General features: G+C 42.3%; 2 protein-coding genes and 2 long non-coding RNA genes across 8 annotated transcripts; 2 read left to right on the top strand and 2 right to left on the bottom strand.

The window, feature by feature from the left end:
• The first annotated feature begins 46,969 nt into the window (after positions 1–46,969).
• LOC137332415 (uncharacterized) lies at positions 46,970–78,501 on the top strand. Its single transcript, XR_010965660.1, has 2 exons — positions 46,970–47,570; positions 77,053–78,501. It is a non-coding gene; the product is annotated as an uncharacterized lncRNA (long non-coding RNA).
• Positions 78,502–87,970: 9,469 nt separating this feature from the next.
• LOC137332106 (uncharacterized) lies at positions 87,971–114,127 on the bottom strand. Its single transcript, XR_010965584.1, has 3 exons — positions 113,988–114,127; positions 94,225–94,326; positions 87,971–88,815 (listed from the first exon to the last, which is right to left on the bottom strand). It is a non-coding gene; the product is annotated as an uncharacterized lncRNA (long non-coding RNA).
• A 36,356-nt stretch (positions 114,128–150,483) lies between these two features.
• Positions 150,484–277,565, top strand: LOC137332416 (glucocorticoid receptor-like). 2 transcript variants are annotated; one of them, XM_067996230.1, is made up of 9 exons: positions 150,484–150,589; positions 154,847–155,859; positions 249,596–249,762; positions 254,953–255,069; positions 257,546–257,824; positions 259,574–259,718; positions 265,317–265,447; positions 268,192–268,349; positions 270,605–277,565. In XM_067996230.1, exons 2-9 carry the CDS (start codon positions 154,874–154,876, stop codon positions 270,758–270,760), a joined length of 2,139 nt encoding a protein of 712 aa, XP_067852331.1. In that variant the 5' UTR covers positions 150,484–150,589; positions 154,847–154,873; the 3' UTR covers positions 270,761–277,565. The 2 variants fall into 2 exon arrangements, with proteins under 2 accessions (XP_067852331.1, XP_067852330.1); XM_067996229.1 differs by lacking the exon at positions 150,484–150,589 and adding an exon at positions 151,386–151,536.
• Positions 277,566–288,290: 10,725 nt separating this feature from the next.
• Positions 288,291–467,065, bottom strand: LOC137332418 (rho GTPase-activating protein 26-like). Of its 4 annotated transcripts, XM_067996233.1 has the most exons (26): positions 465,190–467,065; positions 406,835–406,930; positions 402,832–402,893; positions 399,964–400,035; positions 398,187–398,288; positions 393,961–394,071; positions 393,236–393,340; positions 383,713–383,842; positions 383,475–383,575; positions 378,612–378,706; positions 377,222–377,300; positions 367,067–367,106; positions 364,688–364,753; positions 363,680–363,754; positions 358,325–358,403; positions 344,986–345,044; positions 342,790–342,895; positions 341,023–341,182; positions 332,857–332,998; positions 320,935–321,091; positions 316,053–316,100; positions 310,935–310,967; positions 308,973–309,005; positions 297,246–297,356; positions 292,141–292,232; positions 288,291–290,107 (listed from the first exon to the last, which is right to left on the bottom strand). In XM_067996233.1, the coding sequence occupies exons 1-26, from the start codon at positions 465,341–465,343 to the stop codon at positions 290,019–290,021; spliced, it is 2,397 nt and encodes a 798-aa protein (XP_067852334.1). In that variant the 5' UTR covers positions 465,344–467,065; the 3' UTR covers positions 288,291–290,018. The 4 variants fall into 4 exon arrangements, with proteins under 4 accessions (XP_067852334.1, XP_067852336.1, XP_067852335.1 ...); XM_067996235.1 differs by lacking the exon at positions 316,053–316,100; XM_067996234.1 differs by lacking the exon at positions 308,973–309,005.
• Positions 467,066–483,650: the final 16,585 nt, after the last annotated feature.

A 483,650-nucleotide genomic window follows, 5' to 3' on the forward strand; every position in this document is an offset into this window, starting at 1 on the left:
CGACAGGAAATTACATCCAAATTTCCTTGGAGCTCATTTGCCTACTCTGTAGCGTAAAACAAGCACAAATTCAGCATTTCTAACTTGCATTCTAATTTCTATACTCTAAAAGACTTAAATTTATGGTTGTTTTAGTCATGTCCTAATAAAGTTGATCAAAGCTTTGGCCAGTATGCTAACATTTTTACTTTATTGTTTGTTACTTTAAATAATTAAACTTGCTAATAAATTATACTTTGTTCTTCACTATGTTAGTCCTTGATAAGTACATCTAATTCACGAAGCCCAGATACGAAGTTTTATAAAACAAGATTTGAAAAGTAGCTACGTTAACTGGATCACATGGTTTCATACAACCACCTTTATAATTGTATTGTGAAATTGGACCAGTATTTACTTATTTTGAGATATACTTGCAAAATCTTTCCTACCCAATGCGTCAATCTCTATTTGAGCAAATAACATAATAACAAAAAGATAAGCAATTCTAAGAACTCTGCAATTGTGCTTTCATTATTTACAAAATATAAGTGGTAGCATTAAACCTCACACCCACAGCTCTTTAGAAATTACACTTGTGCACCAATACACGGAGAATGATCTGGATCTTGCAATGTAAATATTCAGGTTGAATGTTCACTTAAATGAGTTGATGGTGCATTGGAGGGAAACTTGAAAATGTATTTGAATCACTAGGGCAGACACCACACCTTTCTATTTAATGCAAAATTATTTATATAGAAGGGCATAAAAGTGCTAGTTTTGAACAAGGTTATAAGTTATAAAAGTGTCTCTTTCATAAAAATATTAAAGCTTCAGACCTGAGGAATGCAGTTGTTCCTACACCTATGCTGATATCAGGTGACTTCGGGTCCTGCTGCTCCTAAATATTTGGGGGACAATGTACACCAGCACATTACTGGCATAAATTCATGAAATGCATGGGGACGGAGTTATGTAAATGAGCACAGAGGGTTTCAGCGGACATACCTGAGAAGCAGTGCAAGCAATTCAAGGAAATTTGCACGTATTGATGTTTCAGCGTAAAACCAGCATAAATCAGTTAAATGCAAATTTCCTCTGAAAAAGTGGCACAACTCTGCTCTTATGCCATAGTTATGCCGAAAAGTTCCAGAAAATTCCAGGCCAAAATCTTAAATTATCAAAAGCTGTACATTCTCATATTTATGCAAAAGCACGATAAATTTGTCAGTCTTGCTGCACTTCATCAGAACCTTCAAAAGTCTGAATTTCAAGGCTCAAGCATTGAGCAAATATGACATAAAACAGTTTTGCAAGTGTGAACAGCATTCAACATGCAAAACCACCACAATATAAAGGAACAGAATGAAAATAACAACAACTGGAAATGCATGCCATAGATGTGGAGGGGGTTACCTGCACAAAAGAGGACAAGCAACACGTCCTTCCAGGAGCAAATCAATGTGAGCTACTTCTGCTCTAAGCCACAAAATGGCATCAGGAAGTAAGCAGCAGCTCAAAGACTCAACATCATGTATTCGAAAAAAACATCTGAGCTAAATACAGCTAGAGAATGATTATATCTTCTGTAAAACACTGCAATAGAAAGATGGCCAAACACTTAAAATTCATATGAATTGGAAAAATTAAACAATGGAATGTGCTAGAACAGGAATGCAAACAAATGACACATTATTTACAAATGATGTTTTAGAGAAGCACACAAGCACACAAAAAGGAAAGGTGTGCAATCTTTAAAAACAGAGCGAAATAGTTAGAAGAGAGATTGTCTCCAATAATGGCATGGTTAGAGATGTTGTGGCTAATAAAGCAGAAAGAGCCACAGAAATTATAAACCATGAGGAAACTGAAACCCCGATTTTAACATGGAGCGGGATTCGGGCAGGCAGGGTGAGGCAAGTGCCAAACTTCCCCAGCCTTAGCAGCGTGATGCCCAGGCAATTTTAATTCTCGGGCCTTATCTGCATGCCGCTGGTCAGCTGCCGCCCAAACTGGGAACTGGCAGTTGGTTGGCAGGTGGGAGTAGAAGTTTGGGCAGGAGGAGGTTGCTGGCTGGCACTAAAGGGAGACTTGCCAGCAAGAAGGTTATATTTCAGGGAGGGGGTTTTGGAAAGGTCTAGTGGGAGGGAAGGGTAGGGGAGGCCTAAATTTTCTTGTGAGGCCTGAAGGAGCATCCTTCCCATTCTGGTCCCTCAAGGAAAGTAAAATAACTTACCTTAAATGGCCTCTTCTGATCCCGGATCCTCATCCCGCTATCTTACCCAGCGGGAAAACCACAGCGGTTTCCCTGCTCAGACCTCAGTTAAAATTGCAGTCGGGCCTCGATGATGTGATTAGGCCTCAAGCTGCATATTTAAAGAAGGACCCCATCAGCCGGGTGTCCTTGCCACCTGCTCTGAAGAGCAGGTTAAAATTGAAGATGGTGGATAAATTACCCGACCAATATTAAATGTCCGCCTGCCCAATTTCTCCTAGGCAGGTACAATGGCTCCTTGAGTTCTAGCACGAATGGCATGTAGTAACCTGGGGAAAGGAAGAACTTCTGTAACTATCTGTGCAGAACAGGGAAAATTATACAGGACAAACAAAGGAAAGTTCAGCACCAGACTGGAAATGATCCTAACTTGCAATGCTTGATCTGGGTCCTCAGAACAGATAAATAGTTTAACATTTAGAAGTTAAGTGACGTGTTACAGACCTTTTATATCGATGCTCTGAATCATTTTACAATGTCCATGACAAATGCCAATGTGCGTGTCAAAGAGCCGGCACAGGCATGATGGGCTGAATGGCCTCCTTCTATGCTCTATGATTCTGATTCTATGAACTGACTGTAATACTAAACCATGACATTATTCACAAAGCACAAGACTTCTTGTAATAAAGCAAAATACTGCCAATGCTGGAAATCTGAAATAAAAGCAGAAAATGCTGGAAGCACTCAGCAGGTCAGGTAGTATCTGTGGCGAGAGAAACAGAGTTAACGTTTCAGATCAACGAACAAGACCTCTAATACCCACTTTACTGCAAATTCCTGCTCTTAACAATGGCCCACAGAAGACATCATCAAGTTTTCATCCAAACCAAAATGTTACTCTAAAAATGTATGATTTCTGGGTGTAAAGAAGTGTGAGGAAAACTTGATTGCAAGTTACAATGCCTAACAATAAAATTAAATCTCCACAGATGTCAGAATTACTCAACGAACCAACGACAATAAACTTGACTTCTGTACTATCTTTCCCTCTAGCGATTATTTGACAGTTTATAATTGATAAATACTCCATCTACACAATAGTAGACATTATGAAATCTACAACAGCAGAGTTTGTCCACACTTAAAGTGTTTAAAACTGATGATGACAATTACTTGGCTCAAGTACTAAGATCACCCCTCAATGGAAAAGCTGAGTGCTTCATGACAACACGACAGAAAACCATCAAAGAAAAGCTGTGGAAATCGGAATTTCATGATTACAGAGCAACCCCACAGAAAAACAAATGTAAGTCAACCGCAGAACTATTAATTGGCAGCAAACTCAAAATAAACCATTTAATTTTCCCTGACGTGAATTTCCGACACTATTCATCAAACTGAAAATGAAAGCATACGCTAATCAATAATCCCAAACTACAATTCTGATTGTTGAACCAAAATTCTCAGGATCCCCAACTAAGCTCTTTGTGACCTCATTTGACTCAAACATTGTTTTTGTATACACTATCTGGACATTGAGCTCATAGTTGATTTGAGCACACCATCCAGCTATCGTTCTACCATGTCACACAGCATAACAGGATGTACAATGAGTGTACTAGTTATTCCATTTAAAAAGTCAATTTAGATGATTTAAGAATGTAAAGGTAATTTGCGATTGTCTGGCTTATTTCAATAAAAAGGTAGACGATTTGAAAACAATGCATAACTAACAAGAAAACAGTGGGCATCAGAAGTGTGGGTTACCACTCCAACTGTAGCTGATGATACCAATACACCACCAATATACTCCCCAGCAAAGAGCATACAGCGGCACACGTTCAAGAGGCAGGAACATCAGTGAGCAGACATTTGGATGCTCAAACAATGGTTCCAATGTTTGAACCAGACCAGGGTGCTTTACAGTTTGCTGTGGAGAAAGTTGGCAAACTGGTAATGATGTGCTGTCTGCTGCATAACAAAGCCGTCAAAAGTGGCATACGTGTGTTTTGGAAGATGAAGGAGGATGTGACAAAAAGCTGGTAGAAGTTCAGGAGCCACTGTCAGAAGTAGCATGGATTTTCCAAGTCAGAAACAGCAATTCTTTCTACATTTCCTTATAAAAAATTCCTGAACAACCATTTCACAGAGCTTTTTGCTTGTAAACCATTAAATTTAAAACTGCACAAGGACTGTAAAGTTAATGTTATGTGTTGTATCTTTATTGAAAATAAAGTGGTATAGTGTATGTTTGTGTTTAATGTGATGTGCCGCTCTGCCTACCCCTTGTGGCACTTAAATGAGGCTACTGTGGTATTTATATCTCTACTACTCCTATGTGATGTACCACTGGAAAGTGTAGGTGTGCACACTTCCTGAGTAGGCTCCTGTGGACTTGTTTGCTTGAGATTCAGCCGGCCACTTTCCTCATCAGCCAAAAATAGCTTGTCCTGTTTTGGTCTGGATGCAGAAGCCAGCTTCCTTGCTAGAGCTTAACCTCCATAGAATTATATAAATGTACAGCACAGAAACAGACCATTCGACCCAACAGGTCCATGCCGGTGTTTATGCTCCACATGAGCCTCTTTCCTCCCTATTCCATCTAACCCTATCAGCATATCCTTCTATTCCTTTCTCCCTCATGTGTTTATCTAGCTTCCCCTTAAATGCATCTATGCTGGTCACCTTAACTACTCCTTGTGGTAGTGAGTTCCACATTCTAACCACTCTCTGGGTAAAGAAGTTTCTCCTGAATTCCCTATTGGATTTATTATTGACTATCCTATATTTACGCCCCTAGTTCTGGTCTTCCCTGCAAGTGGAAACATCTCCCCTATGTCTACCCTATCAAACCCTTTCATAATCCTAAAGACCCCTATCAGGGCAGAAAACACTGGTGGGAGTAGTTTATAGGCCCCCTAACTGCAGCGATACCGTTGGACAGACTATTAATCAAGAAATAATAGAAGCTTGTAACAAAGATAATGCGATAGTCGTGGGGGACTATAATCTTCATATAGACTGGGCAAATCAAATTGGCAAAGGTAGGCTGGAGGACGAGTTCATGGAATGCATTCGAGACAGTTTCCCGTCGTGGAACTAACCAGGGAACAGGCTATTTTAGATCTTTTATTATGTAATGAGACATGGTTAATTAGTAATCTCATAGAGTGATCATAACATGATAGATTTTCACATTGAGTTTGAGACTGACATACTTAAGTCCAAAACTAGAGTCTTAAACTTAAATAAAGTCAATTACATAGGTATGAGGTGCAAGTTAGCTAAGGTAGATCGGGAAATTAGATTAAAGATACGACAGTAGATAAGCAGTGGCAGACATTTAAAGAAATAGTTCAGAATTCTCAACGAATATATATTCCATTGAGAAATAAAAACTCCATGGGAAAAGCGATCCATCTCTGGCTAACTGAAGAAGTTAAGGATAGTATTAAATTACAAGAAGAGGCTTGTAATGTTGCGAAGAATAATAGTAAGCCTGAGGATTGGGAGAGTTTTAGAAACCAGCAAAGGATGGCCAAAAAATTGATAAAAAGGGAGAAAATAGAATGAGAGTAAACTAGTAAGAAATATAAAAACAAATTGTAAGAGCTTCTACAATTATGTAAAAAGGAAGAGAGTGGCAAAAGTAAACGTTCGTCCCTTAGAGGCTGAGACAGGAGAAATTATAATGGAGAATAAGGAAATGGCAGAGACATTAAACAAATATTTTGTATCTGTCTTCACAGTAGAAGACACAAAAAGCATACCAAAAATAGTGGGGATGCAAGGGGCAAATGAGAGTGAGGAACTTAAAACAATTGATATCAGTAGAGAAAAAGTACTAGACAAACTAATGGGACTAAAAGCTGAAAAATCCCCTGGACCTGATGGCCGACATCCTACGGTCTGTAAGAGCTGGCTGCAGAGATAGTGGATGCATTGGTTGTGATCTCACAAAATTCCCCAGATTCTTGAACGGTCCCAGCAGATTGGAAGGTAGCAAATGAAACACTGCTATTCAAGAAAGGAGGGAGAGAGAAAACAGGGAACTACAGGCCAGTTAGCCTGACATCAGTCGTCAGGAAAATGCTAGAATCCATTATTAAGGAAGTTGTAACAGGGCACTTAGAAAATCATAATATGATTAGGCAGAGTCAACATGGTTTTATGAAAGGGAAATTGTGTTTAACAAATTTATTAGAGTTCTTTGAGGATGTAACTATCAGGTTAGATAAAGGGAAAACGTGAATGTAGTATATTTGAATTTCCATTCGATAAGGTGGCGCATAAAAGGTGCTATGCAAGATAAGGGCTCATAGGGTTGGGAGTAATATATTAGCAGGGATAGAAGATTGGGTAACGGACAGAAAACAGAGAGTAGGGATAAACGGGCCATTTTCAGGTTGGCAGGCTGTAATTAGTGGAGGACCGCAAGGATCGGTGCTTGGGCCTCAGCTATTTACAATCGACATTAATGACTTAGATGAAGGGACCAAGTGTTATGCATCCAAGTTTGCTGACAGTACAAAGGTAGGTGGGAAAGTAAGCTGTGAGGAGGACACAAAAAGCCTGCAAAGGGATATAGACAGGTTAAGTGAGTGGGCAAGAAGGTGGTAGATGGAGTATAATGTGGGGAAATGTGAGGTTATTCACTTTGGTAGGAAGAAAAAAAAAAGCAGAATATTTTTTAAGTGGTGAGAAACTATTAAATGCTTGTGTTCAGAGAGATCTAGGTGTCATCGTACAAGAAACACAAAAAGTTTGCATGCAAGTACAGCAAGCAATTAGGAAGGCAAAGTTGGTCTTTATTGCAAGGGGGTTGGTGTACAAGAGTAAGGAAATCTTGCTAAAATTGTACAAGGCTTTAGTCAGACAACACCTGGAGTACTGTGCACAGTTTTGGTCTCCTTATCTAAGGAAGGATATACTTGCCTTGGAGACGTGCAACAAAAATTCCTGGGATGAGAGGGTTTTACTATGAGGAGTGATTAAGTAGAATGGATCTATACTCATCAGAGTTTAGAAGAACGAGAGGTGATCTCATTGAAACATATAAGATTCTGAGGGGGCTTGACAGAATAGATAACAAGAGGTTGTTTCCTCTGGCTGGTGAGACTAGAACTAGGGGGCATATTCTCAGGATAAGGGGTTGGCCATTTAAGACTGAGATGAAGAGGAATTTCTTCACTCAGGGTTGTGACTATTTGGAATTCTCTACCCCAGAGGGCAGTGGATGCTGAGTCATTGAATATGTTCAAGGCCGAGATAGATAGATTTTTGGACTCAAGGAGAATCAAGGGAGATGGGGATTGGGCGGGAAAGTAGAGTTGAGACCAAAGATCAGCCATGTTCTTATTGAGTGGTGGAGCAGGCTCAAGGGGCCGTATGGCCTACTCCTGCTCCTATTTCTTATGTTCTTATGAGCACAGTGCATTATACTGCCACAGTGTTTCTGAGTTCCTCACTCTTAGTCCTCTGGAATCTGTACATTGAAGGCAGCTACTATTGTACTGTAGGGAATATGGACCTCAATGCCTAAACAACATCAGTAGGAACAACATGCGAGGTGCTGCAACTATGCTTGGCACATGCATGCCTGAGGCCTCCCCTGCAAATGCCATTAGTGTTGCATGTTGCTTTATGCTATCTGCAAAACAGAGAACCCGAGCTGTACGCTTATTTACCAATTGTTTGCATCATGCTCCACAAATGACTAAAGAAAGAACAAAATAAAGAACCTACATTTATATAGCACCTTTCACAACCTCAAGATGTCCCAAGGCACTTCACAGCCAATGAAGTATTTTGAAGTGTAGTTTCTGTTGCAATGTAGGGACTAGTACACCTGATCATACTTCTGAATTATCCTCTGTTTGTAGCTGGCAACATGAAATTACAATCACAAAATGACTCAGCAGCGTTTGTAGTAATGCTTTGTTTCCACCCAGCAACAGCCAACTCTTCTTTAGCCATCATCTCTGCTTTTTCCACACCATTTGAGAAATGACTCATTCTCTGCTGCTGCTGCTTCAAAAACCCTCCACAGTGTGTGTGTTTGGACTGGTGCTTTACAACATCAACAACAACTTGCATTAATATTAGCTCTTTTAACACAGTAAAATGTCTCACGGTGCTTAAAGTGGTGATATCACTGAATGTTCGTTGCTAGAAGGGGTTGGATTGTTGCTCCTGTGGTTATGTTGTATCTAAAACCAGACAAACAGGGCACTCAATTAGGCATCTTGTTGTTGTACAAAATGTTCACTGTACATTTTATGGCACAACACAGTCACTGATTTACACCTGCTGAATCACATTTTACCAGCGAGGATATACAATTATAATTATATAAGCCTGGATCATATTCCTCTCCTGCAGCTTGTACATTCATAAATGCTTTGTATTGGTTTCAATGAGCTCTTTGAAGGAGTTGAGAAGTTTGGCTTGCTGCATCCACCTACACGATGCGCTTTCATTTAAGGCACCCTTTTCTGTAACAAGATAATATACATTGGATAAATGAATATTTTCTGCTACATATTTTGCTAGCCGCACAGGATTCTGGACTTTGACATAGAATTCCTGCAGGGAATTGCCAATCTCCTGCCATAACTTCAGTGGGAGATCAGCAGAAATTATGGAGAAACAGCGTAAACGGCAAAGTAACTAACAGCGGCAGATCAGAAGAACCACGCGGAAATTACTGGCGCTTATGTATAGTGTATCTAAAGGTAAAGGGGGTGGAATTGGTCTTGGGCATTGGAAAAACGGGAGATAGCAAATTGGCAGCCTGTTTTACGCTCCGCCTGAAGAAAATCGGGTCGCTGATTTGCCATCGCCCATTTTGCGCTAATGCCCGAGACATTTTTCACTCTCAAAGTGCCATACCTGCAGAAAATTTGAGCAAATGTTTTGGAGAACTGTGCAAATTCAAACAAACTCACCTGATATTCATAAGAAATTATTTTAACCTTGCCCGCCTGGTGGAAACCATCCGGGCAAGTAATTAAAATCGCCCATGGGACTTACCCACTGAGGTCCCGCTTTCTTCCCGATGGTTCCAATTTTAACCTGCTCTTCTGAGCTGGTGGGAAGGACACCTGCTGGAAACCAGCGAAGTCCTTCTTTGAATATGTAGAATGGTCTCCGACATCGTCATCGAGACCTGCTGTTATTTTAACCAGAGGCCCGTACGGGTAAGCCGTTGTGGCTTTCGCACCAGGCTAACCTAGCGGGAAGAGGAATCAGGGCCAGAGGATGCCTAAGAAGGTAAGTGGCTTTACTTTTTTTGACTTTCCTTGTGGGGCCAGGAGGAGCAAGAGTGCTCCTCTGAACCCCACAATGAAAATTGGGGCATAATTTATGTCGCCAATGCCTAAACATATATATATACTGTATAAATAATCAGCTTCCGCTGTCCCAGGCTTCTCCCGCCACTGATTGTGCGTTCTTCCCGAAAATCCTCCCAACAACTTACCTGAGTGCCAGGGACCGTTCCTTCTTGCCGCCTGACATTTTGTGCCCAGCAGCCAACTTTCGCCTCCCACTGGTTTCGGGTAGGAGATTGAATTAAAATCTCCTAGACCTCATGCTGCTGACATCAGGCTGGTTTGCTGCCAGCATTGGTCCACGCCGACTCAACATCTGCCCCAAGCTAAAATTGGGGCTATAATTTATGTTACCATTGCCCAAACATATATATTATTTTATGTATACCGTATAATCAGCATCTCTGCATAACAAGCTTTGTATATTCATACTCATCTCATTTTTTAATTTAGAACTTTTCTTCAAGTCCAACACTTTCCAGAAATCCTTTTCAGTGTCTCCTGGTGTGGGATCTTGTGTTGTCATCCTGTGTGATGTCCTTCTATTCCTGCTTCGCCCTAGCATCATTGATTTGCCTGTCCTTTCACTATATAAAGTACATTACAGTGCCCTCATGCTGTATTCTATGATTTGGACACCTTGATCTATAATTCCTGCTTGCACCCTTCCTCCATTCCTCCCGTTTAGTGTTCCATGGCTATGTTAAATACATCCCCTCAACCTGGGCTGCATTTAAGCTTAGGTCACAGAGGTGAAAGGCTGGTGTCTAACAACCAGTGCCACTAGGGTTGCCAACTCTGGTCGGACATATTCCTGTAGGTTTCATCACATGACCTCTCACCTCCAACTGCCCCACTCTCAGTCAACCAGCTCCAATAGTTTTGTAATTAATAAACAAAAGTGTTTAAAGAAAATGAGAAAAACACACAATTGTTTTTAATGCCCCATGACTTTTCTCCCGAGTTGCTCACAGCAGCGTCCAATAGATTAATCTTTAATTCCTGGAGACTCCAGGACAATACTGAAGGGTTGGCATCCCTAAATGCTACCCAGTTACCCCACATTTTAAATTTTAATTAAAAGAAGTATTTCTGAGAGTTTCTAAAATTAGCTGTACTTTATTTTTAAACAATATTAAATACATAAATTATTTACTGAACAAGAAAGAAGAGAAAGCTAATCATCCAACAGATAGGGCTCAATTTTCAAATTTAAAAACAGGTGGGTAGGGGGTGGGGGGGCCATTGAAAATTGCCACCATTTCAGACCTGCCCCCACCCCGCCTCCAACTCGCCCATTTCCGGTTTTCATGGGGCAAGGGGCGGGCAACCAACCTGCTCCCAGGAGGTGGATCGGGCCTTAAAACCTTTCATGGAAGCTTCAGACCTCCATTTTTCATTAATTCCCGAAGGAGGTGAGAAGGCCCGAGAAAGGCACAGCTTGTGGACCCCGAGGAGCAGGAGTGCTTCCCCCAGGCCAAACAAGTCTACCAGCACCGATCCCCCAACGATCGTGGACCACCGACCCCCGATCGCGAACCCCCAACTCCCGACCCTGTCCCCCAACCCCGATTCCCCGACCCCCGACCTCGTTCCTCCCTCCAATCCCCAACTCTGATCCCCCGATCCTTCCCCTCTGACCCCTGATCCCCTGACCCTGATCCCCCAACCCCCAACCCGATCCTCTCCGACCCCTGACCCCGAACCCCCAAGCCCGATCTTCCCCCCTCTCTGATCCTTCGACCCCCGACCCACCCCATCAACGATTGCGGACCCCAGCGATGACCCACGATCCCGACAACCCTCCCGTGACTTACCCCTGATCCCATCCCCCATGATTAGCGACCCCCGTGCCCATTTATGTCCGCATGCCCATCTATGCCCACCCGTGCCCACCTGTGCCCACCCATCCCCTTGCCCACCCATGCCCACTTATGCCCCCCGTACCACCCCCCATCCATACAAACAAAGGCCTACCTATAGACTTACCTGAAGATGTCCTCTACCTGGCTGGTCTCCTGTCCGACTGAGACCAGCCTGTCAATCAGTCGGTCAGTCGGACGGGAAACCGACAAAAAAAATAAAACATGTCCTTACATCAAAATCGTAAGGACGTCTAGGAAACCCGTACTAAGGGGTTTCCCGACCTCAATTTGACCCCGGCCCCATTCCCAGCTCTGTTTTAAAATCACCCCCATGATCTTTCTCTCACCTTTAGCCTCAAACCACTCCATCCCGACCTTTTATTGACTTTCTTCATTTCATACGTACATCTGTTTGTGTCTGCTCCTCTGAACTGTCTTCTCCATTTCCTCCTAAGATTCAAATATGGATCCTACATTCTCCTCCTCATATTGTGACTGTTTGGAAAAAAAGACTCATTGTACAGTTTCCTGCTCTTTCTTTCTCAGACCGAACATCTCACACTTTTCTTCTTCCTGTGCTCTACAGGCTTTTAAAACTCAAACTTGTCACCATCTAAACACTTTCTGATTTACTTCTCTCTTAGTTGTTTCAATAAAATTAAAACTTAATACTGCAGTAAACAAGCGTAGTTAATTTCAATTGTAAATATATAATTGTCATGTTTCAGGATCTTTTGACTACTTTTTCCTAAAGAAGAAAAGAGTCACCTTTAAATGTTGTGTTTTAAAGACAGTGTATTCATGCAAGTTAAAAAAAAAAGACTGCGATGATAAGAAGTTAAGATGATAAACTGGTTTAGATGTTATTGCCCCACGGAATTTGGATTATGAACAGTTTGTCAGCTTGCCCGAGTAATCAATAAACAGGTCACACCCACTGTGCTGGAGAGTTGCTGGTCCTGGGCACTCGGCAGGGATCTGACAGACCTTCTCTGTCTGACTGTGAACAGCAAGAGATAAAATCTACAGATCCAGACATAGGCTGGGAGGTTGTGCTAAGGCTGCCAAAGGCAGTGAGGTATTTGAAACAATCAGCAGTCTGGCTGCAAAAGTTGGAAGGAAGTGAGAATGCAGGAAACAATAGTCAGAAATAATCTTCTTTAAGTCAAGTAAGTTGACCCACTGTGTGGACGCGTGATATGTTCCTTGTTTGGTATTACTATGTTAAGATAAGTTGTACTGCTTGAAATAAAGTTAGCCCAAATCATAACTGTGGTTCAGTACATTTACCTTATTCCAAAATAATGCACCTTATCAATTTGTATCAAACCTCATCTTACCAGTTGTATGCTTAGTCCACCTTCAGAAACATTGAAGAAACGCATCTGTGAATGTCACGAATATCCAGTTCAGATCACAAGGAAATACTATTGTTACATCCCTGGGTTATCCTATTGTACGAGTAGATATAAGGCATTGTGAGTCAACTGCAGCCACCATTTGCAGAAAGATCAGTGAAGCTTTGTCCTCGTTGCAGATATCAATGGAACACATGGCAGCTTAAGTGGAATCTGCAGCAAATACCGACCTAAGACGTGGTCTGGGAGCAGTCAGTGCCTCTTCCTCCACAGAAACACAGATCATAGCTCTGATGACAGTAGGTGATAGAGCAGATAAGCTTCCAGATCTTGCTGGGATGCAGACTGCTCTTTCAGGACTTTCAGAATCTGATAGTTTCTATTAGTCCAGTCAATTTTATTTGAAAATCACAAGCTTTCGGAGGCTTCCTCCTTCGTCAGGTGAATGTCAGGAAATCCTTGAACCTTTCGCATTTATATTCAGAGAACAATACCTGGTGATTACAGATAATCATTCCAACTGCCCATTGTCAAGGCGAGACAGGAGGGTTCCCTCCCAGTCGGGGAACACTTCAGCAGTCAAGGACATTCAGCCACCGATCTTCGGGTAAGCGTACTCCAAGGCGGCCTTCAAGACACACGACAACGCAAAATCGTCGAGCAGAAATTGATAGCCAAGTTCCGCACCCATGAGGACAGCCTCAATCGGGATTTTGGGTTCATGTCGCGCTACACGTAACCCCACCAGCGAATAAAAGTTATCTGTTTTTAATTCAGCGGGTCATTTTCAGTCTTTCTCTTCCTTTCGGATGTTTCTCCCTCTCTCTTTCTGTTTTGTGTTCTGGCCGTTTGTATATTCGGTGGTCCTGTAGGTAACACCTCTCTGTCTGAACACTTTGATTGCCTTGACAACGGGCAGTTGGAATGATTATCTCTAATCACCAGGTATTGTTCTCTGAATATAAATGCGAAAGGTTCAAGGATTTCCTGACATTCACCTGACGAAGGAGGAAGCCTCCGAAAGCTTGTGATTTTCAAATAAAATTGTTGGACTATAACTTGGTGTTGTAAGATTGTTTACATTTGTCAACCCCAGTCCATCACCGGCATCTCCACATCAACACAACGTAGGGCAGAAAATTCCCTCCTTTTAAGGTAACATTTTAATGCCAGTAAAGCTTCTATCACTGAGTTTTAATTAAAAGTGGATGTGGCTGGGAATCACAGACTATTTCTTAATATAAATTCTTTCTAATAAGAAACATCATGACTGGTTTCTGCTGATGGCAGTCTATTAGTTATTTCAAAGCAGAGATTGTCTGGCTAAAAGCATGTTGCTAAGTTACAGTAGTGCTTCTGGAATGAAGATATTAGAATTTTCCAGAAGTTTCAAAACCATTTGTTACATTTTAAGCAGCTGAATTTTACATTTACAGCAAACTCTGATCATTGAAGTCTTGTGAGCAGGAGAGCCTGTGATTGGAGAAAACAGCACTTGGCAAACATGGGCATCTACAGGTGGCTCAATGAAATGAGTTAAAACATCAGTGCTGTTCCACAGTACTGAGGGGCATAGGTTCAATTTCTTATGCAACTAAATTGCTAATCTCAGCTGTGCTGCACTGAAAGGTGAAAGAAAAACAGGAGCGCAATCACTACTGGGCCTCTGCAACAAACCACCTAGAAAACAGCTCAGAGCAGCATTGGTACAGACCTACCTACTGGTCTCCTACCTACTGTATCATAGGAATATAAGAACAGGAGTAGGTCTTTCAGCGCCTCACTGGAAGTGATGCCTGACCTGTAAACCAAGGGACCAGAGAGAAGATAAAAGGATTCATATCTTCACAAATACGTACATGTGTATTATATACCACCGTAAAGTATCTGCAGAGTGAAAGAAAACCACATGGTCTCTATGTAAAATATTTAGACACTGTGCAAACATGATCAAAGAACACGAGACCCAAGATCATGAAAATATTATGTTCAGATGTGTTTGAGTTACATAACTTTTATGCCGTATTCTGCAGTTTTTTTGTGAATTTATAAAATTGTTTTCATTAACAAAAAAATCTTTCTTCTGAGGATAGTGACAGAGGAATTGCTTACTTAAGCCTTGTGGAATGTAATTGGGAGTCAGTGGTGTTGAAGGGAAAGAAATAGGAGGCAACTGTAGATATCAGCTAGGACAGGAAGTTAAATAACAGGAAGAGAGTGGGGGAGGGAGAGAGAGGAATGAGGTCAGAGAAAGAGCTGAGATAAGGGAGAGAAGAGAGATAGAAAGAACGGCGTAGGCATAGCAGGGTGGATATTGCAAGCAAGAAAAGTTAGACAGAAATACCTGCCCTTTCGCCTTTACCATCAAAAAGCCCACTGGATGAATATGGAATGGTCCCATCACCTGTTCTGTCCAAATAGCAACTTCCAACTCTTAAGCTTTAATCAGTCTCCGGTAAAGAGAAAAAATATTTGGAAAAGAATAATTCGGTCTGTCTCAGTTTAATTAGAAGAGGCTGCAGTGCAGTGATGAATAACTGTCACAACTGCATAACCTTTTCTGCATGTGGTTGAACCTCATATCAAGTCTCGTTAATCTGGTATATGGGTCACAAAATTCAGTGACGGTCCATTAGCTTACTAAAAATTCTCACAGCTTAGGTTGGAAAAGCCAACTAGCAAAACCACAAGCAATAATACAACTTAAAAAAGCATTTGGCACCTCGATGACAGACTCATAAAAAAAGTTCATTGTGTGGGCATGATCCAAATTGACAAGCCCCTTGAGTTCAGTGCATTGACAAAGTTCATAACCTAAATCTACAAAAGACAATATAACAGAGCTGAAGTTAAAATAATATTGGAAATACAGAGTGTCTGAAAAGACAGGTTAACATTTTGGGAGTAGACCCTTCATCAGAACAGGAAAGTGGAAGATAAGCAAACCCTTTATAGAACTAAACAAAATAGGGGTGGGGAGGAGGGAAAAGAGTAAAATAGTTGAGCCCAGAATGCTAACTCTTGTCATAGAGAGGCAGTTAGTGAGTTTAAACACAATTTTTGAAAAACTGGAAAGAAGTAAAAATTGGAGGACTATATACACACACCAACTCAGCAAGGCAATTAAACATCATTAAAATAAAAGGGCATGAAAGTATCTAAGAATTGTAGCAAAAATGCATGGAAATGTTGCACACAAAAAGGTGGAGGCAAATGAAGCAGAAGGAAGTTGGGAGAAACAGGCAAGGGTTGGAACAATGTAAGAGGCCAAGATGGAAAGATCAGAGTGGAAATGCGAGGGGGAGTTGTAGTGATGAGCCACAGAAAAGCCAGAATCGCACATGTAGACAGGACAGAGATGAAAGAAAGAAGGAACTTGCATTTATATGGCTCCTTTCACAACCTTCGGATATCCCAAATCACTTTACAGCCAATGAAGTACTTTCGAAGTGTAGTCACTGTTTTAACGTAGGAAACGCGGCAGCCAAATTGCGCAGAGCAAGCTCTCACAATCAGCAGTGTGATAATGATAAGGTAATCTGTCTTAGTGATGCTGGTTGAGGGATAAATATTGGCCGGGACACCAGGGAAAACTGCCCTGCTCTTCTTTGAATAGTGCCAAGGGATCTTTTACATCCACCTGAGAGGGCAGACGGTATCTCGGTTTAACATCTCATCTGAAAGACAGCACCTCTGACAGTGCAGCACTGGAGTGTCAGCCTAGATTTTGTGCTCAAGGCTCTGGTGTGGGACTTGAACTCACAACCTTCTGACTTAGAGTCAAAAGTGCTACCAACTGAACCATGGTTGATAAGGAGTCACCCCATTTCTATTTGGTCTCCCCAGTGAATGCTCTGTGTGAAACAAATATAGGTGGGAGGAAATACATGTAAGTTATTGTCTCGCACAGAATGTGTATGCGGCCCTGGACAGTGGTGTGGGAATGGATGATTGAGCAAGTGTTGTATCTGCTATGGTTGCTGGGGAATGGCAGCTAGAAGTTGGGGTGATGGAAGAATGAGTAAGAGTATCCCAGAGGGAATGGTTCAGAGGCTAATAGGATGGTAGGTGAGGACAAGAGGGAACACTGATGTTATTTTGAGAGTGGATTGAGAGTGAAGGCATGGGATATAGAGCCCATATAATTAAGGATCCTGCTGACCAGAGTCAGGAGAAAACGTTGGTTGACGAAAAAGGATATTTCAGAAGTTCTGGTGTGCCAGGTGGAATACTCAGAGAAGATATGATGGAGAGAGGCACACTGGGAGCAAGGATGGAAGGTCCAAAAACACGTTGGCCAGAAATCCTGGTAATTATGCCCAATTGCACCTGGCAATGTCATCCGTCGCTGCTCCAATCAAAATATACGGGGTCAAGAGCAGATCACCCAATTTAAATAGTTTTGGCGGGTACCCATGCCAACTCAGGTGCGCAGCTGCGCAAGAGCCCACCAATGCTGTGTTGGTGATGAGCCTGGTGGGGGCATGTTGTTTCCCCCACACAAGCCTCCTGGCTGTGGTCCCAGCAACCCTTTTGCCAAACACTCTTAAAAAATAATGAAGTTTGAAATCACTCCTATTCGGAAATCCAGGCTTCGGCCCAGGCTTAGAACCTCTGTGTGGGCCCCATAACTGCAATTCCTAAGGCCAGTACACCACATCCTTCTTGATGAACCTGTCACCAATCCCCTGACTGTGTCCTGGGCTGGAGCTGCAGGAACACCCCAGCTTGGGGTTCCCCAACCCCTGGTCCTACCTCTTCCATATCAATGGTCTTGTTGGGGCAGGAAACTCCCAGGTAAGGTTGAAATCCGACATATCTGGGTCCCAGCCTAGTTTGCAGCCTTTCCTCTGCATTCCCACCAGAGTCACAGTGCACCAGATGGATCAAGAATTTTTGGCCATGGAATCTTTACAGGAACTGGGGTGGAAAGAAGCATAATCCAAACATCTGTGGGAGTGTGGGAGTTTATAATAGATGTCTGTGGAAAGCCCATTGTCAGAAAAGTGGAGGGAAAGTTAATAATGGATCACATAAAATTTGGGGATGGGTGCAAATTGGAAGCATAGTCAATGAAATTCTGTGGGTCAGAGCAAGAGCAGAACGTGGCACAAATAGGTCATCAGTGTAATGAAGGAAGATGTCAGGGAAGAGACTGAGTAGTACTGGAATAGAATCATAGAATCATAGAAAGGTTACAGCGTGGCAGGAGGCCATTCAGCCCATTGAGTCCATGCCGGCTCTATGGAAGCGCAATCCAGTTGTTCCACTCCCCCGCCCTATCCCCGTAACCTTGCAAATTTTTTCCTTTCAAATACTTATCCAGTTGCCTTTTGAAGGCGATGATTGAATCTGCCTCCACCACCCCCTCGGGCAATGTATTCCAGATCCTAACGACTCGCTGTGTAAAAAAGATTTTCCTCATGTCACCTTTGGTTCTTTTGCCAATCACCTTAAATCTATGTCCTCTGGTTCTTGACCCTTCCGCCAATGGGAACAGTTTCTCTCTATCTACTCTGTCTAGACCCTTCATGATTTTGAATACCTCTATCAAATCTCCTCTCAACCTTCTCTGTTCCAAGGAGAGCAACCCCAGCTTCTCCAGTCTATCCACGTAACTAAAGTCCCTCATCCCTGGAATCATTCTAGTAAATCTCTTCTGCACCCTCTCTAAGGCCTTCACATCTTTCCTAAAATGTGGTGCCCAGAACGGGACACAATACTCCAGCTGTGGCCAAACCAGTGTTTTATAAAGGTTCATCATGACTTCCATACTTTTGTACCCTATGCCTCTATTTGTAATGCCCAGGATCCCGTATGCTTTTTTAACCACCTTCTCAAACTGCCCTGCCACCTTCAATGATTTGTGCACATATACCCACAGATCTCTCTGTTCCTGTGCCCTTTAGTTTATATTGCCTCTCCTTATTCTTCCTACCGAAATGTATCACCTCGCATTTTTCTGCGTTAAATTTCATCTGCCATGCGTCTGCCCATGCCACCAGCTTGTCTATATCCTCTTGAAGTCTATCACTATCCTCCTCACTGTTCACTACACGTCCAAATTTTGTGTCATCTGCTAATTTGGAAATTGTGCCCTGTACACCCGAGTCCAAGTCATTAATATATATCAAGAAATGCAGTGGTCCTGGTACTAACCACTGGGGAACATCACTGTATACCTCCCTCCAGTCTGAAAATCAACCATTCACACTACTCTCTGTTTCCTGTTACTTAGCCAATTCTGTATCCATGCTGCTACTGTCCCTTTTATTTCATGGGCTTCAATCTTAATGACAAACCTATTATGTGGCACTTTATCAAACGCCTTTTGAAAGTCCATATATACCACATCAACTGCATTGCCCTCATCGACCCTCTCTTTTACCTCATTTAGAGGACTTGAGTGGCGTTTGAAGAGAAGTTGTTCAGAGTAAAAATAAGTAAAGCCAATCAGAGGAGGGTAGTGGTGGATGGGGATTGATTGGACCGTTGTACGAGGGAGATTCTGAGAGCCGAGAGATAGCCCTGGTGGGAAACAAAGGAGATTGGAACCACATTCAGGTATATGTCACATTCAGCCTCACAACCCTTTTTAGACAATTCATTGGCTCTGCACATTGTTCTATACCTTATTACAAATATTTTATTAAGCTTTTCTGGCAGTTCCACTGAGTCTCTCAACACCTAAAGAATTGCATGAGGTGTAATCATCTGCTTGATGTATTACTAAGAGGTTAAGCATGGGTTAATGAAAATGTGGTCCATCTGGCTGTAAGCCCACAGTTTCTGTATTTTATCAGCAGGAGAAACTAAGCCAGACTCATTTACTGTGGTGAAGTGATTCATTTCTAGCTACTGAGATGACAAATTGGTATATTTCCAGGTAACATACCATTAAATGGCTTGAAATACTATTGCTGGTAAATAGTGCTGGTAATAGTGCCCTGAAGAGATATATGAGATACTATAAGAAGCTTGAGCCATCTATCTGATACATGGTGATGTCGGGTAGTCTTACTGCTGGATTACTTAAATGTGCCATCTTCTGGCATATCTATTCCCAGGACCTATATGAACTGTACACAGCATTGAGCCTCCCACAACCACCAGTTAGGTATGATTGCTGCTGTCTTCTGAAGAGAGTGCCCGTAAGCGCCAAACTAGGCAACTTCTCCCCCACCCCCCATTACATTCACCTCATATTGCAGCACCTCCACTTTGTCAGCCATTAAACAGAGAGCCAGGTGCGGCACTGATCTGTCACTTGCCCACAGATTCCATTTTGTGCCTCCACATTTAATGCATCAACAAGAGAGTGTAATAACAACATGTCAAGTTTACAATAGGCAGATTCTATTCTAAATTTAGACTTAGAAATTTTTAATGGAAATATAAAAATAGACAGAATGTATATCTTTAAATTGGAGACTGAATTGCATCTCTGTGCCTTAGTCCAATTATTCCCTACCCTCTAATCCCATTTAACCTGCAAACTATACATAGTCTTGTCTTCCTGTGTGCAATATCACAGGAGATTGACTAGTATAAATCAATTATGCTGTTACCATCCCAATGCAGTACAATAACCTGCAATGATTTTTAAAAACTTATGCATTAGGTTTTGATCTCCGGTTTCTGTTCAAATTCGTAGAATGCGAATACAAGAGGACAATGAATATTACAGATGCAGTTTGGTACTGGCATCCAATCATGTTCACAAACATTACATGTGGTTTGAAAGAGAAAGGAAAATGCTTGAACTGCTGCATCACTTGACTTATCCAGGGGTATATAAACTTTGTGGATGACAGTAAAATTCTAGAATAGAATATACCCCTGGATAAGTCAAGTGTTGCAGTATTTCAGGCTTTTTCCTATTTCTTGTGCAAATTGATTAAAGGCAATTGCTGTAATCAGGCTACATCCCTTAAAATTTGAAAACTGAGTATCTTGATCTCAGTATATTGTGTTAGCATGGTCCAGAGTTAACAACGAATCCATTTATCAGTAATTCTGTGCATTGAACATGACGAAGGATTCTTGCTATTTCTTCTGTTAACTGGAAAGTGGAAAAGATCAAATGTTGCATAGGTAGTTGGATGACTAGCAAAGGACTAAGGATACTCCGTAACTCTTGACCTTGCTGAGATCAAGAAGCACATGGGGGTCTAGGGGTGTGAGATACGAGAGCCATTTTTTTTGGTGGATGTTGATGATTTTGGCTCTGTGTTTTTTGGCAGACAATGTTGGAAGTGGGTTCTAGCTTTTAGAGTAATGGTGTGGGAGCCTTCTGTTTTGCAAGGTCATGTAGTTTCAGAATTGTAAACAATTTTACAACACCAAGTTATAGTCCAACAAATTTATTTTAAATTCCACAAGCTTTCGGAGGCTTCCTCCTTCCTCAGATGAATGGTGTGGAAATGGAATTTTCGAATCCTTCGCATTTGAAAATCACAGAACAAAGCCTGATGATTACTGCCCGTTGCCAAGGCAATCACAGTGAGCAGGCAGAAAGGTGTCACCTAAAAGGCCACTGAATATACAAACCCCCCCAAAAAAAAGAGAGAGAGAGAGAAGGAAGACAGTCAATGACCGTTATATTAAAAACAGATAACATTTGTTCGATGGTGGGGTTACGTGTAGTGTGACATGAACCCAAGATCCCGGTTGAGGCCGTCCTCATGGGTGCGGAACTTGGCTATCAATTTCTGCTCGACGATTTTGCGTTGTCGTGTGTCTCGAAGGCCGCCTTGGAGTATGCTTACCCGAAGGTCGGTGGCTGAATGTCCATGACTGCTGAAGTGTTCCCCGACAGGGAGAGAACCCTCCTGTTTGGCGATTGTTGCGCGGTGTCCGTTCATCCGTTGTCGCAGCGTCTGCATGGTCTCGCCAATGTACCATGCTCTGGGGCATCCTTTCCTGCAACGTATGAGGTAGACAACGTTGGCTGAGTCACAGGAGTATGAACCGTGCCTCGGCCAACGTTGTCTCCTGTGACTCGGCCAACGTTGTCTACCTCATACGTTGCAGGAAAGGATGCCCCAGAGCATGGTACATTGACGAGACCATGCAGACGCTGCGACAACGGATGAACAGACACCGCGCAACAATCGCCAAACAGGAGGGTTCTCTCCCTGTCGGGGAACACTTCAGCAGTCATGGACATTCAGCCACCGACCTTCGGGTAAGCATACTCCAAGGCGGCCTTCGAGACACACGACAACGCAAAATCGTCGAGCAGAAATTGATAGCCAAGTTCCGCACCCATGAGGACGGCCTCAACCGGGATCTTGGGTTCATGTCACACTACACGTAACCCTACCAGCGAACAAATGTTATCTGTTTTTAATATAACGGGTCATTGACTGTCTTCCTTCTCTCTCTCTCTCTTTTTTTTGGGGGGGGTTTGTATATTCGGTGGCCTTTTAGGTGACACCTTTCTGTCTGCTCACTGTGATTGCCTTGGCAACGGGCAGTAATCATCAGGCATTGTTCTGTGATTTTCAAATGCGAAGGATTCGAAAATTCCATTTCCACACCATTCACCTGAGGAAGGAGGAAGCCTCCGAAAGCTTGTGGAATTTAAAATAAATTTGTTGGACTATAACTTGGTGTTGTAAAATTGTTTAAAATTGTCAACCCCAGTCCATCACCGGCATCTCCACATCATAGTTTCAGAATGTGAGGATTGCTGAGTGTGGCTCAGTATCACATGGCTGCATAAGGCAGTTTTGGGGAGGGGAGTGACTGCCTTCTTAGTGTGATATGCCAGGGTTCAAGACACCTAAATCCACCCCATGTGGTTATCCATTTGTTACTGATATGTGCATTGATTAGAGACAAGCCACTTACAAAGATGGTGACATTGAATTCTAACCTGACAGCACTTACTACAAATTAAATAACCTGACAACGTTCTGGATACTTTCAGAATAAGTTTGTTATTACCAAACCCAGATTAAAGTGCCCTTGCAACAGACTGAATTTTCTAAACTACTCAACTACTATACATGAAAAACAATATTCAAATATTAACATTTGCAAGTATTAATATGCATTTATCATTAATGTAAGCTGGAGACTTGAGCAGCCAATGCGCAGAAACTGAGCTGCCAACATACTCCACAATCCTATAATAAACACTGCAGGTAAATACCTGAATATACCAGCCACAAATTTCAGTCAGATGTATTTAAGGCACCTGGTAGTTAAGTTTCTCACCTCAGTTGACAGGTTCAATGTTCTAGGTTCACAATTTTAGTAGCTGTCACAGGACATGAGACATAAGGCATCGCCTTACAACAAAATCAGGGTTGTAAATACAGCTGTGTGAAATTTTTTAGACATGTTAACCCAGGTTTTCTAAGCAGAAACAATGTACTTTTTTTTGTTTTAAATCGTAACTCAATTCTCCAAAAGTCCCAGGAAAGGGACACTGCGGAAAGACATTGCCAAGAAATGTTTCTGAGAATTCAATGCAAATCACCATCTTGCTGCAGTGGTTAATTACTATTAAACTCCTTGATTCATTTCCCACATTTTAATGTAACAATCTGTTTGTCTGTGACAAGTAAAATTGTCTACTTGAATGCAACAGCAGCATGTCTGTGCCCACTGGGGGATTCAATTAAGAGTCTATTATTTAGCATTTTAAATTTATAATTATAACAAAGTACAAATAATCAGATCAGAACACCTTCAGCCAGTCAACAGAATCCAGAGAATTATAACAAAGCATCTGGATGACAATATTAAAGCAGCTTATAATTAAAATGTTATTCTTATAACCCTGATGCACGGAAGGCAAAGAGAAACAAACTTGAAAGGTCATTGGAGTTAGTAATTAAGGAAATGTATGAAGAAACAATAGAACTGTATCAGCGTAGGCCTGATCTGTGCCAGGCTGTATCAGTGTGGATGTGAGAGTTATGTCGTGGGCTGTACCAATGTGGGTATGAACCAGATCTGTACCAGGGGAGGTGTACCGAATTTTGCCAGTGCAGGTATGAACCAGAGCTGTTCCATTGTGGGTGTGAGAAGTGTACCAGTGTTAGTATGAGGATACTAGTGTGGGTGTGAGAGCTATAGCAAGGTAGTGGTATAGATGCTTACAATTTCCTATTACAAAAAAAGCATATCCTCAAGCGTGTAGTGAACATAAAGTCTCATTAGCAGCCACTGCTCCGACCCATTTCATGTTAGGTGTCCACAAGCCTAAAGGTGGAAACTTTACATAAATGTGGAGTGAAACAGCTACCCACTTTAAAGTCCTGCAGTAAATTCAGTTACGACTTTAAGGCCTAGTCAAAGCACCCTTCAAAAATTTTTATAGCCCAAATGGAAGTGGAATCTTCTCTTTAAGATTAAGAATGGGATTGAAGACATTAGGGCAAGTATATTTAGAGATGATCAGATACTTTGGAACACAATGATTCCTGAGTTGCAGAAACCTTGTAACTGTCATGCAACTGATCAAAGGTGAATAATACATGATATATGGTTAGATGGTTTGGATTTTTGCTCAATTTTCTTTGGAGGACCAGAGAAACTTTGTTGAAACTTCCCTCAGGAGAGTAAATAAGTTGGGTAGAGTTCTTGACATGATGAATTATATGTGATCTTCGAAGATGGGCTTGATGAACTGAACAACATTTCTTATTTCATGCTTTTCTTGTACTTGCTTCGTTGCTACCCTATGCTGCTGCCATGTGGCAGAGTGGCAATTACAGAAGTGGGTATATAGTGCACTATGTAGAGGATTTAATTTGGGGCGAGGGGCATGAACCCCTGAAAATTTTGAGTTTTGACCATTGTTTAGTGTAGTGTCCAGCATCCTGAAATAGACTTTTTTATATATATATTAAAAAAATTCTGATGTGTGTATTACTTCTCATGATAAAATGTACCACATTAAACTGAACCAAAAACATTAAATTTGGCAGGAACGTCCTGTAATCCAATTTCCAAAGTCCATGCATGCAGGACATCCATGTGAACTGGGTATCCAGGGTTGCTAAGCAATGGCAATTGTCTAAAAGTTCATTTAAAGGATGCAGTGATGTTAAAGTAAGAGTATTCATCCATTTCTTGACTGCTTTTCTTCAATTTTTTGTTTTTCTTTGCTCCTGGTACTTATGTTCTCACAGCCTTTGTGCCAATTGTTTTAAGCAGTACAAGAATCCCCCTATCTGACATCTGTGGAAGAAAAAGAAGAGTACTAATGGAGAGTTGGCAGGTTGGTCAGGCTGTACAACAGGTACTCTGTGATCATTCGCTTGTAGCTGTTCAGCCACATCAGAGGTGCATATGTCAGATGATTAGTGCATGAGGAAGCTCCTATTCCCAAAGGAAGCTGCAACAGCGGATACAATAGCACCACCAAAATAGATGAAGGCCTAATGTAACATAATGTTGAAGTGTTCTCAGAAGCACCCCAATCACAATATGTCATGCTTTCAAGTGGCACTACATGAAAGAAGGCATGCCAAGATGATCAACAGCCGGCATAGCAGCAGGTGCAGTCACCAACTGTATCTGCTGGCAATGGTGACAACTGTGGGGAACTTCATCGAGTGCAGATCGTCAGACAACCAGATGTACAGCCAAACCAAGGCATCTGCTGCAAGGACGCCTGCAGCTACCAGGCAATAAATAGCTGATGCATCCAGTGACTGTAACAGTCAGCTGCAGTTTGAAATTTGGCTCCACCTCTTTGCAGGGATGCAACAATGCTGATTGATTGGGATGACACTGTGGAGGGCAACTCTCCATGCAAGAACCTCTTGCAGCAATACCTCCACTTCAGCAGCCTTTACACAGGCTGTCAGGTGCTGGGCTGTTCCACCATTTGCTTACAGATCCCTGCCTGCGCCTTGAGTTTCTTTTCCCTTGATTTTTGCCTGTTACTTCTTAGGGTCCTCTCCCTTCAGCTTTGAACAAGTCTGTTAATGGATTTGAGCCTTTCCAAAATCTTTCAGAATTTTTGTCATCCTGCTGTGATACTCCCCTTCAGTTGTGTCCATTCATTTAAAGTTCACGTACATTAAATTTTCTGCTCCTACCATTAGTGTGTTCCATGCACTTATCCAAATTTGAACTTATTGCCATGCATAATTATGATAATGAACTGATATCAGAAAATTGGGAGCATACAACACACTTCCATTCCAGTTTATCTAAAGCCCATTTCTAACCATTCAGGCGTAAACTGTACCCATACCAGAAAATCTAGGTTGTTATGATTAGCAATTTTAATGAAACTCTCAGAGCCTATTCCAGAATCTCACCGTAAAAAAATAAACACCACTCTATTCATACTAAAAGGTTTGCAATCAACAAAGACATTAATATGAATGGAGCTATATTTCTCTTTTACAATGAGACAATCTGTCACTATGAAGTATTGTCACTGTTTTATTCATTTTAATAGGTTTGCAATCTCTCACTATAAAATATAACCACAATTCTATTCATGTTAATGGTTTTCAATCTATCCCACTGTAAAATATAAACAGTTTTATTCACTTTAATGCCTTTGCAATCTGTCTCTCTGTCTTTCCTCATTAAGCACATGCGTGCCAAAGATCTGACCTTGCAAATATGGGTTACTAAAGTTTAAATGTTGCATTTAACTCTGCATTTCAAAGTCCATTAAATGATTGGTAAAGTTGACATAATTTTAAATGTATATTATTTTCTTCTTGGGTTTTTCATGCTTTCTACCATTCCCTTGCTATCTATTCACCTTCTTAGGCTGCTTGGCTGTTATAACATGCTTTAGAGCAGCTCTGTGGGGAAGCATTGCCTCTGTGTAGCGAGTCCCCTAAATGGCACAGTTGAGATCAGAAATTTACTGCATGGGAGAATCCAGGATGTGTACATTGCATTAATGCACTGTACTACAATAACAAGCAGTGAAATGGCCTGATGATGGTTACCAGATTGAATGATAATTTCCACTCTTCAAAAAACAACTATTAACTAGAATTGATAAAAAAATTATGATAATGTAAAAGAAAAATCCCCTGATTTAACCTAAGACGCACAATTGAAGCTTCTTATCTGAATGATTGCTTTGCACAATTTGCATCATGATGGCAAATCTGATAAAACCGCTCCACTTTACATTTTTAGTTAATTGCTATGAACAGCAGAATTTTTTTCTTCTAAGGCATAACCTTCCAAATATTTATCTGATTAGATTTAGATTGCATCTTATAGCACACACATTTAACATGTACTGGAGCTGATATTTCACTGAAGTAACAAATGTTCATCATATGCTGCTGTTAACATTTATCACAAGCTTTCGGAGCTTACCTCCTTCATCAGGTGAGTGAAGGGTTCTAAAAACGCTTGGCATATATAGTCAGAGAACAATGCCTGGTGATTACAGATAATCTTTCCAACTGCCCCCTATCACATCTCGGCTGGGAGACGATCACAGCAATCAAAGGTGTCGTTGGTGTTCAGACAGGTTAGCCACGGAAAACATTACATCCCAGTATACTGAATACACAATGGGTCAGATTATAAAGACAGAGAGAGAAAGAGACCCGAAAGGCAGAGAGAGAGAGAGAGAATGTCCAGTTGTATTAAAAACAGATAACTTTTTTTCGCTGGTGGGGTTACATGTAGCGTGACATGAACCCAAGATCCCGGTTGAGGCCGCCCTCATGGGTGCGGAACTTGGCTATCAATTTCTGCTCGACGATTTTGTGTTGTCGTGTGTCTCAAAGGCCGCCTTGGAGAACGCTTACCCGAAGATCGGAGGCTGAATGTCCTTGACTGCTGAAGTGTTCCCCGACTGGGAGGGAACCCTCCTGTCTGGCGATTGTTGTGCAGTGTCCATTCATCCGTTGTCGCAGTGTCTGCATGGTCTCGCCGATGTACCATGCTCCGGGGCATCCTATCCTGCAACGTATGAGGTAGACAACGTTGGCTGAGTCACAGGAGTATGAACCATGTACCTAGTGGATGGTGTCCTCTCGTGTGATGGTGGTATCTGTGTCGATGATCTGGCATGTCTTGCAGAGGTTGCCGTGGCAGGGTTGTGTGGTGTCGTGGACGCTGTTCTCCTGAAAGCTGGATAATTTGCTGCAAACGATGGTCTGTTTGAGGTTAGGTGGCTGTTTGAAGGCAAGTAGTGGAGGCGTGGGGATGGCCTTAGCGAGGTGTTCGTCGTCATCGATGACATGTTGAAGGCTGCGAAGAACATGGCGTAGTTTCTCCGCTCCGAGGAAGTATTGGACGACGAAGGGTACTCTGTTGGTTGTGTCCCGTGTTTGTCTTCTGAGGAGGTCTATGTGATTTTTCGCTGTGGCCCGTCGGAACTGTCGATCGACGAGTCGAGCATCATATCCCGTTCTTACGAGGGCGTCTTTCAGCGTCTGTAGGTGTCCATCGTGTTCCTCCTCGTCTGAGCAGATCCTGTGTATTCGCAGGGCCTGTCCATAGGGGATGGCCTCTTTAACGTGGTTAGGGTGGAAGCTGGAAAAGTGAAGCATCGTGAGGTTGTCCGTGGGCTTGCAGTAGAGTGAGGTGCTGAGGTGCCCGTCTTTGTTGGAGATTCGTGTGTCCAAGAAAGAAACCGATTCTGAGGAGTAGTCCATGGTGAGTTTGATGGTAGGATGGAACTTGTTGATGTTATTGTGTAGTCTCTTCAGTGATTCTTCGCCGTGGGTCCATAGGAAGAAAATGTCGTCAATGTATCTGGTGTATAGCGTTGGTTGGAGGACCTGTGCAGTGAAGAAGTCCTGCTCGAACTTGTGCATGAAAATGTTGGCGTATTGGGGCGCGAATTTTGTCCCCATGGCTGTTCCATGTGTTTGGGTAAAGAACAGGTTGTCGAAGGTGAAGACATTGTGATCCAGGATGAAGCGGATGAGTTGTAGGATGGCGTCTGGAGATTGGCTGTTGAGTACTGAGGCTGTCGCATAGATTAGATTATTTTCAAAATAAGGTAGTTATAAAATGATCAAATCTATGAATTCCTTTCACAAAGATGCTGTTGACAGAAGCAAAGAAGCTTTGCCTGAACATTGGAATTATAGATGTGGGCCTTGAAATTCGATTGTATCTGAAACAGGTTGCTACCCATATGCTTCATTTACTGCTTTGTCTCTCTAATTCTTAGCACTAATTACAGGGAAACTAAGTGTTTGCCAAATATTTTCTCATTTATTGCCAAAGCATAGGACAAAATTATCTAAATTCTGTCAAAATCATGTCATTTGTGCTTGATGTTATCATAACAAAATTGATGTATGACTCTTCTGCTTCTTCTCCCTCCTCTAAAAACTAAAGAAATGCAAAATATTTTGCGGGGGCGGGAAATCAGACATCTCTGATGCCAATTAAAGTCAGCCAACACCTCTTAAAAGGGAGGTGTACTCTGGCTGCAGACAACACGGAAACTTCCCAGGTTGTAAAAAATGGCTGGAAGAGGTCCGGAAAGAGCACCCAGATTCTTTGATGCTATACTGGTCCACTTCACTCTCCTATAATCACTGCACCACACTTCACTCCACCGCCTACTCCTTATACTCACATACTCACCACTATAGCAACTCTCACTTCCCCATGCCTCACACTTTACACATGTATACAAACTATGAGAGGCACATTCTATAAACACTTCACAAGGATGGCACTAGCACACTCCCTTCTTTGTAAAGGTAAGGTGCATGCCGCTTACCATATTGGATGCTTAGGTGCTTATTTCACATCTGTAAATTGGGTGCAGATCCAAAGAATATCTAGGCCACAATGTTCTGAACATCCATATGAGGAGCTGATATGATCACTTAGCGGGGTGGAGGGGGGAGAGAAAGGTGGAATTGCATTGATGCTTGAAAAGCTTAGACCCTTTTACACAAGACATGGAGGCTGCTTTTTTCTCTCTAATTCTTGGCTCTAATTATAGGAGAAGTAAGTGTTTGCCAAATCCTTTCTCGTTTGTTGCCAAAGCATAGGACAAAAGTCTGTCAAAATCATTTGTTATGATGTTATCATAACAAAACTGATGTATGACTCTTCTGCCTCTTCTCTCTCCTCTAACAAATAAAGAAATGCAAAATATTTTTTGTTAAGACAGTACACCTTTAAGAAAATTTGATAGATTGAGAGGTCTGAGATGATGTTTCAGCCTACATAGTGGCACTGTGTCCTTCATTTTCCCTCTAGGGTGTTCTAGTATCTACTAGGTCCTGATTTCCTTAATAGGCACACATAGAAAGCAAGTTGACCTGTGTCAACTAATCAGTTGTAGTAAGCAACATAATGTGTAATTTCAGGTTGTGTTAGTGACACTTTAAATTAAGTGCACAAAATAATGTTTTGTATTTTTAATATATCTCACATTGTTCATACATGTACAATGTACTGACTGCTGAATTGTGGTGAAGTGTAATCTAGTTCGGTAGTCGTGCACCCCATGACATAGTCATATTTACCAGAGAAATTATGTATAATGTAATAAGGTATCAGTGTAGCAGGGTAGAAGGTTAAATCCAGCTTCGAGTGTGGGAATTTCCTCAGAACTGCTCCTGCTCAGTCGCTGTAACTTTGCCAGAAATGTGGTGGAAACCCAGTTTCCATGCATAAACGGGGTTTCTATCACACTTCAGGCAAAGTTATACTGGTGGAACGGATGCAGCTCCAAGGAAATTCCCGGCCTAATAGTATAATCTAAAAGAAATCTGAGACATGCCTGGCTTATTGTGGTGAAAAATCCTCCCCTTAATGATTGGTTTAATTGATGTTTTAGTCAATGCACAATATTCTATTACAATTGAGGTTAATAGTGCAGAGAAAAGGCTGAATGGCAGTAATTACAATAACTGTTTCATTGCCAAAGTAGCAGTGTACTGTAATACACATACTATACACAGGATGGTGCAAGTATTTGATTTTTACTCTCTTAGTGATATCAATGCTAATGGACAAGTCTTTCAAGAATTTTCAACAAGTTTAATAATTTTCTGAACTCGAAAAGGCTAATCTTGTCACTTTCAGTAATTAATATAATATTCATTCTGAAAGAATTCACCTACAAGTACAAAGGTGTCACCATTTTACTATCTGGTACCAACAACAAGAACGACAACCTGCATTTATATAGTGCCTTTAACATAGTAGAACGTCCCAAGACACTTCATAGGAGCGATTATCAAACAAAATTTGACACCGAGCCACATAAGGAGATATTAGGACAGGCGACCAAAAGCTTGGTCAAACTGATAGGTTTTAAGGAGCGTCTTAAAGGTGGAGAGAGAGGTAGAGCGGTGGAGAGGTTTAGGGAGGGAATTCCAAAGCTTACGGCCTAGGCAGCAGAAGGTATGGCCACCAATAGTGGAGCAATTAAAATCAGGGATGCCCAATAAGCAAGAATTGGGGGAGCTTAGAGATCTCGGAGCGTTGTAGGGCTGGAGGAGGTTACAGAGATAGGGAGGGGTGAGGCCATGGATGGATTTGAAAACAAGAATGAAAATTTTAAAATCAAGGTGTTCCCAGACCGTGAGCCAATGTAGGTCAGTGAGCACAGGGGTGATGGGTGAATGGGACTTGGTGCGAGTTAGGATACGGGCAACAGGGTTTTGGATGACCTCAAGTTTATGGAGGGTGGAAGATGGGAGGCTGGCCATGAGAGCATTGGAACAGTCAAGTCTAGAGATAACAAAGGCATGGATGAGGGTTTGCAGCAGCAGATGAGCTGAGGCAGGGGCGGAGAACGGCGATGTTACGGTCTTGGTGGTGGAGCAGATATGTGGTCGAAGGCTCATCTCAGGGTCAAATAGGATGCCAAAACGGTCTGGTTCAACCTCAGACAGTGGCCAGGGAGAGGGATGGAGTCAGTGGCTAGGGAACACAGTTTGTGGCAGGGACCAAAGGCAATTGCTTCGGTCTTCCTAATATTTAATCAATACCAGACTTGAAATCTGTATAACTCTGCCTTGTTATCTGCAAATTGTGAATTCATCAACTATTTGATCCTTAGTCCGCCATCTCAAAACACTTTCCTGTGCACACTTGGTCAGTTTTTGTGACTTGTGCCGTTTTCTACAATATGGTTACCCTCCTGAACCTTGGCCAATATGACTAGCTGCTTTTACAGTGCTTTTGTAGGATATTAGATCCACCAGTGCTCCCGCTGTGCAAGTGTCACACAGCCAGCAGCAACTCTAGTGTAAATTTGCCAAATTCGCTAAGGGCCAACTGTTGGGAAGTCCCAAGAAGAATGATGCACTGTAATAGAGTTTGAATTGCTGGTGTATTTATTTAAAAGATCAAAGATGTTAATTAACAGCATGGCTCATTTTGATGTGAGAGAGCTTGTGATTTCCATTATACAGATTTTTGTATGATCGACAGAAATGTGCAAAGTGGGCATATATGTTTTGGAATGTGACATACATTTGTGATACTGTTTATTCTTTTGTTAATTGTACATATTTCTGACTGATTGTTAAGTTTGCCAGAGAATCTCTATTCCTCATTGATACGGTGCTTTCTCATGTCCTCAGGATGTTCCAAAGACCTTCACAGGCAATGTATTACTCTTTAAAGTGCAGTCACTGTCATGTAGGCAAATATGGCAGCCAGTTAAGCTCAGCATTCCCCACAAACAGCAAATGGAGCTGAATTACCAGTTAATTTGTTTTTGATGGGGTTGGTTGAGGCTAGAATGTTGGACCTTTTATGTACATCCGAACAGGCAGATGGGACCTTTGTTTAACATCTCATACCAAAAATAGCATCTCTGGCAATGCAGCACTAAAGTATCAGCCTAGCTTATGTGCTCAAGTCCATAAATGGAGCTTGAACCTACAACCTTCTAACTCAGAGGTAAGAATAAGCCCAGCTGATGCAAAGGCATTAACCGCATAATTGATTTTGATACATAAGAGGTTAAAACAGGGAGTAAGAAACAGAACAAGAGTTCTTCTGAATTCTGATGCTTGCTCAGAACAAAAGGCTCGGATTTCATTTCCTGCTTGAGGCAAACAACGGGTTCATGTAGAAAGTTTTATGAAAAGGTGAAATGACTAAATGCACCATTGGATAAAACAGAACTTTTTTTTATTGAAACTGCAGCCTCTGGTATGCAATTTAAAAATGTTCTTACAAAGGGTACTTGGTCCTTTACAGACTTCCTCACTTGCATTTATATTTATATAGACTGAACATTTTAGTATTTGCTGCTTTATTTGCTTCATATTACTATTTAATTATAGTTGCTTTGTTGTGTAGATCGTTGGTCTGTGTGGCAATGCCTGTCATTTTGAAGATTGTTTTGGTAGCATGGCACAAGAGTATATTAGAACCAATATACAGGTTATCGCAGGTGCAGTTAGTGTAATTGGGGATGCACCTCTATAAGAACAGGAAAGATGCCTGGAAATTCCTGAGCCCCAGGTGCGACAGTGAAAGTATGGCATCTATGCCCACCAAAATCACAGGAGGTTGACCCCATCAGAAATCCCAGTGACCCCAGAGAAAGAGTCCTGCCAGCAGGATTCCAGATACAACAGGGAGGGACAGGAAATTCAGGAGTAGGGTGGAGCAAGGGCACATCTTCCATGTTTAAAGGGCTGCATGAAATTTAAGGGCTGAGCAGGCTCTTGGAAGAGGGACCAAAGTGCTTGCTGCTACAAAAGGAAAAGATGAGATTAACTGCACCTGCGATAACCTGTATATTGGTTCTAATATACTTCTGTCTTCTCTGAAGCTGATGTGAAAGTGCTGCTGGTGCAATTTGGAGAAAAGAGGATGCAGCAGTTGGAGCCCCAGGGAAGAAGCCAACATATTCAGCAGCATGGGCCATGTGAAAGGTGGAGTGGAACCTCCATAACCCCAATGACCCCTTTGCAGTGACAAAAGAAGCTTAATGACCTCATTAGGTCAGCAAAGATAAAAGTGTTTTCAGATGAATAACAGAACAGATAACTGAACCTCAGAGAAGCACATGGATATTTTCTAGCACAATAGTCAAGCAATGAACTTTGGGCTATCACATAGGCATAACGTTACTCATCCCAGAAGCAAAGTCACTTGGCAGTACTCATATCAAGGGGATGATTTTAAATCCCAAGAACGGGTGGGTTGGGGGCGGGTGGGAGTTGAAAATAGTTGTTTTTTGGGTTGCGACCACAACCTGGCTTTATTTCCGGGTTTAACGTCAGCGCGTAAAAGTACTGGCTTCCCACTAGGAATGTAAAGTCCAAACATTTTGCGGTTGCGACCCAAAAAAACAACTATTTTCAACTCCCACCCGCCCCCAACCCGCCCATTCTTCGGGTTTAAAATCACCCACCAGGTGTCTCAAATTTTGTAATCAATCCTAGATCCCAAAGAGCAACCATTACCACCATTTATTCCATGAATCCTGATTGTCTGTGACTGCAGAACTTAGAAACAGCAGCATTCAATTAAGTCAGCATTCCGACTTCAGGAGAAGAAAGGGGGAGGGAAATTGTGTTTGACAAACCTATTAGAGTTTTTTTGAGAATGTAACTAGCAGGGTAGATAAAAGTGTACCAGTGGATGTAGCATATTTGGATTTTCAAAAGGCATTCGATAAGGTGCCACATAAGAGGTTGTTACACAAGATAAGGGCTCATGGGGTTGGGGGTAATATATTAGCATGGATTGAGGATTGGTTAATGGACAGAAAACAGAGAGTAGGGATAAACATGTCATTTTCAGGTTGGCAGGCTGCAACTAGTGGGGTGCCACAAGGATCAGTGCTTGGGCCTCAACTATTTACAATCTATATTAATGACTTAGATGAAGGGACCGAGTGTAATGTATCCAAGTTTGCTGATGATACAAAGCTAGGTGGGAAAGTTAACTGTGAGGAGGACACAAAGAGTCTGCAAAGGGATATAGACAGGTTAAGCGATTGGGCAAAAAGGTGGCAGATGGAGTATAATGTGGGGAAATATGAGGTTGTTCACTTTGGTAGGAAGAATAGAAAAACAGAATATTTTTTAAATGATGAGAAACTATTAAATGTTTGAGTTCAGAGAGATATGGGTGTCCTTGTACACAAAACACGGGAAGTTAACATGCAGGTACACCAAGCATTTAGGAAGGCAAATGGTATGTTGGTCTTTATTGCAAGGGGGTTGGAGTACAATAATAAGGAAGTTTTGCTACAGTTGTACAGGGCTTTGGTGAGACCATCTTTAGCCAGAAGTGTCGAGTGGATAATCCATCTAGGCCTCCTCCCGATATCCCCACCATCACAGAAGCAAGACTTCAGCCAATTCGATTCACTCCACGTGATATCAAGAAACGGCTGAGTGCACTGGATACAGCAAAGGCTATGGGCCCCGACAACATCCCAGCTGTAGTGCTGAAGACTTCTCCAGAACTAGCTGCGCCTCTAGCCAAGCTGTTCCAGTACAGCTACAACACTGGCATCTACCCGACAAAGTGGAAAATTGCCCAGGTATGTCCTGTCCACAAAAAGCAGGACAAATCCAACCCGGCCAATTATCGCCCCATCAGTCTACTCTCGATCGTCAACAAAGTGATGGAAGGTGTCGTCGACAGTGCTATCAAGCGGCACTTACTCACCAATAACCTGCTCTCCAATGCTCAGTTTGGGTTCCGTGAGGACCACTCGGCTCCAGACCTCATTACAGCCTTGGTCCAAACATGGACAAAAGAGCTGAATTCCAGAGGTGAGGTGAGAGTGACTGCCCTTGACATCAAGGCAGCTTTTTACCGAGTATGGCACCAAGGAGCCCTAGTAAAATTGAAATCAATAGGAATCAGGGGGAAATTTCTCCAGTGGCTGGAGTCATACCTAGCACAATGGAAGATGGTAGTGGTTCTTGGAAGCCAATCAGCTCAGCCCCAGGACATCATTGCAGGAGTTCCTCAAGGCAGTGTCCTAGGCCCAAGCATCTTCAGCTGCTCCATCATAGGTTAAAAGTGGGGATGATTGCACAGTTTTCGGTTCCATTCGCAACCCCTCAGATAATGAAGCAGTCCGAGCCCGCATGCAGCAAGACCTGGACAACAGGCTTGGTCTGGTAAGTGGCAAATAACATTCGCACCAGACAAGTGCCAGGCAATGACCATCTCCAACAGGAGAGAGTCTAACCATCTCCCCTTGACATTCAACGGCATTACCATCGCCGAATCCCCCACCATCAACATCCTGGGGGTCACCATTGACCAAAAACTTAACTGGACCAGCCACATCAATACTGTAGCTACAAGAGCAGGTCAGAGGCTGGGTATCCTGCAGCGAGTGACTCACCTCCTGACTCCACAAAGCCTTTCCACCATCTACAAGTCACAAATCAGGAGTGTGATGGAATACTCTCCACTTGCCTAGATGAGTGCAGCTTCAACAACACTCAAAAAGCACAATACTATCAAGGACAAAGCAGCCCACTTGATTGGCACCCCATCCTCCACCTTGAACATTCACTCCCTTCACCACCGGCGCACTGTGGCTGCAGTGTGTACCATCTACAACATGCACTGCAGCAATTTGCCAAGGCTTCTTCGACAGCACCTCCCAAACCTGCGACCTCTACCACCTAGAAGGACATGATGTGGAGATGCCGGTGATGGACTGGGGTTGACAATTGTAAACAATTTTACAACACCAAGTTATAGTCCAACTGAAAGCATGTAAATTTCAAATAAAATCGTTGGACTATAACCTAGAAGGACAAGGAGAGCAGGTGCATGGGAATACCACCACCTGCATGTTCCCCTCCAAGTCACACACCATCCTGACTTGGAAACATATCGCCATCCCTTCATCGTCGCTGGGTCAAAATCCTGGAACTCCCTACCTAACAGAACTGTGCGAGAACCTTCACCACATGGACTGCAACGGTTCAAAAAGGTGGCACACCACCACCTTCTCAAGGACAATTAGGCTTGGGCAATAAATGATGGCCTTGCCAGCGCGCCCACATTCCATGAATGAATAAAAAATAAGTTATGCTACAGCTAGAAAAGCCCTGATTAGACCACACCTGGAGTACTGTGTTCAGTTCTGGGCACCGCACCTTAGGAAGGCCTTGGAGGGAGTGCAGCGTAGATTTACTAGAATCATACCTGGACTCCAAGGGTTAAATTATGAGGCAAGATTACACAAACTAGGGTTGTATTCCCTGGAGTTCAGGAGATTGAGGGGTGATTTGATCGAAGCTTTCAAGATATTAAGGGGAACATAATATGGTAGATAGAGAGAAACTATTTCTGCTGGTTGGGGAGTCGAGGACTATGAGACATAACCTAAAAATTAGAGCTAGGACTTTCTGGAGTGAAGTTAGGAAACACTTCTACATGCAAAGGGTGGTAGAGGTTTGGAATTCTCTTCTGCAAATGGCAGTTCACACCAGCTCAATTGTTAATTTTAAATCTGAGATTGATAGATTTTTGTTAACCAAAGGTATTAAGGGACATGGGGCTAAGGCGGGTATATGGAGTTAAGTCACAGATCAGCCATGATCTCACTGAATGACGGAACAGGCTCGAGGAGCTAAATGGCCTATTCCTTTGTTCCTATGGTAAGAAGCTGAAAATTGAGAACCTGAGAACATAGGAACATAGGAACAGGAGTAGGCCATTCAGCCCCTCGAGCCCGCTCCACCATTTGATAAGATCATGGCTGATCTGTGATCTAACTCAATATACCTGCCTTTGGCCCATATCCCTTAATACCTTTGGTTGGCAAAAAGCTATCTATCTCAGATTTAAAATTAGCAATTGAGAAGTATCTGCTCATGCATCAAAAGTGCACCACTTTTGAATAGCAAAATGTTTTCCCACATACAAAGTAAGTCCGAGCTAACAGTTTCTTTAAGACACTCTCTTTGCTTTCTTGCATGTATTTGTCCAAGACACCAGACAGAAGACCCAGTGCCATTCTTCCATACTCTTATTTAACATTGAAAATAAATAAATAAATATAAAAATATATCTAAAATTTGCCAAAATACTGTCACTAAATTAGCACAAGTTTACACATTAAGCAAACTGGAGGCATAATGACCTAAAATACAATGATCCCAGATGTAAATTAATTCCAATTAAACATGTAATGATTCCCATCCTAGATCTATTCTGACTTTATATATTACTTTTTTTTCTTTTTTTAATTTTATGTACTTTCCCTTTCTGTTCTGCTTTCCTTACTTTCTCTCCTGTTGGTTTTAGGTTTACATTGAGCATGCTCTGGAGTTCTGGAAGCACATTATCATTACCATTTCCCCACTGAAAATTGCTTCTCTACATCATAACAAACAAATGTGCCAGGGGCATTTGTGCCAACCATCAGTGTTTCACACTGACCCAGTTAACAGGTCAATGTTTACAGACGAAAATCAGCACAGACTGAGCTGTCCCGTTGCTCCCTAAGTACGACTTTTTCTTTCCTGCTAAGCTCAGAGTATGAGCTTCAAAAAACAGAAACCATTCTGATCTTTGACCATCAGCACAAACCATTTACGGGTGCCGGCCTTTCAATGTTTTTATCCCCTACAGCATGAGCTGAGTGAATTCCCAAGATTTGCTTTGTTTCCGGCTCCTGATGTCCCACCTGCTGTAGCCAGTCTTTCTCGGGAATTGTGCACGTCGTTTCCTGCACGACAAAAGAAAGCTTGTTATTGTCAGTCACAGACTGTTGAATTTAACAATTATTTATGAATTCTCATCACTTTACATCTGTGTGAATTCCATAAGAGGTGAGGCTCCAATGGGCATACATGCACTGTAGGATGTTGTATCCATTTAATTGAATTATTCCATGTGCAGCCATTATCACAGGTCATTTAGAGCACAATGTGATATCCTTAGATTTGTGAATGCACTAACTGTCCCACTTCATTCCTCATGATCCTGGCTGCTGTATTGGCAGCTCCCTTGCCATCTATTCCCACCACTTCATCCCCCTTATTTCCATGCCTAATTTCAATTCAAATCATATTTTCATTATTCTCCAAGACATTTCAGACTCTTGTCTACTTGCTTTTTGATCCTTGGTTTCAAATTGCAGCATGCTGGTACTACTTTAAAAGCAGTCCATATTTAAATGCAGAACTTCTGCCCTTACAAGGGCTTTCTCCAAACCCCACCCGACAAAGCTCTCTGAGTCTCCTGGCATAACTGGCCAATTGCTGGCAGGACTTGCACCTTTGTCCTACCCAGCAATATTTAAATTTGCAGGCACCTGGATTTCTGATGGGGTCAGTGAGAGACCAACCGTGCAGAAGGAAGTATTGTGCTGTCACACATTTGATGGTGGATCAGGGGCTTAGAATTTTAGGGTCTTTGCTTTTACCTATGTGGACCTCGAAGCAGGCGACTAAAATTCTTGGGAGTAAAGTCATTAATCAATTAAGGCATCCATTACATCCATAATAGACTTGTTAGCAAAATTAAAGCCCATGGGATTAAAGGGACAGTGACAGCATGGATACAAAATTGGCTAAGGGACAGAAAGCAGAGAGTAGTGGTGAACGGTTGTTTTTCAGACTGGAGGGAAGTATACAGTGGTGCTCCCCAGGGGTCAGTATTAGGACCATTGCTCTATATATATATTAATGACCTGGACTTGGGTATACAGGGTATAATTTCAAAGTTTGCAGATGCCACGAAACCCGGAAATGTAGTAAGCAATGTGGAGGATAGTAACAGACTTCAGGAGGACGTAGACAGACTGGTGAAAAGGGCAGACACATGGCAGATGAAATTTAACATAGAGAAATGTGAAATGATACATTTTGGTAAGAAGTACGAGGAGAGACAACATAAACTAAATGGTATAGTTTTAAAGGGAGTACAGGAACAGAGAAACCTGGGGGTGTACGTACAAAAATCTTTGAAGGTGGCACGACAAGTTGAGAAGGCTGTTAAAAAAGCATATGGCATCTTTGGATTTATAAATAGAAGCATAGAATACAAAGGAAAGAAGTTACGCTAAAACTTTATAAAACACTGGTTAGGCCTCAGCTGGGGTATTGTGTTCAATTCTGGGCACCACACTTTAGGAAGGATGTCCAAGCCTTAAAGAGGGTGCAGAAGAGATTTACTAGAATGGTACCAGGGATGAGGGACTTCAGTTATGTGGAGAGACTGGAGAAGCTGGGGTTGTTCTACTTAGAGCAGAGAAGGTTAAGAAGGGATTTGATAGAGGTGTTCAAAATCATGAACAATTATGATAGAGTAAATAAGGAGAAACTGTTTCCAGAGGCAGGAGAGTTGGTAACCAGAGGACACAGATTTAAGTTGATTGGAAAAAGAACCAGAGGCGACATGAGGAAACATTTTTTTTATACAGCGAGTTGTAATGATCTGGAATGCACTGCCTGAAAGGGGGGTGGAAACAGATTCAATAGTGACTTTCAAAAGGGAATTGGATAAATACTTGAAGGGAAAAAATTTACAGGGAAAGAGTAGGGGAGTGGGACTAATTGGATAGCTCTTTCAAAGAGCCGGCCCAGGCACAATGGGCCGAATGGCCTCCTTTTGTGCTGTACCCACATTGATACTATAATTACAGTCTGAGACCAAGGAGTAGGGATAAATAAGCCTGGGACAGGTTAGAGTAACAGTTCAACCTAAAAGGCTGTGGGGCCCTACAGTTGATGAACCTCAAAACAGTGTCCTTTAAATCAAATTCTCCAAAAGCATAACTTGTGAGTCTTGTCTAATATCCCAATGTCAGCAAAAAATAAAATACTGCAGATGCTGGAAATCTGAAACAAAAACAGAAAATACTGGAAACATTCAGCAGGTCAGGCAGCATCTGTAGAAAATGGAAACGTCAGAACATGTTCCAACAAAGTGTTATACTGGAAACGTTAACTTTTTTTCCTTTCTCCACTCCATTGTACATCTGGTTCAGCTATAGACTATGCTGCAGTATTGAAAGTGCTTATTGGCAGAAATAGCTCAGACCAGTGAAGCAACAGTGCTCGCCACTCCTTAGATTTAGACTAACCCACTAACTTCCACAGTCTTTACTGGGTGCAATTCCTCTAATGGGAACCATAGAAAAGATACAGCACAGAAAGGGGCCATTCAGCCCATCGTGTCCACGCCGGCTCGAAGAACAACCAGGTGCCCATTCTAATCCCACCTTCCAGCACCCAGTCCGTAGCCCTGCAGCTTGCAGCACTTTAGCTGCAGGTCCAGGTACTTTTTAAAAGAGTTGAGGGTCCCTGCCTCTACCACCAATTCGGGCAGCAAATTCCATACATCCACCACCCTCTGGGTAAAAAAGTTTTTCGTCGTGTCCCCTCTAATCCTTCCGCCAATCAGCTTAAATCTATGTTCTCTAGTTCTTGAACTCTCCACTAGGGGAACAGGTACTTCCTGTCTACTCTATCTGGGCCCCTCATAATTTTGTACACCTCAATCAAGTCACCCCTCAGCCTCCTCTGCTCCAAGGAAAACAACCCCAGCCTATCCAATCTCTCCTCGTGGCTGCAATTTTCAAGCCCTGGCAACATTCTTGTAAATCTTCTCTGCACTCTCTCCAGAGCAATTATGTCCTTCCTGTAAGGTGGTGACCAGAACTGCGCACAATACTCCAGCTGTGGCCTTATTAGCGTTTTATACAGTTTCATCATTACATCCCTGCTTTTGTATTCTATACCTCGGCTAATAACGGATAGCATTCCGTATGCCTTCTTCACAGCCTTATCTACCTGTACTGCCACCTTCAGGGACCTGTGCACATGCACTCCAAGGTCTCTCACTTCCTCTACTCCTCTCAATATATTCCCGTTTACTGCGTATTCCCTTTTACTGTTTGCCCCCGCCAAGTGCATTACCTCACGCTTCTCTGGGTTGAACTCCATTTGCCACTTTTCCGCCCACTCCACCAACTCATTGATATCTTCTTGGAGTCTACAGCTATCCTCTTCACTATCAACTACATGGCCAATTTTTGTATCGTCTGCAAATTTGCCAGTCATGCCTCCTACATTCAAGTCCAAATCGTTAATATATACCACAAACAGCAAGGGACCCAACACTGAGCCCTGTGGCACACCACTGAAAACGGATTTCCATTCGCAAAGACATCCATCAACTTTTACCCTTTGTTTCCTGTTACTGAGCCAATTTTGGATCCAATTCACCACATTTACCTTTCTGAACAGTCTGCCATGTGGGACCTTGTCAAATGCCTAACTAAAATCCATGTAGACAACATCCACTGCACTACCCTCATCAATCCTCCTTGTCACTTCCTCAAAGAATTCAATCAGTTTTGTAAGGCATGACCTTCCCTGAACAAATCCATGCTGACTATCCCTGATTAAACCATGCCTTTCCAAGTGACAGTTTATCCTATCTCAGTGTTGATTCTAATAGTTTGCCCACCACCGAGGTAAGACTGACCGGCCTATAATTGTTCGGCCTTTCCCTCGTACCCTTTTTAAACAATGGCACTACGTTTGCAGTCTTCCAGTCCTCCGGTACCTCCCCTGTATCCAGTGAGGATTGGAAAATGATCCTCAGAGCATCCGTTATTTCCTCCCTGCCTTCCTTCAATAGCCTAGGAAACAATCCATCCGGCCCTGGTGACTTATCAACTTTCAAAGATTCCAGTCCCTCTAGTACTTCCTCTCTCATTATGTTTACCTTATCCAATATTTTACACCTCTCCTCTTTAACTACTACGTCCGGATCATCCCTTTCCTTTGTGAATACAGAGTCAAAATATTCATTTAAAACCCTACCCACATCCTCTGCTTCTACTCACAAGTTACCCTTATCATCCCTGATAGGTCCCACCTTTTCCTTAGCTATCCTCTTGTTCTTAATGTACTGATAAAACATCTTTGGGTTTTCTTTAATCTTACTAGCTAATATTTTCTCATGCCCTCTCTTTGCTTTCCTTATTTCCTTTTTTACATCATCTCTGTACTTTCTATACTCCTCTAGGCTTTCTGCAGTATTTAGTTTTCTGTGACAGTCATAAGCTTTCTTTTTCTGCTTTATCTTGCCCTGTATACTTCTAGATAACCAGGGGGCTCTAGATTTGGTAGTGCCACCCTTTTTCATTGAGGTGACATGTCTGCATTGTACGTGTAGAATTTTACTTTTTAGTGCCTCCCACTGGCTTGCCACTGATTTCTCCTCAAGTAGTTGTGTCCAGTCCACTTCTGCCAAATTACCTCTTGGCTCTGTAAAATTTGCCTTCCCCCAATTTAAGATGTTTAATCCTGATTTAACTCGGTCCTTTTCCTTAATAATGCTAAAACTAACTGAATTGTGGTCACTATCCCCAATATGGTCACTCACTGTCACTTCGCCCACTTGCCCATCTTCATTTCCCAGGACTAAATCTAGAATTGCATCCCCTCTTGTTGGGCTTGTCACGTACTGGCTAAAAAAGTTCTCCTGGACACCGATCAAGAATTTTGCGCCCTCTGTGCCCCTCACACTGTTTGAATCCCATTTGATGTTAGGGTAGTTGAAGTCCCCTACTAATATTGCCCTCTTATTTTTGCACTCAGAAATTTGCCTACACATTTGTTCTTCTATCTCCCTTTCACTATTCAGGAGTCTAAAGTACACTCTTAGTAGTGTGACTGCCCCTTTTTTATTTCTTAGCTCAACCCATATGGCCTCGATTGATGATCCATTTAGCATATCATCCCTTCTCACAACTGTAATTGATTCTTTAACCAATAATGCTACCTCCCCTCCTTTTTTTATCACCTACTCTATCCTGCCTGAAAACTCTATATCCAGGGATATTGAGCTGCCAATTATTCCCCCCTTTAAGCCAGGTTTCCGTTATAGCAATGATATCATGCTGTCATGTGTCTATCTGTGCCCTTAGCTCATCTGCTTTGTTTGTAATACTCCTTGCATTGAAGTATATAACCTTTAACCCCATCAAATTCCTGTGCTGAACACTATTTAACCTTTGCTTCTTTTGCCTTTCTGAGTTGCTATCTACGTCACTAACTGCTTTTCTATTTCCTGTTTCCTGGTCTGAATTTGTCCTATCTGCACCTGCCCTTTGGTTCCCATCCCCCTGCCATATTAGTTTAAACCCTCTCCAACAGAACTAGCAAATGCCCCCGTGAGGATATTGGTCCCAGTTCTGCTTGGATGCAACCCTTCCAGCTTGTACAGGTCCTGCCTTTTCCAGAATCAGTCCCAATGCCTCAGGAGTTTAAACCCCTCCCTCCTACACCATCTCTCAAGCCACGCATTCATCTGGTCTATTCTCCTATTTCTGCTCTCGCTAGCACGTGACACTGGGAGTAATCCTGAGATTACTACCTTAGAGGAACTGGAGAAGAGCCCATCGTTAGTTCCAGTGAAGCTAGGACCCATGGGAGAAGCGAAAGAATCACGCTCTCCCCTCGACAAATCAGATTGCAGCAATTTTGACACGCAATGAACAGTTTCTGCAAGCTGGAACGTAAAATCCAGGAAGTGAAAGGTACAACATTAAAATTAGTCATAAAACAGTTACAGACAGCAAAAAAAAAGGATAAGAAATAATCGAATTAAATAAAAGAGAGAAGGGAAAAGTTTTTTAAAAATTTAATTTTTAATGACCAAAAAAAATGTTTAATGACCAAAAACTATTAAAATAAGGTGTAATGAGACTCCACATTTTTAAAAGTTAATTTTTATTTGTTTGGCAATCATTAAGACTTAATGCACTGTTAAAACATAGTTTGGGCCTGGTATTTTTAAGCATATCTGTTTTGTGGCGATATTAGTTACTTTCCAGCTGGACAGCTGAGCAACTTGGCGCTGATCCGTGGGGGGAGAAATTGGATAGGGGTCATTTTTGGGCGCAGGTAACGTGATGCGGTATTACTTGGCGCCCAATGACCCCTGCACAGGCAGGATGCAAGTTTCGGCCGCCCCAAGGACTCACCTGCAATCAGCGTTCCCTTCCAGGCCTTGCACGTAGAATCAATGCAATTCGCACTTTCCACCACCAGGGAGAGCGCAATCTCTTAAAGGGAGGATGTTTCTTAGAAATCTCTTAAAGGTAGCTGGTACCTGTTATTTGCTGAAAATAACAGTTTACTGTCTGCACAGAGTCTGAACGGAGATCAGACATCGCACACTTAAAACACAGGTGCATGTCCCATCCCTATGTTTACACACTGATGAGTTATGTTAAAACATTAAATAAAGATTATACACTACTAAATCCCACATCCTCCAATCTGCATGCCAGACCTCACCAATCTGCCGATCTGAATTGGTACCAGGCCTGCGAGAGTGCATGCACCAAGCTTCTCTGCTGATGCACTAGAGACCTTGGTGCAAGAGGTGGACTGAAGGAGGGACATCCTATATCCGCCGGTGGCGGGGGGGGGGGGGAGGCAAGAGGTCCGCCAGACATATATCCAAAAAGCAGTGGGAGGCAGCAGGGGACAAAGTCAATGCCAGGCGCAAAACATCATGAACATGGATACAGTGCAGGAAAAAGTTCAGTGCTTTGACGTGAGTGGTCAAGTTGAGTGAGGTCAACTGTTAAGTGGCGTCTCCTACCAACTGCACCACACACTACACCCCCCATCACCCGCATACCAATAAACTCTTTCCATCAGTATTCAACTCTTTCAACCAGATGCTTCCTCTCACCCTTACACATTACCACTGTTTCAAACCGCCCACCCACAACTCACAGGCCACACACACTAGCTATTCAACCATGACAGGCACATCACCCAGACACACGTCCCGCTTTCTGGCAGGAGAAGGCGGCGCATATCAGAAGGCAGCAAATGGCAGCGGCATTTAACCCCTTGAGCCTGTTCCACCATTCAATGAGATCATGGTGAACCTGTGACCTAACTCCATATACCCGCCTTAGCCCCATATCCCTTAATACCCTTGGTTCACAGAAATCTATCAATCTCGGATTTAACATTCACAAGTGAGCTAGCATCAACTGCCGTCTGCAGAAGAGCGTTCCAAACGTCTCCCACCCTTTGCGTGTAGAAGCATTTCCTAACTTCACTCCTGCACGTCCTGGCTCTAAATGTTAGGCTATGTCCCTGCTTCCTAGTATTGAAGTCTAGGAGACCTCCAAAAACAGTTACAAATGTCTCGGCAGCCAGAAGCAGTAATGCAGCCACTAACCTGTAAATCCTGCATGGTCCCTTTAAATAGCGCTGGTGGGGGGTCCTCCAGGCACTCTAAGACACGTTCAGATGGTCGGGGTTAAGACTGTGCGTTGAGTTGAGCGTTAAGTCCCAAAATGGTGTCTATCACTTTAAATCAGCTTTAAGCACACTGATTGAAGGCATTTTCTCCCTACTTTACATGATTCCAGTATTCGTTATCTGCACCTGCGCTAATTCCTATACCAAGACGCCATCTTGGATGCCAGAGAGGCCCGTGTAGCGCCAAAACAATGGGCACTACACGGGCCAATTTAGCACTCATTGTTTCCACTGATTGCAGCCAGCGATATCCCTTTAATTCGAAGCTGACGTATTGCTGGCAAACCAGGAGGAGAAAGTGCTGGATTTCTGTGCTTCACTGCACATGTGCAAACACCAGAACTTACTCCTCGATTTCACCACTAACAACAGTGGGCGCTGTTGAGTTCACCATTCTTTTCCAAGCAATTTCTGGGCCAATTTTTTTTCATAAAATATACTTTATTCATAAAATTTCCAGCAATACATACAATACAGTTGTCATATCACATTCCAAACATACACAATACAGATTATACAATTTGCAGGTTACATCAAGTACAGTTCAATGAACACATTGGACATAATTACAGTTCATGACAGTCTAGGGTGCCTCATTGCATTACACTCAATACAGATTATTGATTACAGATACATTACAGATTCATTACATCAATTTGAATTTTACATTCTGCCCGGAGGGGTTTTTCCCTGATTGCAGCCCCTCAGTATACAATGGCAGGAAGGCTCTAAATGGTTGCCTTTCCCCACAGAGCCTTTGCGGCGGCCACACCCACCCTCAGTGCGTCCCTGAGCACGTAGTCCTGGACCTTGGAATGTGCCATTGAACACTGCAATAGAATTTAGCCCAGAATCCAATATTTACCAACACCCTGATTCACTAAAGAGGTTACCAGTCCCTGATTATGTTGTTGATACTTTACATGACCTGAAATTGTGCCATTATTATTCTGTCAATGATGTTTAATTTCCTAGTTGAAGTAATTATACATGGGTTTCATTTTCTATCCACAGTGTTTAATATACTTAGTACTGATGAATACTTAATGTTGCAAGATTCACAGTAGCAAAATATTTGCATGATTCAAATTACCATGAACTAAAGCTACACAATGGCCACCGGATACTTGAATTTAACATTTTTCAAAACCTTCACCTGGTTTGAATCCCTATTGAAAACTGCACAAAAGAACCAAAAAAGATGATGCTCATGTGTTGGCTGGAGCATGCCAATCTAAATATTGTGGTCACCTCTACTGTAACACTCTTGAGAAAAGGAACTGCGAAGGACTACATTTGCTGCATTTAAAGACTGAGACATGAAGGCCCAAGTATTTCTGCCCATATCAAAGCCTCAGAGGAATCTTTGCTGAAGTATCAGGACACACAGCTGGATTGATGGAGAAAATACTTCAGTGGCCTCTCTTAAACCCAAAACAGGAATATGATGTGCATTCAACAAGAATTGCTGGACACCAATTAAGAACAGAAAACGATTTGATTTTTCCACTCCCTAGTCCAGAGATATTGACACCAACTGTAGCCCACCTCCCACTATCTCAACAGAAGATGTCTAACTCAGCGTAGATCAGGGATTGAACCTAGCACCTTTCTAGTCTGTAAGTATAATTACCACATCATATTGTACATTTGGCTACTAAGCAACTGAGGGTCACCTGGATGAATACTCATTTGTTCTCAGGATGTGGATTACGCTGGCAAGGCCACATTTATTGCTCATCTCTGGTTGCCCTGAGAAGATAGTGATCACTCTTCTTGAACTGCTGTAGTCTTTTTTAGGTATTAGGTAAGGAATTCAAGGATTTTGACATGGCAACAGTGAAGGAATGGCGATATATGTTCATGATGTGGAACATATATGTTCATGGCGATATATGTTCATGATATATGTTCAAGTCAGCATGGTGTGTGATTTGGAGAGGAACTTAGAAGTGATGATGTTCCCATAACATTGCTGCTCTTGCCCTTCTCAGTGGTAGAGGTCACGGGCAAGAAGGTGCTGTTAAATTAAGCTTAGTGAGTTGCTGCCACATATCCAGTACAAACTGCAGCCAGAGTATGCTGGTGGTGAGGAGTGTGTTGGTGGTGGGGCGGGGGGGAGGGGCGGGATGGATTCTGAGTCTAGTGGCAGGAACTGCTCTGTCCTGAATGGTTTTGAGCTCCCTGACTGTTGATACAGCTGCACCCATCCAGGTGAGTGATAAGTATTCCATCACAGTCCTGACTTGAGCCTTGTAAATGGTGGAGAGGCTTTGAGGGTTCAGGAACATAGGAACATAGGAACAGGAGTAGGCCATTCAGCCCCTCGTGCCTGCTCCGTCATTTGATAAGATCATGGCTGATCTGTGATCTAGCTCCATATCCCTGCCTTTGGCTCATATCCCTTAATACCTTTGGTTGCCAAAAAGCTATCTATCTCACATTTAAATTTAACAATTGAGCTAGTATCAATTGCCGTTTGCGGAAGAGAGTTCCAAACTTCTACCACCCTTTGTGTGTAGAAATGTTTTCTAATCTCGCTCCTGAAAGGTCTGGCTCTAATTTTTAGACTGTGCCCCCTACTCCTAGAATCCCCAACCAGTGGAAATAGTTTCTCTCTATCCACCCTATCCGTTCCCCTTAATATCTTACAAACTTCAATCAGATCACCCCTTAACCTTCGAAACTCTAGGATGTGGGCTACTGATCACAAAGAACCCATCCTCTGTCCTGTTCTTATAGCTATATGGTCAAATACTCTAAGGAACACTGTCTCCAGTCCTGCTGGGCCTATATGAATATAATTTGTGGAATGCAATGGGACAGGATTGAATAATGTAGATTGAAATGTAGCTGATAAGCATGGGCGGTGTTCGGGCCATGCGACCCATGCCTGAAACAGGCGTGGGTTGCATGAATATATTGAAATCGAGGTCAACTGACATATTTACACCAACACCATTATTCAACGTTACTGCCTGACTTGCTGTTCCCGCCCGCCACCCATTGGTACCAGTCTTGAGGCGGCCATTTCAAATGCAATCTTTGGGGTTCCAAAATTGTTCTCAGTAAAACTGTATAGAGCTTTTGGAGACATTTTTCTTGCAGTATCTTGTGGAATTTTTGACATTTAAAGGATTTGAAAGTGCTTGTAGTTGCTATTGTAGGCTCTGAACTATTAAGAAGCTCCTGGCATTGAAGTTGTTTCCTCATGGGATTCCTTCTTGGCTTGGCTTTTTTGGCTTTTTTTTGCAACCCCCCACCCCCCCCACCCCCCCACACACACACACTGCTTCTACTCACTTGTGCTCAGTGAATCCCCCAGCGCAGTCCCCTCTAACTTACTATCTAAGTCATGTGTATGCTAATTTCTGTGCTGGTGATTGGCAGGGTAAGAGTGAATATCAGTGCATCGGCATCAGGAGTTTCTACATTTTAGGCACAATATGCAGGAAATGTTCCAAGTACGTGCCAGCATTCCTTGTGATTTTCTGATGTACACTAGTGACTGGTGAGGTTGCTCATTGTTGGCATCTGCTTGAAAAATGTAAGTTCCTAATCAAAGAATCACAGACGTTTTACAGCACAAAGGTAATTTGAGCCATTGTGTCTGTACCAGTATTTTGCTACAGCAATCCAGAATGAATCCAACTGGCCTGCTCTCACTCCCCATTGCCTCGTATTTTTCTCTGCTTCTAATATTTTTTGTAGGGTATGCCTTATTTCCTGTGATTCTTGGAACTGGATGAATAGTCAAGAAAAGAAAGTCACCCTCACTCACGGTAGTTTTGTTAATCAAAAGTAATTATTTAATGATATACTTTCTACGAGCATTCATGAAGCAAAGTCAAACCATACATGTGACTTTCCTCTATAAAATCCTGTTATACATTTAATAATTCATAATGTTATTATGTAATGATTTAACCATTCATACACATATCAGGCAAATCATTAATACATATACAACCTTTAAACCAAGGATTTTACTCATCAAGGCAGCTCAGAAGTGACCAGCTTCTTGTGTCTCAAGGTCCTCTTCTACTTGCATGATGTTCTACTGCAGTATGCATCCCTTGTGACTGCCGTGTGGTGAAGAGGCCATTCTTCTCTCAAAGTCTTCTTTTATATTGTTTTTACCAATGGTGAGTGTCATTCTTTTTGTCCAATCGCTCCCTGTTGCTATGTCTCAATCATTAACATACCTCAATGATTGACAGTTTAGGCTTTGATCATGTGACTGGAGGCCCTTTGATGTAGAAAAGACCATGTGCTCAAAGCATGGAATGTAAAAGGTCCCTTTACTATCTATGTTAAGGCCTTTCATGTAGAGGTAGCCCCTTACATTTCTATGTCCAGACATTCTTAATGGTCCTGACGTCTCCAATTTTGATGCTTCAATGGTTTCAAATCCATTCCTTATACCATTGACCATATGTTGGGTGCAATACTTTTTGATGTTTTACAAATCCCAGTTCTTTGAACAGATTACCAGATAGGAATGAGAGGTCCCTCTTTTTTCACACCTATCATTGCCTTCCTGATCCAAAGTCTTTGATGTATGTCCTTGTTACCTTTTCTTACATCACCCCTTCCTGTGTTGAAAAGCTTGTGCTTCCAAAAGCCCATGTGTTTCAAAAGCCTGACAATGCTTTAAGCTCAATATTATCCATCTAGTTTATGTATTTAATAATCTAGATATCTATCCGCAGTACCATGTCCTCGATCCCGAAACTCATACTTCTCCAATGCCATCAGTGTCATTGAGTGAAAATAGGATTTCCGAGAACATAGGTTACCACATTACTGCATTTGCAGATTTTCAAATGTCTTTGTTTAAAAGGGGTACAGTTAACCCTTTCCTTCAAATGTCTTTTGTTAAAGGGGTTTTGAACCCCTCAATTTATCAAATGTTTCCTTAAAAGAAGCAATGGTCTCTGCCTGAACCATTCTCTGTGGCAAAGCATTCCATGCTCCAACAGCCCTCTGTGGAGAGAGGCCATCACAGAGCTATGTCACCTGCTGCAGCACCAACTGCAACCCAACACCAGGTCACGCTCATCCTAGCCTGTTGCTCTGAAAGTGACTGTGGCCCTCCGTTGTTGTGCCTTAGGGTCATTTCAGGCTGCAGCAGGTGACATCTTCAACGATAGTCAATCTTGCTGCGCATGCCTGCACGAAGCAGGTGACAAACGTGCTCCTTGCCAGAGCCTATGACTTCATCTTTTTCCCTCTGGAGGCTACGAAGCAGGTAGACAGGGGTAACAAGGCCCACCTCTTCTGTCAGCTGAAAAAGCTCTTCAACAGCAGGTCATCCAAAAGCACTTCAGCTAAATTATATTCTCCTGCTCCAACAGTGCCTCCAAACATTAGTCCCAGTCCTTCCACAATCCTTAGGACTGCACTCAACCCAAACACCAGCATGGGTTTTTCAATCAATTCACATTGCCTGGTCAACAAATACTCACCAAACAAACTCAACACACCAAGAATTTAGTAAAAAATGATACCGATAATGGACAGGATCAAATCCCGAAACTAAAGTTGCCCTGGTGCAAGCCCCTACAGCCTGACTTTAGTACTCTCCTACGTGGTCTGGTGTTCCAACAAGGTGCTACTCTACTCTGTGGCTTCAGTGTGGAAAACTGCTGCGCCTTTGATGAGGGCACTTGATGTGGCCGTGGTCAGCAACCTTGAAAAGCTCGGACCTGAGAGGACCAGGCTGCAGACTCCAACATCTCAGCTACTGCCAGCGCCGTCTGGTCCAGCTGGTTTCCTGGCACCAGGATGAGCATTGGTTGAGGGGTTGACGGGGAGCCAGCATCCTATCATCCTGAGAGAGAACTGCATGTGCCTTTCCCATGCCACCACTGCCGTTCACACGGGGCTGCACCTCAGCACTCGCACTGATCTGCATGAGAACAGAGTGTAGGAGTGATGTGACAATACTGAAGCCCTTATTCATGCTTTCACACAAACTCTGGAACTCTGTAGAGATGGTGGATCCCAGAGCCTGAATAGCTGCAGTCTGAGCTTCCATCAAAGTCGTCAGAGATGTTACCACATGCTCCGTTACTGAGGGCCCCGCTGCAGTATTCAGAGAACTGACCATGTGCTCCATGGGTAAATGTAATGCCTCAATGCCATGTGCTATAGCTCCACACAAGCTGGAATTGGGCTCCTCCAAACTGTTTGACCTAGTGCAAAGGCCATCCAATGTGCCAAACAATTGCTGGTGTACACCTATCATTCTTCTTTTAAAGGTTGGGCCCTCAAAGTCCCAACTGTGCTGTCCATTGCAGAGCTAGGACACGAGCTCACCCTCCAGAAAGTTATGTCTGTATCACCCTTTTCCCTGCCCTCGCTCCTGCTCACCTGTGCACGGTCAATCTCCCAGTGTAGATCCCTAAAACTCACAGCCTATAGAACGCAGGGTGCTGATTTCTGAGCTGGTGCTTGCAGGAATCAGAAAGAGTGATGGTGTTTCTTCAGGAGGGCAGCCCTCCTCTTTCTCTACTACAGCTGTTCCTAAGACTTCAAAAGGATCTGGAAAGAAAGGAGTTAGACAAGAGTTAGCACACCAGCAATGAAAGACAGTAGCAGATAAGTGACATCTCTACGGGCCAACAGGTTGTCATGCAGAGAGTGTGAAGGAGAGAGAGTTCAGTCTCAGGAGAAAAGAAGGAGAAGACGGCCAAGTACCCTGTGGGATGTTTCCTCCAGCCTCACCATCTGCCACACTTTGTGTTCTCCCTCTGTCTATTACATCAAAGGCTGCCTCCTCCATGGGAGTTAGCTCCTTCATCAATAGTGGCCCTCCCCCAATCCTTGAGATCGCCCTCCTGTTGTGCATCACCTTGTCCTGCAAAAAGAGTGAGAGTGTGTTAGTGTATGACCTGTTGAAGGGATGTGATGATGTATGTGACAGCTTAGCATAGTGTGCACGATGAGAGACAGAAGTAGCAGGTTTGGGGAAGAGGGCCCAGTACTTGGGAGGGCAGGAGCAGGTACAGAGTGTAAATGTGGAAGCAGAAGGAAGTGCAAATAGCATGGCAGCTCACCTTTACGATGGAAATGAGGGACGCACCTCAAAATGATACGTGACACACATCATTGGGTTTGGGCAGGCGTAGCAGATGCACTACCCTTTTCACGCCTGTTTTGCGTGTTAGCTGAAAATCTGCCCCAATGCCCTTTCTGTAATGGGGCATCCAAAACTGCAGACAGTACTCTAACTGTGGCCTAAGCAATGTTTTGTATAAATTCATCGTTACTTCTTTACTCTTGTACTCTATTCACCCTTCCCACAATCTGGCACAATGAGGAACTTCCACAAGAAGGGCTCTAAACTTGGTATACGGAGAGCAACTTCAGATTACATCAACTCTTCAACAGGCACCAGATTATGCCCTTCCAACAACTAACAGACAAATTCCACTAAATCTTCATGGATCCTTCATCTAAAAAATTGAGCATTTTGTGAGTTGTCCTACAGTCACTTAGCTTCCTTGCTGTGGTGCAGTAAATCCAGTACCATATGTATACCCACTTCAGCACATCCCCAGTCTCAACATTACCTGCCACATATTCCATACTGAATTAGCTATTTTGAACTTTATTGGTCTCTCAATAGGCTGTTATAGCTTAGCTCAGGCACCATTGTTCTTCTCAGCAGTTGTACAAGTTCTGAATATTTCCAAAAAATAAGTGCCCTTATCAGCTTTCACTATTTCTTCCAATTGTCCAACAGGCTTCAATTGTTGATTAGATCAGAGGCTCCAACAGTTTCTCCAAATAGATACTAATCATCATTTAATCACCCCTGTTGGTTCGGCCACATTTAGAGTACTGTCTGCAGTTTTGGATGCCCCATTACAGAAAGGATATTGGGGCAGATTTTCAACCCAAAACAGGCGTGAAATGGGTGGGGCATCCGTTACACCTGCCCAAACCCGATGGTGTGTATCACGTATCATATTGAGCTGCGTGCCTCATGCCATTGTACTGTTCCTTCCTTCAAGCAAGCTTTGACCTTTTTCCTCTTCCATTAGGTTAGATGTCCCTCTCTGGGTTTCCAGTGGGTGATGACAGACCCGCCATACATGCGGTGCGCTGCACCAGTGAGGAGGCAGCTATACATGTATTTCCTCCCAGTGACCATTTGCATCACCCAACTCCAGGCGCAGGCCTTCCCTGCAGCTAGGCATTGTGACTAAAAAACAGACGCAAATTTACGTGCAGCTGCAGGCCTCTCCTTGAGCCTCCAAAATTGGGGACTTTGGCGGATGATGGATATGTAGGGTAGATTTTCAACTTGCTGCTTGGACATAAAACTGACTCTGTGGATCAATAGCCCCATATAGAAACTGCCCGAATTTCATTTCTAGTTTTACACCCTGGCAGTAAGTTGAAAATCTACCTCAGAACTGCCTAAATGGTTAAAATCTTCCTTTGTTTAGGGGGGGGGGACGGATTCTGGGAGGATTAAAAATAAATTATTTTACCTTCCTAGGGCTCCCACTGATGCTCCACTTGGCAGAGGTAAGGGAGCAGGCCATAGTGTCAGCTTTTCATGAACATCCCTGCATTGGGATGCCCGACAACCATTGTCTCAGGAAAGTGAGGTGGCAGGCTGAGACTGCTGATTCCCCCTGTTGCAAAAATTTATCCTATTTTCTCCTCTCCTCTCCTGATGGCTGTGACTCACATTGGAGTATGGTTTTCCAGATGTTAGTAATCCTCTTTCCCAAGTGTGCATTCTTCGTGTGTAAGTCTAGATATTGAGTATCAAAAGGTAACTGAAGCAGGGAGAGCGAAATAGCTATGTCCAATCTTGCCCTCATACAACACCCACATGGACACTCTCCAGCAGACCTGCACCATTCCATGGACATTTCAACTGCATGCCCAGTGTGTGATGAGGAAGAGAGAGCCCATCTATGCAGTGCTGGAGGTTTCATATCCTGTCTCAGTTCCCGAAAGTTTCGCTGCTGAAGTTGGCAGCAGCTCCTCTCACACTCCTCTCTTTGGTCACTTTATTCATGAAATAAGGAGTAGACCCACTTCTTGATGGGTCTGTTCCCTGGTCTTATCAAAATTTTGAGTTTCAAGTGTCACTGGGTGGGGGAAGGGGAAGGGGGTAGGAGGGAGGAGGGAGGAAGAGGGTGGGGGGGAAGATGAGGGATAGGACTTTGACTTTCCAGAACTTGGGTGAAATAGAAGCAGCTACTGGCACCTGCAGAACCAACTTGAGTCACTGCATTCAGAAGAGAAGATTGGATACTCTATCTTGTGTCTCTGCATTTGTTTTATGTACACAACATGTCTCTGTCTGTCTCAATCTCAATTGGACATAGGAATCAGAAACTTTTAAAAACATTCTTACACTATTGAAGTGATTTCATTGCAGCAAGGTCACACTGCAATTATTGAACAGTCATTTTCTCAGCAAACACAAGTCATAGATGTTAAATAATTTGCATTATAATTCCTTCTGTGCTGCCTGCATGGCTAGAGGCACAACATACAATGTCATGAACAAAATTGTGAAAATTATAAACCCTTTAGAAAGATAAAATCATAGAATGGTTACGGCACAGCACGAGGTCATTCAGCCCATCGAGCCTGCACCGGCTCTCTGCAAGAGCAATCCATCTAGTCGCACTCCCTCGTTCTTTCCCCGTAGCCCTGCAAATTTTTCTCCTTCAGGTACATATCGAATTCCTTTTTGAAAACCATAATTGACTCTGCTTCCACCACCCTTTCAGGCAGTGCATTCCCAGATCCTAACCATTCGCTGCGTAAAAAATTTTTCCTCATGTCGCCTTTGGTTCTTTTGCCAATCACCTTAATCCTGTGTCCTCTGGGGCACAACCCTTCATGATTTTGAACACCTCGATCAAATCTCTTCTCAACTTTCTCTGCTCTAAGGAGAACAATCCCAGCTTTTCCAGTCTATCCTCATCCCTGGAACCATTCTAGCAAATCTTTTCTGCACCCACTCTAAGGGCTTCATATCCTTCCTAAAGTGCAGTGCCCAGAATTGGACAAAATACTCCAATTGTGGCCGAACCAGTGTTTTATAAAGGTTCAACATAACATCCTCGCTTTTGTACTCCATGCCTCTATTTATAAAGCCCAGGATCCTGTATGCTTTCTTAACCACTTTCTCAACCTGTCCTGCCACCTTCAACAACCTGTGTACATATACCCTCAGGTCTCTCTGTTCCTGCACCCCCTTTAGAATTGTACCATTTAGTTTATATTGTCTCTCCTCGTTCTTCCTGCCAAAATGCATCACTTGGCACTTCTCTGCCTTAAATTTCATCTGCCATGTGTCCGTCCATTCCACCAGTCTGTCTATGTCCTCTTGAAGTCTATTATAGAATCATAGAATCATAGAAGTTTACAACATGGAAACAGGCCCTTCGGCCCAACATGTCCATGTCGCCCAGTTTATACCACTAAGCTAGTCCCAATTGCCTGCACTTGGCCCATATCCCTCTATACCCATCTTACCCATGTAACTGTCCAAATGCTTTTTAAAAGACAAAATTGTACCCGCCTCTACTACTGCCTCTGGCAGCTCGTTCCAGACACTCACCACCCTTTGAGTGAAAAAATTGCCCCTCTGGACCCTTTTGTATCTCTCCCCTCTCACCTTAAATCTATGTCCCCTCGTTATAGACTCCCCTACCTTTGGGAAAAGATTTTGACTATCTACCTTATCTATGCCCCTCATTATTTTATAGACTTCTATAAGGTCACCCCTTAACCTCCTACTCTCCAGGGAAAAAAGTCCCAGTCTGTCTAACCTCTCCCTATAAGTCAAACCATCAAGTCCCGGTAGCATCCTAGTAAATCTTTTCTGCACTCTTTCTAGTTTAATAATATCCTTTCTATAATAGGGTGACCAGAACTGTGCACAGTATTCCAAGTGTGGCCTTACTAATGTCTTGTACAATTTCAACAAGACATCCTAACTCCTGTATTCAATGTTCTGACCAATGAAACCAAGCATGCCGAATGCCTTCTTCACCACCCTATCCACCTGTGACTCCACTTTCAAGGAGCTATGAACCTGTACTCCTAGATCTCTTTGTTCTATAACTCTCCCCAATGCCCTACCATTAACGGAGTAGGTCCTGGCCCGATTCGATCTACCAAAATGCATCACCTCACATTTATCTAAATTAAACTCCATCTGCCATTCAAGGGCCCACTGGCCCAATTTATCAAGATCCCGTTGCAATCCTAGATAACCTTCTTCACTGTCCACAATGCCACCAATCTTGGTGTCATCTGCAAACTTACTAACCATGCCTCCTAAATTCTCATCCAAATCATTAATATAAATAACAAATAACAGCGGACCCAGCACCGATCCGTGAGGCACACCGCTGGTCACAGGCCTCCAGTTTGAAAAACAACCCTCTACAACCACCCTCTGTCTTCTGTCGTCAAGCCAATTTTGTATCCAATTGGCTACCTCACCTTGGATCCCGTGAGATTTAACCTTATGTAACAACCTACCATGCGGTACCTTGTCAAAGGCTTTGCTAAAGTCCATGTAGACCACATCTACTGCACAGCCCTCATCTATCTTCTTGGTTACCCCTTCAAAAAACTCAATCAAATTCGTGAGACATGATTTTCCTCTCACAAAACCATGCTGACTGTTCCTAATCAGTCCCTGCCTCTCCAAATGCCTGTAGATCCTGTCTCTCAGAATACCCTCTAACAACTTACCCACTACAGATGTCAGGCTCACCGGTCTGTAGTTCCAAGGCTTTTCCCTGCCGCCCTTCTTAAACAAAGGCACAACATTTGCTACCCTCCAATCTTCAGGCACCTCATCTGTAGCTGTCGATGATTCAAATATCTCTGCTAGGGGACCTGCAATTTCCTCCCTAACCTCCCATAACGTCCTGGGATACATTTCATCAGGTCCCGGAGATTTATCTACCTTGATTACTATTACTATCCTCCTCACTGTTTACTACACTTCCAAGCTTTGTGTCATCAGCAACCTATGATGCATCACATCCAGACCTGATGACTTACCTATTTTAAGTATAGCCAGTCTTTCTAGTACCTCCTCTTTATCAATTTTCACCCCATCCAGTATCTCAATCTGAAAAACAGTTGTTCACCACTACCCTCTGTTTCCTATTACTTAGCCAATTTCGTATCCATGCTGCCACTGCCCCTTTTATTCCGTGGGCTTCAATTTTATTGACAAGCCTATTATGTGGCACTTTATCCAATGCCTTTTGGAAGTCCATATACACAACATCAACTGCATTGCCCTCATCAACCCTCTCTGTTACCTCATCAAAAAACTCAATCAAGTTAGTCAAACACGATTTGCCTTTAACAAATCCATGCTGGCTTTCCCTTATTAATCCACACTTGTCCGAGTGACTATTAATTTTGTCCCAGATTATTGTTTCTAAAACCTTCCTCACCAGTGAAGTTAAGCTGACTGGCCTGTAGTTGCTGGGTTTATCTTTACACCCATTTTTGAACAAGGATGTAACATTTGTAGTTCTTTAGTCCTCCGGCACTACCCCTGTGCATAAGAAGGATTGGAAGATTGTGGCCAGTCCTTCCGCAATTTCCACCCATACTTCCCTCAGCAACCTATGATGCATCACATCCAGACCTGATGACTTACCTATTTTAAGTATAGCCAGTCTTTCTAGTACCTCCTCTTTATCAATTTTCACCCCATCCAGTATCTCAACTACCTCCTCTTTTACTGTGGCTTTGGCCATATCCTCTTCCTTGGTAAAGACAGAAGCAAAGTACTCATTTAGTACCTCTGCCATGCCCTCTGCCTCCATGCGTAGATCTCCTTTTCGGACCCTAATCGGCTCCACCCCTCCTCTTACTATCCATTTACTATTTATATGCCTATAGAAGTCTTATGGGCTCCCTTTTATGTTAGCTGCCAATTTATTCTCATAATCTCGCTTTGCCCCTCTTATTTCCTTTTTTACTATCCCTCTGTACTTTCTATATTCAGCCTGGTTCTCACTTGTATTAACAATCTGACATCTGTCATACGCCCCCTTTTTCTGCTTCATCTGGCTCTCTATCTCATTTATCATCCAGGGAGGTCTGGCTTTGGTTGTCCTACCTTTCCCCCTCGTGGGAATGTATCTAGACCCAAACCATCTCTTCTTTAAAGGCCGCCCATTGTTTATTTACAGTTTTCCCTGCCAATCTTTGAATCCAATTTACTCGGGCCAGATCCGTTCTCAACCCACTGAAATTGGCCCTCCTCCAATTAAGTATTTTTACTCCAGATTGCTCTGTGTCCTTTTCCATAGCTAATCTTTTTTTTATTCGTTCATGGGATGTGTGCGTCATTAGCAAGGCCAGCATTTATTGCCCACCCCTAATTGCCCTTGAGAAGGTGGTGGTGAGCCGCCTTCTTGAACCGCTGCAGTCCGTGTGGTGAAGGTACTCCCACAGTGCTGTAGGAAGGGAGTTCCAGGATTTTGACCCAGCAACGATGAAGGAACGGCGATATATTTCCAAGTCGGGATGGTGTGTGACTTGGAAGGGAATGTGCAGGTGGTGTTGTTCCCATGTGCCTGCTGCCTTTGCCCTTCTAGGTGGTAGAGGTCGTGGGTTTGGGAGATGCTGTCGAAGAAGCCTTGGCGAGTTGCTGCAGTGCATCCCATGGATGGTACACACTGCAGCCACTGTGCGCCGGTGGTGAAGGGAGTGAATGTTTCGGGTGGTGGATGGGGTGCCATTCAAGCGGGCTGGTTTGTCCTGGATGGTGTCGAGCTTCTTGAGTGTTGTTGGAGCTGCACTCATCCAGGCAAGTGGAGAGTATTCTATCACACTCCTGACTTGTGCCTTGTAGATGGTGGAAAGGCTTTGGGGAGTCAGGAGGTGAGTCACTCGCCGCAGAATACCCAGCCTCTGACCTGCTCTTGTAACCACAGTATTTGTGTGGCTGGTCCAGTTAAGTTTCTGGTCAATGGTGACCCCCATCTAAACCTTATGATACTATGATCACTGTTCCCTAAATATTCCCCACACTGACACTTGCTCCATTTGGCCCACCTAATTCCCCAGAAACAGATCCAGTAATGCCTCCTTCCTTGTTGGGCCGGAAACATACTGATCAAGAAAGTTCTCCTGAACACACTTCAGAAATTCTTCCCCTTCTTTGCCGTTTACATTATTATTGTCTTTCAAAGAGAAATATATTCGCAGCCTCACCTACAATTATTGAAAAACAGGGCTAGAGGGTGGGGTTTTGCAGTCAGGACCAAAAATCCAAAACTTAAGGAGATATCAAATGAACATGGATTTTTCCTTCTTCAACAAGTGTGTCTGCAATAGTAATTTTTACTTTTGGTTTTCCAATTTTCAGGTGGAAAGTGGGCATTACCAATTGGAAAAATAATGCTGAATCTCCACCCACTTAGCGATTTACAGGATTTGCTTGGCATAGAAAACTCCTACCTGAAATAGCTGGGAGCTTTTTCAATATGTTAATACTGCCCCAATTATGTCATTTAGATTTCCATGAAATTTCTTGACAATAGTGCATGCCTAATACTAGTTCTTTCTACCTGCTCATGTAAAATGGTGGTCCAGGGTTGCTAAAGACTGTGCTATATACAAAAGTTGATAAGAACATAAGAACATAAGAAATAGGAGCAGGAGTAGGCCAATCGGCCCCTCGAGCCTGCTCCACCATCCAACAAGATCATGGCCGATCTGATCCTAACCTCAAATCTAAATTCATGTCCAATTTCCTGCCCGCTCCCCGTAACCCCTAATTCCCTTTACTTCTAGGAAACTGTCTATTTCTGTTTTAAATTTATTTAATGATGTAGCTTCCACAGCTTCCTGGGGCAGCAAATTCCACAGACCTACTACCCTCTGAGTGAAGAAGTTTCTCCTCATCTCAGTTTTGAAAGAGCAGCCCCTTATTCTAAGATTATGCCCCCTCGTTCTAGTTTCGCCCATCCTTGGGAACATCCTTACCGCATCCACCCGATCAAGCCCCTTCACAATCTTATATGTTTCAATAAGATCGCCTCTCATTCTTCTGAACTCCAATGAGCAGAGTCCCAATCTACTCAACCTCTCCTCATGTGTCCACCCCCTCATCCCCGGGATTAGCCGAGTGAACCTTCTTTGTACTGCCTCGAGAGCAAGTATGTCTTTTCTTAAGTATGAACACCAAAACTGTATGCAGTGCGGTCTCACCAATACCCTATATAACTGCAGCATCACCTCCCTGTTTTTATATTCTATCCCCCTAGCAATAAAAGCCAACATTCCGTTGGCCTTCTTGATCACCTGCTGCACCTGCATACTAACTTTTTGATTTTCTTGCAGTAGGACCCCCAGATCCCTTTGTACTGCAGTACTTTCCAGTTTCTCGCCATTAAGATAATAACTTGCTCTCTGATTTTTCCTGCCAAAGTGCATAACCTCACATTTTCCAAGATAAGGTGCTATATAAATGCAAGTTCTTACTAGTACTACAATATCACACTATCAATATTGGACTCAGCTATCAACATAAATTCTGGCAGGACAGTCAAACACTAGTTAATAATTTACTTTACCAGCTTGTTTTCTGGAGACGAGTTTCCACACAATATTTTGATATTTTTACTGATGCTATTAGTTTTATTCACACACTTGCAGCACTAAGTTAAAGTTAGGTTAAAACAAACAATTACAAAGACAACTATACACAGCAATGAAAACTGTAAAGCAAAATTCAGTTCAGAAAAAAAGAGGAAGAATTCATTATTTTCCTTCTGGAGCTTATGATGTGGATTTGCATTTTATCCAGGAGGCTGGATTTGAATACTGACTTTGGTTTTCTTTTATGTGCTGAAGTAATTTATGTACCTAACTTGACCTTTCAATAGGCATCCAGCCAAAGGTGCTTGGGTCTCATGCATCTGAATCACAAAACACAGACACAGTTTGCCAAGAAATGTTATGCTTGGATAAGGTTACATGTTTAAATGAACTTGAAAGTTCTTCAACTGTACAACATTTTAACACCAGATATTTAAAGTATGCATTAATGAACTTCCTTTTATTCTAAGCAATTTTATTTATTGAATTACAGCTTCAATTAGTATATTGCTTGATCTTGATAATTTTGTTTGCTAATATTATATTGTTTGATAATTAAAGGGCTGGATAGCGTCCCAATAATAGATTATTCCAGTTTAACAGATTGGGGTGGAAGACAGGACACGAGTTTAAACTATGTAAGAGTAGGGATAGGCTGGATGTTAGGTGGTTCTTCTTTTCCCAGAGAAGTGTGAGCCTCTGGAATACATTGCTGGTTGGTGTGCTAGGTTTTGACTCTCTGCCTGCCTTCAAGAGGGAGCTGGACCGGTTCTTGATTGGGACAGAGATTGCATCATATAGAAGGTAAGTGTCTTTATAGAGAACATTGAGTCCAAGTGATCTCCTGGACTGGTTTCAACTGCCGGAGGGGGCAGGAGAGGAATTTTACAGAGTATTTTTTGCCTTATTGGTGCTAGGTTTTTTCTCTATTTTTTTGCCACTCCATGGCAGTGGGGGTGGGTGTGAGGTGGGGGGGTCGGGGTGGTGGTGGGGAGGTCGGGCAAGGGAAGAAGTGTTTAGCCTTTATGATCCGGCCATCATGGTGTGGGGCAGGCTTGATGGACCAGCTGGTCTTTTCCTGCCTCTCAATTTCAATTTGTTCGTATCTTTATCTTGACTAAAAGGACGTCTCCATGAGTTTACTAAAACACTGTGTGTGGAAGATAGCAAAAGTTAGTAATATCTAACAAACTACAGAAAATACAATAACTTCAGAAGCCAACACACTCAACTGTCTGAGGCTGAATCAGACCGTTCACAACCTTGGTATCCTATTTGACCCTGAGATGAGCTTCCGACCACATATCCGCTCTATTATCAAGACCGCCTACTTCCACCTCCGTGACATCACCCATCTCCATCACTGCCTCAGCTCATCTGCTGCAGAAACCCTCATCTATGCCTTTGTTACCTCTAGACTTGACTATTCTAATGCTCTCCTGGCTGACTTCCCATCTACTTCACTCCATAATCTTGAGCTCATCCAAAACTCTGCTGCCCGTATCCTAACTCGCACCAAGTCCCGTTCAAACATCACTCCTGTGCTCACTGACCTACATTGGCTCATGGTCCGGGAATGCCTCGATTTTAAATTTCTCATCATTTTTTTCAAATCCCTCTATGGCCCCACCCATCCCTATCTCTGTAACCTCCTCCAGCCCTAAAACACTCCGAGATCTCCGCACTCCTCCAATTCTTGTCTCTTGTGCAACCCCGATTTTAATCACTCCACCATTGGCGACCGTGCCCTCAGCTGCCTAGGCCCTAAGCTCTGGAATTCCCTCCCTATACCTCTCTGCCTCTCTACCTCTCCTCTGTTAATTATTCCTTAAAATCTACCTCTTTGACTAAGCTTCTGGTCACCTGTCCTAATATCTCCTTATGTGGCTCGCTGTCAAATTTTGTTTGATAATCGCTCCTGTGAAGTGCCTTGAGACATTTTATTATGTTAAAGGTGCTATAAAAATGCAAATTGTTGTTGTTGTGGCATCTAAGCTACCAGTGAGACTGTTTCTGTTTTACCTCCACAATAATTAGATCCTTTATACAGCCTTGGCACATTGTAGTACATTTACTGCAGCAAAGAAAGCATATGATGTTACATCCCCTTACACCCGCGCCATGATGAAATCCGTTGCCTTCACCTCTGCACCCACTTCTTTGGCCAGGAGGCATCCTCCCACACAGCGGACCCTTTCTCCTGTCTTCAGAATTCTCATTCCACCTGGAGACCTCCCTCTGGTCTCTTACCCTCTTTTGATCTTTAAGTTGGCAACTGTTGGTGTGACAATAGGGTCTCAATTTCTCTACTCCCTTCATTCACTCTAATTGCTCTAAATCTACAAGGCACAAGTCAGGAGTGTGATGGAATACTCTCCACTTGCCTGGATGAGTGCAGCTCCAACAACACTCAAGAAGCTTGACACCATCCAGGACAAAGCAGCCCACTTGATTGGCACCCCATCCACCACCCTAAACATTCACTCCCTTCACCGCCAGCGCACAGTGGCTGCAGTGTGTACCATCCACAGGATGCACTGCAGCAACTCGCCAAGGCTTCTTCGACAGCACCTCCCAAACCCACGACCTCTACCACCTAGAAGGAAAAGGGCAGCAGGCACATGGGAACAACACCACATACACATTCCCTTCCAAGTCACACATCATCCCGACTTGGAAATATATCGCCGTTCCTTCATCATCACTGGGTCAAAATTCTGGAACTCCCTTCCTAACAGCACTGTGGGAGAACTTCACCAAACGGACTGCAGCGGTTCAAGAAGGCAGCTCACCACCACCTTCTCAAGGGCAATTAGGGATGGGCAATAAATGCTGGCCTTGCCAGTGACGCCTTGCCATTATCTCCCTCTGAACTTGCATCACTCCATTCTCTCAGGTCCAACCCTGACATTGACCTGCGGACAAGGGAGACACTGTTGTTGTTTGGCAACAAGACCTCTACCTTGCGGAGGCTGAAAGCTAAACTCTGACATCTCCTCCTACCTCCCCCGGACCATTACCCCACCACCAAACATCAAGCCATCGTTTCCTACAATGTCACTGACCTCATCTCCTCTGGAGATCTTCCCCCCACAACCTCCATGAAATAATAAGAGCTTGTAACAAAGGTAATGCACTAGTCGTGGGGGACTTTATCTGCATATAAACTGGGCAAATCAAATTGGCAAAGGTAGTTTGGAAGACGAGTTCATGGAATGTATTCGAGACAGATTCCTAGAGCAATACATCATGGAACCAACCAGGGAATAGGCTATTTTAGATCTTGTATGATGTAATGAGATAGAGTTAATTAGTAATCGCACAGTAAAAGAACCTCTAGGGAAGAGTGATCATAATATGATAGAATTTCACATTGAATTTGAAAGCAACATACTTAATTCAGAAACTAGAGTCTTAAACTTAAATAAAGCAAATTACATAGGTATGAGGGGCAAGTTGTCAATGGTAGATTAGGAAATTAAATTATAGTGTTTGACAGTTGAAAAGAAATGGCAAACATTTAAAGAAATATTTCAATATTCTCAACAAATATACGTTCCATTGAGACATAAAAATTCCATGGGAAGAGTCATCCACCCATGGCTAACTAAAGATGTTAAGGAGAGTATTGGATTGAAAGAAGAGGCCTATAATGTTGCCAAGAAGAGTAAGAAGCCTGGGGATTGGGAGAGTTTTAGAAACCAAAAAGGATGACCAAAAAATTGATAAAAAGGGAGAAAATAGAATATGAAAGTAAACTAGCAACAAACATAAAAATGGATTTTTTTTTTTTATTCGTTCATGGGATGTGGGCGTCGCTGGCAAGGCCGGCATTTATTGCCCATCCCTAGCAAGATTTTACAACTGAGTGACTTGCTAGGCCATTTCAGAGGGCAATTAAGAATCAACCACATTGCTGTGGGTCTGGAGTCACATATAGGCCAGACCGGGTAAGGACGGCAGGTTTCCTTCCCTAAAGAACATTAGTGAACCAGATGGGTTTTTACAACAATCCGGTAGTTTCATGGCCACCATTACTGATACTAGTATTTTAATTCCAGATTTTTTATTTAATTAATTGAATTTAAATTCGCCAGCCGCCATGGCGGGATTTGAACTCGTGACTCTGGATTTTAGTCCAGGCCTCTGAATTACTAGCCCAGTAACATAACCACTACGCTACCGTACCCTTGTAAGAGCTTCTACAGTATGTAAAAAAGGAAGAGAGTAGAAAAAGTAAATGTTGGTCCCTTAGAGGCTGAGACAGGAGAAATTATAATGGGGAAATCAGGAAATGGGAGATGCGTTAACCAAATATTTTGCATCTGTCTTCACAGAAGAAGTCACAAAAAGCATACCAAAATTAATGGGAAACCAAGGGGTAAATGAGAGTGAGGAACTTAAAACAATTATTATCATTAGAGAAAAAGTATCCGACAAACTAATGGGACTAAAAGCCAACAAATCCCCTGGACCTGATGGCCGACATCCGAGGGTTCTAAAAGAGGTGGCTGCAGAGATAGAGGATGCATTGGTTATGATCTTCCAAAATTCTCTAGATTCTGGAACGGTCCCAATGGATTGGAAGGGAGCAAATGTTACCCTACTATTCAAGAAGGGAGGGAGAGAAAAAACAGGGAACTACTGTAAGGTGTTCCGTTCCCTTCCGCCTTACACCGGTTCTTGGACCTCGGAATTACAAGAACAAAATTGCATGCGACAAATAGGCTTTGGCTCAACCCAAACTTGTTAGTTTATTAGACCAACAAAACCCCAGTACAAACCTTTCTATGATTTGACTGAAACTTAGAATCACCCACACGGCTAGTCGTTACTGACGCTGATCGTAGGCCTGGACCTGGAAATGACCAGTTTCCGTCCATCTTCCCTTGACTGCAGCCTCCGCAGTGCAAACCCCTTAGTGATTTGCCTGGAACTTACAATCACTCACGTGGCCGGTCATTACCGATGTTGATTGTAGGCCTGGATCTGGAGGTGGCTGGTCTCCGTCCGTCTTCACCTGACTGCAGCCTCCACATGCTGCTGTTGTACCTTCTTATAGTATTCCAGTCATGCAAACCCCCACCTGGGCCTCATCCGTGGTTTCAGCTATCAAAATGTTGGATTGTTTAACATTCACACCTCTTCATCTGGGCATCTCGGTGATTCAAAACTCCTTAGTTGTGCAGAGCTGTGATGTCGAGAGGCAACTCCTTATCTCCTCCCCGCTACCTGCATAGTGTCAGGATAATGTGGTATTCCTCACTGTGATGGGCCATTGGTTCACAGCATTGTTTAGGTGTGAAAGGCCTTCCGTTCTTGTCCGAGACTGAGCATGGCTCAGAGGTTCAGTTTGATTATACATTGTCTCTGTGTTAATTTGTATTCGCCCGGGCCTCATTGTTTGATGTAAATAAGTCTCCAAAACTGATCATGGGCAGGAGTCTCTTTGACAGGCACCTAGGGTTAACTGTTTCATATCTTGCAGTTTTACAGTGGTTTTACAGTATTTTCCATATTTGTAATCTTACACTACAGGTTAAATGTGAGGTTATGCACTTTGGCAGGAAAAATCAGAGAGCAAGTTATTATCTTAATGGCGAGAAACTGGAAAGTACTGCAGTACAAAGGGATCTGGGGGTCCCAGTGCAAGAAAATCAAAAAGTTAGTATGCAGGTGCAGCAGGTGATCAAGAAGGCCAACGGAATGTTGGCTTTTATTGCTAGGGGGATAGAATATAAAAACAGGGAGGTATTGCTGCAGTTATATAAGGTATTGGTGAGACCGCACCTGGAATACTGCATACAGTTTTGGTGTCCATACTTAAGAAAAGACATACTTGCTCTCGAGGCTGTACAAAGAAGGTTCACTCGGCTAATCCCGGGGATGAGGGGGTGGACATATGAGGAGAGGTTGAGTAGATTGGGACTCTGCTCATTGGAGTTCAGAAGAATGAGAGGCGATCTTATTGAAACATATAAGATTGTGAAGGGGCTTGATCGGGTGGATGCGGTAAGGTTGTTCCCAAGGATGGGTGAAACTAGAACTAGGGGGCATAATCTTAGAATAAGGGCTGCTCTTTCAAAACTGAGATGAGGAGAAACTTCTTCACTCAGAGGGTAGTAGGTCTGTGGAATTTGCTGCCCCAGGAAGCTGTGGAAGCTACATCATTAAATAAATTTAAAACAGAAATAGACAGTTTCCTAGAAGTAAAGGGAATTAGGGGTTACGGGGAGCGGGCAGGAAATTGGACGTGAAGCTGAGTTCGGATCAGTCAAGGCCCTGTGGGTGGCGGAGCCCAGGGGCTGAGTGGCCGGGTCCTGTTCCTACTTCTTGTGTTCTTTAGATTTGAGGTTAGGATCTGATCAGCCATGATCTTATTGAATGGCGGAGCAGGCTCGAGGGGCCGATTGGCCTACTCCTACTCCTATTTCTTATGTTCTTATGTTAATTAGCCTGAAATCGGTCGTCGGGAAAATGCTGGAATCCATTATTAAGGAAGTGGTAACAAGGCACTTAGAAAATCATAATATGATTAGGCAGAGTCAACATGGTTTTATGAAAGGGAAATCGTGTTTGACAAATTTATTAGAATCTTTTGAAGATGTAACTAGCAGGGTAGATAAAGGAGAACCAGTGGATGCAGTATATTTGGATTTTCAAAAGCAATTCAATAAGGTACCACATAAAAGGTTGTTACACAAGGTAAGGGCTCATCTAGTTGGGGGTAATACATTAGCATGGATAGAGGATTGGTTAAAGGACAGAAAACAGAGAGTAGGGATAAACGGGTCATTCTCAGGTTGGCAGGCTGTAACTAGTGGGGTGCCGCAAGGATCGGTGCTTGGGCCTCAGCTATATTAATGATTTAGGTGAAGGGACCGAATGTAATGTATCCAAGTTTGCTGACAATACCAAGCTAGGTGGGAAAGTGAGCTGTGAGGAGGTCACAAAGAGTCTGCAAAGGGATATAGACAGGTTAAGAGAGTGACCAAGAAGGTGGCAGATGGAGTATAATGTGGGGAAATATGAGGTTATTCACTTTGGTAGGAAGAATAGAAAAGCAGAATATTTTGTAAATGGTGAGAAATTATTAAATGTTGGTGTTCAGAGAGACTTAGGTGTCCTCATACAAGAAACACAAAAAGTTAGTATGCAGGTACAGCAAGCAATTAGGAAGGCAAATAGCATGTTGGCCATCATTGCAAGGGGATTGGAGTACAAGAGTAATGAAGTCTTACAATTGTACAGGGCTTTGGTGAGACCTCACCTGGTGTACTGCATACAGTTTTGGTCTCCTTATCTAAGGAAGAATATTCTTGCCTCAGAGGCGGTGCATCGAAGGTTCACTAGATTAATTCCTGTGAAGAGAGGGTTGTCCTATGAAGAGGGGTTGAGTAGAATGGGAGTTCAGAAGAATGGGAGGTGATCTCATTGAAACATATAAGATTATTACAGGGCCTAACAGGGTAGATGTTGAGAGATTGTTGCCCCTGGCTTGAGAGTCTAGAACTCACATTGTACAGTGCTCTGGTCACCATCTCCACAAATGCTGCCAGACCTGCTGAGTGTTTCCAGCATTTTCTGTTTTTTATTGCAGATTTCCAGAATCCGCAGTATTTTGGTTTTGTTTTGATGTTACATGGGTTTCAGTACCATATAATTATCAGAAAGTTTTCTGAAAACATGTGACAAAAGATTCTTATGTTAAGAGAAACAAAGAACTTTCATTTATATAGTGTCTTTCACATTCTTAGGACACCCCAAAGTGCTTTACAGCAATTTAATTACTTTTGAAGCATAGTCACTGATGTTTTTAGGCAAATGCAGTAGAAAATTTGCACACAGCAAAGCACTACAAATAACAATGAGATGAAGAACCAGTCATGGGTAAGATGGGTATAGAGGGATATGGGCCAAGTGCAGGCAATTGGGACTAGCTTAGTGGTATAAACTGGGCGACATGGACAAGTTGGGCCGAAGGGCCTGTTTCCATGTTGTAAACTTCTATAATATGTTTAAGGGATAAATGTTGGCCAGACATTGGGCGAACTCCCCTGCTCCTCTTTGAATAGCACATGGAATTTTTTACATCCACCTGAGAGGGCAGAGGGGGCCCCATCCATCTCTGACAATCCAGCATTCCCATAGTACTGCACTGAAATGTCAGTCTAGATAATATGCTCAAGTCCTGGAATGGGACTTGAGCCCACAACCTCCTGAGAGAGAATACAGACAGAAGTATTTCTGTGCGACTATGCATTATTTGTTATTATTTAAAAATCCACAGAAGATAATAGTTAAAGAGACATTTTCATAATGAAAAAGTGTTTTCTTGTTTGGGAAGAAGAAGAAATACATAGAAGTTACAAAACGGAAACAGGCCGTACAACCCAACCAATCCATATCAGAGTTTACCCTCCATTCAAGCATCAGTCCTAATTATATTTACCTACCCTGTTCCTATATCCCTTCATCAGGCAGGTTATATAAAGGGTTTGCAATCCACCCTACCAGATTACCACCCAGGCAATGAAAACAAAAATCTACCCCGAAGTCTCCCAACCATCCTCCAGCAGTCCTAACTTCTTTGCCTCAGAGTAGGCCCTCCCAGCTTTCCCTCTGAGAAGCCAGGCTGGCCTCACAGAGTATCTCAACCCCCACCCTAGGACTTGGCCCTCTTGTCTTCTTTAAAATCCTGACTCCAGTGTCAGTGTTTAGATGAAATTGACTGCCTCCCTGCCACGAGTGGAACCCACCAGCCTAACTTAGCAATGACCACTGCCAAGTTCAAGGACGTAAGATTGTCACAGCAGCAATGAGTGTGAACAAGTGTTGCAATGTCAAATTATCTTTCATGCTCTCAGGATGCTGATTGCCAGGCAGTGCACGGTAAAGAGGACTAGGTCCTGGGAGGGGTGGGTAGCAATCAAGACAGGGAGGGGTGCATCAACTGGGAGAGGAAAGGGGCAGTGATCAGTGGAGGGAGGGGCAGCGATCGTGAGAGGGAGGGGGTGATCGGGAGGGGTCCAAGTGGGGGCCGGCAACGGTCTTCAGCACTGCAGTGGAACTGGGAGCAACACACCTGCACCCCCCAGCTCCACATTCATGTAAGTATTTTTTTAAACTTACCTTTTTGGTGGCAGCATCCAGTGGTTCCTTTAAGGACTGCTGGATAGGCCACATGTTGACCATGTTTTCCTGAACACAGGACATCCTTCATCACACAATGTGGTACGATCACCATGCTAAATGGGACAGACTAATGACAGATCTGGCTGTGAGCCATTAGCAGCAGCAGAATTGTATACCAACATAATCTGTAACCTTATGGCCTGGTACATACAGGAACATTAGGCATTCAGCCCCTCGAGCCTGTTCCACCATTCTATTAGATCATGGCTGATCCACAAAACCTTACTTCCTATTGTCACTATTTTGAGTCATGCTTTTATGTCAACATTTAACATTGCAAATTCCTATGTAAACATTTAAAATGGGATAACCTACCTGGAAAGTAAACATTTTCCCTCGCCTGACCTAATGTAGTTGCAAGCTCGTGCCACATGGTGGCCTTGTACCGCATTGTTTTATAACTGCCTTTCCCACCGCCATTGCCAACTTGCCTTCCTTCTAAGTGAGTTTTTATTACCTGTATTCTATTTCTTTTAATTTATCTTTATCTTTACTAATTATTTATTTTTCCAAGGTCTTCCCACCTCTTAGCCTCCTGCCTGCCCTCTCCCACCCTCAATGTTTCACCAATTAGATTCTAATCCCCAATCAGCATTTAAGGTTGCCCTCCCTAACCTTTGTGCACTCCATGCTCCCTCACCTGTTCATTCCTGTTCCTCAAATGATTCTTCTGCCCACTGAATTTTTTTTTGTCCTTCTTCACCTTTCCACAGTTCTTGTGCCTTTTCAGCTGGATTCTCTAGCCCAAGTCCTGCTCTTCTATCCCTTCTTCCTTTCTCACAGGTCTCCCCAACCCAAATCACACTCATCATTATCTGGAATAGAGAGATTTCAGAGTTTCATTCTCTACAAATAACCTTCCTAGCATTTTCCTACTTTTCTTCTTTATTCTAAGTTCTTGCATATATCTTGGAACTTAACTCATGAATTTCAAATTCTTGAGTATATTTTGCAGGCTGCCTCTTGGATTATTTTAAAGACAGTTCATTATATTTTGGAGCATTGCTGCTGGTATGGCAAGCCATTAAATACATTTAGTACAGCATTTGCTTCTACATTAGTGATTATTCATGTTGTGGATTATCATTGAGCACTTATTGGAATAATAAATTATATTGCATAATATAGACTTCCTGTCGAAAACTGCATATCCTCTTGTGAGCAAAGTCACAGGTGATCCACTGGTGTATATAAAGGCCACGCATTTATGGTTTTCACAGAATAATGGACTGAGTCATGAAATTCAATCGCCAAAATATCAGTAAAAATCTATTTTAATATCTTTTAATAAAAAGGGAATGTGACATGTTCAGTCACCATACATCAGTGACTCTACTGTTATGGCATAAATACTTCTATTGTTACAAAGCAGCATATTCTTTGACTCACTATAAGCAATTCCATAGGAGATTTACTAGTATCCCAACCAATGCAAAGCAACAATCAACAAAGCCAATAGAATGTTGAAAAACATAGCCCAAACATCTGAATATAAGTCAGAGAAGGTCTTAATCACATTGTACAGTGCTCTGGTCAGACCACATCATGAGCACTGCAACCAGTTCTGGTCACCATGACACAAGGGAGACAGTTAAGTGCACTCGGCTCCAGACCTCATTATAGTCTTGATCCAAACATGAACTCCTAAGGTGAGGTGAGAGTGACTGCCCTTGACATCAAGGCAAAATTCAACCAAGTGTGGCACCAAGGGACAATGGGAATCAGGGGGAAAATACCTGGTGCAAAGGAAGATGGTTATGATTGTTGTAGGCCAATAATCTCAGCCCCAGGACATTAGGGTTAGAGTTAGGGTTGCATGAATTCCTCAGGCAGCGTCCTGGCCCAATTATCTTCAGCTGGTTCATCAATGACCTGTCCTCTATCATAAGGTCAGAATTTGGGCTGTTCACTGATGATTGCATAGTGTTCAGATCCATTTGCAATTCCTCAGATAATGAAGCAGTCCATGCCCAAATGCAGCAAGACCTGAACAACATCCAGGCTTGGGCTGATAAGTGGCAAGTAACACAAGCCACACAAGTGCCAGGCAATGACCATCTCCAAAAAGAGAGAGCCTAAGCACCTCTCCTTGATATTCAACGGCATTACCATAGCAAAGTCTCTCACTATCACTATCCCAAGGATCACCACTGACCAGAAACTCAACGGGACCAGCCACATAAATGCCATGGCTACTGGAGCAGGTCACAGGCTGGGTATTCTGCGCTGAGTGGCTTACCTCCTGACTCCCAAAGCCTCTCCACCACCTACAATGCACAAATCTGGAATGTGATGGAATACTCTCCAGTTGCCTGGATGGGTGCAGCTGCAACAATACTCAAGAAGCTCGACACCATCCAGGACAAAGCAGTCCATTTGTTCAACACTTCATCCACAATCTTTAACATCCACCATGGCCATACTGTGACTGCAGGATACACAACAGCAACTTGCCAAGGCTTCTTCAGCAGCACTTCCCAAACCCAAGATTTCCACCACCTAGAAGGACAAGGGCAGCAGGTGCATAGGAACATCATCACCTCCAAGTGACACACCATCCTGACTTGGACATATATCGCCTTCCTTCAACATCGCTGGGTCAAAATCCTGGATTTCCCTATGTAACAGCATTGTGGGATCATTTTCACCACACAGACTGCAGAGTTTCAAGAGGAAAGCCCACCACCACCTTCTCAAGGGCAGTTGGGAATGGGCAATAAATGCTGGCCCTGCCAGCGATGCCCACATCCTGAGAATGACTAAAAAAAATGTTCATGATTGTCAAGTGTGATGATCATGGAGTTCTCTCAGATCAACGATTTGTAACTTTTCTGGCATGTATAACTTCAGGACTGGCTTTACGTTCATACCTAGCCAGTTCTGTTCAGCATAGTAATATACAATGGGGTAATTTTGACTTTGTACGATAGTGTTAAATGGGTCATAACAAATTGGAAGCCCATTTTACATCTCTCCCAATTTTTGAATCCCGAGATTGAAACCATCAAGGATGAGGAGTCACCCAGTGCAGATGCTAAGGGAGGAAAGGAGAGAGGATATCTGCAGGACAGACTCAGGGTGGGGCTTGTGAGTGGGGATAGACAATGAGGAGTTTAAAGGAGAGATAAGGGGGGTGAGATTCTTTTAGGAGGAGAAGGTGCCAGAGGAGTTAGGGGATAGACCAATGTATAATGTGATAAGGATTATACTGCCACCATGGCAGTTTGGATAGGCAAGTGGTAGAAAGTGTACCCAGACAGGGAAGCTCCAATAAGGAGCAAGGAGTCACCAGCTGTGAGCCACGTTTCAGTTAAAGCCGTGATATAAATGCAATCATCCACAATAAGGTCATGTATGGACAGGTTTCTATCAGGGGTTGATATCGCTAAGTGTCTAACCTCTAGTCCAGTCTTTTGACAGGGCTTCCCAGTTGCGTTACTTATTATAGTGCTTTCTCAACTCCTGTCATTGATTAATTTCCTTTCTTAGTGCTGCCAAATTCAGATGCCACAGGATGGGGGTAGTGTTGTGTTCCAAACTCTTCCCAGCTGCTATTTGGGTTTGATTTTTATTCCCTTCCTGCTATATCACTCACCAGGTGTACAAAAATATTAACAAAGATAAAATATCTCTGTAAGGCTTAACTTTACACAAAAATTAAAATAATAAAAAAGTAATCTAGTCCCAGCTCTGGCTGTATGCAATGTGTGCAACCCTCAATCTGAATCATTTTAACATTTTGAAAAGCACATTTTAACATTAAGAAAGCACAGTATTGCATTAACCTATTTTATCTTAACAATATCTGTCAAATGGTGTCAGTGTTTGATTGGTCCTCCATACAAATTGTGCACTCTTCGTGTGTAAAGCAAAATATATTTCTTCCTTGATTCCTGAAAATTCTGAAGAGCTGATTCTCTGCCCGCAATCCTTGTGAGTCCAAGGGTTACTTGGTCAGCAGACACCCAATTGGCCCTCTATCTCTCCACTAACTAAAGGTATTTTTGTTTGGGCATAAATTGTTAAGACCCACATCCAAAATAGATAATAGGTTCTTCGATGTCTTCCATACAAACTCCAGTCATTGTTAGATGCAGAACCAAATGGGATTCAAATTGGTGTACAATGCACCCATTTTTCAGGGTGCAAAGCATGCTAATTTAGCAGTACCATAAGGGTAAGGCAAAGGTTTACTGCAATGATGCCAGGAATGAGAGACTATAATAATGTCAAAAGGCTTGAAAACACGTGTGCTACCTGAAACAGGTGTTAGGCCCATTGCCTACGCAAATCGGGAACCTAACGCCTATTTCAGGTCCCTTCCCGAAATTGATTGGCATCTGAGCACAGCGTGCTACGGTCAGTTCTCTCAGGTTCAGATCAGTCAAACCAGTGATCATCAAAGGGACTGCTGGAGGCTGCCAACAAAAAGGTAAGTAAATTATATTTTACCTACCTGAATGTGAAGCCAGAAGGAGCAGGAATTCTTCTTCTGGCTCCACATTAAAACTGTGGGCCACTGCTGGCCACCATTCGCCCCCTCACAACCTCCACCCCCCACCCACCCAGATTCACCGTTGCTCCTTAGCCAGCGTCCCTGCCTGCTGATCTTCATCTTCTGCTCGACCTGCACACTGCCTCGTGGGGCGTGCCCAATGTCCCCAGCACGCTGGCCGCGTTCTGATGGCACAAAAGGACTGATTATCAGTTTCGGCACAATTTGAACAGATTTCTAAGCTGTACACTGTGGTATTTAAAGTTAGATTGACTATTTCCAATTTTTGCAGTATTCGCCTTTGATAGAGGTTGGGAAAAACTTGTTGAACACTTCCTGAGGAATTTAAATAGATTGAGTATTTTTAATGAACATTGGGAATGGTCTGGGAAAGGAACGTGCTTAATTTGCTTAGTAGTTTTCTCTTGCTTCACACTTTCTGTTGTTATCAATTTAAATCTAGTAGAAAGCCACTTAAAAAGTAATTATTAACAGATTGATTGTGGTGTAAATTATATCTTTTGTTGATGATTCAGCAATCTAACAGTGAATTCTGGATTTGAAAGCAAGCAGTGAGACCATTTCCTTTTTTTAATGATCCTAATCTGTATTTTCACCTAGATGTACAATGCATAGTTTAGTTTGCCCTATCAGTGAAGATCCTGTGATTGTAATTACTGTAGGTGGCTATCAAGAGATTGTAGAGGAGCACCATTGATTAGGTGCTCTAATCTCTAAACTGTGTGATGTTGTTGCAACCATTAAAAGTGTTGAATAATTGGCTTTATACTTCCCTTGTGCTTTTTGAAGTCCTTCACACTGCAAAACCAATTGGCAGAATCATCAGACCAGGCATCATCACCTTTCAGTCATCTGCAACTGAACTCACCCCTATAAAATGAATCAGAAGCAGTTTACTGTGAAAACTTGTAATCAATTTTCCCCGTAATTGTTTTAATGACCAAAGCTCCTTTTACATTCTATAAATATCATGTAGTTCTTGTATGAAATATGTGATTATATCTTGAATGATGCAAAAATATTCAGTACCCAGGTGGTTAATTATAAAATCTTTCCCACATTAAAATATCATTTTTCTCATTTTAAGATGTGTCATCAAGCTCTCAAATCAAAGCAATTACTAAACCTAAATCTGAAGCAAGACTAATGTATATGTATTAAAAAGAATGAAACATTTAATGCTGCCTATTTGAAGTGATCACAACTACAATAGAGGATCTCAGTCAGTGATTGTACAGTATTTGACTATGACATTATAACATTGGGCTCAGCCACAAAGGATTCAATCAAACATAATTAATTTAATACTTATGAGAACATAGTGTGCAGTAAGCAATTGCAATATTATCCTAGCTATTTGAGAAATGAAAAATCTTATTTTCATCCTTCTCTTTTTAATACAAATAAATCACATCCTTCCAGTTTACATAACCATAGAACAGAGCACATGGTGTATCTATGAAGAACTCTTTCTACTCGGATTGTGAAGAAAGTGACACTTGACTTTAGTTCAAGAGTTAAATTGGGCGAGGATGATCTGAAACATTGTTCCAGTTCTTGCCTCACTGGGTACTTTTTTGTCTTGCTTCTTGATTTTCTCATGAAATTTCCAAAATTGGCCTTTTTTATTGGGATTAGGAAAAGACTTTTTTATATCTGCTTCATTCCAATTCTTCTTATTGTCGTGTGCACCCAGACCAGTGATTAGCCCTTACTACTGCAGGCAAGTTTATCTATTAAATTTTTTCTGTTTTTTGCAGAAAAGGAAAATGTGACGGGTTGTATAACATTGGCTGCTCAGCTGCTGCCCGTTTTGCGCCCCCGCCGAAGTTGAATTTTACCCCACAACAGCAGCCAATTAACACAATGCATTCCTCCTGCAAGAGAAGACAGCACACAATGCCAAGGAACACCAGGCAACTGGAGCAGAAAGTGCACAAATCCGCCATTTAACTCTGCATGAAAAGGAAGCAATGGCAATCATAGGATTCAATGTTCCTTATGAGCAAATATACCTTTTCTTATATAATGTTTCTATACATTCGTCAATCTCTCCATCATCTACCAGTTTTCTCATAAGAGATCCACAAAGTAGCTGTTTACAGTAGAATGTTGCTCAAGCAGAGAAAATTAACAGTTCTGATTTTACCTCCAGACACTGCAAGCCAGAAGACAGATGAGAAAGATACTGGAGTGTAAGAGCGTGTAGTCCCCTCTACCTCTGGCAACACTGGCATTCACTGAGCCATCCCTTCATTCACTTTCACCCTTTAATTCCGTAACCCAGAGACACCTACTTGAGGCGGTACGGATAGTGTAAATGAAGACTTGACATGTGGTGAGACACAGAGCATTAAGGAACCAGAAGATGCAGATGTAGAGGTGGAGCCTGATAGAGCTGAGCCGAGGTGTAACATTGCTGCAGAATATGCAAATGATGATCTCAAGAGTACTGCCATGAAGCAATGGATGCTAGCAGAGCATCAAACATATATGGTGGTTCTGCGCAGCCTCTCCCTAAATGTGTGGCAAATAACTGGGATAACAGTGGAGTCTACTGCCCTGCTGTGCATCAACATGTAAGAGGGTTTCATTTCATTGCAGGGCAGCCTAGATAAAGTGGCAGTTTCAGGAGTATCTGCAAATCCTCACACTTTTCATGAGAGCTCCAGGCAAATCAGTCAACTCAATGTGGAAACACTAAATTAAGGCTTGCAGGTCTTGGGGAACTGTTTAGTGGCAACCAGAATCCTGTTTCCTAGTACCAGTGGAGTAGCTGGTGTACTGACCACAGAGACTCATTTCCCAAATGGCAGCAACACTCCATCCCTGCAGAATCTTTCAGACTGCTAGGAAGCCCATGAGAAAGAGTCAGTCTGTCATGTCCATCCCGGGACTTGGGTGCCCCGAGAGAAGGGGCACCTCCATCCCAAGAGGCTCAGAATATCTTGCTGCAGCCATCAACATTTCAGGTCCCAGGCTCTCAGGTGACACATAGAAAAAGTGCAAGAGTGGAGCAGAAAAAAGTTTGCATGGTCACAAGGGTGTTCACGGGCCAAGTAATATTTCTGAAAATAGTTGCAAAAAATCACTGGAATATTTAATATAAGGACTGTTTGATGTTTGGTTCTCTTGTAGGACAATGTGGAACAGGTAATGTGCTGATGTTGAGGCTCAGGATTATGATATATTAAAGGCACTGTATAAATGCAAGTTGTTGTTATTGTTGTGAGGAGCCAGGATTTTACTTAGACCATAGAAAGATTGTTGAGAGGAGGCAGATCTTTGATGGGCTGAGACTTTCAAAAAATATTCCTCTGTGTCAACGTGTCCCGAATGAGTGTGGCTCTCAGCTGTCTAACAGCAGTAGTGATTTTACCTGATTCCTGTTCTTCATGAGCCAGATCTTCAGCATCCACTTTGTCGTCATCAGCCTCTCTGGCATATCTATTATCAGTGCTTTCCTGATTAAACATTCTACCACAATTTGTGAGACGGTGTTAAGCAAGGCAGTCGGACTTATCCAGACACCAGAACCTTGCTTTGAGCATCCCAATTGCTTGCACAATTCGTATGCTTGTCTTCATGTGTGCTTCATTGTAGCACACCTCTGAAGCACTGGTGGTCCTACGAAATGCTATCATGACCCATAGGAGTAGAAAGTAAACCTTATCACTCAGCAGACATCCTGACTCCTGGCTCTGCTTTTTTAAAAGAGAGCAGGGAGACCGAACTGACAAAGAATAAAGGCTTCCAGCATATCTTGAATTCACATGCAAGAAGCTGTGCCTAATTTTGCAAATGTGCGGAATAGAAGTTGTTATGGTTGATACATCTGGAGCACAGAATGCCACAAGGGTGCAATTAGTAGCCCACACTGCCTGGAGAATCCTGCAATTATAAAAACGTTCTTGGCCCCCTCAGTCATCTGTCAGGGAGCACTGTCTAATTGTATAAACTGAGCTGCCCTGGCAGAGAAGGCTTTGGTGACTTGCCTTTAAAGAGGAGTGTACAACAAATTGGCTAATCTAGCAAAAGCCCGTTGTGGCTCCCTGGAATGAGCGTGTGGCATGAAAGTTCAAAGCTTTCTCTGCAATAGTCAGAGCTGTCCATGTTACAGATCCTGGTTGCAGATCTGGCTTCAGCTACAAACAAAGCTCCTCCAAAGCTTCATGACTGTAGTAGTCTCCTGACACAGAGCTCTGTGAAAGGTCTTGGAAAGTGCCGCCAATATATCTTGCTCGATGGGTATTGCTGGGATGGTTTGCTCTCCTCTGCTTCTGCCTGATTAATCTAGCTTCCCTTACAGCCTCCTGCCATTCCTCTTCCTCCAGCATCTATGTCATGGACTTTCTATTGGTAAGCTGATTATGCAGCCTTCAGCTATTAGCTCATTAATTCTCTTAAATTCAATGCTCTCCAAGGGTAATGTAGAACGTAGGTGAAGACTCCTTGAGTACAACAGCCCTGGCAAGTTGGGATGGGTGATCATTCTCCTTCATTTATATGTAGTTGCCACTGGGAGGGCAGTAACTTCTTCAGCGCACCCTATAACTGAACAGGCACATCTGGAACAGAAACCCAATGGATATCGGGCCCAGCCCAAATTCCTGACCCCACAAAAGCACAATAATGGACTTGCACCCTTCCCTAACCCAACAAATCTAGAGCCCTGATGTTTAGCAGTGCTGCAGTGGGAGCACATCTTATGGAGGCAATTATTTATTTTTAAGTTGTAAATGTAAACAAGAGAACGGTGTATCTTTGTCCCTCAGCTTGACATATTTTCTAAGGTAAAATGAAGTTAATAACTTTTACTTAAAAATTTATTTGAAAACCTATCTAAATTCATGGTCCAATTTACATTCAAATCATTTTCAAAAATACACAAATTGAAATATTGTACACAAAGATCTGACCTTTCCAATGAAAAAATAATTGGTCACAGTATTGCCCATTACACTCAAAATGGTTCTCTGTCTGTTTCTGTTTTTTTCCCTCTCTCACACACATAGACAGGTCTTAGTTTTTTTTTAAAGTCAGTATAAACATTACCTGAATAAAACTTTTGAAACTTGCCCTCTAGCATTTCTTCAAACTACTTTGAAAAACAACCAAACAGACCACTGTTAGAGACTGAAGAGAAATATTTTTACAGTTGGGCTGATAAAATACCACTGATGTGTCCTGGGAAATTCTGCACATTACACAAGTTTACACTGTGGGATCTGCCTCCAGATGAGAGAGTCATAGGTCTGGGTTTTTGAGACTTTCAAAAACGACATTAATGAAGGTAGTCAAAGGCACAAAAAACACTGTTTTACTTAAATTTATTTATGTAATGGTGAAATATATAATTTTAAATCTATTTTTATATTACAAACCTTATTTTAGATATTAAGAATTTAGGTTACTTCGAAAAAACCTGACAGATTATTTTTTTTTCAAAAAGCATTTTGAGTGGTTCAATTGGTTCACCTATTCCTTTCTTTTACTGTTAGGTTCAGAATTGGTTGTTGTGATGAAAATATACTTTTCATCTTGTTGAATTTTTAACTTGTATTTGTGTATTGCTAAAAACAACATTTAAGGAGTTAACATCCAAAGTCACGCAAAACATTTTTCAATAGAAAAGCCATCAGTTCAGACTAGACAATTTGGATAGAGAGTGCTGCACAAGGTGCAAGTTCTTGGAGCAAACACAATGGTTTGTCTAAAGTGTTAATTGTTGAATTGACCTGGGACCATCACATTCATCACAAACAATATAACACCTGCAGGAAACTATACTCAAGGTATATAATATAGTATACCTCAAGGTATATACCCCAATTTTCTGATAATGGGATAATAGAATTGAGGCAATTCAATGCAAAATTTTGTCTGTGCCTGCAACACAGAAGGAAGGCCTGGCCCAATTGTACGATGGGACTACCTTGCCTAATTGAATAGGTACAGGCATTGGAAAAACTTGTCTAGGGAGCATGTCCTGTAGTACACTTGGCTGGGGCTCAAAAATCCAATGAGGCAGCAGTTTTAAAAAGTATGCAGCTAACCCCTAATGGAGGAGTTGTGGTGGAGACAGAAAAGTGCGTAAATGAATTACAACAGCAAAGTGGAGACATGTGGGGATCGTTGTTCCATTTGATAATGAATAGTTGGAAGTTCTGCAGCAGGAGGTGCACCAAAAGAGCTATCCCTCTTTGGGGATAAATACCACCCTCCATAGAAGCATAAGTGCATGGAGGGAGGTTGTTGCTTAAATCTATGCCGTCATAGAGGTTCCTTGCACCTGGCTGCAAATGAGGAAGAAGTTTGCTGGCTTCAGAGGAAGGTGAACGGAGGTGTGCTCCTCACCTTTGCACAAATTCATTGTGGTGTCCATCATGTATGCAACAAACCTAAGATGGAAACCACCACTCTGGGAGGTACCATTTCCAGCACTGCACGCAAGTATTGTCCTTTTCTACACACATTTTGCAGATGAAGGTGGCGGACATGGAATAGTAAACAGGTACTCAGGCTTCCAGACCACGACCCTCTTCTAACATTAGGGAGTTTCTCAGTGGGGTCAGCAGCCATGATTGTAGAGGGAAGCCATGGTCTCTTAAGAACCATTTCCACCCTCAACTCCCCAGGTTTCTTTTCCATCCAAAAGTGTAGCCATTGTGCACTGCCACTTGTTGATGTGCATAATGATATTTCTGTGGCCAGATACCACCTAAATATTAATAAAGTGCATACCCTTTCTATACATGTAGGCATAGGTTGATCTGAGGAACCCTGATGCCACATGGGTGCCATCCAAGATGCTTTGCAATGGAAGGAAACATGAACCGCAATGTAAGCTCAGAATCCTGTCCATGTGATGCTTTTTTTCCACATGGAAAGTGATAACGGCACTGGGACTTGTAATCATAGCATCTGTCACTTGCTTGATATAGGTGTGCACTACAAACTGCCTGATGTAGATTCCCTGAGGTGGCTTGGAACGATCCAGTAGAATGAAAGCTTCATATTGTACAACCTTCCCAGGGTGGGAAAGTGGAGTTGAGGTAGAAGATCAGCCATCATCTTATTGAATGGCGGAGCAGGCTCATCGTATGGCCTACTCCTGCTCCTATTTCTTATATTCTTATTATGTTCTTCACTTCTACGAGAAGAGCTGTTTCTATTCCAGATGTTGTCTGAAGGTCATCCTGCAGCTGATGGTGCAACTGTGTGACAGACTGTCTTATGAAGTAGAGGAGCAAAGACAGCGAATGGGAGTCCTCTGACATGTCCAATTAGATGTAGTGGGGCCTGTAAATGTGGGTCCCAGGGTAATGATAGGTGAAATCAGAATGCCACACATTGTTACAGGTCCTTTGATAGCCTCTCAAGAACTCTTCTTCCTCATCTCAAGCATTGAGAACATTCGACACCTGGCAAAGAAAGCCCTTGCTCAGAACTTTGTAAAGTGCCATTTAAATGCCCACAGCAACTAAGAATACTGAAGGAAAGCATTGGCAGGGAAAAAAACAAAAATGCAAAAATGGCAAAAGCAATTAATGGAAATTAATCAGACATGATGGGCCGAATGGCCTCCTTCTATGCTGTAAATTTCTATGATTCTATGATTCTAAATGCAAAAATCCGTTTTCCTACCATCTTTCACCTACCTTGAAGGAGCCTGCTTAAGTAATCCTGGTTCTAAGTTCCCTGATGAGTCCATTAAAAGTGAGCAAGCAGCATGCTGTTGGTGGTCCCTAACCTACAGTCGAGAATTTCAGTGAGCAATTGCAATTAAATAATGATTTCATATAAACGAGGTTCATTTATGTTGGCAGTGTAGTCTCATTATGACCCCTGAGATCACAAGTTGGGAAATCAGATCTGCTGTAAATCTTCCCCTCCCCCCACACACATCCTGTGATGCTTATAATATTTGGGCTATAATGGATATTTGGGAGTGTTTGTGTGTGTGTGAAAGGGGGAAAAAGAGAGAATGGTAGGGTCAGCTGTTTTCTAATAATTTTCATTAAAGGTAGCACTCAAATCTCAAATAAATGTAAACAAATCGCAAAAAATAAACAAATTGAGAGCGGTAGTGGACCTGAGAGTAGAAGACTGAGATTGTGGAATAAAAGCAGCAGCAGACCTGCACCAAGAGACAACTACTGAGCGACATCACAGGGACTTAACTCCTGGACCTAAGATAAATAAGAAGCAAAAAGTAATCCAAGTGGGACGTCACCAAGGAAGAGGTAAGTGATTGGTTGGTGAGTATTTTCCTGCTGAATTTGTCTAAGGTTAGAGTTTGTGGATTCTAGGGTCTCTGTTGTGTAGTGGGGGACTGCTGTTCAGCAAGGGCCCTTGAGTATACCTTTTAATTGAAGTGAAATTGTTGGGATTCATTTAATTTGAATTAATTAGTTAAAGGGTAAGTCATGTCAGGACAGCCCAGCCCCGTGTTATGCTCTTCCTGCTCTATGTGGGAAATCAGGGACCCTTCCGGTGTCCCTGACGACCATGTGTGCGGGAAATGTATCCAGCTGCAGCTACTGACAAACCGCATTGCGGCACTGGAGCTGCGGATGGATTCATTATGGAGCATTCGCGATGCTGAGAACGTTGTGGATAGCACGTTTAGTGAGATGGTCACACCGCAAGTAAAGGTTGTACAGGCAGGAAGTAATTGGGTGACCACCAGGCAGAGTAAGAGGAGCAGGCAGGCAGTGCAGGGGTCCCCTGTGGCCGTCCCCCTCTCAAACAAATATACCGCTTTGGATATTGTTGAGGGGGATGACTTATCAGGGGAAGGCAGCAGCAGCCAACTTCCTGGCACCAGGGGTAGCTCTGCTGCACAGGCTGGGAGGAAAAAGAGTGGAAGAGCTATAGTGGTAGGGGATTCTATCGTAAGGGAAACAGACAGGCGTTTCTGTGGCCGTAAACGTGACTCCAGGATGGTTTGTTGCCTCCCTGGTGCCAGGGTCATGGATGTCACTGAGCGGCTACAGGGCATTCTCAAGGGGAGGGTGAGCAGGCAGAGGTCGTGGTCCACATTGGGACCAACGACATAGGTAGGAAGGGAGATGAGGTCCTGCATCAAGAATTTGGGGAGCTAGGTAGCAGATTAAAGAGCAGGACCTCAAAGGTTGTAATCTCTGGATTACTCCCAGTGCCACGGGCTAGTGAGTATAGAAATAGGAGGATAGAACAGATGAATGCGTGGCTAAAGAGTTGGTGCAGGAGGGAGGCTTTCAGTTTCCTGGATCACTGGGCCTGCTTCTGGGGAAGGTGGGACTTGTACAAGTCGGACGGGTTGCACCTGAACCAGAGCGGGACAAATATCCTTGCGGGGAGGTTTGCTAGCGCTGTTGGGGGGGGTTTAAACTAACTTGGCAGGGGGATGGGATACAGAGTGGAGCTACAATAGGGGGTGATGTGCAGCCAAATATAGAGAAAAAAACAAGTCAGCTTGGAAGACAGGGCAAATATGTGAGGGCAAGGCTGGATGGCATCTATTTTAATGCAAGGAGTCTTGCGAATAAGGTGGATGAACTGAAGGTGTTGATAAACACATGGGAGTATGATATTGTTGCTGTCACAGAGACATGGTTGAGGGAGGGGCAAGACTGGCAGCTCAATATTCCGGGGTACAGAATCTTCAGGCGAGACAGAGGGGGAGGTATAAGAGGAGGGGGGGGTCGCAATATTAATTAAAGAATCAATTACTGCCATAAGGAGGGATGATATATTAGCAGGTTCCTCAAATGAGGCCATATGGGTGGAGCTTAAAAACAACAAGGGGGCAAGCACTTTGATGGGAGTGTACTATAGGCCCCCAAACAGTCAGGGGGAGATAGAGGAACAGATATGTAGGCAAATCTCAGAAAATTGTGCAAATAATAGGGTAATAATAGTGGGGGATTTCAACTTCCCCAATATTAACTGGGATACTCAGAGTGTAAAAGGCTTAGAGGGTACAAAATTCTTAACGTGCATCCAGGAGAGCTTTTTGAGCCAGCATGTAGAAAGTCCTACAAGAGAGGGGGCGGTACTGGACCTAATTCTAGGGAATGTGGCCGGCCAAGTGGAAGAAGTGCTAGTAGGTGAGCACTTTGGTGACAGTGACCATAATTCGGTGAGATTTAAGGTGGTCATGGAAAAGGACAGGGAGGGGCCGGAAATAAAGGTTCTAAATTGGGGGAAGGCCGATTTTAATAGGATAAAGCAGGATCTGGCCAAAATGGACTGGGATCAGCTGCTTGTAGGAAAATCCGCATCGGAGCAATGGGAGTCTTTCAGAAGGGAGATTGAGACCATACAATGGCAACATGTTCCCGTAAAGGTCAAGGGTGGTTCCAAGAACTCCAGGGAACCTTGGATGTCAGGGGATATACGAGAATGGATTAGGAAAAAAAGGAGGGCTTTTGGCAGATACAAAAGGCTAAAGACGGAGGAAGCCCTAGAGGAGTACAAAAAGTGCAGGGGGATAATTAAAAAAGAAATTAGGAGATCAAGGAGGGGCCATGAAATAAAACTGGCGAGCAAAATAAAGGAAAATCCTAAGATGTTTTATAAGTATATTAAGGGTAAGAGGATGACTAGGGAAAAAATAGGGCCCATTAGGGACAAAAATGGCAATCTGTGTGTGGAGCCGGCAGATGTAGGAGGGGTTCTAAATGAATTTTTTGCGTCTGTTTTCACTATGGAGGAGGACGATGTAGACATAGAAATACGGCAGGGGGACTGTGATATACTCGAACATATTAACATCGAGCGGGAGGAGGTATTGGCGGTTTTAGCAGGCCTAAAAATGGATAAATCCCCAGGCCCGGACGAAATGTATCCCAGGCTACTGTGTGAGGCAAAGGAGGAGATTGCGGGGGCTCTAACACATATATTCAGAACCTCTCTGGCCACAGGGGATGTGCCAGAGGACTGGAGAACCGCTAATGTAGTACCATTATTCAAGAAGGGGAGTAGGGAAAAACCGGGGAACTACAGGCCAGTGAGCCTAACATCAGTGGTAGGAAAATTATTGGAAAAAATTCTGAAGGACAAAATTAGTCTCCACTTGGAGAAGCAAGGATTAATCAGGGATAGTCAACATGGCTTTGTCAAGGGAAGATCATGTCTGACTAATTTGATTGAATTTTTTGAGGGGGTGACTAGGCGTGTGGATGAGGGTAACGCAGTGGATGTGGTATACATGGATTTCAGTAAGGCCTTCGATAAAGTCCCCCACAGGAGACTGGTCAAGAAGGTACGAGCCCATGGAATCCAAGGTGCCTTGGCACTTTGGATACAAAACTGGCTTAGTGGCAGAAGGCAGAGGGTGATGGTCGAAGGTTGTTTTTGTGACTGGAAGCCTGTGGCCAGTGGGGTACCACAGGGATCGGGGCTGGGTCCCTTGCTGTTTGTGGTCTACATTAACGACTTGGATATGAATGTAAAAGGTATGATCAGTAAGTTCGCTGATGATACAAAAATTGGTAGGGTGGTAAATAGCGAGGAGGATAGCCTCAGTCTGCAGGACGATAGAGATGGGTTGGTCAGATGGGCGGAACAGTGGCAAATGGAATTTAACCCGGAAAAGTGCGAGGTGATGCACTTTGGAGGGACTAACAAGGCAAGGGAATACACAATGAATGGGAGGACCCTAGGCAAGACAGAGGGTCAGAGGGATCTTGGTGTGCAAGTTCACAGATCCCTGAAGGCGGCAGAACAGGTAGATAAGGTGGTAAAGAAGGCATATGGGATACTTGCCTTTATTAGCCGAGGCATAGAATAAAAGAGCAAGGAGGTTATGATGGAGCTGTATAAAACACTGGTTAGGCCACAGCTGGAGTACTGTGTGCAGTTCTGGTCGCCACACTACAGGAAGGATGTGATCGCTTTGGAGAGGGTGCAGAGGAGATTCACCAGGATGTTACCAGGGCTGGAGCGCTTCAGCTATGAAGAGAGACTGGGAAGATTGGGTTTGTTTTCCTTGGAGCAGAGGAGGCTGAGGGGGGACATGATTGAGGTGTACAAAATTATGAGGGGCACAGATAGGATGGATACTAAGGAGCTTTTTCCCTTCGTTGAGGGTTCTATAACAAGGGGACATAGATTCAAGGTAAAAGGCGGGAGGTTTAGAGGGGATTTGAGAAAGAACTTTTTCACCCAGAGGGTGGTTGGAGTCTGGAACTCACTGCCTGAAAGGGTTGTGGAGGCAGGAACCCTCACAACATTCAAGAAGCATTTGGATGAGCACTTGAAATGCCATAGCATACAAGGCTACGGACCAAATGCTGGAATATGGGATTAGAGTAGACAGGGCTTGATGGCCGGCGCGGACACGATGGGCCGAAGGGCCTCTATCCGTGCTGTATAACTCTATGACTCTATGACTCTAAATCATTCATAGTTATCAATCTAAATGACCATAGTTGCCATGGAAGCAGGCGCCTCAGTCATGTATGTTACGCACTTAAAATTTACAGAGACAATTGGTATTAATGGCACTACAATGACTCAGCTTCTCAAAGGGAGAAAAATGAAAGAATGAGGAAACATTTTATAACTAACCCTCCGAGTACTGAATATTTCAGATGCACACATAGGTTTGGAATGTCCTGAAAATTTGTGCCAAAACAATCACACAAGTACAGCGTAATACCAATTTTCTGTGCAGAAGATCAAGCAAATTCAGGCATAAGTGACTTATGCCCATTTTTACTTTATGCCTGAGTTTCCTCGATCTTTGGCGCCGATTCAGCAAAACACTTGCCGAAACCCTCCACTGCTCATTAACGTAGCTCCATCCCTGTGCAAAAGACTGGAGAATGTGATTTTTCTGTATTTACGCCAGTTCTGATTGTGCTGTAAATTTACTCCCAAAATTTTATGCACATGTCACATTTCTAGTGTTTTATTGTGATTTTTTTAAAACAATTTTTCATTTCTACTCACTGAGATCGACGCAGTATTTTCAGTATCTTTGAATGCATTTTTACAGCATCAGAATGAGTTACATTAAAAATTGAAAAGCTTTCATGGATGCATTTTTAAAAACATGTTATGCCTAATGTGCATAAAGGATGGTTTGGTGGCTTGAAACTTTAATTTTCATACATAAAGAGGGACTTAAAAAAGGAATATGGCGTAAGTTCTGCATTTTTCTTGGGCCCCGATAGATTGCGTTGATTTCTGTTTGTTTCGAGGATTTCCACAACAAAGTAAGCTGAAGTTATGCAGACAAGCTGGAGAACCCCCACAGAAATTCACCCTCAGATAGTCACTCAGAAGTATTAAAGCTTCTGCGCTCCCATGGTATGAGCTGATGATATCCCCCATCGTGCTTCTTGTGAGTGTTGCTGACGGCTGGGAGCATGGGAGTGCGGAATTGTTTCCATAAACATGTCCTGAGTGACTTTTGGTGGTGTCATGGAGAGCGCTGCAGCTTGAAAAGATGAGTTCCCTCTGGCCATCGAGTTGTTGATCCAAAAGTTAATGCCAACACGGAAGTTGAGTATGATCAAATCTGGATAAACCTGAAAATTATAATAATTTTAAATATAAATAGCCAATGCCTGTATCAAAGTCTGCTTGACTTGGAGTATAATAGTGCAAAGTACGTCAAATTATATATTTAATCATCTTCTATGACATCTACAACAACTTGCATTTATATAGTACCTTTAAAATAGAAAAACATCCCAAGGTGCTTCATAGAGGACGAAGTGCTCCCCGACATCACCCCTGAACAGCCTAGCTCTAATTTTAAGGCTATGCCCCCTTGTTCTGGACTCCCCTACCAGAGGAAACAGTTCTTTCTACCCTATCAAATCCTTTAAACATCTCAAACACCTTAATAAGATCACCCCTTAATCTTCTACACTTGAGGGAATACGAGCCTAGCCTATGCAACCTGTCCTCATACCTTTGAGCAAAAAGCAGAGCCTTGTCTCACAGAAAAATCTTGCAGACAACAGAATGCGCCATCTAGGCTTTTGAAATCCAAAAGGTGGTCATAGGACCAGATGGATTTCTTGCGAAGTTGTACAAAATCCTACTTCCACACCCATGTTCACATCGCTATTCCACCACATAATAGCAGTGGATACCAGAATCATTGAAATCAGCCACAATCATCCTTGTACATAAAAAGGGCAAACCACAGATGCCTGTGATTTATACACACCCTGCTCAACTCCAAATACAATGTACTACCAAGATACCAGCCTCCAGGCTGTACTCAGTTGATACCAGACTAGCACATTCATTCTAAATTGGGTTCATTCGAGAATGCCTCCAGACAAACAATACCAGATGATTGCTCAATATTATGCACCACTGCAACATCACAAACACATCCACCCTTTGCTATCCCTGGACTCAGAATAGGCCTTTATCTTGCTTCCTACTCTCCATGCTTGAACAGATGGTCTCTGGAAGCACATTCAGAAGATGAATCAAAATCCTCTACTCCCACTCCTCATTATCTTGAAAACCAATGAATGCACCTCGCCCATATTCCTCCTCCAATAAGGGACCATGTATGATCGCCCCTTCTCTCCCTTTCTCTTTGCCTTGACCATCAAATCCCTAGTTCTGGCCGTAATAATGAATCCCTGCGTCCGGGGAGTTAAAGCCGGCGGAGCGTAGCAGAAGATATCCCTCTATGCCGATGACATCCTGCTGTCTGTCAACAACCCGATCACTTCACCTCCCAGCATCTTCCATAAAATTTGGCAAGCTTCAAGCTACACACTTAACTACTCAAAATGGAAGGTATGACCCTGGCTCAGGAAATTCCAATGAAAGTGTGTTGGATACATACAAGTCCCCAGCCCTTTCCAGTGTATATACTGACCTAAACTGATGGAACAACCTCCCCAACTCATTGCTGGGAGAGCAAGCATCATAAAAATAAGTGCTCTCCTAGCCTCTTCCACATGTTCCAGATGCTACCCATCTGCAACCCAGCTCAGTTCTCCTGGGACTTTATGGACTATTTTGTCACATGGAGTGGTTGAAGCAGAGACCATTGCATCTTTTAAGGGAAAATTAGAAAAATATTTGAAGTAGATGAAGCTATGATGTTATTGGCAGAGCATGGGACAGTGGGATTCATTTTGGATTGCTTCCTTCTGTGTTGTAAACATCAATGATCCTCCCCACCAAATTCAGAAACTTTGAGGCCTCCCACTGATATTCTTCTCTTTGTTTAACCATTGATTTTTTTGTGGGAACAGAACTTAAACAGGAAGGACAGTGAAAACATAACCCAGACTCAAATGGAAGTGTGAAATAAAAACAGAAAACGCTGGAGAAGCTCAGCAAGTCAGGCAGCATCTGTGGAGAAAGAAACAGAGTTAACGTTTCAGGTCGAAGACCTTTCGTCAGAACTGTAAGATGTTAAAAGAGTTAAAGTTTTTGAGCAAGTACAGAGCCGGGAAAGGAGGGGAGGGAGTGGAGGGGAGGGGAGGAAAGAACAAAAGGGAAGGTCTGTGATAAGATAGAGGGCACGAGCGATTAAAACTAAAAGGGATGATGGTGCAAGGCAAGGAAGGAGGTAATGGGACAGGTTAAGAAACAAAAGATTGATCAGGAGTAGCTGTAAATGGCAGCAGCAGAACCATTACCAGCACTAGCTGACCGAAAAAATGGGAGCAGTGATTATGATCTGAAGTTACTGAAATCAATGTTGAGTCCAGAAGTATGTAAAGTGCCTAAACGAAAGATGAGGTGCTGTTCCTCGAGCTTACGTTGAGCTTCATTGGAACAGTGTAAGAGGCCGAGGACAGTAAGGTCAGAGTAGGAGTGGGAAGGGGAATTAAAATGGTGAGTGACCGGCAGGTCAGGGTAACGCTTGCAGTCAGAGCAGAGGTGTTCAGCAAAGCGATCACCCAGTCTGTGTTCAGTCTCCCCAATGTAGAGGAGCGAATACAGTATAATAAATTGAAAGAAGTACAAATAAACCGCTGTTTCACCTAGAAGGAGTGTTTGGGGCCCTGGACGGTGGGAAAGCAGGAGATGAAGGGCCAGGTGTTGCAAATCCTGCGCTCGCACGGGAAGATGCCGTGGGGAGGAGAGCGGGTGTTGGGAGTGATGGAAGAGTGGACCAGGTTGTTGCGGAGGGAGCGGTTCATTCAGAATGCTGAAAGGGGAGGGAAAGATGTGTTTGGTGGTGGGATCGCACTGGAGGTGGCCGAAATAGTGGAAGATGATACGTTAAATGTGGAGGCTGGTGGGATGGAAAGTCAGGACAAGGGGGACCCTATCATGGTTCACAGACCTTCCCTTTTGTTCTTTCCTCCCCTTCCCTCCCTCCCTCCACCCCCCCTTCCCCTGGCGCTGTACTTCCTCAAAAACTTTAACTCTTTTCAGTTGTGATGAAAGGTCTTCGACCTGAAACGTTAACTCTGTTTCTTTCTCCACAGATGCTGCCTGACTTGCTGAGCTTCTCCAGCATTTTCTGTTTTTATTTCAGATTTCCAGCATCCGCAGTATTTTGCTTTTGATCAAATGGAAGCGTGCCAATTGCACTCAGTTTCCTGAGGTTAGCTGATTTGCATAGTTTGAAGATAAGATTTGACAGATTCGGGGAGTGCACCAGTGGTGGGAATCATAAACTGTGAAATTTAATGGAGATGGACAATTAAAGGGGAGTGTCACCATTGACACAAACATTCTGAAAGGCTTGAGGAAAGCTCAGAAGGCATTTAAACCCATTTGCAAAGGCTGAATGAGGAAGAGGCTTTCAGGCAAAAATGAAAGGAAAGGAAACCCAAGGTGCAGCCACAAATTTGATCAATGTTTTTGTGCAAAGTAAACGCTGTATAACCAGATAGAGTTCAGAGTTCATTTCTGCGCATGCTTGTTTACTTATTGGAACTGGATAATGATACCATAAAATGATGATGAAAGCTATCGGATTGTCATAAAAACCCAACTGGTTTGTTAATGTCCTTCAAGGAAGGGAACCTGCCACCCGTATCTAGTCTGGCCTATGTGTGACTTCAGTCCCACACTATGCGGTTGACACTTAGGATAACTAGCGATGGGCAATAAATACTGCCTTGACGGTGTTACCCACATCCGAAGAATGAATAAAAAAAGACAGAAATCTGCCATTCCCCTCCCATCCAATAAAGTCACTTTGTACCTGCCAACTCTTTCCCCAAACAAAGTCTTTTATTATTAAAGACTTTGGCCAGATCTGATGAGAGGTCATTGACCTGAAACATTAACTCTGTTTCTATCTGCACAGATGCTGCCTGACCTGCTGAGTGTTTCCAGCATTTTCTGTTTCTGTTGTTGCTGTTATTGTAGTTACCCTAAAATTTGCAACTGTGGGAGGAAAATGGGTAGAGGCAGACAAATGAAAGAACTGTACCATTTAGTGACAAATCTTTGGAGGTTCCACTGCAGGGAGTTCTGCAGAGATGGATGGCTCTGTTCGGAGATAAGCGCCACCCTGCAATAATGAGCAGCATGAAATAGAGGTGAGAGAGTCTGTGAATGTTTTCTCACCTGTGGCCCAAACCTGGGAGCGTGTGAGGATGATATTTCCTGGGCTACACAAGGTTGCCATGATAATATGGTTTGATTTTACAATGCTGCTGAGAATGCACTTCACTCTAAACTTGGTGCGCTACCACTGATGGAGAACTTTCTAAATTCACAAGAGATGCTGGTGTTTTATCAGGGCACTGTGTGATATTGCCAATCAATGTATTTACCCTATGACCCATTAAATGTGGCAAGCAACAAGCACCAAGTACACTGCCAACGCAAGCTAACTAAATATTACATGTTCACACACACATAAATTGGTCTGGATACTTGGGCGGCATACGTCTCTCATTTTCCTCTTTCCAAAATATTTTGCTATTATATCTGCTTGCACAGAAGACCATACACAATAAGAGAAACTGTTTGCAGACAGGGTAATGGCAGGAGCTGGCACTGATAATGAAGATGCCTCTCAGGGCACCCCACATCCGTAACACCCAGCTGCCCTGCTCAAATGACTACATGTGTGTTACACAAGCTTTTGTAACACTACTTTGTGCCTTGATACTCCACCGTACCAGTGGTGGTTTCCAAAACACAGCGGGAGCCTCAATCAGATATTAGGCCCCTTATTTACATGTTGTTCTGTTAACTTTGTTGGGAGGGTAGAGATTCCTCCAAACATGTCTCCTTTTATTTGCTCTCACTCCAATTGCAGCTCTGTTTTTCTAGAACAATCTAGGGCATGTTTTTCTGTGATGAAATTGTTTTTTGACTGTTTAGGTGCAGTGGCAGGAAAGAAAGAAGGGAATATTGTGCTTCATTTTTGTCATCATTGGAAGTACCATTAGTAACAGAATGGCTGCTGTGAAAATGAATTAAACAACCTGCATTCTCATTCTTCAGCTATCCAGCTGATCCTCAGTCCCCTTGTGTAATGCATGTGCTTGCATGTTATTGCTTAATTCTCAATCATAAATATATGGCAGCAAAAAGTAAGCAATAAGTCTCAACAATTATTTTAGATGGTATTTAATGAGCTGAATCTGAATCTATGACTCAGGTTACATCTCAGAATTCTTTTAATGATCACTCCATCAACTTGGAACTCCAGCTTCAGCTTTATTCTTAACTATTACTCTTTGACACTCCTTAAAACATTCACAAAAAATCTCACACCTTTATGTTTGATGGAATATTCATATTTTAAAGAATGAACAAAAGAATTACTTCAAATCATCAGAAATTTGAGTCAGTAAATCATATAATAAATCATGTCTGGACTTGGGTATAGAGATATAATTTCAGAGTTTGCAGATGACGGATCCTGGGCTTTGTTAATAGAGGCATAGGGGTCGATTTTGCAATGGTGGAGGGTTGGCAGCGGGGAGGGTGGGAGGGGGTGAAGGTGCGTGTGGCAAATCCGTATGAACAAAACTTACCATTTCCGATGCGATCGCATGTTGATTGCTGATGATTAACGTCCTCTCCAGGTTTTCGCGCCCGGCAACTAGCCTGATTGACAGGCTGGCTGCTGTCAGGAGCTGCAACGCGAGGTGAGAAAGAGAGAGAGTGAGATGTCATCCTGCGCTGGAATGGAAGATTGGGGGGAGAAAGGAAGATCGGGGTGAAGAGGGGAACATCGAGGGGGGAGAGTAGAAGATCTGGGAGGAAATGGAAGATTGGGGGGGAGAAAGGAAGATCGGGGGGGGAGAAAGGAAGATCGGAGGGGAGGGGGAAGATTCGGGGGGCAAGGGGAAGATGAGGAGGACACGGGGGGGGTGAAGAGGGGAAGATCGGAGAGGGTGCAAAGGTAGGTTCATTTTGTGTTTTAACTTCCTTCTATGGTGTTTGTTTAATTTATTTAGTTTCTTTTTCCCTGATCTGGCTCTTCCAGGCATGAGTCAGAAGTGGTGGGCAACTCGCCCAGGTAGGTTGAAAATCGTTCTTATCTCTTACTCTGTCACAGGTAAAGTGCCTTAAGTACTTCAATGAGGTACATTTGGTTCTTTAACTGTCATCCCACCAGCTTTAATTGCACGCAGGTGGGTCCCTGAGAAACTCGGAAGTCGGCGGGTTGGATCCGGCTTCCGAACCCGAACGGGATTTCCGCGATTTTTGGAGCCCTCCCACCCTCAACGCACCCGCAATTGTCCCCTAAAATTGAGCCCATAGAGTACAAAAGCAAGGAAGTTATGCTAAATCTTTATAAACACTGGTTAGGCCTCAGCTGGAGTATTGTGTTCAATTCTGGGCACCACACTTTAGGAAGGATGCCAAGGCCTCAGGGAGGGTGCAGAAGAGATTTACTAGAATAGTACCAGGGATGAGGGACTTCAGTTATGTGGAGAGACTGGAGAAGTTAGGGTTGTTCTCCTTAGAACAAAGAAGGTTAAGGGGAGATTTGATAGAGCTGATTTCATGAGAAATCATGAACGGTTTTGATAGAGTAAATAGGGAGAAACTGTTTCCAGAGGCAAAAGGGTCAGTAACCAGAGGACACAGATTTAAGGTGATCGGCAAAAGAGCCAGAGGTGACATGAGGAAACATTTTTTTTATGCAGCGAGTTGTGATGATCTGGAATACACTGCCTGAAAGGGGGGTGGAAGCAGATTCAATAGTAACTTTCAAAAGGGAATTGGATAAATACTTGAAGGAAAAACAAATTCAGGGCTATGGTGAAAGAGCAGGAGAATGGGACTAATTGGATAGCTCTTTCAAAGAGCCGGCACAGGCACAATGGGCCGAATGGCCTCCTTCTGTGCTGTACCTACTATGATACTGTGATACTATGAATGGAGCCTCACATTTTATTTGTAAAGATCACAATTATGCTGTTACGTGCTTGGCTGGGAAAAGTTATAAGTGAAGTGAATTCTCAATTGACAAACTTTAAAACTCTGATATTTGCAGCGTCTCTTAAAAATATTTTTCAATCAGATTGCTTTTCTCAAATAGGAGAATCCCCCAGAAACTATAAGCAGTAAGCTTGGTTCGACAAGAGGGAAAATCAAGCAGAATTTATGGATCAATTTTCCACTTCGGTGCAGTAGCTCACCCACATTAATATAAGTATTTCACATATCATGGACTTGAGGAATGGACCATGCAAAGTTTTTCATGATTCATCATTTCAATAATTATACATTGTTCCCTCTGCACTGCAGGTTGAGAGGAGGTGGGTTGAAAGTTGGAGTGGAAAGCCTTCATCAGAATACAGCCTGTGGTGTGGACCTGTTCTTTTCTCTTTATGTGGTTGGTGGATAAATTGGGGAGGAAATTGGTCATTGTTGCACCAATTTTCCGGACAGAAAATGGGGACAAAAATTACCATTTCCGTAGGGCTATGCTCTGCACCCCAAGGATGCCTGAAAAACATCCGACGTCATATTTTGCTTCGGATGATTTTCAGACGTCCGGGACAGCCACTTAAAAGAGGCATTAGGTCCCTTGCATATGCTAATGAGAAGCCTAGCGCCTATTTTTAGTCCCTCCTGAGAAACTGGGCTGCCCTGAGTGCTCCATCGGCTCCACAGCATTCCTGAGGGTCGCTGCAGATCCGTGATCCGCTTTCCCTCCAGTTGTCCTCTAAGGCCCCCACACTCCGGGACTTACCTGAGGGCCGGTGCCAGCGAGGCAAGTGACCCCACATTCATCCTGCTGAAATGATCGAGCTGCCTGTGGAAGCGCAACACGTGCCAGCAGCTCACCTAAATTATAGAAAAGAGGCCAGAGGCTTAATTTTGGGCCTGTCTCAGGCCTCCTGTTGGCAGCACACACTCCATGCACACTGCCATTTTTGGACCTGAAGTAAGCAATTTCCACCCCACTATGTTTCATTTGTAATTCTCTTTTAATTTCAGGCCTGTTGTATTTGCAGATTTTTTTTCTCCCTCTTTTTCTCTATTTTTCCTTATTTTCTCACATTTTTGTTTGTGTGGACCTCTCCCTGTGTCTTTTCATCTCCCACTGTTCGCACATTCTTTTTTCCTTTTTATATCTCTGCGTTATCTCACTGATGAACTTTTGTATCATTTAACAGTTTTCTATCAAGCAGATTGCAGGTTGTTTAACTCATGATTTCTCTATCTGTGAATGGTGCATCTATTGATTTTCTCCTCTCCCTTTTTCTATTTTTTTTCCAACCTTACAAAATGCTTGTTTATCTTTCAGTCTTTAGTTCTGATGAAGGATGCACACCCAAAACATCATCATAACCTGTCCTTTCTCTTTACAGATGCAGGTCAACCTGCTGTGTATTTCCAGCTGTTTCTGTTTTCATAACAGATTTTAAAATGTCAGAAATAGTAAGAAAGTACCACACATTATACAAAGTTATCTCAAATAGGTTTAGATATGTAAACAGTTAAATGGTAACAGAATGAGTCAAACATGGCTCCATAGGGGAAACAACAGAACGATATTGACACCTTCTAGGAGAATCTAACAGGAAAATAGGGGAAATGGCTAAAGTTTGAAGTGGTTGAAGTCAAGACAGGAACTGAAGAGCAAATAGTAAAATACTGGATATGATAAATGCAAAGCAAAGTACAATTAAAGAAAAGACATCGTAAAATACACTTATGAAAATCTAAATATGGCCAGGATTTTCCTGACATCATTGGTAAAATGACGGGATGGGATTTCAGCTCGCTCTTGTGATCCCGCCATCACATGACCGCATTTTCCTTGCAGGTGGGGGTGAGCATTATTGAGTAGGATTTCAGCAAGAATCCTATTCGTGAATAGGGCTCCACCACTGGGAGGGACGGTAATCAGGGCACGATTCAGGAGTTAAAAGGCTGCTGCAGCTGAAATGGCCAGAAGCATATCAGGTGATTCAAAATGGGGATAAAGAGAGAGTGAGAGAGATGGAATTGAACTTGAACATTGAAAAGCGATGACAGGAGGAGCACCATCTGAGGGTTCTGCAATGGGCAAGGCCCCAAGATTGTCAGAAGCTGCAGTGGAGATAATGCTGGCTGGTGTACGGGCCAGAAGACCACAGGGCGATTTTTGTTTTGAGGCCCATTGGGAGGTGATGGATGGAGCAATTGCATTGCCCATGGCACCAGGTAAAGACTCAAGCCATTTTCATGATCAGACCTCATCTTAGTTTGATCAGTGAGCTGTTAGCGCTGAACAGTGCGGACAAGCAGCTTTCTGATGGAGGCGTGGAGGGAAGCCTGAAGCAGGCTGTTAACTGGGGTGGTAGGCTATCCCAGGGGGTCACGGAGGGATCAACAGTGGGTCAGGAGATTTTTATGGTGTCAAGAGGAGCATTCATTTCACAGCTTTTACCCGCCCCCTGTTCTCGGAGCAGTTTGCAGTTGTCCCTTCCAGGACCATGGGTTCAGTCACTCAATGCTTAGTAGGACCCCAATTTACATATTTTGGGCAGGAGCACTGCTTGCCTGTTTCCCGTCCTGGTCCAAAATCACGATGAGCTGGCAATGGGGTGCTAAGTAGTACACCGCAATTTTTGACCCACTACTGCCTCATTTCTGCTCAAAAATGGCGACATAAGAAAAAGGCTCTTAGGGAAACACGCCTCAGAAAAAGGATGTGCAGCCAGTGTGGAGGGAGGCACTGCCACCACTACAACCCCACAAAGAGTTATTTAATGCCAGAAATATTTTAATGACCTCACCAGCCTGGTCAAGTTAAGTGAAGGCACGAGTGGTCGTAAAGATGCTGAGACACTGCTGGAAGCATGACTCACCTACACAAGGGAATGTCTACAGATACCTGGGTAAATTGACATTGTAAATGAGTCTGTAGCATGTATAAATCGTCATGTTCTTTGCAGAGTAGAAGCATGCTCACAACCAGAGGCAAAGCACTGCTATGGTTAGAGGAATGGCTAACATTACACCCCTCATTAGGCATGAGGAGAAAGCTCTGCAACTCCTGGGCAGATACACAACGGAGCTTGTGGGAGCTGGAAAAGTTATAGTACACAACTGTCAGGTTCAGGTGGGTAATGGGATGGAGAACATGCATGACTCTGAACGTTTGCTGTCTGCAGTCATTCTGATAATTTAAAAGGCCCCCTGCTCTTGCTCTGATTTACATGTCAGAGAGCATCTTGCTAAAGTTAATGTTCCTGGTATCCCTCACTGGTGTTGAATGTTACAGACAGAGCATCTGATGAGCAGCCAGGCATCTCCACAGGGCCGTTTCCTCTACCTGATTCACCCACACTGTCATGGCACTTTACTTACTCAAGCACCGGCCCAGTTGTACCACTTGGAAGGAGGGCATTACTGAAGTGAAATAGTAGGATAATCCTGCCACTTTATAAATCTAAGGACTTGCACAACACCAGGTTATAGTCCAACAGTTTTATTTTAAATCACAAGCTTTCAGAGCTTACCTCCTTCGTCAACATAAAACAGTTGGACTATAACCTGGTGTTGTGCAAGTCCTTACATTTGTCCACCCCAGTCCATCACCGGCATCTCCACATCATGACCTTATAAATCATTGGTGCAAATACTGTGTGCAGTTCTGGTCACCGCAGTACAAAAAGCATATTACAGCTATTGAAAGCATACAGAAAAGGATAACCAGAATGATTGAAGGGATGGAGGGATTGGATTATGAGGAGTTTATACGGCATGTTCGCACCAGAAAAGAGAAGGTTAAGAAGTGATATGATTGCTGATTTTAGGATTTTAGATGATGTAGATCATGACACCTAATGTAGACCTGATTCACCTTGTTCAGAACAGTGGAATCAGAGGATACAGCCTGCGCTTGAAGGAGTTTAAATTCAAAACTAATCTGTGGAAACATTGGCCCCTATATTAATGGGGTGGCAGGGAGGGTGCTGGGGAGCATGGTAGTGTGGGGAAAACCTGGAAAGGCTGAGGATATGGAGGCCCTGCCAATCTTAACGGCAGGGCATCATTTAAATAATCTTCCACAGACTCTCGCCGAATGGGCGGCCAAATTGACAGCCTGGCCAGCGGGTGGGAGCACAGTCAAGCAGCAGGAGGTCGCAGCCAGGGACACGTGGGGACGGGCCCCGGCAGTCAGTAGAGGCTGAAGACTTTGGGCCGCAATTGGGGCTAGGGAGCGAGGACATCAGGGCTGCCATCTGGAGGGGAAGAGAAGCGAGGACATCAGGGCCCTGATCGAGTCTGGGAGAGGCGAAAGACTTCCTTGTGAGGCTTGGGGGGGCGCATTCCTGCTCCTCCCCGGCCCACAACGAGTGCTAAAAGGAGCAGATCTTTAGCATTTACCTTGGCCAGTCAGCACCTCCTGCCGCAGATCTGCTGCTGGGAATCCCCCAGCGCAGGCCTCCCCCTCATTTACTGTTAAATTTAAGTCCCTGCGCTGATGATGACATGGGGTCGCAACTTTTGAATGTTTATTAGGCTCCCACCTGCCTTTTGCAGGAGCCTCGTCGATGGCCTGATTTGTGTTTGTTAAATTTTAAACGGGTGGGAATGGGGTCGGGGTTGTTCTTTCCCGATATTTAAATCCCCCCTGACCCTCTCCGGACCATCGTGACGGGGGTGGGGGTGGCGGGGAGGGAGGGTTAAAATTGAGGCCATTATTTCAGTGTGAGAGTGGTAAGTCTATGGAACAGATTCTCCAGGGAAACAATGGAAGCAGAAAGTGTTGATTCATTCAAGTGCAAGTTAGATAGATTTCATTCAGAAAATAATATTTTGGGATATTGTATATGAGTTACAGGTAGTTTTCACTACCTCACTGAATAAATGGAATGGAGAAAGTTAAAGGGATATATAAGCATTCACCGTTGTTTTGCTACCATTTATTATTCTGTTATGCTTTATTGAGGTCATAATTAGCTTCCTGAGGGAGACATTGCATGCTATTCTACATAATGTGAACCAGATTATTGTTGCCTGTACATGCAGTATTGCAAAGGTTAGGAACATAACTATACAGTGTGGTCCAATTTGTATCCAAGCTTACTGTGAATCATCATTGAGCTATCAATATGGAAATAATTCAAATTTAGCGCATATGTAGGAGATAATCTAACAATGTGATTTCTTTGTTATGGTGGTAATCCTGAAGCGCTGAACTCAACAGCAATAAACTAACAAGAAATATTCCATTACCAAAATGCTTAATTTCATTGGGAATGATTACGATGCCCACTGATGTATGTCAATGAAAGTGCTTTAATCAATGATTTATTGGCTGCTGAGTTGAACTCTACGCTCCTGCGGACAGGAGTGATAACTGTGATTCCTATTATGATAATAGTTCTGGTGGATTCTCTTCAGAGTAATCTTGAGTACACTAAGTGTGGATAATGAGGCATCAGAAGTAGGAAGGACATCCATACTGCAACCATCTTGATGAAACACATAAATCACACCGCTGCCAGGTCTCCAGCGCCATTATTTTTCAGTCTACGTAGCAGTGGCGTGAAGACTGGCTTAAATGAAGCAAATTTGCAATCACCATTGATCTTAATAGGGGGGGTGGAGATATGGTAATTACCTTCTAGTGTTTTCGACAAGGGGTAACGATGGAGCAGCGTAAGAGTCCCAGAACATTTTGGAGTCGAGTGAGTAATGGCGTAAGTAACTCATGCCATAATTTCCTGGAACTTCCGCATTACAATAATGGTGTACACAGTAGAAACGCCATTATTACGGCACAGGTTTTCAGCAAATATCGTGCCATTATTTCACAGTGCAGAGGGCCCTTTAAATCCTCAGCAAGTTTCACAACATACCTTTGAATGCTGTGAAGCTGCAGCTTCAATGAAGTGGCAGTGACTCCCAGCCAAAACAGTGTTGCAGAAACTCACTCCTGTGTGACTTTTCACCTTCCCAAGCTTTTCCCACCTGTGGTCCACCAATACAGACTCAGCACCGTCATATATATAATGGCAGCGATTTTCAAGAATGGTAAGTGGATGTAAATGCAGGGAAACTTCAGGGGTACTTGGTCATGTCTCCCGCTCTGCTTAAATGTGGCAGAGCGTACCTCCAGCAGGTGAACCAGGCTCACAGTCGTGTCACGGGAGGGAAATCGTGGCAGCCATTTTTAGGGGTGGAGTATCAGCAGAGGGCCAATCCATTCCATTTTACTTGCTAGGCCATCTCCACACCACCTGGACTTTCTTTTCAAAGGAAAATCTAGGCCCATATATTTTAATCTTTCTCCTTTGTTTGTCTACATCTCAATGGGTATGGGAGCATAGTCATTATGTTACTGGACTAGTAATCCAGAGGCCTGGGCTCATAATCTGGAGTTATGAGTTCAAATCCTGCAGCTGGGGAATTAAAATTCAATTAATTTTTAAAAATCTGGAATTAAAATACTAGTATCAGTAATGGTGGCCATGAAACTACCGGATGGTCGTAAAAACTCATATGGTTCACTAATGTCCTTGAGAGAAGGAAACCGGCCGTTCTTATCCAGTCTGGCCTATATGTGATTCCAGACCCACAGCAATATGCTTGATTCTTAATCGCCCTCTGAAATGATCTAGCAAGCCACTCAGTTGTACAATCTCGCTACAAAAAGTCACATTAAGAATAAAACCGGACGGACCACCTGGCATTGGACCATTAGGCACCGGAAACGACAAAGGCAAACCAAGCCCAGTCGACCCTGCAAAGTCCTCCTCGCTAACACCTGGGGACTTGTGCCAAAAGTGGGAGAGCTGTCCCACAGACGAGTCAAGCAACAGCCTAACATAGCCAGACTCACAGAATCATACCTTTCAGCCAACTTCCCAGACTCCTCCATCACCATCCCTGGGTGTGGCCTGATCCACCAGAGGTGGCAGAACAGTAATATACAGTCATGAGGGAGTGGCCCTGGGAGTCCTCAACATTAACTCCGGACCCCATGAAATCTCATGGCATCAGGCCAAACATGGGCAAGGAAACCTCCTGCTGATTACCACCCTCCCTCAGCTGATGAATCAGTCCTCCTCCATGTTGAGCACCACTTGGAGGAAGCACTGAGGGTAGCAAGGGCACAGAATGTACTCTGGGTGGGGGACTTCAATGTCCATCACCAAGAGTGGCTCGGTAGCACCACCACTGACCGAGCTGGCCGACTCCTGAAGGACAGAGCTGCCAGACTGGGCCTGCGGCAGGTGGTGAGCAAACCAACACGAGGGAAAAACTTACTTGACCTTGTCCTCACCAATCTACCTGTCGCAGATGCATCTGTCCATGATAGTATTGGTAGGAGTGACCACCGCACAGTCCTCGTGGAGACGAAGTCCCATCTTCGCACTGAGGACACCATTCCAATGTGTTGTGTGCACTATCACCATGCTAAATGGGATAGATTCAGAGCAGATTTAGCAGCTCAAAACTGGGTATCCATGAGGCGCTGTGGGCCATCAGCAGCAGCAGAATTGTATTCCAGCACAATCTGTAACCTCATGGCTTGGCATAGCCCTCACTCTACCATTACCAACAAGCCAGGGATCAACCTTGGTTCAATGAGGAGTGTAGAACATCATGCCAGGAGCAGCACCAGGCATACCTAAAAATGAGGTGAAGCTACAACTCAGGACTACATGCATGCTAAACAGCGGAAGCAGCATGCTTTAGACAGAGCTAAGCGATTCCACAACCAACGGATCAGATCAAAGCTCTGCAGTCCTGCCACATCCAGTCGTGAATGGTGGTGGACAATTAAACAACTAATGGGAGGAGGAGGCTCTGTGAACATCCCTCTCCTCCGTGATGGCAGAGTCCAGCACGTGAGTGCAAAAGACAAGGCTAAACCGTTTGCAACCATCTTCAGCCAGAAGTGCCGAGTGGATGATACATCTCGGCCTCCTCCCGATATCCCCACCATCACAGCAGCCAGTCTTCAGCCAATTCGATTCACTCCACATAATATCAAGAAATGGCTGAGTGCACTGGATACAGCAAAGACTATGGGCCCCGACAACATCCCGGCTGTAGTGCTGAAGACTCCAGAACTAGCTGCGCCTCGAGCCAAGCTGTTCCAGTATAGCTACAACACTGGCATCTACCCGACAATGTGAAAAATTGCCCAGATATATCCTGTCCACAAAAAGCAGGACAAATCCAATCCGGCCAATTACCGTCCCATCAGTCTATTCTCAATCATCAGCAAAGTGATGGAAGGTGTCGTCGACAGTGCTATCAAGCGGCACTTACTCATCAATAACCTGCTCACCGATGCTCAGTTTGGGTTCCGCCAGGACCACTCGGCTCCAGACCTCATTACAGCCTTGGTCCAAACATGGACAAAAGAGCTGAATTCCAGAGGTGAGGTGAGAGTGACTGCCCTTGACATCAAGGCAGCATTTGACCAAGTGTGGCACCAAGGAGCCCTAGTAAAATTGAAGTCAATGGGAATCATGGGGAAAACTCTCCAGTGGCTGGAGTCATACCAAGCACAAAGGAAGATGGTAGCGGTTGTTGGAAGCCAATCATCTCCGCCCCAGGACATTGCTGCAGGAGTTCCTCAGGGCAGTGTCCTAGGCCCAACCATCTTCGGCTGCTTCATCAATGACCTTCCCTCCATCATAAGGTCAGAAATGGAGATGTTTGCTGATGATTGCACAGTGTTCAGTTCCATTTGCAACCCCTCAGATAATGAAGCAGTCCGTGCCCACATGTAGCAAGACCTGGACAACATCCAGGCTTGGGCTGATAAGTGGCAAGTAACATTTGCTCCCGACAAGTGCCAGGCAATGACCATCTCCAACAAGGGAGAATCTAACCACCTCCCCTTGACATTCAACGGCATTACCATCACCGAATCCCTCACCATCAACATCCTGGGGGTCACCATTGACCAGAAACTTAACTGGAACAGCCACATAAATACGGTGGCTACAAGAGCAGGTCAGAGGCTGCGTATTCTGCGGCAAGTGACTCACCTCCTGACTCCCCAAAGCCTTTCCACCATCTACAAGGCACGAGTCAGGAGTGTGATGGAATACTCTCCACTTTCCTGACGAGTGCAGCTCCAACAACACTCAAGAAGCTCGACACCATCCAGGACAAAGCAGCCCACTTGATTGGCACCCCATCCACCACCCTAAACATTCACTCCCGTCACCACCAGCGCACAGTGGCTGCAGTGTGTACCATCCACAGGATGCACTGCAGCAACTCGCCAAGGCTTCTTCGACAGCACCTCCCAAACCCACGACCTCTACCACCTAGAAGGACAAGGGCAGCAGGCACATGGGAACAGCACCACCTGCATGTTCCCCTCTAAGTCACATACCATTCCGACTTGGAAATATATCGCCGTTCCTTCGCCATCGCTGAGTCAAAATCCTGGAACTCCCTACCTAACAGCACTGTGGGAGAACCATCACCAAGCAGACTGAAGTGGTTCAAGAAGGCCGTTCACCACCACCTTCTCAAGGGCAATTAGGGATGGGCAATAAATGCTGGCCTTGTCAGCGATGCCCACATCCCATGAACAAATAAAAAAAAATGTTAATTCCTAATTCAGCAATCTTACTGAGTGGTTGACTACTGTACAACTGTGAGAAGCATTCAACAAGATATATTGCTCATCTTTTGTAACACTGAAATCAACAGAAATCAGCAAGGTGCAGAAACAGCAACATCAAACTCTACAGTGCCGACAGCCGCAGGAACCTGTTGCTATGAGCTGATCTTGAAAGTGGTTCTGCCAGTATCAGATATAAAACTGATAAATGTTTCTTTATACAAGATTTAGTATTGTTAACATGCTGCCTCCCTTTGGGAGATCAAATACAGTTAGCCGTTATTTGTTTCCATTTGTCACTTTAAATAAATTACAAACTAGTCCCCTGATCTTATTATCAAGCAAATCATTGTGAAGCTGTGCTGTTGTTTCCCTGACAGCTGCCTCACCTCAGTGTGAAGTGAGACCGATGGACTTAAGTTTACTTTTCACACTGATTCAATGAGTCAGTTCCATATCTGCAGACAACCTTAACTAATTCTTTAGAGGACAAATAGTGTTGACTTTCTAAATTCCCATTCGCAGTGCTGTTCACATTGGGGTAGATCTTGACTTTGTGCGATAATGCACCATGGGCGATAGCGAGTCAGCAGCCCGTTTTGCATATCTCCCAATTTTTATTTCCGTTGGAGTCAATGGAAATAAAAATCAGGAGTGATGTAAAAGGGGCTGCCGATTCGCTATCGTCCATTTTACACTATCGCACAAAGTCAAGATCTACCCCATTGACTCAAGCTTCCACCAAACCTCCTCGTTCATTTGCATCTCAGAAAGATACTTGCAATTCCTTCAATGGCACTAAAAAATTTAAAATGAGTGCCAATTTGCACAACTGAACCATCTCTCTCATTCATTGCTTTGTATAAATTATGCTTAGGATAGTGAGTTTACTTTAAGGAGGAATTATACTATAATGCACTATAAAATTATAATTTTCATATTACAACAAAGTTGAAAACATGCACTGTAACGCATTTCAGGTTTCAGTATTCAAGTTGTCTACACGTAGTTAATCACTATACATCACAAGAGCAATTAGCTATCTAAGACCTATAGATAGTCCAGGCAGCAGAATATGTTCCAATGAAATAAATATTATTTTTATAATAAAATAAAAAGCAGGGGAGAGGAATTAATTGGATAGCTGTTTCAAAGAACCGGCACAGGCACAATGAGCTAAATGGCCTCCTTCTGTGCTGTAATATACTATGATATTATGATATGTCACAATTAAACTAGATACAATAAGATCTATTTTCAAAATGTCAACAATTTTTGTGTCAATGTACTGCCATGAGAAAACTGGGTGGCCTTAACACCAGACAACATACTCTGATGTAGGCTTAACACAGTCAAAATGTTTGACACAAGAGGACTAAAACACTAATCAAGCCAATTTATGAGATGTAAATCCAATTAATATAAGTCATTTTGCACAGCCTCAAGTAAAATGGCATATACCAACAATGTTACGTTAAATTCAGACTAGACTTTATTGTTGCTGATAAGACCAATATGATTTTTTTGATATCTGACAATATTTGAAATATAAAAATATGCATACCATGTGAAGGAATACATGCAGAGGGCAGCAAAAATACTGATTTTCTCTAGTAGAATATATGCATAGTACAATATATGCAACAATTGTTGCATAGTGCAATATATGCAACAAACTATTTGCATTCAATTAGTGCATTATTGTGAATAGACACACTGGAAATATGCACAAGTGCAACATTTGTTGCAACTTACTCAAATCAGACTACTTTACATGAATATATTAGTGATTGCAGAACCCTCCAGGGAAAAGAAAACAACAGATCAAATAGCTCAGAAACTGAAACAGTTGCATTTCGGGGAGTGAAACATACCGAAGGGTTTCAATCAGCTTATGTTTGAAAAATTAACATGGAGGGAGAAAGATGACACTGAAGAAAGAAATGAGGACAGTGTTAAGAGTGATATGAATTTGTTGTGTTGCTTAATTAGTTACTGAATTAACAACAAATGAATTTACCTTTCTGGAATATTATATCGCATTGAAGGATCTCCGCAATTACCAAAGTGAGACTTAATGAAACAGGCCTGAGAATATGTGCTGTTAAGTCAATGTGCAACTCAATTCTAGCTCCTGCTCCATATACTAAATAAAATACCATCTTTTATAGTTTTTCAATAAACTGCTTTATCCTCACAACAGTATCCAGCACCCCATTCAAATATGGAAATGAATAGAAATAGCAACCATAAAGATGGGCCTTGAGACCATCGCATCCCATTCAAATATGGAAATGAATAGAAAAAGCAACCATAAAGATGGGCCTTGAGACCATCGCCTGTCCTGGACCAGAGACTATATGATAATTTTGGTCTTGTCCCTCTGTTTAGGCACATATCTGTTAATTGTATCCATATGATTTATATCAATTAGTGTTAATTGTATTCAGGTGGTACGTAACAATTGGGGAGTCTCTTGTATCAATTTATATGAGAGCTTATCTAGGGGGTGCTCAGTGGGTAATGTGGATCTCTGTGAATAAAGGCTTGGAAGCAACTGAAGACCAGGCTCTAGTGTTCTATCCTTCACCACCTGACCATCCAATTTATTACAATATCCAGTGGATTTTGAGTGCACTTAACAAACATAAAGCCATTCCTGGACACAGCAGGAACTGACTTTTAGCAGCAAAGGGAGACTGCATCCAAATCAGGGCTCAGACCAGGGAATGTGTGGACTGGAGCATGGGCCAGTGGGGCCTGGATGGTGGGAGGGAGTCAACAGAGGAGGATCAGCCTACTGTCTTGTTTCTGGCCCATTTTGCTGCCAAAAAAAATTTCTTGCCCCGATTATCCACTGAAATTAAGCCAAAAACGCTGTGGAATTTCTGTGGCATTTTGCAGGCCAATGAATATTTAAGAAAGATAATCACATACATATTTACAGCAAAAGCCCCTATTAGATTCACTTAAAAATCATAGGTTAAAATTTCTGCCTGATAATATACCACAGCATTAAGAAGGCATTCTTGCTTAAACAGTTGCTGTCGCAGAGTCCTCTGATAATCACACCAAGTTTATCCAATCAATATTATTTTTGAGGGGCTGAATATTTCAGGAAAAATAAATCTTGAGACATGGAAGGTGACATGGATAGAACAGGATCACTCAGAAGGCCCACTCATAGACTAGTCTATCCAACTTGGTTTTAAGTTCTAGAATGTAGCGAATCTTTGGTTGGAATATTACAACCAAAAACAAAGAGTTACAAGAAGGAAAATTATTTTAATTTATTTTGTACCATGTAACTTGACAATATTACTAATGTCTTGTGAAAAGAAAAGAACAAGACAATAATATTTGCAACTGAATAGTCAACTCTGTACTTGATAAACAAAACTGCATTTGATAAATGTGCAAATCCAATAATAACCTGCCCCGAGGAGCTCATTTAACATTATGACATTCAGGGATAGGCTTTGTTATGCTTTTTTATTAAGATGCAAATTGGAAGCTATAGAAATTCAATTTATTTTTGGAAGCATGAGACATTTGACTGTGGAAGAGATTTGAAACCTTCATTATTCCCAGATGAACACTTCAAAACAATTTGAATTTGAGTTCAGTTCACAAATTAAAATGTAACATTAATTATGTACACTAACTGTGGTAAAATGTTTCAATTGAACCATGGCCCACACCTTCTAAAACCAGCTTAATAGCCAACCATTACATTAACATTTCATAGTCAGAAATGACTGGTTGAGGTTGAAAGGTTGAGTTTGTGCATTCCCCTCTTCAGCCACCTCGGACCCAAGCTCTGGAAATCCCTTTGTAAACCCTTCAACCTCTCTCTTCTCCTTTAAGACCTTTCTTACAATCCATCTCTTCAACGAAGCTTCTGGCCATCTTTCCTAATATTTCCTTCTTTGGCTCATTCATTTTTTCACTTATATCTCTGTGAAGCGTCTTGGATGTTTTTCTACATTAAAGGCACTATATACATTCAAAGTTGTTGTAGAAAGAGTAATGTATTGACCCCAAGGTACTGTGCATTTATATGCAAGTTCCTTTATTCTGCATCATAGGCTACCAGCACATTAATTGAATGAAAACTTTTGTGATTGATGTTGGCAGCAAGATTGAATGTGAACAACCTGGGGGTTAAATTGGTTAACTCCCAAAAACGAGCGGTGGGGTCGTGGAGCGCGATTAACCAGCACCCATTCGTTGAGATGCAGGCAGCACGTAACATTCATGCTGCCTGATGATTTCTATGATTGCTGCATGCAACCAGCACTACCTGCGCTGTTGATTGGCTGCATGCACCAGCAGAGGTCCCTGATATCAGGAGTGGCGAGCACTACTTAAAGGCAGCCTGAACCTCTTAAAGGGGCAGTGCACTGTGGCTGCAGGGAGACATGGAATTTGTGTAGTAACCAACTCTGTGCTGGAATATACTGAGAAATGGCTGGGCCTGAGAGAGAACATACACCAAGATTCTCGGTCGACGCACTAGATGTCTTAGTGCGAGAGATGGATGCACGGATGGGCACCCTTTACCCGCAAGGGAGCAGGAGGCCCTCCAGACATATGCTGAAGAGGCAGTGGTAGGCTGAGGTCAATGCCAGGAGCATCGCACCATGCACATGGATGCAGTGCAGGAAGAAGTTCAATGATTTGCCACAAGTGGTCAAGGTGAATGAGTTCAACTGTCACGCGGCATATCCTACCAACTGTACCACTAGCCTCATCCACTGCTCTATGCACTACACCGCCCCCCACCCCCAACCACCCACCAACAAACTCTTTCCAGCAGTACGCAACTCTTCAAATCAGTTGCTGCATCTCACCCTCACACCATGCCACTCTTGCAAGCCACACACCCACAAATCACAGGTCACACACGTTGGCAGCTATTCAACCATGACAGCATTATCACCCAAACATCTTGCAGGACACGCACTGACACACTTCCCTCTTTCTTGCAGGAGAAGTTGGAGCATAACAACAGGCATCAGGAAAGGTCTGGGGGAGGACAGGAACGCCTACATGTCCTCAGGCCCATGGAGGAGACATTGCTGTCTATCATTGGATGGGCTGTCGCTGCAACTGTGGCCACTGACAGTGCTAGAGGTATCGATGATGAGAGTCTCTGCATACCTAATCCTCCTTCTCGTCCCCACTTCTGCTTTATCCCACAAACTTTTCTGACTTACGTGCTGCAGATGGTGTGAGCACGCATGTCTTACTTTCTCCTCTCCCCTTACCACAACTCAACCTGTGTCCCTTTGTCATTGCAGATACCCAAGGACTAGAACCGGTACTGTCAGAGGAGGCAGAGGACGATGACAGTGAAGATGCGGAGACAACGTCACTCAGTCTTACACTCGCAGCCACCAGCTCAGATATTGACACTGTGCCTACTTTAGAGGCTAGGATACAGGAGGAATCTGCATGTGGTGAGACACCGGGCACAAGTGCGCAGGAGCCGGGATGGAGGGAACGGATACCAGAGGTGGCAGCTCACCGGAGGGCAAGGTCGCACATTAGTTCTGCTGTTAAGGAGTCAGATGATGACTTTGATGGGCCAGGCTACAGATGAAGGCTGATGGGCATACACAACCAAATATTTGGTGCACTGGAAAGCCTGCCAGAAAGCCTGGACACAATGTCAAGGGGCATGGAGGAGTCCAGCTTCAATTTGGCACAGGGCTTTGCACAGAGCTTGGAGCCCATCCTTTCCCACATGGAACGGGTGGTCACCTCCGTCAGCACACCTGTGGAACCCACCATGATACAGCATCTGATGATCGATGTCACAGCTTCCATTGCAGCACAAACATCTGCCATCCAAGGTCTGACTGCTGCGTTTGGAGCTCAGACTGCTGCCTTAGAAGCTCAGACTGCTGCTATCGTGGCCCTGGGTTCCACTGTGAAACGGGGCTTCCAGGACAACACAGCAGTCCAGCAATCTGTTCTCCAGCAGATCACCAGGAGTGCTGAGGCATCGCCCTGGGAGAGTGGCAGTGGCGCCATGGAAGACAAACCTGCTGTCCTCTCTCAGGATGACAGCATTCCTGCTCCCACCCCTGCCACTCCACCAATGCCTTTGCTGTTGCCTTCGGCCAGCCAGGCAAGACTGCTGCAGCCCAGGCCGAGATGCTGAAATCTACAGCCGGGCCTTCCCGGCCCAGAGTTGCTCGAGGTCGTCCTCCAAAGCCATCTGCATGCTCCTCAATTGAAGGTCAGCAGCCTTGCACCACCCATGCTCCAGACGCTGGGGATGCACCTCTTAGGAGCACTAGGAAAGGTAAAGGCACACGAACTACAGGCACCAAGGGACTGCACAAGGGTGAATAGTCTCATTTTACATTTTGTTTGAATTATGACATATGTTAATTTATAAATTTGGATTTGAATTTGCATTTGATGTTGGTTTTCGTTTCTGTGATGGGTTGAGGGAAGAAGCAATGTGTAATCATGAGGAGGACAATTTGCTGGTCATGTGGGAGAGGAAAGGTAAGGAGTGTGGGGACTGTTGGTGAATGGGGAGGTGTTGTTGTGGTTAGTGGAATTGCTTACTAGTCAGCTGATCATGCAGATTCCTGACAGACAGGGCCTGACTACCATATTGCCTCCCTGCCTCTTCCTCCACTTCCTGATTCACTTCCTCTTCCTCCTCCTCTACTTCCTTCTCTGTCTTTTCCTCTTCCTCCTCTTCCTCTGCCTCTTCTTCCTCTTCCTCTGCCTCTGGCCCAGGCTCTTGCTGGATAGGCGGTGGCAAGGGCTGTTTCCTCATAATGGCGAGGTTGAGCAGCATGCAGCATACAGCGACAAATCTTGATACCCACTCAGTTGAGTACTGCAGGGCTCCTCCAGGGCAGTCCAGGCAGCAGAAATATTGCTTGAGGATGCCTATGGTGTGCTCTATGATATTCTGTGTGGCTGCATGGCTCTCATCGTAGGCCTGCTGTACACGTGTGCATGCAATCCAGACCGGAGTCATGAGCCATTTCATGAGGGGATAACCCTTCTTGTATAGTATCCAGCTTTTGACTTGCCATGCTGGTTGAAAGATAGGTGGCACGTTGGACTGCCGCAGAATGAAGGATAGCGGGCATTGACCTGCATGATGTGCTGCGTGTGGTCTCACACCAGCTGCACTTTGAGGGAGCCTCTGTGACCTCCCATATCCAGCAGTGCACCGCAAACTGCAACATGTTGCTTATATTGCCAACAGCAGCCTGAAAGGAGCCAGAGCTGTAAAAATTAAGCGCCATGGTTACCTTGACAGCCAAAGGCAATGCTGTGTTTGTCCTGCTCTGAGGCTGCAGTTGTGGCTGCAGCAGTTGACAAATCTCAGTCAAGACCTCTTTCATGAATCGCAGACGTCGGATGCACTGGTCATCGTTGAAGTTGAGGTAAGAAAATTGGTCCTGAAGGTTCTTGTTGGATATGGCCTCCTGCTGAGTGCCCTGCACCTCCTCCTCCTTCTCCTCCTTCCTCTGGCAAATTGTCCTGCTCTCCATGGCCTTTCTGCATGCTCCCAATCATGTTCAATTCCCAGAGGAAGCCCTAGCATGCCACCCATGTCTGGCAGCAACTTTTTCAGCACACTATTTCAAATGCCACTAACATTACTGCACAAAGAGCCAGACTACTCTCCATACAATATTGCTACTTTGTCCAAGTATAGGAAACTTCCACAAACACCCACAATTGTACCAGCAGACAGAAAAACCAATCCAGCAACTAACCTGTAACTCCTGCATGCTACCTTTAAATAGCGCTGGTGGGGAGTCCTTCACGCCCTTTAACTCCTGTTCAGCTGTGCAAGGTTAGGACAGTGCGTTGGCTGGAGTGGGGAATTCGAAAATGGCGCCGGCTGCTTCAAATCAACTTTGCACACTGCTTAACGTCATAATCTCCCTACTTTACATGTTGCTGGCCTTTACCAAGATGGCGTCCTGCGCACGTCATGCTGGAAGTGTGCGGGCTCATCTCGGACACCATTTTCGGGGCTTAGGAGTCCGCATAGCGCCTACACAACGGGCACTACGCTGCCCAATTTAGCTCCCCTAATCTCATTATGAGTAGTGTCAATAATAGTTTGGAGAAACCAGCATTGATACAAAATTGTTACCGTCTTTACAGATGTTGTCAACAAACAGCAAGCATTCTGAAATAGCACATCTTGAATGCTGGTGTGTGGTGAATTACGATCCTAGCCCCTTGGGGACTATCCCAGATCAGGCATACTTCTCAGGCGTTCACTCTCAACCTAAGGTTGAGATAGCCAAATCTAAGACACTGAATGGGTCTGAAGGTCTGGTCTATCTCTCCCCAAGGGAAAGGGACAACCCGAGAATATTACCGTCCTCCAGATAGCGTTTTTAACAATTTCCAGCCAGATTGTAATATTGTGAGGGCCCGGGGGTCTCTCTTCAGTAATGTACTTCTTCACCAAAAGAGTGTATGGAGATGGAGTTCATGAGTTAATGATACAAAAAACTATGAGAGACAATATAAAAACTAAACAGAGGTTTATTGATTAAATAATTTGCAATCTACAGCTGGTGAGACCGGCAATCGCAACATTAACAGTTCCTTAAAAAGTTAAAAAACTATAATCTTCCTTCTGGTAGAGAATTTAACCTTTGAATCTAAATTTCATTACAGTAGATCGATTCTCAAAACTATTTAGACAGGATATCCATCAATCATCAAGGTAGCTTTTACCTTAAATCCCCAAGTAGTAGAAGACTATAGAGCTGACAAGCTATCTCCTTCCTTTTTAAGGCGAGGATTCAACTCACTTCACTCTGATAGCCGAGAAACCCTCCAGCCCATCTAAGCGAATCTAAAAAACCTAATCTGAGCTCTCAGTATTTATACCATTCTTTCCCGGTTGCTTCATTTTGGCTGTGAGCGTTCTTGTTGACAAAGTTCTTGTTGATCAGCTTGGTCACAATTCTTGATGATCAAATTAATCAAAATTAGTCATGTATCAGCTGACTGCTGTTTTCAGCTGACTGTTGTTTTTCAGCGTATGTCCATTGTAAAGGGTTATCAAGCAATGGTCAAAGGTAGGTACCCTTGATCAAATCAGCCATGAGTCAGGTGACTGCTGTCATATGTCTGTTGTACCTTTGACCAAATCAGTCACGATTCAGGTAACTGCTGCCAAATGTCCGTTATCAAATGATTATCAAAGGCAGGTGCCCCTTGACCCTAAATTCTTTCACAGGTGAACATTGTGTTTTGGCTACTGCCTCACCCCATGCTGTTTGAATGAGCCAGAGCAAAAAAAAAATCAGATTGGATGCCCTTCCCTCTAGTTTAATAAGCTTATTTTGTGTTCTTGCAACAGATTTGCAAATCCATTTTTGAATAGTAATTCTATGTCAGAAATTGGCGACCTCCATCCACAATGAATGACCGATTCAATGTGCAAATTGCTGCTGTTTCCAGATGTCGTTAGGCCACAGGAAACATTAGTAAGACCTGAAAATCAAACCAATTGTGAAACCATTGACAGTGAAAGGTCCTGAGAAAAGACAGGAAGAACCTCTTTCAAATAATTTTTCTTTTATTCATTCATTGGAAGTGGGCATCGCTGGCAAGGCCAGCATTTATTGCCCATCCCTAATTGCCCTTGAGAAGGTGGTGGTGAGCCACCTTCTTGAACCGCTGCAGTCCGTGTGGTGAAGATACTCCCACAGTGCTGTTAGGTAGGGAGTTCCAGGATTTTGACCCAGCGACGATGAAGGAACGGCGATATATTTCCAAGTCAGGATGGTGTGTGACTTGGAGGGGAATGTGCAGGTGGTGGTGTTCCCATGCAACTGCTGCCCTTGTGCTTCTAGGTGGTAGAGGTCGCAGGTTTAGGAGGTGCTGTCAAAGAAGCCTTGGCGGGTTGCTGCAGTGCATCCTATGGATGGTACACACTGCAGCCACAGTGCGCCAGTGGTGGAGGGAATGAATGTTTAAGTTGGTGGATGGGGTGCCAATCAAGCGGGCTGCTTTGTCCTGGATGGTACATAGGAACATAGGAACAGGTGTAGGCCATTCAGCCCCCCGTGCCTGCTCCGCCATTTGATAAGATCATGGCTGATCTGTGATCTAGCTCCATATACCAGCCTTTGGCCCATATCCCTTAATACCTTTGGTTGGCAAAAAGCTATCTATCTCACATTTAAATTTAGCAATTGAGCTAGTATCAATTGCCGTTTGCGGAAGAGAGTTCCAAACTTCTACCACCCTTTGTGTGTAGAAATGTTTTCTAATCTCACTCCTGAAAGGTCTGGCTCTAATTTTTAGACTGTGCCCCCTACTCCTAGAATCCCCAACCAGCGGAAATAGTTTCTCTCTATCCACCCTATCCCCTTAATATCTTATAAACTTTGATCAGATCACCCCTTAACCTTCTAAACTCTAGAGAATACAACCCCAATTTGTGTAATCTCTCCTCGTAACTTAATCCTTGAAGTCCAGGTATCATTCTAGTAAACCTACGCTGCACTCCATCCAAGGCCAATATGTCCTTCCGAAGGTGTGGTGCCCAGAACTGCTCACAGTACTCTAGGTGCAGTCTAACCAGGGTTTTGTATAGCTGCAGCATAACTTCTGCCCCCTTGCACTCCAGTCCTCTAGATATAAAGGCCAGGATTCCATTAGCCTTATTGATTATTTTCTGCACCTGTTCATGACACTTCAATGATATACGTACCTGAACCCCTAAGTCCCTTTGGACATCCACTGTTTTTAACTTTTTACCATTTAGAAAGTACCCAGTTCTATCCTTTTTTGATCCAAACTGGATGACCTCACATTTGTCTACATTGAATTCCATTTGCCACAGTTTTGCCCATTCACCTAATCTATCAATATCGCTTTGTAATTTTATGTTTCCATCTACACTGCTTACAATGCCACCAATCTTTGTGTCATCGGCAAACTTAGATATGAGACTTTCTATGCCTTCATCTAAGTCGTTAATAAATATTGTGAATAATTGATGCCCCAAGACAGATCCCTGCGGGACTCCACTAGTCACATCTGCCAATGTGAATACTTACCCATTATCCCTACTCTCTGTCGCCTTTCGCTCAGCCAATTTCCTAACCAAGTCCGTACTTTTCCCTCGATTCCATGGGCTTCTAACTTAGCTAACAGTCTCTTATGTGGGAACTTATCAAATGCCTTCTGGAAATCCATATAAATAACATCCATTGACATTCCCCTGTCCACTACTTTAGTTTAGCAAATGATCTGTGTTTAAGCTTCGGGGCACTAGGGACAGAGTTCCAGTGGATGATACTATCTATAAGAAAGTTTGATTAGCAGGAAAAGCTTTTCTATCGATAGTTTGTGCATAGAAACAAATGTTGAAATACAAAAATAATAGTTTATTGTGGTCTGGATTAAGCACTTGCAATTTCTGTGTTGCAGCTCTATTCCTGATCTTGTAAAGGACTGATAGCCTGAAAACACCTCTTCATCATTAGATTTGGCAGACTCTGGCATACAGTAACCCAACTTCATCCAGTCCACTGATTTAGATGGCTTTAGACTATGCTACATTTATAGAACAAGAGATGGGTTTTCAATCTGACATGCGAAACTATTTAATAGTTTCTCATCATTTAAAAAATATTCTGTTACTCTATTCTTCCGACCAAAGTGAATAACCTCACATTTCCCCATATTATATGCCATCTGCCACCTTCTTGCCCACTCACTTAACCTGTTTATACCCCTAAAGCAATCCTCCATGCACCCACCTCATGTAGAAGCTTAATGTGCTCGGACCAAATTCTCCTTTTTGTAATTTTAATAGAAGCCTTAAACCATTAATTTTAAACCGGTTAGCATTCCTGTTAAATTAGCACATTTTGTGACTTTTGGTCATTTTCTTTTTTCATGAAAAGCATTGAGTTATGTTTAAGGGTTCTGTTTTAAAACATATAAGATTCTGAGTGGGCTTGACAGGGTAGATGCTGAGAGGTTGTTTGCCCTGGCAGGAGAATCTAGAACTAGGGGGCATAGGCTCAGGATAAGGGGAAGTCATTTTAGACTGAGATGAGGAGGAATTTCTCCACTCAGAGCGTTGTGAATCTTTGGAATTCTCCACCCCACAGGGCTGTGGATGCGGAGCCGTTGAGTATATTCAAGGTTGAGATAGATGGATTTTTGGATTCTAGGGGAATCAACGGATATGGGGATCGGGCAGGAAAGTGGAGTTGAGGTCGAAGATCAGTGATGATCTTATTGAATGGTGGAGCAGGCTCAAGGAGTCATATGGCCTACTACTGCTCCTATTTCTTACGTTCTTATGTTCTTAAAATGGAAATAAATTTACACAGGTTTAAAAAGACAGGTTGCATACATTGAACATGAACAGTGAACACTGAAAGAAGATGGGCCCGCTTATGGAATTCACAACTGCTACGATGAGGGTCAAATGTTTCATCCCAGGCCCATTAACCAGGACAGCCCTCATTCATCTTAAAACTCACATGCTGAAGGGGAAGGAGTGGTAGCCAATTTTATTGAGATGCCTATTGGCAAATTACTATGGAGAGAAAATCAGCTTCTCAGGCCTCGACCTGGCTGGGGACACAAAGGATCAAAGGGATACATGGCAGAGAGATTTTGAATAGAGGACTGTGAGGCATAGCCTTTGGCCCAGAGCTGGAAGCTAAAAATGTAAAAGGTCAGTTTTTACAGTTAGAAGTAGTATGAAAGAAAGGTAATGCCAAAAACAAGTAAGTCAGCCCACGGAAGGGACAAGGTACGTAGTTTATTATTTTTCCCATGTTTTTAAGGAGTGAAGAGATATTGAGTTAAGTAACTGGAATTTACTTTGATTTGTTACTCTATATGTTCACTTGCTGCCTGTAAAATAAAACAGCTTAACAATTTGTATCTGGTCGTAAGTGTTTCCCAATTAACCTTCGAAAAGATTAGAGAAGTGCATGAAGGTACGTGCAAAACACAGTATCCAGTTCAGATCACAAGTGGGTCCTATTGTCACACTCCTGGGTTATGTTATCATATAGTTAGATATTGGGCTGTACGGACATACTCCTGAACATAAGACACTCAGACCAATTATAGTAGAAACTAGTGTCACTTCACCTAAGTTGAAATGTATAAAATTCTTAGAGGGCTTGACGGGATAGATGCTGAGAGGCTGTTTCCCCTGACTGGAGAGTCTAGAGCTAAAGGTCATAGTCTCAAAATAAGGGGTCGGCCATTCAGGACCAAGATGAAGAAAATTTTTTTCATTCAGAGTGTTGTGAATCTTTGGAATTCTCTACCCCAGAGGGCATTGAATGCTCAGTTGTTGAGTATATTCAAGACTGAGATCGATGGATATTTGGACACTAAGGGAATCAAGGGATATGGGGATCGGGTGGGAAAATGGAGTTGAGGTCGAAGATCAGCCATGATCTTATTGAATGGCGGAGCAGGCTCGACGGGCCGTATGGCCTCCTACTGCTCCTATTTCTTATGTTCTTATCTCCAGCAGACCCCAAACTTGTAACATAAACGGTTATATGATAACATCGCGAACAATGATTTCTATGCTTATATTAAAGAAAGAAATGTTTCTTAAAGAAAATATAAATAAGAACATAAGAACATAAGAAATTGGAGCAGGAGTAGGCCAATCGGCCCCTCGAGCCTGCTCCGCCATTCAATAAGATCATGGCTGATCTGATCCCAACCACAAATCTAAAGAACACAAGAAGTAGGAGCAGGACCCGGCCACACAGCCCCTGGGCCCTCTCCGCCACCCACAGGGCATTGACCGATCCGAACTCAGCTTCATGTCCAATTTCCTGCCCGCTCCCCATAACCCCTAATTCCCTTTACTTCTAGAAAACTGTCTATTTCTGTTTTAAATTTATCTAATGATGTAGCTTCCACAGCTTCCTGGGGCAGCAAATTCCACAGACCTACTACCCTCTGAGTGAAGAAGTTTCTCCTCATCTCAGTTTTGAAAGAGCAGCCCCTTATTCTAAGATTATGCCCCCTCGTTCTAGTTTCACCCATCTTTGGGAACATCCTTACTGCATCCACCCGATCAAGCCCCTTCACAATCTTATATGTTTCAATAAGATCGCCTCTCATTCTTTTGAACTCCAATGAGTAGAGTCCCAATCTACTCAACCTCTCCTCATATGTCCGCCCCCTCATCCCCGGGATTAACCGAGTGAACCTTCTTTGTACTGCCTCGAGAGCAAGTATGTCTTTTCTTAAGTATGGAGACCAAAACTGTATGCAGTATTCCAGGTGCGGTCTCACCAATACCCTATATAACTGCAGCAATACCTCCCTGTTTTTATATTCTATCCCCCTAGCAATAAAAGCCAACATTCCGTTGGCTTTCTTGATCACCTGCTGCACCTGCATACCAACTTTTTGATTTTCTTGCACTAGGACCCCCAGATCCCTTTGTACTGCAGTACTTTCCAGTCTCTCGCCATTAAGAAAATAACTTGCTCTCTGATTTTTCCTGCCAAAGTGCATAACCTCACATTTTCCAATATTATATTGCATCTGCCAAATCTCCGCCCACTCACCCAGCCTGTCTATATCCCCCTGCAGGTTTTTTATGTCCTCCTCACTCTCTACTTTCCCTCCCATCTTTGTATCATCTGCAAATTTTGATATGTTGCACTCGGTCCCCTCCTCCAAATCGTTAATATAGATTGTAAAGAGTTGGGGACCCAGCACCGACCCCTGTGGAACACCACTGGTTACTGGTTGCCAGTCCGAAAATGAACCATTTATCCCAACTCTCTGCTTCCTGTTCGATAACCAATCCTCCACCCATGCCAGAATGTTACCCCCAATCCCGTGATTTTTTATCTTAAGTAATAATCTTTTATGTGGCACCTTGTCGAATGCCTTCTGGAAGTCTAAATACACTATGTCCACTGGTTCCCCTTTATCCACCCTGTACGTTATATCCTCAAAGAACTCAAGCAAATTTGTCAGACATGACTTCCCCTTCATAAAGCCATGCTGACTTTGTCCTATTAAATTATGCTTATCTAAATGTTCCGTTACTGTCTCCTTAATAATAGACTCCAAAATTTTACCCACCACAGATGTTAGGCTAACTGGCCTATAATTTCCAGCCTTCTGCCTACTACCCTTTTTAAATAACGGTGTTACATTAGCAGTTTTCCAATCTGCTGGGACCTCTCCTGAGTCCAGGGAATTTTGGAAAACTATCACCAAAGCATCCACAATCCCTACTGCCACTTCCCTCAAGACCCTAGGATGGAAGCCATCAGGTCCAGGGGATTTATCCGCTTTGAGTCCCATTATTTTACTGAGTACCATCTCCTGAGTGATTTTAATCGTATTTAGCTCCTCCCCCCGTAGAGTCCCCTGTTTGTCCAGTGTTGGGATATTCTTAGTGTCCTCTACTATAAAGACTGAAACACAATATTTGTTCAGCATTTTTGCCATCTCCATGTTTCCCACCATTAATTTCCCGGTCTCATCCTCTAAGGGACCTACGTTTGCCTTAGCCACCCTTTTTCTTTTTATATAATGATGTAAGACTATAAGCACATTTCTAAAAAAGACTAGAGAAATTCTAGCAAGCTTATGTTACTTCATCTTATTACTTAATTAACCTTTATAGTTCTGAATTCCTATATTAACTACACCCTTAGCATCTAGGCAAGTGGTCTGCAGATAGAATAATAGAATCTTAAAGTACAGAAGGGGGCTATTGTGCTCATTGTGCATGTGCCAGCTCTTTAAAAATCTATCCAATAAGTCCAACTCGCAAGGTCTTTCCCCATAGCCCTGCAAATTTTTCCTTTTCAAGTATATATCCAATTCCCACGTGCTCCGTGAACTCTACCCAGTGGAACTGAGCATTGAACAGCCAAACCAGTGATCCTTAAAGGGACCGCTGTAGTTGGATACAAAACACCCAGAACAAAACCTGAATGCTCCTCCTGGCCCACAAAAATCTTCCCACCCATTGCTGGTCGCTTAGTCACCTCCTCTGCGATTGCCTCTCCCGCTTTAAAGGCTCAATTCCATCTGGTCTCCACGGAGGAACCTTCAGATTTCCCCACTTAGCGAGGTGCTTGTCAGAGCTCATTGAGTGCTGGCAGCTTGCAAATTCCATTCTAATGAACCCAGACCATGAAAATGGTTCAGTCCTCCCACTAGTGCCATCGGATGGGTGCATCGGACATCCCGCCCACCGCTGGCCTTGATTTGCACCATAGTCTAAAATCGATCCTTTTAACTCCTGTTCCTTTGACCTTGTCAGCTAATCCTTTTCTCTCTTCTTTCAGACATCCTGGTACCACTATGATTACAGATAAATCAGCCTTTCCCCCATTTCAGAGGATGATTGGAGCTGATATCTGTAAATCCTTCCAGACAGGTATTGACCGCACAGTAATCTGTTGGAGGCTGTGGTGCAGGTATCTTGTTTAAATGTGAGTTCAGTGAGCCCTCTTACTAGTGTGGATTCTGTCTTTTCCAGGATTTTAAAGGTTTTAATACAGCTCAAAAGTTCCATAAGATAATATGGTTTCTAGATTTCCACACATTATCCTCAGCCTTTTAAAATTTAACAACAACTTGCAATTATACAATGCATTTAACATGGTAAAGTGTCCTCAGGCGCTTCACTGAGGCAAAAACGAACACTAATCAGTAATAGGAGAAAAGTAAGGGAGAAGAGAGAGGAAGCATGGGCATCTGGGTTTAGGGAGAATGTTTGAAATTGTGGGGCCAGGACAGTTGAACGCTTTGCCACTAAAGGTGGAGCAAAATGAGAGGGTTGATCCAAAGGAGACCAGAGTTGGAAGAGCAAAGGGCACATACTGGCATATAGAACTAAAGGATGCGGAAGACGGGGTTAATTTTTCATAAATCTAATCCAGATATTTATTTCTCGTAACTTGACCAGCCTTCTTTTTCTAATTCCCTTGTATTTTAGCCTATTATGAAAAATGTGTAGATCCTGGATCATATTTGTAATAATTCAGCTGATCATTGGAGCTTTTCAACAACTGTCGACAAAATATTCACACAAGAAGTGTGACCTATGATTACTTTATAGGGAGCATGTTTCAGTTTGTTTTTAACATATAGTAAAGAAACTGGCTAACAATATATTTAAAGCTATTTATTTGCTTTACTTATTTCTCCACGTCTTTATTTAAAGTTATTTTTCTCGTCTCCCCATACAACATACACTCTCTGGTCAAAGCTAAAGCTGATCACCAGAAGGTGCATGAGAGTGACTGATTATCTGATTTTTTTTTCTTCCATTCCCTGGTGGAGTGCCTGACCTTCACTTTGCATCTCCCCATGATAGTATGACTGACGTCAATAACTTATGTATATGGAAAATAGTAGACACAAATACATACCCGAACCCACGCACAAGAGTAATTTTCTGGTTGTCATGCTGGTGGTGCCAGGGTGGAACAGGCGATTGGGGGCCAATAAATTGGGCCCAAATCGGGAGGAGGACGAGTGGATATCCATCTCGACCTCCTCTAGATATCCCCACCATCACAGAAGCCAGTCTTCAGCCAATTCGATTCACTCCACGTGACATCAAGAAACGGCGGAGTGCACAAAGGCTATGGGCCCCGATAACATCCCGGCTGTAGTGCTGAAGACTTGTGCTCCAGAACTAGCTGCGTCTCTAGCCAAACTGTTCCAGTACAGCTACAACACTGGCATCTACCCCAACAATGTGAAAAATTGCCCAGATATATCCTGTCCACAAAAAGCAGGACGAATCCAATCCGGCCAATTACCGCCCCATCAGTCCACTCTCAATCATCAGCAAAGTAATGGAAGGTGTCGTCGACAATGCTATCAAATGGCACTTACTCACCAAAAATCTGTTCAGCCAGGACCACTTGGCTCCAGACCTCATTACAGCCTTGGTCCAAACATGGACAAAAAAGCTGAATACCAGCGGTGAGGTGAGAGTGACTGCCCTTTTGTTTTATTCGTTCATGGGATGTGGGCGTCGCTGGCGAGGCCGGCATTTATTGCCTATCCCTAATTGCCCTTGAGAAGTTGGTGGTGAGCCGCCTTCTTAAACCGCTGCAGTCAGTGTGGTGACGGTGCTCCCACAGTGCTGTTAGGAAGGGAGTTCCAGGATTTTGACCCAGCGACGATGAAGGAACGGCGATATATTTCCAAGTCGGGATGGTGTGTGACTTGGAGGGGAACGTGCAGGTGGTGTTGATCCTATGTGCCTGCTGCTCTTGTCCTTCTAGGTGGTATAGGTCGCGGGTTTGGGAGGTGCTGTCAAAGAAGCCTTGGCGAGTTGCTGCAGTGGAACCTGTGGATGGTACACACTGCAGCCACAGTGCGCCGGTGGTGAAGGGAGTGAATGTTTAGGGTGGTGGATGGGGTGCCAATCGAGCGAGCTGCTTTATCTTGGATGGTGTCGAGCTTCTTGAGTGTTGTTGGAGCTGCACTCATCCAAGCAAGTGGAGAGTATTCCATCACACTCCTGACTTGTGCCTTGTAGATGGTGGAAAGGCTTTGGGGAGTCAGGAGGTGAGTCACTCGCCGCAGAATACACAGCCTCTGACCTGCTCTCGTAGCCACGGTATTTATGTGGCTGGTCCAGTTAAGTTTCTGGTCAATGGTGACCCCCAGGATGTTGATGGTGGGGGATTCGGTGATGGTAATGCCATTGAATGTCAAGGGGAGGTGGTTAGACTCTCTCTTGTCGGAGATGGTCATTGCCTGGCACTTATCTGGCGCGAATGTTACTTGCCACTTATGAGCCCAAGCCTGGATGTTGTCCAGGTCTTGCTGCATGCGGGCTCGGACTGCTTCATTATTTGAGGGGTTGCGAATGGAACTGAACACTGTGTAATCATCAGCGAACATCCCCATTTCTCACCTTATGATGGAGGGAAGGTCATTGATGAAGCAGCTGAAGATGGTTGGGCCTAGGACACTGCCTTGAGGAACTCCTGCCACAATGTCCTGGGGCTGAGATGATTGGCCTCCAACAACCACTACCATCTTCCTTTGCGCTAGGTATGACTCCAGCCACTGGAGAGTTTTCCCCCTGATTCCCATTGACTACAATTTTACTAGGGCTCCTTGGTGCCACACGGTCCAATGCTGCCTTGATGTCAAGGGCAGTCACTCTCACCTCACCTCTGGAATTCAGCTCTTTTGTCCATGTTTGGACCAAGGCTGTAATGAGGTCTGGAGCCGAGCGGTCCTGGCGGAACCCAAACTGAGCATCAGTGAGCAGGTTATTGGTGAGTAAGTGCCACTTGATAGCACTGTCGACGACAACTTCCATCACTTTGCTGATGATTGAGAGTAGACTGATGGGACGGTAATTGGCCGGATTGGATTTGTCCTGCTTTTTGAGGACAGGACATACCTGGGCAATTTTCCACATTGTCGGGTAGATGCCAGTGTTGTAGCTGTACTGGAACAGCTTGGCTAGAGGCGCAGCTAGTTCTGGAGCGCAAGTCTTCAGCACTACAGCTGGGATTTTGTCGGGGCCCATAGCCTTTGCTGTATCCAGTGCACTCAGCCGTTTCTTGATATCACGTGGAGTGAATCGAATTGGCTGAAGACTGGCTTCTGTGATGGTGGGGATATCGGGAGGAGGCCAAGATGGATCATCCACTCGGCACTTCTGGCTGAAGATGGTTGCAAACGCTTCAGCCTTGTCTTTTGCACTCACGTGCTGGACTCCGCCATCATTGAGGATGGGGATGTTTGCAGATCCTCCTCCTCCCGTTAGTTGTTTAATTCTCCACCACCATTCACGACTGGATGTGGCAGGACTGCAGAGCTTTGATCTGATCCGTTGGTTGTGGAATCGCTTAGCTCTGTCTGTAGCATGTTGCTTCCTCTGTTTAGCACGCATGTAGTCCTGAGTTGTAGCTTCACCAGGTTGGCACCTCATTTTTAGGTACGCTTGGTGCTGCTCCTGGCATGCTCTTCTACACTCCTCATTGAACCAGGATTGATCTTCTGGCTTGTTGGTAATGGTAGAGTGAGGAATATGCCGTGCCATGAGGTTACAGATTGTGCTGGAATACAATTCTGCTGCTGCGGATGGCCCACAATGCCTCATGGATGCCCAGTTTTGAGCTGCTCGATCTGTTCTGAATCTATCCCATTTAGCACGATGGTAGTGCCACACAACACGTTGGATGGTGTCCTCAGTGCGAAGATGGGACTTCATCTCCACGAGGACTGTGCGGTGGTCACTCCTACCAATACTGTCATGGACAGCTGCATTTGCGACAGGTAGATTGGTGAGGACGAGGTCAAGTAAGTTTTTCCCTCGTGTTGGTTCGCTCACCACCTGCCGCAGGCCCAGTCTGGCAGCTATTTCCTTCAGGACTCGGCCAGCTCGGTCAGTGGTGGTGCTACCGAGCCACTCTTGGTGGTGGACATTGAAGTCCCCCACCCAGAGTACGTTTTTTGCCCTTGCTACCCTCAGTGCTTCCTCCAAGTGGTGCTCAACATGGAGGAGGACTGATTCATCAGATGAGGGAGGACGGTAGGTGGTAATCTGTAGGAGGTTTCCTTGCCCATGTTTGACGTGATGCCATGAGATTTCATGGGGTCCAGAGTCAATGTTGAGGACTCCCAGGGCCACTCCCTCCTGACTGTATATCACTGTACCGCCACCTCTGGTGGGTCTGTCCTGCCGGTGGGACAGGACATACCCAGGGATGGTGATGGAAGAGTCTGGGACGTTGGCTGCAAGGTATGATTCTGTGAGTATGGCTACGTCAGGCTGTTACTTGACTAGTCTGTGGGACAGCCCTCCCATTTTTGGCACAAGTCCCCAGGTGTTTGTAAGGAGGACCTTGCAGGGTCGACTGGGCATGGTTTGCCGTTGTCGTCTCCGGTGCCTAGTGGTCCGATGCCGGGTGGTCCATCCGTTTTTATTCTTATTATGACTTTTCGTGGCGAGATTTTACAACTGAGTGGCTTGCTAGGCCATTTCAGAGGGCAATTAAGAATCAACCACATTGCTGTGGGTCTGGAGTCACATATAGGCCAGACCGGGTAAGGACGGCAGGTTTCCTTCCCTAAAGGTCATTAGTGAACCAAATGGGTTTTTATGACAATCCGGTAGTTTCATGGCCACCATTACTGATACTAGTATTTTAATTCCAGATTTTATTTAATTAATTGAATTTTTTTTTCAATTAATTAATTGAATTTAAATGCGCCAGCTGCCGTGGTGGGATTTGAACTCATGACTCCGGATTTTAGTCCGGGCCTCTGGATTACTTGTCCAGTAACATAATCACTATGCATTTGACCAAGTGTGGCACCAAGGAGCCCTAGTAAAATTGAAGTCAATGGAAATCAGGGGGAAAACTCTCCAGTGGCTGGAGTCAGACCTGGCACAAAGGAAGATGGTAGTGGTTGTTGGAGGCCAATCATCTCAGCCCCAGGACATTGCTGCAGGAGTCATAGAGTCATAGAGTTATACAGCACGGATAGAGGCCCTTCGGCCCATCGTGTCCGCGCCGGCCATCAGCCCTGTCTACTCTAATCCCATATTCCAGCAATAGAGTTCCTCAAGGCAGTGTCCTAGGCCCAACCATCTTCAGCTGCTTCATCAATGACCTTCCCTCCATCATAAGGTCAGAAATGGGGATGTTTGCTGATGATGGCACAGTGTTCAGTTCCATTCGCAACCCCTCAGATAATGAAGCAGTCCGTGCCCGCATGCAGCAAGACCAGGACAACATCCGGGCTTGGGCTGATAAGTGGCAAGTAACATTCGCGCCAGATAAGTGCCAGGCAATGACCATCTCCAACAATTGTAAACAATTTTACAACACCAAGTTATAGTCCAGCAATTTTATTTTAAATTCACAAGCTTTCGGAGGCTACCTCCTTCCTCAGGTGAACGATGTGGAAAAAAAAAGCTTGTGAATTTAAAATAAAATTGCTGGACTATAACTTGGTGTTGTAAAATTGTTTACAATTGTCAACCCCAGTCCATCACCGGCATCTCCACATCATCTCCAACAAGAGAGAGTCTAACCACCTCCCCATGACATTCAACGCCATTACCATCACCAAATCCCTCACCATCAACATCCTGGGGGTCACCATTGACCAGAAACTTAACTGGACCAGCCATATAAATACTGTGGCTACAAGAGCAGGTCAGAGGCTGTGTATTCTGCGGCGAGTGACTCACCTCCTGACTCCCCAAAGCCTTTCCACCATCTACAAGGCACAAGTCAGGAGTGTGATGGAATACTCTCCACTTGCCTGGATGAGTGCAGCTCCAACAACACTCAAGAAGCTTGACACCATCCAGCCCGCTTGATTGGCACTCCTTCCACCACCTTAAACATTCACTCCCTTCACCACCGGCGCACAGTGGCTGCAGTGTGTACCATCCACAGGATGCACTGCAGCAACTCACCAAGGCTTCTTCAACAGCACCTCCCAAACCCACGACCTCTACCACCTAGAAGAACAAGGGCAGCAGGTACATGGGAACAACACCACCTTCATGTTCCCCTCCAAGTCACACTCCATCCCGACTTGGAAATATATTGCCGTTCTTTCATCTCGATGGGTCAAAATCCTGGAACTCCCTACTTAACAGCACTGTAGGAGAACCTTCACCACACGGACTGCAGCGGTTCAAGAAGGCGGCTCACCACCACCTTCTCAAGGGCAATTAGGGATGGGCAATAAATGCTGGCCTTGCCAGCGATGTCCACATCCCATGAATGAATAAACAAAAATGTATATTGTGCGGAGATCCTATCACCAGATCTCCACCCATTATGCACTGTGCATATTCATCCTTTTAGGCCAGTCTAAAGTCCTTTCACACAAAATATGCAAGAGCCTCATCTTAATATGCAAATCAATGGAATTGCTGTGGAAATCATTGTCGGCGAGATTTTCCAAAGTGCTTTGTGCAGATCACTGCGATCTGAACAGGGTCAGGCACATTCTAGGTTAAGCAATTCAGTGTTTAAAGAGGTACTAGCTTATTTGGAGCACATAATGAAATGTTGTGTTTGTGACCGCAAAATTATTTATTATTTTATTTTGGCAATTTAGATCTGGTTATGCAATGGGGTACAGTGACGGTGCACCAAGAAATATGTGAATGTATCTCACTTCAGAAGCATATGGAGGATACCTTGTCAGAGTTGAGAGGTCTAGCCTTTTAAATAGTACTCAACATTCCCAGTGCAGATTTGGCTATGTGCTGAGGGCTCGCAGACTGTGGAGATGGGATATCGAACACAGCAGCAGATTTAAAAATAATAGCCCTGAAATTCTTCCAGTCCTCTGTGGTAAATATCATTCAATGTAGCTGGGGAGGGGGGGAAGGGGGAGAATTTAGTGAAGAACCCAATTCAACTGGTTCTCGTCACCATCTGGTCATGATTCATAATTTGAACCTGGCACTTCTTCTGCCCCCTCCCCACCCTCTGTCCTGACATTATTACAAGAGATGGGAATGATGGGACTGATGGGACGATGTCCATTGCCACAAATTTCACCAGTTCTGTCTATCCTGCGGTCTATGTAAAATACGCCTGTGTGTCATAGATGCATTTGCTTTAAAGGAGGCATAATGGGGCCCACAATGCTTTTCCCAATGGCAGTTGATCAGAGAATGATCGATTGCTGTCAGGAAAGTGGCAATTACTGATGGATCATCTCAGACAGCAAAATCCACTCTTTGGCCAATTCAGCCAGACTGACCTCACCCTCCGATGGAGCGGCAAGGTTCTGCTCCACAATTCTGGATTCCACCACAGGAAGGATGTCCATCATATACCATGAATGGCACAGGCACCCACCCCAATCATGCTAATGCTAATGGGACTTGGGACTGGGTCAGCACCAGGAGACTCGTGGGCAGAAGTTCCGCTCCACTGCATTCCTGGTGGCACAGCAGTCTGGATATTTCATTAAATAATGTGGTAGCACCATTGACTGCCTTAAAATAAATACATCATAGCAATTCCTGGAAAACTGACGTTCCACCTGCATGACAAAGAGGTCAGATACAACCTTTACATTAATTGAATGGATGCTCTTCCTACTAATCAATGCCAAATCATTGTTGAAAGGAGTCTGTACAATGAGGCATTGCATTCTTGACAATGCAACAACCCTGAAAAAGTATATACTCCGATAGACTGTTGGTAGTTAACAGTGGGAAAAGTTATAAAGTCAATAGCCCTGGCAAAGAATGCATCAGTGACCTGATGTATGCAGCCCGTTACTGCAGAATTGATGATCTTACATACGTCACCTGAGGCAATTTGAAAGCGGTCAGTTGCATAGAGGTTCAAGACAGAGATAACTTTCAAAGCCATCCCAGTGTTGGGCGAAGCTTATAGGTCAGATTGCCAGCAGTGTTCCAAGACTACCTCTCCCGTGACTCATAAGTGGTGAAGGCAGATCTCCCCTGACATGCCCAAGTAAATCTGGTAACTATGCCTCCTTGGATAACAGTAGATATGGGCAAATGCAGATGTACCTACCTCTTCACATTCCTAATAGACTTTCTCCTCACCTTTTAGCAATCTGAGGGCAAGAGGAATTCCCTGAGGGTTTCCAACCCTACTATGTATAGGTGGTTAAATTGACATTAAAAACTCCCTTCAATCTTAGGAGGTGTAAAAATAAACTGAAACAAAATAAAATGTAAAACTTAAGTGCAAAATGGGAAAGAAAATAATGAACTAAACTAAATATGAACAAACCAACTCAAATGCCAAAACTAGTATCTCAATCACAAACCAGCCAAGCACACCTTTAAGAAACTTACTCACAAAGGCCAGGAGGTGAGTTTGATAAATGGGCCTTTAGCAATGATGATGTATTTCTAAGGTAAACTATGTAAAATGCAGCGCTGCCCCAGCTTTGTTAACATAAAAGCATCAATAAGGCCTGCACATCCAGACTGTAAAAAAATGGGCAGCACTATCCTGGTGCAAAGACTACTCCCATGATTTTCTTCTGGCCAGAAATGTGCGCACGCTTCCTGCCCATCATATTGGGGGCTTAGTAGGCCAGTTAGTGCCCAAAAAACAGGCACTGCATGCCCGAATTTATAGGCTATACTGTTAGTTGCTTTTGCAGTTTTTTAAATCTAAGATTTAACTACAGAAGTTAGTATAAAATGGAACTTAATATAAATGAATCCTTTTCGTACAAGATGTATTCCTTTACTAACCCTTGATTTTGATCTCTAACAACAGAAATATGTCATCTGCACAAAAACGACCTGCAGACAACCTCCACCACAAGGACAACATAGTCACAGTCAAGTCGGCAGTCAGGTTTACCACCACTTTAATCTATTATGCCCAGGCTCATTCCAAGAGGACACGAGCAACATCAATCAATCCACAGTGCAGAGATGCATCAAGCAGGTCATGCTGTGCACCAAGGCAAACAACTTCATCAGTTTCCTCCTGGAGATCCAATAGAAGAATGAGAGATCCCTGCAACTTTTTTCACTTTACTGGATTCTATAAAGTTAGAACATCATTAATGGCAGCCATATAGCCATTTGTGCTCCTACACACAATTTCATGTCCTTCATGAACCACAAGGGGTACCACTCCGTCAATGTTCAGATGGTCAGTGACCAGCAACACACGATTATGTAGGCCAATGCCCTTTTCCCAAACAATAGTCATGATGCCTCCATCTTGTGCCAGGTCGATTTGAAGAAGAAGACAGACAGCAAGGATAGCTTCTCAGAGACCAAGGCGAGCCTCTTCAACTCTGGCTCATGACACCATTGAAGCAATCACACACAGTAGTACAGTAACATACAATGAAGCTCATGCAGGCACCAGAATCATTATTGAACACACTATATATATTTTAAAATAGCACTTCAGGGCCATGATTTTAGCTCGCAGCCAGGAACCCAGCACGTGTGTAAATATTCACGTGGGGAACCCAGAAGTCAAGTGAATGCATCACATTCTGTGACCACATCTCAACTGAAGGTGAATATTTGTGCTCCCAGGTTCCCCACGTGACAGGCAGCCAGATTGTCCGGCTGGCTGCCTGTCGGAAGGGAAAGGAACAACGAATCGGAGAAGAGGGAGGGAGGGAGAGTGAGATCGTGGGCCGTGGCAGAAATCGGGGGGTGGGGGGAGGGGGTCCACCAACGGGGGGGAAGAAGGTTCAATATCAAGCGGGGAGTCCAACATTGTGTGGGGGGTCCGCCCTCAGGGAGGGTCCACCATCGGTGGGTGGGGGAGGGGGGTTCACCATCAGCCGGGAGAGTCCACCATTTTGGGTGGAGGGGTCTGATGATCGTTGGGGTCCATTCACAGCAGGTGAGCTTGTTGGGCCTGGATGAAGCACTCCTGGTCACCCTGGCCCACAATCAGTATAATAAAGGCACTCACCTCATGGATCTGGCCCTTCTCGCCTGCTTTCACCTGATGTGAATCAGAAGCGATGGGAAACCCAAACAGGTAAGGTTAAATTCGTTTTACACTTCTAATACACAAAATATTAAGTGCCTCAACTATCGCAATGAGGTACATTGCCCTTTTAAGTATCAGCCCGCCGGCTTTAAGCGGGGATGGGATTCTGGGTTTTTGTTGCACGCGGGCATCCTAATGCGCCTGGGCAGAAGCCAGTGGATTTTGTGTGGAATGTCTTGAATGGATCTGTAAAACTTGCATCGAAGCCCACCAGAGAGTAAAATTCACAAAGGATCATACAATAAGAGGAAGCGTTGGAGACCTATGGTTAGTTCTTGGGGCTCGCCTATAGAAACAAAAGAGGAACAGATGTTAAAATGCTGGCTTCAAGACAACCCTTTAAGCAAAGCTTACAAAGCTAATAATGTGGGTCATGTGGTGTGCTGGAATACCACAGTGAGTGTTAAAAAAAGGGTGGGGAAAGTAACAGGAAAAGAATAGTACTAGCCATGAGATCTGCCTATGTTCTTGGGCCTCGAGATGTCAAACATGGACTTTTCAAATTGTCTCAGTAGTATAAAATTAGGGTACCTCCTCCCATCTAGCTTTGCTCCCTTTTGTTATGCGGCACCTTGTCCTGCAAGCCGAGAAATAGGCTGAGATGTTACAAGAGTTAAGGTTACATAAAGTGATACCCTATTTGTAAATAAATGAGCATGCATCATGGAGGTAGATTTTGTTGTAAAGTTGTTTTGTTGGCTCACCTTTCCTATGCAGCAACAGTTCCAGTATGAAGGAGCAGTAATGAAGTTTGCCCTGCTGCAGTACAGATACTCTTACGAATATTGGAAAGAACTGTTTTCTGAGGCTTCGCATGCAGCGTATGTCATAGTTTAACGGGATGAGAGGAAACTCTTTGTGGCAGAAATAATTTGCCCATTTACTTGGTATAGTGAAATATTGGCAAGCATTACTTTCATGAAACTCCTTGAGGCTGTTAGTCTTTCTTCTCAACTGTGCCCACAACACATGATTGTTTAACACAGCATTTGCAGTGTCATCCGCTTCATCCTGGATCACAATGTCTTCACCTTCGACAACCTGTTCTTTACCCAAACACATGGAACAGCCATGGGGACCAAATACGCCAACATTTTCATGCACAAGTTCGAGCACGACTTCTTCACTGCACAGGACCTCCAACCAACGCTATACACCAGATACATTGACGACATTTTCTTCCTATGGACCCACGGCGAAGAATCACTGAGGAGACTACACAATAACATCAACAAGTTCCATCCCACCATCAAACTCACCATGGACTACTCCACAGAATCGGTTTCTTTCTTGGACACACGAATCTCCATCAAAGATGGGCACCTCAGCACCTCACTCTACCGCAAGCCCACGGACAACCTCACGATGCTCCACTTTTCCAGCTTCCACCCTAACCACGTCAAAGAGGCCATCCCCTATGGACAGGCCCTGCGAATACACAGAATCTGCTCAGACGAGGAGGAACGCGATGGACACCTACAGACGCTGAAAGACGCCCTCGTAAGAACGGGATATGAAGCTCAACTCGTCGATCGACAGTTCCGACAGGCCACAGCAAAAAATCGCATCGACCTCCTCAGAAGACAAACACGGGACACAACCAACAGAGTACCCTTCGTCGTCCAGTACTTCCCCGGAGCGGAGAAACTACGCCATTTTCTCCGCAGCCTTCAACATGTCATCGATGATGACGAACACCTCGCTAAGGCCATCCCCACGCCTCCACTACTCGCCTTCAAACAGCCACCCAACCTCAAATAGACCATCGTTCACAGCAAATTACCCAGCTTTCAGGAGAACAGCGTCCACGACACCACACAACCCTGCCACGGCAACCTCTGCAAGACATGCCAGATCATCGACACAGATACCACCATCACACGAGAGGACACCACCCACCAGGTACATGGTTCATACTCCTGTGACTCGGCCAATGTTGTCTACCTCATACGTTGCAGGAAAGGATGCTCCGGAGCATGGTACATTGGCGAGACCATGCAGACACTGCGACCACGGACGAACGGACACTGCGCAACAATTGCCAGACAGGAGGGTTCCCTCCCAGTCAGGGAACACTTCAGCAGTCAAGGACATTCAGCCACCGATCTTCGGGTAAGCGTTCTCCAAGGCGGCCTTCGAGACACACGACAACACAAAATTGTCGAGCAGAAATTGATAGCCAAGTTCCGCACCCATGAGGACGACCTCAACCGGGATCTTGGGTTCATGTCACGCTACACGTAACCCCACCAGCGGAAAAAAAAGTTATCTGTTTTTAATACAACTGGTCATTCTCTCTCTTTCTCTTCCTTTCGGATGTTTCTCTCTCTCTCTCTCTCTGTCTTTGGTTCTGGCCATTTGTATATTCAGTAGTCTTGTATCTAATGTCTCTCTGTCTGAACACTATTCAATTCCTGTGATTGCATTGATAATGGGCAGTTGGAAAGATTATCTGTAATCACCAGGCATTGTTCTCTAACTATATATGCGGTAATTTTCAAGGAATCCAACACTCACCTGACGAAGGAGAAAGCCTCCGAAAGCTTGTGATTTTCAAATAAAACTGTTGGACTATAACCTGGTGTTGTAAGATTCCTTACATTCCGTACATTACAACAGTAACGACACTACAAAAAAGTACCTCATTGGCTGTAAAGCGCATTGGGAGGTCCTAAGGTCATGAAAGGCGCTATATAAATACAAATTCTTTCTTTCATGCCTAGTAAGTTATAGTACTGTAATGGGGAGGATGCTCTGGGGTCCCAAACAGAGCATCACTCCTTTACTGTGCTTTTTGTAAAAGCATCTCCAAAACAGCATTTGAAAATGGAGGTGCTCTGTGTCGTTGACAAGCCATGTGCAGTTTTCTGCAAAGCAGCCCCTTTGGGAGCTGCAGCTTCACATTTTGTTTGCCCTCCAACAGACAGGGAGCTCCTGCCATCAGGCAATCCAGGCTGGAAATTTGTTATACATATATAATGATGGCTGACCTCAGGAAATCCTGAGTGCTAAGCTCGCCGCACTTTGGTCCTATTGTGTCACCACACTGCCCTAACAATATGTTTGGTCTTGTGCACAGCAACTACATATTACATAACCTTGGGCATAGTGCCCGTGATTTCCCATCAATTAAAGCAAAAACTTATCCTCATGAATATGCATCTGGAATTTGAATTCTTTGCAACTTCCAGTAACTTCTTTCTCTGAGTAAATGAAACATACAGGCAATTTAAATGGAGTAAACATAGAAACATAGAAAATAGGAGCAAGAGTAGGCCATTCGACCCTTCAGGCCTGCTCCACCATTCAAAATGATCATGGCTGATCGTCTAACTCAGTACCCTGTTCCCGCTATTTCCCCATATCCTTTGATCCCTTCAGCATTAAGAAATATATCTATCTCCTTCTTGAATACATCTAATGACTTGGCCTCCACTGCCTTCTGTGGTAAAGAATTCCACAGGTTCACCACCCTCTGAGTGAAGAAATTTCTCCTCATCTCGGTTTGAAATGGCATACCCTGTATCCTGAGACTGTGACCCCTGGTTCTGGACTCCCCAGCCATCGGGAACATCCTCCCTGCATCTAGTCTGTCTAGTCCTGTTAGAATTTCATTCTTCTAAACTCTAGTGAATATAGGCCGAGTCGACCCAATCTCTCCTCATACGTCAGTCCTGCCATCCCAGGAATCAGTCTGGTAAACCTTCGTTGCACTCCCTCCATGGCAAGGACATCCTTCCTCAGATAAGGAGACCAAAACTGCACACAATACTCCAGATGTGGTCTCACCAAGGCCCTGTATAACTGCAGTAAGTCATCCCTGCTCCTGTACTCAAATCCTCTTGCAATGAAGGCCAACATACCATTTGCCTTCCTAACTGCTTGCTGCACCCGAATGCTCGCTTTTAGCGACTGGTGTACAAAGACACCCAGGTCTGGTTGCACCTCCCCTTTTCCCAATCTATCACCATTCAGATAATAATCTGCCTTTCTGTTTTTTACAACCAAAGTGGATAACCTCACATTTATCCACGTTATACTGCATCTTCCATGTTCTTGCCCACTCACCCAACCTATGTTACCTAGGTTACATAGAAAAACGAGGCTATAGTTTCCATGATTTATTTCAGACATTTTGCTTTTCATCCTAATGTCTCCTTGTAACTGGTGCTGCTGAAAAAAGAAACAAAGATGTCTGATTTTATTAAAGACTGATACATTTAAAAGCAGTTTTACCAGTCTCCAAATCAGTTCTGATTCCTTCAATCTATTTAGTGTCTGTTATACTGTAGGCCATTTATTGTCTGCTACAAAATCATTGTAGGTGTATTCGGTTATCTGCTGAAGTTCTGCATGACGTTTGTTACATTAAAAGTTAACTTTCCAAGGCAATTCCAGTGATTAAAATTAATAACCAAAAGTGCCATGAATTGGAAACGCTGATTTCCGCATCTGATTTTCTGATCCAAGCTCCTGTCGTGTGACACACTGTGCTGGGAGTGAAACTATGCAACATTTACCCTTTCAGCTGTAGTGTTACATTTGCTGTATAATGTACTACTAAATCTTACATCATGTTTGTTCATCACGCCATCCCATTTAAAAACAGCAGCCACAGTCTTTGGGTCAGAGTGCAGAACCACTGTGAGACGAGAGCAGTGGGACTAACATTTGCTAGATTGGATGAGTGCTGACCCTACAGGAACTTCTGGGATCAGTCTCATTTTAATAAAGTGGTGAGCTCCATTCCATATTGGGCCTGGTGCTGGGAGGTCGCTACAGTGGAAGGAAATGGAGGAGGGATCAGGAAACCGTGTGTAAAGAGTAGGGTTGTCAACTCTGGGTGGATCTATTCCTGGAGGTTTTATCACATGACCTCCCACCTCCTGCCGTCCCACCCCGCCCACACTCTCCTGCCCAACACGTCCATCCTCACAATGCCTCGCCTTCCCGCGCCAATTGGAAAGCCAACAGACTCTTCGTTACCCAATTGGATGATTCTTAACAGTCAGTCAAATAGACTTCTTTCCCATCTCCAATATTTTAATAACTAATAAATTAAAGTGTTCAAAGAAAATGAAAAAAAAACGCATTTTTTTTATGCCCTTATGATTTTTCTCCTGGATTGCTTGCAACAGTGTCCTGGAGATTAATCTTTAATTCCTGGAGACCCCAGGACAATCCTGGAGGGTTGGCAACCCTAGTAAAGAGCCCTTATAGGATTAATGGCAAGCTTTCAAGGGATATGGCCACAAAAAGGTAAGTGATGTGAATGTGGGTAAAAATTGTGTTGGCTTTTAAAAAAGGCTGTAAGTAGTTCAAGTATACAGTGGAACATTATCAAATGATGTATGGAGCAGAAAAGTGGCTGGTAAACTAAATGTGAAGGTAGGAACCAGAGTCTGTGGGTTAGTGGAGGAGCAGCATTGCACTTCAAACCTTTGTTTGGTGGCTGACGAAGTGGAGCTGCTGCTGGAAGAGGTTGGTGTGGCCCAATTTGCCACTCCAGGGCACTATCTGCAGAGTACAGCAATGCATCTTACTTAGTAGCAAGTGGTGGCCAGCCTGAATGCTGCGTGCACTACCCTGGAAACAGACATAGAAAATGATGGCACGACCTGATGAAGCTACCAAGATAATCAGCCTAATGGTTCCATTTACCAGGCACATACCACAGCGTATGGCTAGACAATTGGTTGCACATTTGTTGACATCCTGTGCCAAGCCCACATATAACTGTACAGCTCTTTCATTATTCACCATGCATAACCATAGGACACACATTATGACTTACAACTGAAAGCCTTGGCACACTTACATCTTCAAAGGGCTTCATGCATAAAATAATTCTAACACAACCAAACTTCATGAAACATGGTCACTGAACAACACACAGGATGGGCTGCAACGTCAGCACATCTATCACTGCTGCATGTGCTCTTTCAGCTTACAAGGTTTCAAAACTACTCCTCTGCTTGCACAACCAGGTGACATCTAATGCAAGGTGCACGGCTGAACTGAGGAGGGCTCAGAAATGACCAGTTTTTGAACCCCTTGGAGGATGCCACCCCAGATAATCTTGCCAGAAGAGCATTGAGAGAACAAGAAAAGGTGAAGATACAGACTTTTTCCAAGCTTTGTGCTAGTAACATCCATTTCTTATGTCTTGTCACCCTTTCCATTCATCCTCAGCATACAGTTAGTATCTTGTAACTTGGATGAAAGCTTTCTCATGGAGGCAGTGTTGTAACATTAGTCACTTTTCTGTCACTGTAGGCTTGGAACAGGAACCTACCAGCAATGCCAGTGGGCCAGAATGACATCACTTCACAGCACTCGGCGTATAATAGCTGATATCATCTGAAATAAGCACATAAAAATATAAGAAATAGGAGCAGGAGTAGGCCATATGGCCCCTCAAGCCTGCTCCGCCATTCAATAAGATCATGGCTGATCTTCGACCTCAACTCCACTTTCCAGCCCGATCCCCATATCTCCTGATTCCCCTAGAGTCCAAAAATCTATCTATCTCAGCCTTGAATATGCTTAACGACTCAGCATCCACAGCCCTCTGGGGTAGAGAATTCCAAAATTCACAACCCTCTCAGTGAAGAAATTCCTCCTCATTTCAGTTTTAAATGGCCGACCCCTTATCCTGAGACTATGCCCCCTAGTTCTAAAATCTCCAGCTAGGGGAAACAACCTCCCTGTCAAGCCCCCTCAGAATCTTACATGTTTCAATTAGATCACCTCTCATTCTTCTAAACTCCAGACAATATTGGCCCATTCTGCTCAATCTCTCCTAATAGGACAACCCTCTCATCCCACGAATCAATCTAGTGAACCTCCATTGCACTGCCTCTAAGGTAAATATATCCTTCCTTAGATAAGGAGACCAAAACTGTATGCAGTACACCAGGTGAGGTCTCACCAAAGCCCAGTACAATTGTAGTAAGACTTCCTTACTCTACTCCAACCCCCTTGCAATGAAGGCCAACATGCCATTTGCCTTCCTAATTGCTTGCTGTACCTACATGCTAACTTTTTGTGTTTCTTGTACGAGGACACCCAAATCTCTCTGAACACCAATATTTAATAGTTTCTCATCATTTAAAAAATATTCTGTTTTTCCATTCTTCCTACCAAAGTGAATAACCTCACATTTCCCCACATTATACTCCATCTGCCACCTTCTTGCCTACTCACTTAACCTGCCTATATCCCTTTGCAGACTCTTTGTGTCCTCCTCACAGCTTACTTTCCCACCTAGCTTGTCAGACTTAAAGATTCAACATGCAGTTTATTGAACAAAGCTTTGGGAGAAGCGCTTGGCACTCCGCAGTAATTTGAGACTCCACGTTTTTAAAAGTTAATTTTTAGTTGTTTGACAGTCATCAAGACTAACCACGCTGTTAAAACTTAGTTTAGACGTGGTATTTTTAAGCATACCTGTTTGGTGGCGTAATTACTTACTTTCCAGCTGGGCAGATAAGCAAGTTGGTGCTTTTTCAATGCTTTCTCTGATTACAGCGTGCGATATTTTATTACCGAAGCTGTCATATCGCTGGCGAACAACTAGGAACATGTTCACGATTTCCACGTTTCACTGTGCATGTGCAAACGCGGGAACTTGCTCCTTCAATTCGCCACTAAAAACAGAGAGCGCTGTTGAGCTCCTCCGTTATTTCGGGATCGATTTCTGGCCCAATAGCTTTTATTTTATAGTGAGAGTATATCACCTTGTGATTGCACAATCTGGCCACCGGGTTCCCACAAATTGCTCAAAATGCTTTCCAAAAGTGTTTTTCATTCACCATTGTTTCCCTCAGCAATTGAAATTTCTAAAGTCTAAAATAAGGCTTTAAACAAAATGAAAAGATCAAAGAATTATATATTTCCGAATAACATGATTAATTTTAACCACTGTGTCTTCTAATGCAGTCATTACAGTTTTTATTTGAAAGTCTCAACGTCTCCCAAAAACTTGGGCTTTAACTTGATATTTTTGGTCAGATCATTGACTCTGTGAGCTTGTCTTTAGATTAGGCACTCTGAATAGGTGCAATGTACCCAATTTTCCAGAATGCATCAGTATGATTCATCAGCATATTTTTCTTTAGCTCTTAGCACTTTCTTCCCAGTTGCTTTGCTTCAGATAATTTTGAAAACACCAATACTAAATAAAATTTATATATTTTTTAAACAGAGGCTCTGTGTGTTTTTTTTATTCGTTCATGGCTATGTGGACGTCGCTGGCGAGGCCAGCATTTATTGCCCATCCCTAATTGCCCATGAGAAGGTGGTGGGGTGAGCCGCCTTCTTGAACCGCTGCAGTCCGTGTGGTGAAGGTTCTCCCATAGTGCTGTTAGGAAGGGAGTTCCAGGATTTTGATCCAGCGACGATGAAGGAACGGCGATATATTTCCAAGTCAGGATGGCGTGTGACTTGGAGGGGAACATGCAGGTGGTGTTGTTCCCATGTGCCTGCTGCCCTTGTCCTTCTAGGTGGTAGAGGTCACAGGTTTGGGAGGTGCTGTCGAAGAAGTCTTGGCGAGTTGCTGCAGTGCATCCTGTGGATGGTACACACTGCAGCCACAGTGCGCCAGTGGTGAAGGGAGTGAATGTTTAAGGTGGTGGATGGGGTGCCAATCAAGCGGGCTGCTTTGTCTTGGATGGTGTCGAGCTTCTTGAGTGTTGTTGGAGCTGCACTCATCCAGGCAAGTGGAGAGTATTCCATCACACTCCTGACTTGTGCCTTGTAGATGGTGGAAAGGCTTTGGGGAGTCAGGAGGTGAGTCACTCGTCGCAGAATACCCAGCCTCTGACCTGCTCTTGTAGCCACAGTATTTATGTGGCTGGTCCATTTAAGTTTCTGGTCAACGGTGACCCCCAGGATGTTGATGGTGGGGGATTCGGCGATGGTAATGCCGTTGAATGTCAAGGGGAGGTGATTAGACTCTCTCTTGTTGTGTGTGTTTGAATGAGAGACACAAAGAGAGAACTGACAGTGTTCTGATGACACACCTGTTGTAGCTTTTAAAAAGAAGTGTGACTTAATTTGGATATGAAGGTTACCCTCCAGTAAAAGCACAGTTGAATAAAGGAAGGTTGCTGACTTAGTCAATGCAGTCACCCACCTTATAGCTGACTATAAATAAAGAAGACATGATCATGAGCACAGCAAAGGTGAGTATGATTCTCATTTTTGCACACATTTCTTGAGGGGGGGGCATCAAGCATGGCACAAACGTAAGTTGGGAAATGCCAAGGTTTCTGTGAGCATTGTACACAACTACTGCCTTTTTTTGCACAGACTCTTTCATTGTGCCTAAGCTGCATGGTACTTTACTTGGAGGTGGAGGTGGCAGCTGAAGAACAGCAATCAGTTGCTGAGGTGTCCAGGCTAAGATGCTCCTCCGTTGTTAGGGAATTTCTCAGTGGAATCCGCAGTCATGGATGTAAAGGATAGATCTGTTCTCCTATGAGCCATCCAGTGTTTCTTCTCCTTCAAATAATGTAGGCATCGTGGAATACTGTGCAATGAAAGATTTTAGATGTTTCCTGGATAACGGCCACTGATGTGCATGATGATATTTTTGTGGTCAGATACTACCTGAACATTAATTGGGTGGAAACTCCTTCCTCTTCATGAAGGCCATGGAGTTGATATGAAGATCCCTGGTGCCCACATGGGTACCACATATGATTTGTTGACCTCGAAGGAATCCTGTCATCTGATGAAAGATGTGGTGCCTGCCCAGCTGTTTCTTTTCTACAAGAAAAATTAAAATGTTGCTTCTTCCAGATATAATAGATGTCAGTTCCCTGATACATAATCTTCACTTCTATGAGAAGTGCCATCCCTAATCTAAATGTTCACAGGTCATTGTGCAGCAGATGGCACAACTCTGTGGAAACCCATTGATTACACAGTAATGGTGCTAGAAACAAAAAACAACCTAAGTGCCAGCAGAAAAACATAAAATAATGAATAAAATGTTTAGAGAATTGCTGAATCACACTTACCTCACTATTACAGTGTCAGTTCCATGATTTCTGTATACTTATCATTGCCTAGCAACCCTTTCATATGAGCATAATTTATATCTGTTGTCCTGCACATCAGATGGTCAGGAAATGATGTGCAGACAGTTCCTGTCCCCCAAATTAATATTTAGATAAATCTTTCATTGCCGTTTGTCCCAAATCCCTTGAAATGTGTTGTGGTACAAAGTGGGTCTAGTTCCAGCGGAAAGGAATACCTGCCCATTTTCCACTCCTGAACACTGTAGTAGAATGGGCGACTAGAAGCATAAAGTCCAGGATGCTGTGCCCCTTTAAGATCACAAAGTCTAATTGCTGTTAAACAAACACTGGGTGAGGCCAGAGTATAATTGTTCCTCAGACTGAAGTCAGAACTCAGGCTTTTCTTAAAGGTTAATCAGAGCTTGCAGACATTTTGGCTCCTCTATTAATTAAGTAGTTTTAATTGGAAGGGGATTTTGTATATTCCAAATAACTTCATTATTTTCTCGATAAAGTATGACACAGAAATTTGCAGTGTTACACTTGAAGTGTGATGAACAAAAACTGTATGATGGACACACTGGCCTAGAATTTCCTCCCAAATTCCACCCATTTTGTGGCAAATTCAGGGCGTGGGGAAAGAAAGCGGGGCAGGGAGGCCTTGTGTCACTTCCCTATCTGGATAAATATAGAGGTTAAAAACAAACTAAATTCAAAAAATATGGCATATGGGGCCTATAGGTATGATAAAAATAAGAGAGAATATGAGAAAAGAAGGAAAGAGGTTAAAGAAGGATAAGGAACGCAAAGGGAGAGTATGAGGAGAGAATCTCAAAAAATATTTTCAGCAGCCAATTTGCACACAGCAAGGATCCACAAACAGCAATGTGATAATGATCAGATTTAGTGGTACTGGTTGAGGGATAAATATTGGCCAGGCCACCAGGAAGAACTCCCCTGCTTTTCTTTGAAATAGTACCATGGAATCTTTTACATCCACCTGAGAGGACAGACTGGGCCTCAGTTTAATGTTGCATCTGAAGGACGGCATCACCAACAATGCAGCACTCTCTCAGCACTGCACTGGAGTGTCAGTCTACATATTGTGCTCAAGTCTCTCGAGTGGGACTTGAACCCACAACCTTCTGACTCAGACGCAAGCATGTCACCTACTGAACCACAGCTGACACCAATCCAGATTCACTACCATGCTACCTGGTAGGAGAAAATACAAATACAGAGAAAGACTTGAAAAATTGGAGCTGTTTTCATTACAACAGAGGAGTCTAGGGTGTGATTTGATAGAGGTGATAAATTTGACAAATGATGAAGAAACGGGATAGGATAGATAGAAATAGACTGTTTCCAGTGGCTGAGCAGTCTAAGAGATATAGGACAGAGGGAAGGAGAAACCTTTTTACACACAGGGTTGTGAGACTGTGGAATGCACTATCAGTGTTTGAGACTGAAGCAGAGATCATTCAACATTTAAGAATAGGTTAACTAGGTGGTAGAAGGAGAGGGGATTAAAGGGATATTGCAACAGGGCTGGCACAAAGGATGGGGACTACTGCTCGTGTGGAAAATAAACACCGACTGATTGGACCAAATGGCCTGCTTCTGTGTTCTACATTCTACGTAATTCTAAGAGACAGAGCTGGAGAGAGACAGACAAATTGCACAAATAGAGAGGAAAGGCAGACAGGCAGTTTCTTTACTCATTCTAAGTTGATTTTTTTTTTAGAAATCATATTTGATAGCGAACAAAGCTTCATTGAGGGAACAGATAGGAAGGGAGGATGGAATGGGTAGGGAAGCAGAGAAACTTGTCGAGGTTGCAGGTTTTGGGGCATCTGGTCTTTAGCCATCCACCTTTGAAGCGACCGAGTGGGAGTGGAGGGAGAGGATAGAGGGTTAAGGGCAGAAAGGGGGAAGGCGGGATACAGGAGTTGAACAGGTAGTTCAAAGGGGAAGAGATAGGATTAGTGATGAAGGTAGTATAGTAGATGTTGTATATATCGACTTTCAAAAGGCATTTGATAAAGTACCACAAAACAGACTTATTCGGAAAATAGAAGCACTTGGGATTAAAGGGACGGTGGTAAATTGGGTACGTAATTGGCTAAAGGATAGGAGGCAGAGAGTAGTGGTGAATGGATGTTTTTCTGACTGGAGAGAAGTAGGCAGTGGGTCCCCAGGGATCGGTATTGTGACCATTCTTGTTATATATAAATGACCTAGACTTGGGTATAGGGAGTACAATTTTGAAGTTTGCGGATGATACAAAACTTGGCAGCATAGTAAACAGTGAGGAGGATAACAGCGAGAGCGTAGGACAGCAGGTGATTGGTTGGTGAGTATTACCTATTTTTGCTCTCTAAGTTAGGGCAGTGGGTTAAACTAAGAGCTTGGAAACTACCTTGCTATTACGTTATTAAATTAATAACTTAAACTAGATAAACTAATTAATTAATCAAACTAAAAATATTGAGCGAATAAAAATTTTAATTAAGTACATAAATAAAACAAGGTTAGATAGGGATGGCAGGGCAGGTGGTGTGTCGTAACTGCAGCGTGTGGGAATTTATGGAGAGCAGCGTGATCCCGGGCAACCACATCTGCAGTAAGTGTCTGCAACTCGAGGAACGTCGGCTCAGAGTTGTTGAGCTGGAATCTGAGCTGCAGACATTCCGACGCATAAGGGAGGGGGAGAGTTATCTGGACACTTTGATCCAGGACGCAGTCACACCCCTAAGGTTAGGTAGTAGTTTAGATTTGGTCAGTGGTCAGGGACAGGAGGATGCGACTGCGAGTCAGGCAGGTATGGGACCAAGGATGCAGTGATGGAGGAGCCTCAGCCTCTGACCTTGTCTAACAGGTACAGGGTACTTGCTACCTGTATGGATGAGATCAAAGACTGCAGGGAGGTTGGGCAAACTGACTACTGCACTGTGGCACAGGAGGCCATTCAAGTTGGGGGAGTTAAAAGGCATGTGGTAGTGGTAGGGGACAGTATAGTTAGGGGGATAGATACTGTTCTCTGCAACCGCGATCGGGAGTCCGAAGACTGTGTTGCCTGCCCAGTGCCAGGGTTAAGGACATCTCCTCACGGCTGGAAAATAACTTGGAGGATGAGGGGGAGAATCCATTTGTCGTGGTCCATGTAGGAACCAACGACATAGGTAGAACTAGGAATGAGATTCTGCTGAGGGAGTTTGAGGAGCTAGGGACCAAATTAAGAAACAGAACCTCAAAGGTAATAACCTCTGGATTACTACCTGAGCCAAGCACAAATTGGCATAGGGACAAACAGATTAGATGGTTAAATGTGGGAAGCAGGGGTTTAAATTCATGGGCACTGGCACCACTACTGGGGAAGGAGGGAGCTGTTCCATTGGGATGGGCTCCACTTAAACCAGCTGGAACCAGTGTCCTGATGAATTGAATAACTAGGGTGGTCGATAGGGCTTTAAACTTATAAGAGAGAGGGGAGGGTTCAGGTAAGGGTCATTTTATCAGTATAAAAAGCAAAGTCAAAGGCGTAGAGCAGAGTAGCGATTTGGGTAAAAACAAGCAGAATGTGTCAGGAAGGGCCAGAGAGTTTAACAAAGGTAATAGGGCATTAGTGACTAAGGTCACATAGGGAAAAAAAGTAAAAAGTTAAAATTAAAGGTAATCTGAATGCACAAAGCATTCGTAACAAGGTAGATGAATTAATGGCACAAATAGAGATAAATGGGTTTGATCTAGTAGCCATTACTGAGTCATGGTTGCAGGGTGACCAAGGTTGGGGACTAAATGTTCCAGGGTACTTGGCTTTTAGAAAAGATACACAAAATGGAAAAGGAAGTGACGGGGTTGCCCTGATAATAAAGGATGAGATAAAGACAGTGGTGAGAAAGGATCTTAGCTCAGAAAATCAGGATGTAGAATCAGTGTGGGTGGAGCTAAGAAATAACAAGGGGCAGAAAACACTGGTGGGAATAATTTACATGCCCCCTAACAGTAGTCATAGTGTTGGACAGAGTATAAATCAGGAAATTAGAAGAGCATGTAACAAGGGTAATGCAATAATCATGGACAACTTTAATCTTCATATAGACTGAGCAAACCAAATTGGTAAAAGTAGTTTGGAGGACTAGTTCGTGGAATGCATCCGTGACAATTTTCTAGAACGATATGTTGAGGAATCAACTAGGGAACAGGCTATTTTAGATCTAGTATTGTGTAATGAGACAGGATTAATTAGTAATCTTATAATAAAGGATCTACTGGGGAAGAGTGATCATAATATGATAGAATTTCATATTGAGTTTGAGAGTGATGTAGTTAATTCTGAAACTAGGGTCTTAAATTTAAACAAGGTCAATTATGTAGGTATGAGGAGTGAGTTGTCCAAGGTAGATTGGGAAATTAGACTAAAAAATATGATGATAGATAAGCAATGGCAAACATTTAAAGAAATAATTCACAATTCCCAATGAATATACATACCTTTGAGGAATAAAAACTCCACAGGAAAAGTGATCCATCATGGCTAACTAGAGAAGTTAAGGATAGTATTAGATTAAAAGAGGCTTACAATGTTGCCAAAAAGAGCAGTAAGCCTGAGGATTGGGAGGGTTTTAGAAATCAGCAAAGGATAACCAAGAAATTGATAAAGAGGGAGAAAATTAAATATGAGAGTAAACTAGCAAAAAATATAAAAGATTGTAAGAGCTTCTACAAGTATATAAAAAGGAAGAGATTAGCGAAAGTAAATGATGGTCTCTTAGAGGCTGAGACAGGAGAAATTATAATGGGGAAGAAGGAAATGGCAGAGACGTTAAACAAATATTTTGTATCTGTCTTCACAGTAGAAGACACAAGAAACATACCGGAAATAGTGGGGACCCAAAGGTCTAATGAGAGGGAGGAACTTAAAGTAATTAATATTATTAAAGAAAACGTTTTAGAAAAATTAATGGGACTAAAAGCCGACAAATCCCCTGGACCTGATGGCCTACATTCTAGGGTTTTAAAATAGGTGGCTGCAGAGATAGTGGATGCATTGGTTGCGATCTTCCAAAATTCCCTAGATTCTAGAATGGTCCCTGCAGATTGGAAGGTAGCATGGATTGAGGATTGGTTAATGGACAGAAAACAGAGAGTAAGAATAAACGGGTCATTTTCGGGTTGGCTGCTTGTAACTAGCAGGGTGCCGCAGGGATTGGAGCTTGGGCCTCAGCTACTTACAATCTATATTAATGACTTAAATGAAGGGACCGAACGTAATGTATGTAAGTTTGCTGACATTACAAAGCTAAGTGGGAAAGTAAGCCGTGAGGAGGATGCAAAGAGTCTGCAAAGGGATATAGACAGGTTAAGTGAGTGGGCAAGAAGGTGGCAGATGGGATATAATGTGGGGAAATGTGAGGTTATTCACTTTGGTAGGAAAAATAGAAAAACAAAATATTTTTTAAATAGTGAGAAACTTCTAAATGTTATAAATACGAGTCCATTGTTTTTTGTAGAATATATCAATGATTTAGACTTAAATGTAGGGGGCATGATTTAAGAAGTTTGCAGATGATACAAAAATTGGCTGCGTGGTTGACAGTGAGGAAGAAATCTGTAGACTGCAGGAAAATATCAATGGACTGGTCAGGTAGGCAGAAAAGTAGCAAATAGAATTCAATCCGGAGAAGTGTGAGGTAATGCATTTGCGGGGGGCAAACAAGGCAAGGGAATACACAATAAATGGGAGGATACTGAGAAGTATAGAGGAACAGAAGGATCTTGGAGTGCATGTCCACAGATCCCTGAAGGCAGCAGGACAGGTAGATAAGGTGGTTAAGAAGGCATATGGGATACTTTCCTTAATTAGCCAAGGCATAGAAGAGCAGGGAGGTTATGCTAGAACTATATAAAACACTAGTTAGGCCACAGCTAGAGTACAGCATTCAGTTCTGGTCACCATATTACAGGAAAGATGTGGTTGCACTAGAGAGGGTACAGGGGAGATTTACGAGGATGTTGCCAGGACTGGAGAATTTTAGCTCTGAGGAAAGATTGCATAGGCTGGGGTTGTTTTCTTTGGAACAGAGGAGGCTGAGGGGAGATTTCTTTGAGGTGTATAAAATTATGAGGGGCCTAGATAGTGTGGATAGGAAGGACCTATTTCCCTTAGCAGCGGGGTCAAAAACCAAGGGGCATAGATTTAAAGTAATTGGTAGAAGAATTAGAGGGCAGTTGAGGAGAATTGTTTTCACCCAGAGGGTGGTGGGGGTCTGGAACTCACTGCCTGAAAGGGTGGTAGAGGCAGAAACTCTCATCACATTTAAAAAGTACTTGGAAAATCACTTGAAGTGCCGCAACCTAGAAGGCTACGGACCAAGAGCTGGAAAGTGGAATTAGGCTGGATGGTTCTCTTTTGGCTGGCACAGACATGATGGGCTGAATGGCCTCCTTCTGTGCCTTAAATTTCTATGATTCTATGATGGTGCTCAGAGGGATTTGGGTGTTCTTGTACACGAAACACAGGAAGTTAACATGCAGGTACAGCAAGCAATTAGGAAGGCAAATGATATGTTGGTCTTTATTGCAAGGGGATTGGAGTACAAGAATAAGGAAGTCTTGCTGCGACTTTTACAAATCACTGGTTAGGCCTCAGCTGGAGTATTGTGTGCAATTCTGGGCACCACACTTTAGGAAGGATGTCAAGGCTTTAGAGGTTTACGAAGATGATACCAGTGACTTTAGAATATGGAACATAGGAACAGGAGTAGGTCATTCAGCCCCTCGAGCCTGTTCCACCATTCAATTAGATCGTGGCTGATCTGTATCCTAACTACATCCACCCGTCTTGGCTCCATATCCCTTAATATCCTTGGCTAGCAAAAATCTATTGATCTCAGATTTAAAATTATTAATTGAGCTGGCATCAACTGCTTTTTGTGGAGGGGAGTTCCACACTTCTATCACCCTTTATGTGAAGTAGTGTTTCCTAACTTCTCTCCTGAATAGCTTGGCTCTGATTTTAAGATTATGTCCCCTTGTCCTAGACTCCTACACCAGCAGAAAAAAAATCTATCCACCCTATCAATTCTTTTCAAAATCCTAAAAACCTCAATCAAATTATCCTTAACCTTCTATATTCTACGGAATACAAGCTTAGTATATATAATCTCTCCTCATAATCTAACCCTTAGAGCCCTGGTAACATTCTGGTGAATCTGCGCTGCACTCCTTCCAAAGCCAATATATCCTTTCCAAGGTGTTGTGGTCAGAACTGTGCATAGTACTCCAGATGTGGTCTAACCAGGGCTTTTATAGCTGTAGCAAAACTTCCTCCCCTCTATATTCTAGCCCTCTAGTTACAAGGCTAACATTCCATTAGCCTTTGTGATTATTTTTTGTATCTACTATATTTTAGTGATCTGTGTACATGGACCCTTAAATCTCTTTGGACCTCCACCGTTCCTAGCTTTTCACCATTTAAAAAAATACTCGGATCTATCCTTTTTTGGTCCAAAATGGATGACCTCACACTTATCTGCATTGAAATCCATCTGCCACAGTTTTGCTCACTCACTTAATCTGTCAGTTGTGTGGAGAGATTGAAGAAGCTTGGGTGGTTCTCCTTAGAGCAGAGAGGGTTAAGGGGAGACCTAATAGAGATATTCAAAAATATGAGGGGTTTTGATAACGAAAGTAGGGAGAAACTGTTTCCTCTGGCAAGTGGGACAGTAACCAAAAGTCATAGATTTAAAATAATTGGCAAAAGAACTAAAGGGGAAATTAGGAGAATTTTTTTCACACAGAGGGTTGTTAAGATCTGGAACGCACTGCCTGAAAGGGTGGTGGAAGCAGATTCCATAGGAACTTTCAAAAGGCAATTGGACATGTATTTGAAGAGGACTAATTTGCAGGGTTATGGGAAAAGCTGAGGTGTGGGACTAAATTGGACTGCTCTTTCAAAGAGCAGTTACAGGCACGACGGGCCAAATGGCCTCCTTCTGTGCTGTAAGAGTCTATGATGGGAGTGAAAGGGTAGTTAGAAAGGGGAATTGGTAGTGGAAAGATGAAGGGGTTGTGGGAAGCATGAATGATTGGGGCAGGGAATGGGAAGGGAGGAACTGAGGGCCACAATTTCCCCACAGCCACTACCACAAATACTGCTTGTAGCCATTGATGGCTCCTGTCACCACCACAACATATTATCCACCCAAAAGGAAAGTAGAAAAGAAAAAGAGAGTGCGAAGCAAAATGAGTTTAAAAAGGGACGGAGGCAGAACAGAAGAAACAGAGTGGTTGAGAAATAGAAACATAAAGATAGCAGACAGGTAAGGGAATGACCACATTCTCTGATTTTCCCAATGCCACGGGATATGGACCAGTTCCAATAATGTTTACTTAATCAGCAACCTGAAAAAGACGAGAAAGTCGTATTGAAGGAAAATAACGAGTTCTGAATATGGGGTAAATTCAAAAAAAAATGCAAACAGCAGAGTGTAGATTTATTTCTCGTGGATTAGAAAATGACATCTTTCAGACGGATTTACAAAAGATCAAAACGATTTACAACAAAACTACCTCATTGCTCCACCTACAGGCCACGGCCGATTGGTGGGTGGGTGGGTGAATGAGTGCACAGAGCTCTCCACACTTCAGTCAGCGCCTGTCGGTTCTGAAGACGGTTTTTTTTTCCGCTTCAGGATCCTGTTGAAAGGGTCAATTCGCAGACATTACTCCTTTTCTCACCGAGGATTTTTTTATATTGCAGTAGGACCGAATGTTTGTGGACGTAAGTTGGAATAAGTATTGCGCAAAACGATGCAAATTAAAAGGAAAACGGGTAGTTGCGTTGACAGCTGACCCTAGACCAAACTGTTGCAAACCCGCTCGTGCCATATTTCTTAATAAATCGTTATTTTATTTGGCATTTCCTCTGGCAGGGGGTCGGGCATTTGACGTGCCTGGGCGTTGAGACCTCAACTCAGATTGAGTTTATTGACAGGATTTCATTTTTTTTTTTGCAAAGAGAACAGAAGTTTCCCCCCTCCCCGCCCCGCCCCTCTTTCCCTGCATTTCTCGTTTTCTTTTCCGCCTCCCTTTTCGGCGGAGATTCGGACTTTAGATTTTAAAAACGTGCAGATCCTGCGCGTGCACATCTCGCAAACGCCCCCAACTCGCAGACACAGCGATCGATCAAAAACTTACAACAAATGGCATCAAACTACGGGGTTGGGCGTGGGGGGAGCAGACACCGTGAGAGTCAGAATTTCCGAATAAAATTTAATGAAACCCGCAGAGTTACACGGAAACATTTCTTAAAGCGGTCCTGCTCCAGAAGAAAAGTTTGACATGTCACTATTTTTGGGGTGTCCAACTTTAATCTATAATTGTCTCAATTATTCGATTAGTTCTACGTGAAAAAAATCTGTAATTCAAAACGTGTATGTTAGTTTAGATTAATAGTCTAATGTGTGCGTCTGTTTTCTTCATAAACTTTTTTGATTGTTTTGTGGGGAATTTGTGGTGCCGCTTTAAAATCAGCGTTGTGACGTTCTTCGGGCCCACGTTTCCGGACCGGGAGCGCGCACGGCGCCGTGTTGCGTGGCCCGCGCTGTTGAGGTTTGTTCTCGATCTTTTGCTTCGAGTCGAGTGACAGCCGTGGGGATATTTTTGGATTTTTTTAAAACAAAAACAGCGAGAGCGGGGTGACGGCGCGGAGTTGAGCGGCGCCATGAGGTGGGTACCGCAACGCCGACTGAAATTCAGCAACCAACTGGCAGCGGCGAAGCGACAGCCAACAGGTTGCAGCTACGCCCGGGGGGTCGCGTCAGTTTACGGGCTCGGAAGTTGCGTTCGAGGTGGGGGGTGGGGGGGGGGAACGGCTCTTGATTTCGAGTCTGGCCCTAGGCCTCGGCCTCGAAAGTAGGGGTGGTAGGGAGTCCGAAAGTGACGACTCTCGGGCCTGGGAGTCCTCTGGGACTGTCGCCCGGGAGCGACTGGTGGAGGCTACTCCTGCTCTGATTGACAGACGGTAGTACCCAGGATATTTAACGGACTCCGTTTAGTTAATGTTGTGCTACTTGGGTTTAAATATATTCTAGGAATAGGTTAAATACAAACAAACTGCAGCTTTGGCACCGATCCGACCCTGGAGCCATTTAAGCACCTGAAGAGCTCGTACGAGATGCAGACGGTCCCGTCCAGCGCCTCCAGTGACTGCCGTTTAACTTGTCAGTGACTGCTCTATGCATCCAAAATACTGTGGATTAAAACCTGACACCGAGAAGCGTAGGCAGATGTTCACAAGCTGCTGTAATGAGCTGGGTAACGGCTCGTAGAATAATGGGAAAGTTTACAGAGAATGTCACCACACATCTAAGCAGCCTCCACGGTCTGTGCCAGTGCTGGGCTGGGTCCTGTCAGATCAACTAGAGTAAATTCAGGTTTTCTTGAGACATTTTGTGCTTTTCTCTGTTTTGTCAGTTGATTTTGTGGGTGTCTGTTAGTGCAACAGGTCCCAAGGACCTGTTGGTGGTATTTTAGACACAAAGATGCTTCTCCCAGACTTGAAATCTGCCCTGAATCTGCTTGTACTGTGGACAGGATTTTCCGACCACTGACTATGAATGGACAAAATCTCGTCTGAAATTGATGGTGAATTACTCATTAAATTTCTATGTGATCAAAGCTCAATGCAAGGACTGAGTCTCCATGCAAGAGGAAACCATGCAATCGAAGAAACACGTGATTTGAATAGGACCTGGGGACAGGAGAGTGCACACCCTTGCATGGAAGGGTGTGCACTCTCCTGTTAGCAAAAGGTGAACACCTTAAACCTGAGTTGGAAGCCCTTGTTGGGGCTTTAAAGTGTACCTGCTTCAAAAAGCCGAGCATTTCCTAGTCATTTCATTTTAGAGCTTATCAATTCAACATTTTGTTTTTTTAATGGTGGCTAAATTGAGATGAAATTCTGCTCATTTATTAAAGGGGTTTTTCCACTTTTGACAGCTGTGCTGTCCCCTTTTCTGAATCCGCTTTAGGTTTGTTTTGAAGTTCATTTTTAAAAATGCAGTACATGTCTCTGAAGAACTAGTTATTAATTTTCTTTGGTAATGTTTTATTTAGCATTTGTTTACTGATGGTCCCGGTTCCCTATAAACTTGAAAGGTAAATCATTTATGGAGCCAGACAAAATAAATGTTTAGTTGGAATAATGCAAATGCAGATGGGTGAATAAAAATATAATCATAGCAAAACAAAGAGGCATCAGTAAGGAGACTGTGACATACAGAGAGGCTGGTAGCATGATGGACTAGTAAATAGAATTGAAAGACACCAACAGGTGAAGGAGATATGCCGTGATATCTACGTTTAGATGTTTTAGTGCCTATACCTGTCTAGACATGGACTGTCCACCAGGCACGGAGACTCAGTCCTTGCATTGAGCTTTGATCACATAGTCTACATTGTAACTAAGCCTGTATTTCTTGCTGTAATATTGGACGATCAAAGGCAGTGAACTTCCCAGAGGATTGAGAAACTTTATAGTCTAAATTAACCACAGCAATGTTTCCCAGTCCTCTGGGAAGAGCAGATATTTATAGCCCAAGTTTGCTGTTGGTGAAATGAATGCTAAGTTGCATTTCTCGTGCAGGTGACTGACACAATGAGGTGCAAATTCACCAATGAAAACCTAGTGTTGAGCAATTACCCGAAGCAATGTGGACTTGAAGGGCTTCATCAAGGTTGTTTATTAAATATGATTGCTGGCTCAGACCAGTGTTCTACTAGCACAACAGGTGCTTTGATATGGGATTCAGAAGAGGTTATAATCCAGTTAAACACAAATTAAAATGAATCCAGTCATTCATAACTTTTTCTGTGATTGCTGAGTACCATTTGCAAAGATGCATGGTGTTCTGCATGCTATATGGATGGAGAACATAGTTGGGAAGAGATGTTGGATAATTTATTATGTAAATTATATTTTTGTTACATTGCACTTGGATTTTGATCGTCCAATATTACAGCAAGAAATACAGGCTTAAAGGCTTTTAATTGTTTTGATGTGATTAGCACACATGTGGAAGCTGACCACATGTCTGTGGATGATGTCACTGAGGGGCAGCATGTAAATGAGGAGGAGGAGGCTGCCAAGGATAGATCCTTAAGGAACTCCAGTAATAATGGGGCTGCAGAGAGGTTAAGGAGGGAAAATGCACCACAGTCACATAGGATATAATTTCATTAAGGGTGTTTCAGTGGAGAGATTTGGATATGGAGTTACAAGAAAGGTGGGCATGAAGGTGGGAGAGGTGAATATGTTCAAGGACTTTGGAGATGGGGCAGCAGGTTGCACAGACAGAGGAGTCGAGGGTGGGTATTTTGAGGGGGGGTGTGTGATGATAGTGCTTTTGAAAGGGAGGGAGACAGTACCTGAGGCGAGGGAACCATTTACAATGTTAGCTAGCATAGGGGCAAAGAAGTGAAGTTGGGTGTTCAGCAGTTCAGTGACAATGGGGTCAATGGAGGGGAGGTGGTTCTCGTGGACAAAGTGAGGTCGGAGAGGGCACAAGGGGAGATAGGAGTGAAACTAGAGAAACAGTTGGACCAGGGCTAGGACAGGGGGGAGTCTGGGGGTAGGTTTGGCTTGGTGGGCAGAGGGAAAGGGGAAACCAGCAGAGGCAGCAGAATAAATGATTTCAAAGTGACGAAACAGTTTATTGCAATGTTTGAGCTGCAGAAATTGCAGTTCCTGGATCTGAGTACATGATTTGATTCCACAGAATGGATCAATTCTATGCCTCATAGGTCAGACCTTATAACAGATGGAGTGGAATTGTATTAGAGTTTCAGACTACACGTGATTAGTGGGAAATTGGAGATTAAGTCTGAGATAGACGTGCATGATTGAATCAGACTCGGAGAAAGTTTGAAGTGTTGGAGTGTCTTGGAAGATGCTGAAAACTGATGCTCGTATTTCATTTTCTGTGTTTGTTTTATGATGTTAAGCATTCCGGCTGAAATGTCATTATCTTTGTTTCAGGTTGTGCTGTGAGTGCCCAGCCCAGTGATGGCAAATTTGGCAGAGGATGAGAGGATGAAGCCAGGAAAACACATCTGGAGTGCGGTTACTGATGGGTTAAGTGGAGGGAGTGGCAATCTGAAAGACTATAAAGGAGTAACGGAAGGTGGGGAAATGCTGACAGCTGCACCTGGGTCCCTGATGCAGTTCCTGCCATCTGGCGGCAACAACAATAACAAGCAGCAACTGGTTGGATTTGAGATCACAAACGGAACTAGCGGGCAGCAGGAGCACATTTCCCAGGCTGCCAGCGACCTGTCTGAGTTGGAGCAGAGCCTCGCTGCTCTGAATGAGTTGCAGGAGCCAGGGAATAGAGCGAAGAGCGAGACGGAAATTGGGCTGTACCCAGGTGGCTGTGGGGATGATCTCCTCGAGGATTGCGGTTCAGTGGATTTTCTGCCTGATCTTGAGTTCTTCCCATCACCGAGGGGGAAGAAGCAGCAGGGCAGCCCCTGGAGCTTGGCGGCTTTCTACAGTGACGATGAGTCGGGCTTGCTGTCGCCTCTGTCCGAGCCCATCCTGCTCGGGGACAACCTGGTGGATCCGCAGCCCATTGAGGAGTGTATTGCTCCCTGGCCAACTCCTGAAAGTCGGTGTACCGAGAGCAAGGAGAATATCTGGGCCCCGCTGCCAGCCACAGCCCCTACCCCCATCGAGGTGAAGCAGGAACAGGAGAACTACATCGAATTGGTCACTCCTGGAGTTATCAAACAGGAGCAAGTCAGCAGGGGTTATTGCAGAGCTGCCAGCGGGGCAGCAGCAGCCCATGGTGCAGGCAAGGAGCCCATTTATCTATACAGCACGGAACTGGCGCACACCAGCGGCGATAACAAATCCATCTTCAGCTTCATTCCACCCCTCTCTGCTGTAGCTCAAGCCTGGGAAGTGTACCATCTTCCCAATCCCGTTCTGTCTGACAGCAGGGCAGGTGACAACTGCTCTGGGAGAGGAGCTTTACCAGCCAAATACAATAGGTAAGTACCATTTTTGCTGTTGCACCTTCAGCCAGATGCATTTTTGTGTTACTAAAACTGGTCCTTGTGAGAGCAAAATATACGGTGGTAGAAATAAAAAGCAGCACTTCGAGTCAGTAACAATATAGTAGTCACATCCGGTAACTAAGAAAGTGTTGCTGTTTGTGGGTCCTTGCTTTGCACAAATTGGCTGCCGCGTTTCCGTACATTACAACAGTGACTATAATGAACTTCTGTATTAATTTGATTTTGAGAGCCATCTTTTACAGGCTGTAGGTCTGGGATGAGTGTTCGAACAGAAGAGATAAATCAACCGTGGGTCAAAATTTGTTGAGAAATTTGGAGAGTTTACTTACTTCATTCCTGTCCCTAGTTATTTAGCTTGATTTATATTACTAGAATAGATTTTTGAAGTTGAACCAGAATCCAGGCTTCTTATCATGAATTCTAAAACTGGTCACAATCTGGGGTTAAAAGTTTAAATGCAGCTTCAAAAGTTGCTGGTAATATTTCTCATAAATTCCAACAGAGGAAATACCAGGATAAGATGGATATTATTTAATAGTGAGCTGCTTAAGTTAAATATTAGTAACAATTAGACTGCTGTCAGTAGTTAGTAAAGGAAAAATATCTTCCCAGTGTGCAGCTTCTCCTTTTTAAAAAAAATGCTGAGGATTATTTGAGCATTACTTGCACATTAATTGAAATACATTGCTGGATGTCAAGCAAGGAACAGCATTGCTTGTGTTGCAAGTGTGAGATCATCATTGGCAGAGTTGAAAATAATGATGTTTCATTTGACCCTTGGAGGGATCTGTATCAGAGTAATGGCACTGAAACCGTAATACAGACGTAAACTGTGCTTTTAATCAAACTCATAGGCTAATAGTAATTGTGTGATTGTACTGTTTAGAACATTTCCTCGTAATCTCATTGGCTACTGGTAAACACGTGCTGACTTGATTGATTCATGTTTGATTGACAAAGCTCTGGGCCAACGCCAATAAAGGCAGACCTGATTGGAGTGGGGATTGGGTGAGTTTATGTCTACAGTAATATAATAGGTATAGTACAAGAGGAGGCTACTCGGCCCATCGTGCCGGTGCAGGCTCTTTGACAGAGCTATCCAATTAGTCCTATTCCCCTGCTCTTTCTGCATAGCCCTGTAAATTTTTTCCCTTCAAATATTTATCCAATTCCTCTTTGAAAGTTACTATTGAATCTGCTTCCACCCTTTCAGGCAGTGCATTCCAGACCATTACAACTCACCGTGTTTTTTTAAAAAAATGTTTCCTCATGTCACCTCTAGCTCTTTTGCCGAACACCTCAAATCTGTGTCCTCTGGTTGCTGACTCTTCTGCCATTGGAAACAGTTTCTCCTTATTTACTTTGTCAAAACCGTTCATGATTTTGAACACCTCTATCAAATCTTCTCTTAACCTTCTCTGTTCTAAGGAGAACAACCCCAGCTCCTTCTCAGACTGCACCAATGCTGCCACAGCCATGGAATCCAACTCAATGGACAGCAATAATTAAAGACATTCCACAACTCTGGCCCTCTTGCTGTTTCAACCCTTGCTCCAAATCTCTGCTCCATTGATCAAGAGCCCTCCATTGCTCCATCGAGAGGCTGGCTGCTAGCTCTCATTTCGCACCAAATCTAGAACTAATCAGAAGGTGGGGGGGGGGGGGGTCGAAGCATTGTCAACATCTGAGTATCAAGCTCAACTGCTTCAGAGTAAGTGTTTTAAGTGGGTGCACAAACACACCCGACATTGGGTACTGCAGATCAGCTGATTTCCTGAGTTCCAATTTGCTCAGGAAATCAGCCAACCTAGCCGTCCCAGCTCTGAGCAAGCTTGTGTGTCTGCTTAACAAATCTTATTCCTGCTCTGAAGCAACACAAGCTCTGGAATTTTGAGCTCCTTTTTAACCAACAGTCTAATTACTTCATGTTTCTTGCAACTAGAGAAGCTGGAGTGCTAGTCTCCGGTTTGAGATTCTGGAGATTGTTGATTTATTTGTTTTTAGGGAGAGACCAGCTGTTTTTGTTATTTCCTTCTAGTAATACTACAAATGATTCCTGTTAAAGGATTCCGTTTGCTTGGCTTATAGTTAAAATGTTTTCCTTTTAACGCTGAGAAAGACAGAAAACACTTTCAGAATGGGAATTTATACGAAGCAGTGGGCGAGCAGCTTTATAATACTGATCAATACTATTTTTTTTCCACCAATGTATTGTTCATTCATTATCATTTGCTTTATAGTTGTTTTCCTCCTAAAATTGTATTACTTCACCAAAATGGTGAGCTTATATTACAGGAAGTATGTTGCAGAGATCGTGAATACTCCAGAAATAATGTCTTTCTGCTGATGCTGAAGTCAGAAGTAATTGTTAAGAAACACAAATATATTGCTCCAAAACAAACCTGTGGGGATATAGTTCAGACTAGGATATTCACTGATTGAAACACCAACCCCTAGTGAGCCACTGTAAATATTATCCAAAAGGTGATTATACCACGTGTATTGTACTGTTTATTAGAGGAGTGAGTGTCACACCTTTTATGTAACTGGTAGATGAGGGACTGATTTATTTATGCAATAGGTGAGGAACACAATTTTCTTTTATGTATTGATTATTCCTGTTTAAATTTACAACCATGAGCAGAACCATGGTAGATCTGCTAGTAAAAGGAAGAGAGTCACTAAAATTACTTCACTCTTTTTACATCCATGGTATAAAGGAATAATTGTGAGAGATGTTTTATATTTCACTAGTTGCAGGTGACCTATTCCAGTGGTTTTCAAACTTTTCTGTGTAGAGGAACCCCTGCAAATAATGATACATTCCTGGGACCTCTGTACTAACTTCCAAAGTGTCAGCTAACCAAAGAAAAACACCACTATTGTTGCAGCAAACATTTTTATTAGTATATAGCAACAGAAATAATATGCTAGTAAGTAAAAAAAAAAATACAGGAATCTGATGCTAGATGGACAGAAATTTGATCTGATATCCCTGGGATATCCTTGTGCTTATGCTTCAGTTAGGCAAGTTTCAAAAGCTTCGACCTACACCAAGACTGTCCAAGTTTTTGCCTTTGTAGGCCACGTTGTTCCATACAACAGAGCATATAAATTTCAAATCCATTTAATTAAAATGCATACCGTGGGATGCTGAGGATAACTGATCTTGGTGCTGTGCTCTACATTCCTCCCTTCCTCCGTCTTGACACCTCTCTCCTAAAACCGTTTTCCTTTAACTGTGCCTTTGCCTCACCCCACCTTTACCTTTATCCAATTTTTCCACCTCCTGCTTAGTATCCACTGTTTTCCTCTGATCTTGAAAGTGGTTTGAGATATCTCTTCACAAGGAATGCTATAGAAATGTAATTTCTAGTTTTGCTACCAATAACAAACTGTCTATTTGTTTGGCATCAGTGCAGTGTGTTCAAGCATGCAGGAAAACTCCAGTCTTTGATCTCAAAAGCCCAGGTCCTGGTGGTCTCCTAAGAATGCAGGATTGAGAAAAGGCCATTTAGCTTGCTCCTTTGTGTACAACAACACCACCACCACCACACTTATTTAGTGCTATTAACATGTAAAAGGCACTTCACAGTAGTATGATCAGACAAAAAAATTATGCCATGGCAAAGAAGATCATCTTAGGAGGGCTGACCAAAAGCTTGGTCAAATAGATGGATTTTAAGGAGGGTCTTAAAAGAGGAGAGGGAGGTAGAGAGCTTTAGGGAGAGAATTCCAGAGTTTTAGGCCAAGACAACTAAAGACACAGCTGCCAATGATGGAGAAAAGGGAGAGTCCAGATCAGAGCAACACAGACTTCTGGGGGGTTGGGGGTGGGGCAGGTGAAGGTGAAGTGGAGTTTGTGGGACTGGAGGAGATTACAGAGATGGGGAGGATTGAGGGCAAGAAGAGATTTAATCATGAGGGTAAGAATTTTAAACTGGAGGCATTGTGGGGGTGGGAGCCAATATGGGTCAGCAACTGCAGGGCTGATGGCTGAGCCAGACTTGATGCAGGATAGAATACAGGCAGCAGAGTTTTGGATAAGCTGAAGTTTACAGAGGGTGAAGGATAGGAGGCCTGCCAGGAGAGCATTGGAATAATCGAGTCTGGAGGTGTCATAGTAAGTTGTTGAGAGTTTCAGCAGCAGATGGGCTACAGCAGGGGCAGAGGTGGGTGATGTTATGGAGGTGGAAGTAAGCTGTCTTTGTGATTGAGACGTCACGGGGTTGGAAACTTGCTTAGAGTGAAATAGAACACCGAGGTTGCAATCAGTCTTTTTCAATATGAGACAGTGGCCAGGGAGGGGAATTGAATCGGTGGCAAGGGTACGGAGTTTGTGGTGGGGGCCAAAGACGATGGCTTTGCTCTTATTAATGTTTAACTAGAGGAAATTAAAGCTAATCTAAAACTGGATGTCAAACAAGCATTCTGACAACAGAAGCAGTAGAGGGGTTGAGAAAGGTGATGGAGAGGTAGAGCTGGGTATTGTCAGCATAGACGTGGAAGCTGACCTCATGTCTTTTGATGGTGCCGATGCAAAATATGTAGATAGGGAAGAGGAGGGATCCAGGGTAGATCCTCGGGGGACTCCAGAGGTAACGCCCAGGACGGGAAGAAAACCCGTGTATATCTGGCTGTGATTGAATAGGTAAGAGTGGAACCAAACAAGGGTAGTCCCACTGAGCCAGACAGTGGAGGAGAGGCTTTGGAGGAGGATGGTGTGGTTGACCATGTCAAAGGCTGCAGAGAGGTCGAAGAGAGTAAATGCACTACGATCACAGTGACTGAGGACATGATGTGACTTTGAGTCCACTTGAGTGCTGTGGCAAGGGGCGAAAACCTGATTGGCGATTCAGACATGGAAAGATGGGCACGGATTTGGGGAGGCGAGAACAAGTTTAAGGCCTTTGGAGAGGAAAGGGAGGTTGGAGATGGGGCAGTAGTTTGCAAGGGCAGTGGGGTTGAGGTTGCTTTTTTTAATTAAGGGGCGATGATGGTGGTTTTGAAGGGGGAACAATACTTGAGGAGAGGAAACCATTTACAATACTTGTATCTTCATTCGCCATCTTTCCTGCCCCCCAGTACTCGTGGAATCTGGAATCGAGAACCCACAGTCCCATTTGAACATTGCAAACATATTTGCATTCTGATAGAATATACTGTTTAGAAAAGAAGTTGAGCTGATTGGCTGTTTACTTCAGCCGAGTTTGTATTCACCGTGCTGGGAGGCAGCTGTGTTCTATAAGTTTATACCTCTTAAGTATAGGGGAAAAAAATTACTCCTTCAGTTAAATTTTAACTCACAATGTTGTTGGCTAATTTTTAGGGCCCTGATCCTGCACAGCGTTTCTCTCTACATCTACAAAACTGATTCCTTTCATCATTTTAAAGAAAAATTGCTTCCTATCTTGCTCCCTCTGGATATTTATTTTCCCTGTGGTGATCAGATTTGCTTCTTGAGTCTTTTAACAGTGATCTCCAACTTGGAACTGTACATCTTTCTTGCTGTTCTTTGAATCCTTACTGTTAAGTTTTTCTTTTTATAACTGTAGTGACTAAAATTAGACATAATGTCCATATGTCATGAATGCTTTATATTGTCAGTATCTCTTAATTGGTCTTGTACTTAATTGATTTATTTATGCAACTAAACCGTTGGAGCTAAAGAATTGTCATGGCTGGATATCAAATTAATACCTTTTTATAATAAATGATTAATGTCTCAAAGCTTTTATTTGTTAATGTGCAATATACTGGACTCAAAATGTAGGCAGTAAGTGCAAAAGCTGACAAAAGTCACTAGTCTACATTAAAAACTACTGATTCTTCAACACAATAGAAATGATAAAAGAATCTTTTTGTAGCTTTTATACTTAGTATCATAGTAGGTACAGCACAGGAGGCGGCCATTTGACCCATTGTGCCTAGCCAGCTCTTTGAAAGAGCTATCCAATTAGTCTAATTCCCCTGCTGTTGCCCCATAGCCCTATAAATTTGTTTCTCTTTTTAAGTATTTATTCAATTCCCTTTTGAAAGTTACTGCTGATTCTTCTTCCACAACCCTTTCAGGTAGTGCATTCCAGATCATTACAACTCGTTGCGTAAAAAAAATGTTTCCTCTGGCTCCTTTGCTGATCACCTTAAATCTGTGTCCTCTGGTTACCGACCCATTTGCCACTGGAAACAGAGTAAATAAGGAGAAACTATCAAAACTGTTCATGATTTTGAACACCTCTATCTTAACTGTCTCTCTTTTAAGGAGAACAACCCCAGCTTCTCCAGTCTCTCCACATAACTGAAGTCCCTCATCCCTGATACCATTCTAGTAAATCTCTTCCTCCCCCTCTCTAAGGCCTTGACATCCTTCCTAAAGTGTGGTGCCCAGAATTGAACGTAATACTCCAGCTGCGGTCTAACCAGGGTTTTATATAGGTTTAGCATAACTTCCTTGCCGTTGTACTCTTATGCCTCTATTAATAAAGCCAAGGATCCCATATGCTTTTTTAACAGCCTTTCCCAACTTGTGCTGCCACCTTCAAAGATTTGTGTACATACAAATCTCTCTGTTCCTGCACTTGCTTTAAAATTGTACCATTTAGTTTATATTGCCTCTCCTCATTCTTCCTACCAAAATGTATCACTTCACACTTCTCTGCATTAAATTTCATCTGCCATGTGTCTGCCCATTTCACCAGTCTGTCTATGTCCTCCTGAAGTCTGTTGCTATCCTTCGCATTGTTTACTACATTTCCAAGTTTTGTGTCACTTGCAAACTTTGAAATTGTACCCTCTATATCTAAGTCCAGGTCATTAATATATATCGAAAAGAGCAGCGGTCCTAATATGGACCCCTGAGGAACATCATTGTATACGTCCCTCCAGTCTGAAAGAAAATCTTTCACCACTACTCTCTGCTTTTTGTCCCTTAGCCAATTTTGTGTCCACACTGCCACTGTCCCTTTAATCTCATGGGCTTTAATTTTGCTAACCAGTCAATTATGTGGTACTTTATTAAATGCCTTTTGAAAATCCATATACACAACATCAACTTTGGTGTTAATTGGAGTAGGATTTGCAATCTGGCAGCAGAAGAAGCTGATCGTGAGCGAGGGAGCGCAGTCTGCTCACTTGGGTAAATCAAACTCCTCCTCCTTTGCTTAATGTGTGGACAAGTGTTAATTTAGTGTTGCCCAAATTGGTTACTTCAGGAGAAGAGTTGCAGGAAAAACTGGGGCTGTTGGATCCTTTAGGCATGCACCTCCAGTCAGGTGAATTTAGTAGCTAGTCTTGCATTTTCCAGGCTGAAGGAAGAAGTGAGGATGTAAAGGATGGAAACTATGAATGTTATCCAATTAAATGACTTGTGTATATTGAGCTGAATTTCTAAATATTTTAAGGCAAAATCAATGAGTTCTAAAGGAAATTAACTTGGGAAGGAGTTAACATTGCTATCACCGTAGATGAGGCCTGACTGCCAGGATCAATATGGCTCTCTGCTGAGGCACAACTCTTGAAGCTTTGATGTTTATTTTGGTGATGCTGGCTTTATTAAGTAAACTCTGTTTTTAAATAATGAAGAATTGTTCTGGCAAAGTAATGATTTCTACCTAAGAGGCCTGCCAAAGGCAGTTGCTGTGTGATAATTAGCTTGGATTTTCTGTTTGAGTGATTTAATACCTACTTTTTGTACTTATTTCAAGTTTAGATGCAAATGGGAGGAACAAGAACTGTTTATCAGAAATTAAATGATTACAATACATCCAAATATTCTCATTGAAGTGAAAAAGGAGCAAATATTTGCATAATTGAAGTTTTTTTTCTGGAAATGATTCAGTTTGTAAACATTTATGGCCAAAATGATCAGTAATATCCCTCCAGCTAATTGAGCAGCACAAAGATATTCCTGTTTTTTCCAGACAATTGGTTGAGCAGACTTAGATCCCAGATTAAGGGCTCACTTTTTTTTCTCACCAAAGCAAGTTGGTTTGGGGAGGGGTTATGGGGAAGAAGAGGGGATTGCTGTGATGCCTTGGCACAATATATTGCAGAGGCAAACTATGTCCATGCACTGTTCTCCCGCTTTTATATTTGCTGGGGAACTAGTCTCCATTGGCACGCTAGGCTGTGCATTTATACACAGCTCCACAAACTGGCTCCCCACATTTACATAACTAAACCTGGCTTCCTTTACCTGATAAAACCATAGATCTAGATTTTGTGGCTATATGGCGTTCAGATAAGGAGCTAGGCTTGTTTACACTATAAAGTGCAGCGATGGAGGAAAACTGCGATTCCCTCCGTCAGCAGCGCTCATGAAAGGTCATAACTAAAACATCTCTTTAGACACAACCGACATTTGGAAGAACAGATCCACAGATTAAGGGGACATAGTATGTAAATTTTACATGTTCGTCTTTACACTTTACTGAAATCCTATTAACACTATGGAGTCAACTTTTAGATGCAGGATGTAAAAAAAAAATCTTGCTCCACTCCCGCAGTGGCTCAATGAATTTATCTTGAGTAGCTAAACCATACAGACCAGGAAGGTTCTAGGTTCCATGTGCGCTAAATTAGCTGCTCTCAGTTTGACTACTACAACTGGCCTCCCCTGAGTTAGAGGGGAAATTAGGCCAGGAATCTCACTTTTGATCACTATCCAGTGACCCCTGATGGAAATGTGCATGTGAAAGTTTTTGGATGAGAACAAGATAGAGGTCACCTGTGATTTCTCCCCTCTCCCGCTAAAAGAATAATAAGGAGGGAGAAATTAGAGTACGAGAGAAAGCTAGCTAGAAATATAAAAACAGAAAATAGTTTCTACAGGTATTTAAAAAGAAAAGGAGTAAGTAAAGTGAGTGTTGGTCCTCTAGAGAGTGAGTCTGGGGAATTAATAATGGAGAATAAGGAAATGGCGAATGAATTGAACAGATATTTTGTGTCTGTCTTCACTGTAAGAGGATACAAATAACATGCCAGAAATAATTGTGAATCAAGATGTGAAAGGGAGGGAGGAACTTAAAACATTTACAATCACCAGGGAAAGGATTCCGAAAAAAATATTGGAACTAAAAGCTGACAAGTCCCCAGGTCCTGACGGACTTTATCCTGGGTTTTGAAAGAAGTGGCTGCAGAGAATTCCCTAGCTTCTGGAAGGGTCCCATTAGGTTGAAAAATAATGAATGTAACTCCTCTATTCAAGAAAGGAGGGAGATAGATAGTGGGAAACTATAGGCCAGTTAGCTTAACATCTGTCATAGGGAAAATGCTAGAATCTGTTATTAAGGAGGTTATAGCAGGGCATTTAGAAAATCTCAGTGCAATCAGGCAGAGTCAACGCAGCTTTATGAAAGGGAAATCGTGTTTGACTAATTTATTAGACTTCTTTTGAGGAAGTAACAAGCAACGTGGATAAAGGGGATCCCGTGGATATGGTGTACTTTGATTTTCAGAAGGCTTTTGACAAGATGCCACATCAAAGACTACTACACAAAGTAAGAGCTCATGGTGTAGTGGGTAACATATTAGCATGGATAAAGGATTGGTTAGCTAACAGGAAACAGAAAGTAGGCATAAATGGGTCATTTTCAGGTTGGCAAGATGTAACGGGTGGAGTACCACAGGGATCAGTGCTTGGGCCTCACCTATTTACAATCTATATCAATGACTTGAATGAAGGGACCGAATATGTGGTTACAAAATTTGCTGATGACACAAAGTTAGTTAGGAAAGCAAGTTGTGAAGAGGACATAAGGGGCTCGATTTTAGGAGCGTGTTTCCGGCGGGTTACCAGCAGGGTGGCCCCGAAAATCCCGATCTCCGGTCACGTGACTGGATCGCGACGAAATCCCGGCCACTTCCGGGTACCGCGCTAACGTGCGGGGCTGCGCGCGCAAGCCCCGCTGGTGGGAATCCCGCAGGCAATTAAAGCCAGCGGGGTTCCACTTGAGAGTACTTAACTTGCTCGTTGTGGTCAGTTAATGAGCTGAAGCAGCTGTCAAAAGAGGAAGTGTGGGATTTTAGGTTCAAGCAGTGAGTTTCCCACACTGGGGGAAACAGTCTCCCTCCAACCAGGCGTGTTGCAGCCAGCAGCCTGTGGCATGTGCCAAGGTGCGCTCCACGGGGGAGAGCCCTCACCCACGCAGGAGGCCACCGCGTCACATAGGGCAACCCCTGCCCTCCACCACCCCCCGCCAAGCCAGAGGACAGACCGACACGAAACCGCAGCCCCAGTCCGAGGAACCACACACCTACCCTGCACAACCCCTCAGACCAACACCTGCCAATTGGGTGGTGTGTGGACACCCTCGGAGGACGAAGAGCATGACCAGCACCAGCAGCCTCGCAGTCCACGCCGTCCGCCGCAGAGACGTGGATCCTCCCAACACGGTGTTGTTGCACGCCCACCTGCACAGCAGGAGGGAGGGCTACCGCAGAGAGAGACGCGTCGCAGAGGGCACTACCCTCGCCACAGGGTCCACAGACCGAGGCGTAGCTCCCCGGACCTCTCCGAGCAGCAGTGCACAGGGAGGCGCAGATTCGCTCGACATGTAGTCGTGGAGATCTGCAGCCTCTTTCATGCCGAGCTGCTCCTGGCTGGCCCCAGCACCAACTGCTTACCTGTCGCTGGCAAAGTCACCACTGCCCTCCACACCTTCTCCTCCGCATCCTTCCAGGGTGCAGCCGGCTACACCGCCGATGTCTCTCAGTCATCTGCGCGGACGAGCCCTGCAAATACACCTGCACCTACTCTGCAGTAACACGATGGGTGGCATCAGTGGTGGGTCCTCATAGTGATACCCAGGAGCGGGCATTATTGGACACAACGGACAGGATTCGCGGAGACATGGCAGTGGTGGTGTCAATATAATGTGTGCTGTTTGTTGCTCTGAAATGCAATATGGGTAACACCCATGACAAACCCTCAGACACCCTTGTGCACCCCCTTCATGCTGACGAGACGTTTGCCTTACGCTGCCTACTGCACATATGTGATGCATGCCCTGTGGCTGCAGCACAGGTGGTGGCAGGTTGAGTGAGGCTGGCCGTGAGGGAGATGCACGAGAGGGTGAGTATGGGATGGAGCCATGAGATTGTATGAGGATTGGGTTGCGTGTTAGTGGCAGGATGAGTACTGGCGAGGTGAGTAGGTGGAGGTAAGATGAGGATGGGGTGTGAGTGGGTATGAAGGGTGATGTGACAGAATAGTGTTGGCGGTGCCGAAGGAGATTTGGGGTGGGGGCAGTGTTGTGGCAGACGGAGTGTAGGGGAAAGACTTCGTGTTCTCACTGTGGCGGACCTACTGCGGTCATTGCAGCGCCTCCTGCACTGTATGCAGGTGGGCCATATGTTGGTGGCGCAGGTGACCCCCTCTGCCACCTCGAGCCAGGCCTTCTTGGTGGCAGAGGCAGACCGCTTCCTCCCGCCCGCCGGGGGGAAGATCTGTGTCCTCCCCCTCCTCCTCACCCCACCTGATGATACCTGGGGTGAGGCATCATTAAACTGGGAGCAGCCTTCCCCCTGGGCTGCTCCATGCTGCAATTTGTCCCATTGGTTGCAGCATCTGTCAGTGGAGGACTGCCCCTTTAACTAGAGAGCCTCCAGCTGACAGATCGTACTGCGCATGCGCAGCCCGACCGACGCGCAGGCCAGCGCCGTGGACCCCGGAGGAGCAGGTAATTGATTCCTATTAGTGGGTTGCCTGCTACGATCGCGTGGGCAACCCACTAATTTCGCCGAGCGTGTTGACCACGGTCCCGGAGGACCACCCGCTGGGAACCCGCAGGCCTGCTAAATTCGAGCCCAAGGAGTCTGGAAAAGGATATAGATAGGTTAAGTGAGTGGGCAAAAATTTGACAGATGGAGTATAATGTGGGAAAATGTGAACTTGTCCACTTTGGTAGGAGGAATAGAAAAGCATTATTATTTAAATGGAGAGAGATTGCAGAACTCTGAAGTACAGAGGGATCTGGGTGTCCTAGTACATGAATCACAAAAAGTTAGTATGCAGGCACAGCTAGTGATTAGGAAGGCAAATGGAATGTTGTCATTTATTGCAAGGGGAATGGAATATAAAAGTAAAGATGTTTTGCTACAGTTGTACAGGGCATTGGTGAGACCACATCTAGAATACTGAGTGCAGTTTTGGTCTCCTTTATTTAAGAAAGGACATAATTGCTTTGGAGGTGGTTCAGAGAAGTTTCACTCGACTGATTCCTGGGATGAGGTGGTTATCTTATGAGGAAAGGTTGGACAAGTTGGGCCTGTATACATTGAGTTTAGAGGAATGAGAGGTGATCTTATTGAAACATATAAGATCCTGAGGGGACTAGAAGGGGTAAATGCTGAGAGGATGTTTCCCCTTGTGGGAGAGACTAGAACTAGGGGCCACTGTTTAAAAAATAAGGGGTCTCCCATTTAAGACGGAGATGAGGAAAAAATTTTTCTCAGAGGGTCGTGAGTCTGTGGAACTCCCTTCCCCAGAGATCGGTGGAGGCAGGGTCATTGAACATTTTTAAGGCTGAGTTAGATAAATTCCTGATTAACAAGGAAGTCAAAGGTTATAGTAGGTAGATGGGAAAGTAGGGTTGAGGTCACAATCAGATCAGCCAGGATCATATCAAATGGCAAAGCAGGCTCATGGGGCCGAATGGCCTACACCTGCTCTTAATTCGTATGTTTGTATGATCCAATAGCCCAGTAACAGTGACTGTCATAATATGATTGGTGGGCATGGTTGCTAGATGGCACTCGGCACCTGTGGAATCATGCCCCAGCACAGAGTCACTCGCTAGAGAGGAGAAAAAATTGAGGAAAAAGGGGTGGAATACCTTGCGTTTATTTCTCTCTGGTTAGATTTGAAAATCTCAATCTCCATGCTAAATCTGTTGAAAGTGCATGCTTCGTCTTTGGAGACTAGAAAACCTTTGGATAATGAAGTAGTGCCGAAGCGGCTGCATTGTGTTGTCATTCTGTCACTGTCTGCCACGTTTGTTCCTCTACATAAAGTCCATCTAAATACTTCAGATTTTTCTGAATTAGTTTTGTAATCTTCCTGCAGTAGGTTTTGTTTTCCATTTCAATATGTGTGTACAGCATAAACAACTTTGGTGTTTTTCTGTGACATTCTTGCTGAAACTGACATACAGTTTTCACAGTTGATTTCAATAGATTTTGTTTACTGTGCATTAAGTGTATCTACAGATATTTTTTTCTTTTGTTCTCACTCGCAATTGATAAACCTAAATCAATGGCTTAGGGTTATAGAAGTGCTCAAGACTGTCCTTTATCAGAGTGATGATATTGTTCTGAGTAATCTTTTGCAGTTAAAAAAAATTCATTTTTTTCACTATACGTCATGTCTGCAATCACTTTCACTGCCATACATGGTACAGTAGCTCAGCTGAATAAGTGTCTTTTATAGTATTGGAGATGAAAGGTCATCAGATAGTTATTGCTGACTCTATTGCCTGTTTCTTTCTGAAGGCAGTTCCATGATGACACCTGGAGCACATTACAGCTTTCAGCTTTGGACATTATTCTGACACACTGTTGATCACTTGGGGGTACTGGCTTAGCATTACAAACATCAAACTTGGTTGGTGTTAAATAGAGTGTTATGAAGGTCGTTGCAAAATATATGCAGTTCCCAAGAAAAATATTTCTGTTAAGTCCAAAATTTAAAAAAAGCTACGTTGGACTATTTAATCCGTGTCGACAATGAAAAATAAATACTTTTGCAGGCAAAACCATGTCACTGACACTGGTTTAAAATATTTGTCCAACAGAGCACAACCTCCTGTTGACCTTGCAACATGACTCCTATCTTATTTAGATTGTTTCCCTGCCACTACATGCCGTTTACCAACGTGTTAGCTATATATTCAACTTATGCTTCAGTATTCATTCTGTTGGCCAAAGGGCATCAATAACTTTGCAAAATAAGATTGAAATCCATTGAGATAACAACTTCATTGTAAACAATGTGACAACAATAACAACTTGCATTTATATTTCGCCTTTAACGTACAAAAACATCTCGACACTTCACAGGAGTATAATCGGACACCTAGCCAAAGAAGGAGATATTAGGTGGGGTGACTAAAAGCTTGGTCAAAGAAGTAGGTTTTAAGGAGGGTCCTAGAGGAGAGGAGAGAGGTGCAGAGTTGGAAAGGTTTAGAAGGGGAATTCCAGTGCTTGGGGCCTAAACGGCTGAATGCTCCACTGCCAAAGGTGGAATGAAGGAAATGGTAGCTGCGTAAGTGGTCCGAGTTGGAAGAACACACAGTTCTTGGAGGTTTGTAGGGTTGGTGGAGGTTACAGAGATAGGGAGGGGCGAGGTTCGAGTAGTTGGTGGGCAAAGAGCCAGTGTAGATCAGCAAGCACAGAGGTGATGGGTGAACAGAATTTTGTGCGGGTTAGGTTACCGGCAGCATAGTTTTGAGTGTGCTCAAATTTATGGAGGGTGCAGATGGGAGGCCGGCCAGGAGTCCCTTAGAATAGTCGACTCTAGAGCTAACAAAAGCATGGATGACTGTTTCAGCAGCAGATGGGCTACGGCAGGGGTGGAGATGAGTGCTGTTATGAAGGTGGAAGTAGGTGGTCGTGGTGATGGAGTGGATTTGGGGTCGGAAACTCAGCTCAGGGTCACGTAGGATGCTGAGGTTGCCAACAGTCTCAGACAGTGACCAGGGAGGGCGAATGGAATTGGTGGCGAGGGAACGGAGTCTGTGGCAGGGGCTGAAGACAATGGTTTCGGTCTTCCCACTGTTTAGAGGAAATTGCGACTTATCCAGGACTGATGTCAGACAAGCAGGCTGACAACCCAGGCAGTGGAGGGGTCGAGAGAGGTGGTGATGAGAGAGAGCTGGGCATTGTCAACATGAATGTGGAACCTGACGTCACGTCTACGGCTGATGTCGCCGAGGGCCAGCATGTAGGTGTTAAATAGGAGGCAGCCAAGGATAGATCCTTGGGGGACTCCAGAGTTAATGGTGCGAGGCAGGAAGAGAAGCCGTTGCAGGCGATTCTCTGGTTATGACTGGGTAGATAAGAATAGAACTAGGCAAGGGCAGTCCCACCCAGCTGGACAGTGGAGGAGACATTAGAGGAGGACGATGTGGTCAACCGTGTCAAAGGTTACAGAGAGGTCGAGAAGGATGAGGGGGAATAGTGCACCATGGTCACCGTCACAAAGGACGTAATTTGTGACTTTGATTTATGGCTGTTTCACTGCTATGGCAGTGCCGGTAACCTGATTGGAAAGGGTTAAACATGGAATTGTGGGAAAGATGGGCACGGATTTGGGAGGCGGCAACACATTCAAAGACTTTGGAGTGGAAAAGGAGGTTGCAGATGGGGTGGCAGTTTGTAAGGACAGAGGGGTCAAAGATTTGTTTTTTGAGGAGGGTCGTGATGATGGCAGATTTGAAAGGGGAGGGACAGTACCTGAAGAGAGGGAACAGTTTACAGTATCGGCTAGGGTGGCCAGGATGGGATGTTGGGTGATCAGCAGTTTAGTAGGAATGGGTCACGAGAGCACTAGGTAGGTCTCATGGATAAGGTGAGCTTGGAGAGGGCATGTGGAGAGGTAGGAGAGAAACTAGAGAAAGATGTGGTTTCAGGGTTAAGACAGGGGAACCTTGAGGGAAGCTTGGCTTGGTGGTCATGGGGAAGGGAGCGGTGTAGCAGAGACAGCTGAATGGATGATTTCAATCTTCGTGACAAAGAAGTCCATGAGCTCCTTGCAGTTGTTGGTGAGGGTGGAGGGGTTTAAGCAGACAGTTGGTAGTGGAGAGAAGAAGCCAGTGGAAATCTTTTATGTTCCAGGATAATCCTGGCATACTGATCAGTTTTGGCAGAGGAGATCATGACCCAAAATTCCTTTTTCTACATCTTAATGTTTTGAATCACTTTGGAAACTGTATTTTGTTTTTTGAAAAATGAAGTACAGCAACTGCCTAACTGTAAAGAGGTTTCACATTCAGAAATTATTTATAGTGCAGTTCTGTGGCGGCTGTTTTGAGATTTCCGACTGGCCCAGTGGATGCATCTGTTTAAAAATTAAGAATTGTGTTTTTTGAGCTGTTTCCATCCTGAATTTTGAGAAGCTGCTGTTTCTCACATATTTGGGGTGTTTGTAAGGGATGCTGTAAAAAATGTTGTACCTAAGGAGATTAACGTATCCTGACTAAATGTATTTGAATAGTTTTATTTGTTAGGCACCTATATATATATATATTCTTACCCTCTGGATTCTGCAGCTGTGTATCTATACCATAATCCAGTAAAATACAAACTCCTTTTACTTTTTTGAAAAAAAAACTTTTGCCTGACCCAATGGCTATAAAGCCCAAAACTGGCTTAGTGCATTTTAATTTTCTATGCTTCATACTTGGATTGACATTTTTCAGTGTGTGTTTTACATTGGACTGAAATTATTTCCAACATTAGGCTCCTGGTACATATCCGTAAAAACACATCGTAAACTGGTTAAAATGAATACGGTATGGTGTGTTGGCAGAGATTGTGTGGTACAGTGACGTGCAGTGTTGCTTGCAATATGTATCATGGTGTGTTCTGAATTACACCAGAATGCAAGCTCTTCATAACTGGATGACTGTCGTTGTAATAGAACTAACAATTTCCTGAAACTGGATGATACCAAAGTACAAATGTATTAATGTTCATAAAATAAATGGTTAGCAATAGAAAGCTGAACATTTTGAATTTAGTCTTGAGCGCAGTAGTGTTTGAATAGTTTTGTTAGCATTTTTAGCAATTGGCTGCTTTTGAGATACTTCATTCAGATTGAAATGAGAAACCTTAAGCATCTTAAGTTGGGTTCGGTGTAGAGCTAACTGGTTAATTAAGAGACTGAGCTATCATTATTTTAGAACAGGATAAGAGAGTGAGAGAAAAAATAACAAACTTCAGAATTTGCAAAAATGTCTACTTCTAGCCAACAGTTAAGGTTCTTTTCCCGACTTTCTTCCTGTGAATGTGCTGCGACATCCTTCCACCGCCATTGGCAGGCCTTCCGTAACCATGTTCACTCTTTCTGCAGGTCCGTAGATGGCGATGGAGGGCCTAACAAGCGCACCCAATCCTAACCTTTCCAGGTAGATTCAGAGGGGAGAATACTGACTTTGTTTTTATTCCCCCTCCCCCACCAAGCCAGGGATGCTGAGGCTAATTTTACAAATCTATTACCACTGCTGCTGAGAACAGCCAACTCTCTATAGACCAGGGATCTAAACTGGGACCTTTTGGATCAGTGTGGCCCTATCACATCAGGCAGTGCATTTTATTCACAGAACTATTGGTGTGCTAAACAGTAATTTGTAAAATGTAAACCACAGTAATAATGTGATGCCAAGAGACATTAAGTATATACTGATTCTTAAGGGAAGACTGCTAAATGCTACCAAGTGTACAGATATATTATGTGATAATTCAATGGAATGTTTTCCCCACAGATACAAAAAATAGATCCAGACTGGTAAGTCTCTTATTCACAGGTCCTGTCAGCAATGATTAACTTACTGCTGTGCTCCTGTTGTGCACAGAGTGGTATAATGCGATGGGGAAGCACTAATGCTGGTAAGGGTTTGTGCACTTCTTATTAACAAGCCCATTAAGGCCTCATGTTTCATGCAAAAATATGTGAATACTTTGAGCTACAATATGGTATTTGTGGTTTCTTTGTCCTCCTTTTCCTTCAGAACCTGATTGGAATGGGAGCAAGGGGAACTCCATGGGTGCTGGAGTTCATTGTTTCAAAAGCTTTTTTAAAATCAATGTTTTACAGTATATTTTAATGCAGTACTTTTTCTGTATTTTTGATATTTTATTTCAGAATTTTGGGGGCACTTCTTAACTCCCAAATAATTTTGTTTCATTTTCAAAATGGCTCAAATGTATTTTATAGTTTAGGTGGAGCAAGATAAAAGAAGGATGCTAGAAATCAATGTTTTCCTGTAGAAACAAAAGAAACTGCACAAAAAGAAACAGCAGTATTCTGAGGTGTGAAGAAGAAAAAGATAATCTAACTCCCCTGGCCACAACTCCCGATGCAGAAGACTTCCTCACTTTGCTGAGAATCTCGCTCTGCTGAAGTCTCTAAGACTAGAAGCCTTCCTTTTTATAACCCTTCTTCACTAATCGTTTGCTAGAATCCTCTGCCAATTCTATGTTTCAAAGCATGCATGGCGTATTTAATATTGGACAGTATATGGTTATTTTCTTTGGTAGATATTTCCAATATGTAATATCATGTTCACTGTCTCTACTTCCTCCCTAACTATTCAGTTGTTATAGTACTGGAGGAATTTTTTAAAAATTGTTTTGCATTTTATGTTGTATCCCTTTCGAGTTCTATCTTGGCATCCTGAATGTCTCTTAATCTGCTTCTGTATATCAGTGTGGTCAGTCCTTCTCTGTGCCAGTTTTGTTAACCTTCCTTTTAATTTCCCTGTTAAACCATTTTGAAGCAATTTTATTTCTTTGTCACGCTGCCATCTATGTATGCACTTATCCTGCATGCCCCATATTTTTGAAGATTGGCAGATTTATCCTTGTAGTGCCGCACCCACTAGTCTATTACCAAACTCAGTGACCTCCTGTATCATTTTACTCCTTAAGTGAATATTCTGTTTGTGTTCCACAATACTTCAGAGATCAACATAATCTATATCCAGTGCCTGCTTGTTTTTGTCAGTTGTCACAGGAGCAGTATCTGTATATGAAAATGCAAAAAAGAATTCTGATTACCTGTGAATAAAACTCTTTATGGATTTCATTTATATTGGAAATGTCAAACAACAATGATGTTGCTTCAAACCATAATTCATTTTTTTACAAGAATAATCCATGGGAAGTGATTACTGCTCTTGGGTGTCAAGCTTGGCTCAGTGGTAGGAATCTCGCCTTTTGAGTCAGAAGGTCGTGGATTCAAGCCACACTCCAGAGGCTTGAGCACGTAATCTGACACTTCACTGCAGTACTGAGGGAGTGCTGCATTGTCGGATGTGCTGTCTTTCGGATGACACATTAAACTGAGACCCCGTCTTCCTTCTCAGGCGGATGTAAAAGAACCCGTGACACTATTCGAAGAAGAGCAGGAGAGTTCTCCCAGTGTCCTGGTCAGTTTTTCTCCCTCAGTCAACATCACTAAAAACGATTATCTAGTTATTTATCTCATTGCTGTTTGTGGGACCTTGCTGTGCACAAATTGGCTGCCACGTTTCCCTACCTTACAACAGTCATTACACTTCAAAAGCACTTAATTGGTTGTGAAACGCTTTGGGGCATCCTATGGTCATGGAAGATGCTATATAAATGCAAGTTCATTCTTTCTTTGTTTCTTTCTGTATATTATAAAAATAATGACTGTTATGTGCCGCCTGTGACTCTGCGGTGAAATATGCTGTTTCCTATTGACAAATGATTTTTAATTGTTGGGTTGCGTATTGAAGCCCTCAAAACCTCAAGTTGTGAACTAAATTCAGTTTTGCTTGACAGAACTTAGAAATGACCATAAATTTTCAAGTATAATATGCATCCACCTTAGGTTACAAATTTTCAAAAACAAATAGTCCTCCTCCCCAACATTTTTGATTTTTGGTAACAGAATTGTTTGGGTTTGTCTCTTCTGCAACAGCTACAGTGCAGCAGAGAAGCATAAGATTATTCATTATGATGAGGTGCATGGCAACAAGGATTCTACCAGTTTAATCCATGCATTGCACTTTAAAAGTTTAGTCCGTCGTTCGAGTCTCTCAACTGATTTTCATTTTAACACCTGTGGATACTATATAACCCCCCCCACCCCAAAAAAAAAGTCATTTTTTTGGTAGGAAAATGCTTATTATACAGACAGAGAATAAAATCCTTTAGGCTAAATATTCATTTCTATTTGCTTATCAGAGGTTTTTGGTCATCTAATGTTTACTTGAATTCACAATAAAGTGATACGTTTTGGTCTTCAGGATACGATGTGCTGGATTTTTCCAAGACACTTTTTAAAAGCTCCTTTCCCTTCAAACCCCCCTCACCCTGAAATTTTGGCGCCAAGACCTTTTTAAGTTTCAGTCCTGCTGTGTTTCCCAGACATGTTTAGGTCACTGGGAAGCCAGAAATGACTGCTGCTGACAGTCTGCCAGGACCAACAAGCTCCTGCAATTGACAAGCTGCCAAGACCTGTAACCACCATCGATGTTATCAGTGGGGAAGTTCCGAAGTTCAGAATAACAACCACACGTTTACAGAGTTTGGAACGCTATGCCAAGCCCCACTGTCGGGAGGAACGAAAGGAGTTTTAAATGGGATTTAAGGCAGTGAGAGCGTTAACTGTCTGAGCACCAAGTGGGTTCCAACTCATAGTACATGCCATAATAAACAACTGCTAAAGTGATTTATCTTGGTCACAAACTAATTCTTGATTTTTTTCAAGTTACTCTTTTGGAAAGGAAGTACATTTCGGGTAAGGGCCAGCACAGGTGATTAGTGGAAAGTTAATTCAGCTATCAGCAATTTTATCCTGGTCTTTGTCCAGCTCTGATCATTGTACTCTTAAATATCCAGTTTGTTACAGATCAAAAACATTGTGTTCTTTCAGACTGACATGAGGGAATGTGGCAGGGCAGGAAAACCTGTCTTCAGCGAGGTAGATATGCGACTGCACGCTTTTTTTAAAGAGAAGGGAAAGTATCGCTGCGACTGGTGAAATGAGCAGACATGTAACAGGGAAATTTAATGCAGAGAAGTGTGAAGTGATGCATTTTGAAAGGAAGAATGAAGAGAGAAATATAAACTAAATTATACAACTTTAAGGGGGGAGCAGGAACAGAGTGACCTGGGTGTTCACATACATAAATCTTTGAAGGTGGCAGTTGATAAACCTGTTCTTAAAAAAAAAAGCATATTGGATCCATGGTTTTATATATAGAGGCATAGAGTACAAAAGCAGGGAGGTTATGCTAACTCTTTATAAATCACTGGTTAGGCCCCAGCTGGAATATTATGTCCAATTGTGGGCACCATACTTTAGGAAGTATGTCAAAGCCTTGTAGAGGATGCAGAGGAAATTTACCAGAATGATATCGGGGATGAGGGAATTCAGTAATATGGAGAGACTAGAGAGGCCGGGATTGTTCTCCTTGGCGTAGAGAAGGTTAAAGGATTTAATAGAAGTGTTCAAAATTTTGAGGGGTTTTGATAGAGTAAATAAGAGGAAACTGTTCCCACTGGTAGGAGGGTCAGTAACCAAAGGACACAGATTTAAGATAATTGGCAAAAGCAGCAGAGGGGAGGTGATATTTTTTACGCAGCGCATTGTTGTGATCTGAAATGCACTGCCTAAAAGGGTGGTGGAAGCAGATTCAACAGTAACTTTCAAAAAGTAATTGGATATAAACTTGAAAAGGAAAGATTTACAGGGCTGTGATGAAAGGGGAGTGGGATTAATTGGATAATTCTTTCAAAGAGCAGGCACAGGCATGATGAACCAAGTGGCCTCCTGTGCTCTGTGGTTCTCTGTGACCTGCCTCTGTGACATAAATTAGTGTGCCAATAAGAGTTCTTGTTTTTGATTTATTTTTTAGGTTTGAAGTCTTTGGGTGATTTGGTCATGGAAGTAGTTTGTGTCCATTCTTCAATTTGAAGAATGGTTACCACGTATTTATAAATATCACTTTGCCCCAGAGAATGATGCATTTTTGTTGTATTCCCAAAGTTATCCAATAGTGACATGTGAGTATGTGTAAGTGGTATAGGACCGTGGTGATGTAGTAAGCTATAGAGACCAGAAAGGTCCAAGTTGCAATCACTGATCTAGATCTGGTGGCACTGTATTTGGCCTTCGTGTCCCCTGGCTGGTGGCGTAGGGGAGTGGTCAGGAAAGAGAGAATCAGCAGTAGTTCCTGCTTCTGACCACTACTGAGTAACTTTCTGCTGGAAAGTTGTTTGATGAAGGATTGGGCTTTACCACAATGCTCATAGATGAAGAATGGCCACTTGGGTGCTGTACCTGAAGTCTGCTGGCATTTAAGGAATAGTAGTAAGCATGAGTTACAGTTTTTAAGAGCAACGGGGAGATTTTTAAAATTATGGCACCACAATGCATTGGAGTTCTAGCACACTGCACCTTGGAATGTTAGGGCATGTGTTAGGCACTGGTTCTTTCTACAGTGAGTTCCCAATCTCAAATGTGCCATTCAGACTCCACAGAGAGTAAGGAAGGTAAAAGGTAATAATTTGGAGACTCTCAACTGTGCTTCTGCTTGCCTGGTATCTTCACACAGGCAGGCAGTTGTGATAATAGTTGGGAGTGGAAGCCCTGCTTTTTTTTCCTCTTGTAATTTTTTTTTTCTTTTGCCCATCTAACTTGAGGGTGCTGAGGCTAACTGTTGCCCTGGCTGAAATCAGCTCTGTGAACACAGACCATGAATTAAACATGCGCGTTCTTTACCAATTTAATTGGCAAAGTGTATTGTCCATCAATGATCAACAATATCAACCTGGGTTGAGCCCCATTAATTCCACAAATGGAATTTGAAACAGTTTTAGACTATGGGAAATCTGTGACCTCACTGACGGTATTATAGTAAAATTTCTCCAAGTCTCTGCTCCCAGCCATTGCTAGAGTCAAAGTTGAGAGATGTCTGTCTTCCTTACAACTGTCACATTGGCATCTTTTATTGCAAATTGGTGTTTGCTCACTCTTCAATCTTTTATACTGTAGAGTTGAAATAGAAGAACGAACGAACTTGCACTTGTATAGTACCATTCCTGCCCTCAGGATTTCACAGCTAACAAATTACTTTTGAAGTGTAGTAATTGTTGTGATGTACACAAATGCAGTAGCCAATTTGCATATAGCAAGGTTCTACAAACAGCAATGACATAAATGACCAGATAATCTGTTTTAGTGGTGTTTGAGGGATACATTTCAGCTGGCACTTTCTCGAGGTTGTACTGTAATAAGTTGAATCCCTCTGTGTTGCACATCTTGGGAGAGGTCCCGCAGAACTTCCATATGTATCTGATGCCCTGTTAGCATCTTTCTCTTCATAGCAGAACTCCTGAGATCATCAGATCATCATCTGTTTTCTCTGCACCTCAGCTCAACTGCATCAAGCTCCACTCCCACATTTGCATCCGTTGGCTTCCTTGTGCTCAGTATCTCACCACACCAGTTCCTCATTGACAATATCCATAGCCCCTCAAGTGGGTGTCTGTGGGCTGCTGAGTGCAAAGGAGAAGGTGAGTGACAGCATGGCTGAGTTGTCACCAGCGTTGCCAGAGGTAGAGGGAACTGCGAGGTCTTTCTCTTCAGTAATCATCTTTGCGGTATCCTAGCTTGCAGCCTCTGGAGGAAGAAAACAGTACTATTAACTTTGGTCTACTTGAGTAGCATCCTATCTTAATCAGCTGCTTTGTGGAACTGTTATGATGGAAGTGGTAGCTGGTGAAGAAATTGAAGAATACATAGAACCATTAAATAAGAAAAGGTGTACGTTCTCACAAGCCCACTGAAGGCACTGAGATTTCCACATATCCACAGGCCAGAGTTGAAGCCAATCAATATCATTGCTTCCTCTTCATGTGCTATTAAATGCTGGATGTTGGCATGTCCTCTTCCAGTGGCCTCCAGTTCCCTGACATTGTGTTCTTTCTTCTCCTGCAGGAAGAATGCATAGTGTTAATTTGCTGCTGTAGTTTCCAGAGCTTGCAGTTACAATTAGTCAGAGTTCATAGAATGGAGGTTAGGCATGAATGATAGTAATAGTAAGTGTAAGGGAACACCAATCTAGGATGTGAGACTTTAATGTGACAGCATGTATTATCGGATGTGAGACATCTGACATGAGTGCTACCAGGTGACTTTGCTTTTAGGAAATGGAACATGGCGGCATGTAATACTCCAAAGGTCAGTGCTTGACTATAGTGCTGGGAAATATGCATGTGCTTCTCTGTGATTCAGTTTTATGCCCTGTTATTCATCTGAAAACATTCATACCTTTTCTGACCTAGTGAGGTCATTAAGCTTATTGGGACACTACAAGGAGTTTCTTGAGGTTATTGGGGGGGGGGGGGTTTCCTACTCACAGCCACACCCACCTCCTTCCACATGGCCTGTCCTCCTGCTGTGTTCGTTGACGTCTTCCCTGGTATTTAAACTATTGCAGCCCACCTTTCTCTTATGGAAGTCATGCTGGCCCAAATATCAGCCTCAGAGAAGTTAGATCCTTTCCTTTTCCCTTCTGTTGCTATTTCAAAAGTCTGCTTAGTCCTTTAATTGCATACAACCCTTTAAATATCCGCTGTACTTTCACTCCACAGCTTCCCAAGGGTTTCAGTTTCTCTCTGAATTGGTGCACAACATGATAAGTCAGTGAAAATTGACCAACACTGAGAATACAGTTTTTTTTTATTCGTTCATGGGATGTGGGTGTCACTGGCGAGGTCATCATTTATTGCCCATCCCTAATTGCCCTTGAGAAGGTGGTGGTGAGCCACCTTGGTTCCACCATGAAAGACAGGCCAGTTTTTCACAATTATAATATTGGTGATTATATTCTGAGCCTGAAACTGCTTGCTCTAAGTAACATCAGTGGAGTTCACAGATCTTGCTTCACGTTGAATATTGCATCGTGTCTTAAAGTTTCCTAACTGCCAATTGCTGTAGTAAAAATTCTACGTGCATAGTTTCGTTCCTGGACTGTTCGTTTGTAAACACATTTGTGCCTAAAGTTATGGGCTCACAGAGCATTTTCTATAGTTCTTCATGTTTAGGATGATGGCCTCCTGGTAATTTTTGTATTTTTTTATTATGCCAACCACTTTCTCAATCTGAGGTAATTGACCTTGAACCCAAATCTTGATTCTCCAAATTTAGACATGTCTGCCTCTTCCACTGAGGGAGATTTTACTTTCTCCTTGCATATTTCTGTTTTCATTTTTGCAATGATCTCTATGTGCCTCCTTTCTACAAGAGCAGACATTTTGGAATTTAGGTGCTGTCAGTTTAACAAGAGAAGAAACATTTGCCAAAACTCTGTTTCTACGCACGAGTACCTGAGTCAGTTTTCCAGATTGAGTGTAAAATGCACTGTACTAAATGATTCCTTGACCAGTGGACAGATTAAATAAGGATTCTAGATTGAGTCTACCATGTTTAATTCTAATCAGTTTTTCCCAACTCATGAATGACTCAAACCACAATAGGAGCCCTGCTGGATCTCCCAACTTTAGAATTTGGACGACATCGTATGTAATCACAGTCAAAACTCCATTTAAATTTGGCAATGAAACAGCCATTCTTGAGAGCGAGAGTTGGGCTCACCAAAGCAAGTACACATGAGCCCTGATGTGCTGAAATATATCCATTCACATTCTATAAAACAGCTGCAAAAGTTATCTTCCTACCAATTGAACAAAGTGCTGAATAGTGAAAAAATTATGCTGCACGGCATGCTAGTTTCACAGCTGTACATACAATCACTGGGACTCCCAGCCAGTGTTTGGCTTATAATATTGCCAAAATTAAATGGCACTCTGAGGAATTATTATTCTTAACTGCATTGTCCTGTATATTGTTCCAGTGTCAGAATTGTAAATCTGGATATTGATGTTTTGTTACATCTACCAAGGTAATGGTCACTCCGATTAATCTCTAGTGGAACAATCTTGCTCCATGCATCCATCACCCCTGTCCTCGCTGACCTACATTGGCTCCCGGTCCCTCAACGTCTCACATTTAAAATTCTGATACTCTTGTTTAAATCCGTTTATGGCCTCTCCCTTCCCCGTCTCTATAACCTCCTCCAGCTCTAAAACCTACCCGAAATCTCCATTCCGCTGACTCTGTCCTTTTGTGCACTCTTCCTTCACCCCACCATTAACGGCTGTTCCTTCAATCATCTAGGCCCCACGCTCTGGAATTCCCTCCCATAATCCCTCTCCCTCCTCCTTTTAAGGCCCTCCTTAAAAGCCACCTCTTTGACCAATGTTTCAGTTACCCCTCCTATTATCTCCTTCGTGTGTCTTGGAATACGTTTTTGTCTGATTACACCTTGCAACGTTTTTCTATGTTAATGGCACTAAATAAATGCGAGTTATTCTGCCTCTGTGCTTGTGACCTCCAACTAATGAATTTTGGTGTAGGACACTGGAACACTGCTGCTTATATTCAATATGTTATTGAAATTGGATATGTTGTTGATCATCTTGATTGAAAAAGTTACAGCAACAGAGTGATACAATGTACCTCAATACATCAGGACAGTAGCTTCATTTTTGCATTGGAGGATTTTGGTTTATTCAAATACTGTAAATGATAAAATTTGAGAGTCATTCTATTCTTTAGTTTGGGAACATACTATAAATTATGAAATGTTCCATAGTCTGTTTGATTTTGTTAGAGCACAAGAAGATGTGTGCTTCTCTAATTCTGAGAGGACAGGGACAGTTTGAGGAAGACTTCTGAATCCACAGAAATTACCACGGTGATGCTTTTGAAGAGTTTTAAAGACATGCCAGAATAATGGCGGCATCACTTTGAAGAGCATGTTAATGTTGATGCCAGCACTTACCTGTAATGTTTATATTAGAATCATAGAAGTTTACAACATGGAAACAGGCCCTTCGGCCCAACATGTCCATGTCGCCCAGTTTATACCACTAAGCTAGTCCCAATTGCCTGCACTTGGCCCATATCCCTCTATACCCATCTTACCCATGTAACTGTCCAAATGCTTTTTAAAAGACAAAATTGTACCCGCCTCTACTACTGCCTCTGGCAGCTCGTTCCAGGCACTCACCACCCTTTAAGTGGAAAAAATTGCCCCTCTGGACCCTTTTGTATCTCTCCCCTCTCACCTTAAATCTATGTCCCCTCGTTATAGACTCCCCTACCTTTGGGAAAAGATTTTGACTATCTACCTTATCTATGCCCTTCATTATTTTATAGACTTCTATAAGATCACCCCTTAACCTCCTACTCTCCAGGGAAAAAAGTCCCAGTCTATCCAACCTCTCCCTATAAGTCAAACCATCAAGTCCCGGTAGCATCCTAGTAAATCTTTTCTGCACTCTTTCTAGTTTAATAATATCCTTTCTATAATAGGGTGACCAGAACTGTACACAGTATTCCAAGTGTGGCCTTACTAATGTCTTGTACAACTTCAACAAGACATCCCAACTCCTGTATTCATTGTTCTGACCAATGAAACCAAGCATGCCGAATGCCTTCTTCACCACCCTATCCACCTGTGACTCCACTTTCAAGGAGCTATGAACCTGTACTCCTAGATCTCTTTGTTCTATAACTCTCCCCAACGCCCTACCATTAACGGAGTAGGTCCTGGTCCGATTCGATCTACCAAAATGCATCACCTCACATTTATCTAAATTAAACTCCATCTGCCATTCATCGGCCCACTGGCCCAATTTATCAAGATCCCGTTGCAATCCTAGATAACCTTCTTCACTGTCCACAATGCCACCAATCTTGGTGTCATCTGCAAACTTACTAACCATGCCTCCTAAATTCTCATCCAAATCATTAATATAAATAACAAATAACAGCGGACCCAGCATCAATCCCTGAGGCACACCGCTGGTCACAGGCCTCCAGTTTGAAAAACAACCCTCTACAAGCACCCTCTGTCTTCTGTCGTCAAGCCAATTTTGTATCCAATTGGCTACCTCACCTTGGATCCCGTGAGATTTAACCTTTTGTAACAACCTACCATGCGGTACCTTGTCAAAGGCTTTGCTAAAGTCCATGTAGACCACGTCTACTGCACAGCCCTCATCTATCTTCTTGGTTACCCCTTCAAAAAACTCAATCAAATTCGTGAGACATGATTTTCCTCTCACAAAACCATGCTGACTGTTCCTAATCAGTCCCTGCCTCTCCAAATGCCTGTAGATCCTGTCTCTCAGAATACCCTCTAACAACTTACCCACTACAGATGTCAGGCTCACCGGTCTGTAGTTCCCAGGCTTTTCCCTGCTGCCCTTTTTAAACAAAGGCACAACATTTGCTACCCTCCAATCTTTAGGCACCTCACCTGTAGCTGTCGATGATTCAAATATCTCTGCTAGGGGACCCGCAATTTCCTCCCTAACCTCCCATAACGTCCTGGGATACATTTCATCAGGTCCCGGAGATCTTTCTACCTTGATGCGCGTTAAGACTTCCAGCACCTCCCTCTCTGTAATATGTGCACTCCTCAAGACATCACTATTTATTTCCCCAAGTTCCCTAACATCCATGCCTTTCTCAACCATAAATACCGATGTGAAATATTCATTCAGGATCTCACCCATCTCTTGTGGTTCCGCACATAAATGACCTTGTTGATCCTTCAGAGGCCCTACTCTCTCCCTAGTTACTCTTTTGCCCTTTATGTACTTGTAGAAGCTCTTTGGATTCTCCTTTGCCTTATCTGCCAAAGCAATCTCATATCCCCTTTTTGCCCTCCTGATTTCTCTCTTAACTCTACTCCGGCAATCCCTATACTCTTCAAGGGATCCACTTGATCCCAGCTGCCTATGCATGTCATATGCCTCCTTCTTCTTTTTGACGAGTGCCTCAATCTCCCGAGTCATCCAAGGTTCCCTACTTCTACCAGCCTTGCCCTTCACTTTATAAGGAATGTGCTTACCCTGAACCCTGGTTAACACACTTTTGAAAGCCTCCCACTTATCAGACGTCCCTTTGCCTGCCAACAGACTCTCCCAATCAACTTCTGAAAGTTCCTGTCTAATACCATCAAAATTGGCCTTTCCCCAATTTAGAATTTTAACTTTTGGGCCGGACCTATCATTCTCCATAGCTATCTTTAAACTAATGGAATTATGATCACTGGTCCCAAAGTGATCCCTCACTAACACTTCTGTCACCTGCCCTTCCTTATTTCCCAAGAGGAGGTCAAGTTTTGCCCTCTCTCTAGTTGGGCCATCCACATACTGAATGAGAAATTCCTCCTGAATACACTCAACATATTCCTGAAATGATCAAGTCATAAGCTCAAATAAGCCAAGAATTTTGAAAGAACACTCAGTGCATTAATTGTAAGTCAGTGGCCAGTGATCTAATAAAAGAGGGGAGAAAATTGGCATAGGCATGATGGAACTTACTGCTGTACTGTTAAAAAAAAATGTCTTATGCCTTCTTTAACCCTGTGATAAAGGATTAGCAATGCTGACTGGCTGCACTGGAAATCACTTTGTGGTTTAGCACGCAGATGTTCCATGCACAGAGAGAGGCTGAAAGATAAAGAACGAACTTGCATTTATATGGCGCCTTTCACGACCTCAATGTCCCAAAGCGCTTTACAACCAATGAAGTACTTTTGAACTGTAGGCATTGTTGTAATGATGGGAAACGGGGCAGCCAATTTGCACAGAGCAAGGTCCCACAAACAGCGATGTGATCATGACCAGACAATCTGTTTTGAGGTGTTGGTTGAGAGATAAATATTGGCCAAGACACTGGGGAGATCTCCCCTGTTCTTCTTCCAAATAATGGCATGGGATCTTTTATGTCCACCTGAGGGGGCAGATGTTCTAACATCTCATCCAACTCAAACATTTGCTTTTCTTTTCTGACACCTCTTTCATCCAGTTCAAGATGTTTGATTTTTTTTGTTCCTTCCAGGACTATGCTGCAAATTCTAGTTGCACTGATGCTGTATGGCCAGCTTTTTGTCATCTTTGTTCTCTGCCATTGCCATTTCCATTAGCAGAAGCTAAGTAGAGATGGTCATCTTCTTAAATCACTGACCTGTTCATTGTGAACAACGTAGGCCCTTCCTTGAGCTGTGTCAGTAGGATGTGTCGATTCTTAAATTGGTACTCGGACATTTTTAAATTTTCCTGCAAGGAATTTCACTTTTCTCATGAGTGCTAAATGGATCACGCCTCTTGAAAATAAACAGTATTTTAAAACCTCGCCTATCCTGTATTAGATTTTAAAAAGTTAGTTTTTATGTGCTTGTAGAGTTTATAGTGCGTACACGCAATCCATTTCATGCGGTTCTCTGGATACATAAAAGTGCCTGAGGAGTTGCGGATGTTTAGATAAACTACTGTTGTCACTATCGATTGAGCTGCTTGTGGATTCCATGGTCACAAAATAAATCCTTCTAATTCAATGAACATTTTATTCTAAATTGATCATAGATACAGTGCGCAAAGGACTTGCATATTGCTACTTCTTGCATGGTTAGCACTAATTAAAAAAAATGTGTATTTATATGGCCCCTTATGTCCTTGGGACATCCCAAAACACTTCACAAACAAATTACTTTTTAAACTGCAGTCACACTTGTTCTAAGCAAATGTGACAGCCAATTTGCACACATCAAGGTGCAAATGTGATGATTGACTAGTTAATCTGATTTGGTGGTTGAGATAGGAATATTGGCCAGGACATTGAGAGAACTCCCCTACTCTTCATATAGCACCATGGGACCTCTTATGTCCATCTGAACAAGCGGATGATACCGCTAATATACCGTAGTGTTAGCCTAGATTACATGCTGAAGTCCTGGAATGAGGTTTGAATTTGCAAACATCTGATCAGCATTTTCCTTCAGCGCACACACTGAATTTAAAGGACTTGTTATGTGTGTTCTTAATTCCTGTGGAGGTGTGTTTCATTCTGACATTTTAGGGCAGTTTGAGAGGGGAAGAATGTATATATGCAGAGAAAATTCCTGAACCAGTCAACTTTAATTCCATTTCACCTTTCTGATTACTTCCATTAAGCACAGACTATGGTGCATACAGGTTCTGGCCATTGTTGATGCTGTGAACCTGAAACATTTAAAGCATTCTCAAGGATGGTAAACAAAAGCATTTCACTCATTAATCTTTTCAGATTATTGGGTTAAACCCTATGAAACCCCATAAAATTTACTGAAAACAATGCCAGTCAAGCAACAGTTGTGATAATGGATGAATCATCAAAATGCCTGGTAGGCAGTGGAGAAAGATGCAAGACTTAGACGTGGGAAAAAAAACAGTGGCAAAGTGATTGGATCCAATAGACAGTTATCAGCACATGGGATTAAGTATAGGCCTAGGACTGTGTTGCCCAATAGAAATCACTGACTAGGCATGGATGTAGCTATGGCAAAAATCATTTTAGCCACATGCACTAATTTTAATAGAAAATGCCTTGTAAACAATATAAATTGTCCAGCAATTTCTAGCGATTCACAACTCATGAGATATCTCTTCCTTGCCACAAGTTGCCGGACGATTTACACACTAAAACAGCATGCACGTTAAACTCGCTGTTATTTTGCCAGCAAATTCTAGCCCATTATAATTTGGACAACCACTGTCACAACATGCACTTCAATTTGGTTAAAGGCAAGGTAAATCTATCTCTACATTGCTCCTGTCAAGCACCTATAGATCAAGAAATGAATCCCATTTGGAAACAAAATGCCAATTAGTATTTCAAATCACTACAGATTCTTCATGGGCTCAGAGGCTTTCAAATTGTGCAAGGCCAACAGAATTTTTGGTGAGCATTGTTCACTTTCCTGGTTCCAATTTTGCTCTCAGACAGCACCAGTTATTCCCAGGTTAATAGTTGCGTGTAACCAATAGTGTTTAGCTTTCCACTGTTACCCAATGGTGCTTTCCAGTCTCAGCCCCAGAACCCTCCACCCCTCCATTGCTTCAGTCAGAGATTTCTGCTTTCCACAGCAAACTTGTGGAGTCTGAGTATATCCAAATGCCAAAATTGAGAGCAGAACTGTGCTTTGGACTAGAGTTCCCTATGAGCCATTTCTCACTTGTTCCTTAACAAAGCAGTTGGAAAATCCAGAATGCTTAGTGCAGGCCGTTCAGATTAATTTATCGTACTGTTTCAGCAGAGGCAGTGGAAAAGATTTTTTCGCATGAAGCAGCTTTAGAGCAACCTCCAAAGCAGATGAATTTTCTATCAATAGTCCAATTCCAGTTTTCACTCAAGCCTGCCCTACTGAATTGTTGGCACAATTTTTGCTTAGACGGTATTGCTGTCTTTTTATTACTGTCGCCTGCCACTTGTCTTAATTTATGCTAGAAATGAACAGACATTGGAAAAATTGGTTGTAGTTCACTGTAGTATTACATAGCAGAAGTCCAAAAGGTATTAAAATGCTGAGCTGTAAATACTGACTCGTCCACCTACAAGCCCAGGTGTACGTATGTGTTTCTGCTGTATTTTTAACAGCATAGCTTCCAATTTTAATTGCAGGCTATTTGCAGCAATACTTAATCCTTTCTATTTTATGCAACAATGTTGGTTAGTCTTGTAGGCTTCTGACCGATAATAAACGCTCAAATGCTTAATGCCTCAAGTTGTCAGAGTTGTGCAGAGTACAGTAGAATTACATAATCAGCTATTATTGTAGAATTACATAATCAGCTATTACTCTTGTTGAGCTAACAGGGAACTGCACAGTATACACATGAGGATCTGTTCATTAAGCATTAGGGACAACTCCTCAGCATCAGTCATGCAAAAGGCATTCAGCAAAAATTGTTGAGGTTGCTGGAGCATGTGAATCAGAATATGAATGTGAATTTTGAACTTGCAACTCTAACCTTTTAGATTGAAGTTCTGACTCCAGCTTTCTGTCCAGTAATATTGTAGCTGCATCAAATTTATTTGGGTGTGCTGTGCACATGCTATCCCGTAATGAGGATCTCTGACCGGGGTAAGTTTGGGACTCTCGACTAAATGAGTTAGGAGTGGGTTTGCAATTTAGACTAAAACTGCTGACATTATTGCAACAGCATTCTGATTTTTACAGCCTTCCGAAGAGCAATCAATGTAAACCAAAGAACCTCCTGAATGGGTGTAGTAATCACCAAAGAATAAACATAGAACACTCACTACTCCTATCTCCCAAATTTTGTTATTAGTAATTCTTTGATTTTAGCAACCAGTATTCCATGCAATGTATGGGTGCATTCATTCACCTTTTTTAGTGTGAAAATTAGTACAGAAAAAGCTGGAAATGCTCAGCTGGTCCGGTCGCACCTGTGGGAAAATAGAAGCTAGTCAATATTTCAGGCCTTTAGGTCCTTCATCAGGACTAGGAAATTTTATAAAGAGAAACAGCAATGAAAAGGAGGAAGGGGAAAAAAAAAACACAAACTCTCACAGGAAAAGAAATAGAATGACCAGTGAAGTGCTTGGGTGGAGAACAGTAAATGATTGAGTGGAGAACAGCAAAGGGAGTTTAGAAAATAAAAGGTTTCTAAATATAATGGACAGGCAGCTGAGACCCATTGCGTGCAATTCCTGTGCCATGTAGGAACTTCAGGACCACATGTAGGGCCACATATACAAGAAATGCCTCCAGTTGCTTGAGCTCAAGCTGAGGATTTCTGAGCTTGAGGGGCAGCTGGAGTCACTGCAGAACATAAGGATTGTACGTTCAAGGAAGTTTTCACCCCGCAGCCACATAAGAGTTCAGGATAGCAAGTGGGTGGCCATCCGAAAGGGTAGGAAGAGGCAGGCAGTGCAGGAATCTTTTGGGTGTGTGGTACTCTCAAACCGGTATTCAACATTGAATACCAGTAAGGGTGATGACATCCCAAAGGAGTGCATGGCACCATGGGGCAAAGGTCTGCACAGTGAAGTGTAGAAATATAGTAGTCATAGGGGATTCAATAGTCAGGGGGACAGACGGGCGTTTCTGTGACCGCCAACATGAGTCCCGCATGGTGTGTTGCTTCCCTGGTGCCAGGGTAAAGGATATCACTGAGAGGGTGCAGAACATTCTGCAGGGGGAAGGGGAACAGCCAGAAGTTATGGTCCATGTAGGTACTGATGACATAGGAAATAAAAGCAATGAGGTCCTGCGGTCAGAGTTTCAGGAGCTAGGGAGGAAGTTAAAAAGCAGGAACTCAAAGGTAGTAATCTCTGGATTACTCCGTCCCACACGCCAGTAAGTACGGAAATAGGAAGATACGGCAGGTTAATGCGTGGCTTGGGACATGGTGCAAGAGATTCTTGGAGTATTGGGACCAGTTCTGGGGCAGGGAGGACCTATTCAAGACTGTGACTGGTTGCATCTTAGCAGAGCTGGGACCAATGTCCTTGTGGGAAGGTCCACTAGTGCTATGGGAGAGGGTTTAAACTAATTTGGCAGGTGGATGGGCACCAAGATGTAGCATTAGAAAGGAGAAACAAGGTACACAAAGGATTGGGAGAGACAGATAACACTAGAGTAAGAAATAGTACAGTATTAGGTGTGATCAAACTAAGAGAGAATATGAGATGGCCTAAGATAAATTTAGAGTGCATGTGTGTAAATGCACGAAGCATGGTAAATAAGGTTAGTGAGCTGCAGGCGCAAATAGCCAAATGGGAATATGATGTAGTGACGATAACAGAGACCTAGCTCTCAAAAGGGCAGGATTGGGTACTAAACATTCCTGGATACAAGATGTTCAGGAAGGATAGGGAAGGAGAAAAAGGGGGTGGGTTGCGGTTGGCAGTACTGATTAAGGAGAACATTGCAGTGCTGGAGAAAGAGGATGTCCTTGAGGGGTCAAGGACAGAATCTATTTGGTTAGAGTTAAGAAACAATAGAGGTGCCATTATACTGCTGGGTGTATTCTATAAGCCACCAACTAGTGGGAAGGATAAAGAGGAGCAAATTTGAAGGAAAATTACACAGAGGTGCAAGAACTATAGAGTAGTGATAAATGAGGGATTTCATCTCTCCTAATGTAGACTGGGATAGTAATAGTGTAAAGGGCAAAGAGGGGGAGGAATTCCTGAAGTGTGTTCAAAAGAACTTTCTTGATCAGCATGTTTCCGGCCCAATGAAGAAGGGGCATTGCTGAATCTAGTTCTAGGGAATGAAGTGGAGCAAGTGTCAGTGGGGGAACATTTAGGGAACAGTGATCATAGTATTGTAAGGTTTAGATTAGTTATGGAAAGGGAAAAGGAGCAATTTAGAGTACAAATACTCAATTGGAGGAGGGCCGATTTCAGTGGGTTGAGAACGGATCTGGCTCGGGTAAATTGGAATCAAAGATTGGCAGGCAAAATTGTAATCGAACAATGGATGGCCTGTAAAGAGGAGATGGTTTGGGTACAGTCTAGATACTTTCCCATGAGGGGCAAAGGTAGGGCAACCAAAGCCAGAGTTCCCTGGATGACAAAAGAGAGAGTAAGATGAAGCAGAAAAAGGGGGCATATGACAGATGACAGGTTGATAATACAAGTGAGAACCAGGCTGAATATAGAAAGTACAGAGAAGTGAAAAAGGAAATAAGAAGGGAAAAGAGAGAGTATGAGAATAGACTGGCGGCTAACATAAAAGGGAATTCAAAAGTCTTCTATAGGTGTATAAATAGTAAACGGGTAGTAAGAGGAGGGGTGGGGCCAATTAGGGACCAAAATGGAGATCTGCGCATGGAGGCAGAGGGTATGGCTGAGTATTTTGCATCTGTCTTTAACAAGGAAAATGATGTTGCCAAAGTCACAGTGAAAGAGGAGGTAGTTGAGATACTGGATGGGCTAAAAATTGATAGAGAAGGTACTAGAATGGCTGTATGTACTTAAAGTAGATAAGTCACCTGGTCCAAATGAGGTGCATCCTAGGTTGCTGAGGGAAGTAAAGAAGGGAGTTAGAGGTGCTGGCCATAATCTATGGATAGTATTAGATTAAAAGAGGTTTGTAATGTTACCAAGAAGAATAATAAGCCTGAGGATTGGGAGAATTTTAGATATCAGCAAAGGATGACCAAGAAATTGATAAAAAGGGAATAAATAGAATGAGAGTAAACTGGCAAGAAATATAAAAACAGATTGTAAGAGCTTTTACATGTCAAAATGAAGAAAGTAGCAAATATATAAAATATTTGTTTAACGTCTCTGCCATTTCCTTATTCCCCATTATAATTTCTCCTGTCTCTGCCTCTAAGCTGACTATACAAAGCTAGATGGGTATCAAGGGATATGGGGATCGGGTGAGAAAATGGAGTTGAGATCGAAGATCAGTCAGGATCTTATTGAATGGTGGAGCAGGCTCAAGGGGGCCATATGGCCTACTCGTGTTCTTATTTATGTTCCAATCCTCCTTAGATATGGGGGTGGTGCCAGAGGACTGGAGAATTGCAAGTGTTACACCCTTGTTCAAAAAAGTTGTAAGGAAAAACCTGGCAACTACAGGCCAGTCAGTTTAACCTCAGTGGTGGGGAAGCTTTTAGAAACCATAATCTGGGACAAAATTAATAGTCACTTAGTCAAGCATGGATTAATAAAGGAAAGCCAGCAAGGATTTGTTAAAGGCAAATTATGTTTAACTAACTTGATTGAGTTTTTTGATGAGGTAACAGAGAGGGTTGATGTGTATACGGACTTTCAAAAGGCGTTTGTCAGCAAAATTGAAGCCCACAGAATAAAAGGGGCAGTGACACCCAGGATACAAAATTGGCTAAGTGACAGGAAGGAGAGTAGTGGTTAACGGTGCTTTTTGGCTTGGAGGAAGGTATACAGTGGCGTTCCACAAGGGTTAGTACTAGGACCACTACTTTTTTATATATATTAATGACTTGGACTTGGGTGTACAGGGCACAATTTCAAAATTTTCAGATGATACAGAACTTCGAAGTGCAGTAAACAGTGAGGAGGATAGTAATAGACTTCAAGATGACATAGATTGGTGGAATGGGGGACACATGGCAGATGAAATTTAACGCAGAGAAGTGCGAAGTGATACATTTTGGCAGAAAGGCTGAGGAGAGGCAATATAAACTAAATGGTAAAATTCTAAAGTGGGTGCAGGAACCGAGAGACCTGTGGGTATATGTGCACAAATCTTTGAAGGCGGCAGGACAGGTTGAGAAAGTAGTTGAAAATGCATAGGGGATCCTGGGCTTTACAACTAAAGGCATAGAGTACAAAAGCAAGGAAGTTATGTTGAACCTTGATAAAACACCGATTTGGCCACAATGGGAGTATTGTGTCCATTTCTGGGCACTATTTTAGGAAGGATGTGAAGGCCATAGGGTGCAGAAAAGATTTACTAGAATGGTTCCAGGGATGAGGGAATTCAGTTATGTGGATAGATTGGAGAAGCTGGGGTTGTTCTTCTTAGAGCAGAGGTGTTCAAAATCATGAACGGTTTACATAAAGTAAATAAAGAGAAACTGTTCCTATTGGCTGAAGGGTCAAGAACCAAAGGACACAGATTTGTGTTGATTGGCAAAAGAACCAAAGGTGACATGAGGAAAAACTTTTTTACGCAGCAAGTAGTTATGATCTGGAATGCGCTGCCTGAAAGGGTGATGGAAGCAGATTCAATCATGGCTTTCAAAAAGGAATTGGATAAATACTTGAAGGGGAAAAAAATTGCAGGGCTACAGAGAAAGAATGGGGTAATGGGATAACTGGATTGCTCTTACAAAGAACAGCATGGGCTGAATGGCTTCCTCCTGTGCTGTAACCATTCTATGATTAATGGCTGACGTGATATTAGCAGGCGACAAAAGGAGGCATAATTGGAGAAATTAAAGAAATAAAAGATCCATACGCGGTATAGTGTGTGTGAATTGTCAAAGGGGGATAGGTAGAAAGAGAAGTATGAGCAACTGGCAGTGGCCTGGAACTCTGGGAGCAGGAAGAAAAAGAAGCAGATCGACACCAAGGGTGCAGACCACCTCACTAGTAGTGATCCGACAAGAGTGCCTATCCCAAGTACCAACCTTCTCGCCACTCCCCCCCCCCCCCCCCCCTCCCCAATTCCCAGAAACACCAGCACGCCATCCCACATTGCCAGAACCGACTGCCAGAAAGAAAATTGAAGTTGTAGTTAGTCAGTGTTACGGTCAAAGGACTGCAAAGTGTCTAGTAGAAAGATGAGGTGCTGTTCATTGTTGAGCTTCATTGGAACTGTATAGAAGGACAAAAACAGAGGTCAGAGTGGGAGTGGGACGGAGAATTGAAATGGCAAGCGACAGGAGGTTTGAGGTCACCTTGCAAATAGGGCTACAGTGTTTAGCAAAGCGATCACCTAATCTGAGTTTGGTTTCTCCAATGCAGAGGAGACCACACTGTGAGCAGCGAATACAGTATACTAGATTAGAGGAAGTACATGTAAATCGCTGTCTCACCGAAAGAATGTTTGGAACCCTGGATAGAGTTGTGGAGAGAGGTGAATGAACAGGTGTTGGATTTCCTGCGCTGGTGTGGAAGATTGAAGCTGGGTGTCATGGAGGCGATTGTTTCTTTGGAATGCTGAGCAGGAAGGGGAAGATGTAATTGGTGGTGGGATCACATTGGAGATGGTGGAAGATGATCTGTCGAATGTGGAGGCTGGTGGGATGAAAGATGAGGACAAAGGAGACCCTATCATGATTGTGAGGGGCAGAAGGGGTGAGAGCAGAAGCATAGGAAATGGACAGACTTGGTCAAGGGCCCTGTCGACCACACTGGAGGGGAATCATGGCTGAGGAAAAGGACCACATTTCGAAGCTCCAATGTGCAAAGTGGTATCATCAGAGCAGATGCGGAGAAACTGGAAGAAGGAAATGGAGTCCTTACATGAAGTGGAGTGGAAAGAAGTATAATCTAGGTAGTTGCGGGAATCAGTGGGCTTGTAGTAGCTGTCAGTGGACAGCCTATCTCCAGAGATCCAGGAAGGGAAGATTCAGAGATGGACAATGTAAAGGTAAGGGAGGAGTGGAAATTTTAAGCAAAATTATTGAAATTCTCTAGATCTGTGTGAGAACAGGAAGTAGCACCGACATAGTCATCTATGTAAAGGAAAAAGATCAGGGAGGGCACCTGAATGGGCAGGAACAAAGGGTGTTTGACAGATCCTACAAAAAGACAGGCATAGCTCAGACCTCTGAGTGTTCCCATCTTCTTCAAACATCTCGTATTGCACAGCATCTGTTTTTCAGAAATATGTCAGGTGTACACTGCTTAGAAAGGGGGCAGCAATACGCTTTGATTTATCTATAGTTTCTACCAAACTGCATTTGCATTGACTTGCGAAGCAGAAGTTCCTCTCAGTGCAACAACTGGATTTGGTGATGTCATTGTATTACTGCTGGCGCCGATCAGTGTTTACTATAATTCAGGGCTCTGCTTTTGTCAAGATTTCAAGTGCAAATTCCTATAAAGATTTTTAGTATTTTGAAATTCGTGATGAATTCCTGGTACTTTATAGTCTGTTTATCAAAGCTTAAACTTGTCAGTTGTCCAGTGATCAACTAGTGGCTATCCTCCTTTTTAGGGTGGGGAAGGGGGAAGAGGAAAGGAGCTCAACAGGATCTTGTTAGGATCCAGATGAAATATTTTCTAATGGAAGATTGGAACGCAGTTTTCTCTCTGTGCGAGACTTGGTAATCTGCGGCAGCTGAGCCAGACGGGTCAGCAGTACTCCAGGGCACTGTTGATAGACCAGACAACTTGGCTCATTTATAGGATCTGGAGGGTTAAACCAGACAGTCTGGCTCAATTATAGGATCTGGAGGGCTAAACCAGTCACAGGGCTGGGATTCTTTCTGCTCAGCTCCAGATAACACTGAAAGCCAATGCCCTAATGGGTAATATAGTCCTGTTTGTTCAAGCAGCTGAAACCTTACTATTGCTCTGTTGCTAAGTTTGTTTACCTCCAGCAACTTGCGGGTGCTTAAGTCCTGGCTCTTGTCAGCCTGGGAGAAGGGACTCTGCCTCCCCAGCTTGACTGAAACCAGTATACAACACAGACTCGAAAGAGGAAAGAAAAATATCATGTCCAATCAAACTAATTTCTCTTTCCCCCCTCCCCCCCCCCCCCCCCCCCCCCCCTCCTACCAACTGCAAAAAAAAAACTCGCTCCATAAAAAGATTTGGGTGTTCTCTGGGTACTTTTTCTCATGCCCAGCTCAAAGAACCATTTCCACAGGCAAGCCCCAGAAACGTAACCTTATGCTGAAAGTAATCTGCAAAGTAGCATACTCCCAGATGAACAATAAACTCATGTTGCTGATAAACTCACTATAATTGGCATGAGATGCTTAATACCCCACTGATCTCTTTGACTCAGAGACAACTAATACTTTTACAGACTGTATATCTCAGGCTTTAAACTACAAATCAGATTTATTAAGTAAAATTAAACAGAAACAAGAGCCAAGACAGCAGATTTCACTAGACTATAAAACATCATGTAATTAAAAAGATTAGAAAAAAAATCTTTACACAGAGGATGGTTGGAATGTGAAATTCTATGTAACAGACTGTTGTTGAAACAGAGTGCATACATTCTTTTAAATGTAATTAAATAGTTGCTTGAAAAAGAGGAAAGTTAAAAGTTATGGAGAGCAAGCAGGAGAATGCGATTAGACTGAGTGGCTCATGGAGAAAAACACTAACACAGACGATGGGCCAAATGGCCTGTTTCTGTGCTGTGACATTCTTTGAGTCTATCCAGTATCTCTTGCAAAACAAAAAACATCAAGAACACTTCAGCAATTCTCTGCAATACTTTAAAAAAAATAACTGTCCTTCATGTTAATTGTATCCATGTGATTTAAATCAGTTAGTGTTAATAGTATTTAGGTGGTGCGTATCAATTGGAAACTCTCTTGTATCCATTTATAAGAGAGCTGATCTAGGGTGTGGTGTGGGTGTAATGTGGATCTCTGTGAATAAAGGCTTGGAAGCAACTGAAGACCTGGCTCTAGTATTCTATCCTTCACCACCTGGCTGTCCAGTTTATTACTTCATACTTGAGAAAAGGGTAAAAAGTTCTTCCTCATTTCTCTCCAAAATGGCCTAACTCTAATTTTAAGATTATGTCGCCTCGTTTAGGATTCCCCCACCAGAGGAATTAGCTTCTCCGTATCTACCCTATCAAATTCTTTTAATATTTTAAACACCTCGATCAGATCACCCCTCAATCTTCTAGAAGGGAGCTCATGAACTAGGAAAAGTGTGTCCCATTTATTCCTGGTCAAGCAGTTTCTGGCTACAAAGATATTGTTTAAAATAGACTTCAAAATACAAGGCCGTGCACTCGGGGCCTGTTTCTGGCCCGCCCTTCATTTATAAGATCGAACTGAGTTGTGTATCTGATAACCAGGGCCATCCTGTTGAGACAGCCATCACAACTGGTAGCTCTTCAAAAGCTTAGTACAATAGTACATAGGCTGTAAATCAGGGAATTTCAGTAATCATGTTAATTCTATCACTTGAGTGAAGTTTGAGTTTTTTCCAACTTCCGGGACAATAATGTGATAACACTTACATTCTACTTGTCTGGCCACTGTTCACATATTGCATGCGATTGATCATATCAGAGAAGAAAAAGAAAATAAGATGCCCTATTTACATAGCTGGAGTTGGCGATCTCATATGCCAACTGGCCAGTCTATGCTCTGTCAGAACAGTAACCACATTTTGAAGTTTTTACAATGCTTACCAGCTGTGAAATCCCATAAGGAAATATTAAAAGTCTTTTATGAATTTAAACCAGCTAGATCTTTGATTCATCAGCCATTCAGCCCACCTTGGCTGATCCTTCTCTTTTTTTTTCTCCACCACCCCCACCCCCCCCCCCCCCCCCCCCCCCCAAATTATCAAGTCATGTAACAGTATTGAGAATGAATGTAAGGTTTGTGCCTCCACTGTCCGACCAAGAAGACAGTTTACGACAGACGTCAGGAATTGTCTTTTACCTTGTGCCTTCTTGTTCTAGTGACTTAGCTTACTTTAAAGTGGTGGTCCCAGTTAACCTTGTCCATATTGTTTAATATTTTGAACACTTCTTCTATGAAGGTTGCCATCAATAAAATTGTTTTCTGTAAGGTTCTCTCAGTCACTTCCTTTCAAGGCTGAAGAGACCCAGTTTCTCCAGCTTTTCCACGTACCTCAGCTCCATAAGGAGTCGGCATCGTGGCTCTTCTCCGTACAACCTCCACCACTTGAATGTTACCTTTATGTCTCAGTAATCAAAACTGAATACTATAGTCAAGATGCAATCTGACCAGGGAATTGTATAGTTTTAACTTGACCGCCAGATTAGTGGAATATAAATTGGAGACACTCCATTTAGTACTATTTCCATTTCCTTACTTCCTCCAAAAAAATAATTCTGCTAGCAAATACCTGCTGCTGCTGCTTCCTTTGATTCAACAAACTTGCTATCTGCATCCAGATAGAATTTGGCTGAATAAAACTAATGATGCAGGGTTAAACTTCCTCCACGCTGCTCAATCAAGAACATTGCTGCAGGAGTTCCTCAGGGCAGTGTCCTAGGCCCAACCATCTTCAGCTGCTTCATCAATGACCTTCCCTCCATCATAAGGTCAGAAATGGGATTGCACGGTGTTCAGTTCCATTCGCAACCCCTCAAATAATGAAACAGTCCATGCCCGCATGCAGAAAGACCTGGACAACATCCAGGCTTGGGCTCATAAGTGGCAAGTAACATTCACGCCAGACAATGACCATCTCCAACAAGAGAGTCTAACCACCTCCCCTTCACATTCAACGGCATTACCATCGCCGAATCCCCCCAACATCAACATCCTGGGGGGTCACCATTGACCAGAAACTTAACTGGACCAGCCATATAAATACTATGGCTCCAAGAGCAAGTCAGAGGCTGGGTATTCTGCGGCGAGTGACTCACCTCCTGACTCCCTAAAGCCTTTCCATCATTTACCAGGCACAAGTCAGGAGTGTGATGGAATACTCTCCACTTGCCTGGATGAGTGCAGCTCCAACAACACTCAAGAAGCTCGACACCATCCAGGACAAAGCAGCCCGCTTGATTGGCATCCCATCCACCACCCTAAACATTCACTCCCTTCACCACCGGCGCACTGTGGCTGCAGTGTGTACCATCCACAGGATGCACTGCAGCAACTCGCCAAGGCTTCTTCGACAGCACCTCTCAAACCCGTGACCTCTACCACCTTGAAGGACAAGGGCAGCAGGCACATGGGGACAACACCATCTGCACGTTCCCCTCCAAGTCACACACCATCCCGACTTGGAAATATATCGCCGTTCCTTCATCGTCGCTGGGTCAAAATCCTGGAACTCCCTTCCTAACAGCACTGTGGGAGAACCTTCACCACACGGACTGCAGCGGTTCAAGAAGGCGGCTCACCACCATCTTCTCGCGGCAATTAGGGATGGGCAATAAATGCTGGCCTTGCCAGCGATGCCCACATCCCATGAACCAAAAAAAAAGTGCCTCCTGGGTTAGGTTCAGCAAAAAATAGTCATAGGGTAAAACTTCTCTTAAACTGCCTTGTTGAACATGCTAAGTCATGCTGGGCAAAATATAGAATAAAGCTCCTCATGCACAGCACATCAAGCAATCCTAGGTATGTACAATGCATTCTATGTAACATTTCAGTTTTCTATCCAAGTTGTATCCAAATGTTGTTTCGTAGCCAAAGAACGAGATTGCCAGTTTTGTGCCCAATTATAAGTAGTTTTGTCTTGTGGACAAAAGGAACTTTACTGACACTGTCCATGCTTTCCATTTAAGATCCCTTACAGTTGTCAATGAGGGCAGTTTCATCCACTATTGTTGGCTGCATTCATTCTCAGGTCCCAGGGGTGAAAAGACTGTTTTAACGAACTGCATCACCTCCCACAAGTACGCTGCTAACCTATTTTGATGCTTGGGGCATGTGGTAAAGTGCTTATTAACAGTCTATGTGTATGCATTACTGTCAGTAAATACAACTGGTTAACATCATGCTTCAGAAGAGAAAACATACGTCCAAAGTCTGCAGTGCCAGTTTGTTGCGTGAGTCTGTGCAAATACAGTGGGTGACTTGTGGGGGAGGTTGACAAAATTTATCAACCTGTGGGTTATCAAATCGGGTCACTTGAAGAAGGAGACTGGTATACCTTTCCTTTGTGTGCAAATGGAGAGAGTTGTCTATAATACAGAGCAAGCAATACATTGGTGGTGCACTTGGTCTCTCATAACCTCGAGTTAACTATTGACTCAGGCTTTTGAGACAACAACTTTCATTTATATAGTGCATTAAATGTAGAAAAATGTCCAAAGGTGTTTCATAGAGGTGTAATCAGGCAAAAATGGACACTGAGACAGAAGAGGAGATATTAGGAGGGTTGACCTAAAGCTGTATCTGAGTTACAGCCTGTTTGACCATTGTTTTGATGCTGCTGAGCTGAACATTGCGGTCTGGTAAAACAATGCAAATAACAATCCATTGGTATGAAGTTCTAATACTGTTTTTAATAAATTATACTGGCAAGTGAAAGTTTTCCAGATAATTGTCTGTTAGGGAAAAATTTTCAATAATGGCTATGCAATAACTTGATAATTCCTCATCTGGATTGTAAAAACCTTCCCACCGTTTAAGAGTGAGAAAAGCCTGAGAGATTTTTTTTTGGTTCCTTGACCAGGATGTAAAATCTGGCGGTCTCTGTATAGTGCAGTTTGATTACATGCATATTAGATGTCTGTAATTTCCAATAAACTTGCCTCTCAGCTGTTGGAAACAACTTCGAATAATTAGCAGTCCCTGAGAATCAAACTTGCAACCATCTATTTCACAGCCCAAATGTTAGCACTAAACTACCAGGTCACTCTACGATGCAGGATTACTAAATATAAATAGCATTCATCTTAAATCTACAATTAAGGCAAAGACAGTTATAAACCGGCTACTTCTCTTTAGTTTGAATTGTGGTCATCTGCATGGCAGTACAGTGCAACTTGCATCAGCATTGTGTTGTCTGATACAAGTGTACAACCTTCCTGTGAACAGAAATATTAACTGTGCAAAAGTAGATTGTCCATGGGGGTTTTTTTTGATAAATTTCTGATGAAAGCTGACCTGCAAAAACCTTATGTTGTTCCAGTGTTCCTAAGGCCAGTGGGATGTGTGTTGAGAGGCAGGGGGTGTGGCTAGTGATGCGTCATGAGTAACCTCAGGCTTGCTTGATTATCTAAGGGAGTTTGCAAGGAATTTCCAAAAAGTTTTTTGAAATTAGCCATGGTTTTTTTTTGTCTCTTGATGGATTAACATTATGACTGGGGAGGGTGGTGCACAAAGTTGCATTGTCTAACTAATGAGGTAAACATCAAAGGATCATCTTTTTGTATGTAAAAAGTGTTTACTCTTTCTGAAATTCAGCATTAAAAATGTAATCAGCAGAATTGCCCACGTAGTAAAAACATTTGTATTCAGTTTGTGTACAAAGTGTCATCAGTGTTTGAATCCTGCCACTACTGTTTCTGGTGTGAGTTGTCATTCTTGTCATGTTGTTCCTGTGTGATGAAATGGCGATCTGTCATGTTTCACATTATAAGATTCTGGGCCTTGGAATCCTGTTCTGCTGCCAGAATATGGCAAGATAGGACTTTCGTCTGCCAGTCTGTCCCAACCCAGACCCCAACCCAAATCTCGGGGTCGGGCTCATTAGCATGAAGGGATAGCAAAGAACATCCAAAAGTTGAGGGAAAATGTCTAGATTTTGAAGTTGCTGCTTTCTCAGTTGCCATTAAGAAATTGGCATTGTGGGCCTCACTTCTGCTGATGTCAGAAAGGATGGCGGGACAAGCAGAACAATATCTGATTGTTCTGCTTGTCCCGCCATCCTTTCTGACATCAGCACAGAGGGTGTGGGGATGCAAGAAGCATCCATCCCCGTTTCTGGTGCAATTTTTTTCTATGTTTAAAAAAGGGTCGAAGCTCCAGTGAAACCAGATCTCCCCACCCCAAATACTGGCTCATCAGCATATACTACCAGAATGGCCTCTCGTGCCCAGGAATTTTGAGGCCTTTCTGTTAATGTTTTCTTCTATAATTTTGGTAGCTGAGCAACTTTAATTTGGTTGCTGGAAGCAGCCTGTCTGTGTGTATATGTAATTCAAATTATTTATCGTGCCAATGAACTTCAAAGGCAAATGAGTCACTTTTTGTGTGCATTGCTTAACATGTTGGCCGCAAAGTTTACCCAAGTGTTAGAAACAGTTAATATTGATCACTGAGCCATTAACTGTATGTCTGTCCAATGCTTAGTGATTGCCTGTGTTCTGAAAAAGTGCTGCTGGCCAGCTCGCTAAAAGGGAAAGCTATGTACGAGTCATTTTATTTTGCAGCTGTAAAGAATACATCAAGAAAACCTGTCAGGCAGATTCTGTGTGTCTTTGAAATCTATTTGTAATTGGCAGCTTTATTTAATTGTGAAAGAAAGACCTTTCACATACGCAAATCTTTGAAGGTGGCAGGACAAGTCGATAAGGCTGTTTTTTTTTTAAAAAGCAGCACATGGGATCCTGGGCTTTATAGAGGCATAGAGTAGGTCACTTCTACTTAATCCACTGTGTTGGACGTAAGGTAATTTGTTATTGTTACCGACAGGGCCCCCAGCGCTGTCGCTCCGGAGCTCGGAGGGCCCCCAGCGCTGTCGCTCCGGAGCTCGGAGGGGAAGGGGTGAGGCCATGGAGGGATTTCAGCATGAGGATGAGAATTTTAAAATCACCGTGTTGGTGGACCGGGAGCCATTGTAGGTCAGTGAGCACACGGGTGATGGGTGAACGAGACTTGCTACGAGTTAGAATATGTGCAGCAGAGTTTTGGATGACCTCTCTTATATTGAGGGCGGAAGATGGGAGGCTGGCCAAGAGAGCATTTGAATAGTCGAGTCTGGAGGTAACAAAGGCATGGATGAGGCTTCAGCAACAGATGAGCTGAGACAGGCAGTGTTGTGGAGATGGAAGTAGGCAGTCTTTGTGATGGAGAGGATATGGGGTCGGAAGCTCAGCTCAGGGTCATAGAATGCCGAGGTTGTGAACAGTCTATTTCAGCCTGAGACAGTGGCCAGGGAAGGGGGTGGAATCAGTAGCGAGGAAATAGTTTGTGGTGTGGATCAAAGACAATGTCTTTTGTCTTCCCAATGTTTAATTGAAGCAATTTGCAGTTCATCCAAGACTGGATGTTGGACAAGCAGTCCGATAACACAAAGGCAGTGGAGGGGTCGAGAGAGGTGGTGGTGCTCAGGTGGAGCTGGGAGTCGTCAGTATACATGGAACCTGACGTCAGGTCTTCAGATGATGTTGCCAATGGGCAGCATGTAGATGAGAAATAAGATGGATGCAAGGATAGTTCCATGATGGACTGCAGAGATAATGATGCAGGGGCGGGAAGAGAAGCCATTGGAGATTCTCTGGCTACGCCGGGATAGGTAATAGTGGAACAAATCAAGGGTATTCCCACTCAGCTGGACAACAGAGAACAGGCGTCGGAGAAGGATGGTGTGGTTAACCGTGTTTAAAAACTACTGAAATAAAGATGAGGAGGAATAGTGCACCATGGCCACAGTCATAGAGGATGTCATTATTTACTTTGATTAAGGCCAAAATCTGATCGGAGAGGTTCAAACGTGGAGTTGGAAGAAAGATGGCAGACAGATATGGGGCCAATGGACAGCAGCATTGCCTTCTACTCCACAGCTGCAGATAACGCACAGTGTCTTTTGGAATACAGACGATAGCTGTTGGGAATTGCAGGCAACGCAAACTGCCCAGTGCCTCCTCGTCACTACAGCTACTCTGCCAGCTGGATTATTTGTATCTGTGAATGCTGTTCATCCTCATCCCATGGCTCCTTCACTTCTTCATTCAAAAAAAATCACAAGATAACTATGGATGATCAAGACCATTTGGCTCGCCTTGAATCAAATGTTGTACCTTCTTTGTGTGAAGAATAATTTCTTGCTATCATTCCTACATTTGAATCTACATTGACCTCTCCTATACTAACAATCCTCCTTATGGCTTTTCTCTGTACTGGCCACAGCACATCAGTAACTCCCTTGTGCCTCAGTGACCAGCACTGCACAGGGGAGTCGAGGAGCGATCTGAGCAGCAGTCTGTTCAAAACTTCCTCTGACATAAAGGTCTGGACTTTCCTTATGAAAGCCACCCACTTCTGGGTGGTGGTCTGGCAAGTGAAGTGGGGCAGGGCACCTTAGCCAAAACTCTGCACCAGAACCGGTCACCTCGATTTCTGCCATGATTTCAATCCCATTACCCCTCTGTGGCCCTGATCATTCCACTGGCAGCGCATCCACCGGAATCAAATGAATGGGGAGGGGGGGTGTGCGAGGGGTGGAATTGTTAAATTCAAACACATGGGCAGTAACTGTTGCCACTACAGGAGTGACAACAGCTCTTATACCCTTCTCCTCATGTCTGGGTAGTGGCCACATTGATCTGGACTGCCACAGGAACATAGGAGTAGGCCATTGAGCACCTTGAGCCTGTTCTACTATTCAATTAGATCATGGTTGATCTGTATCTTAACTTCATTTACCTGCCTTGGTTCCATATCCCTTATACCCTTGTCTAACAAAATTCTATCAATCTCAATCTTTTTTTGGGGTGGGGGGAGGGGAGGGGAGAGTTCCAGATTTCCACTACACTTTGTTTGGAAAAGTGCTTTCTGACATCACCACTGAATGGCCTAGCTCTAATTTTAATGTTATGCCCCTTTATTCTGGACTATCCCACGAGAGGAAATAGTTTCTCTCTACCTTATCAAATCCTTTAATCATCTTAAACACCTCAATTAGATTACCCCTTAATCTTCTATGCTCCAGGGAATACAAGTTTATGCAACTGTCCTTATAATTTAATCCTTTTAGCCCTGGTATCATTCTGGTGAATCTGTGCTGCACCCTCTCCAAGGCCTAAATATCCTTCCTGAGGTGCGGCGCCCACAAGTGAATGCAATACGCCAGATGGTGTCTAACCAGAGCCCTATAGAACTGTAAAATAACTTCCACCCCTTTGTATTCCAGCCCCCGTGAGATAAAGGCCAACATTCTGTTAGCCTTTTTAATTATTTTTTGTACCTGTCCACTAGCTTTTAGTACTTAGACCCCTAAATCTATCTGATGATCCACAGTTCCTAGCTTCTTCCATTTAGAAGATACTCTAATCTATCTTTCTTGGGTCCTAAGTGGATGACCTCACTTTCCCACATTAAACTTCATCTGCCACAGTTTTGCCCACTCCCTTTGCAACTTTCTGCTCCCAACTACACTATTTACTGTGCCACCTAATTTAGTGTTGTCAGCAAACTTAAATATACTGCGCTCTCTTCCTTTATCCAAGACATTTATAAATATAGTGAAAACCTGTGGCCCCAGTACAGATCCCTGGGGGACACCATGAGTCATATCATGCCAATTTGAGTACATACCTATTATCCCTACTCTCTGTCTCCTACCCCCTAACCAATTCCTTATCCAAGTAAGTAGGTTGCCTCCAATTCCATGTGCTCTAAGTTTCGTTAAGTCTCTTATGTGGAACTTTGTCGAAAGCTATCAGCATGATCTGTAAAAACTCCAACAAAATTTCCCTTCCTGTTGGAAGAGTGAGGCCTCCACATGGAGAGTATGCCTGCCCATGTAGGCATTAGTCCCACTATGCCACTTCACCTACACCACCTCATTGCTGTTTGTGGGACCATGCTGTGTGCACATTGGCCGCTGTGTTTTGGTTCCTTTTATTTATTTCTTTCCTTCCTTCCCCTGGTATGCCCCTCATCTGCACTCCTGCAAACCCAAGGGGCCCAGACCTGGCTGCATCCGGTGCACAACATGCTTAACCATCCATCACCATATCAGGATGAACAACATCAAGCGCTTTCGGTCTTACCCTCCTCTGCCAAGACGGCCACTACTCCAGAGTCATCCTGGAGAGCAACGATAACCCTCCATCTTTACTGCACCATCAAACAGTTCCATAAACTCGCCCCTACCTACCTCACACCTCCAACAACAAGTTGCGAAGAACTCACTCTTGCCGTGGTGCACTATCCCCTCTCGTCCTCACCCTTATGGCCCACAGTCCTCGATCACCATGCTTGGGGACTAGGCCTGCTGCAATGTGTGTTGTGGAAGGGCATCTCGAGAGCAGCAGCAGGCGGACCTTTGAATGGCCGACGGCCCTAGTGAAGTTCCCATGAAGGCCTGCCTGCATACTAAATGCCAAAATGGCAGATAACACATAAATATAGTGCCATGCATGCTGGTAGGATCAATACAGAATACACTATCATTTACAGGGAATAATACTGAAAGAGGTTGAGAGGGACTTAGGAAGTGACCTGATAAGAGGGAGAATGGGGGTAGGGAAAGAGGAATGGGGCGGGATAATTCAGGCAGAGTTTGGAGCAATGCCTAGAGAGGAGCAGCTAGTAAAGGGGTGAGTGAAGCCTGGGGGCCTTACTGTGGGTGAATAGTGAAAGATTCTACTGGTTCACTCCACATGACATGGGGAAGTGGCCCAGTGCACTGGACACAGCAAAGGCCCTGGGCTGTGACAATATCCCAGGTGAGGTGCAGAAGACCCGTGCATCAAAGCTTGCCGCTTCACGAGCCAAGATGCTCCGGTACAGCCATGACAATGGCATCTACCTGTTAATGTGGAGGATCACCCAGAAAAACAAGATAACTCTAACCCGGCCACACAATGCCTGCGCTGTCAATCTCCTCCCAATCATCAGTTGAGTGATATAACATGAAATGCTGATCTGTGGAGAGAGAATCAGAGTTAACATTTCAGGTCAATAACCTTTCAGCAGAACTTGAAATGTTAACTCTGTTTCTTTCTCCGCAAATGCTGCCTGATTTGTGGCATGTATCCAGCATTTTATGTTTTTATAACAGATTTCCAGCATTCACAGTATTTTGCTTTTGAATCAGTGGAGTGTTAGCAGGAATCAGCAATAGTGCCATCAGGCAACACCTATTCACCGATGCTAAGTTCAGAGTTAGGCCAGGTTGACTCGACTGCAGAGCTCAACACAGCCTTGATCCAAACATGGACTATGCTATTGGCAATCTATGGGAAAAATTTCAGTTCCTGGAGACGTACCAGTGGCTGCACGTTTATATTCTTTACTGAATTTGCAAACTCTGGAGGTCAAGAAGGCCTGAGTACATGCAGCTCCCATGGCATTGCTATGTTTAGCAGGTACATTAACCACGTATATATGTGTATGGAGTCACACTGAGATGGAAACCTCAACGGTGATACAGCCGAGAGCACATATGCCACATTGCACCCATAAAACCTCTGGCTCAGTGCTTAGGTGACTGGGAGGGTCCCTTGTGATAAAAGCCGCAACAAGCCGGTGCAGCATTTCATTCTCGTGGCCTTTTCTTATTGAAATGTCTCAAGCCTTTTGACTACCTTGGATAGCCTCGTTGCTTAACAGAACATTCGGCAACCTTCAAGTGCCTGGAGGCGAAATTGAATTGAGTCCCAAGAGGTTCCATGTATTGAGAAGTCCGGGGGCTGTACAGTAGCTGCAGCCATCTCTTGTGTTGGACCAGGTGAGGCATCAGTCAGCCCCCATGTGACTGACTACTGCCAGGGCTGCTCGGGTGTGCGAAGCAGACTGGTGTGCTGGCATACATTGCTGGAGTCCGTAGTGCCAGCTGCAAACTTAGTGTGGTCAGGTGGCAAAGGGGTAGGAGCTTTGTCACCCACGGATGGTGGTGATGTTCTCCTCACGATGTACAATGGTGGGGGGGCAGCGTCAGCAATGGTAGTTGGAACAGCAGGGCCTGCATCCTCAACAGGCACTTCAGTGAAGCCCAATGAGTTGCTCCTTGGCTCAGCAGTCCCCTTGGAAGTTTCCATCCAAGGTTCCTCTCCTCACTGCAACATGTGAATATGGCTCCAAAGCCGTTCCAGCGTCAGTGTGAAGCACTCCGTTACACTATTGGTCAGGAAGAACGACAGGCAGTGCCGTGCATCGGATGCAAATTGGTACTTCTCATTGCTAATGAGGGGGCGTGCATGGGCTTCAGTTATGACAACCTGTGACTGCTTGCACCTGAGATCGCAATGACCGCCAGTGGCTCACAAGAGCAAGTCTCCCCGGGGACAACCCCAAATGCCTCCGGTCTACAACTACATGTTTGCACAGGAGTGAATAGTGAAGCCAGGAAGTGCAGTTGCAGATAGCTTGACCATCACGTATCTGCAGATTATACTCCTTGTCATCAGAAGTCACTGTAACTGTATCTGCCTCCTGCTGCTTGATGCTCACATGATCCACGTGCCAGTGATTCTTGCACTTTTTGCTTTGCAGCATTCTCCGTGAACTCTACATACAAAGAGTGTGGATCCGCTGTCAATTCTACAAACCACTTGAAGACCTGTTGCTGGAACGTAGCGTTGGTGCGCTCCTTATCCAGGATGTCATTGTGGAACACCAGGCCAGTGACACACTCCGCCATTGGTGAGGAAGAATGGAGTAGTGTTTGATCTTCTTGGACTCGATGTAATTATTCGTATTGTTCCCAAATGTTAGCACAACACTGCGTCGACACATGGCCCATGTCATCGTCTGTGGGACCCAGTTGCTAACAGATACACCTGAAATAGAAAGAAAGAAGTTACAGCATTGTTGTCCAGCAATCAGCAGACTCACCCTTCTATGCAGCTCTGCACCTTAGTAATAAGCACGGACCCACCTGCAGTGGCCTGTGGAGCTGCCCAATGCTTTCCACACAACTCTGCAGTCTCTTCTTGGAACTTGCACGAACCATTTCCTTGCAGATTTATAAGATCTCCTCCTTCAGAGTTGTGAAGCAAGTAGGTGCTGATCTTCTTTAAGTTCATCTTAACATGGAAGTGGCACAGCAGAACTGTGACTGCTATGGCAAATTCTTCCTGACCGCATTAATCTCCTTAATGTCCTTATCCACAGTGACAGTCTGCACACGATCGATGCTGAATCCTATCACTTTTACAAACGCTTCAACAATGGGTATTCAGCATCGCGGATGTTTCATTCTTTGCACAGGCTTAGAAGACAGCCCTACCCTAGCCAAGATTGTCCTGCACCATGATTTGGTAGAGGAGATTGCTGTGCTTGTTTACCTTATAGGTGTTGTCAATGAACAAAACCCAGGAAAGGCCTCAATCATAGAAACATACAAACATAGAAAATAGGAGTAGGAGCAGGAGTAGGCTATTCGGCCCTTCGAGCCTGCTCCGCCATTTAATATGATCATGGCTGATCCTCTATCTCAATACCATATTCCTGCTCTCTCCTCATACCCCTTGTTGCCTTTTGTGTCTAGAAATCTATCTAGCTCCTTCTTAAATATATTCAGTGACTTGGCCTCCACAGCCTTCTGTGAACCGAGACTGCATTGCATTCATTGCAACGGCAGTGAACCCGATATTATCACTGGCCACGTCAACATGCACCTGCTCGATCTCAGACACGCTCCAGTGCAGCTATTAGAGCAGACCTTGTTGAATTTCTGCTGGGTGTATTGCTTCATCTGCTTATTTTTAGATTGGAGCTTGGCCAATTCCACCATATGTTTCATCTTCCCTGGACCAAGATGCCGCCTGCTAGGATAAAATGCAAGGAACTCCTTCTTCAGTATGTGGCGTGTGGTGTGATGTGACACACATTTCTTCATTCCGCTGTAGGCCAAAGTAAGCATGGCCTCATATCCTATTGGGAGGTACCTGCAACAAAATAGAATTGGGGTCAGAATTATTAGCTGCACACAATCAATTCATGCATGCTCACAATTGCAGTAGATCACAGGCATCGTGTCCGCAGCCTACTCGTGCTCAACGTAAGTCACTTGTTGTGGTATTCCTCTGCATCACTTGCAAGGGTTTGGGAGGATACAGGAGAGAAGTGAGCAGGTTTAGTTGCAGTGGCAGTGCTGTTCAACAAACAATGCCACACCAAAGTCACAATCCATCCATTCGAGGGTTGAGGCCCAGTAGTGCACGGCAGAGAAGCTAATGATGCCAATGGTACCACCTGAGACGGTGGCTGGAATTTTCCGGCAATGTGCTCGCAGCTTGCAATTTTCCCATCCATTCATTCTGACAGGTAAATGTAAGGAATCTTACAACACCAGGTTATAGTCCAACAAATTTATTTTAAAATCACAAGCTTTTGGAGATTATCTCCTTCGTCATCGTCATTAAAAGCTTGTGATTTTAAAATAAATTTGTTGGACTATAACCTGGTGTTGTAAGATTCCTTACATTTGTCCACCCCAGTCCATCACCGGCATCTCCACATTCTGACAGGTAGGAAGCCGCAGGGCAGCGAGCACATAAGCCAGAAGCCAAATTACTGACTTTGGATTGCTGGGTTGCAATATTTTACCAGATTGAGACACTGGCATGAATACATGCCCCTCTCAGCAGAGGCCATGCTTGCAGCCCACTTGCTGGACATCAGTTCACAACCATTTCAACATGAACACCACAGTAACCAAGCAGATGTGTAGCAGCTGTAACACTTACCGCTGATGCGGTCTAATCCCATTTGACAGGATGCTTGGCTGCCCATGGTGAACACAGCACAATTTCACAGAAGCATACTGGAAGCTGATGGGGATTGGAATCTTTCGTTTCTTGTTCTCAGTTACCACTGTGTGAGCATGTCTTCGTGAAGAGGCTGCCAGTCGCCTACGAGAAGAGAGTTGATGTCCACTGAAATCTGAGTCTTTCGCCAAAAATGAAAGCTGAGAGCACAGTGTCTGCAGCTGAACACAACTGGCACAAAATACACACATAATTTGAAACTCCTCCAATTTCCAAACAAACTCTTAATAGCTATCAATCTCCATTGTTGAGAAGATGTCCTTGAATTGCTGGGTGGTTTCCATGGACATTTCACTTGCCATCATGGACTGCAGTTCTGCAGATTAGCACATGGCACAAATGGCAACTGCAGTGAATGATAGTGAACTCAAGTTGGAATGACAACATGGGAAAAGAACTCAATGACATAAATAACACACATCTGGATGTTTTGCCAAAGAGTTTACTTTCACAGTTTGAGTCGGAGTGACTTAGATAGCTTCTGTGCTATGACATTGTGATTAGGTCAGGCAGCTTCCACAGACAAGACTGCATGAAATGGCTCGAGAGGATTCGCTACAATATTCCACAGTCAACGGAGGCGGGGGATTTGCAATCGGTCAGGAGAGACATGGGAGATCCGGGACAGGGGTCCGCGATAGGCAGTGAGGGAGATCTGGGGGCATGGAGGAGTGGCGATTCCGGGTGGAAGTGTGCACATGTTTCCTGCCTGCTATTTTGGGGGCTCAAGGCCACGTAGCACCTGAAAAACAAGCATTATGCAGCCCAATTTAACAAAGACATTAATGTGTTTTTCAGTGGTAGATGGGCTGTGAGGTGAGATAAGAGAAAGGGAAAGCAATGTCACTGAGATGAGGCTGAATGGCCTTTGAGATGGAGAGAATTGGTGCCATGAGGCTTCCCTGTCTGGAAAGGGCCCACTTTACCCACACTTCGATTATTTTGGCCCAACTGGATCCCAGCGGATTTCACTGCCCCACTGTGTTAAGTTCCCTAGGAGTCCATGATCAAGCTGAACAGCTGGAATTGTTCCAGGCTTCTCTGAGGCCTCTTTCTAGATCCTCTTCCCCCCAAGCCTCACATCAGAGCCTGAGGAAGCAATGGAACAAAATGCAACTCACTTTTAAAGCATCTAGGGAACATAACTTTCCCTTTTGTGCTCAGTAGATTCACAAAATTCTCACTTTGGCCGTTTCCAGTCGGCCTCTTCACAGCAACTACAAAGATGGCATGGATAATCTCCGATTGTGCTCCCAACCTAGAATGAGTGAGGAGGGAAACAAAACACAAAGAAACTGAAGTGGAGATACTGATCACCGAACATGTTTAAATGCTCAGAATACTTGCAGTGCCCAGACAGCGGAATTCCAAAGGTTTTCTCTCGGGGCAGGGTGTTTCTCGCAACATATCAAAATGAATGCTGAGACTGTTGGGTGTCTCTGTTCCTAGAAGAAAATGAGGGAAAAAACTGAAACACTAAGTGCTGATGTTTTTTACACAGATCACAGAAAAATTGTAAATGGTCAGAAAACTTGCACCTCCCAGGCAGCAGGCTCAAAGGGCTTTCACTTGCCAAATGGTAAATCTTGGTCCAGGCGCTCCAAATAAATGCACAAAGAATGAAAATTGCCTGAGATCCCTGCACCTAAAAGTAAGAAAACACAGCGCTCTCAGTTGCATAGAAATGAAATGGATTCACCAGGAAAATCACATGGAGGACAACTAATGTCCTGCAACAGCAGAGAAATGGCAACGGGATGCCATTTGCACAATGGACAAAGGGGAGCACATGGTTGGACACTTGCTGTACGGTGGACAAAGGGGAGTACATGGTGGGAAGTTCGCTGTACGGTGGTCAAAGGGGAATACTTGATGGGAAGTTCGTTGTATAATGGAGAAAGGGGAGCACATGGGCCTTACGAAAGGTGCTGCAGCTTTACGTGTACTGGACAAAAGTCACGGTGAGGAACGCGTGGAGTAAAACACTCCACGATACACACCAGTAGTTTCGCATGGAGCATACCAGATGCACCGAACACAATATGCGGCATGTAGCGAACTGCACTCCGACTTTTACACAGTAGAGGTAACCATACCCATGGACTTTCACAGAGTGGAGACCTGAAGGATTCCTCAAGATGAATTAGCATAATATACTATGCTCATGGGGGCTAGTGCAGCGAAAAAAATGTGAGTCCATATAGAGCAAGCAACAATCTGACTACTTATGATTAATGCTGGTTGGTGATACTATCAGTGCTACTGAGGTTAATGTTAACTACAGGGAACCCACGAATCACTGCAGTGATTAAAGTAATCAATTGGCTTGTTTGGCACTACTATTGCAAGCAAACAACTGACCATCTGTACTAGTAGCTACTACAAATTACTTTGAGGTTAACATGCAACCACTATGAAGTCACAAAATACTACTCTGATTAAAGCAGCAATCAATCCACAATTTAAGCACAGATTGATTTCTAACACCTCTACCACGAATTACTATTGAGGTTAATGTGCAACTACTATGAACTCATGAAATACGACTGTGATTAAAGCAGCAATCAACAATTACAAAACACAGCCAAAGATATCACCGATTTATGCTCCAGAGATCAGCACAGCAGCGAGCAACTTCAGGCTCCAGGGATCAGCACTGCAAGCCCCAGGCTCCAAAAGCTTAGCTTAATAGCTAATGCATGCATAGCGTGCGTCAGGCTGGGCATTCCTGGCCCCAACATGCTCCAGGCCCGAGTGTATGCGTCATTGAAAGAGGAAATTCTTATTCCCTGGCACTAGTCACAGCGCATAGGGTACTAAAGCAAGGAAGTTATGCTAAACCTTTATAAATCACTGGTTAAGCCTCAGCTAGAGTGCTGTGTCCAATTGTGGGCACCGCACTTTAGGAAGGATGCCAAAGTCTTGGGGAGGAGGCAGAGGAAATTTACCAGAATGATACCAAGGATGGGGACTTCTGTTACATGGAGAGACTAGAGAAGTTGAATTGTTCTTAGAGCAGAGATGATTAAGGGAAGATGTAATAGAGGTGTTCAAAATTATGAAGTGTTTTGATAGAGTAGATAGGGAGGAACTGTTTCCACTGGCAGGAGAGTCGGTAACCAGAGGAAACAGATTTAAGATAATTGGCAAAAGAATCAGTGGAGAGATTAGGAGAATTTTTTTTAATGTAGCGAGTTATGATCTGAAATGCACTGCCTGAAAGGGTGGTTGAAGCAGATTCACTGGTAATTTTCAAAAGCAAATTGGATATATACTTGAAAAGGAAAAATTATCAGGGCTGTGGGGAAAGCGCAGGGGAGTGGGATTAATTGGATAGTTCTTTCAAAGAGCTAGCACAGGCACGATGGGCCGAATGGCCTCCTTCTGTGCTGTAAGAGTCTATGATTCTTGTAATCATACTTTGTCACAAATTGGACTTCAAAGGGAAAAATAAAACTGAATCTAGTTAAATTGATCCTTGAGTTCCCTTTTTCCTATACCGCTGTATATGCAAAGGTGACCTAAGAACTCCATTTGTTGTCTTGTAAAAGCTTTCTTCATCAAGGATGCAGTTGCAAAAGTTACTGCGCATAACTGCCAGTGATTCATGACGTTTTATTGTTTTGAAACAGTGACTATAACTTAAGTAAACTCTGTGTTTGCTCTTGCTTCTGTTTAATTTTACTTTGCGTATTTCAGGCTACAAACTATGAATCAAGTATATTAAGAACTGTAGGAGCAATCAGGATTTTGCAGTGTTAATCCATATTATTTCCAGGATGTTCGTCAATGATAAGATTTTATTGCTCACCCTTAAATTCACTATTTCAGGTTACTTTGTGTACAAGATCACATTTCGGTTCATAGAGAATGTGGACTAGCCTGTAGAAGTGGACCTTTGCATTGGACAGGAGAAAAGATATTTGGAATGTGCCATAATTGTAACAATGCAATATTGCAATTGCGCTTGTAAGAGAAAAAATGAATGATATGACTGGATTTAACATATAGGATTGCATGCTCTGGATGGAGATTAAACTTGCATACAGTTGTGGACTCAATCTTTGCCATACTGTCTGCTGCAGTAACCCAATACTGTAATTTGCTGCTATCTGTTCTGATGTTTGTGGGATAAGGAGGTTGACATCCATTCTGCCTTTGTCAGATTAATTTTTAGGAATAGTTCCTTGTTGGGGTTGGAAAATTTTAGTTGCCAACTAGCTACAGGTACCAGTCACTTCCCAATACTGATGAAACTGAAGAAGAGGGATCATTTGAAGCTTGAGTGACACCTGTGGAGCTGATTTTTCAACCAGATAATGCATTTACCATGCTGTTAGTGATAACTGGTAGTTGACCGCTGTCTGCGTGACACTTGCTGCTCAGTATTCACAGGGATTAATGCTACCGTGGACATTTAATACAAATTTGAGGTGGGATTGTGGTAATGGCTACCTAATCCTAACTTCTGTCTTTGAGTTACAGATCAGCATTTAAGACAATCTGAGGTCATGTTTTAACACTTCCCAAACAAGATAGCTTTATTCTTGAATATGACAAGACTCTAGTGATTTGCCCAGATTTGGGGTCAAGTTTTTTTTAAATAAACTTTCAGTCCACTTTTTTTTACTTTGAGTCAGATGTGTTTCCTTGTCATCTGATTTCATAGAGGTATTTAAGATAGTAAATTGTATGGGAAAAAGTTAATCCATATAAACTATGGGAGTAGGACAAGGGAACACAGGTTCAAACTAGTAAAGGTAATTTTAGGATAGATAGCAGGAAGTTCTTCACATTAAGATTGATCACGTAATGTATATCCAGATAGTGGTGGAGGCAAAAGCCTTGGATTCATTTAAGAAGCACCTAGATGCAGCAATGGAGACATGTAGGGTCGTTCTGGGTGAATGAATTAAACGGGCCGCGAGGCCTCCTTCATCCATGTCTGATTCCCACTAACTGAGAGCATAAATTTAAATTTGTCATGCCACCAATGTAATTTTAAATCAAATTTTGTTCAATAACGCTCCTGTGAAGCACCTTGGGGTGTTTTACTATGTTAAAGGCGCTATATAAATGCAAGTTGTATTATAAACACAGATTTATTTTGTTTGGACGGTGAGGTCAATCAAAATATCGCATTGTTTCTTTACTCTCAACTTCCAATTTTTGGTATTTTTCTTCTATTATTGCAGCTGTTTTCAATTATGGGGATCAGCTCCCTTTGTTGACCAGAGCTGAAACAATTTGTTTTTAGGATTGATTTCCCTAGTTGATGTCTGTGCAACTTCCATCTACTGAGCAGAAAACTTACTTAGGGCAATCCCAAACAAGGCCTACTCATCATGTTCTCCATTCAGTCACCCAACAGCCTGCTTGCTTCCCCTTTGCCTGGAGTCATCCTTTTTTCCCCTCTCTGCTGTTTGAAATGGCCTTTTTCCTCCTTCCTGCTCAAAGACACAGCACCTGTCTGACTATTTCCTCCTGTCCAGGAATAGGCTTTACATTGTCTAAGCTATTATTATCATAATGAAAGCATTGAAACAACTTAAAACTTATAACATCATGGCCAGGTATGTTTCTTTCCTACCTGTAGTGCTGGATTCTCTGAAGAGCTGAAGCTGGCAATTACAATACAATTACAGTGTGCTCTTTAAATAAGAGATTCCGCAGGCCAGTGATGGGGAAGCCCTTTTCTGAAACTTCTGGGAGAGATTGGAATTGATGAAGGCCCACCACCCTCCCAAATGCAATCACAAAACTTTCCACCATGAATGCCCATGCCTTCCCTCCTCCCGCTCCCTACTGCCACCTGTTGCTACTTCTGCCGCAGGAGCCTTTGCCTCCCCCTCCTGCTGCCTCTTGCCACTCCCACCCCAACCACAAACATCTATGCTTTCCCTGCTCCCTCCTGTTGCTTCCTTTCCCCAGACCTGAGTACATATAGGTCTTTATGTAGGGCAGGAGGAAAGACATGTCATTGAATTCTTGACTATGATCTACGAGCCGTGTTTTAGTTCTTTATGGAGAAAATGGAGAATCAAAGAGAGAGAATAAGACCAAAAATTATAATTGCAGACTTCATGGAAAGGATGAAGTGTGTGAAGAAAAACCTGAAATGGCCCTGCTGCCAAAGATGCAGCGAAGAGCTGACAAATTTTTAAAATCGAACTCTCGTCCTTGTTGAGAACAGTACCATCTGTAACTGGGATACATGACTTGAAGCTTGCAGAACTTAGAGAGAGGAGTCATGCATGTGGGGAGAATGAGACAATTGGTGTTAAATATTAGGGTTTAAAAATAGTGAGTTTAAGCATGATATTACAGGAAGTGTGCACTATACAGTAGTGAGGCACAGTAGTGTAGTAGTCATGTTACTGGACTAGAAATCAGATACCAGGACTAATTATCCAAAGCATATGAGTTCAAATCCGTCCATAGCAGTTTGAGAATTTTAATTCAGTTTTAAAAAAAAAGTCTGGAAATAAAAAGCTGGTATTAGTGAAAGAGTGACTATGAAGCTGTGGAATTGTTGTAAAAATCCAACTGGTTCACTAATGTCCTTCAGATTGTGATTTTCCTTAATAATGGATTCCAGCATTTTCCCAATGACTGATGTCAGGCTAACTGGCCAGTAGTTCCCAGTTTTCTCTCTCCCTCCTTTCTTGAATAGCAGTGTTACATTTGCTACCTTCCAATTCACTGGGACCGTTCTAGAACCTAGGGAATTTTGGAAGATCAAAACCAATGCATCCACTATCTCTGCAGCCACCTCTTTTAGAACCCTAGGACGTAGGCCATCGGGTCTAGGGAATTTGTCCGCTTTTAGTCCTTTTAATTTCTGCAGTACTTTTTCTTTACTAATATTAATTATTTTAAGTTCCTTACTCTCATTAGATCCTTGGTTCCCCACTATTTCTGGTATTCTTTTTTGTTTAACATCTCTACCATTTCCTTATTCCCCACTTTAATTTCTCCTGTCTTGGCCTCTAAGCAACCCACATTTACTTTCGCTGCTCTCTTCTTTTTTATATACTTGTAGAAGCTCTTACAATCAGTTTTTATATTTCATTCTAGCTTAATCTCATTCTATTTTCTCCCTCTATCAATTTTTTGGTCTCTCAATTTGAGGTTGCTAAGAAACAGTTATATTGAATATGAAGAAATGCTGAATGAGCCTAGTATGCAATGTTGTGTGGTGTAGATGTGATTGGCTGACTGTTTGAAATGACACCTGCCCACTTGCAAATTAAAAGTGGCCAAAGGGAGAAACCAAGGTTGTTCCATATGTTCAGCTGCCTCTGCTGTTTCCCTTCCCTTTCCCACAAAGCCAAACCTTCCCCCAGGGACCTTGCCATAAACCAGTGTCTGCCTCTAGTTTCTCCCATCATGCCCTTTCTGAGCTCATCTCACCCATCAGACCCACCTCCTGCTCCCTTAACCCCATTCCCACTAAACTGCTGACTACCCAACTTATCTTCCAGTTCCCCACACTAGCTGACATTATAAATGGCTCCCTCTCCTCGGGTACTGTTTTTCCCCCCCTTCCTTTCAAAACCACTGAAATCACCCACCTCCTCAAAAACGCTATGCTTGACCCCTTTGTCTTTGCAAATTACTGCCACATCTTTAGTCTCCCTTTTCCAAAGTCCTTAAGCATGTGACCCAAATGCCTGCCCATCTTTCCTGCAACTCCCTGTTTGAATCTCTCTAATCAGGTTTTCACCCCTACAGCATTGAAACAGTGCTAATGAAAGTCACCATGGTGCATTATCCCTCCTCATCGTTCCTCAGATTCTCTGCAGTCTCTGACACTGTCAGGCACACCATCTACCTTGCGACACCTCTTCTCCCCGGCTGCTATCCCCCCAACACCTCAAATTTAAAATTCTCACCCTTGCATTTAAATTTCTTCATGGCCTTCCTCCTCCATATCTTTGTAACCTCCTGCCACCCTGCAAACTCGTCTCAAATACTCCGTTTCTCTGACTCTAGCTTCTTGTGCAGCCCCTACCCTTCGTCGTACCATTGTCAGCCTCGCCTTCAGCTGCCTAGGCCGTCCCTAAATCCATCTGCCTCCACCTCCTTCTCATCTTTTTAAGACCCCCCTTGAAACTCATCTTTTTGACCAAGCTTTTGGTCAACCCTCCTTGTAACTCCTTCTTTGGCTGAGCAGTCATTCTTTTCCTTATGCCACTGTGAAGCACTTTGGTATTTTTTTTCTACATTAAAGGGGCTATATTAGGGCAAGATGTTGTTGTATGATAAGCAGAAATTCTTCAGCAGTTACTCATTCACTGGCATGATTAAGTTTGTGTGACCTCCCTCCCCATCACAGTGATTTTATTTCATATAAAAGGCACTCTAATAATGATTTGATGGTAGTATAACGGGTTAGGTATATGATGGGTGAATCATTCTTCATCTGAAAAACATGAAATGTCCAGCTTACCCTTTGCCTCTAGTTTGTTGCTTTGTGATTGGCAAACACACAGATTATTTTTGGATGTGGGCGACACTAGCAAGGCCACATTTATTGCCCATCCTTAATTACCCTGAGGGATGTGGTGGTAGGTTACCACCTTGAAATACCGCAGTCCCTGTGATGATGCTTCTATGACTGTGTTTGACAGGGAATTGTAGGTTTTTGACCTAGCGTCCCAAGTATGAAGGATGGTATGAATATGTGTGTCTTGAGTTCCTGAAAGTTATGCTATATGCAAAAGCCAGAATGTTCTTGGCTAAAATGATGCTTTCATTTCAAAGTATCATTTGCCAGAGGCTCCATTGCATTCAACATATTAGGAATTTTAAAAGTGCCATATTAAATTGTAATAGTATTTTTAGAAGTTTTTTTTTCACCTTTCTCATCTCTAGTTTTCCTTCCTCAGATCCTCTCCTTGGGGCACACAGTCCTCCCCAGTAGAGTGCCTAGGCAGGCAACTCGTTCTCAAACTCTAAGTCTATAAAAGCAAGAGTTAACTGGAGTAATTTCCTTTCCTCCTCCTCCTCCCCATCCCTAGCCCCTCTATGAGCAAGTATGTAGCAGATGTTCACTACATCCTCCAAACAACTGAGCTGAGATTATGGAAACACAGTGTGGGGAATCACAGGTGCAAAACCACTTCCTATTAATCTATTGTTCTCACCCTTTGTATAATTTTGATTACTTGCTAATTGCTAAATGGAAGTTTTCCCAGAACTTGTTCAGAAAAATTCTTCATTGGTCTAAAGATAGTTTCTTGAATTTTAATTGGAACACTGAAACTGGATTGCACCATTTAGGTGCAAATGAGGAAATCTTAATTTAGTGATCGTAATGCCTCTACTGATCAATTCTAGACTTTTTTTTAAAAATCAGTTTTAAAGATACAAAGTTATTCCTTCCTCCTCTCTCTGCACACATAGCCAGATGAAAGTCTATTGCTACTTTGTAATTGAGTCTGCAGGGAGGTGCTGGTGGAGATGATTCACTTAGACTTCTGATTGCTGCTTAATAAAACAGTTACAATTGAGAACTTATTGTGGCTTTTTACAGATTTAACAATATTTCTGGACATAATAGAATTGTTGTTTTTCTCAATTTCCATTTATGAATGAGCTCAGGGAGGGATTTAAGACAGCTGACTAAGAGGAGAATGATGAAGGACCATTTAGTTGAAGGATTTCTGACAGCTGTCACTGTCATAGGAACATAGGAATAGGAGTAGGCCATTCAGCCCCTCGAGACTGTTCCGCCATTCAATTAGATCACGGCTGATCTGTATCCTAACTCCGTCCACTGGCCTTGGCTCCATATCCCTTAATACCTTTTAGCTAGCAAAAATCTATCGATCTCAGATTTAAAATGATTAATTGAGCTAGCATCTACTGCTTTTTGTGGGAGAGAGTTCCACACTTCTACTACCCTTTGTCTGAAGAAGTGTTTCCTGACTTCTTACCTGAATGGCCTGGCTCTGATTTTAAGTTTGTCCCCTTGTCCTAGATTCCCCCACCAGTGGAAAAAGTGTCTCTCTATCTACCCTATCAATTCCTCTCAAAATCCTAAAAACGTCAAACCCTCTACCCTTAACCCTCTATTTTCCAGGGAATACAAGCCTAATTTATGTAATCTCTCCTCTTAATCTAACCCTTGGAGCCCTGGTAATATTCTGGTGAAACTGCGCTACACTCCTTTCAAAGCCAATATATCCTTTCTAAGGCAGTGCCCAGAACTGTGCGCAGTACTCCAGATGTGGTCTAACCAGGTCTTTGTTTAGTGGGAGCAAAGCTTCCTCCCATTTATATTCTAGCCCTCTAGCTATAAAGGCCAACATTCCATTAGCCTTTTTGATTATTTTTTGTGCCTCACTACTACATTTTAGTGACCTGTGTACGTGGATCCTTAAATTTCTTTAGACCGCCACTGTTCCTAGCTTTTCACCATTTCAAAAATACTCTGATCTATCCTTTTTTGGTCCAAAATGGATAACCTCACACTTACCTGTGTTGAAATCCATCTACCACTGTTTTGCCCACTCACTTAAACTATCAATGTCTCTTTGTAATTTCATGCTCCCATCTACACCACTTACTATGCCACCAATCACTTGCCAAGGGGCAAACTTGGATACATGGCGCTCTATTGTGTTATCTAAGTCATTAATACTCTCCACTTGCCTGGATGAGTGCAGCTCCAACAACACTCAAGAAGCTCGACACCATCCAGGACAAAGCAGCCCACTTGATTGGCACCCAATCCACCACCCTAAACATTCACTCCCTTCACCACCGGCGCACTGTGGCTGCAGTGTGTACCATCCACAGGATGCACTGCAGCAACTCGCCAAGGCTTCTTCGCCAGCACCTCCCAAACCCGCAACCTCTACCACCTAGAAGGACAAGAGCAGCAGGTACATGGGAACAACACCACCTGCACGTTCCGCTCCAAGTCGCACACCATCCCAACTTGGAAATATATCGCCGTTCCTCCCTCGTCGCTGGGTCAAAATCCTGGAACTCCCTTCCTAACAGCACTGTGGGAGAACCTTCACCACACGGACTGCAGCGGTTCAAGAAGACGGCTCACCACCACCTTCTCGAGGGCAATTAGGGGTGGGCAATAAATGTCGGCCTTGCCAGCGATGCCCACATCCATGAACGAATAAAAATTAAATAAATATAGTGAATAGTTGAGGCCCCAGTACAGATCCTTGTGGGACACCACTAATCACTTCCTTCCAATTCAAGTACATACCCATTATCCCTACTCTCTTCTACACAATCTCCTAACCAGGTCAATAATTTGCCTTTAATTCCATGAGCTTTAATTTTAGCTGATAGTCTCTCACATGGAACCTTATCGAATGCCTTCTGGAAGTCCATCTAAACTACGTCCAGACGTTTCCCTGTCTACTACTTTAGTTAGTCTCAAAAAATGCAATTAGGATCGTTAGACATGACCTCCAAATTAGCGCTCTCTAAACAGCTCAAATATTTCTAAGTGCTCAGTCACACTTAATTATAGGTTCCCGCAACAGGTCTATAATTTCCTTCTCTCTCTCTCTCTCTCTCTCTCTCTCTCAAATAATGGAGTTACATTTGCAATTTTCCAATCCAAGAGGACAATTGCTGAATCGAGAGAGGTTGGGAAAATTATGGCTAAAGCATCTGCAATTTCCTCACCTACTTCCTTTAAAACGCTTGGGTGGAAACCATCAGGTCCTGTGGATTTGTCAGTCTTTAGTCCGATTTATTTTTTTTCTAATACTGTTTTCTCACTTACTTTAACTTCAGTGAGTTTCAGTTCTTGATTCATTATTAGTTACCCTGGAATGTCAGGTAGATTATCCTCTTTCTCTACTGTGAAGACTAACACAAAGTAATTATTCAACAAGTCTGCCATTTCCTTGTTTTCATTTGCAATATTACCCGCATCTGTTTTTAAAGGGCCCACATTACCCTTGACTACCCTTTTTCTTCTAATATAATTGTAAAAACATTTTGTGTTAATCTTGCTATCCCTTGCAAGTTTCTTTTCGTATTCCCTTTTTGCAGCTCTTACTATCTTTTTTTGTCTTCCTTTGCTGTTCATATATCGCTCCCAGTCTCTTGGATCCTACACTATTACTTGTACTTTTGTATGCTCTTTCCTTTAGTTTTATGTTATCTCTCACCTTTTTTGATGATCATGGTTGTTTTATTTGGTAAGTAAAGCTCTTGCCTCTTAGCAGTATATACTGGTCCTGTATTAAGCTAAATTCTTTTTTGAACACCTCCTACTGTTCATCTGTACTTTTACCTGATAACAGTTTTGACCACTCTGCCGTCTTCAGTCTCTGTCTCATCGCGTTAAAGTTAGCGTTATCAAAATCTAGAATCTTAGTAACTATGTTACATTTCTCCTTTTCAAACCTAACATTGAATTTGATCATATTATGATCACTGTTAGATGATTAAGTAAGTCTGGCTCATTACTAAATCTAGTATGGTCTGCCCTCTTTTTGGTTCTAGAACATATTGCTCTAGAAAACTTTAATCAACTCAAGAAATTCACTACCTTTCTGACTTGAGCTACTCTGCTTTTCCCAATCTATGTGTAAATGAAAGTCTCCCATTAAAACAACTCTGCTTTTGCTATAAGCCTCTCTAGTCTCTGAATTAATACATTCTGCCACTTAATTGCTGCTATCAGGAGGCTCATAGACAACTCCCACTACAGTTTTAAGTCCTCTCTTATTCCTCAATTCTAACCATAGAGTCTCTGCTGATTGCTTTCCCTTACCTATATCCTGACTTACTGTCCAGAGAGTACAAGTTTAAAGAAGCTGAAATGTGTACCAAAGCTAATAATATTTTAAAAGTTGCATTTTTGAATGGATGTACATAAAATCAATTACACCAACGCTTCACAGCCAATGAATTACTTTTGAGATGCAGTCACTTTTGTAATGTAGGAGAATGCAACAGCCAATTTGCGTGTACCAAGGTCCCATGAACAGCAATAAGGTAATGATTGCGGGATAAATGTTGGTCAGGACACACTGAGAACTTCCCCTTCTCTTCGAAAAGTTCCATGAAATCTTTTATGTCCATTTGAGAGGCCAGACAGGCTACGATTTAACTTCTCATCTGAAAGATGGCGCCTCTGGCAGTACACCACACCCTCAGTACTGCACTGAAGTGTCAGCCTAGATTATGTGCTGAAGTCTCTAGAGTGGGATTTGACAAGACTGCTACCACTGAGCCAAGGCTGTCATCAATAGCAATATATATCAGTCCAGTTAAATCTGCAGATCTGTTTACTGTCCCCAGGTCGAGGGCCATGCCTGATTCAATCAGAAGTGCATTACATTGGCGCTATACAACACACTACCATAGAAATGGGGCTGAGAACAAAAAGGCACAGCAAATGAGAATACAGTGCTACAAAACATATTAGTATAACCTATAAACAATTTTAACTTACAGTTTGCATTTTCAACATGTATGTAAAGTTGGACGTTTCAATAAATAATCGCATATTGGTATAAACAGAGCAGCATAGCACAAGAAAATGAGTGCTGTTCCTCAGGACTAAGTGTGCGATCACATTGTCCTTTCATAATTTGACACATTGTTCATTGACTACTTGAGACCTGACTTCAAATTCAGATCTAATCACCTCCCAGCAACAAGAGGGGGGGGGGGGCAAGGGTCATAGGTGGGCACAGGGGTCGCGAGTCATGGGAGATGGTATCGGGAGTCTGTCACGGGGGGGTTTCGGGATTGGGGGTCCGCAATCATTGAGGGGGAGGGGGAGCGGAGTGCGGGGGTGGGGGGAGGGATAGGGGGATCAGAGTCGGGGGTCCGCAATCGTTGGGGGGATGGTGCAGGTAGGCTTGTTGGGCCTGGAGGAAGCACTCCTGCTCCTCCGGGTGCTCAAGCTCTGCCTTTCTAAACACCTACCTGTTGGTCTCAGGCCTTCTCGTCTCCTTTCACGAGGCGTAAAACAGACTCCCACCTGTTGATTAGGACTGTGCTACAGATGTCCGCGTAGAGCAGTTGGATCCAATCGCGGATTCCCTCCCCAAAACCCATTTTGGAGAGCCCGTCCATCATGTACGTGTGGGATATTCTTTTCAAAGATATTACACGGGTTTTAAAAGTGGCGTGAGGGTATGTACTGGAATAAGGAGATCAGGTTAGCTGGTATCTTATCCAATTGCACTATATAATTACAACGCCGGTCAATTCATTTCATTCAAATAACGTAAAGCAGGTATGATGTTATAACTTGTCCATGGGATTTTATGGAATTTTGCAACCTAGAAGTTGATTGAGGCCAAGTTTGCATCACATGCAGATTGAGATTGATAGTGCATGCAAGATATTTGCAGCAACCTGTTCTTGCTTGACTAAGGCTTATGCGAATCCAGCACCCACAGGGCATTTAAACCAAATGAACGTTAAACTCTTCTGTAATCCTGTTTGATTTTAAAGCAGCAGTCCTGGTGTAAGGATCTGTGTAGTCAGTTCTTAATTGCTGTTTCCATCTCTTAATTCCTGTTTGTCTTGACACAGCAATGAACCAGAGAAAACAATGCTCCACAAAACTCCTTCATGTCACTTTAAAACATTGGGTTACACTTCCTTAAACCTAAAGAGAGAAAATTCTAGCAGGAAGGATGTAGTGTACTATCTGTATTGGACTGAACAGCAATGTTCCTGTTGCGTTCAGATCAGCTCCTGATGTCTTTTTGTTGCAACTGTGCTATAAAGTGCTTATACCAGAAGTTTCTGTAGAACAGTGGATCCCTCGAATTACATTCACGTCAATGAAAAGTAGCTCTGAAATCTACAATAGCGCTTTATAGCCTGCCCTTGTTCTGCTATTGTTGCACCTTCTAATTGTAGATGGTGTAATTCATAGTGATTGCTGCAGTATATCTTTTTCAAAATGACAAGCATGTAATTTGCAAGCACAAATGGAATGAATCTGGTTTGTCCCAAAGGGAGTGAGAACTCCAGAAACTTGTTAGGAGTGGCAACATATTCTATGGGATATGTCTAGATACAATTTTTAGATGAATTTTGGAACAAAGTAACTGCTGGCGATTAAAGACAGTTCTTCCTATCATTCATGTTTTGTTTTGATCAGTTGTGTGAAATTATGGTTTATTTTTATTTTGTCTTTCTATTGATTTTTTATAAAAAATACCAGGTAAAGTGGGCAGTGCATTTGAACTCCAATATGATACAGCACATAATGGGAAAATGTCACTTTTCACCTGTGATATTGTGCAAGTTCCTGACCTCCATAGTGCTGCTGTGGAGAGGTAGCAACTGCAAGCGAGGCACTTATGTGGAAAGATGGAAAATTGGAGGTGCAGTCACCCCAGGTTCTCGTCCATCTTCCAGAGGCCAACTGTAAAGTAGCACTGGTTCTCGAACTCTCTCGTGATCTGTAAGGCGTATGGCATTGGGAGACTACAAAAGGAGAAAAGAGAGTGGGAGAATTAAAGTATGGATTTATGTGAATTATTTAAATCTATAGAAAGAGAAGTCACATGTATCTCTGCCATTCCAATGAGAGTCATGATGTGGAGATGCCGGTGATGGACTGGGGTTGACAATTGTAAACAATTTTACAACACCAAGTTATAGTCCAGCAATTTTATTTTAAATTCACAAGCTTTCGGAGACTTCCTCCTTCCTCAGGTAAATGTTGAAGGAGGAAGTCTCCGAAAGCTTGTGAATTTAAAATAAAATTGCTGGACTATAACTTGGTGTTGTAAAATTGTTTACAATTCCAATGAGAGACTAGAATGTTGATGTCTCCAATGTACAACTTTGATCCATTAATACTTTTAAAGCTCATCTAGACAGGTACCAGGGAATTCATTGTTGCATCTTCATGGCTATAAAAAAAAGTGGGTAGAGGACTCCATGTTGTGATAGTCACACCTTCAGGAGCCTAACATGTCAAAAATCTGTGGCACATGTGGTAGCTTCCTGGGTGAAATGGGAGTATTTTCTCCCCAGTGTTTTAAATTGAAAATGAACAACAACTTGCATTTATTGAACGCTTTAATATACAAAAACGTCCCATGGCAGTTCACAGAAATGTAAAATTGACACCGAGCCAAAAAAGATGTTAGGAGGGGTGGCTAAAAGCTTGGTCACAGAGGTACATTTTAAGGAGGGTCTTAAAGGAAGAGAGTGGTGCAGAAATTCAGGAAGGAAATTCCAGAATTTAGGACCTAGATATCTCAAAGCACGGCTGCCAATCATGCAGTGTGAAGAGTGAATCACAAGAGGCTAGATTTGGAAGAACGCAAAGTTCTGTATGGCTAGAGGAGGTTACAAATTGAACAGGAGGATGAGAATTTTAAATTCAAGCTGTTGAGGGACTGATAGCTAATGGGTGAGCTGGACTTGGTGTGGATTAGGTTAGTGCGGCAGAGTTTTGGATGAGCTGAAATTTATGAAGGGTGGAGGATGGGAGGCTGCCCTGGACAGCATTGGAATAGTTGAGTCTGGAGGTAACAAAGGCATTCAGGGTTTCAGCAGTATACCTCTCCCCCTCTCCCTCTTTCTTTCTTGCTTGCTTGCTTGCTTGCTTGCTTGCTTTCTTTCTTTGTCTCTCTCTCCGTCTCTCTCTCTCTCCATCTCTCTCTCTCTCCGTGCTACCTCTCATAGGTGATTTTTCTGTCAGCTTCTGTGCCCATTTCTTGGTGTAAACAATTTACGTCAGCCAGCAAGAGCTGAATTGCACAGTGGCAGGATATAAAAACAGTCGCCTGGATGGCGGGGGCTTAAAGATGGCTTGGGCTGCTGATTTTTGGTGATTGTGAATGTCCCTAACAGGAATGGCAGCTAACCTTGAAGTGAAGAAGTCAGACCAGACTGCCATGAAGGTGAGCCTAAATGTTGCTTTAGCCTGTGCTGAGCAGGTGTAGTATGGAACTGAGCTCAATGTAGAGTTTTGGCTCATGTGCAGCCTGAGGCTTTGGAGTAAGGAAATGGACTCCAAATAAAAATATTAATGATACTGAAGGAGATGAGAGAATTCTACATTGAAGTTTAATCAGGTGTGAAATATGTAATATTTTATTCTGTGATGTGGGTATCTGTTTGTGAAAAAGAAAAATAACAAACCCAAAGTTTTTGGAAAACATTGAATGTCTTGGTTGGTTTTTTTTTGGTCGCTATTCTTGACTGGCCATAGTTGGAGTTCTAATTTGTTTTTGTTTGAGCAAATCCAAAAGATGACACCAGAGGGACAGCAATTGGGTGTTATTGTGCCATTTTAATATATTAAGATGTAAAAGTGTGTTACCAACTATAGAAAAGCTAATATTACCATAGTTATTCTGAACTAGCAAAAACAAAACTGTGCTACAAGAAAGTGATCTGAAACTGATTATTTTTTGCTTACTCCGCCAGTTCTGTGTTGCTGGCAGATTCCATGATCCTTATCACATCCATGCCCCTATCCACAGCACTCCTACAGCTTCATCCTACCCTTGCAATGCAGAAAACCCGGCCCAAAATAGACTATAGCCATGAAAGATTTTTAAATTATTATTACTAGTTGTTCTTCTGTAGCATTGCTCATGGAGAGGGAAGACAGTGGAATCGTCCCAACATGGGTTGGTAGTAGTGAGTGTGCCCTTGCAGAATCCCAAAACATGAGGAGAAAAATTGCACATGCAGGGAAGTCTTAACAGCTGGATTCAGTGACATATGAAACAACAGTGTAGAGCAAGGAGAATAAGTACTCCAGCAACAGAGCAGAAGGGCAGAGACTGGTGAAAGAAAGGGATTGTCTGTGGAGGTAATAGTTGGTGAATGTATGGAAAAATGTAAAAGATAACCATTAAGTAAGTTTTCTATTTTTTCAAAGTTTTGACATTGTATGTTTTATGTTAACTATTAGTAGGAGTATTTAGTACAGTATTTGATGAAGCACCCTGCAGCTTTTCTTACCTGTCCATTTGAGTGGCTCAAATAATCATGTGATTTAATCACAAAATCATGGACACATTTAAAGTATGATGTGCTACATGCAAGATTTCATGTAGCTACTATGAAAAACTGAGTAAAATACTGATAAATACTATAATTATAGAAAAGATTTATCTCAAATGTACTCAGTGGTTTGCATAGTAATATTTCAGTGAATGAACCTTTGCTCATTTGGAGGCCCCTCTGTATACAGTGGCGGGAAGGCTCTAAACAGTTGCCTTTCCCCACAGAGCCTTTGCGGTGGCCGCACCCATCCTCATTGCGTCCCTGAACATGTAGTCCTGGACCTTGGAATGTGCCAGTCTGCAACACTCGGTCCAGGACAGCTCCTTGCATCGGAAGACCAGCAAGTTTCGGGCAGACCAAAGGACATCTTTCACCGAGTTGATGGTCTTCCAGCAGCAGTTGATGTCCGTCTCAGTGTGCGTCCCCGGGAACAGCTCGTAGAACACAGAATCCTGTGTTACGGAACTGCTCTGGACGAACCTGGTCAGAAACCACAGCATCTCTCTCCAGATCTTCTTTGCAAAGGCACATTCCAGAAGGAGATGGGTGACGGTCTCGTCTCCACCGCAGCCTTCTCTGGGACAGTGCGCGGTGGCGCTGAGACTCCAGGAGTGCATGAAGGATCTGACTGGAAGGGCCCTTCTCACCACCAGCCAAGCTAGGTCTTGGTGTTTGTTTGAAAGCTCTGGCGATGAGGCGTTCTGCCAAATGACATTGACAGTCTGCTCGGGGAACCAACCGACGAGATCCACCATCTCCTTTTCCCGCAGGGTCTCAAGGACGTTACGTGCGGACCACTTGCTGATCGCCTTATGGTCAATGGTGTTTTTCTGCACAAACTTTTCCTCGAAGGACAGGTGGGGCGCAACGGTCCAACTGGACGGAGCATTCCGTGGCAGCGTGGCCAGGCCCATCCTTCTCAACACCGGGGACAGGTAGAACCTCAGCACGTAGTGACACTTTGTGTTTGCGTACCAAGGGTCTATGCACAGCTTGATGCAGCCGCACACAAAGGCGGCCATCAGGATGAGGGCCACGTTGGGCACGCCTTTCCCCCCTTTCTCTGGAGATTTGTACATCGTGTCCCTGCGGACACGGTCCATTTTTGATCTCCAGATAAAGTGGAAGATGGCTCAGGTGACTGTCGCAGCGCAGGAGCGAGGTATGAGCCAGACCTGCGCCACGTACAGCAACACCGAGAGCACCTTGCATCTGATGACCAGGTTTTTGCCCACGATCGAGAGAGATCGTCGATCCCACAGTCCCAGTTTCTGCTTAACCTTGGCAATACGCTCCTCCCAGTTTTTGGTGCACGCCCCGAACCAGATCCCCAGCCTCGCTCTTGCTACGATTTACCCTGGCCCCCGAGGCCAATTCGAACTGGTCACAAATGCTCATCGATCTGCGGACCGACAGCTGATCTGAGCAAAAGACGGCGACATCGTCCATTTACAGGGAGGCCTTGACCTGAGTGCCTCCACTGCCTGGGATCGTCACCCCTCTTATGCCCGCGTCCCTCCTGATGGACTCGGCAAAGGGTTCAATGCAACACACGAGCAAGACGGAGGAGAGAGGACAGCCCTGCCTGACTCCAGATTTGATCGGAAGGCTTTCTGATTCCCACCCGTTGATTGAAACTGCGCTACTGATGTCTGTGTAGAGCAGTTGGATCCAATTGCGGATTCCCTCCCCAAACCCCATTTTGGAGAGCACATCCATCATGTACGTGTGGGATATTCTGTCAAAGGCCTTTTCCTGGTCCAGGCTGATCAGCAGGTGTTCACCCCCCTGTCCTGTATGTAGGCGATCGTATCCCTGCGTAGAGCCAGGCTATCAGAGATCTTCCTGCCGGTTACGGCGCAGGTCTGATCGGGGTGGATCACCACCTCCAGGGCTGACTTGACCCGATTGGCGATGACCTTAGACAGAATTTTATAGTCCACATTAAGTAGTGAGATGGGTCGCCAATTTTTGATTTCTTCCCTCTCCCCCTTCTGCTTGTAGATGAGGGTGATGATGCCTTTCCTCATGGAGTCTGACATGCTGCCTGCCAGGAGCATACCCCCATACACTTCCAGCAGGCCTGGGCCTATCCAGTCCCACAGAGCCGAGTACAACTCCACCGGTAAGCCGTCTCTTCCGGGAGTCTTACTCTTCTCGAAGGAACGGACGGCCTTTGTCAGTTCGTCCAGAGTTAGCGGGTGATCCAGACTCTCCCGCTTGCTGTCGTCGAGAACTGGGTTCCCTCCCAGTCGGGGAACACTTCAGCAGTCATGGACATTCATCCACCGACCTTCGGGTAAGCGTACTCCAAGGCGGCCTTCAAGACACACGACAACGCAAAATCGTCGAGCAGAAATTGATAGCCAAGTTCCGCACCCATGAGGACGGCCTCAACCGGGATCTTGGATTCATGTCACGCTACACGTTACCCCACCAGCGAACAAATGTTATCTGTTTTTAATATAACGGGTCAGTTGCTGTCTTTTCTATGTTTCTACCTCTCTATCTCTGTTTTTTTTTGTTTGTTGTTTTTTTTTGGTGATTTGTATATTCTGTGAGACCTGGCAGGTAACACCTGTCTGTCTGCACACTGATTGCCTTGGCAACGGGCAGTTGAAAAAACTGTCTGTACTCACCAAGCATTGTTCTGTGAATTATAAATGCGATTTCATTTCGAGGATTTCATTTTCACATCGTTCACCTGACGAAGGAGGAAGCCTCCGAAAGCTTGTGAATTTAAAATAAAATTGCTGGACTATAACTTGGTGTTGTAAAATTGTTTACAATTGTCTAGAACCTCAGTGATAGACGACAAGAAGGATGATTGGTGTAGTGATGGGTGGTTTGCTAAGGTTACGGGATGTTGAGGCGATTAGAGTACACTTTACCATACATGTAGTCCATCCTACACCTGACTTGGGAATGCCTAATAGAACAGTATTGAGGAAGCTTTACTCTGTCATCCAAAATTGGCGAGTGCTGATACTCAGTATTGAAAATGTTGGGTATATTCTCTAAAGTTGATCTCATCCTGATGAATACAAAATGCAACAAAAAATAAAAACTGATTTATTAAAAACAAATCATGTTAAAGCTAAAGCACTTAATCTGGTGTCTTAAAATCAGATTTTAAAAAAATTCTCATCATTGTTTTCAAATCCCTCCATGACCTCACCCCTCCCTATCTCTGTAACTTCCTCCAGCCCTACAACTCTCTGAGATCTCTGCACTCCTCCAATTCTTGCCTTTTGCACATCCCCAATTTTATTTGCTCCAGTATTGGCGGCCGTGCCTTCAGCTGCCCAGGCCCTAAGCCCTAGAATTCCCTCCCTAAACCTCTCTGCCTCTCTTCCTTTTAAGATGCCCCTTAAAACTTACCTCTATGATCAAGCTTTTGGTCACCTGTCCTAATATCTGCTTATGTGGCTCGGTGTCAAATTTTGCTCAATAATAGTTCCTGTGAAGCTCCTTGGGACATTTTAGTACGTTAAAGGCACGAAATAAATACATGTTGTCTGCACAGCTCAAAATTGCAACTGCTGTCATTTTTGGAGTAGACTCCAGGATCCCCTGGACCTTTACGTTTTAGTGCTTGCCAGGTTGTTGCATATTTTTTGTTATTAGTGGGACTGTTGCAGTTTCCTGATCTAATTGCATCTTTGTTCTTTTCCTCCTCCCCTTTGCTAGAACGCTCTCCTTCCATTGAAAGCTGCTTGCAATACTCATCACATTGGTTGTCCATGTGAGCACTCTTAACTCGTTCTTTGCAAACGCAGGGCAGTTGGCGGTAGCCATAGAATCATTCTGAACTCTGTTTTCAGAATAATTGTCAACGAAGTGTGTGGGAATCTTCATACCATTTCGCTGCCTAATCTGTTTGGTTAATCAGTGTTTGTGTCTTTGCTTCTATTTCTGTTATATGACCTGCCTAGATCTGAATTGAAGAATATTGATGGCTTTTTCCCCCATCGGTTTTCAAACATAGATTATGCATCTCAGGGCTGCTAAATTAGCAGCTGACTTTTTATTGTAGCTATGAGTTGTTTAAACTTACACCGTCTGTTTACCCTCGTTTCTACTGGGATACCTAGGATTGCCAGAAGTGCTGGTATTGCACAGGTTATGACTGAAAGGTGCATAGGCAGGAAAAGAAGCCCTGACTACAGTCGGACAAATAAGAGGTGAACCAAGCAAAGGGGGCAATCCCACTTAGTTGGACAACAGAGCAAAGGTGTTGGTGGAGGAAGGTGTGGTTGGCTGTGTCAAAGGCTGCAGTGGGGTCAAGGATGAAGAGGAGTGATAATATACCATGGTCACAGTCACAGGGGATGTCACTTGTAACTTTGGTTAGGGCAGTTTCAGTACCTGATTGGAGAAATTCAAACATTGAATTGAAGGAAAGATAGGCACAAATTTGGGGCTTTGGAGAAGGAAAGGAGGTTGGAAATGTGATAGCAGTTTTCAAGGACAGATGGGTTGAGCATGAATTTTTTTGAGCAGGGGTGATGACGATGGTTTTGAACGTGAAAGGGACAGTACTTGAGAGGGAACTATTTACAATGTCAGCTAGCATAGGGTTCAGGAAGGGTGACCAGCAGTTTAGTGGGCACGAGTCAAGGGAGTATGAGGTACGTCTCATGGATAAGATGAGCTTGAAGAGTTCATATGGGGAGATAGGAGAGAAACCTGGAGAAAAATGTGGGTTCGGGGCTAGGATCAGGTGGCCTGGGGGGAGGTTAGGCTTGGTGGGTAAGAGGATGGGGGCAGCAGCAGAAGCAGCTGAACGGTTTGTCTCAGTCTTGCATGTTGTTGGAGGTGAGGGCAGCGTAGAGCGGTTTAAGAGAGCGATTGGTGGTGGAATGAAGAAGCTCGGGGTTATCTTTGCTCTCTGGAAGATCCTGGAATAGTGTGCAGGTTTTGCAGAATGAGTGTAGCCTGATGGCGCTTGATGTAGTCCGGCCAGTTTTGACGATGATGGCTATTCAGTTGTGCACCAGATACGCTCAAGTCTGCACATTTTGGACTTGAGGGAACGAAGATGGATCCGTACCAGGGGGATTGACTGAGAAAGGAGAGATTTTGCTGGGGAATCAAAGGTGGGCATATGGGAGTGGTCAAACAGATCGATGGCTGCAGAAGTATTGTGGCGAATTGAGGGCCAACAATTAAGCAGTTAGGATTTAGAAAGTGCAGGTATAAGTTATTTAGGGGAGATTTTTGTTCCAGGGACAGACACCAAAGGAAGTGGGTAGGGGAATGTGGATGGTAAAGAATACAAAGAAGTGGTCAGAGATGGCCTTGTCTGTGATAGAGGTCATGGGAATAGAGAGGCCATGGGAAATGACAAGGTAGAAAGGGTGGCCATGAGTATGAATAAAAGTGTTTTTATTGAGGGAGAGTCTTAGGTGGATAGGAGGCTAGTGAATTCAGAGCAGAGGAGACAAGGGAAACTGAGACAAAGACTGAAATTACTGAGGTTGAGGAGTCTCTCAATGCAGAGGCTATGGGGGGGGGGGAAAGGAGAGAGGGTATCTTGTTGAAAAACTTAGGATGGGGCTCGGTAGCCATCGAGGATTACAGAGGAGAGGCGAGAGCGGTGGTACAAGTTGAGATGTTCAAAGGAGGGGCAAGTTGCAGAGGGGTAAGGGAGACTAAGATGTGATTTGATCATAAGGGGCACACCACCACCGCGGTGGTTTGCGAGAGATAGTTGGTGGAAAGTATAGCTAGGTGGGGAGGCTTCAATAAGGAGCTTGATTTCCCATGCGCAACACTACAAGAGATTGAGTAGTAATATATTAAACTTCTTGAGTTGCTAACATTGTCATGCCCTCAATCCATTCAAATTGGATGAAAAATGCTATATTGATAATGCCCGTTGCTCTTACTTGCTCCAGAGGTGGCGCTTTAAGCTCTCTAGGCATGTTAACAACAAACACAGCTGAAAGTCATAGAGAAAGAGAGAGAAAGAAATTTCACACACCAAGGTCCCAGAAACAGATGTGTGATAATGACCAGATAATCTGTTTTAGTGATGTTGGTTGAGGGATAAATATTGGCCAAGACACCAGGGAGAACTCCCCTGCTCTTCGAAATAGTGTTATGGCATCTTTTATGCCCTAATGTCTCACCCGTAAGATGGCACCTCCGACAGTGCAGAACTCCCTCAGTACTGAACTGGAGTGTCAGTCTAGATTTTGTTTCTTCTGCATAATCACGAACAAGACAGCAGAACATTCACTAGTAAGTCTTGCGTAGAGCTCTTGCATCTTAAGTGTCACACTTGCTTGTTTTAATTCTTTCCTGTCACGGTCACATCATAGAATAGTTATAGCATAGAAAGACGCCATTCGGCCCATCAAGCCCGTGCTAGCTCTTTGTAAGAGCAATCCAGTTAGTCCCATTCCCCCGTTCTTTTCCCATAGCTCTCAAATTATTTCCCTTCAAGTATTTATCCAATTCCTTTTTGAAACTCACAATTAGATCTGCTTCCACCACTCTTTCAGGCAACGCATACCAATTATGGAACAGTGTATCCATGGCTCACTGTGAGAAACACCATGAGACATCTGCTTATATAATTGAAAACACATGTTTAGAGACAAGTAGTGTTTATTAAGTAGTGTTTCTGTTAAAAGAATAGTTTGAAGTTCAGGCACATCATCCATTCCATGTTTCCTTCTTCTGACATTTGAAAGCTGGTAACACTCCATTGAAGAATGTTGAGTCCGGGGCAGTCTGCTTAAATTTTACATTTTGAAAACTACATTTAAGTTCTGTCACCTTTATTGTCATGGCATATTTGTGGGCATGTGCAGGCAAATTCACTTAGGCTCAATCAAGTTGGATGAAACCTTGGCACCCTGTTGTGTGTCAAACTCCACATTGTATCCCTCAGCATGACTGCTTACTTTCGCCTGCTAAACCCAACTGACCGTTAACTACACTTCACCTTCACCTTGATGGCTTTCCATTCTCCACCTTATATAAAATTGTTCAAAACTCAGCTATCCTTGTCCTGCCCCACAGTAAGTTCAGCTCACCATCTCTCTGTTGCTGCCCTACACTGACTCCCTGAATGCAAAGAAATTTGAATTTTAGATCCTCATTTTCATCAGATCCGTCCACAAATCCACCTCATCCTATCTCTGCACCCTCCTCCAACCTTATGATGGTTCTTGCAGCCTTCCGTCTTCTGTGTCTGGCCATTCTGCCCTCCCTTCACCCCACCATTTGGGGCAGAGCCTTCGATTTCCTCTACCTGATTCTCTGGAACTCCCTTTGCAAACTCTTTCTATCACTCTGCTTCTCTTTAAGTTTTTTTAAAAAGACTCTTTTATACCCATCTCTTCGACCAAGCTTTCGGTCACCTAACTCTCCCACTTGGCTCAGTATCTGTTGCCTTTATTTATTATTTTACCCCAAATGGGTACTCTACATTAAAAATGCTGCAAAATGCTGGTTGTAGTAAAACTGCAGAACCCACTGTTTTTTTGCTGGAAGTGCTTAAAGGAGATGCAGGAACAGGCAGAACGGGATCACATACTAAAAGGTGGCAAGTCAAGTTGATAAGGCTGTTGAAAAAGCATACGGGTTCCTTGGCTTTATAAATAGAGGCATAGAGTACAAAAGCAAGGAAGTTATGCTAAACCTATATAAATCACTGGAGTATTGTGTCCAATTCTAGGCACCACATTTTAGGAAGGATGTGAAGGCCTTGGAAAGGAAGCAGAGGAGATTTACTAGAATGTTACCAGGACTTCAGTTATTTGGAGCAACTAGAAAAGCTGGGATTGTTTTCCTTAAAGCAGAGAAGATTAAGGGGAGATTTAATAGAGGTGTTAGACCAGAAACAGTGGGGAACCAAGGGTCTAATGAGAGTGAGGAACTTAAAGTAATTAATATCAGTAGAGAAAAAGTACTTGAGAAACTAGTGGGACTAAAAGCTGATAAATCCCCTGGACCTGATGGCCTGCTTCCGAGGGTTCTAAAAGAGATGGCTGCAGAGATAGTGGATGCATTGGTTTTGATCTTCCAAAATTCCCTAGATTTTAGAACGGTCCCAGCGGATTGGAAGGTAACAAATGTTACCCCGCTATTCAAGAAGGGAGGGAGAGAGAAAACGGGGAACTACAGGCCAGTTAGCCTGACATCAGTCGTCCCGAAAATGCTGGAATCCATTATTAAGGAAGTGGTGACAGGGAACTTAGAAAATCATAATATGATTAGGCAGAGTCAACATGGTTTTATGAAAGGGAAATCGTGTTTGACAAACCTATTAGAGTTTTTTGAGGATGTAACTAGCAGGGTAGATAAAGGGGAACCAGTAGATGTAGCATATTTGGATTTTCAAAAGGCATTCGATAAGGTGCTACACAAGATAAGGGCTCTTGAGGTTGGGGGTAACATATTAGCATGGATAGAGGATTGGTTAACAGAAAATAGAGAGTAGGGATAAACGGGTCATTTTCAGGCTGGCAGGCTGTAAGTAATGGGGTGCCGCAAGGCTCGGTACTTGGGCCTCAGCTATTTACAATCTATATTAATGACTTGGGTGAAGGGACCGAGTATAATATATGCAAGTTTGCTGATGATACAAAGCTAGGTGGAAAAGTAAGCTGTGAGGAGGACACAGAGTCTGCAAAGGGATATAGACAGATTAAGTGAGTGCGCAAGAAGATGGCAGATGGAGTATAATGTGGGGAAATGTGAGATTATTTACTTTTGCTAGGAAGAATAGAAAAACAGAATATTTTTTAAATGATGAGAAACTATTAAATGTTGGTGTTCCGAGAGAGCTGGGTGTCCTCGTACAAGAAACACAAAAAGTTAGCAAGCAGGTACGGCAAGCAATTAGGAAAGCAAATGGAATGTTGGCCTTTTATTGTAAGGGGGTTGGAGTACAAAAGTAAGGACGTCTTACTACATTTGTACAGTGCTTTGGTGAGACCTCACCTGGAGTACTGTGTACAGTTTTGATCTCCTTCATTCACTAGATTAATTCCTGGGATGAGAGGGTTGTCCTATGAGGTGAAGTTGAGTAGAATGGGCGTATACTATTTGGAATTTAGAAGAATGAGAGGTGATCTAATTGAAACATAGAAGATCATGAGAGGGCTTAACAGGATGGAAGCTGAGAGTTTGTTTCCCATGGCTGGAGTATCTAGAACTAGGGGGCATAGTCGCAGGATAAGAGGTCGGCCATTTAAGACCGAGATCAGGAATTTCTTCACTCAGAGGGTTGTGAATCTTTAGAATTCTCTACCCCAGAGAGCTGTGGATGCTGAGTCGTGGAATATATTCAGGACTGAGATGGACAGATTTCTGGACTCTAGGGGAATCAAGGGATATGGGGATCGGGCAGGAAAGTGGAGTTGAGGCGGGAGATCAGCCATGATCTGATTGAATGGCGGAGCAGATTCAAGGGGCCACGTGGCCTACTCCTTGCTCCTATTTCTTATGTTTTGTACGTTCAAAATTATGAACGGTTTTGATAAGAGTAAATAAGGAGAAACTATTTCCACTGGCAGGAGGGTCGATAACCAGAGGACATAGATTTAAGATAAAAGAACCAGAGGGGAGATGATGCATTTTTTTGCACAGCGAGTTGTTATGCTCTGGAATGCACTGCCTGAAAGGGTGGTGGAAGCAGATTCAACAATAACTTTCAAAAGGAAATTGGAAATATATTTGAAAAAGAAAAGTTTGCAGGACTATAGAGAAAGAGCAGGTGAGTGGGACTAATTGATAGCTCTTTTAAAGATTCAGCACAGGCACGATGGGTGGAATGGCCTCCTTCTATGCTGTATGATTCTATGAAGGTGTTTGAGGGTGATGAATGCCAGTCCTGGCTAATGTAGCATGGGTTAGATGTAATGTAATACACGCCATGGAAACAGAGGCGAGTTGCAGCCGGCAGCCAGGGCAAGCAGTTCTCTCAGACAAACCTTTGTGTGGGAGTTCTTTGCGTTTAGACTCAGATTTCTTGGTTCACACTCAGAATTCTTGAGTTCACACATTACCTATATTTTGGACCCCCTCAAACTGACATCATCAGGATTGGGGGTGGGGGGTGGGGGCGGCGCAATGATTGTATTCAGCAGTACATCTGAGGAGGAGGCACATAAGCATCTGCGGCAGGCACAGCGTGCAGTTCTGGAACTTGCAGTTCCGAAGACATTGGTGCGCCACAAGGATCTGAAGAAGAGCAGGGAGGGACCGACATTGCAAGAGGCATTAACCACGTGAGAGGATCTACAGGCAGAGACTGAGCTTCCTGGACCTCTCTGAGGAGCAATGCCTACGAAGGCTCAGATTGAGCCGCCAGGTGGTCCAAGACATCTGCACATTCCTTCATGCAGAGCTGCTCCCGATGGCCTGGTGGCAACGAGTTGCCCTTGGCAGTTAAAGTCACCACTGTCCTCAATTTCTTTGTCTCCGGATCCTTCCAGGGCACCGCCGGGGTGTCTCAGTTGTCTGCACTTAAGTGTATGCGACAGGTCACGGATAGATTGTTTTGCAGGGCATCTCACTATGTCAACTTCCCCATCAACGACATCGGCCAGACTGAGGGCAGTGGGTTTCCACTCTCAGGCTGGCTTCCCACGGGTACAGGGAACAATCGATTGCACACACATAGCAATCCGAGCACCTCTACATGAGGCCAGAATGTTCATCAACCGAAAGGCATATCACTCCATCAGTGCTCAGCTGCTTTGCGACCACCAGAAGAAATTTCTGCAGATGTATGCCAAATTTCCTGGCAGTTGCACGAATCCAACAAACCGGCCCTCTTCCACGCAGAGCAGACTTAAGGGCTGGCTCCTTGGAGACCAGGGAATACCCCCTGCAGACGTGGCTCCTGACACCTGAGAAACCCCACCAGAGAGGCACAGCAGTGGCACAACGACAGTCACATCACCTCCAAGTCTATCGTTGAACATGCCATTGGACTGCTTAAGATGTGCTTCCGGTGCCTGGATCGATCTAGGGGAGCCCTTCAGTACGCACCAGCAAGAGTGTGTATAATAGTCATCTGTTGCGTCTTGCACAACATCGCTCAACAGAAAGGGTTACCGGTGGATGAGGTTCCGTGCAGTCATGAAGCATCTGCAACTGCCATCAACATGGAGGAGGAGTAGGAGGACGATGGGCAACTCATTGGCAGAGTAGTGGCTCATCTGGCTGCTCATATGCCAGGGAGTCACTCATATTTGATAGATTCTCATAAGGAGATCTACAAAGTGAAGATAGTCAAGTTCTCAGACCACCTGGAATGAGCACTACCAACACCAGCCCCCCCCTCCCCCCAGAACAAAACATCAAAACATTCTTACAGCCATACATGCACCCACTATAAACACACCCACTGGGTGGCATCAAGGCTCGCCATTCATAATGACACACATGAAAGGGCGCTTTCACCAAAGGGACTCGAGGATGGGAATGATGTGGCAGTGGTGCTGAGAATTATAACATTTAATGTGCATTTAACAAAAAAACAAATATAAATGAAAAACATGACAATCTGTAAGACGCCATTGTGCATACCCTTCATGATTACAAAACCTTAGCCTTTCTCTTTCTAGCGCTTCTACATGGTGCATCCTGTGTGGCTGCAGCAGAGGTAGTGACAGGTTGCACAGGTTCACGCCCTGACTGCTTAGATGCTTTCGGCCTACGCCCTCTGGGCTTTGGAGCCTGAGAGGGCCCCGCCAAAGACTGCTCCACCTACGCCTGAGCAGGGGCAGCCTCTGCCATCTGGAGAGGAGGCAGCATTGCGGGCAATGGGTGAGACGTGGGAGCGCTGTGAGTGGAGTTCCCACTTCCATGTCCCCTTTTGCAATCATCCCTCTCCTCGGCCAGGGTCACATCACTCCTACCGCTCTGGACAATAGCTTGGAGGACATATGTGATGCCTTGTAAGGCCAGTGCTAATGTATCTGTCTGCCTGTTTAAAGTGGCACAATGTGATTCACCCTTAGTCCGCATGGCCATTGTCAGGGTCTGAATGGACTCATTTGTGAGCCGTGCTTGAAGCTTAGTGGAGGCTGCCATTCTCTCCATCGCAGACATTCCCACACTTACCTGTGTCCCAATTCCATTAATGCTGGAGGTGCACTCCTCCATCTTCTCCGCCATTGTGGAGTGTGTGCATGCACGTTTTCTAGTACCTTGTAAATGTGCTGCTGTGCCTCGATTTCTCTTTTTTTCAAGGATGGTCCCCGGGGTTCAGTATTTGCATCCAACTGTGCAAAGCTTGGAGAGGAGTGCACCCACCAACGCGGACTCTCCATAACTGTCCCTGCCACCAATGTCTGCTCGTGCTCACTTGTGTGTGGTGACTCACCAGGTGACAACCCAACTAACTGAGGTGTGAGTATCTACACTGGTGCATGGCTCGCTAAGATGTGACAATGCACCCTCAGAGGTAGGGAGCTCCTCTGAGGAATCACCCTCGAACACTTATTCACTCTTTGAAGGGCCTGTAAGAGAACATACAGCAATATTAAGAATTATTGCAGAAGTAATGTTGCAATGAACATACTGAGGTGTGCAATAGGTCAGTCATTAATAACATCAATTCATGTGTGTGATGGATGTTAAAGTTCTGTCATCAGACGTTTGCGGGGTGCCAGTCTTGGCACCCGTGATGGCCAGGCACCCGACGGTCCGACTAAGCTCCAAGGCCTCCTGCGCCTCTGTGAGGGCCACGATTTGTGGAGGTCCCCCTCCAGACCTCGTCCTCTCCTTGGCATTCTGCGCTTTCTTCTCCTACATGGGGAGGAGGTACAGACGTGTGAGTGAGTGAGGGTGACAGGGTCACCCGATGGATGAGTTGCTTTGGATGAGGCTGTCAATGAAAGATGCATCAGAGGGAGACTACACGACATTGATCACATTGCATCAGGATTGGGGTGAGTGGGAATGCTGGGTGCACAAATGGGAAGGTGAGGAAGTGCACAGAAAGAGAGGTAAGTTGACTATGAGCCTTAAGTGGGTGTGAGGAGTGATGTGATGAAATAGGCTTCGCAGGGCAGGGCAGAGTGTGAGGGGAGGTGATGTGCACCATAGAATGCAGTTGAATCAGTAACTGTACTCACCTTTCCTGATCTGCTTAGGTCATTGAAGCACTTCCTGCACTACACCCAACTGGAGGAGATGTTGCCGCTGCTGGTCGCCACCTCGAGCCAGGCCTTGATAGCAGAGACAGGGCGCTTCCTCCTGTCCGCTGGGTGCAGCGTCTCCTCCTCCTCCTCCTCCTCCTCCTCCTCACCCTGGCCAATAGCACCTCAAGTGAAGAGTCACTGAATCTGGGTCCTGCTTTGCTCCTCTGTTGCTCCATCTTCTCAATTTTTTTTCTCCCACAGAAGCAATTCTTGCAATGGCCCTTTAAATACTCCAGCCTACAGCAGGTCATTCGGGCGCGCAGTATGCCCGCTGCGCAGCTTGGAGATGCCAAACCCGGGAGCCACATTAATGGCTTTCAATTACGTCGCGATTGCTCGAGAAAAGATAGGAATTTTTTTTCGAGGTTTCCCACAAGCCCATTGACTTCTTCCCCCACCCCCGACATCCTGCTGCCATGATAAAATCATGCCCTATATGTTTAAAGTGAAAGAGTAATTGGAGTGCAGTGGTAGGTTTCCATGTGATGAACATGTCTCTGCTTACGTGTGAGATTCAGTGTGGTTGGTCTCAATGTTTTAATCTGCAGTTATGGGATAAAATATCCAATTGTTGCGGTGATCCACGGTTCAATGCTATAAATTGAGCAGGTTCTGTTCATTGGTATGTCAGCAGCACACAAATGATTACGAGACAGTGATGAGAAAATTAGATTTATTTGATCGTTTAAAATTCATCTTCAAATGTCCATTAATGGAATATTTGCAAATTGACGACATATCCGTTCTCATTTGGAGTTGCGTTCAAGGAAATATATCAAGTGGCACATGGGCATTTGCTGCAACTCTTAATGATCAAATGTGACATTATTGAGGACATCTACTGCCCTCTTTGCAACTACTATTACAGTGGGTTGTGGAAAATGGCAGCACGGATGATCAATGGAGTAGTTTATGTCTCTGCTCGTGACCGTTAAATGTTTCAGGGGAACGACTGACAAACCCCAAATAAATTGTGAACTGGCTCAGTTGAGAGCACTTGAGATGTCACTTGGGTTTGTGAGTGGCTCCTCTCTGGAATATCAAGTGATACAGTTTGACACAGAGCAAATCATGGGCTGCATCTTTTCCCAGTTCTGTAACATTAAAGGGAAGGAGAGATGAAGGTATCTCTTTGCTGCCCATATCCTAACTCACACCAAGTCCTGTTCACCCATCACCCCTGTGCTTACTGATCTACATTGGCTCCTGGTTCGGCAATGCCTCGATTTTAAAATTTTCATCCTTGTTTTAAAATCCCTCCATGGCCTTGCCCCATCCCATCTCTGTAACCTTGGGATGTTTTACTACGTTAAAATCGTTATATAAATGCAAGTTGTTATTGAAAGATTTGAAAGTAAAAGAAATAAATAACTTGCATTTATATAGCGTCTTTTATGATCTCAGGATGCCAAAAGCATTTCACAGCCAATGAAGTACTTTTCAAGTGTAGTTACTGTTATAACTAAAGGAAATACGGCAGCTAATTTGTGGAAAGCAAGGTACCACAAACACCAGTAAGATAAATTACCTGATATTGGCCCAAAACTTACTTACTTTGGATGAGCCTTAAGTGGGTGTGAGGAGTGAGGAGTGATGTGGGTGTGAGGAGTGACGTCCATCCCAACTGCCATTGAATCCATCAGAACAAGTTCACGAATGCACACATGGGCATTAAAACCCAGAAATCGCGAATTTGCTCTGATTGGTTCAATGGCGTTTTGACAGTCCCAAATTAAAGGGGCAGCTACGCCACAATCATATACAATCAAACACAATCGCCAAACAATCGTAAACTTGCCCATCTGCCCAGCTGGAATGAAGATACGTACGCCGTGAGAAGGTACGCTTGAAAACACTAGCCCTACACTACTTTTTAAAAGTGCGGTGACTTATAATGACTGCAAAACAACAACAAAAAGGTAAGTTAAATTTTTATTTAGACTAATATAGGGATTGTCACTTTTTAAATTTGAGTTTAACTTGCCTGCTTGTGGGTGGGGCTTGCAGTCCCACAGTGTTTCCACGCACACATATCAGAACACACCACTGAGGAAGATCTCAGAATCCAGCAAATTTACATTGTGGACCACGCAGTAAGTACATTCGTACTTTTTATCCACAGGAGGTGTGGAGAGCCTTGCCACGGAGCAAGTTCCGGGCCAATATGTTTTAATATGGTGTTGGTCGAGGGAAAAATGTTGGCCAGGACACTGGGAAAACTCTTGTTCTTCAAATAGTGCCATGCAATCTTTTACATCCACCTGAGAGGGCTGATGATGCCTCGATTTAATGTCTCATCTGGAAGACAGCACCTCTGACAGCGCAGCCCTCTGAGTGAAGCATCGGTGAAGATTATCAGCTCAAGTCTCGAGTGGGGCTTGAACCCACGACCTCTGACTCAGAGATAAGAGTGCACCACTGAGCCACGGTTGACATTACAGTATATCAGTACTGAACACTATCCCCTCATCTTCAGGATATAGGTTCAAAATGATACTATACAGAAGGTAAAGCAGAACATTATTAAAACCCACAAGTTAAACAGATCCAGAAATTTTGGCTGATACAGTTGCATTTGACTGTAGGATCTTCCTTCACATTCTTCATTCTCAGTCACTCTTAGTTCCATCCCTAACTCCTTGTTTAATCCTGCTGCCTTTTTTCTGTCTGCACTTCAACTATCTCAATTTTCAGCTACTGTTATGACATTTAACACTAACAGTTGCACTAGTCTATTTGTATTTCTCAGTATTTTAGCACTAAACTTTAGTCATAGACATCAATTTCTTTATGGAGTACTAAACGATAAGCAACGATGTCACTGGATCTGCACTGTAGGTAATTTAGAGACTTTTTCAGATTTCAACAGGTTTTGTGGGGACATTTTGAAACAATTCTCATTTGTCTCGGACAAAAATACAGTAACTGATGCGAACGCAATTAATGTCTATTTAATCCATAATCTGCTTCACTCCAAAATCACAACTTCTTCCACTCTGCTGCATAAGATCTCACTTCAATGAAAGTCAATATGCACATAAACTACATAAAATCTGAGCAGTCATATTGATTACACTGATTATTTGCATTTCATCAGTTTTGTCTCCTAAGCTGGCCAGCAAGCTCCTCCTTGACTTGACAGAAGAGAAAGACGCACCCCTTCAAAGCACAGTTCCGCGTGCACAGAAACACAATCTATTGACAGCAGAAAAAGATATGGTCCAGCTACCTCTCCCTGACCTTCAACGGCACCGTCTTCAACCATGAACATCTTGGGGTCACCACTGACCAGAAGCTTAACTCAACCAGCTATGTCAATGACATGGCTACAAGGGCTAGGCAGAAGTTGGGTATAGTAAGGGGAAACCCTTTTGACTTCTCAAAGTCTCTTCCCCCATCTACAAGACTTAAGTTAGTTGTGTGATGGAACACCCACTTTTTGCCTCTGAGTGCAGCTGCAATACTATATAAGTTTTCTACCAACCAGATCAGTCTGCTTGATCAGCACCCCTGCCACTGGACTTAGTACCCATCCCCTCCGCTACCAATGCACTGCAGCTGCAGTATGTGCTATATATAGGATACACTGTAGCAACTTAACAAGCTTACTTCAACAGCATCTCCCAATTCCGTGACCTTCGGCACGTAGAAGGACAAAAGCAGCAACATCACGGGAAAACCATCACCTCCAAGTTCCTCTCCAACTCGCACACCAACCTGAGTTGGATATTTATTACCGTTCCTTCATTATCGCTGAATCAAAATCCAAGAATTGCCTACCTAATACCATTGTGGGAGCACCATCAGCACAAGGACTGCAGCAGTTCAATGAGGAAACTCACCATCACTTTCTCAGGCCAACTAAGGATGGGCAATAAAAACATTGCCCATGCCCCAAAACCAAACAAAAAAAAAAAGGACGCATAGATCTATTAGAAATCTTGCATGTGGAACATACTTCCTGCCCACAAACCTTGCTACCTGTTACACACTTTTGAGTCACACTTTTTATGTCAACCTTTAACAATGGAACTACCTATATGAACATTTATAATGGAAAACCATATGTCAACATTTATAATAGAAAACCCTATCTCGACATGTCGACATTATGCCATCATAGCTTGTTACTGAACCAATCAAATCACTCAACATGCTTTTTCAAAAAAATTCCCTGGCTATTTTCTCAGTGGTTGCTACCAGCATAAACAGCCCATTAAGTTCTGGTAAAAAAAAATTCTTAAAAGAATAATCAATACAAAAATTGCTGACATTTTCTTCTCTATTGGGGAGAATCTTGTAATGTTTCTAACTGTGCTCTTTAACTGTTATACCTGTGGCTTAATCCCACAGATTCAGTTGTAAATAATAGTTGTGACAAATACAGTTCCAACAATGAGTCCACCTGACTCTGGGCATGTTTGTCAGTAAACCATTGAAGTTAATATACTTTACAAACAGATGTAGTTCTGAGACAGCAAACAATTTAATAGAGAAAGGATTCTTGAAAAGATTCTCCAAGGATGCTGCAAATACACTTGAGTATCATGTGAGTGTGTGTGTTTTGAATGTCACATGTTAATGCATAAAATCTTGGGTACAGTAGCAAACTGTTTAACTACTTAACAAAATAGACTTAATTGTGCACAGCAGGTGTTATTAAAAACGCAAAGTTTTGTGTACTAATGGCTAGAATGGAGCAGGTTATACTCAGTGCAGGGGTTTAATTACATTTTAAAATGCAATTTTGAAATTGAGAATCACAGCTAGAGACAGTGTACACAAGTTGCAGAAATGGAAATTTTTTTTTCTGAAATCCAAGACTAATTTCAAAAATGGTTTAGCACAATGCCATTAATAATTAGGGCCAATAGAGTAAAGCATCTGCTGTTATCTGCATCTGGTGAAACATCTGCTCCTGCTAGTACCAACAGAAGAATGCTTTGCGTTTGCATTGGCACATTGGTTTCATTTTCTCACTGTGATTCAACAGTTGAGGGAAGAGGGATGAAACTGTTGCTTTTTTTCCATGTCAGACCAAGCATAATGAAGAAAGTGTCATTATTTCTTGGACTGAACATGTCACTCAGCATGCCGTGTGTTTATTAGAGATTGAGGTTATGGAACAGATTTTGTTGTGCTGCATTCTGAACTGTGTCCTTGAAACCAGTAGGAACTGGAGAGATTTCAGGACTGAACCATGCTCAGCTGCTTGTCCTTGTGGAAAGTGTGTGTTTTTTTCCAAATGATGGCAACTGCCATTTTATGCAAGCAATTTGTTTTGTTACTGGGCTTTTATTTTCATTATCTAGTTTGTCATGCTTTCAAGATGAAAAGTGGTAGGAACTGTGAGGTGTTAACCTTGTTCTTGCTGTGTGCAGTCATGGCCATGTTAATGGGGGTCAGTTTTGAAGTCTTTCATATACCATGAGTTTTAATGTAGGTTCAAGTATTACCAGGTCTCGTTGCCATGCTTTGACTGTTTCAGATAGCCAGTAATATTTCAGTTCTGTGCCAGAATTTTCAAAATTAAATTCACCCAAAATCAGTAGAACCTTATGTGTCAACCATCCAGCTAAGCCCTCCATTTTTTTTTGAAAAGTCCCAATTTAAAATTAGTATTATCTATACAACTCAACATCCCTGCAATTCAGGCAGTCAACCATTTATTTTGGTCCCAACTGGCATTTTTAACCCCACGGATCACCAACTAAATAGGCACAGATAACATAATAAAAAAATTGCCTCTCTTTTAAGTCTGCTTGTTGCTGGCACCATTCCCTGAATAAAAATGTGAGCAGACTTTTGGGACTCTGCCAGAATATTGTTGAGACAACAGTGTATGGCTCACTGGCACACTATTACAGTACATGGAGATGTATATTTTACCTGCACATAAGTTGAAGATGGGGAGGATACAATTTCTGTGCCACTCTACATGGGTGAAATCATTATTGAGCCACTCGTTTATGGTGACTCTGGGATTTTTTTCCAAAATTTGAGATTGAATTCCATCCATTTTTCTATTTTTTTTTTAATCCTTGGTCACATGATTACCACCGCTACACGTGGCGACATGACAACTGCTAGACGTGTTCTATAATCTGCTTCATCATTTTCAAGAGGATGGGGAATGCAATCATCAGGCACTCCTGTGGAACACCCAAAGCATTCCCCTGTGTATTATTTTACTGTCTCTTGTTCAGTGCATTTTTGTTTAGCTAGGAGCACAGTGCTGTGGCAGGGATGGAAACCTGATTGGAGAGATTCAAACATAAAGTGAGAAACATGGGCACAGATTTGCGAGGCAATAAACATGTTCAAGGACTTGGAAGAGGAAAGGGAGGTTGGAGGTGGGACAGTAGTTTGCAAGGACAGAGGGGTCAAGGATGGATTTTCTGAGGAGGGGGTGATCCCGGCAAATTTGACAGGGAGGGGGGACAGAAGAGGGAACCATTTATAATGCCATCTAGAATGGGGCCAGGAAGGGAAGTTGTGAGGTCAGCCGTTTGGTGGGAATGGAGTCAAGAGATTAGGAGATGTGTCTCTCGGACAAGATCAGATCGGAGAAGGCATGAGCGGAGAAGATGGGAGAAAAATTAGAGAAAGACATGGGTTCAGGGCTAGGGCAGGAGGAAACCTTGGGTGCGGTTTGGCTTGGTGGGATGGGGAATCCAGCAGAGCCAGTTGAACAAATGGTCTCAATCTTAGTGACTATGAGCTCCTCGCACTTGTTGGATGCGAGGGTGGAGATGGCAGGGAGAGGTGCCTGAGGAGATGGCTGCTAGTGGAGAAAAGAAGTTGAGTGTTAACTTTGCTTTGCAGGATTAACATTGAATAGTGGCCAGTTTTGCCAGAGAAGAGCAAGGCCCAATAGTGCTTGATGTGGTCCAGCCAGATCTGGCAACAGATGTCTAAACCAGTTGTGTACCAGAAATGCTCAAGTCTACACCCTTGGACTTGAGAAAACAAAGATCGGGGCCACACCAGGGGGATCAACCAGAATGGGAGAGAATAAAGGTTTTGCTAGAGCCAACGGCCTCAAAGGTGGAGGTGAGAGAACGGTTGAGCAGCTCGACAACTGTAAAAATATCGTGGTGAATGGAGAGCCAAAGGCTAAACAATTTGGAGTTTGACGGTGCAGTTAGAAATGACTTGGGTGAGAGTTTTCACAGGACAGATACAGAAGGAAGTGGGTAGGTGTATGTGGGTGGTGAGGGATACAAAAGTTCTCTGAGATAGCCTTGTCTGTGAGTAACAAAGAACATTTTATGGAAATACGCATGGATTTTCTGCATATGTGTCCATCTCTCTTCAATATAAAGCTGCTCCACTGTCCAGTCAACATGCCATGTTGACATAATCTACATGAAGCAGCAATACATATTCTATAAATGTTGGTGTAGAATATTCTATTCAGATGCTATGATCTCATTTCATTTCCTTGCCTCCTGTGATATTTGGATAATTGCCTGAGAATTTTTTTTATTGCAGCTGTGATAAATTTACAGTTGTTACAAGATAATCATGTTCAGCCAGTGCTTTTCATTTAAAGTCAACTTTCAGATTTATTTTCTGACTGCTTTTTCAACTAGAGGAAGGCCAAAATACTGACATGGCAGAAGGCCAGAGAAATAAAATGACTTGTGACTTTGAGATCAGTTGATGATGTGGTAAAAAGAGAATTAACAGCAGGATTTCAACGCAGATTAAGTGGAGCCAGGAATCCAAGATAGAGCAAACACTCAATTAACACACTGAAAGCAGGAAAATGATGCAACGGTGTGGTCTGTAAAGAAAACCCATGAACAGCACTTGCCACAGTTAATGGAAACTCTGAAGAAGGGAATCTCTATTAGAAAAGTCCGAAATTTCATTAATTTTGTAAAGTGTAATTGTAATGCTGACTGCAAATTCCCAGTAATGGTTTGGTGAGCCTGGGACAAGACTTTGTGCTAAATATTAAAGTTTGGAGCTATCCTTTCAGAGAACTAAATTGTATCAGTGCCAGAGAAAATGTAATTTGCAGGTAATACAAATTTAACAGGAGATGGTTTAAATTTAAATACTTATTTGAATATTTGTTTGCCAAATTTGATTTGAACTAAAAACTTTTTTTTCTTCCAGCTCTGACCTGAAATCTGAAGGAAGCTCATCAACAGCCTCCACCTCTACTGCCTCCTCAGGGCCACCTGCCAAAGTCTGTCTGGTTTGCTCAGACGAAGCATCTGGATGTCATTACGGTGTTCTTACTTGTGGCAGTTGCAAAGTTTTTTTTAAGAGAGCTGTAGAAGGTAAGCAGCAGGACCTGTCCTAATATGTCCATACACTGAATAAACAAGATAAACAAAAGCAAATTTTCTATCACTTGTTTAAAAAAAGACTGAATATCATAAATATCTGTTTATACTAAATCCACGAGTGCCAGCTTTGCAAAGGTAAAAGAGCACAGCGGAATAAAAATTATTGAAACCAAGTACTCCAGGGTAAGATTTGTCAGCACTTGTGTTGTTTTTTGACATTTTATTCATTAACATCATTCATTACTTTAGAAAAAGAAAGAACAAGTTCTGGCAACAGATTTTCTCCAGAGTATGGCTGCCAATAGTGATACTTGACCTTTTATACCGCAAGGTAAACTTACCATATAACCGATTCCTGGGTCACGCAGCACTAGTCTCTGTAAAATGACTCTTTGTTTTGTCACCACAGGCATCTATGCAACTTCTGTCAATACTGCCATATGGCTGGCTGTTATGAGACACTGAATGTGACTCAAGTAAACTCTGCAAATTTGTTATTTTTCTGCCCCTCCCAGATAACTACCCACTCTACTTCATATTTTACTGACTTGTTAAATTTAAACGTTAGCAAAGCCTGGATTCTAACTGGTGTCCAATGGTAAAGACTGAACGTGGTTTATTTGCAAAACTGGCTCATTACTCCATAGCTCATGGATTGAGAGAAGTGGAAGATAAAAACACTTAATCAAATTTTCATCTTAGCTCACATATAATGACAATATCATCTGTATTCTAAATGGGACTTAGCAGATGTCTATAGGGCAATATAGGTATTGGCCTTGGCTCAGTGGTAGCACTCACTTCACTGAGTCAAGAAAGTTGTGGGTTCAAGTCCCACTTCAGAGATATGAACTCGTAATCCAGGCTGACATTTCTGTGCTGTACTGAAAGAGTGCTGCACTGTCGGAGGTGCCATCTTTCAGATGAGACGTTGAACTGAGGCCCCGTTTGTCCCCTCAAGTGGACGTAAAAGATCCTATGGCACTATTCAAAGACAAGCTGGGGAGTCCTGGCCAATATTTATCCCTCAACCAACATCACTAAAACAGATTACCTAGTCATTATTTCATTGCTGTTTGTGGGACCTTGCTGTGTGTCAATTGGCTGCCATGTTGCCCTACCTTACAGTAGTGACTACACTTCAAAAAAGAACTTCACTGTCTGTAAAGAGTGGGTCATGATCCCATGACCTTCTAACTTGGAGATGAGAGTGCCAGCATTGAGCCAAGGCTGATGCTTAAGCAAGGGCACAGAATGTATTCTGGGTGGGGACTTCGAGTGACTCAGTAGTACCACTGTTGATTGAGCTGGCCGAGTGGGCCTGTGTCACATGGTGAGTGGACCAACATAAAGAAGTAACCAACTTGACCTCATCCTCACCAACCTACCTGTTGGAGTTCATGTCTGTTCACTATAGCATTGGTAGAAGTGCCCTTCTGATGGTGCTAGTTTTCTCTCCTGTGACTGGGTAGTGTCCCTGCTTTTTGTACTCGATCCCTCTATTTATAAAGCCCAGAGTCCCGTATGCTTTTTTAACAGATTTATCAACTAGTCCTGCCACCTTCAAAGAGTTGTGTATGTACACCCCCAGGTCTCTGTTCCTGCATCCCTTTAAAATTGTACCATTTAGTTTATATCGCCTCTCCTCATTCTTAATTTCAAAATGCATTATTTCATATTTATCTGCATTAAATTTCATCTGCCATGCGTCTGCCTATTACACCAGTTGTCTATGTCCACCTGAAGTCTGCTAGTATCCTCCTCACTGTTTACGACATTTGAGTTATGTGTCACCTGCGAACTTTGAAATTATGCCCTTTATATCCAAGTCCAGGTCATTAATATATGTCAAAAAGAGCAGTGGTCCTAGTACCAAACCCTGAGGGACACCACTGTACACCTGCCTCTAGTCTGAAAAACAACCGTTCACCACTACTCTCTGCTTTCTGTCTCTTAGCTAATTTTGTATCCAAGTTGCCACTGCCCCTTTAATCCCATGGGCTTCAATTTTCCTATCAAGTCTATTATGTGGCACTATGTCCAGAAGCCTTTTGAAAGTCCATATACAAAACATCAGCCGTACTGCCCTCATCAACCCCCTCCGTTACTTTGGCAAAGATCTCAATCAAGTTTGTCAGACACGATTTGCCGTTAACAAATCCGTGCTGGCTATCAGTTGTTAACCCCATGTTTTTCCAAGTGGTAATTAATTTTGTCCTAGATATGGTCTCTAATAGTTTCCCCACCGCTTTCAGGTTAAATCATAGATTCTTGAATACAGAACTGTATTGGTTACCTTAAATGGTTCATTTCTGATTTATTTGGAAATTCCTGAATGTACTCAATTTCAGATCTTTTTGGGTTTAGTCACTTTAAGCAAAATGATTTTGGATACCTTAAAGACAATGGTGGAAGATGCTAGCATTCCTTGTTGAGGACCACTTGTCTGCATTACCTAGAAAGTGCTATATGCAATGCGCCGACTGCCTCTTTCCTTATTTCTGGAATTACTCTTTACTGCTGCTGATAGCAAAATGTAGAAATTTGTGTGAAAAGTCATTCACTGGAGTAACAGTGAGCTCACTTGTCAGAATGTAGTGTTTCTTTTACCCGTGAGCAAGTCTGCTTGCTATCTCATCCAACTGTTTTCATGCAGGCAGTAAAGTGTTATTGAGAGACAATTAATTAGCATGTATATTAAATCGGGGATAGGAAATAAACCCTTAGAAGATGGCTCCATTGGGACAACTCAGTAAACCAGCTGTTCAGCCAGGCCTCTTAAGTGCTTGGCACCAGCTCAAAGCAACCAGATGGGGATTTATACTGTCAGTGGTAAAGTATGTTGAAGGTTGTTATACAGATGTCAATTATAAAAAATTATCACTTAGCAGTAGCAAAAGACAAAATATTTGGTGGTTATTTTTGCTTAAATGTTTTTATAAAGTTTTAGTTAACCAGTTTGTCATTCTGTTGTGGGTATATTTTTTAAAAACCCTGTGGAGCATTTGGTGAAACAGAACCCTGAAACATGAAATACTTGGAGACAAAAAGAAATTCTAAGTTTGTTATCAGTATGACAGAGCAGAACCACTGTGAGGGGTTCCCTTGTCCTGCATCACTGCAGTTAGGATTATATTTGTTTTGCTTTCTCTCTATCTCCATTCTGATGCAGTCAAAAAAGATTCCTGAAAATGTGATGCTTTCAACATATGTTGCAGGGAGAATAAAATATACATTTAATGAACAGCCTTGTATGGTGAATCACATGTAAATGGTCTCAAAATAATGTCTGAAAGAAGACTCTCTTTAAAAAATCAGTAAAAACTGAATAATGAATGATTTAAAATTGTTTTAGTAGGCTTTTGTAAGGATCTCTTTAAACCAATGAGTTAAATAGTTTTAATTGATTTTCTATTTTCATGTTTTATGAATTTCAGTTTGATTTCCCACATGAGCCTCTCTGAAGTTGTCTAGTGAGTGAATAGTGCCTGAAGCTGGCTGTTGAGCACTGTGGTCTTGCTCCCACTAGGAACTGTATTTAGACTGCTATAAATTTGAATCCCTGCAAACCAGCAGACAGGGAACACTAAGCTGGATTCAGACCCCACTTGCAGAACGGAAAGGACAGTGTTCTAACCTACTGTTTCTCCCAGACCCAGAGGCAAACAGGCCATGTACTGATTCTAAAACTCTTAGGCAGTCAGAGTCAAGCTGATGGGGAAAAAAAATGAACAAGGTTTTCCCAGAGGGGGCAATCCCTCAGAAATCAGAGTGGGGATGTTTAGATAATTATGACCAGTGAATCTGCAATTTCCTCACCTATTTCTGGGGTAGGAAACCATCAGGTCCTGGAGGTTTGTCTATCTTAATTCCTATTATTTTCTCTAGTACCATTTTTTTTAACCTATATTAAATCCACTAAATTCCTCCACATGTCTTATTTTAGGTTCCCTTGTACTTGCGGTATTTATCCTCTTCGCTGTGCAGAAACAGATACAAAAGTACTAATTTAACAAGTCTGCCATTTCCTTTTTGTCCATTTATAGTCTCATCTGCATCCATCTTTAATGGACCCATATTCCCCTTTACCACTTTCTTTCTGATTTATAAAAACTTTTGCTGTTGGCTTTGATTTTTGTTTCCATATTCCCTTATTGCACCTCGTTCTACTTTTTGTATCGCTTTGTTGCTTTTTATAGCTCTCCTGATCTGTTGGATTTCCACTTTTCCTTGCATTTGTGTAAGCCTTTTCTTTTAACTTGATACTGTCTTTTGCATCATTTGTTCACCAGGGTTGCTTAAGTATACAAGTGGAGCCTTTACCTTTTAAGGGGTATATACTGGTTTTGTAACGCACCAAATATTTCTTCTAATACTTCCACTGTTTTGCTGTATTGTTACCCATAACAGTTCAGCCTGGTTTACTACGGTCAATTCATTTCTCATCCCTTCAAAGTTTGTCTTATTTAAATTTAAAACCCTGGTTTGTGACTCTACCTTCTCTCTCCAACCTAATATCAAATTCAATCATATTACGGTCACATTTTGCAAGATATTTTGCCATCAGATTGTTAACGAACTAATTATGGTTCGTTACTCATCACTAAATCCAGTATGGCCTGTTCACTTGTCAGCTGTAAAACATATTGTTCTAGAAAACAGTCCCAAGCACATCCTGGAAATATATTGGCTGTTCTGATTCTCCCAATCTATGTGAAAATTAAAGTCTCCCATTATAACAAAATTGTTTTTGCTACATGATTCCCTGATCTCTCTATTTATATATCCACCCACCACATCGCTACTATCAGGAGGTCTGACGACCACTCCGACTACTGTCTTGCGTCCTTTGCTGTTCCTTAATTCTGCCTATAGTGTTTCCACTGCCTGATCACCCCTAGCTGAAATCCCTTCTTTCTACTGCTCTAATTGTTATTTATCAATATTGCTTTTCTTCCTCCTTTCCAAATTTCCATGTCCTCTCTAAAGATCCTACCGCTTGGATTATTTAGCTCCCAGTCATGCCCAGCTTGTCGCCAGGTCTCTCTAATGGCTACCACAAGGTTGTTGCTTATGTTTGTCAGTTGTGTGTTTCTTCTTCTCTTTCACCCAACTGAAAGCTCCTATGTTAATTGTGTTAATGATATACTCAAACATTTTATTTTCCTGCTTTCTTTGTAGGACAGCATAACTACCTCTGTGCTGGAAGGAATGACTGCATCATTGACAAGATTCGCCGAAAGAATTGCCCAGCTTGCCGTTTTAGAAAGTGCCTCCAGGCTGGCATGAATCTTGATGGTAAACTTGATTTTTTTTTTTCTCCTATCCACATGAAGTAAAATCTTAATTTAGAATGTTCAGACCATAGTAAAGTGCTGTGATCAAATGGATAAAAAGTTATTTGCACCAATTCTAGGATGAATCAGCCAGGATGTGAGTGCAGTGCCTTATTGGCAGGGTTGAAACAGACATGGGTACTATTCTGCACTGCAGTGTTAACTCACTCAAAATTAAAGGAACAGTGTCACCATATTTAGGAGATTTCATGTTGACCAAATTCATTGAGCAGGTTGCTTGAAAATTCCACTTCAGTGCTGCCATGTTAGCTGTGCATTAGTATGCAACATATCATCTGCAAAATTTTATACTGGACTGGCCAGAGCCAGGATTCAATCTGGAGAATGAGGCAGAAGGAAATGGGGTAGAAGAAAAAGCATTTTACCAGAAATCACAGTAGGAACATTGCAGAGCAGGAGGGAGTGGGATCTAAGAACAGGGTGAAAGAGAGCAGGCATGTTACCCAGTCAGAGTAATCATTTTATGGGATGGCAAGTAGAACATTAAGCAAGCACTTTTCAGGAAGAGAGTGGGGCTGAGGGGTGAAGCAAGCATTTTGCACTGCCAACAATGGGGAGAGCGTTAAGCATGAACTTTTATTTTTAGGCTATTTTATCTCCACCAAAAAAAAAAGTTGGCTTCTTTTAGTTTTTGGTCTGCTGATGCCATGGGAAGTCCTTAGTTCTGGGTAGAAGAGGTAGCGTACCAGGAAGGAACAGCATTGCCATCTGTTGTTCAGAGACTTACAATTACAGCGTGTCAGGAAACGTTGACACAAAGGCTTTCCATCAGTCAAAAATCTTTACACAAAAGCTCAGGGTTATATTTGCAGGAAGTGCACACCATTCACAACTTTTAATATGTTGATAGATAAATAGTTTTTTGTGTACATATAGCTATATGATATATTAAAAGTCTTGTACATGCATGTACTTCTTATCAACTTGACACTTCCCCTGACACTTTATTTTGTCATGATATTAGTCATACTGTTGGTGTCATGCTTGAATTTTCCTATTTATTTAAATAGTGCTCATTTAGTATTTCTAGCTAGCCCTCCCAACTAGGTGGCACTGTGGCATCAATCTTGTCTGATAATTTTGGCTAACAAGAATCATGTGACGTGATATTCCTAGCTTCGAATCTCAGTTCACTTGGATCCGCAATTTCTACTGGTTTCCCACTTTCCTGCTTGTAGTCCTTACTCTCAGTTTCCCTACTGCCTGTACGGCAACTCTTAATGGCTTTCCCCTGGAAATTTGAGACCTTGGACCGCCAGCTATCCATCTTCCATACCTGCCCGTTCCCATGATTCAAGGCTGTAGCATACCAACTCTACAAGTTTCAGTTTTTCCTGTCTTCCTCCCAACCTGCTGCTGCCTCTGTGCCCCATTTCTCCAGACTTGGGCAACCTGCTTTATTCCCTCTTCCGGCATTGTACTTCGGGCCTATCACCTCAGGTAGGTACTATAAAAGATCAACAAGATAGAAATGTTGGACGTGAGATTGCATCAGCTATGGTTGATCACACTTTGTCACCTGTTTAAAAATGTCGAGAAAGAAAGAAAGTGAGGGTTAAAAACTAGGAATTTACAAGCATTTGCCAATTTACAGAGAAACTTCCCCAGCAATAGTAAATACCCTCCTATTTATAGCAGTTCAACCTTGTTTATACTGCAATTGTAAATTTACCCCCACTTCTGTTTGTGCTCCCATTGCGGTGTTCCCAACTGTGACTCAGGAACTAGTTTTAAGTTCTTTAACACACAGTTCCACCTTAGCAGTGGAATGATACATGGTGTGTTACATGGTATGATGCTGCTGCCCTTTATAAAACACTACATATATCATCTGCCTTATGTTGATCAGTACCATTGCTGCTACACTAGTATGAGAAAATAATTCATTGATACTCAAATGCGCTGGACTGACTTGTTGATAAGTAGTTTCTACTACTAGACACGCTGTTAATTACATACAAAATGTAGATGAATGTTCCTTCAGAACTGAAGTATATTTTTATGATTTCATGTTTATCTTCAGGTATGACATATCTTGTGTCTGATTGTAAAGTATTTAGTTTAAAAGCTGCACATTATCTTGATAGCAGCCACTAAGATTCAGTATTCTGTCTCTTTCCCAAGCACTTTTTTAGTGATTTGATAGGTTTCTGTTTAACTGGAATAAACACTCCCCTATATACATTGTAGTAAAAAAAGATAATTCTTCTGTAAGTTTAAAATAAGCAGTGACCACCCGTGGTCAATCCCGACAGTAAGTGTATGTTTTTTTTATTAGACCATGATCTGTTGATACCATGTAGTCATTCGCAAAAGTGGGCTTTCGAGTCAGGCGTAACTAACTGTATTTTAGGTAGGTGCTTCTTCTGGATGAAATATTTTGAAACTTTGCAGTAAATCTACAATTTTACTTATAGCTCGGAAGACAAAGAAATTGAACAAGATGAAGGCACCACATACCGCCACCTCAGAAACTGCAACAAAGGCAGTGTCACGGGACTCTTCTTTAGTTCGTTCTGCATTGCCTATCCTGAATCCTCCCATGATCTCAATCCTTGAGATAATTGAGCCAGATCTCCTATTTGCAGGATATGACAGCTCCCTGCCTGACACGCCCACCCGTCTCCTGTCTGGACTGAATAATTTGGGTGGGCTACAGATGGTCTCAGTTGTGAAATGGGCAAAGACTCTACCAGGTAAGCAGCAAAGCACTGTGCTCTGTGAAAAGCTTTAAAAATTGTGGTAAAGGATTTTTAAATAAATCCCTTCCTATTGGGAAAAAAAAAATTGTCACTAATTATCTCCCGTGCCCTCCTGAAGGTGTTAAGTTCTTACTAGGGTACAGTTCCATGGACACCAGCCATCCTCTGGTACCTCATCCAAATGAGTATTATTCATGTGTGAGCCTTGACGGTAAGTATTGGTTATTCACTCACAAGGAGCATCACAACTGAGTTTAACGCTGTCTTCATTCCGAAATCCATATTTACATGTCACAAAAAGAAATTAGGATCAGGAGCCCTGGCCCTATCCCAGGAGCACCAAGGCCAATTGTAGAACCCCGACAACTACTGTGCCTGAGAAATGCTAACTTAGTTCTGGTGTATTTAACTCAGTTCCTGGTTGGATAATTCCCCTATGCCTTCCTATCATTAATCCTAATGGGGATTGGATGGCAGCATAAATTAACACCCTATCCCTTCACCGCACAATGGGCTGATTATTGTGAGAAACTAATATTTTAACACTAGTGCATTAGAGGCTCTTGTAATGCTGCAGTTTAAGGCATGTTATTAGGATAGTACAATGAGAGCTTTACTTTGCATCTCATGCTATTCTTAATTTGAGAGCGCATAGTGCTGACATTGGATACAAAAAAGTGTTTTTTTTCCCCAGCACTTGCATCTCATAAATAGTCACCAACATCCCTTCCCACGTCCCCCAGAAAATTAAGTAAAATGTGATGATCAGATCTTTTATCTATTTATTGATTAGAAAATCATTTTCTTCCATCCTGTCATTGCAGTTCATGTTGAAGTAACGGTTTACGAGCATAGAACTGAACATATGTGGAACAAGAAAAATCCATTCAGTATGTTCCCCCTGCGTATTGTCATATGCTCTATCATTGACTCTGGCCAGCCAACTGTGCCTCCTGAGAGGCAAAAATTACAAATTATCATTCAAGAAGAGATCTAGTGATTTTTTTTTTTTCTGCCTCTCACGGGTACCAAGCAAAATTCCAGAATATCAATCCAGACATAAAACCCACATTTACAATTGGAGTTAATTAACATAGCATAAACCACACCACTTCAGCTGGGAACCTGGTCCACATATTCAATTTACACAACCCACTGGTATCCAAATGAAGCATTTGTTTCTCATGTCGATGTACGGGGCCTCCAAAATTATAAAATAAGTATCTTTCAGTAAATGCACACAGAATATTAGCTTTTTAGAAAGGCAGATGAAAACTTTTCAAAAATAGGTCAGGTAATCCCATTATCGCACAAAGGCTGGAAAATTGGGCAGTGGAGTGCATCTACTTTTTGCATATGATAGGGGGAGCTCATCAGGAAAAATATCATCTCTTTTCATAAAATGGCTGTATTTTGAGCCAACATGGGAACATTTTCTAGATGTTATTTGAAAGGCATACCTGGAACTGTATGTTTTGATGTTTTCATTTATTACTTAGGGTCCCAATGCCACTGCCTCTGATGAAAAACTAAGAGCAATCCCCAGGAATAAGGTTGATACAGTGACAAAAAGGCAGTATCCATAGATTTATGCCGCTTGTGAAGTAACAGTAATTGGGGAGGTTAAACTTATTTTAAAGAATGGGGAAGATCATACCTAAGATGGGTAATGCAATGCTGTCTTTCAAACAATTTTGTGGGCATCCAAGTAAAACCATACTGAGAATTGATTTGTTTCTACAGGATTCAGATCCTTGCACCTGGATGACCAAATGATATTGCTGCAGTATTCCTGGATGTCTCTAATGGTTTTCAGTCTTGGCTGGAGATCTTACCAACACACCAATAGCAGTATGCTCTTTTTTGCACCAGACCTAGTCTTCAATGAGTAAGTATTACATCCAAGCTTTGCTTAGAAGATTCATGGAAAATGTTTGCAATCTCAAAGCCATGAATGTAAGGAAGGACAAAATGATGATGTATGGCAACAACTTTTTTAGGGAGAGGAATAGAATTTACTGTTGCTGTGTCACAGGACCAGGTGGTTGAGTTGTGTCCCTTTTGAAGTGACAGTAATGAGTAGTTTTCAGTACCTTCCAGTGTTGATAGTGTTCTTTTTATACTAAAAAAAAGTTTTGCTTTTTTTTGTCTCAGGTGGCATAAAACAGAAATATGAGTCATAAGATATCATAGTATGTTACATCAATGACCTTCCCTCCATCATAAGGTCAGAAATGGGGATGTTCGCTGATGACTGCACAGTGTTCAGTTCCATTCGCAACCCCTCAGATAATGAAGCAGTCCGAGCCTGCATGCAGCAAGACCTGGACAACATCCAGGCTTGGGCTCATAAGTGGCAAGTAACATTCGCGCCAGATAAGTGCCAGGCAATGACCATCTCCAACAAGAGAGAGTCTAACCACCTCCCCTTGACATTCAACGGCATTACCATCGCCGAATCCCCCACCATCAACAACCTGGGGGTCACCATTGACCAGAAACTGAACTGGAATAGCCATATAAATACTGTGGCTACGAGAGCAGGTCAGGGGCTGGGTATTCTGCGGCGAGTGACTCACCTCCTGACTCCCCAAAGCCTTTCCACCATCTACAAGGCACAAGTCAGGAGTGTGATGGAATACTCTCCACTTGCCTGGATGAGTGCAGCTCCAACAACACTCAAGAAGCTCGACACCATCCAAGACAAAGCAGCCCGCTTGATTGGCACCCCATCCACCACCCTAAACATTCACTCCCTTCACCACCGGCGCACTGTGGCTGCAGTGTGCACCATCCACAGGATGCACTGCAGCAACTCGCCAAGGCTTCTTCGACAGCACCTCCCAAACCCGCGACCTCTACCACCTAGAAGGACAAGAGCAGCAGGCGCATGGGAACAACACCACCTGCACGTTCCCCTCCAAGTCACACACCATCCCGACTTGGAAATATATCGCCGTTCCTTCATTGTCGCTGGGTCAAAATCCTGGAACTCCCTTCCTAACAGCACTGTGGGAGAACCGTCACCACACGGACTGCAGCGGTTCAAGAAGGCGGCTCACCACCACCTTCTCGAGGGCAATTAGGGATGGGCAATAAATGCTGGCCTCGCCAGCGACGCCCACATCCCATGAATGAATTTAAAAAAAAAGGCCATTCAGCCCATCGTGCCTGTTCCGGCTCTTTGAAAGAGCTATCCAATTAGTCCCACTCCCGCGCTCACAGGTGGACAGAGGATAATAGATTGAAAGGAAATGGGAATAGGGTGGGTAATGCATCCTTATTTTTAATAGAGGATATGAGTCACGTTAAACTCCATTATAAATCACATCGGTAAGTCATCTGCCCAACCAGGGATGACATTGAGCTGAAGCCAGAAGGTGCAATTTATACTTTGATTTAATGATGCACAAGGATTCAAAGACCAATCATTCTCAGTTTTCCTTGGGGCACAGGATTCAGTACTTTTCATTGACCATCTTTCTGTATTATGTGAGACATGCACCTTAATATTCAACCATTTCTTTCTTTTGCCCATCTCAATTCTTATCAGTAATTTCCGGTGCTGCAGAACACACCTCATTATACTACACAAATGAAGATTTGAAAATTTGAGGTTTTTTTGTTAGAACAATGCAAATTATGAGGCGATAATGATAGAAGTTTTTAAAATTATGAAAGGATGGAACAGGGTAGATAGCAACAGAATGTTTCCAGTGCTTGAGAATTCAAGAACGAAAGGCCATAGATACAAGATTAAATATGAGATTTAGAACAAAGGGCAGAAAAATCACAGTAGTGGTGAACGGTTGTTTTTCGGACTGAAGGAAGGTATAAGGTGGTCCCCAGGGGTTGGTACTAGGATCACTGCTTTTCTTGATATATATTAATGACTTGGGTGTACAGGGCACAATTTCCAAATTTGCAGATGATACGAAACTTGGAAGGGTAGTGAACAGAGAGGAGGATAGTGATAGACTTCAAGAGGATATAGACAGGCTGGTGGCATGGGCGGACACGTGGCAGATGAAATTTAATTCAGAAAAATGCAAAGTGATACATTTCAGAAGGAAGAACGAGGAGAGGCAATATAGACTAGAGGGACAATTCTAAAAGGGGTACAGGAACAGAGAGATCAGGAGGTATATGTGCACAAATCGCTGAAGGTGGCAGGGCAGGTTGAGAAAGCAGTTAAAAAAGCATACGGGCTTTGTAAATAGAGGCATAAGAGTATAAAAGTAAGGAAGTCATGATGAACCTTTACAAAACGTTGGTTCGGCCACAACTGGAGTATTGTGTCCAGTTCTGGGCACCGCACTTTAGGAAATATGTGAAGGCCTTAGGGAGTGTGCAGAAGAGATTTACTAGACTGATTCCAAGAATGAGGGACTTCAATTACGTGGATAGACTGGAGAAGCTGGGTTTGTTCTCCTTGGAACAGAGAAGGTTGCGAGGAGATTTGATAGAGGTATTCAAAATCATGAAGGGTCTAGACAGAGTAGTTAGAGAGAAAGTGTTCCCATAGACGGAAGGGTCAAGAACCAGAGGGCATAGATTTAAGGTGATTGGCAAAAGAACCAAAGGTGACATGAGGAAAAACTCTTTTACACATTGAATGCATTGCCTGAGGAGGTGGTGGAGGCAGATTCAATCATGGCTTTCAAAATGGAACTGGATAAGTACTTGAAAGGAAAAGAATTGCAGGGCTATGGGGTAGGGCAGGGAGTGGGACTAGCTGGATTGCTCTTGCATAGAGCGACGCGGACTCGATAGGCCGAATGGCCTCCTTCGCTGCTGTAACCTTTCTATGATTCTATAAAATCTTCTTTATGCAGAGAATTGAGAGGCTGTGGAATTCACTTCTAGGTCTAGTGATTGAGGCAGAAACTATGTCAACATTCAAGATTCGATTGGATAGGTGGACAGACGATAAGGGGTTGAAAGGATATGGGAATAGGGTGGGTAATTTCCCACATGGATTTGTTGGGCTGAATAGCCTGTGCAGTAACTTCCATGTATTTCTATGTTTTTAAAAGCAATGCCAATTTGATGAAAGCGGTGATCATGGTTCTTTTATTTTGCCTGTCTGTGCCGTCCTGCTGGTGTCTAAGTAGTCACATTGACATGGATATGATGTGAAACAATTCTGGTTCCATCAAATTGTTTGGCATGTAGCTTCCTGATTTAATATGAACCTGAATTATTTAACCAACTGACGGTGAGGGAGCACCATGCAACTAGTGACCATAATATGATTGAATTTGAGAGGGAAAGAGTAAGGCAAACTTTGATGGGATGAGAAATAAATGGACCATAGTGAACGGGGCTGAACTTTTAATAGTTAAATCTACAGACAAACAGTGGGAAGTATTCAAAGAAGCATTTGATACAAAACCAGTACATACCCCTAAAAGGCAACAGCTCCTCTAGTGTAGTTAAGCTACCATGGTCATCAAATAAGGCAAGAGACAATGTCAAACTAAAAGAAAAGGCTTACATAAAAGCAAGGGAAAGTGGAACAGCTAATTGGAAATTACCTGAAAGCCACTCTGGTGTCACTAACCCCAGGAAACTTTGCTGTAGCCTGAGAAAATCTTGTTATTTTTTATATACAGTCAAACACTACTGTAGTAAAGCTACTCATATCTGAGCAACTTTATTTGTTTTAGTAATTTTTTTTTCACGCTTTAATAAGTGAGCTGAAAACTTAATCCTAGGCAGGGAGAATGGCATTTCGTAGTTATGCCCGTGCCATAAGGTAATGATTGCCTAGACTTACTTAAGTTAGCTCAGCAAAAAGCAAGGAAAAGTTGCATTCATTACATCTACCTGGGCTGAATTTGAAGCCAAGTCTGAAATATAAAAGGAGCGCACCACCCAGTCTTCATGCAACTAAATATTCAATCTACCTCTATGACAGATTGTTGAAGTGCATTGTATTTGGTAGTTTATGGCTGTTTTGGTACTTAGATCTGTCTAAATTGTGCAATTGAGACACCACTGAATTAAAAATGTGCACAGTGATCGATGTGTTGAGTTGATTGAATATAAAGTATTTTTACTACATGTAAATACTCCACAACAAAATAAGCACTTCAATACACTTACAAACTTTGTATATACAGTATATGCACATGATATTAGATATGCAAATGGATGGCAATTTCGATTTGGGCACAGCTCAGTGCTGAGAGGGTTGAAGAGTCGTTGAGTATATTCAAGACTGAGATCGATAGATTTTTGGACTCTAAGAGAATCAAGGGATTGGGGGGTGGGGGTAAGTGGAGTTGAGGTCAAAGATCAGCCATGATCTTACTGAATGGCAGGGCAGGCTCGAGGGGCCACATGGCCCACTCCTGCTCCTATTTCTTATGTTCTTACATTTTAATTGCACGTTGGATATCAAAATACCACTTAGCTGTGAGAATCTTAAAATTAAACAACTTTTTAAAGCCGCGGCAGCATTATCAATGTGTAAAGAATGCTTCTGAGTGAAAGTGCTGCTTCTGAACTCCCTGATTCACCACTATCCTCACTCTGGCGTATTCAAATCAGTTTTTCAGTAAATATTGGAGTAAGTTTGCCTCTGGAGGATTGGGGCACACAGTGGTCTAACATACAGTATTTGTCGCCAATATCGCTGATGCAGGAAATTACCAGCCATTGTGTTCTTTGAGACTGAGCATTCTATGGGTCTTGCCCATCAACATAGGCAGTTGGTCTTCCTCCTGTTTCAGATGCTGGGGGATCTCGACTCTGAGATTTGGCCCTTTTTTCCCCAGGGTATGGCAGGTTCTCTATAGAATTGCCTTTTCTCAATTCTGTGCTTTAGGGTATGAAGTGAGCTATAGTCAGCAGTAGGCTTAGGCTGGCATGATGTGGAAGAGACTGCCTAGAAGGGTAGGGTTCAGTATTATTTTCATGCCTTGAACTTTTTGTTTACAGTTTGTGAGACTAGTTGACAGTGTATGTGTATTCTTTCTTTTTTGTCTGTGATATTGGGTCATTGCTGTTCCAGCTGTGGGTCCTTTTTTCTATAGTGTTTTATACCCTATATATTTGTTTTTTTTGATAATTTCTATAGTTATAAAGAAGATAAAATTAGGTGTACAGAATTTAAAGGGAAAGTACTTCCCTCTTTTTGGAGAGAGGTGATTAACACACCTGAAATTTTCCTGCCAGCATAGAGACGCTCAAGTAGGGATCCCCTCTTTTCTAGGCCATTCTGGTGACTGAAGCATCCATGTGAGTCCCACAGCATTCCGATTGCGAAGGGCCATGAGTTAAACTCACCTGAAATGTATTTGACTTTTTAAAAATAATTTTCTTCTGTAAAAGGAGCATTTTGAATACAAACAGCCCCCAGATATTTCTACTTTTTTTTTTAACTGCTTAATTCACAATATTTTCAACAATAAATGTAAAGGAATGTAACTATCGCAAGTATTCATTTTGTTGACATTTTTCCTGTTGATTGTGATTGAAGGGAACGGATGCAGCAGTCATCGATGTACGACCTATGCAAAGGGATGTGCAACATTGCATTGGCTTTCAGAAACCTTAATGTTGCCTATGAAGAATATCTATGCATGAAGGCATTATTGCTGCTCGGTACAAGTAGGTATTCTGCCTGGGAATAGTAAGTGTACTGGACACGTCATATAATTAAATCATTTCTGTTAATTTGTGGGTGTCAGTCACAGTACGATGAATACACAAAGCTATAAAAACCTGTTAACCAATGTAGCAATGTGGCACAGCGACTCAGAGCCCCAGTGCATGTGCCAAAGAATAATAAGATCTGTGATCATATCTGAATTCCCACCTAATGACTTTCTATCATGACACGGCTGAAATTGTAAAGACCCCAAACAGAAGCTGGGCACTTACCCACAGGCAGGGAGAAAAAAATTGGAAAGTCATGCAAGGCTACTCTCAAACCATGTTTGATTAAGTACTGAACTATGGCTAGATCAATAATTAAATAAAAGCAAAAACTGCTCATCAATTACCAAATTTTTAATCCTGACCAATTAATATATATTCAATCTACAATCAAATAAAATGTGAAAATAGCGGAGTACAATTGTATGTAAGTAGGATGTTTATGCACATAAATGTTTGAAATAACTCTGTTTATGTAGTCAAGTATCAACTTGGCTCAATGGTAGCAATTCGGCCTGAGTCAGAAGGTCATGACTCAAGCCCCACTCCAGGACTTGAACACATAATCTAGGCTGACACTTCAGTGCCGTACTGAGGGAGTGCTGCATTAGGAACATAGGAACAGGAGTAGGCCATTCAGCCCCTCGAGCCCGCTCCGCCATTTGATAAGATCATGGCTGATCTGTGATCTAACTCCATATACCTGCCTTTGGCCCATATCCCTTAATACCTTTAGTTGGCAAAAAGCTATCTATCTCAGATTTAAAATTAGCAATTGAGCAAGCCGTTTGCGGAAGAGAGTTCCAAACTTCTACCACCCTTTGTGTGTAGAAGTGTTTTCTAATCTCACTCCTGAAAGGTCTGGCTCTAATTTTTAGACTGTGCCCCCTAGTTCTAGAATCCCCAACCAGCGGAAATAGTTTCTCTCTATCCACCCTATCCATTCCCCTTGATATCTTAAACTTCGATCAGGTCACCCCTTAGCCTTCTAAACTCCAGAGAGTACAACCCCAATTTCTGTAATCTCTCCGCGTAACTTAACCCTTGAAGTCTGGGTATCATTGTAGTAAACCTACGCTGCACTCCCTCCAAGGCTAATATGTCCTTTTCGAAGGTGTGGTGCCCAGAACTGTGCTCACAGTACTCTAGGAGCGGTCTAACCAGGGTTTTGTATAGCTGCAGCATAACTTCTGCCCCCTTGTACTCTAGTCCTCTAGATATAAAGGCCAGCATTCCATTAGCCTTATTGATTATTTTCTGCACCTGTTCATGACAGTTCAATGATCTATGTACCTGAACCCCTAAGTCCCTTTGGACGTCCACTGTTTTTAACTTTTTACCATTTAGAAAGTACCCTGTTCTATCCTTTTTTGATCCAAAGTGGATGACCTCACATTTGCCTACATTGAATTCCATTTGCTACAATTTTGCCCATTCACCTAATCGATCAATATCCCTTTGTAATTTTATGTTTGCATCTACACTGCTTACAATGCCTGGATGAGTGCAGCTCCAACAACACTCAACAAGCTCGACACCATCCAAGTCAAAGCAGCCCGTTTGATTGGCACCCCATCCACCACCCTAAACATTCATTCCCTTCACCACAGGATGCACTGCAGCAACTCGCCAAGGCTTCTTCGACAGCACCTCCCAAACCCGTGACCTCTACCACCTAGAAGGACAAGAGCAGCAGGTATATGGGAACAACACCACCTGCACGTTCCCCTCCAAGTCACACACCATCCCGACTTGGAAATATATCGCCGTTCCTTCATCGTCGCTGGATCAAAATCCTGGAACTCCCTTCCTAACAGCACTGTGGGAGCACCTTCACCACACAGACTGCAGCGGTTCAAGAAGGCGGCTCACCACCATCTTTTCAAGGGGAATTAGGGATGGGCAATAAATGCCGGCCTCACCAGCGACGCCCACATCCCATGAACGAATAAAAAAAATGCCACCAATCTTTGTGTCATCGGCAAACTTAGATATGAGACTTTCTATGCCTTCATCTAAGTCGTTAATAAATATTGTGAATAATTGAGGCCCCAAGACAGATCCCTGCGGGACTCCACTAGTCACATCCTGCCAATGGAGTGCTTACCCATTATCCCTACTCTCTGTTGCCTTTCGCTCCGCCAACTTCCTAACCAAGTCCGTACTTTTCCGTCGGAGGTGTCATCTTTTGGATGTGACATTAAACCAAGGCCCCATCTGCTTGTTCAGGATAACTTCCTTGTTCCTCTTCAGATAGTATCAAGGAGCCTTGTAAGTTTACCTGATGCCCTGACCAACATGTATCCCTCAACCAACATCACCAAAAACAGATAAACTAGTCATTTATCTCATTGGGACCCTGCTATGTGCAAATTTCCAACCACGTTGCCTACACAACAACAGTGACTACATTTCAAAAGTAATTTATTGGCGGTGAAGCATTGTGGTATTTACTGATGACACTGTATAAATGCAAGTTCTTTCTTTAAATGAAGAAATGTTATTTCAGTGAAGGGCAAATTCTTGAAAAGATTCATTTCCTGTTTATTTTGTAAAGTCATTCTCTTGGGAGGAATCAAATGTAAAAGTGGAGATAATTTATGTCTTTTGTCATTTACAAATGAACATGCTAAAGGTTATGTTTACTGTAAGTGCATAAATCCACCGAACTCTGTTTTTTGTTCTGTTTGGTGCAGTACCAATCGATGGCTTGAAGAGCCAGGCTATGTTTGATGAGATTCGAACTTCATACATTAAGGAGCTAGGGAAAGCCATAGTGAAGAAAGAGGGAAGCTCGAGCCAAAACTGGCAACGTTTTTATCAGCTGACCAAACTTCTGGATTCAATGCATGATGTGAGTAGAACTCCATGGAATTTCTGTCCTGCAGTAAATGTAACATGGGTACTAGTAGGCATACTAGTTGAATCTAGTTATATGTAGAGTGAACATTCACTACAGAATCAATCCAACTTGTTCAAATTAAAGATCTTGTCATGATAAAAATATTTTTTTGATTGGAGAACAAGAGCTGTAGTTGATGCTTAGTTTACATAAAAAGGAATGGTGTTTCTTTAAAACCCATAACTTTAATCTGCCTTCTAGTATTGAGGCCCTTTCCATTCAACTCCCAAACATACAGCAGGCTTGCAAGAGTCTGTAGGTGCAACTCAGTTATTAGCGCTTAAAAAGGTGAAAAATGAAATGCAGTTGTCTCTCCCTCTCTAGCTATGATTAGGATCTTGCCATGTGGTAGTCATATTCTTCCACTCTGGTGGAACGCATGCTTAATGTGCTATGATACCAGCCTTTCATTATTCATAGCTTTTAAATAAAGTTCCTGTGTTGGTCAGTCCATCATTACACTTTGTTGTAGTGGACTTTCCCCACACTGTAAGCTCCAGATAAGGACTGATATGAACAGGAGGGAAATCAACATGGGCTGCTCTCAACACCTGTCCTGTTGGCTGGTTACAGTCCAAGGTTGTCAAAGTCCAGAGAGCAGACCAATCTTACATCCCACTGTATATACTATAGGGGAGAGATAATACTGGCAATGTGTGGGGTATTCAGCAAAATTTTACATTTCCTACTACATTATTAAAGCTACATAGAAAGAAAATGTATTCATGTCACTCCTTATCCTGTCTCAGAATCGTACAATAAACTGTTTTGAAGTACAGAGATCATTATGCATGCAGCAAAATCCTGAAAACAGCAATGATGGGAATGACCAGTTAATCTACTTTTGGAAAACTACCGTTCTCCTCTTCAAAAGAAAGTGACTAGTGGTGTCCCACAAGGATCTGTGCTGGGGCCCAACTATTCACTATATTTATTAATGACTTAGATAACACAATAGAAAGCCACATGTATCCAAGTTTGCCAATGACACAAAGTTTTATTGGCGTAGTAAGTAGTGTAGATGGGAGCATAAAATTAGAAAGATACATTAAGTGAGTGGGCAAAACTGTGGCTGATGAATTTCAACACAGGTTGAGGTCATCCATTTTGGACCAAAAAAGGATAGATCTGAGTACTTTTTAAATGGTGAAAAGCTAGGAACGGTGGAGGTCCAAAGAGACTTAGGGGTCCATGTACACAGGTCACTAAAATGTAGTAGTCAGATACAAAAAAAATCAAAAAGACTAATGGAATGTTAGTCTTTAGAAATAGAGGGCCAGAATATAAAGGGGAGGAAGCTTTGCTACAGCTATAAAAGCCCTGGCTAGACCACATCTGGAGTACTGTGTACCGTTCTGGGCACCGCACCTTAGAAAGAATATATTGACCATGAAAGGAATGCAGTGCAGATTCACCAGAATGTTACCAGGGCTCCAAGTGTTAGATTATGAGGAGCGATTACATAAACTAGGCTTATATTCCCTGGAATTTAGATGGTTAAGGGGTGATTTGATTGAGGATTTTTAGGATTTTGAAAGGAATTGATAGGATAGACAGAGATAAATTTTTTCCGCTAGTGGGGAAGTCTAGACATTGGGACATAACTTTAAAATCAGAGCCAGGCCGTTCAGGAGAGAAATTATGAAACACTTCATGCAAAGGGTGGTAGAAGTGTGGAACTGTCTCCCACAAAAAGCAGTAGATGCTAACTCAATTAATCATTTTAATATGAGATTGATAGATTTTTGCTCGCTAAGTATATTAAGGGATATGGAGTCAAGGCAAATGGATGGAGTTAGGATACATGATCTCATTGAATGGCGGAACAGGCTCGAGGGGCTGAATGGCCTACTCATGTTCCTATGAAAGTGGAGTGCGCAAGCAAGGTGCTTCCTTATAAGGATGAGAGACTGCATACCTCCAAGAGCAGTGTCAAAAAAATTCTTACTACAGTTCGGTTGGGCTAAGATTGCCCATCCGCCCAGTAGGGAATCATGCATAACCTGAGGAATTAGAATCATAGAAATGTTGTTGCTACCAGGATGCAACAATCTCTGAGTTCCAATATCACCTCTAACTTTGTCAGTATTAGAAAGTCTGTTTTGTAATCTCTTTGTATTTTAGTAATTTTTAATCTCTATAGAGAACAGAGTTGTCTGTACAAATGTGTCACGCTTTACTAACGTACTTGTTATTTTCTCTTGTAGTTGGTTGAAGGGCTGTTGCAGTTTTGTTTCTACACCTTTATGGAATCAAAGACTCTCCGTGTGGAGTTCCCTGAAATGTTGGTGGAAATCATTAGCAATCAGCTACCCAAAGTCATGGCGGGGATGGCCAAACCGCTCCGGTTTCACCACAAGTGACTGCCTTAAAACAGGAAAAAATGCCTTAAAATTATCCTGCATAGCTTTTCTTTTTGCAAAGTGATCGGGATTTTGGAAATGTTTGTCCTGCAAACGCTTGCCATTATATCATATGCACTACATATGGTTTACAGAGAGGGTCGGGCCTGGGCTGAGGCAGAAGGGAGACAGTTTTACAGCCTAAGGACTGTACATTGGAAAAATATAGGTGGCAGAAAAACTGCATGTATTTTGTTTGTGAACTTTATTTTTGTGTATTGTGATACAGATTTGATTTTATGCATGAATTCTAATGAGAGGTTTACAGTGTATATCAGAAAAGGGAAAATTGTGCCTTTTTTCAGCTTTTTAAGTCTAATGTAGCCAATTTGGACAGTTTACTGTATTGTTAATGCAGGAGAACTGCTAACTTGCTTATTTTTTTTTCTCTATCTGTGTATTTTTTATATTAAGTGGAATTTGAGCCTGATAAAGTTTTTCTTTATAGCCATCATTGAATTCTGTGTTGTACAAGTGAGCCTGCTCACTGCTCTCATGTAAATATGCAGAAACTGTTCCTTTTGAAAGAGACTGATCAATTACAGATGAACAAACTGGTATTTGAACTACCCAAAAAACTGATGTGGAATCTGAGAGGACAGACATCCCATTTCTGGAAATGATTTGACCTAGAGTGTGTGGATAATGTATGGCACCCTCTACAAACCCATGACCTGGGTTATATTGGTTATAGGAACATACAGTGGCTACATTTGAAGGAGCTGAGAAATTTCTGCCTATTATTTGCTCTTGGCATCCATGCCACATTTTAAACTTTATTTTGTCTGGTTCTGATGCTTGTTTGTTCATCATTGCTTGTTAGATTTGTGCCCATGCTCCATAATGGAGTCAACACAGCTTCTGTATAATGCTCCAGGACCTTATTTAGGAAAATCCTCTCTCAGCTTTGACAGGGAAGATGCATTCCTTAATGTAAGCATGATGGAGAGTTTAAACTGACAGTAGCTCAGTATAGAATAGGCTTTATTCTGGCGATAAAAGTTTCTATTTTTTAACTTGTAATCTAATTGCAATCTACCTATGTATTCAGTACATTTCTAGTTGATCTGTCAATCATATCTATGCTTCTCTCTGGTATGCGATTTGGAATATGCTGGAGTACAATTCCACCATAGAGTGGGGAGAGAACGGGTGTACCATTCATGTTCATAGTTGTGGAGTTGGGGTGGTAATTCAAGATGTTCTGATTATTATTTTAGTTATGTGTGTGGAATGCAAATGCACTTGCTGAAAACAAAAAGGACTGCCTTCTGAAAGAAATCAGGGAATGAAAAAGGAGAAGCAGTTTGTAAATTTATTTCTACCGTTATTTGCAAACCACTCCTACAGTCTGGGTCATGGAATTTCCTACAACAACCATGGATGGTGTTATGCAATCAGGTAAAATTCAAACAGAACAATTTAGACATGTCACTTCCTGCTTTCCATCAAAATTTGACACTCCACTCCCAACTAGTGATCTGCCAACAACTGGTAGTGTAGCTAATAGAGTTGGAACATTGAAATGAAGTTCTGTGTTTAAATCCTTTTGAGAGAGGAAGTCCTCACACCATTTTAGCCACAGTCACATCCAGCGCATTTTGTTGGAATAACTTGTATGGCATATGAGCCCACTTAACCGTCTGTTCGATTTGCTTTGGGTCTCTTTTAGCTAATATAGTTGTCAAGCAACTGCATCAATACTAGCCATAAACCCTTGTTTTCAAGATGTTTGCTTGATGTGATACAATAATGACCTACTTGGAAAATTGGCAGGAAAAGGAGGAGGAACATTGCAACTGTTTAGCTTCAGCAGAATTCTGTATTGATGTTTTGCCACATAAGTGAATTAAGCCACAATGTTGATTGTACTGTATAGCATAATGTGTTCAAGATCTTCAGTACACTATTTTGGGATGGGGAACAGATAATCACATTGATAGGACAAAAGTAAGTTCATCCTCTGACACTTATTGTATTTAATTTAAATACACTGTTGTCATCTACCTGCCCAATTAGTCTAATTACAGCAACCAATTTATACAAAATGCCGTGTTTTTAATCACAGTAATGCCGGTCTTGCAATATTCATATCTCGATCATGGGATATCAGTGTTTATTGACATCCTAAATTTGTCTTTTTTCAGTCCACTCCGTTCAGATGTAGACTTTCTGCTAGTTGTCATTGTGCATGAGAGGAGGGGCAACATTTTGATCAGCATTAACTCTACAAGAGTGCTGACAAAGTGATGCGGCCATGTTTTTGACACTATGATAAATGGAAGGGAAATGTTACATTTATGGATGTGAATTTTCTAGTAATTTTTTAAAACTTGATTCAAAATCAATGAAGAGCAATTGCTGCCTAGACCCTCACTTTGGCAACTATTTCTCCTGATGCTGCAGCACAACACATGCCAGAAAAAAGTTAACATGAATTCTGGAATGTCCATTTGACCTCACTAGATACAATAGCAATTTTTATGCTAATATATCACTAAATATTGTCTTTCCATTTGCAAAAGTGCAGATGCATGTTGCTGTTAAATTTAACATCACATCTCAGTAAACCAGCCAGTTGGTATTACAGTGTATGTGTTGAATAAGATTTGGTTTTCCATGGATTACTGTAGTGCATATGCTGTCTGGTTTATTTTGCAATGTGTTTTTATAGTGAGTGCATGTAACATCCTCAAATAGGGTCACTTTTGGAATGCAGCCTTAATCTTTATGATGGACCTTCCAACTTGCCTCATTTCTGAACAATCATTCTCTTTTTTTTTAAAGTATACATACTTATTACTCAGTTTACTGGCATTAAATACAATTAATGTGATTTTAGATAGCCAGAAGCAGAAATATAAAACAGCCCTTAGTTCCCAGCAAATGGGGATACATCAGCACTTCATTGAGTCTACTCAAATTTGCCTCAGGGTGTATATGTAATTACAGCATCCCTTCTGAATTCTGTATTTAATTCAGTTCTTTATCATGATCCATTGTTCTAAAGTCTATTCACATCATTGTTTTAAATTTCACGAGATGGTTGAAAATAAAGTACTTTTGAAAGTTGCTTATTCAGTATTACCTAAAGCAGAAATTTCCTGGAGCACAAGTCTAACTGGTGCTTTACCTTTGCATTATCTGGTAGCTCCATGAAAGTTTTTTTTAAAAATCAATTGGCTTAATAATTTAAAAACAGACAAGTATTGAGCAGTTAGATCAGAGCACCGATGTGACGGTATTTCCTTGACATCACAGTGAGGAAGTCATAATCATCCAGAGCTCACTCAGTCTTCAAACTCATTCTTGTTGATGCTTATTGTGTGCCCTAATTTCTATCATGTGTTTAAGGGGAGGACACACTTATATCCATACAAAATTTAATTCCATCCTAAGACTGCTACTGGAATTATTTCTTTGATTAACTCTCTCTCTAAACAGGGATGAGGGCTATCTGAAATAATCATATACCTGCAGTTTCCAGTTTAGAGCTGCAAACCTGTTGCTTCTCTGCTTGTGCTGGAAATTCTTTATCCTCCCCAAACACCAGCCCTTTTGAGTGAATTTCAGACCCATGGCATAACAGAATTGTACCTTTTGGAAAAAATACAATCCTGGTTATTGGCACCGTGTGTTTAGGAAAATGTAATTAAGAATAAAAGCTTGTATTTCACTGCATTCTTATGGAAAGCCTTTTATTAACCTTAAGGTTTTTTTTCCCAAAACCTGTGCTGCTTTACAGTTCCTGATTCCTAATTAGTGCTATTAACAATAAGGTCCTACAATAACTTTTCCCCATGTTTTAGGAGGAACAAACCATGGTGCTGTGGATGGCCAGTGAAGATAATTAAAGAGTGCACATAGCTCATAGTAGGAATCAAAGTGTTCTTTAATATGGTTATGAAGACTGCAATCTAGCCAATCTCTTTCTAAGAGTTCTGCATTTTGTGGGCTGTTAGCTGGAGGTCCCATTTTAGCAGTGGGTTCAATAATAATGCCAAAAACAAATTTTATTTTTAATGTCTGGTTCTAATTATTTTTCCAGGGAAAGGGAAAATACTGTTAAAATATGGCTGCAATTTTTCTTCTATGTAAAGTATGTGACATGAAGTAATGGCAAAATGTGCTCAGTGATATGTAGCCATTTTAACCAATGTTGTAGACATGGGGGCCTGATTTTAAATTAAAATGTGCTAGTGCAAAGTTGCTAACTGTTCACTACTTTGTGCTAAAATATTTAATACCTTTCAGCACCTATATGTTGTAGGGTACAGAGTAAAGAAAAAAAAATTAAGTCCAGCTGTTGTTTTATCAGTACTTGTGAGGGGTGGTTTTTTTTTAAACGGTGCTTTTTCAAAAAAAAATTATAAAATGGGCTGGTCCCATTGTGGGGAGGAAAAGTATATATTTTTTTAAATCTCCCCCCCCCCCCCCCCCCCATTCCCCGTCTCCCCCCACCCCCCCCCCAAGAAAAAAAAGCACTGTGTCTACAGCACCAGAAAGTGATTCTATTCTAGCCATTGCTCAGCAACAGCAAAAAGAAATTCTAACACCAGCCAATTCTGAACTACACAACTGCACCTTCCACAGGAAGCAGGCAGGTACATGCAAATTTAATCCTGTTTCAAAATTTTATCTCATGAATGCGTACAGATCCCAGTCTTTGTATTTAGATACACAGTATATGTAGATAACCAAGTAATTTACATGCTGACATATATTTTTCAAATAGACAGATTCTTTGAGCATGCTGATGTACTGTTTCTGGTTTTGTAATGCATGTTAATTTTGGTTCCCTTGTCAATGGAAACAAATTTACTTTTGGTCACTAGGCTCTTCTTTAACAAGGATAGCTGTAGAGGATCTTCTATAACAGAATGGATGCGAGTGTGCTTCACACAATTTTTAAAAAGCAGTTCTAATTCTCAAAGCTGAATCTATCCCTACCTCTCACAGGAACTAAAGCCCCTTGATATATATTTTCTGTACACAGGATGCCTTAGAAAAATGTCCAAACCTTGGGTAGCTTAGATTATTTCAGTTTTGCAATTTGTCTTTAAAGAGTCCTTCCTTGAAAGTGGAATTAACTAGCAGACTGATTTTAAATGTTTTGATCTTTGATGCCTGAGTTGATTGAGAGGGAGTGATGATGAATCACATGTTTTGAACAGAACAGCAGGAGGAAAGGAACTAGAGATGAGAAATGCTTTAAAAAATTGTTGCGATGGAATGAGCTGTACATTATTGGTGACTAATGAAATCACAAATTTGGTGCCCAGACTGTCTCATGGCTTTCTGCTTTTGATTGAGAATTGACATGAAAGTTATGGAAAAAATTAGGGGAGGGAACAGTAAGTGGTATTGGATAACCATAGCCTGTTTCATCAGAGTTAAATTTGTTTTACAAATTAAGAGTTAAAACCCAGTTCATTGTTATGTATCATTTTGATGGAGTTTTGAGATCCATTGTCATAATGCAGCAAAATACCTACAAATGATAGATGTAAAAAAAGTGAGGACAGCACAGGTCATACCTCTGATAAGTGTCCTACAAAATGTTTTCCAAAGACACTTATCAGCATTATCCCTTTAAATAGGGAATAGGTAAAACTCAAGGATTTATTATCAAAAAAGCAACCAGTGTGTGTCCAGGTAAGCCTGTGAATACAGAATTCACACTTAGTGTGAGCGCCACAAACATTACTAGAAATTTAGAACCCATACATCATCTAGAGTTAGAGAAATAAACCGGACCTTAAAATATTTAATTCAGTTCTATGAATAAATTTAATGCAACCTATCAATTCAAATTTATAGAAAGATTGTCCTTTTAAGAAATTTCAGACAATAAAAGCTGTTAAAATTACAGTATATTTTATTAGCCTATATATATAATCTGCCTTACTACATCCCTTTTGACATAGATTAGGTGTAACAGAATGTGACATAACATAAATTCTTGAAAAGGTGCCAATTTTGGTAAGACTAACTAAAGCTATTTCAAACATTAAAAATTAATATTTTGCTAAATTTTATTCTATAAAATGAGGACACCATTTTAAATATTACTTTAAAGGTGTGCCGTTTTGGGAGGGCAGAAGAACTTGCATCTACTGTATGTAGAGATATAAATTCTTTTTCAGAATTGCATCTAATTTTGTAATGTATATTTTAATGTACATGTACTGAGATAATGTAAAGACCAGACAATCAAATATGGCCCTATTACCTCAAAGAAATTTGCTTATGTAGATTTTACACAGGATTGTGTATAATAGTTCATTCCTGAATTGCAGTTTTTTTAAAAACATGGAGGAAAAAAATGAACAAATGGTAGCAATTTCATAAGAACGAGAGTAAAACAAAAATCATCAATATTTGGAAGACTATTATGGAGAACTTGCTCTACCCCATGATCTCACAACTTCTCAGTACTGCATTGTAAAATTGCCCTACAATAGGATAAATCCTGGATCAAATCAATGTGTGGCTTTCATAAAGATCTTTAGTTTGTTAAACCCCTTATGTAAATCCTAAAGTCAAATGCTTGTGTAAATTTTTTTCCAGGTTCCTGCTTTCCTTCTTTATTATGCTTTGAACTGGTTGATCTTTGTGGTACTTCTGAAAACATGTCTCATTTACTCACTATGTTACAGATGTAATTTGCATTATTGTACAAGTGTTTAAGTCCAATAATTGTGAATAGCTTTCAGCACTGCAGATAATGGACAGAAATTGGACAATAAATTTGCTTTTCCACTAACTGTCTCCAATTATTACTTCAATTAAACATTCTTTCCAATTCAGCTAATAATGGCAAAAACTTTGAGAGCACTTCAGAATGTGCATTAGAAGATTGGCCTCTTAAATCTATGCAATCTAGAAGGATGTGATGGAGGACTACAAGCATAATGTGTGTAAGTTACTTTTTCTTCCCCATCCCTTCACATTTCCTCTCATATTCTTCCTTTTACTATCTAACTTCCCTCTTGCTCCTTCCCTATCCCTACTTCAAAGTGAATTTGAGGTCTAACAAAAACTAACCTAGCACTGCAAAGAAATCAAGAGTACATTCTTCCCCAAGCGTGAGTGATTTGCGGAAGGAAAACAGAATCAAGCCCAAAATATGAGGCTGGTGATAGCTCAGGAATACCATGGGGTAGGAAATGATGCTTACTTGGAGAGATCTCACATTTCCACTTGCTCATTCACTACTTCATATTTTCATTTCCTCTCTGCATCATTGGGTTAGCTCATTTTTATATAGGTATACATAAGGCAGTGCAGGCGCTAACACCGGTGCGATTTGATCAGGATGTGTTATTAGCCCCGTATTGCCCAAATAGCTAGCCTACATACAACCTTGTGTAAGACTATGAACGTACAGCATGCATGTAGCTTGTGCTGGCAGCATGTTTGGTGGTCCTAAGTTGCAAATTTATATGAAACATTAAAAGAGTATTTCTGTGCCAGCAACAAATTGGGCCCGGCAACAGGATAAGCATGCAGGGGCGTATGTCATCCAGCTAAGAGGTTGCCCAAGCGCTTTGCATGCAACCTCAGTAAGGCAGCACTAAAGTGAGAGTGAACTCTTGTTGGTATTCATTGTAACGTTATCTACTAAAAGTAGGCAACACCTTCATAACTCCAGGAAATTGCCTTCTGTGCTCTGATGACCTATGGAACTGTAGTCACACCAGCTAATATAATTTTTTTAAATATTGCATTTTATTTGGTATATCTATTATGGTCACAAAATTCATCAGATCATGATCCTGGTGTTTACAGTAATTACTTTGAGATCTCAATAGTGCCCTCTAGCACTGAGCCTATGGGAGGGCACACACCAGTTGCGCACAAGCACTATTTTGTGCTGTGACTACAGGGGAACAGATAGGGCTACAACACATGCTGCATCTGCAGCAGTTCCTTAGGGCTAAATTTTTTTAATGTAGTCATAGAAAAATTGAGCCCTTATATCTCCAAATGCTTTATTTAAAAAAAACAGGGAATTTTTTTTTAAAAGTAAAGCACATGTGATTTGGGACACAATGCTGTAACTGAATAGCATGCACTTACCATACTAGCATTTACAAATCTATGTCTTGAAAAACATATCACTAGGGTGCCCATTTAATTCTGCTATTTTGCCAGGGCTATTTATTTCACATTTTGGAACTTGAGGGTTTCAGTTTCCTTGACATGCAATATAACTCCTTTATGAAGATGTCACATAGGTGCTTCATTTCATAAATGTTGAAAAATATAGAATCTTTAAAAAAAAATCAAAATATTTGGCTCCTGGACCCAGTATTCTATAGCCAAGTCTTTAAAGTGAAACACTCATTATGAGACATAAAAAGCATACCAGAAATAGTGGGGAACCAAGAGACTAATGAGAGTGAGGAACTTAATGCAATTAATATCAATAGAGAAAAAGTACTAGAGAAATTAATGGGCCTAAAAGCCGACAAATGCCCTGGACCCGATGGCCTACATCCTAGGGTTCTAAAAGAGGTGGCTGCAGAGAATAGTGGTTGTGATCTTCCAAAATTCCCTAGATTCCAGAACTGTCCTAGTGGATTGGAAGATAGCAAATGCAATACTGCTATTCAAGAAAGGAGGGAGAGAGAAAGCTGGGAGCTACAGGCCAGATAGCCTGACATCAGTTGTCAGGAAAATGCTGGAATCCATTATTAAGGAAGTGGTAACAGGGCACTTAGAAAATCATAATATGATTAGGCAGAGTCAAAATGGTTTTATGAAAGAGAAATTGTGTTTAACAAATTTATTAGAGTTCTTTGAGGATGTGACTAGCAGGATATCCAAGTTTGCTGACGATATAAAGCTAGTTGGGAAAGTAAACTGTGAGGAGGTCACAAGGAGTCTGCAAAGGGATATAGACAGGTTAAATGAGTGGGCAGGAAGTTGGCAGGTGGAGTATAATGTGGGAAATGTGAGCTCCCAATATTTTGTAAGGATAAAGTAAATATGATATGGCACATCTTGGTAACAAAAATAAAGGCAATAATTATACTTTGGGAGGAGGCTGGTAATGGGGAAGAGCAGAGGGAATTGGGGTTCAGGTTCACAACATTAAAAGCAGCACCTCAAGTGGATAATACCATTTCTTAAAAAAGTAAATGGAATACTAAATTTTATGGCAAGAGGTATAGAATATATAAAAGTTGAAATGTATTGGTAAATCTATATAAAAGCTTAGTAAGACCACAGTTGGAGAATTGCGTGCAGTTTTAGATCTCTATGCTGTAGGAGGAATGTTGAGGCAATAGAGGTGTACAATTCTGATTCACTAGGCTGCTGTCTAAAATGAGGAAATACCAATATGAAGAAAGACTTGAAAAATTGAGATTACACTCTGTGGCAGGTGATGAGAGAACTAATGTGGAATAACCTACTTGACCTGTCATAGATGCATCTGTCCACGATAGCATTGGTAAGAGTGATTACTGCACAGTCCTTGTGGAGACAAAATCCAGTCTTCACACTGAGGATAACCTCCGTTGTGTGACACCACCACGTATTAATTGGGATAGAACAGATTTAGCAGCCCAAAACAGGGCATCCATGGGGTGCTGTGGGCCATCAGCAGCAGCAGAATTGTACACCTGTAATCTCATGGCCCAGCATATATCTCATGGCCCAGCATATACCTCACTCCTCCATCACCATCAAGCCAGATGACCAACCCTGCTTCAATGAGGAGTGTAGAAGAGCATGCCGGGAGCAGCATCAGGCAAACCTGAAAATGTGGTGCTAACCTGTTGAATATACAACACAGGACTACATTCATGCTAAACAGCAAAAGCAGCATGCTATAGACTGAGCTAAGTGATCCTGTAACTAATGGATCAGGTGAAAGCTCTGAAGCCCTGTCACATCCAGCCATAGTGGTGGACAATTAAGCAACTAACTGGAAGAGAAGGCTCCATGAACATCTCCATCCTCAACAATGGCAGAACCCAGCATTTGAGTGGAAAAGACAAGACTGAAGCGTTTGCCAAAAGTGCTGAATGGACGATGCTTCTCAGCTTCCGGAGGCCCCCATCTCACAGATGCCAGTCTTCAGCCATTCCATGCGACATTAAGAAATGGCTGAATGTACTGGACACAGCAAAAGTTACAGGCCCTGTACTGCTGAAGACCTGTGCTCCAGAACTAGCCATGCTTCTATCCAAGCTGTTCCAGTACAGCTACAACACTAGTACCCACCAGACAATGTAGAACACTGCCCAGGTATGACCTATCCACGAAAAGCAGAACAATTCAAACCCAGCCAATTACCACACTCTCAGCCTACTCCCAATCATCAGCAAAGTGATGGAAGGAGTCATCAACAGTAATATCAAGCTGCACTTACTCTCCAATAACCTGCTCACCAGTGCTCAGTTTGGGAGCTACCAGGACCACTGGCCTCCAGACCTCATTACAGCCAAACATGGACACAAGAGCTGAATTCCAGAGAGGTGAGAGTAACTGCCCTTAACATCAAGGCAGTATTCAACCGAGTGTGGCACCAAGGAGCCCTAATAAAACTGCAAGTCAGTTGGTATCAGGGGGGAAACTCTCCAGTGGCTGGAGACATATTTGCTACAAAAGAAAACTGTTGTGCTCGTGAGGCCAATCGTCTCAGCCTCAGGACATCGCTGCAGGAGTTCCTTGGGCCAGCGTCCTCGGCCCAACTATCTTCAGCTGCTCCATCAATGACCTTCCTTCCATCATAAGATCAGATGATGTGGAGATGCCGGTGATGGACTGGGGTGGACAAATGTAAGGAATCTTACAACACCAGGTTATAGTCCAACAGTTTAATTTGAAAATCACAAGCTTTCGGAGGCTTTCTCCTTCGTGAATGTTCAGCTGTCCTGTCAAGTAAGTCTCTGGTAGGGAATGTTAACTAGTGAAATTTACCACCATTATGTTATATGGAAATAGCAGAGCCTATATATAAAACACCATGGGGTGATTTTAACCCCCAAGAACGGGTGGGTTGAGGGCGGATGGGAGTTAAAAATAGTTGTTTTTTGGGTCATGACCGCAACCCGGCTTCACTTCCAGGAGTAATGTGGGCGCGTAAAAGTACAGGCTTCCAACTGGGAATGCAAAGTCTGAAAATTTTGCGGTTGCGACCCAAATAAACAACTCATTTCAACTCCCACGTGCCCCCAACCCACCCATTCCCGGGGGTTAAAATTACCTCCCATGAATCCTGACATAAGTTCAACAGGATGCTCAAAAAAAAGACACAAGCACCAGAATCAAAAGGTATCTTTATAAGAGGTTTGAACTCAAGCAGTCTCAGGGCTAAGGAAACATATTTCCTCCCTGAGATGCTGAGCCTCAGCCAATATTAGAAACAACAATCAAAGTAAAACTACATTCCCATTGTCTTTCCTGCCAATGCACTTAACACAAAACCTTTTACTAAGGGTTCCAAGAACACATTGCTTATAAATATAATTTAAAATAAATCATTAAACATACTGTAAACACAAACAATAACCTCACTAAAACTATATAGAGGAACAGTTTAATATTTTATGTGATAACTTTAAATGCAGAAGTGATTCAATTGTGTCTAATATATGGAATTATGGAAGTTAGCTTACTCTCTTAAAGCTATACTATGTAAAACAGGCGATAGTAGTATGTAAACAAACTATAAAATTAGATCACATCTGCAATAATATTACAGGAAGATTTTATAACCTGTACATATATTATCTATAATTCTCTGTGAAACACAACAATCAAACATCAATTTTCTATTTTAATACAACTGAAAACATTATAAACTAAATGGTACAATTTTAAAGGAGGTCCAGGAACAGGAGACCTGGGGGTTCATATTCACAAATCTTTGAAGGTAGGACAACTTGATAAAGCTGTTAAAAAAGCATATGGGATCCTTGGCTTTATAATTAGAAATTGGGAGTGATTTTAGACCCAATTGACCCACTTAGCTGTGGCTCAGCGGTAGCACTCTTACCTCTGAATCATGAAGGTTGTGGGTTCAAATCTAACCCCAGGTACTTGAGCTCGTAAATCTAGGATGGATATTCCAGTGCAGTAGTGAGGGTGTCCTGCACAGTTGGCGGTGTCATCTTTTGGATGAGATGTTAAACCGAGGTCCAGTCTGTCCCCAGTGTCCTAGCCAATATTTATTCCTCAACCAACATTACTAAAACAGAACATCTGGTGATTACCACATTGCTATTTTGTGGGACCTTGCTGTGTGCAAATTGGCTGCTGTGTTTCCTACATTACAACAGTGACTATACATCAAAAGTATTTAATTGGCTGTAAAGTGTTTTGGGATGTCCTGAGGTCATGAAAGGTGCTGTATAAATGCAAGTTCTTTCTTTCTAAACAGGGCAGTATCAGCAGTGGCTGGGCTATCAGGTAGAAATTAGTCTTGCCTGAATCACACCCAATTTTGGGGCTATCTCATTTTCTGGGGGCAGTTGGTGGAGACTCACATCTGAAACAGGTGGGAAATTCATTCATGTATTTAAATGATCCCAAGGTGAAGTTATTAGAATTTCTTATAATATCATGCCCACTATGTTAGTCTCCCTGGTAAATACTGAGGCAAAGTAATTATTTAATATTTCTGCCATTTCGCTGTCATTACCTTTGAGTTTATCGTGTGTATCCCCTAGAGGCCCTATCCCTATCCTGATTTTTTTTTTGTTATTAATGTGTTTGTAGAATACTTTACTATTTCTTTTTATATTCCTTGATAATTCAATTTCGTAGTTTCACTTTACCTTCCTAATTGTTTTTTTTTAACTTCTTTCCTAACCTTTTCATATTCCCTTTTATCACCCTCTCCTTTGTTGTCTATGTACTTAGTGTATGACTTTTTCTTTAGTTTCAATTTTGCCCTTATTTCTTTATTCATCCATGATGTATCATTACTGGCTAGTTTGTTCTTGCTTTTTAGTGGGATATATTTCTCCTGGACTCTATTGATCACTGTTTTAAATGTTTCCCACTGCTGTTCTATTTCTTTGTTTATTGGTAAATTTTCCAGTTTATTTTCCCTAGTTCCATTCTCATCCCCTTAAAATCAGCTTTTATCCAATTTATTACTTTGGTCTTTGTCTTTCGTCCTTCTCAATCTTTAATTTAAACCTTGTTATGTTGTGATCGCTATTGCCTAGATGTTCCCGTACGCTTACTTCTCTTCTCTGTTCTGGTTCATTTCCCATCACTAGATCCAGCAGTGCTTCCTTTCTTGTTGGGCTTTTTACATACTGGGTAAGAAAGAAGTCCTGCACACATTGTAAAAACTCTATTCCCTGTACCCTTTTACCTACTCTTCTTGCCAGTTTTTTGGGGGGAAAGTTAAAATCTCCCATGGTTATTATTCTATGTCGTTTACTCATTTCACATATTTACTTACATATATCTTCCTCCACCTCCTTTCCACTATTAGGTGGTTTGTAGTATACCTCTATTAGTGTGATCAATCCTTATATTTTATTTCAATCCATATGGACTCTGTTTCTATTCTTCTGTTAGTTATGTCCCTTTTTTCTACTGCCATTATGTTATCTCTAATTAGTACAGCTTCTCCACACCTCTTGTTCCTTCCCTAATCTTTCAGATTATTTTATAGCCTGCAATATTTAGCTGCCAATCCTGTTCTTTATGTAGCCATGTTTCAGTTATTCCTACTACTTCTGGTTCCTCGCTACAGATTATTGCCTCCAGTTCCTCTGTTTTATTTTGGAACTGTGTATATTGCTGTACAGGCAGTTTAATTCATCTTTAATAGTTGTACCTTTTACTTTATTTATAACAGTCCTTCTATAGTTCAGTTATGAAGTTGAACTCTGTTATCAAGAAATAACATCGCTCACATCTGCATTTGGGAGCCTCTGAAAATGTGTCATTCACAAGTCTTGTAGATTGTTGGGACTGTAAGAAATGTGTTCTACAATTCCTAATGGCCTTATTCTATATTTCTTTTCTAAGTATCTGTACTATCAGTAACTTGCTGTGTTTTACTGCTATTGTTTATTTTCTTACTTTTAAATAGATCTATTAGTTTTAGCCTAAATGTAATAGTCTGATAGAATTCATCACCTTTCAGAGAAGACAGAACTTTTTTTTAAAAATTGTTCCCCGGCTGTGGGTGACACTGGTGAGGCCACATTTATTGCCCATCACTATTTGCTTTGAGACGGTATTGATGCACCTTCTCCTTGAACTGCTGCAGTCTTTCTGGTGATATCTGTCCAAGGCAGAACAGTGTGCGACTTCGAGATGATAATGCCCCCATGATATTTGCTATTATTTTTCCTGGTGTTAGAGGTTGAGGGGGTAGGAGATGCTGGTGAAGCAAGCTTGGCAACTTGATGCAGTGCATTCTGTAAATAGTAAATACTGCAGCCACAATAATCCAGTGGTGGAGGGCATGAATATAGAGTCCAGTGGCAGAGGTACTGATCAGGCTGATCTACACTGTTTGCAATTTCAGTATCCGATTCGACCCCGAGCTGACCTTCTGACCCTGTATATTCTCAATCTAATGACTGCCTACTTCCACCTCTAACATTTCTCACTTCTGCCCATCTGCTGCTGAAACGCTCAGCCAAGTCACCCAGACAACTGTTCCAATGCTGTCCTGGCCTGCCTCCCATCCTCCACTATCCATAAACTTCAGCTCATCCAGAACTCTGCTACCCGTATACTATCCAGCACCAAGTCCCGCTCACCTAGCGCCCCTCCACTTGCTGACCTACTTCAGCTGCTAGTTCCCAAGCCCTCAAATTTAAATTCTCAGCCATGTATTTAAATCCCCTGATGTCCTCAGCCCTCCCTTTCTCTGTAACCTCCTCCATCTCAATACCCTCCCCCCTACCACCCCAAACTTTGTTCCTCTGACTCTGGCCTTTGAATACCTCCCTTCATTCTCCCCATCATTGGTGGCTGTGCCTTCAGCCACCTAGGGCCCATAATCTGGAATTCTCTTCCTAAACCCCTGCACCTCTCCACCTCCCTCTTTTAAGACTCTCCTTAAAACCGACCTCTTTGGTTATCCCTTCTCTTTGGCTTGGCATCCATTTTTTGTCTGATTACACCTCTATGAAGCACCTTGGGATGTTTCTCTATGTTAAAGGTGCTATATAAATGCAAATTGTTGTTTTGTCCTGGATGCAATCAAGCTTCTTGAATGTTGTTGCAGCTGCACCCATCCAGGTGAGTAGTGAGTTTCCCATCACAGTGAAAAAGCTTTGAGGGGTCAGGAGGTAAACCACGTGTTGTAGCCTCTATCCTGGTCTTGCAGCGACAGCGTTTATATGGGGTACTCAGCACTTTTAAAGCTGTTGAAGGTCAAGAAGAGGTGGTTGGGCTTCTCTTGTTGAAGAAAGTTATTAACTGGCACTTATGTGGCGTGAATGTTGCCTGCCATTTGGTGAGCATCCTACTTAGTCTCCAGTGCAACATACCACAGCTCGCAGGTAAGTGCTGGCCCCATGATCCTATAGCGCACTCACATAAAGATGCAAGTTTTGGTACACATGACTTATGAACACGCCTTTCTGTCAAGAGAACATTAAGATTAGTGGGAGAAAACCCCAAACTGTAACAGGTCATCATCTCCATTGAGAGTATTTGGAAAACATTTTTCTTTCCTTATCAGTACAGTGTATTGAAATAATTTCTCCCAAAAAATTATTTGGCCCAATCAGAATTTCCCTCGAACAAAAAAAAAATCTGGAAGAATAGAAAGACAAACATTGACTTACTTAACGTCCAAAACAATGTAAATCTCACAAACTGGCAAGTTTCATGGTGGATTGACACGGTGAATAAAAGAAGCAACTGGAATATTGATGTTTTGCTATTAAGACAGTATGGCTCAGAAATTCATGCATAGTACTATCCCTGCGCCTGAATGGTGAGGCCCTAGGCTCCCGAGATAATGGGCCTCGTGCCTCATTGTAATGGAGCCAATGCGGCATTAGTGTCCACTGGCGAATGGTGGAAAATCGGGCTACTGCAGTAAGTGCATGGTCAGGTATCAGAAGACCAAGGATCACGGGGTCGGGGAAGATCCGGGCCAGGAGTGGTGGCGATCGGATTCTATAATGTGTGGTCGGGAGAAGCATTCCTGCTCCTCCCAGCTCCATGTTCAGATAAGTTACTTACCTTCTTGGTTGGGCCCAAGCGATCCCTAGGCTTGGTTTCCCTGAGTGGGCTGAACAAGACTGTTCACAATCTCGATGTCCTATTTGACCTTGAGCTGAACTTCCACCCCCCATAAACACTCCATCACACTGTCAGCCTCCACTCATACCTCAGCCCATCGGTGATTGAAACTCTCACCCATGCCATTGTTACCTCCAGACCCTCCTGAAAGGGCTCCCATCCTCAACCCTCTGTAAACTTCAGCTCATCCAAAACACTTTAATACCCATATCATATCGGGCACCACGCCCCACTCACCTATCACCCTGTCCTCGCTGACCTTCATTGGAGTCATCCAACGCTTCAAATTAAAAATTCTCATCCTTGTGTTTAAATCCCTTTGTGAGCTCACCCCTCCCTATCTCTGTAACCTCCTCCAGCCCTACAACTTCCCCGAACTCTCCGTACCTCTGACTCTGATCTTTTCTGTGTTCTCCCTCCTTTTATCCCACCATTGGCGACCAAGCCTTCAGCCGTCGAGGCCTCACGCTCCAGAATTGCTCCCCTAAACCCCTCCACCTGTCTACCTCCTCTCCTCCTTTAAAATCGCTCTCTGACAGGGTTTTGGTCACCCCTCCTCATATCTTCTTCATTGGCTTGGTGTCCATTTTTGTCTGATTTATGCCTCTGTGGGATATTTTTCTATGTTAAAGACGCTATATAAATGGAAGTTGTTATGTTTAATGAAAAATGTAATGGTCATTCAAGTACAAAAATCTGGTCTTACGATGCCCAAATGCGCAGTATCTAGTATCTGTACCATCATTTACAATATAAATAGCACCTGGGAGTGATGAGAAAAACCATTAAAGATAGCTGCTCGCAGTGCTGACATCTGCAGATTTATCACCAACATCACAATGTTTTGAATTTCAGCCAAACTTTGAGGTTCTGTCCTTGGGCTCAGATAGGAATACCAACAGGCAATCTGTTTGTTATAGTTTGTATTTGACCAGCTGTCTTAAACTCTATTATGTGCCAGAACCCATCCATTCCATAACTGCACATGTGGATGTATACTGTATGAAAGGTGCATTAATACAGTTTTCTTCTGATAATTCAGTTGTTTTGCACTAAAAATTTTGAATTATTCAATAATTTGAATGGAGCAATGCAAATAACACAAAGTGGGAATTTAGTGTTAAAAAAGTGAATTAGTAATTCGAATTAAGAAACTTTGAATTAAGAGTAGATTGTATATCTGTGCTACTGACCGGAATAGATTAATGCAATCTTCTTTCACTGTATAAATCATACTCCGATCTTTCATATACCAAAAATGTGATTTTATTGACATCTGAAGACAAGTACAATCAATGTAAAGTGATGCAGCTTCTAAAACATTTTTTATATAGAAAAGAGATGAGCTATTAAGCCGCAATTTTGTTACAGTGAACTACGTGGAAGGCACTGCCGCAAAATCACACAAAATAACTCTAGGTATCACAGCCCACCGGCTTCAGCAGGCATACCATGGATTTTAAAAAGTTAGAAACAAGGATTTAAGAGAAAGTTTAAAAAGCATAGCCACCCCCCAAAACGTAATATCCATTCTGGAAATACATTTTTTTTTAAAAGCCAAACCTCCTCTAGATTGGATACACGTCTTTTGTTTGTTTCAAAGCAAAGTATGCGACAGGTAGAATGATATAAACCATGAAAGCTTCCTTTTGTTCTCCCAGGTTTTTCTTTCCTTCTTTATTTTTATCCATATTAGCAGCCCATAGCTCAATGCCCCCTTAAAAAGTTAAATACGTAAGATGAATAAATTACTTTAATCATTAAGCTAGCAAGAAGCTTTTTCCAAACAGATACACATAGCTCATGGTTCCACGCTCAAGCTCACTGTCAAATCAAAGCAGTAGGTTCAGCTTTTTTACAGCTATATTCTGTTCATGGAAAACCTTTGGTGCAAAGTTCTGATTGCTGCTATGTTTGAAATTCCAGGCTTTAAAGATGATTTGTTGAAATCATTAAATTTATATTGAACCAGATCAGTTCTGTGCAGTTTCTATTTTTAGAAATCAGAACAAGCATAACAACCGCAATAGCTGCAGAAGCAAATGGAGTAACATTACTGAAATCATAAGTTGCTGCCAACCTCGAGGCATTTTATTCAACATGGCATGACAAGCTGCTGCAAGGATGGTTAGAAACGTCTTACAGTTTCTGGCTGATTGTCATTTTTAAAATGTTATAAAAACATTTTTTAAACTAGTAACACTTTTTTCTTTAAAATCCAATTCTTTTACATCATAGAGGGCATTCACTTTTATGTAAACAAATATCTCATGTAAATATCATAAAGTAATATTTATCTTGAAAAAATAAAAAAAGCAATGCTTCCCATATTGATGATTAAGATTTAAAAATAATTATATGGATAGTGGTGTGATCTTCATCCCAGTATAAAATGTGGCCATTTGATGTCACCATCGCTAAGTCCCTTGTACCGCTGCATTGCAGTATCACAATTCTACAATCTAAGCATGTGATTGCAACACTTCAGTTGGGAGAAATGCTTTTTAAGAGAGACTTGTTGTATGGAGAGATTGCTTAACTTCTTGACAACTCTGAAAGCACTTTGAAAAGAAATGGCAAACTGAAGGATGATACGCTTCCCAATGGCAAAGCTCCATATCAGCACACTACAAGCACACATGACATTTCCAACAGTTATGTAGAATGAATATCTACATTATATACATGCTAAGATCTAGCACAGATCTAGTTTGGGAAACCAAGAAGTGCTTGAATTAAAAACAAAATCCTTAAGAAATAATTACAGGCTCTGGTTCGATAAATTAACAGTGAATCATATCAACACTGCAGGACAGTAAAAGCTAGGGTTGAAATTAATCTTCTGTCTCCAGTTCACAGATCTGTCCTCATTGCATCTCTGCAATTGAGGTAAAATGCCAAAAATTAAAATCTTGTCGAAGATTGCCATGGATACCATGTAGTGCTCAGCAATAATGTCATGCACCTTTGGCTATAGAAACTCGACATAATTTTCTGGAATTAGTCCAGTCTTCCCGTCCAGTGTTCCTTCAAGCCAACCAGGTTCCCTGGATGAATGAACTGAAAAATACACAACAGTTAATCCTAAGAGCAGAAGTACTCTTTTGGCTCAGCAGCAGAACAAAATAAATGCTTCTTAGTGAATTTTCACCAAGGGGCAGGATATCAGGATGGGTCAATGGAACATGTTTCACTTTCGTATCAAACACTGCATAGTATCAGGTAAGATGCAGCTAAAAGTCTCCCAACTTGGACCCAAATATATGCCTCACTGTCAGCCTTAGACATTATCTTCCACTTGCATTCAGGGTATAAAGAGAATTATTTGCCAATTTATCCACAGTATTAGATAACCTTTAATATTTCCTGTTAATACTTCAACAGAAGTGAATTTCCAGTCTCTAGGTTGCTGTCAAGCAGGTATCTGGCATCTCTCCATGAAGGAGGGGAAAATTTGACGGTAACATTAAAGCTACACAACAGTCACAGATCACCTAATGAAGAAGTGCATTTGGAGAGGTCTGTAAGTGGATTATCTAGATGGCTGCCTAGGATTGGGAGATGAAAGCTCAGTTAGACCTGCCTAGGCACAATATTAGAGGGATTTTACACCTTGAAAGGGTTAAACGCACCATCTAAAAAGGGAACTAGATTATAGAGAGGCTATTATATATATGTAACATATTAAAAGTCCTTTTTACTTCCTGTATCATACTTACTTCCTATCACACTATGTTGGTAACACCAGTTATAAAATACAGCATTATCTTCTGACTCACCATGAACCAATCTACAGATCTGCTAATGATAGTGTATTTCCTGTAGCAATTCTCATGGTAAGTTGGGAGATATGCTGTTTTGCAAGGACAGCAACATTATGCCTCAATATATTTTTCTGATGCTAAGGGCTAATTGTATGTAACCTGGCCTGTCTATTCAAATACACAAGGTCTGTAAGATCTGACGTCAATTAGAAGCCATTTTCTGTGGTTGGGAAAGTTTCTCTCTAGGTTGGAAATGATTAGATAGAAAAGAAAGCCACTCATTTAAAGTGCAACAGAAATTTGCATGTGTGACATTCCTGCAGAATTTTCTGTACATTTCAAATGTTACTTTTGTATCTTTATACTTTCTTCCCCTCACCTCACTACCACCGCCCCCCCCCCCCCCCTCACGTGACACATACATTTGCCTTAAATACATATGTGACATCTGGTGTGCTGGACGTCTGAAGTGAAAGTTAGGAGGTGCATGCAAATGTAAATTGTTTTTATAAAATAGTTTGGCAAATCTCTTATGGCACTGTTCATGGTAACTCAGAGAATGCACTGTTTTATAAGGACATAATTATTATATCACGTAAAGCATCTTGGGGTAGAGTTTCCGCTAAAATGCGCTTGCAATTCCGCTAGTTAGGTTCGGCTTCAAGATTCTTCTAAAATTTATTTGCATAATCACAAACGTAAAATCTTCCATGAACCAGCGCAATCGGGCAGCGTAATAGAACAAAATCTTTTTTCTCTTTCCATTAAAAAGTATTCCCTGATGTATTTACGAGTGGTAACCTGGTGCAGTTTTAATAATACAGCTGAAAATGGGTTTATCAGCAAAAATAAGCATTTTAATAAGGATGTCCAGTCTTCCACTTGTGAATAACCTGATTTTAAATCACTTAAATGACTTTAAGAAAAACTATACTGAACCATTTAATAGTTTCATGGGTGTACACTAGTCAGTTTCTTAGTAAATTAAATACTTTTTGATACTAGTGCCTGTGGGCCTAAGAAAATGAGCGTAATTTGAAGAGCCTTCCCAAATCAGCGCAATCGGCAGAACCTTGCAGTTTGTGGGCGGGGCTTGATTCAGGCAAATTGAATCTTGAACCAGCGTAATCTTGAAAACAGGAGGGTAAGCGGTGTTGGGCGTAACTCACATTTAAAATTCCCCGATCTTTTGCACTGGTTCAGCTGATTTAACTAGCAGAAACAAGTGGAAACTCGACCCTAATGTATTAGTCTGCTAAAGTATAGGCATGTGTTCTTTTGAGGCTAAACCTCAACCTCCAATTCAATAGGAATTTTCTTCACACTTACCATTCTCAAACATGGTTCCAGCGCTGAAGGATAATTCTGAGTCATGTTCTGCTTTACATGCATACAAGGCTCGGGCTTTACGACATTGGGTACTGTAAAAATAAAAGTGATGGTAATAAGAGGATTTACTTAAAAAAAAAAGTCACTCTAATGGTGGACAGGTAATTCAGCAGGCCACAACAGCTCAGTATTTTTTTGTTCATTCTCGGGCTGTGGGCATCGCTGGCAAGGCCAGCATTTATTCCCCCATCATGATTTCCCCGAGAAGGTGGTTGTGGGCGGCCTTCTTGAACCGTTGCTGTCCATGTGATGAAGGTACTGCCACAATGTTGTTACATAGGGAGTTCCAGAACTTTGACTCAAGGACAATAAAGAAACTGCAAAATACGTCCAAGTCAAGATGGTATGTGCCTTGAAGGGGAACTTGGAGGTGATGATGTTCCCATGCACATGCTGCCTTTGTCATTCTAGGTGGTAGTGGTAGCAGGTTTGGGAGGTGCAGCCAAAGAAGTCTTGGAGAATTGCTGCAGTGTATCCTGTAGATAGCACACACTGCAGCCACAGTAGATGTTTATCAGCACCTCATCCACTAGCCTTAAAGAAAACTGCTTTGTCCTGGATGGTAGCAAGTTTCGAGAGTGTTGTTGCTGCTGCACCCATTCAGGCAAATGGAGTGTATTCCATCACACTCTTGAATTGTGCATTGTAGGTGGTGGAGAGACTTTGAGGAGTCAGGAGGTGAGCCACTTACTACAGAACATCTAGCCTCAGCCCTAGTAGGCACATCTATGTGGCTGGTTAGTTGAGTTTCTAGTCAATGGTGACCCTCAGGATGGGGGATGGGGAGAACTCAGCAATGGTCATGGGGAGGTACTTCAGTGCTCTCTTGTTGGAGATGTTACTTGCCACTCAGCCCAAGCCATGGAAATTGTGTATATCTTACTGCATGCAGACATGGACTGCTTCTTTATCTGAGGAACTGCGAATGCAGCTGAAAAATGTGCAATCATCAACAAACAGCTCCAGTTCTGACCTTATGGTGGATGGAAGGTCATTGATAAAGCAGCTGAAGATATTTGGGTATAGGACAGCTTGGTATGGCCTGTTTAACTGCAGAGTGTTGGGACCTTCATTATTCCACAATAGAGAGTAAACAATCATTACTACACACGCTGGGGTCACCCACATAAATCATTTATTTCCTGGAAACATGAATTTATGCAACTCTCATCATCATTTTGAAGTTTTAAATAGCAGGGCCATGTTATACACATATATTTATAGAACTTCTGGAATGTCATTGCATTTTCCCCTGGTTGGATGCTGTGTAAATCATAAAGAAAGTGGATAAACAAAGGAGAAATTATGGAGCTGCATAGCAGTGGAATTCCTCACAAATCACCAGTGATAAAACTTTTATTGATTGCTGAGGTGACACTAGCGTCTTAAGATAGATGACGAAGGCCATTCTGCCCAAACTGCTTCATCCATTCGAATCTGCAGTCCCTCAATCACAGCATCCAGCTCTTTCTTAAATGATTATATGGTGCCTGCCTTCATTAATCTATCGGAAAACCTATTCCAAGTTTTGATTATTCTTTGTGTGGAAGAACAGTGTCCTGACATTAGTCATAAATTTGCCTTCTGGTAATTTGAACTTGTGATCTCTTACCCTACTATCAATTCATTGAAGCAGTTCTGGATTTACTTTTTCTACACTATTTATCTTATATACTTCTATGGGGTCCCGACTCAACCAACTCCTTTCAAGACTGGAAGGAAAGATCAAAAATAACTGACTACATCCTCAGAATGTCCCAAAGCACTTCATAACCAGTTAAATATTTTTTGAAGTAACGTCACTGTTGTAAGCAAATGCAGCAGCCAATTTGTGCAAAGCAAGGTCCAACACATTGCATCTGTTGTTGATTGAAGGAGGAATAGGCTCACGTGAGGCATAAACATCGGCATGGACCTGCTGGGCCAAACGGTCTGTTTCTGTGCTGCACATTCTTTGAATGTTAGCTAGGATGGTGGAAGAACTTCCTACTCCTCTTCTTTGGGATCTTTTATGCCCACCTGAACCACTGGAACAGGCAAATATGGCATCAGTTTACTGTGCCAGCTGAATGGCAGCACTCCCTCAGTTCTGCATCAGAATGTCAGCTTAGACTACGTGCTCAAGTCCTGGAATGGGGTTGAACCCATAAGTTTCCAATTCATAAATTTAAAATTCTACAAATTGAACCAAGCTAAAATTAACTGTAAAGGGCAAGTTTCTCTAGCCTTTTTTCATAACTCAGCCTCTGATGATAGGGGTCACTCTCATGGCTCGCCTCTTAACAGTCTCCAGATCGTGGATGTCGCCTTTGTAGTTTTTGAGATGCATTTCTTGTGTTAAGGCTTGCTGTGGCTATTGGGTTTCAAGTTTTTCTCTCATAGGCTGGTGGTAATCCTGTTGTGTTAATGTTTCTCTTCTTGTGCAACCCTCCTGATTTGTTCAGTGTTTGGCATTTTTCCCTGTGGGTTTTTAATGAGGAAGATGTAAAGAGCTTCTTTTACCATCTCCCACATTTTCTGGAACAATTAAGTTTGTTTTCTTAATTATATATCATGGACAACCTCATTCACAAGTTGGAAATAAAGAAGCCCGAGTCTGGAGGAAACTCCTACACCATATAGACTAATGGAATGTTGGCCTTTATCTCAAGGAGGCTGGAATACAAAGGGGTGGAAGCTATGTTACAGCTGTAGAGCTCTGGTGAGACCCCATCTGGAGCACTGCATTCAGTTCTGGGCACCGCACCACAGGAAGGCTATATTGACCTTAGAGGGGGTGCAATGTAGATTCACCAGGATGATAGTTTAACCCTTTTAGCCTTGCTATGAGGACAGGTTGCATACACTAGGCTTGTATTCCCTTGAATGTAGAAGATTAAGGGGTGATCTAATTGAGGTGTTTAAGATGATTAAAAGATTGGATAGGGTAGAGAGAAACTATTTCTTCTGACGGAAGAGTCCAGAACAAGGAGGCATAACCTTAAAATTAGAGCTAGACCGTTCAGGGGGTGATATCAGAAAGCACTTCTTCACACAAAGCGTAGTCAAAATCTGGAACTCTCTCCCCCAAATAGCTGTTGAGGCTAGATTAATTGAAAATTGTGCATTGAAATTATGAAAATTTTCCTTTCTTAGCATTCTCTGTTTGAAGAATTAGCATCAGTCTACTGGACTTGAGCCCAAAATCTAGGTTGTCACTTCGGTGCAGTATTGCAGGAGTGCTACACTGTTGGATGAAGAATTAATCTGAGGCCCCACGTGCCTGTTCAGGTGGACATAAAAGATCCCAAAGGAACACAGGAAGTTTTTCTGGTGTCTTGGCCAATATTTCTTTAATATTTCAAGTTTGCCAGTGTTCAGGACAAAAATTATAGATACAAGTGTAAGAGACTCAAAAAGTATATAGATAAATTTGTGAAGAACTAAGTCTAGATTGCAAAATGTCAGAGTGTATCAATTTGTACATCCCTTTTCTGAATCATGAAACAAGAACTCTCAAAGAGGACCTAAGGGAAGAATGGTGCCAAAATTGTAAAAGGTACCACATCCATGTCTATGGAACCAAGCTGATGAGATGTTGGAGAGTACTCTGGTGAGCAGAGCAACATTCATCAAACTTCTTCCAGTCGTTATTTATTTTTTATTCAATCAAGGATTTCCTGGATGCTGTAAATAGAATACTGTGGTCCAAGACGAATTTCCGTTCAACAGCAAAGCTGTCTGATTGAAGCTAGATGGTCCAGCTAGCTGTGAGATAAGATCCCTCCTATGGGAGAGAACGCGTTGGGAGACTTTAGCTCAGAATGTTGGAGAACCTGTTTCTGAAGTCAATTTCGTGTTACCAGAATCACCGCTGCTCTCAGTTCTGATATTTTGAATGATTCTGGAAACTATGGAAAAAAAGATGACATGTATATAGAAACATAAGTGTCAAGCAGAAGAGATCATACAGATGACTTGTCTATGACCTTGGAGCAAAAACTGGAAAGTTAGTCATTACTTAGTAATGCAAAGAGGTCTGTTGACAGCCACTGAGAACAATAGCCCAACATAACTACACTTAGAACAATGCTTGTACAGCTAAACATCACAACAAAAATACAAAAAAATTCAGGGAGAATGAGGTGCAAACTAACAGTACTGAGATATTCTTGACACAAGGAGGTAGAAATGCAGAATATTTTCTAATGGGACGAATTAACTGATGTTTCTCAAGCATGGTTCATGCCAAATAGAGTGCGGATGCAGGATAGCTTATGAGTGAGGTTCCTGATATCTTGAAGTCAATAAACCAAAACACTTAAAAGGAAGGTGCCCTTAGTGATTTTTTTCCCCCCTTATACAGATTATTGATACTGGTCCCACTCCAGTGATATACGGAGGATATAAAGAGTGAAAATGATACTGTATAATTATTTATTGTACACTCAACAGGTATTAAATTAGGAAAAATAGTTTAATGTAATTTATTATTTTTCTCATTAAGATGATGCTTTTATTATAGAGGATATTCTGAAGATTATTACCAATAAAATTGTAATGCACTCCCAAAATGATTTTTCTCTTGCCACTCTGTCAAAACCTTTGAGTTAGGATATGTAAATCTGGTCGCTTGATTAGATAGTACACATTCAACCAAAAAGTTAAAACAAAACAATTGCATTGTCTGATATTTTGCATTTAAACTGCGAGTCGCTCCTCTACTAAATTAAGATATTACACTGAAGAAATAGCGAAACCATAAAAAGGTCATTAATGTTTGAATGTAATACACTGAAAGTTCTGCTTAAAGAGAATCTCAATCTTGAGGATGATTTCCAGAGCTAAAGTACCATAAACCATTGCTTAGTCCTCTCACCATATGGTACTAGGTGAATAACATAAGATTACCTTTCTGCGAAAGAAAATATCAATGGCAAATTGAATCAGAGACCCAATGCACACACTCATTAAGAAAACTGCAAAACCTTTTGGGGGAGGGGTGGGTTTCTCCCAATACACACAAGAAATTAACCGAGTTGAAAAAAACCAAATTGGTACCACACCTGAGAGGGGAGGAGTCGCTGGAGGTTGAGGAAACGAGCACTGGACTTGAAGGTGCTGAAACCATGGGCCACGAGGGTGACAATGGTGAGCTGGGACTGGGAGGGAGAGGACTAGAAATTCAATAAGCAACAGTGTTAAAAACTGAAAAACAAATTAAAATGATAATGACAACAAATACAGGATATGATTCTAGGGTTAATTCAAAGGTCTAGGGTTAGCATGCCACATTAAGGATTTATTTGCCCACTTCCTGACATTTAGGCATCAGTTTTCAACATGGTTGGAAGCAAGACTACTTTCAACAGTACAATGAACTCCAAATAAACAGAAACATGATCACAGCACAGAATTACAGTGTTTTAATTTCTGATCCTGGAGAATATTACAAAAGGCTTCCACTGTTACTCTCAATGTACACTGATTTGGGATCGTTCTCTCATAGCCTTGTGCAGCTGCACAATTTTCTGTCCATCAGCTTGTGATCAGCATCTTTGACAATAATAAAATGTAAGTCCTTGCTGAACACCTCTTTGCCAACTGCTGACTCAAAATGTTGATTCTTCATAAGGGTGCAATAAGACAACCCAAAGTCAGATTTCTCCTATCCTATAAGAAAATGTTAACTAAATTTGGGGATGGGGAGAGCACAACAATGCATTGTAACTAATGAAGGACAAGAATGAGAAACCAAGAATGAGAGACGACATCTTCCATTGGCAGCAGTGGTTTCAGTAACTCAGCACAACCATAACCTTTTCTGAAGTCAGCCTGATTTTTCCTCAGCCTTGTGTCTAGCATTCTATAAGCACAGAGCTTGGTGAGAGTTGAGTCAATCTACTAAATGGAGTGATCTGCTAAACAAAGTGACGACGGGAATTTGGTGAGAGCGGGAATTGGGTGCAGAGGGGGAAGGAGGTGCTAAGTAATTTAAACCAAGGGGCAACAGTAAATATATAAATAAATAAATCAGAGTAATTAATTAGATCTAAGGGGATAAAATTAAAATTAACTAAAGGGATCCGAATTGCATTAAATAAAAATCTGGTATACATAAATAATAAATAGGAGTTAAGGGGATACTAAAATAAAGAAGTTAATAAACAAACAACAAGACTAATTAGTTACAAATTAAGCTGAAATCAAGCTAAATCCATCTATTAAATATAATCCCAATCTTAAGTAATTCTGTTATATGTAGAATTAAATTACTACTAATAAATAAATAAAAACTAGAAATGGCAGTGCAGGCTATGTGTCAGGACAGTGATATGTGGGAATTTATGGACAGTAAGACTGTCCCGGATTGCCACATCTGCAGGAAATGTCTCTGCCTTGAGACACTCCAGCTCAGAGCCCTTGAGCTGCAGTGCAAGTTAGAGACTCTTCGACACATAAGGGAGGGGGAGAAATTTCTGGATAGTTTTCTCCAGAGTACAGTCACACCTCAGAGGAAAGCACAGGTAGAGGAAGGGGAGAGTGTGGCTGTCAGTCAGCAGTGCAGGGGGAACCGAGGGGAGATAGAGGAGGTGGTCCCGCAGACACTGGTCCTATACGACAGGTACAATGTACTTGATACCTGTGAGGATAAGGAGAAAGACTGCAGGGAGAACAGTCACAATGCTGACCTAGGCACCGGGGTGCAGAGGGCTGTCCAAAGGAGGGAGGAGCAGAATAGAAATGTAGTTATAGGGGATTCAATAATTGGGGGGGGGGGGGGGGTGGGGGGGTGGATAGCATCCTCTGCAGCCACAGTTGAGACTCCCAAAGGGTGTGTTGCCCACCTGTTGTCAGGGTAAGAGATATCTCAATGCGGCTGGAAAGGAATTTGGAATGGGAGGGGAGAAGATTCAGTTGTCATGGTTCATGTGGGGGCCAATGACATAGTGAAAAAAGCAGAGGAAGTCCTGCTGAAGGAGCATCAGGAGTTAGGAGCTAAATTACAAATCAGGACCCCAAGAGTGGTAATCTCAGGATTATTATCTGAGCCACGTGCTAATTGGCATAGGGGCAAACAGATCAGGAAGGTGAACACTTGGCTAAAGGAGTGGTGCGGGAAAAAGGGGTTCCATTGCACGGGAAACTGGCGCCAGTACTGGAACAGGAAGGAGCTGTACCGTTGGGACGGGCTGCACCTGAACCGGGCTGGGACCAGGGTCCTAGCGAAAAGGATAAATAGGGTGGTAAAAAGGACTTGAAACTAATAAATTGGGGGGAGATGTGAGTCAGAAACAATTGTAAAAATGATAGTTTAAAGATTAAGAATAGGGATAAGAGCAGAGTTCAGGTCCAAGCAGTGATATAGATACTCCAGTTGAAGGGAATACTAAAATAACGAAAGTAGTTACAGCTGGAATGACAAATAAGAAATATGTTAAGTTAAGAGGTGTAAAAAAGACAGCATCAGGGCAGAAGGATGGGTTAGGGTCTCTTGCCCAAATAATAGTTTTATATACTAATGCACAGAGTATAAGAAATAAATTGAGTGAATTAGAGGCTCAAATGCGGCTTAGAGGGTATGACTTGGTAGCCATTACCAAGACATGGCTGCAAGCTGGTAATGATTGGGAGTTAAATGTTCCAGGTTATAAGGTCTTTAGAAAGGATAGGGAAACTGGAAGAGGGGTAGCCTTATTGATTATAATAATATTACAACATTAGGAAGAGAGGACATAGGTAAGGGAAAGCAATGACTGGAGACTCTATGGTTAGAATTGAGGAATAAGAGAGGACTTAAAACCGTAATGAGAGTTGTCTATAGGCCTCCCGATAGCAGCAATGACGTGGCAGAATGTATTAATTCAGAGATTAGAGAGGCTTGTAGCAAAAGCAGAGTTGTTTTGATGGGAGACTTTCATTTTCATATTGATTGGGAAGAGCAGAGTAGCTCAAGTCAGAAAGGTAGTGAATTTCTTAAGTGCATTCAAGATAGTTTGCTGGAGCAATATGTTCTAGAACCAAGGTGGCAGGCCATACTAGATTTAGTAATGAGTCAGACTTAGTTAATAATCTAACAGTAAGGGAACATTTAGCTAATAGTGACCATAATATGATCGAATTCAATGTTAGGTTTGAAAAGGAAAAACTTAATACAGTTACTAAGATTCTAGATTTCGGTAAGGCTAACTTTAATGATATGAGACAGCAAACTGGTCAAAACTGTTACCGGTTAAAACTACAGATGAACAGTGGGATGCGTTCAGAAAAGAATTTAGCTTAAAACAGGACCAGTATATACCCTTAAGAGGCAAGAGTTCTACATACCAAATAAAAGAGCCATGGTCGACAAAAGAGGTGAGAGATAACATAAAACTGAAGAAAAGAGCATACAAAAGTGCAAATAATAGTGTAGATCCAGGGGTCTGGGAGAGATATAAAGAACAGCAAAGGAAGACAAAAAAGATAGTAAGAGCTGTAAAAAGGGAATACGAAAAGAAACTTGTGAGGGATATCAAGATTAACACAAAAAGTTTTATAATTATATTAGGGTAATGCGGGCCCTTTAAAAACAGATGCGGGTAATATTGCAAATGAAAATAAGGAAATGGCAGACTTGTTGAATAATTACTTTGTGTCAGTCTTCACAGTAGAGAAAGAGGATAATATACCTGACATTCCAGGGTAACTAATGATGAATCAAGGACTGAAACTCACTAAAGTAAATGTATGCAAGAAAACAGTATTAGAAAAAATAATGGGACTAAAGTCTGACTAATCCCCAGGACCTGATGGTTTCTACCCCAGGGTTTTAAAGGAAGTAGGTGAGGAAATTGCTTTAGCCATGATCTTCCAAAGCTCTCTCGATTCAGGAATTGTTCCTTTAGATTATAAAATTGCACATGTAACCCCATTATTTAAGAAGGGTGAGAGAGAAACCAGGAAATTATAGACCTGTTAGTCTAATATCTGTTGTGGGGAAGTTATTGAAATCTATAATCAAAGACAGAGTGACTGAGCACTTACAGAAATATGAACTGATTAGAGAGAGCCAATATGTAAAGGGTAGGTCATGTCTAATGAACCTAACTGAATTTTTTGAGGAAGAACTAAAGTAGTAGACAGGAGAATATCTATCGATGTAGTTTATATGGATTTCCAGATGGCATTCAATAAGGTTCCACATAAAAGACTGTTAGCTAAAATTAAAGCTCATGGAATTAAAGGCAATTATTGACCTGGTTAGGAGATTGGTTAGGTGGTAGAAGACAGAGAATAGGGACAGTGGGTATATACTCGAATTGGAAGGAAGTGACTTGTGGTATCCCAAAAGGATCTGTGCTGGGGTCTCATCTATTCACTATATTTATTAATGACTTAGATAACACAATAGAGTGTCACACATCCAGGTTTGCCAATGACACAAAGATCGGTGGCATATTAAGTAGTGTAGAGGGGAGCAAAGAGATTCTGATAAAGTGAGTGGGCAAAACTGTTGCAGATGGATTTCAACGCTGGTAAGTGTGAGATCATCCATTGTGGACCAAAAAAGGATAGATCAAGTATTTTTGAACTGGCAAAAAGCTAGGAACAGTGGAAGTCCAGAAATTTAGGGATCCATGTACTACACTAAAATATAATAAAGTACAAAAAATAATCAAAAAGGCTAATGGAATGTTAGCCTTTATAACTAGAGGGCTAGAACATAAATGGGAGGAAGTTTTGCTACAGCTATACAAAGCCCTGGTTACACCACATCTGGAGTACTGCGCACAGTTCTGGCCACCATACCTTAGAAAGGATATACTGGCCTAGAAAGGAATGTAGCTCAGATTCACCAGAATGTTACTAGGGCTCCAAGTGTTAGATTATGAGGAGAGATTACATAAACTTGTCTTGCATTCGCTGGAATATTGAAGGTTATGGGGTGATTCCATTACACAAAGGAGGTCAGGAAGGAGTGAAGGAATTCCACAGACATCAGTCTGTCTAGTGGGCCAGGAACAACATTTGCTAGAGTGCTCTTGAACAGAAACACAATGCTGAGGAGGAGTCAGCATGACTTCAAAGAGAGTGTGGTAGTGCTGACCAGACCTTCAAAATAAGGCAAATAATCAAAAAGTGCTGTGGGGAGTGTGCTTATGATTCGGGACAGAGGATGCTGCTGGAAATTATGGAGTAACTTGAAAGATCATCACATTAGCTTAAAAGATTGCCAGACTACTAAAGAATGTATAAGGGAACAAAGGGTTAAGAACATAAGAAACAGGAGCAGGAGTAGGTCATACGGCCCCTCGAGCCTGCTCCGCCATTCAATAAGATTGTGGCTGATCTTCGACCTCAACTCCATTTTCCCGCCCGATTCCCATATCCCTTGATTCCCCTACAGTCCAAAAATCTATCCATCTCAGCCTTGAAATATTCAATGACTCAGCTTCCGCAGCCCTCTGGGGTAGAGAATTCCAAAGATTCACAACCGTCTGAGTGAAGAAATTCCTCCTCATCTCAGTCTTGAATGGCCGACCCCGTATCCTGTGATTATGCCCCCTAGTTTTGTACTCTTTAGCCAGGGGAAACAATCTCTCAGCATCTACCCTGTCAGGCCCCGTCATAATCTTGTATGTTTCAATGAGATCACCTCTCATTCTTCTAAATTCCAGAGAGTATAGGCCCATTCTACTCAACCTCACTTCATAGGACAACCCTCTCATCCCAGGAATTAATCTAGTGAACTTTCATTGCACCGCCTCTAAAGCAAGTATATCCTTCCTTAGATAAAGAGACCAAAACTGTACACAGTATTCCAGGTGAGGTCTCACCAATGCCCTGTACAACTGTAGTAAGACTTCCTTACGTTGTAATCCAACCCCCTTGCATGCCATTTGCCTTCCTTACTGCTTGCTGTATCTGCATACTAACTTTTTGTGCTTCTTGTACAAGGACACCCAAGTCTCTCTAAACACCAACATTTAATAGTTTCTCACCATTTAAAAACTATTCTGTTTTTCTATTCTTCCTACCAAAGTGAATAACCTCACATTTCCCCACATTATACTCCATCTGCCACCGTCTTGCCCACTCACTTAACCTGCCTATACCCCTTTGCAGACTCTTTGTGCCCTCCTCACAGCTTACTTTCCCACCTAGCTTTGTATCGTTAGCAAACTTGGATACTTTACACTCGGTCCCTTCATCGAAGTCATTAATATAGATTGTAAATAACTAAGGCCCAAGCATCCCACTTGCGGCAACCCACTAGTTACAGCTTGCCAAACTGAGAATGACCCGTTTATCCCTACTCTCTGTTTTCTGTCCTTTAACCAATCCTCTATCCATGCTAATACATTACCCCAACCCCATGAGCACTTATCTTGTGTAACAACCTTTTATCGAATGCCTTTTGAAAATCCAAATATACTCCATCCACTAGTTCTCCTTTATCTACCCTGCTAATTACATCTTCAAAAAACTCTAACATATTTGTCAAACACAATTTCCCTTTCATAAAACCATGTTGACTCTGCCTAATCATATTATGATTTTCTAAGTGTCCTGTTACCACTTCCTTAATAATCGATTCCAGCATTTTCCTGATGACCGACGTCAGGCTGACTGGCCTGTAGTTCTGTTTTCTCTCCCTCCTTGACTAGCAGGGTAACATTTTTTACCTTCCAATCCACTGGGACTGTTCCAGGATCTAGAGAATTTTGGAATTGGTTGTTTGTGAATCGAAAGAAAAATGTCAGAATGGTTCAAAGTGAAGAGTGGATTGTGTCAGGGTTTTATCTTGTCACCCATTTTCTTTAATACAGTCATGTGGCAAATTATGAGTGAGGCATTCGGAAAAATACTGAATCACTTATTCAAAGCATTAAGGGAAGGTTAGGACCTGGTTAGCCACATGAAATATGTGAAGGATGATTATATTCTCATTGGTTGCTGCTGTCAGGTAGCCCTGAACTCGCATCTTTTTCTAGTTTCTCTCCTATCTCCCCTCATGCCCTCTCCGAGCTCATCTTGACCATGAGACCCACCTCCTGCTCCCTCGACCCCATTCCCACTAAACTGCTGACCACCCAACTTCCCTTCCTGGCTCCCATGTTAGCTGATAGTTAATGGTTCCCTCTCCTCAGGTAGTGTCTCCCTCCACTTCAAATCGGCAATCATCACCCCCTTCTTAAAAAAAACCCCACTTTTGACCCCTCTGTCCTTGCAAACAACCGTCCCATCTCCAACCTCCCTTTCCTCTCCAAAGTCCTTGAACATCTTGTCGTCTTACAAATTGTGCCCATCTTTCCCGCAACTCCATGTTTGAATCCCTCCAATCAGGCTTCTGTCCCTGCCACAGTACTGAAACGGCCCTTATTTAAGTCACAAATGACATCCTATGTGACTGTGACTGTGGTAAACTATCCCTCCTCATCCTTCTCGACCTGTCTGCAACCTTTGACACGGTTGACAACACCATCCTCCTCCAACACCTCTCCTCTGTCGTCCGCTCACCTGGTTGCATTCTTATCTATCCAGTCGTAGCCAGAGAATCATCTGCAATGGCTTCTGTTCCCGTTCCCGCTCCTGCACCCGCACCATTACCTCTTGAATCCCCCAAGGATCCATCCTTGACCCCCTCCTATTTCTCATCTACATGCTGCCCCTCGGTGACATCATCCGAAAACACGTCAGATTCCACATGTACGCTGACGACACCCAGCTCTACCTCACAACCACCTCCCTCGACCCCTCCACTGTCTCATTTGTCACATTGCTTGTCCGGCATTCAGTAATGGATGAGCAAAAATTTCCTCCAACTAAATATTGGGAAGACCAAAGCCATTGTCTTTGGTCCCCGCTGCAAACTCCGTGCCCTAGCCACCGACTCCATCCCTCTCCCCGGTCACTGTCTGAGGCTAATCCAGACTGTTCACAACCTTGGCATCCTATTTGATCCTGAGATAAGCTTCCGACCACATATTCGCTCCATCACCAAGAGTGCCTACTTCCACCTCCGTAACATCACCCATTTCCGCCCCCGCCTCAGCTCATCTGCTGCTGAAACCCTCATCCATGCCTTTGTTACCTCCAGACTGGACTATTCCAATGCTCTCCTGGCTGGCCTCCCATCTTCCACTCTCCATAAACATGAGCTCATCCAAAACTCTGCTGCCCGTATCCTAACTTGCACCAAGTTCCGTTCTCCCATCACCCCTGTGCTCGCTGACCTCCACTGGCTCCTGGTCCGGGGACGCCTCTATTTTAAAATTCTTATCCTTGTTTTCAAATCCCTCCATGGCCTCGCCCCTCCCTAGCTCTGCACTCCTCCAATTCTTGCCTCTTGTGTATCCCTGATTTTAATTGCTCCATCATTGGGAACCGGGCTTTCAGCTGCCTAGGCCCTAAGCTCTGGAATTCCCTCCCTAAACCTCTCCACCTCTCTCTCTTCCTTTAAGACGCTCCTTAAAATCTACCTCTTTGACCAAGCTTTTGGTCACCTGTCCTAATACCTCCTTATGTGGCTCGGTGTCAAATTTTGTTTGATAATGCTCCTGTGAAGCACCTTGGGACATTTTACTACATTAAAAGCGCTCTATAAATGCAAGTTGTTGTTGTCATATCAACTGAGAAGCTGAAGAATGAAGGATGTAGGACAGAAGTAGGTGCTCAATGGCAGCTTCCCAAAGACCCAGATCATACATTGTATAAAGAAGGGCACAAATCAATGGAGAAAGAATCAAGTGAAAACTGTTGATGAGGGAATTGAAGTGTGGATGAGTTAATATACTTTGGAATTTGTATGGCTGCTGAAGACGGGTTCAAGGACAGGGTAAAGATATAGATTGCTTTTGATGGACTATGAAAACCACTCTGAACGAGGAAAGACATCTCGTGAAAAAAATGAAAATGAGAATGTGAGAGTCTAGTTGATAGTTCTGTATGGTGTTGATAGCTGGGGCATAATTTTTTACTTGGAGCAGCGAACTCAGCGGGTGGGTAGATATTCACGTGGGAAACCTGGAAGTGAAGTCAGTGCATCGGAATTAACAGGCAGGCTGCCGGTCGGGAGGGAAAGGAGCCAGGAATCGGAGAGGAGGGAGGTAGGGAGAGATCGGGGAGGGGGTGGCCGGACATAAAGTGGGGGGTGGGGTCGGCCGATCATGGCAGGTAAGCTTGTTGGGACTGGAGGGAGCACACCTGCTCCTCCTGGCCCACAAGCAGTTCACTAAAAGCACTTACATGATGGATCAGCCCTTCACACCTCCTTTCACCTAATGAGATTCAGAAGCCAGGGGAAACCCATGCAGGTGAGGTTAAATTAGTTTCAGCCTTAGAATCCACAAAAAATTAACTGTAACTATTTCAATGAGGTAAGTTGCCCCCTTAACCACCGGCATTAAGTGGGGACTCGGATGCGCACGCGCAACCAAACCCACCTGGAAGTGGGCGGGTTGGAGCCGGATTGCAGTCGCGCTTCAAAAAGCTGTTATTTTAACCTCCCATCCGACCCCAACTCACCTGTTCCTTAGGGTTAAAATTACCCGCCTGGACTCTGAAAAGACACAGAAGCAGAGACTGGATGCCTTTGAAATGAAGAGGCACAAAGATGTGAACATGTGAACATGAGTGAAACATGTGAAATGAGTCAGAGTTTGAGACAAATGATGAGAAAAGAGATATGGCTGTGAAAGCAGGTCTTTAGAAAATACAAGAAATGAAAGAGATGAAAAAGACAGCAATGAAAGTCCTCAGGGTAAAAGAGACAAATGGAAATCATGTGAAAGAGAGGAGCAGAACATCAAGGCTGCCATTCCTGGAAAGGAAATGGCAATGAATTAAACAACATGAACGAAAAGCAAAATACTGCAGATGCTGGAAATCTGAAACAAAAATGCTGGAAATGCAGTAGGTTGAGTACCATCGATGGAGAAAACATAAGTCGACATTTTGGGTATAGACTAATTGTGAGGAAGGGACGATACCCTAAATGTCACCTTTTGTTCTCTCCACATATGCTGCTTGCAGCACTTTTTGTTTTTATTTCAAATTTCCAGCATCTACAGTACTTTTCTTTTTGCACAAGGAGGATGTTGGTTATTCACTGGGAGGACAAAGTGAGGTCACTGAAGTAATAGCCTGCATGCAGTAACAGAGCTGATGACAGTGAAAAGAAAGCAATAGGCGGGGGGGGGATGTGTGCCAAATAGGAAAAGCCAAAGCTTAGATGGTTTAACTGTGCACAGGAAGAGCTAAATGGAAGACTGGTAACGAGCACACTGGTTTGGGAATTGGCAGAAGGAAGAATGCCAAAGTGGCATTGTGCAGATTCAGTGGTCAACTCAATTAAGACAGCTGATTGACACTGGCTGGGGGTGGGGTGGGGAAGGAAAAGTAAGGTATACTGAAATTAATCATGTTAACCAACTTGCACCAAAATCTCATATGTTCACCTTTAACCAAAAGAGAAACATCCAATCTAACACTATATAAACAATCAAATTTTACATTTTAATCTAATAAATGTTGTTAAATATATTTTTAACGGTTTCTATTTAAAGGTTGAACTGTTGAATAATTTAAAATTGAGTTCTGATACAAAGATTTAAAAACTGTCCCTTTATCTCCTATTTATGTAAATGCTGGTCAAAGTCATCTGTCATCAAATTAATTAAAAATGAGTTACCAATTTATCAGGATTGAACTGGACTTCCAAAGGGGTAACTTTGGACTACTTTCAACAACTACACACCTTATTACAGAGATGTCTTCTTCTGATCTGTCTTTGTGGAACATCCATAGGGAAATAACTGGGCATTCCAAATTAATCCTTAATCCTGAGGCTTCTATGGCTGGCTTAAGTCCCTACAATGTATTGGAGATTCTGCAAGGGCACCTTGTTACTGACATCAAATGCACACATTTTTCAAATTTTGAAAACCTTCATAAACTTGTGAAAAAGGTGAAGGTGACAATGCTTTAGAAATAAATGGTAGCCTGGGGACTTGGTCATCGTTGTATGGTAGGACATAATTCCTCACATGGTGAGCTTCTGATTTATCCCACAAGTCAGTAAAAGCACTTAATAATGGGGGTTCTGGGAGGAAGAGAGGAACAGGATAGAAAGACAACATGTCACATTGGTGAACCAATATGGTCCAATTTTTCCACTGTTCAGTAAAATCAGACGGTACTATCTGTGGATACCAAGGGTCAGATTGCTCAGGGACCATCACCACTGAATGCTGCTTACAAGATAAATATGAATGAAGAAAGTAATTTAGCCAATTTTAACTCAATCTTCCAGAAAGACTGTGCAGACACCCAGTCAGGGCATCTAATTCTTTCTTAAAAGATCCAAGCTCTAATACCTTTCATTTTCAGAAATGTACTGAAACAATAAAGATGTTCAGCGCTCACAAAGCTAACATGGAAGAGCAGCAAACAGGTTACCAAATGGCACAATTTTGATTTTTCTGAACCTGAATATTTCAGATTTATTTAAATTTAGGATCAATTGAAAAATGGAATAGAATCATAGAATGGCTACAGCTCAGAAGGAGGCCATTCGCCCCTTTGAGCCCATGCCGGAGCTCTGCAAGAGCAATCCAGTTCGTCCTACTCCCCTGCCCTGCAAATTCTTTCCCTTCAAGTACTTATCCAATTCCCTTTTGAAAGCCATGATTGAAATCCACGATTGAATCTGCCTCCACCACCCTTTCAGGCAGCGTAGTCCAGATCCTAACCACTTGCTGCATAAAAAAGTTTATCCTCATGTCGCCTTTGGTTCTTTTGCCAATCACCTTAAATCTGTGTCCTCTGGTTCTCGACCCTTCCTGAAAATGTAAACCAGGATGTGTTAGGATCATCCAAATTGGTTGCAAATTTAGTATGAATAAATACTCATCTCTGGTTACAAACACGTGCATTGTGAAAGTTATTAAATTCCAAATTCAGAGGAACTATATTAAAACCTTCCAATGGTCAGTGAACTCATGGTTTTTGTACGTAATATACTGACAATCTATGCCTGAAAGAAATGTTCTGAAATTAAGTAATAATGGATTAGAAAGGATGGGTAATCACCAGGATTAGGTCAGCAACCAGATCCAGAGGAGCAGTGACAGCTATTGCAAAACACCTCATATACAAACACTCACTTTCATATTAATTAGCATCAATACATCCAAGACACAACACATAATTTACTTACCCTGTTTAGGCAGGGGCCTACCTAGTTGATCAAAATTAACCTCTGACTAATAACCTTTGAGGTCGAGAAACAAATAGCAATCAAGACCGTTTCATCAGCGACACCCCCGATCCACTCTTTCATCACCACAACACCCTTCCCACGGCACCTTCCCGTGCAAGCGCAGGAGATGCAACAAATGTCCTTTCACCTCATCCCTTCCCTCTGTCCAGGGCCCCAAACACTCCTTCCAGGTGAAACAGTGATTTTGCTAGTACTTGTTTCAATTTAGTATACCGTATTCACTGCTCACGATGCAGTCTCCTCGACATTGGGGAGACCAAATGCAGATTGGGTGATCACTTTGCTGAACATCTCTGCTCAGTCCCACTCTGACCTCTGCCTCCTACACTGTTCCAATGAAGCTCAACAGAAGCTCCTCATCTTTCAATTAGGTACTTTATAACCTTCCTGACTCAACACTGATTTCAATAACTTCAGATCATAACCGCTGCTCCCATTTTTTTGGACAGCAGCTGCTGGTGATGGTTCTGCTGTTGCTATTTATAGCTCCTTTAGACGCATCTTTTATTGCTTTACTGGTTCCATTACCACCCTTCTTGCCTTGCACCATCAACCCTTCTGTCATTTAATCACTCCTGCCCTCCACCCTATCAGAGACCTGCCCTTTTGTTCTTTCCTCCCCTCCCCTTCCAGTTCTGACAAAAGGTCATCGACCTGAAACTTCAAATCTGTTTCTTTCTCCACAGATGTTGCCTGACTTGCTGAGCATTTCCAGCATTTTCTGATTTTATTTCAGGTTTCCAGCATCCGCAGTATTTTGATTTAGTAATTAAGTCCACCTTTTTTGGCAGAGGCGAGAGAACAGTTTTGTTTTAAACTAAACATGTAGCAGAGCATATAGTGCTTTTCCATAGCTGTTCTACTGCATAAGAAAAAAGGTGACCATTGCAGGCTGCATCAATGTATTGGTACTAAAATACAAGACACAATAATTGTAAGAATAGAACAATAACCGTTTTTCAGGGTCAATGCCTGGGGAAAATATCCTGGAAAGGACAAACGGGTCTCCATCTTCCAGAGGCTCAAGTTTGCCATGTAGTTGACAGGAGTTGTAGTTTATTTTTAAGCAATACCTCCATAATGGATTACTAGAAACTCACAAAATTCTTTAGCTCAAACTGAAGCATGTACATTACTTTTGGTTTAGATATAGTCATTTTTTCTTGTGCTTTCCACTTTTTGAAGTCTCCTTATGCCATGAATCAACCTCAACCAAGAGGAAGGCTGAGATTTGCTCTACAGCCAGCCACTAGGAATTGTGACGGATAGGTTGACTATCCCCCCACTCCTGCGCTTTGTTGTCACTCTGTTTATGCTTACCAGCAGGGCTGAGATCTAGAAATCACCATGTGGAGAATTGTGTGCATTATACCATTCTATAGCATGGTTCACTGGTGCCCAGGCTGTAGCATCCTGCAGACTTTATTACAGTGTTCTCAATACTGATGGAATTGCAGATTACATTAATGTTAAAATGCAGTATACATACCTAGTGAGACTGGGTTTTCTTTTGGGATTCAACCTGTAATGTTAAAAAAAGACATACTAAGTCAACTACAGTTCCTTTACTTTAGTAAACCTGATTGGGATTTATCTTTAAACAATTTTTATTTGTACGCTAAGCAACACCTGCGGACACCACTTGTTAATGCCACTTGATTAATGTCACCAACAAGCAAATTCACACTTTTAGTTAGCCCACCCAAGGCACAGAAAAATTCACTGTAATGCACTGGTTCCAGCTACTGGTAGGCATGCCATCTTAATTAGTATTGGATGCTTCCTTGGTATTAAAAATTGATGTCTTGCCCTTCCCTCAATTTAGAAAAGGGTATATTACAATCAAAGTCCCAGAGTGTTTTTTTTTTACATCTAGCTCATGAAACCACATCCTTTTTGATCATAAATCTCTGCTCTACATGAGGATTTGTGTTTGGTACTAGACATGGGGCAACACCATGTTCAAAATAAAGATAAAGACCCCATTCTTTTCTTCATTGTTTATTTTTGTAACTATAAGGTTAATGGTAGATTCTGCCACTCAGTGAATGTGAATGTTTACATGCAACAAGTTCAAAATCCAACAAATTTTGCTGGCTTTTCGCTGTTACTAATTTTATTAGAATTTTTGTTTTTGTTAGCTTCCTGTCCAACCGACATGAAAACTCATCACTATGCTTAAGAGTCTCCAGATCAAGCTCATAAGAAATCCACACAGGTAGAGTTTTCTTTGCATATCCTATCCCCATGGGGTTGTACTAGAACTTTAGTACAGCAATTAAATGAATACTATTGAAACCTACTTAGAGTAATTACAACAGATCTGAAGAGAATTTAGAAAACCAATAAGGGCAGAGTTCCAGAAGTCCTTGAAAATCTGCACTATTCATTATAGTTTGTGCACTGATAATGTTCCATTCAAGATGTCATTAACATAGCTTTCCTGTAAAACCTCTCCAGGATTAGCAGTCAATAGTTAACAGAATAAAGGAAAGTAATCTGGTTTGCTAATGAGTCGCCATTAATCCATAACAACATCTTGTTCTCAGAACATGGTTGGAATTTTAAATCGGGCATTGTGAGGATTCGATCAACCTCGGGCTATAATGAATATTATAAAGAATGTCACTATTTGTGTTCTTCAGTCAGCTCCCACATAATGCTAGAGTATAATTGTAAAATGTTTGTGCAGAAAAAAAAACTAAAAATATTTTAAATTTGTTTTTTGCTTTCATGACAACTCGAACAAGCAGGGCTAGAAAAAAAAAATGTTTTCTGCTCATGTGATCAGCAGATCAGTGAATCAGTGGAACATGTGATCATGAATCGATCTTGTATTAGTGGGACTATGCCCACAGCTGACCACTGAACCTCTTCTGCCCTGGAGTAGATGGCAATATTAGAGGCCAATATCATATGAATCTTCATAGGTGCAAGGGCTTCATGACTTCAGTGATGAAGCTGAATCATTACTTAAATGTAAGTTTTTACTGTCCTGAAGGATCTCAATATCCCTCTCTTCAATCTAACAAATCAAAGAACAAGCCTCAGTCAGTGCTTTAGATGAAGACGGTCCTGAAGAGCAGTTTGGACGTTCCATGCTTAATTCTAAATATCTTGTTGAATGTTCGTTGTTATTGTGTTTCTATTGCTATTGTTAGAAATAATGGGGCGGAAATTGCTTTTAAACAACGGTGAGCCTAACAGCGCTCACCGTTATTAGTGGCGAAATTGAAGAGCAAGTTCCGGCGACCGCACATGCGCAGTCAAACGTGGAAATCCGGTACTTGCTATTCCGGGTTCGCCGGCGATCTGACAGTTTTGCGTTAAAGGGATATCACTGGCTGCAATCAATGGACCAGCGCCTACTTGTTCTCCTGCCCAGTGGAAACTAACTAATCTCACCACCAAACAGGTACACTCAGTTATATCAGGACTAAACTAACTTTTGATGGCATGGTAAGTCTTAATGACTGCCAAAAAACTAAAAATTTAAAAATGTGGAGTCTCATTAGTTGAACATTTTTTTAAAAAATTTTTTAATTATTTTTAAAAAAGCTTTTTCTTTGTCTCTTTTATCTCAGTCTTTTAATCTTAGCCTCTCTTCATTTCACTTTTTCTATGTCATTTTATAATACCTTATCGGGCACTTCCTGGTTTTTAAGTTTGTGCAGTTTGTCTATGAACTGCATTACCTGGTTCTCACAATAGAAGCTGATTAGTTGAGGGGCCTTAGAGATCCTTTCACCACTCACATAGTTCGGGAAAGAACGCTGAATTTTTTTGAACTCGCAGTTCAAGGAAGTTGCCGCCAAAAACCAGTTGCTGGTTCGCCGCACGGTGTAATCTCCGGCCCAATAGCTCAAATATTCTGACTCCTTTCAGCAATCTCCTGTACTGGAGTGAAATGCTGCACTTTTGGGAGGTGTTAAGCAGAAAGAAAGATGAAGTCAGGGTAACACTGTGCACATAAATGGCTGTTTCCCCTGGCTGGAGAGTCTAGAACTAGAGGTCATAGTCTCAAGATAAGGAATCGTCCATTTAGGACCGAGATAAGAAAAAATTTCTTCACAGAGAGTTGTGAATCTTTGGAATTCTCTATCCCAGAGGGCTGTAGATGCTCAGTCGTCAAGTATATTCAAGACCGTGATATTTAGATTTTTGGAAACTAAGGGAATAAAGGGATATGGGCATCGGGCAGGAAAGTGGAGTTGAGGTAGAATCAGCCGTGATCTTATTAAATGGCGGAGCAGGCTCGAGGAGCCATATGGCCTGCTCTTGCTTCTTATGTTCTTAATAATCCATTAAATACATTTATCTGCTGTAGTATGTAACCACACCAACATTCTTAGACATGAAAAGTACAGAACATGTAATATATAATGATGACAAAAATGAATTCTGAGGCCTCAAATAACATATTGAGTATGAAATGTCACCATCTTTCTTCCCAGATCAACTGGCACCACTTATGATTAGCCCTCCTGGAGTTTGTAGCAGGAAATGGCCTTCAGAAGTTACATGATGTGGGAAGACATCATAAAGGCAAATCATGAGTCTTGGTTTCCAAGAATAGCCAAATGCATGACATGCAAGTCTTGAATCCAGCTGTTGGCATTGATCAAAACCGAGGTAACTACAGGGGTTTTGAAATAAACTAGACAGAAACCACACAATTCAGTGGCTACAATGAAACACTGTCGGAAGTGCATTAATTACAGGGTTAATCTTTTCAAATTTCTTTAATTGATATTGGCACAATAATGCAGGATATTATTTGAGCTGAAATTGTAGAAGGAACAGAAGGTGATACAAATAAGAGGAAAATGATTTCTTCTCATCTTTGTGGCCATAAATCCTTGAAACACCCGTACCCGCAGTAGTACGCAACCATGCCAACATTCTCAGACATGAAAATTGCATGACTGGATAATTTATCATGACAAAAATGAACAATTTTGGTCTATAATGGATTCTTTATTGGATTCTTTCTGGCTGGTCACAGCACTCATAGGGTAAAATGTGGCCAATGCTTGCTATTTTTGCAAATGCAGGAAAAATACAGTGCAGTTGTTATGCCAAAGGTATGAATATGTACCTATAACATGTCCCTGTTGAAAAGAAGGGATTTAATGTGCGAATGTTTGTTGGGTACAGAACTATTAGTGTCATTCTGTCCAGTAGTATGCCTGATAGCTGGCTAGTAGAAATGTTAATTTCCTGCAAGTACAGAATACTCAGTAGTTGGGACAGACATTCTAAGTTTTTACACCATGTTATAAGCAGGCTCGGAAGTAGTATAAACATTTTAGTAAAAGAAAAAAAGATGCAGAGAGTGATGGAAAAAAAAGGAGAGGATTTGTTAAAGATTCACTTTAACTCAAATGCAGTGACTGCCATAGCAACACAACTATTTCTATACATCTATTATCTGATCAGAAATTGTATTTCTGCAGGTTAATATCATTTACGTTATAGAATGCAGAATTCCTCTATAGCACTGAACTCTTACACAGTATTCCATGCCTTCTCTTACTTTGATGGCAACGTACTCATTTGGATGTGGAAGTGAGCAAGTAAGAACTCTTCATTTGCAAACCAAAAACAACCTACTTTACTGATACTTTCGAAGTGCTAGTAAAGCACATGCACAGACAACCATAGAGAGAGAAACCATGGTATCCTGCAACACAAATATTGCAGTTCACAAACTAAAGAAAAATTATGCATCCATAAGCATTAGTGTAGCAAGGGGAAAGCAGTCACAGGTAAAGAAACTGTTTGTTGTGACATGCAGATCACCAGCTTGGGTTACATCCCCAATAATTTTCCCTTCTTTCTTGATACCTCCTTACAGTGGCACACTTGAGATCAGAGGTTATGTTGAAGAATACGGCTTAAGTTATACCATGCTAGGTCTTCAAAGTGCTGTACACTGTGCAATTTCCAAATTACTGAGGTGACAACTCAACAGTCAGACAGACTGATCACATCTGGTAATGATATAGGGTGTTTAGAAAATAAAATTAAAACTCTCATACCAAGCTGTGGCTGATAAAAAAAATCTTTACTATTTGTTACAAATAGAAGAGTCAGAAGAATTAGAGACTATTAATCATTTGTTTATGTGTAGCAATTACATTTTCAGATTGGAGTCAGCATGAAATGGTTAAACCATGTCAGAGCTGTCTTGCATGGTTAGGACTCCTTTATAATTTTTCTTGGAACAGTAATACCCACAATGCACATTTATGATGCATAGAAAAATTACCAATGGTCTGGTGTAAGGCTATTTAGGTAACCACAGCTTATATACGTTTAATTGGGTACCTGGATCGGATAATATGGACATGGCAATGGCTGAAATAGTTGCAGGATACAGTGAATTTGCTCTTCTCCCCTTTTGCCAGTACAAATCACCCTGAAACAAGCAAGCTGTACAAGATTAGTGCTGTGTCATTTCATTAAAGAAACAACTGTAAATCAATAAACAGCTTTTCACTCTCTTCCCCCTCACCAAAGGGATGCAATTCATATTTTTAAAAATAATTTGTGTTATTTGCAACACCGTGCAAGGAACATGTACTAAGTATTATTCTCCTTTCACCTTTTTCGGAATCTAGCTGACAAAGTTGCATAACTTGACCACATAGCCCTGGGAAGAATCAAGAAATAATCATTTTACAAATTAGCAGGGCTTGACACAAACAGGATGAGCTTATGGTCCATCATTACATTTGGCCCACTTCAGATCACGTGGATAACACCAGATGTTTTTTTCTGCTGGCAGAGATCTCATAGCTTTTCCAAAATGGTTTAGTGGAGTGCTGCTAGCTTATGTTTATCTGAATCACAGAACACCAAAAAAAACTTAAAATACGCATTTAAATAATTGCTCATCTCTTAGTTATTTTTCCAACACCTAGAAATACACCAAGTTCTTTAAATCTCTTCAGCTGGCAATATAGATCAATGCAACAAAGATTCCATCCTCATGTGCAGCGCTGATGCATTAGATAACAAATTTAATGGTTTTCCTCAGTGTTCCACTGTAATGCAACTAATGAAACTCTTAAATTAGCAGATTCCAGTCAGACTTGCTAGCTGGTGGATTACAATCGCCTGTACAGCAAAACTGGAAAATAGCTGGTGTTAAATGTTAGATTTGGAAATTAAAACGGGTGCTGTCATATTAGAGAGTTTTCAGGTTGGGTCATCTCCCATAACAGCTTGTTCTGAAAACTCCTCTTTAGTGCCAATGTGAGAACTGACATTTGCTGCAGTGTTAATTTCTGAAATGCTGTTTCTATACAGTGCCTACACTTCAAAAAAGAACTTCATTGGGTGTATAGCACTTTGGGACATCTTGAGATCATGCAAAGCACTACATTAATACAAATCTTTCTTTCTTTTTATAAAAGCCAAGATCAAAAATAATTTATAGCTCCATTACTGCAGAGAAGTTTTTCAAATCTGAGCAAATACCCATTAACCTTAGCACTTAGTTTCCTACCAACAACCAACTTTCCATTATACTACATTTTCTATTATAGACTGTATGCCTGATTTTCTGTAATAACCCTCCGGTGAGATATTTTCTTGACTGCTTTCTGAAAATCCACATTCACATCATCTCCATTCCATTTATCTATATAATCAGTTACTTCTTCAAATAACAATATTGAATTGGCCAATACAACATGCCTTTGACAAATCCAAATTGGCTGTCCTTGATTATCGCATGCATTTCTAAGCTCACTAATTTAATCTCGAATTATGGACTCTAATAATTTGCCCACAACTGACATCAGGTTGACTGGTCTATTGTTACCTGGTTTATCTTTCTCCCTTCTTGAGAAGAAGTGTTACATTGGCTACCGCTAGTCCCCCAGCACAATTTGCATATTTGAGGATTGAAAAATTGTGATCAGAACCTCTGCTATCCCCTCTGACTTCCTTTAACAGTGTAGGAAGCTTGCTATTAGGGCCCAGTGATTTGATTTGATTTGATTTCTACTAATTTTTTCAGAACAAGTTCCTTTTCTATAAATCCTCCTCTAGTACACCAACATTCTTACTTCCACCATCACTTATAAATATAGGAACATAGGAACAGGAGTAGGCCATTCAACCCCTCGAGCCCGCTCCACCATTTGATAAGATCATGGCTGATCTGTGATCTAACTCCATATACCTGCCTTTGGCCCATATCCCTCAAGACCTTTGGTTGGCAAAAATTTTAACAACTATCAGACCTTCATCCTCCACAAATGGAATTCCCCCTTCATTGTTGAATGGTACTTACCCTCTATTTTTTTTTTTAACCCTTAAAAGTCTTTACAAAAGGCCTAAAAAGTCCTTACTATTTCTTTCTACATTATCTGCTAGCCTTTTTTCATATTCCTTTCCAGCCCTTCTAATCTCCCCTGTCACCTCCTCACTACACTTACTATATTACTCACATTTTCTTTAATATTATTATCCCTAGTTTCATCATGTCTCGCTTTTAAGTTTCAGTTTAGTTTTAATCAATTTATTTACAAAATGCTATCCTTTGATGTATATATCTAGTTTGTACTCCAGCCTTCTTAAATTTGAAGATTCTCCACTGCCGATCTGTCATCTGTTTGCTAACTTTTCTGCCCGGTTAATTTGGTCCTGATCTCTTCCCATCTCTCTGAATTTTGCCTTTTTCCAGTCCAGCATCCTTTTCTTTAATGCTTCCTTATCCTTTTTTATTTTTACAAAGAACTTTTGTTGTGGTCACAATTTCCCAAGATTGTTAAAATCACCCAATATTATTGCTCTGCTCTGCTCATATCTCTGGACTATACAAATCTCCCCTCTATCTCACCACCACTGTTTGATGGCCTGTATTTCACACCAAGAATTGTGCCATTTCCAGTATGGATTTTATCTTAACAAAACTCCTTAGAACATCATCAGAACTGTGATAGAATTTTTATTAATACTGCTACCCACCCTTTTTCCTACCACTATCTATCCCGAAAATGTTAAAACCAGGAATTTTACGGTCCTAGTCCTGTCCAAGCCACATTTCTATTATAGGTACCATATCATACCCTCCATAGTTATAAATGCTTCCCATGCTCCAAATTTGTTTTGAAAGCTTTGTGCATTCACATATCATTCCTGACTCCATTTTTTGGCAATCTGGCTCTTTTTAATTCTTCTTCCTCCAAATCTGTCCTTTATTACTTTCCTGCCTTTTGCTGTCCTTCCCGTTTCTTCATCTTGTTTTCTGTTTCCCTTGCCATACTAGTTTAAATGTTTCCCCCACAATAGTTACTCTCGAACAAGAACATAAGTCCCAGCTCCGTTCAGGTGAAGATCATCCACCCTGTATAGGCTAGCTTTGGCCCATATTAGGTTCCAATGTCCCTGGAATCTGAACCTAACCCTTCTACACCATCTCTGCAGCCAAGTATTTACTTCCCTTATCTTACTATCCCTGTACTAACTTGAGGGTGACGCCGGGAGCAATCCTGACATTATCCTGGAGGTCTTGCTCTAATCTATCTCCTAACTCCTGAAATTTCCTTTGCAGGACCACAAATCTATTCCTTTCGTTTGTCACTTATTCCAACATGAATCACAACTTTTGTCTGTTCCCTTCCCTCTCCAAAATCATTTGCACCGACTAGTGATATCCCTTACCTTTGCAGATGGGAGGCAACATATCATTCAGGACTTTGGGCTGCAACTACAAAAGTATCTGTCTATTCCTCTATAAAATCTCCTTTTGCTTCTCCTCCTTTGGCAACCACTTGTTCCATGGTGCCATGGTTTTGCTCATGGTTGCCGTCATTGTCACAGACATTGAGCATTATTCTTATACCGTCTCATATTCTGACCCTGATGGATCATCACCTACTGCCCTTGCTCACTTACTCGCTGTACCTGCGGGGTGACCACCTGAAAAGTGCACAACCGGAAACTTTTAGCTGCCCTCATGCTCAGAAACCTTGAGCTCAAGCACAAACCATCAGAGACTTCATACATGTGGTCGTCCTGGACACACGAAGCATCCAGGACCTCCCATGTCATGCAGGTACCACACATCACAGACTTCAACTGTTCCCTTATACTAAACTGTTTTCCTTTAGAAGTTTAATAAAATCAAATACAATAAGTTAGTGATTTAACCTCTCAAATATAATTTTAGGCCAGTTGTACCTTAAGGCTGAGCGCCCGCTGAGGACTGAACTCCGGTTGCGACTATATGATGCTCGTAGCTCTTTCTCCTGACTTTTCCCTGCTCAGAACTAACCTTTTACTAGTAAACTTAAATTTTATACTGTCTTACACAAAAGCCCAACTGCAGCAGGAAAAATCAACCAGAAAATAGCTACTCACACCACCTGTGTAACCAATTAATTCAACTATTACCAGCTAAAAGCAACCCACAGGTATGGTACCAAATCAAAAAATGTCAACAGTTCCAATAGTTAATAGTAGTAGTAAACAGCTGCAATTAAGTAATTTAAAACCAAATTTCCATGAAATAGATAAATTAAAGTTTCAATAAATAATGCCTCAATCACTCCTGCTGAGGCTGAGCTCCATACTCTCCTGGTCTTTCACACTTCACTGGTCTCTCTCTGTTGAAGGCTCACTTTCCATTTTACTTAAAGTTGGATGAAAGTTTAATGTAGAGTGGTTGGGAGTGAGAGGCACTGTAACTGTCTTTTCTCTCTTTCAAATTTCTCTCCCCTTTCATGTCTTCCTTCGTGTCATGGGCAATACTCTAAGTGAGAGGGCAGGAAGGTGATTGACTTCAGGGTTTCTGGCCATGTTCACCTGGTGATTTTTTCATCCCTTCTGCTATTTCTCCCCAAGGCCTCCCTCTGACAGCATAATGGAGATAGCAGATCTCCCACATAGAAAAATTATTGGAGAAAATATGCACTCTATGATCTTTTGGGACACTGCAGCATCACCAGATAATATAAATATCATGAGGCAGTGTAAAACATGGCACAGGAATGAAATAAAGTCTGTGAAAACATCCCTTGCAGGAACAGGCATGAGCAGTTATTGAGGCACAAATTTGTCTCGAGTGGGAGAGCAAAACAGACAGTATCGTATCGACCGCCTGTTAGACTTCAATGGAACGGAATATCGGGCGGTGCCCCAATAACAGGCGGCTGATGTGACAACGCCCATTTTGCGCTCCCATACAAGATGAATTTCTACCCCATTGAGTCGGTGAGGTATTTTTTTTTCTTATTGTAGCATACAGGGGCACTGTTAAAAATATTCTTCAATTAGGTTTTCTTTCAGACTTTTAATGGGTGCTGTAGCAAAGACTGAATCACCAGCGTAATTATTACAAGAATGCATGCCCAGTATATAGAAAAAATAAGCATAGTAAAGGATATATTGATTACTCCATATAAGAGGCATTCAGGATCAACTGAAGCAACTACAAGAGAGGGTCAAATATGCAAATAGCTGGCTGTACTTACAGAGAATTGGGTCGGTCCAGTTTCACTGCAGGCACCTCAGAGTCAAAAGAACCCAGGCTATGTACACTTTGTCGATGGGTTTTGGAATTGGATGAGGCATTTGATGTTGGGACAAACACAGACTCAGCACTGGAGTTGATAATACTGTTCTGCTTCTCTGTCAAGAAAAATATATTTTTGTTTAAATTTGACATATTTACCTAAATGACAAAATATTATACAATATTTTCCAACTGCAATTGCTTTCATTAAAAATCATGAACGCAGTTTTACTGTATTTTCACTGAAAAGCTTAACCTAACTAGTTTCACCTTAACAAGAGGTCTTTAAATAGAAATTTCATCATTTCAATCTGCCCAAGTACTTCACTTGCAACATCAAATGTGTGCGGCAAACAGGAACTGGACTGAATTGACCTAACTTTACTTATTGAGCACTTAACTGCCTTCAAAGATAAGGGTCTTCATCCCTTCCCCCCCCCCAAGAAAATGAGACATTCATTCCTACTTCTTTGCTAGATTTACATCCCTGAGGTTGATGTGCATTGCTTAGGACACTTCTGCTAGTTAGTCCTTTATTAAAGGAATTCTGAAAGAATATAAACCTGAACATGAAATGGAGACTCAGACAAGATTTCACACATTCCCTGGTCTTATTCAGGAAAAAGGTGGAGAAAAAAAACAAACAACTAGATGCAAGGGAAAAGGAAAAATATGGTTGTCAATTCCACTTCCTGACAGCTGAATAAAGAGCATTATTGGCAGATGCCTGAAAACTGGCCACCAGCTGGCATTTTTGCCCTAGGTAACCTGAGGAAGTTCAAAAAAAAAATCAAAAGTAAATCTAGCGACAGTAAAAACTAATCTCTGCAATATTTCATTCACCATGGACGTCATAGCTTCAATTTTGCTACACAGGCAAAGCTGGCCTACGACGTAGGCTCACCTATACTGGCAGCTCAAGGGCTGTATTGAATTTGCAATAGGAATTCCTCCCCTAATTTGTATAGGCTAATAGTACATAGAAAACTTGCCCAGAGAATTAGGCTTGTAGCATACTTGACTGGGGAGTGTAAAATCTGACAAGACAGCAGCCCTTAAATGATTGCAGCTTGTCATTAAAGGGAAAGTGCTGGTGGTGGGATTGAAGACAAGTGAACAACAATGTTCCCTTTGCACCTGCAGAGTTGCAGTCAGTGCACTAAAGAAGGAACTCTGATGCCTATATAGGTGCCATCTGTGATACCTTGCACTTGAGGGAACCCTGCCACCTTGTGATAGCTCACACTTCTTAAGAGCAGAGGTGCCAGTTGAATGATGGAAGGTCGCCAACCAAGTCAATGTAGTCACCCACGTCTGTCGTACCTAGCTGAAAATGAGGAAGATATTTCTAGTAGCAAGAGAAGGGCAAAGGCAAACTTGATCCTCACTTTTGTGAGCATTTCTCATGGGGATCATCGAGCATAGCACAAAAAGTTGCAAACTACTACAGTCTTCGAGAGGTATAATTTCAAGTACTTTACCACTATTACCCTTTTGCACACACTCTTCCATTGAGCTAAAGCTGGAAGACACACTTTTCTTGCTGGTGAAAGATGGGGTACAGTAAACAAATGCTCAGGCTTTCTGCCAGAGGCTCTCTACTACTGTTAAGGAGCTTCTGAGCAGAGTCACCAGCCATGGATACAGAAGTTAGTCCCATTCCCGAAGAGTGACTTTCTCAAATGTACCTTCTACTTACAAAAATGTGCACAATGAAAGCATCATAGCGGCTTCTTGGTTAATAACCATTGATGTGAGTAATGATGTTTCTGTGGTCAGAAACCAACTAAACATGAATTGATGTAAGCCCCTGTTTATATAGACTATGAGGTGGAACGAGGAACCCTGATGCCTATATAGGTGCCATCTGTGACACTTTGCACTTGAGGGGACCCTGCCACTTTGCGATAGCTCTGTACTCAGCTCCAGCTGATACCTATTTCCACAGGAAAAGCAATGAAGTTGTTACTCTTTGAAAACACAGCATTTACCACTTCTTTGATATGTGGGCACTGCAAACTGCCTCATGTGGCCGGTGTCCTATTGGAAGGATCTAGTAGCATGAAAGCTTTACACTGCAGTAACCTCAACTTCTGCAGGAAGAGCCATTCCTGCTCTAGATGATGTCTGTGGGTCACGATGCAACAGATGGTACAAACTCTAACAACCTTTCTTGTGAAGCAAAGGTGACAAGGATAGGTCTCTTCTAACATGTCTAGTTATGTGTGGAAGGATCTGGTATGGGTAGTGATGGATAAAATGCCTCAGTTGTCATTGCACCTGCATTGTTACTCACTCATCAGCTCACCACCTTCATCTAAATCATGCAGCAAATTCAGAACCCACAAAAGGATTCCTATCCTCACCACTTTGTGTGATGTGATTTAAATGCCAGCAGCATCCAAGAATATTGAAGGAAAGTACTGGCAAGAAAAAAAATCCCCAAAATGCCAAACTATTTGTTTCTCTCTCTGCATGTCTATCCCTCTGGTTCTCTCTCTCTCTCTCTCTCTGCATGTCTGCTCTTCTGATTATCTTTCTCCATGTCTGCCCCTTTTCTCTCCCTCTCTCTCAAAAGGGTGAAGGAATCAGATTCAATAGTAAGTTTCAAAAGGGAATTGAATATATTAGTGCGGATTAATTAAGGAGAGCCAGCACGGATTTGTTAAAGGCAAATTGTGTTTAATTAATTTGATTGAGTTTTTTGATGAGGTAACAGAAAGGGTTGATGAGGGCAATGCGGTTGATGTGGTGTATATGGACTTTCAAAAGGCATTTGATAAAGTACCACAAAATAGGCTTGTTAGCAAAATTGAAGCCCATGGAATAAAAGGGGCAGTGGCAGCATGAATACGAAATACAGGAAACAGAGAGTAGTGGTGAACGGTTGTTTTTTAGACTGGAGGAAGGTATACAGTGGTGTTCCCCTGGGGTCAGTACTAGGACCACTGCTTTTCTTGATATGTATTCATGACTTGGACTTGGGTGTATAGGGCACAATTTTAAAATTTGCAGATGACACAAAACTTGGAAGTTTAGTAAACAGTTATTATCCTCCTCACTGTTTTCAAGAGAACATTGACAGGCTGGTGGAATGAGCGGACACGTGGCAGATGAAATTTAACGCAGCAAAGTGATACATTTTGGTAGGAAGAACGAGGAGAGGCAATATAAACTGAAGGGTATAATTCTAAAGGGGGTGCAGGAAGAGAGAAACCTGGGGGTACATGTTCACAGGTCGTTGAAGGTGGCAGGGCAGGTTGAGAAAGCGGTTAAAAAAGCATATGGGATCCTAGGCTTTACAAATAGAGGCATAGAGTACAAAAGCAAGGAGGTTATGATGAACCTTTATAAAACACTGGTTCAGCCACAACTGGAGTATTGTGTCCAATTCTGGGCACCATACTTTAGGAAGGATATGAAGGCCTTCGAGAGAGTGCAGAAGAGATTTACTAGAATGGTTCCAGGGATGAGGGACTTCAGTTATGTGGAAAGACTGGAGAAGCTGGGGTTGTTCTCCTAGAGCAGAGAAGGTTGGGGGGAGATTTGACAGAGGTATTCAAAATCATGAGGGGTCTAGACAGAGTAGATAAAGAGAAACTGTTCCCATTGGCGGAAGGGAAGAGAACCAGAGGACACAGATTTAAAGTGATTGGCAAAAAAACCCAAAGGTGACATGAGGAAAAACCTTTTTAAGCAGCGAGTGGTTATGATCTGGAATACACTGCCTGAAAGGGGTGGTGGAGGCAGATTCAATTGTGGCTTTCAAAAGGGATTTGGATAAGTAGTTGAAAGAAAAAAAAATTGCAGGGCTACGAGGAAAGGGCGGGGGAGTGGGACTAGCTGGATTGCTCTTGGAGAGGTGGCATGGACTCGACGGGCCAAATGGCCTCCTTCTGTGTTGTAACCATTCTATGATTCTATTTGCTTCAAAAGGAAGAGCTTGCAGGGCTACGGGGAAAGATCAGTGGAGTGGCACTAATTGGATAACTCAAACAGCCAGCTTAGACATGATGGGCCGAATGGCCTCCTTCTGTACTGTAAGATTCTATGATTCTATCCAGCAAAACCAACTACTGCATGGAGCAAAATGAAAATAAACCCCAACCCTTCCCAAAAAAAACCCAGACTTTTACCAGAACTAAAACAGTTATTTCTTTTTCAGAAGTCTGCTTATCCTGACCAGGGCCCATGACTCCTGTGTGTTCATTTTCATAGAATCATAGAAGTTTACAACATGGAAACAGGCCCTTCGGCCCAACATGTCCATTTCGCCCAGTTTATACCACTAAGCTAGTCCCAATTGCCTGCACTTGGCCCATATCCCTCTATACCCATCTTACCCATGTAACTGTCCAAATGCTTTTTAAAAGACAAAATTGTACCCACCTCTACTACTGCCTCTGGCAGCTCGTTCCAGACACTCACCACCCTTTGAGTGAAAAAATTGCCCCTCTGGACCCTTTTGTATCTCTCCCCTCTCACCTTAAATCTATGCCCCCTCGTTATAGACTCCCCTACCTTTGGGAAAAGATTTTGACTATCTACCTTATCTATGCCCCTCATTATTTTATAGACTTCTATAAGATCACCCCTTAACCTCCTACTCTCCAGGGAAAAAAGTCCCAGTCTATCCAACCTCTCCCTATAAGTCAAACCATCAAGTCCCGGTAGCATCCTAGTAAATCTTTTCTGCACTCCTTCTATGGGCACGGTGCACACTGTAGATGGAGACTCAGTTGAAGTCGCAAGAATCAGTGTTGGAGCTGATATAATTAAATTTAAAGATTTTAACGTGGTCTGTAGATGCTGGTAGCATGGCCTCACTTTTTTTGCCATAAAATGCATCCACTGACTGAGCCTGGCAAAAGTGGACCATATAAATGTAATAATAATGAAGGACAACTATGCATTGTGATGCCTGAAATAATTCGGTTTCAACTGATTTTTAACAGGTGCACTGTCAACAGAAAACAGCGAAGAAAACTGTTACAGTTGAAAGGAAGCTTAAAAGCTTATGAAGACGTGAGAACTGACAATTAGCTGAAAAGGTTATTCCACAGGACTCAAGTCCTGACAAATCATCTGCCTGCGAGGCATAATAGTCTATATTTCAAGCAGAAGTGGTAATCTACCAAATAAACAGAATTTTTAGAATCCATAAAAGGATGTTTTCATTTTTGCAATTATTAAAATAACTTTCTTACTCAGTTGAAAGAACAAAATTCAGCAACCCAGGGGATTTTGTTTTTGGAGTGTTAGAGGTAAAAGGGCAGTTGATGTCAATCAAGCTCAATTCCACACAAACTCTCAGTAAGTGATAAGATGACACGGGTCTGAAATATTGTATATCATACTTTTCCCCACTGAAGAGATGTGCCTGTTGAAAAAAGGCACTTAACATTTGGTGCATTCACTGTAAAGAAATGAATTGGAATAGGATAAAATGGGCCAGATATAGATTAGCAAATCTGAAACTTTCCTATGGCAAAGCTCATGTAAGCTATATTGTCAGCCATTTAATAATGTACACTCAAACGTTTTCTTTATGGAGACGAGCAGCATTTACCCGCAACTGGTACAGATTGGATGATGCAAAACTGAAAACGCTTTCACGGACAGAGCAGTACAATTAATGATCCAACAATGAGTGGCAAGGGAGAAGTCAATCAGAAACAAGACTGTTTCAGCAGAATTTAGTAAGTTAGGTCACTATTATTGTTCAGATGCAATGCCCAACATTCAAAACTTGGAGGTGATGGTGCTCCCACGATATTGCTGATCCCGTGCAAGCATTGGAGATGATGTACAGAAGAGCAACAATAATGATTCCAAGTATAAAGGGAAGAGGAAAGATTAAAGAAGCTCAATCTTTATAGCCTAGAGAAAGGCTGTTAAGGGAGGATCTCGATGAAGTATATAAAAGTTAAAATAAGGTCAATCTTAATTATGATTACAAAATAAGGCAGACCATCAGGCATAAGTATAAACTAATGAAAAATAAATTCATAATAGGGGAAAAATTTGCAGGGCTATGAGGAAAGAGCACGGGAATGGGACTAATTGGATAGCTCTTTCACACGCATGATGGGCCAAATGGGCTCCTTCTGTGCTGTATCATTCAATGATTCTTGGATATCATAAGGAATTTCTTTATGCAAATGATTGTTAGGTGTTCTTGAATAATCTGCCAGGCAGAGTAGTAGAGATGCAAACTTAAGTAGCATTCAAGACACAGTTGAATACGATGCTGAGAGAGTTTGAATACTAGAATACCAGGGGAATAAACTTAGGTGGGCCAAATTACTTTTTCTCATCCTTAGCTTTTCTTATGTCCATTGCTGCACTACATTTTTTCTCCTTCCTCTTCTTCAAAGGAGTTAATTGAGTTGGGGTACAGTTCCACAGGCATTGACAACTCTCTGGTGTGTAATGAAGTAGCCATTCTTTATGTGTGAGCCAAGGCAGTGAGTTTTTAGCAAGCTATTTTACCCTAGGAGGCACCACAGCTGAGCCTGGTCTTATCTTCACCTAATGTTCACAACGAGGGCCTTTGCAAGATTCCTGCGCCATTTCAGAACCATGTGGCAGCATGGAGGAAGTTGAATGACAGCATTGTTTAAAAGTTAACTTTTGGAATTGTGAATTGCTGATTAAAAGAGCATTTAACATTTTATACTGCACAAACTGCCTATGTAAATTTATTGTCTTGCACAGGTGAACATTTGAGACAATAGTAGTGCCTTTTTCTAAAAAGTGCTGGTAATTGTTTTGTTTCACAGCAACTATTCTCCAGTTAAACGCAAATGCCCCAGGGAGTCCTGTCCTAGTTTTCTTTGGGATTGGCAACTGCACTGCTGATTAAGTGTATAATTGTACTCTTGGCTTCTAAAAGGGAAGTAAACACCCAGAATATATTAAATCAGTTAGTATCCATTCCTAAAAGATTCTACAGATTAACAGGATATTTATCAAATTTGGAGGGAACCTAGTTCTACAGAGATACCTTATCATTTTGTATTTTGCAAATTAGTGAAAAAAATATGAAGGTAACACCAGGTTGGAGTTTTATGTTAAACACTTGAATTTAAGTTTAGCTCAGTAGTGGCGCTCTCACCTCTGAGTCAGAAGGTTAAAGTCTCACTCCAGGATTTGGGCATGTAATTCAGGCTGACACTCCAGTGCAGTACTGATGGGGTGCTGCATTGTCAGAGGCGCCGTCTTTCAAATGAGATGTTAAACTGAAGTCCTATCTCTCGAGGTGCTGACATAACAAGTGACTACACTTAAAAAAGTAATGAATTGGCTGTGAAATGCTTTGGGATGTCCTGAGAGCATGAAAGACACTATATAAATGCAACTTCTTTCTTGAAGGAGAGTAAGGACCAACTGAATTCTGCAGGGAAGATTAGTCCCTTGAAAGTTCTGAGATTTTCAATTGGAGACTGAGCTCCTGAACTTTCTAGAGACTGGTCACGTTAACTACTTATACTCACATTTAAGACTGTTAAGTCTCACAGTTGATTCCTTGTACAATCAACTTAAAGACAACCCTAATTAACTAAGTATCACATGACTGTCATGTGACCAAAAACATGAGCATCAGGAAATAATTCTTCAAAAATCAAATAAAGATCACCAGCAACAACAAAGTGATTCTGCAGATTGAAAAGGCTGCTTTGTGCTTATCCTGAATTTTAGTCTGTTCAAAAAATTATTTTTAAAATATTGGATTGGAATAATGGGCTCGATATTAGCAGGGCGGCGGGTTCTCAGCGGGGTGGGTCGACTGGGTGCGTGGGTAACGTGCCTGGTGAAATCAGTGTACTCCGCACGCAATTACAGGATAATTGGAGCCACTTACCTTTGCTTCCGGGTTTCCCGCTGGTAAGCTGCGCGGCGGGCGGACTGTGCATGCGCAGTAAGGTCTGTCAGTTGGAGGAGCACTATTTAAAGGGACAGTCCACCAATGCTCCTCCTGCAGCAAACAACCAATGCTACACCATGGAGCACGCCAGAGGGAAGGCTGCCCCAAGATTTTCAGACTCCTCACTCCAGCTGCTGCTGGATGGGGTGAGGAGGAGGAGGGAAATATTTTTCCCGTCTGATGGGAGGAAGTGCCCTCCCTCCACTACAAAGAAGGCATGGCTGGAGGCGGCCGAGGAGGTCAGCAGCTGCGGCAATGTGGCACGAACCTGGGTCCAGTGCCGGCAGAGATTTAATGATCTAACCAGGTTAGGCAAAGTGAGTATACTTATGCATTCTCCCACACTCCGTCTTCCACATCACCTCCACCACCCCTTCTGCACTGCCACCACAACGCTCTAGCATCACTCCTCAAATCCACTCAACTATCATCCTCACCTTGCTGCACGTACTCACCGCCCCTGCCTCCATTCGAACACTACCACGCAACCCAATCCTCATACAATATCATGGCTATGTTGCACACGGACCCTCCCATGCATCTCCTTCACGCTCAACCCCACCCACACCAATGCATGCAGCGGCTCACCATGCAACCATCACTCAATCACGCCTCTGTGTTTTGCCTTGATAGGAGAAGAGATGCCAGAACGCCCGGGAGAGGGCACGGACCGGAGGGGGCCCGCCACACCAGGTGGTCCTAACGGACGCGGAGCAGCAGGCATTGGACATCAGCCACACGCTGGAGTGCCTGTCCGTGGCGGATGCCGAGGCTGGGATTGCACAAACGGCCGGTGACAGAAAGCTAACACTCAGTATTCATAATAGCGAATGATCTTAGCATCACTTGGCATCTGCAGCACCTCAACATCTGTCCACATGCCTAATATTGCTTTCTGTTCTCTTGCAGGGCCATCTGCGAGCGCCGTGAGTATGGAGGGCGATTCCTCAGAGGACCTCTGAGGGACCATCGTCACATCTGAGCCATCCATCCACCAGCGCAGATACATACATCTCGGTGGGTCCCTGTCCTCACTTAGTTGGGCTTGCACATGGTGAGTCACCACGCACATGTGAGCACGAGCAGTCCCAGGTGGCAGGGGCAGCCGTGGAGAGTCCGCATCGGTGGAAGCACTCTTCTCCAGGCTCTGCTCAGCTGGACCCAGATGCTGAACCCTGGGGGCCAGCCATGAAAAGGAGAGTCATCGAGGGGCAGCAGCACATTGCCGAGGTGCTGGAACAGGTGCCACACGCACTCTCCACAATCACGCAGAGGATGGAGAAGTCCAACTCCTGCATGAGGGGAATGGTGGCACAGGTACAGAAGGGTATCTCCGAGATAGTGTCGCAGGGAGGTGAAGGCATCTCTGAGATAGTGTCGCGGGTAGGTGCAGGAATGTCTGCGGTGGAGGAAATGCTAGCCTCCTTCGAGCGTCAAGCACGGCTCAAAAATGAGTCCATTCAGGCCCTGACAACGGCCGTTCGGATTCAGGGTGAGCAACATTCTGCCGCCTTGAACAGGCTGACAGATACTTAACAGGTGGCCTTCCAAGGCCTCACACAAGTCCTCCAAACCGCCGTCTAGCAGGGTGGAAGGAGTGATGTGGGCCTGAACCACGAGAGCGATGATGGTGAAAGGGGACATGGAAGTGGGGACGCCATTCAAAGCGCTCCTACGTCTCACCCGTTGCCCCCCTCTCAACCAGCACCCGCAATGCTGCCCCCTCTCCAGGTGGCTGAGTCTGCCCCTGCACAGGTGCAGGTGGAGCAGCCTTTGGAGGGGCCCTCACCGGCACCCAAAACCAGAGGGCGTCGGCCCAAAGCATCTCATCGGTCAGGGCATGGACGAGAGCAACCTGCCACTACCTCTGCTGCAGCCACAGGGGTAGCACCACTTAGGGGTTCCCGTAAACGCATGGCGAAAGTTTTGTGAGCACAAAGGGAATGCACAAGGGTGTCTGACCATTTGTCATGTTTTTCATTCTTTTGTTTTGTTTCACATGCACAATAAATATTATTATTATCACCACTACTGCCACGTCTTGCCCATTCTTGACTGGCTTGTGGAATAGGTCCCTTTCGTGGGGTTCACCATGAACATGCACACTTGATGCCACCCATTGTGTCATTGCAGAGTGGGTGTAGGTGTATTTGCAGGGCTCTTTTGTGCAGACGACTGTGAGATGCCAGCGATGTCCCCGGTGGAACCCTGGAAGGATGCGGAGGAGAAGTTGTTGAGGGAAGTGGTGACTTTGACAGCAACAGGTAAGAAGATGGTGCTCGGGCCAGCCGGCAGCAGCTCGGCATGAAGGAGGCTGCAGATGTCCACGACTACATGTCGAGTGACTCTGAGCCTCCGTGTGCACTGCTGCTCAGAGAGGTCTAGGAAGCTGAGCCTCGGTCTGTAGACCCTATTGCAAGTGTAGTGCCCTCCGCGACGCATCTCTCTCTGCGCTTGCCCTCCCTCCTGCTGTGCAGGTGGATGTGTCACAGCACTGTGTTGTGGGCCTCCACGTGTCAGAGGTGGATGGCATGGCCGGTGAGGCTGTTCGCCCTCCGAGGAAGTCATGACTGCAGCTATGGCGGCCCCCATCCGGAAGTTTGAGGGGGTCCGCAAGGTAGGTAAATGTGTCTGGACACCGGGGTAAGTGTGCAAGTTTATGCATTTGATTGTTAGGGGGAGGGTGGTCGAGGCCAAACTTTGTCCCAAGTGACAGAGTGGCCTCCTGCAATGAGTGAGGGTCTCCCCCCACAACCTGTCAAATGGACCTTTGCAGCTGCCAAAGGCTGGTGGCTGCAACACGTCCATTTGAACTGGGAGTGTTTCCCCCAGTACGGGAAACAGTCTCAGTCAATTGCAAAATCCAATCCCTCCTAAAATATCAGGTCAATCAGGTCTGTAAACAACCTGAAGTACCTGTTCAAGTATTTTAAGTGGCACCCCGCTGGCATTAATTGCCGGCGGGAGTCCCACATGCGGGGACTGCGCGCGCATGCGAGCGCGTCACTGGGGAACCCGGAAATGGGGCAGGTTGGAGCCGGGCTCCGGACCCGCCCCGGGAATCCCGGATTTTCGCAGCACCCTCGCCACCAACGCACCCGATCGCGTGTGCGAAAATAGAGCCCAATGTCTTCATTGCATGCATACTAACTTACAAACACGTTTCCTCTTTTAAAACATTTGCTAAAATTATTTCTTTTAAAAATGTTGCAAATCTTCAAAATATTTTGAAGAACAATTAATAAACAGAACCATAACATATTTAGCAATATTTATTAAATGACTAGAGGCCCATGCTGTTGCTCATGATCAAGTTACAGAATGTGCTTCTTAATGGTGTCACCTGTGGCTCAGTTGGTAGCACTCTCGCCTATGAATCAGCAAGTTGTGAGAAATTTGTGCAAGAAAATAATGGCTGGCAGAATTTGAAGGACCCCGAGCATCAAGATTTTTCAGATGGTGATATTGAAATGCTCATGGTGGGCATCCCACGTAATCTTCGGTAAGCAATTTCTTGCAATTCAGTATTATTTGTTAAATATGGGCAGAGGGGAAAAAAACCTGAACTGTAACGGTGATCAAAAATATTTTCTCACCAGTTGAAACACCCACTGATCAACTAGGACACTTTTAAACTCAGCAAATTTCATGAAAGCAATTCATGACCTCTTAACTGCATTGTTGCAGCTGTACATGCAACATATCGGCTTTATTTCATTATGTAGGCCTCAGCTGCTCCAAAATGCCAGTTATAAACTGAGATGAGCTGAGAAAGTTAAAGTGAAAAACTATATGAACAAGTGATTGAGTTTGTGTTTGTGGAAACGGGCAGGTATTGTAAATGGGTATAGAGTATAGATAAGGTAAAAGGATAACAGTCGATATATTACAAACAAAATAAAAGAACAATGGTCAGTTACCAATGAGTTTACAGCACAGATTGCAGTTACCTACCATTTTCATTTGAGGTTGTCTGAAACAACATTAAAGGTCTCTGGCTACATAAGGGAGGCTTACACTCAAAACTCTTTTTCTGCGCAGAATTCAGTGATGGGTTAGGTTGAATGGTGGCAGTTTCTGGTACCATCTGGAAAATCTGTGGATAGTATATAAAAAAAAATTGTCACGCATTCTGAATTACAATATTGGCCAAATGCAGACTACTACCACTGTAATTAGCATCTGTAAGAGCTCCCACCCTCCCCCCACCACCACCAATTTTCTCCCCTTCTCATGGTGGCATGTGGCTGCACAGGTGCCAGGCACCTCACCCAAGCAGTCAACCTTCGTGTATGAGCCTAGACAGCAAGTGTCAGCATGCTATTCGACAGCAGGGCACATCACTGCCAAGCCCATTCTGACCTCATCCAATGTCTCTACACGGACATTTCCAACAGGGTTCACTGGACAGAAATCAGGAGTAGGAACCCTGTCAGATTTTTTTCTCTCTAACTCAAGGTCACTGAGGCCAACTCATGACCCACCCACCCCCATGGCCACTGGCCTTCTCAGGAATCAGTAAAATTGTACAACAGTCAATTGCTGTACAAATGTTTATAGATGTATGCTCAGGGTTACTACTGCCCCAAACTGTAATCAAACTTTCCACCTTACTATTCGCTGCATTTTTTTTAAATGATGGAATTATTTGTGCTCCAGTTTCCAGAATTTGCTTCACAGCACAGAGAAAAGCATACTCATTTGCATACAATCTTTAAATGTAAACTGTGTCAAATACTGCATCTGGACAAGTTAGATAATTAAACTGTAAACCCTATTCAGTCACAGACTAAATCCTTATTTTTTTTAGTCAATTTTTATTTTCCCTAATTGGATTGATGATCTGGTTTTTCAGCTCTCCCAAGGGGTTACATGACATGCAGGGGATAAGGAGTCTCTTGACATACGAACATACGAATTAAGAGTAGGAGTAGGCCATTCGGCCCTCGAGCCTGCTCTGCCATTTGATATGATCCTGGCTGATCTGATTGTGACCTCAACCCTACTTTCCCGTCTACCTACTATAACCTTTGACTCCCTTGTTAATCAGGAATATATCTAAGATAGCATAAGACAAGATGCATAAGGCATCACAACTGTATGGGACAAGCTAGATGCTTTTTTTCTGTCTGACATTTTCGTATGTTTGTAGTAGTGTCAAAGGAAAACAGAACCATAGTTACAGAAAATGTTTCACTGGTACAGAGCAACAGAAATAACATGGTAGTAAGTCAAAAGTAAAGAAAAATTCAGAAACTGGATGACCTCAGAGACCTTTCATTATCTTCCCGTGGACCCTCTGGGGACATTTGAAATTCTGGCCCCACACCCTCATAATTAAGTTTGTAAGGAAACCTCACCATTAGATTGTCATCTCCCAAGTGCAATGCTCTGTCAAACTGGAATTATACTGCTGTCTTTGCTCTGCTCCCTATTGGCTAATTTTAATTGGGAGAAACCAAGTGAGAGTGTACACTTTCTCCCAACACTAGCAAGAATATGAACATCATTTTCAAAGATTCAAGGGGCCCATTGTACTGTCTGGATACTTTTTAAGTGCAGCGTTGCACCAAACTGTAATTATGCTGCACCCTTTTCAACTCAAACTGGTGTGAGATAACTTCCTTAAGGATCTCTTCAGAGTGCTTATTATAAATGGTCCTGATGTCCTTAGCTCACAGAAATGGCACACCTTCTCAATTAGCATGGGACCGAAGTTGGAAGCTCCTGTAGCATGAACCTGAAGGACCCAACTTTATCCAATTGAAGAAATGTAGACTCCCTGACCATGTTATATAATTGCTGTTCACTTCTTGGTAAATTTTCAGAATTTCTCCTTGAATATCTTAGATAGTGGGGAGATCCAGATTGAAATTATGGCAAAGATTTGCTAGATTCTCTGGTTTCCCGATATCACATTATAATCAGTTTTGCTTCAATGGAAATCACATTTCTTTTTCTATTCTAAAAAGCCAGAATCCATTTCAGCCCCAAAAGTACAAAATCATGCTGTGACATACATCTGCATTGTATATAGCAGCAGATGTTAAGAAATGTACTTCCAGGAAGATACAACATAAGTAAAATAGAACAATGGTAAATTTGTATGCAGATCAGTGACATTCTACTATACTCATATCTCCAGAAATGGAGAAATCTTATCACACTGGGATACATACATCTCCAATATACTTCACTTGTCGCATTATACACATGCATTAACATGCTCATTGTGGCTGTCCATTCATGCCAACAGTGATGCAACTGGACAAGGGGGCAGATTATACTCCATGAAGTAATTTTCTGAGTTTGTGCTACCAAGAAGGCTCACTGCTGCTAACGCAAAGTTGGGAAATTGGCTCTTATGTGCCTAAACACACGAATCATAACTAAATTCAGTAGATTTCAGCCAAAATGTTCACATCAAAACTAAAAGCATTAAAATTCTAAAAATCTACAACTTTTTATACTAGTAACTGCTTAGTATTAAGATTGCTAGAAGTACCAGATTAACTTTAAGTTGTCACATTGACTGTTAACCACTCTGTTGTACGCCGAACTGAATAAACCACACAATCCTCCAGTAGAGGCCATTTTAATTGCTTGATTACTTTAACTTCTACAAACTTGATTTACATTTGTTACTTTGCTGGTTTTGCTGAGGAAGTTCTCAAAAAGAACCAGTTCTGTAAACCAAGGCTTTAAAGGAAGTCTTTGTTGCAGAATACTCAGTTCAGTGAGGGAGCACAGAGTAACAGCTATCGATGGAGTCTGGTTTCGACAGAGTCTATAATTGGAAATTTGGTGAGTGAGGAGATTCGGTGCAGTAAGGGATAAGGTGCATTTGTTTAGACAGCAGAGCGGAGAGGAGCGTACCGAGAGCGGGTCACAGCAACAACAAAACCAAACTGCAGTGTGACGTCACAGGTAAGGCAGGTAGGTGGTTGGTGGTGAGCATCTCTTCTGTTTTCTTCATTCTTAGGACTGTGTGCTAAGTAACTTATAGCATAAAACTAATTTTTTTTTTTAAAAACTAAATTTAATTTAATAAATTAAACAAGGCCAGCACTTGGTTCAACTTAAATATAATTTGATTGGCATTGTAGTAATCAATTAAATAAATAAAATAGTTATGACAGGACAGGAGATGTGTTGCAGCTGCAATACATGTGAGCTACTGGACAGTTTTGTCCAGGGCGATTACATCTGCGGTAAGTGTCTGCAGCTTGAGGAACTACGGCTCCGAGTTGAGGGGCTGGAGTCCGAGCTGCAGACTTTGCGAGGCATCAAGGAGGGAGAAAGTTACCTGGACACTTTGATCCAGGAGGCAGTCACGCCCCTTAGACTAAATATTGTAGAATTGGCCAGGGGTCAGGGACAGGAGGGTGTGACTGCAAGTGAGAACGGTACGGGGATTCAGGAGGTAGCATTGCAGGAGACTCAGTCTCTGCACTTGTCCAATAAATACGAGGTTCTTGCAGCCATTGTAGACGAGTGCAGGGACTGCAGGGAGGATGAGCAAACTGGCCACGGCATCATGGTTCAGGGGGCCATTCAAGTGGGGGGAGGAAAAAGGAATGTGGTTGTAGGAGGCGACAGTATAATTAGAGGGATAGATACTGTTCTCTGCAGCCAAGAACGAGAGTCCCGAAGTCTTTGTTGCCAATCCAGTGTCAGGGTTAAGGACATCTCCTCATGGCTGGAGAGAAACCTGGAGTGGGAGGGGGAGGATCCAGTTGTCGTGATCCACGTAGGTACCAACGACATAGGTAGGACTAAGAAAGAGGTTCTGCTGAGGGAATTTGAGCAGCTAGGGACTAAATTAAAATGCAGAACCACAAAGGTGATAATCTCCAGATTATTACCTGAGCCACGAGCAAATTGGCACAGGGTAAATCAGATCAGAGAGATGAATGCGTGGCTCAAAGATTGGTGTGGGAGAAGTGGGTTTCAATTCATGGGGCACTGGCACCAGTACTGAGAAAAGAGGGAGTTGTTCCATTGGGACTGGCTTCACCTGAACCATGCTGGGACCAGTGTTCTGGCAAACGGAATAACTAGGGCGGTAGAGAAGGCTTTAAACTAAATAGAGGGGAGGGCTCAGGTGGAGTGAAGTTTAGATTGATAGAGAAAAGACAAGGAAGTCATACAGGAAAGTGATGGGGGTAATGATAAACAGAGTGTGTCAGGAAAGGACAGAGCGTACAACCATAAGAGTGCACTAGCAAATGGGGCTGGAGTAGGAAAGAATGGTAAAAAGACAAAATTAAAGGTTTTTTATCTGAATGCACGCAGCATTCGTAATAAGATAGATGAATTGACGGCACACATAGAAACAAATGGGTATGATCTCGTGGCCATTACAGAGACGTGGTTGGGAGCTAAATATTCAGGGTTATTTAACATTTCGGAAGGCTAGGAAAAAAGGTAAAGGTGGTGGGGTAGCTCTGTTAATAAAGGATGAAATTCGTATAATAGTGAGAAATGATCTTGGCTCAGAAGATCAAGATGTCAAATCAATTGGGTGGAGGTAAGATATAGCAAGGGAAAGAAATCACTGGTGGGAGTAGTATATAGGCCCCCGAACAGTAGCTACACTGTAGGGCAAAGTAGAAATCAGGCAATAAGGGGGGCTTGTAAAAAAGGTAATGAAATAATCATAGGTGATTTTAACTTTCACATAGATTGGACAAATCAAATTGGCAAAAATATTCCTGAGGAGGAGTTCATAGAGTGTATTCGGGACTGTTTCTTAGACCAATATATCGGAGAACTAACCAGGGAACAGGCCATTTTGGATCAGGTAATGGGTAACGAAACAGGATTAATTAATGATCTCAAAGTAAAGGATCCCTTGGGAAGCAGTGATCATAACATGGTAGAATTTCACATCCAGTTTGAGAATGAGGATATTGGGTCTGAAACTACTGTATTAAACTTAAATAAGGGCAATTATAAAGGAATGAGGGCGGAATTGGCTAAAGTGGACTGGGGTAAACCGATTAGATGGTATGATGGTGGATAAGCAGTTGCAAACATTTAAAAAGATATTTTATGACTCGCAACAAAAATATATCCCTGTGAGGAGGAAAGACTCCACAAAAAGGGTGAACCAACCATGGCTAACTGAGGAAGTAAAGGATGGTATCATTCCCCTACATTCCGTCTGCCACATCACCGCCCCCACCCCACATCTCCTTCTGCACTGCCAACACTACTCTGTCACATCACTCCTCACACCCACTCAAAGCTCATCCTCATCTTACCTGCACTTACTCATCTCACCAGTACTCATCCCACCACTACCACTCAACCCAATTCTCATACAATCTCATGGCTCTATCTCAAACTCACCCTCTCATGCATCTCTTTCACGGTCAGCCTCACTCAACCTGCCACTACCTGTGCTGCAGCCACAGGGCATGCATCACATATGTGCAGTAGGAAGTGTAAGGCAAACGTGTCGTGAGCATGAAGGGGATGCACAAGGGTGTTTGAGGGTTTGTCATGGATTTTACTTATATTTAATTTCTGATCAACTCACATTACATATTATATTGTCACCACTACTGCCACGTCTTTGCGAATCTTGTCTAGTTTGTGCAATAATGCCCTTTCCTGAGGATCACTATGAAGACCCACAACTGATGCCACCCATTGTGTCACTGCAGAGTGGGTGTAGGTGTATTTGCAAGGTTCTTTTGTGCAATCGACTGAGAGATGTCGGCGATGTCCCTGGTGGCACCCTGGAAGGATGCGGAGGAGAAGTTGTTGAGGGCAGTGGTGACTTTGACAGTGACAGGTAAAAAGATGGTGCTCGGGCCAGCCGGGAGCAGCTCGGCATGAATGAGGCTGCAGATGTCCACGACTACATGTCAAGTGACTCTGAGCCTCCGTGTGCACTGCTGCTCAGAGAGGTCCAGGAAGCTGAGCCTCGGTCTGTGGACCCTGTGGCGAGGGTAGTGCCTTCTGCGTTGTATCTCTCTCTGTGGTTGCCCTCCCTCCTGCTGTGCAGGTGGATGTGTCACAGCACTGTGTTGTGGAGCTCCACGTGTCAGAGGTGGACGGCGAGGCTGGTGATGCTGCTCATCCTCCGAGGAGGTCATGACTGCAGCTACGGCAGCCCCCATCCGGAAGATGTACGTTTGAGGGTGTCCGCAAGGTAGGTACATGTGTCTGGACACCGGGGTAAGTGTGCAAGTTTGTGAATTTTATTGTTAGGAGGAGGGTGGTGGAGGCCAAACTTTGTCCAAAGCGACAGAGTGGCCTCCTGCAATGAGTGAGGGTCTCCCCCCCCACCCCCACACCTGTCAAATGGACCTTTGCAGCTGCCACAGGCTGATGGCTGCAATACGTCCATTTCAACTGGGAGTGTTTCCCCCAGTACGGGAACCAGCTCAGTTGACTTAAAAATCCCACCCCTCCTAAAATATCATGTTAATCAGGTCTGTAAAAAACCTGAAGTACCTAAATAATTATCTTAAGTGGCATCCCGCCGGCTTTAATTGTCGATGGGAGTCCCGCATGCGGGGGCTGCACGTGAATGTCAGCCCGTCACTGGGGAACCTGGGAGTGGGTGGGTTGGAGCCGGGCTCCGGACCCGCCCCGGGAATCCCCGATTTTCGCAGCCCCCTCACTACGAACGCACCCGCTCGGGGGTGCGAAAATCGAGCCCAAAGTGACTGCAAAGGGATATTGACAGGTTAAGCGAATGGGCAAAAATTTGGCAGATGGAATACAATGTGGGAAAATGTGAAGTCATCCACTTTGGGAGGAAAAATAAAAAAGCAAAATATTATTTGAATGGAGAAATACTACAAAATGCTGCGGTACAGAGGGATCTGGGTGTCTTTGTACATGAAACACAAAATTCAACATACAGGCGCAGCAGGTAATCTGATGGGAGTGTGAGTGCTAAAGGCATAAAATCGGTCGTCTGGGGAGATCTGTGGGCATTCCCTGAAGAAAATCTGGTGCATTTTCCAGCATCAAGAGGAGATGAGAACAAGATGATGTTCTACATTGTCTGACAGATTGTTAAGTACCCTCTCCACCTCATTTTGTTATAAATGCAAATTGTGTCATGTACGATTTTCAAAAAAATTGTTTGAGTTCTAGTAATCTGCACATACTTATACATTGCATAATATTACTTAAAGTTGACTGCAAAGAATGTCAACACACCATAGGTTCTTTTCCTGTCCAACTAAATCCTTTACCCTCTTTCAACTGCCCAGTGTCAAAGTTCCTTTATTAGTATTATCTGTGGCAAAATTGATCACTTATCTCAAGAAAATTCAGAGACCATAAAAATATCCCAACAAAATAAATTGAAAAATCAAAAATAGATTTGTTTTTAAATAAATCCAAAGCATAAATAGATTGCTTTGCTAAAAACAAAATAGTAAACTCAGATTTCTCACAAAAGCTTTGCACTGCAAAACAGATGGAGTCAAATCACTACCGAGCTCTTGCACTCTCCACCTATTGACTGCCCAAGTAAAGAAGCCATATGACAAAGCAGCACACATGCATTGGAATTGACCTGTAGTGCATTGGCCTCCAAAGAGGGCAATAAATTTCAATCTGCACTTATTTTCACCTAGAAACATGGACAACTGGATAACAGCCATGAAATGCTGACTTCCCATGTAAAATTCACATGGTTGGCATGTAACATTATATCCATACAATCAATTAAAAAGTGTTTAAGTGTAACCCAGTAATGTGCAAAAAAAAGTTATGCAAGAGTGAGGAATAAGATAGAATAAAATAGAAAGATTTAAATTGGGAAAGCAATTGTCTGTTGAGCAGGTAAGCAAAATTAAGTTTTGCAGCCTAAGGGGGTAGGGGGGTCATCAGAAGCCAATTAAGGGTTATTGTTGTTATGATGTGAGAATTAAATGGAATCTCTCCTCTCCCCCAAGCCCCTCCCATCACCACTGTGTAATAGCGCAGCTATTTATATCCATCAATCATTGGTGCAGTAATTATCATGAAAACACAGAGTGGAAGTGAACACATCTTTTAGTGGTCTGTTTAAAAACCTGTATACAGACAACAAAGGGCTATGGGTGCCTATGCACCATTGAATCTGAGCAAGTTTTCTGAAATGCTTACCTTTTCATGGTTCTCTATTAAAATCTCAACAATTATATTCTGGAACTTGATATCCATGATTGCTGCCACAGTCTCCTCTTGTGGTCTGAGCAGAGTTGGTCCAAATACCACACCCAGGTTCGCCACGGTCATCAGATTCTGTTTGTGGTTACTGGACACCCTGGGTGACAAGAGAGAATGAACTCACCGATTGAATACTGACCAGCAAAATTATTTTAGAATATTGCAATTGTTCAAAACAAAACAACTGGCTCATCAGCCAAAATCTTAGGTAGCTGATAAGCAAATTCTAGGAAAATGGCCAAATCACTTATACACTGCTTTACACTAAATAGGGACCGATACTGGCTGCCTTACAACAAACAGGTGACCTGCACACAACAATAACAGACACCTTAAAATAAACCTAGGCTACACAGAGGATGTCACAAGAGACAGTAACCACAGAGATTCACTGAGTCACTCAATATGACTCATTTATGAGTTGGGTAATTAGAAAATTAGAATGAAAGTTACTAGTAATTTGATTATGATTCTGCTATAAACAGTTAAAACTGTTGTCACCAAAAGGTTATAAGGTGTTGTGACATAATTATAGGATATAGTCGCGATCCATGGAAGAATATTGGGGAAAATATCTCAAAATGAATTACAAAAGATGTCACAATAAAATACAATTTAAATTTAAAATTGTGGCAGAATGATCAGTTACAATTGATGTACATTTTGTAAAATACATGTCTAAATCACAACAGGACTTTAGCTAATTGATAGGTGAAAATGAGTCTGATTCACTACATTGAAGGTCAAATCCAGCTCCTGTCCTGTGCATCTCAGAAAGCTAATGTTACTATGGCAATATACCCCATGACTGATTAATTTGGCAGATTCAAAAGCTTCAATTAGATTTTTGTTTCTGACCATTTGACCTGATGCCTTGCTTTCACAAAGCTGATGCCAAGGATGTACTTGTTACTGGCTATTAAATTGTTGTGCTGAAGTCCTACAATTTTCTAAGATATACCGTCTTTAAAAAGGAACTTTTGCAGAAATTTTAAAACAAAATTGCTACAAAAATATTAACACAAGGCAACTCTTTTCTCCACCTTCAACCTGGGCAGGGTGGCTGAGTGAAACACTGAGTGAAAGCCAAGTGATTCCCTGTAAAGCAAGAAAACAACTGAGCACACAGCTTTTTTTAAAAAAAACATAGCGAACAGCTATGTTAGCTGCCTATAACATGGTATACACCATTTGTGCCTAAAGAAGCAGCCAATCTACTCCTGGATTGCTCAATGCCAGGTTATATCTAGCTACAAAAAAAACTGTCAGAGATTGTTTTCTCCTTTTATCACTGCTTCACTCAACCACCCTACCAAAATTACGACGTCAAAGTGTCACAAAACTGAAGGCATAAAGCCGTGGTCTGCTGCTCAAGAGTGCAACCGAACAGTGCACAAACATGTTACACTTTATCATTTTATCACCGTCAGCATTTATTATATAGAAGAGTTAATGTAGGTACTTTGTAAAGAAAATATAATCAGTGAAAGCTGTTGAGGTTAGGTCAACTGAAAATGTCAAAACTGTGATTGATAGATTTTTGTTAGGCAAGGGTATTAAGGGTTACGGAACCAAGGCAGGTCGATGGAGTTAAGATACAGATCAGCCATGATCTAAGCGAGAGGCTGAATGGCCTACTCCTGTTCCTATGTTCCTATGACAGAAACCCTTTCAAACCAACTAAAGCAAGGAGCTTTGTCTTACTTTGCCAAATGTTTTATCGTTATTTCCAACATTGCCCTGTTCTTCTCCGGTAGCCGATGCACATATTTGTGTATCTCGGACAGTCTCGATTCTGGATTATCCAACTCTAATAGGAACCAAAAACAGAATTACAATACTTGTGGTTTACCTCCAGTAAGTCTGGTGTTCCCATTTAAAAATGCCCTGGTACCCATTTTCCAAATTAATAGTTCTCAAGTTAGTCTAATTCCAGCTAATAGGGAGGCCTAAAAATGGAAGGTTTCTTTCAACCAACCAGATGGTCTATTAGTTTGCCTAATGCTATGATGTTATGTAGGTTTAATAAACCTACCTTAGTGATTACAGTCATAATGTCACCATAGGTTGAAAATGTAAATAATATTAAGATTGTCTATTCATGGTATGCCCTATGATTTTCTGAATTTAGTTCGTACCAACATAAAAAGTTGAAAGATTTGGGTATCTGTTTAAAAATATTTTAAGCACTATGATAGGAGATCAAAAGCTCTACAGAAGACAGCAGTTCCCTATCTAGAATTATCCACTAGAAAACAGAATTGCGCGTTAGAGGGATCAGTACAGGTTGCGTTGATCAAGTATTCTACGTACCACACTGATTTGTCTCCTACTGGTGGATGGGGTGGAAGGGGAGCAGGAGGTTTGCCTGTAGAGGGCAGGAGACCAGAGTATTGGAGTTATTGGCTGAGTAAATATTCGGTAGCTTTGCTCAATTACCTTTAGGGCAGTATTTAAGCAGAACTTTCTCTCAGGATATTACGTAGGTAGGATATAGTCCATGATTGTCAGATAAAATCTGCTCTACGAACAGCTCTTTGGAAAGTTTGCAAGAAAATTCAAAAATGTTCTTGACTCTCAAAGGTATCAGAGAAAAAAAACTCAAACCCGCCCCCCCCCCCCCCCCCGAAATTTGCAATCCGCTTCCCTAATAGCTCACTGATTTTATCCAGTCAGCAACCATGTCATACAGATCGCGAAAGCTCCAGGTTCAATCTCCAATCTGTGTCAGGTTACCAGATCTCAGCCAGAGCAGGATGGAAGAATTACATCTGTCCTGAATACTATAAGAACATAAGAAATAGGAGCAGGAGTAGGCCAATCGGCCCCTCGAGCCTGCTCCGCCATTCAATAAGATCATGGCTGATCTGGTCCTAACCTCAAATCTAAAATCATGTCCAATTTCCTGCCCGCTCCCCGTAACCCCTAATTCCCTTTACTTCTAGGAAACTGTCTATTTCTGTTTTAAATTTATTTAATGATGTAGCTTCCACAGCTTCCTGGGGCAGCAAATTCCACAGACCTACTACCCTCTGAGTGAAGAAGTTTCTCCTCATCTCAGTTTTGAAAGAGCAGCCCCTTATTCTAAGATTATGCCCCCTCGTTCTAGTTTCACCCATCCTTGGGAACATCCTTACCGCATCCACCCGATCAAGCCCCTTCACAATCTTATATGTTTCAATAAGATCGCCTCTCATTCTTCTGAACTCCAATGAGTAGAGTCCCAATCTACTCAACCTCTCCTCATATGTCCGCCCCCTCATCCCCGGGAATACTCCTGGATTAGCAAAGGGAAATCCGGACAGGGCTCCTACTTCTGACCGGGAACCAGTACCCCCTGCTAGACCGGTCAGTGTGTGAACATTGGGTGAGATCTTGCTTAATCTGAGTGAGGTGTGAATGACCAAAGCAGAGTATATGATTGAACCTGGAACTTTCCTGATCTGTATGTCGTGGTTACTGACTGGATAAAGGGGAACAGATTGCAAATTTCAGGGGGGGGTTGAGTTTTTTCTCTGATACCTTTGAGAGTCAAGAAAATTTAGAATTTTCTTGCAAACTTTTCAAAGAGCTGTTCATTATCAGGTAAAATCTGCTCTATCATGGACTGTATCCTACCTACATATTAATATCCTGAGAGAGAGTTCTGCACAAATACTTCCCTAAAGGTAATTGAGCAAAGCTTCAGAATATTTACTCAGCCTATATCTCTACTACTCTGGCCTGTTGGAAGAAGCAGATTTAATGGTCCAACAGGATTTTACATTTCACAAATCCTTTTTATGCTAAATACAGGCAGTTCCTGTTTATCTAGCAGGGTTGAAATGGTAGAAACACTATCTGCTGCACTAACTGTATGGCAGTTCCATTAATCCAGTAGAGTAAAGATTCTGCACTTACTGGCTGCTTTGATAAAGCTGTGTTGTAATTGGAATGTCATCAGTGGAGCTGGAAGCACTCTGAAAGAAAATTGAAATGTCACAGTACTAATATTGAACAGAAAGATTTTGTTTTTACAATTGATTCACATACAATAGGTACGGTAGAGTAGTGGTAGTGTTATAAAACTAGTAATGCAGAGGCCTGGACGAATAATCTGGAGAATTCAAATTCCACCATGGCACTTTGAGAATTTGAACTCAGTTTAAAAAAAACTGGAAATAAAATAGCTGGTATCAGTAAAAGTAAAAACCCAACTGGGTCAGTAATATCCTTTAGGGAAGGAAATCTGCTGCCCTTACCCAGTCTGGCCTACATGTGACTCTTAACTGCCCTCTGAAGTGGCCTACAAAGCCACTCAGTTGTATCAAACCGCTACTACAATGGTTCAAGACGGCGCGCCATCACCTGCTCCTCAGGGCAACTAGCTATGGGCAATAAATGCTGGCCTTGCCAGTGATGCCCACATCCTGAGAATGAATTAAAAAAGTATATACTTCTTCAAATAACTGGCAAGACTACTTTCATGAGGTCATAAATTTCACATCATTGAAGTAGTGCCATGTGCTCAAAACTGAATGTCGCAATACGATGGATTATACATAACCCTCCCCTTTCACTTCGTAAAACCAGGGTGAAAGCATCATAAATTATCACACGTCCTTACTCTCAGAATGCAAGAATAAAGGTATTAAAAACAATAATTTAATGGAGTCACCAAATTCAGCCCCTACTTGGGCTCAATAGCGGGTAATTTCACATAATAGTTCTTCTGCTTGAACCTATTCAATTTTTGTATCAACTGTAGGACGCTTGTGTTAACCTGGCTGGGATCCCCAGTGACCACTCTGATGCATGACCCCCGACTGCATTCATGCAATTTTTGTCATTAGGCAGAGCCCCAGATCTTTCAAATATTGGGTAGCTATCCAGTGGAGCAAAGATGATATTTTGATCATGCCGTAGCCTGGGGTGTTACAGTGATCTCTGCTCTTGTGGCCTCTGATATAGCTCACTTATCAGATAGGCAAGAGGCAAAAGTGACCATACTTAGTGTAGTCGACTGCAGACCTTATTTCACTTAGTTTGCCAGTTTGTCTTTTTCTTTTCTCCTGTACTGCATCAATATGTTGTCTCAAAGGAACATTCATCTTTGTCAATGGTATTCTACCATCAAGAATGTAGCACACTGCATCCAGGATTCCATCTTAATCTGACAGGTGGTTACATTCTTTTTCAATGTGCCCTTATTAAGCTTGAACTGTCCTTCGTGAAAAGATTTGGTCCTTTCAGCTGTGATGATTTTGGCATTCTCTCATCAGATATCCTCAGAATGTGTACCGATCATCTCAGCTGAGCTTAGATCTCTGACAAACGAGGACCTCAGTGCTTACAATCATGTTCTGCCTTCTGATGCTCATCATTGTGTGAAGACCACGTAGGTGGGTATTTTCAAGGTCTTTGATGTGGCATTTGAAAACTATCCAATTTTTATGATCATACAGATGAGTCAACAGGACGACTGCCATAAAAACTTCAAACCTGGACTTAATTTTCAGCTCACATTCATCCCATAATCATTTTCTCAGACAGCCAAATACTGAACAGACATCCCTCAATAACGATGAAAGGACAGGTAAATTCCAAGACTAATCTCAGCGATATTCCCTTAGTGAACAGCGATGGTGGTCTGGATAGTAAATAGATGCTGTCTAGAACGTAACCTCAATCTTAAGGCCATAGAAAGTAATAAAAAGAACTTGCATTTATATACTGCCTTTCACAACCTCAGGACGTCCCAAAGCACTTTACAGCAATGAAGTACCATTGAAGTGTAGTTACTGTTGTGAGGCTTCAAGGCGATTTAGACAAATTGAGTGAGTGGGCAAATACATGGCAGATGCAGTATAACTTGGATAAATGTGAAGTTATCCACTTCGGAAAGAAAAACAGAAAGGCAGAGTGTTACTTAAATAGTGATAGATTGGGAAATGTTGATGTACAAAGGGACCTGGGTGTCCTTGTACACCAGACATTGAAAGCAAACATGCAGGTGCAGCAAGGAGTTAGGAAGGCAAATGGTATGTTGGCCTTCATTGCAAGAGGATTTGAGTACAGCAGCAAGGATGTCTCACTGCAGTTATACAGGGCCTTGGTGAGACCACACCTGGAGTATCGAGTGCTGCATTGCCATAGAGGAAATGCAGCGAAGGTTCACCAGACTGATTCCTGGGATGGCAGGACTGTCGTATTAGGAGAAATTGGGGTTGACTAGGCTGTACTCACTAGAGTTTAAAAGAATGAGCGGGGATCTCATTGAAACGTATAAAATTCTGACAGGACTAGACAGACTGGATGCAGAGAGGATGTTTCCCCTGGCTGGGGGGGGGGTCTAGAACGAGGGGTCACAGTCTCAGGATACGGGGTAGGCCATTTAGGACTGAGATGAGGAGAAATTTCTCCCTGGGAGGGTGGTGAACCTGTGGAATTCTCTACCACAGAAGGCTACGGCCAAGTCACTGAATGTATTTAAGAAGGAGATAGATAGATTTCTAGAAACAAAAGGCATCAAGGGATATGGGGAGAGAGCGGGAATATGGAATTGAGATAAAGGATCAGCCACGATCGTATTGAATGGCAGAGCAGGCTCGAAGGGCCAAATGGCCTACTCCTGCTCCTATTTTCTATGTTTCTATGTTGTAATGTAGGGAAGCGCGGCAGCCAATTTACACACAGCAAGATCTCACAAACAGTGATGTTTGTTGATGGATAAATGTTGGCCAGGAAACCAGGAGAATTATCCTGCGCTCCTTTGACTAGTGCCCTGGGATATTTTACATCCACCTGAGAAAGCCTCAATTTAACATCTGAAAGATGACACCTCAAAGTGCAGCATGCCCATTGTACTGCATGAAGCGTCAGCCTAAAGTACATGCTCAAGTCTCTGGAGTAGGGTGTTAACCTACGTGAGAGTGCCACCACTGAGTCAAGTTCTTGGTTTCAGATACAAGATGGTCTGGAGATCTGCTAAAGTGTGGACCATGAAAGCACAGTTTGTGATCTGCAATCAGGATCTCACATGCAATGGTTTCTTTATTTTTGGACTTGATTCCTGGAGGTTTCAAATTGTAGCTTTCAGCGTGGCAGAGATAAACAAACAGAGTAGGTGACAAATAACATCTTTAGTTAATGTTACTAAATCAGAGAAAACATCAAACACTAATTATCACACTTCCTGATATTCCATCATGTAGCTGTTGAGTAACTGATAAACTTGCCAGGAGTTTCCAATGTCCCTCTCTGCTAACAGTGTCAAAAGTCTGTCAGATCATAGAATCATAGAAAGGTTACACAGCACGGAAGGAGGCCATTCGGCCCATCGAGTCCGTGCTGGCTCTATACAAGAGCAATCCAGCTAGTCCCACTCCCCCGCAGCCCTGCAATTTCTTTCCTTTCAAGTACTTATCCACTTCCCTTTTGAAAACTACGATTGAATCTGCCTCCACCACCCATCCTGGCAATGAACTCCAGATCCTAACCACTTGCTGTGTAAAAAAGTTTTTCCCTCATGTTACCTTTGGTTCTTTTGCCAATCACCTTAAATCTATGTCCTCTGGTTCTTGACCCTTCCGCCAATGGGAATAGTTTCCCTGTATCTATTCTGTCCAGACCCTTCATGATTTTAAATACCTCCATCAAATCTCCTCTCAACCTTCTCTGTCCGCGCGGACTCACCGTGAACAACATTCTGCTTCCTTAAACAGGCAGGCAGATACACTAGTGCTGGCCTTCCAAGGCTTCACACATATCCTCCAAACTGTCATCCAGCAGGGTGGTAGGAGTGATGTGGGCCTGCCCCAGGAGAGGGATGATGGCAAAAGAGGACATGGAAGTGGGGTCACCATTCAAAGTGCTCCCACGTCTCACCTGTTGCCCCCTCTCAATCAGTACCCGCAATGCTGCCTCCTCTTTAGGTGGCCAAGCCTGTCCCTGCACAAGTGCAGGTGGAGCAGTCTTTGGAGGGGCCCTCACGGCACCAAAACCCAGATGGCGTAGGCCGAAAGCATCTAATCAGTCAGGGCATGAACAAGAACAACCTGCCACTACCTCTGCTGCAGCCACAGGGGATGCATCACGTAGAAGTAGTCGGAAGAGAAAGGCGAAGGTTTTGTAAGCACGAAGGGTATGCACAAGGGTGATTGACAGTTGGTCATGTTTTTTATTTATATTAGCTTTATGTTAAACTCGCATTAAATATTATGATTGTCACCATTACTGTCACATCTTGGCCATTTTTAACTGGCTTCTATAATAGGGCCCTTTCATGAGGTTCACCATGAACGGCGACACTTGATGCCACCCATTGATGTCACACAGTAAGTGTATGTGTAGTTGCAGGCCTGTTTTATGCAGGGAGGGGTGGGGGGGGGGGGGGGTGGTGCTGGTGCGGACGCTGCTCGATCCAGATGGTGTGAGGACTGGACACTTCACACTGACTGATGTTAGGAGAACCGTTCACATATCAGTGACTCCCTGGCCTCACGAGCAGCCAGGTGAGCCACTGCTCTGCCCATGGGTTGCTCCTGCTCCTCCTTCGCCTCCTCCTCCATGTGGATGGCAGTTGTGGATGGGGCCTCCTCAAGCAGTGCCCCTCTCTGTTGTTGCCCTCTGTGCTCTTGTGCAGGTGCCTGAGGTGCAGCACTGTGTTGTGGAGCTTCACGTGGCGGAGGTGGACATCATGCCTGGCAAGGCTGATGATGTTGCTTGTTTTCAGATGTAGTGGCGAATGCAGCCATGGCACCCCCCCACCACCCCCCCACCGCCCCCCCCCCCCCCAATCCTGATGGTGAGAGCTTGAGGGGGTCTGCAAAGTAGTTAAATATGTTTGAACAGCAGAATTTTGAATGGAAGGTAAGAATTTTCAGTGCAAACACGAAGATCTTGCAGCCAAAACTTTGTCTGAAATAACAGAGTGCCCTGCTGCAATGAGTGACCTTTTCTCCCCATCTGTCAAATAAGCATTTGAATCTCCCACTGGCTGCTGGCTGAAACACGTCTGTTGCAACATGGAGTGTTTCCCACAGCACAGGAAACACGCTGAGAATGCTTCAAAATCGCACCCCTCCCAAAATGTGGAGAAAATTAAGTACCTCAAGTACTTAAACTACCTCAACAGCTATGTAAATGAGCATCTCGCCAGCTTTAATTGTCGGTGGGACTTCCACATTCGGGAGGCGAGCGCACACCATTGACGCGTGAATGGAGAACCCAGAAGTCTGCAGGTTGGAATTGGGCTCAGAACCCAAACGGAATTTCCCCAATTTTCGAAGCCCCAACGCACCCGCAATTTCCCGGGAAAATCAAGCCCATAGTGTGTGGTGATCTTGTTTAGACGATTCAGGAAGACCCTTAGGATGTTCCCAGCAACAGACAGATGTGCAATGCCACAGTAGTTTCCACAATCAGAATGGTCACCCTTACATTTGTACAATGTGACAACGGACACATCCTTCAACTCTAGAAGGCATTCAATAAAATTCCACATATGAGACTGTTACCAAAAATGAAAGCGCATGAATTGGAGGCAACTTATTAAATGAGTATAGAATTGGTAGAAGACAGACAGTAGGGATAATAGGTATGTACTCCAATTGGCAGGATGCGACTAATGGGGCTCTATTTTAGCACCCGCTATCGGGTGCGTTCCTGCAAGGGGGGGGCTCCGAAAATCGGTGAATCCCAGAGCGGGTTGGGAGCCCGGCTCCAACCCGACCACTTCGGGTTCCCCACCGACGCGCCGACGTGCGCGGGCAGCCCCCGCATGTGGGACTCCCGCAGGCAATTAAAGCTGGCGGGGTGCCACTTGAGAGTATTTATTCAGGTATTTCAGGTCATTAACAGACCTGATTAAGGGAATATGTCAGGAGGGGCGGGATTTTAGAAACAACTGGGACTGTTTCCCATACTGGGGGAAACACTCCCAGTTGAAATGGACGTGTTGCAGCTATCAGCCTGTGGCAGCTGCAGAGGTCCATTTGACAGGTAGGGGAGAGACCCTCATTCATTGCAGGTGGCCACTCTGTCACTTGGGACAAAGTTTGGCCTCCACCACCCTCCTCCTGACGATCACATTCACCAATTTGCACACTTACCTCAGGGTCCAGAGACATGTACCTACCTTGCGGACCCCCTCAGATGCACATCTTCTGGATGGGGGCTGCCGTAGCTGCAGTCATGACCTCCTCGGAGGGCGAACAGCATCACCAGCCTCGCCGGCCAAGCCGTCCACCTCTGACACGTGGAGCTCCACAACATAGTGCTGTGACACATCCACCTGCACAGCAGGAGAGAGGGCAACCGCAAAGAGAGATGCGTCGCAGGGGGCACTACCCTCGCCACAGGGTCCACAGACTGAGGCTCAGCTTCCTGGACCTCTCTGAGCAGCAGTGCACATGGAGGCTCAGAGTCACTCGACATGTAGTCGTGGACATCTGCAGCCTCATTCATGCCGAGCTGCTCCCGGCTGGCCCGAGCACCATCTTCTTACCTGTCGCTGTCAAAGTCACCATTGCCCTCAACAACTTCTCCTCCGCATCCTTCCAGGGTGCCACCGGGGACATCGCCAACGTCTCTCAGTTGTCCGCACAAAAGAGCCCTGCAAATACACCTATACCCACTCTGCAGTGACACAATGGGTGGCATCAGGTGTGGGTCTTCATTGTGATCCTCAGGAAAGGGCTATTGCACAAACTGGACAAGATTCGCAAAGATGTGGCAGTAGTGGTGCCAATATGTGATGTGAGTTGGTCAGAAATTAAATATAAGTAAAAACCATGACAAACCTTCAAACACCCTTGTGCACCCCTTCATGCTCACGACACGTTTGCCTTACACTTCCTACTGCACATATGTGATGCATGCCCTGTGACTGCAGCACAGGTAGTGGCAGGTTGAGTGAGGCTGACCGTGAAAGAGATGCATGAGAGGGTGAGTATGAGATAGAGCCATGAGATTGTATGAGGATTGGGTTGAGTGGTAGTGGCAGGATGAGTACTGGCGAGGTGAGTAAGTGCAGGTAAGATGAGGATGAGCTTTGAGTGGGTGTGAGGGGTGATGTGACAGAGTAGTGTTGGCAGTGCAGAAGGAGATGTGGGGTGGGGGCAGTGATGTGGCAGACGGAGTGTAGGGGAATGAGTAAGTGTACTCACTTTGGCTGACCTACTTAGGTCATTGCAGTGCCTCCTGCACTGTATGCAGGTGGGCGATATGTTGGTGGTGCAGGTGACCTCCTCTGCCACCTCGAGCCAGGCCTTCCTGGTGGCAGAGGCAGGCCGCTTCCTCCCGCCCGCTAGGGGGAAGATCTCTGTCCTCCCCCTCCTCCTCACCCCATCTAATGATACCTGGAGTGAGGCATCATTAAACTGGGAGCAGCCTTCCCCCTGGGCTGCTCCATGCTGTATTTTTTCCTATTTGTTGCAGCATCAGTCAGTGGAGGACTGCCCCTTTAAATAGAGCTCCTCCAGCTGACAGAGCTTACTGCGCATGCGCAGTCCCCCCGACGCGCAGATCAGCAGTGGGGAACCCAGAAGACCAGGTAAGTGGATCCAATTAGGTTGCGATCGCGCGCGGTGCAGACTGATTTCGCCGGGCGCGTTACCCACACGCCCAATAGCCCCCCCGCCGCAAACCCGCAGCCCTGGTAACATCAAGCCCATGGTGTCCTCCAGGGATCTGTACTGGGACCTCAGCTTTTCACTATATTTATCAACGACTTAGAGGAAGGAATGGAGAGCTGTATATCTAAGTTTGCTGATGACACGGTTAGATGGTTTAATAAGTAGTGTAGATGGGAACAGAAAGTTGCAAAGGGACATTGACAGATTAATTGAGTGGGCAAAACTGTGACAGATGAAGTTCAGTGTGAGGTCATTAATGTTGGCCCAAGAAAAATAGACCAGAGTATTTTCTAAATGGTGAGAAGCTAGGAACTGTGGAGGAACAGAGAGATTTAGGGGTCCATATACCGAAATCACCAGTGAACAGGTATAAAATGTCATCAAAAAGATTAATGGAATGTCAGCCTTTATTTCAAAGGAACTGGAATACAAAGGGGTGGAAGTTATGCTACAGTTGTATAAAGCTCTGGTTCTACTGCATATGGAGTACTGCTTTCAGTTCTGGGCACCGCACCTCAGGAAGGATATATTGGCCCTGGAGGGTTGCAGCGCAGATTTACCCAAATGATACTGGGGCTGAAAGGGTTAAATTATGAAGACAGGTTGCATAATCTAGGCTTGTATTCCTTTGAGTATAGAAAATTAAGGGGTGACCGAATTGAGGTGATTAAAGGATTTGATAGGAACTATTTCCTCTGGTGGGGAGAGTCCAGAACAAGGGGCATAACCTTAAAATTAAAGCTAGGCCTTTCAGAGGTAAAGTCAGGGAGCACTTCGTCACGCAAAAGGTAGAAGTCGTCTGGAAGCGTCTCCCCCAAAAAGCTGTTGAGACTAGGTCAATTCAAAATTTAAAAACTGAGATTAATAGATTTTTGTCAGGCAAACCACACTCGTCCAGGTGACTGTTAATTCCGTCTCGGATTATCATTCCTAAAAGTTTCCTCACCACTGAAGTTGAACTGACTGGCCTATAGTTGCTGGGTTTATTCTTACACCCTTTTTTGAACAAAGGTGTAGCATTTGCAATTCTCCAGTCCTCTGGTGCCACCCCCGTATCTACGGATGTTTGGAAGATTATGGCCAGTACCTCCACAATGTCCATCCTTACTTCCCTCAGCAACCTAGGATACATCCCATCCGGACTGGGTGAATTATCTACTTTAAGTACAGATAGCCTTTCAAGTACCTCTACAATTTTTAGCCCATCCAGTATCTCAACTATATCTTCCTTTACTGAGACTGTGGCAGCATCTTCTTCCTTGGTAAAGACAAATGCAAAGTACTCATTTAGTACCTTGGCCATCCCCTCCGCCTCCATGAGTAGATCTCCTTTATGGTCCCTAATCGGCCCCACCCCTCCTCTTACTACCCGATTACTGTTTAGATGTCTGTAAAAGATTTTTGGATTCCCTTATATTTTCGGCATCAGTCTATTCTCATACTCTCTCTTTGCCCCTCTTATTTCCTTTTTCACTTCCCCTCTGAACTTTCTATATTCTGCCTGGTTCTCACTTGTGTTATCATCCTGACATCTGTCATACGCCCCTTTTTTCTGTTTCATCTTGCTCACGATCTCTTTTGTCATCAAGGGAGCTCTGGCTTTAGTTGCCCCACCTTTCTGCTTTGTGGGAATGTGCTTAGACTGTACCCGAACCATCTCCTCTTTAAAGGCAGCCCATTGTTCAATTACAGATTTGCCTGCCAATCTTCGATTCCAATTTACCCGGGCCAGAACTCTTCTCATCCCATTGAAATTGGCCCTCCTCCAATTGAGTATTTTTACTTTAGAGTGATCCGTGTCCTTTTCCATAGCTATTCCAAACCTTATGATACTATGATCGCTGCTCCCTAACTGACATTTGTTCAACTTGGCCCACCTCATTCCCTGGAACCAAGTCTAGCAATGCCTCCTTCCTCATTACATTTATTGTACATTTATACAATAAATGGATTTAAGATAGAAATTAGCCATGATTAATTGAATGGCATCCCAGGCTCGAGGGGCTGAATGGCCTACTCCTGTTCCCATGTTCCTAGAACAATCTCTTTATCCCCGATCTGTTGAAGAATTAAGAGGTGCTTTGCAATAGCTAGGCAACTCTGCTGCAGTGCCAACTGCCATGCCATGCCATTCTTAGCTTAAGGATGGTCTTTTGTACTTCATTTAGAGCGATGGGTAGTTTCAGAGAATTTTTGAATTGGTTCCTGTGAAATTCTGGCTACAAAAGCATTTATTACTGAAGGTCTATTGAGGAGTTAATTGAAATGTTCAACCTAATGTTCTGGTAGTTCATGTGATCATAGCATAACCAACTGCATTAGTGGGGAAAGCAGCACAATGGGTGATTGCTCCATACAAACTTCAGTGCATCATAGAAGGTTTTCTTTTGAGACATGCTGGTCTGCATATAACCGGACCTGTTTTACATTCTTTTTTCACCACTAGTTCAATTTAACCTGCATTTTTTGTTACGTTTGTGTAGTGTTTCTTTACAATGGATTTCCTGTCATTGACATAACTACTATAGGTGGCATATTTTTCATTAAGAGTGGGAATCTCTGCATTATTTCTGTCAAAACAGGTCCTGGTGATGATGGCTGGCATAGATGGTGCTTTTGGCTGTAGACCGTGTCCGTTCAGCTTCCATTGGAAGTCATTGCTAATGTGTTATTTACTGCCCATGTGACTGCTTCAGCAAATTCCTGACATGAAACAGGATTTCAGCTGACACACACCCAGTTTTTTCATAGTCTTAGAAGCATTTTGACAACGATGGGCAATGACTAGACTAGAGCTGACTCAGATCAATATTTCATGTGTAAAGTAATTGTGTACAATTTGAAATAGTTTACTGCACTATTGCAATTTTCAACTGGTGAAGTAATCTGCTATTTAATGACAGCCAAGAAAACATTTCTGCGTCAGCTCGAAAGTATCCTTAATGTAAAAATGTTTCATTTGCTCATGTCCAAGAAACAAAGGAAGATTGCTCTCACCATATTCTGTGGAGTATTCAGCATTAGATTATTTTGCTGGGGATAAGTGTAAGCAAGTTTTTTTTTAAATTTGAATGGACAGTGGCCAATAAGTCACCATGGGGATCGGACTCATTGCTCAGTAATTCTGTGATTCATACAATGGCTTGAATTCCAGATTATTGCAACGAAGAGCTGCTTTTCACTCATCTCTGTCACAGCATAGTTTTGACTTAGCTAAGAGTCAGTGGCCAGGAACTTAGGCAGAAAAAAAACGGCAATTTAAAATCAGCATACAGGGTTCTCAGGATACACTGGAGTAGCAGCAAATTGGCAAGATTCAATATCAGCACTATCAGTCTCACACCAAGGCTGCACCTCAGGGGTGTTCAAGCTTCTGTCTTTGTGGGCTACATTAAAAGGCGCTATATAAATGCAAGTTATTGTTGTTGTCTTCAGAGCCACTTTGCAATTATAGTGTAATTTAATAACTACAGCGGAGTCATTAAGGCTGGCTGTCTAAGATGTATATGTAAATACATTCTGCGCATACAAACAGCAGGATCTCCAATCTGTAGCCCAAGGGCTATAACATGGTCTCCAAGCCTTGGCAATCCAGCCACCAAAGCTCAGATAACTCGGTCCGACATTTGCTTGTATCGTTTGTTGGTTTGTCCTCTAAATTATGAGGAGGCTGGGAAAGGGCTGTATTTTGTGCTGTTGCCTCATTGGTGATTAAATCCTAAATCAGAACTTCAAGATCTAATAGCATCAACAACTTGAGATAGAAACAAATTAATGGGAAATCTAATTTAAACTTCAAATGTGGTCATCAAGGCTCCATGATACGAACCTCTGCAGCTTGGGGAAAACAGAGGATTATTAAAATCAGTGAGTATTCTGTCACATAAAATACTTTACCAAGTCTGTAAATAAAAAAAGTAACAATCCAGCACTGCAACAACTTAAAATACAAAGTGCAAAAATCAACACTACAACCAATATAAATGCTGACTGAAATGCAAATGTTGCAGAGTCAAGCAATGTAAACGAGGAAAGGAATTATCAAAGTCTGCTGTTACTGGGACCATTTGTCCAAAACCCCCATTGGTTTTAGATATGCACTGACACAAAGCAAGTAACTCGAGAGTCACATGTACTACTTGACTAGAATGCTCTAAAGTCAAGGTGTGCAAGACTGTTTCCAGGAAATAGTCCACACCAACTACAGCACAAGGATGAATTAAATATCCACCTGAAAAGCAATACAATGTATTCGTACAAAATCCTCATTTAAGTGGGAATCAACTGCTGTCAGAACCTACAAAGCTTCATATTGGTAGGAGCCTCTCATTTATCATTTGTAGCACTAGCTTCTTACAGTAAACAAAATATTTTAGCAATACAAAATTGCACCATTTACAAATGGTTCATCTCCTACACAATACATGAAACCCCTAAAATTTATCATTTAACTAGACAACCATTATTATCTGTGATGGGTGAATGTTTCATTTGTTTGTGCAGAAAACCAACATCCAAGAAGCATAAATTACTTACACCGCACAAAATATTTTGGTTATCTATTTTTACACAATCAAGAACATTTCACATCTGTTTGCTATAATGTGGCTGAAGTGCCTGTCAAAGCAATGCAATTCTATTAACATATTAAAGTAATTCACAGCCCCAACAGCATGCAGTGCAGATGCAGGAGTTTCTACATAAACTCAATGCATTGGTAAAAAGGTCAAGGCAGCAAGTTGTTTTTCAAGCATGTCAGTCAAGCAGAGGGTCTATGTTTTGACATAAACAATGCAATCAGTTATGTTTGTACAGGTACCTGCAAAATATGTGTTCATAAAGCATGTACTTCACAAACTAAAATTCATCTCAGGAAATCCTTTACATTGTCAGCTTATTGCAATTTCTTACAAATCAAAATCCACCCAGCCTCCCTCCCTTAGCCGGGGCACCTTCAAACTTAATTCTATGTCCAATGCAGAACTGGCACTTATACCTCTTAATCAGGATCTAAACCGCCAAGATTGAATGACTGGTGAAACAAGTATACCAAATATTAAACCAATCAGCTGTGAAGATCACATCGTTCAAATAAACAAATATTCAGATGATTAGAAACTGCTAAAATGTTAAATTTAGCAGTGTGCACAAATAGTTCAGAAAATTCTCCAGTATCCCTGGTTACATTCTTAGTGTAAAAGCAACACAACGAAGAAAATCAAGTGCATTTTCGAAAGAGAAACATCACAAAGAGAAACAGATCCTTTTTAAAAAATAAGGTAGCTATAAAAATCTGGGCAATGAATTGTACAGATATTAGAAATGGATACCTTGGTCTCCTACAAAATGTAAATAACTAGCTCCAGTGATTCAGGATCAGAAGGACACACCATTGTCTATCCATCTTGCGCTGCATTTGCAGCCACTGATATTTCAGTTGTAACTTCCGATAAACGTTTTCTTTGAAGTCCCCATTACAACAGGTTTCTTAACTCGTCCCAGTAAAGAAGTTCAAACTTTGAAGATTACTTTCAAAACCTATGAGTTTGAATGAAGTCCAACTGCATATTTATTCAATCGCTAAAAAGAGGTATTAAAACAATTTTTCCTCTTGAAGGTCTTACCTCAGGTAATGTTTAAGTGTGCTGGTGATAGTCTTTATCTCCCATTCAGTTGAAGTCTCCAGATCTACATCAGCTGCTCCTTTTGAATACAAGAAACACAAAATGCTTAGAAAAGCAAAAGACCATTATACCCAACAAGCCTGACATTTTCTGATTTTTTGAACCCTTTGTCGTATCAATCAATGCCTTCTCTGCCGGAATGGTCTTTGAACCTATTCAAATTGTCCACTTCCCTGGTCTTCCCTGGAAACTTATTGGGCCAGAGTTTGCTGTGAGCGGCACCCACCGTTCGTTAGACTTGCACTTGCCCATAGACTGTCTGTGAGCTTTTGCACGGTAAGTTCCTCTAAATTCCAGATCCAAAGTGCACGGCACCCTCTACAGGGCATCTGGGACCTGTGTGAACAGGGCAAGCAGCTGTACATCTCTTTAAACAATCGGATTGAAGAATCTTTAATGAGCAGCACAGACTGAACCAAGAAGTGTAAGTTTGAACAGTGAATTCAATGTCAAATCAGGTACAGTAAGTGAAATAAAGAGGGGGAAAGAGAGATTGGATTAAGAGACAAAAATAAAGGAGACAGAAAGAAAAAGTAAGAAAAACATTTTTAATAATTTTTTTTTTAAAACATCCAACAATAATTAAAATATGACAGAATGAGACTCCACACTTGTAAAAGTTAATTTTCAATGCCAGAGACGTTGTTTGGCAGTAATTAAGACTTACCATGCCATTAAAATGGTACTTAGACATGAAATTACTTGACTTAACTTCTGTTGGCGACTTTAGTCCGTATAAGAACATAAGAAATAGGAGCAGGAGTAGGCCATCCGGCCTCTCGAGCCTGCTCCGCCATTCAACAAGATCATGGCTGATCTTCTACCTCAACGCCATTTTCCTGCACCATCCCCATATCCCTTGATGCCTTTAATATCTAGAAATCTATTGATCTCTGTTTTGAATGTACTCAATGACTGAGCGTCCACAGCCCTCAGGGGTTGAGAATTCCAAAGATTCACCACCTTCTGAGTGAAGAAATTTCTCCTCATCTCTGTCCTAAATGGCCCCCCAATTATTCTGAGACCGTGACCCCTAGTTCTAGATTCCCCAGCCAGGGGAAACATCCTCCCTGCATCTATCCTGTCGAGCCCTGTAAGAATTTTGTGTTTCAATGAGATCACCTTTCATTCTTCTAAACTCTGGAGAATACAGGCCCAGTCTACTCAATCTCTCTTCATACGACAATCCTGCCATCCCAGGTATCAGTCTGGTGAACCTTCGTTGCACTCCCTCTATGGCAAGTATATCCTTTCTTAGGGAAGGAGGCCAAAATTGTACACAATACTCCAGGTGCGATCTCACCAAGGCCCTATATAATTGCAGTAAGACATCTTTACTCCTGTACTCAAATCCTCTTGTAATAAAGGCCAACATACCATTTGCCTTCCTAATTGCTTGCTGCACCTGCATGTTAGCTTTCAGTGACTCATGTACAAGGACACCCAGGTCCCTTTGAACATCAACATTTCCCAATCTCACATCATTTAAAAAATACTCTGCATTTCTATTTTTCCCACCAAAGTGGATAACTTCACATTTTCCCACATCATATTCCATCTGCCATGTTCTTGCCCACTCACTTAGCCTGTTTTTATCCCCTTGAAGCCTCTCTGCATCCTCCTCACAACTCACATTCTCACCTAGTTTTGTGTCATCAGCAAACTTGGAAATATTACATTTGGCCCCCTCATCCAAATCATTGATATAGATTGTGAATAGCTGGGGCCCAAGCACCAGTCCCTGCAGAACCCCACTGATCACAGTCTGCCAACCTGAAAAAGACCCGTTTATTCCTACTCTCTTTTCTGTCTATTAACCAATTCTCAATCCATGACAGTATATTACCCCCAATACCATGTGCTCTAACTTTGCTCACCAACCTCCTGTGTGGAACCTTATCGAAAGCCTTCTGAAAATCCAAATACACCATATCCACTGGTTCCCCCTTATCGATTCTACTAGTTACATCCTCAAAGAACTCCAATAGGTTTGTCAAACATGATTTCCCTTTCATAAATCCATGTTGACTCTGCCAAATCCTATTATTATTTTCTAAGTGTCCTGTTATCACATCCTTTATAATAGATTCTAGCATTTTCCTTACTACTGATGTCAGGCTAATAGGTCTGTAGTTCCCTGTTTTCTCTCTCCTTCCTTTCTTAAATAATGGAATTACATTTGCTACCCTCCAATCTGCAGGAACCATTCCAGAATCTATAGAATTTGAAAGATGACAACCAATGCATCCACCATCTCTATAGCCACCTCTTTCAAAACCCTGGGATATAGATCATCAGGTCCTTGGAATTTATCGACTTTCAGTCCCATTAATTTCTCTAATACTTTTTTTTTTTACTTATACTAATTTCTTTCAGTTCCTCATTCTCACCGGACCCTTGTTTCTCTAGTATTTCTGGGAGGTTTTTTGTGTCGTCTTCCGTGAAGACAGACACAAAGTATTTGTTTAAATTTCCCTGCTATTTCCTTATTCCCCATTATAAATTCGCCCATCTGTTTCTGTAAGGGACCCACATTTGCCTTGGCCAGTCTTTTCCTTTTACATACTTATAGAAACTTTTATAGTCCAGTTTTATGTTTCTCGCTAGTTTACTCTCATATTCTATTTTCCCTTTATCAATTTCTTGGTCTTCCTTTGCTGAATCCTAAAATGCTCCCAATCCTACTTTTTCTGGCAACTTTATATGCCTCTTTCTTTGATTTAATACTATCTTTAATTTCTCGTTAGTCACGGTTGGACCACTTTTTCTGTTGGGTTTTTGTGCCTTAAAGTAATATATATTTGTTGCAAATTATGTATTAATTCTTTAAATGCTAGCCATTGCCTGTCTACCATCATACCTTTTAATGTAGTTCCCCAATCAACCACAGCCAACTTGCACCTCGTATTTACGACGTCAGTACAGGAACCTCACGCCGTTCAATATATTTGAATGGGGAGCCAGCCGGTGAGATGCTGTTTTCGCGCAACTTTTGGAGGAGCTGGGCACCTGGCACAGCAATTTCCGGATTTCCGCATTTAACTGCGCATGTGCAGTCACCAGAAGTTGCTGTCCAATTGGCACATGATTAACCCTGAGCACTGTTAGCCTCACCATTATTTTTACAGCAAAATACAGCCCAATGTTGCAAATTATACAATTTGTCTACATCTAATTTCATGCCCCCCCTCCCCCCAAAACAAAATGTTTGAACCCTTCGCCATAGTGAAAAACTTGCTTGCATCACCTTGGTTGATTGCCTTCATGATCTTGAAAACTTCAACTAAGGTAGCTCAAAATCTTCATGTTTCAAACAAGAACTACCATAACCTTTCCTTGTAACTTCAATTCCTAATACTCAGAATCATCTTTGTTATTCATCTCCATATCTTTTAATACACACAGTTAATTTCAAACAATTTCTTCCCTTGTGGCTAGCTGGCTCATTAAATTGGATATTCACCAACTTCCCTATCAAAAGCAGGTGATAAGTTGCTATGACTATTACATCAATTCTTAAATGAGCTGGTTGGTATTCTGCAGCAGAATCAGTAAATACTTAAAATAAGCAAGGCCAGCTGGAATAACATACTCTAGAGTATTTGTTATTTCACACTAATTAAGGAACTGTTCCTATTTAGTATCCATACTTCTAATGTGGACATTTTTTGTGATGCCAATAAAGTTTCCACAATCTAAATGAGAAACCTTGAATAGTTTGAATGATCGACAGAGACGTGTGAATTGTTCTTATCTCCTGCAGGACTAACTGAATAATAATTTTGTGAGAGATATTTGGTCTGCTATTGTCAGGACCACTGGCATTTCCCAATTCCGTAGTCATGAAATTTAGTAACAGCCTGCTTTTATCTTCCTCAAACCTCCTATATCCAAGGTACCGATTTACTCTACTTTCCTGCTTTTTTGTTATGTGGGGCTCGCCCATGCTTTTCTATCATATTAGCTATTTGCATGTTCTTTTACTGTCTTTCCATTACCTCAATGAGTTGATCTTTTATATCAAATAGCAATTTCCTATGAAGCAGTTTGCAGACCATTCAATCCACCAACTTCCACTCTGTTTGGATTTCTGCATTTTGTTCCTCCCCCCCTTCCCTTTTCTTAAACCTACTAAGGAACTTGCTTCTGTTTTCAGTTCTGACAAAGGATTATGCCTGGAACTTTAACCTAGCTTTTCTCTTGATGATTGACCTGCTGTATATTTCCAGCATTTTCAATTTTTGTTTCAGATTTGTAGTTTAAAAAAATATATTTGTATAGAATCCCCATTGTAACTATACTGGAACCAATGCCTGTTTTTTGGATTCCAAATGATGCCAAGTCGCACCAATCCTGATTGACATGCAGCTGCTTAATCATTATGTTTCTGCCATTTGCACAATTCACTTGCAGTTGAATTGTGAAAGGTATTAAATGTGTGAGGAGTTTGCAACTCCTTAATCAGTTGGTTTTGCAGAAACTGAGTCGAGTTGAGCAGCTAAACGTGCAAGGTGCGACATGGATTTAATTTGCCTCAGATTAATGAGCATTGATAATTGATGTCATTTGTCAATTCCAATTCTGAACGCCAGGTTTTGTTGCACGAGATGCCAGTTATCGATTGCTAACTGGATATATTTACAACAGCAACAACAACTTGAATTTATATAGCACCTTTGCATAGTAATACATCCCAAGGCACTTCACAGGAGCATTATTGAACAAAACTGGACACCGAGCCACATTAGGAGATATTCGGACAGGTGACAGTGGTAGGTTTAAGGAGCATCTTAAAGGCGGCGAGAGAGGAGGAGAGGTCTAGGGAGGGAATTCCAAAGCATAGGGCCTAGGCAGGTGGGGCACGACCACCAATGGTGGAGCGATGAAAATCGGGGATGTGCAAGAGGCCAAAATTGGAGGAGCACGGAGATCTCGGAGGGTTGTAGGGCTGGAGGGGGTTACAGAGATAGGGAGGGGCGAAGCAATAGAGGGATTTGAAAACAAGGATGAGAATTTTAAAACTGAGGCATTGCCGGACCGGGAGCCAATATAGGGGTCAGTGAGCACTGGGGTGATGGGTGAACGGGACTTGTTGCGAATTAGGATATGAAGTATTGTTGAGTTTGTTTGGGAACTTCTGATCAACAGAATAAACAGAAGTATTGTTTTTACACCCTAGAAGTTAGAAGTTGGGGATCTGAAACACAATTGGAGTTATTTAAAAAGCAGTTGAGCTCAATACTTAATACATACAAATATGTACAAAAAGATAAGGAAAAGAAACACAGTTCTTACCCATTAGTAAACCTAACAGTTTCTGAACTCGGGAATTAACACCAACTATTCGGTACAGGCCCTGCTCATTGATACCTGTTTTAAAGTAAAAAAAAACTTTTGCCAATATATCAAGCTGAATTTCTAATATTACTGTTTGTGAAATCTATAATTACTAAAATAATTACTATACCATTATAATCTATAATTACTATAGTTACAATAACTTAAGAAATTTAAAATATATATATTTTGGACATTTTAAATTAAGTTAGCCTTTAGTTACATATTCATATGTTCATGCTCGTGTGTGAAGAAGTGGGTGTGTATTTGCATGCCTACATGCTAATGCATTGGAGGTGTACTGGGAAGTACAATTGCATGCCTATTTGCTTATATGTACATACCTGTGAATGTAAATGTGTGAAAATATCATGTGAATATGCTTGCACATGCAAGTTTACAAACAGAGCTATGTTGCAAAATATTTTACGACTTTTCTGCAAATGTACTGCTAAGCATTCATCTAAAAGAAAATGCTACAAACCTTAAAACACAACTGCAGTCACAATGGGCACAAAAACACCAGACTAAAATTATCCTTCTGCTGGGATTATAAATCATGTAGTGTGCTTGTTGAAAATGGACAGAACTGACAAAGACATCAAAAATAATTCTTTAGGTAAGTTTAACCATATTACTGTGAAATTTATAATTTTTTTATGATGTTACAAACCTTATTTTGGATACTAAAAGTTTCAATTACTAAGAAAAAATGGAGACTGAAAGGATTTTGAAAATATTTGTTTAGTAATTTGGTTGGTTGAGTTACAGGTTTAGTAGATATCCTAGAGTCCTAGAGTCAAAATAGGTATAGAAGTTTGGCTTTTTAAAAAATTTTAGCCAGTCAAAAAGTGATGCTAGACTGTGATGCAGAAATGAGACACGAGAGCTTTATGGACAGGAATCATGTGCTATCTTAATGTTTTAAATATAAGATTGACAGATAAATTTTAAAAATTGTGTTACCTCTTTCTTCAATTGCATGAATGCATTTCTTTACTAAATCAAATCCAACTTTGTCCAGTTGAGCAGCTGAAAATCAGGAACAAACTCATCATTTTTAATAAGGAAGTTCAAACTTCAGCAAAGACATTTTTAGAAAACATCTAACAAAGGGTAGATGAAACAGACCTGGAAGTGACAGCTTAACCTTGGAGGATTTGGCAACATAATTCATCTTATGTTGTTTAGACATGGTGGGCGACGTCACTGAATACCCCCAGGTCTCTTCATCCACTCTTTGTAAGTTTTATCCCATCCAAGGAGAACATATACCTCCAGTTTTTACTTCCAAAAAGTAGAAAGTTGCATTTATCTTTATTGAACTTCATTGCTATTTATCAACCCAGGTGAAAATCCCATCTCGCACTTTTTGTAAGAACTTGTCTGTTTCCTCTGAATTCAGTTTCCTTCTTCTCCCCAAGCGTTGTGCCAACTACAAATTTAAGTACCTTGCTTTGTAAACTAGGTTCTGTTTCCCTGTTCCCTTCAGTCAATTGTGTGTGTGTGTGTGTGTGTGTGTGTGTGTGAGAGAGTGAGAGTGAGAGAGAGAGAAAGAGAGAGAGAGAGAGAGAGAAAACCAGGCTTCCAAAATTACTGAAATCAAAACAGCACTGCCACAGAAATATGAACTGGATACATCCATTTTAATTCTCTACTTTCCCCTATTCCTTCTAGTACATCGAGTTACTTCGAAACTACAGCATCGAAATAGGCTATTCAGCCCAACTGATCTATGCTGGCATTTATGCTCCACACCAGCCTCCTCCCTGCCTTCTTCATCTAACCCGATCAGGTTACCCTTCTATTCCTTTCTCCCTCATGTGCATTTACGCTATTTGCCTCAACTACTCCTTGTGGTAGCACATTCCACATTCTTACCACTCTTTGGGTAAAGAAGTTTCTCCTGAATTCCCTATTGGATTTATTAGCGACTATTTTATATTTATCACCTCTAGTTTTGGACTCTCCCACAAGTGGAAACATTTTCTCTACATCTACCTTATCATTGTCTTAAAGAGGTCACCATCAGGTCACCCCTCAGCTTTTTCTTTTCTAGGGAAGAGAGCCCCAGCCTTTTCCGATAAGGATGTCTTCTCAGTTCTGGTATCATCGTTGTGAATCTTTTTTGCACCTTCACCAATGCCTCTATATCCTTCTCATAATATGGTCAACAGAACTGCGCACAATACTCCAAGTGTGGTCTAACCAAGGTTCTATACAAGTTTTACATAACTTCTTTGCTTTCAATTCTAGCCCTCTAGAAATGAACCCTAGTGCTTGATTTGCCTTTTTAAGGCCTTATTAACCTGCATCATTAATTTTAGTGATGCAGGTTAATTTTAGTGTACCCCCATATCCCTCTGCTCCTCTATCCCATTTAGACTCTTATTATCCAAGCAGTATGTGGCCTCCTTATTCTTCTTACCAAAATGCACCCCTCACACTTATCTATATTAGAATTAATTTGCCAATTACACACCCATTCTGCAAGTTTATTAATGTCTTCTTGCTTTTTGATGCATTCTTCTTTTGTATTAAACTTTAACCAAATTACAAAAATTATTTCAACAACTTTTAGTGCTCTACTCACTGGAGTTTAGAAGAATGAGAGGAGATCTTATTGAAACATATAAGATTCTGAGGGGGCTTGACAGGGTAAATGCTGAGAGGACGTTTCCCCTCATAGGGGAATCCAGAACTAGGGGGCATAGTCTCAGAATAAAGGGTTGCCCATTTAAGACAGATGAGGAGAAATTTCTTCTCAGAGGGTTGTGAACCTTTGGAATTCTTTGCCCCAAAGAGCGGTGGAGGCTGAGTCATTGAATATATTCAAGGCTGCGTTAAACAAATTTTTGATCAGCAAGAGAGTCAAAGGATATGGGGAACAGGCGGGAAAGTGGAGTTGAGGCCAGAATCAGATCAGCCATGATCTCATTGAATGGCGGAGCAGGCTCAAAGGGCCAAATTACCTACTCCTGCTCCTATCTCTTATGTTCTTATGTACATGAAGATTCAATAGGAGAGGCACCATGGAATTCCAAGGTTCTAAATATGAACACAGTGGTTTTAAGTGTCAGGATATTTTTGTTGCAGTAATACCACAGATTGGGAAAAAATGGTCAAATTGAGAGATCACATGGAAAATAACATTTGACTTCTAGTGATCAGCTCTCAAAATTTCTAATAGTTTTCTAGTCCAGTTTCACATATTGCATTGTGTTGCTATAAATAAGCATTAGGAGAAATTGATGGTTGTTTTAGAAGATTGTGTAATATATTTTGCAAATGTCCCTTTAGTTTGTCAGAATTCATCCAGAATTATTAATAACAATAAATACTTACCGCCTTCACTTATCGGATTGTCCTTATTCAAGTTGTACACCTGGAAAAAAGTATGGCATTATTTTACTGGGTAATATCCTCAAGTCACTATTGGCTGGCATAAAATTAAAACACCCTTCTACCGGCTAGAAAGCTTAACACTGACCCTCAGGTAAAAACAGATTTCCCATAGAAATACAACTCAAATCCCCATTAAAATTTTACTGAAACAAAGAACTGCATTTCCTTAGCAATATTAAATGTAACGCCAACATTTAACAGTGGGATAAAATTCTTGGTGCGCAATGTGAAATCTGCAGCCAAAGAACCAAATTAGCACCACAAACATTCCATTTTGTTTCTCCTAGCAATTCACCAGTGATCCTAAACATGCATCCACGAAATGTAAGACTCATAGCATTTTATTTTCTGCGTAGCATGGTTAAAATTTTTATTTCCATGAGAAATGAATACTAATGAGCTGGAACAACCTTGCAACAATTACTCCGTTTGACAGTGCGAGGAATCTGAATTAAAAATGAACAATTGAAACGATATGTGCTTTGAAGCACCCTACATTTCCAATCATCCTTACACAAGTTGATTCAGCTCCCTATTGCAATCAGGTTTAGCCAGATTTCCTGAGTCAACGAAATGTAGCACAAAACATAAATGACAAATGATAGCAGTTTCACTACTAAAATGTTATAATTTTAAATTTGAAAGAAAAAATCTGAATGGCAAGGCTAAATGTAGAAATTATGTTAGTTATTAATATGGAATATACGCATATTCAGCATATGACAGGGATGGAAAGTTCCACTCAACAGCCAGGTGGGTAAGTTAATAGCTGAAAATCAAATTGGACCTCAATCTCATTATTTACCTGTCTTCTATTGTAGCTTCTTCTATCTTGCTGAGCGAGCTACTTCATATTTAAATACTATTTTAATTACCTTTTGCCATTAATATCTCTGGCTGTAACTGTTTATAAAGTCAATAAAGCATCTCCATATTAAGAAAAGCACAGTTAACAACTCCTGCATTATTTTCCAGCATCAATGCATTGAACTTAAAATTACTGCACAAGGAAAGAAAACAAAATCCCCAAACTGCATTTCTGAAACCTGGAGCTAATAATCTTGGCCTCTAGGAAAGTGACATTTCTCTCTACTATAATTCAGGAAAAAAAGTCATGATTTGTTGTTTTGTAATTTTTCACTGGTTAAAAAGAAATGGAACTTTGTTCTCTAAATATCTAAGATAACGCCAATTAAATCAAGCTTACGTTCAAGTATCCCACAAAGTTGGAGCCTGCACCTACGATACTAAATGAATCTCAAAATCTGCAGCATGGAAGGCATTTTATCAAGTTAGGTAATTACTGTATACATTATTATATTGTTTTAGGGGACAAAACCTGAAGTAGTTTGCAGGCTACCTTCCTGGAATACATGCCTTATACAATACTGAGGAATAGAGAAAAGCAACACTGCTAGAAAACTCTTTTCCAGAAATATGTTTTAAAAAAACATTTCTGTAAAAAAAAGACTTTTAGAAAAACCCTCAGTTTCAGCATTACCTGAAACCTACAGTCTGACACTTGAGAGATAAGAGCTGGCCCTTTCTTTCATTAGTACATCCATTTAGTTTTACTGGCTATGTGCTGGTGGAGAACATTACGTACCAATTTAAATGTCACAATGGGGCAGCATGAGTCACTGAGAACTTGATCATCCAGAAACCAGGTCACCTTTTCATTTATTTCATTTGTAAACAATTTTACAACACCAAGTTATAGTCCAGCAATTTTATTTTAAATTCACAAGCTTTCGGAGGCTTCCTCCTTCCTCAGGTAAATGTGACATTTACCTGAGGAAGGAGGAAGCCTCCGAAAGCTTGTGAATTTAAAATAAAATTGCTGGACTATAACTTGGTGTTGTAAAATTGTTTACAATTGTCAACCTCAGTCCATCACCGGCATCTCCACATCATTTATTTCAGAAATTGCTTTAGAACTTGTCCTTCATCAGGCAATAGCCAAAACAAACACAAAAAAAATGACTAAAGGTGTTCAGATTTGAATTAATACAGTTCTAGTTAAGTGGAACACTAATTTTTGATAGATATCTAATGTGGTATTTCTACAAATTTGTTTGCATATACAATATTTGAAGAAATACTACGAGATGATAAAATACTACGAGATGATAAAATACTACGAGATGATTCCTTGGAAGCCTAGAAGTCAGAAAGAAATGACAAGTGTAAGTTAGCTCTGACTCATTTCCTAATTCCATCTTTACCAAATTCGACTACAATGCCACATTTAAAAATAAATTCCTAAAATTTACCTGTAATTCTCTGCCATCCAGATTGTGAAGTAAAAATTCAGTATTTTACAAAGAAAATAAGATCAATGGGTGATACTGTGCATTGGAGTATCAACACATGCCATGAAGGGGTGGGTTCCAGAATTGATCATCTTCCCTCTCTAGGCTTATGATCTGAGCCATGCTTCTGCAAGGAGGTCCACAGCAGAGGCCAAGTGCTTTCTTAGAATCTACACCTCTTGCATTTCATTGCTGCCATGAGATATACAACTGCAGTGTAAGTTATTCTAGGATATGCTGAGTTGCATGTCCTTCCATTTGATCAACCGCCCGCTGGGATTACCTGGATAAAGCTGAACCACATTTCCCTGGGGAGGCAGGACAGGGTGGAATTTAGTCTTTTTCAATGCATTTGTACAAGCATTATATAAGATTTCTAGAATATTGCTAATCTTGTTAGGGAAAAACTTTCCCTACAAACAAAGGCTTTCTGCTCATCCAAAACAAACTTTTGATGACCGTGTGCAGAGAGGGCCGCTTTGAGTAATGAGCATCTGCTGTCATTCTCATCTCCTGTTTATAAGATGGGTAGGAGGAGTTGTCTTCAGTTTTAGTATGTTTTGGGCAAAGATTAGTGTTCTTGATAACTCAGAGACAATTAATCATATGGGAGGCATGATGTCACATGTAAAGCAGGTAGCAGATTCATGAGACAGGGAGGATGATTGATAGGAGGCTCATTTGGAGCTAATGGGCGCTAAATTGGGCTGTGTAGTGCCCGCTGTTTCGGAGCTACATGGCCTCTCTGACATGCAAGATGGCGTCTTGGTATAGGAGTTAGCACAGGCGCAGATAATGAACGCTGGAATCATGTAAAGTAGGACGAAAATGGCTTCAAACAGTATGCAACGCTGATTTAAAGTGATAGACACCATTTTGGGACTTAACGCTCAACTCAACGCACAGTCTTAACCCCAACCATCTGAACGTGTCTTAGTGTGCCTGGAGGACCCCCCACCGTGCTAATTAAAGGGACCATGCAGGATTTACAGGTTAGTGGCTGGATTATTGCTTCTGGCTGCCGAGACATTTGTAACTGTTTTTGGAGGTCTCCTAGACTTCAATACTAGGATGCAGGGACATAGCCTAACATTTAGAGCCAGGACGTGCAGCAGTGAAGTTAGGAAATGCTTCTACACACAAAAGGTGGGAGACATTTGGAACGCTCTTCTGCAGATGGCAGTTGATGCTAACTCACTTATGAATGTTAAATCCAAGATTGATAGATTTCTGTGAGCCAAGGATATTAAGGGATATGGGGCTACGGCGGGAATATGGAGTTAGGTCACAGGTCCACCATGATCTCATTGAATGGTGGAACAGGCTCGAGAGGCTAAATGCCACTGCCACTTGTTGCCTCCTGACATGCACCACCTTCTCCTGCAAGAAAGCGGGACGTGTATCTGGGTGATGTGCCTGTCATGATTGAATGGCTGCCAGTGCGTATGGCCTGTGAGTTGTGGGTGGGCGGTTTGCAACAGTGGTAATGTGTAAGGGTGAGTGGAAGCATTACTGAGTACTGATGGAAAGAGTTTGTTGGTATATGGGTGATTGGCAGGTGGGGGGGGTGGGTGGGAGGAAGGTGTAGTGCGTGGTGCAGTTGGTAGGAGACGCCACTTGACAGTTGACCTCACTCACCTTGACCACTCATGTCAAAGCATTGAACTTCTTCCTGCTCTGCATTCATGTTCATGATGCTGTGCGCCTGGCATTGACTTCGTCCCCTGCTGCCTTTTGGGTACATGTCTGGAGGGCCTCTTGCCGCCCCCGCCCCCTCCCCCACCTCCCCCCTCCCACGGATATAGGATGTCCCTCTTACTGTCCACCTCTTGCACCAAGGTCTCTAGTGCATCAGCAGGGAACCTTGGTGCATGCACTGTCGCAGTCCTGGTACCAACTCAGATCAGCAGATTGGTGAGGTCTGGCGTGCAGATTGGAGAATGTGGGATTTAGTAGTGCGCAACTTTTATTCAATGTTTTAACATAACTCATCAGTGTGTAGACATAGTGAATGGTCCTGCATCTGTGATTTACATGTGCGATGTCTGATCTCTGTTCAGACTCCATGCAGACAGTAGACTGTTATTTTCAGCAAATAACAGGTACCAGCTATCTTTAAGAAACAGCCTCCCTTTAAGAGATTGAGCTCCCCTGGTGGTGGAAAGTGCAAATTGATTCCACGTGCAAGGCCTGGAATGGAACACTGATTGCAAGTGAGTCCTCGGGCCGGCCAAAACTTGCGTCCTGTCTGTGCAGGGGTCATTGGACGCGGGGTAATAACGCATCATGCCACCTGTGCCCAAAAACTGCCCTTATCCAATTTTTCCCCCAATGTGTCTAAAAACATATATAAAATGAGAACATCTTCGTATTGATTAGAATGTCCTTGCAGCAAGGCTAGACAGCTCAACTAATAACAAGGATCTTTGAAAGTGCACTTCGAGACCTTGTGGGGTGATAAACTTTGTCAGGTTGTATTCAAACATCTTATCAGTATGTTTAATTGTACTCTTGTGTTTTAACATCTTTGTTACTTATAACTTTTTAAATAAAGCCATTATACTTTGGAACAAATCACAATTTGTCTGCCAGTTGTGCAAAATGCAGCACTCACAGCACACAGGAGAGATGCCAGGAGGGAATATTGGGTTGGAGGTGGTATATATAATACAACTTCAGCCAATTTCTCTGATTGAGGAATCTCAATTTTCATTTGTGTGACTAAACTGGTTTTGTTGGGCTCTCATAGTAATATTAAAATATGTAGAGATCCATACAAGCCAGGTGATATCAGGTTTGCATTGCATAGCCAGCAGCATAAATAATAGTGTCCATACATAATATAGCTAAGTGATCTTCCTTATTTATACAGAGCAACAGAGCAATAAGATTATAGCCAGTGATCTTAATTTTCAGTAACAGCAAAAATAGGTATGTGAGAATAAAGCAAAAAATTTAATAGAAAATACCTAGTATCTTTGCAGAAGGCATAAAGGTCAACTCCATTAATCAAGCTGGTTAACCTCGATTACCACCTGTTCTACTTCTTACATATCAAATAGTCTTTGCGTTGGAAATACAAATTCTTGGTCTCAGCAAAATCACTGGGTAAGGTACTTCCTTGGTTAGGAGCAGGGGACAAGGCCAAGGTACTGAGTGGACAAGAGGAGAAAATAAGCAGGAAGGTCATACAGCCACTTCTGCTATCAGCTGGTTATGAAGTGGCTGTCTACCAGCGACTGGTATGTACGGATGATAAAAGCATGTGGTGGGAAACAGAGAGACAAAGGAATAGAAATTCAGCTGCGTCCATTTTCGGGTACCGCAGGGATCTATCCCTGTGCCTGAATGTGAGGCCTGAGGTATGCCCGATATTGGGCCATGGGCATCATTTCCATCGAGTTGGTGAGCTGCAGGGAGCAATAGACAGTTCGCCGGTGAAGCGAGATTGTAGATCAGGCTGCTGCTGGCGTTGCAGGAAGGAGGGCTACTGGGAAGGGGGTGACTGTGGATCGGGTCGGGAGGTAACAGTGACGGTGGGGGGGGGGAGGAGGTAGTGGTGGCCAGTGGGAGTGGGGGAGAAAGAAGAAAAAAAGTTGGTGTCGGGCAGATCTAATCAGGTTTGTATTGCATCGGCAGCAGTATAAATAATAGCTGATTATAATGAAAATCTCAAAGCACTTCATGCAATTACCTTTGAAATACAGTAGCTGTACATTCTTTTAATGTGGGGTTCGGCAGGAACACTCCTGCTCCTCCCGGATTCACATTTAGGTAATTATATTTTAAAAATTTACCTTATGGTTGCAGCCTATTAGGCACATGTAGACTTGGTTTTCCTGAGCAAACCAATTTTTCAGTGAGGACCTCAAACAAGTGTTAAGTCCCTTATTTGTATACGCAAAGGGACTAAAGCCTGTATCAGGCATGGGCACTGCATGCCGATTATTTTGGCGTTTACCAACCTGGTGGATGGTGTACTTCCAGCTCGTAATGAGCATGCACTTCCTGCCCACCACATTGGAGCCTCAGGAGGCTGTTTGCCGCCCGTAAAACAGGCGCTGTGCGGCCAAATTTCTAGGCCATAGTCTTTGGTGAAGCACTAATAATTTTGCATTCATACAGCCAACTGATTGGGTTTGTATTGCATAGACAGCAGCATGAATAATAGCTGATGATAGTGAAAATCTCAAAGTACTTCATGCAATTACTTTTGAAGTACAGAAGCTGTTATTGATGTAGGCAAACATGCAAAGACTATAACTTCGCTAACAACCCTCTAGTAATTATTTATATCATATTTCAAAATGTGCAGATGGCACAAAACTTGGAAGTGTAGTAAACAGTGAGAAGGATAGTAATAGACTTCAAGAGGACATAGACAGGCTGATGGAATGGGTGGATATATGGCAGATGAAATTTAACACGGAGAAGTGCAAAGTGATACATTTTGGCAGGAAGAATGAGGGGCAATATAAACTAAATGGTACATTCTAAAGGGGTGCAGGAACAGAGAGACCTGGGGGTATATGTGCACAAATCTTTGAAGGTGGCAGGACAGGTTGAGAAAGTGGTTACAAAAGTGTAGGGGATCCTGGGCTTCATAAATAGAAGCATAGAGTACAAAAGCAAGGAAGTTATCTTGAACCTTTATAAAACACTGGTTTGGCCACAACTGGAGTATTGTATCCAATTCTGGGCACTGCACTATAGGAAGGATGTGAAAGCATTAGAGAGGGTCCAGAAAATATTTACTAGAATGGTTCCAGGGTTGAGGGACTTCAGTTACGTGGATAAACTGGAGAAGTTGGGGTTGTTCTCCTTGGAGTAGAGAAGGTTGAGAGGAGATTTGATAGAGATATTCAAAATCATGAAGGGTTTAGATAAAGTAATTAAAGAGAAACTATCCCCAGGGTCAAGGGTCAAGAACCAGAGGACACAGATTTAAGGTGATTGGCAAATGAACCAACGGCGACATGAGGAGAAACTTTTTTATGCAGCGAATAGTTATGATCTGGAATGCGCTGCCTGTGAGGGGTGGTGGACGCAGATTCAATCGTGGCTTTCATAAAGTAATTGGATAAATACTTGAAGGGAAAACAATTGCAGGGCTACTGGGAAAGAGCGGAGGAATGGGACTAACTGGATTGCTCTTACAAAGAGCCGGCACGGGCTCGATGGGATGAATGGCCTCCTTCTGTGCTGTAACCATTCCACGATATTAAATCAGCAGAATGCATTGGTCAGTCAACAGATGCTGCCTGACCTGATAACTGTTTCTAGTATCATCTGTTTTTATTTCAGATTTCCAGCATCTGCAGTATTTTGCTATTTACAACTGTAATGAAAATTCATTAGCAGAACATGTATACAAAAAATTCCCTGAAATATTTTCCCATCTAGCTTTTGCAAATCCCCAACAGTTCTATATGTGTTTAACATCTAAATGTTAAAATATCACTTTGCATGACAAAAATGTAATCAGATTACAAACTAGAGCACCACTGTCTCTTAGAGGAGAAAAAATGAACTACAGACTGCAGTCTGTTGAAAACAGGTTCCTATTAAACACTATTCCACCTCCTATTAGCATCAGTAATAAAATATAATTGAGCTCCATGTTCATTCTCAACATTCAATATGTTAGAAACAGCACCATAATTCATCTCCATCCTTACCTCTCTACCTCTGCTGCCAAAACCCTTGCCCACGCCTTGAAGTTTGATTTTCTTCAGTGCTCATGCTGGTTTCAATGCCTCGACCCTCTACAAACTCCAACTCATCCAAATGCCTGCACCCCCATCCTGGGTGAGCTCCACATGCCCCAGCCAGTTAGCTTCAAAGATCCTTGTTCTCAAATCTTTCCATGGCCTCATCCCACCCTATGTCAGTGAATGTCTCTAGCCATACTTTCCTACATGCACCCTCCACCCTACTCCTTGTTCCCTGCTTCCTCCAACAACACCTACTTGCATTTATATAGGCCTTTAACATAGCAAAATGTTCCAAGGTGCTTCACAAGAGCAATATTGAACAAAATTTGACACTGAGCCACATAAGGAGATATTAGGACAGGTGATCAAAAGCTTGGTCAAAGAGGTAGATTTTAATGAATTTCTTAAAGGAGGAGAGAGAGGTGGGGAGAGAGAGGTAGAGAGGTTTAGGGAGGGAATTCCAGAGCTTAGGGCCTAGGCAGCTGAAGGCACGGCCACCAATGGTGGAGAGATTAAAATCTGGGATGAGCAAAGGCCAGAACTGGCGGAGCGCAGAGATCTCAGAGGGTTGTAGGGCTGGAGGACGTTACAGAGATAGGGAGGGACGAGGCCATGGAGGGATTTGAAAACAAGGATGAGAATTTTAAAATCGAGGCGTTCCCGGACTGGGAACCAATGTAGTTCAGCGAGCACAGGGGTGATAGGAGAACGGGACTTGATATGATTTAGGATATGGGCTGCAGAGTTTTGAATGAGCTCAAGTTTATGGAGGGTGAAAGATGGGAGGCCAGCCAGGAGAGCATTGGAATAGTTGAGTTTAGGGGTAACAAAGGCATGGATGAGGGTTTCAGCAAGAGGTGAGCTGAGGCAGGGATGGAAACAGGCGACGTTACGGAGGTGGAAGTAGGCAGTATTGGCGATGGAGCAGATATGTGGTTGGACGCTCATTTCAGGATCAAATAGGACTCCAAAGTTGCGAATGGTCAAACAACTTACATTAAATATAACAAATATACAAATACGTCACAAGTGTTAATATTTGTCAATATTTGTCATGCTCAAAATGCTTGCTACAGTGGTCAAGGAGAGGGATGGAGTTGGTGGCTAGGGAACGGAGTTTGCGATGGGGGGCCAAAGACAATGGCTTCGGTCTTCGCAATATTTAGTTGGAGGAAATTTTTGCTCATCCAGTACTGGATTTCTAACAAACAGTGTGACAAATGACTGACTGTCACCGGTCCATCAATGATGGGTGCTCCTTCATCCACTATGCCCTCCATCTGGAACTTTCTCTCAAAACTCTCTTTAAGACTCTCTTCTTCAACCGTGCTGTGACCCTCACCACCTTTTCCTTTCCCCCTCCTGCTCAGTATTCAGTGCCCAGTAAAGCACTGAGATATCTCTCTATACACGAGGAAGTTGTTCTTATTCACGTATCAATTATGTAAGCTTTTTTCTAATTATTTGCCGCTCCGAGAAATTTCTGCCCCAATATACGTCCAACAGAACTGGTATTAAAGGTTACACCTTCTCTGCTTCTATTCAGAATTCTCTAATTTTTCAGACATACATTTCATTTCTGGGGAATCACTTTTTTCCCAGGTAGATGTTACATACATGGTTTGCTCTGCTGAACTCTCTAGAAAGACAATACTTAATTGAAATACAGACCAGTGAAGAAACCCACAGAATAGCAAAGAATATTTATAACTGTTTGAATTTGCGACAGTTTCAGACTGAAATGATTTTTGCAGATAGGGTGAACATTTTTGATTGGATTTTAGATCAGAGTTTTAAAAAAAACTTCTACTTCCCTTTTCTCCGTCACTGTTTGAAATTAGGTTCACTAGCAATGGAAATACATGTATGGAGTTTCAATTTCAAATACTACTCCTTTCCATTCCATTTTTCAGAGCTAATAACACATTGGATCAGCAATCTGTGAGCCTCATTTTGTAGCAATAAATTAAGTCTAAGTGCCAGACATTCAATTCAGATTGACCAGTTTGAAAAGCAACAAACTGGAATTGTAGACCTCGTACAACAGTGATAATTACGATCCTCCTTACTGGTTCTCTGCCGTCCATGGCCTCCATCCACAGCCTTCTGTCCTCCTCAGAAAGTGACTGCATGGTGATCATGGTTGCCCTGTAGAGTACACAATACAATCAAAACTAACTACCAGAAATGACCCCTTGAGGAGCTTAAGTTCAGCTTATTTACTTGAACAAACTTGTTTTTCTCTTAAAAGGAATGCACTTGAACTTCATTCCAAAAGTACCAGAGAGACATGAAATTTGTTTTACTACAACTGAAAAACATGGCAGGCCATAGTAATACTGAGAAAGAGGGAAGAAGAAAAAAAAAAAACTTGTCCAACATTTAGATTTGGGTGGAATGCTTCTGATGCAACAGCCTTTTAATGCTTTGTATGCATGTTAGATTTCTTTTTCAAAAATCTATTTGATAACTTCAACATTTTTTTTATTATAAAAGGATTATTTCTTCATGTGGAGAAATATGGTTTGGATTTCTGCAAGTAGTGTTACTTCACTGAAGACACCTCCATTAATTAAAAAAAACCTGAAGTAAATCTAACCCATTGGGAATCCTCCAATGGGCTAGATTTTAAACAATTAAACCATCTTTGGAACAATGCAAAACTGCTAAACTCAACATGTTGAAAAGCAACCTTATCTATCAACAAGTATTTCATCCAGATGACAACTGCAAAAGTATTTCTGAGGTAAGACAAAAAAATTAAAACATGTGAAAAAGGAAGCTAGAGGCATGAAAATCTGTCAAAATATCAGGAGAAGGAAACGTAGTAATAAGTAAGTATCACTGCCAACTAAAAAAGGCCAAATCTTCAAATACTAAATACTACTGCATGTGTTTTACCACAACCTTGGGTATAAAGTGAGAGTTACTTGCACGCCATTTAAAATAAAGGAAAAATGGCCTGTCAGTGTATGGTCAAATTCAGCCTAAATGTTCAGGGTTTAAGTTAGTAACCATTATGTTATTTTTTTTTAAAAACGGAATCGACAACAAGACAAAGCCACTTGTATAACTCAAGACTTCAGCCTATTGAGGTAATAAAACAGATTTCAGGGCTTCCAACTCGCTGTTTCAAATGAATTAGGACACCAAGAGAAAGTTTTAGTTTGCAATTTATAAGCAATGGAATATAAAACATTTTCAGACAATTGAAATTAAGGCTTTGGTCCCTGTGCAATCTCAGTTGCGACCTGACTGGGGAGAATTTCTGATTTTTTGCAGAAGATACAGTTCATAAACTATGCCATTCCCCAGCATGATTGTCTTGAGAAATACCAACACAGATGAAAGCTTGAAACTTGACAGGCAGTTTAGATCTGAACATTTAGAAAGTAGAACTACTTGTCTATAGAAAGACAAGCAGAAATTTAATGATGCCATGCTCATCATTCAACTCACCTGTCCACTCCCTCCACATCAAAACAGAACCTTTTCTCAATGGAGTCAGTTTTTCTCCTAATGCATGATTTGAGGGTAAAAATTTCCTCATCCCCCTGTGAAAAATAAATGCACTGTCAGTGAATGCCATACTAATTCCTTTCAACAACTAAACAAAAAAAACACAGGCACGGAAATAAGTGTCAATCAGATGGGGGCAGGACGTCTCAGGGCTATCATGTGAGCCCACCTGCTGATGTTAGAAATTCTTCTTTAAATTTAGATTTTTTACATAGAATGCACAGCACAGAAACAGGCCATTCGGCCCAAGTGGTCCATTCCGGTGTTTATGCGCCACACGAGCCTCTTACCTCCTTACTTCATCTAACCCTATAAATATATCCTTCTATTCCTTTCTCCCTCATGCTTCCCCCTTAAATGCATCTTTGCCAGTCGCCTCAACTACTCCTTGTAGTAGCAAGTTACACATTCCAACCACTCTCTGGGTGAAAAAGTTTCTCCTGAATTCTCTGTTGGTTTATTAGTGACTATCTTGTATTTATGGCCCCTAGTTCTGGTCTCCCCTGCAACTGGAAACATCTTCTCTACGACTACCCTACCAAACCCTTTCGTAATCTTGAAGATCTCTATCAGGGCACCCCTCTATATCCAATGCCTCTATATCCTTTTTATAATATGGAGACCAGAACTGTTCACAGTACTCCAAGCATGGTCTAACCAAGGTTCTACACAAGTTTAACATAACTTCTCTGCTTTTCAATTCTACCCCTCTAGAAATGAACCCCAGTGCTTGGTTTGCTTTTTTAGTAGCCTTCTTAACCTGCGTTGTTAATTTTAGTGATTTGTGTACCTGTACCCCCAGATCCCTCTGCTCCTCAATCCCATTTAGACTCTTATTATCCAAGCAGTATGTGGGCCCCTTATTCTTCCTACCAAAATGTAATACCTCACACTTATCTATATTGAAATTCATTTGCCAATTACCCGCCCATTCTGCAAGTTTATTAATGTCTTCCTGTATTTTGTCACAGTCCTCCTCGGTACTAACTATACCCCCCAATTTGGTGTCATCCGCAAATTTTGAAATTGTACTTTTGATTTCTGGTTCCAAATCGATAATGTAATAATGGTGAACAGTGGCCCCGGCACCAATCCTTGTGGAACACCACTTCCCACTTTTTGCCAGTCTGAATAGCTACCTTTTACCTCTACTCTCTGTTTTCTGTTTTGTAGCCAGCTTGTTATCCATTCTGCTACTTGTCCCCTAACTCCACATGTTCTGACCTTAGTCATGAGTCTACTATGTTGTACCTTATCGAAGGTCTTTTGAAAATCCAAATATATTACATCTATTGCATTACCCTTGTCCACCCTTTGTTACTTCTTCAAAGAATTCAATAAGGTTGATCAAGCATGATCTTCCCTTTTCACATCTGTGCTGATTATTCTTTATTATGTTTTGGGTTTCTAGATGTTTTTCTATTACATCTTTGAGTAAGGATTCCATTATCTTTCCCACCACCGACGTTAAGCTATTTGGTCTATAGTTCCCTGGACTTGTTCTATCTCCCTTTTTGAATATAGGAATCACATTAGCTCTCCACCAGTCCTGTGGCACTATTCCCTTTTCTAATGATTTTTATATATATGTAATAGTGCCTCTGGCATCTCTTCCCTAACTTCTTTTAATATGCACGGATGCAATCCATTCAGACCAGGGGTTTTATCCTCTCTAAGTTTGATTTGTTTATCAATTATCTCCCCCCTTTCTATTTTAAATGTCTTTTTTGATTTCTTCTAATGTCATGCTCACCATGTTAATCTCCCTGGTAAATACTGAGGCAAAGTAATTATTTAATATTGCTGCCATTTCTCTGTCATTACTTGTGAGTTTATCATATGTATCCTTTAGAAGCCCTATCCTTATCCTGATTTTTGTTTTGTTATTTATGTGTCTGAAGAATACTTCACTCTTTCTTTTTATATTGCTTGATAATTTAATTTCATAGTTTCTCTTCGCCTTCCTAATTGTTTTTTTAAACTTCTTTCCTAACCTTTTCATATTCCCTTTGGTCATCCTCTCCTTTTTCAATGAATAGACGCAATGAACACAAATATACAAAGGGACATTACAATGTACCTCAAGTCATTTAGAACAAGTTTCAGAAACTCTACAAATATTAACATTAATACACTAAATTAAGTTCATACATTTCTGTAACATCATTGAACCCACCACCAGAAATCTCAAGTGTTTGAAAAGGAAAAATGCAATGGGAGTGGTCAAAGTTTTGAATGTGGATAGATCAGACAGTGAAGGCCACATTAATTCCTTTCAGCATTACGAAAGAATACGATCACACTGCCCGTAAGAGAATCCCTGATCTTGAAACATCTTTTCTCTTCTCTCTCCCAACCCCATCAATAATATCCCACACTAAGAAGTCTGGTTTCATCCCAAAAAAAATTAAAAGCCTTCTATATAGCAATACCCCAGACTGGGGATGAAGCATTTGGAGGGGCATAGGGAGAAAATGGGGGCAGCAATTCTATGAATCTACCAATGATCTCTGTCCTAATGTACAATCGTGTTGGCAGGGTGCCAACTCAGCTCAAGATATCCCACAAATCCCTGCTTCAAATAAAGCATACCAGAAGGAGGATGACCAGTACAAGTTGGACAGCGTACATTTCCCATTTCTAATTGAGCCATTTTCCACAGCATCCATGCAGACTACATTGGCAACAGCCCTGAAGCCACATAACTGGCTTTGTGAAGCATAAGAAAGGAATAAGAATACACCTATTTGCCATTAATAACAAATTAGCCAATTTAGTTTGAAAACTGGCTTAGTAAAAGAAAGTTGAAGGTAACAATACAGAAAATAAATAGTTTCTGCCATCCCAGCCATTGCTATTTCTTGTATCACATCCTTTAGGGATCTATTCTAGGTCACACCAGTTTACACTATTCATGAACGTTACGGAGGACGGCAATTCTGTAATAAAGTTTTAAAATTTACTGATAACACCAAACCATGTGGGCAAGAGATGAGTGAAGAGTTACAGCATTAAAAGGGATCTGGATCAGTAGATGAGCCAAGAGAGCATAACAAAGCGGAAAAAAGTGAAGGGAACAAGTTCATTCTGAAGTTAAAAATGTAGTCCCACGTTTGCTTAATTGCTACTCATTTCTGAAATGGAAGTATAAAAGCATTACTCCCTCTCTCCTACAGTGGCAATACAGTTCTATTCTCTTAACTATCGGATATACCTCTATCAGATGATCAATCAGACACCTCCATTTCAAGCTTAAAAACCCAAGTTTCTCCCATCTTTCCTCACAATTTTTTTTTATTATTTGCTCATGGGCGTCGCTGGCATTGCCCATCGCTAATTGCCCTTGAGAAGATGGTGGTGAGCCACCTTCTTGAACAACTGAGAAGCTTGCTAGGTCATTTCAGAGGGCGATTAAGAATCATCCACATTGCTGTGGGTCTGGAGTCACTTAAGGACAGCAGGTTTCCTTCCCTAAAGGACATTAGTGAACCAGATGGGTTTTTACGATAATCCAGTAGTTTCATGGCCACCATTACTGATACCAGTTATTTTTTTTATTCCAAATTTTATGTAATTAATTGAATTTAAATTCCTCAGCTGCCGTGGCAGGATTTGAACTCATGACTCTGGAATATTAGTCCAGGCCTCTGGATTATTAGTCCAATAACATAACCACTATGCTACCGTACCCGATTCAGTTCTCTGATACTAGAGATCAGTCTCTTGATTCTTCTTTGCACTGCCTCCAACACTTGAATAACTCCTATGTTTCTTGGCAACAGAATGAACACAGTACTCATGGTGCAGTCTGACCGGGGAACTCTACAGTTTGATAACGATTTCCTCTGACTTGTGTTCTATTGTTTTAACTACATAGTTCAACATCCTATCGGCTTTGTTGATTGTTGCTCTGTATTGGTTGGACTTGTTGAGCATAGAATCTATTTGATCTTGAATTTGTAGATGCCATTGGTTAGACCACAAAGTATTGCATGCAATTCTGAGCACCCCATTTTGGGAATTAGAGTCACAGAAAGGGTACAGTAAAGATTCATAAGAATGATACAGGAATGAGACACTCAAAAACTGGGACTTTTTCAACTGGTATAGAGATGGTTAAAGGGGTATCTAACAAAAGTTTTCCAAATTATTACAGATTTTGAGAGGGTAAACAGTAAAAGATTGGCTGGTTGGCAAAAATCAATAAAGGGGTAATTCAAATGGGGAAGTTAGAAGATTTTTTTTTACAAGAGTTTATTAGAACATGGAATACTTTACCACAAGCAACAATTAAGGCAGAGACTGCAACATTTAAAAGAGCATTAGATAAATATTTAAGAAGGAAGAATATAGAAACATAGAAAATAGGAGCAAGAGTAGGCCATTCGGCCCTTTGGGCCTGCTCCGCCATTCAAAATGATCATGGCTGATCGTCTAACTGAGTACCCTGTTCCCGCTTTTTCCCCATATCCCTTTAGCATTAAGCATATAAAGGATAGGTTGAAAGGCAGGGCAGTAGGATTGGAATAGATAGTTCTAGTTGAAAAGCTTGCACCTGTATAAGCATGACGGACTGAATGGCCTCCTTCTGTATCGTAATTTCTATAGTTCCATAACAATAGCACCTGCAGTTTACATGCTGCTAAAGTTACTCAGAGGCAGAAATCCTTTAATTCTGTTATTGAAATGCAACTGTTTGTTTGAGCACATGTGAAGAACATTTCTGCCACAGCAACAGCATTTGTTTTAACTCACAGAGGAATATTTTAGGCTATGGTGCAATCTAATGAAAGTACAACTTACTATTTTTCCACCTGTTTTTTGGTCAAATGGCACCATAGTGACCTGCTTTGATTCCTTTTGATATGTGCAGTAGTGCTTCACCCAACTGGATCCAAAAGGACCTAGAAAAGGAAAATATTTTTTAAAGTTAAATAAGTCCAAATAAACGAGCATAATATCAGGAAAGATTTTGTAACTTCTAAAGGATTTTCAAAATCACTGACGGTGCATAAATACAGAAATAAATGTTTATCCTTACTTTTTTTCTGTACAAAAAGGTAGCCCTCCATTGTGTAAGGACTGATACTCTGATGTTCTTGAGGGTTCTCCTTCATTTTCTTCATTAGTGACTCAACTTCAGATCGTGTACCCTCAAAACGGTCCCGTGTCTGTAATAAGACGTAGCAGTGTTGTTAATAAGATTTTAGTGACGTCTCACGTGTAAAATTCTTGTATTGTAATCCTATGAACTATAAAAATATCCAAACTACTATTATATTATAGGTTTTGTCCTTCCAAACTTAAGTTGCATCTGGTTGGAGAATTTTGAATTATAAAACATAGGGTGACATTTTACAGATTATAGAAATTCCACTTTGGTGGGAGCACTTTGAGGTGATAAGTCAATACACTTCTTATGTGATGCTATTAGTTTAAGTGACATTTAAACACTAAAAAAAAACGCGACCTCTAACCTGTCGCGTATGCGCCTGCTGCCAAAACTTGGGACTTTTCAGCCAAGATAGGAAGAGTCTGAGAGGTGATCTTATCGAGGTATATAAGAAAATGGAAAAAGTAAATTTGGAATATTACTTTAAATGAAACAGAGTGGGATAAGAGAACGCAAGTTCAAACTAATAATAGATAAATTTAGGACTGAAATGAGGAAGTTCTTCTTCACACAATGAGCAATCAACTTGGAATAAAGTTTCAGATAGAAGAGTGGAGGCAAAAACCTTGGAATCATTTCAGAAATAATTAGATGCAGCAATGGGGAGAATGGAGGGACGTTTGCGACAGATGAATGATCTTCCCCATCCACAAATATCTTGTGTCCTTGTGAAAAGGCAATTGCTTATACTTGAAAGATGTGATGAGTGATATTCTACACAGGACTGTGTTGGCACTAATCTTACTTTCCATAAACTTAAATGAACTGGACTAAGGAATTACAGGGACAACACTGAAATTTGCTGATGTCCTCACATTGGGTAGTATGGCAACTTGTGACAAGAATTATGAAAGACTGTAGGAGGACACAGATATGCCTACAGGGCGAGCAGATAAGTGGCAGAGATAGTTCAGTGTATAAAAATGTGAACAATACATTTTGAAAGCAAGAATAGGGAAAAGAAATACACCTTAAATGGAGTTGAGGAGCAGAAGGACCTTGGCATGCAAATAAACAGCTCATTAAAAGTGACAGTGTAACTAAGTAAGGCCAGAGTGAAGACAAATTTAATTGCTGGTTTTCTATCTAGACAGACATAAATTACAAAACCATGAGGTAATGCTGAACTTGTACAAGATCTTAGTTAGGCCACAGTTGGAGGACTCTCTGCAGCTTTTTTGGCACCCTATTATGGGAAGGACATAAAAGCAAAGAAAAAGGTGCAGCATAGATTTACTAGGATATTACCAGGAATATGAGGTTACAGTTATGAAGGAACAGTTGACAGGATAAGGCTTTTTTTCCCAATAGAACAGAGAAGGTTAAGGGATTATCTGATAAGAGGTACCCAAGATTATGAAGGATTACAATAAGGCAAATAGTAATAAATTCTTTGCATGGTTGGTGAGGTGGCAATGAGGGAGCACAAATTTAAAATAATCACAAAAGGAATTTAAAGTGAGGTTTGGAAACACTTCTTTACAAGAGGGTGGCTGCAATTTAGAATTCTACACCACAGAGTTATTGAACTGGAGTTCTTCAATTATTTTAAAAAGCATTTTTATGGCATTGTGATCAAAACCAATGTGTGTCTATTTTCTTATTGGATCCTTCCGACAATGTGCTACTTGGAAGTAAGACAGGTAGAACATGTTTACAAGGCACATACTATAGTAAGAGTGTATTGTGAAATTATATTAAGCTTGTGGGAAGGGGTATCATTAAATACTATATAGAGAGGATATGGTTGCAAAAATTAAAAAATCACTATGTGGTGAATGAACAGCAGGAGCAGCTGTATCACTATGGTGGTGATAATGGTGTTTAAATGAATGAGTGCACTATAAAAGCTGAAAGTTGACGGCCACAAATCTACTGAGGCTATGACACATGTTCATAGTATCACAGTATGTTACAGCACAGAAGAGAAGTGAAAAAGGAAATAAGAGGGGCAGAGAGAGAGCATGAGAATAGACTGGCAACTAACATAAAAGGGAATCCAGAAGTCTTCTATGGGCATATAAGTAATAAACTAGTAGAGAGGAGGGGTGGGGCCGATTAGGGACCAAAAAGGAGATCTTTGCATGGAAGCAGAGGGCATGGCCAAGGTACTAAATGAGTACTTTGCATCTGTCTTTACCAAGGAAAAAGATGCTGCCAAAGTCACAGTGAAAGAGGAGGTAGTTGAAATACTGGATGGGCTAAAAATTGAAAAAGGAGGTACTAGAAAGGCTGGCTGTACTTAAAGTAGATAAGTCACCCGATCCAGGTGGGATGCATCCTAGGTTGCTGAGGGAAATAAAGGTGGATATTGCAGAGGTGCTGGCCATAATCTTCCAATCCTCCTTAGATACGGGGATGGTGCCAGAGGACTGGAGAATTACAAATGTTACACCCTTGTTCCAAAAGGGGTGTCAGGATAAGCCCGGCAACTATAGGCCAGTCAGTTTAACCTCGGTGGTAGGGAAGCTTTTAGAAACGATAATCCGGGACAAAATTAATAGTCACTTGGACAAGTATGGATTAATAAAGGAAAGCCAGCACAGATTTGTTAAAGGCAAATCGTGTTTAACTAACTTGATTGAGTTTTTTGATGCGGTAACAGAGAGGGTTGATGAGGGCAATGCAGTTGATGTGGTGTATATGGACTTCCAAAAGTGCCACAAAATAGGCTTGTCAGCAAAACTGAAGCCCATGGAATAAAAGGGGCAGTGGCAGCATGGATACAAAATTGGCTAAGGAACAGGAAACAGTCGCGATGAACAACTGCTTTTCGGACTGGAGGAAGGTATACAGTGGTGTTCCCCATGGGTCAGTACTAGGACCACTGCTTTTATTGATATATATTAATGACTTGGACTTGGGTGTACAGGGCACAGTTTCAAAATTTGAAGATGACACATAACTTGGAAGTATAGTAAGCAATGAGGAGGATAGTAATAGACTTCAAGTGGACGTAGGCTGCCTGGTGGAATGGGCAGACACATGGCAGATGAAATTTAACACAGAGAAGTGCGAAGTAATACATTTTGCCAGGAAGAACGAGGAGAGGCAATATAAACTAAATGGTACAATTCTAAAGGGAGTGCAGGAACAGAGAGACCTGAGGGTTTATGTGCACAAATTTTTGAAGGTGGCAGGACAGATTGAGAAAGTGGTTAAAAAAGCATAGGGGATCCTGGTCTTTATAAATAGAGACATTGGGCCCGATTTTACCAGGGGTGCGGGTTCCCGGCGGATGGGCAAGCGGGCGCGTTGTGAAATTAGTGGGTTTCCCGCACGATCGCAGCAGGCAACGCACTAATTGGATCCACTTACCTGCTCCTCCGGGTTCCCCGCTGCTGATCTGCACGTCGGTCGGGCTGCGCATGCGCAGTAAGATCTGTCAGCTGGAGGCGCTCTATTTAAAGGGGCAGTCCTCCACTGACAGATGCTGCAAGAAATAGCAAAGATGACTGCATGGAGCAGCCCAGGGGGACGGCTGCTCCCAGTTTAATGATCCCTCACCCCAGGTACCAATACATGGGGTGAGGAGGAGGGGGACGACAGAGATCTTCCACCCGGCGGGCGGGAGGAAGCGGCCCGCCTCTGCCACCAGGAAGGCCTGGCTCGAGGTGGCAGAGGGGGTCACCCGCGCCACCAACATATCGCCCACCTGCACACCGTGCAGGAGGCGGTCCAATAACCTCAGTAGGTCAGCCACAGTGAATACACGTAGTCTTTCCCCTACACTCCGTCTGCTACATCACTGCCCCCACCCCACATCTCCTTCGGCACTGCCAACACTACTCTGTCACATCACCCCTCATACCCACTCAAACCCCATCCTCATCTTACCTGCACCTACTCACCTCGCCAGTACTCACCCCGCCACTGCCACGCAACCCAATCCTCATACAATGTCATGGCTCTATCCCATTCTCACCCTCTTGTGCATCTCTCTCACGGCCAGCCTCACTCAACCTGCCACCACCTGTGCTGCAGCCACAGGGCATGCATCACATATGTGCAGTAGGCAGCGTAAGGCAAACATGTCGTGAGCATGAAGGGGATGCACAAGGGTGTTTGAGGGCTTGTCATGGTTGTTACTTCTATTGAATTTCAGAACAACTCACATCACACATTCTATTGGCGCCACTACTGCCATGTCTTCGCGAATCCTGTCCGGTTTGTGCAATAAAACCCACTCCTGGGTATCACTATGAGGACCCACCACTGATGCCACCCATTGTGTCACTACAGAGTGGGTGTAGGTGTATTTGCAGGGCTCTTCTGCGCAGACGACTGAGAGACATCGGCGATGTCCCCGGTGGCACCCTGGAAGGATGCGGAGGAGAAGTTCAGGAGGGCAGTGGTGACTTTGACAGCGACAGGTAGGAAGATGGTGCTCGGGCCAGCCAGGAGCAGCTCGGCATGAAAGAGGCTGCAGATGTCCATGACTACATGTCGAGTGACTCTGAGCCTCCGTGTGCACTGCTGCTCAGAGAGGTCCAGGAGGCTGCGCCTCGGTCTGTGGACCCTGTGGCGAGGGTAGTGCCCTCTGCGATGCATCTCTCTCTGCGGTAGCCCTCCCTCCTGCTGTACAGGTGGATGTGTCACAGCACTCTGTTGTGGAGCACCACGTGTCAGAGGTGGACGGCGTGGATGGCGAGGCTGGCGAGGCTGTTCGCCCTCCGAGGAGGTCATGACTGCAGCTACGGCGGCCCCCATCCAGAAGATGTACATCTGAGGGGGTCCGCAAGGTAGGTACATGTCTCCGGACCCTGGGGTAGGTGTGCAGGTTGGTGACTTTGACTGTCAGGAGGAGGGTGGTGGAGGCCAAACTTTGTCCCAAGTGACAGAGTGGCCTCCTGCAATGAGTGAGGGTCTCCCCCCACCCCCCCCAACCTGTCAAATGGACCTTTGCAGCTGCCACAGGCTGACAGCTGAAACACGTCCATTCCAGCTGGGAGTGTTTCCCTCAGTACGGGAAACAGTCCCATGTTGCTCAAAAATCACACACAGTCCCTTAATCAGGTCAGTTAATGACCTGAAATAGCAAAGTAAATAGCGTCAAGTGGCATCCCGCTGGCTTTAATTGCCTGCGGGATTCCCACCAGCGGGGGCTGCGCGCGCGCGCCCGCGCGTCAGCGAGGAACCCGGAAGTGGGCGGGATCGAGGCGCGATCCGGTCCCGCTCCTCCATTTCGCAATTTTCGAGGCCCCCCCGCCGAGAACGCACCCGAGAGTGGGTGCTAAAATCGGGCCCATAGAGTACAAAAGCAAGGAAGTTAAGATGAACCTTTATAAACACTGATACGGCCAGAACTGGAGTAGTGCGTCCAATTCTAGGCACCGCACTTTGGGAAGGATGTGAAGGCCTTAGAGAGGGTGCAGAAAAGATTTACTAGAATGGTTCCAGGGATGAGGGACTTCAGTTATGTGGATAGACTGGAGAAGCTGGGATTGTTTTCCTTAGAGCAGAGATGGTTAAGGGAAGATTTGATAGAAGTGTTCAAAATCATGAAGGGTTTAGATAAAGTAAATAAAGATAAACTGTTCCCATTGGCGGAAGGATAGAGAACCAGAGGACACAGATTTAAGGTGATTGGCAAAAGAACCAAAAGCGACAGGAGGAAAAATGTTTTTACGCAGTGAGTAATTATGATCTGGAATGCATTGACTGAAAAGGTGGTGGAAGCAGATTCAATCGTGGCTTTCAAAAAAGAATTGGATAAATACTTGAAGGGAAAAAATTTGCAGGGCGACAGGGAAACAGCAGAGGAATGGGACTAATTGGATTGCTCTTACAAACAGCCAACACGGGCTCGATGGGCTAAATGGTCTCCTTCTGTGCTCTAACCATTCTACGATTCTACTTGGAGTAGTTCCTTGCTCTACTTCCTTATTCAGCCAGAGAAGGCAACTAGACATAACCAAATTGAGCTGGGATTGTTCTAAGTACACTGTAATCTTAAGTAAAATGCCATTAAAACCTAGTGATCCGCAGCCTGAAAATGTTCGGTTTACTCACAAGAAACAAATCTAGTAGCGAGCTGCACCTCGTACATATCCCTAAAAAGCAAAAGCTACACTTGTGTAGTTAAGCAACTATGGTCAACAAACAGGGTAAGAGACAGTATCACGCTGAAAGAAAAGCCTTTCACAAATGCAAGGAAAAAAGTGAAAATTCAGCAGACTGGGCTAGTTATAAAAGCAACAAAGGGATACAAAGAAAGTAGAGGTGCAAAAATAGAATATGAAAAAAAAACTTGCACGGAATAACAAAGCTAACAGCAAAATTGTTAGAAATACATTAAGGGAAAGAGAGAGGTAAAGTGGAATGTGGGCCTGTTAATTACAGATGCAGTTGAGACTATAATGGACAATAAAGAATGCTAAAGTGATGCACTTCTCAACTGAAAAACAAGGGAATAAACCGCATTCTGAAAATGGAACTTTGGGAGATTATAATAGTTACTCTAAAGAATATTTTATTTAAGCTTGTTTGAAGGAACTTGCAAAAAAGACGATTAGATCTATTAAACAAATCATAAAAAAGCAACCAACAAAATGAGGTAAATGTTTTCTGATTTCAGACATTCAGACAACTGCAGTTATCTATAATCTATATTATTAAGTCTTGTGTCTGTGATGCATTGCTGTATTGTTGTAAAATCTCTTCAACTGATCAGATTGCTGATCCATAGAGCACTGTACTTTCAACTAATCACCAGATCATCTGCTTCTGCAGACTGGTTGGTGACCATCTTGTTTCCAACACCGCTAAGGAGCAGCAGAGTCAGGAGGTTTGCTTACAACATTAGAAGTCATAGAAACATAGAAAATAGGAGCAAGAGTAGGCCATTCAGCCCATCGGGCCTGCTCTGCCATTCAAAATGATCATGGCTGATCGTCTAACTCGGTACCCTGTTCCCGCTTTTTCCCCATATCCCTTGATCCCTTTAGCATTAATATATCTATCTCCTTCTTGAATTCATCTAATGACTTGGCCTCCACAGGTTCACCACCCTCAGTGACGAAATTTCTCCTCATCTCGGTTCTAAATGGCATACCCCGTATCCTGAGACTGTGACCCCTGGTTCTGGACTCCCCAGCCATCGGGAACATCCTCCCTGCATCTAGTCTGTCTAGTCCTGTTAGAATTTTATATGTTTCGATGAGATCACCTCTCATTCTTCTAAACTCTAGTGAATATAGGCCTAGTCGACCCAATCTCTCCTCATACGTCAGTCCTGCCATCCCAGGAATCAGTCTGGTAAACCATCATTGCACTCCCTCCATGGCAAGGACATCCTTCTTCAGATAAGGAGACCAAAATTGCACACAATACTCCAGATGTGGTCTCACCAAGGCCCTGTACAACTGCAGTAAGACATCCCTGTTCCTGTACTCAAATCCTCTTGAAATGAACGCCAACATACCATTCGCCTTCCTAACTGCTTGCTGCACCTGAATGCTCGCTTTCAGCGACTGGTGTACAAGGACACCCAGATCTTGTTGCACCTCCCCTTTTCCCAATCTATCACCATTCAGATAATAATCTGTCTTTTTGTTTGAACATACAAAGTGGATAACCTCACATTTATCCACGTTATATTGCATCTGCCATGTTCTTGCCCACTCACCCAACTTGTCTAAATCACATTGGAGCCTCTTTGCATCCTCCTCACAGCTCACACTCCACCCAAGCTTTGTGTCGTGTGCAAACTTGGAAATGTTACATTCCGTCCCTCATCCAAATCATTGATATATATTGTGAATAGCTGGGGCCCAAGCACTGATCCCTGCGGTACCCCACTAGTCACTGCCTGCCACCCTGAAAAAGACCCATTTATTCCTACTCTCTGTTTCCTGTCTGTCAGCCAATTCTTAATCCATGCCAGTATATTCCCCCCAATCCCATGTGCTTTAATTTTGCACACTAACCTCTGGTGTGGGACCTTATCAAAAGCCTTCTGAAAATCCAAATACACCACATCCACTGGTTCTCCCCTATCTATTCTACTAGTTACATCCTCAAAAAACTCCAGTAGATTTGTTAAGCATGACTTCCCTTTCATAAACCCATGCTAACTTTGTCCAATCCCATTAATGCCTTCCAAGTGTTCTGTTATCACATCTTTTATAATAGACTCTTGCATTTTCCCCACTACTGATGTTAGGCTAACTGGTCTGTAATTCCCTGTTTTTTCTCTCCCTCCTTTTTTAAATAGTGGGGTTACATTTGCCACTCTCCAATCTGTAGGAACTGTTCCAGAGTCTATAGAATTTTGGAAGATGGCCACCAATGCATCCACTATTTCCAAGTCAGTATGGGCAGCACACATAATTAGAAGACCTTCTCAGATAGATCAGGAGACTTGTAAGAGCTAGACTAATAATTAAATTAGTACGAAGTCCTGAAACTCTAAACAATGACTGGAGTGAAATGAACACCTAGGTCCCTCATTCATGTGCTCATATATCTTTTTCAAGATGGCACATGGAAAGAAAAGCTCAATACAGTTACAATCATCAAGCTTTATTGCTCTGTGAGAGCATTCCCCATTACAGTCCACCCTTGCCATGGATGATGTGGTGTGGGTCTCTACATTCCATCAATCCCACCAGTAAGTATGCCAATATTTAGTCACTTTCTGTATTAGACGTGAAAAGTGCCGGAAGGAAGTTAGTCATCTGATTTGGCGTTTACTAAATTGTCTAATGGTTCACTGGTACTTCCACCGCTCTGGTCTATCTGAACTTCCACAGTCAGAATAAAAAAGCAAATTTGTAGAAGTTATGAAAAAAAACTATATTTCTGGAAGGTATCATTTCTTTTTCTTAGCTCAGTTCACTAATTGGTTCGGATTGCTAAGTGACCTTATATGGTATGGGAATGAGGGGATGCATTTTAGATGACAAAAATAAGTCAACTGTGAACTTGTCATTGATAAGAGAAGATTGGTTAGTTATAACTTACCAAAGAACAAAGCCCAAATGAAATCTGGCTAGATTTTCAATCACAAAAGATGGGAAACACATTAAGCCATGTGGGGTCATTCTGTTACACCACACCATATTGCAGTGAATAAGTTACACTGGAATGATGGTTTGAGGTTTTCCTTTCCTGTGAATATTTTCTGACCACTAGACAGAAAAGACTTGGAGCATGTGAAAAAACAAAGCATTTGAGGAAGTTAGTTTCTTTTCTTGGTTGGGGTCACTAAGCAACCCCAAATAGCATGCAAATTTTCATTTGTTTTGAGGTCTACTTATTCATTTGAACTGGGAACACAAATGAGCAAAAAAGAATCATTGAAGAAATTGCTGCTTTTATTTTTACCAACAATTGGTTTAACATTTCAAACACTTTTTTAGGGGGATAAAGTTCCCTCCTCTTCACTTACATTCTGAATGCTGATCTGAAGCTGGGTTTTAAAATGTCCAAAGTCTTTTGCCAGTTCATAGCCATGATGATAAAATGTAAAGAGTCCTTGTAAGAATGCAAGCAACTGTAAAACAATGACAAAAAAATGCAGGGTGATAAACTATCACTTTTTGTCTTCATCAAATATCTACTATTTGGCCACTGGCCAACATGTTCAGCTATACTTAAATCGCAATCTCAAAGAAAGCCCAGAGAGTCAGCATAACCAGTTAATGTCACATTTAACAACATGTCTTCAATTCACTGGTACATCAAACTGGGATATACATTATTGCAATTTTAAATGGGGAAAAACTCAATAGCGAATAAATATCATCTCAGGGACTGAACAGAGCATCGGATTTTCAAAAGCTGGATTCACAGTTTCTGCAAAGATACTAATTACGGATATCAAATCAATAAGATTAGATAACTGAATGGCCTAGCTAACACATTCTGTGTGAAAGGTGTGGATTAACAAGGTACAAATTAATGGGAATTGAAAAATTGATGGTAAACTGACATTCAAATTTGTGACACCAGATTCATTACAATCAAACAACTGGGGATGGAGAAAGTAGCAAGAGAGATATTCCGTGGCTTTGAAATCGTGGAGCACCAGAGGTGCTAAACACAGACATTTAAGAGGTATGTTAAACCTGCAGTCAATACTGTGATCCAGTGCGATTTAAAACGTTCACCTACTGGTTCCACAAACTCAAACATCTTTCGTTCTTGGACCTCATGCACTCTGAATACGTATTCCAGTGACACTTCGTAGAAATGTTGTCGGACGACATCGACCTGACTGTCTGCCTGTGAGTCAAAGCAAAAGTCTGTTCAGAAACCAAAATAGAAATTAGCATTCAATACAGATCAGAAACCAACAGAAATTTAGGTCTTAAAGCAAAATAGAATCAAATTTTAGGTTTAGTACATGTTTCAAAATTTAAAGTCACTCCATTATTTAAGAGAGGGAGAGGTAAACCAGGTGTAACAGACCTGTCAATTTAACACCAGCTGTGGAGGAGTTACTTGAATCTATCATCAGGGTCAGAGTGGCTGAGCACTTCATATCACAGTAGGTACAGCAGAGGAGGAGGCCATTTGGCCCATCGTGCCTGTGCCGACTCTTTGAAAGCGCTAGCCAATTAGTTTCATTCCCCCACTCTTTCCCCATAGCCCTGTAAATTTTTTCCTTCAAGTATTTGTCCAATTCCCTTTTGAAAGTTACTACTGAATTTGCTTCCACCCCCCTTTCAGGCAGTGCATTCCAAATCATTACAACTCGCTGCATAAAAAAATGTTTCCTCATGTCGCCTCTGGCTCTTTACCGATACTTCTGCCACTGGAAATAGTTTCTCCTTAATTACTCTGTCAAAACTGTTCATGATTTTGAACACCACTATCAAATCCCCCCATAACCTTCTCTGTTCTAAGGAGAACAACCCCAGCTTCTCCAGTCTCTCCACATAATTGAAGTCTCTCATCCCTGGTATCATTCTAGTAAATCTCTTCCGCACGTCTTTATGGCCTTGAAATCCTTCGTAAAGTGTGGTGCCCAGAATTGAACACAATACTTCAGCTGAGGCCTAACCAATGTTTTATAAAGGTTTAGCATAACTTCCTTGCTTTTATACTCTATGCCTCTATTAATAAAGCCCAGGGTCCCATAAGCTTTTTTTGTAAAAAACAACCTTCTCAACTTGTCCTGCCACCTTCAAAGATTTGTGTACATACACCCCCAGGTCTCTCTGGCCCTGCATCCCCTTTAAAATTCTACCATTTAGTTTATATTGCCTTTCCTCATTCTTCCTACCAAAATGCATCACTTCACATCAACCGCACTACACTCATCAATTCTTTATCAAAGAACTCAATCAAGTTAGTCAAACACGATTTTCCTTTAACAGATCTGTGCTGGCTTTCATTTATTAGCCCATTCTTTTCCAAGTGCCAATTAATTTTGTCCCGGATTATTGTCTCTAAAAGTTTCCCCACCACCAACGTTAGGCTGACTGGCCTGTAATTGCCGGTTTATCACTCTCCCCTTTTTTGAACAGGGGTGTAAGCCTTGGACAAGCATCAGCTGATAAGAGAGTCAGCCTGGATTTGTGACAGGTAAGTCATGTCTGACTAATGTAGCTGAATTTTTTGAGGTCGTTAGCATGGTGGATAGGGGAGGGTCCATGGATGTTGTCTATATGGACCGCCAGAAGGCATTTGATAAGGTATCGCACAAGAGATTACTAGCAAAAATAAAAGTGCACAGAATTAGAGGTAACCTTGTAATTGGTTGGGAGGTAGGAGACAGAGAGTAGGGATAAAGGGTTCATTCTCTGATTGGCGGTATGTGACAAGTGGTGTTCTCCTGGGATCTGTGCTGGAGCCTCAGCTTTTCACCATATATATTAATGATCTGGATGAAAGAATAAAGAGTTGAATATCCATTTTTTCAGGTGACACCGTTAGGAGGCACAGTAAGTTGTGTGGATGGGAGGAGGAAGTTACGAAAGGATATAGACAGACTAAATGAGTGGGCAAAGCTATGGCAGATGGAGTTTAATGTCATACTAGTTGGCTAATCCAGATGTGGCTATAAAAACAGAAAATGCTGGAAATACTCAGGAAGTCAGGCAGCATCTGTGGAGGAAGAAACAGAGTTAACGTTTCAGGTCAACGACCTTTCATCAGAACTGCTCTTGCTGCTTCCTGAGATCCACGCTCAACGCTGTGCGCTGCCACATGCACACTCTCAACCTCTCTCTCTTCAGCGGCACCGACTCACTCTATCTCAGGGTTGTCCCAGTCCGCAGTTCCACTTCATCCTTCGCCTCATCCGGCGCTTTAACAAAAAACTTTTTTCTTCCTTTCAGGTATCAAGGACCGCAAGTTTCAACAACTCTTAGATACCAACACCCCTCTTGATCCTTCTTCCTCTCCCTCTGACCTCATCCCTCCTTCCAATCTCACCCTTTGTCATGTTTTCACTATCCCCTCTGACCTTGAACAATCAGTCCTCAGCAAAGGCCTCAGCTTCACCCCCTTACGCCCCCACCTCAATGAATTTCGAGCTCAACACGATGCTGAGCTCTTCTTCCGTCGCTTTCTCCCCCGTGCCCACTTCTTTGGTCAGGAGTCTTCCCCCGCACAGCAAACCCTTTCTCCTGTCTTCAGAATTCTCGTTCCACCTGGACCTCTCCCTCTAGCCTCTTACCCTCTCTTGATCTTTTCATTGGGAACTGCCGGTGTGACATTGGTCGTCTCAGTTTCTCTACTCCCCTCACTCACTCTAATCCACTTCCCTCTGAACTTGCAGCACTCCGTTCTCTCAGATCCAACTCTGACATTGTCATTAAACCTGCTGACCAAGGAGGTGCTGTTGTTGTTTGGTTAACAGACCTCTACCTTACGGAGGCTGAACACCAACTCTCAGACACCTCCTCCTATCTCCCCCTGGCCCATGACCCCACCGCCAAACATCAAGCCATAGTTTCTCAGACCGGCACTGACCTCATCTCCTCTGGAGATCTTCCCCACACGGCCTCCAACCTCAGTCTCCCAACCCCGCAGTGCCCGCTTCTACCTCCTTCCCAAGATCCACAAACAGGACGGCCCCAGTAGACCCATCGTTTCAGCTTGTCTTGCCTCACAGAAGGATCTGGGTCACGAGGCTGTCCAAAAGTGAATCGGGTGCTAGGATAATTAAATATAAAACTAGAAGTACAATTCTTACCTTATACATGGCCTTGGTTTGGCTGCAACTAGAATATTCTGCCCAGGTTTGAACCCCTCTCAAAGACAGGAGATACTAAGGCATTGGAAAAGGTCCAGGGTAGAGCCACTCAATTTATACCCAGTTTAAAAACCCTTAGATATCAGGATAGGCTTTGATAACTGGAACTAGAAGTGCTTCCTGATATCAACAACAACTTGCATTTATATAGCGTTTTTAACGTAGTAAAACGTCCCAAGGCGCTTTACAGGAGTGTTACCAAACAAAATTTGACATCGAACCACATAAGGAGATATTAGGACAGGTGATCAATGCTTGGTCAAGGAAGTAGGTTTTAAGGAGCGACTTAAAGGAGGAGAGAGAGAGGTAGATAGGCAGAGAGGTTTAGGGAGGGAATTCCAGAGCCCTTGAATGGCTTAATTCTAATTTTAAGGATATGCCCCCTTGTTCTGGATTCCCTCACAAAACAGGAGCCTTTTGCTCTGGAGAAGTATAGATTTCGAGGAGATATGATTGAGGTCTTTAAAATAATGAAAAGAATCAGGTTCTTTCCGTGGATAGGTTATTTGAGCTGGATAGGGAATGACTTCTATGGTACAAACTTGAGCAGCTAATGGATCCTGAAATTTTGCACCAGCTTGAAGCAAAGCTAAACATAATTATCACCTTCTTACATAGAATATACAGCACAGAAACAAGCTTTTTGGTCCAAATGGTCTTTGCGAGCCTCCTCCCACCCTATTTCATCTAACCCTATCAGCATATCAAGTGTCTGTGGCCCGTAATGGGACTGAACCGTAACTTTGGCATTATTGGCACCACGCTCTAAGCAGCTGAGCTAACCAGCACTGGTTCATATGCCACTCTGCAGATCTAGTGGGCATGACAAATGCAGTTTTTATCATGCAGTAAAGTCCTGCTTTCATAGTAGTGTGTACTGGAGCTAGTTAATCATGAATTATTCCTCCGTCTTACCAGGTACAGAGTTGGACAATAATGGTACTAAGTCCATTAGAACAGATACAAGTTCATTCACGTACCAGATCACAAAGGATGGGTGAAAAATAGTCAGTAGCTGAATCAGTTACGAAACTTGCAGTATTAAACTAGGCTGATGAAAAACAAAACTATTACAAGTTTCTAGATTTAAAAGCAGTTTCCCAAATTCAGTAAAATGCAGGGGCAAAATAATTACCTCTTGAAGATGAGAGTCCTTTTTTTTTGATGACAGATTTAAATGTTTTTCTAGCACATTGCAATACTTCTCTGTTTCCTTATCATACTTCTTCTTTGCCTCCTACACAAAAGAAAAATGGGAGTAAATGAAACATGTCAATTTACCAATGGGTCACCTTCAGATAACAAGAACATTCAGTTCATTCTTTTTCGGTAGAAGAGGAGATTATGAGGTGATTTGATAGAGCAGTTTAAAACTATGAATGGATGGACCATGGCACATCGAAATTGACTGTTTCCAGTGGTTAAGGGGACATAGCTATAAGTTTTAAGTCAGAGAGGATGAAAAACTTTTTTTTTTAAACCACAGTTATGAAGCTATAGGAAGCACAACTGAAGTTGGTTATTGAAGCAGAGACCATGTCAACATTTAAGAATAGGTTAGTTAAGTCTGCGTTCTTTTAACTTGAAGGAGCAATGATGGGGACCATACTAGGAGGAATGCCACGAACGAAAAATAGTAATGGTTTAGCTGGGGGAAAGGGTATCAAAGATGGAGATGAGGGAGTGGTTAAGCAAATTGATGGCTGCAGAGGGCTTGTGGCAAATGGAGGGCCAAAGGCTAGAAAGTTGTTAGTTTGAAAGTGCATATTTAAGTGACTTGGGGGAAAGTTTTTCACAGGAATTGTTCTGATCTCCCACTGAACTTTGGCGGGAGATTGACGGAACTCTGGGGAAATGGCATAAGTGGCCGTTTTCAACTGTATACACCACTTCTCCAGGGGTTCTGCAGATCTCCCATTGAAGTTATGGCAGGAGAGCCTGAGAACCCTCAAAAAATTTCAGAGCCTACCAGTCAAACTGAACTGAAAGGGAATTGAAAGGGAATTGAAGTTGAGCAGCTGGGGCAGATTTTTATATCAAAAGCAGCCTTTCACGTCACAGATATTAATAGACATTAACTATCTTCCTTGTAAGCATGTCCCTAACGGATCAGGCTTGGATTTATTCATTTATTGGACTTAATTTATTTCCCGAGTCTTCAGATTTGCACATAATAGTATTAAAGAAAGACAGCCCAGGCAGCATACTAATTCAAGTCTGAGTCACACTAAGACTAGCCACCTCTCATTGAAACCGTTTGATGTACCTGAAGCCAATTTTGAAATCACATTTATCCTGTCCACCTAAAGTCATCTAAAAATATAATACAATAATTTAGTCCCATTTGACGCAGGGCAAAATCTCTGTTTTCTTCAGAGTCTCATTGAGCTAAAAAAGGTCACACCACAAAAGTTCTATTGGTACGTGGCAACCTGATGAAGCACCTAGTGATAAAGAAAGACTTGCATTTATATAGTGCCTTTCATGACCTCAGGCTGTCCCAAAGTGCTTCATAGTCAATTAAGTATTTTTGAAGTGTAGTCACTGTTGTAATGTAGGAAACGTGGCAGCCAATTTGCGCACAGCAAGGTCCCACGAACAGCAATATGTCATTGACCAGATAATCTGTTTTAGTGATGTTGGTTGAGGGATAAATATTGACCAGGACACCAGGGAGAACTCCCCTGCTCTCCTTCAGATAGTGAACCAACTTGTCGGAATAGAGGAAGTGATCACTACAACAGAAGAGACAGAAGAATACCTCTTATTAGCCAATCTGAATTTTTTTTTGAGAGAGTGGGGCAGCAGAAAAAAAAAGGGAAAAGGAAAGAACGAGGGAGCAAGAGAAGTGAGAGGTTGGGGGGGGGGGGGGGGGGCAGGAGGGGATAGACAAAAAATTGGGCCGAGATTACCTTTGCAGCTCCGATCTGCTCCTTCCGAAATCTTTCCAATGGGGTGATAAGGACTTCACCAGCATTCTCAATCTGGCATGAAAATAAACCAATGTTAGAAGTGTTACCCCATACACAGTGCAAGTAGACAGAATACGGAGAAGCAAAGCTCTAGTACGAGGACAGTGTTGCTTTTCTCTAATAAATTCACCTGAATCAGGTGCAACTAATTTCACAATAGGCATTAAGCTTTAATAAAATTCCAATGATCCAAAGCAGAATGATTTTTTTGTCAACACATTGTAGCTCTCTGAAATCAAAGTTCATTCCCCCAAAGCATGGCCGAGGTACTAAATGAGTAATTTGCATCTGTCTTTACCAAGGAAGAAGATGCTGCCGGAGTCTCAGGAAAGGAAGATGTAGTTGAGATACTGGATGGGCTAAAAATTGATAGAGGAGGTACCAGAAACTCTAGCTGTACTTAAAGTAGATAAGTCACCCGGTCCAGATGGGATGCATCCTAAGTTGCTGAGGGAAGGAAGGGTGGAAATTGCAGCGGTATTGGTCATAATCTTCCAAACATCTGTAGATGCGGGAGTGGTATCGGAGGACTGGAGAATTGCAAATGTTACACACTTATTCAAAAAAGGGTTTAAGGATAAACCAAGCAACTATAGGCCAGTCAGTTTAACTTCAATGGTGGGGAAACTTTTAGAAATGATAATCCTGGACAGAATTAGCAGTCACTTGGACAAGTGTGGACTGATTAGGAAAGCAAATCGTGTTTAACTAACTTGATAGAGTTTTTTGATGCGGTAACAGGGAGGGTCGATGAGGGCAATGCGGTTGATGTGGTGTATTTGGACTTTCAAAAGGTGTTTGATAGAGAGGCGCAGAATAGGCTGGTCATCAAGATTGAAGACCATGGAATGAAGGGGGCAGTAGCAGCATGGATACAAAACTGGCTAAGTAACAGGAAGCAGATTATTTTTCAGACTGGAAGGAGGTGTACAGTGGTGTTCGCCAGGGGTCAGTGCTAGGACCATTGCTTTTCTTGATATATATTAATGACTTGGATTTGCGTACACAGGGCACAATTTCAGATGACAAAATTTGGAAGAGTGAAAAGTGAGGAGGATAGAGATAGACTTCAAGAGGATATAGACAGGCTGGTGGCATGGGCGGACACGTGGCCGATGAAATTTAATGCGGAAAAATTCGAAGTGATACATTTCAGTAGGAAGAACGAGGAGAGGCAATATAAGCCAGAGAGCACAATTCTAAAAGGAGTATAGGAACAGAGAGATCTGGGGGTATATGTGCACAAATCGTTGAAGGTGGCAGGACAGGTTGAGAAAGTGGTTAAAAAAGCATACGGGATCCTGGGCTTTATAAACAGAGGCATAGAGTACAACCTTTATAAATCACTGGTTCGACCACAACCAGAGTATTGTGTCCAGTTCTGGGCACCGCACTTTAGGAAAGATGTGAAAGCCTTAGAGAGGTTGCAGAAAAGATTTACTAGAATGATTCCAGGGATGAGGGACTTCAGTTACGTGGACAGACTGAAGAAGCTGGGGTTGTTCTCCTTGAAACAGAGAAGGCTGCGAGGAGATTTGTTGGAGGTATTCAAAATCATGAAGGATCTAGATGGATTAGATTGAGAGAAACTGTTCCCATTGGTGGAGGAGTGAAGAACCAGAGGACATAGATTTAAAATAATTGGCAAAAGAACCAAAGGTGACATGAGGAAAAACTTTTTTATGCAACGAGTAGTTAGGATCTGGAATGTACTGCCAGGTGGGGTGGTGAAGGCAGATTCAATCATGGCCTTCAAAAGAGAACTAGATAAGTACTTGAAAGGAAAAAAACTGCAGGGCTACGGGTCTAGGGCAGGAGACTGGGACTAGCTGGATTGCTCTTACATAGAGCTGGCATGGACTCGATGGCCTCCTTCTGTGCTGTAACCATCCTATGATTCTATGATTCTAAGCCACCCCAAATTCAGCTTTAGCCATATTCCTCAATTCATTTTTCACAAGGAGTCAATCCTTTGCCTTCACAAGTCACAAGCAAGTTAAATATCTATTTAGAGCTTTAAGTGGAAGAATATTGCATACTTGTATGACAGGACAAGATTTTTATTTTGTTTTTGGGATGTAGGCAATACTGGCAAAACTGCATTTATTGTCCATCCCTAGCTGCCCTGAGAAGGTTGTGGTCAGCCTTCTCCTTGAACCATTGTAATCCTTGTACATAAAAACACGAGCTCTGTCTGCACCATCACTTGACTGGGGGACAAATTGCATTTGTGTAAACCACAAGCACTCAAATACCATGTTTATTGCAAAGATTATTTAGCTTTTCTCTTAATACAATCTTGAACAAAGCAAAATAAACTAAATGCACATGTTTCAGCAGGTTTTTGGTTGAACAATCGTGTGCGCAGATGTTGAAGTCAACGGAAAGTAAAATTGGGCAGAGTGTAAAATGGGAGGCCGATCCAATCCAGTCAGTTAGGTTAAAATTACCCCCATTTATGCGTAATTCTGTGTAATGAAATAAAAGTCAAGGATAAATTTCCAACAGTTACCCTACAGTCAGTGCAGGTAGAGAATATGTTTAAGTAAAATAAAACTTATCTTATATTTGTATTTTTTTTAAATTAAAGCACGCAATCCCTGTGTAATCCAGGAGGGGGCATAATTACACCAATAACTCACTGGAGTGTTTTTTTCAAACCTCTGCCCACAATTCCCTAGGACACTTAACATTCGAACAGCACATTTTATAATGCCCATTGTGCTAAGTCCCCTTAATAGCTATCTTAGTCTCCTCTCTTTCAAAAGTGATCTTTATTTTATCAATTTTTCCTGAGATATTACTCACCAAACGCCCTCGCTCATCTTCAAGATTCTTCAAAACTCCTGCAAACTCCTGCAGTGACCTCGCTTCGAAAAAAAACTATAAATTAGCCAGTAAAAATGATTACAGTTGCCCCCAAAAATAAACAATAGGACTGACCTATCCCTCCATAATAAGATGGTATAATTTAAGATTCCTGACATCAATTACATCGCACATAAAACAAAATTGATGACCAGAGTACGAGATCACACGGTTGCATGGTTCACTGGTGTTCCAATGCACTGCCCTTACGTTTCTGTAATAAAAAGGTGTGCCTGCATTTACTCTTACAAAGAGATCCCATCCCTCCACGTCTTTAGGGAGAAGACTAAAATTATAATAAGGGAAAATACTTGACACAGGGTAAGAAGCAGAGATGAAATTTACATTCCACCTGTGAGCCAACCTACTAACTCACTCAAAACTCTGCTGGCACCTAAAGTACCACCACACATAGTGTACAATTCCTCAGCGGGTAATCCGTTTTAAGGCAATTAGTTGGATAAATGATAAAATATAGCTGTAAATATTTATCTTAGGTACAAATGGTAATGATACACGACTTTGGTGGTTAAAGCTACTTTCCTCACAATGTCTTCTGTTCTCCACCGTGATTGCATCTCCAAATAGACAAATATCTCATGGAAATGAGATCACATTGTATAATCTGTCCCACTGATGTTCAATGAAGTAATGACAGAAAGTGATGAGTTACAAGAATAATGTGTTTAAATTAGAGCTGTATTGTTGTGTGGAGTAAATCAAATTAGGCTTGTTACTTTTTGCTCCAGAATGATATAAACTGTTCAATAAATGAGCTTTGAAGAAAGATGAAGTTGAGTGAATAAAACAAATCACAAAGTGGTTTGCGAGAGAGCAAAGAATTTGAAGATTATATTCTTAATTGGGCTAGTGGACCAGGAAATACTGTGTTTTTAAAAATAAGGTGGCCACACCTCAAGTGAACTGCACCTTTAGTTTGTTAAAAGTTCATGACCAACCTTAGCTGGACAGAATCACTGAAGTTTTTACAACATTAGTTCTAAAACCTGCAAGGCTCTGAGACAGAGCAACGAGGATAGAACCACAGCGTATTTTTTTTAAATTCAGTCTCTGGATGTGGGCATCGCTGGCAAGCCTAGCATTTTTTGCCCATCCCTAATTGCCCAAAGCGGTTTGATACAATTGAGTGGCTTCAGAGGGCAGCTAAGTGTCAATCATGTGCCACACAGCAATGTGTGATTTGTTGCAGATGTGTTCTTTACCCTCAGGACTAACTAGACGTCAGACATCTTGAGCCAGGTTATATTTTTCAGTTTGACTTTTGTGCTCATCAAGGTGGCATCAGAAATGGGACACTTTCCATAGTTGGCATAATCACTCCTATGTCAGGTATAGAAATAGAACTGCAACTCACTCCACTCTGACCCAACAATGTGCCTTACCAACAACCTCAGAACAGTGCAACTGATTAAATAGGTAAACTCACTGGGGAAGGGGAGAAGGAAATAATGAGGACACTGGTTGCACCCCCACTTCTCGGCCCCAACTGCAAACCCCAGAATTTCCCCCCAATGTCCCCCCAACTCATTCTATGAGGTTGTGCTTCTTCCCTTTTGCATGATAGTTTTGTTTTTTCCCACACTATCCATCTTTGTAGCCTGGGTCAAATTGTCAATATTGAGCCAATTGTTGACAAATTAAGAACAGTTTTGTGCGTGGGTTAATGTCCACTAAGAACTCAGTTGAGACTGCCAAATTCATTTTGCATAAAATCTGTACAGCCAGTCTGGGCACAGTTTAACCACAACTAACACAAGATCCTGGGATTTGCATTTCTGATGCCACCTTGATTCAATTCAAATTAGTTTGTATGATGTCCTTGGCCTTTGTAGCAGGATGCGACTTTCACACTTAGAGATAATGTCCTGGGCCAGGGGTGAACTACACTTCCAAAACATATGTGTCTCAATCTTTGCAGACCTGCCCCTAAATTGACAGAAATAAGGCCTTTGATATAAATTTGCCCTCTGCAGCCAAGGCATCAGATAGAGAATGACCTGTCCCATCAAGTACCAACTTCTGAGAAGGATGGCATATTGTACTTCAACAACCCTGAGGCAGCGTAGTTTCCCACAAGGCAGTTATACGGCTACCCCTCCATCCAAAAAATCCTGATCACTTCAATATGCAACCACTTGGCATACAGCACCCACTCCCCCAAGCAAAGAAGATGCACATCCTGGGAAAAACCCAAAATTGCATGCACTGTGAGCAGCTCAGCACAAGAAGGTTCAACACCTGCACAAGGATCCACCGTGCTGGGCGACAGAACAACATCCGAAGAAACTCTCATCAGACGGCCATCACAAATAACGGACAATACCCGCCCAGCCAATCATAACAAAAGGACACCTGAAGACAGCCCCATTTAGATCAGCAAACCCAAACTTTCATCAGCCGTAATGAACCTATGAATCCTAACCACCACATCCAATTGCTGTGAATTATTACAGATGCTGACTAAGCAACACTTCTCAACCATGGTAACTCTATGGGGGTGAAGTATCGAATTATGAATGCGAACAACAAAAGGGCTACAGGTCCTGAAACATTCAGGAATCAACAGTTGGGGAACCAGTCTCTCAGCGGACCCATAGGCACTGTGGCCATCTATCCACTCAAGATGGAGTACAGGGATCATGACCAGGTGGAGACTAAACCCGCACCACTACTCAGGTTTTGGCAGGGGAATTACACTCTGGGGAAACAAACTGGGATCACAAAAGGAAGATGGGAATAGGGGGCTGGAGAAATAAAAAAGAAAAAACTACTTTAAACATGGTACATGGGAAAAGGTATACGTGACATTACACAAGAGCAAACAGGGTGATGGACCTGGAGAAAAGCATTTGCACAGGTCATGGAGGCACCAAAGGAAAGGTTCAAACCCAACAGTTGGAGGCCCACTGGTGGGAGGTACTTCGGTAACCCACAGCAAAGTTATCTTCATCTGTGGACAACATGCACAGCAAACCACAGTGTTAGACACAATCCAGTCCCTGTGCACACAACACAGCAGCTCAATCCTGGCCAATTAAATGAACGTCAAAGGTCTCAATCAGCCAAATGGCAGAAAATTCTGTCAAACCTCAAGAAAGAGTAATCAGATATGGCTTTTTAGAGCACACCAAACTCATGATGGGGTCAAAAAGTGGCAGCCAAATACTCATCCAGGAACAGAGGAGCGGCCATTAATTGACCAATAAGCATCTGCCCTATACCCTGGAGAAGATCACCCCTGATAAATACATCCTCATAAAGGGTCGAATAACAGGGGAGCATATTATAATATTTAGTGTACCTGCCTTGAAAAAATGCTCCCACACCAACATTCCTTTCACTTGCTTCCCTACAAAGAAGAGTTGTAGGGGAGGTAAACTGTATCTGCCACTCCCAGTTGGGCAAGCTTCCAATAGACACAAGGTGCCAGCATAACAATCAGAGCAAATAGTGATCCAGGCCGGCAATGTATGGCAAGCCATGCAGTTCACAGAGATTGAATTCATTTTCTTTCCAACTCCACACAAAAATACATGCTAAAAATGGCTGCTTCTTCCTGAAGCAGTTACACCTACCTGGAATTAAAAGTTGCCACACTGAGCCATAGCCATCTTGGATAAATTCATTAGTGACTCTTCAACTCACCCTCCCAAATCTACCATCCCACAAAAGCTGCCATATTGAGCCACATCCATCTCCGACCGTGCGCCAGTCATGTTCCAACTCACCCTTGTTAACCGACCACCCCACTGCAAACACCGAAGTCAATGGAAGAGAGAATCGGGCGTTGTGCAAAACAGGCTGCCAATTTGCTATCAACCCATTTTGTGTTACTGGCGTTGACCAATTTCATCCCTTTGGTACTTTGTGAAGCTTTTCACTAAAGGCATGCAGTGAATAGAATAATAATGTTCAAACTCACCTATACAGATCTCATCATCTGTCTCTGCATCTCCAATACATTGAAACTTAAATTCATTTAATGATTCTGCGAACTTCCTCTTCGCAAAGGATAGATCTGAATACAGAAAACAAACAGAATTTAAGGTAGCTTTCTTCCCCCAAAGAAACTGCAGCAGATATTAGTTATATTTATATCCTCTTTGGGATGCTAAGAGGCACAGAGGTGTGTGCTTACACAACAGTCACTCTAATTAAAAGTAATTCACTGTGTAAAGTGCTTAGAGAGGTTCTGGCATGCTAAGGCGCTATATGAATGCAAATATTATTATAACCTTCTACTAAGCCTCTGTCACTGCTGATGGCTGGGAGTCCTTAAATTGGAATTGACTCACCTGCTCTTTTCCTTCTTTGGGAATTGGGTTTTCATCTCCATTCATGTTTCTTAAAGACCTGGACACACACCATGGGCTCGATATTAGCACCCCCTATCAGGTGCATTCCTGGCGGGGGGGCTCCGAAAATCGGGGATTCCCGGAGGGGGTCGGGAGCCCGGCTCCAACCCACCCACTTCTGGGTTTCCCACAGATGCACTGACGTGCGCGCGCAGCCCCCGCATGTGGGACTCCCGCCGGCATTTAAAGCCGGCGGGATGCCACTTAAGCTATTTATTTTGCTTGTTCAGGTCATTTAGAGACCTGATTAAGGAGATATTCAACATGGGGTGGGATTTTACAAACAACTGTGACTGTTTCCCGTACTGGGGGAAACACTCCCAGTTCAAATGGACGTGTTGCAGCCAATAGCCTGTGGCAGCTGCAAAGGTCCATTTGACATGTCGGGGGGGGGGGGGGGGGGGGAGACCCTCACTCATTGCAGGAGGCCATTCTGTCACTTTGGACAAAGTTTGGCCTCCACCACCCTCCTCGAAACAACAAAATTCACCAATTTGCACACTTACCCCGGTGTCCAGACACATGTACCTACCTTGCGGACCCCCTCAGATGCACATCTTCTGGATGGGGGCCGCCATAGCTGCAGTCATGACCTCTTTGGAGGGCGAACAGCATCACCAGCCTCGCCGTCCACCTCTGACACATGGAGCTCCACAACACAGTGCTGTGACACATCCACCTGCACAGCAGGAGGGAGGGCAACGGCAGAGAGAGATGCGTCGCAGAGGGCACTACCCTTGCCACAGGGTCCACAGACTGAGGCTCAGCTTCCTGGACCTCTCTGAGCAGCAGTGCACACGGAGGCGCAGAGTCACTCGACATGTAGTTGTGGACATCTGCAGCTTCCTTCATGCCAAGCTGCTCCCGGCTGGCCCAAGCACCATCTTCTTACCTGTCGCTGTCAAAGTCACTACTGCCCTCAACAACTTCTCCTCCTCATCCTTCCAGGGTGCCACCGGGGACATCACCAACGTCTCTCAGTCGTCTGCACAAAAGAGCCCTGCAAATACACCTACACCCACTCTGCAGTGACACAATGGGTGGCATCAGGTGTGGGTCTTCATTGTGATCCTCAGGAAAGGGCATTATTGCACAAACCAGACAGGATTCGCAAAGACGTTGCAGTAGTGGTGCCAATATAATATGTGATGTGAGTTGGTCAGAAATTAAATATAAGTAAAAACCATGACAAACCCTCAAACACCCTTGTGTATCCCGTTCATGCTCACGACACGTTTGCCTTACGCTGCCTACTGCACATATGTGATGCATGCCCTGTGGCTGCAGCACAGGTAGTAGCAGGTTGAGTGAGGCTGACCGTGAAAGAGATGCATCAGAGGTTGAGTATGAGATAGAGCCATGAGATTATATGAGGATTGGGTTGAGTGGTAGGGGTGGGATGAGTACTGGCGAGGTGAGTAAATGCAGGTAAGATGAGGATGAGCTTTGAGTGGGTGTGAGGGGTGATGTGACAGAGTAGTGTTGGCAATGCAAAAGGAGGTGTGGGGTGGGGGCGGTGATGTGGCAGACAGAGTGTAGGGGAATGAGTAAGTGTACTCACTTTGGCTGACCTACTGAGGTCATTGCAGCGCCTCCTGCACTGTATGCAGGTGCGCAATATGTTGGTGGTGCAGGTGACCTCCTCTGCCACCTTGAGCCAGGCCTTCTTGGAGGCAGAGGCAGGCCGCTTCCTCCCGCCCACCAGGGGGAAGATCTCTGTCCTCCCCCTCCTCCTTACCCCATCCAGTAAGAGCTGGAGTGAGGCATCATTAAACCTGGGAGCAGCCTTCCCCCTGGGCTGCTCCATGCTGTAATTTTTCCTATTTCTTGCAGCATCAGTCGATGGAGGACTGCCCCTTTAAATAGAGCTCCTCCAGCTGACAGACCTTGCTGCGCATGCGCAGTCCGCCCGACGCGCAGCTCAGCAGCGAGGAACCCGGAAGACCAGGTAAGTGGATCCAATCAGCCTGCGATTGTGCGTGGGGCAGACTGATTTCACCGGGCACGTTACCCACGCGCCCAATAGAACCCCGGCCGCAAACCCGCCGCCCTGGTAATATCGAGCCCCATGTCTCAGCAAAGAGGGTAGGCATGAGATATGCTCACAAAATCTCTGCCAGTACTGCTTTGTAACTGGCTACTAGGTGTGCATGTACAGCCCGTGGTTATATAGCCTCCAATTTAACTTGCTTTCCAATCAGGAAGTGTCTGCTCTTTGCTCAGCAATCCCTCTCCACACCCTACCCCAAAAAAAATTCTTGTTCTAAGATCAAGAACTCACTGAGTAGGTCCTTCCTACAACTTCACAACTCAGCATGTCAGAGCTTCAAAGTGCTGCATCACCCTTGAAGAAACTTCTAGAGAAAACTGAACTCAAGCTCAGTTTTACAGTGGTTTCCATCAGGAATACAACAATTTTTCACTGAAACTTTTCCTTGGATAAAATAGGGTTACACAGAGGACACAGTTGAATACTTCAACCTAAAGTTAAGCTGGGTGACCTCATCCTGCATAACTTGAAGGGCTTGTAAGAGCTTGTAAGGGCTCAAGTCACAATAGATTTATCTTTCAGTAAACAGCCATTCCCAAATAATGTATCCACTTCAGAATTTCTAACTAAAAGCCTTGGTTTGCTGGAACAAGGCAAGACCTGCAGAGGGACATTTCTGAAAAAATGTTATTGCTTTTCAAAATTTCTCATTTCCATCTGTTACAGTCCTAGGTATTCTGGGAGCACTTAAATCCAGGATTCTCCCTCAACAAATCAAGTCTAATGATAGAATTATTAAAACTTTCTGTTTGAAATGATGAGGCCAGGAGTGTTTCAAACAAAAAATCCAGATTTGTTCCATAGACAAACATTTGGCTACTACAGAAACCAGTCTATGCTTTTGTCAACATATCTGCAGTTCTCAAAGTCTTTGCTCATGTTAGTTATGTCCTGAACAATTTTCTAAGGGATAACCATTGTTTAAAAGAACAATCTGGCTGCCATCCAATGCCTACAATTAAATGCTTGTGTGATATTTCAATTGAACAACTTTAACCATGTAAGCATCCTAGGCTTCATAGAGCTACAGAAGGTTGCCTAACTTGTTCCTCAGAGAACCCTATCCCAGACCAGAATGTGGAGGGTGGGGATACTCCTGCCCCCCTCCAGTTTTTGCTACTTAATATTCTGACTCCTACAAAGCTCATTGGTGATCTCACTCTGGTACCGGGTCCTAAACCCAGTCAAAAACCTAAACAAGAACAATACTGCAAAATGACTATAGGAGGGGCCTGGCACAAATCACAATTCTGACATGAAACAGCAATAAACGTGTTACCCTCTCACCCCGAACATTTACAATACAACCAGCTCATCACAAATTGTTATTTACTTGTCAGAAACTCAGTGAAATCTAGGTATAGCAGACTCACAGTATCGAAGAGATCATATTGAGAATGGGTGCCCCAAATGGAAAGTATCCATTTCCCCTGCACTAACATGCTTACCTTGATAAACACAATAACATTATTTGGAAAAGGCAAAGGAGAATGGAGTATATGATGTTAATAGCCTGGTGCATCTGCTACTGAGATACAGTACGTGATGTGGAGATGCCGATGATGGACTGGGGTTGACAATTGTAAACAATTTTACACCACCAAGTTATAGTCCAACGATTTTATTTGAAATCTACAAGCTTTCGGAGGCTTCCTCCTTCCTCAGGTAAATTTGTAGATTTCAAATAAAATCGTTGGACTATAACTTGGTGTTGTAAAATTGTTTACAAGAGATACAGTACAGCAGCAGGAAGACGACTATAGGAAATGAGTACAGTAGCAACCTGCAAAATACTCTAAGAACAGTTATTTATAATTTGTTAATAAGGCTGAGGGGACGAACAATCAGGCTGTCACATTGACACAAACCAGGCAGTTATATTGAGGCCAAGAATCTATTCCCTCTGAACACAGCCTTCAAAGCCTATTTCAATGGAAGGAGCGCTGAACTCACCCATGTCTCAGAGTTTTCAACATGCTGGTGGCCTGATTTTACTGGCAAGGATATTTCACGGGCACTCTGAATCTCATTTGTTTGAAAGAAAGAGATAACCTCTGCCTCAAAGTGCATTTACATAATGAATAATGGAGAGTTAGAAGTGATTAGAAAGCAGTAATCTGATAGCGCTCCCAAAGAAATCAGTTGCAAGAACAAAGTTGAATCAGTTCATTATTAACCTGAACCACAAGTTAAATTAACAGCATTGAAAATCACCCCCATCTTATCTATTTTTTCACTGGTGATGGGGGGGGGGGGAATGGGAGGAGAGAGAGGAGAAAAATGATTATGTATTATAAGTATACAATGACACCCCACACATTCACCTGGCCTTGTGCATGGGGAGTCAAGATCAAGTATGGTCTTTAGATGAAGCAGGGGATAATTGGATCAGGACAAGCAGATGTAATTCAGCCCCAATTTTAAAGTTACACCTTCTGTCCTTATTTTTATATTTCTATTATAAATTCCAATGTCTATGTTTATAATGGAAACTGTCGATGTAAACTTATTATGCTGGAATTACACCCTCCCACCTATGGTGAACATAGGAGGGCCTATCTTCCTTTCCCAACACTGTCCAGAAACAATGGGGAGGGATGGACTGGAAGTGTGCCTGTCGGAACCTAAAACACAGTGCCCAAACTTGGTCTCAAGCCTAACTGAAATAGTTAGGCTCAAGACCATTCACTACTCACCTGACGAAGGAGATAATCTCCAAAAGCTTGTGATTTTAAAATAAAATTGTTGGACTATAACCTGGTGTTGTAAGATTCCTTACATTTAACTGAAATAAAGAAGAATCCATGTGGGCTCATTTGGAGGCACAGTATTGGCTGCAGCTGTGAAGACAGGAGGAAGTCTGGGCAATTCCTGGACGCCACGAGGGTGGGGCTGGTTTGACTGTGAGTCATCTTTTTATTTCAGGTAGCATGGAGCAGTAGTAAAAAGTCAAGGAGGGGGAGGATTCCTACTCTGTGGTAGAGAAACAGTTGTTAGTGGTTCAGGCGAGACTGTCAAGGATTGTGGTCGTTTCCCTCATCTGACTCCAAAGAAGCCATATCAGAGATAGCAGCAAAACTATTTTTTATTCAAAAAGCTAAAAATAAAGACCTTTCCTGACAATACCAGCCTGGTCCTTTCAGCATCTTAGCAGCAGTTCTGGAACAATTTGGTGCCGAACTGCACCCAGTGCTATTAGAGGAAATTGAGCCACATAGAGATATTAGGACAGGTGACCAAAGAGGTAGGCTTTAAAGATTGTTTTAAAGGAAGAGAGAGGGCGGAGTGGTTTAGGGAGGCAATTCCAGCGTTTAGGTAATGACCGCCAATGGTGGAGCAATTAAAAATCGGGGATGCATGAGAGGCAAGAATTGGAGGAGTGCAGAGATCTCGGAGGGTCTTATAGCTATGGTACAGTATTAGGTGGGATCAGACCAAGAGAGAGTAAAAGAAAGTCTAAGACTGGTTTGCTGTGCATGTGTGTAAACGCACGAAGCACGGTAAACAAGGTTGGTGAGCTGCAGGCGCAAATAGCCACATGGGAATACAATGTTGTGGCGATAATGGTGACCTGGCTCAAAAAAGGGCAGGATTGGGTACTAAATATTCCTGGATACAAGGTGTTCAGGAAAGATAGGGAAGGAAAGAAAGGGAGAGGGGTGGCAGTATTGATTAAGGAGAATATTGCAGTACTGGAGAGAAAGAGAGAGAGAGAGGGTGTCCTGGAGGGGTCAAGGACAGAATCTATTTGATTAGAGTTAAGAAATAAGAGGTGTAATTACACTACTGGGTGTATTCTATAGGCCACCAACTAGTGGGAAGGAGATAGAGGAGCAAATTTGCAGGGAAATTACAGAGAGGTGCAAAAGCTATAGAGTAGTGATAACTGGGGACTTCAACTACCCTAATATAGACTGGGATAACAATAATAATATAAGGGGCACAGAGGAGGAGGAATTTTTGAAATGTGTCCAGGATAACTTTCTTAACCAGTACGTTTCTGGCCCAACGAGGAAGGAGACATTGCTGGACTTGGTTCTAGGGAATGAGGTGGGCCAAGTGGAGCAAGTGTCAGTGGGGGAGCATTTAGGGGGCAGCGGTCATAGTATCATAAGGTTTAGAATACCTATGGATCACTCTAAAGTAAAAATACTCAATTGGAGTAGGGCCAATTTCAATGGGATGAGAACAGATCTGGCCCGGGTAAATTGGAATCAAAAATTGGCAGGCAAAACTGTAACTGAACAGTGGGCAGCCTTTAAGGAGGAGATGGCTCGGGTACAGTCTAGGCACATTCCCACAAGGCAGAAAGGTGGGGCAACTAAACCCAGAACTCCATGGATGACAAAGGAGGTAAATGAGCAAGATGAAACGGAAAAAAGGGGCGTATGACAGATGTCAGGTTGATAACCCAAGTGAGAACCAGGCAGAATATAGAAAGTTCAGAGGGGAAGTGAAAAAGGAAATAAGAGGGGTAAAGAGAGAGTATGAGAATAGACTGGCGGCCAACATAATAGGGAATCCAAAAATCTTTTACAGACATGTAAACAGTAATCGTGTTGTAACAGGAGGGGTGGAGCCAATCAGGGACCACAAAGGAGATCGACTCATGGAGGCAGAGGGGATGGTCGAGGTACTAAATGAATACTTTGCATCTGTCTTTACCAAGGAAGGAGATGCTGCCACAGTCTCAGTAAAGGAAGATATAGTTGAGATACTGGATGGGCTAAAAATTGATAGAGGTATTTTAAAGGCTAGCTGTACTTAAAGTAGATAAGTCACCCGGTCCGGATGGGATGCATTCTAGGTTGCTGAGGGAAGTACGGGTGGAAATTGCAGAGGTACTGGCCATAATCTTCCAAACATCCATGGATACGGGGGTAGTGCCAGAGGACTGGAGAATTGCAAATGTTACACCCTTGTTCAAAAAAGGGTGTAAGGATAAACTCAGTCAGTTTAACCTCAGTGGTGGGGAAACTTTTAGAAACGATAATCCGGGACAGAATTAACAGTCACTTGGACGAGTGTGGATTGATTAGGGAAAGCCAGCACAGATTTATTAAAGGCAAATCATGTTTAACTAACCTGATCAAGTTTTTTGATGAGGTAACAGAGAGGGTAGATGAGGGCAACGCAGCTGATGTGGTGCATATGGACTTTCAAAAGACATTTGATGAAGTGCCGCACGGTAGGCTTATCATCAAGACTGCAGCCCATGGAATAAAGGGGGCAGCAGCAAGATGGATACAGAATTGGCTAAGGGACAAGAAACAGAGAGTAGTGGTGAATTGTTGTTTTGCAGACTGGAGGGAGGTGTACAATGGTGTTCACCAGGGGTCAGTGCTGGAACCACTGCTTTTATTGATATATATTAATGACTTGGACTTGGGTGTACAGGGCACAATTTCAAAATTTGCAGATGACACACAACTTGGAAGGGTAGTAAACAGTGAGGAGGATATTGATAGACTTCAAGAGGATATAGACAGGCTAGTGGAATGGGCTGACACGTGGCAGATGAAATTTAACGTGGAAAAATGCAAAGTGATAAATTACGGTAAGGAGAACGAAGAGACGCAATATAAACCAGAGGGCACATCTCTAAAAGGAGTACAGGAACAGAGAGATCTGGGGGCATTTGTGCACAAATCGTTGAAAGTGGAAGGGCAGGTTGAGAAAGTGGTTAAAAAAGCATACGGGATCCTGGGCTTTATAAATAGAGGCATAGAGTACAAAATTATGGAAGTCATGATGAACCTTTATAAAACATTGGTTCGACCACAACTGGAGCATTGTGTCCAGTTCTGGGCACTGCATTTCAGGAAAGATGTGAAAGCCTTAGAAAGGGTACAGAAGAGATATACCAGAATGATTCCAGAGATGAGGAACTTCAGTTACGTGGAGAAGCTGGGGATGTTCTCCTTGGAACAGAGATGGTTGAGAGGAGATTTGATAGAGGTATTCAAAATCATGAAGGGTCTGGACAGAGTAGAGAGAGAGAAACTGTTCCCATTGACAGAAGGGTCAAGGACCAGAGGACATAGATTTAAGGTGATTGGCAAAAGAACCAAAAGGTGATATGAGGAAAAATGTTTTTTACACAGCAAGTGGTTAGGATCTGGAATGCACTGCTAGAGGGGGTGGTGGAGGCAGATTCAATCATTGCCTTCAAAAGGGAACTGGATAAGTACTTGAAAGAAAAAATTTGAAGGGCTACGGGGAGAAAACGGGGAGCAAGACTAGCTGGATTGCTTTGTATAAAGCAGGTGCGGGCTCGATGCTGTAACCTTTCTACGACTCTATAAAAATCTTGCATCTGCACACATTTCCTGTCTGCATGCCACTTGACTTCTTGCTGTCACACTTTGCATGTTAACTTTTCCCTTATAAATACCGATGTCCACATTTATAATGGGGTTCCCCTTTATAAACAGGTCATGCTTATTGCGAAATTACAAGTCTTTGCCAGCTTCATCGCCATTTTGATTTTTTAGTTGAGCTTCACAAGGCAAGTATAAACATGACCAAAATTACTCAGTTTTTATTTCCAACTTAAGTTTTTCTTATTCCAATTGATATTTCATGTCCTAATGGACAATATACACTCTTAAAAAAAATTGCCAAATTTAAGACACCATCGGCTGCCCCAGTGCGCCCTCTCTTTTAGCCGATAAACCCCTTTCCACACCTGAGAGGCAGGCAAAATTTAAAAATTGTATAATGCTTTTAATGTACTTAGATAGATTTAAACATCATGTTGCATACATCTTTCCTTGCTCCCGTTCCCACAAAATGTGTTGTGGTCTCCTATCTACTTGTTAGGATGGAAGTATTATGGTCATGCAGCAGTAATTCTAACCTGCACACAGTTCACCAATACAAATTTTACACATAGAACACTTCAAAAGTTTACCATTGAAAAGTTTAATATTGTATTATTCAGCACTAGCCATTCAACTTTAATAAATAAATCACAAAAAAAGGTTTATTGATACAACCTCTGTCAAAAACGAAGCCAAAGATTTTTTGGTGCAAAGACTCTTCGAAAGAATATAGGTGATGAGATCTTAATACCCACAAAAAAGATTCCTTTAACTTGGGCAGACAAGATTCCAATCTTACACACCTCACTGCAACTTGAATCATTATACCAAGTTATGGAAGGTTCATTGGAATATAAAATCTCAACTGAAAGCAAATGCATGCGATAGTCAACAATGAACTGTGATTAAAACTCAAAAGGATAATGTGAGGGGCTTGCTTCCTTCCTGATCTGCTCTGTTCCCTTCCTCCACATGTCATTACGAAACTCTATTAACTGCAGCTGGTACCAGTGTAAATAGGTATGGCAAACTGAATCCGAGGATTTGTATCTATAGACAATGAATACAAAGCAATGAGATCATGTTGAAGTTTTACAAGACCTTAATTCGGCCACATTTGGAACTGTGTACACAGTTTTGGGCACCATATTATAGGAAGGATTTAAAATCAAAAAGATACAACAACAACTTGCATTTATATAGCACCTTTAACGTAATAAAATGTCCTAAGGCACTTCACTGGAGCATTATCGAACAAAATTTGACAGCGAGCCACATAAGGAGATATTAGGACAGGTGACCCAAAACCTTGGTCAAAGAGGTAGGTTTTAAGGAGCGTCTTAAAGGAGGGGGAAGAGGAGAGAGAGGGAGAGGAACAGAGGTTTACGAGATGGAATTTCAGAGGGCCTAGGCAGCTGAAGGCACGACCGCCAATAGTGGAGTGATTAAAATCAGGGATGCGCAAGAGGCCAGAATTGGAGGAGTGCAGAGATGTTGGAGGATCGTAGGGCTGGAGAAGGTTACGGAGATAGGGAGGGGCGAGGCCATGGAAGGATTGGAAAACAAGGATAATTTTAAAATCGAGGCATTGTCAAATGAGGAGCCAATGTAGGTCAGCGGGCACAGGGGTGATGGGCGAACGGGACTTGGTGCGTGTTAGGATATGGGCAGCAGAATTTTGGATGAGCTCAAGTTTATGGAGGGCGAAAGATGGGAGGCCAGTCAGGAGAGCATTGGAATAGTCAAGTCTAGAGATAACAAAGGCACAAATGAGGGTTTGTTCTCTTGGATGTTATCAGAGGTCACAAAATAATTAAGGATGAAGAATGCCATTTGGCCAATCTTAGTTCATCCTACAGGCCCATTATTTCAGAATCTGTTTCTTAAATTATTCCAAGGTTTTCGCCTCCACTCCACTATCTGAGAGTCCATTCCAAGTGTTGGTCACTCCTTATGTGAAGAAAAACTTCCTGATATGAGTTCTAAATTTATCTTTTACTAGTTTGAACTTGTCTTCTCTTGACCTACTCTCAGTTTAATTTAAAGTAGTATTCCAGATTTACCTTTTCCATTCTCTTATTTATCTCAATGGAGCCCCATTCACTAAGAACAGAGGGAGTGATGTCACAATGACATCACAGTGAACAGAAAAGAGGAGCTCTGAGGGACCCGGAATAAAAGGGTAGGTTAATCGGGGTAAGTAAACAGTAAGTAAATTAATAATAGAGTATCTAAAGGGACTTCTGAAAAAAAAAAGGTTTCTAACTATAATGGATGGGCAGCTGAGACCCATTGCTTGCAGTTCCTGTGCCACGTGGGAACTTCAGGACGCTTCAAGTGTCCTGGAGGGCCACATATGCAGGAAATGCCTCCAGTTGCTCGAGCTCAAACTGAGGGTTACTGAGCTGGAGGGGCAGCTGGAGTCACTGCAAAGCATAAGGGAGGCCGAAGGTTTCCTGGATTGTACGTTCCAGGAGGTTTTCACCCTTTTGCCTCAGAGAGTTCAGGATAGCAAGTGGGTGGCCATCTGAAAGGGTAGGAAGAGGCGGATAGGGCAGGAATCTTTTGGGTGTGTGGCACTCACGGTATTCAGCACTGAGTGCCAGTGAGGCTAATGACACCGCGAAGGAGTGCAGTCCTGAGCATGGCACCATGGGGCAAAGGATTGCACAGGGGGGCACAGTGAAGCGTAGAACTGCAGTAATCATAGGGGATTCGATAGTCAGGGGGACAGTCAGGCATTGCTGTGACCGCCGACATGAGTCCCACATGGTGTGTTGTCTCTCTGGTGCCAGGGAAAAGGACATCGCGGAGAGGGTGCTAAACATTCTGCAGGGGGAAGGGGAACAGCCAGAAGTCGTGGTCTATGTGGGTACCAATGATATAGGAAAGAAAAGGGACAAGGTCCTGCGATCAGAGTTTCAGGAGCTAGGGAGGAAGTTAAAAAGCAGGACCTCAAAAGGGTAGTAATCTCTGGATTACACCCAGTGCCACGCGCTCGTGAGTACAGAAATAGGAAGATAAGGCAGGTTAATGAAGAGACATGGTGCAAGAGGGAGGGTTTCAGACTCTTGGGGCATTGGGACCAGTTCTGGGGAAGGAGGGATCTGTTCAAGACGGACAGGTTGCACCTCAACAGAGCTGGGACCAATGGCCTCGCGGGAAGGTTCACTCGTGCTGTGGGGGAGGATTTAAGCTAATTTGGCAGGGGGACGGGCACCAAGATGTAGCATTAGAAAGGAGAAACAAGATGCACAAAGGATTGGGAGAGACAGCACTAGAGTAAGAAATAGTACAGCATTAGGTGCGATCAGACTAAGAGAGAATACGAAAAGGTCTATGATAGGTTTAAAGCACATGTGTGTAAACGCACAAAGCGTGGTAAATAAGGTTGGTGGGCAGCAGGCGCAAATAGCCACATGGTAATGTGCGTAGTGGCGATAACAGAGATCTGGCTCCCGGAGATTGGATACTAAATATTCCTGGATACAAGGTGTTCAGGAAAGATAGGGAAGGAAAAAACGGAGGGGGGGCAGTTTTGATTAAGGAGAATATTGCAGTGCTGGAGAGAGGGGATGTCCTTGAGGAGTAGAAGACAGAATCTATTTGGTTAGAGTTAAGAAACAATAGAGATGCCATTACACTACTAGGTGTATTCTATAGGCCACCAATTAGTGGGAAGGATATAGAGGAACAAATTTGAAGGGAAATTACAGAGAGGTGCAAGAACTACAGAGTAGTGATAATGGGGGACTTCAACTATCCTAATATAGACTAGGATAGTAATAGTGTAAAGGGAAAAAGAGGGGGAGGAATTTCTGAAGTGTATTCAGGAGAACTTCCTTAATCAATATGGTTCCGGCCCAATGAGGAAGGAAGCATTGCTGCATCTAGTTCTGGGGAATGACGTGGGTCAAGTGGAGCAAGTGTCAGTGCGGGAACATTTAGGGAACAATGATCATTGCATCATAAGGTTTAGATTAGTTATGGAAAAGGTCAAGGAGCAATCTAGAGTAAAAATACTTAATTGGAGGAGGGCCAATTTCAGTGGGTTGAGAACGGATCTGACCTGGCTAAATTGGAATCAAAGATTGGCAGGCAAAACTGTAATCAAACAAAGGGCGGTCTTTAAAGAGGAGATAGTTCAGATACCATCTAGGTACATAAGAACATAAGAAATAGGAGCAGAAGTAGGTAATACGGTCCCTCGAGCCTGCTCCACCATTCAATAAGATTGTGGCTGATCTTTGACCTCAACTTCACTTTCCCGCCCGAGCCCCATATCCCTTGAGCACATAATCTACCTTGATACTGTCTGAGCTATAGTCTTTCCGATCAGACGTTAAGCCCAGGCCCCGTCTACTACCTTAGGTGGATGTAAAAGATCCCATGACACTAAACAACGATGGGCAATGGAGTTCCTCAAGTGTCCTGGCCAATATTTATCCCTCAACCAACGTCACTAAAAACAGACATTGCCACGAGGGGGAAAGGTAGGGCAACCAAAGCCAGAGCTCCCAAGATGACATAAGAGATAGAGAGTAAGATGAAGCAGACAAAGGGGGCGTATGACAGATGTCAGGTTGATAACACAAGTGAGAACCAGGCTGAATATAGAAAGTACAGAGGAGAAGTGAAAAAGGAAATAATAGCGGCAAAGAGAGAGTATGAGAATAGACTGGCAACTAACATAATAGGGAATCCAAAAGTCTTCTATAGGCACATAAATAGTAAACGGGTAGTAAGAGGAGGGGAGGGGCCGATTTGAGACCAAAAAAGAGATATACGCTAGGAGGCAGTACTAAATGAGTACTTTGCATCTTTGCGTCTTTAGCAAGGAAGAAGATGCTGCCAACGTCACAGTAAAAGAGGTAGTTGAGATACTGGATGGGCTAAAAATTGTTTAAGAGGGGGTACGAGAAAGGCTGGCTGTACTTAAAGTAGATAAGCCACCCGGTCCCGATGGGATGCATCCGAGGTTGCAGAGGGATTTAAGGATGGAAATTGCAGACGTGCTCGCCATAATCTTCTAAACCTCCTTAGAAAAAAGGGGTGGTGCCAGCGGAATGGAGAATTGCAAATGTTACACCCTTGTTCAAAAAAGGGTGATAGGATAAACCCAGCAACTACAGGCCAGTCAGTTTAACCTTGGTAGTGGAGAAGCTTTTAGAAACGATAATCCGGGACAAAATTAATAGTCACTTGGACAAGTGTGGATTAATAAAGGAAATCCAGCACAGATTTGTTAAAGGCAAATTGTGTTGAACTAACTTGATTGAGTTTTTGATGAGGTAACAGAGAGGGTTGATGAGGGCAATGCGGTTGATGTTGTGTATATGGACTTCCAAAAGGCGTTTGATAAAATGCCACATAATAGGCATGTCAACAAAATTGAAGCCCATGGAACAAAAGGGGCAGTGGCAGCATAGATACGAAATTGGCTAAGGGACAGGAAACAGAGTAGTGGTGAACGGTTATTTTTCGGACTGGAGGAAGGTATACAGTGGTGTTCCCCAGGGATCGGTACTAGGACCACTGCTTTTCTTGATATATATTGATGACTTGGACATGGGTGTACAGGACACAATTTCAAAATTTGCAGATTTGGAAGTATAGTAAACAGTGAGGAGGATAGTAACAGATTTCAAGAGGACATAGACAGGCTGGTGGAATGGGCGGACACATGACAGATAAAATTTAACGCAAAGTGCAAAGTAACACATTTTGACAGGAAGAATGAGGATAGGCAATATAAACTAAATGGTACAATTCTAAAGGGGGTGCAGGAACAGAGAGACCTGAGGGTTTATGTGCACAAATCTTTGAAGGTGGCAGGACAGGTTGAGATAGTGGTTAAAAAAGCATATGGGATCCTGGGCTTTATAAATAGAGGCATAGAGTACAAAAGCAAGGAAGTTATGATGAACCTTTATAAAACACTGGTTTGGCCACAACCGGAGTATTGTGTTCAATTCTGGGCTCCGCACTTTAGGAAGGATATGAAGGCTTTTGACAGGGTGCAGAAAAGATTTGCTAGAATGGTTCCAGGGATGAGGGACTTCAGTTACGTGGATAGACTGGAAAAGCTGGGGTTGCTCTCCTTAGAGCAGAGAAGATTAAGGGGAGATTTGATAGAAGTGTTCAAAATCATAAAGGGTTTAGATAAAGTAAACAACAAAGAGAAACTTTTCCCATTGACAGAAGGGTTGAGAACCAGAGGACACAGATTTAAGGTGATTGGCAAAATGCTTTAACGCAGCGAGTAATTATGATCTGTAATGTGCTGCCTGAAACTATGGTGGAGGCAGATTCAATCATGGCTTTCAAAAAAGGAATTGGATAAATACTTGAAGGGAAAAAATTTGCAGGGCTACGGGAAAAGAGTGGGGGAAAGGCAACTAACTGGATTGCTCTTACAAAGAGCAGGCACGGACTCGATGGACCGAATGGCCTCCTTCTGTGCTGTAACCATTTTATGATTCAATAAGATCACCTCTCAGACTCTTGAACCTCTTGTCCCCATATGCTGCTCTCACAATTCAATGTGCAACCAGTATTCTGGATTTACCTTTGCCATTCCATTAACTACCTTATATACCTCTACAAGATCACCTCTTAGATGCCTTCTTTCCAGGTTTCTTCATAACTCAGAACTGAGACAGTAGGGATCAATCTTGTGTTTCCTCTTTGCACTGCTTCCAACACTTGAACATCACTATTTTCTCTGTGACCAGAATTACTCAGGTTTGGTCTGACCACAGCATTCAGTTTATTCACAACTTCCTTTGGATTATGCGCTGTTTTGACATTGTACTTCAACATTCTATTGGCTTTGTTGATTGCTGCATTGTATTATCGGACATGTTTTGTGTCATGTGCACTATGAATAAAAGGCCTCTTTCAACTTCATCCTTAGCTATTTTGACACCATTGATGGAGTATATGTGTCACCCATTTTCCTTTCTATCTGCAGTACTTTACATTTGTCTGCCATAAATTTCTGTCACTGTTCTGCCTACTCACACATTTTGTTTACTTTATACTGTAATTTCTGACTGCCCCCTCAGATTCTATTGCCCCTCTTAATTTGGTATCATCTGTAAATCTGACCAATTTGTAGTGAGTTTGAGTCCTAGGCACCAAGGCCTGGGACACACCACTCAAAGGCTCCACTCCCTTCATCCTGACATGAGTCCTCTAACAACTACTTGTTGTTTTCTACCCTGAAGCCAATTTCTTATCCATTCCCACGATGAATCCCCATGGCTTTGAGGTCAACTAATGGCCTTTCACATGGAACTTAGGCAAATGCCTTTTGCAAGTTTAAACATACAATGAACTACAGTTTATCACAATCCACTTGGGTTGTCACTTCCTCAAAGAAATCTAGCAAATTGTTCAAGCGGGATCCACCCCTTCTAAAGCCATGTTTACTGTTGTTTACTAGGTCCTCCTCAGTGTCCACTGACTCCCTCAATGATTGTTGGCACCTCACAAATCCCCTCCCTAGTTCCTCAATATTTTGGGATAAATACCATCTAACCCTGGGATATCCCTTTTATCTTGTCTAGGAATTCCATCTTTTTTATATTATAATCATGAATTTGCCTTTTGGGGTTGGGGGGGGGGGGGTGCAGGAACCTTCCCCGATGAACACTTTGAGGAAATGATCATTCAGAATATCTACCATTTTGTGTTTATCCTAAACTTCAGGCCATTATTCATCTTTTAATGTTCTCATCTCTTCTCCGACTGCTACCTTGCTACTGGAGCATTGAAAAGATTTTTAGTCATGTTTCTCCTCAGCTGTTATGCTGTTTACTAGGATTCTCTTTGCCCCTCTGAACACTTTTAACGTATTTCTGCATTTTCTTATCTTCATCCCAGTGAACCCCTTCCCCTTTTTCCCTGCTGGATTTGTAGAGGACATTCCTCCTCTTTATTTCACTATTAATTTCCTTGTTAATCAATTTACAGTCATACTTGTTTAGCCTGAGCTTGCTGATCTTAGGCATATAATGAGGTGTCAACAGTTATTAACAGAAGCTAGAAGTTAGGATTTTATCCCCCCCACTGGAGGAGAAAAAAAATTAAATGTCTCCACAAGCTATGGTAATGAGGTTGGAGGGGCATTCCTGGCCCTCCTGTCTCACCTTCATTTTCCAGTGGGACACCCTTAAGAAATGGGCCTTAGTTCCTTCACCCAGCCCTATGTAGGATTATCAGGGCTCGAGGTCTCTGGTTGCTATTTTTAACACCAGCAGCCATTCCTGCTCCTGTAGCTTTCACAGGCCTTCAGCAGTGGCTGACATTCTTCCACCAATTCCAGGCACTGGGTTGTACAGGAGGAAGAGTCTGCATCAGGGATTACATCTAGACCATTTAAATGAGTTGAATCCAAAAATACAGGCTGGTTCAGGTCACTGCAGGTGGAGCGCATTTCTGTGCATTCTACCTGCCCAGCACCCAGGCGCAGGGTCCATCAGAAAATCAGCCTCTTATTAAAAAAATACTTCCTGTGCGCTGAGACTAGGGAAAAGTGCTCCCAGCAGAAGAAACAGAACCAAGGCACACTTTCTGAACAGAAGGCATGGGGAAGGTATGATTGTTCTGCTCCAAAAATGATGCCAAGCCTTAAAGGGACAGCTTCTCGCTGTTTCTCCCTTCCTCAAAAAAAAATTGGAGAATGGAATATTTGTTTCTAAAATGGCGATGAACAAAGGAATAGAACTACATTGTTGCATTGCATTAATCCAAACTCAACATATCTACAAATAAAATTTTAACTTTTAAGACTGAATTTTGTCTTCAAATCTCAAATCCTCAAAGATTTTAAATTAACCTATACTCGTACACAAAGCAACTATATCATGGCTCAGCTCAAGGTACCTCTAAAAGGCCAATCACTTTACAGTAGAGTTTGAACACTCCTGTGTGAGATCACACCATCGCAAAGGCATACCCAGTTGCCACAGGCAAGTGACTTCAGTCAAATGCAGAATGCAGTTTCACTCCTGCAAATGTTCATCCTAAACCAATACCAAGGTTCCTGCTTTGAGATTCCAGTCAAGTGGAACCCAAATGAAGTCAAGGAATTTTGCACCAAACAACAAGTGGGACTTTTAAAGGAATCTTTTTAAGGTTATCAGCCTTGGAAATCCAATCAGATCTGGAGAATAGTGGCAAGAATCTTGCAGCAATGTGGATTCAAATCACTTGGGTTTGTTTCACTAGCATTGAAGGTAGTACGACCTGACTTGTTGCATAAACTCCAGGAGCAATCAGACCAATTCTTAACACAACTAGCACTTATTTTCCACAGGAACCAACTAACCAAAGCAAAACAATAATTCAAGTATTAGAAATGGAATTTAGTGGGAGATGTGCTTAGTTGTTTTTGAAAGGGATACTGCCTTTATGAAATATTTCACAATTTTATTTGAAACGAGTCACAAATTTGCAGCTAATGCAGAGTTTCCCAAACTAAGGGGTGTGCCCTGGTTATCGGGCATTCCTCTCAACTCTCAGGCTCATTCCCAACTCTCTCTCTCCAAAATTCAAGCATCCCCAGCAAATAGTTCCAGCTTATAGGTAATATGTCTTAGTTTAAATGTGTTTCTTTCAGTTTAAAAAAAAAGTGGTTTGCCTTCTGGTCTGTGCCTCTGTGCAGCATAGTAGTACAGTAACGTAGTGGTTAGGTTACTGGACTAAGAAACCAGAGGCTCGGACTAAATCCAGAGAACATCAGTTCAAATCACATCACGGCAGTTTGAGAATTTGAATTCAGTTTTTTAAAAAAAAATCAGTAAAAGTGATCATGGATTGTTGCACAAACCCAACTGGTGCACAAATGTCCTTTAAGGAAGGAAACCTGCCGTCCGTACTTAGACCGGCCTCTATGTAATTCCAGTCCCACACCAAGCCACTCAGCTGTCAGTGCAGCTAGGGATGGGCAATCAATGCTGACCTTGCCAACGACACCTGCATCCTGAGAATGAATTAAAAAAAATATTTTTGGAAGTGCTCACGAGCCCTGGGGTCCCCACTGCCATAGAGAAATAAATAGCAGCAAGTCAGGATCCCACTGCACTTCCAGCAACGTAACGCCATCAAGCGGGATCAGGTCAGCAGAATTTCCCGGCCAGTGAGTTCTAATGATAGAATTTGGGTTTTAATATGAAGTCCAAAGTGTAAGGGAGCAGAATTAAAACAGCTCAAGTGACAAAACTGAAGTATTCTGCGTTATCAGCTATACCTATATCAACATTAATTATGCAAACATACTGTTTCTTAGGAAGAGAGGGGCACATGGGACATGAGTCTCTGAAGGGAAGGCTCAACAAAAAATAAAAATTGGGAAGCTCTGAGATAATGCAACAAAAATGATACATTGCTGCTGTGCTGCTCTACCTCCCCAATAATCACAGTGCCTCCCAGCATGAATACCTGTCTAAATTGGGCAATACTCCAGACTGTTTCTCGACAAGGAACAAAATAAATCAATATAAAACAATACTAAAGATATTAAAGAATTGTTCAAGTTCATATGGTGACTCGTTTCAGCAGTAACTACTGATGAATTTACGATTTTCACATTTGTACCATAAGCTCACCACCAGTCCTGCAACACAATTTTTACAAAACATTTAATATCTGTCAGCCAAATATCTTTCATTGCTCTATTTTAGCCAACACATGCAGCAAAAGCTACACAACAGGAAGTTTCCATTTATACACATTGCATTCCAGTATACACTACCTCAGAGGTTGGATTACCTCTGGAGGGTAGATCATATGATGTAGTTTGATTTTACTGCATTACTGCTTTTCGTAAGACATGAGCACATTACCCTTCCTCCTTACTTTGTAGCATTTTAATCACATCCTCAGATGAAGGCCATTGACTGCCACATCAAGAAAACTGGTTGCACAAATATCAGAATCCAATAAATAATGATGTGCTGACCAGAGCTGGCATTACTTTTAGTGTTAGTGAAATTAGTCTGATTCTGGGGTTTCAAAGGGTGAAAACATAAGCGCTTTTTCAGTTCAATTCTGAACTGATGTTTTGTTTCTGCCCATATAAAGTACAGACATTTCTATAAAAAGTTATCAATATCCAAAGAAATGTAGGGAAACAGAAACCTAGAAAAAAGGAAGCAGCGTTTTATATTATTGGAGACTCTTTTTTCTAGGGTTAGCTATTCTTTAACAATGAAAACTACGTCAGCATTTTAAAGACCTGGATTGTGACCCTCTCGACCTTTTCTCCAACAAAAATAAGTTCAGCTCCAAGTTTTCCCGAGGTTTAAGTCCCAGAATCATCACTGTAGCTCTTCTCCAACCCTTCTTGAATGAGCCAATTTTCTTTCAAAAGATAGGGTGCCCAAATGGCGAACACACAATAGGGTTGCAGAAGAGATTCATAAGAGTGACACCAGAGTTGAGGGCCTTCAGTTATTTGGAGAGTCAGGAGGGACGGGGGTTGTTCGCCTTAGAGCAAAGAGGGTTAAGAGGAGATTTGATAGAGGTGTTCAAAATCATGAACAGTTTTGATAGAGTAAATAAGGAGAAACTGTTTCCAATGGCAGAAGGGTCGGTATCCAGACACACAGATTTAAGGTGATTGGCAAAAGAAACAGGCGACATGAGGAAACATTTTTTTTAACGCAGCGAGTTGTGATGATCTGGAATGCACTACCTGAAGGTTGGTGGTGGAAGCAGATTCAATAGTAACTTTCAAAAGGGAATTGGATAAATACTCAAAGGGAAAAAATTTACAGGGCTATGGGGAAAGAGTAGGGGAGTGGGACTAATTGTCCTGCTATAGCTCTTTCGGCACGATGGGCAGAATGGCCTCCTTCTGTGCTGCAACATACTATGATACTAAATGTGGCCAAAGAACATACAGAATCTAATAAAACTTTGTGATTGTCCACTCTGTCTGCTCCAACTCACCTGTAGGAGCTCTCAGATTCTTCCAGTTTACGCTCTCATCTGATTTTTCAGATCGATTCAGTGTTTTCACTATTTCTGATCAGTCACTTCAGCGAATAAACCAATCACACACACACACTCGTGCTTTCATGAGAATTTCCAGTATCCCAGCCATTATTGAAGATTAGAGCTCGATTTAATGCCTGCTCTCATTGCTATTTATGACATTAGTAAGCCACACACTGAAATGAACATGCTTTGTTTTTAAACTAAATTTCCACTCCGAGCAATCTGCTTTCACGTCTATCTATGACTGTTGTTCCCATCAGGTTCTTGTTCTTCCCCCTCAATGCCGAGCCTGGTGCCACTGCATAACATCTGGTATCGTTTGCTACCTCCCCACAGACATTGCAGAAAATCCACTAAAAAGTTACATTGGCACAAACAATAAAATACAACTGTATATAATGATTATGGACTTATTTACAAATATGAATTCCCAAAAGATCAACTCCGAAGCTGGGCAGTTAAAAAAATGGTACATAAAATAATTAAACATCGGCAAACAAAGCAGGCTCACCAAAATGTTGGTTGCCTTTAGCTGCTAAAGCTGAATAGTACTTCATAACACTATAATAGTTATTCCAAGCACTATCCCAGCAGATACCACCAATTATAACTTTTTTTTGCAGATTACTCCAGATCTAATAGAATGCTCAACACTACTTGATGGTTTCTTATCCACTAATGGATGTAAATGTAAATGCGTTAATTGTCAGCTGTGGCTCAGTGTGAGCACTTTTGCCTCTGAGTCAGGAGGTTATAGGTTCAAGTTCCACTCCAAAGACTTGAGCACACAATTTAGGCTGACATTCCAGTGCAGTATTGAGGGACTGCTGCACTGTTGGAGGTGCCGTCTTTCGGAAGAGACATTAAACCGAGGCCCTATCTGCCCTCTCAGGTGGACACAAAAGATCCCATGGCAATATTTCGAAGAACAGCAAGGGAGTTATCCCTGGTGTCAATATTTATTCCTCAATCAACATCACTAAAACAGATTATTTGGTCATTATCACATTGCTGTTTGTGGGACCTTGCTGTGTGTAACTTGGCTGCCACATTACAGCAGTGACCACATGTCAAAAGTACCTTAATTGGCAATAAAGCACTTTAGGACATCCTGAGGTCATGAAAGGCACCATATAAGTCCAAGTTCTTGCTTTCTTCTTTCTTTTATATAAATGTAAGTCTCTATCTCTTTCTTTCCTTACATTCATTAACTCATCTAGCCAGCTAGTAGGAAATGTAAGTTCACCAGAGCACATGGGTCAAGAAGGAAGGTCCATCATTTTGTAAAGTACCATATTTAGCTCTCAAATAAGAAATGGAGTAAATCAAGTGGGGTTAGAGTTCTAGGTCTTTTTCGTGAAATACGACAAGCAATTTTCAGGCTCATTGAAAATGCAACTCCTGAACTAACAAAATAAACTATTAGTAACTATAGAGCACAATGTGAAGCAGTATATAGCTGTTTTTGCTTTATAAGGGAAAATCAACACCCCATATTCTACATCCTTAGAAACTGATATCCTTTGAAAAAACATTGATCGGACATGAGAAATCAGCCAGAATTGCTCACAAAGTCTGTGCAAGAGCTTCTGTTGCAACCTTTCATTTGGTACATTTTAAAATAAGCAAAATGTTTCCACTGAAACCAAACCAAAAAAAAACATTGCACAATGCTATATATATATTTCTTGTATTCGGCGTCGAATTATTGCAAAACCACAAAACCAGTTCCTCTCAGTAAAAAGCTGCCAGTGACTGTTTTTTCATGAAAACTGCAGTGTCTTTTGGTGGATTTTAAGATCCCTACCTCAGCAGTTTTATGCATTTATAGTTTGAAGGTGAAGGAAAACAGTTTATATTGGTGGGATGAAAGAAACATCTATTCCACTTTGTGGTGTGCAACAGCACCAAGGTTATCTGTGGTACAGATAAGCTGCAATGCAGAGGTTCCTCCTGAACTATCTAATGAATTGTTTGCATCATGATGTTCAGAAGGACACTCTTTTTTCCAATGGCACCCCACAAATGCCAATAGTCACATTCCTTGTAGCCTGAGTCAAAGTGTTGAAACTTGGGAAAATGTTATGCTCTGAAAATTGGGTATGTTTAAACTGTACTACGTGTGTCCTGGGAAAGAAACAAAAATTAAAATGTACAGCCACTATATTAGTTATCTTTAAAAAAAAGCTCCATCTTCACTAATTTGTTGCTAGTAAGCCTCAACAGTAGAAAAATAGGCTTCTATCTCCAGACAATCAGAGTTTCCAATACATCAACCAGTAAAATGCTTCCAGGGTACCTTATCAACAGGACCAGCAAGGAGGCAGTTATACTGCCACTTGCACATTGATGCAAAGCAGTTTCGGGTGTGCATCAATACCAAAGTGGTTGTAAAAGAGATTACAAAAGCACTATGGCCATGCAGTGTGAGGTCCCCTCCCAGAAGCAATGTCACACCACTTTGAATTTGCACAGAGTACAATATAACACCAGTCCTAATTTCACTGGTTTGAAATGAGAGTTCTGCTTTTCTGGAATTTAAAAGTATGCAGAAAACTGGAAAGATCCTGTAAATTTCTTATCATCACTAAAACTGCCAACACAGTTACAATGTCTGGGTTCTGGGGACCACAGACTTGGTCCTGCTGGCCAGTGTTCCTCAAAAACTCAAAGCACTTTTGAAGAGGCAAATGCACTACATCACGCGTCACATATACACCAGCCTACGTCCGGTGATGTTTTGAGTTTTAGAGCAAATTGGAGCACCCATTGTACATGCCTATAATCTAGACACTAGATCTAGGTACCAGATTAGAAAAATGACAAAAAAAACACACAATACCAGATATTCAAGATTATGTTCAAGATATCAATATGTTGAATCTAGTACTTTTTGTAATTTTTACAGTGAGTTTACCAATGATTTCAAAACTAGTCCTTTATGAACACTGGCCTTGAACAGTAACCTGGAAATTTTGACTGCTGAGATACAGTAGGTTGTTAGATGATAAGCATTGTCTTTCATAACAACTTGAATTAACGTAGTTTTAAAACGCATTCACGGAGAACATAAGAAATAGGTGCAGGAGTAGGCCATATCGCCCCTCGAGCCTGCTCCGCCATTCAATAAGATCATGGTTGATCTTCGGCCTCAAATCTGCTTTCCCGCCCAATCCCCATATCCCTTGATTCCCCTAGAGTCCAAAAATCTATCTCAGCCTTGAACATATTCAACGACTCAGCAACCACTTCCCTCTGGGGTACAGAATGCCAAAGATTCACAACCCTCAGAGTGAAGAAATTCCTCCTCATTTCAGTTTTAAATGGCCGATCCCTTATCCTGAGACTATGCCCCCTAGTTCTAGACTGTCCAGTCAGGGGAAACAACCTCTCAGCATCTACCCTGTCAAGCCCCCTCAGAATCTTGTATGTTTCAATGAGATCACTTCTCATTCTTCTAAACTCCAGACAGTATATAGAGGCCCATTCTACTCAATCTCTCCTCAAAGGACAACCCTCTCATCCCAGGAATCAATCGAGTGAACCTTCGTTGCACCGCCTCTAAGGCAAGTTTATCCTTCCTTAGGCAAGGAGAACAAAACTGTACACAGTACTCCAGGTGAGGTCTCAACAAAGCCCTGTACAACTGTAGTAAGACTTCCTTACTCTTGTACTCCAACCCCCTTGCAATAAAGGCCGGCATGCCATTTACTTTCCTAATTGCTTGCTGTACCTGCAAGCTAACTTTTTGTGTTTCTTGTAGAACACCCAAATCTCTCTCAACACCAACAATAATTTCTCACCATTTAAAAAATATTCTGTGTTTTTCTATTCTTCCTACCAAAGTGAATAACCTCACATTTACCCACATTATTCTCCATCTGCCACCTTCTTGCCCACTGATGTAACCTGTCTATATCCCTTTGCAGACTCTGTGTCCTCCTCACTTTGTATCATCAGCAAACTTGGATACATTACACCCGGTCCCGTTATCCAAGTCATTAATATAGATTGTAAATAGCTGAGGCCCAAGCACCAATCCTTACCACACTCCACTAGTTACAGCCTGCCAACCTGAAAATGACTCGTTTATCCCTACTCTCTATTTTCTGTCTGTTGAATCAAAGGAGGAAAAATTAGGAAATGACCAAAAGCTTAGTCGAAGAGGAGGATTTTAAAGAGGGTGTTAAAGAGGGAGAGCAAGATGGAGGGAATTCTAGAAACATTGCATTGACATCATGGCCTAAGAAAATGCTCGGCTTCTTTTCTCCACTACCAACCGTCTCCTTAAACCCCTCACCCTGCCCCTTCCAGCCTCACCTCCAACAAGTGCGAGGAGCTCATGCATGTGTCACCAAGATTGAGGCGATCTGTTCAACTGCCTCTGCTGCCTCCATCCCTTTCCCCTTGCCCACCAAGCCAAGTTTCCCCAAGGTTGCTCCCTGCTCTAGCCCTAAACTCACATATTTCTCTAGTTTCTCTCCTATCTTCCCACACGCCCTCTCCGAACTCATCTTGTCCATGAGACCCACCTCCTGCTCTCTTGACCCTATATCCACCAAACTGATGACCACCCAACTACTCTTTATGGCTCCCATGCTAGTTGATATGGTAAACTAATTATCTCCTCAGGTACTGTCCACCTCCCTTTCAAATCTGTCATCATCACCCCCTCCTCAAAAAAAACCATTGATCACTCTGCGCTTGCAAACTAACGTCCTATCTCCAACCTCCCTTCGCTCTCCAAAGTCCTTGAACGTGTGGTCCTCTCCCAAATCTGTGTCCACCTTTCCCACAACTCCATGTTTGAACCTCTCCAATCACGTTTCTGCCCCTGCCACAGCACTGAAACGGCCCTAATCAAAGTCACAAATTACATACTGTGACTGTAATCGTGGTACACTATCTCTCCTCATCTTTCTCGACCTGTCTGCAGCATTGGTGAAATTTGGCAATCACATCCCAACTAGCCTGGGTGAGACCAGGAACTAGTGTGGAGAAATCATGAGCACACTGCCATTCTATGACACAGCACTGCTCATTTGCTTTGCTGCAGGTGAAATGCTAAAGAAACTAAAATCGATTTTATGCTGCCACTCATTCAGTTCGGATTCAGAGACTGAATTACATGGGCTCCCTACAAATCTGGTTCTAGTTTTACTTTTGATAAAGTTAACACTATAAAACACTGGTGTGCTATCGGAATTGACTTGTCATTCCCCACATTGCTTAAACCGTAACCAAGTGGCACTAATTTGTTCTTGATTTTCCCCCTCTAAAATTGGAATAAACTTCCACTTAGTTTCTTTATAAAATAAGTAAGATAAATACTGCCTGTGCATCGGTAAGACTGGCATCACCTGTTCAAAATAAGCAACTATAAATTATTCCACATAATAAATTTGTCAATTAAGGAACTTAAAGATAGATCACAATCGTTTAATTAGTAACATTTTGCCCCATTTTTATTCTGCACTTACAAAATGTGATTCAATTCTAACCATGAGGCTACTTTTACACTGGTCTTTAATAAAGGATTCTAAATATTTTCAGACAAGTTTATGACATAACTATTTTGTATGTGTCCTCTGTAGAGGCAAATCTCTTCTGGGAAATTATCCAAGTGTCGACAGCCCCACAGAATTAAACGTATTGCCAGATTTCTGCAAATTCAGAGTTTTACAGTAGATATTCTCTCACCTTTAACCTCACCGGTCACACTCATAAATGGGCCTCATGTTCCCTACGATTGGAGAACAACTTTACTACTCACTATCTCGTTAAACGATAGTGTAATCCAGGATCAGAACAAGTAAGAATGAACTTGCATGTATATTGCACCTTTCACATCTTCAGGACATCCCAAAGCACTTCACAGCCAATGAAGTGTAGTCACCGTAACATAGGTAAACATGGCAGCCAATTTGCACACAAGATACCACAAACAAAGATGAGATAAATGACCAGGTAATCTATTTTCATGGTGTTGGTTCAGGAACAGATATTGGTCAGGACACTGCCCAACTGCTCTTCATCAAATAATGCCATGGGATCTTTATGTCCACCTGAACGAAAAATAATAGTTCCCTCTCTTTTTCCTGTGCAACCCCATTTCTGACACTTCTCACCATCATTCCATCAGTCTGGGTGGAACTGCAGATGATTGCTTTCCATGATTTCTGCTCTGAAGCTGCCAACACTTCCAAATTGGGATACAAAACATCTTTGTCCCTCCCTCAAAGTTACATTCACTTGCCTGTCAGATCACTCTGAAAAAGCATTCCATCTGAAAATTTAACTTTTCCTTTTCTTACATGTATTGCTGTGCTTTTTAGCATTCAGTGGTTTTCCATATGTATTTTACATATGATGGAGGTTTCAGTTGTATAACACATTTATAAACAACTTGCAAAACTCAATTTTTGTAGCTGGGCCTCCTTTGCCATTCTCAAGACTCATAACTGAGCTAACCTGTCCCCTGCCACTCGGCTAGAAGTGATTCTGTTTGCCTGGAAAAGATTCACCAGTATAGGGTCACTAGCTGTTATCAGTACATTTCAGGTAGTTTTAGCAGCAGTGTGAACAAGCAAAACATCCCAGAACATAGATAACTTCCCTGAAGTACTACATTTTTGTCAACAAATGACATTAGAAGAGGAACAAATGCTAGATTAAATGCATCCACAGTATACTGATCCACCACAAATGCATTTGTTCCTGTCCCAGATAGGTGAGTGCGGCTACTATAATGTATTATGTAACCAATATGTAATACCAAGTACCAGCATTGGTGTGTTTGGGGGGGGCGGGTGGTGGTGGTGGAAGAAAAAAAGGACAGCAAATCAGTCTACACAACATAATCACTTCATTGCCCTTTGGCTGCAGTGCAAGAAGATTAATGCTATCAGACATTTCCTTTCAAACAAACCATCCTATATAATCTCCCGTTGAAATGAAGCAACAATCTATCTTACTGTCATGCTGAGCGTGCTCTTATGAGTGTTTGACATGGCTGTCTGCAAGAAAGTGACCTGACATCATTATGCAGAATAATTTGAAGCCATTTTCAACTCCTATAAACAAGTAAAAAGCAGCTTCTATACTACTGGCACACCAGCATATTACAGCTGAACACTTAACAATTACACCAGTTTCAATAAAAAGACAAAGCAGACTCAATGGATCAAATGGCCTATTCCTGGTTCCTATATGCAATCCAGAATACTAATAGCTTGCAAACAAGTGTTTCATTTTGATTAAAATTGATCTATTGGCACAATGAGTTAATACATTATCCCTTCAACTCTGAAACCTCAGTAAAACCACCGATCACTGACATTCTGTAGAAACTGCCTCAAAACTGTTGAAAGTTAGCAATGTTTATATTACAACCATATCAACCTGAAAACTTATGACAACAGCTTAGCAAACCTGGGAACAACATGAGCTGTGCGAGGTTAAGACAGTGAGTTGGATGGAATGTGGAGTTCCAAAATAGCAGTGGTCCCTTCAAATCAGCGTTGCACACTGATTCGCGTCGTAATCTCCCTACTCTGCATGTTGCCAGCGGTAGTTAGAGCAAACCCCAAAATTTATTTTCACGTACAAGTGTAGCCTGGACCAATCTGGTGAAAGTCTGTCGGCAGCAAGGGTCCAATATGGAGTTAGCCTTGTAGTTTCAATCCAGGTCTTTGTGGGCATAGGATGTTTGAGCCACAGCTCAAAATTGTCCCTAATTTCAAAGGCAGAAAGACTTGCATTTATATAGCACGGGGGTGAAATTCGGCCACATAGCACTCTTTTTTTTGGTGCTACGTGGCCAACTAAGCCCCAAAAATGGTGCACGCGCACATTTTCGACAGGAAGTGTGCAGGACGCCATCTTGGTAAAGGGGCTCGCGTGTGCCTAACGGCCGCCAGCAGCATGCAGAGTAGGGAGATTATGACGCGAATCAGTGTGCAACACTGATTTAATGGGATCACTGCTATTTTGGAATTCCACACTCCATCCAACGCACTTTTAACCTCATACAGCTGAACATGATTTAAAGGGCATGAAGCCCTCCCCAAACCACTGGCGGTATTTAACGCAGGAGTTACAGGTTAGTTGCTGGATTATTTCTTCTGGCTGCTGGTGCATTTGTACATATTTTTTAAGGTTTCCTATACTTGCATAAAGTTTCAATACTCTACAAGGAGCGGGCTGGCTAGCTGATAGGCAGCAGCAAGGGCGCTGGCGGAGTGGTAGGGGTGGAAGCAGGAATGCTGAAATCCTGAGGGGGGACGGCAGGTGCGTGTTCCATGGAACCACAGCCATTTGCTGCCTCCAGTTATGCGCCACCTTCTCCTGCAAGAGGGATGTGTGTCAATGAATGTCCCGCAAGATGTTTGGGTGATGTGGTTATCATGGTTGAATAGCTACCAATGTGTGTGAACTGTGAGTTGTGGGTGTGAGGTTTGCAACAGTGCTAAGCGTGTGAAGGTGAGATAAAACATATGATTTGTACGGTTGAGTACTGATGGAAAGAGATTGTTAGTAGGTGGGTGATGGGGGTGAAGTGAATTGAACAGTGGATGAGGTTAGTGGTGCAGTTGGTAGGATACGCCACTTGAAACTTGAATTCACTCACCTTGACATCTCATTTTAAATCACTGAACTTCTTCCTGCACTGCATTCATGTTCTTGGAGCAATGCTCCTGGCATTTACCTCCTTCACTACTTCCTCCCACTGCCTCTTCAGCATATGTCTGGAGGGAACTCCTGCCCTCCTGCGGATACAGGACGCCCCCTCCTTCTCTCCACCTCTTGCGCCAAGACCTCTAGTGCATAGTCAGAGAACCTTGGCGCACACTTTCTCCCAGGTGCAGGCATTCTTCAAAGTATCACAGCAAAGATTCAGTTTTGAATCAACTCCCACTACTTCTTGCAGCCACAATGCACTTCACCTTTAAGAGGTGCAGGCTGCCTTTAAGAAGAGTGAGCCACACGCAATATTGGGGCCCCCTACTGATGCACGCAGTCAATGAACAGCGCAGGTAGTGCTGGCTGCACGCAGCAATCATTTAAAACCGCAGGCAGCACAAAACCCATTTTCAGGGGTTATCCAATTTAACCACCATAATCTCTCAGAAATATCATAGTGCTTCATGCACAATTTTTTTTTGAAGTGCAGCCACTGTTATGTAGGCCACTGCCGGAACAAGATGAATGACCAGTTAATCTATCTTTACTGGTGTTTGTTGAGGAATGTTGGCCAGGACACCAGAAAAACAACTCTTTCTACTTTGAATAATGTAAATGAATCTTTAACATCCACTTCAATTATAGGATGTTTAACATCTTATCCAAAGCACAGTACCTGTGACAACGCAGTACTCTCTCAGTACTGCTCTGCAGAGTCATCCTGGCTTATACTTATGCGCTCAAATTCAGGCGCGGAATTTGGCCGCTAAACTGGCGCGGGTTTTAAATCCACGACCTTCTGACTCAGGAGTCAAGAATGTTACCAACTGAACCAAGCTGACCCTGACCAGAAGTGATAAACACCAAAAAAAAAAATCAAAGCAACAAAACACTACGCCATTATTTTCCTTTCTATGTTTGGAAAACCATCATTCCAACCATCCAAAAAGATATGCTTTCATTAATTTATAATGTGTTAACGAGCAATCATAGAACCTTTGTAACACGATAAAAGCAAGTGGTCTTATAGTCTTTTCCTGATGTAGATATTTGCATTGTGAGCAAAATCCTATCTTTTCCTTCTCACCAGCAACTTGTTGGGTTGTAGCCAAGGACAGCAGCTGCTTGGATGGTCACCAATTGGGGATCCTCCATGTGTGCATAATTTCAGTAAAGGGTGGAGATGCTGAGGGGTAACCTTAGTTCATAGTTTCCCTGAACTAAGTAATGGGCCAGATCATGCACACAGCGGCGTGGCAAGGCGCTCCGCACATCCTGCGGGAAAGAAAAAGAACAAATATACTTACTGGGGGTCCGCGCCGTCACCTTCCTCCATCTTGAAGTTTTCTCAAGCTGTGCATTGTCAAATCAACCTAAGTATGGGACAGACTGTGGGAATGGAAGCCATGCCCACAGAATGTCAGGAAGAGAAATCATGCCCACAAGCAGGCAAGTAGAAACCATCCATTTAAAGTAAACTTCTGTATGTCAGTGTAAATAAAAATTTGACCTTTTTTTTAAATAAAAAGCCAAGCAAATAATTGAATTTAAAGAGAAAGAAGTTAAAAGTAAAAAACTTTAAATTTTTAACATTTTTTTTAATGAAAGGATCAAAAAATATTACAATAAGTAATATGACATTCCACTTTTTTAAATTTAATTTTTAGTTGTTTCGCAGTCATTAGTCATCGCGCTTTTAAAAAGTAGTGTAGACCTGGTAATTTTCAGCATACCTTTTGGTGGCATTAAGTATTTTCATTCCAGCTGAGCAGATGGGTAAGTTTATAATTTTTGAATGATTTCAGTGATTGGAGAGGCATGCCCCTTTAATTCGCAGCCATCAAACTGCCGGCAAACCAATGGGAGCAAGTTCACGATTTCTGGGTTTTAGTGTGCATTCGTGAACTTGCTTCATCGATTTGCCAGCGGGGAGAGAGGACGCCACTGAGGGACAGCATCCCGAAGTGAGTAATTTCTGCCCCATTGTCTTTTGTCCCTCAGTTTTTCCCACTCTACCCTATCATCATCATAGGTCACCGCCGGAGATGAAAAAAAACAGCCACTGCTAGGTGGCTAGAGCAAAAGTGAGAGAAAGGAGCTTCCATCAAGATCGTTGCTAGAGTGGTGTGGATCCTGGTACAGGGTTCTGGCTTCCCAGAAAAAAAACATAATTGGGTTGTACACTTAGCCTAGGCCGATCGCCACGGCAATCCTGTCCTTCAGTGGGCAAGCCTGCTGCCTGAGTCATAACTGGGATATCCTAGAGACTCTGATGGTAAAATATGAAGTCCTCCAAAAGTTCTGCTGGCTGCGAACAGTTCTACATAATTAAAAACATCTGTAAAGACTTCACCTGCAGTTGGTGACAGAAATACAAAATGCAAAGCCACTTAAGACAATGGGTTAAATTCTTCAGCAATACACCACTGCAACCTATGGCTGCAATATGGTCGAATGAAGCACATCACCCAGACACAGCAGAGAAATTTTACAACAAGACCTTCAGCCATAACCAGCCTGGTACGTCCTTTCGTTGAAGAAACTAGTCGCATGGATTTGCTGAGAGGCTATCTTTACTTGAGCCAACCATTGTGACGAAGCCCAGTTATTCCCATGATTCCACCCCTTTGGATTCATGATTGGGGAGAACAGGCTTCTCCTACTGGACTCTGGGATTACCATATTGGAACCGCACTGGATACACCACTGGCAGGAAACAAGTACAAGAGTTCAGCAGACACGAGGTACCTTGTACAAACAATCAACCTTGGCCTAGACCAAGAGTTGCATTCATGCAACATTCGTTGCAGTCCAAATGAATGATGTGTCAACTTCTGAGGGACTCAGCACAAAGGATTCCTTCAAATGCAGCCACATTCACTCAGTCATAAGAGGTGTCAATTACCTTGGGGCAGAGATTGTGCTGGAGGGTAAATAGTGAAAAATGGTGTCACTGGCTGGCGAATCAGTAACAAGGGGGCATCAATTCAGGATCAGTAGAGACAAAAAGGGAGAAATTACACAGAGGGTTATTAGAGCATGGAATGCTTTACTACAAATGGCTATTGAGGCAGAGACTATATTATCTAAAAGGGAATTGGATAAGTACTTGAAAAGGAAGCATAGAATGAATATAGGAAATGAGAAGGAAAATGGGTAATCCTACCATTTACTCGACTCTAATGACAGCTCCAGTTAAAGATCTAGTACCAGCAAAGGAGCAATAGGCCAAATAGCCACCTGTGCAATAATTTCTGTGATTCATACTGCTCCAATTTTTGTTTTGCCAGAGTTTGGTAGATTGTTCAAACAACAGTGGTGACATAATGCTTTATATAGAAGATGGCATGTAACTTGGGCTGTAAACATAATTACAACGCAAAATATGCAGGACAGTGCAGGAGCATCTATGGAATGCAAGTTCAATTTACCCTTACATTGCATTCCCAATCTGAGCCACACCGTTGTGGGAAGGTGCCTAACACCTCCCCCCACAAATAGGGAGAGAAGAAAAACACATTAGTTGGGAAATCTCCAACAGATTGTTCACAGGCATCTCCTGGCAACCACCCCAATGCACGCCGGAAGAGCGGAAATAGAAACCAGTGAGATGAGATTCAGCAACAGAGGTTGCATATCAACAAAAATCTTTTTCATATTTTACATGTGAAGTGATTCTATTAAAAGCAGTAAACACAATAGCCAGGGGTTCCACTTCTGTGCTTGCTAGCCTGCAAATTTCAGCCCAGTCATGTTAATGGGTGGAAAATTATGGACTGCAGAGCACAAAAGTGGAAAACTTGACCAATAGATGTCGATAGAAAACAGTTTTAGATTTTCATTTTTTTATTATTCATTGATTGATAGGACAGTCCCTTCCAGTTACTTTTTCTTTTTACTTTTTCCATTTAATTTTAATCACAACCAAATATCCAATGACATGGGATATTTTGAGTCTAAAAGGGAGACTTCTCTGTTGTCAGGTTGGGGTAGTGTAAGCTCTAACTTACCGCTTCAATAGTTGCAGGATCTTACATACCATAAGATGTATTATTTGCTGAATCTTAACTAAAAACTGAACATTTCATGTTTGTGTATGATGTATTTTTGTTTGCAGATGACTTCAAACCAGATCAAAAGGCACATTTTTTTAGGATGGAATAAAGAAGCTTGTGTTCTGTATCGAACACAAGGTGACCTGAAGAATGTTTGACACAGACGCTGTTTGCGAAAAGCACCCTCACTAAGGTGATTAGGAAAAGGTCAGAGGTGTATTCACATACATCACAAATGGCACTCAATTAAAAAGGGAAAGTTAACCAGGTCTATTTCTGTGCATCTTCAAGTATCTGGACACTGGCTACTTGTCTACTCACACTGGAAATGGCAGTAAAGTTGAGAGAAAAGATTTAAATGGGTGCAAAATTATTAATTGTTTTATTCTGTTCATACTCACAATTACGGAAAGTACAAATTTAAAATTACAATATTGAGACTTTTAGATCCTAAGTGGTTGGCAAAATAATTAATAGATGTGTATGTAACAATGCAATATTTTAAACTGAAGGAATCACTACAATGCTTCTGCAGTAAGGTTCCATTTTTGCCAGCGACACTTCCTACATTACAACATTGACTACACTTCAGAGGTACTTCATTGGCTGTAAAGCCCTTTGGGACGACATGAGATTGTGAAAGGCGATAAATAAATGTAAGTCTTTCTTTCTTTATAAAGAATGATTTCAAAATTTAAAAAAGTAACTGTAACCTTACACCAACTACATGTTGGGATACTCTAGCTGCTTCTAAAAACATTTTTATTCATTCTCGGGATATGGGTGTTGCTGGCAAGGCCAGCATTTATTGCCTATCCCCATTTGCCTAACAATCTGATACAACCATGATCTGGACAATGTTGAAGATCAAGGGGCAATTTTAGTGTAATGTACACCCTTCATGCACTTGTTTTTAGATATTCCAGTGCAAAATTAGGTAAAAATCAGTTCTACTTGATTTTCATTAATTAATTTCACACTATACTTACATTCCCATCAGGAGTTCCCAACTGAAGTAGGCAAGAGCTTCATTAGCTTATTCAAATGGCAATGTGGAAAGCAACCGCTCCAATCTGCAATCAACAGGTGTGTTGGATGCCAAGTCCACGGCACTTGCCCGGCAAAAGCTACATCCAGAGTTGTTAGGAGAGGACCTTCCGGTGGGAGATCATTTAAAGGGCACCAAATTTAACAGGCAAGTTTTATTTTTAGCCATTTCTGGGCCTCTTTTGGATTTTCTTTTATTTTTCACACTTAGATTTTCATGATCCTTTGTGCCAGTTGTCCCTAATGATTATTATTTTGCTCCTAACTCCCTTTCCTGGCACTAGTGGGTTTGTTAACAGGAATGTTCCAAGCCAACATGCCCTAAAGAAAGAAACGACACAAGCAGGGAAGCCAGGCATTTTAGACTGCCCGAGAGGTGTTCCATGCCTTACGGCGCAATCCAAGAGGTGAAATTATCTCACTTTCACAGATTTAGTACTGGTGGAAGCTCCACTTCTAAAAGAAAGTTACACCAGCAGCACCCTGACATCACTACAATATTTAAATACCTGACTAACCAATAGGCTGTATGGTTCTTCAGTAGCACCTGAATCACAGCATGCCATACTTTGCATGTCACTGCAAAAAATAAGGCATGCCGGGATGATCAGCACTGCAGCCACCAACCATTTCTGCGGACCATGGCACACCCACCAGTAACCACTGGGGGGGGGGGGGGGGGTGGGGGGGGGGTGCGGGGGGAAAGGAGGGGAGGGCGCTGTCCTTTAAGATCTGGGTCAGCAGAAAGGAAGATGTAGAGTTGTGTCATCTGCTATCGAGGACATCTATGGCTACCAAGCAGCAGAAAGCTGGCAAATGCGGGGACAGTAAAGGTTTACCTCCTTCCAGACATGCTGGCCTATTGGCATGGTAGCACAGAGGGAAACTGTCCTTGCAAGTACTCATGCAGCTCAGCTCGAGTCCAGCAGCCAAATAGAGTCAGGTGCTGGGCTGCTCACTTGTCTGCAGACTCATGCCTGGCCCAACGGTACGTTTACCCTTATCTTCTTAACCCTCTGCCACTTTCACCTTGGCAGAGGGTGCTGACATGTTGAGATACCAAAAGGCTCGCCAAAAGCTTGGCCAATTTTTGTCTTGCCGTTGACGTTTCTCTTCAATTGTCCTCACACTTTTAAATTTGACTTGCATGCAATTTTCCTGTCCCACCATTCGTGTCATCCCACAGCTCATCCGAATGAGCTTAGATCGGAGGATTGAGTACTGCGTGCACTCGGCATTTGAGATGGGATTTGCATCAGTTCTAAATCATTTTAGAATCAACTTGGACCTTAAGACTAAAATCAGTACCCGATTAATAAAACATTATTTAACTGTCAAAAGTTAAAAGCTAAAGATAGGTTGCTATTCAAAACCTGCCAAATATAATTATTTTTATAAATTTAGTGGAGGATATATACCGTAGCTCTTAAGAAAGGTATGTTTTGTTTAAAACTTCAGTTTGGTTAGCAAATATTTCCATTCAAACAATTAGATTATACACTGAGAAATTAGTAACATCCCTAATGATAATTTAGTTCAAAAATGTGCCAGCAGGTAGTTTTACATGGACCACTCTCAGACCGCATATATACATTTGCCTGAGTAATTACATCTAGAGTTATAAATGATCACAAACTGTAACTTGCTGCATTACTTCATTAGTCTCTGGCAAAAACTACACTGGAAATAAAAAAAGATGCAAATGAGAAATAAACAGAAAATACTGTAAATACACAGGAGGTTTATCAGCACTCAGAGAATAGACAGATGTTGACTCTTTATCAGAACTAGATAAATAATATTGGTTTCTACTGCAAGTGCAGATCAATAAAATTCAGTTATTGGTGGCCAGCTCACAAAATGGACACTGGGAATTGTGAATTATAATCCTTTTAGTGACAGATTAGTTTCCTATCTTTCAGAATATTAACCTCTGAGTATGTGAGATAAGAAGACACTTGAAGACACTCCCTTCTGCTTCTTGGAAGACTCTCAATGTTGCTTCATTAGCTAATTTTTTCCATATATGGTTTCAACAAATTTTATAATTTACACAACAGGATACAGATGTTTCAAGATTAGTAATAAAAAAAATGGTTCATTGTCAGTTTGACTCAGTAATTACACTCTTGCCTCAGAGTCAGACGGTGGTGGTTCAAACCCCAATGCAGGACTTAAAACGTATAATCTAGGCTGACACTTCAGTGCAATGCTGAATCATTGCTGTCTCTCACAAATGAGATATTAAACTGAAGCTCCATTTACCTGCTCAGGTGGACATAAAAGATCCAGTGGCACTATTTGAAGAGGACCTGGGCAGTTCTTTCAGTGTCCCAGCCAACATTTATCTCCCAACCAACATCAAAACAGATTAACTGGTCATAGATTTCATTATTGTTGTGGGACCTTGCTGTGCACAAATTGACTGCCAGGTTTGCCTACATAACAACAGTGGCTACACTTCAAAAGTAATTATTTGGTTGTGAAGCACTTTGGAATGTCCCGAGAACATGACAGACATTCTATAAATGTAAGTACTTTCTTTCACCCACTATCTTCTGTTTCTCTTCCCCCACAGATGCCATCAATCCCATTCTATCATATTTAGGGAAGAAGGCAAGAGGATCTGGGTTGCAGAATTTGACAGTGTTCCTGAATGAGGCAGGAAGCATAATTCAAGTGATATAGTTAAGAGTTTGCTTCATATGCCTCAAATGGCACCCCATTTTTATGTAAAATTCTATAAAGGTACTCAACTGAATTTTAAAAAAACTATTCCTTAGAATAATCTTCCTTTCTTCAAATGAGAGCATCCTCTATGTATTGGGGAAAACTGAGGACACATCAAATCTATCTTAAGCTCCAGCTGTCACTAAAGCACATGAGCTCACACTTCTGAAACTATCGTAAAAACCACAGCCCAAAATGACTTATGGATGCAAACTTGATTGTGCAACTTACGTACCTGTACAATCGATCTTTTGCTGGCCAACCAACTGATGTGAAAATATAGTACAACTGTTACACTGCTGTTTCAAGTCCAGTCTTAAATATGCAGTTCCAAAGTTCAAAACAGCTCTGGCAAACCAATCTTTTTTGAGGCCAACTTCTTTCCATGTCCATTGATAACAAACAAATTTCATTCTTATCAGAGGAGTTTTTAAAATGGTCTTCCAATGCTACACACCATTTTATAACCACGAGGGCAGACAGGCCATCTTCTCAGGCCTCTAAGTTTTCCTACTGCTGGTCTCCATGTGGTCTTTACCCAAGGCCACAGCTGAGATTTTAAGAAAAAACATATTTATACTTTTAAACAAAAAAAAACTTAAAACGTGCTGTACATTAGGTAAAGCAAAATGGACCTCTGCCAATTCTCCCTAGTGAATAGGCCAATAATATTCTGGGCATTACTGTACAATGTGTTACTGTATCATTAAGGAAAATTTATGATATAGGTACCAGGCCGTAGCACAACTCAAAATTAAGACTGCTTAAACTTTCAGCAGCAGAACCAATAGCTGTCAGAGGCACTGGCCTGCAAAAACTAAAATATACACACAAGAATTTGTCAGAAGGTATTTTGTAAAAAGCTTACACAGGAAGAATGAAACATACAGGTCAGAGTCAGAATAAGTACAATCATTTTGTGCTACAAGATTTACTGATTTTGGTCTGAAGGACCAGTGTTAATTTTGAGTAATGCAAAAAAGGCATAAAGTTACAGATTTGTAGGTCGGGTGGCGGGGTGGAAGGGAAATCACTTTGAGTAACACAGTTTTCAATTATAAAGAATTTGGTATCATCAAAACTAATTTGGTCTTTTGGAATGGGGTGGGGTGTGGGGAAGAGGAGGAAAGGAAGAATATTCAGATGTGAATCAAACTGATTTCTTATCTGATCAACATTGTTGAACTCAGTGGGTAAACAGTACAAGGACCACTGTACTGCAATTTTGCAGGTCTGCCCCGTACCAGTCAATTTGTCCATTTATTACAATTTTATCACAGGATGACAGATTAGTGGAATTTAGTCTGTAAGTCAAGACCAGCAAATAGTCCTTAAAGTTTGATTGACCAGTGAGATAAATAGATGAATTCACAGTGGGATTGGAAGAGGATTGTTCACCTACCATTGCCGCTTCCCCTTGCCCACCAAGCCCCTAGACTGTCCCCCACCATGCTCTACCCTACTCTGAGCCCTAAACCCTGAACCCCCAATTCTCTCTAGATTCACTCCCATCTCCCCTCATGCCCCCTCCAAGCTCATCTCCTGCTTCCTTGACCCCATTCCCACTGATCTGATCACCCAACTTTCCTTCACGGCCCAGATGCTAGTTAACATTGTGATTGGTTCCCTCTCATGTACTGCCCCCCCTTTCAAAACCAACATCACCCCCTCCTCAAAAAATACACCTTCATCCCTCTGACCTTGCAAATATTGTGCCAACTCCAACCTCTCATTCTTCTCCAAAGTCCTTGACTGTGTCATCACCTCCCAAATCCATGCCTATCTCTACTGCATCTGTTTGAATCTCTCCAATCAGGTTGCCCCCTCTCCCACAGCACTGAATCAGCCCTAACTAAAGTCATCAATGACATTCTCTGTGACTGTGATTGAGGTGTACTTTCCCTCCTCGGCATCCCTGCAGCCCTCGACATGGTCGACCACACCATTCTCTTTCAATGCCTCTCCTCCACTGCCCAGCTCAATGGCACTGCCTTCACTTGGTCCCAGTCATATCTATCTGATTGTAGCCAGAGTATCTCCAGCAATGGCCTCTCTGTCCAGTTCTCACACTACTATTTCCAGAGTCCCCCAAGGATCCATCCTTAGCCTCCTCCACCTCCTCATCTGCATGCTGCCCCTTGACAATGTCATCCGCACAAGTTTATAATTGCAAGAAACATTTATTATGTAGGGTAATCACAGGTTGCCAGGAAGGATAGAGTTAGGTGCTGTAATGAGACCATGGAGGGTTGATATTCTACAGCAGATCAAATGGAATGAAGGATCTTCTTCATTCAAACTCATCTTGATTTTCTGATAAAATTAATATACAATGTAAAGATTACAACAAGGAAAAAGAAAAATGGAACATATCCCTCAGATAGTAATCCAGCTGGTAAACAGGGCAAGGCTCTTTTCCAATGGTTACAGCAATTTCTGTACCTATGTTCCTCTTGAAGTGACCCATAAGGTCAGCATCTTCCCCTTGTGTGAATTGTAGTGCGAATTTTTGAAGTGCTAAATTGCTTGATACCAGTTATTACAACATGTATTTATTCCACAAGGAGAAATTGAAAGAGAAGTCTTTAGTGAAGTCATTACTTGAGAAAAGAACTCAGAAGATTTAATTAGTACATCCTGTGTATACAGGATATTAAGATACAAAGAAGCCTTCAATATAATATTATATTCATTGAAAAGCATCAGCATTTATTTAGGGGCAATATTTTTATTTTAGGTCTCAAACAAAAAAAATAGTCCTTCCTATAAAAGTAAACAAGTATTACCCTATTACAGCCTTTCCCTCAATGGGGCATCCTGCTTTTCACAGTACATTGCATTTAAAAATTGATGATGAATCCAGAGATTAAGACTTACAGCCTCAAAGTTGAGCACATATGTGCAACTTGCATTTATATAGCACCTTCAATGTACAAGAGAAACATCCCTAAGTGCTTCACAGAGGCACAGGGAAAAATATACATAATTTGTACACTATAAAAATGGATTTAACATAAATCTAGAAAACAATCATTCCCATATATACAGGTTTTGCTTGCCCCCACACCCCACACCTTCCCCCACAAATGAACACGGTTACATGAACAATTTTTAAAATTAGATACATTATTATCTACCGTGTATGTTTTCAAATTAGGATTTCACAACGGGCTCCCAGGGAGTCACTGACTTCCTAGCAGGTAATTCTATTACTGTGTCCAAACTGCAGCCCCCAAGCTCTGGTGGGGTGTAATAATGTAACAATGACAGAACCGTAGTTTCTACAGGACCAGAAACTTAATATTACTGGTTAGAACATTTTCAGGAAACAGGGAGGGGAAAAAAATGTGGAATGGCGTGACCGTATTAGTAAAGGATTCCATTACAGCACCAGAACATAACAATGTTCTTGGCAGTTGTATTAAGACAGAATCCATATGGATACACTTAAGGAATAAGAAGGGAAATGATACAATTCGTGGTATGTATTAAAGGCCAGCAAACTGTGGAGATAGTGGGAGAGATTTGCTGAGGGTTCAGAGAGATATGCAAGAACAGGGAGCAATAATATTAGGTGATTTTACCTATCCCAAGATAGACTGGAATAAAAGTGATGCACGTGGTCAAAGTGGGGAACAATTTTCAGAACGCATCCATGACTGCTGCCCAGATCTGTATGTTTCTAGTCCAATAACAAAAGAAGCGTTGCTTGTTTTAGACCCAGGAAATAAAGTGGTGCAAATGTGATGAACAGGAAACAATTGAGAAATAGAAACTGCAACATAGTTAGGCTCACCATAAAACTAGAAAAGAATACTGAAGCGTCAAACAAAGGTGATGGACAAGGGCAAGATTCATTGAGATAAAAAGGATCCAAATTAACAGGACCATAGATCCATTGTGGGGAATCTTGCAAACATGAATTGCAAATTAAAATGGCATACAATTGGTGGTCCTGCAAATTATGACAAATAAGCTAAAAGTGCCGCATGGCAGGCTTATCATCAAGGAATAAAGGGGGCAGTAGCAACATGGATATAGAATTGGCTAAGGGACAGGAAACAGAGAGTAGTGGTGAATCGTTGTTTTTTGGACTGGAGGGAGGTGTACAGTGGTGTTCCCCAGGGGTCGGTGCTGGGACCACTGCTTTTCTTGATATATATTAATGACTTGGACTTGGGTGTATAAGGCACAATTTCAAAATTTGCAGATGACACAAAACTTGGAAGGGTAGTAAATAGCAAGGAGGATAGTGATAGACTTCAAGAGGATATAGAAAGACTGGTGGCATGGGCGGACACGTGACAGATGAAATTTAACGCAGAAAAATGCGAAGTGATATATTTCAGTCGGAAGAATGAGGAGAGGCAATATAAACTAGAGAGCACAACTCTAAAAGGGATAGAGGAACAGAGAGATCTGGGGGTTTATGTGCACAAATCGTTGAAGGTGGCAGGGCAGGTTGAGAAAGTGGTTAAAAAAGCATACGGGATCCTGGGCTTTATAAATAGAGACATAGAGTACAAAAGTATGGAAGTCACAATGAACCTTTATAAAACACTGGTTCAGCCACAACTGGAGTATTGTGTCCAGTTCTGGGAACCGCACTTTAGGAAAGATGTGAAGGCCTGAGAGAGGGTGCAGAAGAGATTTATTAGAATGATTCCAGGGATGAGGGACTTCGATTACATGGATAGACTGGAGAAGCTGGGATTGTTCTCCTTGGAACAGAGACGGTTGAGAGGAGATTTGATAGAGGTATTCAAAATCATGAAGGGTTTAGACAGAGTAGATAGAAAGAAACTGTTCCCATTGGCGGAAGGGTCAAGAACCAGAGGACATAGATTTTTAAGGTAATTGGCAAAAGAACCAAAGATGACATGAGGAAAAACTTCTTTACACAGCGAGTGATTAGGATCTGGAATGCACTGCCCGAGGGGGTGGTGGAGGCAGATTCAATCATGGCATTCAAAAGAGAACTGGATAAATACTTGAAAGGAAAAAATTTGCAGGGCTACGTGGATAGGGCGAGGAAGTGGGACTAGCTGGATTGCACTTGCATAGAGCCGGCGCGGACTCGATGGGCCGAATGGCCTCCTTCCATGCTGTAACCTATGATTCTAAGCTCACTCCTTGAAATTAACCCCCTCACCCAATAATAAAACTAATCTTAATGAGGCATTAACTGTTATTAATGATGTTTAAAGAAAATACGCTCTCAGCTTGTCCAGACATAAACAGATTGCTCGAAATGACAAATGTCTAAAATGTCATGCAAGTCCTCCATGGCAACAATCTCCCTTCATAAATGTATCTAAAATTTGCCTGTGGGCTATACGAGCCTCCTCCTCTCCCCCTACAATTCTCTGAACTCAAAAACAAACCCACTGAAATTCTGTTGCAGTGTTGAACTTGCATACCATTTACCCAGATGTGAACGACAGAATCTTTGAACAGTTCCTCATAGTGTCACCCATTGATGACAAACTTTTCACAGAATGAAAAGTCTCAAATTACTGAAGCAGTAAAGTTTCAAGAGGTACTCGGTTACAAAATGATTTTGCTTCACCTATGTTAAAATAAGGTGTCCTTTGTTATAATCTCATTAGCAGCTATCTATTTTAGGCTTGAACAGAATACCTCAGAACAATAAGAAAGAAAGTTATTTTTAAAGGCCAAGAAAATAGTTTGTTAGGACATTATTTTGTATTTTTCTTTATCAAAACAAGAAAACATACCAAACACTGCAATTAAGTTTAGTTCCTCATACCAGTTACCCAGCTATTCTCATGAGAGCTGTGAGCCCTGACAAAACCAAGGTGAGGAAGGGCAGGGTGGGGCGGGGGGGGGGGGGGTATTTTAAAAATTCAAGCACATTACAAAAATAATTATCCTAGAACAAATCAAACCATGGTTAACCATTCTCTGACATTAGAACAAACCAATTTCTTTAAGAAAATAATCAGACAGAAGTCCCTGCATTTATTTGAAAGAATTCTCAGCTACATTCTAACTGCTTCCACGTAAAAGTCCACAGACCCTCTATGAATAGTTATTATTTTTTTTATAAACACACTGCATAGTCAGTTGCAGTTCAAATTTTGGAAAGTCAATTGTTGTGCTGAAACCAAATTAGTGCATATGAAATTTCCCTTCTAAAATTCTTCTATTTCAAGGAAAGGATTTCACGAAAAAAAAACTACTTCTCCTCATGTTACTTGTTAGCACTAAACCTAGTCTATTTCCAAAAAAACAACTCAGGGAACAGGCCTTGTATATCATATTCTTTACTATTTGCCACTCAATCCCCCTCAACATACAGCTATTTCTAGTCATTACCTTTTACATTCAGTCCTCCAAGGAACCTATTTAATTCACCCAGTGTGTGAAATTGTAAAAAAAAATTCTTAGAAACAAAAAGACTGATATTTTACGTTGAAGAAAAGGAAATGTTTCACTTTAATTTCACAGAATTGAAGTGCCTAATTTCCTAGAGCGACATGGCTGCAAAAATGTTTTCCAACAATCTAGATTTACTGTCAGAACCTTGCAAGTCAAGTGATATTATACTTCAAGTAGTGTTCTTAGTAACACTGAAAAGTAAGCCTGCAACTAAGGTTAAACTGTATGGTCGTAAAGACCTATTCTTCCTGAAGAGAACAAAAACCACTGCATCAAAAAAAATGTACAGGTTTCATTGCAAGGTCATTTATCCGGAGTTTGTGGCTTGTAAATTTGGAGCAAGTAAGGTGGCCACATTTTCATGGGCCTATAATGCTGTTAATTCCATGTAGGTTGAAATATTTATACTAAGGAGTGCTTGCTCTACATGAAATCAGTTGGGGCAGTCTCAATTCACTTTCTAGTTGGCATCGGCCCACAACACAAACAGCCCATAATTTCACATTAAACTGGTAAGCAGAAAGTAAAACTATTGTGGAAAATGTGAAAACATGCCAATGTAGAATGCTTTAAAGTTGGTGTTATCACATAGCTGGGGCAGGGCAGCATCCAGAATTCAGTGTAAGTATAACAAAGGCCAGATGAGACAACATCCAGAAATTTTGCAGCAATACTTAAATACCTATTCTATTAAAATGTTATACTGGATATTTTCCACCATCAACTTTGCACACACACAAAAATGTTGTTCTACCTAGTGCTTGTTCTATCAGCTACCACTCTCATCATAAATCATCCCTTGAGACTAATTTCAGCTTCAACCCAGTTAAAGTTTTTTACCTTTTAAATTAGGTTAAGCATTAATATTTTAGCCAAAGCGCAACTCCTTATTGTGTAGCATCCCCTTTAGAAATCTCTAAGCAAACAGCAGGTACCAACCATTTATATTTTTTGCTTTGCTTTTTTTTAAAAAATGTGCATTAGCTTTCAGAGAAGGTGGCAATGTTTGACCATCAAATAATATATTGATATATATCATAAACAAATCTATATAGATAACAGTTACCCTTTCACAGAATCAAAATAGATTTTTTTTTTGAATGAAAGCACTGGGGACAAGGGTGTGACAGTGAGAGGGCAAAGGTGAAAAAGGCAACGGTGAGATTGGGGATGAGGGGTAGGTTTATAACAACTAGTTGTGTGTAATCATTCCTGTTGTATGGTAATTGTTAAACTGGAGTCAACCACAAACAGTTTGGGGGAATCAACAGCCCAATATTCATCTCAAACTAATGAATGTAAAATCTTCAAGGAATAACTGAATAGCGATAATGGATTAATTTGTGCAGCCTTGCCAAACAAAGGGTTGAATGGAAACCTAAACAATGAAAGCAAAAGGTCAATTCCATCAATCAGTTAAATCCCAATATGGCACAACAGTGCAATGCGTCCACTAGTACATGGTTTTAATCAGACAACCAGACAGAATGCACTGCATCAGAAACCACCAGCACTGGGCAGTGTTACAATTAAGGTGTGTTCCTTCAAGGACTAAGAAATGCTATGCATTTTAACTAGAGCTCTTGTATTAGTATGCTAGGCAGGAGTGTCTGCATAACCAGTTGTTTCAGGAGAATAAATCCTCACCAAGCAATCATTTTGAAATCCAACAAAGTATTCACACAAGTCAACTCCTGACAAATACTTACACAAAGCACTTAATTCCACTTAACAAACTACTTCCCGTTTACATCAAAAATAAAGAATTTTCCATCAACATAAAAAATGTTCCAATTAGTCAGTTTAATACACACATGAAACATTATGAAATCCACCCTTAATTTGGACCTAGGAACACTAGCATAATATAGACATCTGAGCTACTTTTATATAACAAATGGTTCATGAAGTGTTTCAGTTTTGCTCAGACTTAATCATTCATATTTTGCATATTTTGAGCCTTACCCGAGTACCAGAGTTTCAGATAAAACCTGCATTTAAAAAAAATCACAGAAAGCTCTCTCAATGGCTCAGTTGGTAGATGAACCACATGATGTGGCAACAACGAGCTATGCAGATCATAAAGGTCTCAGGCTTAACCGCTTGTCTGCGCTGAGTTTGCCAATCTCAGCCAGGACAGTGGACAGTGGTGAGCCATTATAATTAGCTTTGAAGCGGAGAAAGTAGCCCAGTAATGCCACTGAGCAACATCTGTTTGACAGAGTGATACATAAACACAAGAAAGGGTTTGCACAGAACAGAAAATGCATTTGTAACAATATATCTTATTAGTCACTATAGCTAGGTCAAAAGTGACATTATCTATTCCTTCCAAGTGCCAAAGATATACTCAGGTTTTGAGTTAGAGAGAAAAGTAAACTTCTACATTTTTATTAACTTGAACAATTTCATATCCTTACAAAACAGCATTAAAAGAGACATGAATTGTGCTAGATTTCCCCCCGCCCCATCGCTAAAATAAGCTTTAAACAGTTTCAGTCCTGCACAAGCCTTAGCTTAAAATGTATTTTTTTTAAAACACACATCTCTTAACCAAACATATATATTGTTTTCCTATTATAAACAGAAAATACAATCTATTTCAGTGAACAAACAAGATGTAAATTACATAACTTACATTATCACACAAGGTGATAAAATACAGGAGAAATCCTGAAAGGTTATGTCACGTTGGGAAGAGGGGAAGAAAGGAGTTTTAAGTATCTGTGATTTCAATTGGACCAAGAGATTCTGCTAACCAAAATGCAGAACTCCTACTAACATATAATCCTCCATTCATTAGCAAAAAAAATTGGCACAAGTATAAGGTAGAGAAACCAACTTGAATCTCACGCCAACTGTTTTAATAACATTAGCAAACTGAGGAAAACATACCCCTTGTGTGTTACAAGACTCAGATTCACAAGGGACTACCAGGGAGAAAAGAATAGCATTCTAACGCATAACTTCTCAAATTCATTATAGGGAAGGATATACTGCCAGTTAATGATGCCGATTATGGGGAAAGATCATTTTACTCCTGAAAATTTACACATGGAATTCAGGCTTGGGCTATAAGTTATGAGATCTACAACATAAACTCATTCCTCACAAGTATTGATATTAGCAGAATACTACACAGATGTCAAACATTCAGAGAATGCCTGAAACAGACATACTACATTAATATTTTTCAAATATGTATAGACAACATAATAGGTGTATGACAACGTGTTAGTCAATTAATTTGGAGGTCATCAAGCTTGCAACAATGGAATTTAACCAGATTTGTAAAATTAAATTGCTGCCTTAAACTCCACATAAGACGTATTTGTTTTTAGCACAAGTATGTATGCTGAACAAAGTAGAGACAGCATGGCATTCCTGCAAGGGTAACAGAGGATAGTATTACTGGACCACATTCTCTAGTTTTACAACACACACTATTTTGACCAAAAACAAGTTGAAATCCTTAGCATTAAGGAGGTCAGAGGTAAGTAGAAAGCTTTTTTTTTGCAAGCAACATAGTGCAACTCACCAACAGTAAGTACTAGGAGGTATTTTGATTAGAAAAACTAATTAATATTCTGACGCTGATGCTAGTCATCAAAAGGACACTGCAGAATGCAGCAAAGATAACCTTCTAGAATCTCAAAGATGGGCTTGGATTCAGCTAATGCCAAGGGTCTATAAAGGACAAAGACAGCTAGAAAAGATTTTCACTTTAATTCTAAGTTTTGTTTTTTTCAGCAAGGTAAAACAAGGTAAAACATATTCAGACTTTTTTTTTCTTACAGGATAAATAGTGCTGCACGGTACCATATTTAGGAGACATCAATCCTAAAAGTTGGTTTGCCTTCAAAATTCTGTACTGGTACACTGCAATAATCTGGTTATTGTCATAGTCAATCTTACTGGAGATTTACAATCATTTTGAAATTTGAAGGAGTTATTTTTGAAATGATTAACCTGTACTTTTAGATTTTCACAGGCAATCAGTGTGACCATTAAGTCCGAAACCTTGTTAGCTACCTAAACCAATCACTCCACAAGAATCATTTTGCTCACCATTTGAATGGATACAGTGGACGATCTTAAAAAATAAACTTGGAAATGGGTAGTCATGGTAACCAAAATGATGCTGCAGTGTCACATTGCGAGATTCTAATTTAACAAAAATACAAATATTTCACAACACTTCTATTCTTGAAACATGTAATACTGCAAACTTTGAAATCTACTGCAGTCCTAGCTCACTTAAAGTTGCTACTATTCCTCCTCTGCCCCTATAGTCTAAGTGAGTGGGGGACTCTCCAGTTGCAATGTATTTTTGACAGTTCTGCACATGCTAGTTATTTCTGTACCTGAATCAGATGTCCATTTCATTTCTATTACTGAAGTTCTATTTTTAAACAGGTATTTTTAATAACTGACACATCAACATACTAAACCCATCGCCACCCAACTCTGAAAGGTGACACTGTACTACCATCCACAGAGTTGCTTGCCTCGTGCAAAGATGAGCATGGAAATTTAGTCTCACCGAAACTTCACATATTTGCAGCCACTTACTGAAAAAGCCAGTAATTGGTGGATATCATTTATTTATTGATTTGTATGAGTTTGATGGAAATTTTAATGGAATTTCAGATAAATATACATGGTGGAAGAAGTCATCATAAATTTGACCCATTTCATGAAAATGGATAGGTTTTGCTGCCCACACTAAGCCATACGATGATCAACTCACTCACAATATGCAGAAACATCAATTTTAATTGAACAATACAATTCAAGGATATTCAGCAGTGCATTATGGTTGTCATGATCTTCCTTCAAGTGAAAGGAAAACAACTGCAAGTCATAATGGAAACCAATGTACCACTGTATACCCTAGTGTTGTTACTAATCTTAAAAAGTAAACCATGACACAAAACATTAATTGTGAAAAAGTTAAGGGCTGTCTCAAAAGATCCAACTCTTACCCCCATCACCAAGGTATTTAATGTACATTTTGACCTACTCCCCGCCTCCAAAAATTTAAAATATCGAAGAATTTATGCAGCATTAGCACATTTCTTCTGTTGCTATAATTTCTTAAAAATCATATACCTATAGTATATAAAAGTAAAACAAAACCGTTCTTCCTGTTGCCAATTTTTACCATTATAAATTCCTATGTCCACATTTATAAGGGAAACTGTCAACATAAACATGTCACGCTGCAATTACACCCTTCCGTCAGTGGTGGCATAGCATCTCAGTTTGGCATTTTCCAGCTCAGCCTATACTGCAGAGAAACTCTTTGCTCCAACCAACTCTAAGTCTATCCTTCTCAAATTCTTCTTTTACTATTTAACAATAAATAATATGAAATCCAAGTATTATATAAAAAATAAATGTAGAATGTATGACTCTAAAATGGGTACTGAATTACATCTGTGTCCCCGGTCCAATTACCCCTCCTCTGGCCCTCGAACAACACTTCACTTGAAGACCACACTTGATCTAGATTCCCTCCGTCATTTTAGAATAGAAAGAAAATAAAAGTTACCTTTTCCAATGCAAACTGCAAAATGACCAACACTGAACTGAAAAACTATTCTTTGGGGTTAAAAAGTAGAACTTTTGACACAATTCAAATGCGTTATGGAAGCCAATCGCAGTTGTATCATCAACAACTTATATTTACATGGCATTCCTCACAAAGGCAAACATCTCAAAACACTCTACAAGATGGAGAGGTGGGCACGAAATAGAAAAGTGAAGGAATTGAGCGGGGTGGGCTGAGGCAGGAAGTGATAAGTTTTCATGAGGCTTTTGAAGGCAGGGAGAAAGATAGCAAGGCAGTGTGGTTTCAGAAGAGAATTTGAGAGGGGAGGGATGTAGTCGTGGAAAGATTGGTCTCCGATGGTGGACTGGGGAACAAGCAGTAAACTAGAGTCTCACTGCACTCTCCTTTGATTAACTAAGCTGTCTTGTCAGGTGAGTGTGTCCTTTTATTATGTAGGTTACATCCCCATCCAAACCACTATGAATCTCTTGCATCTTTCACTGGTCAGTGTCAGAGAATAAAGCAAGCATGCACCATTTATACTTCTGGATCAAATTTTGTGCTCATCAAGGGATATCACTTTTCTACTTCTGTCAATTAATCACTATCAGCATCAAGCACTCCCAGGTCAAGTATCATACAACCAGATAAGAGGAATGCTCCCTCTACACTGTTCCAAAATATACCTTCAGCTCCAGCTAAGATGAGCACCCTCTACTGCATCAACGACATTTCCATTTCTCATAGTAGCCATCTTCAGAGCCTGAGTGAGAATGACAAGTTGTGTAAAGCTGCAAGCAATTTTGTATTTTGGACTTACTCCCACTAAGAATTGGATCAATACAACTAAAACTCATTTCACTTTGACCTTTCAAAAGGTAGCCTTTCACCCCATAAATCTTGACAATTCAAATTCAGATCCATGATGTCATAAGACAGCAACTTGCATTTATATAGCACCTTTAATGGAGTAAAATGTCCAAAGGTGCTTCACAGGAGTGTAATAAGACAAAAATTGACACCGGGCCAAGGAAGGTGACATTAGGACAGATGACTAAAAGCTTGGTCAACGAGGTAGGTTTTAAGAAGAGTCTTAAAAAGAAGAGAGGTAGAGAAGCTGAGATGTTTAGGAAGGCAATTCCAGAGCTTAGGGCCTATGCAGCTGTAGGCATGGCCGCCAATAGTGGGGCAAAGGAAGTGGGGGATGCACAAGAGACCAGAGTTGGAGGAATGCAGAATTCTCGTAGGGTTGTAGGAGGTTACAGCGATAGGGAGGAACAAGGCCATGAGGGATTTGAACACGAGGAAGAGAATTTTAAAATCAAGACATTGCTTGACACTATTATACGTTTATTAAAAGTGTGAAATGCTCATCCTGATCTGTTTAGAGACTATAAATAATAGTAATTCATTAGCCTGTCTGAGCATTCGATAAACATCTCACACCCAATGTGTTGCGAAGTTCTGATCCCTTCTGACTGTGGACACAAGGTATTTTTTTAAAAGATATGCAGGCAGCCAGTCAGGTACAGCAAAAGTAGTGAGGTTAGTCAGGCTTTAAACAGAAAGCTGCAAGAGCAAGCTTTGGCCAGGCTCAGATATTTAGCAAGCAGGAGGGTACCTCAGAGTTATTTTGTTTATGCAAGATGACCCAGTGATGTAGGCAAGAGTAGTGTGTTCATTATTTTGTATTAGTACACAAAAACCAAGTTGTACTGATTGAACAAAGTGAATCTGAGCACAACTGTCGCTATGTAAACAATTCATAGCTGGCCTCGTCGCAACAAGGTTTTCCCTCAATCTGCCTTCAAAGAGATTAAAGAAGCACACGTGCAACTAACACAAATATCCAGTTCAGATCACAAGATGAAATTACTGCTTTACCCCTGGGTTAGACTATCATGTAGTTAGATATTGGGCAGTATGGCACACCCCTATATGCAAGATTCTCAGACCACTTTTGAGAATAACTAGCACTGCTCTATCAGAGAGAATATTTAAGCCAAGGCCCTAAACTTGTAACAATGCCATATTATTTTATGATTATAAGATTATGGTAGTTACTGCAGGTTGTTTGTTGCAGCTCATGAAAATTCTCCTAGCTTTAAAATACCGGTTAGTTTTGTTGCAGTTGCAAGGACTGAAACGGCAAGCAAGCAACATCCCCATAGCAACTAACATGCTCCTAGAAACAAGCTTACTTTGGAGGTCTTTTCAACACAAGCACTCAAACCATCAGTACAAAGGTAGCAGCTTTGCAAAGTTATTTTTATAGTTGCACAGTGCACATCACCTGCAGACACTCCCTGCAGTGTGGTTTGAAAATTCTAACCTTCATGTTTGCACTTGCTCAGTAAGAATAGAAAAGCAGAATATTTTTCAAAAGGTGAGAGACTAAAAAATGTCAGTAGTCAGAGGGATTTGGGTGTCCTTGGACACGCATCACAAAAAGACAACATGCAGGTACAGCAAGCAATTAGGAAGGCAAATGGTATGTTAGCCTTTATTGCAAGGGAGTTGAAGTACAAGAGTAAGGAGGTCTTGCTGCAATTATATAGGGCACTGGTGAGACCACACCTGGAGTACTGTGCACAGTTTTGGTCTCCTTACCCAAGGAAGGATATACTTGCCTTATAAGGGGTGCAATGAAGGTTCACTAGATTAATTCCTGGGATGAGAGGGTTGTCCTATGAGGAGAGATTGTGTAGAATGGGCCTACATTCTCAGGAGTTTAGAAGAATGAAAGGTGATCACATTGAAACAAATAAAGTTCTTAGAGGGCTTGACAGGGTAGATGCCAAGAGGTTGTTTCCCCTGGCTGGAGAGTCTAGAATTAGGGGTCATAGTCTCAGGGTACGGGGTCGGCCATTTAGGACCAAGATAAGGAAAAATTTCTTCACTTAAGAGAATTGTGTATCTTTGGAATTCTCTACCCCAGAGGGCTGTGGATGCTCAGTCGTTGAGTATATTCAAGACTGAAATCAATAGATTTTTGGACACTACGGGAATGGGGATAGGGCAGGAAAGTGGAGTTGAGATCTTATTGAATGGCGCAGCAGGCTCGAGGGGACGTATGGCCTGCGCCTGCTCCTATTTCTTATGTTATTTAACACGCACCGGACCTTCAAACAGAAAGGGAGACACCCTCAGACCATCCACTGCAACATAAATGGAAATCCAAAGCACCAGTGGTCAGCTTTGACATGCATCTCCATTAAAACAGGGGTGCCAACGTGGTAATACATATCTGGAAAGCGAATTGCTCTCAGCTGTTACATTGCAAATCTTTAAGCCTGCTTTTACAATGATAAACTTAACTCCTGCTCAAACTGCAAAGCACATTTACACCTGCCTAAGTTTTCTCATAGCAACTAAGCTTAATTCTGGTCTACATAAATTTGAAGACGGCAAAGTCTGAAAATTCCAGTTGTTCAATTTTTAAAAATTAAATTTTCATTTAAAAATGGAGTTAACACTCTGTTTAAATACTGCTGCAAAGGAGTAATGCTAGTCTTCTGTTTTCCACAGAGAAGAGAAACTGTTTGATCTGGTTTGTGTAGGGAAGCTGTAGTCCAACCAAAAAGAGTTAATTCCCTCAAGTGATTTCAGTGTTCTGATGGAATGGCTGTTCTCCACATTAAAAAGCAGATGGAGCCAACACTGACTTTCAAGAAAAACAGAAAACTAGCTAGAGACTTGTGGCTGACTGCACTGCATTCTGAACTTATCAGTATAACTTTCTTGACTCTTATCTTGCTAAAGTTCCCACAGGTTGACAGTTAACATTTTCCAAGACATGCCCTTTAGCTTGAGTGACACCTCAGAAATGGGGCAATAGAGCCAAATTAGCCGTAGATTGGTCAGCTCATCGAAAGTGGCAGTTCGGAACACAGTCTACTCCTGCCAGTTCAAAGTTTGTTTTCGCTTTGAAAAAAAATTGAATTATCCAGTAGCACAAATTCAGCAATTTTAATAAAACAGGAGGCCTTTTTGAATGATTTCAATTCAAATTAACAGATAATTCAAGTTAAGCAACTTAAATCCAGAGGAATAGATTGTATTTAAGGACAGATATTGTTCGTCTTAAGCACAAGGTTCTGAGAAGTGCACAAATGTTTCAAAAATTTTGGAAGCTTTCAAAGGAGATCAAAAGGCACAAGAAGATCTTTGGAAAATGAGACTTTGTAAGGTTGTAAAATTACAAGGTTAAATTACAGAAAGATGCAAGAACTTTAAAGTAGTGATAATGGAGGACTTCAATTTCTTTTTAAATTAATTTGTTCATGGGATGTGGGCGTCGCTGGCGAGGCCAGCATTTATTACCCATCCCTAATTGCCCTCGAGAAGGTGGTGGTGAGCCGCCTTCTTGAACCGCTGCAGTCAGTGTGGTGACGGTTCTCCCAAAGTGCTGTTAGGAAGGGAGTTCCAGGATTTTGACGCAGCAACGATGAAGGAACGGCGATATATTTCAAAGTCAGGATGGTGTGTGACTTGGAGGGGAACGTGCAGGTGGTGGTGTTCCCATGTGCCTGCTGCCCTTGTCCTTCTAGGTGGTAGAGGTCGCGGGTTTGGGAGGTGCTGTCGAAGAAGCCTTGGCGAGTTGCTGCAGTGCATCCTGTGGATGGTACACACTGCAGCCACTGTGCGCTGGTGGTGAAGGGAGTGAATGTTTAGGGTGGTGGATGGGGTGCCAATCAAGCTGGCTGCTTTATCTTGGATGCTGCCGAGCTTCTTGAGTGTTGTTGGAGCTGCACTCATCCAAGCAAGTGGAGAGTTTTCCATCACACTCCTGACTTGTGCCTTGTAGATGGTGGAAAGGCTTTGGGGAGTCAGGTGGTGAATCACTTGCCGCAGAATTCCCAGCCTCTGACCTGCTTTGGTAGCCACAGTATTTATATGGCTGGTCCAGTTAAGTTTCTGGTCAATGGTGACCCCCAGGATGTTGATGGTAGGGGATTCAGCGATGGTAATGCCGTTGAATGTCAAGGGGAGGTGGTTAGACTCTCTCTTGTTGGAGATGGTCTTGCCTGGCACTTATCTGGCGCGAGTGTTACTTGCCACTTATCAGCCCAAGCCTGGATATTGTCCAGGTCTTGCTGCATGCGGGCTCGGACTGCTTCATTATTTGAGGGGTTGCGAATGGAACGGAACACTGTGCAATCATCAGCGAACATCCCCATTTCTGACCTTATGATGGAGAGAAGGTCATTAATGAAGCAGCTGAAGATGGTTGGGCCTAGGACAATGCCCTGAGGAACTCCTGCAGCAATGTCCTGGGGCTGAGATGATTGGCCTCCAACAACCACTACCATCTTCCTTTGTGCTTGGTATGACTCCAGCCACTGGAGAGTTTTCCCCCGATTCCCATTGATTTCAATTTTACTAGGGCTCCTTGGTGCCACACTTGGTCAAATGCTGCTTTGATGTCAAAGGCAGTCACTCTCACCTCACCTCTGGAATTCAGCTCTTTTGTCCATGTTTGGACCAAGGCTGTAATGAGGTCTGGAGCCGAGTGGTCCTGGCGGAACCCAAACTGAGCATCGGTGAGCAGGTTATTGGTGAGTAAGTGCCACTTGATAGCACTGTCGATGACACCTTCCATCACTTTGCTGATGATTGAGAGTGGACTGATGGGGTGGTAATTGGTCTGATTGGGTTTGTCCTGCTTTTTGTAGATAGGTCATACCTGGGCAATTTTCCACATTGTCAGGTAGATACCAGTGTTGTAGCTGTACTGGAACAGCTTGGCTAGAGGCACAGCTAGTTCTGGAGCACAAGTCTTCAGCACTACAGCTGGGATGTTGTCGGGGTCCATAGCCTTTGCTGTATCCAGTGCACTCAGCTGTTTCTTGATATCACGTGGAGTGAATCGAATTGGCTGAAGACTGGCTTCTGTGATTGTGGGGATATCGGGAGGAGGCCAAGATGGATCATCCACTCGGCACTTCTGGCTGAAGATAGTTGCAAACGCTTCAGACTTGTCTTTTGCACTCATGTGCTGGACTCCGCCATCATTGAGGATGGGAATGTTTGCAGAGCCTCTTCCTCCCGTTAGTTGTTTAATTGTCCACCACCACTCACAACTGGATGTGGCAGGACTGCAGAGCTTTGATCTGATCCGTTGGTTGTGGAATCGCTTAGCTCTGTCTATAGCATGTTGCTTCCGCTGTTTAGCATGCATGTAGTCCTGAGTTGTATCTTCACCAGGTTGTTACCTCATTTTTAGGTACGCCTGGTGCTGCTCCTGGCATGCTCTTCGACATTCCTCATTGAACCAGGGTTGATCCCCTGGCTTGTTGGTAATGGTAGAGTGAGGAATATGCCGGGCCATGAAGTTACACATTGTGCTGGAATACAATTCTGCTGCTGCTGATGGCCTACAGTGCCTCATGGATGCCCAGTTTTGAGCTGCTAGATCTGTTCTGAATCTATCCCATTTAGCACAGTGGTAGTGCCACACAATACGTTGGATGGTGTCCTCAGTGCGAAGACGGGACTTCATCTCCACGAGGACTGTGCGGTGGTCACTCCTACCAATACTGTCATGGACAGATGCATTTGCGACAGGTAGATTGGTGAGGACGAGGTCAAGTAAGTTTTTTCCTCGTGTTGGTTCACTCACAAGCTGCCGCAGGCCCAGTCTGGCAGCTATGTCCTTCAGGGCTCGACCAGCTCGGTCAGTAGTGGTGCTACCGAGCCACTCTTGGTGATGGACATTGAAGTTCCCCACCCAGAGTACATTTTGTGCCCTTGCTACCCTCAGTGCTTCCTCCAAGTGGTGCTCAACATGGAGGAGGACTGATTCATCAGCTGAGGGAGGACGGTAGGTGGTAATCAGCAGGTTTCCTTGCCCATGTTTGACCTGATGCCATGAGATTTCATGGGGTTCAGAGTCAATGTTGAGGTTTCCCAGGGCCACTCCCTCCTGACTGTATATCACTGTACCGCCACCTCTGGTCTGTCTGTCCTCCCGGTGGGACAGGACATACCCAGGGATGGTAATGGAAGAATCTCAGACGTTGGCTGAAAGGTATGATTCTGTGAGTATGGCTATGTCAGGCTGTTGCTTGACTAGTCTGTGGGACAGCTCTCCCAATTTCGGCACAAGTCCCCAGATGTTAGTGAGGAGGACTTTGCAGGGTCGAGTGGGCTTGGTTTGCCGTTGTCGTGTCCGGTGCCTAGTGGTCCGATACCGGGTGGTCCGTCCGGTTTTATTCTTATTATGACTTTTCGTGGCAAGATTTTACAACTGAGTGACTTGCTAGGCCATTTCAGAGGGCAATTAAGAATCAACCACATTGCTGTGGGTCTGGAGTCACATATAGGCCAGACCGGGTAAGGACGGCAGGTTTCCTTCCCTAAAGGACATTAGTGAACCAGATGGGTTTTTAATTATCCCACTATAGACTGGGACAGTCACAGTGTAAAGGGCAAAGAGGGGAGGAACTCCTGAAATGCATACAAAAGAACTTTTTGATCAGTGTGTTTCCAACCCAACGAGGAAGGAAACAGTGCTGGATCTCATTCTGGGGAATGAAACGGAGCAAGTTTCAGTGGGGGAGCATTTGGGAAACAGATCTAATATCATTAGGTTCAGAATAGTTATGGACAAGGATAAGGAACAATCAAGCGTAAAAACACTTAACTGGAAAAGGGCTAATTTTAGTAAGTTAAAAAGGGATCTTGCCCTGGTGGATTGGAATCAAAAAGCTCTTTCAAAGAGCCGACACAGGCACGACAGGCCAAATGGCCTCCTTCTGTGCAGTAAGATTCCATGATTCTAAGAAAGGTTAAATTGTCTTAATTCAAATGCAAAGTAGAGAAAGTAAGGTATATTGCTTTGTTCTCAGAACAGAGACAAAGTACAGTATAATAGCCAAAGTAAATGCAGTGCACGTAAGTTTAGTTAGGGTTAGGAAGAGAAGATAAAAGAGAATGATTTGCCACAGACGTAACCACCAAGGTGAAAACAGTAAATCACAAAGAAAGCCACACTGCTGAATGCCACAGCCAGTCTGCTACTCAAAAGGAATGTTTGATAATCTTATGCTCACGTCAAGTAACAGCCTCAACACTGGAAGTGATGCACTGAATACAGCCACCTTGCTCAGTCTACACTGTAATCTTGAACATAATTGTTACATTATCAAGTGAAACCCAACTAATGTGGATAGATTGTGATAATTACCTTCATGTTCATGATGACTTAGAATGTGCTGATTGATGTTAAGTAATTACTTTTACTTTAATCATGGCTAACTTTTTTTTGCAGATGTAGTTAAATTAACTAGTGTTAGGAATGCATCTCTCTGTCCAGCTCAGTCTTTGATGCCTCTGGCAAGTGATATTGTATCGTGGTTTTGCTGTCAACTTATCTGATAGTCAATAATCAATATATTTTAGATTGGATTATGTAGGATAATTTTGAAGCAAGCTAACTTCAACATCGTATAAAATCCAGGATACACATTAAATTCCAATCTAAATTCCGAAATGTATATATTGATGGAAAGTGGCAAGATTCAGCTAATACCCTTTTACTAATATAGGCTACATATGGGATATTTTAATACAATATTTCTGACAGATTGGGGGTACTGTGCAGAATTAAGTCTGTGCATTCCCGACACTGGTAAGTAAATACCAAGCAGTGGTTGAGGAAGCTGCAAGTTTCAAAAAGTTAGAGGAACTGAATGTGATCTTATCATTATTTTAAATGAGAATAATGCTCCCCCCCACAACCCTGAACAAAAATGATTGGAGCTAGCTGATATCTGTCATAACCCTAACCAAATCAGAAAAATGTATTTCTATAAGGAAGAAAATGAAAGCGATATTTCACAACATTGTGAACTACATATTGAGATACCTTAACAGAGGCTATTATCAAGAGACACTTTCTTTTAGCCAGCACCCTGAAGCTTACCACAATAAGCCAGCTCGTTATTACAAGATTTTATGACAGGAATTTACAGAGGATCGTTTTAAATTATATTTCAGCACAGATAATCTTCAGAATGACCACATCTCATACCAGCAGATACATAAATAAGCGACTGTTTTAAAAACTTACTTTTCAGTGCCTGAATCAATGCTTTTCCATCTTTAATCAGATCTTTAATGAACTTGTTTGTTTTTTCCAGCTCTGCTTCATGAGACTTGATTCTGTCCCGAAACTGCGGGCTGTCCAGGTAGCAATCACTGAACTCCAGTGCCGGTAGGCCCATGGTTATCAACAAGACAAAGGTCAACAATCAGCAGTTCAAAGGCACCAGGATCCAAAGTACAATGTCACAGTTCTAACAACCTTTCAAATGGAATTGTTGCACTGCATATGACTCCAGTTAATAGATTACACAGGATCCCACTGAGCTCTCTCCTGGACAGGCTCTCTCAGTGTCCCAAGAAGCTCACTTGTACACACACTCTCTCTGTGCCTGTCCCACACGTCTCTCTCTCACTCTCTGTTCCTGGGTGGGGGCGTTCGCTTGCACCCTGTTTGAGCCTGGGTGCACTCTCTCACTCTGTCCTTCCCTGGGCTCAGTCTCTCTGTCCCTGGGCTCAGTCAGTCAGTCTCTCTGTCTGTATGTCTGTTCCTTATGTATGTGGGCTTCTCTATCGCTCTTTCTCCCTGGTGTGGGTGCATGGGTCTCTCTCTATCCCTGGTGTGTGAGGGTCTTGCTATCTCTCACCCCACCCTGATGTTTGTGTTTCTTTATCCCTCCAACTGGTGTGTGTGTGTGTCTGTCTGTCTCTCTCTCTCTCTCTCCCCTGGTGTGTGTGTGTGTCCTTCCCCTAGTGTGTGTGTGTCTGTCCCTCCACTGGAGTGTGTCTGTCTGCCTGTCTGTCCCTCCCTCCCCTGGGGTGTGTCTGTCTGTCTGTCTCTGCCCTGGTGTGTGTGTGTCTGTCTGTCTCTCCCCTGGTTTGTGTGTGTGTCTGTTTGTCTGTCTCTCCCCTGGTGTGTGTGTGTGTCTGTCTGTCCCCTGATGTGTGTGTGTGTGTCTGTCGGTCTGTCTGTCCCCTGATGTGTGTGTATGTGTCTGTCTGTCTCTCCCCTGATGTGTCTGTCTGTCTCTCCCCTGATGTGTGTGTCAGTGTGTCTGTCTCTCTCCCCTGATGTGTGTGTCAGTCTCTCCCCTGATGTGTGTGTGTCTGTCTCTCCCCTGATGTGTGTGTCTGTCTCTCCCCTGATGTGTGTCTGTCTGTCTCTCCCCTGATGTGTGTGTCTGTCTGTCTCTCCCCTGATGTGTGTCTGTCTGTCTCTCCCCTGATATGTGTGTGTCTGTGTCTCTCCCCTGATGTGTATCTGTCTATCTGTCTCCCCTGATGTGTGTGTCTGTCTGTCTCTCCCCTGATGTGTGTCTGTCTGTCTCTCCCCTGATATGTGTGTGTCTGTGTCTCTCCCCTGATGTGTATCTGTCTATCTGTCTCCCCTGATGTGTGTGTCTGTCTGTCTCTCCCCTGATGTGTGTGTGTGTGTCTGTGTCTCTCCCCTGATGTGCGTCTGTCTGTCTCTCCCCTGATGTGTGTGTCTGTCTGTCTGTCTGTCTCTCTCCCCTGATGTGTATCTGTCTATCTGTCTCCCCTGATGTGTGTGTGTGTCTGTCTCTCCCTTGGTGTGTGTGCCTGTCTGTCTCTCCCTTGGTGTGTGTGTGTGTATATGTCTGTCCCTCCCCTGGTCTGTGTGTTTCTCTCCCCCCACCCTGGTGTGTGTTTGTGTTTGTCTCTCTCTCTGCCCCCTCCCCTCTCCCTGAGGATTCGCGTTTTCTCTGTCCCCAGACTCCTAACTTCTAGTATTTCCCTCAGAGCCGCCCGACTTCTGGTGATTGGCCGCCGCTGTATCCCCTGCTAAATCCAGGCTGCGGTGGGGTCGAGTCGGCCGCCGTTTCCGATCCCTTCACATTTCTGATAAGAAACTTCATGAATGTTCCGTTCGCGCTTCCGTCAGCCTGACAACCTAACCTGACTGCTGTGGTTATGATTGACGGAGAGAGCAGCCAATCAGAGCTCGGACCAATTTCATCCTCGGTTCGACTATCGAGCCTCTCCCAGCAAGTTAGGTTGAATTCCATTATTGTCCCTAACAGGGGGCGGGGCTTATTGCACATTAAAGGGGAAGTGCTGTGTTTTGGCGCGCGCCCAAATCTTAAAAGGGTCGGCGACACAATTTTTCCACACGCGTTGTGAAATGTACTAACTATGTAAGTCTCAATTTTAACAAAGCAGGTTCGTCGCAAATAAATTTTCAACTCATTTGACCCCCCCCCCCCCAAGGTGAGTAATGAAGATATTTCAAACCACGCAGATTGCACTCTTCAGAACAGACTTTAGGAACAGGAGTTGGCCATTCAGCCCATCGAGTCTGTTCCATCCTTCAATTAGATCATGACTGATTTCCACTTCAACTCCATTTACCTGCCTTTACTCCATATCCCTTGATACCCAACAAAAATCAATCATCTCAGTTTTGACATTTTCATTTGACCAAACATCCACAGCCTTTTGGAGGAGATTCCAGATTTCCACTACACTCTTAAATGGCTAGCTCTAATTTTAAAATTATGCCCTCTTATTCTGGATTCCTCCACCAGAACAAATAGTGTCTCTGTATCTACCCTATCAAATTCCTTTATAATTTTAAAGACCTCGATTAGATCACACCTCAATCTTCTAAACTCATGGGAATACATGCCAAGTTTATGCAACCTGTCCTCATAGGAACAGGAACAGGAGCAGGCCATTTAGCCCCCCGAGCCTGTTCTGCCATTCAATGTGATCATGGCAGATCTGTGACCTAACTCCATATACCTGCCTTAGCCCCATATCCCTGAATACCCTTGATTAACAAAAATCTATCAATCTCAGACTTAAAATTAACAATTGAGTTAGCATCAACTGCCACTTGCGGAAGAGAGTTCCAAACTTCTACCACCCTTTGCGTGTAGAAGTGTTTTCTAACTTCACTCCTGAAAGTCCTGGCTATAATTTTTAGGCTATGTCACCTAGTCCTAGACTCCCCAACTAGCAGAAATAGTTTCTCTGATCTACCCTATCAGTTCCCCTTAATATCTTGAAAACTTTGATCAAATCACCCCTTAATCTTCTAAATTCCAGGGAATACAACCCTAGTTTGTGTAATCTCGCTTCGTAATTTAACCCTTGGAGTCCAGGTATCATTCTAGTAAATCTACACTGCACTCTCTCCAGTGCCAATATATCCTTCCTCAGGTGCAGTGCCTAGAACTGAACACAGTACTCCAGGTGTGGTCTAACCAGAACTTTGTAAAGCTGTAGCATAACTACTACCCCTTTGTATTCTAATCCTCTAGATATAAAGACCAACATTCTTTTACTCTTTAAGCCCTGGTATCTTCCAAGCCCTGAACCCCTTTCAAGGCCAATATATCTTTCCTGAGGTGTGGTGCCCAAAACTGAACATATTACACCGGATGAGGTTGACCATGGCTTTGTACAACTAAAGCACTGCTTCCTCACTTTTCAATACCAATCCCCTTGAGATAAAGACCAACATTTCATTAGCCTTTTTGCTCACTTTTTGTACCAGTGCACTAGCTTTAAGTGATTTATGTACATGGCCACCTAAATCCCTTTGCTCCTAAGCAACTTTTAGTCTTTCACCATTAAGAAAATATTCTGATTTGTCTTTCTCAGATCCAAGGTGGATGACCTCATTGAACTCCATCTACTATAGTTTTGTCCACTGACTTAGTCTGTCAATGTCTCTTTGTAACTTCCTGCTCACATCCAGACAACTTACTCTGCCACCTAATTTAATGTCATCTGGAAACTTGGATATACATCTCTCTATTCCTTCATCCAAGTCATTAGTACATATGGTGAAAAGTTTAGACCCCAGAACAGATCCCTAAGGAACACCACTTATCACATCCCGCCAATCAGACCACAAACCCTTTATCTCTACTTTCTGTCACCTACCTCCCAACCAATTACTGACCCATGTTACAAGGTTACCTCTAATTCTGTGCACTCTCATTTTTGCTATTACCCTCTTGTACAGAATCTTATCAAATGCCTTCTGGAAGGCCAAATAGACAACATTATTGGCATTCCCCAATGCACCATGCTACTGAGCTCCTCAAAAAATGCAACTGGATTAGTCAGACATGATGTGCCCTTACACAAATCTATGCTGACTCTCTTTGATCTGTTCATACCTTTTCAAGTGCTCAGTCACTATGTCTCTGATGGTAGATCCCAGTAACTTGCCCACAATTGATGTTAAATTGACAAATCTGCAGTTATCTGGTTTCTCCCTCCCTCCCTCGCCCCTTTTTAAATAATGGAGTGACATTTGCAATCTAAAGCCACAATTCCCGACCAAATCTAGAGAGCTTTGGAAAATTATGACCATTGCATCTGCACCTCGTCTATTGCTACTCCCCTTCCTTTCTCAATTTCCCTGTCCTTTCTATAGGTCCTATAGCCTGGAATATTTAACTCCCAATCATGCTGCGGTTGTAGTCAGGTCTCTATTACATAATACCATTTAAGTTGAATTTGTGCTTCAAACTCACTTGTTTTTTTTATGCTGCTTGTATTCATGTACAGAACTCCTAGCTGGGCAACTGTCTCCACACTGCCCACATTAGAATGTTACTGAAGGTTGTTTGAAGTATTAGACTCTCAATTGTAGCTTTATATGAGGCACTGTATTTTCTCGATTGGTTGATAAAATCAAATGATTTCCTATCAATCAAGTCGGCTTAACAGTGATGTACAGTTTGAGTCGGCAGAGATTCAGTAACAGATATCAAAGCAGACCTGGAACATGGGACCGTGAAAAAAAAGGGGGATGCAACAGCGAGCTTGCTCCAGTGTAATCCATGGTTGTTCTAGAAATATGGAGATCTACTCCAGTGCTGGACAATTGTGAACCACCCCATAACAGAACAAACAGACCTAACTACCTGTGGAAAATTTTGAAAGGGTGAAGGCTCAGCCACATGATAAGGGTGTGAGGTAACGTCAGATTTGCTAGTGATTGAATGATTCCTTTGGGCCCTGAGAAAGATGGACAATCGCACATAGAGGGGGGAGCTTCAGGCACAATTCCACAATTTGAAGTGGCGGGGGAGATGAAGACAGAACCCATGCTCAAAAAACGTGGAGTGAGATACATCCCCCTTCCCATCCATGGTTGTACCTGTACCCCCAAAATCATCATTCATCAGCTGGAAAATTATGGCAAGAAGCAGTTCTGGGGGCAATTTTTAATAAAAATTTGTAGGGAAGCCTTCAAAACTGGGAGCCTTGCCCACCTTGATAAACCTGATGGATTGAAGGATCTTCTCTAATAATACAGGTGAATCCAACCAATACATAATTCTGTCATCCAAGCCAGATAGCACCAGTGATTTCAAGAATTCCTTTATCTCATCCAAACCAGCAATTGAATTTGACTTATAAGAACCGCATAAAACTGCACGAAAGTCAGTTTAATTTCCACAAGCTTACAGGCCAGCTAGTCATCCTTATAGCTTTACTGACCTGTTTTTTTATGAAGTACACAGGCAAGCAGCCAGCTTGGCTATCACCGTGCTTGTAATAATCATAACTGGTTAAACAAATGAGGTATTCCATGTATTTTCTTTTTTTATTTCAGATTTCCAGCATCCGCAGAATTTTGCTTTTGATTCCATTTATATATAGTCAGAATCAACTTTGGCCCACCACTTTCAAAGTGCTACAGTGCTGTGGATCCTGTAACCTGCCTCGAGGTATACAGTTCTTTCCTCTGGAAACTTTTGAGAATCTATTGCTTTTTTTTCCCCCTGGATGTATATTCAATAACGTAACCTCTTAAAAAAATCAGTTTGACTCTCTACTATAACCAGATAAGGGTGTTCTGTGAGACATAGTTGGTCTTCAGAAAGAACACTAAACATGCCTAATATGTGTGAGGTAGGTTCAATTCCCCAAAAGAGGGATATTGAGGTGACAAACACCTGACCTCTCAGGGAGTTCTGTCAAGGACAAGCTGAGAGGTATGGGAACAAAGCCCAACAATACGATTGGTCCTATATGACATAAGGGTTGAGTCCATCATAGAGCAAATTTTATGTGGCCTGTGAAAAGAACAAGAATGATGGGCAAATAGCTTTTTTGTTTTTTTGTTTCTTAAATTCTTATGTGTAGAGTGGTTATATTTAGCATACACCCTCCATCTACCTGGATTTGTTCTTTTATGCATTATATTCTGCACTATACACAGAACTCAGGCTATGGTTTTAACAGGACTTTATACCTTGGTCCTCTTCCAGTTAAGGAGGAGTTGCCAGTAAAACTGCCCTCTTAATCTGTTGTCTTTTTATGTTTACTTTGGAACAATTCATAATTTTAGGAGTTTTCTGATATCAGAGATATCAAATTGGATTAGTACCTCATAAATCAGCATGCACTTAAAAGCAGTAAGTCATGCCTTCACAAATCTATTGGGATCATATCAGGACATGACTAAACTAGCATGTGAGAGCTATCTAGTATATATAGTTTACTAAGATTTTCAGAAGGTATTTGACAAAGTTCTGTTGAATAGCAAGGCAATGTTGCAGCCATGGCAGGTTGCTCCTCAGGACCTTCTCCTGATTGCTCAATAAAATATGGATGGTCTACTGCATATGTGATCCAGAGTGGACAGTTCTGGCCTTTCAACACACGCATATTGTGCCAGGAGCATGCCAGAGAAGGCCAATTTATATGCAGTACAAAATGTTTATTGGATGGGTTCAGAAAAAAAGGGGGCACAGGATGATTCCAGTACTTGAGGCACTAAGTTGTAAAGACAACCCCTGGACAGAGTGAATTTGTTTTTATTCGAGAAAAGATAATTGAAACTAAAAATGATGTAGGCTTTTAAGATGCTGAGAAGCATGAATAATGAAATGGAAATAGGCTTCTTAATATATCTGCAGACAGGAGGTCACCTTCCACATGTATGTTGATGACACCGAACACTACTTTCGATGAAGTTGTAAAACAGCAAGACCTTCCTCCATTTCAACATTAGGAAGACCAAAGCCTTTCTATTAGGTTCCTGCCAAAAGCTCCATACCCTTGTCCCAAATCCATTTTCCTCCCCAGTTAAAGCTGAACCAGACAGTTTGCAACCTCAGTTTCTTATTCAACTCTGAGCTAAGCTTTGAACTCCACATTGTATCACCTCTACCACATTGCCCACCTCCGCTTTTACCTCACTTCGTCTACTACTGAGACTCTTATGCAAGCTTGTTACCTCCAGGCTCAATTTCAGCAATGCCCTCTTTTCAGTTCTTAATAACCTCCAATGGCTCCTTATTCCCCAGTGCAACAAATTCAAAATCCTCATCCTTGTTTATAGATCTCTCCATGGTCTCACTGCTCTCTACCTTTACAAGCTCCTCCAGCTCCACACCTGAGTCTGGACCGATAGATTCTCCAGCTCTGCCTTCCTGTGCAAACACCCACCTTCACTCCACCATCAATGGTAGAGCCCCCAACAGCCTTGGCCTTAGTCTTTGGAATCCTCTATAAAAAACTCTTTGCCCTGCTGCGTCTAGCTCTGTCTTTGAAAGCCTTCTCAAAACTTATCGTTTTGACTATGCTTTCAGTCACCTATTCTAACCTTTCTATTAATGCTTACCATCCATTCCTCCTTTGTGAAGAGACTTGGGACATTCTACTACTTTAAAGATTCTATTTAAATGTAACTTGTTGTTCATTTGAAATGTGAATAAGGAATTAAAGAAAAGAGCAGAAAATTAGAAACCCCAAACAAGATGAGAGATTAGAAGTTGTTTCTCACCCTTCCCCAAGGGCATATATGGAACAGACTCTCAGTAAAAGCAGCTCATTTTGTGTGGATTAAATTATTTTTAAAAAGCTGGCTATATACTTAGAAATGGGTTGATAGTTATAGTGATTAGTGTAGGATAAGTATTCCATGGTACATGATGAGTTCCTGTGCTGCTGAGACCATGCAAAAGGTCATCTGTGGAAAGCATTAAGCCAAGACAAAATACTAAGTGTTTTAGGGTCAGAGGTACAATATTCTGGAGTTTCACTGAGTTACTTTTAGAAGCCAGGAAAAAATTTAGCAAAACTATTTTTTTAATGATTATAGGCAAAATGCGTTTATAATGACAAATAGGTAACGCTGCCTGAGTATTTGAACATAAGTGGTAGCTAAAGGGTTAGAATGTCTGAGTGTTCAAACGTACAGTGATCTTTTGTCTCAATCTTTGTCTTTTCTTCAGTAACATAGAATACACTGGCCCTTGTACTGTGGGAATGCTTTCTCTTTAAAAAACAGAATATTTCAACATTGAACGGTGCCAGCAATTTAAGGGCAGGAGAATGAAAAATTCTTGGGATATTTCCACAATTAAATCAATTTAAGAGCATTGACATATCATTTTTCACCAAAAAACTACATTATACCACAGTTTATATCAGCATTTCAACATGAAAAAAAATGGATAATAAGGTTTTAACAAGATGTGAAAGGACCCTTGACTGCAGTATCTTTATCCAGTGTAAATTGCGCAGGGATGGAATGGTTGTGCATGGAGCAGGCTGGTAACATACAATGAAAGAGAGTTTAGAAAATCTTTACCCAGCATACACATATTGGGATAATCCATGTTAGGACAGTGTGTAGATGAGCCGCACTGAACTGCCTTCCTTGGTTCAATTCCTACCTATCCCAGTGCATCCAGCATATCTCCAGCAATGGTTTCTCTTCCTGCCCCACATAATGACCTTTATAATATCCAAAGGTTGAATCCGTGGCTCTTTCTTTTCCTCATTTACACGCTGCCCCTCAGAGAAATTATCCAAAGGCATGGAGTCAGTTTTCATGTGTATACAGATGATACTCAGCATTATCTACCTACCACTACCCTCAATTCTATGAGCATCTCTTTTCTGTCAGACTGCCTATCTAGCACTAAGTGATGAGTAGGCCAAAATGTTCTCCAAGTAAACACTAGAAAAACATAATCCATCCATTTCACCTCCCACCAAAAGTTTGGTAACCTCGCACAGACTCCATCCCCGAGATGCTCGATCATGCTGAACCAGATGGTATCCCAATGAATCCTGAGCTGAACTTCAAAGTCCACACCCTATCCATCACCAACTCGTCTCTACTACATTGCCCGTCTCTACATCTGCCTCACCTCCACCACCAGAGAAACCCTTTTTTTAATCTCAAAACTCAAATTCTCAAAAACTCTCCTCACCAGCTTCCTGAGCTCTATCCTACATAAACTCCAACTCCTCTGAAACGTCATTGCTCCATCCTGTTCCACTTACTCATCACTGGCTCCCTGTTCTCCAATGCATTGAATTCAAATTTCTTGTCCTCGTCAACAAACCCTTTAACGGCTTCACCCCACTCTACCTCTGCAAACTCCTCCAACCTTACTTGAACCTGTGCTCTTCAGTTCACCAACTCTAGCTTCCTGTGCAACCCCTCTCCTCCAGCAATGGCAGAGTCTTCAGTCACAAAGAGTTTTCTGGAACTCCCTTCCTACTTTGCTTCCTCTCTCCTTGCTTTTAAAATTCTCCTCAAAACCTATCTTTTCAACCATTCCTTCTGTCACCTCTCCTAATTCTTCCACTACCGTTCTGTGTTCATTCCTTTATGAAGCAGCTTGAACATTTTATTATTTTATAGGTGCTATAAAAATGCAACTAATTGTTGTAGAATAGGATGCTGAGAACCTAAGTGCAGATGAACAGGATAGTGTGCATTTAAATTAGTAGAGAGTATAGATGGGTAAGGGTATGAACAAATATGGATCAAAGGTGGGTAAATGGAGTTGAGGTACAGACCAGCCATGATCTGACTGAACAGCAGAACAGGCTCGAGGGGCTGAACGATGCACTCCTGTCCCTATGATGTTCAATGGGATAGTCTGCAATGGGAGAGTTTGCATTTCAGAGCAATAGGATAGTGCACAGTGAGGCAAAGTGTATAAGAACATAAGAAAAAGTAGCAGAAGTAGGCCATGCGGCCCCTCGATCCTGCTCCACCATTAAATAAGATCATGGCTGATCTTCGACCTCAACTCCACTTTCACGCCCGATCCCCATATCCGTTGATTCCCCTAGAGTCCAAAAATCTATCGATCTCAGTCTTGAAAATACTCAACGACTGAGCATCCACAGCCCTCTGGGGTAAAGAATTCCAATGATTCACAAACCTCTGAGTGAAAAAATTTCTCCTCATCTCAGTCCTAAATGGCCGACCCTTTATCCTGAGACTATGCCCCCTAGTTCTAGATTCTCCAGCCAGAGGAAGCAGCCTCACAGCATCTACCCTATATGTTAACTGTACAACAGAGTAGGGAGGTGCAGCTAGAAAGGGGACAGAGAAGTAGAGAGCACAGGTGCAGTTGGAGAGCATCACCATGAATGGAACAGATTAAAGGGAGGTGTTGCGTTTTGGCAGGCGCCCAAATCTTAAAGGGGTTGGTGAAACAATTTTTCATACACGTTGTGAAATGTATTAACTACGTAAGGCTCAGTTTTAACAAATCAGGTTCATTGAGTATAAATTTTCAACATATTCACTCCCAGCTGGGTAATATAGATATTTCAAATCATGTAGATTGCACTCTGGAACATACTTTAAGAACAGTAGTGGGCCATTCAGCCCCTCATCTTTGGTTCATTATAATTGATGGGTGGGCTTTGTGCAGTAGGCAGAAAATTAGCATCACCCATGCACAGCCATCTCATCTTGAAGATCGTCAACCTTTTCATTCAAAAGCATTATTACATAAAGAACTGTGCAAGAAATATATTCTTGAAAGAGTACTTTAATCCCTTGTGGAATGATTCTATCTTTGTTACTTTCTAAGTTTGTACAGTCAGTAACTTGATGTGCCTTTCTGCTTCTGTGTATTATCTCACTTGATCTATTAGTTTTAGCCTGAACATAATGATCTCCCTGCAGCATTCAACACCTTTCAGAGAAGACAGGAGAACGTAGGGAACACCCAATTTAATCTCCAGTATATGATAATTATGGGGTAATTGTTAGCCCCAGGGCATACTATGCCACTCACCGCACACATTAGCAGGCAGGTTTCAGTTAATAAATGTTTTGGTCTGCTTGTATAAACTGCTTCTGTGATGTGAGCAGAAGTTAGAAGTGTTATGAGATAGTCTGAACTGTAACAAGGGTCTCTTAATTGATGTAGTAAAGTCATTTGCCTCACACCCTGCCATTATAGATTGCACGAATGGATATGCCAGTTGTTAGAGAGAGAGAAAAGAGAACAAGAATGAGAACAAACAACTCAGAAGGCAAAAATTCCAGTAATGTCTTTGACTCCACAGTAAGCACAGCTTTCCTGGTGAAAGTCATAGTGAAGTCTGAACCGCACTGATGTGTTCTCAGTTAAAAGCATATGTTTAGATAGTCATGACACTAGAGTAAATACAAAGAAGGAAACAATCAAAAACTGATAGGAAGTACCATCTGTTTTTATTGATGTTACAAAAATGAGGGTTACATTTGTAGATACTTACATTACAGTACCTAAATACAGTTCCACAATTGGTTGTAGGCATGTAAGTAGAAAGTTGATTTAAAAAATCTGAATTATAAAATGTGCAACTTTTATTTTCTTATACATGAAAGCTGCATTTTCAAAAGTATCACATTTACAATTTACCCAAAACTAAAGCACCATTTTTAAAATTTTCTTTCAACATCTTACAGAAATGTTACAAGGATCTCAATTTCACATAAAATATCATAAATTCCAGGCAAATACCAAAATTTACTCATCCAGTATGTATCATTAGCCCAGAGTATGTTATGTATTATAGTACTCGATGGGGTGGCAATATGTTCAAGGACTTGGGAGAGGAAACTGAAATTGGAGATGGGGTGGTAGTTTGCAAGGACAGAAGGATAAAGGGTGAGCTTTTGAGGAAGAAGGGGGCGGTGGGGTGGTGATGATAGTGGTTTTGGAAGGGAAGGGGACAGTACCAGAGGACAGGGAAGCATTTACAATCTCAGCTAAAACCATCACCAACTGTGGTGCAGATGTTCTATTTCCCTCACTGTGCAGCCTCACAACCTCTCTCAATTTTAATATCTCATTATCTTGTTTCCTTTTGAAAACCAGTTAAGAGCTATGATTAAGTTTAATACTTTTCTGTGTATTTCCATTCTTGATTTGAATACTTGTTAATTCAGGTCCCCATGTTGAGCTCAGTACTGACAAAAGCATGCTTAGTGTAAGCAAAAGTTAACAGAAAAAAACTGATAAAGCAAAGATGATCTTGAAGCTAGTCATATTTCTCATCAATGGTTTATTTCTAAGGTAGTTTTATGTTGAACATCTTATTAATTTAAACTTCACAAACTCCTTTCACTTAGGACCTACAAGTCATCCCATTTTTTGGTGGTTCCAAATCAGGTCATATTCCTGAAAGATAATATTTCCAATTAATCTTGCAGAAAGGTCTCTTACTTAAATCAAATTTCACTAACTTTCCATTCTCACAGCTTCTGCTTGCTCCTTAATCTTGCATTATACCATTTCATGGCCTTCAATTAAGTGTCTGTTGCCTATATTTTTTTTCTGAATGGTATTTTAAATTTATCATCTTATTGCAGTTTTCCAAAAACTTGTATCTAGTGGAAATTATGTTATGCTCATTAAAATGAGATGAGTCAGTGTTGAGGAATATCATATCTTTTTAATTTCTGTGGCCTTTTGTTACCATCAAGCATTCCCAGATAGGATACCATGCAGGGTGAAGTTGTTTATACTGTCACAAGCAGTGTTAACTCCAACTTTAGTATACTAATGTGTAGTGCTTGAGTGTGAAATTTTACATTTCCCATAATAGTTATCTCTGTGGTATCTCAGTGAGATCACCAATTTAGTACGAATTATTAGAAGTTTCCTGCTGTGAAGTCATATAAGTTAGTAACGGATCAAGACTGCTCAAAGTCATTGAACTTAGCTGCCATGAAACATAACTTTAACTCCATATTTGGCCTGGATTCAAACACATCCACAATGGGAAAGGATAGCACCCAATCCCCGTAAAACTATGTATTTTATTTTTAAATGTTTGACCCCTCTAAAGAAAATGTTCCTTCAGTAATATTTTGGGATACGGCATATGAGTAATTTGAGACATGACATATGGTAAGTGTAACATGCTTGGGAGCAACAGGTGACTTTGGACCTATGGTTCCCAAAGCTTTCCAGCACTGGGGTTTTTCTCGCCTCATTTCTGTCTAACTGATAGAGATTGATTGCCATGATTAGTCAACAACTCCATTATTAGTGTATCATGTGACCACCAGGATGATAGAAGGCGAACTAGGTGGACCTTCGTCTTTTTTCATCTAACAATTCCAATGTTGCTGTGATGCGTGGAAGTAATGATAATGGGCCGGAATTTGCTGGGGCAGGGCATCTCGCGGTATGCTTAGTTAGTTAGAGCTTTTCCACCATTCTTCAGCTCAAAAATGTTTTGTCCTTTAAGTTACTGGTAACAGCGTGGTGAGGGCAACGGGGCATCTGGGACCTTGGTGAACGACGGGACCACCAGTCTATCTCCTTAACCAATGAGATTAAAGGCTTGAGAAAAAAACCGAGGATGGACTGAGAATGGGGGGTGAATTAGAGTGGGTGAATTCAATGTCAAATCAAGTACAGAAAGAGGAATAAAGAGAGGAAAAGAAAGATTGGATTAAGAAAGAAAAAAAGACAGAAAATAAAAGTAAGAAACAAAAATTAAAAATTTTAAATTTGACATTTTATAAATCTCCAACAAAAATTCACTACCTGAAGGAATGAGACTCCACACTTTTAATTGTTCACTTTCTGGGCTAGAGAGGTTGATTGACAATCATTAACAATTATGATGTTGTTAAAAGGTTTCTTACACTATTAATTACTAGACTCAACTTTTTTTGGTGAGTTGAACGGGCAATTAAGGTGCAAATCCAGCAACTTCATGAAACTCATGGGGAAGTTTAGGGCAGCATGCTGTTTTCGCGAAGCTAACGGCGGAGCAATGCACAGGGTATCTCTTCCTTACCACAAGTTGCTGGCCGATTTGTGTATTAATAACAGCGTGCGTCATTTAGACACCTTTATTTTTTCAGCAAATTCCGGCCCAATAAGTCACCTTCAGCTCACTAAAAATGAAAAACCTCCTATAGGAAGAGGATTAATTATATGTAGAGGGAATTTCAAACTGATTTTGGACACTTGATATTTTATTCATTTGAAGGAGCAAATTATAACGTGCCTTTATCAACATATACTCTTTAAAAATTAGAATGTAGATGAGACCCCCTTTCAATAATGTTGTAAATTTCATAATGAAGGCGGTAAACCTTTAGGCTTTTTAAATGAAAAATATTTAATAGCTAAACTTATTGTATTTTTGACCTCCATGCCTTTTATTGGTTTCATTTTTAAAAACAAAAGTTCAATATAAATATCTTGTATACTTGTATTTAAACTAAGAGCTTTATTTTCCAAAACTTCCTTTTGGAATATCTTTTAGAACCATAGAACCACAGAAAAGATACAGCACAGAAGGGGGCCATTTGGCTCATCGTGTTCGCGCCAGCTCAAAGAACAACCAGGTGCCATTCTCATCCCACCTTCCAGAACCCGGTCTGTAGCCCTGCAGCTTACAGCACTTTAGGTGCAGGTCCAGGTACTTTTTAAAAGAGTTGAGGGTCCTTGCCTCTACCACTAATTCGGGCAGCAAATTCCATACACCCACCACCCTCTGGGGTAAAAAAGTTTTTCCTCATGTCCCCTCTAATACTTCAGCCAATCAGCTTAAATCTATGTCCTCTAGTTCTTGAACTCTCCGCTAGGGGAAATAGGTACTCCCTGTATTCTCTATCTTGGCCCCTCATAATTTTGTACACCTCAATCAAGTCTCCCCTCAGCCTCCTCTGCTCCAAGGAAAACAACCTCATCCTATCCAATCTCTCCTCGTGGCTGCAATTTTCAAGCCCTGGCAACATTCTTGTAAATCTTCTCTGCACTCCCTCCAGAGCAATTACATCCTTCCTGTAATGTGGTGACCAGAACTGCGCACAATACTGTGGCCTTACCAGCGTTTTATACTGTTTCTTCATTAAATCCTTGCTTTTGTATTCTATACCTCGGCTAATAACGGCGAGCATTCCGTATGCCTTCTTCACAGCCTTATCTACCTGAACTGCCACCTTCAGGAACCTGTGCACATGCACTCCAAGGTCTCTCACTTCCTCTACCCCTCTCAATATATTCCCGTTTACTGCGTATTACCTTTTACTGTTTGCCCTCCCCAAGTGCATTACCTCACACTTCTCCGGGTTGAACTCCATTTCCCACTTTTCCGCCCACTCCGCCAACCCATTGACATCTTCTTAGACTCTACAGCCATCCTCTTCACTATCAACTACACGGCCAATTTTTGTGTCGTCTGCAAATTTGCCAATCATGCCCCCGACATTCAAATTCAATTCATTAATATATACCATAAACAGCAAGGGACCCAACACTGAGCCCTGTGGCACACCACTGGAAACGGATTTCCATTCGCAAAGACATCCATCGACTTTTACCCTTTGTTTCCTGAAACTGAGCCAATTTTGGATCCAATTCACCACATTTCCCTGTATCCCATGGGCTTTTACCTTTCTGACCAGTCTGCCATGTGGGACCTTGTCAAATGCCTAACTAAAATCCATGTAGACAATATCCAATGCACTCCCCTCATCAATCCTCCTTGTCACTTACTCAAAGAATTCAATCAGATTTGTAAGGCATGACCTTAATCCATGCTGACTATCCCTGATTAAACCATACCTTTTCAAGTGACAGTTTATCCTATCTCAGTGTTGATTCTAATAGTTTGCCCACCACCGAGGTAAGACTGACCGGCCTATAATTGTTCGGCCTTTCCCTCGTACCTTTTTTAAACAATGGCACTACGTTTGCAGTCTTCCAGTCCTCCGGTACCTCCCCTGTATCTCGTGAGGATTGGAAAATGATCCTCAGAGCATCCGCTATTTCCTCCCTGGCTTCCTTCAATAGCCTAGGAAACAATCCATCCGGCCCTGGTGACTTATCAACTTTCAAGGATTCCAGTCCCTCTAATACTTCCTCTCTCGTAATGTTTACCTTATCCAATATTTCACACCTCTCCTCTTTAACTACTACGTCCGGATCATCCCTTTCCTTTGTGAATACGGAGACAAAATATTCATTTAAAACCCTACCCACATCCTCTGCTTCTACACACAAGTTACCCTTGTCATCCCTGATAGGCCCCACCTTTTCCTCAGCTATCCTCTTGTTCTTAATGTACTGATAAAACATTTTTGGGTTTTCTTTAATCTTACTAGCTAATATTTTTTCATGCCCTCTCTTTGCATTCCTTATTTCCTTTTTTAACGCCATCCCTGTACTTTCTATACTCCTCTAGGCTTTCTGCAGTTTTTAGTTTTCTGTGACAGCCATAAGCTTTCTTTTTCTGCTTTATCTTGCCCTGTATACTTCTAGATAACCAGGCAGTGCCACCCTTTTTCATTGAGGGGAAGTGTCTGCATTGTATCTGTAGAATTTCACTTTTTAGTGCCTCCCACTGGCTTGCCACTGATTTCTCCTCAAGTAGTTGTGTCCAGTCCACTTCTGCCAAATCACCTCTTAGTTCTGTAAAATTTGCCTTCCCCCAATTTAAAACGTTTACTCCTGATTTAACTCTGTCCTTTTCCATAATAATGCTAAAACTAACTGAATTGTGGTCACTATCCCCAATATGGTCACCCACTGTCACTTCACTCACTTGCCCATCTTCACTTCCCAGGACTAAATCTAGAATTGCATCCCCTTTTGTTGGGCTTGTCATATACTGGCTAAAAAAGTTCTCTTGGACACCGATCAAGAATTTTGCACCTTCTGTGCCCTCACACTGTTTGAATCCCCATTGATGTTAGGGTCGTTGAAGTCCCCTACTATTATTGCCCTCTTATTTTTACACTCAGAAATTTGCCTACACATTTGTTCTTCTATCTCCCTTTCGCTATTCAGGGGTCTATTTTACACTCTTAGTAGTGTGACTTTAATGGAAGACATTTCGGGGATTGAATTTTGCTTGTCATTACTCAAGAATTATCAAGATTTATCTTACTCAAGAAGAGATAAAATTAAATTAATTTAAAGTTAAAACAGATATTAGGAGAAAAATCTTTATTCAAACGGTAATGAACATTTGGAATAACCTACCAAGCAAGGTAGAAGAATCAGAAATGGATGTTGAAAATGCAATTGGATGCTTGGCTGTCTGAATTGCAATAATAGCGGGACAAATTTTGGGCCAAATGGCCATTTCTCACCCTTGATATTTCTTATGTTCTTAAGTTGTATTACCGTCAGTGTAATTATTTTTTGATCTGGTGGCAATGTTATATATGAAACTACAAACAGATTTCCAATTTCACCCTCTCACCCCCAAAGTAATTGTGGTGAACAGCCATGGTTAATGTTTGGGAAAGCAAACTCTGTGGAAAGGTCAGCAGAATGAGACCCCTTCATTCCATTTTCCTGTTCAAAGCAATGTGACCAGTTATGGAGATGAAACTAACCAAAGGTTGGATTACCTCTTCTATGGTATTTTGTTTCTTGATCCCTCTCAGTTTACGTGGCTGGAATTTTATGTCAGTGGGCAGCCTGCCAGCTATGAATTTCAACAGTAATCCGTGGGGTATAATTACATGCAAAGGGGGTTAGTACCCAGGACCAGTACTTAACATTTGGTTTGACTTTGTTTCAACGCACTCAAAGCAGCAATGCCTGTTCTAATGCATAAAGTTTCCTGAACTGACATTAAGATTTAAAAATGTTGGAGAAGAAAAATAATCTGGTGAAAGCAGAATTTTTGTCCTCTATGAAGCCTGCGTGGGAATGTATTCCAACTTGGTTTCAGTCTGAACTAAACTGAGTCATTAAAGTTAGAGCAGTGGGTAATTAAATCTTGGTGTAACAAGAGCCTGATTGCACATCATGGGATGGAATTTCCTGTGGGGGCATAATTGGGAAGTTACACCCGAAATTATGCCTATTCGTGCACCCATTTTGCCGATATCAATTTACTTTTAAACTTCCTGCTGAAGGAAAGGGTTAACTTTGGCCCTATGGACATGACATTTGGACATTACAAATTTACAACTGCAAAGGCAGCAATGTGCAGAAGCTACGAAAAGCTTCAAGAACAGGCCTTTGGTTCTCAAAAACAACTGACTTGGAAAAAGTGCTGAGACAGTTAGAAATCCTTAGGAAAGACAACTAAAACTATTGCACCTGGGTTCACATTGTCAAAAAGCTACAGGATATTGGAGTTACATCCAAAAGTAATTACAAGCACTTCTATCTCTACTGTAAAACCACCAAGCCTGGGCATAATTTGTTTATGAAATTGAAATTGATCAGATAAATTGATATGAGTTGCTGTTCAAGCACTCAG

This window comes from Heptranchias perlo, chromosome 14 (assembly GCF_035084215.1).
Source record: "Heptranchias perlo isolate sHepPer1 chromosome 14, sHepPer1.hap1, whole genome shotgun sequence".
NCBI lineage: Eukaryota > Metazoa > Chordata > Chondrichthyes > Hexanchiformes > Hexanchidae > Heptranchias > Heptranchias perlo.

Bases quoted from the DNA above. Each gene is read 5' to 3' on its own strand.
- LOC137332416 (XM_067996230.1), top strand. From the start codon at position 154,874: ATGGCAAATTTGGCAGAGGATGAGAGGATGAAGCCAGGAAAACACATC. The intron at 255,070-257,545 runs GTAAACTTGATT...TTTTACTTATAG, and splicing joins GGCTGGCATGAATCTTGATG to CTCGGAAGACAAAGAAATTG. The intron at 265,448-268,191 runs GTAGGTATTCTG...TGTTTGGTGCAG, and splicing joins ATTATTGCTGCTCGGTACAA to TACCAATCGATGGCTTGAAG.
- LOC137332418 (XM_067996233.1), bottom strand. From the start codon at position 465,343: ATGGGCCTACCGGCACTGGAGTTCAGTGATTGCTACCTGGACAGCCCG. The intron at 406,931-465,189 runs GTAAGTTTTTAA...TTCTGTATTCAG, and splicing joins ATTGATTCAGGCACTGAAAA to ATCTATCCTTTGCGAAGAGG. The intron at 363,755-364,687 runs GTAACACAATTT...ACTTTAAAACAG, and splicing joins TCATGCAATTGAAGAAAGAG to GTATCAATGAGCAGGGCCTG.